Genomic DNA, 412,517 nt, shown 5'->3' on the forward strand with positions numbered 1-412,517 from the left:
GGCATCACAATCGATAGAAGACACGCCGCTTCCTTTGGCAGATGAAGAGTTCGAGGTCGACGCTCGCCTCGTCAACCTTGAAAGGGAGATCCAACGTCTCAAGGGACGCCATACAGTGCTCCGGCGTCATCATGACGGAGCGCGGCCGTCGCATTCGCCGTTCTCGTCTAGTCCTGCTCATATGGCTAACCCGGCATCTGTGTCGAAGCCTCTTTCACCCCAAGAACTCCTGCGCTTCGTTGCGCAACAGCTCCAGCATCTCACCTCGGTTCTACTGGCCAATCTTAATCTATGATGGCTGCTACGTCTTCAAGTGTGCCACAAGGCATCTTACAGTGGAACTGTCGCGGCATCGCGGGGAAGGTCGGAGAGCTGTGTCAGCGTCTCAGATATGAGAAGCTGCGTGCTTGGGCTCTACTGCTTCAAGAATCCAACGGCCTGCCACCCATTCCAGGATTTGTGGCATACTCATCGCCTTCAATGTTGGATCGTAGGAATGCTACGCCCGATGTCCCTCAAGGAAAGGTTGCAGCGTATGTAAGATGCACTCTTCATCAGACTCGTGTTGATCTTTCACGGTGGTGTACTCTATGGCAAGAAGTCGTGGCCGTATTGGGTCGTCTCCAACGCACGGACGTTATCATCGTTTCATACTATGCCCGCCCTTACAGCGGTTGTGCGGCGTGGTTGTGTCTCGGCTGGCTGGCGCACCTACGACAGAAACATCCTGGTTGCCCCATTATGGTCGCAGGAGATTTTAACGCGCCCCACACCACATGGGGATACGCTATTTCCAGTGCGCGTGGTACATCTGTGCTGGACACATTTATGGACGCCCAATTCACTCTGCTTAATAATGTGTCAGTGCCTACTCGTCGGCGAGACCACCCTTGCGCGCCGCCACAATCACCGGACTTATCTTGGTGGCTAGGAAGGACGACCGTCTCGTGGTCATGTGAACCCGACTGCTGGGGTAGCGACCATCATCCGATTCACTTTGGCTTATCTTCGGGCGGAACAGGCCGCCTCCGCCGACTATGTCGAGTGGCGGACTGGGATCGATACAGGGCGGTATCAGAAAGCAATGTATCCAACTTCATGGTGGACCCGTCCCATTGTTTTAAAGCGGCATTAGATGAGGCGACACGTACGTCGTGGGTTGATGAATCGCGAACCGCTCCTGATTTGCAACTTCTGCGTCTCTGGGCGTCGTGCCGCCGAGCAGAACTTGCATCAGAACGTGACCCTGCATCAAATACCCTTCGCTTAGAGGCCCCACGCCTTAATGCAGTAGCTCGGCGCCATGAACACCGCTTAGAACGTGGCCGCTGGATGGACTCTTCTCTCGGACCTTCGTCGTCCAATGCCTCCATTTGGCGCACCTTCCGAGTAATGGAACGTGGTCGGCGCCCTCCAGAGCCCGCAGCCTACGCCCTGTTAGCATCGGGCCAGACACCAGCAGTATTCGCAGAAACTGTCGCCCACACCTTTTTTCCGGCTTTGGACACAGCACCGCCTCCCTTCGTTGTTCAAAAGTGCCTTCCCGCGGATGCAGGCACGCCGCCTACGCTCTCTGATATCGAGGGTATACAAGCTGCCTTCACTATGGCGGAATTTTTGGCGGCAATCGACCTGTCGTAGCCATGCAAGGCACCAGGACCGGATGGCATACCGTATGAACTTTATAAAAACACCGAAGGCAAGGTTCTCGAAGTGCTGTTGGGGGCCATAAACGAAGCTTGGGCTACAGGAGTCATTCCCGATTCTTGGCGGCATGCAGAAATGGTCTCTATTCACAAACCCGGAAAACCCCAAGATAATATCGCTCATATGTGCCCAATAGCACTAACCTCAACGTTAGCCAAGTTGATGGAGCGTATGCTCGTGACACGTATTACATGGTGGCTCGACCGGTACTCATGGTATCATCCTGGCCAAATCGGGTTCCGTGCTCATCTAGGCGCAGAGGATGGCCTTGCGTACCTATCTTCTATGGTTCTCATCGGAGGCCGCTCCTGAAGAATTGGCACGATTCTGGCAATGGATATTCGTAAAGCATACGACCATGTGAGTCACGAAGCAATTGTCGGAATTCTCCAATGGCTTCAATTCCCTAGCCCTGTCTGCACATTCGTCGAAGCCTTGCTGTGCGCTCGCACCTTCTCCATTCGCCTGGCTGGCCAATCAGTAGGTCAGTTCGTCGCACATCGGGGTGTCCCACAAGGATCTGTGCTCGCACCCGTCCTTTTCAATATTGCTCTCCTTCCACTAGCCTGGAAGCTAGCCACGATACATAACGCACAGTACATAATGTACGCAGACGACATCACTGTCTGGTCAGTTGATCGTGAAATCTGCCACCAAGAACAAGCGCTCCAAGTGGCCCTAAACATGACGCACAACTGGTGTGCTCAGATAGGCCTTGACATTTCCAAGGACAAGACGACGTACATGTCAGAAGTTGATACGATACAGTTGATACGTCGGACTGCGAAGAAATCTGGCGGAGCGAGCACCCACGTGGCTCGCCTTCTGGTCCGTTCCGTATTGCAACCACGACTCGTCTACAGAGCCCAGTTTCATCATCTTACGAAGGCACAATGGGCTCACCTTGAGGCCATTAATAATGAAGCTATGCGGGCCATAACGGAACTACCACGTCTCACTCCGTTGCCAACCCTACAGGCTGAGTCCCAACTCAATACTATTGAGGAACTCATACGCCAACGTCGATGCGCGCGTGCCCTAAAGCCACCATATTTCGGCTCGGCTGCTTCGCTGGCCAGGTACATGGGACACGAAATAGACAATCCAGCATCTACGAGACCCGATGAAGCTCCGTGGAAAAGGGTACAATTAAGTGACAATAAGCCTCTTGGTCGTCTGTATAGCCCGGTTCTTCGTCAGGCGAATGCCCATTTTTCCCGCCTTCATCGTGCCGATGACAATCAAGACAATACGACTCTTGTAGCATACACTGATGCCAGTGTTAATGGCACCATGATTCCTGCAGCTCTCGTGTGTGTCCATTGATACCAGAGGCAGGCCAAACGTGCTCGTATGTTGCCGATCCTGCACCACCGGCCTACCTTCCCGAGCTTGCTGCCATACGAGACGGCTTGGCCGCGTTGCTACCTACTTTTCAAGATGCCCGATACTCTCAACTCATCATTCGCACAGACTCGACCCATCCACGACATACGTAGGGTATCTCAGTCCACCCAATTGTCAGATAGCATTCACCGTCTTGCTGCCACTACGAATATCCTCATACGCGTCCAGTGGGTGCGTCGAGCAGCCCTGCCGGGTCTCCTTGAAGCAGATATGGCAACCCACCCACAGATTACAACATACCCACTTCCACATTTTCCTGAAGACGCCTGTGGACGACTGATCTGGGAAAAGGAAAACCTCCGACATACCACACGAGCTCTCATACCTCCGTGTGGGTCAGACCTCCCTGGCGGGTTAACCAGCCAAGAGGAGGTTACGTTAAGGCGGCTACGTGTCGGGGTCGCACTCACCCTGTCTGTGACCGCTCTCTGGCCACAACGGCGAGAGAGCGGCTCATCGTGCCCATTTCGCAACGCAGGAATCCAAAATGTGACAGTGACACACCTATTATAGACGTGCCCAGGGCTTCATCTAAGCAGTCTCCGCCATCTCCGGGCAACAGGCCTTCGGCCTGGCCGCCCACCCGACCTTAAACGTTGGATTCATAGACCCTATCATCGTTAACTCCTAGATTTTTTGCACGAGTCAGATCTGTTCGTGTATTTCTAACATCTTTTGTATTATGCCTAAGGGAATGCTTTCGAAAAAAAGGGAAGTTTAAGAACCTAAGGAACGAACTAAGGAACCATGTGGACAACTTAAGATCGACCGCGGCGCCGCTGTGTATGCGAAATGGCGTCTGGCATCACCTCATAGTCCAGTTTGCCAACACGTCGGGTGATCTTGTATGGTCCGAAATAGCATCGCAAGATTTTCTGACTGAGTCCTCGTCATCGTATTGGCGTCCAAACCCAAAAATGGTCTCCACGCTGGTACTGGACTTAGCGTCGTCGGCGGCTGTAGCGTCGGCTGTCGGTACGCTGCTGCTTCTTGAACTGTAGTTGGGCGAGCTGTCGGGCTTCTTCGGCTCGCTGGAGATAGATAGCGACGTCAAGGTTCTCTTCGTTGGTGACGTGCGACAGCATGGCGTCGAGCGTCGTCGTCGAGTTTCTTCTGTAAAGCAGCTTGAACCTTGTGATCTGTGTTTCTTGCCCCGCTGTGTTATGAGCAAAGGTTACATACGGCGGGACCGCGTACCACGTCTTGTGCTACACGTCGACGTGCCTTGCTAGCATGTTGGCGAGTGTCATGTTCAGGCGCTCCGTGAGAGCATTCGTCTACGGCTGGTAGGCAGTTGTCCTCCGGTGGCTTGTCTGGCTGTATTGCAGAATGGCTTGGGTGAGCTTTGCTGTAAAGGTCGTTCCTCTGTCGGTGATGAGGACTTCTGGGGCACCATGTCGCAGCAGGGTGTTCTCGACGAAAAATTTCGCCACATCGGCTGCGCTGCCTTTCGGTAGAGTTTTAGTTTTAGCGAAGTGCGTTAGATAGTCCGTCGCCACGACGATGCACTTATTTCCTGATGTTGATTACGGAAACGGTCCCAAAAAATCTATCCCTATCTGCTGAAACGGTTGGCAAGGAGGTTAGATCGGCTGTACTAATCCTGCTGGTCTTGTCGGTGGTGTCTTCCGTCGCTGAAAGTCTTGGCCTGTCTTGACGTAACGGTGACGTCAGCGGTCAGACGCGGCCATTAATACCTTTCCTGTATCCTCAACAGCGTCTGGGAGAATCCGGGGGGCCCATCAGTTGGATCCTTATGTAGGGCGTGCAATACTTCTGGACGCAGCGCTAACGTACAACAAGAAGGTAGTTGGCGCGGACTGGTGAGAAGTTCTTCACGAGCAGGTTGTTTTGTTGCGTGAACGAAGACAATCCGCGCTTTAACTTCCAAATACTCGACGAGGCCTTTTAGCTCCGGGTCTGCTCGATGCTCATTATTGGAGTCTTCCGCGCCTATTATTCCAAGGAAGGCTTCGTCATCCTCCTCGTCTTTAGGCGGGGGATCGATGGGGGCTCGTGATGGGCAGTCGGCGTCATAATCTTTAGTCTGGACTTGTAGATTACCGTGACGTCATATTCTTGCAGTCTGTGTCTCCACCGCGCCAGCCGTCCTGAAGGGTCATTTAAGTTAGCCTGCCAACACAATGCGTGATTGTCCCTGACGACTTTTAATGACCTGCCATATAGGTATGGGTGGAATTTCGCTGTAGCCCAAATGATGGCGAGGCATTCCTTTTCAGTCGTAGAATAATTGTCTTCCGCTTTTTGACAGCTACCGGTTAGCGTCGGATATCACTCGTTCAAGTCCGTCTTTTCTCTGGACTAGGACGGCACCGATGCCTAGGCTACTGGCGTCAGTGTGGATTTCGGTATCGTCGTCCTCATCGAAATGTGCAAGTACGGCAGGTGACTGCATGCGCCGTTTGAGTTCTTGAAATGCGTTGGCCTGCTGGATTTCCCACTTGCACTCGACATCGCATTTGGTTATATGTGTTAGTAGCTCCGCAATGCGCGAAAACTCCTTGACGAAGTGCCTATAGTCGACACATGCCAAGAAATCTACGCACTGCCTTCTTGTCGGTGGGCTGTGGGAACATTGCGTTGGCAGCCGTCTTCTGTGGGTAGGAGCGGACTCCAGATATCTGATGACGTTGCCTAGGAACAGGAGCTTATTGTAAGCGAAGCGGCACTTTTCCGGCTTCAGAGTGAGCCCTGATGACTTGATGGCCTCTCATACTGTCGCATGCCGCCTAAGGTGATCGTCGAAATTTCCGGCGAAGAAAATGACGCCATCCAAGTAAACAAGACACGAGTGCTACTTCAGTGCGGCTAATACCATGTCCATGCCGCGGTGGAACTTTGTAAGTGCCGAGCACGGTCGGAATGGCATGATCTTGAACTCTTAGAGGCCATCTAGCATGATGAAGGCGGTCTTATCGCGATCTCTATCAACTTCTATTTGCCAGTAGCCAGACTTGAAGTCCATCGATGCGAAGTATTTAGCGTTGCAGAGCCGATCCAATGCCTCGTCCGTCCGTAGAAGGGGGTTAACGTCCTTCTTCGTGGCCTTGTTAATTCGGCGATGATCGGCGCAGAAATGTAGGGGTCCATCCTTTTTCTTCACCAAGGTTACGGGAGAGGACCACTGCCTCTTCGACGGCTGCATGATGTCGTCGCGCAGCATTTCGTCTACTTGTTGCCGAATAGCGTCACGTTCTCGCGTCGAAACTGGGTAAGGGCTCTGACGGAGTGGTCGAGCGCGCTCTTCAGTTATTATGCGATGCTTCGCGACTGGTATTTGTCGAATCCTCAACAACGTCGAAAAACACTATTTTGTATCGTCGAAGAAGATTTCTGAGCTGTTGCTGCTTACTCATAGGGAGACTTGGATTTATGTCGAAGTCTCGTTGGGAAAATATGGTCGTCAGGGTAGATGCGACAGAATGCGAGAGGACGAACACATTGCTGGTTTCCAGAATTTCCTCGATGCACCCGAATGTCGTGTCATTGTTGACGCGCTTGAACTCCCGCCTGAAGTTTCTCAGTAACACCTTCGTTCTTCCTCCAGGCAGTCCAGTTATCCCTCACTCGACACATATTTCACGGTGGAGTAGTAGCCGTTGGTTACCCTCGATGACGCCTTTTCTACGTCAGCGGTTGTTTCGGTGCTGACGGAAATAACAATGTTGGAGCTCGGTGGGATGCTCACTTCATCTTCGAGCACTGGCGTGGGCACTAGGAGAGCTCTCCGGCAGTACCGCTTTGTCTTCCGACAGCGTTATCTATTTCGACGTCAGGTCGATGACTCAGGTCGTGTTGGGTTAGGCATTCCATGCCGAGCATGACATCTCGTCAACAGTGTTTGAGGATAACGGGGGTGACAGGGTATGTTCTCTCATGAACGATGATTCCTGCCATGCTGATTCTAGCCGGCGTAATGAGGTGTCCTCCAGCGGTCCTAATTCGAGGGCTTTCCCATGCCACCCTAGCTAGTTTTAACTAGGCGGCGATGTATCCACTCATGACGGAGTAATCGGCTCCTGTGTCCACTAAGGCGGTGACTGCGTGGCCGTCAAAAAGCATGTCGAGGACAGTGGTTCTTTGTGTTGTCTTACAGATGGGTCTTGGCGTCGGATTACGGTTGCGTCGCGTTGACCTGTGGCTGGTACGTGGCGTCGTCAGGTCGTCTTTCGTAGGCGTATTCTTTGCTTCTAGACTTCGTCGGGTCTGCGGCGTGTCGTTGTTATATCGTCGAGATAGTCTCTTCGGCGTCCTCATCGGCGGCGGAGGATCTTCGTCAGTTCCACGAACTGTAACCGCACCTGCATAGGTTGCTGCTTTTAGTTTTCCGGATATGGGCTCTCAGAGCGGCCCCCGGCTGGGCCAGTGTATCGACGGCGCTGCGGCAACAGGTAGCGGCCTGGTGATGGCGAACGGGGCGGTTTTCGAGAGCTAAATTTAGTAGCGACGAGGTAGTCGGCAATACCGCAAAGGCGTTCACCTTGCTGTGGACGCGGAGCGTTGGCGGCGAACCCTCGTAGTCCCATTTCGCAGTATGGGCATCGGCGGTAGATATGTCCGGCTTCTCCGCAGTGATAACAGAGCGGGCACTCCTCGGGTGCGCGCCAAATTTCCGTCTTCCCCGCGTAGCTGTGCTGGGCGACATGTAGGCGTGCTGGCAGCAGCGGTTGTGGACGACGGAATCGCGGCATCACAGGGCCCTGGCGCGGTCGCGGAGGGGGATGTTGACGATGGCAAAGCGGCGTAGGTCATCGCTGCCGGGTGGGTCTGCAGTCATTCTAGTTTCCCCTGAGGAACTCCAAGAGATCGCTGAACCTCCTCTTTCATGATGTCGGAAAAGGAGTCAACTTGAGGTAGCGGCAAAGGGAATACCTTGCGCAGTTCTTCACGCACAATTGCATTGATGGTCTCTTGAAGGTTGTCTGAACCCAGTCGTTGGATGGCGTACTGCGGCGTGAGCACTTGTCACAGCCACCGTCAAACTTCCGCCACACATCATGGTTGAACGGCTCGCTCCTATGCGCTATTTCCCAACGAGCTCAATTCTGGAGCATGTAGAAGTGCTGTGTTCTGCTGAGTTCATGCTGAGCGAGTTTCGCAACGTTTTGAACAGACGCAAACGTCGCTCCGCTCCCGGTTCCTGCGGCGTTACTCATCAAGTCCTGAGGAACATCGACGCAGCTCAGCTTCGGTCAATTCTCGAGGTCTTCAACTCGGTCTCGCGCAGCGGCATCATTCCTGCCGACTAGAAAGAGGCGATCGTCGTTCCCATTCTCAAGCTCGACAAACCAGCTTCGAACATCAACTCCTATCGTCCAGTATCGCTAACCTGGGCACCCGGCAAAACTATGAAGTCCATGGCTTTGCACCACCTTGAATGGATTGCCCCCGCCCTAGACGCCTTTGCCCCTGAAGAAAGCGGCTTTCGCCGACTGCGCTGGACAGCTGATTCCATCGCGGAGGTTGTCGCTACGCTCGAGGACGCGCCAAGCCGCCGCGAAGCCCGATACCTGGTGCTGCTCGATGTGGAACGCGCGTTCGACGGCCTCCCGCACGGTACCACCAATCAAGTGCTTCGCGAGCTGCGTATCACTGGCCGCCTACTGGACTATGTCTCGGCCTTTCTTAACGACCGACCCCTCAGAGTGCACGTGGGTGACGCGCTCAGCACCCCCCGTAGCGTGACCTCTGTTGTTCCTCAGGGCAGTGTCCTCAGCCCTTTTCTCTTCAACTTGGCGCTGGCACGGCTCGCTGATTTCATCACGAAGCTGACAGCCTTCGAAGTCCGTGTGGCGATTTACGCTGATGACATCGCTCTTTTTGCTTGTGGGCCCACGGATCGTGGCTACTATGTGCGTCAATCACTTCAGTCGGCGATCAACGCCGTGGATGAATATCTCGGCAGCATAGGGATTCAGCTTTCGGCTTCAAAAACCGAGGCGCTACTAATTCACCCCCGTGCGAGCCGTGCACGCTTCGAAGTGCCAACTCTCTCGCTGGGCGGAAGCCCCCTCCCGTGGCAGAGAAAAGTCCGATATCTCGGCCTCCAGATTGACTGCCACCTCAACTTTAACGCGGCCACCACACAACACTTCAGGGACTCCAGGAAAGTCGCAGGCGCCGCACGCTCCCTGCTCACCCGAGGCCGCGGCTGCACACCGCATCTTGCGCTCCGAGTTTAAATCTCGATCGCAACGTCGCGAGCGCTCTACGCGCTTCCACTCACCAACGCCAGTGCAGCCAATTGGAAGGCCGTCGACTTCGAGCGCCGCACCGCAGTTCGCCAAATGTACGCGCTTCCCCGCTTCTCGCAAGTGGGGGCAACACTCGCCGAAGCGTGAAATTGGCCGCCCTCACTTCGCGCGCGGAAACAAGCGCTTCACCACATCGAGCATCTGCAACGGTCGCCACAGGGTCAGCGTCTCGTGTGCCGCCTTCACACCCTCGAGGGCTCGGGCATGGGCCAGCGTGCCACCGAGTTCAGCACTCGCATCGCCTCTTTGCCTCAACTCCTCCCACTGCCACCTTTGCCGCAAGCGTCAGCGCCCCTCGACTTAAACATCACCGTCCCGGACGTCAAGAGCAAGCGACAAACAGCACTGTGTGCCATGCAACAGGAGGCGGCTGCATTGATCTTCGAACATCTACGCGACCGACTCCTAGTGTACACTGTCGGATCCGTGTCCAGTGACGATTCTGCCACTGCCGCGTGCATGGCACCGGACATTTCTGCGTCTCGACAGTGCCGCATTCATTTTCCTGCCTCGTCGACAGTCGTCGAACTCGCGGCGATTGACCTCGCGGCTGACCTACTTCTTCAGCAGTGCGGTGTCTCGTCTGCCGCGATACTGTCGGACTCGCGTGTGGCTCTGTGCATGCTGAGGAAGGACTATGCCGGTCTTCCGCTTGTGCAGCGCGCGGGATCAAAACTGCGCCATCGCGTAAATCAGGGCTGCGATTTGGCTTTGCAATGGGTCCCCGCGCACTTCGGCCTGCCCGCGTACGAAGCGGCCGACGCCCTCGCGAGGCATGCTCTCTCGACTCGCTTCTCCTTCGCCAGCTCCGTCACCCGTTTCGACGTGGCCAAGACGGCGATACTGCGCATCCTCCGCGCGCACCACCGTGTCCGCGCGTTGCTGCAGGTACGCCCCCTCGCCTCCTCCCCCTCGCGGGTCTCTCCCGCTGGGACCGCTCGTCTCTCCTTCGGCCTCGCCTCGGCTGCTGCAACACGGCCGCCAGAATGCACAGACTGAACGGAAGAGGCAGCCCCGCGTGCTTGGACTGCGGCGAGGAAGAGACGCTTGAGCACCTTCTGCTCCGCTGCCCGGCCTTCGATGTTGAGCGCACTGCGCTATTTGCATCATACCGTCACGTGGAACTGCCCTGTGACTCGGAGGGAGCACTTCTCTTTCCGGCAGCCAACCCTTCCATCGTCAGGAAAGTGCTCCCTGCCCTACATGACTTTTGCTGTGACACGCAGCTGAGAGCGCGGCTGTAAGCCCCGCATTGCTTCTTCACCCTTCTTGTCATTTTTTTTCCGCCTCCTTTTCCTTCTCTCCCTGATCTTTTTCTCCCCATTCCCCTTTCCCTGTGCAGTGCTTTTGAGGCGTCCTCCTCTGAGAGACAGTTACGGCACTGCACTTCTCCCTTCCTCTCATTTAAAACTCACTACACACAGCACTTGTCGGCTATACTGCCGTGCGCATTTCCAGAGTTTTCTCAATCTTCCTCAATCTTTGGTGCCTCTGTGGAAAACTCAGCCTCGGTCTGGGGTGGGTTCCGGATCAGTCCGGCGAACGGTTCTTGCTTAAGGCCCCGAATCAGGAAGCGGACTTTTTTCTCCTCCGATATTTCCGTGTTGGCGTTCCGGAAAATACGGGCCATCTTATCCATGAAGATCGCTATGGTCTCATTGGGAAGTTGTACTCTGGTTTCTAGTGTAGTTTGGGCTCGCTCTTTACGCGCGACGCTTCTAAACTTTTGCAGGAGGCCGCTTCGAGCAGGTCCCACTACTTTAGGGTGGCTTCTCAATTCTAGAACCACGTGTTGGCAGCGTCTTCCAATGCGAAATAGACATGTCGAAGCTTGTCGTCGCTGTTCCAGCTCTTAATCCTAACGACCTTCTCATACGTCTCTAGCGAGCTTTCCGGGTCCTCGAATGTGGAACCGCGGAACGTCGGTGGCTGGCTGGGCTGCTGCAGAACTATTGTGGACGCTGCGGCTGCTTTTGGGGCTGTGTTGGTCACGATCTTCTTGTTCGTCTATAGTAGAAGTCCGTGTTCCGGGGGCAGCTGCTGTAGCCGGCGGCTTGCTCGATGTTCCGGGACCGCGTTAGTGTTGTCCTTAAGGGCCGTTTATAGTCCGACGTAACGCACGCGCGCACGCGCGCGCGCGCACGCTACGTCACGTCGCCGAAAACGAGACCTCTATAGTCGGGCGCACCGACGCAGCTAACGTAACCGGCGGCTTCCAACGCGCCCCGACGGGCCCGGCGCCGATTTGGCTCCGGAGCCATTCGCGCGTCGAAGTCGGCGGAATTCTCGCACCACAATGCATTGCGCGCGAAGAAAAAGGCGCCAACACAACTCCGCAGACGGCTTTTGCGGACGGCGCGCGACTTGGGGAGCCTTCTGCGCATGCTCTGAAGATAGCAGCCTACGGCGCGCGCGTTGAAGTATAGAGGGGATGGCATCTCGGCTGGCGCAGCGCAACGAACGCAGCGTGACTGACCGCGAACGACACTCGCCCGCGCGCCGATAACGTTGGACTATAAACGAGCCTTTACGGTCCGGGCTTGGATCACGGCTTGTCGGGGGCATTCGGTACATGAACGTAAAGCACCTCCACCAGATGTCACATGGTAGTGACGTATAAAGAACACAGTAGTAATACTGTGAAAGACGAAACTAACTTTTATTGGAAGAACCTGTGCCAACAAAAACAGGCTACACTTAAAGAAGGGTGACAATGAAGAACACAGTCGGCGATCGTCAATATCTGATCAGCGGGTCAAGCACGTCGGCTGTGATAGGTCAGTCGTCGAATGTTCCAGAGTAATTGCTGGAACCCGCATGCCTTCCACGAAGTTATAGACCATTCGCGTCTCGCATACATGCAATGAGATTAAAAAGGTTCGGCGACAGCAGGCAGCGGATTCAAGCATCGATAACATTCTAGACATTTCCAATACATGTAGGCGCATCCATTGCTGAGCGATAGCATTTGTTAGGCGGTGAAACGTGGTCAACCAAGAAAGATAAATATGTACACGTGTCAATATTGAGCGCCTTAGTCGGACGATTGCCGACATGCTTTCCATTTACGTTTGTTCCAGCCATCGTTACTTGGACGTTGCCTTCCCTTTATTGACGTTCGGGTACAATTATTCGCGCCATTACACCGCCCGCTACTACCCCTTCTATCTCGCATGTGGACGCGGGCCAACGTTGCCTCATGAGACGCTCTTTCCAACCCTTGTCGATTTCTCGTCTAAGTACGCTGGTGATGCTATTGCCACGCCGGCAGTGGCGCGCCAGGTTTCCCGCCTTCGCCTCCCCTTACAAAAAATTTTAGTAACATTTTATAAACCGTCTTTAGACAAATGTTACTAGAACCTATCGACATTCTATAAAACGTCTTTAGACACCGTAACAACTTCCTAGTAACCTCCTGCCGACTATTGGCCACCGATATTGAATTGAAAGTATAGATATAAAATGTCGATAGAATTCTTACCGACTGCTTATTATCTTATGTCGTTAGAAAGTGTCAACTGTGAAGCGACTATTTATTGACCACCTTTATACATCCTAATTACTTGCTAGTAACATCCTGTCGACTATTCGCCACAGATAGTTGACAGGATATTACTAGATAGTCGTTAGGATGTACAAAGGTGGTTAATAAATAGTCGCTTCACAGTTTTTAGAAAGTACATAAAAATTTTATCCAGAGGTAATTACTTTTGCAATTATATATTGCAAAAGCAAGCTTTGATTATCTCTGAATAAAATTTTTATTTGCTTCCTAAAAACTGTGCAATAACTATTTATTAACCACCTTTATATATCCTAACGACTTGCTAGTAACATCCTGTCAACTATCTGTCTTTGGCGAATAGTGATTGCCAAGTGGCTAGGTGTGGCATGCAACAGAAGAAGACGGGTTTCCATTTGTGCTTGAACACATCCATTTAATATCCCCGGGCTAGTAAGGAGGACGAGTTCTCCAGCTGCCCTGGAAGTAGGCTGAAATGTTGGGTTGTGTAGTCTAGAAATGAGAAGAAAAAAGGCAATATATTAGTTTTGCTACAGTGACATGAGACAAGAAGTGCCATGAGAAGTGCACAAGAGACAAGCTTTCAATCCTGTGAGCTATAAACATCTCCACCTGTTTTGTGCAAAGTCCTAAAAATGCATGAAATGACTGAATTCGTGCATTAAAGCTGGGAGCGTGATGGATGTGCATAACACCAACAGATGCACGACACATAAACTCTATCGTACCAATTGTCATCTACAAACAAAAGCTGTAAATCAACTTCAGTTTAATGAACTTCGATATTCGTATTGTGACTAGTACATGGAAGTTTTATGTGTGAATTATCTTAGGAAAGGCAAGGTGTCAGTGATAACTATGCTGCAGCTTTGCTTGGGCACAGGTACATAGAAGAGTTGATTTTTATGTTGCACTTAAGAAACACGAAATGATACAAGCAACATGTAAGCAGTTCAACAGGCATTACGGACGTTCTACAGCAAGATTACAAAATGCCTTTGTTGTGCAGGCAGACATTGTCAAAGTGAGCTTGTTACTAAACATGTTAGCTTTCCACAAGAGAGGATATTATATTATCAGTGCATTCACATGACCAGGGCCTCTATCACAAAAATACACATGCCAACAGTAATGACAATTTTCTAGTTATGGTGGCAAAGCTTGCATTATAATATGCTATTATAATCAGGTTAATAGCTATTTTAGCAGGAAAGAAAGGAGTATACCCTAAGATAGCATTGAAATTGCCATGAAAGGAGTTTTGTTGAAAACTGCACAAAGAATATTAAGATGCTTCTTTGTGACATACATACCTACTATGGTGTTGACCTTCTTGGAATCCAACGGATCCTTCTGTGGAAGGCATTTGACAGCCGCCCAAAGAAGGACCTCCCTTCAACGTCTTCTATTGAAAAAGGAGCTTTAAGGAGGCCCTCCGCGAAGTGAAAGCCTGAGTTGTTAGCATCCAGGCACAGCCTCTTCAGCAGGCCCTTTTCAAAGTATACACCGTCACCGATGTCTACCTGTGAAAGAATACAACAACCAAAGATTCATTTTATACGCATTTGATCAAGGAATGGTTAGGAAGTAGGGTAAGGTTTGCAAAAACGGAAGTCGCTGCTTCTTGTTGATTCGGTTTAAAGAACAAAGCAGCCTTACGTATACCATACATGCATTGTACTGAGCTGTGTACTTTTACGTAAGACTAGAAAGTATTGGGAACTTCAATGCGAAAGAAAGACATGCATCTGCCTAGAACTAAGCAAATGTGTGCCACCCCTTGACACAGAGTGAGATCTGGTGCTGTTTTAGTGATTAGCAGACATTGAAAGCTTCAAGCCTCATCGAGTATAGGGCCAAGCTGTGCTCGATTAGTGGCGCACAAGTGCTCGAGAACTATCAAACAAGATGCAATTGTCTTCAAATACAATTCTGACTTCCCCTTGCAGGCATGCACTTTTAAATTTACTGACTGCACTTGGGTGTAAAGATTTTGTCTGACAGAGTGAATAATCAATATACGCAAGCAGCATTTTCATAGTGAGCGCAGTCTTTAATAGGTACTGATACCTTCAATTTAGAAAGCGCTGTATATTGGGCCTCATCAAACTAATTTCACAAAAGGTTTGTCAAGGTAGAAGCATAGAACTTTAGTCATTAGAAGACAGGTGAAAGTAGTTAATTATTGCAATTATTACTGAAAATAAATTTCAGACAGCTCATCCCAATGAGAAATGGATGCAAGCAGTTTGTACATGCCACATAAGCATTTAGATATCAAAAATAGGGATTAGAGAAAACCTTCCCTTAGAGCTTCATTATTACAAGCAGCCATGCCCTCGAGAAGACATAACTTCTTTTTCTGTAGGCAGAAAGAGGCTCGAGTATTTTATTGACACATATATGTCCCCATGCATATATGTCATCTCTGTTGTAAACCTTTTTTTCATGTACATGCAAGGTGTGTTTATAACATCTCATTGTGCACAAAATTTGCGTAATAATTTAAAGACCGCGATTTTGTAGCGATGGTATTCCTTTGCGCTATTCGTTAGTAGGCTGACCGACGCCCCGGCCCGTGCTACGTACTGCAGCTGCCGGCCGTTAGCGGTGGGCGAGAACAGTGATATAGAATCGAGGGGTAAGTATCGCTACAAAATCGCAGTCTTCAAATTATTACGCACTGCCGAACGAACACAAACTTTCAATGTGTTTTCATAATTGTGTGCCCATTCAGGCATAGCAAACAAGGCGGGTAGCAGAATGCAAGTACGCTGTAACATCAGAGGAAGCTTTCGCGAAATTGCTTGCTAAATGTGCACAGCAACATGGCTAACATACGATAGGAAAGCGCTTTGCTCTAGCTAGTTACACAACGCTCATTACGCAAATCATAAGCTTCAAGAATGCGCGCAAGCGCCAAACTTGCTTACCTTTCAAGACTTGGCAAACGCTCCTTCGTCTAACAGGTACAGAAGCACCGACGTTTCTCTGGCGCAAGCACTGTAGAACTGCCGATGAACTCCAGCTCCACAAAAGCACAACCTTCAACAGTCTTCCAAACACTACAATTCGAAGCCCCAGTACCAGACTTTTGACGAGAGCGCCGGCAGGCAGCTCGGCAGAACAAAGGCAGTTCGGACGGGAGATGTACTAGGGCACTCACTGACGACACTGGTGGATCGCTCGAAACACACGGCGAACTAATGGCGTTACACGAGTCCGGAGGGTTTGGGATGGTCACTGCACACAGCAAGGAGCACGTTTTGTCTAGGCACTTCTAAAATTTACCTCAAATACCACCTTACTGCAGGGAGCACTAACGACAACCAACGTGGTGTGTCGACCAAACAAGTACTACAGTAGCGCCACTCTGCGGTTTTTTAGAAAAATGTATCTTAAAGGAAAAAATTGCGTGTTTTTTCCTAATAACATTTGATAGAGTCTTTTAATAAATTTATTTGGTCCAGAAGTGTGTACTTTGTACTTTGTGATACGAAGTTTAAGGAAATGTATATATAATAAAAACTAAGCGGATGTTGCCTTCAAGATTCGCAATTGCTTCAGGTGCATGCAGGTTGCAAAAGCATGGCCTTCGAGATCAGACTGTCACTCAAAGGAAGCCGTAGTAGGAGGCGGAGAGGCATTTAGGCCCCAATAATTGGGTTTACAGTGCCTAGGTAGGCTTCCTTATTTATAAAGTGTATACGGGGACTTCAGCCGAACCATGAGCGAGCTATACAGACGCACGCGGTACGATTCGGTGTCCGATCCGACGTGCGGCGCTGCATGTTACGGCATGAGCGGCGCGTAAGCTACGCCCACATCCAACTCCCCAGCTTGAGTTGATATTCACGTCGAGAAACGCAATATAAACAACTCTGCACCACACTGCTTCGCTTTACGCGAAGGCTGTCGATAAAATTATGCCCCTGTGAGTGACAGAACACTTCACGACGGCGGGTTGTCCACTGACGGCTCCGCTAAAGCCAGCGATAGGGCCGGTAGGCATAGCTAGGCGGACGCTGCAGCCGACGGCGCTTGCGATCCAGTCCGAGCTCGTCGAAGAGTGCTTATTTTTGCCAAAACAATGAACACTGTACACTTAGGTCGGCCGTAATTAAATACAATTGGTTTACTCGACGCAGTCGTTGCGAAGGGCAAACGTGCAAGCGAAGCGAGCGGCCTCGCTCAGACGGTCGGTGTGTGATGTCTGCTCGCGAAATGCCCTCGCGTCGCGGCTCCCGATCTCACCAGTAGCTTAGCGCTAGTGTACAAGGCGCTGGTTTGCGTAACAGGCACACGTTCGAGATAATTTTACTGAACTGGTAACTATTTCATGTCAGAAACAAACTGCAGCAGGCAAGGAAAAAGAATAACTGCGAGAAACTGGAAAGCCAGCACCGCCTCCGTGGAGGGAACGTCAGAGAACGTCACATGCCAGCCGCGCTGCCAATGGCTGCGGCCAGACGACGGTGCAGTTGTCGGACACGTCGAACGATGAAAATCTGCCCGGTTTGTCGCACGCCGGACGTCCGATCCGGCGCTTCGGCACGGGAAAACACCTCGATTCGGGCTGCAGTTTCGGCGCGTCAGACGCCGGATCGGACACCAAATCGGACCGTGTGTCTCCCGCTTTAGTTGGCGAACACGAGCCGATCAGCGCGCCGTCTAGTGCGATGGTGCATGGCCTACGGGCTTCTTTGACACCTACTGAGCACAAATTCATGATCACCGCTCATATACACGCTTCCCATGGCACTAGCTGTCGTGTTTTCGAGAATACGTGCCCACATCTTGAATTGGTGAGACCATATTTTCTCTTAGCATCCGGTATTAGAAGCATTTTTTTTCTATGAACATTCTACTATCATATGTTACTAGGAAGTTGATTAAAAATTAGGAAAACAGTTACTGTGCAAAAAAAAACATTTTTTTAAATGCAGCCAGTCTTTGCATATTCATTTATAGTTCAGATGCTGTTATATGTTCATTTTTCACTAAATCATTTTTAACAACTCTGTAGTAACCAGTGTTACTAGAAAGTTGATTGCAAATTGTGGAAAGTTACACCTGTCCATGAAACAACACTGTCTTGCACCAGCTATGTTCACTGAATAATTATAACCTTATTGAATAATATTCATGCATGTTTTGTAACTTGGGTTATGTACTTTAAGAACATAATTATTTTTATTACCTTCCTATTGAATCGTGTTTTTAAAAAGTTAAAATAGTGTGTCTTAACTTTCTAGTAACTTTCTTTTTACATACTGAAGTTAGAAAAGAAGTAACCAACTTTCTTTTTACAAACGTTACTAAAAAGTAAAAGTCAATAGGATGTTACTAAAGTTGATAGGATGTTGATAAAAGTTCTAAAGAAAGTAAGGAAGCATTTTTGTATGGGTCTGTGGCGCATGCAGGGTAAAAGTCCATTTTTGACTACCGCCATTGAGACGTCGACTTCAGTGTGTGCGACCGCGTTCTTCTATGAATTCTTTCATGGCATGTGGTCCTATTAGAAAAGCTGCTTTCCCTAACCCGAGTCCCTAGCGCGTCTTTCTGCAAGTCAACGACGTCACTCCTACTCCGTGCTGCCATAACCTGTGCCGATGACCACTTAACCTCCTCCAATAACCTGTGCCGATGACCACTTAACACTGCAAAACGACCTTTACCGCACTAACAACTGGTGTAAGAAATGGCTTATGTCGCTGAATACAGAAAAATGCAAAATAATCTCTTTCACACGCAAGCAAAACTTTTCCAACTACTACTACACCATTAACAACTACCAACTGTCGCAGGCATCATCTTATAAGTACCTTGGTATTCATTTCACACCCAACCTCTCCTGGTCTCACCATATTACCACCATAAGCGCAAAAGCTTCAAAATCGTTAGGATATTTACGTCGAAATTTACATAACTGTCCCACTCACGTTCGTCATCTAGCTTATCAGACCTTCGTTCGCCCACGGCTTGAATACGCCGCATCTATCTGGTCCCCCTACCAAAATTATTTAATTAACATGCTTGAAGCAGTTCAGAATAGGGCTGCCCGTTTCATTTCACGCAATTATGACAACCATAACAGCATAACGCAAATTAAGCTCAATCTTTCACTTGAACCCCTTAGTGCTCGTCGCGACATTGCCCTTTTATGCCTTTTTCACAAATACGCATGCAGCAACAGACCATTCCCATTTCACCTTGATGCTCCTTCCATCACATCACGTCGGTTGCATAATTACTTAAGTTTCACGCGATTATATGGGTCAACTCACACCTTCAACGCATCTGCTCTTCCACGCGCCATACGTTTGTGGAATGATCTTCCAGACAACATTGCATCCGAACCAGACCACGATAATTTCCGTCAACTCCTGCAATCTTTCTTTTCGCAATAAAACCTTGCCACTAGTATTTCCAGTTTTATTTTACTTCCGGTGCCATGTTCTGTATACTACCCATGTTTCTCCACTGGGGTTTTTCCTGATCAACTGAAAATAGCTCGTGCGTGTCCGGTCTTCAAGAGTGGTAACGACAAAGAAATTGCAAATTATCGACCAATATCGGTGCTTTCGATACTGTCGAAAGTGTTTGAAAGTGCTGTTAATATGAGATTACAAATTTTTAATAAGTATGATGTCAAAAGTGAGGCCCAGTTTGGCTTTCAGAAAGGCAAATCCCCTGAGCTTGCTTTACTTGGTATTAAAAGTGAGATATTAAATAATTTCGAGGGAATTCTTTACACGCTGGGGGTGTTTGTAGTTTTCCGTAAATCATTCGATACCGTGTCTCATAGCGTTCTTCTACAAAAACTTAATAATTACGGCGTCCGTGGTACTGCCAAGAGGTTACTACAAAAATACTTGACATACTGTTACCAATATGTAGTTATTATTCAGGAGACATCCTCACATGCTAAGGTCAACAAAGATATCCCACAAGGATCTATACTCGGTCCTCTGTTATTTACAATTTACGTAAATGACCTGTGTCGCATTCCGGATTATCCTAAAATAATTATGCATGCCGATGACAGTAACATTTTTTTTTACTGGTGCTCCAATTTGAAACCTTGAAGGAAGTTTAAATACATATCTAAGTAAGCTGTCTTGTTGGCTTAAAATCAAGAAGTTACGGCTAAACGCGGGAAAAACTAAATAGATATTGTTTGCACCTATCAATTAGCCACTGAATATAATAAGCTTAAATGTTCCCTTTGAGGGCCAGATGCTTCAGGAAGTTAAGGTTCAAACATTTCTGGGCGTATGGTTTCAGGAAGACCTGTCTTGGAATGAACACGTAAATCAATTAGCATTAAAATTAAAGAAAAGTGTTGGATGTATGTGCAGATTAAGTCGATTATTACCACTTTGGCTCAATAAATCGCTATATCATCCGTTATTCTATTCCAGGCTTGGTTACTGCGCGTTGATCTGGGGCAGAGCGACAGCACAGAATTATACCACACTACTCATATTACAAAAAAAGGTGCTACGGATATTTGAGGGATATTATGGTCACCCGCAAGGCCTCAGCACGCATCCGCTATTTACAAAACATTTCATATTGCAAGCTAACGAAATCTACTATCTCGAGCTTTTTTTTTGCATATCCGAAATAATAAGCTATATCCCACGTACAGTTCTTCTAGATGTGTTCAATACTGCCTCCGTAAATACTGCCTCCGTAAAGAACACCGGAAAATAGAACTGCCTATGGTCCGCAGCATATTCTGCACCATATACCCAGTCTGCGTAATAAACTTGGCAACATTTTAGAATTAAATATTGAAATTTCCAAAAATAGGTTTAAACAAATATCTCGAGAAAACTGCATTGAATATGTTGAAGCACTGTTAAATTGTTGATTACAACTTCCATGTGTATTGACTTTTTTTATCTTACTCAATGTGCACTGTGTTTTATTTCTGAGCACACACTGTTTCTTTTGTTGCTGCTTGTAACAATACTGTATGTCTATCTGCTTGTTTTCTTTACTCTGTGATATTTCTGTTTCGTTGTTGTTGTTTTTTATAGATCTACAGAGACAATTTAGTTTGTTCAATCATTATCTTGTGTTAATTATTGTATATTGTTGCTGTTTCTCTGCTTTTATTATGACTGCGTGCTGAACCGTATCTCAGAGCAAAAACCACTGTCAGGCTGTATAGCCTTTTGCTTTTGCTTCGATTTCTGTTGATGTACTGACAGGAAGAAATTGATAAACAGACAAACAACAAAGATGAGGGTATGAACACACCCAGTACATCTCGGCGAAGAACTACTGTGGCGTAGTGGGTAGCGAAGCCGCATACAGTAGGTTGAAAGGCCTGGCCAAGCTCTCGCTCTTCGGCGTCCCTAAAGATAAAGGTGCCGATTGTGAGAGCGCAACCTTCACCGCCACGATCGACCCTTTGGAAGGCACCGACTCCATTTGCGAGCTGCACTTTCATGCAAAGTACATACTGATACATTATGTGCATATCATGGAAGGCCAGGAAGTATCTACACAGCGTGAAAAGCTTGTGCTTCGATCTGATGCGGTACCCACAATCTCTTGCCGTATTTTCCGGAGTATCACTACGAACAGCCTTATACCTAAGCGGCTCACGCGAAAGAGAACGGTCTCATACGCAACAGATGAAGGCCGGTCATGAAAGAGAACGCTCCCGCTCTCAGCTGAACCGTCATTCAGATTGGAGGCATGTGACAATGGTAACCTGCGCGAGTTCAAAGGCATAGACAACCGATAACATGCTTTATAATCCAAGCAAATATAAACGATGTGTTTTGCTTTATTCACCTTGGGTATCTGGAAAACCAACTACCTCTCAGGTGCATGACGCATAAAAATGGGAAAGAAAACGGCTATTCCATAAATATTTTTAAAACACACAATTAAACTACAAAAAACGTTTTCTGGACGTAATGAATGATGTGACCCACATGCTCCCTAAATGTCAAATTGCCGCCGTTATTAGGGCATCGGGGAAATTTTGGTAGCATTCAATATATCGCCTTGAGATAGAAAAAAAAACAAAGGCTTGCCAATTTTTATTTGACCCCTCATTATGCCACACAGTTAGTTCATTTATTCCTTTTACCTTATCCCATTACTGCACATGATCCACATTTCTTCGGTATATGAGCTCTGCATTTCATTCTCTCTTGACACAGTGAAACACGCACATACGGTTTAAAAAGGAAAACCAACTGCAAACGCAATCCATCTGACTGCGTGGCTCGGGCTAATCCAGGCACGATCATCCTCGAACGCAACTACAACGCTGCGCTCGATCGCGGCGGCACGCTGCCGACAGGCACCTCCGCGGCCTCCGCCGCGAGCGGAGGCGTGGCGTCCAGAAGAAGGCGACGGTGGCGCCATCTGGATTTTCAGCAAAAAATGCCTCAGCGCGGTTCCCTCGTGGACCCACTCTCGAATCTAGTGCACTCTAGTACAGTGGTCCGGCAGGGCGTGCGCGGCCGCGACATTGCAGATGCTTCAAAAGCGTGGCAGTTAGGGCGACTTGGTGTATGTCATGACTGCTTTAGGCTTGTAGCGCAGCTGATAACGAACGAGAAAGGAAGGTGGAAGGGGTAATGAAAGGAACGGAGAATAGGGTGAGCACTAAAAAAGTTATAAAGAATGTTTAAGAAATTACAAATGCTAGAAAGTACAGTAGGGAGTGGCACTTGCGGCGGCGTCGGACGTTTGCCCGCATGGGCGAGCAAGAGCGGGTACGAGAAAGAAAATGTGGGGGCTTTTTCTCCTTGAATATATGACTCTGCCTAGGCACTACGGTGGAGTTTCTTTGCGCCTATTATATGCGTCTGGCCCTAGACGTGCCGGCATTGCGGAGTGGGGTCAAGTTTGTTTACGCTCCGACACTGGCTGCCGGCATGGTCAAAGAAGTGATAACATTGTAGATGTTTCAATGAGAGCAGTGGGGACGGTACAAGACGGCGGGCCACATATAATAAAAATCTAGGAGACAGAGCGCCTTAGCAACGGTGGTTGAAAATGAGCGGCTGAAACGGCGCTGGTGATGCTCGACGCCCCTGCAACTACTACAAGGATACGCTGCGCCCCCTAACGTGTTTCACGCAACCTAACTTAACGTTAACCTTGCCTAAAATGACCTAGACGCAAAGACAACAATCAGCACGGTGTAACCGCTGTGGGAATACGCCTCGCCACCCTAACGTCTTTTACGCTAACCTAATGTAACCTAAGATAAAATAAACCTAACCTAAACCTAAGCAAATATAATCTAACGGCGTCGAGGCGCGATTGCAATAATCCTCACGGCGTGAGACCAGGCAGCGCGTTCGACCATGGTTGATAAGGCGCTGTGCGTTTATTTCACTCGAAGGTGACCACATCAAAATGCTGCCTAAAATCGAGGAGAGCAGGCCAGGCCTCTACTACTGCACCTCTTTCTCCCCCTGGAAAATCAGTGATGCTTTTTCCTAAATTTTTTGAAGGTAGAGTGCCGTAAGGTGGGGCGAAGTTGTAATCCGACATGACTGGTCCAGCACAAGCTTGGCAGGCGCAAGAAAGTCTGTACGACGTACCTTGAGACACAGCGACAACCAAATGGGGCGTCATTCATCACTTATTCACCTGTTTCACCGTGCCGGCAGACATCGTCCGAGCTGAAGAAAATAGACTCTGCTCCGCAATGTCCGCACGCCTAGGGACGAATGCACACAACACGCGCAAAGACACTTCTCCACCGTAGTGCCTACTCAGACTCAGATATTCATGGAACAAAGCCCCTACATTTCTCTCTCACCAACTCACTCGTAATCGTGCCTACGCAGAAACGCTTAGCGCCTGGAGAAACGTCACGCCCCGTTGTACGTACGAGCAATAGTAAAAAAATGGCTGTGGCTTAGCTAAGGTTGCGAAGGCTGCAAGCCCAGGATGCGAAGCATACTAGCCTTTATTTTAGTTGTTGAACCACTGTTTAGCCTGGTGAACTGCTGTTGCTTGGCTATATTTGGTTCGGCTAGACGAAGAAACAACTCATGCGTTACTCTGCTTCGCCTTCAAGAGTGGAACGCGAGAGCGTTCCCGTCGACCCGCCAAGGGGTGTAACACAATGGGCTACGGCGCAGCGACTACGCGCCCTGCATTGGACGCGAAGAGCGTCGAGCAACGCAGCGTTCGGCGCGGCAACGAAATGTGCGCCTGAGCCAGCGACGCACGCCTGAGCCTTAGAAACAGCTCGTTTCTAAGGCAACACCGCATTCACTAGAGGCGCTTTTATAGCGCTTTGAAGCATCGTAATCGTGGCTCAGTGGTAGCGTCTCTGTCTCACACTCCGGAGACCCTGGTTTGATTTCCACCCAGCCCATCTTGCAAGAATTGAGCCACAGCCACCTAGAAACAAGCGCAGCTGCTTATATACCGCCGCGACGCCGCGAGCGACGGCGCGAGTAGGAGCCCAGTTTCTCCTCTGTCGTGACGTCACGGTGTCACGTGGTATGGCATGGGGTCAAAGGTCATTGAAGGCGACACCGCCGCGCCTGAGGAGCTGGGTTGAGCTCTAGTAATATGCTTCGCATAAATACCTCCTGTATTTAAGGAGTATTACCTCCTGTATGAACACAACAATCAATATGCTTCGCATAAAATACGGCCCCGCAGCCCCGACCGCCCGAGGTAGAACGCGCACCCTTTCCTATACCTCACCCCGGAACGTTGCGCTCGACGGAAGACGGCGCGCGTCCTCTCCGCTTCCGTCGTTTGTGCGCTCAAGATTGAACCGCGATCGCCGCCACACTCTCGAAGGCTTTCACTCGCTCAAAGAGCACCCGGCGCGGTGCGACGATTTTATCGCCTTTGGATTTTATACGAATCCTCGGGGCGACGGCTTCTGCGATTGCAGAAATGCGCACGCAGCGTCCATATTGTCGCAGTACAACGCGGACAGTAGACAGGGAGACGTTCAAGAGCCGCAGGACTACTTGTTCAAATTCAAAACAGGCCAGAGACACGTCTTCTTCGTCCACGCCGAATCCCACTGACCCACTAGGCGAAATCCGTTAATGTTTCTATGTTCGTTGTCGTATACATAGAAGAATAGACGCACGCGTCATTTGTCCCTCCCTAAGAGAGCATCGTCCCGATGCTAGACCAGAAGTGTCACTTGCGGAATTAAGGGTCTCTCGCATTGTTATTCGTTCACATACGGCTTCATGCGGGCAACGGGGACAAGTTCAGGATGGTGCGTGCGGCGCCGCGTACAATTGGGACTATCGGGGACGACCTCGTACGTGACGTCACTGTGTCGGCGCAATACACAATATGGACCGAAGTATCGCCTGAACAGCTGCTCGGAGAGGCCTCGTTTTCGTATGGGTGTCCAAACCCACACTCTGTCGCCGACGTCGTAGTTACTATTCGACGCTGAAGGTCATTGCGCTCGGCGTCGTAGTCTTGCTGCTGGCAGATCCGCAACCGCGCGAGTTGCCGAGCCTCTTCTGCGCGTTGCGTAAACACAGCGGCGTCCGTATCAGTGTCGTCAAAGTCATGTGGAAGCATAGCATCTAACATCGCTTGTACATTCCACCCATGAACAAGGGTAAACGTAGTCATGCGCGTCGTCTCTTGTTTCGCCGTGTTATATGCAAAGGTGATATACGGTAGGACGTCGTCCCAAGTTTTATGTTCAGCATCCACTTACATGGAGAGCATGTCTTCAATTGTTTTGTTTAGGCGTTCTGTAAATCCGTTGGTTTATGGATGGTTGGCGGTTGATTTCCGATGCGTCGTTCCACTTAGCAGCAATACGTGATCTAAAAGCGCAGCCGTGAATGCATTTCCTCGGTCTGGTATTACGACGGTTGGTATACCGTGTCGCAACACAATGTGCTCAATGAAAAAGCGCGCCACCTCTTCCGCTGTGCTTCTCTGGATTGCCTTTGTTTCAGCGTAACGTGTGAGATAGTCGGTTGCTACGATGACAAAGCGATTCCCGGCAGTAGAAGTAGGAAGCGGACCCAATATATCGATTCCGACTTGGTGAAATGGTCTTCGAGGACCCTGGACGGGTTGCAGGTGGCCGGCTGATTTCGATGGAGGTGACTTGCGCCTCTGGCAGTCGAGGCAAGTGCGGACGTGATGTTTCATGGTGGTGCTAAGTCTCGGCCAGTAGTGCCTCTGCTTCACTCTGGCCAACGTTCTCGTGTAGCCTAAGTGACCAGAAGTCACCTCGTTTTGACAGGCTTGAAGTACTTCCGTACAAAGAGGTGCAGGAATGACGAGCAGATAGGGGGACCCTGTCAAAGAAAAGTTTCTTTTGTAGAGGACTTTGGCCCGCAAACAAAATGATAACAGGCCGCTTGCGAAAACTCTAGGCGGTTTCCCAGATCTGCCGTCTAAGTAACTGATGAGCTCAAGGAACTCGGGGTCGTCCCGTTGTTGTTGGGCGATGGTGGATGTGTCCAGAACACAAAGAAATGCCGAGTCTTCTTCGGGTGGAGCAGACGACTCTATCGGCGATCGAGACAGGCAATCAGCATCCGTATGTCGTTTCCCCGACTTGTACTTGACAGTCAAACTCTTGCAAGCGTAGGCTCCAACGCGCCAGTCGTCCCGAAGGGTCTTTAAGGTCTGTCAACCAACACAGTGAATGGTGGTCGCTGATAACTGTGAAGTGGCGGCCATACAAATATCGGCGAAATTTCATAACAGCCTATACTACGGCGAGGCATTCCTTCTCAGTTGTGGAGTAATTGGCCTCTGTGCGTGAGAGTGTTCTGCTTGCATAGGCAAGTACTCTTTCTGTGCCCTCCTGCCACTGCACAAGAACAGCTCCCAAGCCAACATTGCTGGCATCAGTGTGCAGCAATGTAAGAGCGGTCTCATCAAAGTGAGCAAGCGCTGGAGGTGTCTGGAGACGTTCCCGCAAGTCAGGGAATGCACCTTGCTCTTCGTCGCCCCATACGAAAGCAACGTCGTCTCTCGTCACGCGAGTTAACGGCGACGCAATGTGAGCAAAGTCCGCAATAAACCGCCGGTACTAGGCAGAGAGGCCCTGAACGCGCCTGACAGCCTTTTTATCGGGTGGTACTGGAAACTGTGCTACCGCGCCAATTTTCTCAGGATCTGGGCGAACAGCTGCGTGGCTGACGACGTGACCGAGAAACTGTAGTTCCCCGAAGCCAAAGTGGCACTTCTCCGGCTTCAGCGTGAGGCCGGCGGACCGAATGGACTGCAGAACCGCTTCAAGCCGTTGGAGGTGTTCTTCAAAAGTTGCGGAGAACACGATGACGTCGTCCAGGTACACTAAGCAGGTTTTCCACTTCAGACCCGAAAGCACAGTATCCGTGAGGCGTTGGAATGTAGCAGGGGCAGAGCACAAGCCGAAAGACAAGACTTTAAATTCGTATAGGCCGTCTGGCGTCACAAAAGCAGTTTTTTCACGGTCTGTCGGATCTACCTCGATTTGCCAATATCCGCTTTTTAAGTCCATTGAAGAAAAGTCACGCGCGTGACGAAGCCTGTCGAGTGAATAATCTATACGGGGAAGCGGGTACACGTCTTTCTCTGTCACTTGATTTAGTATTCGGTAGTCCACGCAGAAACGCAAGCTGCTTTCTTTTTTCTTAACTAGAACTACAGGAGATGCCCAGGGACTCGTTGATGGTTGAATTACGTCGTCTTCAAGCATTTTTGTCACTTGTTGTTGTATGGCTTCACGTTCTCTGGGAGCCACACGATAAGGATTTTGGTGAATTGGTTTTGCCGTATCCTTTGTAATTATCCGATGCTTCGTTAGAGACGTCCGTCCGACGCTGTACGTTGACGCAAATAAGTCATTGAACTTCGACAATAGCGTGAGAAGCCGCTCTCATTCGTGCTGCGACAAAGCAGTGCTGACGTCGAGTGCAGAAGTTGGGCCTTGCGGAGGTGCTTCTTCGAGTAGCGAACAGCAGCCTCGAACATCCGCAACACCATCAATATAAGCCACAGCCGTACCCTTTGGAGGGTACCGTCTCTCTGTGCTAAAATTGGTTAGCAACAAGTTAGTGCGTCCGTCGGTGATGTTAACGATTCCTCGTGCGACCGAGATACCGTGAGTAAGCAATAACGTGGTTATTTGGTCGGCAACTCCCTCGCAATGAAACGGTGTGTCACATGCTACCGCAACAAGGGTGCATGATCGAGGTGGGATGACGACGTCGTCTTCTGCTAGACGAAAGGAGTTGTGTTGCGGCGATAAGCAATGTACTAAACCAGGGCTCTTATAAAACGTCACCTTGTGGTCCGGAATGTTAATTACGGCGCCGTATTCTTTAAGGAAATCCATTCCAATAATCAAATCATTGCAGCACACAGGAAGAACAATGAAAGCGGCAACGAAAGAAGAATCCCGGATGCTAATTCTAGCAGTACATCTTCCAATAGGCATCAGTAATTGCCCGCCTGCCGTCCTTATGTGCGGTCCCGTCCATGGCGTCTGTACTTTCTTCAGACGGAGGACGAGTTCCTGACTCATTATAGAGAAGTCCGCACCAGTTTCGACTAACGCTGTCACCGGCTGTCCACCCACCAAAACATCCATGTCGGCGCTCACAATTTCTTCGGTGTCGGGGTTCATCGGCTTCACGTCGTTCTGCGGCGAGAGTGTCGGGGGATTTTTATTGTCTTGCGGTGGACCTGCAACCTTACCCCCAGAGGTCGCCCCCTTAAGTTTCCCCGGCGTGGGCGGGGCGACCTTCGTCCTTGGAGGTCAGCAAAATACGTCCAGTAGGGAAATTAGGCATCTGACGTGGAGGGGTCGAGAGCGCGACCGACGGCCGAAATCGGACTGAACATGCGGCGCAGATTCGTCATTCGGGTGCGCTATTGGAGGTCCCTGAAAAGCAGTTTCGTCGCGGCGTAGCATGGAGTCGTCAGTTGCACGTCGACCATAGGACCACGGACGAAAAGGTCGAAATGATGTGTCGCGATGCCAGCAATGACAAGAAATGTGGCCGACGCTTCCGCAGTGAAAACAGAGTTGGCGCCAATCGACGGTGCGCCATGGGTCGGTTCTCCGAAATTGCGGCCGTCCCGTAGTGTCGTTTCGCGGCGTCGGACAAGGCGCTGTGAACGGCGGCTGGTGGTACGACTAGCTGCGTGACGGGTGCGCGCCTCGAAGCCTCCTTTTGCGGCGGTGACCGAGGAGCGACTGTCGAAGGCTGGTGGTACGGGGTGTGGTTGTAACGGGCGGTGGACATCGGACAGCGGCTGCGTAGGTCATGGGACGCTGGTGATCTTGCAGATCGGCTGCCGATAACACCTGCCTGATTTCGTCACGCTCCCCTCCGGCGACTGACACTACGGGTCTCTCCACTGTCGGTGTCAAGATGTTTAGAATTTCTTCTCTGACGAGTTCTCTGATCAATTCCCGCAAGGGTTTCTGATACTCGCCAGTCAATGCGGCGGCATTGATTGTGGTGCTGGTGGACAGTCGATCGTACTATTTGCATCTCTGATGAAGGGCCCGCTCAATAGCCGTAGCCGCTTTGATAACGGCAGTGACGGTGACTGGTGGATTCCTTACAAGTCCCGCGAACAATTGCTCTTTTACACCTCTCATGAGGTAGCGCAACTTTCTTTCGTCAGTCATGTTCGGGTCGGCTGTACGAAAGAGGCGGGCCACGTCCTCAGCGAACAATGTTACCGACTCCTTAGGTTGTTGTACGCGTAGCTCCATCACCTGCTGGGCACGGTCGCGTCGGTCGGCACTCGCAAAAGTATCTGTGATTTTCTGACGAAAGTCATTCGATGTCGTTAGGTTAGCTGCGCGGTTTTCGTACCAAGTACGGCCGCTTTCGTCAAGCGCGAAATAGACGTGGGAGAGCTTTTGCTGATCAGTCCACTGATTAATCTGTGCGACGCGTTTATATTTGTCAAGTCAGTCTTCAATGTCTTCGAAGACAGCTCCGCGATAGCGATCGGGAACCAGAGGATGCAGAATGGTTACTTGCTGTGGACTGGAAAACCGGCTGCTTTGGGGTGCTTGCGTTGGGCCGATTTTGGCCATTGCGAGATGTGTGGAGCTCCTAGAGAGAGGTGGTTGAAGAGGGCTCCGGGTCAAGAGACCTCTTCAACGTCCGGGAAGAGACCTCCGGGGCAAGGGCTAGCAGTCGACGACTAAAGCGATGCACGGGTGTTGAAACTGGTGATAATGCGTCCGGGCTAGAGGAGTGACTCCCAGAAGGACTCCCGAGCATCAGGCGCGGTCAGTACCCAGCACCTCCACCAGTGTCGCAGTACAATGCGGACAGTAGACAGGGATACGTTCAAAAGCCGCAGGACAACTTGTTCAAATATAAAACAGGCCAGAGACACGTCTTCTTCGTCCCCGCCGAATCCCACTGACCCACTAGACGAAATCGACTTGCTATCGAGGGTACTATTTTTATTGCTTTTTTTGGATACGCTATAACTTTTTCACTGTTTGGATCGACAAATTAGGATCGTTATTTCGCCACATATAGAAGTTTATACAATGCATAGTTGTGTTTCAGTACATGGCATTAGAACCAAGGTTAGGTTGTTTCCCATCAGATTGAGATATGATCGCTTGTTCGTTCACGTAAATCAGCAGCAAACTCATCTCGTGGTAGAAAACATATAAAAGCCTACGAACACGTGAGTTGAGCCACCAAAAATGTAAAAATTGCATTTAAAATAAAAATTCACAGATACAGTAAGCTTTTTCGTGTGCTGTTTTCTTTTTCACATCCCGCTCAATAATGTTGAGACATTTTGCTGCATAATCGTAGCCTGAAAGTATTTATTTAGGAACCATACCCAGTTGAAGGTCCGAATTTAGTAAGTTAGACTAATTTTGCGAGGAACTATCGCAGAATATTGAGCTCGCTTGAACCGGTAACCACGAAAAATTACAGAAACCTGTAGGGATTGGCTCCAGCCGCTAACACACAACAATATTTGGTAATGAACTTTGCAAAATTAATTTGTTACCATTTTATTTAAATTCACTAAAAGCTTGTCCACAAATTAGCTTCTGTCTTGCCATTGCAATGATCGCGCACAAGCAACGCAAAGCTACGCATCAGTGATGGCTATAACCAAAATCTATATATTCTTGCGCAGCAAGAAAACATTGCAGACAACAGCGCCTCTAGGCACGTCTTCTCTTGAAAGATACACCCAGCTGCACCGAAAGTCCTCTCATGTATTCGTCTTGTGGTTGCTTTACGACGAATACCTTAGGTACCTGAAGAGCTTCCAGAGAATTTGTTTTTGCGGCGTGTCTCGCAAAAATGAAATAGTTTTCAATCTCATTAGCGCGATCGTTATGCAAATAGATTTGTAACCCTTCGTCATTTTTATTCGACTTTGTGATTGCTAGGAACTTTCCCCAATGCGCTTGGCCTTGTTGATAGGCGGGGCCGCAGTCGACCTTACAGCGCTAGCTTCATCGAATGTCGGGTCGTACATGTGACTTTTGAACACGAGCACCTCTAGGAATCCGACATATTAATAACCTTCGAACAATGCTTAACCCGCTTTTTAGTGTCGTGAAAATAAAAGGATCACCCCGGAACTCATATTGAGATGACAATCGAGGTAATGCAGTCAGCGTTCGCGCAATGTAGCGAACACGTTGCAACACACGGTATTGAGTTGGTCACCTTTATTTAGAATCGCCAGTGGTCCTCCTGGGATTTCAAGTGCTTGGGCAATATGCTATATACACTGCGTCCATGATTGGCCCGATTTTTTTACGTATGATCATAGATCAACATGGTTCTCGCGACGCTAGGACGAGGACCGTATGCCGCCGGCACATTCAGTGTCGATGAGGAAATGTTGCTGAAGTGATTACGATAAATAAACACGACAGAATTACAAAGCCATGAAGATAACTGCATAATTACAAACAATTTAGGATAGCACAATTATAAGAGAATGAAGGAGAAATTATGATGATGGAGCGACGAAACGGGCTTGACAACGACGGCTGGTCACAACTGCATGTAATTTTTTCAATGATGACGATAGTGCGACAACAGCGCGTTGGCGTGGCCGAGCGACCAAGGCAGGAAGACAAGTGTACGACGATAATGGCATAGGGATGAATGCGTGATGACTGTAAGACGAAAACAGTGGGACGATGATAGTAGGACACGAATGAGAGGATGAAGCAGGAATGACGACGAGGGAACGATCAGGACCACCGTATGTCAGTAAATGCATGACGATGACAGTATATGAACGACGCAATGACGACAGTGGCACAACAATCGCGACATAACCATGATTGAATTACAATAGCATGTTTACGGTGCAACGACGTTGATGTAACTGCTAAGGCGGTTACCACGAAGGCTGGAGGACAATTTCATCAAGTTTCTGAAATGATGACATTGGTAGGGCAGCGTTATGAGAACAAAATTACTTTAAATGGATGATCGCTACCGTATGACAACGATGGAGCTACCATAACCTCGAGCACATACGCAGTGGCTCAATTTAGCAGACAACCATTCGGTCAGCTGGCGTAAGAAAGATAGATAGATAAATAGACCGATACATAGGCAGATAGAGCGATAAAACAATGTACCCCAATTTGGTAACGAATCCTGATCGCATTAAAAAGTTGGCGCATTTGGTAACCGGAACCGTTTTCTCCATGGCCGAAAAATGCCGCTAATGTAAACTAATGTCTACAGCATAGAGCTGCTGTGTCGTGGCCTGCCTGCCTCGACTCTCCCATACAACACACCCACAACACCTAACTAAAGTTTACATAGGGTTGCACTTTTTGTATTCGTCAGTATTGTGGAGTCGCAGATAGCATGCCTGGACAGATAATCCGGGCGCGACCAAGGCACGAGCCCGCCCGGGTGTAAGTCAACAATTGCTAACCCGGCCCGTGCGCGGCGCCCAGCGCGCGAGGCGGGCTCGGGAATTCTGGCCAGCCCGTTGCTATCAAGTGATCTATCTTATCTCTCTCTGAGAATAAGGTTTCTAAGGGTTGCAATGACATATCATCATTACAAGCGCGTACTTCTGTACTACAGGGCACAGCGTTAGGGTACTTTGGATGCGTGATGTCTACGAACTATAGAGTGACGATCTCGTATGCGGATGTCACCACACCTGTCGCTACTGGTGCGTCTGAACATAAATCACACAGATTATATCTTTGGCGCTACATAACCTACAAATGTAGGTTGACGTACGCCCTTTGCAGTAAGCAGCTGTGTGTAGTGCTAAGGTAAAACTTTATTGCGTATACATGTTATTTTAGTTATACAAGCGATAGAAAGTGTTGGTACCGTTAAAAGTTTGGGAGCCATCTTCTTTAAATATTTGAGATGTAATATGCTTGAGCAGTGAATTATATCTAAAATTTCTTCTTCTCTCTGCATCACCTCGCGTGATGAATGTTTACTTCAGCTTAAGGCTGAAATATTTATGTCTCTTCTGTATGTCGAGGTTTGAGTCATATAAAACTCCGGTATACTACTAGAGTGTCTAATGTGTCTAAAGAGCACAGTCGGCGTCACCCTTGTGTAGAGCGCGGGAACGGCGGCTGCCGGGTGCTCCGCAGCCAGCCAGCGAAGTGTAACGGTAGCGGGTGGGCCCGAGAATGAATGCGTCGGCCGCAGGAGCCCAGCAGCTACAGTTAACGTCGCTGTCTCCGGAGCGGTCCGGCGGCTGCCGTTCTCGCGCTCTACACAAGGGTGACGCCGACAATACTTACTGCAAAAGAAGGCTGCTCCTGTTAGTGCACACATACTGTTCCTTGGTCAAAGTGTCATATTTTCTTTGTCCGTGTTTTCGATATACAAGTGTACGTTGACTCTACGAAGTAAATATTCCTCAACATTTAACGAAATTGTAAATATCTTGCTGGTAAGGATTCGTGACAAGGCCCGAAAAGGACAAAGAGGGTACAAAAAATATTGCTGTTTCGAAACTGCTTACGCAGTATGATAAGCATTTCAAAGTGGCACATATGTGTTCTTGCTAAACAAGGTGAAGAAAGACAACAACGAAATTGGATATTGTTGTAGTTCCTCAATAAAGACCTACTTCCAACAGTAGCTGCACTGCTTATAACTACTTAACATTCACGTGCGGCTATTTGGTTTTTGAGGTGATTTTTACGTCAGTGTATAGCGCCAAATAAAATGGTCATCTTGGAAACAGAAGAAGATATTGTTCGTGAAATGCAAATCATTAGGTATGGTATCAGTGTATAACTGTGTACCTACGTACTTATTTATAGAAAGGTTTGCATTTTTCGTATATTATGTACTTATTGCACAGCTGCTACGGTAGGATTGTGATACAGGCCCAAACTCTGTATAAACAGCGCGCAAACGTTGTTATTGCGACTCTCTTTTTCACCTTGTATGCAGTGGTGAAAATAATAATAATAATGATAATGATGATGTTGAAGTAAATATTATTGATCTATGTTTCTTTTTTCTTTGCAGGAGGTATTCTACTAAACGCGTCCTACACCCAGTCTACTTAATGGCAAAGCGGATGTTAATACCAAAATACTAGCACAAAGTGAATTGCGTATTGGCACATGAAGAATAAAGAATATAATTTTCCCTGAATAAACATTGTCTGCTTCCTAATATTTTTGTCTATTTTCGCTTTAAAGGGTTTAAAATGATAGAATTATCAGGTGCCTGTGTGGCAGAACTGGCGCCGTGTTGAGCAATCTCCAACTATACCAGCATTCCTAATTCCTAGCGCTCTTAAATAAGTTTCCTGAGATATTATCGCAGCCATCATGGGAACAAAACACCGGCACTAAACTATTACCTTCTTTCTAAAGCATTTTATGCGTGATTTTAATTTTAGTCGTACCTGTGGTTGGCCCTAACACATCCGGAACATGCACAATTACGAATGTACACTTAAGGCCGATTTTAGATACAGCTCCGCTTCGGTTACCGGAAGTTTTCATGACCGTTTTTCACCTGTGTGGACAGAAATGCGCAGTAAAAAAAGAAATATGCGGACGAGCGTTGAAGATTGTCGAGGTTGCTGACGTGCCATCGAATCCCTATCAGAAGAGTTAATCAGCTGCAGCCGCTGCGTGAGCTGCCGGCGTTGATGGCGACGCAAAGCTGGCCACCTGATGGTCTTCGCATATCTGAGTAAGCATGACAATTGCTTTCTAGTCAAAGCCGAGAAGCTTCAGCTGCCAGACTACTTCAGGCAGCCATTGTTGGCAAGCGCGCGTATGGGATGCGTGGGCCCCTCCACGTCTAATGTTAGTTGCGCAGTGGTCAGTGATGATGACAGAGAGCCTAAACAATTTTCTTTTTTTGTGTTAAACTCAACTTTGCGGCGCGAACTTTCGGAGGGGTAGGTTTGTTTATGAAATAGTGTGTTTCAGCGACTGATGTATCTTCTCGGTGACAACTGGCTCCGATCTCAGAAGGAAGCTAAGGTGCTGCAAGACCTGAATAAAAAAATATCGCGGATGACTTGTACTCGTATTATTTAAGTGAATATTCTTCTTGTCCTATTTGTCTGGTGTATGTTTACCTTGTAGTTCTTCGCACTTTGGTCCAAGGTTCTTGTCGACAATGGTATGTACTGAGTGATATGTGCCTAACTATTGAGTTCAATGAATTGCTCTTGAATATATAATTGATTCGGAGACACGTCATTGGGTCATCAACGATCCATTTTGTTTAACGTAGTAATCTAATACACGAACGTAGTTCTGCTTTGCGTGGTTACAATTAGGTATATACATTTAATGAAAGTGCGCCTGAACAGAAATGACCACCTGCAAGTACAGTGAGCTGCTTCATTTGGCGCATTTGGATATTTTCACCGTAGGTAATACAGATCAATAATTCGAGGACATATTGTTACATGGAGAAAATATATGTATTTGCAATATATACAGTTATAAGCTTGTAGCTCAGTAGTAAGGGTAACACCATCTACCGATCGTCAAAACACTTCAACCTTCTCTTCACCCTCAGCGCCCTTTTGTCCACAGCGGTACAAACTCGTTCGTGACAATATGTACATGGTATCATTAAGCACATCTATCTAGTGTAGGGCTAAACAAAATGGCCGACCAAAAATTATGGACAAGTAAGTAAATGGATATTTCAGTATCTTTGTCCAAATGTACCAATCCACTAAAATAAGTCGTTTTATTATGTACGACAGAAGACTAAACCATTTCTCAAGCGAGCAACTTAGTCACTATGTAACACAAGACCCCTGGAAAAAAACTCCTTTCTGAACCACTTATGTGCCATTCTATGGTGAAATCCGCTTTCGATTATCAAGTCGACGAAGCTCATTGGTGCCCAATAAAGCGAGCTGCACACAATGTTATAGATCCACCAGCATTATTCTGAATGGAATAATCCTTGCAAAAGCACCACAGCAAGCTTCCCAGAAATGCTCTGGCTCGATTTCAGTTGAGCAAGTGAGTGGCCCCCGCGGCACTCGCCGCGCCGGCGCGGAGCATCCAAGCTGCTGTCCGCTGCGTCGAGGGAGCGGAACATTACCGATGCAACTGCCATGCAAGCCATGAACGTCTCCTCCGTCGGGACAAGTGCAACGGGTGAAGGCAGCCGTTGCATGGGTGCCCTGAGGTACCCTGAGCATGGATACCACCAACATGGAGCAGAACAGCCCTGCTGTCGTGGCGCACACCTCAGCCAAGAGGACGAAGGAAGCTACTGGCCTTCCATCGGATGAAAATGTAGCGCCAGCAGCACCGAAAAGACCTCGCTCATCACAAGGCCTGCCTGCACGACCGACACGCACGTCTCCGGAGTCGCCAACGACATCGTGGTGCAAAGTGGTTATCAAGCCTCGTGCTAGATATGACATGTCAACTTTGCACAACCGTATCATTCAAGCGGCCCTGGACGCCTGCCTTGAGACTTCCCGATTTCAAGGTTTCGCTCTACACAAACCCACTAATACGGTCTCAGTATGGGTGTCTGCTATGGCACTAGTTTATAAACTCGAAGAACTGCAAGAAATACAAGTCTCGGAAGAGTGTGTCCTTCCAGTCCAGGCATACCTCGCCAGTGGCACAGATTTAAGACGCTACGTGGTTAATGGCGTTGACCTTGACGAAGAATCCGAGAGGCTCCTGCAGGAACTATCGTGTCCCACACACAAGGTCGTGGCTGCTCGCTACCTAGGCAGCGGTCGTGCGTGCCTAATCACGCTTCAAGGTCCTAATTCCCCACCTGAACGTATCCTGTATTACGGCTGTGTACTGCGCCCGCGTTCGTTCAAGCCTTCCGTTGTGTACTTCTACTCTTGCTTTAGACAGGGACACCTTAAATCATCCTGCCCCTACCCACCTAAAGACGACACCATGGAGCCTGAACCGTCGGCATCGTTTAGATGCGGCGTATGCCAAACAAACGATCATGACATCGCTTCCACGACCTGTCCTACGAAGTTGAAGGCCACTAAGAAGGCTCGACAACGCTATTCTCGACAACTAGCACGGACCCCTCGAGATTCATCAATGAAACAAGTCCCTGTGCACAACCGTTACGCCGTTCTGGCCTCGCTGGAAGAGGACACTAGCCAGGTGACAAAAGCAAGTACAGAGACAAGTGATGCTGCCACTCGTACCTACAGCGCAGCTGTTACGTCGTCCACTTCACGACCGCAACGGGCATCACAATCGATAGAAGACACGCCGCTTCCTTTGGCAGATGAAGAGTTCGAGGTCGACGCTCGCCTCGTCAACCTTGAAAGGGAGATCCAACGTCTCAAGGGACGCCATACAGTGCTCCGGCGTCATCATGACGGAGCGCGGCCGTCGCATTCGCCGTTCTCGTCTAGTCCTGCTCATATGGCTAACCCGGCATCTGTGTCGAAGCCTCTTTCACCCCAAGAACTCCTGCGCTTCGTTGCGCAACAGCTCCAGCATCTCACCTCGGTTCTACTGGCCAATCTTAATCTATGATGGCTGCTACGTCTTCAAGTGTGCCACAAGGCATCTTACAGTGGAACTGTCGCGGCATCGCGGGGAAGGTCGGAGAGCTGTGTCAGCGTCTCAGATATGAGAAGCTGCGTGCTTGGGCTCTACTGCTTCAAGAATCCAACGGCCTGCCACCCATTCCAGGATTTGTGGCATACTCATCGCCTTCAATGTTGGATCGTAGGAATGCTACGCCCGATGTCCCTCAAGGAAAGGTTGCAGCGTATGTAAGATGCACTCTTCATCAGACTCGTGTTGATCTTTCACGGTGGTGTACTCTATGGCAAGAAGTCGTGGCCGTATTGGGTCGTCTCCAACGCACGGACGTTATCATCGTTTCATACTATGCCCGCCCTTACAGCGGTTGTGCGGCGTGGTTGTGTCTCGGCTGGCTGGCGCACCTACGACAGAAACATCCTGGTTGCCCCATTATGGTCGCAGGAGATTTTAACGCGCCCCACACCACATGGGGATACGCTATTTCCAGTGCGCGTGGTACATCTGTGCTGGACACATTTATGGACGCCCAATTCACTCTGCTTAATAATGTGTCAGTGCCTACTCGTCGGCGAGACCACCCTTGCGCGCCGCCACAATCACCGGACTTATCTTGGTGGCTAGGAAGGACGACCGTCTCGTGGTCATGTGAACCCGACTGCTGGGGTAGCGACCATCATCCGATTCACTTTGGCTTATCTTCGGGCGGAACAGGCCGCCTCCGCCGACTATGTCGAGTGGCGGACTGGGATCGATACAGGGCGGTATCAGAAAGCAATGTATCCAACTTCATGGTGGACCCGTCCCATTGTTTTAAAGCGGCATTAGATGAGGCGACACGTACGTCGTGGGTTGATGAATCGCGAACCGCTCCTGATTTGCAACTTCTGCGTCTCTGGGCGTCGTGCCGCCGAGCAGAACTTGCATCAGAACGTGACCCTGCATCAAATACCCTTCGCTTAGAGGCCCCACGCCTTAATGCAGTAGCTCGGCGCCATGAACACCGCTTAGAACGTGGCCGCTGGATGGACTCTTCTCTCGGACCTTCGTCGTCCAATGCCTCCATTTGGCGCACCTTCCGAGTAATGGAACGTGGTCGGCGCCCTCCAGAGCCCGCAGCCTACGCCCTGTTAGCATCGGGCCAGACACCAGCAGTATTCGCAGAAACTGTCGCCCACACCTTTTTTCCGGCTTTGGACACAGCACCGCCTCCCTTCGTTGTTCAAAAGTGCCTTCCCGCGGATGCAGGCACGCCGCCTACGCTCTCTGATATCGAGGGTATACAAGCTGCCTTCACTATGGCGGAATTTTTGGCGGCAATCGACCTGTCGTAGCCATGCAAGGCACCAGGACCGGATGGCATACCGTATGAACTTTATAAAAACACCGAAGGCAAGGTTCTCGAAGTGCTGTTGGGGGCCATAAACGAAGCTTGGGCTACAGGAGTCATTCCCGATTCTTGGCGGCATGCAGAAATGGTCTCTATTCACAAACCCGGAAAACCCCAAGATAATATCGCTCATATGTGCCCAATAGCACTAACCTCAACGTTAGCCAAGTTGATGGAGCGTATGCTCGTGACACGTATTACATGGTGGCTCGACCGGTACTCATGGTATCATCCTGGCCAAATCGGGTTCCGTGCTCATCTAGGCGCAGAGGATGGCCTTGCGTACCTATCTTCTATGGTTCTCATCGGAGGCCGCTCCTGAAGAATTGGCACGATTCTGGCAATGGATATTCGTAAAGCATACGACCATGTGAGTCACGAAGCAATTGTCGGAATTCTCCAATGGCTTCAATTCCCTAGCCCTGTCTGCACATTCGTCGAAGCCTTGCTGTGCGCTCGCACCTTCTCCATTCGCCTGGCTGGCCAATCAGTAGGTCAGTTCGTCGCACATCGGGGTGTCCCACAAGGATCTGTGCTCGCACCCGTCCTTTTCAATATTGCTCTCCTTCCACTAGCCTGGAAGCTAGCCACGATACATAACGCACAGTACATAATGTACGCAGACGACATCACTGTCTGGTCAGTTGATCGTGAAATCTGCCACCAAGAACAAGCGCTCCAAGTGGCCCTAAACATGACGCACAACTGGTGTGCTCAGATAGGCCTTGACATTTCCAAGGACAAGACGACGTACATGTCAGAAGTTGATACGATACAGTTGATACGTCGGACTGCGAAGAAATCTGGCGGAGCGAGCACCCACGTGGCTCGCCTTCTGGTCCGTTCCGTATTGCAACCACGACTCGTCTACAGAGCCCAGTTTCATCATCTTACGAAGGCACAATGGGCTCACCTTGAGGCCATTAATAATGAAGCTATGCGGGCCATAACGGGACTACCACGTCTCACTCCGTTGCCAACCCTACAGGCTGAGTCCCAACTCAATACTATTGAGGAACTCATACGCCAACGTCGATGCGCGCGTGCCCTAAAGCCACCATATTTCGGCTCGGCTGCTTCGCTGGCCAGGTACATGGGACACGAAATAGACAATCCAGCATCTACGAGACCCGATGAAGCTCCGTGGAAAAGGGTACAATTAAGTGACAATAAGCCTCTTGGTCGTCTGTATAGCCCGGTTCTTCGTCAGGCGAATGCCCATTTTTCCCGCCTTCATCGTGCCGATGACAATCAAGACAATACGACTCTTGTAGCATACACTGATGCCAGTGTTAATGGCACCATGATTCCTGCAGCTCTCGTGTGTGTCCATTGATACCAGAGGCAGGCCAAACGTGCTCGTATGTTGCCGATCCTGCACCACCGGCCTACCTTCCCGAGCTTGCTGCCATACGAGACGGCTTGGCCGCGTTGCTACCTACTTTTCAAGATGCCCGATACTCTCAACTCATCATTCGCACAGACTCGACCCATCCACGACATACGTAGGGTATCTCAGTCCACCCAATTGTCAGATAGCATTCACCGTCTTGCTGCCACTACGAATATCCTCATACGCGTCCAGTGGGTGCGTCGAGCAGCCCTGCCGGGTCTCCTTGAAGCAGATATGGCAACCCACCCACAGATTACAACATACCCACTTCCACATTTTCCTGAAGACGCCTGTGGACGACTGATCTGGGAAAAGGAAAACCTCCGACATACCACACGAGCTCTCATACCTCCGTGTGGGTCAGACCTCCCTGGCGGGTTAACCAGCCAAGAGGAGGTTACGTTAAGGCGGCTACGTGTCGGGGTCGCACTCACCCTGTCTGTGACCGCTCTCTGGCCACAACGGCGAGAGAGCGGCTCATCGTGCCCATTACGGCTCATCGTGCCCATTTCGCAACGCAGGAATCCAAAATGTGACAGTGACACACCTATTATAGACGTGCCCAGGGCTTCATCTAAGCAGTCTCCGCCATCTCCGGGCAACAGGCCTTCGGCCTGGCCGCCCACCCGACCTTAAACGTTGGATTCATAGACCCTATCATCGTTAACTCCTAGATTTTTTGCACGAGTCAGATCTGTTCGTGTATTTCTAACATCTTTTGTATTATGCCTAAGGGAATGCTTTCGAAAAAAAGGGAAGTTTAAGAACCTAAGGAACGAACTAAGGAACCATGTGGACAACTTAAGATCGACCGCGGCGCCGCTGTGTATGCGAAATGGCGTCTGGCATCACCTCATAGTCCAGTTTGCCAACACGTCGGGTGATCTTGTATGGTCCGAAATAGCATCGCAAGATTTTCTGACTGAGTCCTCGTCATCGTATTGGCGTCCAAACCCAAAAATGGTCTCCACGCTGGTACTGGACTTAGCGTCGTCGGCGGCTGTAGCGTCGGCTGTCGGTACGCTGCTGCTTCTTGAACTGTAGTTGGGCGAGCTGTCGGGCTTCTTCGGCTCGCTGGAGATAGATAGCGACGTCAAGGTTCTCTTCGTTGGTGACGTGCGACAGCATGGCGTCGAGCGTCGTCGTCGAGTTTCTTCTGTAAAGCAGCTTGAACCTTGTGATCTGTGTTTCTTGCCCCGCTGTGTTATGAGCAAAGGTTACATACGGCGGGACCGCGTACCACGTCTTGTGCTACACGTCGACGTGCCTTGCTAGCATGTTGGCGAGTGTCATGTTCAGGCGCTCCGTGAGAGCATTCGTCTACGGCTGGTAGGCAGTTGTCCTCCGGTGGCTTGTCTGGCTGTATTGCAGAATGGCTTGGGTGAGCTTTGCTGTAAAGGTCGTTCCTCTGTCGGTGATGAGGACTTCTGGGGCACCATGTCGCAGCAGGGTGTTCTCGACGAAAAATTTCGCCACATCGGCTGCGCTGCCTTTCGGTAGAGTTTTAGTTTTAGCGAAGTGCGTTAGATAGTCCGTCGCCACGACGATGCACTTATTTCCTGATGTTGATTACGGAAACGGTCCCAAAAAATCTATCCCTATCTGCTGAAACGGTTGGCAAGGAGGTTAGATCGGCTGTACTAATCCTGCTGGTCTTGTCGGTGGTGTCTTCCGTCGCTGAAAGTCTTGGCCTGTCTTGACGTAACGGTGACGTCAGCGGTCAGACGCGGCCATTAATACCTTTCCTGTATCCTCAACAGCGTCTGGGAGAATCCGGGGGGCCCATCAGTTGGATCCTTATGTAGGGCGTGCAATACTTCTGGACGCAGCGCTAACGTACAACAAGAAGGTAGTTGGCGCGGACTGGTGAGAAGTTCTTCACGAGCAGGTTGTTTTGTTGCGTGAACGAAGACAATCCGCGCTTTAACTTCCAAATACTCGACGAGGCCTTTTAGCTCCGGGTCTGCTCGATGCTCATTATTGGAGTCTTCCGCGCCTATTATTCCAAGGAAGGCTTCGTCATCCTCCTCGTCTTTAGGCGGGGGATCGATGGGGGCTCGTGATGGGCAGTCGGCGTCATAATCTTTAGTCTGGACTTGTAGATTACCGTGACGTCATATTCTTGCAGTCTGTGTCTCCACCGCGCCAGCCGTCCTGAAGGGTCATTTAAGTTAGCCTGCCAACACAATGCGTGATTGTCCCTGACGACTTTTAATGACCTGCCATATAGGTATGGGTGGAATTTCGCTGTAGCCCAAATGATGGCGAGGCATTCCTTTTCAGTCGTAGAATAATTGTCTTCCGCTTTTTGACAGCTACCGGTTAGCGTCGGATATCACTCGTTCAAGTCCGTCTTTTCTCTGGACTAGGACGGCACCGATGCCTAGGCTACTGGCGTCAGTGTGGATTTCGGTATCGTCGTCCTCATCGAAATGTGCAAGTACGGCAGGTGACTGCATGCGCCGTTTGAGTTCTTGAAATGCGTTGGCCTGCTGGATTTCCCACTTGCACTCGACATCGCATTTGGTTATATGTGTTAGTAGCTCCGCAATGCGCGAAAACTCCTTGACGAAGTGCCTATAGTCGACACATGCCAAGAAATCTACGCACTGCCTTCTTGTCGGTGGGCTGTGGGAACATTGCGTTGGCAGCCGTCTTCTGTGGGTAGGAGCGGACTCCAGATATCTGATGACGTTGCCTAGGAACAGGAGCTTATTGTAAGCGAAGCGGCACTTTTCCGGCTTCAGAGTGAGCCCTGATGACTTGATGGCCTCTCATACTGTCGCATGCCGCCTAAGGTGATCGTCGAAATTTCCGGCGAAGAAAATGACGCCATCCAAGTAAACAAGACACGAGTGCTACTTCAGTGCGGCTAATACCATGTCCATGCCGCGGTGGAACTTTGTAAGTGCCGAGCACGGTCGGAATGGCATGATCTTGAACTCTTAGAGGCCATCTAGCATGATGAAGGCGGTCTTATCGCGATCTCTATCAACTTCTATTTGCCAGTAGCCAGACTTGAAGTCCATCGATGCGAAGTATTTAGCGTTGCAGAGCCGATCCAATGCCTCGTCCGTCCGTAGAAGGGGGTTAACGTCCTTCTTCGTGGCCTTGTTAATTCGGCGATGATCGGCGCAGAAATGTAGGGGTCCATCCTTTTTCTTCACCAAGGTTACGGGAGAGGACCACTGCCTCTTCGACGGCTGCATGATGTCGTCGCGCAGCATTTCGTCTACTTGTTGCCGAATAGCGTCACGTTCTCGCGTCGAAACTGGGTAAGGGCTCTGACGGAGTGGTCGAGCGCGCTCTTCAGTTATTATGCGATGCTTCGCGACTGGTATTTGTCGAATCCTCAACAACGTCGAAAAACACTATTTTGTATCGTCGAAGAAGATTTCTGAGCTGTTGCTGCTTACTCATAGGGAGACTTGGATTTATGTCGAAGTCTCGTTGGGAAAATATGGTCGTCAGGGTAGATGCGACAGAATGCGAGAGGACGAACACATTGCTGGTTTCCAGAATTTCCTCGATGCACCCGAATGTCGTGTCATTGTTGACGCGCTTGAACTCCCGCCTGAAGTTTCTCAGTAACACCTTCGTTCTTCCTCCAGGCAGTCCAGTTATCCCTCACTCGACACATATTTCACGGTGGAGTAGTAGCCGTTGGTTACCCTCGATGACGCCTTTTCTACGTCAGCGGTTGTTTCGGTGCTGACGGAAATAACAATGTTGGAGCTCGGTGGGATGCTCACTTCATCTTCGAGCACTGGCGTGGGCACTAGGAGAGCTCTCCGGCAGTACCGCTTTGTCTTCCGACAGCGTTATCTATTTCGACGTCAGGTCGATGACTCAGGTCGTGTTGGGTTAGGCATTCCATGCCGAGCATGACATCTCGTCAACAGTGTTTGAGGATAACGGGGGTGACAGGGTATGTTCTCTCATGAACGATGATTCCTGCCATGCTGATTCTAGCCGGCGTAATGAGGTGTCCTCCAGCGGTCCTAATTCGAGGGCTTTCCCATGCCACCCTAGCTAGTTTTAACTAGGCGGCGATGTATCCACTCATGACGGAGTAATCGGCTCCTGTGTCCACTAAGGCGGTGACTGCGTGGCCGTCAAAAAGCATGTCGAGGACAGTGGTTCTTTGTGTTGTCTTACAGATGGGTCTTGGCGTCGGATTACGGTTGCGTCGCGTTGACCTGTGGCTGGTACGTGGCGTCGTCAGGTCGTCTTTCGTAGGCGTATTCTTTGCTTCTAGACTTCGTCGGGTCTGCGGCGTGTCGTTGTTATATCGTCGAGATAGTCTCTTCGGCGTCCTCATCGGCGGCGGAGGATCTTCGTCAGTTCCACGAACTGTAACCGCACCTGCATAGGTTGCTGCTTTTAGTTTTCCGGATATGGGCTCTCAGAGCGGCCCCCGGCTGGGCCAGTGTATCGACGGCGCTGCGGCAACAGGTAGCGGCCTGGTGATGGCGAACGGGGCGGTTTTCGAGAGCTAAATTTAGTAGCGACGAGGTAGTCGGCAATACCGCAAAGGCGTTCACCTTGCTGTGGACGCGGAGCGTTGGCGGCGAACCCTCGTAGTCCCATTTCGCAGTATGGGCATCGGCGGTAGATATGTCCGGCTTCTCCGCAGTGATAACAGAGCGGGCACTCCTCGGGTGCGCGCCAAATTTCCGTCTTCCCCGCGTAGCTGTGCTGGGCGACATGTAGGCGTGCTGGCAGCAGCGGTTGTGGACGACGGAATCGCGGCATCACAGGGCCCTGGCGCGGTCGCGGAGGGGGATGTTGACGATGGCAAAGCGGCGTAGGTCATCGCTGCCGGGTGGGTCTGCAGTCATTCTAGTTTCCCCTGAGGAACTCCAAGAGATCGCTGAACCTCCTCTTTCATGATGTCGGAAAAGGAGTCAACTTGAGGTAGCGGCAAAGGGAATACCTTGCGCAGTTCTTCACGCACAATTGCATTGATGGTCTCTTGAAGGTTGTCTGAACCCAGTCGTTGGATGGCGTACTGCGGCGTGAGCACTTGTCACAGCCACCGTCAAACTTCCGCCACACATCATGGTTGAACGGCTCGCTCCTATGCGCTATTTCCCAACGAGCTCAATTCTGGAGCATGTAGAAGTGCTGTGTTCTGCTGAGTTCACGCTGAGCGAGTTTCGCAACGTTTTGAACAGACGCAAACGTCGCTCCGCTCCCGGTTCCTGCGGCGTTACTCATCAAGTCCTGAGGAACATCGACGCAGCTCAGCTTCGGTCAATTCTCGAGGTCTTCAACTCGGTCTCGCGCAGCGGCATCATTCCTGCCGACTAGAAAGAGGCGATCGTCGTTCCCATTCTCAAGCTCGACAAACCAGCTTCGAACATCAACTCCTATCGTCCAGTATCGCTAACCTGGGCACCCGGCAAAACTATGAAGTCCATGGCTTTGCACCACCTTGAATGGATTGCCCCCGCCCTAGACGCCTTTGCCCCTGAAGAAAGCGGCTTTCGCCGACTGCGCTGGACAGCTGATTCCATCGCGGAGGTTGTCGCTACGCTCGAGGACGCGCCAAGCCGCCGCGAAGCCCGATACCTGGTGCTGCTCGATGTGGAACGCGCGTTCGACGGCCTCCCGCACGGTACCACCAATCAAGTGCTTCGCGAGCTGCGTATCACTGGCCGCCTACTGGACTATGTCTCGGCCTTTCTTAACGACCGACCCCTCAGAGTGCACGTGGGTGACGCGCTCAGCACCCCCCGTAGCGTGACCTCTGTTGTTCCTCAGGGCAGTGTCCTCAGCCCTTTTCTCTTCAACTTGGCGCTGGCACGGCTCGCTGATTTCATCACGAAGCTGACAGCCTTCGAAGTCCGTGTGGCGATTTACGCTGATGACATCGCTCTTTTTGCTTGTGGGCCCACGGATCGTGGCTACTATGTGCGTCAATCACTTCAGTCGGCGATCAACGCCGTGGATGAATATCTCGGCAGCATAGGGATTCAGCTTTCGGCTTCAAAAACCGAGGCGCTACTAATTCACCCCCGTGCGAGCCGTGCACGCTTCGAAGTGCCAACTCTCTCGCTGGGCGGAAGCCCCCTCCCGTGGCAGAGAAAAGTCCGATATCTCGGCCTCCAGATTGACTGCCACCTCAACTTTAACGCGGCCACCACACAACACTTCAGGGACTCCAGGAAAGTCGCAGGCGCCGCACGCTCCCTGCTCACCCGAGGCCGCGGCTGCACACCGCATCTTGCGCTCCGAGTTTAAATCTCGATCGCAACGTCGCGAGCGCTCTACGCGCTTCCACTCACCAACGCCAGTGCAGCCAATTGGAAGGCCGTCGACTTCGAGCGCCGCACCGCAGTTCGCCAAATGTACGCGCTTCCCCGCTTCTCGCAAGTGGGGGCAACACTCGCCGAAGCGTGAAATTGGCCGCCCTCACTTCGCGCGCGGAAACAAGCGCTTCACCACATCGAGCATCTGCAACGGTCGCCACAGGGTCAGCGTCTCGTGTGCCGCCTTCACACCCTCGAGGGCTCGGGCATGGGCCAGCGTGCCACCGAGTTCAGCACTCGCATCGCCTCTTTGCCTCAACTCCTCCCACTGCCACCTTTGCCGCAAGCGTCAGCGCCCCTCGACTTAAACATCACCGTCCCGGACGTCAAGAGCAAGCGACAAACAGCACTGTGTGCCATGCAACAGGAGGCGGCTGCATTGATCTTCGAACATCTACGCGACCGACTCCTAGTGTACACTGTCGGATCCGTGTCCAGTGACGATTCTGCCACTGCCGCGTGCATGGCACCGGACATTTCTGCGTCTCGACAGTGCCGCATTCATTTTCCTGCCTCGTCGACAGTCGTCGAACTCGCGGCGATTGACCTCGCGGCTGACCTACTTCTTCAGCAGTGCGGTGTCTCGTCTGCCGCGATACTGTCGGACTCGCGTGTGGCTCTGTGCATGCTGAGGAAGGACTATGCCGGTCTTCCGCTTGTGCAGCGCGCGGGATCAAAACTGCGCCATCGCGTAAATCAGGGCTGCGATTTGGCTTTGCAATGGGTCCCCGCGCACTTCGGCCTGCCCGCGTACGAAGCGGCCGACGCCCTCGCGAGGCATGCTCTCTCGACTCGCTTCTCCTTCGCCAGCTCCGTCACCCGTTTCGACGTGGCCAAGACGGCGATACTGCGCATCCTCCGCGCGCACCACCGTGTCCGCGCGTTGCTGCAGGTACGCCCCCTCGCCTCCTCCCCCTCGCGGGTCTCTCCCGCTGGGACCGCTCGTCTCTCCTTCGGCCTCGCCTCGGCTGCTGCAACACGGCCGCCAGAATGCACAGACTGAACGGAAGAGGCAGCCCCGCGTGCTTGGACTGCGGCGAGGAAGAGACGCTTGAGCACCTTCTGCTCCGCTGCCCGGCCTTCGATGTTGAGCGCACTGCGCTATTTGCATCATACCGTCACGTGGAACTGCCCTGTGACTCGGAGGGAGCACTTCTCTTTCCGGCAGCCAACCCTTCCATCGTCAGGAAAGTGCTCCCTGCCCTACATGACTTTTGCTGTGACACGCAGCTGAGAGCGCGGCTGTAAGCCCCGCATTGCTTCTTCACCCTTCTTGTCATTTTTTTTCCGCCTCCTTTTCCTTCTCTCCCTGATCTTTTTCTCCCCATTCCCCTTTCCCTGTGCAGTGCTTTTGAGGCGTCCTCCTCTGAGAGACAGTTACGGCACTGCACTTCTCCCTTCCTCTCATTTAAAACTCACTACACACAGCACTTGTCGGCTATACTGCCGTGCGCATTTCCAGAGTTTTCTCAATCTTCCTCAATCTTTGGTGCCTCTGTGGAAAACTCAGCCTCGGTCTGGGGTGGGTTCCGGATCAGTCCGGCGAACGGTTCTTGCTTAAGGCCCCGAATCAGGAAGCGGACTTTTTTCTCCTCCGATATTTCCGTGTTGGCGTTCCGGAAAATACGGGCCATCTTATCCATGAAGATCGCTATGGTCTCATTGGGAAGTTGTACTCTGGTTTCTAGTGTAGTTTGGGCTCGCTCTTTACGCGCGACGCTTCTAAACTTTTGCAGGAGGCCGCTTCGAGCAGGTCCCACTACTTTAGGGTGGCTTCTCAATTCTAGAACCACGTGTTGGCAGCGTCTTCCAATGCGAAATAGACACGTCGAAGCTTGTCGTCGCTGTTCCAGCTCTTAATCCTAACGACCTTCTCATACGTCTCTAGCGAGCTTTCCGGGTCCTCGAATGTGGAACCGCGGAACGTCGGTGGCTGGCTGGGCTGCTGCAGAACTATTGTGGACGCTGCGGCTGCTTTTGGGGCTGTGTTGGTCACGATCTTCTTGTTCGTCTATAGTAGAAGTCCGTGTTCCGGGGGCAGCTGCTGTAGCCGGCGGCTTGCTCGATGTTCCGGGACCGCGTTAGTGTTGTCCTTAAGGGCCGTTTATAGTCCGACGTAACGCACGCGCGCACGCGCGCGCGCGCACGCTACGTCACGTCGCCGAAAACGAGACCTCTATAGTCGGGCGCACCGACGCAGCTAACGTAACCGGCGGCTTCCAACGCGCCCCGACGGGCCCGGCGCCGATTTGGCTCCGGAGCCATTCGCGCGTCGAAGTCGGCGGAATTCTCGCACCACAATGCATTGCGCGCGAAGAAAAAGGCGCCAACACAACTCCGCAGACGGCTTTTGCGGACGGCGCGCGACTTGGGGAGCCTTCTGCGCATGCTCTGAAGATAGCAGCCTACGGCGCGCGCGTTGAAGTATAGAGGGGATGGCATCTCGGCTGGCGCAGCGCAACGAACGCAGCGTGACTGACCGCGAACGACACTCGCCCGCGCGCCGATAACGTTGGACTATAAACGAGCCTTTACGGTCCGGGCTTGGATCACGGCTTGTCGGGGGCATTCGGTACATGAACGTAAAGCACCTCCACCAGATGTCACATGGTAGTGACGTATAAAGAACACAGTAGTAATACTGTGAAAGACGAAACTAACTTTTATTGGAAGAACCTGTGCCAACAAAAACAGGCTACACTTAAAGAAGGGTGACAATGAAGAACACAGTCGGCGATCGTCAATATCTGATCAGCGGGTCAAGCACGTCGGCTGTGATAGGTCAGTCGTCGAATGTTCCAGAGTAATTGCTGGAACCCGCATGCCTTCCACGAAGTTATAGACCATTCGCGTCTCGCATACATGCAATGAGATTAAAAAGGTTCGGCGACAGCAGGCAGCGGATTCAAGCATCGATAACATTCTAGACATTTCCAATACATGTAGGCGCATCCATTGCTGAGCGATAGCATTTGTTAGGCGGTGAAACGTGGTCAACCAAGAAAGATAAATATGTACACGTGTCAATATTGAGCGCCTTAGTCGGACGATTGCCGACATGCTTTCCATTTACGTTTGTTCCAGCCATCGTTACTTGGACGTTGCCTTCCCTTTATTGACGTTCGGGTACAATTATTCGCGCCATTACACCGCCCGCTACTACCCCTTCTATCTCGCATGTGGACGCGGGCCAACGTTGCCTCATGAGACGCTCTTTCCAACCCTTGTCGATTTCTCGTCTAAGTACGCTGGTGATGCTATTGCCACGCCGGCAGTGGCGCGCCAGGTTTCCCGCCTTCGCCTCCCCTTACAAAAAATTTTAGTAACATTTTATAAACCGTCTTTAGACAAATGTTACTAGAACCTATCGACATTCTATAAAACGTCTTTAGACACCGTAACAACTTCCTAGTAACCTCCTGCCGACTATTGGCCACCGATATTGAATTGAAAGTATAGATATAAAATGTCGATAGAATTCTTACCGACTGCTTATTATCTTATGTCGTTAGAAAGTGTCAACTGTGAAGCGACTATTTATTGACCACCTTTATACATCCTAATTACTTGCTAGTAACATCCTGTCGACTATTCGCCACAGATAGTTGACAGGATATTACTAGATAGTCGTTAGGATGTACAAAGGTGGTTAATAAATAGTCGCTTCACAGTTTTTAGAAAGTACATAAAAATTTTATCCAGAGGTAATTACTTTTGCAATTATATATTGCAAAAGCAAGCTTTGATTATCTCTGAATAAAATTTTTATTTGCTTCCTAAAAACTGTGCAATAACTATTTATTAACCACCTTTATATATCCTAACGACTTGCTAGTAACATCCTGTCAACTATCTGTCTTTGGCGAATAGTGATTGCCAAGTGGCTAGGTGTGGCATGCAACAGAAGAAGACGGGTTTCCATTTGTGCTTGAACACATCCATTTAATATCCCCGGGCTAGTAAGGAGGACGAGTTCTCCAGCTGCCCTGGAAGTAGGCTGAAATGTTGGGTTGTGTAGTCTAGAAATGAGAAGAAAAAAGGCAATATATTAGTTTTGCTACAGTGACATGAGACAAGAAGTGCCATGAGAAGTGCACAAGAGACAAGCTTTCAATCCTGTGAGCTATAAACATCTCCACCTGTTTTGTGCAAAGTCCTAAAAATGCATGAAATGACTGAATTCGTGCATTAAAGCTGGGAGCGTGATGGATGTGCATAACACCAACAGATGCACGACACATAAACTCTATCGTACCAATTGTCATCTACAAACAAAAGCTGTAAATCAACTTCAGTTTAATGAACTTCGATATTCGTATTGTGACTAGTACATGGAAGTTTTATGTGTGAATTATCTTAGGAAAGGCAAGGTGTCAGTGATAACTATGCTGCAGCTTTGCTTGGGCACAGGTACATAGAAGAGTTGATTTTTATGTTGCACTTAAGAAACACGAAATGATACAAGCAACATGTAAGCAGTTCAACAGGCATTACGGACGTTCTACAGCAAGATTACAAAATGCCTTTGTTGTGCAGGCAGACATTGTCAAAGTGAGCTTGTTACTAAACATGTTAGCTTTCCACAAGAGAGGATATTATATTATCAGTGCATTCACATGACCAGGGCCTCTATCACAAAAATACACATGCCAACAGTAATGACAATTTTCTAGTTATGGTGGCAAAGCTTGCATTATAATATGCTATTATAATCAGGTTAATAGCTATTTTAGCAGGAAAGAAAGGAGTATACCCTAAGATAGCATTGAAATTGCCATGAAAGGAGTTTTGTTGAAAACTGCACAAAGAATATTAAGATGCTTCTTTGTGACATACATACCTACTATGGTGTTGACCTTCTTGGAATCCAACGGATCCTTCTGTGGAAGGCATTTGACAGCCGCCCAAAGAAGGACCTCCCTTCAACGTCTTCTATTGAAAAAGGAGCTTTAAGGAGGCCCTCCGCGAAGTGAAAGCCTGAGTTGTTAGCATCCAGGCACAGCCTCTTCAGCAGGCCCTTTTCAAAGTATACACCGTCACCGATGTCTACCTGTGAAAGAATACAACAACCAAAGATTCATTTTATACGCATTTGATCAAGGAATGGTTAGGAAGTAGGGTAAGGTTTGCAAAAACGGAAGTCGCTGCTTCTTGTTGATTCGGTTTAAAGAACAAAGCAGCCTTACGTATACCATACATGCATTGTACTGAGCTGTGTACTTTTACGTAAGACTAGAAAGTATTGGGAACTTCAATGCGAAAGAAAGACATGCATCTGCCTAGAACTAAGCAAATGTGTGCCACCCCTTGACACAGAGTGAGATCTGGTGCTGTTTTAGTGATTAGCAGACATTGAAAGCTTCAAGCCTCATCGAGTATAGGGCCAAGCTGTGCTCGATTAGTGGCGCACAAGTGCTCGAGAACTATCAAACAAGATGCAATTGTCTTCAAATACAATTCTGACTTCCCCTTGCAGGCATGCACTTTTAAATTTACTGACTGCACTTGGGTGTAAAGATTTTGTCTGACAGAGTGAATAATCAATATACGCAAGCAGCATTTTCATAGTGAGCGCAGTCTTTAATAGGTACTGATACCTTCAATTTAGAAAGCGCTGTATATTGGGCCTCATCAAACTAATTTCACAAAAGGTTTGTCAAGGTAGAAGCATAGAACTTTAGTCATTAGAAGACAGGTGAAAGTAGTTAATTATTGCAATTATTACTGAAAATAAATTTCAGACAGCTCATCCCAATGAGAAATGGATGCAAGCAGTTTGTACATGCCACATAAGCATTTAGATATCAAAAATAGGGATTAGAGAAAACCTTCCCTTAGAGCTTCATTATTACAAGCAGCCATGCCCTCGAGAAGACATAACTTCTTTTTCTGTAGGCAGAAAGAGGCTCGAGTATTTTATTGACACATATATGTCCCCATGCATATATGTCATCTCTGTTGTAAACCTTTTTTTCATGTACATGCAAGGTGTGTTTATAACATCTCATTGTGCACAAAATTTGCGTAATAATTTAAAGACCGCGATTTTGTAGCGATGGTATTCCTTTGCGCTATTCGTTAGTAGGCTGACCGACGCCCCGGCCCGTGCTACGTACTGCAGCTGCCGGCCGTTAGCGGTGGGCGAGAACAGTGATATAGAATCGAGGGGTAAGTATCGCTACAAAATCGCAGTCTTCAAATTATTACGCACTGCCGAACGAACACAAACTTTCAATGTGTTTTCATAATTGTGTGCCCATTCAGGCATAGCAAACAAGGCGGGTAGCAGAATGCAAGTACGCTGTAACATCAGAGGAAGCTTTCGCGAAATTGCTTGCTAAATGTGCACAGCAACATGGCTAACATACGATAGGAAAGCGCTTTGCTCTAGCTAGTTACACAACGCTCATTACGCAAATCATAAGCTTCAAGAATGCGCGCAAGCGCCAAACTTGCTTACCTTTCAAGACTTGGCAAACGCTCCTTCGTCTAACAGGTACAGAAGCACCGACGTTTCTCTGGCGCAAGCACTGTAGAACTGCCGATGAACTCCAGCTCCACAAAAGCACAACCTTCAACAGTCTTCCAAACACTACAATTCGAAGCCCCAGTACCAGACTTTTGACGAGAGCGCCGGCAGGCAGCTCGGCAGAACAAAGGCAGTTCGGACGGGAGATGTACTAGGGCACTCACTGACGACACTGGTGGATCGCTCGAAACACACGGCGAACTAATGGCGTTACACGAGTCCGGAGGGTTTGGGATGGTCACTGCACACAGCAAGGAGCACGTTTTGTCTAGGCACTTCTAAAATTTACCTCAAATACCACCTTACTGCAGGGAGCACTAACGACAACCAACGTGGTGTGTCGACCAAACAAGTACTACAGTAGCGCCACTCTGCGGTTTTTTAGAAAAATGTATCTTAAAGGAAAAAATTGCGTGTTTTTTCCTAATAACATTTGATAGAGTCTTTTAATAAATTTATTTGGTCCAGAAGTGTGTACTTTGTACTTTGTGATACGAAGTTTAAGGAAATGTATATATAATAAAAACTAAGCGGATGTTGCCTTCAAGATTCGCAATTGCTTCAGGTGCATGCAGGTTGCAAAAGCATGGCCTTCGAGATCAGACTGTCACTCAAAGGAAGCCGTAGTAGGAGGCGGAGAGGCATTTAGGCCCCAATAATTGGGTTTACAGTGCCTAGGTAGGCTTCCTTATTTATAAAGTGTATACGGGGACTTCAGCCGAACCATGAGCGAGCTATACAGACGCACGCGGTACGATTCGGTGTCCGATCCGACGTGCGGCGCTGCATGTTACGGCATGAGCGGCGCGTAAGCTACGCCCACATCCAACTCCCCAGCTTGAGTTGATATTCACGTCGAGAAACGCAATATAAACAACTCTGCACCACACTGCTTCGCTTTACGCGAAGGCTGTCGATAAAATTATGCCCCTGTGAGTGACAGAACACTTCACGACGGCGGGTTGTCCACTGACGGCTCCGCTAAAGCCAGCGATAGGGCCGGTAGGCATAGCTAGGCGGACGCTGCAGCCGACGGCGCTTGCGATCCAGTCCGAGCTCGTCGAAGAGTGCTTATTTTTGCCAAAACAATGAACACTGTACACTTAGGTCGGCCGTAATTAAATACAATTGGTTTACTCGACGCAGTCGTTGCGAAGGGCAAACGTGCAAGCGAAGCGAGCGGCCTCGCTCAGACGGTCGGTGTGTGATGTCTGCTCGCGAAATGCCCTCGCGTCGCGGCTCCCGATCTCACCAGTAGCTTAGCGCTAGTGTACAAGGCGCTGGTTTGCGTAACAGGCACACGTTCGAGATAATTTTACTGAACTGGTAACTATTTCATGTCAGAAACAAACTGCAGCAGGCAAGGAAAAAGAATAACTGCGAGAAACTGGAAAGCCAGCACCGCCTCCGTGGAGGGAACGTCAGAGAACGTCACATGCCAGCCGCGCTGCCAATGGCTGCGGCCAGACGACGGTGCAGTTGTCGGACACGTCGAACGATGAAAATCTGCCCGGTTTGTCGCACGCCGGACGTCCGATCCGGCGCTTCGGCACGGGAAAACACCTCGATTCGGGCTGCAGTTTCGGCGCGTCAGACGCCGGATCGGACACCAAATCGGACCGTGTGTCTCCCGCTTTAGTTGGCGAACACGAGCCGATCAGCGCGCCGTCTAGTGCGATGGTGCATGGCCTACGGGCTTCTTTGACACCTACTGAGCACAAATTCATGATCACCGCTCATATACACGCTTCCCATGGCACTAGCTGTCGTGTTTTCGAGAATACGTGCCCACATCTTGAATTGGTGAGACCATATTTTCTCTTAGCATCCGGTATTAGAAGCATTTTTTTTCTATGAACATTCTACTATCATATGTTACTAGGAAGTTGATTAAAAATTAGGAAAACAGTTACTGTGCAAAAAAAAAACATTTTTTTAAATGCAGCCAGTCTTTGCATATTCATTTATAGTTCAGATGCTGTTATATGTTCATTTTTCACTAAATCATTTTTAACAACTCTGTAGTAACCAGTGTTACTAGAAAGTTGATTGCAAATTGTGGAAAGTTACACCTGTCCATGAAACAACACTGTCTTGCACCAGCTATGTTCACTGAATAATTATAACCTTATTGAATAATATTCATGCATGTTTTGTAACTTGGGTTATGTACTTTAAGAACATAATTATTTTTATTACCTTCCTATTGAATCGTGTTTTTAAAAAGTTAAAATAGTGTGTCTTAACTTTCTAGTAACTTTCTTTTTACATACTGAAGTTAGAAAAGAAGTAACCAACTTTCTTTTTACAAACGTTACTAAAAAGTAAAAGTCAATAGGATGTTACTAAAGTTGATAGGATGTTGATAAAAGTTCTAAAGAAAGTAAGGAAGCATTTTTGTATGGGTCTGTGGCGCATGCAGGGTAAAAGTCCATTTTTGACTACCGCCATTGAGACGTCGACTTCAGTGTGTGCGACCGCGTTCTTCTATGAATTCTTTCATGGCATGTGGTCCTATTAGAAAAGCTGCTTTCCCTAACCCGAGTCCCTAGCGCGTCTTTCTGCAAGTCAACGACGTCACTCCTACTCCGTGCTGCCATAACCTGTGCCGATGACCACTTAACCTCCTCCAATAACCTGTGCCGATGACCACTTAACACTGCAAAACGACCTTTACCGCACTAACAACTGGTGTAAGAAATGGCTTATGTCGCTGAATACAGAAAAATGCAAAATAATCTCTTTCACACGCAAGCAAAACTTTTCCAACTACTACTACACCATTAACAACTACCAACTGTCGCAGGCATCATCTTATAAGTACCTTGGTATTCATTTCACACCCAACCTCTCCTGGTCTCACCATATTACCACCATAAGCGCAAAAGCTTCAAAATCGTTAGGATATTTACGTCGAAATTTACATAACTGTCCCACTCACGTTCGTCATCTAGCTTATCAGACCTTCGTTCGCCCACGGCTTGAATACGCCGCATCTATCTGGTCCCCCTACCAAAATTATTTAATTAACATGCTTGAAGCAGTTCAGAATAGGGCTGCCCGTTTCATTTCACGCAATTATGACAACCATAACAGCATAACGCAAATTAAGCTCAATCTTTCACTTGAACCCCTTAGTGCTCGTCGCGACATTGCCCTTTTATGCCTTTTTCACAAATACGCATGCAGCAACAGACCATTCCCATTTCACCTTGATGCTCCTTCCATCACATCACGTCGGTTGCATAATTACTTAAGTTTCACGCGATTATATGGGTCAACTCACACCTTCAACGCATCTGCTCTTCCACGCGCCATACGTTTGTGGAATGATCTTCCAGACAACATTGCATCCGAACCAGACCACGATAATTTCCGTCAACTCCTGCAATCTTTCTTTTCGCAATAAAACCTTGCCACTAGTATTTCCAGTTTTATTTTACTTCCGGTGCCATGTTCTGTATACTACCCATGTATTTATTTATTTGTTATTTTGACAGCTTTAGGACCAAAGAAATCCGTCATTTTTTTGTACCACTGCACGTGTTCTTTCTTTTTTTCTTCAGTATCACACTTTGTGCCCGACTGCATTCCTTATATTGATAAATTTTTTTACTGTGCACGCCGTTAGTTCCTGCGTTTTATCATGCCCTACCATTGTGCGTATTTTAAACCCTGCCAACTGCTCATGCGCCTAGATTCCGCATATTTGTCAGTCTATCTTTGGTTGTAGTTTCTTTTCTTGTTACTGTTGTCATTGTAATCGGTATACTTTATAGTTCTTGCATCCAGTTTTTCCATATGTATAATGCCAGCCAATATTTTTCTTTTCTCTCTTCGTGTTATCCATTTTCCCGCCCGACCTTGTACTTGCCGCCATACCACATTATCATCGATTCCTCTCCTTTATGTTAAACTGCAAATTGGAGCCGTATGTTGTACACCGACAAGTTACTTTGTACCTTCTTTATTACCCCCCTTACTCAATGCCGGGTAAAGGGGCCTGTAAGGTATGTTCAATAAATAAATAAATAAATATTGTCCCTTTCATCCGACGTCATCCGCGTTGGCCACGTCAAGCCGTACCATTTGACCACTTTCTAGCCGGCGCCGGGTCGGCGCTATCGCCAAATGCTGTTACGTCCCTGTGCTACGAGCAGGAAGCCGCACGAATGCGACGATAATCAGTGGAAGAAAGAACACACTGTGCTACTAGGCTGCACTGGTTGCGCTCAATCTAGCCTGTAAATAGCAAGTACATTTTAGAGCAGAGCTCCTAGGCACCCGTTCCTGCGTTGAGCGTTGACGAACCTACGCTTCATCGGTGTACGCGCGCGATCAAGCAGAGCGAAGAATGAAGGGGCGAACGCGGAGCGCAGCTTGAGAGGAAAGATGGCTTAATCGAAGCGCACGCGAGGAGAATAGGGGAGGAACAGGCAGCGGCACCACGAGGCGGGAAGTGAAGGAGAAGGTTATATCGAAAGCGTGAGAAGAAAAGCGCAGTGCCACGCAAAACGGGCTCTCCAACGACAACGGCTACGATAAGGGGCCAGAATAGCGCGCGTCTTTTGACCGATGACGCCACCGATAAGACATTCGACGAGCGCGTCCACCGATACCATACACAAAAACAAAGCACTGCATGATTGGAAGTCTGTCTTCAGGGGCTGCTGTGAATCGCAACCAGGCGTCACCGACGCGCTGCCTCTCACGACCTCACGATTACCGAGGCGGTCGCACCACACTTCACTCAGTTTGACACATGCAAAAAACAGATTGTCCGCGTCAGCCAAGATATCGCGAAAAGAAAACTCTACAGAGGTGTGGTAAAGTTTTGCATTGGGAAGTATCGTAATCGTCAGTGAATTTTTTATTAACCCGTATCTCTACCCGTATGAATGTCTACCCGAGCCAATGGCTAATAATTAGCTGAGCCTTCCTCCGCTAACTTCGCTCGAGGGGGTTCGCATGGTTAAGATTGCCAGGTTCAGTTTCTAGTGGTCGCCTGTCCGGATATTAGATTAATAACCTCATCTGCACGTCGCAGGCCTGATGGCGGCCTTGGTCAGGCACTCCGCCGCCGTTGGGCACAGGGGGCCATAGCTTAATAGCAGGAGCCATGAGGAAGGCAGCGGCCGAATGCTGCACAAGAGAGGCTAATTGCTATTTTGGCGAGGGAATATATTTTTAAAGCTTAGTTGGCCTACCTAATTCTGCTGCACCCAGGCTCCCCTGACTCTCAGAAATATTTCTTTGCTTGCCGTTCACACAGCACTACAGACTCAGAAGACGCGAATTCCCGACATCGCTCGTTATATAAAATAGGTAGGAGGTCGTAACCTTACGCTTACTGCAAACAGACACTTACCCTAGCCCGGCCTTCTTACACAACTGTTACCCAGACTGATGCGTGTAAGGCGTGCGGACAGAGCAACGCTATGACACGTGCTCTGGGAATGCGCCGGAATCAACGGTACTGAAATCGCTAGCGTGCGGGACGCATCCATAAAGGCGGATCTTACCAGAGTACAGGAAGCCTCGAGCTCACTCCATCCCGACGCCGCCCCGGCTGCGTGGCCCACCGGGCATCGCCATCGGCGTCGCGGCCGCTGTGAGGCTGCCCTCAAAATTTCTAAGCTGGACGACGGTTCTGGGCCCTCCGGCCAGCTGGAGATGCTGCCAGAGCCCATGAACTTCGAGCCACCACCTGAGGCCATCACAATGAAAACTTCCGGCCCATTCTTTACACCTAAATTTATTTTATTCTTTTCTGGCCCCTGTCACAAGCCACCTCAAACTTGAAAATGTATTGGATTCAACGAGGATTCGAACTTACGATCTTCAGATTACAAGTCTGGTGTTCCAGCTCTGCTCGACGCCACCAAGAACGTTAACAAGACAAAAAAAAACCTAGACGTAAGACTACAATGCACAAAGGAGTTACCGTTGCAGTGCTGATCTGACGGACGTGAAAAAAAAACAGCGTTTCGATCCTAAACGACGTATTCCTTTACTTTTGAGGCGGCTGCCCGACAGAGGCGCCACCACTGCCACTCGGTAAACCTGTTTTACTGTGGAATAAAGCCAGTCTATTCTTCGTTCCAAACCTGTCACAACGTGTATTACTTACTTGCACCGCTAAACCGAGCGTCCAACAACCTTTCTTCGAACACTGCCATGAACGACGCTGCTCCTACCCCTGATGACAGAGAAAATGCCACGGCACGATTACGTCTCCATCATCGCTGCAGAGCTTCCCACATTTTGGCAGAAGAATCCTGCAGTTTGGTTTCTACAAGTAGTAGCCCGTTTTCAACTCCGGCGCATAAACTCACAGACAGCAAGGTGCCTGCACGGCGTCGCCGGGCTAACCTGTGACATCGCTGATGTCACTGACGACTCGCTAGCTGGTATGCTTTTGACCACAGCATACGACGGCCTGAAACGCAGCGTCCTTCAGCGCCTGCAGTCATCGCAGCAGAGTAGGCTTCAACAGCTCCTCTCGTAGCAACTCGGCGAACATGACCATCACAACACCTGCACCGGTGGCGTTAGCTGCTGGATGGCCAGTCCGCAAACGAGAGGTCGCTTCCATTTTTGCGCGAGCTGTTCTTGCAGCGCCTCCCGCAGTCCGCACAAATGGTGCTCGCGGATTCGGATGAGATGAGTCTCAATCGGCTAGGTGCATTCGCTGACCGCACATGCAACTGCTCAGGGGGGTCACAGCTGCCTATCACCTCTGCGAGATTTTCAAAGCCAGGACACCGACTCTCGCACCTGGAAGAGACAGTGTCCTGCGACCGCATGAAACCCGCCTACCTTGAACATTAAAGATTTATTCCTCCCGTCATTCATACCTAAGCCTCCGGCATTTTAGAGGGAGAGCCTTTGTAGCGACCGTCTGTCACTGTGATTTGCCCCCCGCTTCTGTGAACTTCAGTTACCTCAAATGGTCTGCACGTGGGCAGGCCAGCGAGGCCTGCTCTTGCTTGCGACTTGAGGTGGCAGCTCGACAATGGCACCACCACTGCCACTCGGCAAAGCTGTTTTACTGTGCAATAAAGCCAGTCCTCCTTTCACTCTCAACCTGTCAAAACGTGTATTACTTGCCTCCGCTAAACCGAGCTCCCAAGACTTTTCTTTCATTAAACCTATCCCACGTCCCAGTTGTCCAGATGTCCGATGCACCCCAAGGGCCCAACATTTTGCAGTCTTTACACACCCTGATTCCTTACATCGATATCATTGTTAGGAACCTTCTCCGGCCCACGGAGATTCAGCGGAGATGAAATGTCATGTACAGGTGTGATTGGCAATCAATTAAATAGAAAGCTCTCTACTCGGCAGTTAATTTTCTTGAGTAGAAGCATGCATACACTACGAAAGTGGCCCCACTCCTCATATTTGTCACTCTCGTAAAAGTTCTGTGCAAATTCCTCCCCTAACGAACCAACATTTCTTCTTTGTGCGTTATTTTATTGCTGTTCATGTACTAAATTCAGTTTAAATCAGTTGCATTCCTTTCTTCGCTAGTTGCCTTGGGCATTTAACACATTTCTATAGAGAAAAACTAGGATAATTAGTACAAGGTACGTAGAATATATGACAGAATATTTTCGATCAATGGCACTGGGATCCGCAATTTTGTGCATACGTCATTAGTATTTGTTTGTCAGTTAATTTTACCTAATATCGTAAGTGGTGATTGCACGCTTTCTTCCGAGTGAAATACAGAAACAAAACACGAAAACGAACGGATGAAAGTGCCACGGTCCGACTAGAACATACACATAGGGTGAACTAAAAAATTGCCACTGAAGGAACTTTTTGAGGATTTTACTATAAAGGTGACACAGTATTGCATCTATGAAATTCACCTCGTTCCGACAATATTTCTCATAAAAAGCAGTTTATTATTTTGCAGTGACCTCTTTCATTCTTTCCTGAGCATTAGCGCATACAGTGCAGGATACTATTTGACTAGACTTCTTGTTTCGCGGCCGGAATACATGTGTGCGCGGTTCGCTTGTGAGTATTTTAGTTTCTGATGAGCAGCACACCGTCAAGATATCAAAGCTACTTGCCTCGTGAAATCTGGCCGTCATAAAGCTGGAAATGGTAACCTGCAGAATCCATTTTCTTTATGAAAATGCAATAGAAAGTGAACTGCCACACAAGAAAACTAGGAATTTGATCACAACTGAATACTGAATACTTGCTCAATAGGACTCGGCAGGCAAGTGAGGGACCGTTTTATTATAGTGAAACGGAACATATCACTGACAGAATACATGTTATTGCATTAGGACACTTAAAAGGCAAATGACACATAACGGGTCCCAAACCATATTCCAAAAATAAACATTGAATGCAGAGGATTTTTTGCAGTGTCCGTGGTAGCCTTCACCCAGAGGCCTCAGTGGTCAACTTGAACAAAAACTATTTAATAAACAAGCCTAAACTTGAGGAACTTAATTGTATTTTAAGAAAGAAACTTTTCCAATCTGGCCGCAAGCGTCACCGACGGCTCATAACTCGAAGGTACCCTGGTTTCCCAAAACAGTGGTGCGCTGCCACGTTCCGTGCAATGTAACAATTAGTTTGGACACGGCTCTAATCTCAAACAAGCTTTGTGGTCCATTAATCTGTTAAGCCAGCGACCAGTTTTTACTTCCTGCACGATAAAGGGACTTGATATACATAGCGTGGGCAGCGCTAGACAAATATTTCACGGTGCCTTATGAGGTACCCATGAATGATTTGCCCATCATGAGCCGCGCCTTGCTTGCCAAGCTTGTTAGCCGAAAAGACCAAGTTACACGCGTACCTTGCACCCAATTTTTTTATACAATGGGACACACCATGAAAATATGGAATGCCGGAAATTGGATCCATCTTGTGATTGCTGTCTCGCTCCCAATGCCTCGCTTCCGCCTTTAACTTTTGCAGAACCCTTTCTCGACACGAAGGACAAGTGGTCCTTAGGAAATCACGAAAGCTTGACTCGCTCAACCAGTCTTGCAGAAATTTCCGCTGTGCAACTTTCAGCAATTACCTCTATGCAATTACGCAATTTTCTTAGAGCTGTGCATCTCTAACTCGACCAGCAAACGATCCTTCTTTGGACCGATCAACCTTGGTACCAGCGGCCCGCAGGTCGCAAGCTTGCGCGCTTGCTTTGACGGCTCCGTAACAATTTCCCCAGGGAACATTCCTGGTGTCGACATGATAAGCAATCGTCATGCCTGCGCCACTATGAGCACAACGTCGCGTGACCAGTCAGCCTTCGGTGCACCCTCGTTATGCTCAGCCGCGGCCTTTCCACGGTTCTAGATTGATGGGTAGTCGATGGTGCCTGAAGTAACTCGCCATTTATTGTATCCATAAATTTTTTAAGTTAATAAGTAACTCATTATGATGCTGATATTATCAATTTGTAACGATAGAGAATAACCCATAAACAGGAAGTGCGAATGAAAAACTAGCTCTTTAGAGGTGGAACAGTTGCCCACAAAAGCAAATGGCACTCAAAACACAATAGCTATAGATACAGTTGGTTGCAGAGAATATTCCAAAGGCTGTAGCATCTACAGAGGTATGCGATGCGCTCCTAAAGGCTAATAAGAAAGCGAAGCGAGGGATCGACAATATACGCGTGGCAATTTAGCGCGAGCAAGAACAGTAGCAATGCACGGCCGAAGAACAGTGACACGCCAACCCAACGACCACTGAAAAGGCCACCGAGATCAAGCGCTGAATATTAGAAGACTACCACTTGAGGCGTCCAGACGCGCACTTTTGAAAGCACTTTGTCGGAGACGAATTTGGTGTGGCGTGTAGCGTCTACGACCTCCTCTGTTTCAGATAGTGCGTAGTGAGAGCGTTGCCGCCCACGCATATGTGGCGGTGCTTGTGCAAGCGTTTCCTTCCGAGGGGGTCGGGTCGTTCAATATTTCCGCAACACTCACGGGAGGAACGCTTCCCATCCGCTTACATATTCGTCCATGATTGTTTCTCTCGTAATTTTTAGAGCGAGTCTCGCTGGAGATTCCACTGCAATCGCTGGTGCTTGCGCATCTACTAGCAAGTAGCCAACACCTCAAGAACACATTACAGAATACGGAACGGAGATGGCTCCGACATTCAGCATAATAAATACGGAATGCAGCAAGGATCCATCATAGGATCTGTGTTATTTTTAGTGTGCGTTAATGCCATTGTAAATGTTCAAGACTCTTCCGATATAGTAGTATGGGCGAACAATACTAATGTGTTCTTCGGAGGAAGAGAAATACAAAGTCTCTTTAGGGAAACTAACGTCTAGTAAACGTCAACAACGTTGTGGCTGAATGCAAAAACTCCAAATAAACATAAATCTAACTAAGTATCTAGTATTTACACGGAAAGGAGCAATATACCATCCTCATGAAGAACTTCAATTTCAAAAAGTCAATATCAAACAAGCACCAGCCGCGAAATTGTTAGGAGTAACATTTCATGAAAATCTTTCTTGGTCACCGCATGCAATAAGAATAGTACATGCGCATGTACGTACTATAGCACGTCCGTACTATAGTACTATACTATACGATACTATAGTATAGTACTATACTATACTATACTATAGTACTATACTATACGTACTATAGTACGTACGTACTTACGTATACGTATGTAGGGAGGCGGGTCGTGAGAGCTAGGGCTTTGTTGCGAGAGGCAAAGGATCAGGAAGAGTAGTCTGCGTTTGTTGACGCCGCATGAATTAATGGTAAAATTGCTTATTCGCTGGTGGTGGTAGATGGCAAAGGGAGTCTTAGAAATGCTGCTTTCATTTATACCAAAGATCCGGGGGTTGCTGAGCAGGTGGATATTGCTCTAGCACTAATTGATTCAAGAAGAGTTTTGGTGTTTAGTGACTCGCGATCTGCGTTTAAAGCCTTCTCGAGAGGACTTGTTGCGGAACCGGCAAACAGACTGCTACAAGGTAGGAATATCACTTCGCATACAGTTATTTGGTTAGAGTCTTGGAGTTATTTGGTTAAAGTAGTCTAGAGGAAATCGAAATCCCACAGGTAACGCCGGAAGAAATAAAGAAAGCCTTGGGAGATATGGACAGGGGGAAGGCAGCTGGGGAGGATCAGGTAACAGCAGAATTGTTGAAGGATGGTGGGCAGATTATTCTAGAGAAACTGGCCACCCTGTATACGCAATGCCTCATAACGTCGAGCGTACCGGAATCTTGGAAAAACGCTAACATAATCCTAATCCATAGGAAAGGGGACGCCAAAGACTTGAAAAATTATAGACCAATCAGCTTACTGCCCATTGCCTACAAACTATTTACTAAGGTAATCGCAAATAGAATCAGGAACACCTTAGACTTCTGTCAAGCAAAGGACCAGGCAGGATTCCGTAAAGGCTACTCAACAATAGATCATATTCACACTATCAATCAGGTGATAGAGAAATGTGCGGAATATAACCAACCCTTATATATAGCTTTCATTGATTACGAGAAAGCATTTGATTCTGTCGAAACCTCAGCAGTCATGGAGGCATTACGGAATCAGGGTGTAGACGAGCCATATGTAAAAATACTGAAAAATATCTATAGCGGCTCCACAGCCACCATAGTCCTCCATAAAGAAAGCAACAAAATCCCAATAAAGAAAGGCGTCAGGCAGGGAGATACGATCTCTCCAATGCTATTCACAGCGTTTTTACAGGAGGTATTCAGAGACCTGGATTGGGAAGAAATGGGGATAAAAGGTAATGGAGAATACCTTAGTAACTTGCGATTCGCTGATTATATTGCCTTGCTTAGTAACTCAGGGGACCAACTGCAATGCATGCTCACTGACCTGGAGAGGCAAAGTAGAAGAGTGGGTCTAAAAATTATTCTGCAGAAAACTAAAGTAATGTTTAAGAGTCTCGGAAGAGAACCGCAGTTTACAATAGGCAGCGAAACTGAAAAACACAATCAAGATTTCTTAAAAATACGAACATTTCTTGGCATTTAGTAAAAATTCTTTGTTTTTTACCTTACTGAGCTCAATCCTTAGCTTGGATAGTAGCCTGTTCTTATTGATGTTGGAAGCATGTATGCATAACAGTTGCGCTCTTTCGAAGAATTTTCGCGTTTACCAAACTATACCGCAATAGAACTCACAATAGTTGTTACCTTTGCATCACCGACACCTCTGTCAATGGTAGAAGCGAGGTTACTGTTGTCGAATGAGGAATAATGTGGAAGTGTTCTGAAAAAATAACCTTCGCGTGAAATGCACCAGCAGCATACCGAGAGATTTGGTGCAATAATTTGATGGAGGTTTGTAGTACGCATGAGCACGTGTCAGCGCTTGTATGCCGGGCTTGCTACTAAAACCAAATATAACGTAGCCTAGGTTGACAACACGTTCCCCCTAGCCCCCGGAATGTTTGCAAGTGAAAATTGATGAGAGGACAACAGCAAAACGCCACTAAGGATTTTCCTTCTTCGTCATTCCAGTGGTGCTGTCCATGTGAAATCGAGGAAAAAGCATTTTCATGTCTCCGCCGAGAGGCTTTGACGATCCTCGCACTCATCATCGGCGATACTTTCAGGATCTTTTTTTCCTATTACACGGCTATGCCGCCCACGGCTATGGCACCCACGGCTAAACGCGGGATGGCCCGACGCCCAAGTGATCGGATCCGTGGTGTCGCCACACACCGAATGGTTGCAGACCGCAGAAGCCCCTGCAGGACGTACAAGGAACACTGCTCAATTTTCATGCCTGCGATTTAGGCCCAGTCACCAAACACGTACCTTGACTGTTCGAGTTCTTTCGAGTAGAGGCATTCCACACCTTGTAACATGCAAACATGAGCACCTACTTGCCTGAAGCACACGGGGAGGGAGCTTTTGTGTACCTGCCCGCTGCCGTGAGCGATGGGCACACTATCTTGCCATGCAGGAATTTTCGGGTGTAATTATTCTCGTCACACGGCAGCGTTTTATTTATTTGTTTGATGTTAAGCCTGCGCTATTCGTTACCTCCCCACATGCTCCTTTTTTCCACTATCAAAATACCCAGCTGCTGAATAGGCATCCACGTTCTGCACACGAGCTCACAGGGATTTCCAGCTCAGAAGATTCGGTACGTCAGCTGTCAATGGGACGAACGTTGACTTCTTTCCTAGATCTCTACTTCAAGGGACCCCTCGTCACCACATCGGCCTGTATGAAGCGCTGCTCGTGCGGTGCACAGAGCCCTAGAAGTTTATGTGCAAGTGGCGCGACGTCAACTAGGAGGCCCCTCAACACGACTTTCGCACTTCATGTAAACGAGCGCCCACTGATGACCGCGTGCTTTAGTACATCTATTTCGCCATGAGCAGGCCCCTATTACAGTGCATGACGATAAGACTCCTTTCGTGGAATTGTAAAGAGGGGATTTAGTCAAAGAGCAGTCGTACAAAGCACCGAAAACGACTTTGCAATAACGGCAATGATTTCGCAGGAATTGCGTGAAACTGGCTACGCAATCATCTTGTTTGTGTATTGCGATAGACAAATAAATTCTGTTTTGCACATAGCTTTTAAGCGATGTTTGACTTATGATGGCTCCTCTACTGTGAGAATTGATGCAGCTATGATGTAGCACAGATCAGAAAAAAAAGTTAAAAATCACATTGAGTAATTTTCGATCCTGGGATCCTTCGAAGCTAAAATGACTCCCTGCTTTCTCCGTTCTAATAAGGAATTGGCAGTTATCGATAACATTATTCGGCTCTATAAGCTAAATGAGGCAAAAAAGGGTAAGGGATTTCGTCCCCTTTGGGTCTAACTTCGTTGACACAACCATTGGCCCCTAAACAATAAACGATTCATTGCTTAACGACTAACTACAAGAGGATAAAGTGGTAGGCCCGAGCAGTATTTCCTAGGAGACCAACTCTTACTTCCCTCAGACGAATGGTTTTACCCGCCAACTAGTTACGCTTGAAACCACTAACCCTTCTAGTTACTGCATAATCCGATAGATAGCAGCAAAACCCGAAAAAAAAGCGTTTTATTTTTACAGTACCACACGGCGAATGTCAACAGAGCTATACAAGGCAGATCATTGTCACATATGCTTAGTACTAACTGGTTTATATAGCCATGGTATTCCGACCTGCTTTGTAGCACCAGTGGGTGCCTCTCTCATCCAAGTAAATAAACAAATAATGTTGACGTTGCTTGTTCTAATATAATCAGGAGATGGAGGAGTATAACCAGGGGAGGAGTCCAGTTAATGTTTTAGGAGGATATAAGGGTATGGACACGGACACAACAAACAAGGACACATATGTCCTTGTTTGTTGCGTGCGCTGGAATTTTATAATAAAATCCTACCAACTCGCCCACCTTTCAGGACTTTCAAAATAAGACGCAGCATTGGTGACCTCCATAAAAGTTTTGACCACATGGGGCTCCTTAACGTGGTCCAGTGGACACGGTGGACAAGTGTATATACATCTAGTTGCATTCACCTCTACATGGGACGGGCTGCATCATCGACGGCCTGGAATTGAAGCCGCGACCACATATTTAGCAGCCGAAGGCTACGAGTATTGAGCCAGCAGTGGGTTATATTAAGTAATTATTAATGTAATGAGTAATAAGTAATAGTTGATGCCAAAGCTCAAATCATAATCAACAGCAGTGAAAATGCCACCTAAGTTGAGGGACTAACCGTGAGGCATACAGAGACTATAGATGTTTCTGTTCATGCCCCTGTCAGTACCTCTGTAACTAAGGGCCAAACATTTAGTCCATGTAATATGAACGCTGCACGCACCACTCGCAGTTACTCTCGTAACAGACTAACCGCTGATCACGAGGACTAACTGCCACAATTGCTCCCGTTTTCCTCATTTGCTGTTTGGAGGGTAGATAAAGATTAGGAAATGCTACTTCTTGAATGACATCAGCTGACTACTTATAAGTACTAAAGTTTAAGGAAGGCCACCTGTTACTTCTATCGAAAGCACCATTATGCAGAAGTTGCACTCCTGGATATTCAATTGGTAAACGTAAGGTTGCTTGTTTTGCTAACTGCCAGTACTAACTTCTTGGTATAGAACCTTATTCACCCATACGCACACGCACAAAGGCACGCACGCATACAAAAAAAAACGAGCAACTAAACACGCACACACGCACACAAAAGAAATGAATCTAAAAAGAAAACGAACATTTGATGAAACCCGCACACTTGGATGACCATACAGAATTACAACTGGTTCCTGCAACTGCAGCCCTCCCTTTGAATTTAGCGGCGCAGCTCGTCTGGCAGTTCATGTTACTGCCGAAAGATGAGCTGCCATCTCGACGGGCATTTAGAAGCCAACGATTTGCGCGTCTCTGCTGGCTGTTTTGAGGATCATTTTCCATAGGAATCAGTTGACTACTGGTATCATGCCTTTACTACCCTTATGAAAATGAACCACGAGTTTCTGTACAGGACGTGATGTGTTCCTAAGGTGACATCAGACATGCATAAGAAATGCATCGTCTAATGTTTTTTGGCATCACAAGTACATCAGAGGCTCAAATGACAATTCACCTTAAGATTTCTGATGAGAGGAGTATACAGCTTTTTTGTGTTATTGCTAATGTCAAAGTACATCACGTATGAATGTGTACGATGCCAAGTCGTGAAAAATTCTTTGTAATGCGATAGCATTAAATGGCTCATGAGCCGGAAAATCCGGCATTGTCGGCCTGAGCACTCGATGTACAAAGAGGTTACAAACTCTCAACCTTTCATGGGAGTTAAACCCACTACCTTTGGCGGTAATTAAGGCTACGAACCCACGACCTTTGGTGTTGATTAAGATACCGTTAATTAAGACAGTTATTGAAGATATAGTTAATTAATGCACTCGAACGCACGTACCACCCTTAGTGGAAGTCGAAGCATGTTAATTAATATGTTAATTAATGTGCACCTGATTATTATGTCGTTAATTAAGACACTCGTACCCACGACCTTTGGTGTTAATGAAGGCGCTGTTAATTAAGGCGTAGTTAAGATACAGTTATTTGAGGCACTCGAACCCACGACCTTTGTTAATGATGACGATGCTAATTAAGGCGCAGTTAATTACGACCTAGGAATTAAGTCACTCGAACTCATTACCTTGTGTGGGAATCGAACCCACGAACATTGTTGTTAATGAAGGCGATATTAATTGAGGTAATGTTAATTAATATATAGTCAATTAAGACACTCGAACCCACGATCTTCGGTGTTAATGAAGGCGGTGTTAATTGAGCACAGTTAAGATACAGTTATTTGAGGCACTCGAACCCACGACTTTTGTTAATGATGATGGTGCTAATTAATGCACTGTTAATTAAGATCTAACAGTCAAGTCACTCGCACCCAGTACCTTGGGTGGGAATCGAACCCACGACCTTTGTTGTTAATGAAGGCGATGTTAATTAAGGTACTGTTAATTAATATAGTCACTTAAGGCACTCGATCCTACGGCCTTAGTTGGTAAAGTTTATGTTAATTAAGGCATATTTAATTAATATATTGTTAATGAAAACACTCGAACCCATGATCTTGTGTAGGAGTTGTGCCCACGAACGTTGTCGTTAATGAAGGCGATGCTAATTAATGTACAGCTAATTAAGATATAGTTGATGAAAGCACTCGAACCCATGACTATTGGTGGGAGTCGAACTCATGACCATTGGTGTTAATGAAGACGATGTTAAGTAAGGTACCGTTAATTAGGATACAGTTAATTAAGACACTCGGACCCTTGGCCTTTGCTGGGAGTGGTTTTGATTCATCGTTGGGGGCAGTCTAAGAGACAAAAATGAAGAAAACGATATAACACAGCGTGAGCGCCGAGTACTCTGGAAACGCTTCCGATATATCAGGGCTAGGCACAAAACAACGACGTCATTTTCTTTCCTTTTTAAAGAGCACTGTAAGATTGTGTTACTCCGTTATCACATTTGGTAAACAGTGCCAAACTATAGCGTATGCCTTGTTCTGGGCAGTTTGATTACTCGGATGTGTTACTAGTCTTTAAGTGGAAAACCGACAATTCTGCAGATTGACATGATCATGACATGGAAAACTGCGCGTAAAAAATTATGGGGTTTTACGTGCCAAAACCACTTTCTGATTATGAGGCACGCCGTAGTGGAGGACTCCGGAAATTTCGACCACCTGGGGTTCTTAACGTGCACCTAAATCTAACTACACGGGTGTTTTCGCATTTCGCCCCCATTGAAATGCGGCCGCCGAAGCCGGGATTCGATCCCGCGACCTCGAGCTCAGCAGCCCAACACCACCATAGCCACTGAGCAACCACGAGGGGGAAAAAAAGAAAAGAAAAAGAAACTGCGCGTAAGCGGCAGCGTCTATTTGCTGGAACGCACTGTAGTACTTGGTTGCACGCACATCGTACGCCAGCGCACACTTCTGGCATATACCACATAGGACAAATGCACGCTGCCGAGACATGCGGGTTTTTCGAGGAATCTTCGTGGGTAGCACGATCAACACAGAAGGCACGAGCGACAGGAGTGCAACCCGCGCACGTTAAACACGCCAACACGAAAGCAAGATACGGACGACAGGGGTGTAAGCTGCGCCACACGAGCAGATTTGATGATTTCCGACTGACACTGTTGCAACGGGCACTAAAACATCGCACACTGCACATGTGTCGCTCGGAGATCGCGTCAACGATGTCTGAGGCTATATAGTTGATGTGAACGACAGCAGGAAGTTATTTAAATTGAAGTGACGGCGCAGGTAGCACGGGGAGCAGCGAAATGCGTAATTCACGGTTTTTATGAGCGGTAACTGAAGTGAAAATCGTTCGAATAGCGTCACCGCAACGGCTTTCTATAGGGTTAACATTTTCAGATCTCGAAGGCCATGCTTTTGCTGGCTGCAGATAGCCGAAGCGATTCAAATTGAAAATGCGTTATAGAATTTCTTTCTATGCCAAGCTATAGCTTACAATATAGACTTATCTTTGGTTCTCTTTGCCTTGCAACAGCTATGCGCAATTAGGCAGCCGCACAAATCCTCAGATGACGCTAGCCGAGACATTGGCTGGCCCCAACCGACCTGTTCGTGCCGCCACCTACCATCCCGTTTCCTATCCAATCCAATCCAATCAGTCTGTCGCTCTGTTTTCGAGTCGGTCGGGTGTGCGAACTGCAACGATGTGCTTGTTAGGTCGTGTGTTTTTGTGTTTGCTGTAACCAAATGTGACTTAGTTCGCGTGCGCATAAGCGCCACAGACAGCTTGTGTCTCGCTGCAAACTCGCCGTGTGCGTGGCGCGCCAGCGAAATGTGGACCAACGATGTTCATACTGTCGAGTGCGTTCCCTTTGTCTCTGGTTGTCGTGGAAAGTTGGGTGGACGTCGCGAAGAAATAATGCGTGTTGTTAGCGTGCCACTGCTCGTCCACTATGCACCGGTATGTCTGCTGGGAGTAGCATCGAAGCACTGGCAACTTGGAGGGCGCTTTTCGACCGCGTCGGGCCGTTCAAAAGTTGAGTAACCGTGCTTGCTAACTACACACGTGTTGTGCGTGCTTCTCGTGTGGGCATAGGGTGCCTTGCGAACGTAGGAAAGAGAACTCCCACGACAACAGTGAAACCTATGCCGATGCTTGCTGCGTGTCAGAGTTTAGTTGCGCGAATTAATTGCCATAATGCAGAATTGAAAATCTTGATAAGCGTTTTCTTCTGATGAGAAAGATTACGTTCAGAAATAATCGTGTTCATCATGCGCGCTTGTGCGTGAGCTCCCGTTTTTCTGCTGAAGTCGCATGATAACGACTCATCTACCTCTTGACCGATTCTTACTGCTATGACGTTTCCTCGCTTATAAATGATTCGACGTTGTAGATAATCTCTGCTTACAAGGTTTTCGATTTACGAGCAGTATTGGGGAAAAAAAAAATGTAAGCAATCACAGCGTGCTACTAGTACAGGTTTGTTTTGAAGGGGTGTTGCCATAACTTCGACGTAAGTAAACATTAGAAGGGATAGTTACTTAAAGTTATGAAAGAAACTCTAGAATCGTTATGTAAACAAACATTCATGTAATGCGCTGCTGCTCCTGAGTGTGAAATTTTGCGTTGTTGAAGGGGTCCCTGTTATCGTGACATTCATCAGTAACTTTGACTTTGTGCTCTGTTGCCACCCTGCACCAGTGCAGGCATTGTTTTCATGACTGTTTTTACATGCTCCTTGCATGTGTTCACTATGTGATAGTCTTACTGTGCCACAGCTATAAGTTAACACAGAATTCTCTTTGTAGTGGTGAAGCCGTGACCCACAACAGCGTCCACATAACCCGTGGCCATGGCTGCAGCAACACGGCGTGTAATCTGGATGGATATGTCAGGTATGCTTTAAGTGTACGTGTTCACAAAAGTAGGATCTCGGTATCATTAGTGGATAAGTGTATCGACATATTACTTAATGCATCTTGCTAAATAGGCTAAATATTTCTGCAACATCATTCCACTTGCTGCTTATTTGTGTTTGTAGATATTATGCACACATTATCTTGTTCTGTTAAAACTACACGTCGCATGTCCTGACGTTTAGTATTTTTCTCGCATCAATTGCTTGGCTGCAAGTCCATTTTATTTTTGCCTATTACACAGCATGTTTCTTTTTTATTTTGGTTTTATTTGTTTGGAACTGTTTCTTATGCTGTAGCCCATATTTCCCTGTTTTCCTTTCTGCTTAAGATACACACATGTGCTGTTTTTGTCCATGTAAGAATTCGAAGTGTAGTGTGTCATATATGTCACAGGTCTAAGCACGCATTGTGCCTACCATTGTTTAACATTGATATTTACAATCATGTCTGTCTTGTTCTCAGAATAACTGTCACTGGCAAATACACATTTGATGAACTAGAATTTCTTGAAATGAAATAGGAAGGCCAGTATTCATTGTGCTGCAGTTACTTAAGTAGTGAGGTGTTTTCTGGTAAGCTTTCTATTTTTTCTCTCACTTTCTTCGTATTCTTTTCTTTGCAAGCTGCCCTTATTCATACTGGTAGGAATTGTAGCAGTTGTGAGTGTGTTTACTGCAGCAATGTCACAGCTAGTTTGCAAACACTACAGGATGCCAACAGATACCCATCACTGTTTTTGTGCATTTCTGAGAACCAGCTGTGTCCACTCGGCGAGACTTGTAGTGTCCATTTGAATTTACCAATCAGTTCATGTAACATTTCAGGACAAAATTTACGCAGTGAGAGAAGGGAGACTATGCAACATGACCTTGGCTAACAACTGACTGTTTAAGTGGTTGGAAGGACTAACAAAAATAGCACTGGATGTGCACTTGTGTTGTGCACCAGTTAATTTGAGAGGGATGGCAGAAGTTATAATTCAAAGGCATAAAATCATGGTAAATGGTGTCTGCATAAAAAGAAGTAAATAGGCACAGACTAATTTCTATCCCTTGTAATCTACAAAGGATGCCTTTCTTCATGCATTGATAATGGGGGCTGGCTCACACTTATTGTTATTTATGTGGTGCGCCTGACTGATTTCTCTTGCCAATTTTCAGCCATGGGTGAAAACAGATAAACAATCCTAATCTGGCCTGAAGCCCCATTGCAGATATGTGTGGCCAAGTCGGACGAGCATACTGGTCTTTTGAATGAAATATGGTGATCTCACAGGTACATATTTAGGCACCAGCCAGTCTGCGCTATGTACATTTGACCACATGTGAAAGGAATACAGCACAGTGCCTCTGACACGCACTGGACAAATTTGGTGCTACCTTTAACCAAGCAAGCCTCGCTTGCCTCCTTGCATTTCTCGATTCAATTTTCAATTCAATCAGTTCATGTAACTTTTCAGGACAAAATTTGCGCAGCGAGGGAAGGGAGACCATACAACATGACTGTTGTGCATATGCTGCCTAATTTATTTTTGCTGAAAATATACGTGCATTGCAGTCCACAAGTGAATTGACAAAGGCACCCAGGCATTGGAGGCTTGCTTAGTTAAAAATACCCAAAATTTGTCTCGTATCTTTCAGGGTTAATGTAGGCTACTCTTTTGATCACGTGCATATTTGGTCCAATGTACATCGGGCACGCTGACTAGCCGGTGCCTCAGCATGCGCCTAGGAGAGCACCATAATTCACTCAAAGGACCAGTGTGCTCGTCTTATTTGACCATGCATTGACACGACAAGCTGTGCACTGGATTTAGCTTGTTTATCTGTTTCGTTCGCCTATGGCAACCGACTGATACAACAAAATCAGTGAAGAATACCACTGCCAAAAATGGGACGTGTGTCAGTCGACGCTCATTATGATTGCATGACAAAGAGGAATACTCTCTAATGATGTGGCATAGCAACCACCATGCTTATTTATTAAATTATTTTTATGCAAGCTTGTTTGTCATGCTTCTACGCATTTGTTTTTCAACTTGTGCCCTCCCTCTGAAAGCAGTGCTCGGGTGTAAATGATAAAAAACCCCAGACATGGTGTGGTGTATTTCTTGAATGGGATATATGCCATCATTCAGGAGGCCAACACATGCATGACATAGTAGGCTTGGAATGTATGAGAACTGTGCCCGTAGCTGATGCAAATATTCTATAACGACTGGCACTTGCATGTCTCTGGGATGCATTGGGTTGCCCAAACACAAACACTACTACGCTCATTTCCATGCCAAGTAATTAGTGAGAATTTCTCATTCACGCTAGCAATCCACAGACACTGCTGTCCTTTGTCAAGTGGAAACCGATATAGCTGAAGTAGTTCACGACATGTACACATGCCACAGCTGATCCATGTTGCACATTTGTTCAGCCAAGAGCAATTTCTGCTTACTGTAGTTACTGCTGCACCCAAAGGCCACACAGTGGTTCCTCAACTTTGTGTGAACCGACACCACATAAATTTTTCGCAGAACTAGCTATAACGTCTCCAGACCGTTCTGCAGCTAGTGATACAGCCTGTATTTCTGTGGTTGATTGCCAAGTTTTGTTAATTATCTGTCCTTTCTACCATGCAGGGTACACATGCACTTACTTCAAGATGACGACACTCCACCTCAAGAACAGCCTCTCCTCAGTGATAAGTAGCGAGATTAAATGAAAGGGAGATATCACATCCGTAACCAGGCTGATACTGTGTTTTCCTTTCATTTAACCTCCTTCTGCATTTAAGGAAGCATTGATATGCCCAATAAATGTTTTTGTTAAATTTCTTTCGTTGAGTAATGTCTAACATGCAGCATATGTAGGGCCCATGTACATGTCAGAAGTGCTGCATCTTCACTGGACATACATGCATACAGGCTGCATATATATAGCACCAAAGATAGTCACGCACAGGTAACATATTTAAATGTCTGACTGCCATTGGGACACATGAGAAAATGTTACCACACGTGGTGGCCAATTTTGTTATAGGAGTAATACGAGCACCGGCAGTCTAATGTATAAGCTCATTAGAGATTCGCTAGGAAGACATGAGAAAGTCACAAGAAAACTGCTTTGGAGCGCACATTAGGAAGACATTTCATGCTCACAAGAAAAGCACTCGTCAAGAGTTCTACAGAAAGACGGTGGCCAATATGTTATAGAATGACATTAGGAATACATCAGAAAATTCCAAAGAAACTCATCAGAAAGTCTAATGGCTGTGATGTCAAAACTCGTCAGACTTTCATGTGAAACTCATCTCATATTTTCATAAGGGTAATTGCAGTTTCACGGCCATCATAACTGGCGTAACAGTGATTTTATTTCGGAACTAACAAACCTGAAAGCTAAGTTTAATGAAACAATGAACATTATCAGTACCTACTTTTCATCACGCCAGCCAACCACAGATCATACTGAGAAAAAACATCAATGCTGTTGTCAATAGCTTTCACAGTTTGGTCGTGCCTGTGTGCAAGTTCGTGTACCGAAATGCGGACAAGTTTGTATCAACAGACGCTATTCTCTGCTGCTCATGTGGACGATTTATTGCGTTAAAGCATAATTAATGGACAACATGCGTAGGACACCGAGAATAGCCTTGGCACTCTATCTAGATGAAGTAGTGGCCGTAATCCAGTACTACAGAAAGACCCTTTGGTTTGATCGTTCAATGCTCCTTAAAATGAAAATTACGGACACATGATTAATCTATTAAGCATTCCTTTGACCTTACCACGACCTCTGCATTGCGGTCGCTTAGCAATTTTCGTGGGCGAAACCCGAAGACACTTCCTATCCAACACAGTGGTAAATCAAGCACGATGATATGGTACCAGCGTGCGGCGGCACCGGTGGTAAGGAGAGCGTTTCTTCGTGACAGCGCTTTGAGGCGCAGTCGTTGAGATGCGGCGCCTCTGGTGGAAGACGCGAACGCTGTCCTTTGAAACACTGCGCTTCTGGTCGCGGCGTCAGCCGTCAGAGGCACTCGCAGGCGATACACGGGGTTCCCAATTCGTTCTTGAGAAAGTGGCACTCAAAGTGCTGGTGGCCTTCCGCGTGCGGGTAAGGTCCTACACTCTAAGGCAAAAGAGAGTCAAATGGGTGTGTGGTTCATCCCTTAAGGGACTAAATGAGCTGCCACAACCATTAATCGCTTTTGGGACTAACGGGGCCATGTCTAACCGATAGTCTCAATGGACTAACGGTACCAGGTTTAACCGTTAGTCCCAATGCTGTTGCACCTCACGAGATGAACGGTTAGTCCACATGTCATTGCACCTCACGAGATGAACGGTTAGTCCGCATGCCATTGCACCCCACGAGATGAACGGTTAGTCCACACAGATTAACAGCGAGGATGATCCATTTCGGATGATTTGTTCATCCCCAGGGATCAAGTTCAGGAATTACACCTAGTGGACTAAACTTGCCATTTTGTCCCTCGGCATGCCTCGTATACGACGACGTGCAATGCGATCTCTGCATTAAAAATGTGCTATGAATATCTCCAAAGTGTTCTGCTACTTCGGCAGACACCGGAAATAAGAGGCAAGAAATGACTATAATGAAAAATGCAATAAAATATGTTTTATGAATACATAATATACAAGACAGGCAAAAAAAAAATAAAAGAGCCTGATTAAAATGCGCGCCTGGCCCAGAAGTAGGTAAATAAAGCAATACATATGTCTTTAACATAGGACACTTTTGCAAATATGAATGTATGAATTCTCAATTGAAGCATGCTTTTAACACGGTGTACGCGACACGCGCTAGGGGAGACATGTGCGTGTTGCTTGGTACATCCAAAAGTTTAGCGATGACTTCCAGCGTTTTGTGCACCCCTTTTGCAAACACGATGTCGAACGCCCAATAAAGGGTGGACAATGTTGACAGGGCTTCTGGCAGCGTGTTCTCTTCAATCGCAATATCCTCCAGAGAGACCGTAAAGGGTGTCGAGTCCCATGCATCAACACTGCATATCACGGTAGGCACTCTGTGCGCAGTGCTCCTATCCTGCGAAGAAAGAATTTGCAAATACCGAGTGACACAATTTGTTAGATGCACTGATTTTAAAAGCAATAGCAATAAGTGAAGATACCCTTGCAAGTAAATGAACTCGCATGTTAAAATATCTGCGACGTGAAACAAGCATGAGCTCATCATTTTTAGACACTGCCGCATTTTATGTGTAGCAGCAACTAATTCTGACAAGGCTCAAGAACATATGTTGAATTATTACTGCATGGGCCTTGGTTCAAATAAAATCTCTTGAGCATGCCGAGTTCAGGTGAAAAGGGTGCGAATGTGTCCCAATGCGATAGGTACGACTAGTTTGCTGTGCAAAAATAGGGAAGCAGTAACTTTGCAAGCACTGCAACTAAAATCTCCAATGGAAGGCCATACTATGCAATATTTTGGCAGTTATAATGTGCTATGTTTGTACTGGGTTGAAAAATGCGTATAAACAGTATAGATCCAAATTTCTAGGTGAAGATTCATTGAAAGGTGTGCTGCCTCGCGTCCATTTCAAGTTTCCCGCCCGGGCGCCGTCCTCGTCTGCGAACATTGGACTCCTCTCCCGTCCCTTGTTCTTCCTTCTCCCCGTGCGCCCTCACTCTCGTTTTCTCCCTCTCGGAGTGCCTTGTTTACGGGACCTGCGCCTCTTTGTTCTTTCGCGCTGCACGACTGTGGCAGCACCGCGTTTTTACGAGTTTTTAAATGCACAGGATAAAGTTTTAATTTTCCTGGTGTTTGTGACTCGTTAACTATCTGAGGAGTGGCCGCAGCCCCAACGCGTGCCACGGAATCAGAACAACGAAAACGCGGTGCAGCCACAGTCGTGCAGCGCGAAAGAACAAAGAGGCGCAGGTCCCGTAAACAAGGCACTCCGAGAGGGATAAAACGAGAGTGAGGGCGCACGGGGAGAAGGAAGAACAAGGGACGGGAGAGGAGTCCAATGTTCGCAGACGAGGGCGGCGCCCGGGCGGGAAGCTTGAAATGGACGCGAGGCAGCACACTCCCAGTCTGGTTATACATATAACCACTATATGATGTTTTTAGTCCTCACAAGGAATAAGCAGGACTGTCTCAGCCACAGGACGGAGAAATGTCTTGATCACTCCCCGTGTTGCCGTCTTGATTTCCACCTTTCGCACCTTGCCATCCCCACTCGCAATAGCGTTCACAACGAGTGGCCCATGGGACTCATTGTGAACGCTATGGCGAGTGGGGATGGCAAGGTGCGAAAGGTGGAAATCAAGACGGCAACACGGGGAGTGATCAAGACGTTTCTCCGTCCTGTGGCTGAGACAGTCCTGCTTATTCCTTGTGAGGACTAAAAACATCATATAGTGGTTATATGTATAACCAGACGGGGAGTGTGCTGCCTCGCGTCCATTTCAAGTTTCCCGCCCGGGCGCCGCCCTCGTCTGCGAACATTGGACTCCTCTCCCGTCCCTTGTTCTTCCTTCTCCCCGTGCGCCCTCACTCTGGTTTTCTCCCTCTCGGAGTGCCTTGTTTACGGGACCTGCGCCTCTTTGTTCTTTCGCGCTGCACGACTGTGGCTGCACCGCGTTTTTACGAGTTTCTAAATGCACAGGATAAAGTTTTAATTTTCCTGGTGTTTGTGACGCGTTAACTATCTGAGGAGTGGCCGCAGCCCCAACGCGTGCCACGGAATCAGAACAAAAGGCTTTTTAAATTCTTCATGGGTAGGTGCCACAAAATTTAAAACTGCAGAACTATTGATCACAAATACATTATGGTACATGGAAAAAGTGTTCATTGCCATTCAAAAGGTGTGAACACATACGGGGTGTTTGTGCCTTATTGCATTGTACAAAGGAAGACATCTGACCCCAATATAATTTATATATGTTAACCTTATTCCATTCTTTCCTCATATGCTGCATGTGTATGTGTGTCTATATATATGCGCATGCATGCATGGTGCACATAAACCCTGGTTTCTTTACTGATGGTTTCAAACGTATTCATGTGTTTGTATGGAATGGCTAGCTGTGCGCGTGTGCACACCTGTGTGGTTCTACATCTGGCCTCCTTATGGGTGAAACAGGGGGAAGCCGTGAGATGGAAATTCAAGACCATGAGCAAAACGAGAACAAGGTGAAAGCTGGAGCCGATTGCTTTGACAAGTGGACTTGTCTTCAAGTCCACTTGGCAATGTGTGTGTGTGTGTGTGTGTGTGTGTGTGTGTGTGTGTGTGTGCACTGTGGTGTAGCCAGGGGAGGGGAGTGCACCCAATGCATGCCTCCCATGGAAATTTCTGTGTACCATAGGATGACCCCTGCCCGGACCCCCTCCCCCCTCCCGTTCCCGGTTAAAGGGGTGCGTCGCCCCCTCTTCCCCACCCCCAAAACATTTTCTGTCTACGCCACTGTGCGGTTGCATGCATGTGCACTGCCCTCCTACCGACACGTACATTAATGTATTCATGCATGGGTATGGAAATGTGCGTGCGTGTGCGGCGGGCGTGGCTTGGTCAGTGAGTGTGTACAACGCGGCCGCCACCTACACGTTCGTGTACGTTCGTAGGCACAATAGAAAAATGCTGTAGGTGCGCACATGCGAACACTTGTCTCTCTTGTATCATGCATGCGTGTGTATATGCGCGCGCGCGCGCGCGCGAGTGTACACCCGTCTCTCTGCTGACAGGTTAAATAAGAATTCGCGCGTGCATATGGTGCGTGTGTGTTTGCCTGCGCGTTGTACACTATCGTCAATACCAACATCATGTGCATGTACACGCGGACATGCGCGTGTTCCACATTTATGCAGGAAGCACACATATCTGCCGGATCAGCTAAGCAGCATGCGTGCGGGACATTCGATGCCGGGCAATCTTGGCTAGCAGCCCACGTCGTTAAATTTTCACAGCACTTACTGGGGGTGGGGCGCGCCTTTTTTCCTCGACATCGCAACGTCAATAATAATCTATAAGCACAACTCGCAAACTGCAGAACTTTGTAACGCATGGCAAGATATATATATATATATATATATATATATATATATATATATATATGTATATATATATATATATATAATCGTTTTTATTTTTCTTACGGAGCATACCGCTGACCGTCTCATTCCGTGCGTATGAGTTGTAAAGCAGGCGACAGCTGTATGGAGGATATCAATGCCTCATATATATGCACGGCACGGCCCGTGAACATCAGTTAACCATGTGCACAGCGTGGCCAGTGAGAGTAAATGCTGACATTCGTCCCGTGGAGAAACGCCATCCGAAAAGCGGCGTAACGCTTAGTCCTCCAGGTTTGCACACGGCACGCATATCTCCGTCGTTGCTCCTTAGCGGACTAACTGCTAATCGTGAAGGTCTAACGGCCTCCATTACTCCAAAATTGGGTAATTTTGCCTAAGAGTGTATATATATTACAAGTACCATTCGGAGCCACTAAATAGGCTCTCTTACAATTGTGTGGGCGGGATCTTGCTTGCGTCGATGACACGTGACAGGCACAGAGAGAAGGCCCCTCCTCCTGCAATACCAGGCACGGGTAGGAGAAGTCGATTCTCTTTTCGACGAATCCGAGGGGAGCGAAAGAGTGAATGACCTCTCCGGTGCACGTGGGCTCACGCGCAGGGGGTAGAGGTAAGCGCACCCGACGCCACGACCATGAGACGGGAAGGGGATGACGTAGCTCCCACGGTGCCCGTCCCCGTTGAGAAGGGAAGGGGATGACGTCGCACCCACGGTGCCCTTCCACGTTGAGACGGGAAGGGGATGACGTATGGCCCTTGGCGTCAGGCCATACCTAACAAGGGGCAACGTCTAAGTAACGATGGCTGGAACAAACGTAAATGGAAAGCATGTCGGCAATCGTCAGACTAAGGCGCTCAATATTGACACGTGTACGTATTTATCTTTCTTGGGTGACCACGTTTCACCGCCTAACAAATGCTATCGCTCAGCGCAGGACGCGCCTACATGTATTGGAAATGTCTAGAATGTTATCGACGCTTGAATCCACTGCCTGCTGTCGCCGAACCTTGTCTAATCTCATTGCATGTATGCGATGCGCGAATGGTCTATAACTTCGTGGAAGGCATGCGGGTCCCAGCGATTACTCTGGAACATTCGAGGACTGATGTAAAAAGCTCACGCGCTTGACCCGCTAATCAGATTTTGACGATCGCCGACTGTGTTCGCCATTGTCACCGTTCTTTAAGTGTAGCCTGTTTTTGTGGGCACAGGTTCGTCCAATAAAAGTTAGTTTCGTCTTTCACAGTATTACTACTGTGTTCTTTATAGGGTCATTACCACGTGACATCTGGTGGAGGTGCTTTACGTTCATGTACCGAACGCCCCCGACAAGCCGTGCTCCAAGGCCAGACCGTAAAGACAACACCAACGTGGTCCCGGAACATCGAGCAAGCCGCTGGCTACAGCACCTGCCCTCGGAACACGGACTTCTACGAGAGACGACCAAGAAGATCGCAGCCAGCACAGCCACAAAAGCAAAGCAACCGCAGCGTCCCCAATAGGCCTGCAGCAGCCCAGGTAGAGACCGGCGTTCCGTGGTTCCACATTTGAGGACCAAGAAGGCTGGCTGGAGACGTATGAGAGGGTCGCAAGGATTAATAGCTGGAACAGCGACGACAAGCTTCGCCATGTATATTTCGCATTGAAGACGCCGCCAACACGTGGTTCTACAATTGAGAAGCCACCTTAAGGTAGTGGCACCTGTCCAAAGCGGCTTCCTCCAAACGTTTAGAAGCGTCGTGCGTGGAAAGCGAGCCCAAACTCTACTAGAAACGAGAGTACAACTTCCCAATGAGACAATAGCGATCTTCACGGATAAGATGGCCCGTCTTTTCCGGCACGCCGACACGGAAATGTCGGAGGAGAAAAAGTCCGCTTCCTGATGAGGGGCCTTAAGCAAGAACTTTTCGCCGGACTGGTTCGGAACCCACGCAAGACCGTAGCTGAGTTTTCCACAGAGGCATCGAAGATTGAGGAAGATTTAGAAAACTCTGGAAATGTGCACTCGGCAGTATAGCCGACAAGTGCTCACGCCTCAGTGCGCCATCAAAGGACTGGGTTCTAACGACGTTCAAGAGTCAAGAGATTGAAAACAAGTTCAAGAGATTGAAAACTATTTGATTGTTGCGGGACAGGCCGCAAATGCAAAATCTCTGGAAGCTCTTCAGGTACCTAAGCTTTCCATCGTAAAGCAACCACAAGATGAATAAATGAGAGGACTTTCAGTACAGCTGGGTATATCTTTGAAGGGAAGACGTGCCTAGAGGCGCAGTCGTCTCCAATATTTTTTTGCTGCGCCAGAATATGTAGATTTTCATCATAGCCATCACTGATGTGGAGCTTTGCGTTGCCTGTGCGCAGTCATTTCAATCGCAAGACAGAAGGTAATTTGTAGACAAGCCTTTAGCGTGTTAAAACGGTAACGCAAAAATTTTGCAAAGTTCATTACCAAATTTTGTTGTGTGTTAGCGCCTGGTGCCAATCCCTACAGGTTTCCATTATTTTTCGTGGTTACTGGTTCAAACGAGCTGAATATTCTGCCGTAGTTCTTAGCAAAACTAGTCCAACTAACTAAATTCCGACATTCAACTGTGTATTGTTCCTAGCTAAATACATTCAGCCAACGATTATGCAGTAAAATGTCTGAAGATTAATGAGAGGAATGTGAAAAAGAAAACAGCACATGCAAAAGCTTACTGTATCTGTGAATTTTTATATTAAATGCAATTTTTACATTTTTGGTGGCTCAACTCACGTGCTCGTAGCCTTTTATATGTCTTCTAGCAGGATGTGTGTTTCCTGCGAATTTACGTGAACGAACAAGCGATCATATCTCACTCTGACGGAAAGCTACCTACCCTTGGTTCTAATGCCCTGTACTGAAATGCATAGTGTAAACATGGATATGTGGAAAAATAACGATCCTAAGCTGTTGATTCAAACACTGACAAAGTTGCGCTAGGTTTAGAAGCGGTAGAAGCCTAAAGAAGTCATGACATACAGCAACTCGGGAGAAGACGACGACGAAGTTCGAAGGAGGCTTGTGGGCTTTTATGGGTCCGTCTTTTTCGAAGCTTCCGAGCCTTTTTTGGTCGCCTAGTGGTGCAAATTTGATATCATCGGATCCGTGAAGAAGAGAAGATTCAGCGAATACCTGATTTTGAGGTGGGCCACCCCTTTTTTGGACTTCATTGGAACTTTTGTGCTCACGCCACGCTGGCCGAGAGCTAGCGTCTGGTAGACCTAGCGCGGCATGGCAGCAATGCACGTTGAAGGGGAAGTGCTCCCAGCGGAGGACTTTACTGAAGACCTGCGATGGCGGACAGTGTCCAGCCGAAAATCTAGAACTACGACGAGGCATGGATCGGGTGATGGCGGTTCGTCAATTGAGATGCCTGAACGACGGGGCGCAGGTGAACGGCGCGGAGGCTCGGCAATAAAGAATCGCATTGTGAAGGCGTCGCGCATGCCACCGATGCCACAAGAACACATCAAAATAGTCATTCGCCCACGGGGTGGACTGAATTTGGAGAAAGTTAGCTCTACAGTGGTGGGCAAGGCAATCGTAGAGGCGGCAGGCCTCGGTATTGAACAGATTCGGGAAGATGTTATTTGCCCGAACTTTATGCAAAATATCTTGGTGGCTAGTACGCCAGAAAGGAGCAACGCTGAACGATATGTGAGACTCAGGTCAATCAGAGTGGCAGACAAGGATTTTGAAGTCAGTGCTTACGAGACGGCCCCACACACTACGTGTAAGGGGGTCATTCGCAATGTAGACATTATGGATGTCCCCGCGACACTTGAGCGGAACATTGTTAACGATCGCAATCCGCTGGCTATGGCGGTGAAACGAATCAAAAACACAGGATCAGTCATCATTGTTTTCGACGGCTTAAAAGTGCCCAATTTCTTCAGATATGGGCCAACTCTGGTACGGTGCTTCCTGTATCGAAAGCAGTTGGATGTATGTTAGGTGTGTGGCAAGCTTGGACATCGGGCGGATGTCTGCCCAGCGCCCGATTGTTTTGAATGCCGAGGATGCGGGGCTTGGAACCCTGAAGAGGATCACAACTGTGTGCCTTGTTGCAAGCTTTGTGGCTGACGACACCTCACCGCGGATAAACAATGCAGACAAGGATACCAGTTTCCCTACGTCGTGCGTGTTCGACGACAGGAGAGAGCCAGGGCGGAGCTAATGGCGGAACAGGAGGCAGCCGAGATGGTGCAGCTGGTGAGCGCCCGCCAGCGCTCTAAGGGACGCTCGCGCTCTAGGAGCCGCTCCAGGTCGAGGCAGCGGCCATCTTCTGGGACTCCTACGACCAGGAGCCGATCAGTTTCTATGGAGGCGCGTGTGTGCTTTCCTGCAGCTGGTGGCGGCGGCGGCGCAGCTGGGAGCCAGACCACCTAGGCTGACAAGGTCAAGGGTGGCATCAGCGCCGGCCGAGAGCGCGAGCAGCGCCAGGAGCATGTGGATGGTAATTAGGATAGGGATAGGATTGCGCAATTGGAGAGAGAGAATCGCAGCTTAAAAGCAGCCATTGACGGGCTTATCAAAGAGATAGCCAAACTTAGGAACGGCTTACCTTCCGGTAACAGCGATAACTTAGGACAGGCTAGGAAACATGATGACTCGGTTGAGGTACCAAGGTCTGTGGAGGTCGCAGAACAGAACATGGCGGACGAAGAGACGCCTGTTCCGAAAAAGAGGGCCTCATCCTCGACCGTACGGATTCAGGGCAAAGTCGGTTCCGAGCTTAAATCAATGATGGCGACATTGCAAGAAAGTGTAAATCAGATCATTGGTAGACTGGAGCGGATAGAAGAACGGGAAAATATCACGATCAGAGATTAGGCAAAATTGAAATATATCTAAACGAGACAGTGGTCCCTGTTGTGGAGCGGGAGTGCACTCGGCCGCTAGCCCAGCAGGGTCAGTCGCCGAGTGGACTTGAGCTCAAAACTAGTTCACCAAATTTCCGTTGTCAAGATGGCTCTATTAAATAGTTCATTTAGTATTTGGCAGTGGAATTGTAGGGGGTTCAATCATAAGAAGGCGTCTCTACAGCAGTTTGTTTGAACGCATGGGGTCAAGCCTCAAGTTATCATGTTACAGGAAACACTGACGTCTAACGTGACCTTAACAAATTTCAAAGCGGAAGTTAAGGATAATGAACAAGGCAGAGGACTCGCTACTCTCATTAATAGGAGGTTGGCGTATATTAGACATGATCTTCACATGGCAGATTGCAAGGTTGAATTTATTATAGTGGAAGTAATCTTAGGTCGGCAAACGTTATGTCAGAGGAGCGTTTACCTGCTTAACCTGTACAGTAGCCCCCGGGACACGAAGCAGAGTTTCAAATCTCTCTTGACCAAGGCAACCAATCTGGATAAGGATGCACCGTTGCTTATTGGAGGGGACTTCAATGCACCATATTATGTGTGGAAGTATGTTTATAGCACTATTAAGGGGGAGAGACTATGGCAGCAGGCACTAGACTTGAATTTAACTCTGATTACAGACTCCTCGTATCCCACCAGATGTGGCACGTCGACATGTAGAGATTCGACACCTGATCTCACTTTTGTTCGGGGGGTGGTGGATTCGTCCTGGTCCAATTCTAATATAGATTTCGGTAGCGATCATTACATACTGATGATTACTTTGGTAGTGGCTAATAAAAAGGACCGCACACTCAGGATGGTTGACCGGGATGCATTTAGGAAACGAAGAGCGCAGAGAATCGAAGATGAGGGAAATGAGTTGACCTTGGAACAGTGGGCTAGTCAGCTTAAAAGTGACGTTGAGGCGTCTACTAAAGAGGTTCAGACCAACATTGACACGGAACACATGGATAGTCGCCTGGCACATTTGTTGGAAGCAAAGCAGTCGATGTTAGCGAGATGGAAGGGTCAGAGGTTGAATAGAAGGCTTAGAAAGCGTATAGCAGTGGTTAATCAGGAAATTGAAGACCATTGTCGGGTACTGTGCAAGCAGCCATGGGATGAAGTGTGCAATTCTATTGATGGTCGCATTAAGAGGGGAGGCGCCTGGAGTTTGCTCAGACATTTACTAGATGAGACAAACACTAAGTCTAATCAGAGGACTGTGATAGGTAAGCTGGTCCATCAGGCGTGTCGGGATTCTACGGAGCAGGAGTTGCTGAAGGATTTGGCTGAGAGATACCTTCCGTTGGAGACCTGCCACGATACACCTGATGTGGTTTTGGAATATAGTGGAGACGAAAATGCAGCTATGGACGCGGAATTTGCTGAAAGTGATATAAGGATGGCGCTGCAGATTCTTAATGGTCGATCGGCATCAGGGCCGGATGGCATTACGAATAAAATGCTACGGAATTTAGACGATGGGTCAATTGAGTTCCTTACGCAGCAGATCAATTGCCTATGGAAGGAAGGCTCTTTCCCGAAAGAGTGGAAACATGCAAATACTGTTCTGATGCCCAAACCGGGGAAGGCCATATGGCTTGAAAATCTCACACCCATTTCCCTGACGTCGTGTTTGGGGAAAGTCGCTGAGCATGCCATTTTAAATAGACTAACGCGTTATGTTGAGGGCAATGGAGGTCTTTCCGCACTCGATGATAAGATTTCGGCCTGGCCTCTCGACTCAGGATGCTATGATCAGGACTAAGCATCAGATCCTTGACCGGCGAACAAGGGATACTAAGGCACTAATTGGACTTGATGTGAAAAAAGCTTTCGATAAAATCCGAAATTCTTTCATTCTACGGGTGCTATCGGACTTGAATGTGAGGCAGCGGCTTTTCCATTTTGCCATTGCTTTCCTTACCGATAGAAGGACATGTCTCAGGTTTGGGGAGATAAAGTCGGGAGTCGTTAAATTGGGTTGCTGTGGTACTCCGCAGGGATCCGTACTCTCGCCTATGTTATTCAATCTGGCGATGTCGAAGTTGGCTAATAGACTGGACACTGTCCAGGATATTGGCTATTCCATCTGCGCGGATGACATTACTATATGGAGTGTCGGTGGTAGTGATGGAGAGCTTGAGGCTAGGCTGCAGCAGGCGGTAAAGCTTACGGAGGAGTATCTGGGTGTCATGGGGCTCAATTGCTCCACTAAAAAGTCGGAGTTGTTGATCTTCAAATCTAAGAAGCTAGGTCATAGGCCGAGGGGTTGGGTACCGGAAGTTGAGCCTTGCATTAGAATTCATACTAGGGAAGGGTCGGTGATACCCAAAGCTGAAGCAATCAGGGTGCTGAGTTTTTTACTTGAAAAAATGGATCGAACATTAGAACCATTCAGCGTAATACCAAGAAAACGGAGGAGGCCATAAGACTTATAAGAAGGATCTCTAATAGGCATAGGGGTTTAGGAGAAGAAGGTGCGATGCGCTTAGTTCACGCATTTATTATGTCTCATTTCTCGTATGTGGCGGCTATGCTAAATTGGAATAGGGGGGAGAAAAATAAATTGGAAGCATTAATCAGAAAATCCATCAAAGCTGCGCTTGGTCTGCCTATGACTACGTGAAACGATATGTTGTTACAACTGGGTTTGCATAATACTTTAGATGAAATTGCTGAGGCTCAACGTACCGCGCAGAGGGAGCGGTTGCTAGGTACACCAGCGGGTAGGTATATTTTAGAGTCAATTGAAGAATCGGTGGCTGTGTCGCATGCTAGGGCGCCCCTACACGAGTTGAACGTGAACCTTAGGGCAAATATCATGGTTTGTCCTTTTCCGCGGAATGTGCACCCCGTGCACAATGTAGGGAGGCGGGTCGCGTGAGCTAGGGCTTTGTTGCGAGAGGCAAAGGATCAGGAGGAACATTCTGCGTATGTTGACGCCGCATGGATTAATGGTAAAAATGCTTATTCGGTGGTGGTGGTAGATGGTAAAGGGAGCGTTAGAAATGCTGCTTCCATTTATACCAAAGATCCGGGGGTTGCTGAACCAGTGGCTATTGCTCTAGCACTAATTGATTCAAGAAGAGTTTTGGTGTTTAGCGACTCGCGATCTGCGATTACAGCCTTCTCGAGAGGACTTGTTGCGAAAGCGGCTAACAGACTGCTACAGGGTAGGGATATCACTTCGCATACAGGTGCTCTGTTCCCGGCGCACATGGGGACAGTGGAAGGAGCCCCGCGTAACCTCAACGAGGTGGCGCACAGGGAGGCATGAGGATTAGTGTGCCGTGTACTCCCTGAAGGGGCTGGATCTCCCGCTCCTGAGTACAGGGACCAACTGTTAACCTACAACGAAATCACCAAGCACTATTACTTAGGGCGCAGGGCATTCCCGCTGCCACATCCTAAATTAAATAGGCCGCAGGTGGTTACATTAAGGCTTCTACAGACACGTACATACCCTAACCCGGTCATCATTAATAAAATTAATCCGGACTGCGGGGTTTCCGTTTATTGTAGTAAGTGTGGGGGTTCGCTCGATTTAAAAAAAAACATGCTGTGGCGCTGCTTGGTGTTGGCTGGTGATGGTTCTCGAGGTGAACGGTGGTGGCAGCGGATGCTGCGCAGCGAAGTGCTGGCGGACCAACTCAGGACTGTTCAGAGGGTCCGTGTGATGGCAGAGGGGCTCGGCCTCTCTGTGCCGACGTGGGAGTGGCCCGCATCAGTCCCAGACTGATCCCTCAGGACCTAAATAAAGTTCTTCATACCATACCATACACCAACTCGCCCAAACTGCCAAGCTTTTTAAGCATCTGTAATGTCGCGGCCGCGCACGCCCTGGCGGACCACTGTACTAAAGTGTACTAGATTCGAAAGTGGGTGCAACGAGGGATCCGCGCTGAGGCATTTCTTACTGAAAATCCAGATAGCGCGACCGTCGCCTTCTTCTGGACGCCACGCCGCCACGCGCGGCGGAGGCCGCGGAGGCGCCAGTCGGCAGCGTGGCGCCGCAGTCGAGTGCAGTGTTGCAGTTGCTTTCGAGGATGACCCTGCCTGGATTAGCCGGAGCCACGCAGTCAGATGGATCGCGTTTGCCGTTCGTTTTCCTTTCTAAACCGTGTGTGCGTGTTTCACTGCATCAAGTGATAACGAAATGCAGAGCTCTTATTCCGCAGAAATGAGGATCATGTGCACTAATGGGATGAGGTACAAGAATAAATTAACTATGTGGCATAATCAGGGGTCAAATAAAAATTGGCAGGCCTTTGTTTTCTTCCTTTCTCAAGGCGACATGATGACTGTTACCAAAACTTCCCCGATGCCCTAACAACGGCAGGAATTTGACATTTAGGGAGCATGTGGGTCGCATTATTCATTACGTCCAGCAAATCTTTGTTGCAGTTTAATTCAGTGTTTTGAAAATATTTATGGAATAGCCGTTTTATTTTCTATTTTTATGCGTCATACGCCTGCGATGTAGTTAGTTTTCCAGATCCCCTGTGTGAACAAAGCAAAACGTATTGTTTATATTTGCTTGGATTATGAAGCATGTTATCGGTTGTCTGGGTCTTTGAGCTCACGCAGGTTTCCATTGTCACATGCCTCCAATCTGAATGACGGTTCAACTGAGAGCGGGAGCGTTCTCTTTCAGGACCGGCCTTCATCTGTTTCGTATGAGACCATTCTCTTTCACGTGTGCTGCTCGGGTATAGGCTGTTCGTAGTCATACACCAGAAAATACGGGAAGAGGTTGTGGGTACCACATCAGATCGAAGCGCCGGCTTTCCACGCTCTGTAGATACTTCCTGGCCTTCGATGATATGCACATAATGTCTCAGTATGTATTTTGCATCATAGTGCAGCTCACAAATGCAGTCGGTGACTTCCAAAGGGCCGATCGGTGAAGTGAAGATTGCGCTCCCACAACCGGCATCTTTCATCATCTTTAGGGACGCCGAAGAGCGAGAGCTTGGCCAGACCTTTCAGCCTACTATGCAACAGTAGTTCTTCGCCGAGATGTACTAGGTGTGGTCATGCTCTCATCTTTGTTTGTTCGTTTATTGATTTATTTATTTCTGTACATCAACAGAAATCGAAGCAAAAGCAAAAGGCTATACAGCCTGACAGAGGTTTTTGCTCCGAGATACAGTTCAGCATGCAGTCATAGTAAAAGTATAGAAACAGCAACAATATACAATAATTAACATAAGATAATCGTTCAACAACCTAAACTGTGACGTAGTAGTACTGCGGAAACCCGCAGTACTACTACGGTGGATGTCTCATTTATTACAGGTGGATGTTACAGGTGGACTATTACAGGTGGATGTCTCATTTTCCCTTTATTCAACCTAAACTGTCTCTATAGATATATAAAAAACAACAAAAATAGAAATATCACAGAGTAAAAAAAAACAAGCAGCTCGACATACATATATTGTGACAAGCAGCATCAAAAGAAACAATGTGTGCTCAGAAATAAAACACACAGTGCACATTGAGTAAGATAAAAAAGTCAATAAACATGGAAGTTGTAATCAACACTTAAACAGTACTTAAACATATTCAATGCAGTTTTCTATAAGAATTTGTTTAAACCTATTTTTCGAAATTTTTTTTATTTAGGTCTAAAATGTTTCCAAGTTTATTAAGCAGACTGGGTATTTGGTGCAGAATATGCTGCCGACCATAGGAAGTTCTAATTTCTGGTGTTCTTATAATTTGTGTACGGATGCAGTATCGAACACATCTAGCAGAACTGTACGTGGGATATAGGTTATTATTTTGGATATGCAAAAAGGCTTGAGATAGTAGATTTGGTTAGCGTGCAATATGAAATGTTTTGTAAATAGCAGACGCGTACTGAGGCCTTGCGGGTGACCCTAATATCCCTCAAATATCCGTAGCACCTTTTTTTTGTAATGTGAGTAGTGTGGTATAATTCTGTGCTGTCGTTCTGCCCCAGATCAACACGCAGTAACCAAGCCTGGAATAGAATAGCGTATAATATAGCGCTTTTTTTAGCCAAAGTGGTAATAATCAACCTATTCTGTACATACATCGAACACTTTTATTTAATTTTAATGCTAACTTATTTACGTGTTCATTCCAAGACAGGTCTTCCTGAAACCATACGCCCAGAAATTTTTGAGCCGTAACTTGCTGAAGCGTCTGGCCCTCAAAGGAAACATTGAAGGTTATATTCCGTGGCTCATTGATAGGTGCAAACAATATGTATTTAGTTTTACCCGCGTTTAGCCGTAACTTCTTGATTTTATGCCAACAAGACAGCTTACTTAGATATGTACACACACTTCCTTCAAAGTTAGAATTTGAAGCACCAGTAAAAAATGTTGGTGTCATCGGCGTGCATAATTATTTTAGGAAAATCCGGAATGCGACAAAGGTCATTTACCTACATTATGCATAACTGTGGACCGAGTATAGATCCTTGTGGGACATATTTGTTGACCTTAGCATGCGAGGATGTCTCCTGAATAATAACTACATATTGGTAACGGTCTGTCAAGTAATGTTGTAGTAACCTATTGGCAGTACCACGGATGCCGTAATTATTAAGTTTTTGTAGAAGAACGCGATGACGCACGACATGGAATGATTTACGGAAACCTACAAACACTCCAAGCGTGTAAAGCTTTCCCTTGACATTATTTAGTATCTCACTTTTAATATCGAGTAAAGCAAGCTCGGTGGATTTGCCTTTTCGAAAGCCAAACTGGGCCTCACTTTTGGTATTATACTTACTAACAAATTTTGTAATCTGATAATAATACCACTTTCAAACACTTTCGACAGAAACGGAAGTACCGATATTGGTCGATAATTTGCAATTTCTTTGTCATTACCACCTTTGAAGACCAGACACACACGAGCTATTTACAGTTGATCAGGAAAAACCCCAGTAGAGAAAGTTAAGTTAATAATGTACGAGAGCGCCCGCGATATCACATCAGCAACGTATTTTATTGGCATATGTTTGATGTCATCATGTCCTGCCGCACAGTTGTTTTTCATTTCGGTTATTAATTCTTCAGCCTCGCGAATGCAAAACTATAGAGTTAGGTAAACCGCGGTCATTTATCAATAATCTTGGATCATCGTCATCACATACATCATCGTAACCACAACTAACAACGAAGTAATCGTTCGTGTCAGTGGCAACCCCTCTCTAGTCAAGGCCGCCAGAGTTAGCTAGAATGCTAGGGACGTGGCTTTGTTTTATTCGACTGGAAAGATTTCTAACCTCGTTCCAATTTCTCCTGGGATCATTACTTATTTTACAAAATAAACTCTCATTTTATCTGAACTTTACACACCTTAGTTCACCATTTAGCTGGTTTCTGTACTTTTTAAACTCAATAAGTAAATTTATGTCGCCTGTCTTTACAAATTCATGTTACATGCTTTTCTTCTTTCTTTATTTTGTAAAGTCAGATATTAGTTATCCAGACTTTTCTAATTTTCGGCCGTTTACGTACCTTACAGATACCGGGAAAGCATCCTTATAGCATTTTATCAGTTCAGACATGAATACGTGTTATGTCGTGTTAGCATCCTTGTCCAGGAACACGTGATTCCACTCGGTTTGAATAACATGATGCCGGAATACTTCTAGTGCCCTAGCTTTGGTCTCGCGTGGCCGCACTTTTTGATTACTTTCACGACTATCATTGGAAGAAGGAAGGGTACAAAACATAGGCAAATTCTCGCTTACATCTACAACCAACACAGCAGCAATGCAATGCGACGGGTGTATGTTCGTCAAACAGACATCAAGCAAAGTCGCAGTCTGTGCAGTGAGACGGGTTGCCTTAGAAATTACATTTTTGCAAGCAAACGATTTCGCTAGTACTGTTAACTGGCGTGACTATGCATCCTGAGATAGCATATCAATATTCACGTCGCCCATTACCACAAATGGGAAGCCAGTGTGACACAAATATTCCAGCACGTCTTCCATGAACTTGGCAAATCCAGATTTAGTCTCAGACGGTGGTCGATAAACGACCATAGCCAATGCTTTTTCTAGAGGTATCATAAGACACTCCACAACACTCTGCCGAGTCACCAGAAAAACCATAGACATACGCGCGGGCGCTCTCCGCAGGTGTACATCGTGCAGACGGCGTCGTTTGACGGAAGCGACGAACCTCCATTCCTGGCAGAGGAGTAATTTTATTGTATTCTTTGTTTTGCACATACTAGGTGCACATACTAGGTGCACATACTAGGTTTGCACTTACTACTTTTTAAAAAACCCGCCGTGGTTGCTCAGTGGCTATGGTGTTGGGCTGCTGAGCACGAGGTCGCGGGATCGAATCCCGGCCACGGCGGCCGCATTTCGATGGGGGCGAAATGCGAAAACACCCGTGTGCTTAGATTTAGGTGCACGTTAAAGAACCCCAGGTGGTCGAAATTTCCGGAGTCCTCCACTACGGCGTGCCTCATAATCAGAAAGTGGTTTTGGCACGTAAAACCCCAAATATTATTATTATTATTACTTTTTAAAAAGAGGGTATGCACACGTGTACATGTTTATCCTTATCGGGTGACCCCGTTTCACCGCTTAACATATGTTATCGCTCAGCGCAGGACGCGCCTACATGTATCGGAAATTTCTAGAATTTTATCGATGCATCTATCCGCTGTCTGTTGTCGCCGAACCTTGTGTTATCTGATTGCATGTATGCGCAATGCGAACGGTGTAGAACTTTGTGGAAGGCACGTGGGTCCCAGCGATTACACTGGAGCATTCGACGACTGATGTGTAAAAGCCTACGCGCTTGACCCGCTGATAAGATTTTGACGATTGCAGACTGTGTTGGCCGTTGTCGCCGTTCTTTAAGTGTAGCCTGTTTTTGTAGCCACAGGTTCGTCCAATAAAAGTTACTTTCGTCTTTCACAGTATTGCTACTGTGATCTTTATACGTCACTACCGCGTGGCAATATGGCTGTTCCTTTAGGTATGGTACACGGTTGTAAGTCTGTGCTTAGTGTACATGAGCTAAGCAAATTTTCGGTAACCCTAGGTAAAAACTATGGAGCCCGGTCTGTGAAACGTTCTCGACAAGGTCCGTGTAGTAAATTGAGGTGTTACAGCAGGATGTTAGTCACGTCTGCAGCGCAACTGAACTGGATAGCTCGTGTGATGGCGCAACGGGTAGAGTAATTGGTAGTGGCAGCAATCCACTTATTTACTGTACCACAGGTGGAAAAAGGGCCGCGGAGGCCTAAGCCATCTCAATTAAATGGTGCGGCAGGTATTATCAACTGGCTTGAGGAATGCAGCAGGAATCAAAGCTGTTTTTTAGACGTTGGCTTGCCTTTCAGGCAGCGATATAACATCGTGCGGACCGATGGAGCACAGGTCAGAAAAAACACCTTTGGACCGGATGTCAGCCGAATGGGCATTGGACTCCAGCGCTTCAGTTCCTATAACGACAAATTAGGGTTTCTTCGCTTGGGAAGTCGACTGCCGTTCTACGACCTCCAGGAAGCTCCAAGCACCGTTTTTATTTTGCTTCCTGCTTCCGACATGCACAATGTTGCTGGTGAATAAAGAAAGTCAACGAGAAAGTCGGTGGTCTCAATCTGGCTGGATTGCTTCACGAAGAGAAAAGTGAACCAAATATACAGTATTATTTACTCATCTTCACGTGTTAAGTCATGAGAGGGATTCATCTGGAGCTCAACTGTCGTCAGTCACGACAAATTGCTACCAACATATAAACGACTTGTGACACGATGCAGAATGCGAAGATTGTATATTTTTACGACTCCAAGACATTAAAAAAATTATAAAGGGGGATTCAGCGTCTTTTTGAGTTAATAAAATCATAAAAAGCAGAATCGTGCTGAGGAAGTCGCATGATTATTTGGAAATATATCGCAATACATGTGGGGAGGATTTTAGGAACGGCTCTCTAAATACGTAGCTTACATTGAGGAAAGCGTTGGGAAATCACTTATTTGACTATGAAGTACCTTCGACCACGCTCATTCAAGTTGAGGCGGTGATAAATTCACGACCGATAACATATTTCTGTGGAGAAAGCCCCGAACCAACTTAGCTTGCGCCAAGTCATTTCCTTAGACGTCAAACAAAGGTTGACTATGCTTCCTCTAGACTTATCAAGCACAGCAGGAAAAGAGACAGCGTCGTCGCTCGAAACACTTCGACGAAGATAGAAATACAGAGAATCTACGTTAAACAATCTATACAATGGATGGCGACGAGAGTACCAACAAAGGCTTCGTTCAGCTCACGGTAACGAACCTGGACACTCAGAATCAGTTGGAGTTGGGGACATTGCACTCATAATGGAATTAAACTTGCCAATAGAAATGTGGAGCGTGTGACAACTGACAGAAGTATTTCCGGGCAGCGACGCGCAATGTTCCCTCATTTAAAGTGCGCACTTCAAGTGGCCTCACGTCGTGAAGACCCGTACAAATGATGTACCACCTAGAAGTAAATAGACTAGCTCCCATACTTGAGAAACAAAAAATCATCTTGAAGAGAAGAACAAACACGCAAATGGTTCTGCCTGGAACTGTTGAACATGCTAAGCAAAAGGCATGGACACGAGCACGTGCCCGCATTATTTTTACTTGTTTTAGAAAGCGTGAAATAAGCAAGTACTCTACTTGGGCTCGGCTTCCTGATTTTCAACAATATGCCTTAATTACAGCAGTAAAAAAATATTTTTCCCCATGCGTGCGCTTTATTCCATATATTAAAGATTGCTGTCATATATATAAATTTTAGCTGTGCTTTTCCGGAACATGAGACAGAAAGCTCTATTGAATGAGTACAGATGAAAATATTTCAAACTGACAAGTATTTTTTTTTAATTTTCTGCCAGTCACTTTGTCAACTGAAATCCAGCCAGAGCATTTCTGGGCACCTTGCTGTGGTGCTTCTGCAAGGATTATTCCATTCTGAACAATGCTGGTGGATCTATAACATTGTGTGGAGCTCACTATATTGGGCAGCAATAAGCTTCGTCGAATTGCTTACCGAAAGCGGATTTCGCCATAGAATGGCAGAATAGCGGTTCTTGTGTTACTTAGGGACTAAGTTGCTCGCTTGAGAAATGCTTTACTAGTCTGTCGTACATAATAAAACGACTTAATTTTAGCAGATTGGTGCATTCGGACAAAGATACTCAGATATACATTTACTTACTTGTCCATACTTTTTGGTCGGCAATTTTGTTTAGTCCTACACTAGATAGTTGCGCTTAGTGATACCATGTACATATTGTCACGTACGAGTTTGTACCGCTGTAGACAAAAGGACGTTGGGGGTGAACAGGAGGTTGAAGTGTTTTGACGATCAGTGATGGTTTTACCCTTACTACTGAGTTACAATCTTATATCTGTATATATTGCAAATATATATTTTTTCTCCATCTAACAATATGTCCTCGCATTATGGATCGGTATTGCAGACGGTGAAAATATCCAAATGTGCCAAATGAAGCTGCTCAGTCGATATGCAAATGGTCATCCCTGTTCACGCGCACTTTCATTATATTTATATACCTAATTGTAACCACGCAAGGCAGAACTACGTTCATAGATTACTACGCTAAACAAAATGGATCGTTGAAGACCTAATCACGTGTCTCAGAATCAAGTCTATATTCAAGAGAAATTCACTGAACTCAATAGTTAGACACATATGACTGAGTATATACCATTGTCGACAATAAACTTCGACCAAATTGCAAATAACTACAAGGATAACGTACACCAGACAAATATGACAAGAAGAATATTCCCTTTAAAAATAAGAAGACAAGAAACGCAATTTGCCTCATGTCCTCCGCGATATCTTTTTATTCAGATCTTGAAGCACCTTAGCTTCCTTGTGAAATCGGAGCTAGCTGCCACCAAGATGATACATCAGTCGCTGACAAAAAAAAACACACTATTTCATAAACAAACCTACCCCTCCGAAAGTTCGCCTCACAACGGTTGAGTTTAACACAAATAAACAAACTTGTTGAGGCTCTCTGTCATCATCAATGACCACTGCCCAACTAACATTAGCCCTGGAGGGGTCCACGCATCCAATACGCGCGCTTGCCAACAATGGCTGCCTGAAGTAGTCTTGCACCTGAAGCTTCTCGGCTTTGATTAGAAAGCAATTGTCATGCTTACTCAGATATGCGAAGACCATCAGGTGGCCAGCTTTGCGTCGCCATCAACGCAGGCGGCTCACGCAGTGACTGCAGCTGATTAACTCTTCAGATAGAGATTCGATGGCACGTCAGCAATCTCAAAAATCTGCCACGCTCGTCCACAGATTTCTTTTTTTACTGCGCATTTCTGTCCACACAGGTGAAAAACAGTCATAAAAACTTCCTGTTACGAAGCGGAACCGCATTTAAAATCAGTCTTAAGTGTACATTCGTAATTGTGCATGTTCCGGATGTGTTAAAGCCAACCACAGGTACGAGTAAAATACGATCATGCACCAAATGCTTTAGAAAGAAGGTAATAATCTAGTGCCGGTGCTTTGTTCCCATGATAGCTGCGATAATATCTCTGGAAATTTATTTAAGAGCGCTAGGAATTAGGAATGCTGGTATAGTTGGAGATTGCTCAACACCGCACCAGTTCTACCACACAGGAACCTGATAATTCTATCATTTTAAGCTCTCTAAAGCGCAAAGAGACAAAAACATTACGAAGCAGACAATATTTACTCAGGGAAAATTATATTCTTTATTCTTCATGCACCAATACGCAATTCAGTTTGTGCTAGCATCTTGGCATTAATATCCGTTTTGCCATTAAGTAAACTTCGTGTAGGACGCGTTTAGTAGAATACCTCCTGCAAAGAAAAAATAAAGATAGATCAGTAATATCTATTTCAACATCATCATCATCATGATTCTTATTTTCACCACTGGATACAAGGTGAAAAAGAGAGTCGCAAGAACAACAGGGCAGAAACCTGGAGGCTTACGAAAAGGGTTCTGCTCAAATTGAGGACGACGCAACGAGCTATGGAATGAAGAATGATAGGTGTAACGTTAAGGGATAAGAAAAGAGCAGATTAGGTGAGGGAACAAACGCGAGTTAATGACATCTTAGTTGAAATCAAGAAAAAGAAATGGGCATGGGCAGGACATGTAATTAGGAGGGAAGATAAGCGATGGTCATTAAGGGTTACGGACTGGATCCCAAGGGAAGGCTAGCGTAGCAGGAGGCGGCAGAAAGTTAGGTGGGCGGATTATATTAAGAAGTTTGCAGGCACGGCATGGCCACAATTTGTACATGACCGGGGTTGTTGGAGAAGTATGGGAGAGGCCTTTGCCCTGCAGTGGGCGTAACCAGGCTGAACATGATGATGATGATGATGAAGAACAACGTTTAGACGGTGTTTATACGGAGTTTGGCCCTGTACGTAGGTACAGAGTTATACACTGATGCCATACCTAATGATGTGCATTTCACGAACAATATCTTCTTCTCTTTCCAAGATGACCATTTTAATTGGCGCTCTACGCTGACGTAAAAAAATACACCAAAACCAAATAGCCGCACGTGAATGTTAAGTAGTTATAAGCAGTGCAGCTACTGTTGGAAGTAGGTCTTTATTGATAAACTGCAACAATATCCAATTTCGTTGTTGTCTTTCTTCACCTTGTTTAGCAAGAACGCCTATGCGCCACTTTGAAGTGCTTATCATATTGCGTCAGCAGTGTCGAAACAGCAATATTTTTTGTACCTTCTTTGTCCATTTTGGGCCTTGTCACGAATACTGAGCAGCAAGATATTTACAATTTCGTTAAATGTTGAGGATTATTTACATCGTAGAGTCAACGTGCACTTGTATATCGAAAACACGGACAAAAAAAATCTGACACTTTGACCAAGGAACAGTACGTTTGCACTAACAGGAGCAGTCTTCTTTTGCAGTAAGCACTGTCGGCGTCACCCTTGTGTAAAGCGCGAGAACGGCAGCCGCCGGACCGCTCCGGCGACAGTTAGCGACGTCTAATGGTAGCAGCTGGGCTCCTACGGCCGACGCATTTATATTCGGGCCCAGCCACTACCGCTACACTTCGCTGGCTGGCTGCGGAGCGCCTGGCAGCCGCCGTTCCCGCGCTCTACACAAGGGTGACGCCGACTGTGCTCTTTAGACACATTAGACACTCTAGTAGTAAACCGGAGTTTTATATGACTCAAACCTCGACAGTACAAAAGAGACATAAATATTTCAGCCTTAACCTGAGGTAAACGTTCAGCACGCGAGGTGATGTACAGAGAAAAAGAAATTTTACATATAATTCACTGCCCAAGCATATCACATCTGAAATATTTAAAGAAGAAGACACCGAAATGTTTAACGGTACCAACACTTTCTCTCGCTTGTATAACTAAAATAACATGTATACGCAATAAAGTTTTACCTTAGCACTACACACAGCTGCCTACTGCAAAGGGTGTACGTCCACCTATATTTGTAGGGTATGTAGTGCCAAAGATATAATCTGTGTGATTTATGTTCAGACGCACCAGTAGCGACAGGTGTTCTGTCATCTGCCTACGAGATTGTTACTCTATAGTTCATAGACATCAGGAATCTAAACTACCCTAATGCTGCGCCCTGTAGTACACCAGTACGCGCTTGTAATGATGATATGTCATTTCAACCCTTAGAAATTTCATTCTCAGAGAGAGATAAGATAGATCACTGGATATGAACGGGCTGGCCAGAAATCCCGAGCCCGCCTGGCTCGCTGGGCGCCCGGCTCGGGCCGGGTAAGCAATTGTTGACTTACACCCGGGCGGGCTCGTGCCTAGCGGCGTCTAACTCGGGTCGCGCCCGGATTATCGGTCCAGGCATGCTATCCGCGACTCCACAATACTGACGAATACAAAAAGTGCAACCCTATGTAAATTTAGTTAGGTGTTGTGGGCTTGTTGCATGGGAGAGTCGAGGCGGGCAGGCCACGACACAGCAGCTCTATGCTGTAGACATTAGTTTACATTAGCGGCATTTTTCGTCCATGGAGACAACGGTTCCAGTTATCAACTGCGCCAACTTTTTAATGCGAACAGTATTCGTTACCGAATTGGGGTACTTTTATCTATTGCTCTATCTATCTATCTATCTATCTATCTATCTATCTATCTATCTATCTATCTATCTATCTATCTATCTATCTATCTATCTATCTATCTATCTATCTATCTATCTATCTATCTATCTATCTATCTATCTATCTATCTATCTATCTATCTATCTATCTATCTATCTATCCATCCATCTATCTATCTATCTATCTATCTATCTTACGCCAGCAGACCGAATGGTTGTCTGCTAAATTGAGCCACTGCGTATGTGCTCGAGGTTATGGTAGCTCCATCGTTGTCATACGGTAGCGATCATCCATCTAAAGTAATTTTGTTCTCATAAGCTGCCCTACCAATGTCATCATTTCAGAAGCTTGATGAAATTGTCCTCCAGCCTTCATGGTCACCGCCTTAGCAGTTACATCAACGTCGTTCCACCGTAAACATGCTATTGTAATTCAATCATGGTTATGTCGCGATTGTTGTGCCACTGTCGTCATTGCGTCGTTCTTATACTGTCATCATGCCTTTGCTGACATACGGTGGTCCTGATCGTTCCTTCGTCGTCATTCCTGCTTCATCCTCTCATTCTTGTCTACTGCCATCGTCCCAGTGTATTCGTCTTACAGTCGTCACGCATTCATCCCTATGCCATCGTCGTCGTACACTTGTCTTCCTGCCTTGGTGGCTCGGCCATGCCATCGCACTGTTGTCGCACTATCGTCATCATTGAAAAAATTAGATGCAGTTGTGGCCAGCCATCGTTGTCAAACCCGTTTCGTCGCTCCATCATCATAATTTCTCCTTCATTCTGTTATAATTGTGCTATCCCAAATTATTTGTCATTATGCAGTTATCTTCATGGCTTTGTAATTCTGTCGTGTTTATTTATCGTAATCACTTCAGCATTCCTTCTACGACACCGAATGTGCCGGTGACATACGGTCCTCGTCCTAGCGACGTGAGAACCATGTGTTCGATGATCATACGTAAAAAATCGGGTCAATCATGGACACAGTGTATGTAGCATATTGCCCAAGCACTTGAAATCCCAGGAGGACCACTGCCAATTTTAAATAAAGGTGTCCAAGTCAATACCGTGTGTCGCTACGTGGTCACTACATTGCGTGAACGCTGACTGCATTAACTTCGATTGTCATCTCAATATGAGTTCGGGGGTGATCCTTTTATTTTCACGAGACTAAAAAGCGTGATGAGCATTGTTCCAAGGTTATTAATATGTCAGATTCCTAGAGGTGCTCATGTTCAAAAGTCACATCTACGACCCGACATTCGATGAAGGTAGCGCTGTGAGGTCGACAGCGGCCCCGCCTATTGACAAGGCGAAGCGCATTGGCGACAGGTGCTTGCTATCACATAGTCGAATAAAAATGACGATGGGTTAGAAATCAATTTGCATAGCGATCGCGCTAATAAGATTGAAAACTATTTGATTGTTACGGGACAGGCCGCAAATTCAAATTCTCTGGAAGCTCTTCAGGTACCTAAGGTATCCGTCGTAAAGCAACCACAAGACGAATAAATGAGAGGACTTTGAGTACATCTGGGTATATCTTTCAAGAGAAGACGTGCCTAGAGGCGCACTCATCTGCAATATTTTTTTGCTGCGCCAGAATATGTAGATTTTGATCATAGCCACCACTGATGTGCAGCTTTGCGTTGCCTGTGCGCGATCATTTCAATGGCAAGACAGAAGCTAATTTGTGGACAAGCCTTTAGCGTATTTAAATAAAACGCTAACGAAAAAATTTTGCAAAGTTCATTACCAAATTTTGTTGTGTGTTAGCGCCTGGCGCCAATCCCTAGAGGTTTCCGGTATTTTTCGTGGTTACCGCTTCAAACGAGCTGAATATTCTGCCGTAGTTCTTAGCAAAACTAGCCCAACTAACTAAATTCCGACATTCAACTGTGTATTGTTCCTAGCTAAATACTTTCAGCCTACAATTAGGCAGTAAAATGTCTGAAGAATAATGAGAGGGATGTGAAAAAGAAAACAGCACATGGAAAAGCTTACTGTATCTGTGAATTTTTATTTTAAATGCAATTTTTACATTTTTGGTGGCTCAACTCATGTGCTCGTAGCCTTTTATATGTCTTCTAGCAGGATGTGTGTTTCCTGCGAATTTACGTGAACGAACTAGCGATCATATCTCACTCTGACGGAAAACTACCTAACCTTGGTTATAATGCCCTGTACTGAAACACAAATATGGATAGTGTAAACTTGCATATGTGGCAAAATAACGATTCTAAGTTTTTCATTCAAAAACTGACAAAGTCGCGCTAGATTTAGAAGCGGTAGAAGCCTAAAGCAGTCTTGACATACACCAACTCGCCCAAACTGCCACTCTTTTTAAACATCTGTAATGTCGCGGCCGCGCACGCCCTGCCGGACCACTGTATTGGAGTGTACTAGATTCGAGAGTGGGTCCAACAAGGGATCCGCGCTGAGGCATTTTTTACTGAAAATCCAGATAGCGCCACCGTCGCCTTCTTCTGGACACCACGCCCCCGCGCGCGGCGGAGGCCGCGGAGGCGCCAGTCGGCAGCGTGGCGCCGCAGTCGAGTGCAGTGTTGCAGTTGCTTTCAAGGATGACCCTGCCTTGATTAGCCGGAGCCACGCAGTCAGATGGATCGCGTTTGCCGTACGTTTTCCTTTCTAAACCGTGTGTGCGTGTTTCACTGCATCAAGTGATAACGAAATGCAGAGCTCTTATTCCGCAGAAATGAGGATCATGTGCACTAATGGGATGAGGTACAAGAATAAATTAACTATGTGGCATAATCAGGGGTCAAATAAAAATTGGCAGGCCTTTGTTTCCTTCCTTTCTCAAGGCGACATATTGAATGTTACCAAAACTTCCCCGATGCCCTAACAACGGCAGCAATTTGACATTTAGGGAGCATGTGGGTCACATTATTCATTACGCCCAGCAAATCTATTTTGTAAATTAATTGTGCGTTTTGAAAATATTTATGGAATAGCCGTTTTCTTTCCTATTTTTATGCGTCATGTGCCTGAGATGTAGTTGGTTTTCTAGATCACCTGGGTGAACAAAGCAAAACGGATTGTTTATATTTGCTTGGATTATGAAGCAAATTATCGGTTGTCTGTGTCATTGAGCTCGCGCAGGTTTCCATTGTCACATGCCTCCAATCTGAATGACGGTTCAACTGAGAGCGGGAGCGTTCTCTTTCCTGACCGGCCTTCATCTTTTGCATATGAGACCATTCTCTTTCACGTGGGCTGCTCGGGTATAGGCTGCTCGTAGTGATACACCAGAAAATACGGGAAGAGATTGTGGGTACCAGATCAGATCTAAGCGCCGGCTTTCCACGCTGTGTAGATAATTCCTGGCCTTCGATGATATGCACATAATGTCTCAGTATGTACTTTGCATGACAGTGCCGCTCACAAATGGAGTCGATGGCTTCCAAAGGGCCGATCGGTGAAGGGAAGATTGCGCTCCCACAACCGGCATCTTTCATGATATTTAGGGACGCCAAAGAGCGGGAGCTTGGCCAGACCTTTAAACCTACTATGCAACAGTAGTTCTTCGCCGAGATGTAATAGGTGTGGTCATGCTCTCATCTTTGTTCGTTTATTGGTTTCTTTCTTTCTGTACATCAAAAGAAATCGAAGCAAGCGCAAAAGGCTATACAGCCTAGCAGAGGTTTTTGCTCCGAGATACAGTTCAGCACGTAGTCATAGTAAAAGTAGAGAAACAGCAACAATATACAATAATTAACATACGATAATCATTCAACAATCTAAATTGTCTCTATAGATATATAAAAAACAACAAAAAACAGAAATATCACAGAGTAAAAAACAAGCAGATCGACATACATGTACTGTGACAAGCAGCAACAAAAGCAATAATGTGTGCTCAGAAATAAAACACACAGTGCACATTGAGTAAGATAAAAAAAGTCAATAAACATGGAAGTTGTAATCAACACTTGAACAGTACTTAAATATATTCAATGCAGTTTTCTAGAAGAATTTGTTTAAACCTATTTTTGGAAATTTGTTTTTTTAAGTCTAAAATGTTGCCAAGTTTATTAAGCAGACTGGGTATTTGGTGCAGAATATGTTGCCGACCATGGGAAGTTCTAATTTCTGGTGTTCTTATAATTTGTGTACGGATGCACTATTGAACACATCTAGAAGAACTGTATGTGGGGTATAGCTTATTATTTTCGATACGCAAGAAAGCTTGAGATAGTAGATTTGGTTAGCTTGCATTATGAAATGTTTTGTAAATAGCGGACGCGTGCTGAGGCCTTGCGGGTGACCATAATATCCCTCTAATATCCATAGCACCTTTTTTTTGTAATGTGAGTAGTGTGGTACAATTCTGTTTTGTCGCTCAGCTCCGGATGCTTTTGTGTGAGTGCGCACGTACGTTCGCGCACACTCACACAAGCGCACAGATACAGAGATACGTCACATGTTCGCCCGCATTCACATTTACATGCGCCCACGCATGCACACAGGCCCAGAAATGCACGCATGCCCGCATGCCCGCATGTTTCCACACACTCACACAAACGCAGACACACACACAGAGATACGACACATGCTCACCTGCATTCACATTTACACGCGCCCACGCATGCACACATGCCCAGAAATTTACGCACGCACGCACGCTCCCACAAATTTACACAAGTGCACGCACACAGTGATACGGCACATGCTGATCCGCATTCACACTCACACGCACGCACGCACACACGAACGCACGTTCCCATTCGCTCACACAAACGTACACACACATCGAGATACGACACATGCTCACACGCATTCACATTTACACGCGCCCAGACGTGCTCACACGCACAAAAATGAACGCACGCATTCACACGAAACTGCACGCACCCACAAACACGCGTATGCTCCGCATACAAGCACTTGTGCGCACGTATATTCGAATACTGGTACACAAACGTGCGCGCACACGCAAACACAAGTACACACGCACGCACGCTCAAGGTGTGCACACTCATATACACTTCCTCTCCTTCCCTCCTGCCTCACAAAATATGCCCTCACTTTGCAATTTCCGTTCAAAACTCCAGCCATAATAAATCATTTTACGGTTTACATTTCGTGCTTCTTTAAGTCAATATGCCCTCTGTTCAGAGGGTGCAAGGAAATTTGCTTCTGTCGTGTGACATAACCACCCATCACCGACCAAAACTCTGCTTTAACGTGCCACAAATGTTCCAACTAAGTGCCATAAATGCATATTTCGTTACAAAAGGATACCATCTTGGCGCCGACGGTTGAAACTTGTTGATACTCCACTATTATATAGAAATAAAATTGTGTAAAATTTTGCCCATTCAGTGGCGCAGATGCGCATGTCACGTAGGCGCTGTGGCGTCCCAGTCGCGACGATCGTTGGAGATGTACATCGACAGCATCTCTGTGGATGTTCGGTTTACACGTTGATAGCTTGTATTCAGTGGTGCAAGAACAGAGGATGTCGTCAAGACATCCTCGACGACAAAGAAAATAAAACATAGGGACAAGAACGAGTGGCCGCGGTCTCCAAGTACAAGTCTAAATGCACTGTGCGGGTGAATGATGCCGTGGAGGAGAAAATTTGAGACGTCAGTTGCGCAACTAGCCGGCAGCATTTTTGTTATCGCGTAGTGTCGCGTAATGAGTAGCAACGGCGATCCACTTATTCCCTCTAGTTTTCGTCGGAGAACGGCCAAGCAGGTCAAGGTCTACGCAAAAGAAAGGTTCTGAGGGACCGTCAATTGAATGGAGTCGTCCGACAGGTTGCAGGGGACGTTTCTTCCGGCGCTGACACAATTCGCAATTGCGACATAACAACGCACGGAGTAGCAGAGACCTGGTCAGAAGAGCCGGCGTCGTACGCGGTCGCACTAACGCAAAACTCCAACATGTCCCGCTGTCGGTGCATCGTGAAGTTTTTGGAGAACGATGGATCGCAGGTGACGAGGAGGGACAAGGAGCAACACAGAGCCGTGAGGGTTGGTACTGCGGCCGTACAGGATGCCGTCGTAAGGCACGAACATGTGGCATGTGCCGTCGGTGCTGCCAGATTGCGCTTCGGCGATGATGGGCTGTAAGTATTCATAGCGCTGTTGCTCAGCGCACATGTCGGTCATGTTAGTAAAAGCCATCACTCAGGTCACCGGATCATGCGCAACAGGATCAGTAGGCTACACGGGGTACCTGGGAGGCAGTCAGCATCCTCGTGCCGACGTCCCCAGTTGAAGCTGACAATAACTGAAAATTCCTGGAGCCGCATATCCCCGTGACAAAGCCATCTTTTCGGGTACCGCAGGGAAGGCAGCCAAAAGAGGGCGTGGTCGTCTGTAACGATCAAAACTTGAGGCTGTACAAGTATGGCGGGAATTTGGCGACAGCCAAAACTAAAGTCAAGTACTCCCGCTCAGTGATGGAGTAATTTCTCTCGAGAGGTGCCAGCAGGCGGCTGTCGTAAGTTGTCACGCACTCGGTACCATTCTGCTGCTGGGCGAGAACACTGCCGATGCCATGGCAGCATGAATTAATGTGGACTTCGGTCGGTGCAGATGGATCAAAGTGAGCAAGTATGGCCGGGGTGGTCAGAAACCCAGTAGAGTGGCGAATTCGTGAGCCTGTTCCGGGCCGCACTAGAAAGGCGTGTTCTTCTTTAAAATATTTGTCAAAGGCCGAGTAACATCGGCGAAGTTCTTGAAGAAACGGCGAAAGTATGAACCCAGGCCGGACGCACGTCAGAAGCAGAACGTATCACGGAACTGCGAACGGTGCAACATTTTCCGGATCTGGGTTGCTATGCAGGATGCGTCGAGTTTGGCCAAACTCGGGATCTTCACGAGCTCTGGCGACACCCCAAGATGAAAGCACGAATGGTACCCAGACACAGTTTATCTTTCGACAAGCCTCCAGTTTCATTGGTTGATCTAGATTTACTCTGGCTGGCTATCATTCCTTGGGCGTTGCCTTCTGGGCGGTCGACAAACTGGGGATCACGTGATCGTACCGTCGGTGCATGGTCGCGCCTTCTTTCACTTGTTTGTCGTTCCACCGAGTGCATTACACGCACAAGCGAGTTATAAAACAAATGCATTTAGTACAATATTATTAGTTAGTTTAACGTGGTTTAACAGCATTTTAAAGCTTACAAGATGTACACTCAATGTATATTCGACTAATTTGTAATTTAGTACGCTTCGCATTATACCACGAGGGAACGCTGTGGTGGCGTCATCACATACATTCATCGGGCGAGCATGGCGGCTAAGCATCGGCAATGCCCAGTGTAAACAAACTCGTACTACGAGCTTGCAGTGCGCGACGTAGTGATCAGGCTCCACGATGACCACTATTTCTTGGATAGTTCTGTTCCTCCGTGAGCAATCTTTCCGTGCACCCCGAAAGACTGCCAATAGCTTAGGCGATTTTACAGATCGCAACGCGTACCTACTGTTCACAGCACAATCCTGAACAAACAACTTATCCGGTGCTGCTTATGTGAGTGCCCTGAGTTCCTCCACTCTGCGTGACTGCGAGCGTCACGAATATTGCACAATGTGTGCAAAAGGAAGACAGTCGATATAGCTACGATGCGACAAAGAGGTGGTGCCGACCATGGTTCTCGCAACCAACACAGTGAAGGAGGCATCGACAAACTGCAGATAAGTATATTTCTACTGTTTCATATTTAGCATAATAATAGTGCAAGGATTAAGTCACTTTCGTAGTAACGAACTGAATGTCCAGCAGTTTAAAAAAGGCATTGAGAGCCAATGAGTGCTCGTGCTGTTACATGTACGTGGGCCCGCGAAAATGTTTGCAAACCCTCAGACTTCCATAATTGTGTGGCAAGGCACCGGCATGGTGTCGAATAGCTCACACATCCTCGGTCCTGCACCAAAGAGGCCCAATGCTCTATTTGAAGTTGGATCGCGCAACAATTCGATGGCACACAAAGAAGAGTAATACACAAAGCAGAGCGTTCTGCTGTGTGTATTTCTCTTCCTCGGTCCTGCACCAAAGAGGCCCAATGCTCTATTTGAAGTTGGATCGCGCCACAATTCGACGGCACACAAAGAAGAGTAAGACACACAGAAGAGTGTTCTGCTGTGTTTATTTCTCTTCTTTGTGTCCCGTCGAATTGTTGTGCAGTTCAGCTTCAAGCTTTTATACCAAAACAATGAGTCTTCAACCTCAACAACGATCTAGTTATTAAGCCAAAATGGCACACGTCTTTGAAATGTCCCAACACGAATTAGCTCTCCAACAAATCACCACAAGCATAAAATTTTGCTGCACAGGTGTATGCACGTGCCATATTCTGTACCACTAAACTCACAGGAATCAAAGGGGCAAGCATTAACCAGCCTTACTGCTGCCGTTGCCATCCACATCATGACACCAATAGAAAGACAGTGCTGCGTTTCAGTAAAGGGAGTGCCGGAGGGAAAGGCGTGACAGCGAGGCTTACAATATAATTAGCATTTACAAGACATGTTCAATGCCAAAATATGCTGCATATCGCTCATCCTACTTTGGCATTGCGGCAAGCTTTTACACGTTTGAGCATGTCACAGTTTGTGTAATCATTGGTCTAAAGCTGTAAAAAAGGTCTATTCGCTCTGCAATCTTTGTTTGTATCATGACAGGTTAAAGACCAACTTTTCATTGGCATCTGCACCACATTTCTCCCGATATGTAATTTTGCCTTGGTGGTTCACATCTTCACGCACACCGAGTTCTGCAGAGCATTGGATCTCCTTTGTTCTACTGCTGACGAATTAGAGCCCCATTATTAGAGGAAAATATATGATTTGTTCATACAGAATAACGCTGCCCCCCCCCCCCAAAGAAATTACACTGAACCACTGGCACATGCACCAACAGTGAACACAGCAAACACTGTGAAGTATTTTCTTCATGCAAGCCAGCACACTAAGATTCTTAATGCATTTTCATTTTGCCATACATGCATAGGCACAACCGGCTTGGCGCGACATCCGCATCTCGCACTGCAATTGTGCAATGCCTTGCTGTTTCATAGTGTGGTCGATAGACGACGCATGACCGAAGTTCAGCATTATGCATACTGAGTAACTTTTACTAAGTAATCTCATAAAAAATCCCAAGTTCTTTATGAGATTAGCATTCACAGGGTATTTCACACAATTTGTGATATCCATTTATCTAGTTATACTTCATTAACCTCTTTTCCCAAAAAGTGAGCCATTTGGAAGGCACCCTGATAGACAAGTAGAACCATCAGTAAAACGTCAGCAACCAGCGAAAATTCAGTATCATAGGCTGCCGCATGTGTGATGTCGGTAACACAAAATTTAAGTCGGCTACACAGAAGTGACAAATTTGGCAATATGGTTCGTCTAGACATTGCTTCAATGCTAATCACAGTAACGCTGACATTGAAGGCACCTTAATTCCTACGAACGTTCCGTCGACACACCCGACTACGTTCGTAATGTTTCCGCGAAGTAAGAAGCGTTCTTTTATAAATGCCCTCTCAGCCGCAGTCTTCGGGAAAGCCAGCCACCGCTTCCGCACTGCCGCGTCAATAAGCGCATCAGACATATGACACAGAGGCTCACAGTAGTTTTATGACGTCCAATGTAGCGCTCGGCGCCGACGCTTCCCTGAAAACTCCCAGTCCCGTAGAAATGGAGGGCGCAGAGGACTTGCTCTTCGACGGTGAGCGAATGAAGCCCGCCACGCTGTCTCCGCAGACGAGAGTCTTCGCCTAGCTCGTCACACAGCCAGCGCACTGACGTCTTCGACAGGCCAAAATGACGCTGAAACTCCACGGCGGTCATGTAGGTGAACGGGTCCGGACGGTCATACTGACGCTTGCTGCCGCTGGATGCAATGAAACAGGCTGCTGCTGCCGCCGCCATGTTCCCGAGTTGAACTCGGAGGGGGTTTCGCGATGTACGAGTTTAGCACGAGTTCGCCTGTCAATCAAAACCAGAGGTCACGCCCCGCGCGAGGCATGCCACTCTTGTGCGCGCACCCACTACAGTTGGGCCACGCCCAACTCCCGGCAACAGCGACGCGGTATCGAGCTGAGAGGCATCAATAATCTTGACCGTCAACATAAAACGCGCACAACGCACTGTCATCGGTGATGTACTGAGCACCACTATCAAAAACAAAGCGTTGACTGTCGCTGGCTTATGCATACATCTCGGGCTGAGATGGTCACACAACACGGTTTCATGGCCTGCATTGTGGCGCGTAGCACACAGTAAATAATTATCGGCACGTCACTGTAGCTGCTTACAAGGCGTCGATGCGCCGAGGGTGACGACGATGCTGAGGAGTGCGTATCGCAGCAGTCGTTTGAGATGACTGCTCTGTCATCGGTGATGTATCGGAGCCTCAACGTCGTAAACACGATCAGCGTCCGAGAATCGCTCGCTCTTCTAGACCCAGTGCAATGGCATTTCTTCATCACAAACAGTGCGCCCTCATCAGTTCCAACACCTTCCTCAGTTCGAAGTCTCATTTCATAACCGCACACAAGAGCCCTCACCTGCCAAAATGCGATTGCTGCGGTGTCGTTACGATATCCTTCTGCGATCGCTGCTGGCTCCAGCAAAAGTAATCCGCAAGCACCTTGGTGCGCACAAAACACTCAAATACTGCGTACATGCGCTCAGAGGCACTTTCAGTGGGCAAGCGATGACAAGCGATTAATTGTGTCGATGGGAAGCACGCACTTCTTCGCAATACATCGCCGAGGCTTCGCGCACAAAGATAAACTGGTACATTTTCACTAAACTGCATCACTACGGACCGCCATTTTACAGCGACAGCCGCTGCTCTCGTATTTATGACTAGTGCATCGTTTTTAGTTGGTAAAGCGGGGGCCTTAAGGCGCCTGCGACGAACAGCCGCATCACGACGCTGCGTTTCCATTCCCCTAATAGAGAAAGAGTGGTGATCACTGACATTATTGAGAATAGCACTGTAGCGCCCCTAGGCGACTTCTCACCGTATGAATTGCCTCGTGCGTGCGACCCGCTTCAATGTATCCGCTTCTAAGCTTTCGCCTCACTGTCGCCACTCGCGGCAAGAAGTGCAAAATTTAATAATTTGCTCGATCACCGTTTGTCATTAGAAATTTCTAGCATTCAAAACGAAAAACAAACACTTAAAGAAATAAAAATGTTTGTTATTTTAATTGTTGTATTTTAACGTATTCGTTTGAGCGAAAGCGCAGGTGCAAGAATGTGCCGCATGTACCCTGTTCGCATTCGATTTAGGATAGAAAGATAGTTCTCGAAAGAAGAAGCACGCCCTTGACGCGCCCGGAAAAGGCGTGGCAAGCGGCTTACGACAAGTGTGCAGACAGACAGCGGGACAGTCATGGTATTGCTAAGTTGCGATAATCCGTTGATAACAATACGCGGCGCTGGCGCGTTTCGTTGTGCAGCCGTCTGCGCTTGAAACGTAGAAGCAGCGTGCCGCGCAGGGTGCGCCCATGTTGTCATACGCGGCTTTGGGCGCTATTCTGGACATTCCGCCATTTTCTTCGGTGCGTGACGTAGGCGCGACGCAAACAAAATGGCGCTGGTGGCCCGGTTTTGCTTACATAACGTGACGCCAACTTGACGTTTTGCCTAAGAAACTGAAATGAAGGCACTCAATGTAGCGTTATCGGTAAGGCAAAACAGTTTTCCTCCGCAGTAAAAATAAAGCAGCAATCTCAAAGCGTATGATTATTCTGTCGAAAACGGCTCTCGCTTCCGTCGTCTGCTGCGTACAAGCCGTCGTCTGCTTCAGTAGCTCGGATGCGTGTCCCTGGAGAATGGAATGAGTCATCGCATGTTGGAGCCAACGCGCTTGTTTTCTTTCTTGAGACAACATACGCGACCTACCAGTGGTGATGCGCGCACGTTCTAGGCCACGTTATCGCTATTTCGTGAAACGCAAGTGACTCAGCCCGACTCGGCTGGATGAGAAACGGCCTAATATCACCGATAGCGTTGCGCGCGCCAGAGATATCCACTAGAGCGACGCAAGCGCCGGCGCTGCCATCTCTTGTTCATTTCGCTGGTTACTCGCACCGCGGGAGGAAACTTCAAGGCGCCGCCTTGCGTACATTTCTTTTTATAAATTAGAAAGAGGCCGTTGTCATAACTTTTGATTGTGCGAAAAGGCATTAATCTAGATTACAATACAAATGCAGCAGTGAAAAGTGGACAACATTGCTGAAAGTTTGCTATATTCAACCAATATCATTTCGTATAAACGCGTTCTTATAAAAAACGATGGCCCAAAACACAAATGCCAGCACCACCCGAGAGCGATGCAAATACAATGAGCACGCGTTATGAACAAAAGATTTTCGTGGTGCCAAACGACGGGGAAAATGTGGCGATACGCATTCCCCTTGGCTGCCATTGCATATGGCTGCCCATTAGCATAATTCACGCGGCTCGCCGCAGCAAAAATTATGGCGGAAAATCTCAGCAATGGCGGCCCTGCGCAACGTCACGCATTGTCAAAATGACGTTTACGAAACAGCCCTTCCTGTGACGCTCCCTACGAGATATTCCTTCAGCCAATCAGCAAGCTGGCATGGCGCATATCTTGAATCGGCACCACATATTCGCGCAATTGCAGATGCATTGCACTGGCTTTTGCACGCTACCGCTCACATTCTTTTTGAAGCGCTAACATCACCATATATCTGCCAAGGAGCAAAAAAATGTATTAGTCCATAAAATTTGCAGCTCCACGTCACGTTTCGTCATCTTGATGAAAACGCAAAATGACATTTCGCAAAACTTCCGCTTCCCGGCACAAATTTCAAAACACGTGACCTATCGACAGCCAATCAGAGAGTAAACATGGCGGATAATGGCGGCCGTGCAGCCGCCATGCGTGTCCAGAATAGAGCCCTTTTTGTCTACATATTTTTTTGCCTGCAGCCTTCGCGCGTTTCACGCTATCTCCGTTCACTGACTGCCGTCGAGCAAACTCGGGTAAAACTCGGGTGAACGAGAAACTCGACGCATCCTGCATAGCACCCCTGGGGTGCTAGGCAGGATGCGCCGAGTTTGGTGAAACTCGGAATCTTCACGAGCTCTGGCAATACCCCAAGATGAAAGCACAAATGGTACCGAGACACAGTTTATCTTTCGACAAACCTCAAGTTTCATTGGTTTATCTAGATTCATTCTGGGTGGCTATCATTCCTTGGGCGTTGCCTTCTGTGCGGTCAAAAACTGGGGCTCACGTGAACATACCGTCGGTGAATGGTCGTGCCTTCTTTCACTTGTTTGTCATTACACCGAGTGCATTACAAACAGAAGCAAGTTACAAAACCAATGCATTTAGTACAATAGTATTAGTTACGTTAACGTGGTTTAGAAGCATTTTAACGCTTACGAGATGTACCTGAATGCGTATTACACTAACTTGTAATTTAGTACGCTTCGCATTATACCACGAGGGAACGCTGTGGTGGCGTCATCACATCCAGTCACCGAGCAAGCATGGCGGCTAATCATCGGAGATGCCCAGTGTAAACAAACTCGTAAAACGAGCTTCCAGTGCGCGACATAGTGATCAGGCTCGACGAAGGAAACTATTTCATGGATAGTTCTGTTCCTTCGCGAGCAATCTTCCCGTGCACCCCACAAGACTGCCAATAGCTTTGGCGACTTTACAGATCACAACGCACTCCTACTGTTCACGCCGTAATGCTGAAGAAACAACTTGTCCGGTGCTGTTTCTGTGAGTGTGCTGAGTTCCTCTACTCTGCGTGACTGCGAGCGTAACGAATATTACATAGTGTGTGCAAAAGGAAGACAGCCTATATAGCTACGATGCGACAAAAAGGTGGCGCCGACAATGGATCTCGCAACCAACACAGTGAAGGAGACGTGGACAAACTACAGATAAGAATATTTCTACTGTTTCATATTTAGCATAATAATAGTGCACGTATTAAGTTACGTTCGCAGTAACGAATTGACCGTCCAGCATTTTAAAAAAAGGCATTGAGAACCAATGAATGTTCGTGCTTTTACATGCACGTGGGCCTGCGAAAATTTAAGGTAGTCGCGTTTGCCCGAGTTCGAAGGCATGGCATGCCACGTTCATGTCATCGATCAGGTAATTGAAAAATCTTCAGAGTGCAAGGCTTGATTTATAGCAAAAAGGCGTTTGGATTAAATAGATACACACACAGTCATAAACGTAATTATTATTATTACGCTTAGGTGAACCTAGAGTGAGCATTGGAAGGTTGAATAATATGGAAAAGATAAACGTAACCTTCACTAACTTGGTGAGATAAGAAAAATTTTACCGGTTATGCAATATGGGACATAAGCCTGGAGGTTAACAAAGAAACATGAGAAGCCGAGGACTGCAGAAAGCGAAGTAACAAAAACTGTTGGAGATAGCATAAAGGCAGGAAGACAGTGGCGTAGTAAACCGTGGCAACTGATATATTACTTGAAATTAAGAAAGAAAAATTGAGTCAGCGGGCAGGTCATGCACGTCTTCGATGATTGTTGCCAATTCATAACGGGTGATTACATAAGCGTGAGAGCATGGTCAAGTCAAAGAGAGAGAGAGAACTGCAGCTGAGGATGGCAGAAAATTGCGTAATGGGACAAACATATGATGTTTCTAGGCATAGGATGCAATCAGCTCACATCAGACGGGATTGTAGGGAGGGGCATTTTTTTGCAGTCAACAAAAATAGGTTTGTGGTGCTGACAGTAGAGAGTCGTGAAGGTGCGGGGACACCTCAGCTGCCGGCACACTAATCAACATGACAATTGGCTTTAAAGGCAACCTCATTTATGCAAAATAAAGCAATGTTGTCCCGACACATTGTTTTATTAGGCCTACCTACACTAAAGGCTTCCACAGTTAAGGGCTCTTAGTGGCAATAGTGCAACGATCATTTTTCTTCGTAAATAATGGTTTATATGCAGTTGATTCATTCGCACAATCTATTTTTCTTGCAGCTAAACATTCTGCTGCTGGAGGCCCTCCACTGCCTGGTGGCAGTAGGCGAGCGCCAGGCACGTGCTCATGAGAGTGGCAGAGGTCCGGAGGGCTGCTCTGCAGCAGCAGTAGCGGTGCCCTCACTGCTCTCCACTCGAGCCCCCAGAAGACACTTTGTAAAGGAGCTTTCAGTTTATTAGTTTAATATTCAAGAGATCGAATAAAATTATTGCAGTAAACATTGTGCTTTGCATATTAGGGCACTTGTAACCCGCACTTGGTGTCTCTTCAAAATTGGCAAAAGAGTAAGACAACCTGTGCCACTCTTGGACTGTGTAAATGGAAAATACACTAATGCAGCATACACGTCATTGTGCTGTTGGTTCGTTCTATGTGCAAGAATACAGTGCGTGTTCACTAGCCACAAGCTGAACAGTGTGTGTAATTCACAATGAAAAGACAGGAAACACAGCAGTAGCTTAATAATGATATCACCTATCGGCTGTGCATATGAATGCAACCGTCCCCGATTCAAACGTGCCATTACATGCATGTTCCATACCACATACTTTTTAACAATGTCATATATTTGCATGTACTAACTTTCACACAGTTTAAGCCCTTGCCTAGCTCACTTATGGTGTATCCGTTTTATAGGCCAAATAATTGTAGACTTTGTCCTTTTGTGTTGTACGAAGAGCGGCATCCTCTACAGTCGGATTCAACTTCAGAGGAGAGGAGAGGCCCCGCCCAGATGACCAAAGCGAAGCAGCTGATTTCCTCCCCGTCTCAAGAAATAGTCCCTGCCCAACGAGCATGTACAGTGTGTTCTGCGGCACGACGTCAGTCTAGAGTGCGTGCCCATTGGTGCAGGCCTCTGCACCTGACTTTGAAGTGAAGGTTCCGCGGCCTGCTAAAGTTGTATCCGACTATAGAATCACGTAATTCCTTGCACCGGTTGCATAGATTTTAGAACCTTGAGAGTACACAACGATCAGTAACAGAAATCTATAAAGGCATCCAAGCAAAGCTGGGTGGCCACACTTTCATTATGAGGGGCTGTAAAAGGGTCTAGCCAAATATTCGCATGACTTCCATGAAAGATAGGTGGTGTTTGGCACTTCTTTAGAATCAAGAACAGATTACAGTGAATGTTGTGTACCACGTCCAAACACACTGATCTTGGTTATCTGTACAGCATGTAATGGAAGCTTGTGCTTCCCATAGGAAAAAAATTGCTCTGTCCAGTTAAATTGTTGAGTCCGGTGTGGCGCCTATTATATCAAGAGTGCCAATATAAAAATTACACTTTTCGAAGGCCATTCATTTCACCACTATTTTTGTATGAATGTTCTTTCAATCTGCGCTTGTATTACATGAGCAGGTGGATGTGAAAGCAGTGCTTTGTTTGCAAACACCCAGGCTTCTATATTTGTGTGGCAAGGCACTGGCATGTTGTCGAATTGTTCACACTTCGTCGGCCCTGCACAAAGAAAGCCTAATGCTCTATTTGAAGTTGGATCGCGCAACGATTCGACTGCACCCAAAGAAGAGTAACACACACAGCATAGCACTCTGCAGAGTGTATTTCTGTGTCCCGTCGAATTGTTGTGCAGTTCAACTTCAAGCTTCTATAGCAATACACCCAGTCTTCAACCTCACCAATGCTCTAGATATAAGGCCACAATGGCGCACACCTTTGAAATATCCCAACAGAAATTAGCTCTCCATAAAATCACCATAAGCATTAAATTTTGCAGCACAGGTGTATGCGCGCGCCATATTCTTCACAACTAAACAAACATGTATCAAAGGGGCAAGCATTAATCAGCTTTACTGCTGCCGTTACCATCACTGTCATGACACCAATGGAAAGAAAGTGCCACGTTTCAGTAAAGGGAGTGTGGGAGGGAAAAGCGTAACAGCGAGGACTAAATTAAAAATAGCAGTTGCAAGACATGTTCAATGCCAAAATATGCGGCATGTCGCTCATCCTACTTTGGAATTGCGGCAAGCTTTCACAGGTTTGAGCATATGACGTTTTGTGTAATCATTGCTCTAGAGCTGTACAAAAAGGTCTACTCGCTCTGCAATGTTTATTTTTATCATGACGGGTTAAAGACCCACTTCTTATTGGGCGTCTGCTCCCCACTTCTCCCTATATGTAATTTTGCCTTGGTGGTTCATGACATCTTCACGCACACCGAGTCCTGCAGAGCATTGGATCTGCATTGTTCTACTGCTTAAGGATTAAAGCCCCATGATAAGACTGATATATGTGATTTATCCATCCACAATAACGCTGCTCCCCCCCCCTCGCCAAAAACAAATACAATGAACCTCTGGCACATGCATCAACAGTGAACAGAGCAAACGCCCTGAAGTATTTTCTTCATACAAGGCAGTACACTAAGAGTGTGAATGCATTTTAATTTCGCCACAAATGCATAGACAAGAAGGGCGCCGAGAGCGGCACTGCTGCGCCGGTGTTGAGATCGTCACATTCGGGGCAAAATTCAACTAGGGGGTGGTATGCCTCTCCTATCTTTCGTTCGCGCCGCCTTGATTGCCTCTTGCACTGCGCGTGTTTGGCCACGTTTCGTACCGCGCGCGGTGTGTGCCTACGTGTGTGCGCATGGACGTTTTCTTCGAAGGACGATGTACAGTCTGTTTCGCACTTAAAGGAAAACTCGGATCGCATTGCATCACGATGCGGCGAGCGCTTGAGTCAGGCGGCGGCAGCACCTCGCGCAGGTGCTCGAGGGGCAGGATCTTGAACGGCGTCGTCTGCTACGGCGGCGCGCGCTTGCCGCATTGTCGGGAAACGTTCTACTGTCAGTTGCAGTGCGCCGATCTCATCATTACTACGTGAAATAAGCCGGTATTCTTTACTAAGCGTTGTGCGACGCCCACTGACACGCCTCGATGGAAAGTTCATCGTTGTAAGGTGCAGGGCACTCATAGACGACGTACTGACTCCATACATTCTTGACGGCCCGTTCCTGGAAGGCGACTATATATTCTAACGCGATAGGTTGCCGATCCACACTGCTCGTGTTGTGCAAGAACTGCTGGAAGAGCGCACATGCAGTCACTCTCTTGGAGTGGCCGCCTCAATAGCCGGGCGCCAACATCATTTAACATGTCTGCGGCTCGTTGAAAGTATCGCTGGCGCACCATCCCATCTATCAGTCGCCCGAGGATACGCTTCGATCCACCATCGTCAGCGACTGAGACGTGCTGCGAATGAGCACATCCCTGATCAAGTCATTCTACACATCACTGCCTTCCAGGATGAGCGCTGTCATCGCTGCCGCTGGGGACATGACGAGATACAGACTGAAGTTCGGAGCGTGACGTGTCCAGTTCCCCGCCGGTGGGCAGAGTCTGCCTGGTGTAGTGAATAATTGTCGAGAAAAATAACTTCCAGCTCATTGTCTTAACCTAAAACATTCCTTTAATCGTGTCCGCTTGTTTCATCGTGTTCGACCCCCTTAGTTATCATTGTTGAGTGCTTTGTTTTCCTTACGAGTCTAACAAAGACTGAGCGCGTTGCGCGCACATCTTGTTGCGTCTTGTCGCTGCTTATTACGGTAGCACACACAATGAAGAAATATACGGGCACGCGCTCAGTACCCCGGCCTTTCGAAAGAACAGACGAAGCATGCAGTCAAAAGAAGTTTATGCAACTCCATTATCGCCAATGAAGGCTCAGAGTTTGGCGACGCACAGCGTTTAGTAAATAATATCAGCTCAGTTCCCACAGTACCGATGAAATCGGTGCACTGCTCCTGACAGTCGCACGCTTCCCGACAATGCGGCCAGTGCGCGCCGCCGTAGCAGACGACGCAGATCACGAGTCCGCCCCTCGAGCGTCTGCGCCTGCTCGAGCTGCTGCCACCTCACGACTCCATTGCTTGCTGCATCGCGATGCGATACGTTCCGTGTTTTCCCCTATGTGTGAAGAGGGAGAGAATAGAATTTATTGATAGGAAAGGCAGAGAGGTCGACCTGAGCTAGTGCGCTCTTGTCTGCTACTCTGCACTGGGGAAGAGGGAAGGGGAGTGAAAGTATTGGGATGGATGATGATGATAAGAGAAGTGGTGAGTACGTGCTTATGTACATGAGATAGTTTTCTCGCTAGAGGCGCTCGTAGAGCTTGGTGTCCTGGAGGAACTTCAACAATACTTTTGTTGCACGCATTGAAATTTCAGTGTCAGGCCATGGGCCCAGGATAGCTTCCTCCGACAGTAGTTGTCTGCCAACGCTGGCTAGGAAACTGTCTAACGTCCTACGCTCCAGCATATATGCTGGGCAGTCGCACAGTACGTGTTGCAGTGTTTCGGGCATCTGGCAGTGTACACAATGGGGGTGTTCGATTGGCCGATGAGATGAGGCCGTTCCGTCGACAACGATTGGATAATGTGACATTGATTTGCGCGTGAATGCCATGAGTGCACACTTAGTTGCTGAGAGTTGCAGGGCTCTATGACGCAAGTACTTAGCCGTTATGGTAGCCGCACTTTGGAGCCTTGCACGCCCTTGTGGACGTATGACCCCAGTTAACCAAATACAAATATCATCCGCGTACGTACTGATGCGCGCTGTTTCAGGTAGCTCGTCTGCAAGGCCCACCAGTATGATATTGAACAATATTGGGCTAAGGACACCAACCTGCGGAACACCTCTGCGAACGTCATGTGTATCAGTCTCGCCATCCGAAGTGGACATGAAAATGGTGCGGCCACTGAGGTAACTCTGCAGCCATGCATACATCCGGCCACCAACACCAATATCCTCAAGCGCCTGAAGAATCGAATGGCGGAAGACGTTGTCGTAGGCACATTTGATATCCAGAAATATTGCGCATACCAGACGACGGCGTCTCTTTTCCTGTTGAACAGAAGATACAAGGTCGATCACACCGTCAATGGATGATCGGCCTCTTCTGAATCCATTGATCAAATCAGGAAGTCCACCACTTATCTCTAGTAGCCATTCCAGTCTGCTCAGTACCATCCACTCCATCACTTTGCCGACACAGCTTGCCAAGGCCATTGGCCGATAATGTGAGAGATCATGTGGGCGTTTCCCAGGCTTTAGCAAAGCCACAATACGACTGCACTTCCAGTGATTAAGCACAGTTGCTGTGTCCCAAGTAGAGTTTTAGAGCGCCAGGAGAATTTCTCGAGCTTCTACTCCAAGGTGACAAATCGCGGAGTATGTAATTCCGTCTGGTCCTGGACAATTTGACCGGCGGGAAGAAGATATCGCGGCGTCGAGCTCGTGCATAGTAAAAGGCGTGTCCAGACGGTCATCACTAGATGACAGGAAAGTTTGTCGTGAATGGGTTGGTATATCGTTTGAGGAGCTCGCGAGTAATTTGCAGAAGTCATCGGCGACCTCAACTTCACGCCGGCCTTGCCGTATGGCCACAGCGCTGAACGGGTGAAGCTGTTGTGGAGACGAACGAAGGCTTCGTGCAATTTTCCAAATTCTAGAGAGGGGTTTTTTCGGATCCAGAAAGCCACAGAATGATCTTCAGCGTTGTTTGTCAAGTTTGTCAAGGTGGCGCAGGACATGACGCTGAGCCCGGCGTGATGCAGTGACGTCTAATGGTGATTTGAGCCTTCTGTATTTCCGTTCTGCTCGACGGCGTATCGCGCGAAGTCGCTCGTACTGGTCATCAATAGGTGATCTAGGTGAAGGTGCGCTGAAGTGTTTTGTTGTGTCACGTAAAGTTGCCGCGATGACATCTTCAATATTGGATGGTGCTTCGATTGCTTGACATACGGTGATCACAGATTCTCGAAATGTTGGCCTATCGATAGAACGCACAGTGTGCGGATTAGTGGGATGTAACTATTTCAACTGAATATATGTTGGTAGATGGTCACTTCCATGGGTGTCGAGATCAGTACACCATCGTGTAGCAGACAGCAGGCTTTTTGAAACAATTGCAATGTCAAGACAACCGCTGTAGTAAGAGCCTCGAAGGTATGCTGGCGAGCCATCATTGATCACCATCAAGCCTTGACTAAGCATGAAGTCAGCCAAGTCTCTACCGCGGGCGTTCGTGGAAGCAGCGCCCCACATGGGATGGTGGGCAATAAAGTCACCGATGACTATGTGGGGACCTGGACAAGCTTTCAGTATGGACAGCAAATATGAACAGTCTATGCTCGATGTTGGGGGTATATACCCGCCAATTACTGATAGTGTGCGCCGCTTGTACTTCAGCGTTATGCAAACGTACTCTTTGGAAGCGTGTGCAGGAATGTCTTTACGAAGGCACGTTAAATTCCGACGAACAAAAGTGAGCACTTTGCTTAAATTGTGATCATTCCTTGACCACAGTGGCACGTATCCAGATACGCGTAGTAAGGACGTCATCTTTGGTTCACATATTACAGCCACGGGAAACTGGTATTTGAACATCCATTGCCGAAAGTCTGCGAGGCGGCCTCGTAGGCCTCTGGCATTCCACTGCATTATTGCAGATCTTAGTAATTGGTTTTCAAGAGAGAGCGCCATGATTCCTTATTGTAGAGCCGCGAGAAGCGGTTCCAAAGCATCTAGAACATGTAGCGCGGTCTTAGCAACCGGCGCCTGTACTCCGCAGAGAAGTGAACGCATCGTAGTTATCAGGTGTTTCAGTATACTTTGTACATTTTCATTTTTTGTCTTATCATTCTCAACCACCTTTGCAAACACATCACCCGACGCATTTAAGCCTGTTTTTGTGGGAGCGTCGGCCAGTCAATGTCAGAGTCGGTCGGCGGAAGCGTCGTTTTATGCAGCGCATGTGTTCCATGTGCTGATGCCGAAGAAGGTACGTCGGGCCCGCATCTTGATGGCAGAAGCAAACTTGGCAAGCGAGGAGTATGCCATGCGGCCGATGGTCCATCTGTACGGTATGTTCTCTTGTCTTGCTGTCGTCTGTGTCGCGATTGACGTCTGCGGCGGCGTATCGATGTAGCAGCCTGTCTGTGAGTGGAGTTGTGTCGCACCATCTTTAGAAGCACTGATATTTCGTCCTTGATTTTCTGGCAGTCTTTTGATGTCGCTTCATGTGGACCGGTGCCATTAGGATGTGGCAACGAGCGTCGCTCGTCGCCACATCCTAATGCTACGCTAAGAATCAAAGAATGCCACATCAAAGAATGCTACGCTAAGCGTAGGAGTGTTCGTTCTTCCTGTCCTGCGAGAGCCCGACTTTACCGGTCTACGTGGTCGCTCGTCGCCACAGTTTCGTGACTCCGGACGTGATACTGCCATACGCCCCTGTGGTAGAGACGACCATGGACCAGACCAACGCTACGAGAGCTCAAGGCCAGAACCCTTCCGAGGAACGCGGTGAGCCCTCCTGTTCCGCCATCGCTGTCCGCCTCCCACAGTACTGGGACCAGCATCCTTTGACGTGGTTTCTTCAGGCCGAAGCGCAATTTCAAGTCGCTGGTATCCGCTCTCAAGCCTCGAAGTTCCATTACGCCGTCGCAGCGCTCTCGCCCGCCGCCATTGACGAGGTAGCAGATTTGTTGAACTCCCCATTGTCTGCCGCTGCCTATGACGATCTCAAAGCATCACTGCTACAGCGCACAGCAGCTTCACAGCGTTCTCGCATCCAGCAGCTTCTGTCCGCTGAAGAACTCGGCAACCGACGCCCTAGTCAACTTCTTCGCCGAATGAGCCAGCTGCTCGGAAACAATACGAGATCCATCGACGACACGCTGTTGCGCGAACTGTTTTTGCAATGACTCCCGGCTAAAATGCGGATGGTCCTGGCGACAGCCTCTACCATGGACGTTACCGGACTTGCCGCTTTGGCCGACAAAGTCATGGAGGAAGCCACCCCAATCATCGCAGCCACGTCACCGTCTCCGGGTGACAATACAACCGCTCTGCAAACTCTTCCCTGCTCTTCCACAGTGCAATCTCCACTCGACTCCTTGTGCGAGCGCCTGGAACGCATCATCTGTGGAGCGGAACATCGCCGCACGTCTCGTCGCCCACGCAGCCGTAGTTCCAGCAGATCAAGACGCACGGGCACCCGCAATGAAACCTCAACTACAACGCCTGGCGTCTGCTACTACCACTGCCGTTTTGGAAACGACGCTCGTCACTGTCGGCGTCCCTGCGCTTGGCAGCGAAACAGGCCGGCCGACCTCTAACGGCAACGAGTGGTCCGGCCCAACAAACAAGCCGCCATTTCTACGCGGCGGACAGAGTTACGGGACAAGGATTCTTAGTCGACACAGGTGCTGACGTCAGCATTCTCCCCGCCCAGCGCTCCGACCGAAAAGCGACACCTGTCTCATTTTTGCAAGCCGTCAACGGCACCAGGATTCCAGTTTTCTCTTCACGCTCCGTCATGCTAAACCTTGGCCTTCGACGAGCATTTCGCTGGATTTTCCTGGTCGCAGACGTCCGTCATGCAGTCATTGGAGCAGACTTCTTCCATAACTACGGACTCCTTGTCGACATCCAACGACGCCTTCTCATCGACTCCGTGACCCAGCTATCCGTTCCCGGCGTCCCATCATCAGGCACATCGCCCATAGCGCCTATTTCTGCCATGTTGGAGGAACCTTTCGCCGCGCTCCTACGCGAGTTTCCCACTTTGACACGCCTGCCGGACTGGACGCAACCGGTACAACATGACGTGTGCCATCACATCGTCACCTCCGGCCCACCGGTCTACTGCCGACCCCGGCGTTTGTCCCCGGAGAAACTCAAGATCGCTCGCGCGGAATTCGAACACATGCTGCAACTTGGCATCATCCGCCCTTCCTCCAGTAACTGGGCATTACCACTTCACATGGTGCCTAAGAAGACGGGAGACTGGCGCCCATACAGCGATTACCGGGCCGTAAACTACGCCACAGTTCCTGATCGCTACCCTCTATCGAACATTCAGGACATCACGGTAGCGTTGCACGGTGCGCCGATCTTTTCAATATCGATCTCGTTCGTGCCTACCATTAACTACCGCTCGCTGAAGAAGACATTCCCAAGACCGCCATCACCACACCCTTCGGTCTTTTCGAATTTCTCCGCATGCCTTTCGGTTCACGGAACGCAGGCCAATCTTTTCAGCGTTTCATCGATTCCTTCATCCGAGGTTTGGTTTTCGTGTTTGCATACATTGACGACCTTCTCGTCGCAAGCTCTTCGGCAGAAGAACATCTTCACCACATGCGGTTGTGGTTTTCACGCCTTGCCAGTAAAGGAATTGTCATCAACGCCGCCAAGAGTGAATTCGGTCAACCCGAACTCGAGTTCCTCGGTCATATCGTCGACGCTAACGCATTCGACCACTGCCGTCCAAGATTGGCTTCATCGAAAACCTTCCCCGACCGACCACACTCCCCAGGCTTCGCCAATTTCTCGGATTCGTCAATTTCTACCGCCGATTCATTCCCGAGTGCGCACGACTTATGGCTCCGCTAGACGCTCTCCTGGTAAACAAACGCAAACAAGTGCTTCAGTGGACTGAAGAGGCCAGCGACGCTTTCACAAGAGTCAAGTCTGCCCTCGCCGACACCACGCTGCTTAGACACCCAAAGCCAGACGCACCCACTGCCATCACGACCGACGCTTCAAATACCGCCGTTGGTGCCGTTCTGCAGCAATTCATCGACAATGAGTGGCATCCACTCCCTTTTTTCTCCAAGAAACTGAAGCCTGCGCAGTCCCGCTGCAGCGTTTTCGGCCGTGAATTACTCGCTGTTTACCTGGCTATCAAGTATTTTCGCCATTTCCTCGATGTCCGTGCATTCACTGTCTTGACGGACCACAAGCCCCTTGTGCACGCAACGAATCGTTCAGCGTCCTGTTACTCGCCCCGCGAGATTCGACACCTTTCCTACATCTCCGAGTTTACAACAACGTTCCGCCACATCAAGGGCACCGACAACATTCCAGCCGACGTTCTGAGTCGTGTCAATGTCGTTTCTACACTGACATCGGAACCTTTCATCATCGAGGCCGACTTACTCGCCAGTCAACAGCGTGACGACACTGAACTTCGTACACTCCGGAATTCGTCAACGTCCCTGAAATTGGAAGACGTCTTTGTGACCCCAGATGGTACGTCCATCGTCTGCGACACTTCTAACGACACAACCAGACCATACATTCCGGCATCACTTCGCAGACGTCTATTCGAAACCGTGCACAACCTGTCGCACCCTGGCATACGCGCGACACAGAAGCTTCTTTCCAGTCGTTTCGTTTGGCCTCGGCTAAACGCGCAAGCTCGCGATTGGGTTCGCTGCTGTTTGTCGTGTCAACGTTCGAAAATCCAGCGTCACCCCATTCCGCCTGCCAAGTCTTTTTTTCCAACGGATGCTCGTTTCGACACCGTACACCTGGACCTCATCGGCCCTCTCCTACCTTCGAAAGGTTACTGCTACATACTGACATGCATCGACCGTTATGCACGGTGGCCAGAAGCTACACCTATATCTCACATCTCAGCGCGCACTGTTGCAGCAGCTTTTGTGTCTACCTGGATAGCAAGGTTCGGCTGCCCATCCACAATCATCACAGATCGCGGTCGACAGTTTGACTCGGCGCTCTTCAACGAGCTACTCAAACTACTCGGAACGACGCATTTTCGCACAACTGCTTACCACCCGCAGTCCAATGGACTAGTTGAATGTTTTCACCGGCATCTCAAGGCCTCCCTTATGGCACATGAATCACCGGAGAAGTGGGTCCTGCATTTGCCCCTGGTCTTACTTGGCATCAGAGCCGCACTCAAGAGCGGCCTAGGTTGCTCCTGTGCTAAGCTAGTTTACGGCACTCACCTACGCCTTCCGTGCGATTTCTTTGTGGCCACCCCTAAAACGCCTATGCCATCACCTGCCGAATACGTCGCCGACCTGCAAGCCTTCTTCAGCCAGATGCGCCCCGTGCCTACACGTTCAAAAGAAGCAAGGTCCCCGTACGTTTCTCCCGCACTCAGCACTGCTACCCACGTTTTCGTGCATAACTGTGCCGTACGGAAGCCTTTGCAACCACACTACTCCGGGCCATATTGTGTTCTAGAGCGTCGTCCGACGATGTTTGTTGTCAATGTCAACGGCCGATCAGACACAATTGCCCTGGAACGTCTCAAACCCGCCTAGATAGAAGACCGCGCCATCAGCTCCACCAGTATGCGACGCGACCCTGCTGCATCCTTCGACGCCACCAGTGCACGTGACAGCCAAGACCAACGCCAAGACACGCCGCGTCCCGTGGACTTTCCATCGTTCGTCGAACTTTCCTCCTCTCTAGGGGGGGGAGGAGCCCTCTGTAGCGGCAGCAGCATCGGCGTCGGATGAGAGATGACGTGGACGCTCGCGTCTACACGGTGCACGAGCGGCTGGCACGCTCCGGCACGGGCTAGCGTTCCGAAGGAATATTAAAAAAGAATGCTACGCTAAGCGTAGGAGTGTTCGTTCTTCCTGTCCTGCGAGAGCCCGACTTTACCGGTCTACGTGGTCGCTCGTCGCCACAAGGACATTTTAGGGCAGTAGCATCGCACCTGTAATTTTGATGGGCCGCTCCACACAATTGGCATGGTATGCCGCCCTTGCAAGCTGCGCTTACGTGTCCTATTTTGAAACACTTCCGACACTGCACGGGCTTTGGCACGTAAGGGCGCACAAGGTGTCTTAGGTATCCTACTTTTACGTAGCCAGGTAATGTTCCAGAGTCAAAGACTATTTTAATACCCCGGGATTGAGCGAAGCGATGATTCTGCACTATTGGTGCGGTGGAATTCAAAAGCCTCTGGAGGTCAGTGTCTGCGATTTCTCAGTCCACGTCAGAAATAACGCCAGTCGAGGTTGCTTTTCCATACGCAAAGAAGGAGCGCACTGGGATGTTTCCTAGTAGTGTGGCAGCCTTTAGCGTATCTAGAATTGACTTGTTGTTCACGTCAACCGAAAGGATGTTCCTCCGTGCGTTAATTCTGATCTCGCTGACTTGGCCTGGCGCAATTCGCTCAAAATACTCTGTAAAGTTCTGCCTGTTCAAGGTATTCAGATCGTCGGTAGCTGTGGTAGGGACGTAAGCAACAGTGAATGATTGCTTACCAGTGTCCTGCCTGGGCAACGATTCACTGTCTGTTGATGTCCTCCTGAGTTTTCTCGTCAAACGGCGACCCACGGCAAGTGTGAAATCGTTGCCCGATTCCATTTCTTCAACCGTTGAGCTGTCGGAAGATTCAAGGGCGACAGTGGAAGGGCCAGTGTGGTTCCTTGTCTTCAATGCAGCTAGTGGTGGACGACCAGGGTCAAACGCTTCGTTGGGATTCCTATCCCCCATCCCGGAGGATGACGTAGTGCCCTTTGCACTGCCTCTGATGTCGAAAAACATCCGAGACACAGGAAAATGAAGAGACCACAGCTATAGGGGTTCTTCTTCCGAGGCACTTCTTATTCCTCCCCCCGCTAAGTGTGAAACAGACTGTACACGCTTCTATTTGCCTTTAAGAAGATCGGTACGCTTGACGATAATTTTTATAGCTGCAATGCGGCGAAAGGGCATCGTCTGCTTAACCATGTAAGTGACGCTGAGCAGGTAATTGGAAACGACATCGTATGTACCGCCGGAAAGATCGTCAGCACATACGATGCGGCACATATACGGCACATACGAGCTAAAGTCCTTTTTGCAGTTTCTCACAATATGTTTGCTGCAAATCCGTGTTGTCTCTGATGGCGACAATAACGGACTTCCATTGACACTGTGCGAAAATAAACAAAATATATCACTGCATAGCAGAAGTACGACATGCGCACACAACTTTAACTAGTACGTCCCCTACAATATAGAATAGAGGAAGCAATGTAAATAGCTTGGCCATTTTTTAACACTGCTCAAGAGACGGAAGTTGAAAGTATTAGTAATCATTGCTGCTTCAGCAATGCCGGCGCGAGCAAGACGCGGGCGTGTATCGTCCAGTAACTCGATCGATCGGTGTAGTGGTGAAGCGGGAATGAACTCCGGTTATGCACAATGCATCGTGCACATATTTAATTTCTCGGCACGCGTGAACTTCGGCCACTGCTAGCGCATACAGCAGAAGTGGTTTCCATTCTCGGGCAGCGCACACACAAACGAAACACGAGAAAGAAGACCGGAGAAGCGCTCGTCGAACAACTGAAAGTTTTTGTATGAATAAAAGGATTATATACCGAGTAATCATTAAATTGATGTGGGTTTCGTATAAGAACTGTCATACACTCAGGAGTGATCAATGAACGAGCTCGCTTCGTTTGCCAGTTGTTTACTTCGCTCGGCGCAACGCATTAATCCATGTCTGTCGTCTGCTTTTTTGGAACCATTTTCTTGTGAATCGGCAGAATTTCCTTGGTGGCATCAACCCTTTCGTGTTTACACTGCTCTCGTGACAGTTAACAACACAATAATAATTTCCGGTATAATAATAATTTCCAACAAGAGACGTTTCGCGCGCAGCGCGAACTTAACGCGGGCGCGACAGTGGAGGGAAGCGGCGGCGGAAACCTACACCCGTTGGAGATGAAATCGTTCCACCAGGGGAGAAACGAGCGCTGGCGTCTAGGATGAAGCTTGGCGTGCGGTCGTCCATAGGCGGAACGGGCTAGACGCAACATCGGCATCTCGCGCCGCAAAGAATTGTGCAACGCCTCGCTGTTTCATAGTGCGGCCGATAGATGACGCACGACCAAAATTCAGCATTATGCATACAAAGTAACTTCACCAATGAAGAACGCCAAGTTCTTTATGAGATTAGCATTCATAGCGTACTTCAAGTAATTTGTGTTATCCATTTATCTATATATACTTCATTAACCACTTTCCCAAGAAAGTGAGCCATTTGGAAGGCACCCGACACACAAGCAGAACAATTGGCAAAAAGTCAGCAACCAGCGATAAAGTCAGTAACATAGGCAGCTGCATCTGAGATGTCGGTAACACAAAATTGAAGTCAGCTACACAGAAGTGACAAATTTGGCAATATGACGTGTCTAGACATTGCTTCAATGCTAATCAAAGTAGCGCTGACATTGAAGGCGCCTTAATTCCTACCAACGTTCCGTCGACACACCCAACTACGTTCGTAATGTTCCCGCGAAGTAGGAAGCGTTCTTCCGTATATGCCCGCTAAGCCACAGTCTTCTGGAAAGCCAGCCACCACTTACGCACTGCCGCATCGATAAGCGCGTCAAACACATCTCTGACACAGCGGCTCACAGTAGTTTGATGACGTCCAATGTAACGCTCGGCACCGACGCTTTTCTGAAAACTCCCACTCCCGTAGAAACGGAAGGCGCAGAGGACTTACTCTTCGATGGTGAGCGAATGAAGCCCGCCACGCAGACGAGTCTTCGCCTAGCTCGTCACACAGCCAGCGCACCGATGCCTTCGACAGGCCAAAATGACGCTGAAACTCCACGTCAGTCATGTACGTGAACGGGTCCAGATGGTCATAATGCCACTTGGTGCATTTGGATGCAATGATACAGGCTGCTGCTGCCGCCGCCATGTTCCCGAGTTGAACTCGGAGGGGGTTTCGCGACGTACGAGTTTAGCACGAGTTCGCCTGTCAATCAAAACCAGATGTTACTCTTCGCGCGAGGCATGTAACCCTTGTGCGCGCACCCACCGCGGTTGGGCCACACCAAACGTATTTTTTGGCAACAGCGACGCGGTGCCGAGCTGAGAGGCATCAACAATCTTCACCAACGACATAAAACATACACAACGCACTGTCATCGGTGACGTACTGAGCAACACTATCAAAAACAAAGCGTTGACTGTCACTGGCTTATGCACATATCTTTCGGGCTGAGATGACCCCACAACACGGTTTCATTGCCTGCATTGTGGCGACCTAGCATACAGTAAATTATTAACGGCACGTCACTGTAGCTGCTTGCAAGGCGTCGATGCGCCTAGGTGGACGACGATGCTGAGGAGTGCGTATCGCAGCAGTCGTTTTAGATGGCTGCTCTGTCATCAGTGATGTGTCGAAGCCACAGTGTCGCAAACACGATCAGCGTCCGAGAATCACACGCTTTTCTACACCCTGTGCAATGGCATTTCTTCATCACAAGCACTGACCACTCAACATCTCCAACCCCTTCCTCCGTTCGAAGTCTCCTTTCATAACTGCACACAAGAGCCCTCACCTGCTAAAATACGATTGCTGCGGTGTCGTTACGATATCCACCTGCGATCGCTGCTGGCTGCAGCAGAGGTAATCCGCAAGCACCTTGGAGTGCACAACACACTCAAGTACTGCGTAGATTCGCTCAGAGGCACCTTCGCTGGGCAAGCAATGACAAGCGATGAATTGTGTCGCTGGAAGCACGCATTTTTTCGCAATGTATCGCATCGGCTTCGCGCACAAAGATAAACTGGTACATTTTCACTGTACTGCATCACTACGGACCGCAAAATACCGTACAGCCATTTTGCAGCGACATCCGTTCTTGGCGTATCTATGACTAGTGCGTCGTTTTTAGTTGTTAAAGCGCGGCCCTTAATAACCTAGTGAAGCGCCTACGATGAACAGCCGTACCACGGCGCTGCGTTTCCATTACCCTAATAGAGAAAGATTGGTCATGACTGACTATTGAGAATAGCACTGATGCGACCCTCGGCGTCTGCTCACCACATGAACATTCTTGTGGGTGCGGCCCTCTTCAGTGTATACGCTTCTAACCTTTCCCCTCACTGTCGCCAATCGCGGCAAGAAGTGCAAAATTTCATAGTTTGCTCGATGCCAATTTGTCATCAGATATTTGTAGAATTCAAAACGAAAAACAGATACTTCAAGAAATAAAAACGTTTGTTATTTTATTTGTTGTATTTTAACGTATTCGATTAAGCGAAAGTGTAGGTGAAAGGATGCGTCGCATGCACCCTGTTCGCATTCGACGGAGGATAGAAAGATAGTGCCCGAACGCGGAGGCACGTCCTTGACGCGCCCGAGAAAGGGTTGGCAAGCAGCTCACAGCAAGCGTGCAGATAGGCAGCGGGACAGTCACAGTATTGCTAAGTTGCGATAATCCGTTGATAAGAATACGCGGCGCTGGAGAGTGTCGTTGTGAAGCCTTCTGCGCTTGAAACGTGGAAGCAGCGTGGTGCGCCGGGTGCGCTCATTTTGGTTTACGCGCCTTTTTGTCTACATTTTAACGCGACAGCGTTAAGGAGCTGGTGTCGCAGGAAAGCCGGTGTCACCGGTGTCGGCGACAGCAGCGTTGGCCATGAGTGATAAATCCCAGAAGGCACTTCATAAATAAAAAACTTTTAGCAAGTTTGGCTGGTGGGAATCGAACCAGAGTCTTCGTAGTGTGAGACGCAGACGCTACCACTTAACCACGAGTTCATTCCTTCAAAGCGGGACAAAATCGACTCTAGAGAATGCGGTGTTGCCTTGGAAACGTGCCGTAGAAAGTTATACTGCGGTGTATATCAGTAATTATGACCATGTAACTTAGAGAAGTCGCAGTTTCACGAGTAGCGAAGTACGTTCCTGCTACTTTTCGTCTGCGCTCTGCCCACACGCAGAGCCATCTTGCGGCAAACACAGAAGAACCCCTTCTCGCAATGTACGGCGCTGCTCCGACACGTGCCGCGCCTCTCGCCCCATGATCGCGTCCACCTTCATGGCACGTCGGGGCCCGGCTATATTTGCCGATCGCTATGTTTGGCTGGCGTAGCGCGTTTGAGAAGGCGGTGCGAATGGGCTGCGATAACGCTATCGCGTTCCAGTCTTGAAGGCGAAGCTTAAGCGTCCTGCAATTTATTTTTGCTTATAGCTTTTGCGCATTCCACGCTATCTTCGTTCACTGACTGCCGTCGAGCAAATTCGGGTAAAACTCGTGTGAACGAGAAACACGTTGTATCCTGCATAGCACCCCTGGTTGTACAGCGGATGCGTCACCTGGTTGTACACCGGCTGCGGCACCCGAATTCACATTTCGTGGTACTCCGTTGGAGGCCGGCATTTCGGAAGACTGCAAGAATTGCAGTGAGTCAGGTTAGGTGGCTGCCGAACCTGTGAAGAAAAAACAATAACGCCGTCAAGGTAACAAAGAGAGATGATCCATTTGGTGCCTAGCAGAAGCGAGTCAATCGTAGGTTCAAATGTCGCAGTAGCATTGCATAGGCCAAAGGACATGTCTTTTAACTGATAAAAACCGTCGGGTGTGATGAAGGCCGTGTTCTTGCGGTCCATTTCATCATGTGAACTCTTCCAGTAGCATGATCGAAGATCAATGGACGAGAAGTATTTAGCTCCGTGCAAGCAGTCCAAGGCGTCATCACTGCGTGGTAGTGGGTAGACATCTCTTCGCGGGATCTTGTTTAAAGGGCAATAATTGACGCAAAAGCGCCAGATACCATCTTATTTTTCACTAGCATGACAGGCAAAGCTCATGGGCTGGCTAATGGTTCGAGTATACCATTCTGGAGCATTTTTTCCCCTTCTGAGTAGGTCACTCTACGTTCAGCATGTGATACACGACAGGGACGCGTCTCCAGTGTTTATACAGTGGACAACAACGGATGCTTGGCTTAATCGCCTGTCGCCGAAATAAATGATGTCAATGTACGATTCCAGCAGCAGACGCATGTCCGTGTCCTGTGCAGAGGTGAGGTCAGGTGTAATCATCTTCGCGAAGCCATCCGTTAAAGAACAAGAGCTCTGAGCTGCAATTGGCGCTAAGAAACAACTCTAGACATACAAACTCTCAATGTCAAATTACGAAGTACTAGAAACGCCGGCCGAGAACATGGCGGCAGGAAGCACTTGAGGGCACAGGCTGAAATTAAGAAGCGGAAGAACGACGCCGTTATTAGCAACTGTGACCAGCCTATGAGGAAGAGCAACGTTCCTGTTCAAAGGCACGTCGACGATCGGGTGAAACACATATTCAGCGTCAGAAATCGTGGGCTGCGCGGTCAAAGCGACGTAAGTGACTGCCTCGGTTGACAGACGCATATCTTCAAGCGAGCACAAGTGCGGTGGGGCAGTGCTCAAAGCATCGGCGAGTTGAGGCGGTTCCAACTGAAGAACGCCGATTGCGTAGTGGATGAGAGCAGAATGATTGGATAAAAAGTCCAATCCAAGGATAACGTCGTTAGGGGAGTTGTCTATCGCAGCGAAAAAAACAGAAGTAGGGCAGCCGGCTATGCTTAAAGGCGCAGTACACATTCCAAGAGCAACCAGCACGCCGCTGTCTGCCACACAATGCACTTGTGCAGCTTCTGGGGAGAGGACCTTCTTTAAACGTCGACGCAGGCTAGCAGCACTGATCCCAAATACGCGGGCTCCAGTGTCGAAGATTGCTTGGAAGGGTTCTCCATGTATTTTAACATAAATGACCAACTCTTTATGGGCACAGACAGAGGATTTGCTGCAGAAGTCGGCAATGCACCACCACCTCCGAGTGCTGCATTTCTTAGTTTTGCGAAAGGGTGCGGCTGAATGTCACAGGGGACGAAAAGCGACGCGGCTGCGGCAAACGGGAGGATTTTGCGGAGTACGAGACTAGTGTCCGCGCAGCAGTGGTGAGCGACTGTAACACGTGTTCGTAGCAGAGCTGTCGGCGCTGTTAAACTCGCGGTGGGCGAAAGCTAGCGGCTATTTCCATCAAAACCGCTCAGGTTGGTCGGATTTCGAGGTGTCGAGGACCGTGGAAATGACGTTGGTCCCACGTGCTCGCCATCATTCATGGTGAGCACGGTGATGCGACATCCACTGCTAAGCTTCGTTTCCAGCAGTTGTACCGACCAGCTCTCACAAATTCGTCACGGTGATGCTGGGAGTATATATAGGCAGACTCTATTTACAATATATATATATACAAACAGAGTCAGAGTGGTTATGATAGCTGACAAGCAACAATGCGCAGCAGGCTGCGTCTCGCGATCTTCTTCGTTTCCCTTCTGTTATCCATCAACAACAATCTGAACCGGAATGTCGGCTCAGAAGTTGAAGTTTTTCACGGATACCTGCTGTTATTTGGAAGCTAGTAACAGGTGCATATTGGCCTAAATTCAATGCTGGGTAAAAAGAGTAATGTTCATTGTAAAATGAAGTAAAGCATTTTTTTCTCAGCATTTCGAGTTTCACGCGTGATAATAATTGTGGTTTATGACAAGTTCATTTCCGCATTTTTCACAAACTGGCTTGTTTGTTTTGTACTAAGGATGTTGTATGTAGCGCGCGTTCGTCCAATGCGAAAGCGACATAAGATGACTTTGATGAAGCGTTCTCGGGGTGAACATTACTTCCATTCTGTTATGACAGGTTTTACTAGGTGAAGTTTATTGCTGGAATAATTTTTGCGCGTATTCTGCCCTGTATTTCTCACCTCATGGTGCACTAATTGCACGCAATCTTTATAAGAAATTCTCGCTTTGATGATTTTTCGCATGTCGAGCTTTCACTGCATATTCGTCTGCTTTCTCAGTTCCACAGATTACTGCGAGGCTCGGCGCCCATCAAAATTTTATGTTGTGTCCTTGTTTTGTGAGTCTTCTTATGTGAAGTAGGATGTCGCCGACTAATGATGTAATTGCATTTCCAGGGTGAAGTTATGTTAGCACGCCTAGTGAGTCTCTGTTAATGATGCTGCTCTCAGTGTGCTCATTTATTATTTTTTCTAAAGCCGAAGATACTGCACTACGTAGAAAAAAATGTATGCACACTGAGGTAGACCTAGTGCATTTTCCCTAATGGCAGCGTATCGCGGTACTTCTAACGTAGCCTGCTGATTTGGAGCCATCAGTATAAAACGCCATGTAATTCGCGTTTTTTTGTTTAGTGCTAAATTTTCTCGTAATATATCTTCGTGTGGTTTTTTTTTCTGCAAAAATGTTAATGTGAAGGTGCCCACTGAAAGGTAGCAATACCATAGTGGGAGTGGATAGGGTTTCCGGGCTCTCTGTGGCAATATGTGCGTAATGTGTAATTTTTCGTAACTCTCTTGAAAGCTTCGAGATTGTTGGTTTCGTGACGGGCACCTTGTAACTATAGGTAACGACATGTTTACGCAGTGAATGAATTTTTAGGATGTATGAGCATGTGAGCACGGTTCTTCTGTCTGACATTGGCGGTTAATTGGTTTCTACATACCTACTATTCATAGGTGCAGTCCTGTATGCACCAGTTGAAAGACTTAAACCTATATTGCGTACGGAGTTCAGGCGGTTCAAGGATGACTTCCTTGCCGAGCCATACACTCCGCACCCATAGTATAGGCAGCAGCGTATAAAAGAACGATAAATTTGTAGAAGCTCTCAGAAGCACAGCGTTTGTGTGAAAGGACTTTATGAATTTTCAGAGATCGAGATGCTTTCTTTTACAGGCCGCTTATGTGTGGAGGTAAGGTAATTTTCTTGTCAAAAGTTAAACCTGGCCATTTGTGCTTGTTTTGGGTGGGCAATGCGGTTTTGTTCTGGTGTCGGGTGGGGTCTGTCTGTACGCTTTGTTTGGGTGAGAAAAGAATGGCCACTCTTTTTGGTGGAGAAAAGTGCAAACCATTTCTGTCTGCGCATGTTGCTAGTTTATTTATTGCTAGCTTTACTTCTCTTTCACATGTTGATATGTTGGATAACGCGCAGGCTGCCTGAAGATCGTTGACATAGACTGAGTGCATAATGGATTTCACGGTTATTTTGCTAAAACAATTCATTTTTAGAACCAAGAGCGTTATGCTTAAGATACACCCCTGTGGTTCTCTATTTTCCTGAACGAAACTCTTCTAGGCGTATATGGAACGAACGGTTAGACAAAAAGTTTTTCGGCAGTTAAACATCCAGCCGTGCATGTTAAGCTTGAGCGAGTCTTTAAGAAGCCCGAACCTCTAGGTTCTGTTATGCCTTCTCTATATCGATAATGACAGCAAGACAGGGCTGCTTTCGCATAAAAGCTTCTTGGACAGTATATTCATGATGAACATTATGATTGTCATTAGTGGAGGAAGCCTTTTTCTAAACAGATTGATAAATATCAGGCAGCTCACGGGCTTCAAGCACAAAAGTTATCTAATATTCAAGACACTTTCAAAGGACTTTGCAAGACAGCTGGTGAGGGCTATAGGCCTATAGTTGCTGGGGGAGGTTGGCGGCTTTCCCGGTTTCAAAAATTGAACAATAATAGGTTTCTTCCAGGCTTCTGGTATTTTCGCCGATACCAAAACTTTGTGAAAAAATCTTAAAAGGCTTTTGCAGCAGGTTCGCAGAGATGGCCTTGCATTTGATACTGTATTTTATTGGGGCCAGGTGCAGTCTGTCTACCAGCGGACAGTGCTCTTGATTTCTTGAAGTGCAATTAAGCTATTGTAAGGTTCATTTCTAGTGCCATTTATTGGTGGTCTCAGCTATATTTTTCAATTTTAGAATTGATTCCGTATAGTGCGACGAACTGGAGGCTACCAAGAAATGTTCACCCAGTATGTCGGCCTGTTCCATACTTGTCTGTATACCGGGGGCTATGAGGAGGGGAAGTGTGAATGGGGAGCAGCTGTTATTCTGCTTTCGTACCATCTTCCACATTTGTTTTGATGTTGTTGAGCTGTTTATAGAGGACACGTGGCTATGGTAGAAGATTTTCCGGTACTGCGGCGGATGTATCTGGATTTCGCTTTCTTTTCTTTAATTTACGAGTTTTCAGCTGCTGGGCACCTGCGAAAAGTTCCCAAGGCTTTCTATTGTTCTTGTTTTTCATTTCTCTGCATTCTTGTGTATACCAACTTTGCTATATTTCTTTACTTCTCTAGAGGAGTGAATCAGTGTCCAAGGTACAGCGTCAATAATACATTTTGTGAAAGCTTCATTAAGTTAATTTATGCTGATATTATTTGGGACTTTTTTCGAAGTTGGTCTTTCTTGAAACAGTGCCTGTGGGCTAAATTGAGCTTCCACCCTCGTGATTTTCTTGGGATTACTTCCGGCGACTATGTTAGCCTAATCACCACAGGTAGGTGGTTGTTTCGATATGGGTTGTCCAGGATAGCGTATTTTAGGTCTGTAAAAGTAAAGTGTGAACTGACAGATAAATCAATACGGCTTATTTATCTTCAGCTAGGTGAACAACAGGTTGGTTTCCCGGTGCTTAGTAGACAGAGGATATTACTCTGTTTAAGATCCTTAATACCTTGGCCTCTTAATCGGTTTTGTCACTGCTCCAAAGCTGGAGAGTGCCTTGAAACCTCCGACTATAAAATACGACTCTGGTAACTATTCTATAAGATTTTCCAATTCATGTAGTAACTATAAGATGTGGCTCCAGGTATACGCAGCATAGTGTAATTGTTTTAAACGTGCGCAGGATGGCTGCCACAGCTTTTATTTAGTTTTCATTTCATATTCATTAGCAGCGACCCCACTTTTAACTATTGTAGCAACAGAACCTGATAGTTTGCTCGAGTGCTCTCGGTCGCGGTGGAAGACTTGGTATTTTTTTAGAATGTTTTCATGTTTATAGCCTAAGTTTGTTTCTTGTAAACAAAGGGCCACAGGTGAGAGTGTGTATAGTATGTCCTTTAAGTCATTTAGGTTATGTAAAATTCCCCTGCAATTCCTGTGTATGAAAGCCGTATTGTACTATATGATTGGAGCAGAGATATAGGTTGTTTTTTCAGCCCCTTGATCCGAGGCCTCTCTGTGGCGATCCAACATGCCCCGTCCTTCATCCGACGTCGACGGCACAGGGCTGCCTTGACTTGTGTCTATCGTTTCGTAGATACACTAGACGTCCGTGCTAGACACATGGGTGCGTTCAAGTTGGGCCTTCCCAATTGAGGAGACGCCTCGGGGCATGCTGACCTGGGGTCCGCACAGCCTGCTTTCGAGGGAATGGTGCAACGCTAGCTGCATCCACTGAGGGCAGGGGAGGCTCTGACCCAGCCACAATGTGTGTGACCTGAGAAGGCTCTGAAGGCCGGTGTGTTGCCGCACCCTGTTGCAGTGCAACAGAATAGTTTTTTTTTTGCACCAATGACAGTCGCTCCCACCCTTTCCTGAAATTTATATTTCCCTTTACATTCACTGTGATAATGTCTTTTTCTTCTTTGCATGTTAGGCAGGCACGCGACTAAGCAGGATGACTGCCCTCACAGTTTATACAGAGGTGCTCTTCAACTTTACATTTTTCTGATGGGAAGTACATTTAACGCATATGGTTTGGCCCAGGCAGTTCTGTGAGCCATGGCCGTGCCTTTGGCATTTGAAACAGCGTCGCGGGTTGGGCATAAATGGTCCAAGTTTCAGTTTGGTGTAGTCTACCTCCACAGAGTGAGGCAGTATGCTGCAATGCGAACGTTAGGACGAAGTGCATTGTTTCTATTTCATTTTTGCCGTCTGATTTTTATTCTGTACACATTTGCAACATATTTTTTCTTTGATCGGTGTAAGAGTGTTCCTTCAGCCAAATATTTCAGGTGATTGTCAGAAATGACGCTAAGAACACTATTCAGTGATCGTTGAGGGCTGATAAGTATGGAAATGTCCCCAAAGGCTCTTACTCCTCAAAGGTACAACAATTCCAAAAGAAGGTCCCCATTTGCTAGATATTGTATTTTATAACTTTGTCCAATGGGATCGGTTTGAGCTCTTGTAACATTGAAAGGAGTGACACATCATGCAGCAATTTCTTCGCGCTCACTATGCCTCGCAAGAAATCTAGGAAAGTTGATTCTGCTCTTCAGGAACAACTACCGGTGACATCACTGTGCCTCTTCTTGTTAGGAGGGTGATCGGTTCAAGAAAAGAACTATCCATAAGAATTGCCTTTTTCGAACGCGGCATCAGTCGCCCACCGCGGAGTCCAACGACGTGACGGGGCAGGAGCTTCCAAGCTAGACCTGCCTACGCCAGCTGCATACGGCGGTTCTAAACCAATAGTGCATAGCGGAGGGTAGTTAGCCGTGCCCGGTAAACCCTTGCCGCCAGGAAATTTGGAAGTGATAAGATCTGAAGGGAAGACAGGAATGATTCAAAGTCGAAGTCAAAGGCGCAGTATGGAGAGGAGGACAGGACAGGCGACTGCAGATTTGCTCCAGTTGGGCCAGTGTGGATGAGCCGTCTATGTGACGGAGAGGCCAAATAGGTGTGTGGCCTCCGCTAGGGGGCCTTAAAGGTCCGAGTCCCCGGCACCTGCTCAACCCCAAGGATCCCCCTTTCCCCGGACACGGCTAAGCCACACACGGCTACATGCCGGAGGTTCTAACTCTCGTGTGCTCGGGTGGCGTGGTGTCGAAACACACCAAACGGCTGCTTAAGCAAGTGGCCCTTCGGGGTCCCATGTATCTCTATGGAGCCTACCTTGTCAAGCGCTGCAGACAGAGAAACGTGCATGTTGCCGAGTGAAACGGCCCTAGAATGCTTATGCACTAAAAAATTACTCACTTTAAAAAAGAAGTTCTGGTGCTGAATGTTACCTCTGAGAGGAAGCGTGTGGCAGAGAAAGGAGTTACCTGAACGACAACGCTGATTTTTGCTTTTTGTTTCTCGAAGGCGTCGGACACTCCACATTGAAGCTGTCCAAGCGGAATTTCAATATCAGCATACAATAAAAAAGCAGTTGCCTAATTGATATTTCACTTGCCATATTACCTCTGCCTCGAAACTTCACAGACTTTTGCACATTATGTTTATGACATCTAGAGGCACTTCTAAATGAATGTATTGCTAGAATAGCAAGCCCTCGACCACGCTCTCCTCTCTTGCTTGCGCAGGTTTCTAAGCAGCTATCTACGTTTTTTTACCACAGTACTCAGAAGGCAGCGCGAAGCTTCGCGGGACGTGGTTGCCCGAAAAGCGTTCTCCTTATATATCCACCATTTCACCGTATATTTAAGGCAACAGACTGGATTGCTCGCTTGTAGTTCTGACGTAGCTTTGGACACTTCGTTAATTTATTGAAAGCAACCGGTTGCCTTCTGGCATCCCGCTCGATTTCTCGAATTTCTGGCGCCACAAGGTTGAATATGAACGCTACGGTAATTACGCCGGAACTACTAAAAGATATTGCTGACTTTTATGATCACTGACATTACTCCTGGAATGCTATTCATTGATATCGGCTTGACGATTGGACATACTTTAATGTCTGCGGTGTAGACATTGCTTCGGTTCCTCGCTCTGGTCACGGGCTCCGGTCACTTTTTGTCAGGTGGCCCATAACGCTTTTCACAGCAGAACAACGACGAGCTGCCTCGGTAGATAGGTTCTTCCTCTCTCGGTCACAGCAGGACTTCATAAGCATTTAGGATGCGCTCTCTTATATAGGGAACGGCGACTGCGAATTATGTACAAGTGCGTGACGCTTCCAGCGGAGCAGATGGTGTTATACTCAGTGACGCAAGGGCTGTCGAAACGGTGGAAAAAATTTACCAATATAGTAAATAGTCGTTGAATATACTGGACTCATATATGAATTTCATTTGCCGTAGAAATTACTATCAAGCGACGTGATGTGTATATGTCTTTGTTGTGACTTTTAAGTATGTCATTTAGAACACAGATGCAGGCAAATCCAATTGTATTTTGGGTGAGTACAGCGATATTGGGTTTCTGGGTCTAATAAAGCTGCACAAAACGTTTTTTTGCGCAGAAATAGTCCTCTCTAAAAAATGTTTATTATAGATTGAAAAAAAAAACATTCAATAAATGGGCCAATTTCCATCCCTCTATAACGAAGTCTATGGGATAGCGGTGTTACAACCGCGCGCTCCTCCTTAGCATTCTGATGGTCGCTAACGTCGTCTTTTTAATGTTGTCCTCTTTGAAAGTGGGCGACAATAAATAGTTATCTGACCACTTTCATATAGTTAGTTTTATTAAACCTCTTGCAGTATAGATTTTTGTCTATGTCTATACCGTAGCCTTGCACATGAATGCAACAATGTCTACTCCACCTCATTGCAGTTTTTTTTTATATGGACACTCTAATCGCGTTATCCAAACTGCCGACATGCTAGTGCTCTCATCAGCCTTAAAAAGTTATGGGGTTTCACGTGGCAAATCCATTTTCTGTTCATGAGGTACGCCGTAGTATAGGACTCCAGAAATTCCCACCACCTGGGGTTCTTTTACGTGCACCTAAATCTAAGTACACGGGTGTTCTCGCATTCTGCCCCCATCGAACTGCGGCCACCCTGGCCGCAGTTCGATAGGGGCGATCGGCAATGGGGAGAGTCGATCGCGTGACCTTCTGCTCAGCAGCCTAACAACATAGCCAATTAGCAACCTCGGAGGGTCCATCAGGTTTAAACATCAGCGCTTATGAATGATGGACATTCCCAGCCATTCTGTCTGGTTGAACATCTTAGCATTCCAACACAATCCGCTGTGTCTCCTCCAGAGTTTTTCTGCAGCAAACAGATGCTGGTGTGCCAAATATGTGCCTAAGCTTGTCATTAGGCAGACAGCTTGTCCATCAAACAGCAAGCCACTGCCGTTTGTGTCACCGTGGAAATGTTCCCTCCTGATTTCTTTCTTGCCATAGTATATTCTCGGGGTCTTTTTGCGGCGAAGCTCGAGATGGCTAGCTTCCAGCAGATCGGTGTCCGTACACCAAAGACCCGTCGGCCGATCTTGAACATCATGCAATACCAGGCCGGCAAGCGTCAGAGGTGAAGTAGGCTTCAAGGGCTCTACCAACTTGCAAAAACAAGTATAGTATCTTGGGCACAAATAGAACCCGTATCAAACATTAAGCTACAGATACAACACTTTGACCAGCGTCAGGCATGCCTACGTTCACACCACACTCTTTTTATAGCAGTTCCAAGCGCTGCGGATCTCCTCTCCTTTCCTTCCGCTCTCCCGTGGTGGCGGTCCCGTGTAAACGTCACACGCGCCTAACTTTATCCGGCTCCCCAGGGTGACGGTACCGTCGTCCTCGTGAATGTACCTAAATGTCACAGTAAACGAGTCCACACTTATGTACAAAACTCTGTGTCACCTCTGTGTTGTATGATAAACAGTTTCGCTGGTCATTCACTTTCACAGAGTGGAATGGCTCATGATTTTTTCCCCTTTGCATCCAATTTACCGTCTGTATTTTTCTCGCTTTTTTACAGCAAACCTATGCATGGCTAGGGTTCCGTGTATTTTGTTCTTCGCGGACAAATCTATCATCGCCAATGGTTTATAGCTCCGTAAGGAGGAGGAGGAATGAGCGTTTATTGCGAGAAAGAGCGAGAAAGTGTTCTTTCTTTTTCCTAGGTGGGCGTCTCTCTTAGTCCGGAAAGCCGATGGCTAATGCTGCAGCAAGGGTCCAGTCCACCAGACTTCGCTGATCTTCCAGGCTCTGTGCCTTTAACATTGCCTCCCACGTTTCTTCGATCGCTTGTAGCTGTTCGGAGGCATCATCTTGACTGTTTTTCTCGCGATGTAGGCACACCAACCCCATGTGTTGGACGGTCTCTGGTATATCACAATATCGGCATAGGTATGAGAATCTGGGGGGGGGGGGGGGGGGCGTGCCTTGGGTGCATGGTGATTCCATGGGCATACGTACTCGTTTATTCTGCAGAGGGCGGTGGCCTCCTCCTTGCTTAATTTTGGGTGTGGTAGCGGATGTTGTCTTCCTTCCAGTCGTTAATGTTGCAATACTACGGCGTTGTTGATAGGGATATCCTCCTCCCTCGTCACTTTCCGGAGACCATGCGGGAGGAAATCCAGGCTGGTACGCTCTTGGGCGACATCATGTGCTGCTTCATTTGCGGCAAGTTATTTATCGCCTGGGGTCCATGCGAAGTAGGTTTCGGGTAGTCCTTGGCATCTTGTTATTTATTTTAGAATCGTCACTGCTGCGGCAGAAATCCTGCCTTTCCGTAGGTTTCTACATGCCGTTGGCGGGCTGCTCAAGATGGTTGTTGCTGTGTCTTTCTATGCGGCTATGCCGAGTACGATGGCCACTTCCTCCACCGTTTCTGGATTTCTGGTCGTTATGGTGGCAGCGACAAGCTCTTTCCCTTGGTTGTTGGTCACGGTAATTGCGTATGCTTTTCAACATGGGTATTTTGCCGCATTTGTATATCTCGTGTCGGGGCTCTTTGAGTATTTCTTCTCAATGCTCTAACTCTTCTTTGTCTTCTGTTTTTGTGGTATGTTGCATGTATGTTGCCAGGTGTTGTGCGACTGAGATAGAGTAACGAATGAGTGGCGGCAATGGGGCTTTCTTGTCTGAGTGTGCTAAGGGATCTTTTCCCTGTATGCGAGTTTGCGAAGTACTGCAGTGTCTGAGTCAGGTAAAGGGGTTCCAGCTGGCTGGCTCTGTGCGCTTCACTAATTACTTCTCAGTTGTTATGGAGGTCAAGTTTGAGGAGTGTCATGGTTGAGGTGGTAGTGGGAAGTCCTATTGCGCTCTCGATTGCTTTTCTGATGACCATGTTGAGTTTTTCAATTTCAGCTTTCTTGAGGAATAGATACGGGGTACCATATGTGATCCGTCTTATAAGGGGTGCTTGGATTAATTGGACGGTTTCGTGCTCTGTAAGTCTTCTTTGGGTGGTTATACACCGAGTGAGATGGGTTGCTTGTGTTAGGCTCTCCTGAAGCTTCGGAAGTGTAGCTGTAACAGGACCATATTTATGTATTGTGAGGTAAGGGACGCTGAGGGAGCCAGCTTGAGGGATATCAATTCCATTGAGTCTGACGTTCGGATCTAGGGCGACGTAGGCTGGTTCTGCTGTGGTCTTCCTGGGGTCCTTGCCTTGAGTATAGGCAGCTGTGATTTTTTGGGTGTGGTCTGGAAACCGCGTGTTGAGAGATACTGTTCTACCTAGTCGATTCCTTCTTGGAGGGTAGTGTGCTGTTGGCCGGTTGTGGACGCTTTTGCCCATAAGGTTATATCGTCGGCGTATATTGCATGACTTAAACCTTAGATGTCATCGAGTTGCTGTGTGAGCTTAATCGTGGCGAGTTTGAACAGAAAAGGTGAAATGACTGAACCTTGTGGAGTTCTTTAGCTGGGCATTTCGAACTTGTCGCTTGGGATGTTGCCGATACCCACCGTAGCCGTGCAATCGTTGAGAAAATCGTGTACGTATTGGTAGGCTCGGATTCCGCAGTGTGTGCCTTGGAGATTGTCGTGGATTGCTTACTCCTTCACGTTATCACATCACGCCCATGAGCAAGCAATAAATGAAATGACTCATGATTCCCCAGTTGAACACTGGCACTTGCATCAGTATTCAATGACCGATTTGGCAGAGCTTTGCGGCTCTAATCGCAGTTACTTTGTTACCAGTGTAATTGTGAAGGCGCTATGAATCGTCCAAAACCCAATTTTCGGTGTAAGGCATTTCGCCATTTTCTGGAGCATGATCGCTAGCGTCGGTGTGGTGCTGACGTTAGCCTAGGCTTCCTCCATGGCTGCCGGGATTGATCGTGATGCCGGCGCGAAACCATACGACATGGCGTCTGAGATAGAGACGGCCACGTCTCCGAAGACGTCGATTCCTGGCCACGGTCAGACGTGCGTCGTGGTGCAAGTGGAAGACATTTCTCCTGAGGAGTTTCACATGGGATCGGCGGGTGGCAAGTGAGCCAGCGCACAACTGCCCCGGTGAGCGAGGGCTCCGCCACTCGCCAGTCAGGCCTAAACCGAGAGACCACTTCAACAGAAAAGTGATCGCATCGACAACAAGGGCAGCTAGGATGCGAGACGTGCTGCCAAGAGAAGGCACCAAAGTGATTGTGAGACCACGGGGAGGCCTCGTGGCCTCCCCGTGGACTCCCCGTGTTGAGTCGGCCATCGTGGCGTCGGCGGGGGTTTTGAGGGAAGGTGGTGCGGCAGATACCTTGTGCCCCAACCTACGCCGAATATCATTGTGGTGCGTACACCCGATAAGAGGGCGTGCTTTGTACTATGCCAAGATTAAAGTCATCCGCATCGGGGACAAGATTCACAAAGTAGGCGCGTACCAAGCCACACCATATGGTATGATCAAGGGGATCATTTCAGGCATTCCCATCGTAGTCCGGCGGTCGTTGACCGCAACGTTGTTAACTCAAGAAATCCATTAGCCAGAGTGGCGTAAGGAATTGGCAATTTGCCTACCGTAGTAATAGTTTTTGAAGGCCAAAAGGTTCCAAATTCTGTATGTTACGGCAATGTGTTAAAAAGATCCAGTCTCTACCGCAAGCATTTCGATGTCTGTAAACAGTGCGGCAAAGTAGGCCAGATGTTTGTCCTAACTCGAATTTGAAAGTTTGCTTCAACTGTGGGGCCGACGACGCTGTCGATGGCCACGAGTGTAACCCTAAATGCAAGCTCTGTAGGGGACAACACCAAACGGCCGATATAAAATGCACAACAAACGTAAAACTCCCTACATAGTAACCAAAAGGCAGTGGGAGCGCAAGATGGCGGAGCAGCGCGTACAGCAACATTTTGCGCGCAGAGAGTTTCCACCATTGCTGACGTCAGATGAGCGAGCGGAACAGCTGGTCACCATGAGTCACGCATGCGCTCGGAGAACAGCGAAAGCCGAAACAGAAGCATGAGCCGCCGCCGCCAATATCAATCCAAAGACAGAGTCGGCTGGGCAGACGCAGTAATGTCGGGGGTAGCCAAGAGAGAGCAGCAGCAACAGCAGCAGCGACAGCAGCAGCAGTCAGCGACATTGCAAAGTGGCGGAATGAAATTTAAAGACAAAAGTCAGGCGATGAAGGCGCTTGGAGAAGGAAATGAGGCGTTGCGGAGGAACATTGAATTAAAGGCGACAGTCAATAAGGTCAGTAAAAAATCGGCAGAGATCAAGAGGATGCTGGCCGTCTAGCTACAGCAGCAGCAAGCACAGCAGTTATCGCCACCACCACAGCAGATGGCCATGACCGAGGATGAAACAGAAGTAGCGGTGAACCCGAGTACAGAGAAAGCGGCCGCGGCGGGTCCGGCGCCCAAAAGAATGGCAATTGAAAATCTCAAAGAGCATAGATTCAGCGATAGGGTAGAAAACCTTGAAAATAGGCTCAACCACTTTGAAGAGTGTATTCGCGCGACGTTCACCAAGACAATCACTGACCGTGTAATAGCAATTGAAAAGACGTACCAGCAATTGGCTACGACAGTACAGAATTCGGTCACGCAAATGGATAACATTTAGCAAACATGGATAGGCCATGAACCACCCAACCACAACAACAGTGGAAGGCCTCCTCATCTCGCATTGGAATAGCAATGGTTTTGCTGAGAAAAAGGCTGTACTTCAGCAACACTTGGAACAAGTATCAAGAAAGCCAGATATCATCATGTTGCAAGAGACCCTCATTGAAGAGGTCAAGCTCTCAGGTTACCGGTCCTAAGCCTGCCCGCCAAGCCTCCGGGTGGCGGCCGGCAGTAACGGCAAGGGGGTTTGCCCCTTGGTGAGAAAAGGAATCACGTACGTCACGCACGAGTTGTTGAACAAAAGCACAATTGAGCACACCATGGTAGAGGTGGTTACCAGGAAAAAGCAGAAGGAAAGCACTTTTCTGATAAGCGTGTACACTAGCCCGTCACCCGAAAAGCTGAAATTCAAAGCTCTGTTACACAAAGAGTGCAACATCGCAGTGCCCGACAGAAGGCTGGTAATCTGCGGGGACCTTAAGGCGGCGAATCAAGCCTGCCGTTACCCCAGAACATTGGCAAACTGCAGGGACTTGATGCAAGATGCTACCGACCTGCGAATAAATCTATTCACCAACCCAGCATCGCCTACAAGAATCGGGGACTTGATCACCAGAGACGCATCGCACGATCTCACTTTCGTCTGCGGTAACGGCGGCGTTACGGCGGACTTTGAATGGCGATACTCGGAGCACGAATTGGGCAGCGATCATTACATTGTGGAAGTCGCTGTCCCGCTCGGTGGCAACGAAGAAGTCAGCTGAAATTTTCGCAAACCTACTTTCGAATTGGAGTGCGTTTCGAGGGTCGTTACCCGAGAAGAAGGTAATTACAGCCATTGAGGAGTGGTCGACCGAGATTGTAAACACGGCAGAAGATGCCACCAAGGAAGGCGAGACGGACGAGTGAGTCCGCAGGATCGACGGCCTCCTGGCCCACCTCATCGCGGCCAAGCAGTCCATCCTGTCGACGAGGAAGATGCAGCGGACAAACAGAAAGCTACGCAAGAAGGTCGCCGAACTTAACCGCGACATTGAGTCCCAAAGCATAGCGCTATGCACTCAGCAATTGAATGGTGTTTGGAACGCAGCGGACGGCCAGGTGCACGCTGTCAAGTTACTGGGACATCTTTTGGATACGACCACGACCAAGTCTCACCAGCACCACAACCTGGCCAAGATCGTACACAGGACGCTAACCGAGCACGAGGGAGACGAAGTGGAGAAACGCCTCCATGACAAGTACTACCAAGGCGAAGCAAACGAGTGGGTGGATCGAGACATTGAAGTATGGGAAGTAAGATTTGCCCCGCAGTTTCTCAACAGCAATTGCGCCGCTGGTCCCGACCGCGTTAGGAACAGAGCGCTGAAACATCTTAGCTAAGCGGCCATCGAAAACTTCACGGCATGCTTCAACATTTGCTGGCGAGCCGGGTCGCTACCCCGGCAGCGGAAAGCAGCCAAGACCACCTTGATTCCCAATCCGGGCAAGCCACCAAACATTGAGAACCTCCAGCTGATCTCGCTTGCGTCCCGTGTGGGCAAAGCGTTGGAGCATATACTCCTATACAGGTGGCAGAGGTACTTGGAAGATTCGAGGCTTTACCCAAATAGCTTCATCGGGTTCCGAAACAAGCTGGGAACTCAGGACGCCATGACGCCACCACGAAAGACAAGCGAGCCTTCTTGGGTTTGGACCTGCAGAGCGCTTTGGATAAAGTGGGACGCTCTGCGACCATGGCCCAGGTCTGACGGCTGAAAATGGGCAAGAGAACATATGCGTACATCAAGGATTTTGTGATGGAGTGGACTACCGAGATCATCGCCGGTGACCTGCGGCTCCAAAAGAAGCTCGGCAGTGTCGGGACCCCCCAGGGCTCGGTCATCTTGCTATTACTTTTCAACCTTGCAATGATAGGCATGGCCGAGCGGCTCTCGCGAGTCGCGGGGGCCCGACACACCATCTATATCAACGACATAACGTTCTGGGTGCCAGAGGAAAATGACGGACACATCGAGAGTACATTGCAAGAGGTGGTTGACGCTGCCGAGGAGCAGCTGGACGGGTATAGGCTTGTCTGCCCCCCAAGTAAGTCTGAACTGTTGGTGATTCCACCAAAATGAGCAGCTAGGAAGATGAAAGGCAACGAACCTGCGAGGGAGCAAGAGACAATAAAGACTAAGACGAGCGGTGGTCACACGATCCCAGATGTCGAGAAAATCCGACTGCTGGGGATGCTGATTGAGCACAAACAAGCGAACGGTAATATGGCCAACCATCTCGCGGCCAATGTCAGCATAGCCATTCGCTTGATCAAGAGGGTGTCACACAGAACAGCAGCATGAAGGAAGAAAGCCACACAGGGCTAGTGAAATACTTCCCTATAAGCCACATTGCATACGTTGCTGCTTTCCACAACTGGCGGTAGTGCGAGGTAAATAAGATCAATGCGCTCATACGCAAGGCGTACAAAGCAGCACTCAGACTTCTCGACTGCACAAGCACCGAGAAGTTCCTGGCCCTGTGAGTGCAAAGCGCTCTGGAACAAATCGCCGAGGCGCCGAGGACCACCCAGGTCGCGCGGCCATCGGGAACAAGTACCTGTAGACAAGTGCTACGTCACCTATGCCTGGAGCCCAAGGCAGGGGGACCGGAAAATATAGGAGCTCCTGCACCAGACGCAATCAGCAGACGGTTACAGATATGTTCGGTGCCAAGCAACATGAAGCCTGCGTTCCACAAAGAGCGGTGGGCAGTGAGGGCCAAAGACAGCACTGCCGTGTTTTTGGGTGCGGCAGAGTATCCTGTTACGTTTCGCATATGACGCGCGGTGTAGCCGGCGCGGATTCAACGGACGCCGGGGCTTCGTTCAAAGCGGCGGACATTTTGGCCCGTTCGGAGCGGCCGCGACGCATCCCCGCCGAGCGCGTCCCGGCATGTTTCAGTGCCACGTGTCTTCGTGTGTGCGTGTGTGTGTGTGTGCCCACGCTTGTCAAAGCGCGGCAGCTGGGGAGAGGAGCTCCCCCAGTGTGAAGCGAGGAGGTCTGACCGGCGCCGGCCCGGCTGATGCGTCACCTCCTTGTCTCTACATGTCTCTCAGTCCGTCCGTGCCTCGCTGTCACGTGGTGTCATCTCGTGACCTTCCTTCTTGCCCGCGACGCCAAGAGTATAAGAGCAGCTGCCCCCGGACGCCAGGAGAGAGGCTCCGATTTCTTCTGTTGAGTAACGTGCTCTCCCTTCTCTCTACTTCGGTCGACCTGACCGCCCGCTCTTTGCGATGCTTGAATAAACAAGTTGTTCTGTTAGCAGTCGACTCATGCTTTGCCGGGACCTTCGGATGCTTCCAGTGTGCCCGAGGCCGCCAGGCCAACGCTACCCTTGGGACTTGCGACCCATTTGCAACAACGGGCGCCAACGGTCCGGTTGCAACAACGGGTGTCAGCACTGAGGTTCCAACAGCTGGTTGCCAGCGGTGAGATCGCGACAACGCAGGCCAGCAGCGAAGATATGCGGTTGACTGTATGCTGAGCAGCACAACGACCATCCGGGAGCAGTGCAACGAGCCCTGTGTGATGACTGGTTGCCTGCAGCGGAACGACTGCGCTGAATTCTTGGCTGCGAGGTTTGGTGAGTGCGGGACTTTCTTCTTCTGAGTTTTGCCAGGCTTTTGTTAGTGTCAGAAACAGAGCTGGTAATTGTGGTTGTCGTTGCTGCCGGATTAGTTTGCGGCAAGACAATAGTAGGCAGTAGAGAAAGCAGCATTCAGAGCAGCCATGGATTTGAAGTCGTTGCGCAAACCGAAATTGTTGGAGCTTGCAAGAGAGTTGGGTCTGGATGTCTCAGACAAACTCAGAAAACCAGAACTGCTAAGGGCTATTCTTGAGTTAGGAGCTGAGGATGACGAGCTGTCGGAATGCCTTGAGACCATTGAGGAGAGGGAGACGGCAAAAAGACAGGAGCGCGAACTAAAAGAACGAAAAGAGAAAGAAAAAGAAGAGCGCGATCACGCTTTGGAAATGAAGCGTGTCGAGGTAGAGATGGAACGCGCTCGTAATGGAAGTCAGGCACACGGTGCAGGAGAATGAGTAATGTTTAAAATGACTGACCTGATGCGGCCGTTTAAGCTTGGAGAGGACATTGGTTTGTTCCTGGTTAACTTTGAGCGAACGTGCGAGAAGCAGGGGTTCTCTCGGGAAACGTGGCCACAGCGCTTGCTCACTTTGTTACCCGGCGAGGCGGCCGACGTAGTCGCTCGCTTGGAGAGAGAGGAGGCAGAGGATTTCGACAAAGTGAAATCGAGTCTGCTAAAAAAGTACAGGCTGCCAGCGGAGGCGTTCCGTCGGAAGTTTCGAGAAAATGAGAAAGGCAAAAGTGAGTCATATACAGAGTTTGCCTACAGGCTAATGTCAAACATGCAGGAGTGGCTCAAAGGAGAGAAAGCGTTTGGTGACCACGAGAAAGTTCTGCAGTGTTTCGGGCTAGAACAGTTTTATAGTCGGTTACCTGAGAACGTGCGCTACTGGGTCTTGGATAGGCCAGACGTTAGTACGGTGGCTAGAGCCGCTGAGCTAGCCGAAGAGTTTGTGACGCGTCGGGCTCGCGGAGCTAAGGACGGTCAAAAGGGTGAATTTCGCTCCAAGTTTGAGAGGCCGAAGTCCACGCCCATGAAAGCAAAGGGGGACACACGTAGTGCGGATGCGAGTGAAAGCAGTCCGACCGAACGTAAGGAGACGGCGGCAGCCGAAGCCGAACGCAGAAAGCGGTTCGAGACGAAGACGAGGCAAGCGCGCGTGTGTTATACGTGCCAGAAGCCGGGTCACTTTTCGGCGCAGTGTCCGGAAACAAAAACAAAAGTAGTGTTTTTGTCATTATGCAGCACTGACGAGAACATGAAGCTTCTCGAGCCTTACATGCGAGACCTCCTCGTGAACGGGAAAGAGTGCCGAGTGCTTCGCGATTCCGCAGCTACGATGGATGTAGTTCACCCCTCTTACGTAGAACCCGATATGTTCACGGGCGAATGCGCATGGATCAAGCAAGCCGTGGAAGCTCATAGCGTGTGTCTGCCCGTAGCAAAAGTGCTTATTGAAGGACCTTTCGGAGCACTTGAGACGGAGGCGGCAGTGTCATCTATGCTGCCCCCCCCCCCCCCCCCCCAAGTACCCGTACCTATTTTCGAACAGGTCCGATCACCTCCTGCGCGAGAAGGGGCTTTTGTTTCGTGAGGCTAGCGTTCAGGCCTTAACCAGATCGAAGGTTCGGGAGCTCGCTGCAAAGGCGGTAGTTGCGGGGCCGACGTTGTCGAACAATGAGAAAGGGTCAGAGGCGCAGCAAGCTGATATTCAGAGCACGCCCGAACTGAATAAAATTGAGCCTGTAGCGTTAAAGGCACCAGATACTGGAGAGGAAATTCGCGATGTGGGAAAGTTAGAAGAGCTATCTGCAGACTTGCTCATCGCGCCTACGTCAGACGGACTTAATAGGTTGCTAAAAGTCAGCCGGTCGGCTTTGATAGCAGAGCAAAAGAAGGATGGCAGCCTAGAAAACATACGCTGCATTCTGAAGGAAGGTATCGCCAAGAAAAATGCTCGCTTTGTGGAAAGAGGTGGGGTCCTGTACCGGAAGTATATAGACCGCAGGGGAGTGGAGTTCGATCAGCTGATCGTGCCTCAGTGCTATCGTCAGGATCTGTTGCGCTTGTCGCATGGGGGCTCGTGGTCCGGACACCTAGGAGTTAAGAAAACTAAGGACCGTCTCTTGCAAGAGTACTATTGGCCAGGGTGTTTTCGGGACGCAGACCACTTTGTGAAGACATGCGACACCTGTCAGCGGGTGGGCAAACCAGGGGACAAATCGAGGGCGCCGTTGAAGTTGGTACCTATCATTACGGAGCCTTTTAGACGGCTCGTTATTGATACAGTGGGACCTCTGCCGGTAACAGCCACGGGGTACAGACAGATTTTGACTGTGATCTGCCCAGCGACAAAGTTCCCTGAAGCAGTGCCGCTTAAAGAACTCAGCTCAGTTGAGATAGTCAATGCGCTACTGTCCATATTTGCGCGAGTTGGTTTTCCTGCGGAAATCCAATCAGATCAGGGCACAGTGTTTACTAGCGCTTTGACGACAGCCTTTCTCGAAAGATGTGGGGTAAAGCTGTTACACAGCTCAGTGTACCACCCACAGTCTAATTCCGTTGAGAAGCTCCACTCCGTCATGAAGCGCGTGTTGAGAGCCTTGTGGTTTGAACAACAAACTGACTGGGAGCTGTTTCTGCCTGGGGTGATGTTTGCATGGAGGACCGCGCCGCCTGCGGCTACGGGGTTTTCGCCAGCTGAGCTAGTGTACGGTCGCTCGCTGCGATGTCCGCTTCGCATGCTTCGAGACGGATCACTGCCCTCTCCAATGGCTGCAGACCATCTCTTTCACAAATGGCCACCTCCTGCACTGGAGCCTCGCTTTGCAACAACATTCCTTTGAGGTGCGTTACAAAAAGGGGAGTCTCAACGGTAACGCCGATAGCTTAAGTCGAAGCCCCTAACGTGGGAATCAGCCTCAAAATTGTTTGTTATTGATGTTTTCTTCCTGAGGCAGGATTTTTAACGTATTGCTTTTGTGTAGTGTTTCAAAGTGATGATGTGCTTTCTAGTGCAATTTTCCGATTTGTGGACGCGTTCTGAGTGCTGCTATAGACTACTGTAAGGAACTAGGCAGTAGTATAAAAGGGGAAAGAGCCTGGCATGGCTTAGTGAGGGTTGTGCCGTGCTTGCTGACTGAGCGGCTGAGTTTCGGCGCAGTTCTAACGCTTGCTGGTAAAGAGAACAAAAATGGCAACTCTCCTGAAGTCACTTTGCAGTATCCTGTGTGAACCTGATCGTGAGAACGAGGCCTTCTCGGTGCGCTGCGCTCAAGAAACACCGAGGGACGACCGACTTCGGTTATGAGCATCATCTAGCGACATCCCTCCGGACAGCGGTTGCAGTCCCCTGACCATCGGGATCTCCTTCCCCCGGCGGGGCGGTCTGTTACGTTTCGCCTATGACGCGCGGTGTAGCCGGCGGGGATTCAACGGACGCCGGGGCTTCGTTCAAAGCGGCGGACATTTTGGCCCGTTCGGAGCGGCCGCGACGCATCCCCGCCGAGCGCTTCCCGGCATGTTTCAGTGCCAGGTGTCTTCGTGTGTGCGTGTGTGTGTGAGTGCCCACGCTTGTCAAAGCGCGGTAGCTGGGGAGAGGAGCTCCCCCAGTGTGAAGCGAGGAGGTCTGACCGGCGCCGGCCCGGCTGATGCGTCACCTCCTTGTCTCTACATGTCTCTCAGTCCGTCCGTGCCTCGCTGTCACGTGGTGTCATCTCGTGCCCTTCCTTCTTGCCCGCGACGCCAAGAGTATAAGAGCAGCTGCCCCCGGACGCCAGGAGAGAGGCTCCGATTTCTTCTGTTGAGTAACGTGCTCTCCCGTCTCTCTACTTCGGTCGACCTGACCGCCCGCTCTTTGCGATGCTTGAATAAACAAGTTGTTCTGTTAGCAGTCGACTCATGCTTTGCCGGGACCTTCGGATGCTTCCAGTGTGCCCCAGGCCGCCAGGCCAACACTACCCTTGGGGCTTGCGACCCAGTTGCAATAACTGGCGTCAGCACTAAGGTTCCAACAGCTGGTGCCATCGGTGAGGTTCCAACAGCCGGTGCCACCGGTGGGATTCCAACAACCGGTGCCAGCACTGCGGTTCAAACAATCCAGATGACAGAAAGGCGTTCGCCGCAGCAGTCGTTGGGGCATCGGCCGGCGAAACGAGAACTGCGGCGACTGTGCAGACTCGGGGGCCGCATAGAACCAAGGAGTTGGTCATTGCCTTGGCCATCGCCGACTCCGATTCACCAATGTGCTCCGTGATTCCAGGACGGCAGTGAGAAATTACGCAAGTGAAAGGGTGTGTGGTAAAGCCGCACCTGTGTGGTGTGCGGTCGATCTCGCGAGTGAAAAGAGGCGCGTCGTGATAAAGTAGTTTCCGGCGCACAAGGGCAGCGATGTGTCGGATAGCGGCAACAAAAACCAAAACGAGATGGCGAACGTGGCGGCGCGAGCAATAACCAACCATGCCGCTGCTACTGCGGACGACCCATCGTAATGGTAGGAAACCAAGGTGAATATTACCTTCTACAACGAAATTGTGTAGTGGCACAGACTAGAGAGAAGGACTATGCCGCAACCTCATCCGGGCTTGACCCGTAAGGAAGCGGTGTCATATTGACACGTGTACTTATGTTTATCGGGCGACCACGTTTCACAACTGTAATCGCACAGCGAGGCACGCGCCTGCATGTATCCGACGTTTCTGGAAAGTTATCGATGCTTCTATCCGTTGTCTGTTGTCGCCGAACGTTGTGTTATCTGATTTGATCGCTTGACACGAATGGTGTAGAACATTTTAGAAGGCATGCGGGTCCCAACGTTTACTCTGGAACATTCGATGATTGCTGTATAAAAGCCGACGAGCGTGACCCGCTGATCAGATTTTCGACGATCGCCGACCGTGCTCGCCGCCATCGTTGTGCTATAAGTGTAGCCTCTTTTGTGGGCACAGGTTCGCCCAATAAAAGTTAGTTTTGTGTTTTACAGTAATGCTACTGTGTTCTTTGACATCACGACCACGTGACATCTGGTGGAGGTGCTTGTGCGTTCATGTTCCGAACGCCCCCGCAAAGCCGCGACCCAAGCCCGAAGCCCGAGGACAGAACCAACATCGCCGAAGACCAGCGTGCTAGCCGCAGACTGCAAGGACTGCCCCCAGAGCACGGACTTCTACCTGAGACGACAAAGAAGATCGTGGTCAAGACAACCCCAATGGCTGCCCCAGCGTCCCCTGTTATCCTACAACAACCTCGGGACCCACCAACCTTCCATGGAGCAGCGACTGAAGATCCGGAATCATGGCTGGAGACCTACGAACGAATCGCAACATTCAACAACTGGGACTCCGACGAGAAGCTGTGGCATGTCTACTTCGCCTTAGAAGACACCGCCAGAACTTCGTTTGAGAACAGGGATCGACCTTGACAACGTGGGACCTGTTCCGTAGCGGCTTCCTACGCACCTTTACAAGCGTCGTGCGCAAGGAAAGGGCTGAAGCTATGCTGGACGCCCGAGTGCAGCTACGAAACGAGAACGTTGCCATTTTTACGGAAGAAATGAGCCGTTTGTTCCGCCACGCCGACCAGATATGGCCGAGGAGAAGAAAGTCCGCCTTCTGATGCGTGGGGTAAAGGAGGAACGTTTCGCCGGGATGGTAAGAAGCCCACCGAAGACCGTCGAAGAGTTTCTTTGTGAGGCGACGAACATCGAGAAGACACTCGAAATGCGGAACCGGCAATTCAACCGCCGTACAAGCTCTACACACTACGCTGGAATTCAATCACTGGCCACGGACGATCTGCGCGAGACCATCAGGGCCATTGTGCACGAAGAACTGCGGAAGGTCTTGCCTTCGTCGCAGCCTCAAGTGGTCTCGATCGCCGACATCGTAAAAGAAGAGGTGCAGCGATCGCTTGGAGTTCCTCAAGTGCAACCAGAACCGCCGCAGCCTCAGCCGCAAACGATGAGCTACGCCGCCGTCGCCCGCCGTTAAGGTCCCCTTCCACGACCGCGCCAGGACCCCGTAACGCCGCAATTCCGTCGACCACCACCGCCGCCGCCAGCACGCCCACCCGTCGCCCAGCGCAGCTACCCGAGGAAGACAGACGTTTGGCGTGCTCCTGACCACCGCCCGCTCTGCTACCACGGCGGAGAAGCAGGTCACGTCTGCCGACGATGCCCGTACCGAGAGATGCGACTGCGAGGTTTCGCCGTCAACGCGCCGCGTCCACAGCTTGGAGAGCGCCCACGTGACATCGCCGATTACCTCGCCGCCACTCAGTGGAGCCCTCGACGACCGTCCCGTTCGCCGTCACCAGGCCGCTACCTGTCGCCGCAGCGCCGACCGTACACCGGCCCAGCCCGGGGCCGCTCTGCGAGCCCATATCAGGAAAACTAAAAGCAGCCACCGATGGAGGTGCGGTTGCTGTTCGTCGAACTGACGAAGATCCTCCGCCGCCGACGAAGACGACGAAGAAACCATCTCGACGACCTAATGAAGACATGCCGCCGTCCCGAAGAAGTCGGGAAGCCAAGACTACACCGACGAAAGACGACTTGACGACGCAACGTTCGAGCTTCAGTTCAACACGACGCAGCCGTGATCCGACGCCAAGACCCAACTGCAACGCCAGACAAAGAACAACCGACCTCGACGTGCTTCTTGACGGCCACGCAGTCACTGCCTTAGTCGACACAGGGGCCGACTACTCCGTAATGAGTGGACACATCGCCGCCCAGTTGAAGAAAGTTAAGACCGCATGGGAAGGCCCTCAGATTCGCACCGCTGGAGGACACCTCATCACGCCGACTGGGATCTGCACGGCAAGATTAACCATTCATGACCGGACTTACCCTGCAACCTTCGTTATCCTCCAACAGTGTTCACGAGACGTCATTCTCGGTATGGACTTCCTCAACCAGCACGGCGCAGTCATCGACCTGAAGTCGAAGTCAATAACACTGTCGGAAGATCATGCGATACCGCCGGAGAGCCCTCGTAGTCACCACGCCTTGAGTGTGCTCGAAGATCAAGTGAGCGTCCCGCCTCGCTGCAGCATTTTTATTTCGGTCAGCACCGAAACACCCGCTGACGTAGAAGGCGTCATCGAAGGCGACCAACGTCTACTGCTAGACCGTGAAATTTGCGTCGCAAGAGGGATCGCTCGACTGCATGAAACGAAAACTGAAGTGTTGCTGACAAACTTCAGCCAGGAGTTCAAGCACATCAACAAGGGCACGACGATCGCGTACATCGAGGAAATTCTGGAAACAAGTGATGCGTTTGTCCTCTCGGATTCCGCCGCATCTACCCCGACGACTATGGTTCCCGAACCAGACTACGACATTAATCCAAATCTCCCTATGATTAAGCAACAGGAGCTCAGAATGTGCTCCGACGATACAAAGGCTGCTTTTCGACGTCATCGGGGATTCGACAAACACCAGTCGCCAAGCATCGCATAATCACCGAGGAATGCGCTCGACCACTCCGTCAGAGCCCTTACCGCGTTTCGCCGCGAGAACGCGAAGCTATAAGAGAACAAGTCGACGAAATGCTGCGCGACGACATCATCCAGCCGTCGAAAAGCCCGTGGGCATCCCCTGTTGTCCTGGTGAAGAAAAGGGACGGAACCCTGCGTTTCTGCGTCGATTATCGTCGTCTGAACAAGATCACAAAGAAGGACGTATACCCCCTCCCGCGGATAGACGACGCATTGGATCGGCTCTGCAACGCCAAATACTTCTCGTCCATGGACCTCAAGTCTGGCTATTGGCAAATAGAAGTCGACGAAAGAGATCGCGAAAAGACCGCCTTCATCACCCCAGACGGCCTCTACGAGTTCAAGGTTATGCCATTCGGACTGTGCTCGGCGCCTGCAACGTTCCAGCGCGTGATGGACACGGTTTTAGCAGGATTGAAGTGGCAGACCTGTCTCGTATACTTGGATGACGTCGTCGTCTTCGCCGGAAATTTCGACGTTCACCTCAGGCGGCTTGCAACAGTACTAGAGGCCATCAGGTCATCAGGACTTACTCTGAAGCCGGAAAAGTGCCGCTTCGCTTACGAGGAGCTTCTATTTTTAGGCCACGTCATCAGCAAATCTGGAGTCCGCCCCGACCCGCAGAAGACAGCTGCCATAGCAAAGTTCCCGCAGCCCATCGACAAGAAGGCAGTGCGTAGATTTCTTGGCATGTGCGCCTACTACAGGCGATTTGTCAAGAACGTTTCACGCATCGCTGAGCCGCTGACGCAGCTAAATAAAAGTGACGTCGAGTTCAAGTGGGAAAAGCCGCAGGCCGACGCATTTCAAGAACTCAAACGCCGCATGCAGTCGCCGCCCGTACTTGCGCACTTCGACGAGCACGCCGATACCGAAATCCACACTGACGCCAGTAGCCTAGGCCTCGGTGCTGTCCTAGTCCAGAGAAAAGATGGACATGAACACGTGATAGCTTACGCTAGCCGGTCGTTGTCAAAAGCGGAAGGCAATTATTCTACAACCGAAAAGGAATGCCTCGCCATCATTTGGGCTACAGCGAAATTTCACCCTTACCTACATGGCAGGCCATTCAAAGTCGTCAGCGACCACCACGCCTTGTGTTGGCTAGCGAATTTAAGGGATCCCTCTGGACGGTTGGCACGGTGGAGCCTCAGACTACAAGAATACGACATCACTGTAACATACAAGTCCGGACGAAAACACTCAGACGCCGATTGCCTATCACGTGCCCCCATTGACCCGCCGCCGCAAGATGACGAGGATGACGACGCCTTCCTTGGAATAATAAGCGCGGAAGACTTCGCCGCACAACAACAAGCGGACCCGGAGCTTAAAGGCCTCGTCGATTATTTGGAAGGGCACACCGACGTTGTCCCCAGGGCATTTAAGCGCGGATTATCTTCCTTCACGCTTCAAGACAGTCTACTCGTGAAGAAGAATTTCTCACCAGTTCGCGCCAATTACCTTCTTGTTGTCCCGTCAGGACTTCGTCCAGATGTATTGCACGCCCTACATGACGATCCGACCGCTGGACACCTCGGATTTTCCCGGACACTATCGAGGATACAAGAAAAGTATTATTGGCCGCGCCTGACCGCCGACGTCACCCGTTATGTCAGAACATGCCGAGACTGTCAGCGACGCAAGACACCGCCGACAAGGCCAGCTGGATTACTACAGCCAATCGAGCCTCCTTGCCGACCATTTCAGCTGATCGGGATGGACTTGCTGGGACCCTTTCCGACGTCAATAACCGGAAATAAGTGGATCGTCGTGGCGACGGACTACCTCACCCGCTTCGCTGAAACAAAAGCACTGCCGAAAGGTAGCGCAGCCGAAGTGGCGAAATTCTTTGTCGAAAACATCCTGCTGCGACATGGCGCCCCAGAAGTCCTCATCACCGACCGAGGCACGGCCTTTACAGCGGAGCTCACCCAAGCCATTCTGAAATACAGTCAGACAAGGCACAGGATCGGACAACGGCCTACCACCCGCAGACGAATGGTCTTACGGAGCGGCTGAATAAGACCCTCGCCGACATGCTAGCGATGTACGTCGACGTCGAACACAAGACCTGGGATGCCGTCCTGCCGTACGTAACATTCGCTTATAACACGGCGGTACAAGAAACAACACAGATCACGCCATTCAAGCTGGTCTACGGCAGGAATCCGACGACGACGCTCGACGCCATGCTGCCGCACGTCACTGACGAGGAGAACCTTGACGTCCATACCTACCTCCAGCGCGCCGAAGAAGCCCGACAGCTCGCCCGCCTGCGGATCAAGAACCAGCAGAGGACCGACAACCGACACTACAACCTCCGACGACGCTTCAAGTACCAGCCCGTTGACCGTGTTTGGGTTTGGACCCCTATACGCCGACGAGGACTGAGCGAGAAGCTTTTGCGTCGCTATTTCGGACCGTACAAGATCATCCGACGTATTGGCGCACTGGACTATGAGGTCGTGCCAGACGGTATTTCGATATCACAGCGGCGCCGCTCACGACCTGAAATAGTCCACGTTGTGCGACTCAAGCCCTACTACCAGCGTTAATGAACTTTGGGGCTTCGCGACTTTGTTTCTTTTTGTTGTTGCTTATGTTTAATAAGTGTCCTTTTGTGTTTCGTTCTCTTATCTTTGTAGCATCGGGACGATGCTTTTTAAGAGGGGGGTATTGACACGTGTACTTATCTTTATCGGGCGACCACGTTTCACAACTGTAATCGCACAGCGAGGCACGCGCCTGCATGTATCCGACGTTTCTGGAAAGTTATCGATGCTTCTATCCGTTGTCTGTTGTCGCCGAACGTTGTGTTATCTGATTTCATCGCTTGACACGAATGGTGTAGAACATTTTAGAAGGCATGCGGGTCCCAACGTTTAATCTGGAACATTCGATGATTGCTGTATAAAAGCCGACGAGCTTGACCCGCTGATCAGATTTTCGACGATCGCCGACCGTGCTCGCCGCCATCGTTGTGCTCTAAGTGTAGCCTCTTTTGTGGGCACAGGTTCGCCCAATAAAAGATAGTTTTGTGTTTCACAGTATTGCTACTGTGTTCTTTGACATCACGACCACGTGACAATATCGACAACTTCATACGGTGTGGTTATTTACCCCGGTGCTGATGAGGCACGCATATCCGAGTGTTTATGTGACTTACCTCTGTTATGTGTGCCGAAAGGAAAGAGCCACTGCAGCTCATCTCCTTTGGGACTGTTGCAAGAATCCTCACGAATTTACAACGATGACAACCATCCCACCATGAATCGGGGCCGCAACGAGGTGCTACGATCACGAGGTCCAAGCCCAGGCCCTCCAGCAGATCTTGGCGGCCCTCAAAAGGCAACGACCGAGTAAAACCGGAGGGAGGCTGCCACCCCAAAAGAGGGGCAGATGCGGTCGACCAAAGGGAGTAGTGCGGCCACAGGAGGGGCAGAGGTGCCACACGCCGGGAAGACGTCGTGGCCGCGTGACGATGACGCCTCCCTTACCGGGGAAGGCTAATTGTGTTGCAGGCATTCCTAATAGAGTTTCTTCTTTCTTTGCTCGCTCATAGCCCGTAAGCAAGCTGCTACAAGCCCCCAGCAAAGTGAAGCGAACAGTGCTTAAATTATTTTTCATCGCGCATACAAAATATACAGCAGCAATCAGAATAAAAAATTCAGTGTGCGTACCTTTCGTCACGATGACCCTCCATGAAGACCAAAATTGAGTTCTTTTCTTTGTTGAAAATTATGTGTCACATCCATGTCGTGGGAAAAACAGCTTCGCTGGGCAGCCACCTTTGCAGTGTGGAATGGCTAACATTTTTTTTTCTTCAGGACTCCATGCTTCTATTTGCACTGACAGTTTCACTCCACTTGATTGCTAACTTTCTTAATATCTACTCTTATTACGTGTCCGTGGCTTTGGCGCAGATATTTCTCCAGAGTAGTCAGCCTTTCCTTTTTATGTATTCTATCAGTCTTTCTTTATAATTTCCTTGACAGTGCGTTTATTTTACTTCCAAAGAGGCCGAACAAACGTCACTCTGCGCTGCCCCAATTGTATAGTTACCATGAGCCAAGCTTGCTAATCAGCCAATCTATGTTTTGTCAAGTTCCAAGTCAAATAAGGTCTGTTTTTTAGGCTCAAAAATCACATTTGCGAACTGTAGCGGCGCTGATACCAATAATTCTTTCCTATTACTCGCACCGCCTTACGTTGATTTTAGCTCAAACAGGCACGAAAAACACACGTTTCGGATTGCAATCATTTGTCAAATATGAACATTCCCCCCAAAATTATGCAAATTGTATGGTCTTTTATACGACCTCAAATGGAGCGGGAAAGCGGGCTTTTCTGTCTAATGTAAACTACCTATTATCGGAGCAGCTGCTGAAGTTTTCACTTTTAAAAACCAGCATTCAGGTCATATCAATACTCACCATATGAACTTGTCTTACGCTGAAGTTCATCGAGAATCTAGGTGCGTAACGGTGGCCAGTCGACACAAGATTCCCAAAGGGTGCCACGACCGGCTCGGAACCGTAGTCGGAGAAAAATATGTAGTTGAGGAGTGTCTTCCTTATTGATATCCTGATGGTCACGCCAGAATGATTGGGCCTTCCCATGTCTTGCACTGCGCCCACAGCGTTGACTCTAACTCTGTAAAATAAGAATGACCGAAAGAAGTCCAGCCCTTTTGAGCAGGGAGAAAGTAAGAAATGCAGGGATATACAGTATCTATGCAATATGATAAAAAAACACGTTTACAATGAACTAGCTTATTTCATGCGACGGAAAAACATATCAAAAGACAGTTCTTACAGCACAAGAAGACACATTGTACAAACGTGGAGGCTTACCCGGCTGCCTTACACGCTATTCGCCTGTGCCTCCATGACTTCATTGCATTTAGGTCTTGCATTTCTGTATCGACACCTCTATGAAAAACCAGTCAGGATAGTGCAGTCCGATATTAGCACGCCTGTGCAGTTCAGTATTATTTATTAGCCGAGGTGGTCGAAGCCCGGAAATGAAGTTTCCGCAAAAAGCTTGGGATCTCAGCATGTCTACTGAACGTGAGGTGATTAATGCAGCGGCACTCCAAGAAAACGCAGGCCATTGCGAGAAACTCGAGGACTGATCTCGTAGGCACCGAAAGCCCAGGCATGTATCACGCATGTAAGCCTGTCGTTCCCAGAAGGCCGTGTTTAGCCTTTTTAGTGTCCACCACACTATAGTGTCCTCTGGTAAACCACACCTTCTTTGCAGGATACATAACGCGTCCAGTTTTAATTCAAACAGCATTCTGTGCCTCCTTCCGCCATTTAAAATGTATATCTATCTATCTATCTATCTATCTATCTATCTATCTATCTATCTATCTATCTATCTATCTATCTATCTATCTATCTATCTATCTATCTATCTATCTATCTATCTATCTATCTATCTATCTATCTATCTATCTATCCTCTTTCGCCAACCCAGTGATCCAAGTTGAGCTACGGCTTGGTCCACAAGTATGTGCTTCTGGTCGTGATGCAGTCGTGGCCGCTTCACTGTCGTCATTTCAGCTTCGTTATCTCACTTTCGCCAAGCTGTCGTCGTCCCGCTTTATATTCTGACCCAGGGTTCCAATCGTTCAACAGCTTGGACTACTCGATGTTGACGTGCTCTCTGCTTCACCATCCGAATGTCGTCATGATCCCGTCGTAATCACGCCATCTTCGTGACAAAGTAGTTGTCATGCCCCGTCGTCACGCTGCTGTTTTATTATTGTCATCACTTCAGTAACGTCATCGAAATTTCACCATGCCATCACCGTCATACCGCGTTCGACGCTCGATAAACGTCAATCTTTGCTCGTCATTGTATTGCATTCGTATGCTATCGCCATTCCATTGCGATTATACTGGCCTAGTCCTGCCGTCATCTCCAGGGAATCGCTACCATGGTTCCATTGTGAGAACATCGTCGTAATGCCCTCGCTGATGTACCATGCTCGTCAATCTAGATTCGAACTACGACTCTCGTTATGCTGTCGTCGTCTCGCCATCATCACCATGAAGGTGTTGAGAGGCAGTCATCAAAACTCTTTTGACAATATACGCTCGTCGTCTTGCCATTGGCGTCATGCCGTTTTCATGCCATCGTCACTGCACCGTCGTCATGGCGTCGTCGTCATGCATTCGTTGCCATACCCTCAACGGAATACGGTAGTGGCCTTCGTCGTTTTCATTTCGACATTCGACTTTAGTCATGCTGTCGTCGTGATACCTTTGTCGTCGTGCCATCATCGTCACGCTGTCATTTCATCGTCGTCATCAATTCAGTATCATCATCCAATTATCGACATGCTGTCCTCATCATACTACCTCCGTCGATGTGTCAACGTCATTCCTTGCTCGTCATTATGTCGCAATCATGCTGTCACCATTCAATTGTGATAATGCCGCCGTTGTCATCCCATCGTCATCTTTAGTCGTCGTCACACAGATGCTATTACGCATCCATTGTCATGCCTTCGTCATCATGCCGTCTTTGTTGCGTCACCTTCGTCATTCCCGCTTCTTCTGGTTGTCATACAGTAAACATCACGTGATCGTTGTGATAGAGTAATCATCGTATAATTGTCTTCGTGCCGTCATAGTCAAGCTTTCATGGGTATACTATTGTCGCATTTCCAAAATCGGCATCTCAATGTCGTTATATGCCATTGTTGTTCCGTCGACATCATTCCTTCATCGCCATTTCATCATCACAGTGTCAGCGTCATACAGGCGTCTTCAATCCTCCATGTTCATGTGCGACCTTGGCAAGTTACTGCCGAAACATAGTGGGACAATATCCGACTCTGTGTCATATACTCGAAGCAATGGAGATCTCAGAATCGCCTCTACACGTGTCCAAGAAACGTGGGTTCAGGAATGTTGTCTGTCGCTACATTCCTCGACTTCTATTCGCCTCACCGTCGACAGCCGTCGTGAGGTGTGTTCTGCCGTAATATATCTTAAGGTGCAGCTCTTTGGCTCCCGTTCCTGAGTTGAGCGACGCCGTCTCTAGGCGTCCTTCGCGGTCACCGAGCAAAAGAGCACAGCGAAAGATGAGAGAGCGAGCACGGTGTGCACCCTGGGAGGAAAAACGATGATAACCAAGAGAGCGCAAGGAGGAAAGCGGAGACAGTGGGCGTGGCGAAAGCGTGAGAAGAAAAGCGTAGTGCCGCGCAAGACGTGTTCTGTGGCGGCGATCTCTTCAAGATCACGCCTGACTAAGGCGCCACGTCTGTTCAGCGATGACGCCATCAATAAGGCCTGCGGCGAGTAGCTATACTGATATCATATATGGATACAAAGCACTGCATAAGGATAGGTCTGTCTTCGGCGGCTGCTGTGAATCGCGCCCATGCATCACTCATAATCTGCCTCTTGCGATCTTCCTACAAGCGAGGAAGTTGCTCAATATTTCACTCCGTTACAAAATTGCCGCGCGATGGATATTGTCCTTGCCACTCAAAATAGCGCAAGAAGAAAACACGTACAGAGCTGCGCTCCAATATAACAATAGGGAGTATCATAGTCGTCGCTGAATTTGTGTTGGCAGCTTTGCCTTTTATCAGCGAATAGGTTGCAGATTTTGCATAGTTCTCCCACGTAGTTTTCAAAGGTTTCATGGCCCCCAAGAAGTGGGAGAAACTATGCCAAACCGTTGTCATGATGGCTCGTTTAACACTCTCTGAATGGTGGATGTTGTATGGCAGGAAATTGCTGCATGAGCGTGTCTCGTGCTACTTGAACTGTGTTTCTCTTCGAAGGTAAGGTCCATCCAGCCATCGCGACGATTGTTATAAAAGCCGTTCTAAATAAGTCGTGTCATCGAATATAGAATAAAATTGCATTCACCAGATCACCAGGCTCCATAGCGCTAACTACTTCCAAAGGCCTGTTTATAGCTGTGGCTGAAGCGCTGCATAAGAATGCTAGACGCTGGATCAGCAGGCTCCGACAGGAAGTAGAGGCTAGACAGACAACAAAGAAGGTTGCCATTGTGCCGAATGCACAGTCACGCGTAATATGAGCTGCGACATGGTGTCCGTAGTTCACGAGACCCAAAACAGCATACCCACGCCGACCTACAAGAATTAATATTCCGATTACTGGTGTTATTGGAATCAACCTTTAGTATGTCGGCGCTGCTGTGTAATCTTGGGGCGCTTTCAGCCTCGGGCACCATGCGGCCACCCACACAGCGTGCGACTGTACAAGCCTAACCGACGGAATAAAGAACATATCTGGGGGAAAAGGTGTCACGGTATAGTGTGTTAAACATCAGACAAGGCGTGGTTAATATATGCACTAGACAGCGATGGCAAAGAAATGAACAATGCACAAAGAACCGCGAGGAGTAAACTGCCTGACATTAGCCGCCGAGGTTGCTTAGCTGTTAGGATTATCGAGTCCTGGCCTCTACGACAGCATTTCGATGTGCGGTAAATGCAAAATCGCCGCTATCTAGTGCGTTGGGAGCATGTTTAAGTTTTCTTTCTGGTCGAAATTAATCTAGAATCCCCACTATGGCGTGCCTCAAAATCAAATTGTGGTTTTGGCACGTAAACACCAGCATTCAATGCACTACCTGAAAAGAACGGTAATCTTTGGCATGCCTTTACCAATGTGACTGATGATGCATATACCAAACAAGCTGGTGTCTGCTTGACGAGACAACAGCACAAGCAGAATCTCTGGAAGGCAGCTCCCGCCGGACATCTCACTTTTCATCATTACTATTGCGCAGGAAAATACACCACATCAAGGTTTTAGAAAAGAGTAAACAGGAATTGTCTCGCAAGTTTCCATGTTATGACCATTGCGGAAGCCGCGCCATCATGACCATCTGTTGACCATCAGACCTACTAACAAAATAAAGAGACAGGCTAAGTAGTAAGAATGGTCTACATCCCTACTAAACGTATTATCGGCGTGACAAGGAAAACAGCACCATTGGTTGCAAAATGGTATAAAAAATGTCAAAAAAGAATTTCGATATTCACTTGATAACCCAGCGACGTACAGCAACAATGTAGCTCGTTGTGTATTTCTGAGTGCTTTCTTCAGGCAATCGTTCTTCTATGTGAAGCAAAGAAGCTCAGGCAAGCACTATTTTACAACAAACAAAAGTGCTCCAACTGACATGCGCTGTGGAACATTCCAATACTAAAGTTTGCTGCTCGTTCTCTACAGTTGACTTAGAAGTTTCAGCCACATGAATGCCTTTTGAACTTCTTTGTTTTGGCGGACCTATTCCATTTCTGGTGCTTTCTTTCTGTTCATGGTTGAAACTGCCACATTGAATGGAACTAGTATTACTTTTTATGTGCACTCTTCTGTGATTAGCCAGGAACCGCCCAAAAACCTGTTCCACGAGATCAAGCTCGCATTGCCTTCCGGGCTTTGGTGCCTGTAGATTGTTTCTCGACAACAGGCGGTCGTTTATCCGCCGAATACGCAACATCGCCGTGCGTCCGCATAATTTATATCGCATTAAAATGCCGGCTGTAAATGTAGACTCAAATTCGTTGGACAAACCTAGCGGGCTAATCACTCATTTTTCGCCATGGCATTACTTGCTTCAGTCCTGCTAAAGTGCGCTTCGGGTCGACAAAAAAGTATTTCTCCAATCTATGTTCACGCTGCGCCAGTACTCCGGCGTGACCGACGCTGATGTGGTCAGTTTGAATTTGAGCAGTGATTAATGTTGTGTGGATAACTGGGGTCCTATAGCGTAAACTTGTTACAATCTGTTTTATTCCAATCTCTTGACGTAAAACTTCCGTAACCACCAATGCAAGCATCGGGCGATAGCCCTCAGCATTGTATGAGAAGCCGAATGGAACGCACTCCTGCTTCTTAGGAGGTCACTTTCTACTTTCCTTTCAAAGCGAATAGCATTGCCTACATTGAGCAGATTTATTTATCGAATTGGCTGTCGAGAGGTGAGGAGCATACACAATTGAAGAGGGATTCGATGAGGCCGAGCCGGAGCAGTGAAAGTGGATATCCTGCTAAAGAGGGTGGTGCCGGCGTCTGTCATAATACGCTTCCCTTATACTTAGCCTACGGCGGATGGTAGAAAATCGCGGTGGCGTGCAACGGAACGGTAAAAATTCCGCCAAGACGTATCCTGATCAAAGAATAGTTGGCGAAGTGATGTCTCATACCTGCCGAAAGGTCACGATAACGTTCCAGTAGCACGGAAAAATGTTTATCATACGCAAATATATCCATGTTCCGCGGCCGCTCCCAGTATTTAGCGCCAGAGGAATCAGTGGGCAGCCTTCTTCTATTATTTTCGGAACAGGGCAGCCTCCGGGTATTCAGAAAAAAAAAAGTTTTGTTTGGCATAATAATGCGTCCTTAACGTCTACACGTCACTTTGACGCTATGAGTTCTTGTCGTTTTGTGACGTCGCGTGAAGATAGACGATGTGGACGCAGCCCGAAAACGTTTGATCAACTGGCAGAGTGTTAATTATGACGAAAAAGGCATTGAATGAGAAATAAATATTTTTCTTTCGTTCGGGCTAATCACGCATATTCAATCATCACGCACCATATCAGATGAGGTGTTACCGCGGTTTTTGTGACGTCGTGTGAGAGACAGGCGAAGTGGGGGGGGGGGGTGGCCTGAAAAGCTTTTCTGAAATAATGGAGGACTGATTGCCGAATTGTAATAGAAAGGTTTGGAATAGCTTTACGTTATAACGCCCCTAAATTAGGTATTGAATGGAGCATCATACTTTTCTGCCCAGGCAAAGAAAAATCTCTCACGGCAAGCATTTGTCGAAGTGTGTAGCAACAGATACTAAATTTTGAACAAAGTGGCAAGAACAGCAGCAGTACACGCAGACAGATGTATACGCAGTACCGTAAGCGTCATCGGCTTCTAAAATTTGGCCAAAGCTTGAATCTAAACTCAGTCGTAAGTGCGCCAAGCTTTGGAAAAACAAGGCCCAGTATAGCTAATTTTCGTGCGCCAGAAATTCTTTCTTCAAGTGACGTTCAAACTATTTTGCGTAAGCCAAGGATGAACTTGCTTAAGGCGCCACATGGTTCCGGCTCGGGGCGCCCCGCTTGGCTCGCCATACTTATCTGCGTCACCACATATGTCGAAAATCGCAATAATTAATTTCCAGCATGTGAATCCACAAGAGCAGCGGGAGCGTTGCTCGGAAACAAGTTGTTTTCTTGCTTTTTTTTAATTGGAAATTACCCGCAAATGTTTTGCTGTGGGCCATATTTTATATTACGCACTCATTAGCGCTGCCATGGTAGCTCAATTGGTTAGAGCCTCGCGCGCGTTATGCAAAGACGTGGGATCGTTCCCCACCAGCGGCAAGTTGTTTTTCCATCCACTTTCATTGCCATAATTTTATCATTTCTTTAATTCAATTAGTAAGTGCAAGTAATTTCCCCTGTGTTGTCCTTGACGTCTCTGTTGGCTTCTCATGGTATGATTAATAAAAATGGGACATCTCAGTTAACCCCCATTCTTCTCATTTACATAACGACGGTCTCGAATCCGACAACATTTATCCCATTAGGTGGCATGTGTGGGGTTATTGGCCAGTTGCCTTCATTCAAACGGGTCACGTACTCGTGATGCCTGCGACAGAAGGAATGTTCCCAAATCCGCCGCTAAGGTTTGTGAGTAGTGACGCTAGGTAATACTCCAACGGTTAGTTGTGGTAGAAAAATCTTATATACCCAAGAAAGTGGACGGGGAAACGGGGGCGCAGTAGGTCAATTGGTTAGAGCATCGCAGGCGTAACGCAATGGCTTGGGAGCGTTGGCTACTTGCGGCAAGTTGTTTTTTCATCCACTTTAATTGTCACATATTAAAGATTTCTTTAATATAATTAGTAAGCAGAAGTAATTTTACATATGTACCCCTTGCCGTCTTTGTTGGCTTCTAATGCCTTGTTATAATTTATAAGAAGTCTTGAGAGTTTGTGCCAGTGTTATTTCAGCTTAATCTTCTTTCCCTATTGGAAAATCCTATTTAAATTCAAACTGGGTTATACAGGTTTAAACTGGTTCTAACAGGGACCTGTTTAGCAACAAACAGGTATAAACAGGACCAGTTTACACATGAACAGGTTTGAACGGGGTCCCGTTTGACATGCAAACAGGTATAAACTGGACCAGTTTACACACGAACAGGTCTGAACGGGGTCCCGTTTGGCATTCAAACAGGTATAAACTGGACCAGTTTACACACGAACAGGTCTGAATGGGGTCCCGTTTGGCATTCAAAGAGGTATAAACAGGACCAGTTCACACACGAACAGGTCTGAACGGGGTACCGTTTGGCATGCAAGCAGGTATAGGCATGACCAGTTCACGCAGAAATATGGGTCTTAACAGGAGCCCTGTTTGCAACTAAACTGGCTTATACTGGACGCAATGGCACCATATAGGGTCGCCTGTTTGTCACAAAAGCTAGTTTAATCTGGAGCTTTGTGGCAACTATACTGGATGGCATCATGCATACCAGTTTAATGCTTGAATATAACTGGGGAGGAGCTTTTTTATTGTTCGACATCCTGACAATTTAACCCCTAGTGCTAAATTGGGCCATTATCAAGCTCTACAGAAATTGCATGAACACCTCGGAACATTCACACACCAAACTGCGATATGATAGCTGCGAATTTCAAACCGATTCCCGGTCCTGCCCAGTTGAAAAAGACAACAGGAATTCCTGCTGCAAATACAGAAATTTCTGTTGTACGACAGAAGTTCCTAACGTTTCTGTAGCTGCGACAGACATTTCTGGCGTTACGACAGCAATTCTGACGTCGCAACAGAAACATTCGGTCGCGACGGCCAAGAGTTCTGAAGTCGCAACAGAAGCACTTTCCGTTGCGGCCCTTTAAAATGTCAGCTTCGCATCGGTGGTGTACACTGCACTTTTCTCTTGCGCGGTATTCAATCGTGCTTCTCTGAAGCCGGCAATACTGATAGCACCGACACCGGTATTAAAGTCGACGTGGCCAATTGTTATAATTGTGCCGTGACGACGCGGCACCAGCAACGCGCTACCGGCCTCCTCAAAATCGGCCGCTGATCAAAATCATACCATCTGCGGGAATGGCTGCGTATCCGCTTTGTTTTATTTGGTAAGATGGGGCACACAGTCCTGTGGACTTACATGTGCGGTTACACTGACACATTGGTTAATTTCCCAGAAATATTGCACAAGCTTATGCGAAGCGGAAAAGAAGTTTTGGATTGTTTCACAAAGTTGCGTGAAAAGCTTTCTCGCTCGGGTCTCATTAATCTGGTACAGCGCTGCCGTGAGAAGCCAGTATACTGTCCGGATCAAGACTCACCCACGAGTGTTTATGTAGCTATTTTGCATTGAACGCACGAATTATATGCGAGCTCAAAAGTGTAAAGAGCAAGAGACAACTGTCGAAATTAGCAGTAAAAACCTTCAGTGTCCCCGGTCACCGTTGTCTATTTCTGAATTTCTTATTAAATATGGATATCGTTACAGCAAAATTGATGTTCTAGCATTCCACGATGTACCTGTCGATGGTAACAACACTTTTGCGCATATAGAGATACGGTAGTTGACGCGACCGGTGAAGTGAAAGCGCATCTTGGCTTTTAAAATGTAAATGTAAACAGCAACCCAGAGAGAGATTTATATTGCTAGCCTAGTCGAGATGTGGGCGTGTTTGGCGTGGTGCGGTGGTAGGATGCTTGTCTCGGAATCGTGAGGTCCGCAGTTCGAATCCTGCGCGAAAGCTTTTTTTTTTCTACTTTCTTTTTTTTGTATTAATAATTTTTCTTATCCTTAAAGAGGTCTCTGTCAATTTTTAATCAAATATATTGATCAGAAGCTACAGAATTTTCGACTACAAGACGTCACACTACAGAGAACAGAACGACAGTCACAACGTCCCAAAATACGACAGACTGAAAATTTCCTGTTGTGTTATTCAAGTGGGTGAGACGTCTATACGGCGTATACGCACATTGCCGTCCTTTCTATTAAAAGCAACGTTGCTGAAACACGTCGTACAAGACGCTGTACGACTCGCATAACATCGAAATACAACGCCGTCACCATCCATGAGATCGCCGAAAGCACGGTCGCTTTCGGTGGCGGCCTACAGATGGCAGCACAGGTAGCGCCGGTAAAGTTACAGGTGATATTATTTTGCCGTCTTCAGCCTTAGGTACATGTGAGTGCGCGCTGCATTGACGCCGTCCGATGCAGTTGTTTAATTGTGTGTACGCTGTGCCGAGAGTAGTTGTGGTGCATTTTGTATTCATTGAGAATCACAAAACCCCTGGGACCGCGTAATGTAGCCCGCAGTATCCTTCGTGTGGTGCGCCGATGTCGAAGGTATGAGCCTTCGCCACTTTCTTTGTTCCGGGCTCACGAAAAGGATCTCCTCCTCTGGCACTCTCGCATCGTATCACACTGTACGGAAGAATTTGGTGAAAATTGTGCTCTTACGTCCTGTAGTTGATCCGCAAATCAACAGTGTGTGCGCCGGAAGGACCGTTGGTGCAGTCGATGCCGCGGCACCTGTGACGCTAAAAGGAGCGTTTTCCGAGTACGCCTAGAAAGGTAAGTCCGGCGCTTGCGCGCATTCTTCCTGTCTATGGTTCGTGAAGTGTGCGTTCTTGTACGTATCGCAAGATCCGTACAACAACCGAATCCGAATGAGTAAAGCAGCAAGAATTATAAATGTGCTTTTCAAATGGTTGTTCTTCATGTCGCAGTGCACATTTAGCAAAAAGTTCCATGGAAATTGCCCTAAAACGTATTCATGTTACCAACAGCTCTATCTGTGGTTTATTTACTTTCACCTATGAAGCACGCTAGCGCGGGTGGTTCTTTGATCTAAATGGGCACAAAAATTCAAGCAGAGAAAGTTACTGTTTGTGTACATAATTTTTCATTGAGAAATGGTATAGGCATTTCCAGAAGTAGTACGTCGATGTGTCGTCTTCACAGCTAACAGCTGCGCGAGATAGCACCCGATTTCTTCGTCGACGCATGGCCAGATTTTCAGCTTGTATGGAAATTTTTCTGTTTATAGAGTGTCGTCAGATGACGTGTATTAGTGTCCTGTGTGTTTTCGTGTACTTGTAAAGGGTTCCGATCTTGCAGAGAAGCCGAAATTACAAAAGCAATGTTTCTTTTTAATCGAAAAATCTTTCTCTTTTCTGTATTGTCTCTCCAGAAACAGAGGTGGTCTGTTGTAATTTTGAGCGCATCGTCCTTTGGGAGCAGTGCTTTGTTGCGCCGCATAAACAAATTAGGTTTTGGAACGCTTTTCATGTCCTAAGGAATTTTTCGATAGTACAATTCACATTTCACGTTATACAGCTGCACGTTTGTGTGAACCTTTTCATAGTAGATTCATGTTTGCTACAGTTCGATTTACGTGTTATTTAACCGCCTGTGATGTTACGGTCAGATATTTGCACAACCAGTTGCAGCTTCATGTAACTGGTTGTATGAGACTTTTTTCAAAATATGACGTGATCTTTTTATATCACAAGTTTGCAGTTTCAGCAGGGATTACAATAAATTAAGCATTTATTATTGTTTAGGGATGGCAAGATTTTGTGAACCAGAGGCACCTCCACATATGCACCTGCGGCACTTCTGCAGCCTCAACAGCGCGGCAAAGTACCTGATATGCATGCTGTGACAAGGTGTGTGCAAAGCAGTCGCTGTCACTTACACGAGCTACAGATTTTGTTCGTATCATCCATGTTTGGAAACTCTCCTGAATTTTTCGTGGGTTTACAAATGTGGGCTCATTTTACAATTTTTTCAATGTCACTTTAGAAAGACAATGAAGTTGTGTTGGTTAAGATGTTTTAAAGCTGTTGAGAGATTAAGGGCATGACATTGTTAAAATGCATGTAAAAAATTAATTGTAATGGTACTTGTACTGGTTTATTATTAGCGATGCAATATCTCTAACAAGAGCATCAGAGGGGCACTTGCTTTAGGGAAGTTTGGTCAGATAAATTCATGAAGCAGCGTAAAGCGGCAGCAGCAAGCACGCTGAGAAAGCTCTGTAATCTAAAAAAAAAAACAAAGTTGTCAGTTACTGGTTTCAAGTTCGCTGCTGCTTTTTGTGCTGCACGACAAGTTAAATAATGGTTGATAATGTGTGCGTGATGTAATAGTTCTGCGCAAACACACGAGGTGGAGAGAAGTAATTATTCAAGGGAAAATCAGACATCCGCCCGCTCGTAGCATTTGCTACAAAGGAAACCCATATGTGTTCCTCAAAAGGAAAGCCGCACAGTTGAAGAAAAATTCGTCCTGGTCCGGGACTCGAACCCGGGACTACCACCTTTCCGAGGCAGCCACTCTACCATCTGAGATAACCAGGTGGCTAGCACATGGCAGGGCGAAGTCGAATTAGTTGACAACACGAAGCAAAGGCAAGGGTTTGACGTAATATTTTTTTCCCCTTTATTAATTACCTCTCTACACCTTGCGCGTTTCCGCAGAACTATTACGTCAAACCCTTGCCTTTGCTTCATGTTGTCGATAAATTCGCCCGGCCATCTGCTAGCCGCCTGGTTATCTTAGATTGCAAAGCGGCTGTCCCGGAAAGACGGTGGTCCCGGGTTTGAGTCCCGGACCTGGACGGTTTCTTTTTTTCAGCTGTGAGGCTTTCCTTTGGAGGAATCCGTACGGGTTTCTTTTGTAGCAATTGCTACGAGTGGGTGGATGTGCGATTTTCCCTTTATTAATAATGTGTGTGTGTATGCAACAATGGGGGTGCTGAGAGCAAGCTTTAAAATAATGTGTGCTATGTCCCCAACAAAGAATTTAGTGTGTGCAGCATTTTTACAAAATATTATGTTCACAGGTTGGCAGGTATGACATAATGTACAACGATATTGTACAACACCTTTGCTGTAGATGCCATATTCATAACGTTCATTTTCTGTCTACTTGAATCGTATATTTAGAATTTGGCCCACCTTCAGTTTGATCAAGTTACATAGGTAGCCCCCTGTGAGGTAAATATAATTAGGGGCTATTGTAGATAAGCATGATATACCTACTCACTGTATTGTGACATATTTTTAGGGACTGTGTTGTGAGGCATGCATATCCTTTTACCTGTATGTCTTGCTGCCGGTTGCCCGACAAAAGCATAAATGCTCTGCCCACCTTTATTATTATGCTTTCATGTAGACTTCTAACATCTGTGCCCACATAGACTCCATGTTCTTAATTACATTTTTCTAAGTATTCACTGTTGTGCATTACATTATTGTGTTACATTACTGTGCATTACATGCTTTTCTTTGTTTTATTTGGGAGGGGGTACTCATTTCTATAATATTACAGAGAATAGGACTTCAAAACAAAAAGCCACGAAAGGTGGCTTCAAAGTCTATGATGCTTGGAATTCTACATTCCATCCCCTAAAGCGCTACCAGTAGTAAAACATTCCTAATTGCCTTTTTTATAAGCTAGCTGCCAGATACATAGTCCCATTATGAGAGTATGTTATTTTTCTTTCTTTGGTCTGACTTGTTTTGTTGAACGTTCTCCTGGTTAGTTCAGAATTTGTTTTCTTGCCACCTCATGCAATACTCCAACTGGAGCCTATGAGCTATGTGTATAATAAATAACTAAATTCCTAAAGCATGCAACAAACCATGCAGCATAGCATTTAAATGTTGCCAGTTTATAATGCTTCTTGAGTGCAGCGCAGCATGGAGCTTGAGGCTGATCTCTTCAGATGTAAAAAAAAATTGCAGGTTATGAAAATGTGGTCCTACAAACTGCTGGTTACGCATGTCAGTCAGCCTGTTGCAGTGGTCACAAGTGAGAATGTAACCAAAAGCTGGGCGTGCTCGGCGATTTTGCATATGGCACAGGATAAAGCTTCACCTCTGCTATTGCTTCTCTTATAATAATGGCCTTCGAGTATACATGCCGAGTTATGCTTCTGGGGACACTTATTAGTTAACCTTATCAGGTAATACCATTAGCCTTATGGGTGCTGTAATGTTGCAGTGCCTGCAGGATGGCCAGCATTACAATACACATTAAAATTATTGTACAAGTCATGCAATGGTATCGGGATTGGCCCACCAAGTGACACCCTTTAATTACACTATACCTGGGATCAGCCCAGCTCACTCAGTCAGGGAGACATCCATGCATAAGGGGAGGGGTATAGCAAATAGAGGGCGTTCAATTAATCTTTCTCACATAGATAGCTCATACATATAATCTTTCTTAAATTGCATGCTTTGTTGCTCAAAGTGAAGTTACTTATGTGCATAATGTCAGCATTTCGATCCTATTTATGCCTAACGAAAGTTGCTTTGTTCAGTGTCACTTTTTGTATTGTTTCGCTTGTGATTCTAAGCTCAGTTGTTTTATAACTGCTATAGGTATGGCTGGACCTGGAGAAGAAGTGTAAGCAGACCATGCTATGTTGCTGATCTGCGCTGATCTCCACATCCAAGTTGGTGCCGCGACAGTTGGGCGCCATTGTGCCTTGCTTCATTGACAAGGTGATATAATATGGTGAGCTTGTACTTCAATATCAGTATTGAAAATTATGTTAAGGAAAAAAGGCAAGGATTGGTCTTTATGATAGATACACTCATGTTCTTTCTTTAAGGTGTTCTTTTGACACTGTTCTGCATGGACATATTTTTAGAGAATTATAACAGTCCTTTATTGCAAAGTGCCATGGCGCTAGTTTATGCGTTAAAGTAGCCCTCTTTCACTAAAAAAAGCCGTATTTAGCACACAGTTCACAAGGAAAGAAAGGAGGCAACAGGACAGAGTGCTACTAACAGTTCAGTATTATAGCTCGCACAGTAATATTGTGCAAAAGGTGAAAGGGGGAGAATAGATCTGAATACATATTGTTCGCACAGAAACGAAAAGGACGCATCACGTGGTGAGTGTGACACTTGTTTTACAATGATAAGAAGCAGTCTCACTGTCTAGTAATTCTCTGTATGGGGAGCTAGTGCTAGGTTCCTCGTTATACATATAAGAAAAGCCTCAGATATCTCTCCAGTGCTTTTGTCTTTATATTTTGTCACGATCAAGCAGCTTTCAAACATAGGTGCATGTGCACCGAGAGTAGTGCACTACCACTGCTAACTGACCCTCGCATCAAGTTTGGTTGGTCACGCTGCCAGTCATTTATACATTGGCCGGTTTATCCGATGTAGCCTCTACTGCATGAAATGGTATGTGATAGACACTGCACCTGTGTACTGGTACGTGCTTTCTTACATGATTTTTTTCAGAGATAGTGATGCAGGCCTTTTCATTATTTACATGCCTACACAACAAACCACGCATTATCTGTGCTTAGAAAGAATTGTAGGAAAATCTAGCATGAGGCAACTGTTCTCAGCACGAAACAAACTTGATTCGTTGGTTTTCGTTCATTATTGCGATCACACTAAGGCAGACAAGCTTGTAGGCTGTGCTTCTGCAATTTGTACAGCACACTGACAGCACTGGTGTGGGCCTAATCTGTGGGCTGACTGATGGCACCTTCTACGGCGCAGACCACTTGTGTTGGGCGAGGCACCAATGTTGACGTTTGTTCCCTTGTGCAAAACAGCAGTCCTAGGTTTAGAGTAGTTGTAGGAAGACAAGGTAAACATAACTTCCATGGCTTGAGTGGGCTCATTTCTCTTGGGGCATCTAGCTTTTTTTCTTAAAACTGTGCAGAGGTGCTTCCCTAGAGTCAGCGTGAAAATGGCATAGAGTTGTGCATTCGGGAACTCCTGAACAATGATCTGCCGTAGTTAGGGCCTTGCGAAAATGCACTGTCTACCAAGTGGTAGGAGGTGCATTATTCAGCCACTGATTTCCTGTTGGCATGATTGCACTCGTGCTGTCAGTAATTTCTTGGCTTGCCGAATTATCTTGAGGCCCCACGCTGATGATGCTACCGATGTCTTCATGTGCAGATTTTCAGGATGAGGTTTTTTGCTTTGCAAATGTTGTTGAAAGGTAGGTGGTGCTTACAGGTAGCTATTCTAAATATTAGTGAAATGAATTGGCCCATCTTGCTTCGTCAAACATCGTCACGCCGACATCAGTTGCACAAACAAAAAACCTGGCCTACTTGCAGCGTCGTGCACGAAGAAACAAACAAATCAGTTGCTGGATTGTCTTGACATCGCATACTAAGCTGAGACCAGAACTGCTGTAGCTACAAACCAGGCAGAAACGATGATGATGAGCAGGGATTCGCAGTAGCGCCACTTCGTGGGGCACCAAGGAGGCTCCGTTCAAAACAAAAATGGCGTTCAGCAAGTAGAACCATGCAACGGTCAGAGTCGGTGCATGGTGCTCTCGATCAAGTTGGCTCAAGGAGTGTCTGAAAAATCAGACGAGAGGTTGCAAGGCGTCCGAATATTCGGAAGTTGTTATACATTATGGTCCATGGGGAGAATGGCAGTGCCGTGAAGCAGACCAAGTAATCATGTCCGGAAAATCAGTCGGCGACTGTACCTATACCTATGTGTCTATGTATACCTAGGTGCAACAGTGTTTGCTATGATCTGTGCCAGAATTGCTGTTGCCCGTAGATGCCCAACATGTAGGGTGTCAAATTGTAAAATACCTTGCAAAAGTGATCTACGGAAAAATACCGCTTCTGCTATATTTGGCTTTTGCAAGAAATTTAGCGGCTGCTGGCACCTACCTTAAAAGGCTTTATACAGTCTTCGCATGGCCAGGGCCTTGTACTTTTGTAAGTTTGCTTATCTCGAAATTTACCCCAGTTTTTATAACTTCAAGTTGGCAGGATACCTAGTCTCCTTTAACGTGTACCCAATAGACCTTACATAGGGGTTTTGGCATTTCCCTGCCATCTAAATGCCGCCATTGTGGCCGGGATTCAATCCCGTGCCCTCTGCCTGAGCAGCGCAATGTCAAAGCCAGTACACTACGGTATTTTGCTGGCAGAAGGGTTTAGTTTCTGAATAATTTATTATCTCAACCTGTCGGTGTTGTTTTTAAAGGTATTTCATGTTTGTATTCTGTTGCTTCAATACTAGTAATTATTGTTAATCAAACGATGTGTCCATATTTTTCCTATAAGACTTGCTTCAATCGCCTGCTAATTATGACAGCTTATTCTCCCACAGTAATCCATGTTCCCTTGAAACATAGGCAGTGCATGAAACCACATATTTTTCAATAAGATTTATTCATTATCTTCTATGACCGGAATGCTGAACCTTTCTTATCTGTGAAAACATAGGCGAATTTGCCTATGTGCTAACCTGTTGCATGAGTCAAGATAAATTATTGGCTTTACTTTTTCAGGTGGCCTGCTCGCTCTCACCCAAGCAACCCACTCCAGCGGTCTTCTCTCGGCAGACTGGATGCATCGAAATACCGTTAGAAGGTCCAATAAACAGTGCTTGGGACATTTATGACATGCTTTTATTTAAGCCGGAGGACTTCAGGCTTAATGAAAGCTCAAGTGGGTGTACAGAAATACCTACGTAAAGTATACTTGTCTTTTTCACTTACAAGTACATGCCAATACTTTGCCTGACATTTTTCACCCCAAAATTACGCTGTACTGTGGATTTGTGAACAAACCATTACAGCAAAAAGCACTGCATTAAGACGAGTACAAGTAATCAAACATATACTAAACTTGCAAGAATTACATTTGCATACTTGTAGTAAATATGAAAATGAGGTACAGTCTTCTTCAGGGTGCATTTTCTTGTAGGTCATACATAGAGAACGTACTCGTGGGTCATACAAAACTTGTTCATGATTTATCACATCGGTGTTGGTAGTGCTAATCAATTTATGCCGAAAATTGTGTTCATCTTCGTATCAAGCAATGTACCAGGCAAACCTACATATGAAAGTGGCGTTCTTGTTGCGAACCTAATGCAGATCTACTTTTCTTCAATGCTGATCGCAAATACACAAGTGTACAAAATAGGTGTAAAGAGTAAATTATATTAAGCAACATCAATCCATTCTGAAAGGACCTGGTATGAATGTAGCAAAAAATAGGTCTGAACAGGGGCAAACAGGTCTGGGTTAGATAGGACGGGATTAAACGGGTCAGGATTAAACGGGATTAAACGGGTCAGGATTAAACAGGATTTAAACGGGTCAGGATTTAAACGGGTCAAGTTTAAACAGGATTTAAACGGGTCAGGTTTAAACAGGAACAAACGGGATTTAAACGGGTCAGGACTGAACAGGATCAAACGGGGTCCCGTTCCATAACCCTATTTGATGAAACCCGTTTGAAAACAAATAGGATTTTCTAGTAGGGAGGTCACCTGAGTCCACGTTAATCTGTCTTAATCTACCTTAATCTATTTTAGGAGTGGGCCAGGTTGGTATTTTGGCTGTGCGCCATGGCGTCCGGCCAACGCCGTGGCTCTTCAACGTGGGTTTTTGCAGTGAGAACCGCAGCAGGTCCAGAGCCAGGAACTTGGCGTCATCACTTGTTTACCTACGAGTGTTCTTGCCATTCGAAATTGACGCTAGAGGGCGCATCGTTCGCTTCATTAGGCGTATAAGACTATCGCCGTAATACCAGAAAATGGGCAACCGCGTAGTGTCGACACTATCACTTGCGCTAACTTTTTTCGAAGGCGAAAGCCCGATATGCCCCATGATGCAAAAATCCGGTGTCTGGCATCCGAGCTTTGTCATCCGATAGTACCGAAATCCCACGTGGCCAAGTGATGACGTCACGTTCCCGGCACTGCGCATTCTGCGGCTCAGACTGCGAATTCACACGGTGAACAAAAGTGCATTACGGTGGCTTAAAGTCGTACAAGATAGGGCAAGTTGGAATAAGTTGGATTACAGTGGATTAAGGGTGGTGCGAATCACAGCGATGAGAGTCAAGGTGTATTAAAGTGGATTAAAGTAGGTTATGGTGGATTAGAGTGGAATAAGGTGGATTGAACAGGCCGCCGGACAGGCCGCTATTGGAATATGAACCTGGCAACGTTTAGCTCTAGAACGTTATCTAGTGAGGCGAGTCTAGCAATGCTATTGGAAGAAATAGAGAGCAGTAAATGGGATATAATAGGGCTCAGTGAAGTTAGGAGGCCAAAAGAAACATATACAGTGCTAAAAAGCGGGCACGTCCTGTGCTACCGGGGCTTAGCGGAGAGAAGAGAACAACGAGTCCGATTCCTCATTAATAAAAATATAGATGGTAACATACAGGAATTCTATAGCATTAACGAGAGGGTGGCAGGTCTTGTTGTGAAACTTAGTAAGAGGTACAAAATGAAGATTGTACAGGTCTACGCCCCTACTTCCAGTCATGATCATCAGGAAGTCGAAAGCTTCTATAAAGATGTGGAATCGGCGATGGGTAGAGGGAAAACTATATACGCCATACTAATGGGCGACTTTAATGCCAAGGTAGGCAAGAAGCAGGCTGGAGAAAAGGCAGTGGGAGAATATGGCTTAGGCACTAGGAATGGCAGGGGAGAGTTATTAGTAGAGTTTGCGGAACAGAATAATATGAGAATAATGAATACCTTCTTCCGCAAGCGGGATAGCCGAAAGTGGACGTGGAGGAGCCCGAACTGCGAGACTAGAAATGAAATAGACTTTATACTCTGCGCTAACCCTGGCATCATACAAGATGTGGACGTGCTCGGCAAGGTGCGCTGCAGTGACCACAGGATGGTGAGATCTCAAATTAGCCTAGACCTGAGTAGGGAACGGAAGAAACTCGTACATAAGAAGCCGATTAATGAGTTAGCGGTAGGAGGGAAAATAGAGGAATTCCAGTTCAATCTACAGAACAGGTATTCGGCTTTAACTCAGGAAGAGGACCTTAGTGCTGAAGCAATGAGCGACAATCTTGTGGGCATCATTAAGGAGTGTGCAATGGAAGTCGGTGGTAACTCCGCTAGGCAGGATGCCAGCAAACTATCGCAGGAGATGAAAGATCTGATCAAGAAACGCCAATGTAGAAAGCCTCTAACCCTACAGATAGAGTAGAACTGGCAGAACTTTCGAAGTTAATCAACAAGCGTAAGACAGCTGACATAAGGGCGTAAATTATGGATAGAATTGAACATGCTCTCGAGAACAGAGGAAGCCTAAAAATAGTGAAGAAACTAGGAATTGGCAAGAATCAGATGTATGCGTTAAGAGACAAAGCCGGCAATATCATTACTAATATGGATGAGATAGTTCAAGTGGCTGAGGCGTTCTATAGAGATTTATACAGTACGAGTGGCACCAACGACGATAACGGAAGAGAAAATAGTCTAGAGGAATTCGAAATCCCAAAGGTAACGTCGGAAGAAGTAAAGAAAGCCTTGGGAGATATGGAAAGGGGGAAGGCAGCTGGGGAGGATCAGGTAACAGCAGATATGTTGAAGGATGGTGGACAGATTGTTATACAGAAACTGGCCACGCTGTATACGCAATGCTTCATGACCTCGAGCGTACCGGAATCTTGGAAGAACGCTAACATAATCCTAATCCATAAGAAAGGGGACGCCAAAGACTTGAAAAATTATAGACCGATCAGCTTCCTGTCCGTTGCCTACAAACTATTTACTAAGGTAATCGCAAATCGAATCAGGAACACCTTAGACTATAGCTTTCATTGATTACGAGAAAGCGTTTGATTCTGTCGAAACCTCAGCAGTCATGGAGGCATTACGGAATTAGTGTGTAGACGAGCCGCATGTAAAAATACTGAAAGATATCTATAGCGGCTCCACAGCCGCCGTAGTCCTCCATAAAGCAAGCAACAAAATCCCAATAAAGAAAGGCGTCAGGCAGGGAGATCCGATCTCTCCAATGCTAATCACAGCGTGTTTACAGGAGGTATAGAGAGACCTGGATTGGGAAGAATTGGGGATAAAAGTTAATGGAGAATACCTTAGTAACTGCGATTCGCTGATGATATCGCCTTGCTCATTAACTCAGGGGACCAATTGTAATAAATGCTCACTTACGTGGGGAGGCAAAGCAGAAGAGTGGGTCTAAAAATTATCTGCAGAAAACTAAAGTAAGGTTTAACAGTCTCGGAAGAGAACAGCAATTTACCATAGGCAGTGAGGCACTGGAAGTCGTAAGGGAATACGTATACTTAGGGCAGGTAGTGACGGCGGATCCGGGTCATGAGACGGAAATAATCAGAAGCATGAGAATGGGCTGGGGTGCGTTTGGCAGGCTTTCTCAGATCATGAACAGCAGGTTGCCTTTACGCCTCAAGAGAAAAGTATATAATAGCTGTGTCTTACCAGTACTCACCTACAGGGCAGAATCTTGGAGGCTTACGAAAAGGGTTCTACTCAAATTGAGGACGACGGAACGAGCTATGGAAAGAAGAATGATAGGTGTATCGTTAAGGGATAAGAAGAGAGCAGATTGGGTGAGGGAACAAACGCGAGTAAATGACATCTTAGTTGAGATCAAGAAAAAGAAATGGGCATGGGCTGGACATGGAATGAGGAGGAAGGGTAACCGATGGTCATTAAGGATTACGGACTGGATCCAAGGGAAGGCAAGCGTAGCAGGGGGCGACAGAAAGTTAGGTGCGCGGATGAGATTAAGAAGTTTGCAGGGACGGCATGGCCACAATTAGTACATGACCGGGGTTGTTGGAGAAGTTTGGGAGAGGCCTTTGCCCTGCACTGGGCGTAACCAGGCTGATGATGATGATGAATTCATACAGGCAAGAGCAAGGTGGATTGAAGTGGATTAAGGGCGGTGCAAAATAGGGTAAGGAGGATGAAGCAGGATTAAAGTGGATTAAACTAGTTTTGGTGGAATAAGATGACTTAAGGCGGATTAAGGTTGGTACAAATAATGGCAAGGTTGATTGAGGTGCACTTTTAGCTTAAGGTGATAACTTAAACAAGCAAGTGCTCATGCTTGCATTTTCAAATTGCGCAAGTAAACTTAAATGTTTGTCAACATTGTACTCCACGGCAGCTTGCTAGCCGAGCCAGTCGCTACGCTGGTCCACGACTCCCTCCCCCCCCCTCTCCACCGCGCTTATCTCGCCCCCTTCTTTCTATCACCACTCGCGCAGTTGCTCAGCTGCACGCTACGATTTTATTGTGGCCTATAAGTCGGATTCCTTTAAAGGGGCCCTGAGCCACATTTTATCGAAGTGGACAAAGGCATTTCAATTAAATATAGGCAATTTCAGAAACACTTTTTCATAAGAAGTACTTCAATGCGTTCAGCAGAAGCGAATTTACTCGCAATCAAACACGGCCTCCACTGTGCTCCCAGTTCCTACTTCAATGCGCTGCACTGCGAAGTCTACGGCGCAGTGAGGTGTGCCCACAATTCTCTGCCTTCTAAATGTAACGCTGGCGCGCAGTCCAAATTTGATTTTGGAGATGCCACGACTTCCACCTTTTGTGCCTACGACGCGCTGACCATTAGCTCATCTAGATGCAGTGCGCCTAACCAGTGGACTCGGGGCAGCATCCTGCGGCCGCGGTTGTATGTACGCCATGTAACCGACTGCAGCGCGATGTCAGCTATCCGCCAATGGCAGCAGTCTAAGGGGATGAGGAATAAAAGCATCAAGAAGGAACTGAGGCCAGCGCTCTTTGTCAAAAAGAGGGCGTTTGAGAGAAAGGTGACTTCGCGATCCGCGTGCGAGCACCACTCACTGCGTACCACACCAACACTTGGCTGAGAAGTCCGCCACGGCGCATGCTACCCGCGGACTATGTTATTTCACCAAGCTCGAGGGGTTGTTCAGGGCCACTTTTAGACAAAACCTATTATGCCCCATGAAACGAAAAATCCGGCGTCCATTGTTACATTTGGATGGCAAGAAAACTAACGTGACCGATCGATGAATTCACGTTCTCGGCGCTGAGCTAGGTGCGGCTCGCACTGCGAAAGCCCATGGGGAACAGCCACGTGGTCGGCCGTAATCAGCCTACGCGCTGCACCGAAAGAAGACAGCACGCCGGCCCACGCGTTTCAGTGAGATCACAGCTGGAACGGGGCGCTCACTTCGTGCTCATGCGACGGGGAGGTGTAAATGCCTCCCGACTCGCGGGCGGCTGTTAAAGGTATGGCAACTGCTCTCTTCGGTAGTTTCGGTTCTCGAAGTTAAATTGTCCGGAATTTATCATGATGCAGAAAGTAGCAGTGTTAGGTATTTGGATATCAAAAAACGGTTATTCTTGGATGATTGGCTTCAAGTATTGCATTAGAATCAATCATCATGACTATGTGCTTAGCGTGCTGTTTTCACCCTATGGCAGTCTCTGGTGAAGATGTACGGGACAGCTCCCGAAAATATTGCTACGTCTATTTTGGAAAGGGTTCATGCGAGACCAACGGGATTTTACTTTCATGATTTCGCATCTTAGATACTCTGCTTATCTAAATGTTTTCCTGTTTTTACAGTTTTGTGTGAACGGGGGTTAACTGTAATTGCTCGACGTTTTGTCATATGGAATAATATGGCTGTTCATTGCTAATATAAACCTAGCCGCAGCAGCAGAAGAAGAAACCCTTTCTGCAACAGTTCAAAGTGTCGCATGTCACTGACAGGGCATTACGGGGTGGTTAGTTTTCACGAAATCTGATACGCCTCTAGTTCACAGCGGTGCGCGTAAGTATTCGAAAATACTTCTTTCATTTATGCCTATTAGTTAGAGATAATGTACGGGGGAACTTTGCATGGGCGCTGTGAGTAAATTGATCAGTCAAGTGCAGGTGCTAATGATGAGGCAGGAAAATGTAAATTCAGGTTGCCTTAGCACCAGTTCTTAATGCTAAGCCCCATTGGCGCCAACAATCCGTCCATTATAGCGTAAATGACGACATTCACAAAATACCGGTGGTCGCCAATTAAAATATTTATGGAAACATAAACACTCACTCGCTCGTGCCACTGTATACCCCGGTGTAGTGTGCTATTGTACCAACTTCCATCGAAACAAAGGAGTTCAAATAAGGATCCTGTAAATATAGCACAAAGATTTCCTGTAAATATGTGAATGGGGACAACACATTTAGAGAACGGAACTAATGAAACGTTAATTAACTTTGAGTACTACGCCGGACCAACTGTTGCAAGATTATGCGACAATAAAAGCTGCACTGTACCATGCACTGAATCCATAAATAGGAATTGAATCATCCATTGTGCTGCCTTTTAGGGCAGGATGCCTACTAGAAAAAATTGTTGTTTAGGAAAAGCACAAGAATATTCTTAGTAAACTTGTCCAGAACATCTTTGTAGGCAAATTGAAGTGTTATTTATAACATGTAAAATTTCTCAATATAACATTTTTAACAATTCGTAACAGATGTGGTTGTGAGGCCAGCATTTAGAACTCAAATTGCGCTCGCTCTCAAATGATTTTTCGCAGTTACATATGAGTAACATGATCTGAGCAACGAACCGAAACTAACGAGATGGGAGGAAAGCTGAAAGAAAAATGCACAAAAAACTTGTTTTTAGTTGTCAATCCTGGCTATAAAAATCAAGCCATATCAAACCTTTTTGGACGTTTGTTGCCCAGCCAGATATGTGTGAAGTAAGCATGACAGCGTCTTTGAAAACTCTTTATAAGAAAAGTAGATATGCTTATTAGAGTACGGAACAGATGCTGAAAATTGGTTTAGCGAAAGTTTTAAGAAAGTTATCAGCTGCACCAATTCGAATAAATATTCAGGAGAGGTAAAATTAGTCAGATCTGTAGTTTATATGCTTCTGGTTCATGCATTCTGCATGACTTAGGCAATGGTGTGGCTCATTATTTCTCCAGCTTGTTTGAGTGATTGGTACTGTAGCGGGATGCCCTCACATTGAAGTGACCAGTAAAGCGGAAGAGAAGTTTTTGTTGTGTAAAGGCCATGTTCTATTCTGACTAGTTTCAAATTATCAAGTGTGTATTTCTTGACATTGCTGAAGTGACTGAGAGCCTTAGATAGAGCAAACTCGAGAATCACTAGGTCCAAGTCGTACCCTTGAAACGCTCGTTAAGGGAAGACATCGCTCGGCGCAGTGCCAAGATTTAAATTTGTTTCCATCCAGTGTACTGATCCCTCCTTGCACATCAATAACCAAACAGCAACGTATTTGTTGAAAAGCTGCTATCCCCTGGTTTCTCGTGCATGGTAACTATCGCGGATTGATTCCTGACAAACCTTCCTGTCCTTCGCCTTCGCACTCCCATCTTGGTGATATTGTAGCCACTCGTGCAAATGAGCAAGCTACCGTGCATATACATACACAAAAAGACAATCTTGTACTTATTTTAGCACTTGAAAAGCCAAGAGAGCGTAAAGAACATGTTTTAGGCGTAGGGTGTCGCCAATGTGAGAACTTGTGCCTATCACATCTGTGATAGGGATAAACTGTTATCAATGATTTTTTGGCTTACCCCTTCTTCGAACACTAATTACCGAAAAAAGAAAGAACAGACAAAAGGCCAAAAATAATCCTTTTAAAGAAAGAAGATTGCGTCTTCAACTTGGCGTGCAGCTTCAAACTGACAACAAAAAAATGTGGAGGAATTACATCCTTTAGTGTGCTACAGGAGAACTGCTTCCCTTGCGTTTTCCTTTGGGCTCAAAAAAATCTTGTCTCATAGTTTGAATATCATGCGTGACCAACTATCGGGATCTTCATGTTACGCTTTAGCGGAGCAAATACGGAGAATATGTGATACCCTTTCGGTTCGCTACGCATGATTGCTTAGTTTTTTACGGTGTCTGTCCTCAGTACTGAGTATGCAATGTCTACTCATCATGGTTGATTGCTGAGCAGGAGATTGAGCGGCAACTGATTGTAACAGAAATGCTACATGCGCATGCCCCAGTAAACCGAGAAACATCTTGCAACGTACACCACGTTGTTTTTTTTTTCTTATGTTTCGTGTAAACCCGTGCGCGCAAATGTAAGGATTCCAAAGCGCGCACCCAACGCTATGCCGAACTACATCAATGCGAAATCTTATGACGCGACGCTTGCCGGCGGAAATGACACCAAGGAAGCGGTCTGCCTGCGCATCCCATTTCGAAGTAAAATTGTTTGCTTGATATCAGGCGTGCAATCTGGACTAGATGGCAGCGAAAAGTCTCACTCTAGTCGCCACTTGTACTACTGTTTCCGAGAAGACGCAGACCGACTGAACTGTACGCTTTATTTAAAAAGTACGCTTCTCTTATGTGAGTGTGTTAGTTCAGTACGACGAGTTATGACAAGTTTTTATGATTATCATACGTTAGGAAGAGTTGTGTGTATAAAAGCATGCACACAAGAGAAAACTAATTGACGGAAAGAACTCAGTTTCCTTGGTTCATTTTTTATACGCGCAGCTCTTCCTAACATGGCCATGCACCAACCCGCCCACCAAGAAACTTTACAATTTTCTGAGTACATGACGATTAGCAATACAGATCAGTACCGCACGCTGCTATAAAGTTTCATTCTTAGTTTTCCCCTGGCGAGTAGATTAGGTTGCGTGATTTAGGGAGGCCTAAACATGCAAGTTGTTCACTTGCGGATTCTTGGGGAAATTAAAGCCGTGTTAGGAGATTATATTCTTCATTCTTTGTCTGATTCAGTTTGCTCAATAAAGGGCACTGATTGCGATACCGCACTCGAATAAGCAACATTCATCGTTGGACGCTATTTCGATAACATTACTTCGCGGCAAACAGCAAGGGATTGTGTGCGAATCTTCAAGAGGCACGAGAGAAGGCCGCAGGCTAAGCGGCAGTGGAAGAACTGTGATGCGTGACGGAGGAGCTTGCAAACACTGTGGCAAACAAGCAGTGCAGCAGCGGCATAGATGCGGGGTGGCACAGGGACGGCAGCCCGGTGAACGCTTCGTTGAGGAGCAGCGTACCTGTTTGGATAAAGTCACAGGACACTTGACCACATGTTATGGGACGCGCGCATATAACGCCCCTGCAGCGCCGCTGTTGGTTCATTGTTGGTTCCTTGCTCGAATGAATACGCGAACGTCAAGAAAAAATACGATGACTAAGGTAAAGGGCAAGTGTAACACACAAACACACACACAAACACGCACGCACACACACAGACGTAGGGACGCTCACAAAAATAAAATAAAGAAATACGCGCATTTGGCGTGCCAAAATATTGATGTGATTATGAGCTTCAGAAAAGTGGCTAGCCAGGCTTGTTTGTACAAACGCGTACTTAGCAAACAGCTTAAATGACGGGACGCCGAAAAAAAGGGGTGTACTGCGGAATAATATATTTAAATGTTGGGTTTTACATGCCAAAACTACTTTCTGACCATGAGGCACGCCGCAGTGGAGGACTCCAGAAATTTGGACCACCTGAGGTTTTTTACCGCACACCTAAATCTAAGTACAAGTGTCTTTTCGCCCCCGACGAAACGGGGCCGCCGTGACCTGGATTCGATCCCATTTCCTTGACCTCGGGTACACACGTCGGGTACACACGCAGACACTCAGCGACACTGCTCGCCGCCTTTGCTTAGTGATTGTGGTGTCGGGCTGCTAAGCACTACAGATGGCAGAGTTGAATCCCGGCCGCGGCAGTCGCATTTCTTTGGGGGCAAAACGCGAGAACAAACGTGTACTTACATTTAGGTGCGTGTTAAAGAACACCGGGTTGTCCAATTTTTTTGGAATCTCCCACTACAGCTTGCCTCACAATCAGTGGGTGGTTCTGGCATGCTAAATCCCATAATTTAAATATAAAACACACGAAATTCCAAGGCCAATATGAGTGAACAATTATATCGTTTTTTACTGTTCATGTATTAATTAGTTCGAGCATTACCTCAGAAAGCATTCGTTCGATTGTATGAGCTGGGTAGGTATCCTACGCGAAGTATGTAACACATCGGAGAAACTTAGCATAAAATCAGAGAGTGCGGATTTGCGGGCTAGTTGGTTAGTTGCATCAATTGAAGTGATAACGCTGTATGGAACGCTCAAGAAAGACGATAGGACATGCACTAAAGTTTAGGTTTAGGTGAACGTCCTGTCGTCTTTCTTCTCCGTGCCACTCCAGAGCTATGTCTTCAATTGATGCGACCTAGCATAGCCGCTGATGCGGAGCTCTGGAAGCCAGATGTGGAGCGTATATTTTCCTAAATCAATTTTTTTACCACTCAGTGCGCGGAACACAATTATGATAGGCGTCTGACGCCCTTCTGTAGAAACTGCGGTGCTCGTATCACCGTTCTGTCAAAGCTTTGTCTTCTGAGGTTCATTGTGTCGCAAATGTTGAAATTTTACGAGATTGAAACCAGCAATAGATGAGACTGCCCAGCTCTGTTTACGCGCACCAGCAATGAAGAGCGTTTGTTGGCTACACATTATTCAACATACAAGGTATAATTGCTGCAAGAGAAATTTAAAACGAGGGGCTTCATTTTTCGCTACAAGAAATCTGGAACCACAAGACAACGAAAACAAGGAAAACACCGGGGAAATATGCGGGATTTTAATAAAAGACAATAAATACAATGACCACAGCAATATGAGTGGGCGAAAAGATGCCCTGTCGCCAGTGACAGCTCAAGCCACACCTCCCGCATTGTTTGGGGATTACCTGTTTAGCTAAGGTTGCGGCCATCCTTCCGTCAAAATAAGCAGACTGAGATTTATTTGCCCTTCCCATTCATTGGTAACAAATATCTAGACTCTGGCAGCATCAATGGCTTCAGGCAGCACGCCAGGCTTACCTGGCCAGTTGGCTGCACCTACAGCTCGTGCACCATGGCATGCCTATTTTTTAAAATAATCTGCCGCATGATCGACCATGATCACGAATGGCATTGGATAACACTGCCAGGGCCAGATCTATGCTGCGTATACATAAATAAACAAGAATGTGGATGGGGTCGCCACTGAGTGACGGCCGTCGCAATAGCCTAATTGGTAGAGTATCGCGCAGGTAACGGCGAAGGTGCGAGTTTCCCTCCAACGTGCGGGAAGTAGCGTTTTGTGTTCTTACATTTCCCTTTTCCTCAAAATTGTACATTTCCATTGAGACAAAGTGTCTAAACTCCAGATATTCTTTTTTTTGTGCCTTCAATCACAGTTGGATCAGAGAGACTGTGCGCCTCAGTACACGTTTTCTGTCGCCTGATATTTTCCGTTGGCCCTGGCATTCGGGCCAGTGACCTGCATGACAAATAGCTATAAACGGTGTAAGCATCACCTTCACTACCAATATCGACAAAGAGATTCTAGCTTATGCGTTATGACTCACGAGTCCAGTGCTTGTCGGAAATTTTGTTGTGCCTTCCTCATCTCCAACGTGTTGAGACAGGTGCACCATCTTGCCTTTGTCTATGATCTCGTAGTGGGCAACACCTGCGAAAATATTTTTTAAATCGAGAATGGACAGGTTTAAATCGAGGTATACACAGTGAGTCCTAGCGGATATTATCAACGCTATTAATTCGAAAAAAATGTGACGCAATAAACAAACATGAGCCTCATGGCATTCGGTCGTTTTTCGTCTCTCGCCATGAATACAACTTTTGTTTATATTTATGTGGGGATACAGAAAGTACATATTTACCTTGTTTGTAACCTTTAAATTATGGGCACATCTTCCGATGGCATGACTGGTATTACATCTTAAAACAACCTATTTAGTCGTCTACATTGTGGTATGTTCTGCATAAATAGTTTTTACACTCTTATTGATTACTAATAGCAAACAGTGCAACGTGATTCTGCGCCTACGTGCTGCGACAGAAGTGACACTTAAGTAAATTGAACAAACCAAGTCCGTTTATTGTCTGAATCACCAAACACCTCGTCACTGCATCAGGCTGCACTATTACGAGTATCACGCAGTTCTCAATCAGCGGAAGCCAACACCAACATCTGGCCACTAAGGGCCAGTTGCTGTGTGATGAGAGAAATTGTTTATTTCAGTTGTGAAGTTGTGTCATGTCTCCAGCATTTAGATCGTGTTATCTGCAAATAAAAGAAATAGCTACTGCGCCTACGCCTTTTGCTGCGCTGGCGCCTCTCTTTACAACCAAAACACTTTAATTTCACATGTGACCTACTGCAATGTTTTGCTGTCAACTATGACGTCATCATATCAGACCCAGTGGAAACCATGACAGCGGACATGCATACGACACGGACGAACAAATGTAACCTGCTCGAAATTTTTGTATTCAACGCGATTTTTAGGCTTTTCCTGGATAATGGATAAATAAAGTCGAATCATCACACAAGCCTACAATACACGGCGCCCCACTAGGGCCTCTGCGTCAGCAGGTGCCTCTTGGTTTACGACACTATGGACCCGAGCAACTGGGGTTTGTATCCTTCGTCCCTAACCGTGTGTGGTCGAGCTGTGTCCAGCAGAACGAATACGGCAGATTGAGCCTGTGCTGAGTACTTAAACCTTCCAAAAGCCTCTTGGTGATGGCGGCACAGTCCTTTGGCGTTTCGGCACGTAAAACTAGGGCTCAATTTAGTGCAACAAACCTGTAAATGCTGAAAGGTACAAGTAAGCTCGCATGATATTTTTTGGTCGTCTTTGTGTCTCAGTGGAAGAACCTTCCGGCGCTGAGACGAATATGAAAGAACTTGAAAAAGAGGGTTCCAGCGAAACACAAAGGACGCGCGCACAAGGAAAATGCGCTAGACATGGACTGCTTCGTCCATCCAAATCTAACGCTGTTTCCTTGTGTGCGCTTCTTTTGTGTTTCGCTGGAACCCACTCTTTGAAGTTCATCATGCACCTACTGGTCCAGAAGCCTGCGCTATGCATTGTAAAAGTTGCTTTTAAATGCCATGTTGGAGTGTTAGCGCAGAGCTACTCAGCGAATCAACAGCCACGTTCGAGCGCATCAATAGAGGTATTGAGGCCTACAAAGGAAAGCCAGCTCATCGGCTACAGTCACGCACCGCCCAACGGCTCTTTCACAATACTTTAGTGAAATCGACCTGTCTCGATCATACTCGTTAACAGCAGAACCCCACAGCAGCTGCACTTCCGTCACGGGCGCCGAATACGAAGGGGCCCAGGATTGAATTGTTGACCTTATGCTGGTCTCTGTGCGGCACTAGGTGGCTGGTTCATTTCCCCGCCGCGGTACTGGCACTAGAAAATGTGATGGAGGCAGAAATGCTTGTGCGCCTTCCTTTGTTTTGCATGCTTTGCGCATAGAAAAACGTCACCAGCTGGCCAAAATAAATTTTGACTCCCCCAGTTGATGTGCCTCATGCTCAGATGGTAGCATTAGATGTAAAGCACACAGGGTAATTTATTACGACGGATGCCTTAAGTGGTTCATTGCAACGGCTCATACCTAAAATACGCTGCGCCTATTGAAGTGGTGCAAAAATATCATCGTCAGCAAGGGCTCCTACACCCGTAAGCAAGCAAAGTTCCAACGGCTCATACACCTCGTTAGCAATGGCTCATACCCCCATAAGCAACCAAAATGCGATGGCTCATACCCTCTTAAGGCGGAGGCTACCAACACCCAGCAAAGTGAAGCGAATAGTGCATGCATCCGCTGAAATCACCCATGCAGCTCAATGGACAGAATACGTTTCACTAAAAAAGAAGCTCAAACGTAGCATCAAAACCATCCAAAACGAACCAAACAGCGTTGCATACCTCACCTTGAAGAATGCATAAGGACAAGTTTGCTTGCCAAGCGAGAAACAAGTTAGTATGTGCGAAGCGGCAGAAGCAAGGCAATTGACCGTCATCGCAGCTTTCCCCTCCTGAAAGTATCATCAGGTTTTTTCGCCGAGGAAAGAAGAAGAAGATAGGAAGAACAGTTAAGAGTTTCTGCTGACGTCCCTGCGTGTTCCACGTCGGGGACATCCACCTCTCATGCCATGCCACCTTGAACATCTAGGACTCCCCCGAAGGCCCACGTCTTCGATGTTGGGGTCTCTACGGAGAATGCTCCCGAGACCGTCGTCGACGCGACGGCCTCAATGGTTGTCCTCTGTGAGGTCTACTGCGTTCAGCACATGGGAGGCCTCAACTTTCAAGTCACCGTCAAGAGCATGGCTTGGATGACTCTAATCGTCGATGCTGGCAGCCTTGTCATCGGTGGCGAGCGGTGATCAAAGGCAGAGAACTGGGCTAGTTGGTGTGTCATCATTATTCAAAAGACTAGCGCAAAATAGCAGGGACAAAGACAGAGAAGACGACAGGACGAGCGCTCGTCCTCTCGTCTTCTCTGTCTTTGTCCCTGCTATTTGTGCTAGTCTTTTGAATAATGGCGAGCGTTGTCCTGTCGTTCCCGTCAGCCTGCAGGTCACCACCGTAACCTGCCTCTTTTTGCCGTCCTTAGTTCCGAACGAAGTCCTCAAGCAGGCACTATCACCATACGGCAAGGTTCTATCTGTCAACGCTGGTCTTATGAGCGGACGGCGTGGCGTGCTCACAGGCACACGCTTCGTTCGTAAGGAAGTGAGTACTACAACCGCGGTCCCCAATTATCGGCGAGTCTCTGATCATCGTGTAACGTTTGACTACTACGGCTTGCAACGCGTGTGTCGTCGGTGTAGTTCAAGCGACCACTACCGCGCACAGTGCACCGGAGCGTTCTGTGGCTGTTGTGGTGTCCATGGCCAGGAAAGCGACGGATGTGACCATACTTGTCGGTGGTACGGGGATGGTCACCCTACGGTTGCGTGCACTGAGCGGCGTTCATACTTGGATGCTGCTGGTGGAGTCTTTCCACCCTTACCACCGGCGGCAGCTGCGGTTGCGACTGCGCGTGACGCATTGAGCAAAGAAAATGCCCTGACGCCACATCAACCAGCATCGACAAATGGAAAATAAGAGGCGTGCAGCTCGGGAAGTCACAACGCGCCATGTTAGCTGGCCTCCTGTACTGAAAAAGAAACCCGTGACGTGGCGAATCGCAACACGCCATGTTCGCCGGCCTTCCAAGCAGAGCAGGACACGCATGCAGTGGCCGACAACTCCCCCACTCCGGCTGCTACTGTCAGTCCTCCTCACTGCAGCGAGGCTTTAAACACAGAAAAAATACCTGATCTTGCGATTACTATGGTCGATACAACCACGAAATCTGCTGTGGCTTCATCCGCCTCAGTTACATTGCCTACAACGCCGCATCCGGTACATCTGAATGAGCCCCCGGCTGCCGAAGTTTTCGGCGGCGATGAAATCAATCCCATCGCCCTACCGCTACCGACATCTTCCTCATCAGAGAACAGCTTCAGCCTCGGAATTGATAGCAGCGGGGAACTCTCGCCAAGCCTGGATGAACTCGACATATAAATGGCGGCCCCACGAGACGTGAAGCGTTCCCATGCGTAAGCTTCTGGCTCGGACGGTGGCCCAGATCGCAGTACCGAGTTACAGCGGCCCAAAAAACCTCGCCTTCTTCGAGAGCGTCGAAGAAGTGACGTGTGCACTGCGTAACCCCCGGACTTATTCTCGGGACACCAACTTGGAGAACACGACCAGGTCAGTTTGGTGATACTTTTAATTAAACATGGAGGACACCTTGAACGTTATTTATTTAAACGCACAAGGGTTCCGAAGTCCTGCAAAACAAGCCCAAATTATCAGCGTGGCCCGCGCAAAAAAAAAAAAAATGTGATATACTGTGTTTGCAAGAAACAAATTTTTTCATGATAAGACATGTCCTTACTTTCAAAAGCATGTTTAACCTAGACTGTTTTTTCTCATTCGCAACATCAAGCTCTAGTGGAGTTGGTATTATTATTTCAACAGAAGTCTCTCGTGAGATCGTCACGTCTTCTTTGATGGGACAGCGCGAATATTGGCATTTGAGGGCGTACTATATTAATTTAGGTAACGAATTTTGTGGATATATGGACCCTCGCAGGCCATTAAGTCCAACGATATTTTCGCGGCCTGGACGTGTACTTCCTGGAGGTTTGTCACGTGGTGCCTGTTGAGGATTTTTACTGCGTCTCAGACAGCCGAGCAGATGTGCAAGGCCCCGACTGGGGTCGCCCTGATTGGAAGGCACGGGAGTTGCGTCACCTTGTCCAGCACGTTTCGTTGCTGGATACAGATCGATCTTTTCACGGTTCTTTATTTTCCTGGACGTGGTGACGCGGCGTGTCGCCAAGCAGGTTAGAGCGTACCTATTTGCCAAGATATTTAGCTCGGTATGTCACCCGATCTGATTTGATAACATTACCTTCATCCCCTGTTTAGAGTTCCGATCACAGACCACTTAAACTCGAAATTCGCTTCCCTACTTCCTCATCAGTAAAACCTTAGCGCCTAGACATTCGCGTTCTACATGACGCGCGCTAACGCTCTTTTTGTGATGAGTCTTGCACGCCTCTGTTTCTAGATCTGACGCAGTGTCATGTGACGCGTTCAAGGTGCCGTGGCATCTGCATCGTTCAGTTGAAGGACGTGCACTCACACAACGTATGTCGGAAGAGCTTGCGGATACTGCAACGAAGTTCTGTATTGCATTTCGGGTCAATCTACGGATGCCGTTGATGCGGTCATGGCAGCGTGCGCTACTGAAGCGTTTCCAACGCCTCATCGCAGCGTCGTCTTTGTCAGGTGCTGCTTGGCGGTGCAGACGTAATCCGTGTGCACACCCTGAAGTTCTGCTGTTTTCAAGAAACTCGCTTTTTAGACAGGCGAATGCATTCGGTTCTACGGCCGCAAGAGCACTTTCTGTTACGTCGCCTCCCACGTGTGATTATTCGCTCTTTTTGACGCATTTCGAAAACATGCCGCGTACAACTATGCAAATAGATCCTGGCTTTCGAGGATTTCGTGCAATGCTTAGTCGGCTGCCTCAGGTTCCACCTGCGGCAGCTGACCGTCTTTGTGCACGACAATGACCGGATGAAGTCAAGGCAACATTATTTTCCCTGAAGCGTGGCTTGGCCCCAGGGTCAGATGGGTTATCCGTTGAGTTTTATCTAACGTTCAGGGAAGATATTGGTGCCACTTTCGTATCTGCTATCAGCCGCTCCTTTGAGAACCTTTATGTTCCGTCCAGTTTTTGCGATGGCCGTATTGTGGTGATAGCTAAACACGATCCATCAGCAGTTCGTCGAGAGGAATGGAGGCCAATCACGCTTCTCTCAACGTTGACAACAAAACCTTCACAACTACTGCCACCCTGCGTTTGGAAAGCCTGATGCCTTCCTTACTAGGACACCATCATGCATGCTCAGTCTCTGGCAGAAAAATACACAGTCTTTCGTTCGTTACGCATGACATAATGACATGCATGGTGACCAGGTCAGCACGCGGTCTCTTAGTTTCACTAGATCAAAAAAGGGCATTTGATCGCCTTGAACATAGGTACATATTTAGTGTACTGACCTCGTTCTGCTTTTTCTCAAATTTTGTTGAACACATTAGTAAGGCTTATTCAAATATCCGAAGTACATTGTTCCTTGATGGTCATAAAAGTGCACCATTTGCCGTTAATCGTGGTGTTCGTCCACGGTGCGCTCTACCCAAGTAATATTTCTGATCAGCCTTGAGCCCTTTCTGCGCTCACTAGTGAGAGACCCTTGCGTGTGCGGTCACCCACTGCCTTGCAGCGGTGTTGTGAATGTGGCAGCATTCGCTGATGACATGAGATTATATCTCAGTAATGAAGGTAGCTTAACCCATAGCCTTCGAATTTTCATTGATTACAGAAATATTTCAGTTTCTGCGCTAAATTTTTCAAAATGTAGTTAATTGTTCATTGGTTCACCGCAGGCACGCCTAAGTCCTTTTTTCAGTCTACAAAAGAGATATTCTCTTCGTATTTTAGGCCTTGATTATACCTATGATGGCATATCAGACTCTGTGTGGCTCTCAATTCTTGAAGATGTAAGGCGAAATATCCAAGAAGTTCAAGGGTATAATTTACTCTATTGGAAAGAAGGTACTTAGCACAGTCTGTATTTTGCGGCTGCGCGTTGTAGGTTTCTCACCATGTACAGCCACCATTACGGATTACTAGGTCCTTGCAGTCCTTTCTCGATTCCTTCTTCTGGTCGGGCCGTACAGCACTTCTCTGTCGCGCGGCGCTTGTGCAGCCACGCTCTCGCGGTGGGTTCGCGTTCCCATCAGTGTCTGTCCGCTTCCGGCTGCTTTCTCTGCGATTTCTGCTCCGCCTGTTACAGCGTCATCAGTGTCCTGCGCGTGAACTCGATTGGTATTTCCTTGGCGCAAAATATTCATTACATGTTACCGGGGGTGCACTTAAATCGCGGACCAAATGTTTTACACGCACATACATTTTACTGTACGGCCGTGGCATTTTATCGCCCCATACAACAGGTACGTCCTAATGTAGACGTTCTCGAAACCCGTGTAGTAGACGCTATGGCAGCCTTACTGCTTCGTCTAGTTCCCCGAACGCGCCTCGCATGTTCCAATAATGTGTCATGGGATGCGATAACGCAGTCATTCCTGCCAGGCCACCCACGTGACTTCATGTGGCGTCTAGGGTGGCAAGGGATTCCAACTGGTGACAGGCTAGATTGGCAGGGCGTTGTCTCATCTTCGCGGTGTCCGAATCGCCCCCTTCAAGAATCCAATAAACATGCGCTACTGCACTGCGTCGTTGCCGGTATATTCGGGAGGGCCCGCTATACTGTTTCTGTGGCCTTGGAGTTAACCACTTTATTACACCTGGTCGCTACTCACGTGCTGCTTCGGGCGACTTTAATTGCTGCGGGGGCCTTTTGTCTATGGCGTAAGCGGTGCGAGGCAGTTGCCGTGGGACGTCGTTGCCGCGCTTTCTTTCCACTTCTGGCGAGGCTTTACTCTGAGCAACTGTCGCTTCTGCCAGAGGAGTTGTTCTTCCTTGGAGAAGAAGAGCTGCTTCGACAGTGGTCATGCTGTTTCCTGTGTGTGGCTCATGGATGCGTATGGCTTAATTTTCTACCAGCCTAGTTCTTGTAGCCAGGCCATCAGAAGTATTGATTTATTGTGCATAGAATAAAGGTGCCCGGGTTTTCTTCTTGTGTGTGTGCTCTCGTATACATGACCATTTTTGTATACACACATCTCGTGCAAAATTGTGTAAAGTGTTCTGTCCCATCATCATTGTACATAACCATTGTGCACACTGTATATATGGAACATCTTTTGTACATGTGACATTTAGTGTATGTGCAACTGTGCTTTTGCGTGGGTATATGTGTTTTACTTTAGTGAGTGAGGACTTGGACATTACTTTGAAAACGTGCCGTGTTTCGTGTTTTATATGTTATCGTCCTCGCGAAATTGTGCCGGGATTGTAAGTCAGTGTTCATATCGTCTCTTGTCGAAACAAACTTATTCTAAACACAGAAGGGAAACGTCGTTGGGGCGTGTCCGACTCCTCTATTCGAATGTGCAAGGGTCAACCAAGGGTCGAAAAGAAGCCGAAGAACCCGAATGGCGAAGGCAGCAAGGCCACGATGCAAAACAGCAACGACGAATGGAGGCCAAAGCTCGCAGACGACGGCTTTCTAAACGTTTTCTTCAAACTGAGACTTGTTATGTCTTACCTCAGGAAGAAGAATAAAACAAAGATTTAGGAGGGAACGGCACTGCGTGTCTTTTCTTCGCTTCAATGGCGCAGTCGGCGAACAGCCAAGTTTTAGACGAACCAGCGTTAAGCAGAGGGCTTCAGAAAAAATATTTCTCTTCCATCGACAGGACTTCAGAGCGGAACCGCAATCCCACGGATTCAAGAAGTGCACTTTGTCATGACCGTATATTTGTAGGCTGACGCTACCACCCCGCTCAAACATCCCACTTCTTTGCCGCATGCGCAAGAGGAAGAATGTATCACTACTTGCACCCACCACCGCAGTGACCGGCCACAGTGGCCACGTATACTTGCCAGGCCGCCACAGAGACTCACGGATTGAGCAACGCTGTTGATGTTACCCATGATATATGTGAGCTGTCACAACAGCTGAAAGCTATGACCAGCTGTTTATTAACGACATTGTTCTTCTAACTAATACAACTTCTTCCGAGACAAGAGCTCTCAAATTCAATGGTTTCCAAGAAAACCATACGTTCCTGATACGAACCGTTGATTCCTTAGGCAAACATTGTGCTTGCACTGAAAACGTCTGCAGATCGTTTGCTGAAAGAAACTACGATATGCCTCCAAAGCCTGGCAAGGGTACTCCTGAAAGCACAAAAGCATGGGGCCCAGTCGGCTAGCTGAGCTTCGCAGTGACGAAATCGCGCGAATGACGGCATGACGCATGGCGAAGTGCGTGTGTTCGCCAAAAAATACGAAAAATGAAATTTTGTACTGTTCATTATTGATATAAAAATTGTGCTAATTATTTAACTACTCTCATTCTCAGAGAAAAAAAAAACTGCGTAGTCGTGTCTATGGTAACGTTGACATTAGGCGGCTTCAACCCCATGGCGGTTGCATCATTACCGACTTTCGTGAGATTGAAGTCGTCGTAATAGGCTAGAATCGACAGTGATTCTATGAGGCTGGTCATCATGAATAACACTATACTAGACTGCGAGGTTTCAGTCTATTGTAGTAAGTGTGGGGGTTTGCTCGATTTAGAGCACATGCTGTGGCGTTGCTTGGCGTTGGCCGGTGATGGCTCTCGAGGAGAACAATGGTGGCAGGGGATGCAGCACAGTGAAGTGCTGGCCGACCAACTCAGGGCTGTCCAGAGGGCCCGTGTGACGGCAGAGGGGCGAGGCCTCTGTACTGTCCTGGGAGCGGCCCGCATCAGTCCCAGACTGAGCCCTCAGGACCGAAATAAATTTCTTCATACCATACCATATGAGGCTGGTGAGCGGGAAAAAAAAGCTGAAGCTTGCAGCAGGCCTCAGGAGAAGGAGGAGGATGAATGAACGCTTATTTTGTGAAACAGCGAGAAAGTGTTCTTTCTTCGCCCTAGGTGGGCGAAGATGTGATTGGTCTTAGTCCAGAAAGCCGTTGGCTAATGCCGCAGCCCGGTCTCGGTCCACCAGACCTCGCTGATCTTCCAGGCTCTGTGCCTTTAACATTGCCTCCCACGTTTTTTCGATGTCTTGTAGCGGTTCAGGGGCATCATCTTGAGTGTTGTTCTCGTGGTGTGGGCACACCAGCACGATGTGTTGTAGGGTGTCTGGTACCTCACAATATCGGCACAGGTATGAGAATTCGGTGGGGTGGATTCGGTGCATGATAATTCCATGGACATAAGTATTCGTTTGTAGTCTCCGGAGGGCGGTGGCTTCTTCCTTGCTTAATTTTGGATGTGGTAGAGGATATTTTCTTCTTTCCAGTCGGTAATGTTGCAATATTACGGCGTAATTGATGGGGATGTCCTTCACCCTCGTCGCTTTCCGGAGACCATGTGGCAGGAAATCCCGGCTGGTATGCTCTCGGGCGACAGCATGTGCTGCTTTGTTTCCTGCCAGACGTTCGTAGCCTGGGGTCCGACGTAGGTTTTGGGTAGCTCTTGGCGTCTTGTTATTTCTTTCAGAATCTTCACTGCTGCGGCAGAAATTCGGCCTTTTCGTAGGTTTCTACATGGCGTTTGCGAGTCGCTCAAGATGATTGCTGTGTGTTTGCATGTGGCGATGCCGAAGACGATGGCCACTTCCTCCGCCGTTTCTGGATTTCTGGCCGGTATGGTGGCAGCGATTAGCTCCTTCTCTTGGTTGTTGGTCACAGTAATTGCGCATGCTCTTCTACCTGGGTATTTTGCCGCATCTGTATATCTAGTGTTGGGGTCCTTTGAGTATTTCTTGCTCAGCGCTCTGACTCTTGCTTGTCTTCTGTCTTTGTGGTATGTTGCATGAATGTTGCGAGGTATTCGAGCGACTGAGATAGAGTCACAAAGAAGTGGCGGCAATCGGGCTTTCGCATCTGAGTCTGCTATGAAGTTTTCGCTGTATGCGAGTTTGCGAACTACTGCTCTGCCTGTTTGAGTCAGCTTAAGGCGTTCCAGCTGGCTGGCTATGTGCGCTTCACTCATTTCTTCCCAGGCATTAGGGAGGCCAAGTTTTAGGAGTGTCGTGGTTGAGGTCATATTGGGTAGTCCTAGTGCGCCCTTGATTGCTTTTCTGATGATGATATTGAGTTTTTCCATTTCAGCTTTCCTGAGGAGTAGATACGGGGTGCCATATGTGATCCGGCTTATAAGGAGTGCTTGGTATAATTGGACGGTTTCTTGCGTTTTAAGTCCTCTTCTTTGGGTGGTTATACGCCGAATGAGATGGGTTAGTTGTGTTAGGGTCCTCTGAAGCTTCGGAAGTGTAGCTGCACCTGAACCGTCTTTATGTATTGTGAGGCCAAGGGCGCGGAGTGAGCCAACTTGAGGGACATCGATTCTATTGAGTCTGACGTTGGGATCTGGAGCGACGTAGGCTGTTGGTCTTCCCCGGGCTCTTGCCTTAAGTATAAGTAGCTCTGAATTTTCGGGGACGCACTGGAGCCCGCATCTTGAGAGGTACTGTTCTATCTGATCGATTGCCTCTTGGAGGGTAGTTTGCTGTTGGCCGATTGTGGACGCTTCTGTCCATATCGTTATATCGTCGGCGTATATTACATGGCTTAAATCTTCGATTCCTTCGAGCTGTTGTGGGAGCTTAATCATGGTGTGATTGAACAGCAAAGGTGAAATGACTGACCCTTGTGGAGTTCCTTTGTTGGGCATTTCAAACTTGTCGCTTCGGATGTTGCCGACACCCACCGTAGCCGTGCGATCTTTGAGAAAGTCGTGTATGTATTGGCAGGTCCGGATTCCGCAGTTTGTGTCTTGGAGATTTTCGAGGATTGCTTCATGCTTCACATTATCGAAGGCTCCTTTACCATCTATTGTTCAAATAGAGAACTTTTTGTGGCGTTCTATGTAGTCCAAGAGGTCTTCCTTGAGCTGTAGCAGTACATCTTGTGCTGAGAGGTGCTGTCGGAAGCCAAACATTGTGTCAGGCATGCGACCTGAGTCTTCGAGGTATGTGGTGAGGCGATCGTAAACCATGTGTTCGAGAAGCTTTCCAGCGCAGGAAGTAAGGGATATGGGCCGTAGGTTGCTGATTTGTAGTGGCTTGTTGTGTTTCGGGATCATAATGACTTCTGCGTGCTTCCATTCTGCCGGGAGCTTACCTTTTTCCCAGCAGTTATTCATGTAGTCGAGGAGCCCATTTATGGCCTTGTCTGGGAGGTTTCGTAGGATCTTGTTTGTTGGTCACCTTGTCATTTCCTGGCGATGTGTTACGGGTCAATTTGGCAAGGGCGGCATAGAGTTCAGGAAGCGTGAAAGGGCTGTCGAGGGTGAGATTTGGTTCGCCTTTTTACGGTCAGGGATCGGTAACCTTGGAAGCATGGTCTCCGACAAGTTTACGCTTGATTCCATCCAGAATTTGTTTCTCAGTTCCTTGATGGGAGTGAATGATGTTCTTGAGGTCATGCCTTTGCTGGGTCTTGTTTTTGGTGGTAGCTAGAAGTGCTCGCAGTATATTCCAGGTCTTCTTCGTGCTGAGTGTGCCTTGAAGTTGGTCGCATAGCTTATGCCAGTTCTGACTGCTCAGTTGATCTCCGTATTCTTCTGCTTTCTTTGTTATGTGAGCAATCCGTTTCTGCAGTTTGCGGTTAGGTTTCATCTTTTTCCACCGCCTCAGTAGTCCTTTTCTGGCATCCCAAAGATGTAGAAGGTGAGAGTCTACGGCCGGCGTGTCCATTGTGAGTTGGATGAGTTTAGCATGCTTCTCCGCCGCCTTGACCACTTCGGTGAGCCACTCTTCAATATATTTGATGTTTTCTTCTATGTCATGCTCTCGGAAGGCCTTCCACTCCGTCAGCCTTGCCGTTCCGGTTCTGCTAGGCTTTTTATGGTGCAGGATTTCAGGCTGAAGGATGTGGTGGTCACTGCCGAGATTTTCTTCCAGTCGGGTCCATTCTGCCTTGGATATTCCTATTGTAAAGGTGAGGTCGGGATTAGTGTCCCTGGACACACTGTTGCCTATTCGAGTCGTTAGTTTAGGATCATTCCAGAGGGTGAGGTGATTCGGTTGCGCCGAATCGTACACTCGAACTCCTTTCGTCGTCGGGTGCTGGTAACCCCATGCTGTGTGCGGGGCAATAAAATCCCCCATTATTACGAGTTTATGGCCTTTAGATAGTCTTCTGGCTTGGGTGATGAAGTTTACAAAGTCGGATAATGGATCCCTTGTTGGACTATATAAATATAGTACGTATAGTCTTTGGTGTGTCTTCTTCTCAGGTCGCACTTCCACTAGGGTGTGCTCCACGGTTGTTCCCTGAATTGTGTGACCTTGCGTGGTTAGATTTTTCTTCATCAGGATGGCTGTTCTCTGAGATCCGGTGTGTGTATCATATCCCTGTATGCGCAGATTGGTGTGATAAGTTTCTTGGATTGCGATGATATCTGGTTGTTCCAGTTTGGTCAGTTCTTGGAGGTTTGTTCGTTTCGTTCGGATAGAGCAACAGTTTCATTGCCAGAGCTTCATTAGGAGCTGTGGTAATCTCTTGGTATTACTCGCCATCTTGTCCGATATCGTTGTTTTCGCCCCGGGCCATGGATTCCGGTCTGGCTGCATTGTGGAGGTCTTTACGTGCTTTCTTGCGAGCCGTGTCGGTGTTGTTCAGCAGCTTTTCTACTGTGGCTTTCGTTACGTGGTTCTGCTTGGCATAGGACATGAAGCTGCTGAGGTCTTGGAGGGTAGCATGGATAGGGGCCAGCTGAGCGGTGACGTGTTGCTGGAGCTGTTGCGTTATCTCCTTTGCAAAGGTGGTCATGGCCTCCTGTATCTGCTTCCGCACCTCCATTGTTACGATTTCCTTGATTATTTCTTCCGTAAGGGGCGGTGGGATGTTTGGCTTTCCTTGAGGTTTCGAAGCTTGACTGGCGGTGTTTTCTTCTTTGCACCTTTGTATGAGCTTGTCAATGAGGGCTCGCTGATTTTGGAGTTGTGCTCGCAGATCTCGTTCGGTTTCCGTGGGTTCTTGTGCTAGCTGCTTGCTAGCTCGGCCGATGGCATGTGTCACTGCGACCAATGTCCATCGGGAGAGTTCTAGTCCCACCTTAGGTGTGTAGATGATCTTCGTGTCGTACACTGGCAAAGGCGGAAATCTTGGTTTTCTACAATGTGGCATGTTTCCAGCATTAGGTAGTGTTGCTCCGGCTTGCTGCGTTCGTAGTTGGTCTGTTTCCTCGGCTGCGCGTTTTATATGCGCCTGAGTCTTCTTGCCTTTCCTCTCCCATGTGTGCCATTTTTCCTGGATGTCAATCGCCTCAGGAATATAAAAATAATTTTTAACTTGCACCGTCAACAGGTGTGTTATAATTTCAAAGTCGATAAAAATTTTTCAATATATTGCTACAGAACAATATATGCGATCACGAAAAGGCGAGCATGTGAAGACGACGACGACGATAAGAAGCTAGCGCGGGCTGTTGCCTCTTGGCCAAGCGCAGTGTATGTTCTTGTAAATGTACTTGTACATAGCTTTTCGTCTGCGTCTTCCTACGTAAGATATCTGGTGGAGGTGGACGTTCCCTGTACCTCGTCGCCGAGCTTCGCAGTGGACGGTAACTCGAGCCTTCCTTCATGGCTCGCGGCGACGACAACCCGACTCCGCGGGCTCCGACACCTGCTGCTACTTCAACGACCTACATCACTCTCCCTGCTCCCCGTGATCCTGGCGTATTCTCGGGCAAAGATGGGGAAGACGTCGATGACTGGATCAGCCTGCATGAACACGTCAGCCGCAATAACCGGTGGGACCCTACCATTATGCTCGCCAACGTAGTCTTTTACCTCGGTGGCACACCTAGAGTTTGGTATCGCACCCACGAAGATGAGCTCACCAGTTAGGATTCAGTTAAGACACAGCTACGAGACTTGTTCGGCAACCCCCACGGTCACCAACTTGACGCGCAGAAGGCGATTTCCCGCCGTGTGCAGACGTCGACAGAGCCCTATGTCACGTACATTCAGGACGTCTTGGCTCTGTGCCGCAAAGTTGACATCCACATGACTAAGTCAGACAAGGTTGCCCACATCCCCAAAGGCATTGCCGATGACGCCTTGAACTTGCTCATTTGCAACAACGTAGCGACGGTGGATGCTGTTATAAAAGAGTGCCGCCGCCTGGAACTCGCTAACAGCCGACGTACTGACCTGCAGTTTGTCCGTCTGCCCAACACCCCAGCGACAACTTCCTGTAGCGACACTCCTCGTCCCAACACCACTGCCGGTGTTACCAGGATCGCATGGCATGAGATCGAGACCGCCTATCCGGCTGCGTTTGACTCCAGTCCCACCAACACATCTGCAGTCACGGTCTCATTGATCCAGCCAGTTGTCCGCCAAGGGTTCGAAAACATTGGTATTCACACCATCTGCTCGGCACATCGCCCTGATACTCGCCCGGCTTCTTCGATTCCGCCCCATCCCGCATCTTCTTACCCACCACGTTTCCGCAACCCATCTGAATGGTGCACTGCTGATGACAAGCACATTTGTTTTCACTGCCATCGAATCGGGCACATTTCTCGGCACTGTCGCAGTGGCTGGAATTACCCAACCTGGTCTACTTACACTGCCTACTCTCGCCCCCCAGGTGGCCGTTCTCGTCCCTATGCCGCACGCTCCGATAATGCCGCCGCTCATTCTCTTGCACCAAACCGCCTGACAATCTCGCTCTCCCCAGCCCCGTCGCTCCTATTCGCCGACTCCCTTCGGACGCCGCTCCCAGCCGGAAAACTAGACAATGCAGCGCCTCGAGGTGACGCTGCATTGCTCCCTACGCCGCCAAATCTTCTACTGACGTTGCCCACTCATCTGAACCTTCTTGACGTGCAAGTCGACAGTGTTTCTTTGTCTGCATTCATAGACACTGGGGCGCATTCGCCCGTAATGAGCGCTGGTTTTCGTAACCGGTTCAAGAAAATTATCACGCCCGCTACGACGCCTGTTGTTCGTGTCGCCGATGGCGGAACAGCCCCGCAATTGGTATGCGTACCACCCGCGTCTCCTTCGCCGATCACTCCACAATCGTGCTATTCACAGTCATCGCCCACTGTCCCCACGACATCATCCTCGCCTTAGACTTCCTCTCCGCACATTCTGCTCTCATCTATTGTTCCGCCAGTACTCTCCGCCTTGACCTGCCTGTTCTGGATCCTGCTGAACCACACCCCAGTCGCCTCAGTTCCGTCGACTTCGTTCGCTTGCCACCTTCGGCACTGACCTACGTTGACCTAGTGTCATCCCCACCAGTCCCCGACGGTCACTACATCGCGGCTCCTACGCAAGACGTCCTCCTTACACACGGGATGACAGTACCTCATACAGTTTTATATATTACGGCGAATTGCGTCTGCCTGCCAGTGGTCAACTTTGGCTTGACGACGCAAGTGCTGCCACGCGGGATGTCTGTGGCCCAGCTTTGCTCATTCGAGGATCACTCAGTACCATCCATTGCAGCAGACGACACTTCATCCGATACTCCTCTACCATCGGAGTCGGCAAATTGTACCATCGCTGACTTACAGAAAATGATTGCGCCCGACTTGCCATTCGAGCATGCTCGTGAACTCTACCGCGTTCTGTTTTCCTACCACGATATTTTTGACTTTAACGATCGTCCTTTGGCCCAAACTACAGCTGTCAAACATCGCATTATTACCGGCGATGCCCCTCCTATTCATCACCACCCGTATCGAGTGTCACCAGCTGAGCGTCAAGTTATTCATGCAGAAGTTCGCAAAATGCTTGCCAAGAACATTATTGAACCATCATATAGTCCATGGGTGTCACTTGTTGTACTGGTCAAAAAGAAAGATGGCTCGCGGCGCTTTTGCGTGGACTATCGGCACTTAACAGGGTTACCACAGAGGACGTGTATCCCCTACCTCGGATTGATGACGCCCTTGACTGCCTCTATGGTGCTCGCTATTTCTCCTCTATCGACCTTCGCTCCGGCTATTGGCAGATTGCCGTGGACGATCTCTACCGCGAGAAGACTGCTTTTGTAACACCCGACGGTCTTTATCATTTCAAAGTGGTGCCGTTCGGTCTATTTATCGCCCCTGCCACTTTTGACCGCATGATGGACTCCCTTCTTCACGGTTTCAAATGGTCCACTTGCCCGTGCTACTTGGACGACGTTATTGTCTTCTCCCCAACGTTCGCTACGCACCTCGAACGCCTCTCAGCAGTCCTGGACGTTTTTCGTCGAGTCGGTCTGCAACTCAACGTATCGAAGTGGCGATTCGGCCGTCGTCAGATTACCGTCCTTGGACATCTCGTTGACGCGAACGGAGTGCAACCGGATCCAGGCGAGATCCATGCTGTTGCGCACTTCCCTGTTCCGAAGTGTGCCAAGAATGTGCGCAGCTTCATCGGCCTTTGTTCGTACTTCTGCCGTTTCGTGAGAAATTTCGCCACCATACCACGACCACTACCCGAGCTTTTGAAATAAGACGCCCCTTTCCAGTAGGGCGATAACGAGGCCTCTGTATTCTCACATCTAATCGGCATTCTCACAACGCCTCCCGTTCTGGCCCATTTCAATCCTTCTGCGCCTACCGAAGTCCGTACTGATGGCAGCGGTCATGGAATTGGCGCAGTACTGGCACAACGCCAGCGTGGCCACGACCGTGTTACCGCTTACGCCAGCAGGCTCCTCTCACCCACGAAGCGCAACTATTCTATCACTGAGCGTGAGTGTCTGGCCCTAGTTTGGGCGGTTGCGAAATTCCGCCCATACTTATATGGTCGACCCTTTTCCGTTGTCACAGACCATCACGCACTTTGCTGGTTATGCTCACTGAAAGATCCTACACGAAGACTTCGTCGCTGGGCCTTACGCCTCCAAGAATATTCGTATACTGTCACCTATAAATCTGGCCGACGACACAAGGACGCTGACTGCCTGTCTCGCTACCCAGTCGCCGAGCCTGACGACGCCGACAGTAGAAGCGTCAACGGCAATTTCTCTGTGTCTGCCTTCGCTAACATCGCCGATGAGCAGTACCGAGACCTATCACTGCGAGTACTTATCGAGCGTGGCGCGCTCTACACCTACGGACGCATCTATTCGCCGATATGTCCTCCAGGGCGGCATTCTGTACCGAAGGAACTTCCTCCCTGACGGCTGTGACCTTCTTCTTGTCGTGCCAAAACAGCTACGACAGACTGTGCTCTTTGAGATGCATGACGCACCCACTGCAGGACACCTCGGGGTAACCAGCACGTACGACCACGTCCACAGCCGCTTCTATTGGCCTGGTCTCGCTCGCTCCGTTCGACGCTATGTTGCTGCCTGTGATCCCTGCCAGCGTCGGAAAACACCTCAGGTGCTACTTGCCAGTCATCTCCAGCCAATCACCGTCCCTGTGGAACCGTTCTTTCTGGACGGATTAGACCTGCTCTGTCCATTTCCCACGTCATCCTCTGGGAACAAATGGGTAGCCGTCGCGAGTGATTACGCCACCCCATACACTATCACTCGGGCTCTCCCTACCAGTTGCGCCACTGACGTCGCGGACTTTCTCTTGCGTGACATTATCTTGCTTCATGGCGCCCCGCGACAGCTGCTTACTGACCGTGGTCGAAACTTCGTCTCGAAAGTTATCGCTGACATTGTGCGTTCCTGCTCCATTCAACACAAACTGACTACCTCATACCACCCTCAAACCAATGACCTGACAGAGAGGCTAAACCGTACTCTTACCGATATGCTGTCCAAGTACGTTTCCAAAGACCACCACGACTGGGAGATTGCCCTTCCTTACGTAACATTTGCGTACAATTCTTCCCGGCATGACACGGCCGGATTTTCTCCATTTTATCTACTGTACGGTCGCGAACCTACCTTGCCCCTAGACACGGCACTTCCTCCTGCTGCGATCTCAACAAGCGAGTATGCGCGCGACGCCATCACCCTCGCCGACCATGCCTGCCAGCTTGCCCGTGCTCGATTGACGGACTCGCAAACCACGCAGCAGCGTCCGTACAACGCCCGCCACCGTGACGTACTTTGGCCTGGTGCACTCGTGCTCCTGTGGTCGCCCTCTCGTCACTTCGGACTTTCAGAGAAGCTCCTTTCGCGATACACAGGGCCCTACCGCGTGCTACACCAGGTGACGCCTGTGACTTACGAAATTGCCCCTGTGGGTTCAACCTCGTCCTCTCCTCTGGCATCTAGTGATATCGTGCATGTCAGTCGGCTCAAGGCGTACAACACTGCTTCCGAGTCCGATCTTTGGCGCTTTTGCAGCCGGGGGTAGTGCTACAGAACAATATATGCGATCACGAAAAGGCGAGCACTGTGAAGACGACGACGACGATAAGAAGCTAGCGCGGGCTCTTGCCTCTTGGCCAAGCGCAGCGTATCTTCTTGTAAATATACTTGTACATAGCTCTTCGTCTGCGTCTTCCTACGTAACAATATGAACACAGGCCGGTAAAAAAGCCGCCACTTGGAGATAGGTGAAATCGCTTGAAATCTTAGCACAGTGCTAAATTTGTCAACTTAGTGACAAAGACCCATATCGTTGACAGGGCGGCCAACTTTCGGAACGAGTAAATTGACAGTGGAAGGAGTTCGGCTAAAACCCAGAGCTGCGAAATAAGGTGAGAATGCCGATAGAAATTGAAGAGAGAGGCAGTCAGCCCTGTGGCCGACGCCAGCGCTCGGCAACTCTCGGGCAATTGCCTATATAGGCGACATACGTGGCTGCCAGTCGTAGCAGGGTGAGCCGGGGCTAAAATTTCGCACTCCAACTCCATAGATTCCATAGTGCCATTCTCCGACGACTGCACGGAGAACAATCTTCGCGCATTCACTATGCGAACAATTTGTCTTGTGTGTTCCCTATCACATTCTTCAAGCGGCCAACATTCCTTAATAATGCCCATGAAGGTCGCACAACTATTGAACACAAATAAGTGTTAGGAGTTACTTGCGATGTCTTTCCTTATGTGGACAGCCTTTTTGGCCTTCCGTATCTGCTATTGAAGAGTACGGATATAGTATAAAGGGTATAGGTATAGCATGACAAGGTGCAGCATGAAAGACAACTAGGATAACTGACAAATCCTGCATGTATACTTGTCAAGCTCCTCGCACACGCCTAACAATGACGGGGAAGTATTTTGACAACTACAAGTAATGGGTACATCCTAGCCAACCGTATACCCAGCCTAGTGGCCAGTAGATGTGACGTAGTATGACGTACTAGCAATGGACAGCGACGAGCACGGAGGAACAGCGCGCTGGCCTTGCTTGGTCACGTAAAGCTAACGCCGCTTGGAAGGGCTAGGCCTAGTGCTCGTTCCAGCTTCATATTTTCTGTTTCGTGTGCTCTGACAGCTGAAGTTCCTCATGCAACAGTTCCGCAGGTAATAATATTTGCCCACAGTAAAAGTTGATATGTCTTGTGCGGAGAGTTTGTTTCAATTTGTCAATTGCGATAAGGCTGCTGAAACAAATGTTCAAAGGTTAATGCATATATTTTTCTTAATTAGTGTATATTTGCCACGTATCACCTTCACATCGTAGTCGCCACAACTGACACCATGTCCTTGAAGGCTATGGCCTTTGATTTGAAAACGACCATTTTTATAGCCAAGCACTCTATGGGTAGGATCCAGGGATATCTTCGTGGCGTAATATCGACCGCAAACTATCATCAATGGCTCATACGCGCAATGCAATGGCTCATACCTGCTTAACGCAGAGGCTACAAGAACTCAGCAAACTGAAGCGAACAGTGTATACATTCCTTGCAATTACGCATACAAACCGGACAACATACATTCCAAGAAAGAAAAATCTCAATACAAGCATCCAAACCACATAATTGATGTTAAGCCGCTCCTGCACCTACGTGCAATGCACAGCACGTAGCGAACCCCACATCCGTTTCCCTGTAAATATTTGGGTTAGACAAGCTGCTTCGGCGACGGCAGCTTGTAACGTCGGGAGTGACGACACTAGGCATTCGTCCAAAATATAACCGACCTATCAGCTCATTGCAATGTTTTTGCAGCAGTGCTATGGTTGGCAGCGTGCTGTCAGAATCACTATTACTCCTATTACTAGCATTACTATAAGGTAGCACAACTGCTATTACTCTAAAGCCACAAACCATCACACATCCATAAGCAGTTGTAGTTGTGGCTTTCAACAGGTTCAATAGACATATGTTTTCGCAGGACCGGGATGGTGATTCGATTTTTTTCATAATAGTTTTCTCTGCAGAAGCATACTGTAAAAAATTTCTTAATCTAGGAATTAGCGAAAATCAGTGGGAAATCATATTTTATAGCATTTGCTCACTATTATAAACCAAGTATTTCCATATTTCCACGAGCTCCCTGGAAGAGTACTTACCACTCCACGAAATTACTCCATATTTCACCGCCTCTTCTTCCACAATGGCCTGAAGAAGAAAGAAACGAAATATTATAAGGGTGCAGTCATTTAGATAAAATATATTGTGATCAGTGTACGATCGATATGAACAAAACACTGACGGCGCCAAAAACGGCTGGCCGTGTTGCAAACGCCATTGCTTATGGAAAATTCTTTTGTATAGGGGAGCGTGAGAAGATTCCAAAAATAAAATGTAAATGGACTGTCAATGGAAAAACAGTAATGATGCAGAATAACTACTAAGGCTTTCGTTCAATGTACAAATGACTTTTCGTACGGGTATTGCGTGGCTAATCATATTTGTGCAAAATTTCACACAGTGATAAATTTCCCGCAATACAGCTGCGTCTTCATAACACTTTCAGATTGTGACAATGTTGTCACGTCCTAGCCACGGTGAAGAAATAAACACTGCCAAAATTGAAACGTAATTATGTATCTTCTTACTTGGACTTGTGAGACATCGGTAACGAAGAACTATACTGTAAAGAAATGTCGCGTGTGCGAAGCGTCGCCTATTTATACATCACTCACCGTAACGTCCTGTGTAATAATCTTGTTGGAGAACATTGGAGATTGTAAAACTACGAGTAGAATTAACTCAAAACCTAACTCAAAAGCCCTGGTTTACTTTAGAATTCCCGAAACATTCACCAACTTTCGCCTTTTTGTATGTAAGTACTCCATCTGCTATCGAAGCCTGCGTCCGATTCAGGTAATTATACTGCGAACGAGGAGAAAACAAGACTTACATTTCTACAAAAAAAAAACACACAACGGAAAGAAGGAACGCAAGTTGACGTTTGTTTTCATGCTCCCGCCTGGGGGAGGGTGTCATCCGTGCAGGAATTCTGCCGGTTTGGATGCCTGCTGGGCTCGGCACACCAGGTGTCAGTGGTTACACAGGTCCGAGCAGGACTAGACGGCCACCCACTGTTCTATTGTGGGATGTGCGATGGTGGGTGGCGTCGTTGCATGGGGACATATCCATGCGTTATGATAGGGCGATGCTTAGTCCTCATAGTGTGGGTATTTATCGTTGAAATTTCGCGAAAATATGCCGAGTTAGGTGCGACCTTTAAAGGTACACTGAAGCAAAACAGTAAATCAGTTTAGACTAAGAAAGCATTGTTTGAGAACTCTGGAGGCAGTCATTTCAAAATAATAGTTTGATTCTTAGATTAGAAAATGAAGGTCGAAGTATCAGTATTTCAATTTCGCGCCGAAACCCCGACGCCGGTACGTCAGTGTGACGTCAGGGATTCCAAAGTGTGTTTTCGAACTTGGGCTGGGTAGACTGAGTAAAGGCTCCCGGAACTTGCCATGTTTAATATTTGGTTCCTTTAGAACACAATGTAGTCAATATGTACCGCTATTTACTTAAATAGGCCCTAGAAGATGCGTCAAAATCTATGACGTCTCAGCGACCAGGTGCGGGACCTTGAAGGAGGCATAGCCACCAGTCTATTGTTCTTGCGCTTCTTCTGAATTGCCAAACGTCTTATCGTGGTAAGAGTGGTGCGTTCGTCATCGTAGAAATGTAGTTTATTGATGTAGAAGAAATAATTTTTCCCTTTAGTGTCCCTTGAAGATTGAAAATCTGAATGAGGGTGCCATACAAAACGCACCTGCTGCCTTCACATTCATTACTTACACCGGCTTTAAGGCAGTAATAAAAAGCTAATCATAAAATGTTTGTTAATTTGTTACGGTAATTCGTCAATTGTGACGTTAATTTGCTGATGTTGCTTTATTATTAACGTTAGGTTTCGTTAATTTGTTTTGTTAAAAAGGGAATAATGAATGTTTGCCACTAAGTGGCCAGTCTCCGTGCATTCCGGCTGATGTAATGGAGTTATGCTATCCGCAACAAGTGCTTTTCAAAATTGTGCAAAATTTTAAATTGATCACCCATTATGTGACAGAGTACAGTACCGATAGCAGGAACACGGGCAAAAGAAGACGCCCTCACGGTAATAGTTACGTCTAGTTGTGCTGCTTGGCCCCTGGACTACCTTAGGACATTCCACCATTTCTGGTTAACATCGTGCATTCCTTTTTTAATTTTCTTCTCCTCCCCCCACCAAAAACGCCACCCAGCAATTCTCGTTCATTTACTTTGAGCCTCGAAACCGACCCAATAAAAAGAGAGTTACTACATTCACGATAGTTTTAGGAACTGTTATCCTCGCTACGCTGTGAAAATGCCTTGAGTGTTATTATTTCCTCTTTCATGAAGCCTTTTTTTGCGTTCGCATGACCTGTCGCCGCTTCTCTGAAAGTCTAACACTTCTGAAAAAAAAATTTATCTCTTCTCGAAGCTGAGAGCGAGCTTCGGTCCCCCAGCACAGCAGCCTGGGGCACTTACCATCAGGCAATAATAGGACATATGCTTGCATCGCACCATCGGCAAACAACAATTTGACCTAATCGCTGGAGGTCCCACAACGCGTAGCACAGGTGTAGTCGAGCGCATGCCCGCGCATGTTTGCTTGCAACGCCACAGGAACGAAATAGACAAATCGACATAGTAATTGACGAAGTTGTTCACCAGAGTTCGCACCACACAGATCCGAAGATGTGAGTCGGATGTGTGCGAGCGTTCGTGGAGTTTTACTTTGACACCTTGTAGGGTAATGAAGAGAATGCACTCACCTCGAAAGATTCGCGATCCTCTTTATCCTTTATCGCACGAATTGCGAATGTATAGAATGTTCCAGGTCCATAAACATGGTCGTTTTTTTTGCTATCGTACGACCAGGCATTTATATATGCGATTGGCTTAAGCTTGGAAAATTTGATCAGGCAATAATCGCTTCCTCTAGCGATCGCATGCTCATATCTGAAAGAAAAGAAGCACACATTTGTCGCACATAGTAAAGATGAATTTCAGAAATGGCACGCGTGTTAGACATAAGTATAATTTTATTAGTAGGCTTAAGTAGATACTAATGGGTTGGAACGCGCCTCCGAATAAACTGCCTGTTTGTGACAAAAACATTCTAGAAAGCCACGTTTACATTTCATGATGGCTTGGTTGCAAAAAACAGGCATATCTACACCATTGTGCAAAAAAGAGGTGAGGCGTGTAGACAGCACACAAGAGTAGAGAAGTGCACAACATGAACGCAACTTATCCATTATTGCGTCTTGTCTGCACGTCTCACCTCTTGTTTCCATAATGAATCCTAACCAACTAGCACAGCCTTCTGTCATATCTACACTTTCTACAAGTTCCGATATCTACAAGTTTTCTTCATCGTTGAATGCGTCCCTTTCTCTTCAAAAACGACATAAATGAATTGGGATGTGGGTCCTGTGAAGTGGGTTTACAGGTGTGTGGAGCAGCTGCTGGATTAGAAACAGTGGCGCACTGAGGAACGGAAATGTAGTTCAATCAGGTCGAGTGTTTACGCGTTTGCGCTGGCCGCTTGCTGACGAACAAAACAAGCTCTCCCATTATTGCGCATGCCAGGTTGAAGATTAGAATGCACATGATTTCGTTTTGCTTCTTGGTTTAAGACATGCTATTATCGACGACAACTCGCTTTGTTAGCCCTTATTCTAAAAAAAGCAACCAGGGGCACTATAGCGTAAAACTATTGCAATATGTTTTTATCAAATATGCGTAACCGCAGACGCAAGCATCGGGCGGTCAGCCGCAGCGTCGTCTGAACAGACCAATCAAACGCTCTCATCTTTCATGGGAGGTCACTATTATTTGCTGAAAAAACGAATAACATTGCCTGCACTGAGCGGTTTGTCTTATCTAATTGGCTGACAAGAGGTAATGAGCACGCTCAAGGGGAGAGGGATTCAATGGGGCTGAGCCACTGCACTCGATAAACGGATGAATAGGGGGTGCCGGCGCCTGTGATTGGTCCACTTTCTCTTACTTAGCTTGCGGTGGCTTGTCCAAAATCGCGCCTGCATTCAACGGCCGCTTAACAATGACGCTAAAACAGATGCTCAATAAAGAAGGGTTGGAAGAATGAGGTCGCAAATGGCCGAAAGCTCTCGAAAACGTTATACGGCCACGCAAAAAGTTTTATATACGCAAACGAATCCATGCTCTCCGGCAGGTGTCAGTAACCAGTGCCTGAGCGATCGGCGGCAGCCATCTTTTATTTCCTTCGGAACGGAACAGCTTGCAGTTTTCAGAAGAAAATTCACTTTTGTTCTGCATATTCATGCACCTTTAACGCGTACACGTCATTTGACGTGGTGAGCCCTCGCGGCTTTGTGACGTCGCGTGACGTGCAGGTGAAGTGGCTGCAGCCCGAAAACCTTTGACCAGTAGCAGAGGGCGAATGGCGAAAAGCGTCGAATCGGAAATAACTATTTTGCTTTTGTTCAGTCCAAACATGCATAATCAGTGTGTACACGTCATATCAGATCGGGAGCTATCGCAGTTTTTGTGACCTTGCGTGACAACCAGGTGAAGTGGGGGTGGTCCAAAAAAGGCTTCTGACCAATCGCGGAGGGCAGATTGCACAATTGGAATAGAAAAGTTTAGAATAGGGGCGCTATAACGTAAATCTGTTCCAAACTTTTCTTTTCCAATTCTGCAATTAGCACACCGCGATTGGTCGAAAACTTTTTTGGACCACCACCACTTCACCTGTCTGTCACGCGACGTTACGAAAACCGCGATTGCTCCCCATCTGATATGACGTGTACACATTGATTATGCATAATTTGACCGAACAAAACAAAAATAGCTATTTCGTAATCGACCACTTTTCGCCATTAGCCCTCGCCTATTGGTAAGAAGTTTTCGGGCTGCACCCACTTCACCTGCCTGTCACGTGACGTCACAAAACCGCAAGAACTCACCGCGTCAAAGTGACGTGTACGCGATAAAGATGCATTAATATGCCGAAAAAAACTGAATTTTCTTCGGAATAGCCGCAGGCTGCCCCGTTCCGAAAGTAATAAAAGATGGCTGCCGCCGATCGCTCAGACACTGGCTACTCGCACCTGCCGGAGAGCATGGGTTTATTTGCGTGGCATAAAACTTTTTGCGTGGCGTGTAACGTTTTCGATAACTTTCGGCACATTTACGCCCTCGTTCTGCCAACTCTTCTTTGGAGAGGATCCGTTTTAGCCTCATTCTTAAGCTTCCATTCCATGCGGCTGCGATTGTCGACGAGCAACCGCAACCTAAGTAAGAGAAAGCGGACTAATTGAAGATGCCCGCAGCACCCTCTTCATCGAGTTATCAATATTCAGGGCACTGGCTCGGCCCCTTCGAATCCCTCTTCACTTGCATGGTTCTTCGCCTTTTGTAAGCCAATTAGATAAGACAAGCCGCTCAGTGAAAGCGATGCTATTCGTTTTTGAAGCAAACAAAAGTGAGCTTCTATGGACGAGGGGAGCATTTTATTGGTTTGTTCAGACTACCCTGTGGGTGACCAACCGGTGCTTACGTCGGCGGCCACCCAAAGTTGACATCAGGAGATTGGAATAAAAACATATTGGAATAGTTTTACGTTAAACGGCCCTAGTTTTACGTTATAGCGCTCCACGGCGACTGCAGTTTGCATGGCAACATGAAGTACTTTTCCGACAAAAGTTAGGGGTCTTGGGTTCAACTCCTGGCTTTCTGTCGGCACTCCAATCACATCGACGGTGAAAAAATCAGTGTACTATCCTGCTTAATACGTCTGCTCCGACTCATTCGAAAAGGTGTGCGTGTTGGTCGCGCGAAAGACACCCGATTGGGCTAGTTTCTAGATAGTGGTGATGGCATTAACGAAGAACATTCATCTCAAGTCTTTCGAAATATTGAGCAATTATGTATTCTAGAGTCATGGCCTACTGCCAGAAGTGTAGTTAAGCTGCTATAACAGTGAGCTAAAAAACTAGCATTGAAAATATTTTTTGATTTCTGACGGTAATGGCTTGTCAAGATCAGGGACGGTGAAAGCAAAAGGTTACAGATCGATATTTCCCCAGGACATCATGGTGCGAGATCAATTCATCCATAAAATTCACACCGAACACCTGAGCAAACAATGTTTTGCCGAAAAGGAATTGTCTTCTAGCAATCTGTGGAGATTGCATCTTTCACTAGACAGGGCCTCCAAACGTAAGCAAAGGGTCACAACTGCATGAAGCGTGGCAGAATTTCTGAAAATTTCGAACATAAGGGGACCGGCCGCAAGTTCGACTAAAAGCCACTGCTACCGACGCTGGAGCTGGCATGATGCGCCTAGTCTCTAATTGGAGGATTGCGAGCGTCGGGAACGCTTTGAGAAAGAACACTTTAAAACGACCTCCTGAACAAGAAAAAGTAGATCAAGCAACGACATTCCAATATTTGGAGTCAACCCTACAATGTCTTGTCACTTTCTGCAGTCGATGAGTGGTCCGCATGCAAATCTTGCTATGTGCTGAATGCTTTGTGTCGCCGGAGTTAATGCCGAAGTTGTCAGTTAGCTTGGTAGGTAGTGCTAATGTCGGCAATTCGATGTAGACTTTGGGTCCACATGGTTCCTTGCTACTGAGTTGATATATCGACGCTCATGAAAGACGCATCCTCCGAAGCTGTACAAGCACCCTCTGCAACTGCGCACGCGGTCCACAAAAGAGATCAGCGTTATTGTCTCCGCACAGGTACTTCTGTGGTTCAGGCACCGCGGCTACTTACTGTCATTGCTAACCATGGAGGGAAATGGCTGAAACTTGCTGGGGATAAACTGGATTTCAGCATTGTGCGTGCTCCTGGAAGGACTAAACCAGATTACTCACGTCGCGGCAGCAATACAAGAAATAATCGCTAATCATTAAGCTATCATGATACAAGATATTGATGACTACACTGGTCCCCTGGCGCATTTAAAGGTACAGGAGAATGAGTAACCTACATTTTACTGTTTGAACCGTACCACATGCACTGCGAAGTGCAGTAGGGGACGGAAAATAACTGCAACAAAAAAGGCTCCTCGAAATTACTCATCATTTTGCATTGGACTCACGAATACTGCTTTATCACAAGAGATACGGCCCTACTAACTGTTGTGATGACTACACGAGAATAGTCAGGTTATTAGTATGAAAAGCATCGTACCACCTTCCGATATAGGAAACACCGTGGACCGCCGCCTCTGCCGAAGGATGACATCAATGTCATTTTGAGGGCACAAAAGGATATCATCATTAAATATATGCTTAGATCGAAGCTCAGTATAGCAGTGATAGAGGCCTAGAAGAATAGTTTTAGAGGCAGCATTTTCGGCTGCGGATTCATCCTGGGTCCAATATTGTAATATTATCCACACCACACGAACAAGTGGCGGAAGGCTGCGAGTAATTAGACAACTAAAATTCAGGGGGCAGCTTCACCCCTTTAATTGATGTGTGGCAGACCTAGATGTTCTGCGAGGCGTCGTTCACGGCTTCGCACTCGGAACAGCTCACGCGGAACTAATGGGGAATCTGCGGTTTCGCAGTCAAGGTGTGAAGATTGAAAGAGCCCGCATGCTGCGCCCATAAAAATCGGTGATCGTTACTCAACGGAAAGGTGCTTCCAAGGTGTGTGTACTTCATTGGAGCCATAGCAGTCTGCTACAAATACAAACCCACGATCCAGGTTTGCAAAATTTGTCGGTCCACGGATCATCGTACCAATGTGTGCCAAACACCCGATATCAGCGTGTGTTTCAAATGCGCGGTGCTCACCACGAGTGCTCACCGAAGTGTTCCATCAGTGGCGACGAAGACGCGACGGGCGACCGTTTATGCAGAAAGAGGCTAAATAACATCGCCCCCTGTACTTCTCGAATCGAGCAGCGTCAACGAAAATCGGTGTGGATTAATTTGAAAAAAGACTCCCTGAAATAAAGGAACAGTGACCCCCACGATGGTTCAGCTTGGAACGGCAGGAATTGATGAGCCAAAGAAGTCCCGTAAAGATCACGATCAAGACCCGCATCGAGGACATGCCAAACCAAAGCCAACAAACCAGAGGACGCTACTTGGACAAGGAACCTCAAGAACACCTCGGCCAATAAAAAGGACCGGAAGAACGTCCCCCCGACTGGAACCGGAGCAGAAGGAGCAGCTGCCAACCAACCAAACAGTCAGGTGAGCTTGGTGGGGGTGGTAACGTCCAGTGCTCTACTAACAGACAGTCAGCAATACAGAAAAATCGTAGATGAAAACAAAAACTAATCAAAGAAACTGAGCAGCTTAAGATTAAAATGGCGGCCGAGCGCTAAGAACTTCAATTAACAATCTCCTCATTGCAAATAAGTTCGAAAACACAATTAAAACACTGCAGGCCTCTGGCCCGGCGGTCAGCCCTGAGGGGCACAAGACGGAAATACATCCCACCCAAGAAAGCAAACTGTAATTTGGCGAGTGAAGAGGTGACGAACTTCTTGGCATCCCCAAGCACAATCACAACCTTATTAAACAGATCCAGAACCAAGTCCACGAATATAGAAGTAGCATTGCGAATCTCCACCAACACTTACCGAGTTTTATGTAAGGCATAAAATCGTTCATCGCCGAGGAATTAAGAATCCAGAAACAATATGTAAACAGGACTGTGGGAGACTTGCCGAAAGCATATAATAAGAGCCCTCTTATTATTGTAACCCACAAAGCATCAAATGGGGGTCGGGACGACGCGGAGGCTCTCGTATATCATGGTTCAAACAAAATTTAAACGCGGGAAATAATCAGAAATTTGGGAATAGGATTGGCGCACTTTTAACAAGCACCCTGCTGTTCTTAAAAATTATACAAACGGTGCACAAATCCGACCAGATGTAGTATGCCAGCAGTAAATTTTCCCCAACGTGGTCAAGTGGCGAGTATATTACACACTGCTAAATTCATAATATCCCCGCGTGGCCACCTTGGTGATCAGAACTATCGCGGCCAAAGCAGAGTAGATAGAAAATCTTCAAATCATTCACTATATAATGATCTTACTCCATCTAAGATGAGGCCAGGCAAAAACTATAATAGTAAATTTGCAGAGTCCGCGAAAATAAACAGGAATGAAGATTTTAGCAAACTCCTTGCTGATGCTCGGGTACTGAGACTCAGGCACCAAGGACCACCTCGTGGTGCTGGGAGATTTCAACGCTCCCTGCGCCGTATGGGGCTATCCAAAAAACACACCCAAGGGAACGAGTTGCGAACACGCTGCATCCAGGCTTGCGCTGAGCTTGATCACGCTCCGCACCATGCCCACCAGGATCGGCAACATAATGAGTAGAGACACGTTGCCGGAACTCAGTTTCACAAGCAACATCAGCAACGCCATCTGGACCACGCTAGGTAAAAATATATGGAGTGGTCACTGTCTCATCAGCATATCCTTATCGACTCCCAGACTATGCCGGGCGGCGGGGAAAATGTTCGAACTGCTCTACCCTCCACTCACAATCGAACCGGAGTTCATGGGCGAATGATCCGATTTCATTACAGCAGCGCACGGGCAGGCATTGAAATAGATTGCATGGACGGTGGAAACACCGGTGGTGGATAGCCACCTCCTGAGCCTGTGAGAAAGCAGGCGTAAGCTGCAAGAAAGGTGGCGAAAACAACGTTTAACAGAAACCTTCTGAGCAGGATCGCAGCTCTGGCAGAGGAAGCAAATTGATGTGATCAAAAATTGGCAACTGAGGGATGGTTCCACTTCTGCAGTTCGCTACAAGGAATACTGGGCACTGCAAAACCTGGGCCATCGTGACGAATATATTAGACCCGGGAAAGTCCAAATCAGTGACAAGCAGAACATTGCAAAGAATCGCGGAGTAATTTCAAGGCCCTAATGAGGAATTATTAGAGGCCCTCAAAAAATATATATGTCGAAGCGAGCGCGATACAGCCAACCGGACAAAACATTAATACCGGTGTCCAAAATGGGAAGGTGGACTTCCGAATATCCACGGAGCAGGTTTTTGTGGCAGCCCAGGCACCCAAGAATACCACGTGGATACCCTTTTTGCCACAGTGAGTGATTTTTCACCATTTTACGGACATTTCTGTACATCCGTTGGCGGCGTCTAACAAGCACTTCGGAAACCACGCCTTGGCCTCCGGGGCGGCTCAGTGCCACTCGACCGCTACCATCATGGAATATCAAGTTGAGGTGAAAATATTCTCCCGGAGGAATTCACTCAAGAGCAGGGATTGCAAACCGCAGGTGCTAGAAGAGCTGGCGCCAAAGCGCGGGATGCTAACCCGAACGCCATGGCAAAGCCTTTGGCTCCCCATAGCTACAAGTCTAGCGGCGCAGCGCTGAACACCAAGATTATTAGGGCAAGTCGAATGCCTGTTCTTCCCAAAGAAGACACGAAGATCGTTATGAGACCAATAGGTGGGCTGAATATTTCCGAAATTGGAGCGGCCACGGTGGCTGACGCAATGCTTGCAGCCTCCGGCATCAACCAGCAAGAGCTCACACAAGACACTCTGTGCCCGAACTTATAACAAAACGTCATGGTGGCCAGCACTCCAAGACGGGAGAATGCCGATCGATATACACGCATCAAGCAAATCCGCATCACAGGCACGATCCACGAACTCTGCGCGTACGAGACAGCCCCGCACTCCACGTGCAAGGGGCTCATACGTGGCATACCGTTACAAGACGACCCAGCGACGGTGGATGGCAAGATTGTTAACCAGACAACCATCTTGCGCTAGCAGACAAGAGAATCGCTCAGACTGGGACCATCATCATCGCCTTTGACGGGCAGCGGGTATCGAATTTTGTCAGGTACGGAACGCTCCTGATGAAATGTTCCCTATATCGAAAGCAAGTTGACGTATGCCACGCCTGCGGAAGAGTCGGGCATCGCGCCGATGTATGTCCTACACCGAGCGACGTGATCTGTCGGGGATGCAGCCTGCCAAATCCTGATGAGCAGCATCAATGCGACCCAAAATGCAAGATCTGCGGTGGTCCGCACCTTACAGCCGGTAAAGAGTGTGCGCAAAGATTCAAGACGCCGTACACCGTTCGCCGTCGACGCTTCCAGCGTGCCAGGCAGTAAGAGGAGCTCCCCACGCCGTCGATCGTTCGATCCTCCAATCCGCAAGCCTCATCCAGCACCATCCTTAGGGACAGAACGCGCTTGCGCTCGAGAAGCCGCTCTACAAGCCGACGGGGCTCCAGAAGTCGCGCTACCTCGAGATCGCGACTCACATCGCCTTCTCCAGCGGGCTCCATCTACAGAAGCTGCTCCAAATCCCGTGCTGGGAGCGACTCATCCAACAGCTCACGTTCGAAGACCCCCAATGGCGGTAAAGGCAAGTCCTCTCTAACATGGGCTGATAGGCCCCATGGCAACCAAACGCGCGCGTCCAACTCTCAAGACTCGCACGACCTGCGTCTCACGAATGAGCTCGAAGAGCTTAGGCGTGCCAATGACAGTCTTAGAAAGGAAAACGCTCTGTTCAAGCAGGAAATCAGTCGGCTAGCCGCCGAGATGGCGGAAATACGAAGATTGGCGCTCACACAGCCAGCTTCTCAGTCTGCCGCACGCTCTTCTGCCGTGGACACAGTGAAGGCCCCTCCCAAGACGGTTGCAGTGAAGCGGCGTGCGCTGGACAACTCAAGGGCAGACGACATGGTAGAACTCCTGTCTGATCTCAAGAACACCATGTCCAACATACAGACAGGTCTCTCTCACGTACAAGAAATGATCGCGCACCCTCAGCTGAGCCTGGTCGCCCTCAGCGCTAGAATACTTAGGCTGGAGGGGACCAGCCACGGATATTTCCCAAGCACATCTACAGCACAAGTGCCAAAGCTGCACAACGTCATTGCCTCACCGACAGAGGGTGCCATTATGAATGCGGCCCTTTCCCAATCCATTCCCAAGCCCAAACATGGGTAACAGAACTAACGTCATAACAATGTGGCAGTGGAATTGCGCAGTGTTCGTCAGCAAACGGGCGACCCTGCGACAATACCTAAAAAGCTTAATGGACAAACCCCAAGTAATCGCCTTGCAAGGAACGATCACATCATCACCTATCAAGCTCCCCGGCTTCCTTACGGCGGCTTCCACCGAAGGAGGAAGGGGGGTCGCTATCGGTGTCAGTAAAAAGTGCATGTGCCTTGAGCACATGCACTTTTTGTAGACCAAACAAAGGTTGTAGACCAAACCTTTGTCCCGCGGAAAATGGGATCGAATACGTCATGGCCGAACTCGTTGTCGACCCCCCTATGCAGCGCTTAAGAAGAAACAGTGTCTTCCTACTGAGTGTTTACTGCAGACACAGCGTTCACAGAGTCGGGCGTGGTGGTATTCTCAAGAAGGCCGTGCATTTGGCCGGCTGTCAGCCTCTAGTCGTCATGGGGGATTTTAATGCCCAGCATCAGGCGTGGGGCTATTGTACCAATACGAAGAAAGGTAGAGACATATGGGAAGCGGCAATGGAGGAAGATCTTATGCTGATAACCGATAAAGACTTTCCAACCAGGAGATGGAACTCGGTGTGCCGAGATACGACTCCGGATCTTACCTTTGTCAAGAACCTGGAAAATGTCAAGGACAGCCATGGACCTCGGCAGCGATCATTGCATCATCGAAGCGGTGATCAAGACTACCCGTAACAAAACGAGGACCTTTAGGTTCACTGACTGGGAATTGTTCCGAGCCAACCGCTCCGAGCGCGTCCTTAACGATGATATGGACCTAAACTCTTGGTGCGACGAGAAAAAGAAGGATGCGGCTAGAGCCACCAAGGAGGTGACAACTGATGTGGAGGTGCACAGGATGGGCAGTAGGCTGGCGCATCTATTGAAAGCCAAGCAGGCTCTGCACGCGAGATGGAAGACTCAGCGCCATAACAGAAGACTACGCAAGAAAATTTCCGATATAAACAAGATGATAGAGGCTCATTGCAAGGTGCTATGCAAGCACCAATGGGACGAGCTGTTGCGACTCGGTGGAGGGCCCGCTCAAGAACGGTAAAAGCTGGGGTCTCCTTAGGCACCAACTGCACGATGGCAACTCATAGTCCAACCAGAAGAGAGCTTTGGCGAAAGCTGTCCATTTGGCCACCGACTCGACTCCAGATGAGGCAGTCACGGAGCACCTCATAGACAAGTACCTGGCGGCCACGGGCGATCCGGTGCCTCCCCCCCCCCCAGCTTCCCGAGTACGAAGGGCGTGACGTACCATCTATGGGCGAGGATTTTACCTTGACTGAGGTAAAGCGAGTTCTCACATCCCTCAACGGCAGATCTGCACCTGAGCCCGACGGGATCATGACCAAAATGCTGAAGCATCTCGACGACGCCTCAATCGAGTTTCTTACGCACAAGATGAAGGACATCTGGTGCAGCGGCCTCATTCCCAAGAGCTGAAGAGCAGCCTACACTTTAATCATACCGGAACCAGGTAAGGCGCCGAGCATCGACAATTTAAGGCCCATGTCCCTGACGTCGTGTGTTGGAAAGATGGCCGAGCACGCCATGGTAAACCGCCTCACTGACCATCTCGAGTCTAACGAATGCTATACACACAACATGATTGGCTTTCGACTCGGGACGCCATGAGACTGATCAAGCACCAGATCATTGACTCTACCTCCGCCGACACTAAGGCAGTTCTCGGCTTGGATCTGGAAAAGGCTTTTCACAACATATCGCACGCCTTTATACTCCTTGATGCCTGCTCCATTTAAGGTAAGCTCACCACCACTGATCATCCACAGACGATTGGACTAACGGTGTGGCTGAACCGAACGCTAACTCAGATGCTGGCCATGTATGTTTCACCCGATAACATGGCTGCAACCACACGTTGCCATTTGTCACGTTCGTGTAGGATTCGTCACGGCATGACATCGTAGAATATTCCCCTTGTTATTTACTGTTTGGCCAACGTGCTGCACTCCCTTTGGGTACCCTCCTTCCGTCGGCTCCTAACACAGTTTTATTTCGAAAGCAATACTGCTCGCACTTTCGGCCCATCTGTGGTCGTGGCGCCTCCTTACACAGCTGCGCGTCACGTGACCGTGTGATGTCAGGCCAGACCGAGAGACGGGGCCCCAGCTCGCATGATCGATGGTGGAGGCGAAACCTTGCGCGCCGCTGCTGCGGCACTACAGAGAGAGGGCGCTCGCTGATGTGACGTCACGTCAGACCGATAGACGGGGCCCCAGCTCGCGGCTACGATGGTGGAGGCGAAGCCTTGCGCGCCACTGCTGCGGTGCTACCCAGAGAGGGCGCTCGCTGGTGTGACGTCACGCTAGGAAGATAAATGGGGCTACAGCTCGGCTCCTCGCAGTGGTAGTCGCGCTGCCTTGTGCTATGTCGAATGATGTATAGCCATAGGTTTACCAAGGGCAACCATGTCCACACCATCAGCCGAACCAAGGCGCAGCCAAGGGTATTGCTTTCGCAATCTGCCAGGCTTAACCAAGCTAAGCCTTCAGCCATTTTTTTTACTTTTGATATCGCGATCGTTACGCAAACAAAACGCCAATGGCAGACGAAGATTAAGGGGACAAGGTAGGTACTATTCTTGCCATGCATTTTAGGATGACCCTTATTTCTCATGATCTGCTGGGGATAGAACATTAACCTTGGTGGCATTGTAATCAGCAAACTTAGGTAGTGTTATTGAACTAGGATTATATTTTTAAAGATTACTTTTTTGTTTTCTTTTTTTACTGGACCCACAAAATTTTAGAGCCAAGATCTGCAGTACATAGCCTGTAAGTAAAAATCCCCGACAATGAAATTTATAATTCTAGTTCAGTAGACTGTCTGAAGTATATGCTCAATATCTGGAAAATGTCTCCCTAGCGCTTGTAGTTTCTGAAAAATGCAGCAAAATTTCGTGTATTGAGATAATTGACTTTGAAGTGGAAGAAAAAGCTTTATTGCAATATAGGACTATACAAACAAATTATGACGCATTTTTTCAATGGCCACCAGCCTGGTAGTCGCATCCATCACCAACACTTTTCTGCGCTAGCTGCCTTGTTTTCCGGGCCTCCTTAGTGACCAGTCGTGTAGCCCTCTCTGCAAAGTACAGTCGCCGCCGGTCAGCTTCGCGCAACCACTGGACTGTGAACCGTCCTGGAGAAACTCCGACTGACCTCAACATATCGGCTCGAGCAATGCTGCCGCCATTAAGAGTTAGCACAGCATCCATTGTCGCTATTTTCAGTATCTTGACACCGAGAAAGACATTCTTCGGAGCGTGCTCCCGTACAATGTTGTTCAACGCCTCATTCGCGTTCTGAGTTTTTCCATGGAGACATTTCTGGAGAAGCTCAGGCTTTGAGAGCTGCTGAAACACCGGCTTCACTGCCTCAAGGACCGGTGCCGGGAGGGACTCCTTGTTGATGTAATGTTCGCCATTCATCTCGCTCTTGTTGAATAGGCACCTCGTGTCGGGAGCCTTTGACACAGGCCATGCGAAGGATGGGCATCAGTGGACGACATATAAAAATAGGTGGCCCATATGGTCTTCCGCATGCCGTCCAAGCTGCCAACATTGTTTCCTAATGGCCAAGCCATAATATGTCTGAAGTTTGTTGATCGCTGTGTCAGTCAAGCGTCCTCGGCCACAAATAACTTTTCCGTCGGGCAGTATATTTCCTTTGTTTTCTTCTTCATCCGGGTCCCGATCCCGGTCCCAGCATCCGGTTCATCAACCGGGTCCCCATGCCCAGCCAATACACTCTAGCTTTGAAAGGCCAACATGACCTCCATATGGCTTTGCTGCTTGAACAGCAAGGAAGACTTTGCTGTACCCACCGGCTAATACTTAGTGTATCGAACCCCGTGTAGTTGTTTGCTCCTTTGAAATATATGCAAAGCTCCTTCGGTCTCCATTCCTCCGCTTGAACCTTCATAGATCCGTTGGTAAGGATGCTTGTCTAGGTAGGCACGAGAGGTGGCTTTCGACACGCACATTTCGAAATGTTTCGTCATTACTTCCACATCAATGACCATGCCAGAGTCAACACTGGTTGCGGACACTATGTCATTATTTGAGGTGTGCCTTCGCTCCTGCAAGCTTCCGTCAAGAGCAATAGCGATATCAATATCTCCGTCACTGTGGTCTGTTGCTTTAGCTGCGCATTCCATTAATCTTTCAGCGGCAGCGGTAACATGATTTAGTAGTTCATCATTGTACCATGAAAATTTTGTGGGTGGTTTCGGCAAGTTGAGCATACAATGTAGTCCCGGCAGCTGCTCCTTTTCCTACGCATGGCAATGCATAAATAACCCTCACATTGATTTTGTAAAATCCTGATGTTGTCCGTCTCGATGTGTCGAACCGGTGCGCTGAAAAGCACTTTACACAGTGCAGGGAAAATGCGCAAGCAACTCCTTTTCGTGCACTGTCTTCAACAAGCTGCTTGTCGCCACCGCACGCTTTACACGCACAGCTTTCGGCAATGGCACACGATAGAAGGTCAATGTCACTCAGGCCATAACCGCGGTCACTATCACTTGCCTTTAGGTTTTTCAAGCGTTCCGCCGAGTCCGAAAGCTTATAGATTGTGTTGCGGAGAATTGGCGTCATTGGAGATCCACTTATGCCGTTTTCCGTGGAAGAGACGTTTTTTAAAGCTCTTCTTTGGCTTCGTGATTTCAGTACCGCTAAATAACCAGCACCAAAGTATAAACAAATTCGATTGTCCGCGAAAACACGCCGAAGCACGAGCAAAACGCCTCGCGTTGCGAGTAATCCAGCTGCGTGCTATGATTTGTTTGGCTAAGTGAAATGTGCTAGCTAGGTTTTAGTTGTTGCCAGATGAGTGACAGCCATTCCGCTAAACGTCGCCAAAATTAGGTGTTGAAAATTTTTATTTTTTTTTTCAGTTTAGGAGAGGCACAGATCCCGAGCATGTGTCAAAGGGTTCCTGGCTGGATGCTGCCTATGTTTCAAAAAATGTAGATTTTTAGGTAAATATTTCGCGTGCGCGCAAATGAAACACTGGGCCATGTTAAGGAACAAATGGAGATCTTAAATTACACAAAAACAAAAAATCGATGTTTATCGGAAATTTTGCCTACCTTGTTCCCTTAAGCGACAGGGTTAATCACTACGAGCCCGCGACTGACTCCCAACTCTGACAAACTTTCATAATAAAAAAATGCGAACTCGTGCGAACAGGCTAGTCAGCGCACACGTTTCGTCGTTACAGAGCTGAGGCGTGAAGATGACGTTAACGCCATACTAGCAGGCATCCGTTCACGTTTACATAAGCAGAAGTCTAACAAGTCTCCGAAATGTTTTGTTATTACGACAACATGCACGACACTGTTAGGCAAAAACAATACAAGCCAGAAATACACGTATGGTCATATTCAGGAATGCGACCAGCTATTACGAGCAGCAAATTCTCAGATCGGAAGAAAAGCGCCAACAAAATTTCCGTTATTCCAAACGTATGTAGTTTTATGAATACTTTCGCAATCGTGGTTATGCAAACAAAACGCCAACAACACATTTACCAAAATTGAAACGACATGGTTGTCCCTACAAGCGCGTTAAACAAGCAGTGAATTGAGAAAAAGTTTCGCTGTTACGTACTAGAAAATACGACCACGTGCGAACGAGCAATTAAGTCAGCGCAGAGGTTTCCTTTCGTTCGTGAAAGATGGCTGAAGAGTAAACTCCTCTTGATGTCGCTGCCATACTAGTTCGGATTACTTGTAAGTAAGCAGAACTCAAACAAGTCATCCAAAAGATTCATTATACGAAGAAACATACATGGCACTGTTTGGCAAGAGCAATATAGCAGCCCTAAAGACAGGCGTGTTAAAATTCGACAGCGCGGCAGGCCATTTATGCAGCAAGTGCGCCAATCGCGATACAAATTTATGCGTACGCACTTCAGCTATTCCAACCTTACGCAGTTGCACGATTGCTCTCGCATTCGCGGTTACATAACAAAAAAAGGAAACAAAGCTCAATCAAGGTTATTGCGGACAGTGCGAGTGTGGAATAGTTATTTGATTCATATAATTTTGTTATTATTCACCACTGTTCAGGAAAGACACAAGCGACAACTCTCGCGGACCCATCCAATGGGCTGCATGGAAGTTAGAGGTTTCAAAGTTCCTCATTCAGAAATTTCTTTTTATTGGACCCAAGCGCTGCGCAGAAACAATATAGGCCAGAGTAAGCTCCGAAATTTGTAGAAAAGCTGTACGATGGAACGAAACGCAGCACAACACATGGTCAATCGCCCATTGATGTTACCGTTGCCGCAAAGCATGGGGATGTGCAATTCCCGTCATACGAATGGGCGCAGGCACGACGACACATTAGTCGGAAACATTGCAGGGCTGCTAATAGAAAAACACAGACTTCATGAACTGTAACACACATCGTGATACATACGTAAGGCGTACAGGTGCCACGGAGATCGAGCTACTAAGCGAACGATGAAAGCGTTCACCTCGAACTGACAAACGTTCATGCTGGAACACATGAGCATATCACCCGACCACCACATCCAGTGAAAACGCGCAGACTGAACGCCGGGCGCACCAACCTTAAGGCATTCCGAGCCTACAGATAAGGGCAAAGAGATCCAGTAAAACTGCGGCGTTAGGTCATGTGACCGACTAGGCGCAAATTAGCACAAAGCGTGCAATTAAGAGAGAAGGGCCTTTTGACTGACTAAAGGCCGTTACTGCTCCGTTCTACAGCAGTAGTTGCATCCGTTGCAGAAGTAGCAGTGCTCGGTTTTCGCGACATCTTCGGAGAGAGCGGGAGCGTGGGACACGATTGCTTCGCTTACGCTTGCGGTAGTTCGCAATGCGTGGTAATGCGCAGTAGTTCCGGTGGTCTACCTACCAATTTGTGACGTTTCCTCCCGATATGCTGGCTCAGTTGCGGTCGTTCATAGCTGCTTCTCCATTTATCCTCTGCACTGGAAGTTTGATCCTGAGTGCAGCAGCTTCAGAAATACACTTAACATTCGGCGATATGATGACGTACTACGTGTTGGATTGTGTGTCTTGGTCCCACATATGTCCGGTATGGAAATCCTGTTGAAAACATCCTTCGGACATCCCTAGGTCTAAAGTTCTGGAATTTGTTTAGATTACAGAAGTTCAAACGTTTGTATGTCCGAAGGATGTTTTAAACAGGACATCCAAAAATTAATGTGCGCATGTTATGCACTGGACGTCTAAACCAGGATTTGGACGTTTGGATCTAATTGCGAGTTCCAGAGTGTAGTCATCGTTCAATGAGCTGCGCTCTAATGACCGGCAGAAAAGCCCGATGACAAGTTTGCTGACTTCAGTGTATAGAAAATCCGCGGCCGCCCCACACGAAGGAAGGTGAGCAGAATCGCTCTGCGGCATTCCGCTGGAAGCTCGGAAGCTCCGGATGCCACCATATACATCTCTAAAGCCTGCTTCCACTGGGCCCGTGGGACACGATGTCCAGTTGAAGGCAGGAAAGGTAGAGGTGGTTCTAATCCCGGAGCGTACATTGTAGTGATCTAGCAGGCGAAATCACCAGGAAATTTGCCGTTCTATTAGTTTAATTCTCGCCACCACTCTGTTGTATTTAGAATATAGAAAATTGATGCAATCGATGCATGTACCTCATCTTTCTTTGTTGTCACCACATGACCCCCTCCTTCCTCTTCCGTGAACGAGAAAGTGAAGGCATTATTTTATCAAATAATTATGTATTCTGTTCCTTTCAACACAGATCCACAAAATGTATGTTAATACTAGGAGATAAACTTGGTTGACTTGGTGGCGATCCATGTTTCAAAAATTAACGGCGCAGCACAGTTTATGTTGCAAGAAGTTACAAAATATAGTCATTATATGTACGTACACCTTCCGTTGTGTATAGGTTGCCCTTGTCCTGCGGGAAGGTTTATGTGAGCCAGAGCAGCCGCTGCCGGAACATTAGATAAAATGAGCACAAGTCATCATTAAAAGGTACGGGAGCTGTGCACTTGTCTTTGCATTCAACAGATTGCGGATGACGACCATTAGCGGAATAAAACCGTTTGTTTGTTCTGGCATAAAGACCAACCCACATGGAAGATGATGGGAGCTTTTCATATTGATAGGAAAGGGGAAAGGTGGGTCGGTAGACCATTTGTCACTGTTACTAAAAAATAGGTGAGATATCTGGAATAAAGTGTTTCACGATTGATTGTTGTTAAGTTTGATAGGGACGTTTGTTACTGCATTTTTGGTTTTTATTATTTTAACGCACTGATTTTATCCGCTTATTGACGCACTGATGTTTTCGCTCCATAACTCACCAGGATAGCTCCTCATTTGCAGGTACAGTAGCTCTGTTGTTGACATGTGGTTCTGTGTTGGCGGGTGTGTATAAATGTGATTTTCGTCAAAATGAACGTTAGTTGTGAGTCAGCGCCAGTGTCGTGTTCTTTCTTTTCTTCGTACTTGTCTGTTTCGCGCTGTTAATTTCCAAATATGCATGTGTTTACAGTAACTACAGTAACGCTGCTTGTGAGTATAGTCCATCGATTTTCTCAGACGCTTTACACCTCAGCTAATATATCTGCTGTTTTTAGATATTTTATATTCCTTTGATAAAGTGCCGCTTGAAGAGTTAGTATACAAACCCGAAAGTATTGTGTTTTTGCCAGATATGATTGAGCGGAATAAATTATACACAGCGATCAGTCTTTTGAGGCCGGAGGTTGTCCTCCATTCTGAGTGCTACTTCAGGTATAACGCAAGGTTGTGTCTTCGGCTTATTATTGTTTTTAATTGTGTTAACAATTTAGTTCACGTCATACCTAAATATTTTTATTGTAATATCTGCCGGCGACTGTGTTGTTCTAAAAAAAATGTGTTCATTGTATGAGCGTCTTTTACTTCAGGAAGCATCGATGCTAAATTATGAATGGTGTGAGCAAAAGGATAATTCAACATGGAGTACCGAACCCGGACACGGGGTTGGTGTAATTGGTGTATGATACGCAATACATCAGAACACCAGAAAAACGTCACGGGCAGGACAGCGAACTGCTGCCTAAGCACCTGTGCTGTACCGTGTGCTATGCGTGGCTTTCTTGCAATCTCCAAATTTATTGCGTGCCATACTCAAACAGATCCGGACAGAGGGGCGTAGAGACTGCTTTGTTGACGCGGCCGCATATCGGAAGGGGTGCTCCTTTTCTGCAGTAGTGGTGGATTCCAAACAGCGGCTCACGAACTGTGCATCTGTACGAACCGGAGATCCGGCGATAGCCGAGCAGGTGGCCATTGCCTTGGCGATGCTTGATGACACCAGCGACGTCATCTACAGTGACTCACGGTCGGCCATTAGGGCATTTCAGTGTGGTGTGATCTCAGAACAGGCTTTTGGGCTGCTTCGTAAGGCAGGTCCGGATAGAATCAAGTATAACTTGCATACTTTGTTCCCAGCCCACGTTGGGCACATGTCGGCTGTCCCCACGAACCTCATTGAGACGGCCCACGCTGCCGCGCGCGCACCGACTGACCGTGCTGGCGCTGTAACGGCCGAAGAGAGAGTTATGCATGGTAGGGACACGCCTGCCACTTATAATGAACTTCTTAAACACTTCTAACTCTCGCGGCGACAGTACCCTCCTCCTCACCCCAAGCTCACTAGGTCTCAGGCACTGACACTCTGACTGCTGCAGACAGAAACCTATCCCAACCTGTTCACGTTACATGCGATATATCCGGAGATTTATACTGATGACGCGTGGCCTGCTTGCGGGGATAGATCAACACTTTCGCACATGCTCTGGGGATGTATCTCTATAGCAAGCCCTGACCTCAGCTCAGCTAGGTGGGAGGCGGCCCTCCGCAACCCACTCCTGGCTGAGCAACGTTGGGCTGTCCAGCAGGCCCACGATGCGGCTGGCAGGCTAGGCCTGTCGGTCCCGACATGGGAGCGGCCCGCGACGTGGTAATACGTGTTCTGCAGGACTGTAAAGTAAACGTTACTGAATCAATCAATCAATCAATCAAACAAGTTTAATTTGCCAGAAATGGTTTTCACGAAACGACCAACGTGCAAAACGCCTACGTTTCCACAGGTACCTGTTAGTGGCTCAAAGCTCTACGTCGGCGGCTTCGAAACAGTCGACATTTTATGAAAGTGGTCCGTTGTACAAGCGGCAGCATAAGACTCGACATATCGCCCTATGTTCCACCACTAGAACCCTCCGCACAGTCGATCATTATTTCTCAAGCGTAAAAAATGACGGGTCTTGATTGGCATCTCGAAGTGATGCCAGTTTGTGTAAACGGAGGTCTCATGGAACCAGTCGACGCCATGCAGAGGTGCTTTATCATGTTGATTTATCTGCCCATGGCAGGCATGCCTTTTTTTTATTTTCCGACTGCCGCTACGATGTATTTTTGCTGTTTCAGCAAAGGTAGTCGAGAGAGGATAAATATTTATAATTACCTTCCTTTAGCCAAACCTACAGATACCTATATGATCACCTTAAAATGAATAGCCAACCTTAAAATTCAGTTTCAAGGGAATTGACAAAACATTATTTGACGATGTTAGGGAGACTGAATAACAACTAAAATCTTAAATGATTACATCGGCTTTTGAACAAATTTACTGTGGTTGACACCTCCGCTCTCAATTAAAACTGTTCTGTCGTTTTTTTTCTTGTTTGTGTCTGAAGTAAGGGGGCCTAACACGTGCAGGGAGGGATTTTTTGTGCATGATAGTATGCAGAGTAATGTTGTAGCATTGTCGTGGCCACGTCAGCGCTTTCACTGCGCATGTCGATGCATCTTATGTTGTTAGTAAGCAACCGGCTGAATTTTATCATCATCATCATCATCAGCCTGGTTACGCCCACTGCAGGGCAAAGGCCTCTCCCATACTTCTCCAACAACCCCGGTCATGTACTAATTGTGGCCATGCTGTCCCTGCAAACTTCTTAATCTCATCCGCCCACCTAACTTTCTGCCGCCCCCTGCTACGCTTCCCTTCGCTTGGGATCCAGACCGTGACCCTTAATGACCATCGGTTATCCTCCCTCCTCATTACATGTCCTGCCCATGCCCATTTCTTTTTCTTGATTTCAACTAAGATGTCATTAACTCGCGTTGGTTCCCTCACCCACTCTGCTATTTTCTTGTCCCTTAACGTTACACCTATCATTCTTCTTTCCATAGCTCGTTGCGTCGTCCTCAATTCGAGTAGAACCCTTTTCGTAAGCCTCCAGGTTTCTGCCCCGTAGGTGAGTACTGGTAAGACGCAGCTATTAAACCCTCCTCTTGAGGGATAATGGCAACCTGCTGTTCATGATCTGAGAATGCCTGCCAAACGCACCCCAGCCCATTTTTATTCTTCTGATTATTTCTGTCTCATGATCCGGATCTGCCGTCACTACCTGCCCTAAGTAGATGTATTCCCTTACTACTTCCATTGCCTCGCTGCCTATTGTAAACTGCTGTTCTCTTCCGAGACTGTTAAACATTACTTTAGTTTTCTGCAGATTAATTTTTAAACCCACTCTTCTGCTTTGCCTCTCCAGGTCAGTGAGCATGCATAGCAATTCGTCCCCTGAGTTACTAAGCAAGGCAATATCATCAGCGAATCGTAAGTTACTAAGGTATTCTCCATTAACTTTTATCCCCAATTCTTCCCAATCCAGGTCTCTGAATACCTCCTGTAAACACGCTGTGAATAGCATTGGACAGATCGTATCTCCCTGTCTGACGCCTTTCTTTATTGGGATTTTGTTGCTTTCTTTATGGAGGCCTATGGTGGCTGTAGAGCCGCTATAGACATCTTTCAGTATTTTTACATACGGCTCGTCTACACACTGATTCCGTAATGCCTCCATGACTGCTGAGGTTTCGACAGAATCAAACGCTTTCTCGTAATCAATGAAAGCTATATATAAGGGTTGGTTATATTCCACACATTTCTCTATCACCTGATTGATAGTGTGAATATGATCTATTGTTGAGTAGCCTTTACGGAATCCTGCCTGGTCCTTTGCTTGACAGAAGTCTAAGATGTTCCTGATTTTATTTGCGATTACCTTAGTGAATAGTTTGTAGGCAACGGACAGTAAGCTGATCGGTCTATAATTTTTCAAGTCTTTGGCGTCCCCTTTCTTATGGATTAGGATTATGTTAACGTTCTTCCAAGATTCCGGTACGCTCGAGGTCATGAGACTTTGCGTATACAGGGTGCCAGTTTCTCTAGAACAATCTGCCCACCATCCTTCAACAAATCTGATGTTACCTGATCCTCCCCAGCTGCCTTCCCCCTTTGCATATCTCCTAAGGCTTTCTTTACTTCTTCCAGCGTTACCTTTGGTATTTCGAATTTCTCTAGACTATTTTATCTTCCATTATCGTCGTGGGCGCCACTGGTACTGTATAAATCTCTATAGAACTCCTCAGCCACTTGAACTATCTCATCCATATTAGTTATGATATTGCCGCCTTTGTCTCTTAACGCATACATCTGATTCTTGCCAATTCCTAGTTTCTTCTTCACTGTTTTTAGGCTTCCTCCGTTCCTGAGAGCATGTTCAATTCTATCCATATTATACTTCCTGATGTCAGCTGTCTTACGCTTGTTGATTAACTTCGAAAGTTCTGCCAGTTCTATTCTAGCTGTAGGGTTAGAGGCTTTCATACATTGGCGTTTCTTGATCAGATCTTTCGTCTCCTGCGATAGTTTACTGGTACCCTGCCTAACGGAGTTGCCACCGACTTCAATTGCACACTCCTTAATGATGCCCACAAGATTGTCGTTCATTGCTTCAACACTAAGCTCCTCTTCCTGAGTTAAAGCCGAGTACCTGTTCTGTAGCTTGAGCTGGAATTCCTGTAATTTCCCTCTTACCGCTAGCTCATTGATCGGCTTCTTATGTACCAGTTTCTTCCGTTCCCTTCTCAGGTCTAGGCTAATTCGAGTTCTTACCATCCTGTGGTCACTGCAACGCACATTGCCGAGCACGTCCACATCTTGTATGATGCCAGGGTTAGCGCAGAGTATGAAATCTATTTCATTTCTAGTCTCCCCGTTCGGGCTCCTCCACGTCCACTTTCGGCTATCCCGCTTGCGGAAGAAGGTATTCATTATCGTCATATTATTCTGTTCCGCAAACTCTACTAATAACTCTCCCCTGCTATTCCTAGTGCCTATGCCATATTCCCCCACTGCTTTGTCTCCAGCCTGCTTCTTGCCTACCTTGGCATTAAAGTCGCCCATTAGTATAGTGCATTTGGTTTTCACTCTACCCATCGCCGATTCCACGTCTTCATAGAAGCTTTCGACTTCCTGGTCATCATGACTGGATGTAGGGGCGTAGACCTGTACAATCTTCATTTTGTACCTCTTATTAAGTTTCACAAGAAGACCTGCCCCCCTCTCGTTAATGCTATAGAATTCCTGTATGTTACCAGCTATATTCTTATTAATCAGGAATCCGACTCCAAGTTCTCTTCTCTCCGCTAAGCCCCGGTAGCACAGGACGTGCCCGCTTTTTAGCACTGTATATGCTTCTTTTGGCCTCCTAACTTCACTGAGCCCTATTATATCCCATTTACTGCCGTCTAATTCCTCCAATAGCACTGCTAGACTCGCTTCACTAGATAACGTTCTAGCGTTCTAGCATTGAATTTTATGTGCGCACGTTTCTTGTTCACCACCGCTATACGGCGCGCACCGGGTGAATTCTCCGCATTATTTGGTACATGCGCTTATGACAAAGTCTGCAATTATGTTCTCAACGTATAAATTACGAATTGGCCAAAAACTATTGTAGTAAAGTGAACGTAGATGCAAAAATTGACATTTCTATGTTTCACATATTTGATTAGCTGCCTCTCAAGGAGCGGAAAAACGTTAAATTGCATGTAAAAAAGATAACCTTGCCGACAAACTGCGACATGTGAAATCTTTTGCGAGTGTATATGTCTAATAAAAATTGAGAAGTATGATCCCTGTCGAGTTCACAATACATTAGCGTTATACAAACATAATCTCCGGACACATTTTGGTGAGTTGAGTCCATTGTCTGTATTTTTGTGAAGAATAACATTGAAATAGCAACTCACAGCGGACCCGCGTCGCGAGTGTAGCCGAAGACGCGAACGGTTAGGCCCTCGTATGCATCGAAGTTTCCTGGAAACCCGATGGCGAAGTCGCGTCCAAGCTAGAAGAACATAGTACAAGCATATGATTTAGCGTACTTAGCATGCGAAACACACAAAAATACTATTTTTGCCAGTAACAGCATTATCGCATCAGACATGATGTCTGATGAAATAGCAATATACAAAAGTACACGAACAGGACAATGTGCAGAATTGTAAGTAGGCTTCTTAGCACTGAATAAATTGCTGCGATGGCGATGAAAAGCAAACAACGGTGCGTAAAGTTCACAATACACATTCAATTGCTATTAAACTCACAACTATCTTTTATGAAACTATATAGCCGATGGAAGAAGTTTACAAGAAAGTCATGCGGAGCGAGCAGCAAGTCATTGCGAGTATGCAAATGAACTTTCAAAGAATTGCATTTAGTGGAACATGAAGGCAATATCAATGCCTATAAGTAACGGGTCTTCGAAACGACCTAAGCCGGTCCACAACTGTCGAAGTCATTGCCGGTTCTCAATACTCGCTGATGATTTTTACCCACGCGTCTATTTGCGTTCTGTATTATATCTAAAATATCTGGCCTCTTGAACAGGTGACGTAGGCAGGGTAAGCCCTATTGAGCCCATTGATTCTGGCTGATCGTTAAGAACTTTGTCAAATGAGATGCGCGCTGTCATCTTGTGCTCAATTTGTCAATGTCGAATGTAATCTCTGCCTTCTCACTTAAAAAAGTGCACTCATTCACGCAAAAAAAAAATAAACGGAGAAGCGCCTCGCGACAGAAAAAAATGTGACAGTACCTATCTCTCAATGAATGTCGACGTTAATACAATAAGCATCAATGCACTGTAGGACACATATAGATGTGTGAGGCATGTATGTAGCGCAGCTCCTTTATCGCATTTCCCTCTGAACATGCAGCGCCACCTGGCGGTGACACCATGCAGTTGTTGCATAGAGCGTGTATCACTTTGTATTCAGGCAATGTTGTCTGAATACGCACAACGTGGGTTTGATTCCACCCAGAATCAGGGATACTTCTTTGTTATTCCAGGAGAACCTCCTAGGCACATGCTCCGATATTAACAAAGCGGCTACCAATAAATGCCTGCAGCTCTGTTTGGTCCAGGTACCGCAGTAGAGAATAAGCACATTGTTGACCTTCATCGATCGGGCTGCGTCATAAGCCACGTTAAACTTGGGTTTAGCTTCATTGAGCATCTTTTGCCTAATATCTTTATTAGGGTTTAGCAACATTGAGCATCTTTTGCCTAATATCTTTATTACCACGACACAGTCCAGCAGAGGAACAGATATTCCGCACTGCCCCAGATACACAAGTTGGTGACAAAGAGGTTCGTGGAAGAGTAGATCGCTAGTGACACCAGGTTGTTAAATAAATTAAATTATGGAGTTTTACATGCCAGAACTACGACTTGATTAGGACACGAGCACATCATAATTGGATTTCTCCACTTTTTTTCCGCACGCACGAGGTGCAGTGGTCGCGAGAGAGAAATGTCGGGACTTTCGTTCCTTGAGATTTTTCTTCGACTAGGTACTACGGAGAAGAAAGTTGTTAGCTGAGTTCGTCCCTAGCCGAGCTGGCAACGCAATCGACAGAATGCGTGGCGTGTCCAAGGTGAGTTTGTTGCCATTTTGTTGTGACGGTAGCCGCCGCCAAAAAAAGAAAGCCGACGAACTCACATCGCCACGGCAGTCGAATTCATAAACTGTTTCCGTTCCCGCGAATCTCCTGAAGTGTGCGGTATGCCGACCTTGCTAAACGACACTAATCAACAATGCATCAGCACAATGTAATGCTTTGCCACTAAAGTCATCCGAGAAGACACCTCACTGCCAGACGTATCCCCATGCGACTATAAAAATTTAATATGCTACCGTCGCAACAAAATAGCAACAAACTTACCTTGCACACGGCTTCTTCACCTTGCCGACCACACATTCTGTCTCGGGCGTGTTGCCAGCTTGGCTAGGGACGAACGGAGCTAACAACTTGCTTCCCCGTAGTACCTAGGCAAAGAGAAATCTCAAGGACTAAAAGTCCCCATATTTCTCTCTCGCAACCAGTGCTCCTCGCGCATGCGCAGAAAGAGCGGAGAAATCCATTTATGTGTGCTCGTAATTATGACGAAATCTGTAGTGGGAGTCTCCGGAAATTTGGACCACTTCGGGTTCTTTAACGTGCACCTAACTCTAAGTACAAGGGTGTTTTCGCACTTCGATCCCATCGAAATGGGGCCGCCATTGCCGGGATTCAATCCCACGACCTCGTGCTTATCATCCCAACACCACACCACCAAGCAACTACGGCGGGTGACACCAGCTGGTTTGCTTATTCACTACGCACCGGGTTTACTGAGCACAGCAGCCTAACACTCTAACGGTACGACCAAGCACGACGCAGGGACGCGAGTTGATGGGAAAATGGCTAGAGCATCAGCCCGACGGAAATATCGGCAGGAAGGTAGTACTTAAAAATCTGTAAAGTTGCCTCAAAATGCTTATCGTTTTAAAAAGTGGCAGCTTCGCCCTGAAGATGATAGATTGATTGACAAAGCAAAGTAGTAGACAGCTATATGTAAAAAGGATACTAGTTTTATGGGAAGTATGAATGTGTAAACCTTCGCTTACTATCTAAATTAACAAGCATGGTGTCACGTACGCACATGCAAGTACTGAAACGCCTCACTCACTCACCGCAGAAACTGTGCTCTCAAAACTACAGTGGAAGGAAGTGCGGAAGCAGCAGCGAGCGCATTCCCCTCTGTGCTCCCTTATGAAAATGGATTTAGAGTTCCTTTAGAACTCCTAATGAGTTCCTATGGAGTCAAAAGGGACTCTATAGGAACTCGCGATCTATAGAGTCGTCCGCATAGAATCTCTATAAGAAGTCTATAGAAACCTTTCTATAGAAACAAGTCATTTCACACACAATAGATGTTCTATAGAGGGTGTATTGACGTCCTATGTACTGAATTCTATAAAGTAATTTTTATAGAATGTCTTTAAAACTTCTAACGCGACCTGTCTATAGAATGGCTCTCCATTCGTTCTCTATAAATGTTCTATAGAGATTGTATTGATATCATATGTACTAAATTCTATAAAATAATGTCTATAGAAAGTTTTTAACACTTCTAATGCGGCTTGTCTATAGACTGACTCTCCATTCACGCTCTATAAGCAGTCTATAGAGGGTTTATTGTCATCATATGTACAATATTCTATAAAATAATGTCTATAGAAAGTTTTTAACACTTCTAATGTGACTTGTCTATAGACTGACTCTCCATTCACCCTCCATAAATGTTCTATAGAGGTCGTATTGACATTTTATGTACCAAATTCTATAGAAAAAAATTTATAGAACGTTTTCGGAAACGTTCTATAGAGGTCGTATTAACATCTTATGTGCCAAATCCTACAGGAAAATGTTAATAGAACCTTTTCAGAACTTCTAATGCAGCCTGTCTATAGAATGGCTCTACATCCTCCATAAAAGTTCTATAGAGGTCGTGTTGACATCTTATGTACCAAATTCTATAGAAAAATTTATAGAACGTTTTCAGAACTTCTAATGCGGCCTGTCTCTAGACTGGCTCTCCATTCCTGTTCTAAAAGTGTGCCATCATATGGCATACGTACTGAGTTCTGTAAAGGAACGTTTATAGGAAATTAAACAAGCTAAAGTGTGGCCTGTCTAAGAACGGCTCTATATTTTCACTCTATAAACAGTACCCAGTATCCAGTGCATCGCCGGATTATGGGTCCAGTGCCGCGCGCTGGATGCATAGGGCGCTGGGCAAGCGCGGCGTACTGGGAGGCGTTGTGTACTGGTGCGAAAAACAGCTCTAGCGCGTTAAATACGTGGTGCCTGGACACCGTATGTATTTTTTTTAATACAGAAAGCAACAGATAGCGTTTTAGTACAATATAAATCGAAAAAATGAACATGTAAAAACAGAAGTGCTCTGACCAGGATTCGATCGTCGTACCTGCAGATCCCCAGCCCGGCTCATTACCGCTACGCCGCGTCAGCATAGGGACATGGGCGGATAATTTAGCTTATCAAAATCGAGAAGCAGTTTTAGTTTCACAGAGAGAAGTCTTGCACAGACGTGGTAGATGCGCTATCGGCCAGCAAATAAACTCACGCCTGTACCTCAAAGAAAAATTTGCTCTCCATATTCAATAGTGTGCTCGGAAGTGCCATAACATCGACTGCGATTGGTATTTTAGCTTCGAAAAAAAGTCCTAAATGAACCACCGACCCGGGACGCTGCATGAATGGGCTGTTACTGCCGATTTCGATAGCCGTTTCTTGTTCTTCACGCGAGGGGTATGCAATGTTTTCTTAGTTCAGTGATGCCTTTCAGTCTACACGTCTGTCTAGCCATATATATTCGTCAGAGAAACGCAGGCTAGTGCTGGGAGCCTTCGGCGACAGCACATATACCTGCGTTTATGATGCGTCACATCGGCGCTCCTCACTTCTTGTGCTGGCACTGTAGACATGAAAAAATTGTTTATTTAAAAGCACCGATGCGAAATCTGAAATATAAAGTAATTTATCCTTTTTAGACTTCTTGATTCTTGAGGTTAGACGCGCCGATAGCGTGCAGACGGACTCGGCGGATACGCTATGCCTAAGCTTCGATGGGGACTGATCTCGGCGCGGGTAGCTGGCGAAAGCTAAAATGTGTGTATTTGAGCCTCAGAACTCTTTTTAGTACAATAGGGAAAGTGGAAGCGCACGAATCGCCTCAGCCTTGTTATCGGTGCGATAATATCAAGCAGCGGTAGGCATCGAACTCGGGGTCCGTTCGAGCGCGTCTGAACGACTTCTGGATTTCATGTCCACTCCACAACACTGCGACAATGGCGATAACTCCCAGCCATACGTTACGTGCGAACTAGTAAAAAAGCGGCGTCCTCCGTCTATGCGTGGTTTCGTTAAAGAATTTAGCTGTCCGCCCTGTCACAAGGCAAAATGCAAAAAACGAAAGTGATTTTCAGTGTCACATGTGCTTTTACATCTGGAAAAATAGAGAACCTCATACTACCACCAAGAAGAGTAGGAGAAAAGGTTCGACTCAACTTGACGCAAGACCCCTGAAGTCAAGGGCAAGTCAAGCAACAAGCCTCAAGATGCAAGGCTCGAGGCAAGCAAGCCTCAAGAATTCATTGTATTCAAGATGAAGAAACATATACGTAAATAATTGATCTATGAATCCCGCACCAACCCGCTCCCTTGCTGTGGTTTCGCCGACGGTGATGAACATTACTTCTTTCTATCTTCTACTCTCTTCTTTTCCTCTTTCTTTCTTTTCTTATTTCTCTAAAAAAAACATTTTGGATATCTTCCCTCATTTTTTATATTAAATTCGGCTTTCTCTTCACACCTGCGATACACTAGTGGTGCAGGTCGAGGCATCTCTCCTTGTGCCTCTCTCACTTTCAGTGTCACATGTGCAGGAATAAACAAGGCAGCTCACGCACCGTTATTCCATGCTGCGACACGAAATAGTTCTATGACCCTAAGATATAGCGTTATTTAGGACAAGAGACTAGTATCAAGCCATGAAATTGTATAAAGCATTTAATATTCAGCAGCGCTCGTCCTTGCGTGCTGGAGCCAGCGCGGCACAAACACAACCAGCGCCGTTTCCAATGCGAGCGTCTCTTCCAGTGTGACCCAGCTCTTATCCAGCGTTCTCACTGGTCTCGAGTGAGTCCCAGCGAGCGCCAGCGTACCCAGTGCGATCCAGTGCTTTAAATTAAAGAAAGAAAAAGAAAAAAAGAAAAACGCGCTGGTTTCACACTGGAAGGCACTGGAAGACGCTGGTTCTTGCAATCGGCATTTCAGAGGTTTTTTACTATCAAGTAAGAGCATCGTTAAAAAGACACTCATTGACCAAGGCAAACATCACACTAATCGAAATTAGGAAAACCAAAGAAATATAACGGAAGCGCGCATTGTGGTTTATATCGCATATGCAGGTAAATCACAAAGATGTATACCAAGAAACACTAAGCAAAACTGCGCCTTAGCAAGCGCGTCATATCTATTTGCTGGCATGCAGTGACTGCAGCACTTGGGGCGGAAACAGATCGAACGCCGCCGCAAATTTCTGGCACATACCACTCAAATGCACGCTGCAGAAACGATTTTTTTTTTCAAGGAATCTTGAACAGTCACAGACCACACGAGCGCGATCCGCGCATGATAAGCGCATCGCCACGAAAGCAAGATAGGGAACACATAAGCGTAACCTGTACCTCACGGGTAAAATTAAACATCATCGTATATACGTTGCTGTGCGACGGACACAAGCGCACGGAAACATCACACACTGCACACGTGTACCTCCGAGGTTGTGTCGACAATTTCTGGGCTACATTTAAACGACAGCAGGAAGTTACTTCAATGAGAAACGAAGTGAGGGCACAGGCACTGCAGGTAACGGCTGCGCATAAAGTCAGTTAGGGTTTTATGGCCAGTGACCGAGGTTGAAATCGTTAAAATCACACCGCAGCGATAGCTTACACAGGGTAAATTGTCGAGATCTTGAAGGCCATGCTTTTTGCTGACTACATGTGGCATAAGCGATTCAAAAGCAAGAATACTGCATGTAATTTATTTCTGCCCTAAACTATAGCACACAATATGAGCATGTCAATGTTTCTTCTTGTCTAGCAACATGTGTATGTAGTTCGGCTCAAAGGCCGGCTCAAAACGGCACAAAACCTGCTGTAGTGGGTATTATTGTAGGAATCACGGAGGCCACAGCAGCCGCACTATTATACAGACGGCGCTGGCGGCGCCGGTATTTTCGTATTCAACGCGACAGGTAGAATACGAAGCTACGGCGTGTTGTTATTGCTCCGTCTTCAACGGTTGTCGTGCGAGCTGCGTCGATGTGTTTGTTTGACCGTGTGTTATTAGGTTTGCTGTAATGAAATGAGACGTAGTTCGCGAGCACGAAAGTGCCAGAAGATGGCTTGAGTCTCGCTGTAAGCACGCCGTATGCGTGGCGCTCCAGCTAAATGTGGACCAAAGATTTTCATGCCATGGAGTGCGTTCCCTTTGTCTCCGCTTGTGTTCGTGGAAAGTTTGGTGGACGGCGCAGAGAAGTAATGCGTATTATTAGCGCGCCTCAGCTCGTCCACTACCCAGTGGCTTGTTTGCTGCAAGTAACATCGCAGACGCATCACTGGAAACTTGGAGAGTGCCTTTCGACCTCGTCGTACTGTTGAAACGGTAAGCAATCGTGCTCGCCAACTACACGTGCGTTCATCCGTGTTGTGTGTGCTTCCCGTGTGTGTATAGAGTGCCTTGCGAACGTAGTAAGTGGAACACCCACGACAACAGTGAACCCTGTGCTGATACTTGCTACGCGCTGGTTTGCTACGAGCTTTAATTTCTTGAAAATTAATATGAAGGTCTGTATTTACTAAGCTGCATTTACTTCTGTAGTACATTGGCACAGACTGATATGGATACCTTGTTGACCTACAGAGGATGCCTTTTTTGTTTGTTGCATTAAATATGGGGGCTCACCCACATCTCTTACTATATATGTGGTATGCCTCATCGATTTCACTTGTCAGTTTTTACGGTGGATGAAAACAGATGAACGATTGTAATCCAACATGAAGCCCCGTTGTGGAAATGTACGGCCAAGTTGGATGACTATACTGGATCTCTTATACACATGAGAAGATACCGGCCAGTTTGCCGTATGTACGCTTGACCACATGTGAAAGGGATACAGTGCACTCACTGCCTGTGACACACGACAAATTTGGTGGTATCTTTCACCGAGCAAGCCTCCCTTGCCTGCTTGCCTTTCTCAATTCTCTTGCACACTGCTGTGCATATGGCACCCTGACAAGAAAGGCTTGCTTAGATACCACTAAATTTGTCTTGTCTGTCAGGGGTAGTGTAGTCTATTTTTTTTTATTCAAGTACCCTAAAGGCCCATGCGGGCATTACATAGGGGTGTTACAATGAATTAGTGATATATACAGTATACGCATTTAAACAGATAATGCATGCTACAATAAAAAGAACACAAGCGGAAAAACGGGAAAACAAACAAAAAGAAACCTAGTAAGAGCAATACAACTACACGTCCTAAACGCTGAAGATACATATAGATTTAAACTGGATGTTACACAAAATCAGCGTAGCTTGGTCAATTTATACAAGGAAAAATGCTTGATAAAAACGTTAACATACCATAACATATTGCATAAACAATGAAAATCACAAGTGGATCAAATTTTATGCAGTACAAGTGACCCTGCGCTAAACCAGAACAAAACCATTCGCGCAAACATCAAAATATGGTGAGGGAGAGAAAAAAAAAGAAAAAAAAAATACAAGGCGCGCAACAACACAGTGATGCCTACAACAAATGAGCACGAGAATACTATGTTAGTACGTTAAAATGCTGTTTTAGTTTTGCTAGAAAATCATCGTGACTTAGAGCTGACACGATTTCATGAGGTAGCATATTCCAATGATATATCGCGAGAAAGAGGGGCGAGTGTTTCAAGAAGTTAGAGCGCGCAAGAACGGGCTGCACTTTAAAGGAATGATCAAGGCGCGGGAAGATACGATGGGCGGGCCTGATGTGGCATGCGCTGAAAGACGACCCGCTGTGATATAGCTTGTGAAAATGGGAAAGAAGTCCTATCAGCCTTCGATTTTCTAGCGCGGGGAGATTTAGAGATATCTTTATGTTAGTGATGCTAGAATTTCGTGAGTAATTTTTCGTGATGAAGCGGGCTGCTCTGTTTTGTACCGACTCGAGCTTGTTTATGAGGTACGATTGATGCGGATTCCAAATAAAAGACGCGTACTCCATTTTCGAACGAACTAGTGTGGTATAGGCTAATAATTTAGTGGGCTTGTTTGCCGAGTAAAGGTTACGCCTAATGTAGCCAAGGGTTTTACAAGCACTGCTAGTAATCGCATCGATGTGATGATTCCATGAAACGTTTGAAGATAAATTGAAGATTCTTGTGATCATGTGTATATTTGGTCAAATGTACATGCAACAGATTGGCCGGTGCCTCAACACGTACCTAAGACAGCACCATAATTCACTCCCCGGATCAGTATGTTCGTCCCACTTGACCATGCACCGATGGGACTGGGGCTGCGCACCTGATTTAGACTGTTCATCTGTTTTGTTCAGCTGCGGCAACCAATTGGCCAACAACATAGCTGAGGAATGCCACATAACAAGACTGGGTCACAATCTGTTTACTGAATTGTCCGCAACCTTCGTAGTAACAAATTTGTTTGTTGCAACTAGTTTTAGGCACGTTATTTCTTGTTAAATTTTCTGCTTGACCTATAGAGCAGTTATGCAATCAGTTTTCAAAGTTACTTGATTAGTATAATTTTTGTTTTCTGTTTTTCACATGCCAGGTTGCAAGAAGGACCCTTTTTAATTAAAACTGAATTAACATTTCAATTGCAATTGGGCAGTCTTATCATTGCGTTTAGGATACATATCAGTGTACATACCCGTACTAGATTAGAAACTAATTGTTTCAATAACTCAAAAAGCACGAATATACTGTGTCCATTGTATCTGACAGTGACACCGCGACTGTGTTCCAAATACCACAAATTGGCAGTTATCCATCATAGTTTGCGAAAACAACTTAAAACATTATTGTTCCCCATACAATGCATACTTAGATGCCCAAGCTCCATGTGAGAAATTTATTATTCGCATATTAAGCATAGTACATACCAACTATGGCTAATAGCGGATGGAATATTAATTTTGTCTACCGCTCAGCAATAGAAAAAAAATTTTTCTATGCATAGTGTGACATCTGTATAGGACTCTTAGCTCATGGGTGTTCCTGCTTGCTTATGTTATAAATGGGAATGTGTTGTCATTGCAAGATGAGATTAATGTGTGACTAGGCTGTTGTCGTTCGGGGATGCTTTTTGTCATCAGCAATGATATTCTACTGCCAGGCACATTGGCCCAGTGCTGATGTCACCGAATCTAGGGAAAGTAAAAATATTCTCAAAAGTGATTTTCAAAAGAACTGGCACTGTTTGGCAGAGTGGTGGGGAGGTGGGGCATTCTGCCACCTTTCTGTTATAATTTTTTTCTGAAATACTGAAATGAAACTTAGCATAATGCTACAACTATATAGATATTTGTGGCATGTTTGTGCCTGCTAATACATTATGACTGAATGTCCATTACACCATTTGAAAATTAATTTCAATTTTATTTTCCAGGCTCCACCGTCGCCGTTACTAGACGGACCAAATGAGGCCAAAAACTAGCCTTTCCTTGCTCCATTCCTGGGAAGTGAAATAGCAGGTGGTCATGTAAGAATGAACTTGCAACCATGTGGGCAGTAGCCAAAGCTGCCTACAGTTCATGCTGGTAGTGGAATGATAAGACAAACCGCAATATTTATTTGTTTACTTATTCACTTAATATTTATTTATTCATATCTCATGAATACTGTGCAGTTTTTTTAGCAAGGAGTCAGGTAAAATAAAGAAATATTGTTGCATCAAAGTAAACGTTATTTGAAAAAGCATAATTCACGTAGCACGAATTCATGGAAACTGTAAATTTTCAAGAAACAGAGCAGTAAGGTTAACAAATCTTATATAACAAAAAATGAGATCACATTTCTGTTGGACCTAATACCATAATTTAATCTGTCAAATTAGAGATACCATATGCTGCTCTAATATACAATCACTAATTTATGAGTAGATGCGCGAAACTCTCAAACGTTGCAACAATTTCATGCTAGCTGTAAATTCATATATACAGTTTGTTGACTTTAGACATAGCAGATGGAGTCTGCAGAACTATGATATCTCTTTCTGGCACAGAGACGGGCATTAGTAAGCTTCGTGGTGTTATTTTTCTTAAACCTGCCAAATAGTCCTTCCTGCAACAGGTAGAATTCTCAAATGCCGCAAACTTAATTCAAATTAGTGCTGTGGTTGTCTCAAAAGTATTTCTGTATTTTGGATGTATTTGAGTAGGAAAATTTACAGAATTAACGAACTTGTGCTAGCTCTTTTTTTTATTTACAGTTGCAAACTAAGTCCTTTTCCTTCAAGTTTTGCTATTTTCAGCAAATTTTAATAAAAATTAATGGTGTCAATGTAAAAACTATAATTTAAACATTTTTAAATGTATCAAACCTCATCAAATTTGGTTGCATAGTTGCCGAGAAAAACGATTTTACTGTTCATGTGCATTACATAGGAGCTCCTGAGCTAGATCTCTTTTTTAGTCATTGCGTGTGTCGGTCTGGTTTGTATTTCTCACCCTAATTAGAATATTGGCTCTGATCTCAAAATTGTTTCCCTTACAACGAAATACAAGCTTTTAAACTTTTTACGATATATGCTGTACTGCTCTATGATAACCCCTGTTTGCCACATTTTTGCAGGGCCTACCAGTGCTAATTTTACACATAAACATAGACTAAAATGCTGTGTGGTTTCGGTATATGGTGTACTTATCTGTGAAAGCCATTATTTGCCACATTTTTGCAGCGACTGCCAGTGTTATTTTTGCTCAGACTAAAATGCTGTGTCGTTTCGTCAGGCTGACACAACATTGCAGTGCACATTCATATCAGTCTATTTTCAGGCTTTAGTATCCAAACATTTAATGTGCACTGCTGGAACAGGCACTCCTTTTGCAGTTTTAATGGTATGGTTTCTTGTCCTAGTCAAGCCTGTTATTGCGAGGTGTCAACTGTAATCAAGTCTGCCACTGATTCTTTTACCTCATGTTTCGTGTGTTTGCACCACCAGCTTGACCTGAGAAGCATGTTGGCAGCTACAGTTTGTGTGTTGCAAGTTCTAGTCTGAAGTGTGTATGTCACATATATGAAGCATGTATCTAGTCTGAAGTGCAATAAACATTTCAAACTGAATACTTTGTGGTTGTAGCACCAATTATTTTGCCACTGCATTTACTGTAGTCCTTATTGCCTACAGTAGAAGTTTGGTAAATTGCAAGTACTTTACACACATCGGCCTAGCTTTTATAGGCATTTGCTTGTAGGGACTCGAAAGCAACTCGATAGAAATATTCTATAGAAATTTGCCTTTAGCATCTCTAAAGAAACTCGATAGAAATATTCTATAGAAATTTGTCTTTAGCACATCTAAAGGAACTCGATAGAAATATTCTATAGAAATTTGCCTTTAGCATCTCTAAAGAAACTCGATAGAAATATTCTATAGAAATTTGTCTTTAGCACATCTAAAGGAACTCGATAGAAATATTCTATAGAAATTTGTCTTTAGCATCTCTAAAGCAACTCGATAGAAATATTCTATAGAAATTTGTCTTTAGCATCTCTAAAGCAACTCGATAGAAATGTTCTATAGAAATTTGTCTTTAGCATCTCTAAAGGAACTCGATAGAAATATTCTATAGAAATTTGTCTTTAGCATCTCTAAAGCAACTCGATAGAAATGTTCTATAGAAATGTGTCTTTAGAGTTCCTATGAGAATGCGGTGGCCAAATAACTTTTGAAACTCTGTAGGAAAATTCTATAGGCAATCAAAATAAACACAATAAAGTTCTATAGAGAAAGTTCAAAAGACTTTCTAAAAAAACACATTAAAAATTTTTGTAAGGGCTGCCTCTCGCTTCAGCGCAAACCAAGCTGAGAAAATAGTGCACAACAGCGCAGATCTCCTACAAGCTAGGGCCCACGTGGCCGTGCCATACTCAGCTGCTCCCGGAATAAAATGATCACCATTCCACCTCCCCGCTAAGTCATGCGCGCGACGACAGGTTCCTGCTTCTTCCTCGCTTTCCTCTCTTCGCGCTAGAGAACGAGCTGCCATCGTCGACTCAAGCCTTTTTCGCATGACGAAATTTTCATTCCGCTGGAAGTGTGATTTCCGTCGCATGTGAAGGGAGATCGCAATAGCAGTGCCAACTTTCATTTTTACTTCAACTAACCGGTTGGTTGCATGTCACAGCGATCACTGCGATTATTCGTCGGAATTGCGTCAAGAGCTATTTTGCAGTTTGTTTTAAGAAACGGCGTCTTGCTTAACAAACGCAATGCAGCGAAGACGTAGATTGACGGATCCATTACGTAGCACTGAAACGGTAAGGGAGAACAAAAGACTTGTGCGCAGATTTGATTCTGCCATTTCTGCAAATTAGGTGTATTTTCACGTTTGATTCGTATGCTGTAGAGAAAGAGACATATAAAGACAAAAACGGAAGGAAAGACAGGGAAATCAGCCACTGTAAATAACGGGTCGCTACGCTGTGCTGGGGAAAGGGGTAACGGAATAAAAGGTAAAAAAAGATTTAAAAAACGAGAAAAATTCGCACAGTTACGCGATGCTACGCGCAACAGCCAACAGTGGTCGTGCAATTCACAGGCCGTTAAAAACTTCAGCAAAGCTCTTAAGGCCTCGAGTGCCGAAATCCGTCACGATCAGTGTCCTACAACTTTCTCTTCTGTGAAAGGGTGATTGTCCAGTTGTTCTAGCGCCGTCACAAGCACTTTTCTTGGCATATTGTAACGTGGACAGTCACAGAGGAGGTGCGCAATCATCTCCTCGCAGCCATAGGTGTCGCAAGCAGGGCAGTAGGCCATAACAATGTGGAATCAATAGAAATTCGTGAATGCCACGCCAAGCCATGGGTGGCACAGAATTGTTGCTTCCGCTCATGGTAGCCCTGGCGGAAAACAGAGTTGCAAACGTGAGTCCAATTTGGGAAGACGTGCGTATGTGAATTCATTGGTGTTCCACAGAGTTTGCGTAAGCTCCCGTGCAAGGGAGCGAAGACTTGTGGCTGCATCTTTTCTTGACAGTTGTGTGGGTATAATATGGGCACCATCGTGGGCCCACCGGGCAGCGTCATCCGCACTGTGATTTCCTGCAATTCCGCAGTGACGCCGTATTCACTGGTAGATGACGTTTTGCCCCTTGTTGATTGCGTGATGGTTGAGCAGTCGGATGACTCCGACTAATTGCACATTAGGTCCTTGGTTGAAATGGGACAACAGACACTGCAGAGGTGCCTATGAATCACAAAAGATAGACCATGAATTTGGTGATTTGGGTCCAATAAACTCCAAAGCAGAACGAATGGCTGTGAGTTCTGAAGCCATCGACGATGTAACGCGGCACATATTGAATATGGTGACAGATTGAGCGGCAATTGCCACTGCTCCAGCTAAACTTTTAGAGGAGACAGAACTGTCCGCGTAAACGTTGGTGTGTTTGTTGTGCTTGTCATGTAGGAATGAAATCACGCTTTCTTTGAGGGCGAAATATGACATCTCCGTTTTATTTTTGATGTCTGGAATGACAAGAAGGGTCTGCAGTGGATGCAGGCACCACATCGGTAGAGATGGTCGCGCTGCAGGTGTAACGTTTTGCGGTAAAGTTCCATGGTTGGCGGCAATAATTCTACAAAACGCTGAACGAGCTCGAGCGGCAGGAAGGGAGGCGAGATGATGTGATGGAAGTCGGCCATAGTGGCTAACATACATCCTTAAAGAATCGACATGAATATACTTATTGATAGGGTGGTCATGCGCGATTAATATTGTTGTTGCCGTAGATGCACACATGGGAAGGCCATGACCAATTCGCAGAACTTGAGCTTTCACAGACTGGAGGGCTCGGAGGCTGGCCTTACCGGTCCCACCAGTACAGGTAAGCTGTAGCGTAGGAGACCCAGGAACAGTGCGTTATACATTTGGAGCATCCCACTCACAGACGCACCTCATGACTTTCCTGCAAGAAATCTGAGCACGTGTGTTATCATGACTAGCTTCATTTTTAGGTAGGAGACATAAAGACTCCAGGAGAGGTCTCGATATATTATCACTTCTAGAAAGCGCTTCGTCTTCTCGTAGGCAATAGGCTGTCCATTAACTAACACAACGTATGTACAACACTAACAGCCACGGTCTCATTACTTTGCGGGTGAAAACGACCATGGAGCACTTCTCAGAGGATTCCAAACCCCCTTACTCGAAGATAACTTGATGCTAGTGCGGCTGCTTTTTGGAGTCTGGCGCGCACCTGTCAACGTGTCGCTCCTGATGGCCAAATGCATATATCGTCTGCATATATCGACACACGGACGGATTGTGGAAGGGTATGAACCAGGTCTAGGAACGTCCAGGAATATCGCCGCTTACAGTCTTCTTAGGTTTTGTTGTGCTGAACAGACGAGACAAGATCTATGACGTTGCCTACAGAAGATTGTCCGCGTCGCAAGCCTGCCATAGCATCATGGTATATCTTGTAGTGTTCTAGATACCGTTCTAGGCACAGCCGCACCATCCTCTTCATAATCTTTCCTAGACAACTTGTCAGAGCAATGGAACGATAAGACACCACGTCTAGGGGTGACTTACCTGGTTAGAGCAGAGGCACACAAGGCGGCAGGACTTTCATGCAGCAGGAACCACTCCTTCACGCAATGAATTGTTGCACACATCTAGAAGAGCATACCGGGCTGTTTTGCCGAGCTTGCCAAGAGCTGCGTATATCACCCCGTCAGGCGCAGGCGATGAGGAACGACTGCACGCTGCCAACGCCGCTTGCAACTCCTCGGTGGAAAACAGATCGCCCATACGAGAATCCCGCGAGATTGAGACATGAAGGGGGTCATGTACGGGGAACAAGGATGGTAGACAAGTAACATTGATAGAGAAACTCTCCGCTACGTAGATCTCTCGGTGACCGTGACAGAGCCTAGGCATTTAAAGGTGTGTCGTTGTTGTGGTGATGTTCGAATACCGCGCACTGTTCTCCATATATGTGATAGGGGTTTATGTGAATCGAGGTAATCACAAAAAGTCTTCCATTTGATAGACTGCAGGGAGTTGATCCAACGCTGGATCTTTTGTATGCGTCTCGCCTCCATTAGGCCATAGATGGACTTGGTGCGCTTGTACCTTCGTTCCGCGTCACGGGGAATTGATCGAAGCCACTCCAATTCTGCTTCGAATTCAGAAAATTTATGAGTAGGCCTAGCAACTCTTGTGGCTTCTCTAGCAGGGTCATTAATGAGCTCCTCAAGTGTATTTAGACCAGTCTATTCGTTGAATAACTGGTAGAGTGTGACTAGCGTATGCCGTAAATTTGAACATATGGTGGTACGTGGTCACTACCATGTGTTTCGTTGCCCGGAAACCATTTTAAACTGGCATTGAGGCATCTTGAAACGAAAGTTAAGTCTAGGCAGCTGCTGTATGTCAATCCCTACTGAATGGTGGAATTGCCATGATTTAGGCAGCAGAGTTCATGGTCTGATGCGAAGGATAGCACACGTCTTCCTCAACAATCCATCTTCAAGCTTCCCCATAGCGGGTGGTGTGCATTGAAATCGCCGGTGAGAATCCATGGTCAAGGTGTCGCTGTTAAAAGTGCACTTAGCCTTGCGTTGTCAAATCGATTCGAAGGTGAAATGTAGGCACCTACGAGCGTGAGTGAATTGTTCTTGCATTTTATAGTCAAACATACTTACTGATTGTCGTCATCAGGTGCCACTGGATATGAAGCATAGGTGAAATTGCATCTGACGTAAACGATGACTTTGCTGCGGTCGCTGCAGGTGGCAGACATGAAAGCTTCATGTCCTGATAGGTGAATGGCGCTCTCAATCTTTGGCGCACAAATGACAATGATTGGAATTTTTGCTTAAAACAAACAGACGAAATTCCTAAATGCGGGATTGAAGACCTCTGGCATTCCACTGGAAGATGTACGGTTCCAGGAGTTGTGTTAAATATCATGCTCCGGAAAAAAATCAGAAGCCGAAGTTAGAAAGGAGCGGGTACCCGAGCGCGTGCCTGCATTTTTTTACTTATTTTGCAAGCATCCAATATACTCACATTCACATGTGCAGTCGTCAGAGAGGTTCATCTTGAGCTTGTCAACAGTCTTACTTGCGACAAATTTCTGCTAGCACCTAAGCGATTTGTGGCACGACGAGGAATTTGTAAGATTGCGTATTCTCACAACGAAAGACATTTAGAAAGACCTCAAAGGAGATCCAGCGACTTTATGAAATAATGATATCACAGGAAGTACAATCGTATTTGAGAAGTCGCAGGATTGTTTCGAAATTTATCACCGAACAAGCTCCCTAGTGAGGACGATTTTGGGAACGACTCATTAGATTTGCGATGTCTACATTGAAAAAAAGAACACTGGGAAACAATTTCTTTAACTATGAAGAACTTTCGACCACACTCTATCAAGCTGGCGTGAGGATAAATTCACGACCGATTACATTTGTGTATGCATAAGCCTCTGAACAAATGCCGCCTACGCCAAGTCATTTCCTCATAGGCCAAAGATTGACTATGCTTCCTCCAGAGTTGTCGAGCACAGCATCAAAAGAGACACCATCGTCACACAAAATCATTTCAGTGATCTTTCCCCGATGCTGTTTAATGTCGTAATGGCTGGTCTTCCCGCTGAAGTGCAAAAACATTGCAGGTATATCCATATGTCGATATATGCGGACGACATTTGCATTTAGTTAAGCGGATATCAACACAAGCGTTAACTCAGATATCTCGACAGGCATTACTTTAACTTCAAAATTACCTTCAAGGTGTCGGGTTGCTGGTCTAGGTGGAAAAATCTGGCTTCATCATGTTTCCAGGTAGAGGAAGACGGTATGCGCGGCTGAAGATAGACCTTGATCAATCTTGCCTTCGTCAATTGTAGCACAAGCGCTTTTGGGGCGTTATTATTGACTACCGTCTACCGTGGCGACGAGCAGTGGACTCTATTGTAACATCACTATTTCCGCGTCTCAATGTGATCCGCAGAGTTGCAAGTGAGCAATGGGGAAATAACCCTTCTTCAATGATCAGACTGCACTATGCACTAGTTACGAGTCGAATAATGTGCCAGCTCCCTTTAATTTCCCCCTCGCTATCACAGCTGGAACGACTTGAGGCTTTTCTCAGAAAGGGCCTAAGGATGACTCTTGGCGTGCCGTAGACTGCTTCTAATAATGCAGTACTTTATGAGTCTCTATCGAGACATCTTAGCCTAGTCGCTTCACAAAGGTTATTGATACAAATTGGCCGCCTCAAACCAACAACAGCCGGGCGAGCCCTTCCGCAGAGCTTTCGAAAGAGATCTGAGTACCGAGCGTACTTGGCACTAATACTTTTGGTTGCCTGGGTCTTGACGCCAGAGGTCGAAATAAGAGGTTGAAACCACCTTGGTACTTTGCGAGCCTCGATTGTTCGTTGTCGATTCCTCACGTTCGTGCTAAGCGGAGTTCTCCTTTGGCGGTCACGCGTTCGCTCGTACTGGAACATCTTGAAACTGAATATGCACATCATCTTAAACTTTTTACTGATGGCTCTGTGGACACGGTCAGAGGATCTAGTGCATCTGCTTTTCACATTCAATCTTTGAAGTAGGATTGGTCGGTTCGCTTCCCTGCAGTCGTGTCCTCCACAACGAGCGAAAGCATTGCGATTGAGGCAGCTCTAAAGAAGCTACGATTTTGTACGCCTCAAGCGGTTGTCATTTTCACAGATTCAAAATCCGCCCTTTAAAGGTTAGAGCACGGGTTCCCTACTGATGCCTTATGTCTAAGCTCCCTACGCACGGTGCACAATCTCCATATTTATTTACAATTTACAATAATGCCAGTCTCTACTGAGAACATAGCAGGTGGGCACTACACACACACACACACACACATATATATATGTATATATAGACAAAGAACACCTATAATGTGAAGTATCAGTACATGTATAACGTCAGTTTTGCACTTTAAACATAAACAATTTTCACTACGAAATGTATACACCAAACACAAGTACATGTGAACTTCCAAAAAAACGATGGCAATTGAGGTATTCTACGCTTCATACCCGACTACATACGCAGGGCACAAGTACATGGTGGCTTGCACGATCAATGATAGCACTAGCAAGTTTAACCTGCTAAACATTTTTTTTCAATTTTTAATTCAAACTGAGACAATGACTGCGTGTTAACGGTGAGAGGCGATAACATACTCCATTCACGGATGGCACCGGAAAAAGGGAGTATTTAAACACATTATTAGTACATTTATATTCTACTAAGGTGTTTGTGTGTTTGTGCCTGGTAGGTCGTGTTTGTGAATAAGAAATGTAATTTGAAATGTCAATTTTGAAATAAATATGCAGAAGTTGATAAAGAAATTTCAAACGTGCCTGTTTCGCTCCTGCTTCGAGCGTAAGGAGCCCAGAAATTGCTAGAAGTTTAGAGGCAGAGTCATCACGTCTAAATTTCTTATGGATAAATCGAATGGCCTTCCTTTGTATTGTTTCTATATTCTTTATGTTAGTTTGGGTATGAGGAAACCATACAGTGTTTCCGTATTCGAGGATCGACCTAACGAATCTTTTGTATGCTAGGAGTTTTGTTGACAAGGGTGCGAGTTGAAGTGATCTGCGAAGGAAAAATAACTTTTGCATAGCAGATGAGGTAGTGTAGTGAATGTGCTCGTCCCACCTTAGGTCTGACGTTGTTGTGAAGCCTAGATTTTTTATTTTTGTACTTTAGTCAAAACTGTACCATTTATGGTGCAGCTAAAGTCTGAAGAGTCTTTTTTCCTCGTTATAGTCACACATGCCGATTTTTTTACATTGATTATCATCTGCCAGTCTGAGCACCATTCTGTAATACTACTAAGTTATTTGTTAAGGGAGTAGTGATCTTGATCATTTTAATTTTCTCTTTAAATGATACAGTCATCCACGAATTACTTTATTTTACAGTCTACGTTAGTGGTTATATCATTAATATACACGAGAAATAACAAGGGCCCAAGCACGGAGCCCTGGGGTACTCCTGACGTAACTGATACTATATTTGATGTTGTATGTTCGAAAATAACAAACTGACACCTATTAAACACAAACTCACGAACCCAAGCAACAATTTCTGTGTCTCCGATAATGCTTTTTAGTTTATTTATTAGTTTGGCGTGACAAACACAATCAAACGCTTTAGAAAAATGAAGTATGATTATGTCTGTTTGGCCGTGACTGTCAATACCCGGCGCGAGATCGTGTATGACTTCTGTTAATTGAGTTATGGTCGATAAACCCCTGCGAAAACCATGCTGTATAGGGGACAGGATGCTTTCGTTTTCAAAAAATAGGTTAATGTTTTAGAATTATATGTTCGAGTAGTTTGCATGCCATGCTCGTTAACGATATTTGTCTAAAATTTGATTCAACGGATTTATCTCCCGACTTGTAGATCGGAATAATTTTAGCTATTTTCCAATATTTGGGTAGTTTTGATGTCGATAGGGATTTACGGAAAATAAGGCGAAGGTATCTGCTGCACCACTGTGCGTACCTTTTAAGAAATTGGTTGGGTATATTGTCGGGACCACATGCTTTTTTAGTGTCTAGGGCAAGGAGAAGGTTAAAAACACCAGCGTCTGTGATAACGAGTGGGTCGATAGTGGAAACAGTCCGAGGAACTAAGTCCGGCAAGGCGCCATTATCGTTTGTGAAGACCGAACGAAAGAATTGGTTATATCTGTTGGCCTTATCCGGTTTTTCACTTGACGATAGCTGAGTTGTGAGTGTGTTTTTTTGGCGAAAGTGGCTCCAGAATCTATGTGGATTGTTCTTTATAAAGCTGGGGAGTACAGTGTTGAAGTAATGGTGTTTCGCTTATTTGGATTTCTGTTTGAAATTTTTTGCTGCAAGCGGTAGCCTAGGGACCTTAGATGGAGTATTGCCTGTTGCCTTGCCAGCTTTGCGTAACCTTTTGAGCTGGCGTTTTGCATGTATTACTTTCCGAGTAATCCATGGGTTATTTTTCAAAAGTGTTTTTCAATTTAACAGGAATAAAATGTGTTACACAGTAGGACCCTATGTCTTTAAAACGCATCCAGACAACATTTATACCAGTCAAACGATCTGAGGCCAATGCCGAAAACTCTTGAAATTCGTGAGATAAATAGGTTTGTATGTGGGCGTCATCTGCTTTGTCGAAATTGATTATAGTTTGGGCTGCGGTTTCACTGATATTTTGTTATCTATTGGTAAGTTACACATCGGAATATTGTGATCAGATATTCCTTCTATTACTTCTAACTTCACTTGTACTAAGAGAAAGTTACTACTTAGTAAGGTCAGGTTTAGTATACTCCGAGACTCGTTTTGCATCCTTCTTGGGTATTCCACAATTTGGCGCAAGTTGAAATTTAACATGTACGCGATCGTCGTGCCCTTGTTGATGTGCTTGAACTCCTGGCTGAAGTTTGTCAGCAACACTTCAGTTTTCCCTCCATGCTGTCGAGCGATCCCTCTTGCGACGCAAATTTCATGGTCTAGCAGTAGACGTTGGTCGCCTTCAATGACGCCTTCTACGTCAGCGGGTGTTTCGGTGCTGACCGAAATAACGATGCAGCAACGAGGTGGGACGCTCACTTGATCTTCGAGCACACTCAAGGCGTGGTGACTACGAGGGCTCTCCGGCGGCATTGCTTTATCTTCCGACAGCGTTACTGACTTCGACTTCAGGTTGATGATTGCGCCGTGTTGGTCCAGGAAGTCCATACCGAGAATGACGTCTCGTGAACACTGTTGGTGGATAACGAAGGTGGCAGGGTAAGTCCGGTCATGAATGGTTATTCTTGCCGTGCAGATCCCAGTCGGCCTGATGAGGTGTCCTCCAGCGGTGCGAATCTGAGGGCCTTCCCATGCGGTCTTAACTTTCTTCAACTGGGCGGCGATGTGTCCACTCATTACGGAGTAATCGGCCCCTGTGTCGACTAAGGCAGTGACTGCGTGGCCGTCGAGAAGCACGTCGAGGTCGGTTGTTCTTTGTCTGGCATTGCAGTTAGGTCTTGGCGTTGGATCACGGCTGCGTCTTGCTGAACTGAGGTTGGAACGTCGCGTCGTCAAGTCGTCTTTCGTCGGTGTAGTTTTGGCTTCCAGACTTCGTCGGGACGGCGGCGCGTCGTTATGTCGTCGAGATGATCTCTTCGTCGTCTTCGTCGGCGGCGGAGGATCTTCGTCAGTTCGACGAACAGCAACCGCACCTCCATCGGTTGCTGCTTTTAGTTTTCCGGGTATGGGCTCGCAGAGCGGCCCCGGGCTGGGCCAGTGTATGGACGGCGCTGCGGCGACAGGTAGCGGCCTGGCGACGGCGAACGGGACGGTCGTCGAGAGTTCCACTGAGTGGCGGCTAGGTAATCGGCAATGTCACGTTGGCGCTCCCAAGCTGTGGACGCGGCGCGTTGACGGCGAACCCTCTCAGTCCCATGTCGCTGTATGGGCATCGGCGGTACACATAGCCGGCTTCTCCGCAGTGATAGCAGAGCGGGCGGTGGTCGGGGGCTCGCCAAATGTCCGTCTTCCTCGTATAGGTGCGCTGGGCGACGGGTGGGCGCGCTGGCGGCGGCGGCGGTGGACGACGGAAATGCGGTGTTGCACGACCTTGGCGCGGCCGCGCAGGGGGGCCTTGACGGCGGGCGACGGCGGCGGCGTAGGTCATTGCTTCCGGCTGCGGTGGTTCTCATTGCACCTCAGGAACTCCAAGGGATCAGTGCACCTCTTCCTTCACAATGTCGGCGATAGAGGCCACTTGAGGCTGCGACGAAGGCAGGACCTTGCGCAGTTCTTCGCGCACAATGGCCCTGATGGTCTCTTGAAGGTCGTCCGAACCTAGTCCTTGGATGGCATACTGCGGCGTGTGCCCCTGGCGGTTATATTGCCGGGTGCGCATCTCCAGAGTCTTCTCGATCGTCGATGCCTCTGCAGAAAACTCAGCCACAGTCTTCGGTGGGTTACGAATAAGTCCGGCGAAAAGGTCTTGCTTGACGCCGCGCATCAGGAAGCGAAGTTTTTTCTCCTCCGACATTTCCGGGTCGGCGTGCCGGAAAAGACGGGCCATCTCCTCCGTGAAGATTGCGATCGTCTCGTTTGGCTGCTGCACTCTGGTTTCTAGTAGAGCTTGGGCTCGCTCTTTTCGCACGACGCTTGTAAACGTGTGCAAGAAGCCGCTTCGGAAAAGGTCCCACGTCGTTAAGGTGGCTTCCCGATTCTCGAACCACGTCCTGGCGGCTTCTTCCAATGCGAAATAGACATGCCGCAGCTTGTCGTCGCTGTCCCAACTGTTAAACTTAGCGACCCTCTCATACGTTTCGAGTCAGGTTTCCGGGTCCTCGAATGTTGATCCGCGGAACGTCGGAGGTTCCCTGGGCTGCTGCAGCACGATGGGGGATGCTGGGGCTGCCATTGGGGTTGCCTTGTCCACAACCTTCTTGGTCTTCTCAGGTAGAAGTCCGTGCTCCAGGGGCAGCTGTTGAAGACGGCGGCTTGCTCGATGTTCCGGGACGGCGCTGGTGTTGTCTTTGCGGTCCGGGCTTATATTACGGCTTGTCGGAGGCGTCCGGTACATGGACGTAAAGCACCTCCACCAGATGTCACGTGGTAGTGACGGCGAAGAAAGAAGCAGTACGGTGGAATACAAAACTAGCTTTTATTGGGCGAACCTGTGCCCACAAAACAGGCTACACCTATAGCACAACGAAAGCGGCGAACACAGTCGGCGATCGTCGAAAATCTGATCAGCGGGTCAAGCGTGTCGGCTTTTATAGATCAGCCGTCGAATGTTCCAGATTAACTGATGGGACCCGCGTGTCTTCCACAAAGTTCTACATCATTCGTGTCACGCGATGAAATCTGATAACACAAGGTTCGGCGACAACAAACACGCGGATAGAAGCGTAGATAACTTTCCAGAAACGTCGGATACATGCAGGCGCGTCCCTCGCTCTGCGATTACAGTTGTTAAGCGGCGAAACGTGGTTGCCCGATAAAGATAAGTACACGTGTCAATATATATTACGACGTCATCGAGCGAAGCTCAGTGGAGGAGCCGCCGCGGGAAAGAGGACGAAGTGGGGAAGTGGGTCTGTGCCCTTAGCACGGGCGAGTATCGGCCTGGTGGTCTGGCTCCAGTGTAAATAGCCTGTATATAGCCTCTTTCATCTGTGTTTTTCAACACGTAACATTCTGGTGGAGGTCAGCGATCCCCGTCCTCACCACGGAACTCCGGAGTGGTCCGTACATCGAGCTTCTCACCATGTCTCCCGGTGACGAGACCGCCTCTGCAATGGCCTCGGCTTGTCCGGCTGCTCCAATCATCACGGCTGCCCAACATCGCGTCCCTGGTGTGTTCTTTCGCCTGGAGGGAGAGGACGTTGACGAATGGATAAAGCACTATGAACATGCCAGTGCTAATAACAGGTGAGATCCAACGATCATGCACGCCAATGTCTTCTTTTATCTGAGCGGCACCCCACGCGTGTGGCACCAAACGCATGACGACGAGATAAAAAGTTGGGACAGTATCAAAGAAAAGCTCAGGGAACTGTTCGGTGACCCCATTTGGCGCATGAGGCTCTTGCGTCTCGTGTTGAGACATCTACAGAGCCGTACGTTTCATCCATCCTCGACGTCTTGGCTCTCTGCCGCAAAGTTGACGATACCATGTCTGAAGGAGATAAAGTGTCGCATGTGCTAAAGCGCATCGCCAACGATGCTTTCAATTGGCTTGTTTTCGGGCACGTCTCGACTATCGACACCATCATCAAGGAATGCCGTCGCCTTGAACAAGCTAACAGCCGCCGTATCACACATCACATCACGCAGCTACCCAACACTGCTGCTTCGTCGACATGTGAAGGTTGACCGCGTCAAACCACCCCCTGTGACGACGTAACCCGTATTGTTCGCCGCGAGCTCGAGGCCGGCTGTCTGCCAGCTTTCTTTACGACTCCTCTCGATCCACCAGCGACCACGATTGCACTTATTCAGGCCGTCGTCAGACAGGAATTTGAGAACATGGGTCTCAACTCCGTGTGTTCATCGTCTTCACCCACGGTTCCCCAGATCTCTAGCAGCCCTGCTCGTCCCCGGCAGTCCTTTTGCGTACCCCTTGATGAAAGGCCTATCTCCTTCCACTGCTGCCGCATCGACCACGTCGCTCGTCACTGCCGCAACCAATGGCCACCATCTCTTCGGATATACACCGCCGCTCACTCCCGCTTCTGTTCCCCATGCCACCCGCAAAGAAGCCATTGCTGCTGGTGCTCGTGCCCCGAACATTCGCTACAGCCGCTCGCCGTCACCTCGACTTCATCAGTCTCTTTCACCCGAACCCCGTTGCGTCTCTCCGTCGCCTATCGCCTCCCGGATCCAGTCGGAATACTAGGCACTGCAGTTTCTGGAGGTGAAGCTGCGTTGTCCACCCTGCCCTCAAATCCTCTACTCAGGTTACACACGAATCAGAACCTTCTTGACGTTGACGTTGAGGGCTATCCTGTCACAGCACTCATCGATACAGGTGCACATCTTTCTATTTTAACTGCTGCCTTCCGACGACGACTGAACAAGCTCCTCACGCCAGCGTCGGCACGCGTCGTCTGCGTTGCGGATGGCGGTACTGTGCCTATCATGGGCATATGTACGGCACGTGTTAGCATCGCCGACCGTCACACTCCTGTCTTCTTCAACGTGATTGCTCATTGCCCCCTACGACCTCATTCTCGGCCTCGATTTTCTCTCCGCGCATTCTGCTCTTATTGACTGCTTTTTCAGTACACTTCGCCTTGAGTTGCCCATTCTCGCAGAACCTTCTGACGCACCCCAGTGCTGCCCACGCCCCACCGGCTTTATTCGCCTGCCGCCAAAATCAATAGCCTATATTGAACTCTTGTCTTCCCCTTCAGTCCCTGATGGCGAGTACCTCATCACTACTCTGCCCGACATTCCACTACAGTATGACGTTACCATGCCTCTCAGCATACTTACTATTACTGCGAACCGCACTTTCATGCCTATCTTTTACTTTGGATTGGCAAAGCAAATTCTACCACAAGGTATTTGCCTTGCCAACTTTGATTGTCTCGGCGACCATCACTTGGCAACTCTATCGACCGATACTTCTTGCGAGCTTAGCAGGCCCATCGCGCCCGCCTCAGCCGCCGATACCAAGATACAAAAAATAGTTGCGACGGGGCTGTCTTCTGCGCAGGCTGAAGACCTTTACCAAGTATTATCATCTTACACAGACATTTTCGACTTCGACGATCGCCCATTAGGCCAGACACTCGCGTTGAAGCATCGGATTCTTACTGGCGATTCTACTCGTATTCACCGACGACCCTATTGAGTTTCCGCGTCTGAAAGCTACGTAATTCAAAGTGAAGTCAACAAAATGCTAGACAAAAACATCATTGAGTCTTTTTCGAGTCCCTGGGGGTCACCTGTTGTGTTAAGAAGAAGGATAGCACGTGGCGCTTCTGTGCAGACTACCGCCACATAAGCGACTTGATTGCCCCCACGGTTCCAGCTATTTCTCTTCTACTGATCTTCGTTCTGGATACTAGCAGATTGCTGTTCACGATATGGACAGAGAAAAAACTGCATTCATAACACCTGAGGGCCTATACCAAATTAAAGTAATGCCATTTGGATTATGCTACGCCCCTGCAACCTTTGAGCGTATGAAGGACTCCTTGCTCCGTGGTTTCAAACGGTCCACATGTCTCTGCTACCTCGACGACGTCATCCTCTGCTCGTCCACGTTCGACACTCACCTTGAGCGTCTAAAAGCTATACTTCATGTATTTCGAAAGGCGAAGCGGCAACTTAACTCGTCCAAATGTCGTTTCGGCCGCCACCGAATTACTGTCCTGGGCCACCTCGTTGACGCTTCCGGAGTACAGCCTGATCCCGACAAAACTCGCACTGTCCGAGTCTTTCCGGTTCCGAAGACAGCCGCACATGTTCGAAGATTTATAGGGCAATGCTCGTACTTCCGCCATTTTGTTCAAGACTTTGCGACAATTGCTAGACCCCTCACTAATCTTTTGAAGAAAGGCGTACAATTCTCGCGGGGTACTGCAAAAGCCGCCGCCTTCTCTGGCCTCGTCAATCTTCTCTCCTCACCACCCATTCTCGCCCACTTCGACCCTGATGCTGCTACAGAATTGCCTACAGATTCCAGGGGTCATGGCGTAGGTGCCGTCTTAGCCCGGCGTTAGCGTGGCCAGGATAGGGTTATTGCTTATGCGAGCCACCTCCTCACACAAAGGAGCGACACTTTTCCAATAGAGAACGAGAATGCCTTGCTGTAGTCTGGGCGGTTGCGAAGTTTCGCCCTTTTTCTGTAGTCACTGACCATCACGGTCTCTGCTGGCTCTCATCACTAAAAGATCCTGCAGGCCGGCTTGGTCAATGGGCTTTGAGTCTACAAGAATTTTCATAATCTGTGGTCTACAAGTCTGGCCGCATGTACCAAGGCGCTGACAGCTTGTCGCGTTACCCTGTTGACGACCCTGACTCATCCAATATTACCAATGCTGCTTGTGTGTTCTCTGTGTCGCAACACTCTGCGGCCGATACCACTCGACGCCTGTTCGTCCTCCGCGACGGGACCCTGTACCGTCGTAAACTTCATCCGGACGGCTCTGAGTTCCTACTTGTCATTCCTAAACACCTCCGCTCAACTGCTCTAGAAGAGCTTCGCGACGCACCAATGGCAGGATACCTCGGCGTATATCCATCCTATAACCGTGTACGTCGCCGTTTTTTTCTGGCCCAACCTTGCCCGTTTCGTACGTCGTTACGTCGCCGCTTGTGAACTTTGCCAACGACGCTAGAAGGCTTCCCAGCTCCCCTCCGGTTACCTTCAGCCGCTCGACATCCCTGCCCAGCCCTTCCATCGTGTCGGCTTAGAACTTCTCGGCCCATTTCTGGAATCTACATCAGGAAAGAAGTGGGTTGCAGTCGCGGCTGACTACGCGACCCACTACGCCGTAACCCGCGCTGTTCCGACCAGTTGCGCAACTGATGCTGCGGACTTCCTCCTGCATGATATAATTTTGATTCATGGTGCCCCGCGTCAATTGCTAACAGACCGGGGCCATACATTCTTAGCCAAAGTCATTGACGACATCATGCATGCCTGCTCAATACAACAGAAATTTACCACTTCCTACCACCCGCAAACGAACAGCCTCACTGAGCGTTTGAACCGCACCTTTACAGACATGATATCCAAATACGTTTCAAACCACCACCGGGACTGGGACCAGGCTCAACCTTACATTACATTTGCGTATAAGTCTTCCCGTCTGGAAACTGCTGGTTTTCGCCTTTTTACCTCTTGTATGGCCATGAATCCACGCTACCGCTGGACACTGTGCTTCCGTCCACCACAGCTTCAACTACCGCTTCTGCCCGGGATGCTATCGCCCATGCTGACCATACTCGCCAACTTGCGCGCACTCGTCTACAATTCTCTCAAGGCAAACAAAAGCAACGATACGACCCCCATCAACGTGATGCCACCATTTGGTCACCATCGCGTAAAGTTGGGCTTTGTAAAAACCTGCTTTCCTGCTACACAGGCCCATATCGCGAGCTTCGCCAAGTAACGGATGGCACCCACAAAATCGCTCTAGCCACGCCCACTACGTCGTCCGCTGTGACAACCAGTCGCCCGTCTCAAACCCTACAACACTCCATCCGCCTTTGATATTTAGCAGCAACGGGACGGCGCTTTTGCCCCCGGGGGGTAGTATTACGATGTCATCAAGCGATGCTCACGGGACGAGCCGCCGCGAGAACGACGACGAAGTGGGGAAGTGGGTTTGTGCCCTTGGCGCGGGCGAGTGTCGGCCTGGCGATCTGGCTCCAGTGTAAATAGCCGGTACATGGCCTCTTTCATCTGTTGATCCGCACGTAACAATATATATATATATATATATATATATATATATATATATATATATATATATATATACAAACGCACACTGGGCAAGCACGAACATTATATAGTCATGTCCGCATGCTGGTGGTGGTGAATTGTAGCAACAGGCGGGTTTAGCCTGGCGAACAAGGCCGGCAATTGCTCCGCCTGAGCGTCTCGCGCAATACAGCTGAATGGTTTCACCATATGTCCATCAAACCAGTCTCTCTTAAGAATTCGATGAGGAGACGTGAAGTTCCCTTGCGGGCAATAACTGATCACTCGGGAAATATAAGGCGTTGCAGCCGCGCATGCGGAAGGTCCTTGTTTTGCAGATTTTTCAGGAGAGTGTCTCTTTCATCCTGGAATTGCTGGCAGGACCGCAAAAAGTGCTCAATGTCTCCTGTCTCGTTGCATGCTGTATAGTCCGGAGAATTGATTCGCCCCGTTTTAAATAACCCGGCCGGTGTATTAGCAGATCCTGTCCTTATTGGATATTGAAGTGTGGCTTCCTCTGGGTGCAATCTCTTGGTTACGCAGGGCATATGTGGTCAAACCCAGAGCAAAGCAAAGTGATTTCGAATGTCAGATTTTTACACTTGATTACTTTTTCGAGCCTTGATTTTGGGAGGATGATAGAGTGCTGCGTATGCAAGCGCATCAGTTTATCGTTTCCCGAGGTACCAATGTGGGAAGGAATCCACTGAAACTTTACTCTGAAGCCTTTGTTGTTGAGTTCTTTCACTATGGCTAGGGATTTGCGTGGGAACGTGAGGGATGGCAAACCACGGTATATTTGTTGTAATGCGGCCTTTAAGTCCGTAAGGACAACCACATTCTGCGGAGGCAAAGCCTTTAGCTTGCGCAGAGCAGAAGCTATTGCTGCGCTTCCACAACTGTCGACGAGGCTATACAGTCCAGACGGCCAGACCACTTATATCTTAGAGAGGGAATATAGAATGCAGCTGCACAGCGGTCTTCGTGTGCCTTGACAGAGCCATCTGTGTATACTAGTAGGTGATTCGGGTAAATTGTGTTGAGGTGTTCCCGCACTTATGACTAGGCTTCTGCAGATGGAATGCAGCTCTTTGATTGCAATCGCGGTACACTTAAGTTGCATGTGATGTCCTCGAATGTCCAGGGTGGTTCTATCCTTTCCCTCTGTCTCGAGCAGCGCAATCCTAATACGCGAAGCGTGTTCAATGCTGCATAAAAATGTGAGCGCGGCTTGTTAGCTGTACGTCGTAAGATGGCTCAACCGGGCGTAGACTCACTCAATCGTAGGAGCTGGATCATCAGAGCCTGGGAGGCCTGAAGTCGTAGAGGGCGTGACTCAGCTTCGTATAGCACTTCTTGTTTTACGCTGGCTGAGGGACTCCAAGGCAAAGTCGGATACCTTTTCTCTGGATGGCTTCTAAGCGCTCGTATTAGCTGTCTGAGGGTGAAATCAGAGGTAGCTGATACAGGATTCGACTGGTAACCAACGCTGTATGTAGTAGTAGCATCGACGTCGTGTGGTTGCCCCAGCGTATGCCAGCGACTCGCTTGAGCACATGTAGCCTGGGTGACGATGACGCCACAACGTGGTCAACACCGCGGCGCCAGAGTCGCCTGTGGTCTAAGGTAACGCCCAGAAATCGGACGTTGGTGACTTGTCGAATCTTGTATTCGTCCAAATTCAGCGTCAAGCGTGCAGTTTTTCTTTTCACTCCAGGAAATAGTAACAATGATGATTTCTCTACTCATAGTGATAATCCAATCGTTGCCAAGTGGCCCTGAATGGCTTTTACTCCTCCCTGGGCTAAACTTGCGAGGCGGCGATGCTGGTAGCCGGAGACCCATATGCAGATATCATCGGCATATATAGATATCTTCACTAGTTTTCGATGGTTTAGTATTCTTGGGAGGCTACTCATGGCAATGTTAAATAATAAGGGAGATAAAACACTCCCCTGTGGCACACCGCGAAATATACGTATTTCCTGGCTCAAAGTGTCGCCAAGACGAACTCTGATGCGACGATCATTGAGGAACGTATGTACGAAGTGCAAAAGATGACCCGTGACGCCTATAACTTGCAACTGGCTGATGATGGCTCTTTGAGACACGTAGTCATAAGCCTTAGAAACATCCATGAAAACAGCAAGTGTCGACAGGCCATCCGCACTGTAATATTCTATGTGGCTTAGCAGGTCCAGCACATTGTCTTGAGCGCTTAGACGCTGCCGAAACCCAGTCATGCACGATGGTAGTTTTCGACCCTGCTCGACATACCAAGTGAATCTTGTGCACGCCATCTTCTCCATTAGCTTCGCCGCACACGAGGTCAGTGATACCGGTCTGTATGAGTCCAGAGCGGCAGGATTCTTTCCAGACTTCCAAACCGGTACCATCCATGCTACTTTCCATAAATGTGGGATAGCCCCACTGGCCCAGACTTGGTTAAAAAATGCCAGCAAATCACGCCGTCTCTCAACCGGTAGGTTAGTCAACATCTGATTACTGATAAGGTCAGGTCCCACCACACAGCGACGTCGGAGGTTGCTCATAGCTAGTTCCAGCTCTCTGAGTGTGAAAGGAGTATCCATAAGAGACGACGATAGCAGCGGGGGCGCGTTCGTTGTGCCGGCTGACCTTCCGGAAGAGTAAATTTCTGCGAAGCCATTTGCAAGACAAGCGAGTGTCTTGCCTAATTTCAATGCTAGGGCTTCAAATGGCTTGTTTGGTCGAAAGTTTCCAGCAAAGCTATTAACGACCCACCATATCAGCGGAACTGGCGTGAAGACCGATAGGCTTGCACAAAATGATGCCCATTTATCTCTTCTTAGTTTTCTTATATAACGTCGAATTACTGTGTTAATCCTGTAATATATAGTATTCATTGGCGAGTCGCCCTTCGTCCTCATCAGCCTCCGTTCCGCTCTTCTACGGGCAGCGCATAGATTTTTGAGCTTTATATTGGGAGCGAGAAGTGGTCGAGTAGCTTCGGCTCAGCGGTAGCCAACGTCTTGCTACGTAGCACGTCCGCGCACAGGTCTCCAGATGATTCGCTTAGGCCGTCCCTGTACGTATTCCAATGCGTCACAGGACAGGATCTTCGGCCGTTGGTTTTATATTCAGCAATGTTAACAAACACAGGAAAATCATCACTGCCCATTCTATCTTTACTAGTTGTGACGATTCGAGGATGTCCGTTGAGTGCAACGTCAAGTCAATGACACTGTAAGAGGGCGGTGGTCGAAAAGACGTTGGCTGTTTGTCATTTGCCACGCAGAGTCACTCGGTGTTTAAAGCACTAACAATTTGCTTTCCACGTGCATCAGTCGCCTTGTCGCCCTTGAGAGTATGATGCGCGTTGAAGTCGCCACATATAATCCTTGGAGCTGGGCAGCGGCTGCAGAGGTCTCTTATAATTTCTCGCATCGAGACCTTCAGGCGAGAGCTCACATACACGGAGGCCACGTTAAGGCTTCGGTTTCCCAGCCGCACTTGTACAGCAGTGACTTCCGAAGCACTGCTGCAAAGGTCTTGAACTGGTAGAACGTAATGTGGTATTTCGCGTCTCACATTTATCATGGCACTTCCGTTCGGAAATTTCGGAATACTTTGGTTTCTATATGTGACATAACCAGCAATTGATCTGGAACTTCGAAGACAAGCGTCGGACACGGCCAATATTGGCACAGGCATGTTGCGTAAGAAAAGCGACAGTTCAGGTAAATGGCACGCAAGACCCGCACAGTTCCATTCCATAAAAAGTGGCACCTGTGGACAAAATAGTGACCATTGTGTCCTGACCGCATCCGTATTGCTAGGTGCTTTAAAAACAGGCAGAGCTGAGAATAACTGACTCGAGAGCCAGGACTACTTCGAGCATTTCCATCATCGAGCTCGCCGGCATCTTCTCTATCTTTGATCGCAAGGCCTTGAAGAGAGTACGTAGCACCCTCTGACAGTCCTCCTGTGGTGTGTTTTCATCGAAACCAGATTGGGGTCGCTGTAGTACAGACACATAACTTCGCTGTTCCGGTTGTTCAGCAGTCTTCTCGTCTGCGGTGCCTCTGTTCATTTATTTCACTGTTTTAGCCGGTCCACTGTGCGATGACACCACTGTGCCATGGATTCCTGGAGTAGGCTTCAGGCTTGGAAAATCAGTTTCACTCTTTGAGGTCCATTACATTTCGTCTGACTCTCTGTGACTTTCTGTCTTTTTCTTCGTCGTATTTTTCTCATCGTTTCCTGTTGGCCCCAAGACAAACGTTTTCTTACGCTTTATTGCCGCGGCACGCGTAGGACACTTGCTATAACTAGATGGATGACCTACACTACAGTTTGCACATAGAAAGTTTTCTCTGCACGCGCATGTTTTGAAATCATGCGGTCCTCCACATTTCCCACACCGCTGCTCACCACGGCAGTACTTGGCCACATGTCCATAGCGCTGACACTTGAAGCACCGAGGTGGTATCTCAACGTAGTCAATGGTGTCGTATCTTGTGAAGCCCAAGTTGATCTTCTCTGGACGGTCTGTATTTGGAGCGAACGTAAGAACAAAGGAGCTGGTTCGCCTGGACTCCCAATCGTTTTCAGAAATTTGGACGCGTTGCGTGACTCTCCTTGCATGGTAAACTCCTTGCGGTTTTAGGTATAGCAACAGTTCCTCGTCAGTGTACCACTTGAGTACTCCTCTAATAATGCAGGTGTTTTGCAGGTACCAATGGGGCACTCGTTCTGAGATTGCAGTCCCTGAGATTGACTTGCAGCTGAGAAGGGAATTCACATGCTCTTCTGTCTGTACATCTAGAAGCAGGGCTCCTTGAACAGTAAATCGGCTCCTAACTGGCGATGCGCCAAGAATTTTTTTCTATTTCCGTAGAAAGAACAATGCGATTTACTTTTTTCAGGTCGGCTCTTTCTGCGGCAGGCGTAACAATCAATGGGATTCCGATGGTCCTCTTCTTGCGGTGACGCACAAGCCTGAAGCCTTCATCGTCCAGATCTGTGATGTCAGCTATGTCACAATCGTCAACAAGCGTAGACTCGTCGTCTGTTTCTGTAGTCTTGTATCGCTTACAGTCACGTTTGCTCTCTGGGTCAGTCGGTGGCCTCCCTCCCGGAGTCGGGTCAGGCGTAGACATGACGGAGCTCTCGCCGCTACCAGATCGGGCTCTTCTGCAGGCTCCTATCGAAATCACGGGAGGCGAAGGACTCCCCCCCCCCCCCCGGCCTCCGGTAGGGAAGTTACCTTGGCGAGTCGTCCGACGTCTTCGACAAATCTATTTGACAAAACGTCGACAAATTCCAAAACGCTAGGGAGCGCGACAGCAGCCCGACTGTGGCGAACAGAACTTCTCTTCTCCGCATGCTCTCTTTATGGTGTCTGTAGACAATCTACATAATAGGTGTACAGGAAGGACGAGTCTACAGCGAGGTGACTGGGTTGACTGGTGGGTGACTGTGAGGTCAAGGCCAATTTCGTAGGGGCTGATGCCGAAGCATCAAGTGGTCCATTGAGCGAGGAAGCCGCTTTGTATAGCAGGGAAACGACACCTAAATTCCGATCGGCTGCGATGCCACGTCACATGCGCGTCTTGACGTAGCAAAGTGGGCGAATCGGAGCATCCGCTGCCTATTGAGGCAGCGGATGCTCACTTTGCAAGCTATCGCCTACGTTCCTACCTTGCGTCCGCAATCGCTATACAGAAATAAATGTATAAGAGAGTAAATTCGAAAGGAGCAATGTTGGTGGTATTCCGTTTCGAAACAAAGACATAAAACTAAGCTGAGTGTCTTACCTGCTGGCACAACCCACACCTCCTAGATAGGAGGCCTCTCTACTCTGCTTGATGATACGATGCTACTCAGCCCCAAATTTCAATTGGCAAGCCCGATGTGAAGAAAACGATGGCGTCAAAAGCACGCGGCTTACTCTGGCGTGTCCCCGTTAATTTCTATGGCAGTGGGGCAATATCGCATGACGTCACGGATCGGAATTCACCGGCCGTATGTTATATAGGAGGCATTGTCCAAGCGTCTGAACGCGCTCCCTTGGCCGCAAGGTGTTGGTAACCCAAAGGACCGCTGAGTGGCGTTAAAATGGACATTAGTGGTTTCGCATTCACCACTCATAGGAATGGTTTCAGTGTGCTGGGTTTTCTTCATTTCTAGATATAAGTTGTTTGACATCAGCGGTCCGCGCGCATTTGTTTGGATATGGGTAGGTCAAATTCAGAGAAATATAGGGAAAGAAAAACGTTGCCGATCTTTTTGGTGATCTCAATCCTCTCTCGTTATGATTTAAAGAACAATTTTTGTTATGTGTAAACTGTCATGCTTGGCATGAATAGCTGCTGCTTTGCCTGCTTAGGAACTGAATGACGCCATGTTAGGAACAGTGCAATTAGAAGTAGCTTGCCGTTCTGCTTGTAATGTTGTAGCGCGAAAAGCTCCATCTTTTGAGAGACGCTGTGTGAGCAACTTTATTTATTTATTCATGTATTTTTATAGCGAATGCATTATATGTCCCAATAGGCGAAAAGACGGTGTGGTAATCAGCAGCGTGGGGGAATGTTGGAACGATAAATGGCCGATGGCAAGGCATAAAACCACATAACGAATTCTCAACGTGACGTCTAATTTCTCTCGGAGTTTTCTGTACACAAAGTAAATAAATTTCTTTCAAAAAGATTACCACGTGAATTCCGGTCTGGGTGGCCACGGCGGCTCCGCGGTTATGGTTGACTAAATGTGTGCCTTGTGGATGTGCCATTGAGCACGTAATGTCCGACCACCTGGCCGACCAAGCGTGTCGCCTTGTGCGCGCGCCGTTGGACCGCTGAGCCGATGTGTGGCAAGAGGCCCAATGCCAAGGGTGTATAAAAAAGCGTATAAAATAAAAGGCATTAGTGTCCAATTGAATGCCGCTGTAGGGTCCTTCGCGTTAAGTGCTCCTCGAGGGCAATCTAGTGTGTGGGCATGCTTGGCGCGCGGTTCGTTTATCCCATCCGAGGCGTGGTTGAAACGCAGAAGAGTGTTTGCGTTGACAAGAAATGCGCAAGAAAAAAATCATTTCACCAAAAGCGACTGTAATGCTTTCACATTCCTTCACTTCAGCAGTCTTAAGTGTCTTCGCCGAATTTTATATTTATTTGCTTATTTGTCTGAGGGTCTTAAACAATATTGCAGAGGGGAGGGGTACCCGATATAAGCATTAAGCATAAAACAATGTCGTTCCTGCTTACGCCGTATTAGCTGCTACAAGAATGCCGGAATAAATAAATAATTCAATAAGGAATATTGTGTCGATTCAAATCCTAGACATTGCACAGTAATTGATGCAATAAACATATACACCTTTCAACATTGCCGTTATGACACTCACAACCAACCCACTATCCTCAATTTGAGATATTTGGAAGGGAACTGTTAGTAAAAGTCAGCCCTTAGACATTTATTGCACAGCGTGCTCGTTCTGGACAAAATTTTATTGTATTTCCTGGGCTCTGTTTAGGCTAATTTACTGATCCCCATTCGAACGGAACAATATGATTCAATCATTTTTATACTCTGTAATAATAGCTGAGGCGGGAGACACAATAGTCCGAAAATACCCTCACATGCGCTCTTTTGGATCTCGTTGCCAAATAATTTGAGCTAAGTTCCTCTCGTAAATTTCATCGGCTTCCCGAACGGCGGAAACTACTCATAGATACGTATTCGTAAGCTTAGCACATCCATGAGCTTAATGATCCCCTCACCACGCCACACAATAAATTGTGGTTATACACAGGAATTTGCTAAATACGCTCAAGGGAGCATGCTACCGCAATTATTTTTATTGAATTTTGGTCCATAAATAGCCCAGGTAGAAGTAGTTCAGTGCAGCAAACCCATGATTTGAGAGGGTGAGCGTCACAGCTAGACACTCTATCCACTCGCCCCGTCTAACTTCCGCAAGCAAGATTCCTTCCCTGCGTTCTCCCGCACCGGACCTCGAGGATCTCGTGACGCACACTGTCTTCTTTCTACTTGCAGGGAATCTGTATGCAGCTGCCCTGCGGTGGTGGATGATGTCCATCCCTCTACGCGTCTCATCGACGCGAAAAAATTTTCCTCTCCAGTTTCTTGCGAATGCTCTGTGCCTCTCAATCTAATGTAGGTACCTTGGGAAGAATCATGCTGAAATTTTCTGCTACGAGGACTGCAATATTACTCCAAGTTTCATTTACTTGTCATAGTTAGTTTACAGTGATGTTGTAGACTATGCAGATTGGATTGGATTGGAGAAACTTTATTTTTGCCTGCAGTGGGGCGCTCGCGCGCCCCGACCAGGGCCTACGTCATCCTCGAAGTTGCCGTTACTCGGCGCGGGTCTCCGCTCGCCGTTGCCGGCTCACTGGGTCCGTGCCTTTCGAGCGCCTCGAGGACCTGCTGGACGGCCCAGAGCTGATCGTCTCGGTCGTAGCTCTTCGCGGCTGCCTCGAGCCGCGGTGGGAGTGTTCTTGATTTAGCGTCTTCTGGGTATTTAATGCAGTCCCACAAGATGTGCGTGTAGTCTGCGGTCTCCCTCCGGCAGACTCTGCACATATCTGTCGGATATGTCTCGGGGTACATGCGATTCATCGGTTTCGATCTCGGTAGCGATCCGGTCTGGCCCTGTCTCAGTACTACCGCATCCGCTCGACTGAGTCTCGGGTGCGGGGGTGGAAGTGTCCTGCGAGCCAAGCGGTAGGCCTTCGTGATTTCATTGTAATCCGTCATGCGGTCCTTTGTTCCGAACCACATCAGACGGTCTGTCGCCGGGGCGCGGTTGGTTAGCGCTCGCGCCGCGGCGTGTGCCGTCTCATTAGGGTTCTCATTGCGTTCCGACGCGTCGCCCGCGTGCGCCGGGAACCACTTGAGTCGTACTTTTCGTTCGTCTAGTTTTACCGCTTGCAGTACGCGCTCAGCCTCCCTGCAGATTTGCCCTCTGGCGGAGTTTCGCACCTCCTGTCTTGAGTCACTCAGCACCTGCGTCGGCTTCGGCTGCAAGCGGCGTCGGCGATGGCTACCAGCGGAGGAGGTAGGCATCGCCGACGCAGACTATAGAGAGTTCACTTGTGCTATCAATAAATGGTCGTTGATGGAGAGAGTATGGTTACAGAAAATGGCTGTGAGCTTTGTTTTATCGAAACTATTCCAAAACAAATTATATGCCAATTAGATGCTTTGACGGCTATAGCATTACTCCCAATTTCATCTACTTTTCTTAATTACGTACTCCACATTTAAGCCGTAAATAGTGTGGAATTCCAGCCTACTCTCCATATATTGGCTTCTACGGCAGCGAAACGGACACCTCCACGTTTGTTCAATAGAATGAAACTGTAGTCCTTGCAAGTTTCATTCATCTAATTAACTTGGAAGGGCGCACAATCGCAAAATATAAAAAAATGTGTTTTTTTTTCGGGAACTGCTATATGACTGCGGCTCGGTCAACGCATAGCATCGGTCGCGTCGAGGCTCGCTTGAACGGCCACCTACGTTCTATACACACGGTTGAAGTGGGCGCTGTGTGTTCTGGTTACGTCATAGTCACCGAGGCAACCTCACATTAATTATTAAATCAATTATTTTACTATTATAGAATAATAATAATAATAATGGTAGTAATAATCTAAAGGTGTTTATTAGGCAGAGCTCGGAGCAGCGCAACATTGACGGGCAGGGCATTCACAGCTTCCAAGCACGAGAGCCGTTGCTGTGCTGGAGCACGCGACCCACTACCGTTTTGAACCAGTAGGGCTGAACCCACTAGCGTCTCTCTTCGCTAGAATCACCCCCCCGGGAGCGAGAAGGGAGCCGTCCGGCCACCTAACAGCGCGTCACGATGAGCGGGTCGTAGTAAGGCTTTAAACGGTCGACATGAACAATGTCTCGTCCAGGGCGGCGCATGTCTGAAGATGGCTCAACTGGTTCTATGACGTAGTTCACAGGAGATGCGCGTTCGAGAACACGATAAGGGCCTTCATACTTAGCGACCAGTTTTGATGAGAGGCCAGGGGCAGGTAAAGGAACTGAGATCGACACGAGCGCTCCCGGATCGAAGGTGACCGTGGCAGTGGCGTCACCGCGAGTGCTCCTCTGGCGCTCGTAAAGCGGAAGTAAAGGCCCGTGCGAGGTCGCGGCACTCTTCTGCATGTCTGACCGTGGCAGAAATTGGCACGCACTCGGATGCACCCGGCCGGTACGGCAGAATGGTGTCAATGGTGTGCGAAGGGTGTCGACCATACAGCACGAAATAGGGTGAAAATCCAGTGGTGCTCTGTGTAGCGGTATTATACGCGTAGGTGACGAATGGCAGAACGGCGTCCCAGTTCGTGTGGTCGGAGGCAACGTACATTGAAAGCATGTCGCCGAGCGTACGGCTGAAGCGGTCTGTGAGGCCATTCGTTTGAGGGTGGTACGCCGTAGTCGTACGATGAACAATGTGGCACTCTGAGAATCGCTTCAACTACTTCCGACAGGAAGACGCGTCCGCGATCGATGAGCACTTCTTGAGGTGGACCATGCCGCAGGAAGAATCGGCGAAGCAGGAATGATGCAACGTCGCGCGCTGTAGCTGCTGGGAGAGCGGCGGTTTCAGCGTATCGTGTAAGGTGATCTACTGCCACAATGGCCCAGCGGTTACCAGACGACGTCAGGGGATGTGGCCCATACAAATCGATGCCAACGCGCCCGAACGGCCGGGTAGGGCAGGGTAGAGGCTGCAGACCAGCTGGCGAGTGGTGGGGTGAAGATTTTCCGCGCTGGCAGTCGGGGCATGAGCGAACGAACTTTTGAATGTAGTTGTACATTCCCCGCCAGTAGTAGCGTCGTCGGAGGCACTGGTAGGTTTTGAAAAGTCCCGAGTGAGCACACTGTGGATCAGAGTGGAACGATGGGCATATTTCAGAACGCAGGCTTCGAGGTACAACTAATAAGCACTTGCGGCCGTCAGAGGTGTAATTCCATCGGTGAAGCAGGTCGTCTGGAATTGCGAAATGGCGACCTTGACGGCGCAATTCACGAGTGGTTGGCTGCAATGAGGGATCAGCAAGGCAGTCTATGATGGAGGCAATCCAGGGATCCTTGCGCTGCTCAGAAGCGATGGTCCCAATGTCGACGGAAGAAACGTCAAGCTTGGATATTGCGCAACAGGGATTGTCGACTGGCAAGGGAGAACGTGAGAGGGCGTCAGCATCAGCGTGCTTGCGTCCGTTGCGGTACAGTAGGCGGATATCGTAATCCTGTAAGCGAAGCGCCCAGCGGGCGAGACGGCCTGAGGGATCTTTCAATGACGACAGCCAGCGTAGTGCATGGTGGTCCATGACGACATCAAATCGTAGACTATACAAATAGGGCCTGAACTTGGTAAGCGCCCAGATAATCGCCAGGCATTCTTTTTCCGTGATGGTGTAATCGGTATCGGCTTTAGTAAGCATACGGCTTGCATATGCCACAACATATTCAGGAAACCCTTCTTTACGCTGCGCAAGGACAGCGCCGAGGCCAACACCGCTGGCATCTGTGTGTACCTCAATAGGTACCGTTGGGTCCTAGTGGCGCAAAATGGGAGGAGACGTCAGTAAACGACGGAGCTTAGTGTACGCCTCGTCGCACTCGGACAACCACGAATGGAGAGGTCTGTTGCTGCCAAGGAGCTTCGTAAGAGGCGATATGACAGCGGCAAAATTGCGAAAGAAGCGCCTGAAGTAGGAACACAAACCTACAAAACTGCGCAGTTCATTGACGGACGTCGGTTTAGGAAATTCATCTACGGCACGAAGTTTGTCTGGATTGGGGAGGATTCCATCCTTCGAGACGACGTAGCCTAGAATCGTGAGCTGCCGCACTGCAAATCGGCACTTCTTTAGGTTCAGTTGGAGGCCAGCGTTTGTTGAGCACATCAAAACACGCCGTAGGCGTTGAAGGTGCATGGTAAAGTCAGAGGCAAAAACAACAACGTCGTCGAGATAACATAAGCACGTGTGCCACTTCAAACTGCCGAGAACTGTGTCCAGCATGCGTTGAAAGGTTGCTGGCACATTACAAGGTCCAAACGGCATGACGTTAAATTCGTATAAGCCGTCGCGTTTATGCGCGGCGCTCATCAGGTAAAAAACGGCCAGTCCTGGTGAGGGGCTCTTTAAGGTTGAAGAGATGCGATTATCTTGCTTTCCCTATTGTAACAATTCAAGTTTATGAAAGATTGCAGCAATAATAACAATTTGTAGTGGGGAACTACATGGAATAATCTGCATATAATTTAGCTCCCAGTTGGCAAATTAGAAATGAGTTACACTTTCTTGCACTCCCAGATTTGCCAGCTTCCACTGTCATGTCGGTTTACGCTGATGGCATGATGAGTAAATAAATCGGTAAAATCTCACATTCTCATGCAGTTGGTGTGAAGATGTGCCACTGCATGTAGTGTGCATAACATTGATACGTAATACAAATACTGCATACAGATATGCGTAATATAAGGTATAGTGTCCAAAGGTTGCCAGATTTAACCGCTTTCTTTCATATTTCAAGCACAAAAATCACGCGCAACGTAGTACTCACCGGATAGATTATGTGGATGCCATTATTGTTCATTATTTTGTGGCGCAATTCATAATGATGAGGTTTCAAAGGTGTGTGCGGTGACATGTCCATTTCTGTGGCCTGTCGTTTGGTTGCAGGGACGTATTCGTAGATCGTCTGCAAGCGGGTGCGCTGCTGCACTGCGCAGACCGTGGAAGCCTTCTAGAAGCTTCGTGTATTGTGTGGGTGGCCACGCCCGGCCTGAAGTTACGACTAATTCTAGTCCCATCAATATGCGTTTGACTATACAATGCACGAAACGTTAGCGACGCAATGCCCGAAATGAATTACTTATCCTAAAAGAAAGCCGTAGATATCTCGAAACGTGACTGTTGTTTCTGTGGCTGCGCTTCATTTCGTGGAGCGATGGGATTTTCGAAGAAAAAAAAGGACCAGACCTCTCAGGACCAGGACCAGACCTCGACCAGACCTCTCAAATCCTGTCAGTCCAGAGGGCTCGCGAGAGGGCCGTCAGGTTTCACCTGGAGGCCCCCGAGGAGGCCTAGCCTGGTGACGTTGAGTTTGGTTGCGTCTATGGTGGACCAGATAAAGTTGTTTCACTCACTCACTCTCCAGTTTCTCGCGAATGCTCTGTACCTCTCAATCTAATGAACATACTTTGAGAAAAATTATACTGAAATTTGCCGCTACGAGGATTGTATCATTACTCCGAGTTTCATATACTTGTCACAATTATAGTTCCCACTCAGGTTGTATATTTTCCAGTTTCCCGTCTCCTGTCAAAACATGATCTTTTGCGGAGAGTATCGTTACAGAAAACCCCTGTGAACCTTGTTTTATCAAAACTATCCGGAAACAAATTATGCGCCTATTAGATGCTTAGACAGCTATAACATATTACTCCCAGTTTCATCTACTTTTCCTAAAAATGTAGTTCACAGTTAAGCTGTGAAAATTATTACAATATTATAGGGAGATACTTGCCTTGGCACAGGCAAGTGTCGGCCAGGCTGCCTGGTTTCAGTGTATATAGCACTTTATTTCGTCTGTGTCTTTGTACACGTAATATTCTGGTGGGGGTTATCGATCCCCGTCCTCACCAAGGAACTCCGAAGTGGTCGATACATCGACCTTGTCACAATGCGTCCCGGTGACCAGACATCCCCTGTAACGGCTTCAGCTTGTCCCACTGCTCTAATCGTCACGCTTGCCCAACCTGGCGAGCCTGGTGTGTTCTGTGGCCTAGAGGGACGGGAAGTTGACGACTGGTTCAAGCTCTATGAACACGCCAGTGCTAATAACAAGTGGGAACTAACGATTCTGCTCGCCAATGTCATTTTTATCTCGGCGGCACCCCACGCGTGTGGCACCAGACGCATGACGACGAGATAACCAGTTGGGACAGTTTCAAAGAAGAGCAACGGGAACTGTTCGGCGACCACTTGGCCGCAAGGTTGCCGCGAGAAAGGCTCTTGCGTCTCGTGTTCAGAGATGTACAGAGCCGTACGTTTCATACGTCCTCGGCGTCTCGGCTCTTTGCCGCAAAGCTGACTGTGCTATGTCTGAAACAGATAACGTGTCAAGTGTTCAAAAAGTCATCGCCGATGACACTTTCAATTCGCTTGACTTCGGCAACGTCTCGACAATCGACAGGACCATTATAGAATGCCGTTGCCTTGAACTAGCTAGAAGCCGCCGTATCACACACCACAACACGCGGCTACCCAGCACTGCTGCTACGTCGACATGTGAGGGTCGACGGTGTCAGACTATGACCTGTGACGACGTAACCCGTATTGTTCTCTGCGAACTCGAGGCCGCCATTTCGCCAGCTTTCTCAGCGATGCCTCTTGATCCACCAGCAAGCAAGAATGCGATGACTCAGGCCGTCGTCAGACAGGAATATGAGAACATGGGTCTGAACTCTGTGTGTTCAACGTCTCAACCCAGCGTTCCTCAGTTCTCTAGATGCCCTCCTCGTCCCCGGCAGTCCTTCTTTGTCACATGTCACCACAACCCGTGTGAATGGCGTACCCCTGATGGCAGACCGATCTGCTTCCACTGCTGTCGCATCAGCCACGTCGCTCGTCACTACGGCCTTTGCACCTTTGCACCTTCTGTTCCCTATGCCACCCTCCATACACCCACTGCCGCTGATGCCCGTGCTCCAAACCTTGGCTACATCTGCTCGCCCTCACCTCGACGCTATCAGTCTCGTTCACCCCAACCCCGGAGCTTCTGTTCATCGCCTATCGCCTCCCCGATCCAGCCGATGAACTATGCACTGCAGCTTCTGGAAGTGAAGCTGCGTTGTCGACACTGCCCTCAATACTCTGCTAACGGTACCTACAAACCAAGAACTTCTTGATGTTGACGTTGACGGCTATCCTCTCACTGCACTAATCGATACAGGCGCACATCTTACTATTATGAGTGCTGCTTTCCGACGACGACTGGAAAAGCTGCTCCCCCAGCGTCGGCACGCGTCGTCCGCGGTGCGGATGGGTGGTACAGTGCCTACCATAGCCACGTGTACGGCACGTGTCAGCATCACCGGCCGCCACACTCCTGGCCTCATCACCGTGATTGCTTATTGCGCCCACGACCTAATTCTCGGCCTCGACTTTCCCTCCTCGTATTCTGTACTTATTACCTGCTCTACCAGTACCCTTCGCCTTGATTTGCCGCTTCTCTCAGAACCTTCTGACGCGCCTAAGTACCGCTTGCGCCCCACGGGCTTTTTTCGCCTGCCAACAAAGTCAATAGCTTTTATTGAACTGATGTCTTCCCCACCAGTTCCTGATGGCGAGTACCTCGCCACTCCTGTGCCCGACATTCCACTACATTATGACATCACCGTGTCTCACACTGTACTTACTATTACTGCGAATTGCCTTCGCATACGCTATCTTTAACTTTGAATTGGCAAAGCGAATTCTACAACAAAGTATTTGCCTTGCCAACATCGATTGTTTGGGCGACGATTAGGTGGCAGCGTTACCAACCGATGGTTCTTCAGAGCCTTGCAGGCCCCTCGCGCCAGCTTCGGATACCAATCCCAACATAAAGAAAATGGTTGTGATGGACCTGTTATCTGCGCAGGCTGAACACCTTTACCAAGTATTGTCGTCCTACTGAGACATATTGAACTTCGGCGATCGCCCTTTAGTTCGGACGCTCGCGATCAGGCACCGGTATCATACTGGCGATGCTACGCCTATTCACCGATGACCGTATCTAGTCTCTGCACCTGAACGCCGAGTAATTCAAAGTGAAGTGAGCAGAATGGTAGATAAGAACATCATTGAGTCCTCTTCGAGTCCCTGGCCGTCACCTGTGGCGTTGCTTAAGAAGATATACTTCTGTGTAGACTACCGTCACCTGAACAACAATAGTAAGAAGGATGCCTACACGCTCCCACCTATAGAGGATGCCCTTGACTGCCTCAATGGTACCAGCTGTTTCACGTCTGTTTGTATCAGTTGAGGTGGCCAGCGACCAAATGGTCTTTATTGCTAAACGTAGAGTGCTTTTATAGCCGCAAGGGGTGTGGCAACCAAGGAGCATATCTAATCTAGGCGAGCACGATGAATCGCCGCACCAGGCATGGCACGTGCGTCATTTCCGATACAACTTCCCTCCTGCGGAGAATAGATGCCAAGTACTTGGTTGAAATTGCGGTCGTACCGCAGGCGCTGCGGTGGTCACCTATCTCTCGTAGATCGGCGCAATGTAAGAGCCTCCGGAGCCGTTGAGCTCACAGTCGGTCCAGTCGTAGTCACGGGCGGCGGCGCCTGCGGAATGTTCTCGGAGCTCACAGGCGAGTCTCCAGTTGCAGCAGGTGCCGTGGGTTGCAGTGCTTCACACGCTCGTTCACTCTCCCGGTCGTCACATTCGAGGGCTTCGTGCTGGAACAGCTCACCAGTTGGAAGCAGATGCTGTCGGTTGCGACGTAGCACTCTGTTGTCGTCGGTAACTACTCGATAAGACCTCGGTGCAACTGCTTCGGTAACTTGAGCTCGGCGATTCCATATCTTTTCCTGTACTCTCACGACATCGCCGGTATTGAGAGAAGGTATCGTTCTCCCCCGAGTGTCTGCCTGGGCTCGCTTGAATACTGGTATGCTTGGCTGCTGCCTGAAGTCTGGGAGTAGAGTGCGAAGCCTCCTGCCCTGCAAGAGTTCACCAGGGGAGCGGCCATCTTCGAGCGGAGTGGATCTGTACTTGAGCAATCCAAGCCAGAAGTCTTGTTTTGTTTCTTCCGTTTTCTTTAGGTTTCTTTTCACAATTTGAACCCCCTTCTCAGCGAGTCCATTCGATCGTGGGAACTCGGGGCTCGACGTGACGTGGCTGAAGTCGTACCTGGATGCAAAGGGAGCAAATTCTTGAGACGAAAACTGCGGCCCATTGTCCTTGTGGACTTCCAATGGAATGCCGTATCTTGAAAAGATGGCGCTCAACTTCTCAATTACGGCACTGGATGTTGTACGGGTCAGCTTCTCCACTTCCAGGAAGTTCGAATGGGCATCAAAAACCGACAGGTATGAGCTGCCTCCATACTGAAAAATGTCAACGCCCACGCGGTACCATGCATTGGCCGGTGTAGGTCTGATCATAAAAGGCTCACATTGCTGTTTGTACGTATATTTGCGGCAAACTGCACAACTCGGCAACGGGTTTTTGATATCAGAGTTCAGCCCCGGCCAGAACACTAGGCCCCTGGCTCTTGCTTGGCACTTGTTCAAGCCCATGTGTCTCTCATGAATACGTTCGAGAACTTCCTTTCGCATTGACTTCGGGACTACAACTTTGCTGCCTTTAAATACAATTCCTTTATTCAATGATAGCTCGGACGCGAATGGCTTCATTATTCCCACAATGTCACCGTGGCCAATAATGTAGCGCATCACTGACTGCAAGTCCTGATCATTCGTTGTTGCTTTGGCCAGACTGGCCAGTGTTCTAGCGCTTACCAAGGTTGACATGACTGCAACCGCGTGGACCTCCACATCTTCACTGTCGTCGGAGTAGTCCTTAGTCGCTGGCCCTGGAGCCCTTGATAGCATGTCTGCGAGAAAGAATTTCTTTCCTGGTACGTACTGCAGTTCAAAATCATAAGCCATTAGCCTCAAGAAAAAACGTTGAAGCCTGGGTGGCATATCAATGATTCCTTTCGCTGCAACGCCAAGCAGTGGACGGTGGTCAGTCTCGATAATAGTTTTCCTCCCGTACACGAACTGATGAAATTTTGCACAGCCGAACGTTATCCCCAATGCTTTCTTCAATCTGCGAGTACCTCTGCTCCGAGTTGGCCATTACACGCGAGGCATAAGCGACTGGCCGCCAGTTTTCACCATGGCGCTGTAAAAGTGCATCCCCCAAACCATTCTTTGATGCATCTGCCACGATTTTAGTTTCTTTGCCAGAGATGAAAATAGCTAGGAGAGGTGAACTGCTAAGCATGTCGCAGATCATCCTCAACTCACTAGCGTGGTTTTCGGTCCACTCGAAGACAGAGTCCTTTTTGATGAGGCTGCGAAGAAGCGTAGTACGTTCTGCGAGATTAGGCAAGTACTTGCTGAAATGATTTGTTACTCCTAGCATTCTGTGGACAGCGGCTTTATCCGTAGGACATGGAGTCTCCCTCAACGACTGCGTCAACGCTGGGTTAGGCTTTATACCATCGTGGCTAATGACGTCACCCAAGAATTTTATTTCAGTCACTCCAACCTTGCACTTTTCAGCGTTGAAAGTTAAGCCTGCTTTTTGTGCCACTTGCAGCACTTTCCGCAGACGCGCATCGTGTTCTTCCTTAGACGAGCCCCATATTAGAATATCATCAATGTACACCCTCACACCTGGACAGCCGTCAAATATTTAGCTTAGGATTTTCTGGAAAACTTTCGAGGCTGATGAGATTCTGAACGGGAGCCTCAAAAACCGGTAACGCCCGAACGCAGTACCGAACGTGCATATAGTTGCTGTGGAGTCATCCAAAGGTACCTGATGATAACCCGCCCTTGCATCGAGGAGCGTGAAGTACTTAGCGCCGGCGAGCTGAGCTTCTATGTCCTCGCGTCTTGGCATCGGATAATGCTCTCGCTGTATCCACTCCTTGATACTTCTAGGGTCCATGCAAACCCAAATTTTTCCGTCTTTCCTCCGCACAATAACCAAAGGGCTCACCGTCTGCCGGTTTCTGGACCCTCTCAATGATGCCACATCGCTGCATGCGCTCCAGCTCCTCCCTCAGAGGTTCCCTCAGCGCCAAGGGCACCCGCCGAGCTGGCTGGACAACTGGCATCGCATCCTTGCGTAGGACCATATTATACTGGCGACTCACGCAGCCTGTTCCCTGAAAAAGCTGGCGGAATTTGGTTAGAACGTCCTCACTGCCGCCCGCTGTGGTGCTTCCTTCTTTTACAGCATCCACTGCACGTGACACCAGACCAAGCGACTCGCATGCTAGTAGTACCAGTATAGCTTGGTTGCCCTTTTTGACGACATAGAAGTTGACGTCCTTCGACCGGTCGTTCACGGTCACTGATAGCATTGCCATACCGAAATGTCGAATGACACCACCGCTGTATGTTCGAAGCACCGAAGAGCTCATTCAAATCTGCTGCCGTCTTGCATCGTCGGTAGATAGAGTAGGGCAGCAAGTTGGCCTGAGATCCCGTGTCCACTTTGAAGTTAACCATCTGGTCAGCCACTTTCACATGTACTACCCAGTCCACACTCGCGTCGATGCTCGAGACTGTCACATCGAGAATGTCGAAGCTGTCTTGCTCCTCGCCAACTTCTCGGATTTGCGGGCCCTTCTTGAAGCAAGCTGCGAAATCGTTAACACCTCGGCATGTGAAACACATTTTGCCGAACACAGGGCATCTGCCGGGTATGGCGTGTAAACGATTGCATCTGGCGCATTTCCGAGATTGCTGCTTGTCTTGCATCACTTGCTTATCAGGCTGTGCCGACGGTTCTTTTTGCACCACATGCTCGGCTTTGCGAACCTGCCCAGACCGCTTCATGACCATCGCCACTTCTTATCGGGCTGCGCCCAGGCATTGTTTTGCAGCGATGCCTCTTCCTCCGCTTTGCAAATCTGCTCAGCCTTGGCAAGTGTCGTCTTTTTCTTTGAGGAGCTTTTCACGCAATCGTGGGCTACTGGTGCCAAACACTATTTGGTCACGGATTAAGGAATCAGCTATTCCCAAAAAATTGCAGCTTCTTGCTTGTTTTCTGATGTCCCGCAAGAAATGCTCGAATGACTCCCTTTCGCCTTGCACTCTGGATCGGAATATGTACCGCTCATAGATTTCATTCTATTGTTCTTGGCAGTACTCCTTGAATTTTTTAACAACGGTAGCATAATCTTGCATGTTCTCGCCCCCGAGAAAAAGGAAGTTGTTAAATAGCTCCATTGCGTGGTCTGCGCCAGTGCTGAGCAGCAGTGCTGTTTTGGCGGCCGTGGTTCGGGGCTCTTTTGGCGATTCCATTGCTTCCAGAAAAAGCTCGACTTTCTGCTTTAGCAATTCCCAGTTTTTGGCGATATTCCCAGACAACAGTAGTGGTTCAGGAAGCTTCAGCAGTTCCTCCATCGTGCTTCCATCGACGTGAGCTATCCCACTTCAGACACCATGTATCAGTCGAGGCGGCCAGCGACCAAGGGTGCGATCTTGCACGCGTTCCAAAATAGAACGGAGGCGGTCCGTTCCACCGAGCCGCACACGGTTGGTCAGTTTGAACGGTGAAGAACGCCATGACGTCAATTGTGAAGTGATATCTGCTGTCGATCATTCCGTGTTGTCTGCTATCGGACGAACGCAACGGAACGGACCGCCAATTTCGCGACGGGAAGAACGGACCGCCTCCGTTCGAGTTCGGAACGCGTACAAGATCGCACCCCAAATGCTCTTTATTGCTGAACGTACAGTGCTTTTATAGCCGTAAGGGGTGTGGCAACCAAGGCGCCTATGTAATCTAGGCGAGCACGATGAATCGCCGCACCAGGCATGGCACGTACGTCATTCCCGATACACTGTTGATCTTCGTTATGGATACGGGCAGATTGGTGTTGACGAGATGGACAGAGAAAATACCGCGTTCGTCACCCCTGATGGCCCACACCAAATTAAAGTAATGGTGTGTAGAGTATGAAACGTCCCTGCCAATTTTGAGCGTATGATGGAATCATTGCTCCAAGGTTTCAAATGGTCCACGTGCCTCTGCTACTCCGACGACGTCATCGTCTTCTCGCCAACCTTGGACACTCACATTAAGCGTCTAACAACTATCCTTGGTGTATTTCGAAAGCCGATAGCTGCAATTCACTCGTCCGAATGCCGTTTTGGCCACCGTCAAATTACTCTTCTGGGCCATCGCGTTGACGCTTCTGAAGTGCAGCCTGATCCCGACAAAACTGGCGCTCTCCGAGACTTTCCGGTTCCCAAGACAGCCGCAGACATCCGCAGTTTTGATCATACTTTCGTCGTTTTGTTACAGACTTTGCGACAATTGCTAGACCCCTCACTACTATTGTGAAGAAAGGCGTACAATTCTTGTGGGGCATTTCAGAAGCCGCCATTTTCTCTCGCCTCGTCACTCTTCTAAGCTCACCACCCATTCTCGGTCACTGCTCCTACAGAATTGCGTACAGGTGCCACCGGCCATGGCACAGCTGCCGCCTTAGCCCAGTGTCATCGTGGCCAGGATCGCGTTATTGCTTATGCGAGCCGCCTCCTACCACCATGGGAGCGCAACTATTCCATTACGGAACGAGAATACCTTGCTGTTGTCTGGGCTGTTGCGAAGTTGTGTCCTTACCTATAATGTCGCCCTTACCTATAATGTCGCCCGTTCTAGAAGACCTTTACGACGCACCAATGGGAGGATGCCTCGGCGTATATCGAACCTACGATCGTGTACGTCACCGTTTTTTCTGGCCCCACCTTTCCCGTTTCGTACGTCGTTACGTCGTCGCTTGTGACCTTTGCCAACGATGCTAGAAGGCTTCCCAGCTCCCCTCCGGTTACCTTCAGCCACTTGACATCGCTTCCCAGCCCTTCCATCGTGTTGGCTTAGACCTTCTAGGCCCAGATAGATCAAGAAAGAAGTGGGCTGCAGTCACAGCTGACTACACGACCCGCTACGCCGTAACCCGCGCTCTTCCGACCAGTTGCGCAACCGATATGTGGCGGACTCCCTCGTGCATGATATAATTTTAATTCATGGTGCCACGCGTCAGTTTCTAACAGACCGTGGCCATACGTTCTTAGCCAAAGTCATTCACGACATCATGCGTGCCTGCTCAATACAACGGAAATTCGCCACCTCCTACCAACCTCAAACGAACGGCCTCACTGAGTGTTTGAACCGCACCCCTACAGACATGCTATCCAAATACGTTTTAGACCACCACCGTGGCTGGGACCAGGCTCAACCTTACATTAGATTTGCGTATAACTCTTCCCATCTCGAAACTGCTGGTTTTCGACTTTGTACCTCTTGCATGGCCGTGAACCCACGCTACCAGTGGACACTGTGCTTCCGTCCACCACAGCTTCAACTTGCGCTTATGCCCGGGATGCTATCGCCCATGCTGACCATGCTAGCCAACATGCGCGTACTCGTCTACAATTCTCTCAAGGGAAACAAAAGCAACGCTACCACCCCCGTCACTGTGATGTCTATTTTGTGCCCAGCACCTTCGTGTTGCTTTGGTCACCATCGCGTAAAGTTGGGCTTTGTGAAAAACTGCTTTCCTGCTACATAGGCCCATATCGCGTGCTTCGCCAAGTAATGGATGTCACCTACGAAATCGCTCTAGCCACGCCCACTACGTCCTCCGCTGTGACAAGCAGTCACCCGTCTCAAACCCTGCAACTCTCCACGCGCGTTGGATATTTAACAGCAACGTGACGGCGCTTTTGCCGCCGGGGGGTAGCATTACGATGTCATCGAGTGATGCTCAAGGGACGAGCCGCCGCGAGAACGACGACGAAATGGGGAAGTGGGTTTGTGCCCTTGGTGCGGGCGAGTGTAGACCTGGCGGTCTGGCTGCAGTGTAAATAGCCGCTATATAGCCTCTTTCATCTGTTTTTCCACATAGAACAGTGTATATATATATATATATATATTTATGAACGAGAAGAAAGGGGGTTAACCGAGGGTCCCAAGTTTATTAGTCATATCATAAGAAGCCAACAGACATTGACACCAAGGGCAACATCGGAGAAATTACATGTGCTTAATAAATGAAATAAAGAAACGAAGAATTAATGGAAAATAAAGCGGATGAAAAAACAACTTGCCGCAGGTCGGAGCCGAACCCACAACCTTCGCATTTCGCGTGCGATGCTCTACTAATTGAGCTACCGCGGCGCTGTTTTCCCATCCACTTTCTTGGGTATTTATGTGTCCTAGTAGAACCCTGGGAGTGTTAGCCAGTGCCACCACACACAGACCTTGGCGGCGGATGTGGGACGTCCTTTTTCGCCGCAGGCGTCACGAGAACGCGATCTTTTTGGGTGAAGGCAACTGGTCAATAAACCCACATATGCTACCTGGAGGCATCAATGTAGCCGGATTCGAGACCCTCTGTGATAGCGCAGCACGTCATGCCGCATGTGTACTGGGCGCGCTAACTGCCATGATCCATATGACGTCACATAGCGATATATATGTGTACGCCGGCAGTGAATAAACTGATTCCATTCCCGGTTGGGCTGCGTGATGACGTTATAACACCCTCGTTATGTAATAAACGAGAAGAAAGGGGGTTATATAGGATATATATATATATATATATATATATATATATATATATATATATACAAACGCACACTGCGCGCGCACGCACATTATATTGGCAAGTCAGCATGCTCTCTGTATGGCGTCTGTAGACAATCTACATAGTAGCTGTACAGGAAGGACGAGTCTACAGCGAGGTGACTGGGTTGACTGCTGGGTGACTGAAAGGTCAAGGCCACTTTCGTAAGGGCTGATGCCAAAGCATCAAGTGGTCGATTGAGCGAGGAAGCCGGTTTGTATAGCAGGGAAACGACACCTATATTGCCATCGCCTGCGATCCCACGTCACATGCGCGTCTTGACGTAGTAAAGTAGGCGATTCGGAGCATCCGCTGCCTACTGAGGCAGCGGATGCTCACTTTGCAAGTTATCGCCTACGTTCTTACCTTGCGTCCATAATCGCTACACAGAAATTAATGTATAAGAGGGTAAATTCGAAACGAGCAGTGTTGGTGGTATTCCGTTTCGAAATTACGACATAAAACTAAGCTGAGTGTCTTACCTACTGGCCTAACCCACACCTCCTAGATAGCAGGCCTCTCTACTCTGCTTGATGATACCAGGCTACTCAACCCAAAATTTCAATTGGCAAGCCCGATGTGAAGACAACTATGGCGTCAAAATCGCGCGGCTTACTCTGGCGTGTCCTATGGGGCAATATCGGGCAATGTCCTGTGCGGCAGTGGGGCAATATCGCATGACGTCACAGATCGGAATTCGCCGGCCGTGTGTTATATAGGAGGAATTGTCCAAACGTCTGAACGCGCTCCCTTGGCCGCAAGGTGTTGGTAACCCACAGGACCGCTGAGTGGCGTTCAAATGGACATTAGTGGTTTCGCATTCACAACTCATAGGAATGGCTTCAGTGTGCTGGGATTTCTTCATTTCTAGATATAAATAATTTGACATGAGCTGTCCACGCGCATTTGTTTAGACATGGGTAGGTCAACTTCAGAGAAATAATGGGCAATAAAAACGTTGCCGATCTTTTTGGTGATCTCAATCCTGTGTCGTTATGATCTAAAGAACATTTTTGTTATGTGTAAACTCACATGCTTGGCATGAATAGCTGCTGCTTTGCCTACTTAGGAAATGAAAGACGCCATGTTAGGCACATTGCAGTTATAAGTAGCTTGGCGTTCTGCTTATAATGTTGTAGCGCCAAAAGCTCCGTCTTTTGAGAGAAGCTGTTGGAGCAACTTTATTTGTTTATTTATTTTTTGTGCGGATGCAATATATGCCCTAATAAGCGAAAAGACGGTGGTGTAGTCGGCAGCGTGGGGGAATGTTGGAACAAAAAATGCCCGACGGCAAAGCATAAAAGCTCATAAAGAATTCTCAACTTGACGTCAAATTTCTCTCGGAGGTTTCTGTAAACAAAGTAAATAAATTCCTTTCACAAGAATTGATTGATTGATTGATTGATTGATTGATTGATTGATTGATTGATTGATTGATTGATTGATTGATTGATTAAGTTCTATTTTACAGTCCTGCAGAACGCGTATTAGCACGTCGCGGGCCGCTCCCACGTCGGGACCGACAGGCCTAGCCTGCCAGTCGCATCGTGGCCCTGCTGGACAGCCCAAAGTTGCTCAGCCAGGAATGGGTTGCGGAGGGCCGCCTCCCACCTAGCTGAGCTGAGGTCAGGGCTTCCTATAGAGATACATCACCAGAGCATGTGCGAAAGTGTTGTTCTATTCCCGCAATCAGGGCACGCGTCATCAGTGTAAATCTCCCGATATAACGCATGTAACGTGAACAGGTTGGGATAGGTTTCTGTCTGCAACAGTCTGAATGTCAGTGCCTGAGGCCTAGTGAGCTTTGGGTGAGGAGGAGGGTATTGTCGCCGCGAGAGATAGAAGTGTTTAAGAAGTTCATTATAAGTGGCAGGCGTGTCCCTACCATGCGTAACTCTCTCTTCGGCCGTTACAGCGCCAGCGCGCTCAGTCAGTGCGCGCACGGCAGCGTGGGCCGTCTCAATGAGGTTCGTCGGGACACCCGCCATGTGCCCAACCTGGGCTGGGAACGAAGTAAGCAAGTGGTACTTGATTGTATCCGGACCTGCCTTACGCAGCAGCCTAAAAGCCTGTTCAGATATCACTCCACACTGAAATGCCCTAATGGCCAACCGTGAGTCACTGTAGATTGACGTCGCTGCTGTCATCAAGCATCGCCAAGGCAATGGCCACCTGCTCTGCTATCGCCGGATCTCCAGCTCGTACAGATGCACAGTTCGTGAGTCGCTGTTTGGAATCCACCACTACTGCAGAAAAGAAGTACCCCTTCGGATATGCGACCGCGTCAACAAAGCAGGTTCTACGCCCCTCTGTCTGGATCTGTTTGAGTATGGTTGAAGCTCTTGCATTCCTTCTACCCTTGTTATATTCAGGGTGTACACTTCTTGGTATCGGCGATACGGAGATCAAATCTCGTATGTCCCGTGGTAACTGGCATTTTCTTGGTGCTTCTGCAGATGGTGGGTACCCGAGCTCTTGTAGTATCCTCCTACCGGTGCCGGTCGTGGAGAGTCTGGCAAGTTGCGCTCTTTCCTGAGCCTCTGCAATCTCCTCCAGAGTGTTATGCACACCTAGTTGGTGAAGATCGGTATACCCAGGGCTCGCTTAGTTATTTTCCTGAGCAACGTGTTGAGTTTGTTCCTCTCTGCTCTTTGCCATCCGTGCATAGCCGCCACGTAGGCAAAGTGGCAAAGCACAAAGGCGTTAATCAACCGTAACAGATTGTCTTCTTTAAGGCCATGATGGCGATTAGCCACCCTTCGGATGAGACGTACTGCGTGGTCCGTCTTGGTCGTGAGCTTGATTGTGCGTTGATGATGATGATGATGATGATCGTTTGTGCGTTAGAGCCAGTAGATTCGACTACCATGCCGAGTATTCTTATTGCGTCGACCCCAGGAATCTTGTCTCCCTTGCCCGTGCGAAGACAAATGCTGCTGTCAGACAGTGGTCTCCAGCCCATGGGCTTACGACCTCTTCTCAAGGGGCGGTAGAGTAAAAGCTCTGACTTCTTAGCCGAACAGTTTATTCCCGTGGGTCGAAGATAGCCCTCCGTGATCTCGATGGCCTCCTGTAACGCACTCTGAACCTGTCCGTCACATACTCCAATATACCAAATGGTAATGTCATCTGCATGGATGGTATGCCTGATGCCCTCGACTCGTGAGAGTGTTTTGGAAAGGCCGATCACAGTCAGGTTAAACAAAGAGGGCGAGATCACCGAACCGTGTGGAGTGCCCCTTGTTCCAAGCTCCACCTCTTGCGCGATTATGTCTCCTGCGCGGAGAGTCGCTCTTCTTCGGTGCAAAAATGACCTTACGTAATCATGGAATCTTACGCCCAGACCAAGCTCGGATATCGATTGCAGTATAAACTGATGGGCTATCTTATCGAAAGCCTTCTCCAAATTTAATCCAAGGATGGCCCGAGTGTCCCGCGTGTGATTCTCGATTATCTGACTCTTGATGAGCTTCATGGCATCCTGTGTGGACAGACCTGCCCTGAAGCCAATCATCGCGTAGCGGTAGAGTTCCTTGTGTTCGAGGAACCTCGTGAGCCTATTGATTATGACATGTTCCGCGACCTTGCCTACGCAGGATGTGAGTGATATTGGTCGTACGTTATCCAGGCTTGATCATTTGCCAGGTTTGGGGATGAGTACTGTAAGTGCCCGCTTCCATGCTTCCGGGACCGTGCCTTCCTTCCATGTCTCGTTGATGACTTCTGTCAGGTATTCTATTGAGTGATCGTCCAGGTTACTGAGGGTCCTATTTATGATGCCGTCGGGACCAGGAGCAGACTTGCTATTAAGCTTATGCAGCGCCCTTCTAACCTCTTCCGTGCTGATGTCTGCATCCAGCTCGGAGTTGGGTGGCCCAAGGTAGTCTGCGTACGCGACCGATGTCCCTTGCCGGAGACAAACAGTGAGGTACTTTTTCACCAGGCTCTGCAGGACTTCCTCCATGTTCTTGGTTCGTGCGGCTGTATGCAGAAGCTTTGCCATCACATGCTGCTGGTTGGACTTTGTGTTGGTGTCGTCCAGAAGATGCTTTAAAGGATTCCTGTTTCGACCATTCCGCATTTGACCATCAACTGAGTTGCACACCTCGTCCCATTGTTGCTTTGAGAGGGTGTGGTAGTACTCCTCTGTGGTTCTATTGAGTTCAGCAATCTTTTTGCGTAGTCTGCGATTTAGCCGTTGGCCCTTCCATCGATTGAGGAGTGACTGCTGAGCCTCTAGTAGATGGGCTAGGCGACTATCCATCTTTTCCACAGGAAGGTCCGTCCATATTTTGTGAGTGTAGGTCTTGATATCTGCCCTGATCTGGTTCATCCACTGTTCAAGGCTCAGTCTGGTGGTTGGAGGTTGGCGCTCATTCCTTATCTTCCGGAACTTGTCCCAATCCGTGAAGAAGAACTCCTTCGGCCTCTTATGTGTTGTTGGATAGTGTGTAGCGAGGATATAGTGATCGCTGCCAAGATCAACAGCAGTGTTAGTCCATTGCGCCTTTGACAAATTCTTGACGAACGGTAAATCCGGAGTCGAGTCCCTGCAGGAAGATGTTCCCATTCTGGTCGGAAAAGACTTATCAGTGACGAGCGTAAGGTCCAAGTCTGTAGCATTCTGCCATAACTCCTTTCCCTTGACCGCGTTGTACATGTAGCCCCACGCGTAGTGCGGGGCATTGAAGTCCCCGGCTATCACCAAAGGATTAGTCCGGGCGAGATTGACTGCCTTCCTTCGAAGCGCTTTGAAACGCTGGCAAAGGTCATTGGTGCTACTATACACGTCAAGAATGAAAACGCTCTGGCGTCTCAACCGGCCTGGTATGATTTCTATCATCACATGCTCTGCCTTACAGGTGGCCATGTCCAGGTCGTAAGTGATATATATGAGCTTACGACTTACAAGCGTGCATACACTTCTCCTCCCAGTTTGACCAAGAATCGATTGATATCCCGACAAATTGAATTCAGCAGATAGGGTTTCTTGAATAAGGATTACATGTGGTTTTTCGGAATTGCTGCGAATGTACTGCTGCAGAGGCACTTTATTCTTAAGAAAGCCCCTGCAGTTCCATTGCCAAATGCAAAAAGATTCATTTGAGCCCGCCATCTTGTTGCTGTCTACTTTTGTACCCATATGCTGCGGATGAATTGTCCCCATTTATAGGGGACCCAATGGTAGTATGTGGTACGGCATTGACGCTAGGACCAGGAATTGGCAACATTACGCTCTGTAGGAACGATTCTATTTTGGACACACGTTTGCTCATACTTTCAGCTTGAAAGGTCATCTCGCTTTGTATCTGGGAGGCCTTCTCCGGCAGTGGCCTTACGCTGTCGCTTAGCGCTGAAATCATTTCGCGAATTTCTGACCTTGTGCGTCCCGGAAGACCATCCTGATCACAAGCCACTGCTCGTTTTTTGGAGGGTCTCGCCCTTCGCCCTCCGAGGGTTTGATCTCCGCGATTTCGGACGTAAGCTTTTCAATAACCTCCGTCATATTCGCACTCTCGCGTTCAAGTTGTGCTATTTCATGCGCGCTTCCTGTCGCATGCTCTGAGGATGCCCCCGACCTCACCTCTGCCTGTCCTCCACGGATAATATCAGCCCAGGTGGTTGGTCTAGACGATGCAGGAACCGGTCCTGTCTGGTGCCCTCTGGGTCTTGAACTGAACCTGGTGCGGCTGTCGGGCCTAATGCGGCTTGCGGAATCGATGCGTATTCTCATCCCTCTAAACGCTGTGCGTCCTCTGCATCTGAAGCGTCCCCGGGATCTGGATCGCCCTCTGGATTTGGAACGCCTCGGGTGCCGGATGGGGTCGATGAGTCCGATTCTTGAGAGCGTGGGTGCCTTTCACCGGAGATAGCTGGAAAGTGTTGCTCATCCTTGAAGGGTAGTGATGACATGCTTCTTTCCTCCCGCTCAGCGTTGCGAGCGCGTTCTCCTCTTCTGCGTCGAACTACGTACGGCGTCTGGAAGCGTTTCTTGCATTCCTTAGCTGCGGTCAGGTGGGCCTCACCACATAACTTGCATTTTGGATCGCAGCTGTGTTGTTCATCGGGATTGGTTGCTACACAACCCCTGCATACCACTTCCTCTGGCGACGGCCAGACATCGGAACGGTGTCCAAGGCGTCCGCAGGTGTAACAAACATCCATCTTTTGTGGTAAAGCGTGCACCTGATCAGAGTGTCTCCATACGCAACGTAATTTGGGACCTTATATCCCTCGAATAACACCACCACAGTTCCAGTATTCTTGATTCTTTTGGCACTGAGCGCGAGTGGATTTCTCCGGTTGACGATCTTCCTGTCAATGACCTCAGGTCCGTCCTCGATTGCGATGCGCCGAATTACCCCCTTGCAAGTGGCGTGCGGCGCAGCAACATGCGTGCTCACCTCATGCTGCTTCCCGGCGACTGTAATGTTCTCCACAGCGGCGTAACGAATCGCGTGTTCGTCACTAGATGTGCTGATCACCACATTTTGCATCGGATTGGGGCACATATTGTCCCATTCTCTTTCCCGTTGCAGCCAATATGGCTTCCGCGACCACTGTTGGGGCTGCCTTGGTAATCCTCAGTCCGCCTATGGGTCTGACCAGAATCTTCATTTAATCCTTTGGCAGCGGTGGCATCTTGCTGCCCCGGATAATCTTGCTTTTAGCTTCTTTATATCTATTTTGGTCCGGCAGCGTATCTTGGCCGTCAGGGTGGACCGCGGACGAGTTTGCGCCAAGACTCCCGGAAGCGTTCTTGCAAACGCGCCGTTTGGCGACCGTTTTCCAGCCAGAATCATTCCCAAAACCTTCGGGGGCTAGATCGTCCCCATCGTCTTCACTCTCCACCACACGAAAAGCGGTGAACTAGCGCCTACAGGCTAACGCAGGCCAGCAGCAGCAGCCCAGCGTCTCGTCGAGACCGGCGCCGTTGCGTTTAGCGTTAGGGCTAGCACTCAGTCCGGCATGGTCGGCACAACATCGGCGATAAATGTTCAAAAACTCCACCCACCTCCAAAAAACTGGTATCCACGTGTTCGGTAGAACTTCACTGAAATAATGCACGCAAAGTTCACGGGCCACCACTTCATAAACCTCCAAGAGATCGAGAAAAAGCAGGAGCCGATCGGAGCGCGTCCGACCTACTCGGCGTAAATTCCGGTCTCGGTGGCCACGGCGGCTCCACGGTTATGGTTGACTAAATGTGTGCCTTGTGGGTGCGCCATTGCGCACGTAATGCCGCAGTGACCTGGCCGACCAAGCGTGTGCCCTTGTGCGCGCGTCGTTGGACAGCTGAGCCGATGGGTAGCAAGTGGCACAATGCCAAGGGTGTATAAAAAAAGCGTGTGAAATGAAAGGCATTAGTGTCCAATTGAATGCCGCTGTAGGGTCCTTCGCGTTAAGAGCTCCTCGAGGGCAATCGAACGCGTTGGCATGCTTGGCGCGCGGTTCGTTTATCCCATCCGAGGCGTGAGGTAAACAAACGCAGACGATTGTTTGCGTTGACAAGAAATGCGCAAGAAAAAATAATTTCACCAAAAGCGACTATAATGCTTTCACATTCCCTTACTTAAGCAGTCTTAAGTGTCTTCGCCGAATTTTTTATTTATTTGCTTACGTGTCTCAGGGTCTTAAACAATATTGCAGAGGGGCATGGTACCACATAAAAGGATTAAGCATAAAACAATGTCGTTTCTGCTTACACCGTATTAGCTGCTACAAAAATGCCGGAATAAATTAATAATGCAATAAGAAATATTGTGTCGAATCAAATTCTAATCATTGCACAGTAATTTATGCAATAAAGATATCAACCTCTAAAACATTGCCGTTACGGCACTCATAAACAACCCACTATCTTGAATTTCAGATATTCGGAGGGGAACTGTTAGCAAAAGTTAGCCCTTCTACATTTATTGTGCAGCATGCTCGTTCTGGACAAAATTTTAATCTATTTCCTAGGCCCTGTTTAGGCTAATTTACTGATCCCCAATCATTTTTATAGTCTATAATAATAGCTGAGCCGCGAGACTCACATTAGTCAGAAAATACCCTCACATGCGCTCTTTTGGATCTCATCGCCAAAAAATCTCAGCCAAGTTCCTTTCGTAAATTTCATCAGCTTCCCGAACGGCGGAAACTACTCATAGATACGTATTCGCAAGCATAGCATATCCATGAGCTTAAAGATGCCCTCACCACGCCACACAATAAATTGTAGTTATGCGTAGGAAGTTGCTAAGTACGCGCAAGGAGGCGTGCTACCGCAATATATATATTTTTTTTGAAATTGGTCCATTATTAGCCGAAATAGAAGTATTCCAGTGCCGAGAACCCATGATTTTAGAGGCTGAGTGTCACAGCTAAACACTATCCACTCGCCCCGTCTAACGTCTTCAAGCAAGATTCCTTCCCTGCGTTCTCCCGCACCGGACCTCGAGAATCTCGTGACGCACACGTCACGGACGCTGTCTTCTTTCTACTTGCAGCGAATCTGTATGCAGCTGCCCTGAGGCGGTGGACGATGTCCGTCCCTCTACGCGTCTCATCGACGCGAAAAAATTTTCCTCTCCAGTTCCCCGCGAATGCTCTGCGCCTCTCAATCTAATGTAGGCACCTTGGGAAAAATTATACTGCAATTTTCCGCTATGAGGACTGTATTATTACTCCGAGCTTCATTTACTTGTCATAGTTAGTTTACTTGACATTTACTTGTCACAGAGTTCCCTAGTGCTATCAATACATGGTCGTTTACGGAGAGAGTATGGTTGCAGAAAATGGCTGTGAGCCTTGTTTTATCGAAACTATTCCAAAACAAATTGCATGCCTATTAGATGCTTTGACGGCTATACCATTACTCCCACACGAAACGGGAGTACATATCTCTTGCGGCGTCAAAAAGTAAAACAAAAACACGAAGACATTGACCTGGTACGTTTTAATTATTCTATAAGCTTTATTTCTTCTATTGAAACGATAGTTTTACCCCCCATGTTTGTTTAGTGGCTATGGTGTAGGGGTGCTGAGCACGAGGTCGCCGGATCGAATCCTGGCCACGGCGGCCTCATTTCGATGAGGACGAAGTGCGAAAACACCTATGTACTTAGATTTAACTGCACGTTAAATGACCCCAGGAGGTCCAAATTTCCGGAGTCCCCTTCTAGGGCACTGCCTCTTAATCAGAAAATGGTTTTGGCACGCAAAACCCCATTAGTTAATATTAAGCGACAGCTTTAGCAAATAATTGTTGCTGCCTTGAATACTTGTCGAAGTCACCTATTACTGAGAGTGACGTCACATCACGGCGATATGCGTAGCGCACTCGCGAGATTCACGTCACTCTGCTGCTGGGACCACGGCGCCCGCGAGGAAATCGACAAACGGCGTTTGGTTCGAAATGTGACCTCTTTTCTCGGTGCGTGAAGAGGTGATACTTAGCAGGCAGGATTGTTAGCACGCGTTTATGCACGGCACTCGTCAGCTAAAAAACGGCCAGACCTGGTGAGGGGCTCTTCAAAGTTGAAGAGATGCGATTAGCTTGGTGTCCCTGTTGTAACAATTCAAGTTTGTGAAACATTGCACCACTAATAACAGTTTGTAGTGATGAACTACTTGGAATAATCTGCATATAATTTAGCTCCCAATTGGCAAATTAGAAATAAGTTACACCTTCTTGCAATCCCAAATTTGCCAGTTTCCACTGTAATGTCGGTTTACGCTGATGGCATGATGAGTAAATATATCGGTAAAATCTCACATTCTCATGCAGTTGGTGTGAATATGTGCCACTGCATGCAGTGTCCATAACATTGATATGTAATACAAACACTGTATAAAGATATGCGTAATATAATGTATAGTATCCAAAGGTTGCCAGGTTGAACCGCTTCCTTTCATATTTCAAGCACAAAAATCAAGCGCGACGTAGTACTCACCGGATAGATTATGTGGATGCCATTATTGTTCATTATTTTGTGGCGCAATTCATAATGATGAGGTTTCAAAGGTGTGTGCGGTGACATGTCCATTTCTGTGGCCTGTCGTTTGGTTGCAGGGACGTATACGTAGATCGTCTGCCAGCGGGTACGCTGCTGTACTGCGCAGACGGTGGAAGCCTTCTAGAAGCTTCGCGTATTGTGTGGGCGGCCACGCCCGGCCTGAAGTTACTGCTGTTTCTAGTCCCATCAATATGCGTTTGACAACACAATGCACGAAACGTTAGCGACACAATGCCAAAAAGGAATTACTTATCCTAAAAGAAAGCCGTAAATATCTCAAAACGCGACTGTTGTTTCTGCGGCTGTGCTTCATACCGTGGAGCGATGGGATTTTCGAAGAAAGAAAAGGACCAGACCTCTCAAGACGAGGACCAGACCTGGACCAGACCTCTCAAATCCTGGCAGTCCAGAGGGCTCGCGAGAGGGCCGTCAGGTTTCACCTGGTGGTCCCCGAGTGGGCCTAGCCAGGTGACGGTGAGTTTCATCGCGTCTATGGGCAGGTTGCAAGTGCTAGGCGTCGCCCTGTCTTTCCGACCCCTAGCGCCATCTGAAAAATAGTTGCGCGAATGTGGTACGATTGCTCACGGCGTCAGCAGCCCGCGCTGCGTGTTTGGCGTCCTGTCAAACGGTAGCGATGGCGCGAAACAGCGTGCCGATATTAATTTTAACCGGGTTTCGGGAATTACAAGATCTTCATAGCTTTTTTCGTGAAAAGAATTTAGAGAAAGGAAGTCGTCTATTTGAAGTGGGGCACGTCTACGACGTGACGGAAGCGTTGAACTCGCACTGATCGGAAGTGACTGCTAGGTTTATTCCGCAAACGAAAAATAATGCACCAGCGAGATGCGTGAAGCTCAGCGTAAGTTACTTCGTTATCTACGGTGTGGACGCATGAAATTATAGGCGACATTGATTCTTGAAGATCGGCGACAGCAGACAAATCCTAGCGGGGAGCTGCGATTGCCGTGCTGGCATCGCAGGGAAGTGCAAGGACGCCGCGGTAGTTTCCTGGTACATACAGGACGGCAAATACGAATCCAAAACATCTCATCCAGGAACGTGGGGCGTACGAACGACTCGTAAGACCTACCAGAGGTATTCTAACGTTGCTCTCCCCAAACACAGAAAAAATGGGATGAACTTACCAGTTGTGTTAGATTACGCTGGGAAAATATTTTCGCCCATGTTACTGGAAGTGCGATACTCTTATGTTGCGATTTTTCAGTGCGTGCAAAGGAGGTTCCAACAAACCACGTTGCCAAAAATTTTGGTTATCTCAACTGCCCCTTCGTTGATAATATGCTGGGCGCAGAAGGTCGTATGCCAGCTCAGCCGGCTGCAACCCCTCCTCAAATCTCTCAGCAAGCCCTAGCGCTGTTTGAATGGGAGAGGATTGGAAAAGAGTTCCACAGCTTTGCTGCAGTACAGTGTGGGAACAAATTACTTTGTTTGCTGCATATCCTGGTAGGCACTGCAGGCAATGGCGTAGCAACGGGAGGGGGGGGGGGGTCCAAGGGGCCAGTGGGGGGGGTGTCATATACGTCTGGAGACACACGGAAATTGTTGATAACCTCACCTTCCTCGAATAAAACCGGGGGAGGGGTGGAGGGGACAGAAGACCTATGGGCCCCGGGTGCCAGACGACCTAGCTACGCCCCTGACTGCAGGTGTCCCGTTGCTGCCATCATTGCTGTAAAGGCAAAGAATTCAGCGTTATAACGCACTTGACATAACGCCGGAACATAAAACAGCTTATGCTGTCGGACGAGTGCTATCCAGTGTTGACGCCGTTCTGCTTCATACGGTCGGCTTGGAAACCTCTAAAACTTTGTTCCTCGTGAGTTGGTGTATGTGCTGTTGCAGCCCACTACTCAACAGCTCGGGTTGCACTTCGGCATTGCTCAGAAAAGGCAACAGCTACGCGCGAAACAGTCCACATACAGGCTTTCCGAACGCAAGCGGGCCGATCGTATCCTGCTGGTTCCGCGCTCGCCACCGCGAGGGGCGCCCTAGTAGGCGCGGGAACTACGTTCGCAACCTGCCTATGGTGGACCACATAAAGTTGTTTCAGTCACTCACTCTCCAGTTTCTGGCGAATGATCTTTACCTCTCAATCTAATGAAGATGCCTTGAGAAAAATTATAGTGAAATTTGCCGCTATGCGGACTGTATCATTACTCCGAGTTTCATCTACTTGTCACAATTATAGTTCACACTGAGGTTGTAAAATATACATATTTCCCGTCAGCTGTCAATATATGGTCTTTTCCGGACAGTATCGTTACAGAAATCCCCTGTGATCCTTGTTTTATCGAAACTATCCGGCAACAAATTATACGCCTATTAGATGCTTAGACGTCTATAACATATTAAATCTCCCAATTTCATCTACTTTTCTTAATTATGTAGTTCACAGTTAAGCTGTAAATATTATTACAGTATTAACGGGAGATACTTGCCTTGGCGCGGGCGAGTGTCGGCCTGGCTGTCTGGTTCTAGTGTAAATAGCCTGTAAATAGCACATTTCGTCTGTGTCTTTCTACACGTAACACTCTGGTGGAGGTAATCGATCGCCGTCCTCACCATGGAACTCCGAAGTGGTCGGTACATCGAGCTTGTCACCATGCGTCCCGGTAACCAGACCTCCCCTGTAACGGCTTCGGCTTGTCCCACTGCTCCAATCGTCACGCTTGCCAAACCTCGTGACCCTAGTTTGTTCTGTGGCCTAGAAGGACATGACGTTGACGACTGAATGAAGCCCTATGAACACGCCAGTGCTCATAAAAAGTGGTGACCCAACGATTATGCTCGCCAATATCATCTGTTATCTCAGCGGCACCCCACGCGTGATGCACCAGACGCATGACGACGAGATAACCAGTTGGGACAGTTTCAAAGAAAAGCTGCGGGAACTGTTAGGCGACCCTTTGGCCGCAAAGTTGCCGCGAGAAAGGCTCTTGCGTCTCGTGTTCAGAGATGTGCAGAGCCGTACGTTTCATACGTCCTCGACGTCTTGGCTCTTTGCCGCAAAGCTGACGGTGGTATGTCTGAAACAGATAAAGTGTCATATGTTCTAAAAGGCATCGCAGATGACGCTTTCAATTTGCTTGACTTCGGCAACGTCTCGACAATCGACACGACCATTAAAGAATGCCGTTGTCTTGAACAAGCTAGGAGCCGCCGTATCACACACCACATCACGCGACTACCTAGCACTGCTGCTACGTCGACATGTGAGGTTCGACCGCGTCAGACTATCACCTGTGACGACGTAACCCTTATTGTTCGCTGTGAACTCGAGGCCGCCATTTCGCCAGCTTTCTCTCCGATGCCACGCGATCCTCCAGAAACCAAGTATGCGATGATTCAGGCAGTCCTCACACAGGAATATGAGAACATGTGTCTGAACTCCGTGTGCTCAATGTCTCAACCCAGCATTACCCGGTGCCCTCCTCGTCCTCGGCAGTCCTTTGCCACATCTTGCCGCAACCCGTGCGAATAGCGTACCCCTGATGACAGACCGATCTGCTTCCACTGCTGTCGCACCAGCCACGTCGCTCGTCACTACTGACACCGATAGACACCACCACCTCGGGCATACGCCTCCGCTTATTCCCGCATCTTAGGACCTTCTGTTCCCCATGCCACCCGCCATACACCCACTGCCGCTGATGCCCCTGTCCGAACCTTCGCTACAACCGCTCGCCCTCACCTCGACGCCATCAGTCTCGTTCGCCCCAACCCCGCAGCTTCTGTTCGCCGCCTATCACCTCCCAGAGCCAGCCGATAAACTAGGCACTGCAGCTTCTGGACGTGAAGCTGCGTTGTCGACCCTGCCCTCAAATGCTCTGCTGACGTTACCTACAAGCCAACACCTTCTTGACGTTGACGTTGACGGCTATACTGTCACTGCACTCATCGATACAGGCGCACTTCTTACTATTATGAGTGCTGCCTTCCGACGACGACTGCAAAAGCTTCTCCCCCAGCGTCGGCGCGCGTCGTCCATGGTGCGGATGGGTGGTACTGTGCCTATCGTAGGCATGACTACGGCACGTGTTAGCATCGCCGGCCGCCACACTTCCTGCCTCTTAACGTGATTGCTCATTGCCCCCACGACCTAATTCTCGCCCTCGACTTTCCCTCCACGCATTCTGCACTTATTGATTGCTCTGCCAGTACCCTTCGCCTTGAGTTGCCGCTTTTCGCAGAACCTTCTGACGCACCCATGTACCGCGTACGCCCCACGGGCTTTCTTCGTCTGCCGCCAAAGTCGATATCCTTTTTTGAACTGATGTCTTCCGCACCAGTTCCTGATGGCGAATACCTCGCCACTCCTCTCCTCAACATTCCACTATATTATGACGTCACCGTGTGTCAGACTACACTTACTATTACTGCGAACTGCCCTCGCATACCTATCTTTGACTTTGCATTGGCAGAGCAAATTCTTACGCAAAGTATTTGCCTTGCCAACATTGATTGTCTGGCCGACCATTATGCGGCAGCGTTATCAACCAATGGTTCTTCCGAGCTTCGCAGGCCCCTCGCGCCAGCGTCGGGTGCCGATCCGAACATAAAGAAAATAGTTGCAATGGACCTGTCCTCTGCACAGGCTGAAGACATTTACCACGTAATATCATCCTACCTAGACATTTTGGACTTTGCTGATCCCCCTTTAGGCTGGACGCTCGCGGTCAAGCACCGGAATCTTACTGACGCCCATTCACCGATGAGCATATCCAGTTTCTGCATCGGAACGCCGAGTAATTCGAAGTGAAGAGAACAAAATGCTACATAAAACATCATTGAGCCCTCTTTGAGTCCTTGGACGTCACCTCTCATGTTGCTTAAGAAGAAGAACGGCACATGACGCTTCTGTATAGACTACCGTCATCTAAACAACATTACTAAGAAGGGTGCCTACCCGCTCCCACGCAAAGACGAATCTGTTTCTGTTCTGACGATATAGCTGTTTCTCTTCTATTGATCTTCGTTCTGGATACTGGCAGATTGCTGTTGACGATATGGACAGAGAAAAAACCGCGTTCATCACCCCTGATGGCCCATGCCAATTTAAAGTAATGCCCTTTGGATTATGTAAAGCCCCTGCCACCTTTGAGCGTATGATGGAATCATTGTTCCAAGGTTTTAAATTGTCCACATACCTCTGCCACTTCGACGACGTCATCGTCTTCTCGCCAACGTCGGACATTCACCTTGAGCGTCTAACAACTATACTTGACGTATTTCGAAAGGCGATAGCTGCAAGGTAACTCGTCCGAATGTCGTTTCGGCCACCGTCAACTTACTCTTCTGGGCCATCTCGTTGACGCTTCCGGAGGACAGCCTAATCCCGAGAAATCGCCCTGTACGCGATTTTCCGGTTCCGAAGAGAGCCGCAGACGTCCGAAGTTTTCTAGGACTATGCTCGTACTTTCGTCGTTTTGTTAAAGATTTTGCGACACTTCATAGACCCCTCACAAATGTTTTGAAGAAAGGCGTACAATTCTTGTGGGGCACTTCAGAACCGCCGCCTTCTCTCGTCTCGTCACTTTTCTAACCTCACCACCCATTCTCACCCACTTCGACCCTGATGCTCCTACAGAATTGCGTACAGATGCCACCGGTCATGGCGTAGGTGCCGCCTTAGCCCAGCATCAGCGTGGCCAGGATCGCGTGATTGCTCATGCGAGCCGCCTCCTAGCACCATCGGAGCGCAACTATTCCATTACGGAACGAGAATGCCTTGCTGTTGTCTAGGCGCTTGCGAAGTTGCGTTCTTACCTTTAAAGTCGCCATTTATCCGTAGTCACTGACTATCATGCTCTCTGTTGGCGCTCGTCGCTAAAGGGTCCTACAGGCCGGTTTGGTCAATGGGCTTTGAGGCTACAAGAATTATCATATACCGTGGTCTACAAGTCTGGCCACCTGCACCAAGACGCTGACAGCGCATCGCGTTAGCCTGTTGACGCCCCTCACTCATCCAATATTACCAGTGCTGCTTGCGTATTCTCTGTATCACAGCTGCTTCATTTGGCCGACGAGCAACGCCGTCACGCCTACATCAGAGCCCTCATTGAGCGTTTTCAACACTCTGGGGCCGATGCCACTCGACGCCTCTTCTTCCTCCGCGATGGTACTCTGTACCATCGTAACCTTCATCCGGATGGCTCTGAGTTCCTACTTGTCATTCCTAAACACCTCCACTCAACTGTTCAAGAAGAGCTTCACGACCCACCAATGGCAGGATACGTCGGCGTATATCGTACCTATGACCATGTACGTCGCCGTTTTGTCTGGCCCAGCCTTGCCCGTTTCGTACGTCGTTACGTCGCCTCTTGTGAACTTTGCCAACGACAGAAGAAGGCTTCGCAGCTCCCCTCCGGTTACCTTCAGCCGCTCGATGTCCCTGCCCAGCCCTGCCATCGTATTGGCTTAAACCTTCTCGGCCCATTTCTAGACTCTACATCAAGAAAGAAGTTGGTTGCAGTCGCGGCCGAGTACGCAACCCGAAAGAAATGGGCATGGGCAGGACATGTAATGAGGAGGGAGGATAACCGATGGTCATTAAGGGTCACGGACTGGATCCCAAGGGAAGGGAAGCGTAGCAGGGGGCGGCAGAAAGTTAGGTGGGCAGATGAGATAAAGAAGTTTGCAGGGACGGCATGGCCACAATTAGTACATGAGCGGGGTTGTTGGAGAAGTATGGGAGAGGCCTTTGCCCTGCAGTGGGCGTAACCAGGCTGATGATGATGATGCTGATGATGATGATGATGATGATGATGATGATGACGCAACCCGCTACGCCGTAACCCGCGCTCTTCCGACCAGTTGCGCAACTGATATTGCGGACTTCCTTCTATATGATATCATCTTCATGTATGGTGCTGCGCGTCAATTCCTAATATACCATGGCCGTCTGTTTTTGCCGAAGTCATTGACGACATTATGCGGGCCTGCTCCATACAGCATAAATTTACCAACTCCTACCACCCTCAAACGGACGGCCTCACTGAGCGTCTCAACCGCACCCTTACAGACATGCTATAGAAATCCGTTTCAGACGACCACCGTGACTGGGACCTGGCTCTACCTTACTTTAACTTTGCATACAACTCTTCCCGTCTCGAAACTGCTGGCTTTTCCCCGTTTTCCTCTTGTACGGCCGAGAACCGATGCTAGTACTGGACACTGTTTCTGTCCACCACAGCTTCAGCTAGCGCTTACTGCCTTGATGCAATCGGCCGTGCTGACCACGCTCGTCAACTTGCGCGCGTTCGTCTAAAAGTGCCTCAGGACAAGCAGAAGCAATGCTACTACCTCCGTCACCATGATGTTCATTTTAGGCCCGGCACCCTCGTCTTGCATTGGTCCCCGGCGAGTAAAGTTTCCCTTCGCGAGAAACTGCTTTCGTGTTATACAGGACCATATCGCGTGCTCCGCCAAGTGACCGATGCCACCTATGAAATTGTGCAAGCCACGCCCACTACGTCCTCCGCTGTGACAACCAGTGACAGTGTCCACGTCACCCGACTGAAGTCCTACAACTCTCCATGCGCCTTGTATTGTTAACAGCACCGTCAAGGCGCTTCGGCGCTCGCGGGGTGGTATTACGATATTATCGGGAGATACTCAATAGACGAGCCGCCGCGAGAACGACGCTGAAGTTTGTCTGTGCCTTGGCGCGGGCGAGCGCAATCCTGGTTGTCTGGTTTCAGTGTAAATAGCCTGGAAATAGCCTCTTTCGTCTGTGTCTTTCTACACGTAACAATATTGTGGAATTCTAGCCTACTGTCGATACAAGGACTTCTACGGGAGGGAAATGGACACCTCCATGTTTGTCCGCTAGAACGAGACTCCAGTCCTTCCATGGTTCATCGAGCTAATTAACTTGTAAGGGCGGTCAATCGCAAATTATCAACACATTTGTTTTGGTTCGGCATCCCTATGACTGCGGCTCGGTCAAAGCATATCATCGGTCGCGTCGAGGCTCCCTAGGCAATGGCCACCTGCGACATATACACAACATTGTAGTGGGCGTCGTGTGTTGTGGTTACGACATCGTCACCGAGGCCAAATTACTTAAACTAATTATTTATTAGTTATTTATTTATTAATAACTACTAAGAAATGAATACAAATAACTGCCCTAATTACTGATTAGAAGTACTACTACCTCTACTAACAGTACTACTGCTACTACTACTACTACTACTACTACTAATATTAATAATAATAATAACAACAATAACAGAGCCTATATAAATGCGTAAATTGAGGCAAAACAAACCAGAGCTCTACTGCTCGTTCCACATCATGGAGTGGAAGAGGTGATACTTTTTTTCTCGGTTCTTTGCTGCGCGGTGCACTTCAATAACGGACTGGTGCGTCAGCGATTGCGTTTTTCTTGTTTCGCGCAGCGAGAGCACCTGACTTGCAGTATGAGTAAGTGGTGCACGAAAACTTAGGGAAACACGAGCGGACGACAGGGCATCATCGCGCGCTGGAGGACGGCAGAAAGTGAAACAGTTTCGTTCTCTGCACGCGCGACTCCACGACGTGGGAAGATTCACACGAAACGGAAGTACATATCTCTTGCGGCGGCAAAAAGTAAAAGAAAAACACGACGACATTGGCCTTGTACGTTTTATTCTATCTACAAGCTTTATTTCTTCTATTGAAGCGATAGTTTTACCGGCCATGTTTGTTTTGTGGCTATGGTGTTGGGGTGCTGAGCACGAGGTCGCGGGATCGAATGCTGCTCACGGCGGCCGCATTTCGATGAGGACGAAGTGCGAAAACACTCGTGTACTTAGATTTACCTGCATGGTAAATGACCCCAGGAGGTCCACATTTCCGGAGTCCCCCACTAGGGCCCTGCCTCGTAATCAGAAATTGGTTTTGGCACGCAAAACCCCATTATTTAATTTTAAGCGACAGCTTTAGCAAATAATGGTTATTTCCTTGAATACTTGTCGTACTCACCTATTACTGAGAGTGACGTCAGAGCACGGAGATGTGCGTAGCGCATTCGCGATATTCACGTTACTCTGCTGCTGGGACCACGGCGCCCACGAGGAGAACGACAAACGGCGTTTGGTTCGAAATGTGAGCTCTTTTCTCGGCGCGTGAAGAGGTGATACTTAGCAGGCACGATTGCTAGCGCGCGTTTATGCACGGCGCTCCTCAGCTAAAAAAAGGCCAGACCTGATGAGGGGCTCTTTAAGGTCGAAGAGATGCGATTACCTTGCTGTCTCTATTGTAAGAATTCATGTTTGTGAAACATTGCAGCAATAATACCAATTTGTACTGATGAACTACTTGGAATAATCTGCATATAATTTAGGTCCCACTTGGCAAAGTAGAAATTAGTTATCCTTTCTTGCACTCCAAAATTCGCCAGTTTCCACTGTAATGTCGGTTTACGCCGATGGCATGATGAGTAAATATATGGGTAAAATCTCACATTCTTATGCAGTTAGTGTGAATATGTGCCACTGCATGTAGTGTGCATAACATTAGGTGCGTAATACAAATACTGCATACAGATATGCGTATTATCATGTATAGTATCCAAAGGTTGCCAGAATTAACCACTTGCTTTCATATTTCAAGCACAATAATCAAGCGCGACGTAGTACTCACCGGATAGATTATGTGGATGCCATTATTGTTCATTATTTTGTGGCGCAATTCATAATGATGAGGTTTCAAAGGTGTGTGCGGTGACATGTCCATTTCTGTGGCCTGTCGTTTGCTTGCAGGGCCGTAAGCTGCTTTACTGCGCAGACGGTGGGAGCCTTCTAGAAGCTTCGTGTATTGTTTGGTACGCCACGCCCGGCCTGAAGTTACGACTGATTCTAGTCCCATCAATATGCGTTTGACTATACAATGCACGAAACGTTAACGACGGAATGACCGAAATGAATTACTTATCCTAAAGGAAAGCCGCAAATATCTCGAAACGCGACTGTTGTTTCTGCGGCTGTGCTTCATTTCGTGGAGCGACGGGATTTTCGAAGAAAAAAAAGGACGAGACCTCTCAGGACCACGACCAGACTTGGAGCAGACCTCTCAAGTCCTGGCAGTCCAGAGGGCTCGCGAATGGGCCGTCAGGTTTCACCTGGTGGTCCCTGAGTGGGCCTAGCCAGGTGACGTTGAGTTTCATCGCGTCTATGGTGGACCAGATAAAGCTGTTTCAGTCACTCACTCTCTAGTTTCTCGCGAATGCTCTGTACCTCTCAATCTAATGAAGATACCTTGAGAAAAATTACACTGAAATTTGCCGCTACGAGGAGTGCATCATTACTCCGAGTTCAATCTACTTGTCACAATTATAGTTCACACTGAGGTTGTAAACTATACAGATTTCCTGTTTGCTGTCATTATATGGTCGTTTGCGGAGAGTATCTTTACATAAAACCCCTGTGAGCCTTGTTTTAACGAAACTATCCGGAAACAAATTATACGCCTATTAAATGCTTAGACGACTATAACATAATAATCCCAGTTTCATCTACTTTCCTCAATTATGTAGTTAACAGTTAAACTGTAAATATTATTGCAGTATTATCGGGAGATACTTGCCTTGGCGCGGGCGACTGTCGGCCTGGCTGTCTGTTTGTAGTGTAAATAGCCTGTAAATAGCCTATTTCGTCTGTCTTTCTACACGTAACATTCTGGTAGAGGTTATCGATCCCCGTCCTCACCACGGAACTCCGAAGTTGTCGGTATATCGAGCTTCTCACCATGTGTCCCGGTGACCAGACCTCCCCTGTAACGGCTTCGGCTTGTCCCACTGCTCCAATCGTCACGCTTGCCCAACCTCGCGACCCTGGTGTGTTTATGACCTGGAGGGACATGACGTTGACGACTGAATGAAGCCCTATGAACACGCCAGTGCTCATAAAAAGTGGTGACCCAACGATTATGCTCGCCAATATCATCTGTTATCTCAGCGGCACCCCACGCGTGATGCACCAGACGCATGACGATGAGATAAACAGTTGGGACAGTTTCAAAGAAAAGCTACGGGAGCTGTTCGGCGACCCTTTGGCCGCAAAGTTGCCGCGAGAAAGGCTCTTGCGTCTCGTGTTCAGAGATGTACAGAGCCGTACGTTTCATACGTCCTCGACGTCTTGGCTCTTTGCCGCAAAGCTGACGGTGGTATGTCTGAAACAGATAAAGTGTCATATGTTCTAAAAGGCTTCGCAGATGACGCTTTCAATTTGCTTGACTTCGGCAACGTCTCGACAATCGACACGACCATTAAAGAATGCCGTTGTCTTGAACAAGCTAGGAGCCGCCGTATCACACACCACATCACGCGACTACCTAGCACTGCTGCTACGTCGACATGTGAGGGTCGACCGCGTCAGACTATCACCTGTGACGACGTAACCCTTATTGTTCGCTGCGAACTCGAGGCCGCCATTTTGCCAGCTTTCTCAGCGATGCCTCTCGATCCACCAGCAACCAAGAATGCGATGACTCAGGCCGTCGTCACAGTGGAATATGAGAACATGCGTCTGAACTCCGTGTGTTCAACGTCTCAACCCAGCGTTCCCCAGTTCTCTAGCTGCCCTCCTCGTCCGCACAGTCCTTCTTTGCCACATCTCTGCGCAACCCGTAGGAATGGCGTAACCCTGATGACAGACCGATCTGCTTCCACTGCTGTCGCACCAGCCACGTCGCTCGCCACAACCGCAACCGATGGCCACCACCTCGGGCATACGCCGCCACTTATTTCCGCACCTTTGGACCTTCCGTTTCCTATGCCACCCGTCATAAACCCATTGCCGCTGATGCCCCTGCTCCGAACCTTCGCTACAACCGCTCGCCATCACCTCGACGCCATCAGTCTCGTTTGCCCCAACTTCGCAGCTTCTGTTCGCCGCCTATCGCCTCCCGGAGCCAGCCGATAAAATAGGCACCGCAGCTTCTGGACGTGAACCTGTGTTGTCGAACTTGCCCTCAAATCCTCTGCTGACGTTACCTCCAAACAACCCCTTCTTCACGCTGACGTTGATGGCTATCCTGTCACTGCACTCATCGATACAGGCGCACATGTTACTATTATGAGTGCTGCGTTCCGACGACTGGAAAAGCTCCTCCCCCTGCGTCGCCACGCGTCATCCGCGGTGCGGGTGGGCGGTACTGTGCCTACCATAGGCATGTGTACGGCACGTGTCAGCATCGCCGGGTGCCACACTCCTGCCTCATCATGGTCATGGCTCATTGCCCCCACGACCTGATTGTGGGCCTCGACTTTCCATCCTCGTATTCTGCAATTATTACCTGCTCTGCCAGTACCCTTCGCCTTGATTTGCCGCTTCTCGCAGTACCTTTTGACGCACCCAAGTACCGCTTATGCCCCACGGGCTTTCTTCGCCTGCCGACAAAATCAATAGCCTTTATTGAACTGATGGCTTCCCCACCAGTTCCTGATGGCGAGTACCTCGCCACTCCTGTGCACGACATTCCCCTACATTATGATGACACCGTGTCTCACACTGTACTTACTATTACTTCGAACTGCCTTCGCATACCTACAACTTTGGACTGACATAGCGAATTCTATCGCAAAGTATTTGCTTTGCCGACATTGATTCTCTGGGCGACCATTAGGTGGCAGCGTTACCAACGGATGGTTCTTCAGAGCTTCCCAGGCCCCTCGCGCCAGCTTCGGGTGCCGATCCCAACGTAAAGAAAATTCTTGCGATGGACCTGTCCTCTGCGCAGGCTGAAGACCTTTACCAAGTATTATCGTCCTACCGAGACATTTTGGACTTCGCCGATCGCCCTCTAGGCTGGACGCTCGCGGTCAAGCACCGGAATCATACTGGCGATTCTACGCCTATTCACCGATGACCGTATCCATTTTCTGCACCTGAACGCCGAGTAATTCACAGTGAAGTGAGCAGAATGCAAGATAAAAACATTATTGAGCCCTCTTCGTGTCCCTGGCCGTCACCTGTGGTGTTGATTAAAAAGGGGGATTTCTGTGTAGACTGCCGTCATCTGAACAACATCAATAAGAAGGATGCCTACCCACTCCCACGTATAGAGGATGCCCTTGACTGCCTCAATGGTTCCAGCTGTTTCTCTCCTGTTGATCTTGGTTCTGGATACGGGCAGATTGCTGTTTACGAGATGGACAGGGAAAAAACCGCGTTAATCACCGCTGATGGCACATACCAAATTAATGTAATGGCGTTTAGATTATGAAACGCCCCTGCCAATTTTGAGCGTATGATGGAATCATTGCTCCAAGGCTTCAAATGGTCCACATGCCTCTGCTACTCCGACGACGTCATCGTCTTCTTGCCAACGTTGGACACTCGCCTTAAGCGTATAACAACTATACTTGATGTATTTCGAAAGGCGATTACTGCAAGTTACCTCGTCCAAATGTCGTTTTGGTCACCGTCAAATTACTCTTCGGGGCCATCTTGTTGACGCTTCTGAAGTGCAGACTTTCCGGTTCCCAAGACAGCCGCAGACATCCGAAGTTTTGTATCACTATAATCATACTTTCGTCGTTTTGTTACAGATTTTGCGACAATTGTTAGACCCCTCACTACTGTTTTGAATAAAGGCGTACAATTCTTGTGTGGGCTCTTCAGAAGCCGTCACCTTCTCTCGTCTCGTCACTCATCTAACCTCACCACCCACCCATTCTCGCCCGCATCGACACTGATGCTCCCACACAATTGCGTACAGATGCCACCGGCCTTAGCCTAGCGTCAGCGTGACCAGGATCGCGTTATTGCTCATACGAGCCACCTCCTAGCACCATCGGAGCGCACCTATTGCATTACGGAAGGAGAATGCCTTGCTGTTGTCTGGGCGGTTGCGAAGTTGCACCCTTGGGTATAAGGTCGTCGTTTATCCGTAGTCACTGATCATCTTGCTCTCTGTTGGCGCTCGTCGCTAAATGATCCTACTGGACGGCTTGGTCGATGGGCTTTGAGGCTACAAGAATTATCATATTCCGTGGTCTACAAGTCTGGCCGCCTGCACCAAGACTACCGTTTTCAACACACTGTGGCCGATGCCACTCGATGCCCCTTCGTCCTCCACGACGGTACTCTATACCGTCGTAACATTCATCCGGACAGCTCTGAGTTCCTACTTGTCATTCCTAAACACCTCCGCTCAACTGTTCTAGAAGAGTTTCACGACGCACCAATGGCAGGATACCTCGGCGTATATCGAACCTATCATCGTGTACGTCGGCATTTTTTCTGGCCCAACCTTGCCCGTTTCGTACGTCGTTACATTGCCGCTTGTGAACTTTGCCAACGACGCTAGAAGGGTGCCCAGCTCCCCTCCGGTTACCTTCAGCCGTTCGACATCGCTGCCCAGCCCTTGTATCGCTTACAGTCACGGTTGCTCTCAGGGTCAGTCGGTGGCCTCTTGCCCTGTGTCAGGTCAGGCGTAGTCATGACGGAGCTGTCGCCGCTACCAGATCGGGCTCTTCTGCAGGCTCCTATCGAAGTGACAGGAGGCGAAGGCCCCCCCCCCTCCGGCCTCCGGTAGGGAAGGTACCTTGGCAAGTCGTCCGACGTCTTCGACAAATCTATTTGACAAAATGTCGACAAAATTCAAAAACGCTAGGGAGCGCGACAGCAGTGCGACTGTGGCGAACCAAACTTCTCTTCTCCGCATGCTCTCTGTATGGTATCTGTAGACAATCTACATAATAGTTGTACAGGTGGACGAGTCTACAGCAAGGTGACTGGGTTGACTGGTGGGTGACTGAAAGGTCAAGGCCACTTTCGTAAGGGCTGATGCAAAGCATCAAGTGGTCCATTGAGCGAAGAAGCCGTTTTGTATAGCAGGGAAACGACACCTAAATTCCCGTCGGCTGCGATGCCACGTCACATGCGCGTCTTGACGTAGAAAAGTGCGCGAATCGGAGCATCCGCTGCCTATTCATGCAGCGGATGCTCACTTTGCAAGCTATCGCCTACGTTCCTACCTTGCGTCCGTAATCGCTATACAGAAGTAAATGTATAAGAGAGTATATTCGAAAGGAGCAATGTTGGTGGTATTCCGTTTCGAAACTAAGACATAAAACTAAGCTGAGTGTCTTACCTACTGGCCCAACCCACACCTCGTAGATAGGAGGCCTCTCTACTCTGCTTGATGATACCATGCTACTCAGCCCAAAATTTCAATTGGCAAGCTCGATGTGAAGAAAACGATGGCGTCAAAATCACGCGCCTTACTCTGGCGTGCCCGCGTTAATTTCCATGGCAGTGGGGCAATATCGCATGATGTCACGGATCGGATTTCACCGGCCGTGTGTTATCTTGGAGGCGTTGTCCAAGCGTCTGAACGCGCTCGCTTTGCCGCAAGGTGTTGGTAACCCAAAAGACCGCTGAGTGGCGTTAAATGGACATTAGTGTTTTCGCATTCACAACTCATAGGAATGGCTTCAGTGTGCTGGGATTTCTTCATTTCTAGATATAAATTATTTGAAATGAGTGGTCCGCGCGCATTTGTTTGGACATGGGTAGGCCAACTTCAGAGAAATAATGGGCAATAAAAACGTTGCCGATCTTTTTGGTGATCTCAATCCTGTCTCGTTATGATTTAAGGAACAATTTTCGTTATGTATAAACTCTCATGCTTGGCATGAATAGCTGCTGCTTTGCCTGCTTAGGAACTGAAAGACGCCGTGTTATGCACAGTGCAATTAGAAGTAGCTTGCCGTTCTGCTTGTAATGTTGTAGCACGAAAAGCTCCATATTTTGAGAGACGTTGTGTGAGGAACTTTATTTATTTGTTCATTTATTTTTAATGCGAATGCATTATATGTCCCAATAAGCGAAAAGATGGTGTTGCAGTCGGCAGCGTGGGGGAATGTTCGAACGAAAAATGGCCGATGGCAAAGCATAAAACCACATAACGAATTCTCAAATTGACGTCAAATTTCTCTCGGAGGTTTCTGTAAACAAAGTAAATAAATTCCTTTCAAAAGAATACCACGTCAATTCCGGTCTGGGTGGCCACGGCGGCTCCACGGTTATGGTTGACTAAATGTGTGCCTTGTGGGTGCGCCATTGCGCACGTAATGTCGCAGTCACCTGGCCGACCAAGTGTGTGGCCTTGTGCGCGCATCCTTGGACGGCTGAGGCGATGGGTAGCAAGTGGCACAATGCCAAGGGTGTATAAAAAATGCGTATGAAATAAAAACCATTAGTGTCCAATTGAATGCCGCTGCAGGCTCCTTCGCAATAAGAGCTCCTCGAGGGCAATCTAGTGTGTGGGCATTCTTGGCGCGCGGTTCGTTTATCGCATCCGAGGTGTGGTTGAGACGCAGAAGAGTGTTTGCGTTGACAAGAAATGCACAAGAAAATATCATTTCACCAAAAGCGACTATAATGCTTTCACATTCCCTCACTTAAGCAGTCTTAAGTGTATTCGCCGAATTTTATATTTATTTGCTTATTTGTCTCAGGGCCTGAACAATGTTGCAGATGGGAATGGTACCCGATAAAAGGATTAAGCATAAAACAATGTCGTTCCTGCTTACACCGTATCAGCTGCTACAAAAATGCCGGAATAAATTATTAATGCAATAAGGAATATTGTGTCGAATCAAATCCTAGACATTGCACAGTAATGGATGCAATAAACATATCAACCTCTAAAACATTCCCGTTATGACACTCATAAACAACCCACTATCCTCAATTTGAGATATTTGGAAGGGAACTGTTACTATAAGTCAGCCCTTGGACATTTATTGCACAGCATGCTCGTTCTGGACAAAATTTTATTGTATTTCCTGGGCCCTGTTTAGGCTAATTTACTGATCCCCATTCGAACGGAACAATATGATTCAATCATTCTTATACTCTGTAATAATAGCAGAGCCGGGAGACACAATAGTCCGAAAATACCCTCACTTCTAAGGCTAACTTGGAAACTCTATTCCGAATGCAGAAGAAGTGTGTTCGTATTATTAATAACCTATCGATGTACGAACATACCTCTGAGTACTTTCACCAGGACAGTATTTTGAGTGTCGCTAGTCTGTATGAACAAAAGTTATCCGAAAAAGCTTTTTTAGAATTCATAAGTAATCGTGAGAACTTTTTTTCTATATATACTAATACCACAACTAACGACACCTTAAGAGCTAGGAACTTTATTAAGGTAAAAACTAGAACAAACAACGGCCATCAGCTTTTACAGTGGCAGATTCCTAATTTACTTAATGATGAGCATGCTTTGTTTGATATCATACAAGATTCCTCAACCATTTCAATGTTCAGAAAGAAATCAAAACTGTATTTTCCAACAAATGACACCTGTTTTTTGTAATTTATTTCCTGTTTTTTCGACTGATATGCAATTTCATGCGTCGCAAGACTTTTTTCCCATGTGGCCTTTTGGCCTTCCTGTATCTTTCTGTGCGCACTTTATTCCTTCATTTTCATTGTTTATACTTATTGTGTTGCAATGATTTCTTGTATGTATAATTGTATCATTCGTATATATAAGTATGTATATGTGTGTATTATGTGTATATATGTATATATTTTTTGCACTGTTGTCTGCTGTGCTCGTGGCGCTAGGGGCCTAGTCAGGCGTGTATAGTCTCGCCTTTTGCTCCGGCGCCATGACAATCTTGTATTGTCAAAATTGTAATAAACTTCAAACTTCAAACTTCAAACATGCGCTCTTTTGGATCTCGTTGCCAAATAATTTGAGCTAAGCTCCTCTCGTAAATTTCATCGGCTTCCCGAAAGGCGGAAACTACTCATAGATACGTATTCGCAAGCTTAGCTTATCCATGAGCCTAATGATCCCCTCATCACGCCACACAATAAATTGTGGTTATACGTAGGATGTTGCTAAGTACGCTCAAGGGAGCATGCTACCGCAATAATTTTTATTGAATTTGGTCCGTAAATAGCCGAGGTAGAAGTAGTTCAGTGCCGCGAACCCGTGATTTGAGAGGGTGAGCGTCACAGCTACACACTCTATCCACTCGCCCCGTCTAACTTCCGCAGGCAAGATTCCTTCCCTGCGTTCTCCCGCACCAGACCTCTTTCTACCTCTTCTACCTTTCTACCTCTTCTTTCTACTTGCAGCGAATCTGTATGCAGCTGCCCTGCTGTGGTGGACGATGTCCGTCCCTCTACGCGTCTCATCGACGCGAAAAAATTTTCCTGTCCAGTTTCTCGCGAACGCTCTGCGCCTCTCAATCTAATGTAGGTACCTTGGGAAGAATCATACTAACATTTTCCGCTACGAGGACTGTATTATTACACTGAGTTTCATTTACTTCTCATAGTTAGTTTACAGTGAGGTTGTAGACTATACAGATTGGATTGGACTGGAGAAACTTCATTTATGCCTGCAGTTGGGCGCTCGCGCACCCCGAAGACGGCCTACGTCATCCTCGAAGTTGTCGTTACTCGGCGCGGGTCTCCGCTCGCCGTTTCCGGCTCGCTGGGTCCATGCCATTTGAGCGCCTCGAGGATCTGCTGGATGGCCCAGAGCTGATCGTCTCGGTCGTAGTTCTTCGCGGCTGCCTCGAGCCGCGGTGGGAGTGTTCTTGATATATCGTCTTCTGGATATTTAATGCAGTCCCACAAGATGTGCGTGTAGTCTGCGGTCTCCCTCCGGCAGACTCTGCACATATCTCTCGGATATGTCTCGGGGTACATGCGATTCATCGGTTTCGATCTCGGTAGCGATCCGGTCTGGCCCTGTCTCAGTACTACCGCATCCGCTCGACTGAGTCTCGGGTGCGGGGGTGGAAGTGTCCTGCGAGCCAAGCGGTAGGCCTTCGTGATTTCATTGTAATCCGTCATGCGGTCCTTTGTTCCGAACCACATCAGACGGTCTGTCGCCGGGGCGCGGTTGGTGAGCGCTCGCGCCGCGGCGTGTGCCGTCTCATTAGGGTTCTCATTGCGTTCCGACGCGTCGCCCACGTGCGCCGGGAACCACTCGAGTCGTACTTTTCAATCGTCTAGTTTTACCACTCGCAGTACGCGCTCAGCCTCCCTGCAGATTTGCCCTTAGGCGGAGTTTCGCACCGCCTGTCTTGAGTCACTCAGCACCTGTGTTGGCGTCGGCTCCTAGTGGCGTCGGCGATCGCTACAAGCGGAGAAGGTAGCCAACGCCGACGCAGATTATACAGAGTTCCCTTGTGCTATCAATACATGGTCGTTTACGGAGAGAGTACGGTTACAGAAAATGGCTGTGAGCTTTGTTTTATCGAAACTATTCCAAAACAAAATATATGCCTATTAGATGATTTGACGGCTATAGCATTACTCCCAATTTCATCTACTTTTCTTAATTACGTAGTTCACAGTTAAGCCGAAAGTGGTGTGGAATTCCCGCCTACTGTCGATACATGGCCTTCTACGGGAGCGAAACGCACACCTCCATGTTTGTCCACTAGAATGAAACTGTAGTCCTTGCAAGTTTCATTCATCTAATTAACTTGGAAGGGCGCAATATCGCAAAATATAAAAAAATGTGTTTTGTTTCAGGAACTCCTATGACTGCGGCTCGGTCAACGCATAGCATCGGTCGCGTAGAGGCTCGGTTGAACGGGCACCTGCGTCCTATACACACAGTCTTCGGGAACATCCGTGATTTGTACGGCGTCGATCACTTCCACGTGGCCAAGACATTCGCCTTGAAGCAGCATCACAGGGTATGTGAAGGGGTTAAAGACAAAAATAGCTGTGGAGCCCTGTTTCACGTTCACAGTCGCAAAAGGCAGCAGCAGACCTTTTCGAGTATAAAAGTGGCCCGATGGAGAAAGTAGTGCGATGGCGTCAGAGAGGCTGCTGCACTGCATTGATACAATCAGTGACGAGTTGCCAGGACCGTTTGTGTCGTGCCTGACGAGTAGTTTGTTCGCAAAAGAAGCATTATCGGCAAGCGTCATATCTGAGGTAGGCGACGATGGACCCCAGGATAACTTCGTGGGAGCACGGGGAAATCACAATAAATTCGACGGATTATACAACGTCCTCGATGAGAACACGAGCGGTGCACGCCGCAATCGGGTGAATACGCTGTGCGCCATTTGTTCGGAGGGCGTCGTAACCTTTTGAAGGAAGCGACAACGCTTTGCGTCCATAACTGACACAGCGGCTCCGGTATGTGCGCACACCGTCACCGATATGTGCGCACACCGATATGTGCGCACACCGTCAACTAACACGTCTATCGCATTGGTCGGGCTACGTTGAGGACTTCCGCGTTTCGATGGGGCCGCAGCCCTTGCCTCATGGTCTGCGACGATTAGTTTTCCTCATCCCGAGCTTCGGGCCGAGGCCGCATTGGTGATGGGGAGCGTCAGCGTGGAGAACTTGAGTGGCGGATGTTGGCGGACCGGCGGAACGGTTGTGAAGCAGCCCGACGTTCGTCGTCGTAATAAGGGCGCGGAGAACCCGCCATAGAACTTGGCCCATATGGTGTAGCGCTAGGCGACAGCACGCGGCTACAGTAGCGTGCGACGTGGCCTGCGTAGCCGCACGCAAAACATGTCGGTCGATTGTCCGCTGTACGCCACCGAGTCGTTGCGGCAGGTCCCATCCATGTGGAAGGACGCGTTGGACGTGGCGGCTGGTGGATTGATTGCATAGCAGCCTGTTGTCGGGGCATAGTGAGGACTTCGGCGTACGTGAGAGGTCCCCGTTGACGGAGTTGAAGTGGCACATCTGTCGAGATCTGTAGGGGCCTGGCCATGACTTCGGCGTAGCTGTGAGGCGCAGCCGCAGGAACACGCTGGTGGTGCTCAGGCAAAACCTCGTGCAGTGCTTGCGCTACGACACGGCGAAGCGGAGGCGCAAAACTTGGCGTAGGCGCGTGTTCTGACTGCGGCTGTGCAAAATCCATCAACGAGAGTTGCCGGGGAACTTCCTCGCGGACGAACGCCTTCATTACTGCGAGCAACCCTGCCTGGTTGGACATGGCAGCCAAACCAGCGAGGTGTTCTTCACGTGGTAGGGTTCGACGCGTCACTGACCGCAGCCCTGCGGAGTTCTTCATAGCTCTGACACAGTGTGACAATTTCAGCCAAAGAGCGTGGACTTTTGGCCAGCAACATGTTAAAGGCGTCGTCTTCTATGCTCTTCACGACGTTTCGAATTCGATCAGACTCCGCCATGGTCGCGTCGACTTTCCTGTATAGGTCCAGGACATCTTCCATATAGCTGGCGAGTGTTTCGCCTGGCTATTCAGCTCGTTCTCGCAAACGTTGCTCGGCACGCAGCTTGCCAACAGCAGGGCGACCAAATACATCGGCGAGGGAAGTCTTAAATTCCTACCATGTCTGGAACTCTGCTTGATGGTTGTTATACCATAGGCTGGTAACTCCAGCGCGGTAGAACAGAACATGGCTCAGTTTGGCCGCTTCGTCCCACTTGTTATGGTCGCCTACCACGTGGTACGCCGTGACCCATTCGTCCACGTCAGTGTCGTCCGCTCCAGTGTAGATAGCAGGGTCGCGATGACGAGGCACCAAGGAACACGCAGTGGGTGCAGGTGGAGGCGTTTCCTGGGAGGCGTCTTGGGGCATGGTAGATGGTAGGGCACAAGACCAGAGTTCCAGGATGATCGTCTGAGGCTACCCCCCACACTCCACCAATTCTAAAGGATTTTATTTGGCAGAGCTCGGAGCAGCGTAACGTCGACGGGTAGGGCAGTCACAGCTTCCAAGCACGAGAGCCTTGGCTGTGCAGGAGCGCTCGACCCACTACCGTTTTGAGCCAGTAGTGCTGAACCCATTAGCGTCTCTCTTCGCTACAATAATAATAATATTAAAATAATAATAATACCACAGCCTATATACATGCTTAGGTTGAGGTAAAAGACACCACAGCTGCACTGCTCCTTCCACATCATCGAGTGGAAGAGCTGATAATTTTTTTTCCCGGTACTTTGCTGCGCGGTACACTTCCGATAACGGTCTGGTGCGCCAGCTGTTGCGTTTTTCTTCTTTCGCGCAGCGAGAACGCCAGATTTACGGTATGAGTGAGTGGTGCACAAAAACTGAGGGAAACACGAGCGGACGACACAGCATCATCGCGCGCTGGAAGACGGAAGAAAGTGAAATAGTTTCGTCCTCTGCGCGCGCGACTCCACGATGTGGCTAGATGCACACGAAACGGACGTACATAACTTTACATACACGAAGACATTGACCTTGTACGTTTTATTATATCTATAAGCTTTATTTCTTCTATTGAAGCGATAGTTTTACCCGCCATGTTTGTTTAGTGGCTATGGTGTTGGGCTGCTGAACACGAGGTCGCGGGATCGAATCCTGGTCATGGCAGCCGCATTTAGATGAGGACAAAGTGCGAAAACACCCATGTACTTACATTTAGCTGCACGTTAATTGACCCCAGGAGGTCCGAATTTCTAGAGTCCCCCACTAGGGCGCTGCCTCGTAATCAGAAAATGGTTTTGGGACGCAAAACCCCATTATTTAATTTTAGGCGACCGCTTTAGCAAATAATTGTTGTTGCCTTGAGTACTTGTCGAAGTCACCAATTACTGAGAGTGACGTCACAGCACGGCGATGTGCGTAGCGCATTCGCGAGATCCACGACACTCTACTGCTGGGACCACGGCGCCCGCGAGGAGAACGACAAACGGCGTTTGGTTCGAAATGTGAGCTGTTTTCTCGGTGCGTGACGAGGTGATACTTAGCAGGCGCGATTGTTAGCACGCGTTTATGCGCGGCGCTCGTCAGCTAAAAAACGGCCAGACCTGGTGAGGGGCTCTTTGAGGTTAAAGAGATGCGATTAGCTTGCTGTCCTTATTGTAACAATTCAAGTTTGTAAAAGATTGCAGCCATAATAACAATTTGTAGTGGGGAACTACTTGGAATAATCTGCATGTAATTTAACTCCGACTTGGCAAATTAGAAATTAGTTACACTTTCTTTCACTCCCAGATTTGCCAGCTTCCACTGTAATGTCGGTTTACGCTGATGACATAATGAGTAAATAAATCGGTAAAATCTCACATCCTCATGCAGTTGGTGTGAAGATGTGCCACTGCATGTCGTGTGCATAACATTGATATGTAATACAAATACTGCATACAGATATGCGTAATATAAGTTAGTATCCAAAGGATGCCATACTTAACCGCTTTCTTTCATATTTAAAGCACAAAAATCAAGCGCAACGTAGTACTCACCGGATAGATTATGTGGATGCCATTATTGTTCATTATTTTGTGGCGCAATTCATAATGATGAGGTTTCAGAGGTGTGTGCGGTGACATGTCCATTTCTGTGGCCTGTCGTTTGGTTGCAGGGACTTATTCGTAGATCGTCTGCAAGCGGGTGCGCTGCTGCACTGCGCATACGGTGGAAGCCTTCTAGAAACTTCGTGTATTGTGTGGGTGGCCACGCCCGGCCTGAAGTTACGACTGATTCTAGTCCCATCAATATGTGTTTGACTATACAATGCACGAAACGTTAGCGACGCAATGCCCGAAATGAATTACTTATCCTAAAAGAAAGCCGTAAATATCTCGAAACGTGACTGTTGTTTCTGTGGCTGCGCTTCATTTCGTGGAGCGATAGGATTTTCGAAAAAAAAGGACCAGACCTCCCAATACCTGTCAGTCCAGAGGGCTCGCGAGAGGGCCGTCAGGTTTCACCTGGAGGTCTCCGAGTAGGCCTAGCCAGGTGACGTTGAGTTTGGTTGCGTCTATGGTGGACCAGATAAAGTTGTTTCACTCACTCACTCTCCAGTTTCTCGCGAATGCTCTGTACCTCTCAATCTAATGAACATACTTTGAGAAAAATTATACTGAAATTTGCCGCTACGAGGACTGTATCATTACTCCGAGTTTCATCTACTTGTCACAATTATAGTTCACACTCAGGTTGTAAGCTATACAGATTTCCCGTCTCCTGTCAAAACATGGTCTTTTGCGGAGAGTATCGGTACAGAAAACCCCTGTGAACCTTGTTTTATCGAAACTATCCGAAAACAAATTATACGGCTATTAGATGCTTAGACAGCTATAACATATTACTCCCAGTCTCATCTACTTTTCCTAAATATGTAGTTCACAGTTAAGCTGTAAAAATTATTACAATATTATAGGGAGCTACTTGCCTGGGCACAGGCAAGTGTCGGCCAGGCTGCCTGGTTTCAGTGTAAATAGCCTGTTATTTCGTCTGTGTCTTTGCACACGTAATATTCTGGTGGAGGTTATCGATCCCCGTCCTCACCAAGGAACTCCGAAGTGGTCGGTACATCGAGCTTGTCACATTGCGTCCCGGTGACCAGAACTCCCCTGTAACGGCTTCGGCTTGTCCCGCTGCTCTAATCGTCACGCTTGCCCAACCTGGCGACCCTGGTGTGTTCTGTGGCCTAGAGGGACAGGAAGTTGACGACTGCTTCAAGCTCTATGAACACGCCAGTGCTAATAACAAGTGGGAACCAACGATTATGCTCGCCAATGTCATTTTTATCTCGGCGGCACCCCACGTGTGTGGCACCAGACGCAAGACGGCGAGATAACCAGTTGGGACACTTTCAAAAAAGAGCAACGGGAACTGTTCGGTGACCACTTGGCCGCAAGGTTGCCGCGAGAAAGGCTCTTGCGTCTCGTGTTCAGAGATGTACAGAGCCGTATGTTTCATACGTCCTCGGCGTCTCGGCTCTTTGCCGCAAAGCTGACGGTGCTATGTCTTAAACAGATAAGGTGTCAGGTGTTCAAAAAGGCATCGCCGATGACGCTTTCGATTTGCTTGACTTCGGCAACGTCTCGACAATCGACAGGACCATTATAGAATGCCGTTGCCTTGAACAAGCTAGGAGCCGCCGTATCACACACCACATCACGCGGCTACCCAGCACTGCTGCTACGTCGACATGTGAGGGTCGACAGTGTCAGACTATGACCTGTGACGACGTAACCCTTATTGTTCGCTGCGAACTTGAGGCCGCCATTTTGCCAGCTTTCTCAGCGATGCCTCTCGATCCACCAGCAACCAAGAATGCGATGACTCAGGCCGTCGTCAGACAGGAATATGAGAACATGGGTCTGAACTCTGTGTGTTCAACGTCTCAACCCAGCGTTCCCCAGTTCTCTAGCTGCCCTCCTCGTCCCCGGCAGTCCTTCTTTGCCACATCTCACCACAACCCGTGTGAATGGCGTACCCCTGATGGCAGACCGATCTGCTTCCACTGCTGTCGCATCAGCCACGTCGCTCGTCACTACGGCCTTTGCACCTTTGGACCTTTAGTTCCCTATGCCACCCGTCATACACCCACTGCCACTGATACCTCTGCTCCTAACCTTGGCTACAGCGGCTCGGCCTCACCTCGACGCTATCAGTCTCGTTCGCCCCAACCCCGGAGCTTCTGTTCACCGCCTATCGCCTCCCCGAGCCAGCCGATAAACTATGCATTGCAGCTTCTGGACGTGAAGCTGCGTTGTCGACACTGCCCTCAATACTCTTCTAACGTTACCTACAAACCAACACCTTCTTGACGTTGACTTTGACGGCTATCCTCTCACTGCACTAATCGATACAGGCGCACATCTTACTATTATGAGTGCTGCTTTCCGTAGACGACTGGAAAAGCTACTCCCCCAGCGTCGGCATACGTCGTCGGCGGTGCGGATGGGTGGTACAGTGCCTACCATAGGCATGTGTACGGCACGTGTCAGCATCACCGGCCGCCACACTCCTGGCCTTATCGCCGTGATTGCTCATTGCGCCCACGACCTAATTCTCGGCCTCGACTTTCCCTCCTCGTATTCTGTACTTATTACCTGCTCTACCAGTACCCTTCGCCTTGATTTGCCGCTTCTCTCAGAACCTTCTGACGCACCCAAGTACCGCTAAGGCCCATGGGCTTTTTTCGCCTGCCGACAAAGTCAATAGCTTTTATTGAACTGATGTCTTCCCCACCAGTTCCTGATGGCGAGTACCTCGCCACTCCTGTGCCCGACATTCCACTGCACTATGACGTTACCGTGTCTCACACTATACTTACTATTACTGCATACGCTATCTTTAACTTTGAATTCGCAAGGCGAATTCTACAACAAAGTATTTGCCTTGCCAACATTGATTGTTTGGGCGACAATTAGGTGGCAGCGTTACCAACCGATGGTTCTTCCGAGCCTTGCAGGCCCCTCGCGCCAGCTTCGGATACCAATCCCAACATAAAGAAAATGGTTGCGATGGACCTCTCCTCTGCGCAGGCTGAAAACCTTTACCAAGTATTGTCGTCCTACTGAGACATATTGGACTTCGGCGATCGCCCTTTAGTTCGGACGCTCGCGATCAGGCACCGGTATCATATTGGCCATGCTACGCCTATTCACCGATGACCGTATCCAGTTTCTGCACCTGAACGCCGAGTAATTCAAAGTGAAGTGAGCAGAATGCTAGATAAGAACATCATTGAGCCCTCTTCGAGTCCCTGGCCGTCACCTGTGGCGTTGCTTAAGAAGATATACTTCTGTGGAGACTACCGTCATATGAACAACAATAGTAACAAGGATGCCTTCACGCTCCCACCTACAGAGGATGCCCTTGACTGCCTCAATGGTTCCAGCTGTTTCACTTCTGTTTGTATCAGTTGAGGTGGCCAGCGACCAAATGGTCTTTATTGCTAAACGTAGAGTGCTTTTATAGCCGCAAGGGGTGTGGCAACGAAGGAGCATATCTGATCTAGGCGAGCACGATGAATCGCCGCACCAGGCATGGCACGTGCATCATTCCCGATACAACGTCCCTCCTGCGGAGAATAGATGCCAAGTACTTAGTTGAAATTGCGGTCGTACCGCAGGCGCTGCGGTGGTCACCTATCTCTCGTAGATCGGCGCAATGTAAGAGCCTCCGGAGCCATTGAACTCACAGTCGGTCCAGTCGTAGTCACGGGCGGCGGCGCCTGCGGAATGTTCTCGGAGCTCACAGGCGAGTCTCCAGTTGCAGCAGGTGCCGTGGGTTGCAGTGCTTCACGCGGTCGTTCACTCTCCCGGTCGTCACATTCGAGGGCTTCTTGCTGGAACAGCTCACCAGTTGGAAGCAGATGCTGTCGATTGCGACGTAGCACTCTGTTGTCCTCGGTAACTACTCGATAAGACCTCGGTGCAACTGCTTCGGTAACTGGAGCTCGGCAATTCCATGTCTTTTCCTGTACTCTCAAGACATCGCCGGATTTGAGAGGTGGTAACGTTCTCCCCCGAGTGTCTGCCTGGGCTCGCGTGAATACTGGTATGCTTAGCTGCTGCCTGAAGTCTGGGAGTAGAGTGCGAAGCCTCCTGCCCTGCAAGAGTTCACCAGGGGAGCGGCCATCTTCGAGCGGAGTGGATCTGTGCTTGAGCAACCCGAGCCAGAAGTCTTGTTTTGTTTCTTCCGTTTTCTTTAGGATTCTTTTCACAATTTGAACCCCCTTCTCAGCGAGTCCATTCGATCGCGGGAACTCGGGGCTCGACGTGACGTGGCTGAAGTCGTACCTGGATGCAAAGAGAGCAAATTCATGAGACGAAAACTGCGACCCATGGTCCGTGTGGACTTCCAATGGAGTGCCGTATCTAGAAAAAATGGCGCTCAACTTCTCAATTATGGCACTGGATGTTGTACGGGTCAGCTTTTCCACTTCCGGGAAGTTCGAATGGGCATCAAAAACCGAAGGGTATGAGCTGCCTCCGTAATCAAAAATGTCAACGCCCACGCGGTACCATGCATTGGCCGGTGTAGGTCTGATCATAAAAGGCTCACTTTGCTGTTTGTACGTATATTTGCGGCAAACTGCACAACTCTGCAACGGGTTTTTGATATGAGAGTTCAGCCGCGGCCAGAATACCAGGCCCCTGGCTCTTGCGTGGCACTTGTACAAGCCCACGTGTCTCTCATGAATGCGTTCGAGAACCTCCTTTCGCATTGACTTCGGGACTACAACTTTGCTGCCTTTAAATACAATTCCTTTATTCAATGAGAGCTCGGACGCGAATGGCTTCATTATTCCCACAATGTGACCCTGGCCAATAATGTAGCGCATCACTGACTGCAAGTCCTGATCATTCGTTGTTGCTTTGTCCAGACTGGCCAGTGTTCTAGCGCTTACCAAGGTTAACATGACTGCAACCGCGTGGACCTCCACATCTTCACTGTCGTCGGAGTAGTACTTAGTCGCTGTCCCTGGAGCCCTTAATAGCATGTTTGCGAGAAAGAATTTCTTTCCTGGTACATAGTGCAGTTCAAAATCATAAGCCATTAGCTTCAAGAAAAAACGTTGAAGCCTGGGTGGCATATCACTGATTCCTTTCGCTGCAACACCAAGCAGTGGACGATGGTCAGTCTCGATAACAGTTTTCCATCCGTATACAAGCTGATGAAATTTTGCACAGCCGAACGTTATCCCCAATGCTTCCTTTTCAATCTGCGAGTACCTCTGCACCGAGTTGGTCATTACACGCGAGGCATAAGCGACTGGCCGCCAGTTTTCACCATGGCGCTGTAAAAGTGCAGCCCCCAAACCATTCTTTGATGCATCTGCCACGGTTTTAGTTTCTCTGCCTGAGTTGAAAATAGCTAGGAGAGGCGAACTGCTAAGCATGTCGCAGATCATCCTCAACACACTAGCGTGGTTTTCGGTCCACTCGAAGACAGAGTCCTTTTTGATGAGGCTGCGAAGAAGCGTAGTACGTTCTGCGAGATTAGGCAAGTACTTGCTGAAATGATTTGTTACTCCTAGCATTCGGTGGACAGCGGCTTTATCCGTAGGGCATGGAGTCTCCCTCAACAACTGCGTCAATGCTGGGTTAGGCTTTATTCCATCGTGGCTAATGACGTCACCCAAGAATTTTATTTCAGTCACTCCAACCTTGCACTTTTCAGCCTTGAAAGTTAAGCCTGCTTTTTCTGCCACTTGCAGCACTTTCCGCAGACGCGCATCGTGTTCTTCCTTAGAAGAGCCGCATATTAGAATATCATCAATGTACACTCTCACCCCTTGACAGCAGTCAAATATTTAGCTTAGGATTTTCTGCAAAACTTTCGAGGCTGATGAGATTCCGAACAGGAGCCTCAAAAACCGGTCACGCCCGAACGCAGTACCGAACGTGCATATAGTTGCTGTGGAGTCATCCAAAGTTACCTGATGATAACCCGCCCTTGCATCGAGGAGCGTGAAGTACTTAGCGCCGGCGAGCTGATCTTCAATGTCCTCGCGTCTTGGCATCGGATAATGCTCTCGCTGTATTCACTCGTTGATACTTCTAGGGTCCATGCCAACCCGTATTTTTCCGTCTTTCCTCCGCACAATAACCAAAGGGCTCACCCAGTCTGCCCGTTTCTGGACCCTTTCAATGATGCCACTTCGCTGCATGCGCTCCAGCTCCTCCCTCAGAGGTTCCCTCAGCGCCAAGGGCACCCGCCGAGCTGGCTGGACAACTGACATTGCATCCTTGCGTAGGACCATTTTATACTGGCGACTCACGCAGCCTGTTCCCTGAAAAAGCTGGCGGAATTCGGTTAGAACGTCCTCACTGCAGCCCGCTGTGGTGCTTCCTTCTTTTACAGCATCCACTGCACGTGACACCAAACCAAGCGACTCGCATGCTAGTAGTCCCAGTATAGCTTGGTTGCCCTTTTTGATCACGCAGAAGTTGACGTCCTTCGACCGGCCGTTCACGGTCACTGGTAGCGTTGCCATACCGAAATGTCGAATGACACCATCGCTGCATGTTCGAAGCACCGAAGAGCTCGTTCAAATCTGCTGCCGTCTTGCATCGTCATTAGATAGAGTAGGGCAGCAAGTTGGCCTGAGATCCCGTGTCCACTTTGAAGTTAACCATCTGGTCAGCCACTTTCACATGTACTACCCAGTCCGCTCTCGCGTCGATGCTCGAGACTGTCACATCGAGAATGTCGAAGCTGTCTTGCTCCTCGCCAACTTCTCTGATTTGCGGGCCCTTCTTGCAGCAAGCTGCGAAATTGTTAACACCTCGGCATATGAAACACATTTTGCCGAACGCAGGGCATCTGCCGGGTATGGCGGGTAAACGATTGCATCTGGCGCATTTCCGAGATTGCTGCTTGTATTGCATCACTTGCTTATCAGGCTGTGCCGACAGTTCTTTTTGCACCGCATGCTCGGCTTTGCGAACCTGCTCAGACCGCTTCATGACCAGCGCCACGTGCTTATCGGGCTGCGCCCAGGCATTGTTTTGCAGCGATGCTTCCTCCTCCGCTTTGCAAATCTGCTCAGCCTTGGCAAGTGTCAAGTCTTTTTCTTTGAGGAGCTTTTCACGCAGTCGTGGGCTACAGGTGCCAAACACTATTTGGTCACGGATTAAGGAATCAGCTATTCCCGAGAGATTGCAGCTTCTTGCTTGTTTTCTGAGGTCCCGCAAGAAATGCTCGAATGACTCCCTTTCGCCTTCCACTCTGGATCGGAATATGTACCGCTAATAGACTTCATTCTATTGTTCTTGGCAGTACTTCTTGAATTTTTTAACAACGGTAGCATAATCGTGCTTGTTCTCGCCCCCGAGAAAAAGGAAGTTGTTAAATACCTCCAATGCGTCGTCTGTGGCAGTGCTGAGCAGCAGTGCTGTTTTGGCGGCCGTGGTTCGGGGCTCTTTTGGCGATTCCGTTGCTTCCAGAAAAAGCTCGACTTTCTGCTGGAACAATTCCCAGTTCTTGGCGATATTCCCAGACAACAGTAGTGGTTCAGGATGCTTCAGCAGTTGCTCCATCGTCTTTCCATCGACATGAGCTATCACACTTCAGACACCATGTATCAGTCGAGGTGGCCAGCGACCAAATGCTCTTTACTGCTGAACGTACAGTGCTTTTATAGCCGTAAGGGGTGTGGCAACCAAGGCGCCTATCTAATCTAGGCGAGCACGATGAATCGCTGCACCAGGCATGGCACGTGCGTCATTCCCGATACACTGTTGATCTTCGTTCTGGATACGGGCCCAATGGTGTTGACGAGATGGACAGAGAAAATACCGCGTTCATCACCCCTGATGGGCCATACCAAATTAAAGTAATGGTGTTTCGATTATGAAATGTCCCTGCCAATTTTGAGCGTATGATGGAATCATTTCTCCAAGGTTTCAAATGGTCCACGTGCCTCTGCTACTCCGACGGCGTCATCGTGTTCTCGCCAACCTTAGACACTCACCTTGAGCGTCTAACAACTATCATTGGTGTATTTCGAAAGCCGATAGCTGCAATTCACTCGTCCAAATGCCGTTTTGGCCACCGTCAAATTACTCTTCTGGGCCATCGCGTTGACACTTCTGAAGTGCAGCCTGATCCCGACAAAACTGGCGCTCTCCGAGACTTTCCGGTTCCCAAGACAGCCGCAGACATCCGCAGTTTTGTATCAATATGATCATACTCTCGTCGTTCTGTTACAGATTTTGCGACAATTGCTAGACGCCTCACTACTATTCTGAAGAAAGGCGTACAATTCTTGTGGGGCATTTCAGAAGCCGCCATTTTCTCTCGCCTCGTCACTCTTCTAACCTCACCACCCATTCTCGGTCACTGCTCCTAAAAATTGCGTACAGATGCCACCGGCCATGGCATAGCTGCCGCCTTAGCCCAGTGTCATCGTGGCCAGGATCGCGTTATTGCTTATGCGAGCCGCCTCCTACCACCATGGGAGCGCAACTATTCCATTACGGAACGAGAATACCTTGCTGTTGTCTGGGCTGTTGCGAAGTTGTGTCCTTACCTATAATGTCGCCCTTTATCCGTTGTCGCTGACCATCATGCTGTCTGTTAGCGCTCGTCGCTAAAAGATCCTACTGGACGGCTTGGTCGATGGGCTTTCAGGCTGCAAGATTTATCATATTCCGTGGTCTACAAGTCTGGCCGCCTGCACCAAGACGACAGTTTTCAACACTCTGCGGCCGATGCCACTCGAATACTCTTCGTCCTCCACGACGGTACTCTGTACCGTCGTAACCTTCATGTGGACGGCTCTGAGTTCCTACCTGTCATTCCAAAACACCTCCGCTCAACTGTTCTAGAAGAACTTTACGACGCACCAATGGGAGGATGCCTCGCCGTGTATCGAACCTAAGATCGTGTACGTCACCGTTTTTTCTGGGCCCCTTCCCGTTTCGTACGTCGTTACGTCGCCGGTTGTGAACTTTGTCAACGATGCTAGAAGGCTTCCCACCTCCCCTTCGGTTACCTTCAGCCACTCGACATCGCTTCCCAGCCCTTCCATCGTGTTGGCTTAGACCTTCTAGGCCCATTTCTGGAATATAGATAAGGAAAGAAGTGGGTTGCAGTCACAGCTGACTACACGACCCGCTACGCCGTAACCCGCGCTCTTCCGACCAGTTGCGCAACCGATGTGGCGAACTCCCTCGTGCATGATATAATTTTGATTCACGGTGCCCCGCGTCAATTTCTAACAGACCGTGGCCATACGTTCTTAGCCAAAGTCATTCAAAGTCTTTCATGTCATCGAGTGATGCTCAAGGGACGAGCCGCCGCGAGAACGACGACGAAATGGTGAAGTGGGTTGGTGCCCTTGGCGCGGGCGAGTGTCGACCTGGCGGTCTGGCTGCAGTGTAAATAGCCGCTATATAGCCTCTTTCATCTGTTTTTCCACATGGAACAGTATATATATATATATATATATATATATATATATATATATATATATATATATATATATATATATATATATATATATATATATAAACGAGGAGAAAGGGGGTTAACCGAGGGTCCCGATTTTATTAGTCGTATCATAAGAAGCCAAAAAACATTGACACCAAGGACAACATCGGAGAACTTCCATGTGCCTAATAATTGAAATAAAGAAACGAAGAATTAATGGAAATTAAAGTGGATGAAAAAAAAAACTTGCCGCAGGTGGGAGCCGAACCCACAACCTTCGCATTTCGCGTGCGATGCTCTACCAATTAAGCTACCGCGGCACTGTTTTCCCATCCACTGTCTTGGGTATTTATGTGTCCTATTAGAACCCTGGGAGTCTTAGCCAGTGCCACCACACACGTCCTTTTTTGCCGCAGGCGTCATGAGAACGTGATCTTTTTGGGTGAAGGCAACTGGTCAATAAACCCACATATGCTACCTGAAGGCATCAATGTAGCCGGGTTCGAGACCCTCGTTATATAATAAGCGAGAAGAAAGGGGGTTAACCGAGGGTCCCGATTTCATTAGTCATATCATAAGAAGCCAACAAACATTGACACCAAGGACAACATCGGAGAAATTACATGTGCTTAATAAATGAAACAAAGAAACGAAGAACTAATGGAAATTAAAGTGGATGAAAAAACAACTTGCCGCAGGTGGGAGCCGAACCCACAACCTTCGCATTTCGCGTGCGATGCTCTACCAATTGAGCTACCGCGGCGCTGTTTTCCCAACCACTTTCTTGGGTATTTATGTGTCCTAGTAGAACCCTGGGAGTGTTAGCCAGTGCCACCACACACAGACCTTGGCGGCGGACGTGGGCCATCCTTTTTTGCCGCAGGCGTCACGAGAACGTGATCTTTTTGGGTGAAGGCAACTGGTCAATAAACCCACATATGCTACCTGCAGGCATCAATGTAGCCGGATTCGAGACCCTCGTTATGTAATAAACGAGAAGAATGGGGGATATATATATATATATATATATATATATATATATATATATATATATATATATATATATATATATATATATATTCTAAGTATATGTATATACATATATATATATATATATATATATATATATATACAAACGCACACTGCGCACGCACGCACATTATATCGGCAAGTCAGCATGCTCTCTGTGTGGCGTCTGTAGACAATCTACATAGTAGCTGTAGAGGAAGGACGAGTCTACAGCGAGGTGACTGGGTTGACTGCTGGGTTACTGAAAGGTCAAGGCCGCTTTCGTAAGGGCTGATGCCAAAGCATCAAGTGGTCCATTGAGCGAGGAAGCCGTTTTGTATAGCAGGGAAACGACACCTATATTGCCATCGGCTGCGATGCCACGTCACATGCGCTTCTTGACGTAGTAAAGTAGGCGATTCGGAGCATCCGCTGCCTATTGAGGCAGTGGATGCTCAGTTTGCAAGTTATCGCCCACGTTCTTACCTTGCGTCCATAATCGCTATACAGAAATTAATGTATAAGAGAGTAAATTCGAAAGGAGCAATGTTGGTGGTATTCCGTTTCGAAATTAAGACATAAAACTAAGCTGAGTGTCTTACCTACTGGCCTAACCCACACCTCCTAGATAGCAGGCCTCTCTACTCTGCTTGATGATACCAGGCTACTCAACCCAAAATTTCAATTGGCAAGCCCGATGTGAAGAAAACTATGGCGTCAAAATCACGCGGCTTACTCTGGAACAAAAAATGCCCGATGGCAAAGCATAAAACTACATAAAGAATTCTCAACTTGACGTCAAATTTCTCTCGGAGGTTTCTCTAAACAAAGTAAATAAATTCCTTTCGCAAGAATTGATTGATTGATTGATTGATTGATTCATTGAGTAAGTTTTATTTTACAGTTTTGCAGAACCCGTATTAGCATGTCGCGGGCCGCTCCCACGTCGGGACCGACAGGCCTAGCCTGCCAGCCGCATCGTGGCCCTGCTGGACCGCCCAAAGTTGCTCAGCCGGGAATCGGTTGCGGAGGGCCGCCTCCCACCTAGCTGAGCTGAGGTCAGGGCTTGCTATAGAGATACATCCCCAGAGCATGTGCGAAAGTGTTGATCTATCCCCGCAAGCAGGGCACGCGTCATCATTGTAAATCTCCGGATATGACGCGTGTAACGTGAACAGGTTGGGATAGGTTTCTGTCTGCAACAGTCTGAATGTCAGTGCCTGAGGCCTAGTGAGCTTGGGGTGAGGAGGAGGGTATTGTCGCCGCGAGAGATAGAAGTGTTTAGGAAGTTCATTATAAGTGGCAGGCGTGTCCCTACCATGGGTAACTCTCTCTTCGGCCGTTACAGCGCCAGCGCGCTCAGTCAGTGCGCGCACGGCAGCGTGGGCCGTCTCAATGAGGTTCGTCGGGACACCCGCCATGTGCCCAACGTGGGCTGGGAACGAAGTAAGCAAGTGATACTTGATTCTATCCGGACCTGCCTTACGCAGCAGCCTAAAAGCCTGTTCAGATATCACTCCACACTGAAATGCCCTAATGGACAACCGTGAGTCACTGTAGATTGACGTCGCTGCTGTCATCAAGCATCGCCAAGGCAATGGCCACCTGCTCGGCTATCGCCGGATCTCCAGCTCGTACAGATGCACAGTTCGTGAGTCGCTGTTTGGAATCCACCACTACTGCAGAAAAGGAGTACCCATTCCGATATGCGACCGCGTCAACAAAGCAGGTTCTACGCCCCTCTGTCTGGATCTGTTTGAGTATGGTTGAAGCTCTTGCTTTCCTTCTACCCTTGTTATATTCAGGGTGTACACTTCTTGGTATCGGCGATACGGAGATCAAATCTCGTATGTCCCGTGGTAACTGGCATTTGCTTGGTGCTTCTGCAGATGTTGGGTAGCCGAGCTCTTGTAGTATCCTCCTACCGGTGCCGGTCGTGGAGAGTCTGGCAAGTTGCGCTCTTTCCTGAGCCTCTGCAATCTCCTCCAGAGTGTTATGCGCACCTAGCTGGAGGAGGCGATTGGTGTTGGTGAAGATCGGTATACCCAGGGCTCGCTTAGTTATTTTCCTGAGCAACGTGTTGAGTTTGTTCCTCTCTGCTCATTGCCATCCATGCATAGCCGCCACGTAGGCAAAGTGGCAAAGCACAAAGGCGTTAATCAACCGTAACAGATTGTCTTCTTTAAGGCCATGATGGCGGTTAGCCACGTTTCGGATGAGACGTACTGCGTTGTCCGTCTTGGTTGTGAGCTTGATTATCGTTTGTGCGTTAGAGCCAGTAGATTCGACTACCATGCCGAGTATTCTTATTACGTCGACCCTAGGAATCTTGTCTCCCTTGCCCGTGCGAAGACAAATGCTGCTGTCAGACAGTGGTCTCCAGCCCATGGGCTTACGACCTCTTCTTAAGGGGCGGTAGAATAAAAGCTCTGACTTCTTAGCCGAACAGTTTATTCCCGTGGGTCGAAGATAGCCCTCCGTGACCTCGATGGCCTCCTGTAACGCACTCTCGACCTGTCCGTCACTTACTCCAATACACCAAATGGTAATGTCATCCGCATAGATGGTATGCCTGATGCCCTCGACTCGTGAGGGTGTTCTGGAAAGGCCGATCACGGTCAGGTTAAACGAAGAGGGCGAGATCACCGAACCCTGTGGACTGCCCCTTGTTCCAAGCTCCACCTCTTCCGCGATTATGTCTCCTGCGCGGAGAGTCGCTCTTCTTCGGTGCAAAAATGACCTTACGTAATCATGGAATCTCACGCCCAGACCAAGCTCGGATATCGATTGCAGTATAAACTGATTGGCTATCTTATCGAAAGCCTTCTCCAAATTTAATCCAAGGATGGCCTGAGTGTCCCGCGTCTCATTGTCGATTATCTGACTCTTGATGAGCTTCATGGCATCCTGTGTGGACAGACCTGCCCTGAAGCCAATCATCGTGTAGGGGTAGAGTTCCTTGTGTTCGGGGAACCTCGTGAGCCTGTTGAGTATGACATGTTCCGCGACCTTGCCTACGCAGGATGTGAGTGATATTGGTCGTAAGTTGTCCAGGCTTCATCATTTGGAAGGTTTGGGGATGAGTACTGTAAGTGCCCGCTTTCATGCTTCCGGGACCTTGCCTTCCTTCCATGTCTCGTTGATGACTTCTGTCAGGTATTCTATTGAGTGATCGTCCAGGTTACGGAGGGTCCTATTTATGATGCCGTCGGGAACAGGAGCAGACTTGCTATTAAGCTTATGCAGCGCCCTCCTAACCTCTGCCGTGCTGATGTCTGCATCCAGTTTGGAGTTGGGTGGCCCGAGGTAGTCTGCGTAAGCGACCGATGTCTCTTGCCGGGGACCAACAGGGAGGTACTTCTCCACCAGGCTGTGCAGGACTTCCTCCGTGGTCTTGGTTCGTGCGGCTGTATGCAGAAGCTTTGCCATCACATGGTGCTGGTTGGACACAAGGTCCAACCAGCAGCACAATATTGCAGAGGGGCATGGTACCACATAAAAGGATTAAGCATAAAACAATGTCGTTTCTGCTTACACCGTATAAACTGCTACAAAAATGCCGGAATAAATTATTAATGCAAAAAGAAATATTGTGTCGAATCAAATTCTAAACATTGCACAGTAATTTATGCAATAAAGATATCAACCTCTAAAACATTGCCGTTATGGCACTCATAAACAACCCACTATCTTGAATTTCAGATATTCGGAGGGGAACTGTTAGGAAAAATAAGCCCTTCTACATTTATTGTGCAGCATGCTCGTTCTGGACAAAATTTTAATCTATTTCCTAGGCCATGTTTAGGCTAATCTACTGATCCCCATTCAAACGGTACGAAAATAGGTACGAAACAGAAAGAAAATAGTTGCGATGGACCTGTCCTCTGCGCAGGCTGAAGACCTTTACCACCTATTATCGTCCTACCAAGACATTTTGGACTTCGCCGATCCCCCTTTAGGCTGGACGCTCCCGGTCAAGCACCGGAATCTCAGAGGCGGTGCTACGCCTATTCACTGGTGATCGTATCCAGTTTCTGCATCGGAACGCCGAGTAATTCAAATTGAAGAAAACAAAATGCTAGATAAAACATCATTGATCCCTCTCCGAGTCCTTGGACGTCACCTCTGATGTTGCTTAAGAAGAAGAACGGCACATGACGGTTCTGTATAGACAACCGTCATCTGAACAACATTACTAAGAAGGATGCGTAACCGCTCCCACGCAAAGACGATTCTGTTTCAGTTCTGACGATATAGCTGTTTCTCTTCCATTGATCTTCGTTTTGGATACTGGGAGATTGCTGTTGACGATATGGACAGAGAAAAAACCGCGTTCTTCACGCCTGATGGCCCATACGAATTTAAATTATTGCCCTGTGGATTATGTAACGCCCCTGCCACCTTTGAGCGTATGTTGGAATCATTGTTCCAATGTTTTAAATGGTCCACATGCCTCTGCTACTTCGACGACGTCACCGTCTTCTCGCCAACGTTGGACACTCACCTTGAGCGTCTAACAACTGTACTTGATGTATTTCGAAAGTCGATAGCTGCAAGTTAACTCGTTCAAATGTCGTTTTGGCCACCGTCAACTTACTCTTCTGGGCCATCTCGTTGACGCTTCCGGAGTGCAACCTGATTCCGAGAAACCTCACGCTGTCCGCGATTTTCCGGTTCCGAAGAGAGCCGCAGACATCCGACGTTTTCTAGGACTATGCTCGTACTTTCGTCGTTTAGTTCCAAATTTTGCGACACTTGCTGGATCCCTCACAAATTTTTTGAAGAAAGGCGTACAATTCTCGTGGGGCACTTCAGAAGACGCCATCTTCTCTCGTCTCGTCACTCTTTTAACCTCACCACCCATTCTCACCCACTTCGACCCTGATGCTTTTACAGAATTATGTACGGATGCCAACGGTCATGGCGTAGGTGCCGCCTTATTCCAGCGTCAGCGTGGCCAGGATCGCGTTATTGCTCATCCGAGCCGCCTCCTACCACCATTGGAGCGCAACTATTCCACTACGGAAGGAGAATGCCTTGCTGTTGTCTGGGCTTTTGCGAAGTTGCGTCCTTACCTTAAAGGTCGCCCTTTATCCGTAGTCACTGACCATCATGCTCTCTGTTCGCGTTCGTCGCTAAAGGGTCCTACAGGCCGGCTTGGTCGATGGGCTTTGAGGCTACAAGAATTATCATATACCGTGGTCTGCAAGTCTGGCCGCCTGCACCAAGACGCTGACAGCTCGTCGCGTTACCCTGTTGACGCCCGTCACTCCTCCAATATTACGAGTGCTCCTTGCGTATTCTCTGTGTCACAGCTGCTTCATTTCGCCGACGAGCAACGCCGTCACGCCTACATCAGAGCCCTCATCGACCGTTTTCAACACTCTGCGGCCGATGCCACTCGACGCCTCTGCGTCCTCCGCGATGGTAATTTGTACCGTCGTAACCTTCATCCGGATGGCTCTGAGTTCCTATTGTCATTACTAAACACCTCCGCTCAACTGTTCTAGAAGAGCTTCACGACGCACCAATGGCAGGATACCTCGGCGTTTATCGAACCTATGACCCTGTACGTCGCCGTTTTGTTGGGCCCAGCCTTGCCCGTTTCGTACGTCGCTACGTCGCCTCTTGTGAACTTTGCCAACGACGGAAGAAGGATTCCCAGCTCCCCTCCGGTTACCTTCAGCCGCTCCACGTCCCCGCCCAGCCCTGCCATCGTGTTGGCTTAGACCTTCTCGGCCCATTTCTCGACTCTACATCAAGAAAGAAGTGGGTTGCAGTCGCGGCCGACTATACAACCCGCTAAGCCGTAACCCGCGCTCTTCCGACCAGTTGCGCAACTGATATTGCGGACTTCCTTCTATATGATATCATCTTGATGTATGGTGCTGCGTGTCAATTCCTAATATACCATGTCCGTCTGTTTTTGCCGAAGTCATTGACGACATTATGCGGGCCTGCTCCATACAGCATAAATTTAACAACTCCTACCACCCTCAAACGAACGGCCTCACTCAGCGTCTCAACCGCACCCTTACAGACATGCTATAGAAATCCGTTTCAGACGACCACCGTGACTGGGACCTGGTTCTACCTTACTTTACCTTTGCGTACAACTCTTCCCGTCTCAAAACTGCTGGCTTTTCCCCGTTTTTCCTCCTGTATGGCCGAGAACCGATGCTAGTACTGGACACTGTTTCTGTCCACCACAGCTTCAGCTAGCGCTTACTCCCTTGATGCAATCGGCCGTGCTGACCACGGTCGTCAACTTGCGCGCGTTCGTCTAAAAGTGCCTCAAGACAAGCAGAAGCAATGCTACTACCTCCGTCACCATGATGTTCATTTTAGGCCCGGCACCCTCGTCTTGCATTGGTCCCCGTCGCGTAAAGTTTCCCTTCGCGAGAAACTGCTTTCGTGTTATACAGGACCATATCGCGTGCTCCGCCAAGTGACCGATGCCACCTACGAAATTGTTCAAGCCACGCCCACTACGTCCTCCGCTGTGACAACCAGTGACAGTGTCCACGTCACCCGACTGAAGTCCTACAACTCTCCATGCGCATTGTATTGTTAACAGCACCGTCAAGGTGCTTTGGCGCTCGCGGGGTGGTATTACGATATTATCGCGAGATACTCAATAGACGAGCCGCCGCGAGAACGACGCTGAAGTTGGTCTGTGCCTTGGCGCGGGCGAGCGTCATCCTGGTTGTCTGGTTTCAGTGTAAATAGCCTGGAAATAGCCTCTTTCGTCTGTGTCTTTCTACACGTAACAATATTATGGAATTCTAGCCTACTACGATACATGGACTTCTACGGGAGGGAAACGGACACCTCCATGTTTGTCCGCTAGAACTAGACTCCAGTCCTTCCATGATTCATCGAGCTAATTAACTTGTAAGGGCGGTCAATCGCAAATTATCAACACATTTGTTTTGGTTCGGGCATTCCTATGACTGCGGCTCGGTCAAAGCATATCATCGGTCGCGTCGAGGCTCCCTAGGCAACGGCCACCTGCGACATATACACAACATTGTAGTGGGCGTCGTGTGTTGTGGTTACGACATAGTCACCGAGGCCAAATTACTTAAACTAATTATTTATTAGTTATTTATTTATTAATAACTACTAAGAAATGAATACAAATAACTGCCCAAATTACTGATTAGAAGTACTGCTACCTCTACTAACACTATTACTGCTACTACTACTACTACTACTACTACTAATAATAATAATAACAATAATAATAATAACAACAATAACAGAGCCAATATAAATGCGTAAATTGAGGCAAAACACACCAGAGCTCCACTGCTCGTTCCACATCATGGAGTGGAAGAGGTGATAATTTTTTTTCTCGGTTCTTTGCTGCGCGGTGCACTTCGATAACGGACTGGTGCGCCAGCGATTGCGTTTTTCTTGTTTCGCGCAGCGAGAGCACCTGACTTACGGTATGAGCGAGTGGTGCACGAAAACTGAGGGAAACACGAGCGGATGACAGAACATCAGCGCGCGCTGGAAGACGGCAGAAAGTGAAACAGTTTCGTTCTCCGCACGCGCGACTCCACGACGTGGGAAGATTCACACGAAACGGAAGTACATATCTCTTGCGGCGGCAAAAAGTAAAACAAAACACGAAGATATTGACCTTGTACGTTTTATTCTATCTACAAGCTTTATTTCTTCTATTGAAGCGATAGTTTTACCCGCCATGTTTGTTTTGTGGCTATGGTGTTGGGGTGCTGAGCACGAGGTCGCGGGATCGAATCCTGGTCACGGCGGCCGCATTTCGATGAGGACGAAGTGCGCAAACACCAGTGTACTTAGATTTACCTGCACGTTAAAGAACCCCAGGAGGTCCACATTTCCGGAGTCCTCAACTAGGGCGCTGCCTCGTAATCAGAAAATGGTTTTGGCACGCAAAACCCCATTATTTAGTTTTAAGCGACAGCTTTAGCAAATAATGGTTATTTTCTTGAATACTTGTCGTACTCACCTATTACTGAGAGTGACGTCAGAGCACGGAGATGTGCGTAGCGCATTCGCGATATTCACGTTACTCCGCTGCTGGGACCACGGCGTCCACGAGGAGAACGACAAACGGCGTTTGGTTCGAATTGTGAGCTCTTTTCTCGGCGCGTGAAGAGGTGATACTTAGCAGGCGCGATTGCTAGCGCGCGTTTATGCACGGCGCTCCTCAGCTAAAAAAAGGCCAGACCTGATGAGGACCTCTTTAAGGACGAAGAGATGCGACTACCTTGCTGTCTCTATTGTAACAATTCATGTTTGTGAAACATTGCAGCAATAATACCAATTTGTACTGATGAACTACTTGGAATAATCTGCATATAATTTAGCTCCCACTTGGCAAAGTAGAAATTAGTTAGCCTTTCTTGCACTCCGAAATTCGCCAGTTTCCACTGTAATGTCGGTTTACGCTGATGGCATGATGAGTAAATATATGGGTAAAATCTCACATTCTCATGCAGTTAGTGTGAATAGGTGCCACTGCATGTAGTGTGCATAACATTAGGTACGTAATACAAATACTGCATACAGATATGCGAATTATCATGTATAGTATCCAAAGTTTGCCAGATTTAACCACTTCCTTTCATATTTCAAGCACAATAATCAAGCGCGACGTAGTACTGACCGGATAGATTATGTGGATGCCATTATTGTTCATTATTTTGTGGCGCAATTCATAATGATGAGGTTTCAAAGGTGTGTGCGGTGACATGTCCATTTCTGTGGCCTGTCGTTTTGTTGCAGGGCCGTATTCTTAGATCGGCTGCAAGCGGGTAAGCTGCTTTACTGCGCAGATAGTGGGAGCCTTCTAGAAGCTTCGTGTATTGTTTGGTAGGCCACGCCCGGCCTGAAGTTACGACTGATTCTAGTCCCATCAATATGCGTTTGACAACACAATGCACGAAACGTTAGCGACACAATGCCAGAAAGGAATTACTTATCCTAAAAGAAAGCCGTAAATATCTCGAAACGCGACTGTTGTTTCTGCGGCTGTGCTTCATATCGTGGAGCGAAGGGATTTTCGAAGAAAAAAAAGGACCAGACCTCTCAAGACCAGGGCCAGACCTGGACGAGACCTCTCAAATCCTGGCAGTCCAGAGGGCTCGCGAGAGGGCCGTCAGGTTTCACCTGGTGGTCCCCGAGTGGGCCTAGCCAGGTGACGTTGAGTTCCATCGCGTCTATGGTGGACCACATAAAGTTGTTTCAGTCACTCACTCTCTAGTTTCTCGCGAATGCTCTTTACCTCTCAATCTAATGAAGATACCTTGCGAAAAATTATAGTGAAATTTGCCGCTACGAGGACTCTATCATTACTCCGAGTTTCATCTACTTGTCACAATTATAGTTCACACTGAGGTCGTAAACTATACAGATTTCCCATCAGCTGTCAATATATGGTCTTTTGCGGAGAGTATCGTTACAGAAACCCCTGTGATCCTTGTTTTATCGAAACTATTCGGAAATAAATTATACGCCTATTAGATGCTTAGACGACTATAACATATTACTCCCAATTTCATCTACTTTTCTTAATTATGTAGTTCACAGTTAAGCTGTAAATATTATTACAGTATTATCGGGAGATACTTGCCTTGGCGCGGGCGAGTGTCCGCCTGGCTGTCTGGTTGTAGTGTAAATAGCCTGTAAATAGCTTATTTCGTCTGTCTTTCTACACGTAACATTCTGGTGGAGGTTATCGATCCCCATCCTCACCACGGAACTCCGAAGTGGTCGGTACATCGAGCTTGTCACCATGCGTCCTGGTGACCAGACCTCCCCTGTAACGGCTTCGGCTTGTCCCACTGCTCAAATCATCACGCTTGCCCAACCTCGCGACTCTGGTGTGTTCTGTGGCCTGGAGGGACATGATGTTGACGACTGGATCAAGCTTTTTGAACATGCCAGTGCTAATAACAAGTAGGACCCAACGAATATGCTCGCCAGTATCATCTTTTAGCTTGGCGGCACCCCACGCGTGAGGCACCAGACGCATGACGACGAGATAACCAGTTGGGACAGTTTCAAAGAAAAGCTGCGGGAACTGTTCGGCGACAGTTTGGCCGCAAAGTTGCCGCGAGAAAGGCTCTTGCGTCTCTTGTTCAGAGATGTACAGAGCCGTACGTTTCATACGTCCTCGACATCTTGGCTCTTTGCCGCAAAGCAAAGAGCCAAGATGTCGAGGATGAAGTGTCGGATCTTCTAAAAGGCATCGCCGATGACGCTTTCAATTTGCTTGACTTCGGCAACGTCTTGACAATGGACACGAGCATTAAAGAATGCCGTTGCCTTGCACAAGCTAGGAGCCGCCGTATCACACACCACATCACGCAGCTACCCAACACTGCTGCTACGTCGACATGTGAGGGTCGACCTCGTCAGACTAGCACCTGTGACGACGTAACCCTTATTGTTCTCTGCGAACTCGAGGCCGCCATTTCGCCAGCTTTCTCAGCGACGCCTCGCGATCCACCAGCAACCAAATATGCGATGATTCAGGCCGTCGTCAGACAGGAATATGAGAACATGTGTCTGAACTCCGCGTGTTCAACGTCTCAACCCAGCGTTACCTGGTGCCCTCCTCGTCATCGGCAGTCCTTCCACATCTCGCCGCAACCCGTGCGAATAGCGTACCCCTGATGACAGACCGATTTGCTTCCACTGCTGTCGCATCAGCCAGGTCGCTCGTCACTACTGACACCGAGAGCCACCACCACCTCGGGCATACTCCGCCGCTTATTCCCGCACCTTTGGACCTTCTGTTACCTATGCCACCCGCCATACACCCACTGCCGCTGATGCCCCTGTTCCTAACCTTCGCTACAACCGCTCGCCCTGACCTCGAGGCCATCACTCTCGTTCGCCCCAAACCCGCAGCTTCTTTTCGCCGCCTATCGTCTCCCCGAGCCAGCCGATAAACTAGGCACTGCAGCTTCTGGAAGTGAAGCTGCGTTGTCGACCCTTCCCTCAAATCCTCTACTGACGTTACCTACAAGCCAACACCTTCTTGACGTTGACGTTGACGGCTATACTGTCACCGCACTCATCGATACAGGCGCACTTCTTGCTATTATGAGTGCTGCCTTCCGACGACGACTGGAAAAGCTCCGCCCCCAGCGTCGGCACGCGCCGTCCACGGTGCGTATGGGTGGTACTGTGCCTATCGTAGGCATGACTACGGCACGTGTTAGCATCGCCGGCCGCCACACTTCTTGGCTCCTAATGTGATTGCTCATTGCCCCCACGACCTAATTCTCACCCTCGACTTTCCCTCCTCGTATTCTGCACTTATTACCTGCTCTACCAGTACACTTCGCCTTGAGTTGCCGCTTTTCGCAAAACCTTCTGACGCACCAAAGTACCGCGTACGCCCCAAGGGCTTTCTTCGCCTGCCGCCAAAGTCGATATCCTTTTTTTAACTGATGTCTTCCCCACCAGTTCCTGATGGCGAGTACCTCGCCACTCATCTCCCCGACATTCCACTACATTATGACGTCACCATGTCTCACACTATACTTACTCTTACTGCGAACTGCCCTCGCATACCTATCTTTGACTTTGCATTGGCAAAGCAAATTCTTAGGCAAAGTATTTGCCTTGCCAACATTGATTTTCTGGGCGACCATTATGTGGCAGCGTTATCAACCAATGGTTCTTCCGAGCTTCGCAGGCCTCTCGCGCCAGCGTCGGGTGCCGATCCCAACATAAAGAAAATAGTGGCGATGGACCTGTCCTCTGCGCAGGTTGAAGACCTTTACCACGTATTATCGTCCTACCTAGACATTTTGGACTTCGCCGATCCCCCTTTAGGCTGGACGCTCGCGGTCAAGCACCGGAATCTTAGTGGCGGTGCTACGCCTATTCACCGGTGACCGTATCCAGTTTCTGCATCGGAACGCCGAGTAATTCAAAGTGAAGAAAACAAAATGCTAGATAAAACATCATTGAGCCCTCTTCGAGTCCTTGGACGTCACCTCTGATGTTGCTTAAGAAGAAGAACGGCACATGACGCTTCTGTATAGACTACCGTCATCTGAACAACATTACTAAGAAGGATGCCTACCCGCTCCCACGCAAAGACGATTCTGTTTCAGTTCTGACGATATAGCTGTTTCTCTTCCATTGATCTTCGTTCTGGATACTGGGAGATTGCTGTTGACGATATGGACAGAGAAAAAACCGCGTTCATGACGCCTGATGGCCCATACGAATTTAAATTAATGCCGTGTGGATTATGTACCGCCCCTGCCACCTTTGAGCGTATGTTGGAATCATTGGTCCAATGTTTTAAATGGTCCACATGCCTCTGCTACTTCGACGACGTCACCGTCTTCTCGCCAACGTTGGACACTCACCTTGAGCGTCTAACAACTGTACTTGATGTATTTCGAAAGTCGATAGCTGCAAGTTAACGCGTCCAAATGTCGTTTTGTCCACCGTGAACTTACGCTTCTGGGCCATCTCGTTGACGCTTCCGGAGTACAACCTGATCCCGAGAAACCTCACGCTGTCCGCGATTTTCCGGTTCCCAAGAGAGCCGCAGATATCTGACGATTTCTAGGACTATGCTCGTACTTTCGTCGTTTTATTCAGAATTTTGCGACACTTGCTGGGCCCCTCACAAATTTTTTGAAGAAAGGCGTACAATTCTCGTGGGGCACTTCAGAAGACGCCACCTTCTCTCGTCTCGTCACTCTTTTAACCTCACCACCCATTCTCACCCACTTCGACCCTGATGCTTTTACAGAATTCAGTACGGATGCCACCGGTCATGGCGTAGGTGCCGCCTTAGCCCAGCGTCAGCGTGGCCAGGAAAGCGTTATTGCTCATGCGAGCCGCCTCCTACCACCATTGGAGCGCAACTATTCCACTACGGAAGGAGAATGCCTTGCTGTTGTCTGGGCTTTTGCGAAGTTGCGTCCTTACCTTAAAGGTCGCCCTTTATCCGTAGTCACTGACCATCATGCTCTCTGTTTGCGCTCGTCGCTAAAGAGTCCTACAGGCCGGCTTGGTCGATGGGCTTTGAGGCTACAAGAATTATCATATACCGTGGTCTACAAGTCTTGTCGCCTGCACCAAGACGCTGACAGCTCGTCGCGTTACCCTGTTGACGCCCGTCACTCCTCCAATATTACGAGTGCTGCTTGCGTATTCTCTGTATCACAGCTGCTTCATTTGGCCGAGAGCAACGCCGTCACGCCTACATCAGAGCCCTCATCGACCGTTTTCAACACTCTGCGGCCGATGCGACTCGACACCTCTGCGTCCTCCGCGATGGTACTTTGTACCGTCGTAACCTTCATCCGGATGGCTCTGAGTTCCTACTTGTGATTCCTAAACACCTCCGCTCAACTGTTCTAGAAGAGCTTCACGACGCACCGATGGCAGGATACCTCGGCGTTTATCGAACCTATGGCCGTGTACGTCGCCGTTTTGTCGGGCCCAGCCTTGCCCGTTTCGTACGTCGTTACGTCGCCTCTTGTGAACTTTGCCAACGAAGGAAGAAGGATTCCCAGCTCCCCTCCGGTTACCTTCAGCGGCTCGACGTCCCTGCCCAGCCCTGCCATCGTGTTGGCTTAGACCTTCTCGACCCATTTCTCGACTCTACATCAAGAAAGAAGTGGGTTGCAGTCGCGGCCGACTATACAACCCGCTACGCCGTAACCCGCGCTCTTCCGACCAGTTGCGCAAATGATATTGCGGACTTCCTTCTATATGATATCATCTTCATGTATGGTGCTGCGCGTCAATTGTTAATATACCATGGCCGTCTGTTTTTGCCGAAGTCATTGACGACATTATGCGGGCCTGCTCCATACAGCATAAATTTAACAACTCCTACCACCCTCAAACGAACGGCCTCACTCAGCGTCTCAACCGCACCCTTACAGACATGCTATAGAAATCCGTTTCAGACGACCACCGTGACTGGGACCTGGTTCTACCTTACTTTACCTTTGCGTACAACTCTTCCCGTCTCAAAACTGCTGGCTTTTCCCCGTTTTTCCTCTTGTATGGCCGAGAACCGATGCTAGTACTGGACACTGTTTCTGTCCACCACAGCTTCAGCAAGCGCTTACTCCCTTGATGCAATCGGCCGTGCTGACCACGCTCGTCAACTTGCGCGCGTTCGTCTAAACGTGCCTCAAGACAAGCAGAAGCAACGCTACTACCTCCGTCACCGTGATGTTCATTTTAGGCCCGGCACCCTCGTCTTGCTTTGGTCCCCGTCGCGTAAAGTTGCCCTTCGCGAGAAACTGTTTTCGTGTTATACAGAACCATATCGCGTGCTCCGCCCAGTGACCGATGCCACCTATGAGATTGTTCAAGCCACGCCCACTACGTCCTCCGCTGTGACAACCAGTGACAGTGTCCACGTCACCCGAGTGAAGTCCTACAACTCTCCATGCGCCTTGTATTGTTAACAGCACCATCACGACGCTTTTGCGCTCGCGGGGTGGTATTACGATATTATCGGGAGATACTCAATAGACGAGCCGCCGCGAGAACGACGATGAAGTTGGTGTTTACCTTGGCGCGGGCGAGCGTCAGCCTGGTTGTCTGCTTGCAGTGTAAATAGCCTGGAAATAGCCTCTTTCGTCTGTGTCTTTCTACACGTAACAATATTGTGGAATTCTAGCCTACTACGATACATGGACTTCTACGGGAGGGAAACGGACACCTCCATGTTTGTCCGCTAGAACGAGACTCCAGTCCTTCCATGATTCATCGAGCTAATTAACTTGTAAGGGCGGTCAATCGCAAATTATCAACACATTTGTTTTGGTTCGGCATCCCTATGACTGCGGCTCGGTCAAAGCATATCATCGGTCGCGTCGAGGCTCCCTAGGCAATGGCCACCTGCGACATATACACAACATTGTAGTGGGCGTCGTGTGTTGTGGTTACGACATCGTCACCGAGGCCAAATTACTTAAACTAATTATTTATTAGTTATTTATTTATTAATAACTACTAAGAAATGAATACAAATAACTGCCCTAATTACTGATTAGAAGTACTACTACCTCTACTAACAGTACTACTGCTACTACTACTACTACTACTACTACTAATATTAATAATAATAATAACAACAATAACAGAGCCTATATAAATGCGTAAATTGAGGCAAAACAAACCAGAGCTCTACTGCTCGTTCCACATCATGGAGTGGAAGAGGTGATAATTTTTTTTCTCGGTTCTTTGCTGCGCGGTGCACTTCAATAACGGACTGGTGCGTCAGCGATTGCGTTTTTCTTGTTTCGCGCAGCGAGAGCACCTGACTTGCAGTATGAGTAAGTGGTGCACGAAAACTTAGGGAAACACGAGCGGACGACAGGGCATCATCGCGCGCTGGAGGACGGCAGAAAGTGAAACAGTTTCGTTCTCTGCACGCGCGACTCCACGACGTGGGAAGATTCACACGAAACGGAAGTACATATCTCTTGCGGCGGCAAAAAGTAAAAGAAAAACACGACGACATTGGCCTTGTACGTTTTATTCTATCTACAAGCTTTATTTCTTCTATTGAAGCGATAGTTTTACCGGCCATGTTTGTTTTGTGGCTATGGTGTTGGGGTGCTGAGCACGAGGTCGCGGGATCGAATGCTGCTCACGGCGGCCGCATTTCGATGAGGACGAAGTGCGAAAACACTCGTGTACTTAGATTTACCTGCATGGTAAATGACCCCAGGAGGTCCACATTTCCGGAGTCCCCCACTAGGGCCCTGCCTCGTAATCAGAAATTGGTTTTGGCACGCAAAACCCCATTATTTAATTTTAAGCGACAGCTTTAGCAAATAATGGTTATTTCCTTGAATACTTGTCGTACTCACCTATTACTGAGAGTGACGTCAGAGCACGGAGATGTGCGTAGCGCATTCGCGATATTCACGTTACTCTGCTGCTGGGACCACGGCGCCCACGAGGAGAACGACAAACGGCGTTTGGTTCGAAATGTGAGCTCTTTTCTCGGCGCGTGAAGAGGTGATACTTAGCAGGCACGATTGCTAGCGCGCGTTTATGCACGGCGCTCCTCAGCTAAAAAAAGGCCAGACCTGATGTGGGGCTCTTTAAGGTCGAAGAGATGCGATTACCTTGCTGTCTCTATTGTAAGAATTCATGTTTGTGAAACATTGCAGCAATAATACCAATTTGTACTGATGAACTACTTTGAAGGATCTGCAAATAATTTTGCTCCCACTTGGCAAAGTAGAAATTAGTTACCCTTTCTTGCACTCCAAAATTTGCCAGTTTCCACTGCAATGTCGGTTTACGCTGATGGCATGATGAGTAAATATATCGGTAAAATCTCACATTCTCATGCAGTTGGTGTGAATATGTGCCACAGCATGTAGTGTGCATAACATTAGGCGCGTAATACAAATACTGCATACAGATATGCGTAATATAATGTATAGTATCCAAAGGTTGCCACATTCAACCGCTTTCTTTCATATTTCAAGCACAATAATCAAGCGCGACGTAGTACTCACCGGATAGATTATGTGGATGCCATTATTGTTCATTATTTTGTGGCGCAATTCATAATGATGAGGTTTCAAAGGTGTGTGAGGTGACATGTCCATTTCTGTGGCCTGTCGTTTGGTTGCAGGGACGTATTCGTAGATCGTCTGCAAGCGGGTACGCTGCTGTACTGCGCAGACGGTGGAAGCCTTCTAGAAGCTTCGTGTATTGTGTGGGTGGCCACTCCCGGCCTGAAGTTACGACTGATTCTAATACCATCAATATGCGTTTGACAATACAATGCACGAAACGTTAGCGACACAATGCCAGAAAGGAATAACTTATCCTAAAAGAAAGCCGTAAACATCTCGAAACGCGACTGTTGTTTCTGCGGCTGTGCTTCATATCGTGGAGCGATGGGATTTTCGAAGAGAAAAATGGACCAGACCTCTCAAGACCAGGACCAGACCTGGACCAGACCTCTCAAATCCTGCCAGTTCAGAGGGCTCGCGAGAGGGCCGTCAGGTTTCACCTGGTGGTCCCCGAGTGGGCCTAGCCAGGTGACGTTGAGTTTCATCGCGTCTATGGTGGACCACATAAAGTTGTTTCAGTCACTCACTCTCTAGTTTCTCGCGAATTCTCTTTACCTCTCAATCTAATGAAGACACCTTGAGAAAAATTATAGTGAAATTTTCCGCTACGAGGACTGTATCATTATAATTATAGTTCACACTGAGGTTGTAATCTATATAGATTTCGCGTCAGCTGTATACATGGTCTTTTGCGGAGAGTATCGTTACAGAAAACCCCAGTGATCCTTGTTTTATCGAAACTATCCGGAAACAAATTATACGCCTGTTAGATGCTTAGACGACTATAACATATTACTGCCAATTTGATCTACTTTTCTTAATTATGTAGTTCACAGTTAAGCTGTAAATATAATTACAGAATTATCGGGAGATATTTTCCTTGGCGCGGGCGAGTGTCGGCCTGGCTGTATGGTTGTAGTGTAAATAGCCTGTAAATAGCTTATTTCGTCTGTATTTCTACACCCACCATTCTGGTGGAGGTTATCGATACCCGTCCTCACCAAGGAACTCCGAAGTGGTCGGTACATCGAGCTTGTCACCATGCGTCTCGGTGACCTTACCTCCCCTGTAACGGCTTCGGCTTGTCGCACTGCTCCAATCGTCACGCGGGCCCAACCTGGCGTCTCTGGTGTGTTCTGTGGCCTGGAGGGACATGACGTTGACGACTGGATGAAGCTCTATGAACACGCCAGTGCTAATAACAAGTGGGACCCAACGATTACGCTCGCCAATATAATCTTTTATTTCGGCGGCACCCCACGCGTGACGCACCAGACGCATGACGACGAGATAAACAGTTGGGGCAGTTTCAAAGAAAAGCTACGGGAACTGTTCGGCGACCCTTTGGCCGCAAATTTGCCGCGAGAAAGGCTCTTGCGTCTCGTGTTCAGAGATGTACAGAGCCGTACGTTTCATACGTCCTCGACGTCTTGGCTCTTTGCCGCAAAGCTGACGGTGGTATGTCTGAAACAGATAAAGTGTCATATGTTCTAAAAGGCATCGCAGATGACGCTTTCAATTTGCTTGACTTCGGCAACGTCTCGACAATCGACACGACCATTAAAGAATGCCGTTGTCTTGAACAAGCTAGGAGCCGCCGTATCACACACCACATCACGCGGCTACCTAACACTGCTGCTACGTCGACATGTGAGGCTCGACCGCGTCAGACTATCACCTGTGACGACGTAACCAGTGTTGTTCGCTGCGAACTCCAGGCCGCCATTTCGCCAGCTTTCTCAGCGATGCCTCCCGATCCACCAGCAACCAAGATTGCGATGATTCAGGCCGTCGTTAGAAAGGAATATGAGAACATGGGTCTGAACTCCGTGTGTTCAACGTCTCAACCCAGCGTTCCCCAGTTCTCTTGCTACCCTCCTCGTTCCCGGCAGTCCTCCTTTGCCACATCTCGCCGCAACCCGTGTGAATGGCGTACCGCTGATGACAGACTGATCTGCTTCCGCTGCTGTCGCATCAGCCACGTCGCTCGCCACTACCGCAACCGATGGCCACCACCACCTCGGGCATACGCCGCCACTTATTCCCGCACCTTTGGACCTTCGGTTCCCTATGCCACCCGCCATAAACCCACTGCCGCTGATGGCCCTGCTCCGAACCTTCGCTACAACCACTCGCAATCACCTCGACGCCATCAGTCTGGTTCGCCCCACCCCGCAGCTTCTCTTCGCCGCCTATCGCGTCCCGGAGCCAGCCCATAAACTAGGCACTGCAGCTTCTGGACGTGAACCTGTGTTGTCGAACCTGTCCTCAAATCCTCTGCTGACGTTACCTACAAACCAACCCCTTCTTGACGCTGACGTTGACGGCTATCCTATCACTGCACTAATCGATACAGGCGCACATGTTACTATTATGAGCGCTGGCTTCCGACGACGACTGGAAAAGCTCCTTCCCCAGCGTCGGCACGCGTCATCCGCGGTGCGGATGGGCGGTACTGTGCCTACCATAGGCATGTGTATGGCACGTGTCAGCATCGCCGGGCGCCACACTCCTGGCCTCATCACGGTAATTGCTCATTGCCCTCACGACCTGATTTTGGGCCTCGACTTTCCCTCCTCGTATTCTGCACTTATTACCTGCTCTGCCAGTACCCTTCGCCTTGATTTGCCGCTTCTCGCAGAACCTTCTGACGCACCCAAGTACCGCTTACGCCCCACGGGCTTTCTTCGCCTGCCGACATAATCAATAGCCTTTATTGAAGGGATGTCATCCCCACCAGTTCCTGATGGTGATTACCTCGCCACTCCTGTGCACGACATTCCCTTACATTATGATGTCACCGTGTCTCACACTGTACTTACCATTACTGCCTTCGCATACCTAAAACTTTTGACTGACAAAGCGAATTCTATCGCAAAGTATTTGCTTTGCCAACATTGATTCTCTGGGCGACCATTATGTGGCAGCGTTACCAACGGATGGTTCTTCAAAGCTTCCCAGGCCCCTCGCAGCAGCTTCGGGTGCCGATCCCAACATAAAGAAAATTCTTGCCATGGACCCATCCTCTGCGCAGGCTTTAGACCTTTACCAAGTATTATCGTCCTACCGAGACATTTAGGACTTCGCCGATCGCCCTTTAGGCTGGACGCTCGCGGTCAAGCACCGGAATCATACTGGCGATGCTACGCCTATTCGCCGATGACCGTATCCATTTTCTGCACCTGAACGCCGAGTAATTCACAGTGAAGTGAGCAGAATGCAAGATAAAAACATTATTGAGCCCTCTTCGTGTCCCTGGCCGTCACCTGTGGTGTTGATTAAAGAGGAGGACTTCAGTGTAGACTACCGTCATCTGAAGAACATTAATAAGAAGGATGCTTACCCACTCCCACGTATAGAAGATGCCCTTGACTGCCTGAATGGTTCTTGCTGTTTCTCTTCTGTTGATCTTGGTTTTGGATGCGGGCAGATTGCTGTTTAAGAGATGGACAGAGAAAAAACCGCGTTCATCACCTCTGATGGCCCATACCAAATTAAAGTAATGGCGTTTAGATTATGAAACGCCCCTGCCAATTTTGAGTGCATGATGGAATCATTGCTTCAAGGCTTCAAATGGTCCACATGCCTCTGCTACTCCGATGACGTCATCGTCTTCTTGCCAACGTTGGACATTCACCTTGAGCGTATAACAACTACGCTTGATGTATTTCGAAAGGCGATTGCTGCAAGCTAGCTCGTCCAAATGTCGTTTTGGTCACCGTCAAATTACTCTTCTGGGCCGTCTCGTTGACGCTTCTGAAGTGCAGACTTTCCGGTTCCCAAGACAGCCGCAGACATCCGAAGTTTTGTATCACTATAATCATACTTTCGTCGTTTTTTTACAGATTTTGCGACAATTACTAGACCCCTCACTACTTTTTTTTCCCCTCACTGGCCTCCTTGCTCTACATACATGTGACTCCGCCTTCCTCTTGCTCTGCATAGCTGCCAAAGGCCGCTGTAAATCTGCCAAGGCGCCGAAAATCAATCACTGTCACAACTGTTCCTCTCGGTTTGATGTATGTAAGAACGACCGGGTACCCGGTCTGGTGTCTTCCCTACCAGGGCCGAACTACCATTTTTTTTGTAAACCGTGATGAAGATCGGTCCACCGATCAAAACTGTCGAAATGAAATACTTGTTCTGTTGACCTTGTAGCACCACTCAAGTTCTTGACGTTTGTAAGGTAGCCTGAAGCATCCCTCTTTGCCGCGGGCGAGTGTCGGCCAGACGGTCCGGATCCATTGGAAAGAGCCGGTACATAGCCTCTTTCCTCTGTTTTTGCCGCACGTGGAAATATATATATATATATATATATATATATATATATATATATATATATATATATATATATATATATATATATATATATATATATATATATATATACACAAACGCACACTGGGCACGCAAGCACATTATGCTCCGCCCGAGCGTTTTGCGCAGTATCGCTGAAGGGTTTCACCATATGTCCATCAAACCAGTCTCTCTTAAGAATTCGATGAGGAGACGTGAAGTTTCTTTGCGGGCAATAACTAATCACTCGGGAAATATAGGGTGTTGCAGCCGCGCATGCGGCAGGTCCTTGTTTTTCAGATATTTCAGGAGAGTGTCTCTTTCATCCTGGAATTGCTGGCAGGACCACAAAAAGTGCTCAATGTCTCCTGTCTCGTTGCATGCCGTACAGTCCGGAGAATCGATTCGCCCCGTTTTAGATAACCAGGCCGGTGTATTAGCAGATCCTGTCCTTATTGGATATTGAAATGTGGCTTCCTGTTGGTGCAATCTCTTGGTTACGCAGGGCATATGTGGTGGAACCCAAAGCGACGCAAAGTGATTTCGAATGTCAGATTTTTACACTTGATTACTCTTTGGAGCCTTGATTTTGGGAGGATGATAGAGTGCTGCGTATGCAAGCGCATCAGTATTTCGTTTCCTGAGATACCAAAGTGGGAAGGAATCCACTGAAACTTTACTGTGAATCCTTTATTGTTGAGTTCTTTCAGGATGGCTAGTGATTTGCGTGGGAACGTGAGGGATGGCAAACCACGGTATATTTGTTGTAATGCGGCCTTTGAGTCCGTAAGGACAACCACATTCTAAGGAGGCAAAGCCTTTAGCTTGCGCAGAGCAGAAGCTATTGCTGCGCCTTCCACAACTGTCGACGAGGCTATACAGTCCAGACGGCCAGACCACTTATATCTTAAGAGGGAATATAGAATGCAGCTGCACAGCGGTCTTCGTCTGCCTTGACAGAGCCATCTGTGTATACTTGTAAGTGATTCGGGTAAATTGTGTTGAGGTGTTCCCGGACTTATGACTTGGCTTCTGCAGATGGAATGCAGCTCTTTGATTGCAATCGTGGTACACTTAAGTTCGATGTGATGTCCTCGAATCTGCAGGATGGTTCTATCCTTTCCATTTGTCTCGAGCAGCGCAATCCTAATACGCGAAGCGTGTTTAATGCTGCATAAAAATGTGAGCGCGGCCTGTTAGCTGTACGTCGTAAGATGGCTAAACCGGGCGTGGTCTCAATCGTAGGAGCTGGATCATCAGAGCCTGAGAAGCCTGAAGTCGTAGAGGGCGCGACTCAGCTTCGTAGAGCACTTTTTGTTTGACGCTGGCTGAGGGACTCCAAGGCAAAGTCGGGTACCTTTTCTGTGGATGGCTTCTAAGCGCTCGTATTGGCTGTTTGAGGGAGACATCAGAGGTAGCTGATACAGGATTCGACTGGTAACCAACGCTGTATGTAGTCGTAGCATCGACGTCGGATGGTTGCCCCAGCGTATGCCAGCGACTCGCTTGAGCAGATGTAGCCTGGGTGACGATGACGCCACAACGTGGTCAACACCACGGCGCCAGAGTAGCCTGTGGTCGAAGGTGGCGCCCAGAAATCGGATGTTGGTGACTTGTGGAATCTGGTATCCGACCAAATTCAGCGTCAAGCGTGCAGCTTTTCAATTCACTCCAGCAATTAGTAAGAATGATGATTTCTACTCATAGTGATAATCCAATCGTTGCCAAGTGGCCCTGAATGGCTTTTACTTCTCCCTAGGCTATTCGTGCGAGGCAGCGATGCTATATACGCGCGAAATATACGTATTTCCCGGCTCAAAGTGTCGCCAAGACGAACTCTGATGCGACGATCATTGAGGAACGCATGTATGAAGTGCAAGAGATGACTCGTGACGCCTATAACTTGCAACTGGCTGATGATGGCTCTTTGAGACACGTAGTCATAAGCCTTAGCAACATCCATGAAAACAGCAAGTGTCGACAGGCCATCCGCACTGTAATATTCTATGTGGCTTAGCAGGTCCAGCAAATTGTCTTGAGCGCTTTGACGCTGCCGAAACCCAGTCATGCACGATGGTAGTTTTCGACCCTGCTCGACATACCAAGTGAATCTTGTGCACGCCATCTTCTCCATTAGCTTCGCTGCCCACGAGGTCAGTAATACCGGTCTGTATGAGTCCAGACCGGCAGGATTCTTTCCAGGCTTCCGAACCGGTACCACCCATGTTACCTACCATAAATGTGGGATAGCCCCACCGGCCCAGACTTGGTTAAAAAATGCCAGCAAATCACGCTTACATTTGTGCATCTCCTTGAAAATGCCAGCAAATCACGCCGTTTCTCAACCAGTAGGTTAGTCAACATCTGATTACTGATAAGGTCAGGTTCCACCGCACAGCGACGTCAGAGGCTGCTCGTAGCTAGTTAAAGCTCTCTGAGTGTGGAAGGAGCATCCATTCGAGACGACGATAGCAGCGGGGGCGGGTTGGTTTTGCGGGCTCACCTTCCGGAAGAGTATATTGCTGCGAAGCCATTTGCAAGACAAGCGAGTGTTTGCCTAACTTCAATGCTTGCGCATCAAATGGCTTGTTTGGTCGAACGTTTCCAGCAACGTTATTAACGACCAACCATATCCGTGGAACTGGCGTGAATACCGATAGGCTTGCACAAAATGATGCCCATTGATCTCTTCTTAGTTTCCTTGTATAACGTCGAATTAGTGTCTTAATCCTGTTATATATAGTATTCATTGGTGGGTCACCCTTCGTCCTCATCAGCCTCCGTTCCGCTCTTCTACGGGCAGCGCATAGATTTTTGAGCTTTAGATCAGGAGCGGGGAAGTGGTCGAGTAGCTTCGGCTCAGCGGTAGCCAACGTCTTACTACATAGCACGTCTGCGAACAGGCCTCCATATGATTCGCTTAGGCCGTCCCTGTACGTATCCCAATGCGTCACAGGACAGGATCTTCGGCCGTTGGTTCTATATCCAGCAATGTTAACGAAGACAGGAAAATCATCACTGCCCATTCTATCTTTAGTAGTCGTGACGATTCGAGGATGTCCATTGAGTGTAACATCAAGTCAATGACGCTGTACGAGGCCGGTGGTCGAAAAAACGTTGGCTGTTTGTCATTTGCCACGCAGAGTCCCTCGGTGTTGAAAGCACTAACAATTTGCTTTTCACGTGCATCAGTCGCCTTGCCGCCCCTAAGAGTATGGTGCGCGTTAAAGTCGCCACATATAATGCTAGGAGGTGGGCAGCGGCTGCAGAGGTCTCCTATAATTTCTCGCATCGAGACCTTCAGGCGAGAGCTCACATACATGGAGGCCACACTAAGGCTTCGGTTTCCCAGCCGCACTTGTACAGCAGTGACTTCCGAAGTACTGCTGCAAAGGTATTGAACTGGTAGAACGTAATGTGGTATTTCGCGTCTCACATTTAGCATGGCACTTCCGTTCGGAAATTTCGGAATACTTTGGTTTCTATGTGTAACATAACCAGCGATTGATCTGGAACTTGGAAGACAAGGGTCGGACAGGGCCAATATTGGCACAGGCATGTTGCGTAAGAAAAGCGACAGTTCAGGTAAATGGCACGCATGACCCGCACAGTTCCATTGCATAATAAGTGGCACCTGTGGACGAGATAGTGATCATTGTGTCCTGACCGCATCCATATTGCTAGGTGCTTTAAAAAGAGGCAGAGCTGAGAATCACTGACTCGAGAGCCAGGACTACTTCGAGCACTTCCATCATCGAGCTGGCCGGCATCTTCTCTATCTTTGATCGCAAGGCCTTGAAGAGAGCACGTAGCACCTGCTGACAGTCCTCCTGTGGTGTGTTTTCATCGCAACCAGATTGGGGTCGCTGTAGTACAGACACATAACTTCGCTGTTCCGGTTGTTCAGCAGTCTTCTTGTCTATAGGGCCTCTGTTCATTTCTTTGACTGTTTTAGCCGGTCCGCTGTGCGATGGCACCACTGTGCCCTGGATTCCTGGAGGAGGCTTCAGGCTTGGAAAATCAGTTTCACACTTTGAGGTCCATTACATTTCGTCTGACTCTCTGTGACTTTCTGTCTTTTTCTTCGTCGTATTTTGATCATCGTTTCCTGTTGGCCCCAAGACAAACGTTTTCTTACGCTTTATTGCCGGGACACGCGTAGGACACTTGCTATATCTAGCTGGATGACCTCCACTACAGTTTTCACATAGAAAGTTTTCTCTGCACGCGCATGTTTTGAAATCATGTGGTCCTCCACATCTCTCACACCGCTGCTCACCAAGGCAGTACCTGACCACATGTCCATAGCGCTGACACTTGAAGCACCGAGGTGGTGTCTCAACGTAGTCAATGGTCTCGTGTCTTGTGAAGCCCAAGTTGATCTTCTCTGGACGGTCTGTATTTGGAGCGAACGTAGGAACCAAGGAGCTGGTTCGCCTGGACTCCCAATCGGTTTCGGAAATTTGGACGCGTCGCGTGACTCTCCTTGCATGGTAAACTCCTTGTGGTTTTAGGTATAGCAGCAGTTCCTCGTCAGTGTAGCACTTGAGTACTCCTCTAATAATGCAGGTGTTTTGCATGTACCAATGGGGCACTCGTGCTGAGATTGCAGTCCCCGAGATTGACTTGCAGCTGAGAAGGGAATTCACCTGCTCTTCTGTCTGTACATCTAGAAGCAGGGCACCTTGAACAGTAAATCGGCTCCTAACTGGCGATGCGCCAAGAATTTTTTTTCTATTTCCGTAGACAGAATAATGGGATTTACTTTTTTCAGGTCGGCTCTTTCCGCGGCAGGCGTAGCAATCACTGGGATTCCGAAGGTCCTCTTCTGCGGTGACGCACAAGCCTGAAGCCTTCATCGTCCAGATCTGTGATGCCAGCTATGTAACAATCGTCAATAAGCGTAGACTCCTCGTCTGTTTCTGTAGCCTTGTACCGCTTACAGTCACGGTTGCTCTCAGGGTCAGTCGGTGGCCTCTTGCCGGGTGTCAGGTCAGGCCTAGTCATGACGCAGCTCTCGCCACTACCAGATCGGGCTCTTCTGCAGGCTCCTATCGAAGTGACAGGAGGCGAAGGCCCCCCCCCCCCCCCCGCCCTTTGGTAGGGAAGGTGCCCTGGCGAGTCGTCCGACGTCTGCGACAAATCTATTTGACAAAACGTCGACAAAATTCAAAAACGCAAGGGAACGTAACAGCAGTGCGACTGTGGCGAACCAAACTTCTCCGCAGGCTCTCTGTTTGGTGTCTGTAGACAATCTACATAAGGTGTACAGGAAGGACGAGTCTACAGCGAAGTGACGGGCTTGACTGGTGGGTCACTGAAAGGTCAAGGCCACTTTCGTAGGAGCTGATGCCAAAGCATCAAGTGTTCCATTGAGCGAGGAGGCAGTTATGTATAGCAGGGAAATGAGACCTAAATTCGCATCGGCTGCGGTTCCACGTCACATGCGCGTCTTGACGTAGCAAAGTGGGCGAATCGGTGCATCCGTTGCCTATTCAGGCACCGGATGCTCACTTTGCAAGCTATCGCCTACGTTCGTACCTTGCGTACTTAATCGCTATACAGAAATAAATGTATAAGAGAGTAAATTCGAAAGGAGCAACGTTGGTGGTATTCCGTTTTGAAACTAAGACATAAAACTAAGTTGAGTGTCTTACCTACTGGCCCAACCCACACCTCCTAGATAGGAGGCCTCTCTACTCTGTTAGATGATACCATGCTACTCAGCCCAAAATTTCAATTGGCAAGTCCGATGTGAACAAAACGATGGCGTCAAAATCACGCGGCTTACTCTGGCGTGTCCCTGTTAATTTATATGGCAGTGGGGCGCTATCGCATGACGTCACGGATCGCAATTCACCGGCCGTGTGTTATCTAGGAGGCATTGTCCAAGCGTATGAACGCGCTCGCTTGGCCACAAGGTGTTTGTAACCGAAGGGACCGCTGAGTGGTGTTAAAATGGACATTAGTGCTTTCGCATTCACAACCATAGGAATGGCTTCAGTGTGCTGGGTTTTCTTCATTTCTAGATATAAATTATTTGACATGAGCGGTCCGCGCGCATTTGTTTTGACATGGGTAGGCCAACTTCAGAGAAATAATGGGCAATAAAAACGTTGCCGATTTTTTTGGTGATCTCAATCCTGTCTGGTTATGATATAAAGAACAATTTTTGTTTTGGGTAAACACTCATGCTTGGCATGGATAGCTGCTGCTTTTCCTATTTAGGAACTGAATGACGCCATGTTAGGCGCAGTGCAATTAGAAGTAGCTTGCCGTTCTGCTTGTAATGTTGTAGCGCGAAAAGCTCCATCTTTTGAGAGACGCTGTGTGGGCAACTTTATTTATTTGTTCATTTATTTTTAATGCGAATGCATTATATGTCCCAATAAGCGAAAAGACGGTGTGGTAGTCAGCAGCGTGGGGGAATGTTGGAGCGAAAAATGGCCGATGGCAAAGCATAAAACCACATAACGATTTCTCAACTTGACGTCAAATTTCTCTCGGAGGTTTCTGTAAACAAAGTAAATAAATTCCTTTCAAAAGAATACCACGTAAATTCCGGTCTGGCTGGCCACGGCGGCTCCGCGGTTATGGTTGACTAAATGTGTGCCTTGTGGGTGCGCCATTGCGCACATAATGCCGCAGCCACCTGGCCGACCAAGCGTGTTGCCTTGTGCGCGCGTCGTTGGACAGCTGAGCCGATGGGTAGCAAGTGGCACAATGCCAAGGGTGTATAAAAAAAGCGCATAAAATAAAAGGCATTAGTGTCCAATTGAATGCCGCTGTAGGGTCATTCGCGTTAAGAGCTCCTCGAGGGCAATCTAGTGTGTGGGCATTCTTGGCGCGCGGTTCGTTTATCCCATCCGAGGCGTGGTTGAAACGCAGAAGAGTGTTTGCGTTGACAAGAAATGCGCAATGAAAAAATCATTTCACCAAAAGCGACTGTAATGCTTTCACATTCCTTCACTTCAGCAGTCTTAAGTGTCTTCGCCGAATTTTGTATTTATTTGCTTATTTGTCTCAGGGTCTTAAACAATATTGCAGAGGGGAATGGTACCCGATAAAAGGATTAAGCATAAAACAATGTCGTTCCTGCTTACACCGTAATAGCTGCTACAAAAATGCCGGAATGAATTAATAATGCAATAAGGAATATTGTGTCGAATCAAATCCTAAACATTGCACAGTAATTGGTGCAATAAACATATCAACCTCTTAAACACATTGCCGTTATGACACTCATAAACAACGCACTATCCTCAATTTGAGATATTTGGAAGGAAACTGTTAGTAAAAGTCAGCGCTTAGAAATTTATTGCACAGCATGCTCGTTCTGGACAAAATTTTATTGTATTTCCTGGGCCCTGGTTAGGCTAATTTACTGATCCCCATTCGAACGGAACAATATGATTCAATCATTTTTATACTCTATAATAATAGCTCAGCCGGTAGACTCACAATAGTCCGAAAATACCCTCACATGCGCTCTTTTGCATCTCATCGCCAAAGAATTTGAGCTAAGTTTCTCTCTTAAATTTCATCGGCTTCCCGAACGGCGGAAACTACTCAGAGATACGTATTCGTAAGCTTAGCATATCCATGAGCTTAATGATCCCCTCACCACGCCTCACCATAAATTGTGGTTATACGTAGGAAGTTGCTAAGAACGCTCAAGGGAGCATGCTACCGCAATAATTTTTATTGAATTTGGTCCGTAAATAGCCGAGGTAGAAGTAGTTCAGTGCCGCGAACGCATGATTTGAGAGGGTGAGCGTCACAGCTAGACACCCTATCCACTCGCCCCGTCTTACTTCCGCAAGCAAGATTCCTCCCCTGCGTTCTCCCGCACCGGACCTCGAGGATCTCGTGACGCACACGTCACGGACGCTGTCTTCTTTCTACTTGCAGCGAATCTGTATGCACCTGCCCTGCGGCGGTGGACGATGTCCGTCCCTCTACGCGTCTCATCGACGCGAAAAAATTTTCCTCTCCAGTTTCTCGCGAATGCTCTGTGCCTCTCAATCTAATGTAGGTACCTTTGGGAGAATCATACTGAAAGTTTTCGCTACGAGGACTGTATTATTACTCCGAGTTTCATTTACTTGTCATAGTTAGTTTACAGTGAGGTTGTAGACTATACAGATTGGATTGGATTGGATTGGAGAAACTTTATTTATGCCTGCAGTTGGGCGCTCGCGCGCCCCGACGAGGACCTATGTCATCCTCGAAGTTGCCGTTACTCGGCGCGGGTCTCCGCTCGCAGTTGCCGGCTCGCTGGGTCCGTTCCTTTCGAGCGCCTCGAGGACCAGCTGGACGGCCCAGAGCTGATCGTCTCGGTCGTAGCTCTGCGCCGCTGCCTCGAGCCGCGGTGGGAGTGTTCTTGATTTAGCGTCTTCATCCATTACTAATATGGATGAGATAGTTCGAGTGGCTGAGGAGTTCTAAAGAAATTTATACAGTACCAGTGGCACCCATGACGATAATGGAAGAGAAAATAGTCTAAAGGAATTCGAAATCCCACAGGTAACGCCGGAAGAAGAAAGCCTTGGGAGATATGCAAAGGGGGAAGGCAGCTGGGGAGGATCAGGTAACAGCAGATTTGTTGAAGGATGGTGGGCAGATTGTTCTAGAGAAACTGGCCACCCTGTATACGCAATGTCTCATAACGTCGAGCGTACCGGAATCTTGGAAAAACGCTACCATAATCCTAATCCATAAGAAAGGGGACGCCAAAGATTTGAAAAATTATAGACCGATCAGCTTACTGTCCGTTGCCTACAAGCTATTTACTGAGGCAATTGCAAATAGAATCAGGAACACCTTAGACTTCTGTCAAGCAAAAGACCAGGCAGGATTCCGTAAAGGCTACTCAACAATAGATCATATTCACACTGTCAATCAGGTGATAGAGAAATGAGCGGACTATATTCAACCCTTATATATAGCTTTCATTGATTACGAGAAAGCATTTGATTCCGTCGAAACCTAAGCAGTCATAGAGGCATTACGGAATCAGGGTGTAGACGAGCCGTGTGTAAAAATACTGAAAGATATCTATAGAGGCTCCACAGCCACCGTAGTCCTCCATAAAAAAAGCAACAAAATCCCAATAAAGAAAGGCGTCAGGCAGGGCGATACGATCTCTCCATTGTTATTCACAGCGTGTTTACAGGAGGTATTCAGAGACCTGGATTGGGAAGAAATGGGGATAAGAGTTAATGGAGAATACTGTAGTAACTTGCGATTCGCTGATGATATTGCCTTGCTTAGTAACTCAGGGTACCAACTGCAATGCATGCTCACTGACCTGGAGAGGCAAAGCAGAAGAGTGGGTCTAAAAATTAATCTGCAGAAAACTAAAGTAATGTTTAACAGTCTCGGAAGAGAACAGCAGTTTACGATAGGTAGTGAGGCACTGGAAGTGGTAAGGGAATACATCTACTTAGGGCAGGTAGTGACTGCGGATCCGGATAATGAGACTGAAATTATCAGACGAATAAGAATGGGCTGGGGTGCGTTTGGTAGGCATTCTCAGATCATGAACAGCAGATTGCTATTATCCCTCAAGAGGAAAGTTTATAACAGCTGTGTCTTACCAGTACTCACGTACGGTGCAGAAACCTGGAGGCTTACGAAAAGGGTTCTACTTAAATTGAGGACGACGCAACGAGCTATGGAAAGAAGAATGATAGATGTACCGTTAAGGGATAAGAAAAGAGCAGATTGGGTGAGGGAACAAACGCGAGATAATGACATCTTAGTTGAAATCAAGAAAAAGAAATGGGCATGGGCAGGACATATAATGAGGAGGGAAGATAACCGATGGTCATTAAGGGTTACGGACTGGATTCCAAGGGAAGGGAAGCGAAGCAGGGGACGGCAGAAAGTTAGGTGGGCGGATGAGATTAAGAAGTTTGCAGGGATGGCATGGCCACAATTATTACATGACCGGGGTTGTTGGAGAAATATGGAAGAGGCCTTTGCCCTCCAGTGGGCGTAACCAGGCTGATGATGATGATGATGATGATGATGGATATTTAATGCAGTCCCACAAGATGTGCATGTAGTCTGCGGTCTCCCTCCGGCAGACTCTGCACATATCTGTCGGATATGTCTCGGGGTACGTGCGATTCATCGGTTTCGGGCGCGGTAGCGATCCGGTCTGGACCTGTCTCAGTACTACCGCCTCCGCTCGACTGAGTCTCGGGTGCGGGGGTGGAAGTGTCCTGCGAGCCAAGCGGTAGGCCTTCGTGATTTCATTGTAATCCGTCATGCGGTCCTTGGTTCCGAACCACGTCGGACGGTGTGTCGCCGGGGCGCGGTTGGTTAGCGCTCGCGCCGCGGCTTGTGCCGTCTCATTAGGGTTCTCATTGCGTTCCGACGCGTCGCCCGCGTGCGCCAAGAATCACTTGAGTCGCACTTTCTTTCGTCTAGTTTTACCGCTCGCAGTACGCGCTCAGCCTCCCTGCAGATTTGCCCTTTGGCGGAGTTTCGCACCGCCTCTCTTGAGTCACTCAGCACCTGCGTCGGCTTCGGCTGCAAGCGGCGTCGGCGATGGCTACAAGCGGAGGAGGTAGCCATCGCCGAAGCAGACTATACCGAGTTCCCTTGTGCTATCAATACATGGTCGTTTACGGAGAGAGTATGGTTACAGAAAATGGCTGTGAGCTTTGTTTTATCGAAACTATTCCATAACAAATTATATGCCTATTAGATGCTTTGACGGCTATAGCATTACTCCCAATTTCATCTACTTTTCGTAATTACGTAGTTCACAGTTAAGCCGTAAATAGTGTGGAATTCCAGCCTACTGTCGATACATAGCCTTCTACGGGAGCGAAACGCACACCTCCATGTTTGTCCACTATAATGAAACTGTAGTCCTTGCAAGTTTCATTCATCTAATTAACTTGGAAGGGCGCGCAATCGCAAAATATAAAAAGATGTGTTTTTTTTTTCGGGAACTCCTATGACTGCGGCTCGGTCAACGCATAGCATCGGTCGCGTCGAGCCTCGGTTGAACGGCCACCTGCGTCCTATACACATGGTTGCAGTGGGCGCTGAGTGTTCTGGTTACGTCACAGTCGCCGAGGCGACCTCACATTAATTAATAAATCAAATATTTTACTAATAATGAATAATAATAATATTATTGGTAGTAATTATCTAATGGCGTTTATTAGGCAGAGCTCGGAGCAGCGCAACATCGACGGGCAGGGCAGTCACAGCTTCCAAGCCCGAGAGCCGTTGCTGTGCTGGAGCGCTCGACCCACTACCGTTTTGATCCAGTAGCGCTGAACCCACTGGCGTCTCTCTTCGCTACAATCACCCCCCGGGAGCGAGAAGGGAGCCGTCCGGCGACCTAACAGCTCGTCACGATGAGCGGGTCGTAGTAAGGCTTTAAACGGTCGACATGAACAATGTCTCGTTCACGGCGGCGCATGTCTGAAGATGGCTCAACTGGTTCTATGACGTAGTTCACAGGAGATGCGCGTTCTAGAACACCATTAGGGCCTTCATACTTAGGGACCAGTTTTGATGAGAGGCCAGGGACAGTTAAAGGAACTGAGAGCCACACGAGCGCTCCCGGATCGAAGGTGACCGTGGCAGTGGCGTCACCGCGAGTGCTCCTCTGGCGCTCTTGATCAGCAGAAGTTAAGGCCCGTGCGAGGTCGCGGCACTCTTCTGCATGTCTGACCGTGGCAGAAATAGGCACGCACTCGGATGCATCCGTCCGGTACGGCAGAATGGTGTCAATGGTGTGCGAAGGGTCTCGACCATACAGCACGAAATAGGGTGAAAATCAAGTGGTGCTCTGTGTAGCGGTATTATACGCGCAGGTGACGAATGGTAGAACGGGGTCCCAGTTCGTGTGGTCGGAGGCAACGTACATTGAAAGCATATCGCAGACCGCACGGTTCAAGCTTTCTGTGAGGCCATTCGTTTGAGGGTGGTACGCCGTAGTCGTACGATGAACAATGCGGCACTCTGAGAATCGCTTCAGCTACTTCCAACAGAAAGACGCGTCCGCGATCGCTGAGCAGTTCTTGAGGTGGACCATGCCGCAGGATGAATCGGCGAAGCAGGAATGATGCAACATCCCGCGCTGTAGCTGCTGGGTAGCTGCTGTAGCAGCGTATCGTGTAAGGTGATCTACTGCCACAATGGCCCAGCGGTTACCAGACGACGTCAGGGGAAGTGGCCCATACAAATCGATGCCAACGCGCCCGAATGGCCAGGTAGGGCAGGGTAGAGGCTGCAGACCAGCTGGCGAGTGGTGGGGTGAAGATTTTCGGCGCTGGCAGTCGGGGCATGAGCGAACTAACTGAGCGAACATTCCCCGCCAGTAGTAGCGTCGTCGGAGGCGCTGGTAGGTTTTGGAAAGTCCCGAGTGAGCACACTGTGGATCAGAGTGGAACGATGCGCAGATTCCAGAACGCAGGCTTCGAGGTACAACTAATAAGCACTGGCGGCCGTCAGAGGTGTAATTGCATCGGTGAAGCAGGTCGTCTCGAATGGCGAAATGGCGAGCTTGACGGCGCAATGCACGAGTGTTTGGCTGCGATGAGGGATCAGCAAGGCAGTCTATGATGGAGGCAATGCAGGGATCCTTGCGCTGCTCAGAAGCGATGGTCCTAATGTCGACGGAAGAAACGTCAAGCTGGGATATTGCGCAGCAGGGATTGTCGACTGGCAAGGGAGAACGTGAGAGGGCGTCAGCATCAGCGTGCTGGCGTCCGTAGCGGTACAGCAGGCGGATATCGTAATCCTGTAAGCGATGCGCCCAGCGGGCGAGACGGCCTCAGGGATCTTTCAATGACGACAGCCAGCATAGTGCATGGTTGTCCGTGACGACATCAAATTGTAGACTATACAAATAGGGCCAGAACTTGGTAAGCGCCCAGATGATCGCCAGGCATTCTTGTTCCGTGATGGTGTAATTGGTCTCGGCTTTAGTAAGCATACGGCTTGCATATGCCAAAACATATTCAGGAAACCCTTCTTTGCGCTGCGCTAGGACACCGCCGAGGCCAACACCGCTGGCATCTGTCTGTACCTCAATAGGTACCGTTGGGTCCTAGTGGCGCAAAATGGGAGGAGACGTCAGTAAACGACGGAGCTTAGTGTACGCCTCGTCGCACTCGGACGACCACGAATGGAGAGGTCCGTTGCTGCCAAGGAGCTTCGTCAGGGGCGATATGACGGCGGCAAAATTGCGAATAAGCGCCTGAAGTAGGAACACAAACGTACAAAACTGCGCAGTTCTTTGACGGACGTCGGTTTAGGAAATTCATCTACGGCATGAAGTTTGTCTGGATCGGGGAGGATTCCATCCTTCGAGACGACGTAACCTAGTATCATGAGCTGCCGAGCTGCAAATCGGCACTTCTTGAGGTTCAGTTGGAGGCCAGCGTTTGCTAAGCACGTCAAAACACGCCGTAGGCGTTGAAGGTGCATGGTGAAGTCAGAGGCAAAAACAACAACGTCGTCGAGATAACATAAGCACGTGTGCCACTTCAAACCGCCGAGAACTGTGTCCAACATGCGTTCAAAGGTTGCTGGCGAATTACAAGGTCCAAACGGCATGACGTTAAATTCGTATAAGCCGTCGGGTTTGACAAAGGTTGTCTTCGGCCTATCCACGTCAACCATGGGTACTTGCCAATAGCCGGAGCGTAAATCTAGAGATGAAAAGAATTCTGCTCCGTGTAGGCTATCGATGGCGTCATCGATTCGCGGTAGCAGGTATACATCTTTGCGAGTGATCTTGTTCAGGCGCCGATAGTCTACACAGAACCGTACCGAGCCGTCTTTTTTCGTAACAAGGACAGGGGATGCGCATGAACTGTTCGAGGGTCGGATCATTTCGCGGCGAAGCACAGCGTCCACTTGCTCATTAATCACACGACGTTCTGTGGCAGAGACGCGATATTGACACGTGTACTTATCTTTATCGGGCGACCATGTTTCGCTGCCGAAAAAATGTTATCGCACAGCGCGGGACGCGCCTGCATGTATCCGAAGTTTCTGGGAAGTTATCGATGCTTCTATCCGCTTTTCGTTGTCGCCGAACCTTGTATTATCTGATTTCATCGCGTGACGCGAATGGTGTAGAACTTTGTGGAAGGCACGCAGGTCTGAACGATTAGTCCGGAACATTCGACGACTGCTCTATCAAAGCCGACGCGCTTGACCCGCTGATCAGATTTTCCGACGATCGCCGACCGTGTTTGCCGCTATCGTTCTGCTATAAGTGTAGCCTGTTTTGTAGGCACAGGTTCACCCAATGAAAGCTAGTTTTGTATTCCACCGTACTGCTTCTTTCTTCACCGTCACTAACACGTGACAATATGGTCGTTGCAGCAACGGCGGTTGGGAGCCAGTGTCACTATGGTGCGTGACAGCAGACGCCCGGCCAAGGGAAGGTTGCCCGACATCAAAAGAAGAACGAAATTCTTATAAGATGCGCAGAAGCTGCGAACGCTGAGGTGGGGTGAGGCCATCGGCAATAGATGAATCGAACACAGCTGTGGGCAAAGGGTCCGACGTAGAGAGAGAACCGAGCGTGCGGCAACTGGCGCAGGACGTGTCTTCGGGAACATCCGTGATTTGTACGGCGTCGATCACTTCCACGTGGCCAAGACATTCGCCTTGAAGCAGCATCACAGGGTATGGGAAGGGTTTACAGACAAAAATAGTTGTGAAGCGCTGTTTCACGTTCACAGTCGCAAAAGGCAGCAGCAGACCTTTTCGAGTATAAAAGTGGCCCGACGGAGAAAGTAATGCGATGGCGTCAGAGAGGCTGCTGCACTGCATTGATACAATCAGTGACGAGTTGGCAGCAACGTTTGTGTCGTGACTGACGAGTAGTTTTTTCGCAAAAGAAGCATTATCGGCAAGCGTCATATCTGAGATAGGTGACGATAGACCCCAGGATAACTTCGTGGGAGCACGGGGAAATCACAATAAATTCGACGGCGTATACAACGTCCTCGATGAGAACACGAGCGGTGCACGCCGCAATCGGGTGAATACGCTGTGCGCCATTTGTTCGGAGGGCGTCGTAACATTTTGAAGGAAGCGACAAAGCTTTGCGCTCATAACTGACACAGCGGCTCCGGTATCCACGAGGGCATATGTGCGCACACCGTCACCTAACACGTCTACCGCATTGGTCGGGCAACGTTGAGGACTTCCGCGTTTCGATGGGGTCGCAGCCCTTGCCTCATGGACTGCGACGATTAGTTTTCCTCATCCCGAGCTTCGGGCCGAGGCCGCATCGGTGATGGGGAGCGTCGGCGTGGAGAAGTTGAGCGGTGGATGTCGGGGGACTGGCGGAACGGTGGTCACGCAGCCCGAGTTTCGTCGTCGTAATAAGGGCGCGGAGAACCCGCCATAGAACTTGGCCCATATGGCGTAGCGCTAGGCGACAGCACGCGACTACAGTAGCGTGCGACGTGGCCTGCGTAGCCGCACGCAAAACATATCGGTCGAGTGCCCGCTGTACGCCGCCGAGTCGCTGCGGCCGGTCCAATCCATGTGGAAGGACGCGTTGGACGTGGCGGCTGGTGAATTGATTGCATAGCAGCCTGTTGTCGGGGCATAGCGAGGACTTCGGCGTACGTGAGAGGTCCCCGTTGAGGGAGTTGAAGTGGCACAGCTGTCGGGATCTGTTGAGGCCTGACCACGACTTCGGCGTAGCTATGAGGCGCAGCCGCAGGAACACGCTGGTGGTGCTCAGGCAAAACCTCGTGCAGTGCTTCCGCTATGACACGGCGAAGCGGAGGCGCAAAACTTGGCGTAGGCGCGTGTACCGACTGTGGCTGTGCAAAATCCATCAACGAGGGTTGCCGGGGAACTTCCTCGTGCACGAACGCCTTCATTTCTGCTAGCAACGCTGCCTGGTTGGACATGGCAGCCAAACCAGCGAGGTGTTCGTCACGCGGTAGGGATCGACGGGTCAGTGACCGCTGCCCTGCGGAGTTCTTCATAGCTCTGACACAGTGTGACAATTTCAGATACAGAGCGTGGACTTTTGGCCAGCAACACGTTAAAGGCGTCGTCTTCTATGCTCTTCAGGATGTTTCGGATTCGATCAGACTCCGCCATGGTCGAATCGACTTTTCTGTATAGGTCCAGGACATCTTTGATATAGCTGTTGAACGTTTCGCCTAGCTGTTGAGCTTGTTCTCGCAAACGTTGCTCTGCACGCAGCTTGCGAACAACAGGGCGACCAAATACATCGGCGAGGGGAGTCTTAAATTTCGACCATCTCTGGAACTCTCTTGATGGTTGTTATACCACAGGCTGGCAACCCCAGCGAGGTAGAACAGAACATGCCTCGGTTTGGCCGCTTCGTCCCACTTGTTATGGACGCCTACCCTGTCGTACGCCGTGACCCATTCGTCCACGTCAGTGTCGTCCGCTCCAGTGTAGATAGGAGGGTCGCGATGAAGAGGCACCCCGGGACACGCAGTGGGTACAGGTGGAGGCGTTTGCTGGCAGGCGTCTTGGGGCATGGTAAATGGTAGGGTACGAGACCGGAGTTCCAGGATGATCGTCAGAGGGTACCCCGCACACTCCACCAATTCTAAAGAATTTTATTAGGCAGAGCTCGGAGCAGCGCGATGTCGACGGGCAAGGCAGTCACAGCTTCCAAGCACGAGAGCCGTGGCTGTGCAGGAGCGCTCGACCCACTACCGTTTTGAGCCAGTAGCGCTGAACCCACTAGCGTCTCTCTTCGCTACAATAATAATAATATTAATAATACTAATACTACAGCCTATATACATGCTTAGCTTGAGGTAAAAGACAACACAGCTGCACTGGTCGTTCCACATCATCGAGTGGAAGAGCTGATAATTTTTTTTTCTCCGTACTTGCTGCGCGGCGCACTTCCGATAACGGACTGGTGCGCCAGCTGTTGCGTATTTCTTGTTTCGCGCAGCGAGAACGCCAGACTTACGGTATTAGCGAGTGGTGCACGAAAATTGAGGGAAACACGAGCGGACGACAGAGCATCGTCCCGCACTGGAAGACGGAAGAAAGTGAAATAGTTTCGTTCTCTGCGCGTGCGACTCCACGACGTGGGAAGATGCACATGAAACGGATGTACATACCTTTTGCGGCGGCAAAAAGCACAACAAAAACACGAAGACATTGACCTTGTACGTTTTATTATATCTATAAGCTTTATTTCTTCTATTTCATTTATTTCATTTCATTTATTTACTCTCAGGGCCGTTCGGCGTTACAGAGAGGAGTGGGTATACAAAAATGCAAATGGCTATACACGAATACATTTTTAGTAGGAAGCTTAATGAAGGTGATCGTATACAGCAGACTTGAAGACTTCGGGTACTGCGATGGACACGACGGAGGCAGGAAGGTGGTTCCAGTCCGCGCTTGTCTTCGGAACAAACGAATCAAAATAAAGATTAGTCCTGCAGCTTGGCACGCCAACTTTGAACCGGTGGTCCATGCGGGATGAAAAGTAAGTAGGAGTAGTAAAGAGTGATTGCTTAAGAGTGTCAGAGGTGAAATATATTTTGTGAAAGAGGCATAATCGAGAAATACGACGGCGTAAGGAAAGGTCAGGAAGATCTAATGTTTTCTTCATTAGTGTTACACTGGCTGAACGAGAATAGTTAGAGAGTATAAAACGAACAGAACGATTTTGGATGGATTCGAGGGCTTGTATGAGTGATTTAGTTTGAGGATCCCAAACGGAAGCAGCATATTCTAGTTTCGGGCGCACGAGAGTATTATATAGAAGTAGTTTTAGGGACACAGGAGCCAGGGAAAAATTACGGCGAAGGAAACCAAGTGTGCGGTTAGCATTATTTGTGATATGTTCAACGTGCTTTTTCCATGATAGGTTGGCAGTAATGTATACGCCAAGATACTTATAATCAGAGACTGTAGTTAAAGCAGAGTTATTAAGGAAGTATGTGCATGAAGACTGGTTAGGCGTGCGCGTTATTCTCATTGCTTTGCACTTACCAATATTTAGTTTCATAAACCAGGTGTGACACCAAGTGGAGATTTTATCCAGATCAGATTGAAGAATGGCTGCATCAGAAGGTTTAGATATTTGTCTATATATTACGCAATCATCAGCATAGAGTCTATTTTGTGAGTCAATGGAATTAGGAAGGTCGTTAATATAAATGAGAAAAAGCAGAGGACCTAGTACGGAGCCTTGGGGAACTCCGGATGTTACGGGGCATGCAGGTGAGTCACAGTCATTAATTGAAACGTACTGGGTACGGTCCTGCAAAAAACACTCGATCCACTTCATCAGATTAGTATCTAGGTTTAGTTTACTAAGCTTGAGAAGTAGTAGTTGATGAGATGCCGTATCAAATGCTTTCGCGAAATCTAAAAAAATGCAATCCACAAGTGATGAACAGTCCAAAATGGAAAACAAGTCATTAGTAAATGCGACCAGTTGAGTTTCACAGGAGTCGTGTTTGCGAAAACCATGCTGATTAGGTGTGAAGAAACAGTTTGATTCTAGATGCGACATTAGGTTAGAATATATTATATGTTCAAGAAGTTTGCATGGAATTGATGTTAATGAGATAGGCCTGTAGTTGTGAGGGCTATGAACATCACCCGATTTATGCACCGGAACCACCTTTCCCACCTTCCAGTCGTCCGGCAACGTGGCGCTCTGCAATGACTGAGCAAAGACATGCGACAGTATAATGGAAGAATAAGTCTGGGTATTTTTCAGAAACTTGTAGTTAATACCATCGGTGCCAGCTGACGATGAGAGTTTAGCAACTTGAATGAGTTTACAAATGCCTACCCAGTCGATAAGGATTGGGTCCATTTGAAAGAAGTCAGGTGCAGAAATAATAGGAACGGTTATTGGTGCAACATGTGAAAAAGATGATGAAAATGTGTCATTGAGTAAGATACAGCACTGTTTATTTGATACAAAGAATCCTCGATCGTTCTTCAAGCGAACTTCTTGGGATTCGCGCATGCCGATAACGTTCCAAAATTTGCGTGGATTTGAAGTAAGTTGAAGCGATAGTTTTACACGCCATGTTTGTTTAGTGGCTATGGTGTTGGGCTGCTGAGCACGAGGTCGCGGGATCGAATCCTGGTCACGGCAGCCGCATTTCGATGAGGACAAAGTGCGAAAACACCCATGTACATAGATTTAGCTGCACGTTAAATGACCCCAGGAGGTCCGAATTTCCAGTGTCCCACTAGGGCGTTGCCTCGTAATCAGAAAATGGTTTTGGCACGCAAAACCCCATTATTTAATTTTAGGCGACAGCTTTAGCAAATAATTGTTGTTGCCTTGAATACTTCTCGAAGAAACCTATTACTGAGAGTGACGTCACAGCACGACGATGTGCGTAGCGCTTTCGCGAGATCCACGTCACTCTACTGCTGGGACCACGGCGCCCGCGAGAAGAGCGACAAACGGCGTTTGGTTCGAAATGTGAGCTCTTTTCTCGGCACGTAAAGAGGTGATACTTAGCAAGCAGGATTGTTAGCACTCGTGTCTGCATGGCGCTCGTGCATAATAGATGCGATTAGCTTGCTGTCCTTATTGTAACAATTCAAGTTTTTGAAACATTGCAGCAATAATAAGAAATTCTCGTGAGGAACTACATGGAATAATCTGCATACAATTTAGCTCCCAGTTGTGAAATTAGAAATAAGTTACACTTTCTTGCACTCCCAAATTTGCCAGTTTCCACTGTAATGTAGGTTTACGCTGATGGCATGATGAGTAAATAAATCGGTAAAATCTCACATTCTCATTCAGTTGGTGTGAATATGTGCCACTGGATGTAGTGGGCAAAACATTAGGTGCGCAATACAAATACTGCATACAGATATGCGTATTATCATGTGTAGTATCCAAAGGTTGCCAGATTTAACTGTTTTCTTTCATATTTCAAGCACAATAATCAAGCGCGACGTAGTACTCACCGGATAGATTATGTGGATGCCATTATAGTTCATTATTTTGTGGCGCAATTCATAATGATGAGGTTTCAAAGGTGTGTGCGGTGACATGTCCATTTCTGTGGCCTGTCGTTTGGTTGCAGGGACGTATTCGTAGATCGTCTGCAAGCGGGTACGCTGCTGTACTGCGCAGACGGTGGAAGCCTTCAAGAAGCTTCGTGTATTGTGTGGGCGGCCACGCCCGGCCTGAAGTTACGACTGATTCTAGTCCCATCAATATGTGTTTGACTATACAATGCACGAAACGTTACCGACGCAATGCCCGAAATGAATTACTTATCCTAAAAGAAAGCCGTCAATATCTTGAAACATGACTGTTGCTTCTGCGGCTGTGCTTTATTTCGTGGAGGGATGGGATTTTCGAAGAAAAAAAAGTACCAGACCTCTACCAGACCTCTCAAATCCTGTCAGTCTGGAGGGCTCGCGAGAGGGCCGTCAGGTTTCACCTGGAGGTCGCCGAGTAGGCCTAGCCAGGTGACGTTGAGTTTCATTGCGTCTATGGTGGACCAGATAAAGTTGTTTCATTCACTCACTCTCCAGTTTCTCGCGAATGCTCTGTACTTCTCAATCTAATGAAGATACTTTGAGAAAAATTATACTGAAATTTGCCGCTACGAGGACTGTATCATAACTCCGAGTTTCATCTACTTGTCACAATTATAGTTCACAATCTGGTTGTAAACTATACAGATTTCCCGTCTGCTGTCAAAACATGGTCTTTTGCGGAGAGTATCGTTACAGAAAACCCCTGTGAGCCTTGTTTTATCGAAACTATCCGGAAACAAATTAGGCGCCTATTAGATGCTAAGACGGCTATAATATATTACTCCCAGTTTCATCTACTTTTCCTAATTATGTAGTTCACAGTTAAGCGGTAAACATTATTACAATATTATAGGGAGATAGTTGCCTTGGCGCAGGCAAGTGTCGGCCAGGCTGCCTGGTTTCAGTGAAAATAGCCTGTGAATAGCCTATTTCGTCTGTGTCTTTCTACACGTAACATTCTGACGGAGGTTATCGATCCCCGTCCTCACCACGGACTCCGAAGTGGTCGGTACATCGAGCTTGTCACCATGCGTCCCGGTGAACAGACCACCCCTGTAACGGATCGGCTTGTCCCACTGCTCCAATCGTCACGCTTGCCCAACCTGGCGACCCTGGTGTGTTCTGCGGCCTGGAGGGACAGGAAGTTGACGACTGGTTCAAGCTCTATAAACACGCCAGTGCTAATAACAAGTGGTACAGAACGATTATGCTCGCCAATGTCAGTTTATCTCGGCGGCACCCTACGCGTGGGACAGTTTCAAAGAACAGCAACGGGAACTGTTCGGTGACCACTTGGCCGCAATGTTGCCGCGAGAAAGGCTCTTGCGTCTCGCGTTCAGAGATGTACAGAGCCGTACGTTTCATACGTCCTCGGCGTCTTGGCCACCCGCCATAAACCCATTGCCGCTGATGCCCCTGCTCCGAACCTTCGCTACAACCGCTCGCCATCACCTCGACGCCATCAGTCTCGTTTGCCCCAACTTCGCAGCTTCTGTTCGCCGCCTATCGCCTCCCGGAGCCAGCCGATAAACTAGGCACTGCAGCTTCTGGACGTGAACCTGTGTTGTCGAACTTGCAATCAAATCCTCTGCTGACGTTACCTACAAACCAACCCCTTCTTGACGCTGACGTTGATGGCTATCCTGTCACTGCACTCATCGATACAGGCGCACATGCTACTATTATGAGTGCTGCCTTCCGACGACTGGAAAAGCTCCTCCCCCTGCGTCGGCACGCGTCATCCGCGGTTCGGGTGGGTGGTACTGTGCCTACCATAGACATGTGTACGGCACGTGTCAGCATCGCCGGGTGCCACACACCTGCCTCATCATGGTCATGGCTCATTGCCCCCACGACCTGATTGTGGGCCTCGACTTTCTCTCCTCGTATTCTGCACTTATTACCTGCTGTGCCAGTACCCTTCGCCTTGATTTGCCGCTTCTCGCTGAACCTTCTGACGCACCCAGGTACCGCTTACGCCCCACGGGCTTTTATTGCCTGCCGACAAAGTCAATACCCTTTATTGAACTGATGTCTTCCCCACCAGTTCCTGATGGCGAGTACCTCGCCACTCATGTGCCCGATGTTCCACTACATTATGACGTCACCGTGTCTCACAGTATATTTTCTATTACTGCAAATTGCCTTCGCACACCTATCTTTAACTTTGGATTGGCAAAGCGAATTCTAGAACAAAGTATTTGCCTTGCCAACATTGATTATCTGGGCGACCATTATGTGGCAGCGTTAACAACCGATGGTTCTTCCGAGCTTTTCAGGGCCCTCGCGCCAGCTTCGGATACCAATCCCAACATAAAGAAAATGGTTGTGATGGACCTGTCCTCTGCGCAGGCTGAACACCTTTACCAAGTATTATCGTCCTACAGAGACATATTGGACTTCGCCGATCGCCCTTTAGGCCGGACGCTCGCGGTGAAGCACCGGAATTGTACTGGCGATGCTACGCCTATTCACCGATGACCGCATCCAGTTTCTGCACCTGAACGCAGAGTAATTCAAAGCGAAGTGAGCAGAATGCTAGATAAAAACATCATTGAGCCCTCTGCGAGTCCCTGGCCGTCACCTGTGGCGTTGCTTAAGAAGAAGGACTTCTGTGTAGAATACCATCATCTGAACAACAATAGTAAGAAGGATGCCTACACGCTCCCACGTATAGAGGATGCCCTTGACTGCCTCAATGGTTCCAGCTGTTTCACTTCTGTTTGTATCAGTCGAGGTGGCCAGCGACCAAATCCTCTTTATTGCTGAACGTACAGTGCTTTTATAGTCGTAAGGGGTGTGGCAACCAAGGCGCATATCTAATCTAGGCGAGCACTATGAATCGCCGCGCCAGGCATGGCACGTGCGCCATTCCCGATACAACTTCCCTCCTGTGGAGAATAGATGCCAAGTACTTGGTTGAAATTGCGGTCGTACCGCAGGCGCTGCGGTGGTCACCTATCTCTGGTAGATCGGCGCAATGTAAGAGCCTGCGGCGCCGTTGAGCTCACAATCGGTCCAGTCGTAGTCACGGGCGGCGGCGTCTGCGGAATGTTCTCGGAGCTCACAGACGAGTCTCCAGTTGCACCAGGTGCCGTGGGTTGCAGTGCTTCACACGCTCGTTCGCTCTACCGGTCGTCACATTCGAGGGCTTCTTCCTGGAACAGCTCACCAGTTGGAAGCAGATGCTGTCGGTTGCGACGTAGCACTCTGTTGTCCCCAGTAACTGCTCGATAAGACATCGGTGCAACTGCTTCGGTAACTTGAGCTCGGCGATTCCATGTCTTTTCCTGTACTCTCACGACATCGCTGGTATTGAGAGGTGGTAACGTTATCCCCCGAGTGTCTGCCTGGGCTCGCTTGAATACTGGTATGCTTGGCTGCTGCCTGAAGTCTGGGAGTAGAGTGCGAAGCCACCTGCCCGGCAAGAGTTCACCATCTTCGAGCGGAGTGGATCTGTAGTTGAGCAAACCGAGCCAGAAGTCTTGTTTTCTTTCTTCTGTTTTCTTTAGGATTCTTTTCACAATCTGAACCCCCTTCTCAGCGAGTCCATTTGATCGCGGGAACTCGGGACCCGACGTGACGTGGCTGAAGTCGTACCTGGATGCAAAGAGAGCAAATTCATAAGACGACAACTGCTGCCCATTGTCCGTGTGGACTTCCATAGGAATGCCGTATCTCGAAAAGATGGCGCTCAACTTCTCAATTACGGCACTGGATGTTGTACGGGTCAGCTTCTCCACTTCCGGGAAGTTCGAATGGGCATCAAAACCGACAGGTACGAGCTGCCTCCGTACTGAAAAATGTCAACGCCCACGCGGTACAATGCATGGGCCGGTGTAGGCCTGATCATAAAAGGCTCACTTTGCTGTTTGTACGTATATTTGCGGCAAACTGCACAACTCTGCAACGGGTTTTTGATATCAGAGTTCAGCCCCGGCCAGAACACTAGGCCCCTGGCTCTTGCGTGGCACTTGTTCAAGCCCTTGTGTCTCTCATGAATACGTTCGAGAACTTCCTTTCGCATTGACTTCAGGACTACAACTTTGCTGCCTTAAAATACAATTCATTTAATCAATGAGAGCTCGGACGCGAATGGCTTCATTATTCCCACAATGTCACTGTGGCCATTAATGTAGCGCATCACTGACTGCAAGTCCTGATCATTCGCCGTTGCTTTGGCCAGACGGGCCAGTGTTCTAGCGCTTACCAAGGTTGACATGACTGCAACCGCGTGGACCTCCACATCTTCCGTGTAGTCGGAGTAGTCCTTAGTCGCTGTCCCTGGAGCCCGTGTTAGCATGTCTGCGAGAAAGAATTTCTTTCCTGGTACATAGTGCACTTCAAAATCATAAGCCATTAGCCTCAAGAAAAAATGTTGAAGCCTGTGTGGCATATCACTGATTCCTTTCGCTGCAACACCAAGCAGTGGACGGTGGTCAGTCTCTATAACAGTTTTACGTCCGTATACGAAGTGATGAAATTTTTCACAGCCGAACGTTATCCCCAATGCTTCCTTTTCAATCTGCGAGTACCTGTGCTCCGAGTTCGCCATTACACGCGAGGCATTAGCAACTGGCCGCCAGTTTTCACCGTGGCGCTGTAAAAGTGCAGCCCCCAAACCATTCTTTGATGCATCTGGCACGATATTAGTTTCTCTGGCTGGGTTGAGAATAGCTAGGAGAGGCGGACTGTGAAGCATGTCGCAGATCATCCTCCACTCACTAGCGCGGTTTTCGGTCCACCCGAAGACAGAGTCCTTTTGATGAGGCTGCGAAGAAGCGTAGTACATTCTGCGACATTAGGCAAGTACTTGCTGAAATAATTTGCTACTCCTAGCATTCTGTGGACAGCGGCTTTATCCGTTGGGCATGGAGTCTCCCTCAACGACTGCGTCAACGCTGGGTTAGGCTTTATTCCATCGCGGTTAATGACGTCACGCAAGCATTTAATTTCAGTCACTCCAACCTTGCACTTTTGAGCGTTGTAAGTTAAGCCTGCTTTTTCTGCCACTTGCAGCACTTTCTGCAGGCGCGCATCGTGTTCTTCCTTAGACGAGCCCCATATTAGAATATCATCAATATACACTCTCAAACTTTGACAGCAGTCAAATATTTCGCTCAGGATTTTCTGAAAAGCTTCCGGGGCTGATGAGATTCCGAACGGGAGCCTCAAAAACCGGTAACGCCCGAACGGAGTACCGAACCTGCATATAGTTGCTGTGGAGTCATGCAAAGGTACCTGAGGAAAACGCGCCCTTGCATCGAGGAGCGTGAAGTACTTAGCGCCGGCGAGCTGAGCTTCAATGTCCTCGCGTCTTGGCATCTAATAATACTCTCGCTGTATCCAATCGTTGATACTTCTAGGGTCCATGCAACCCCGTATTTTTCTGTCTTTCTTCCGCACGATAACCAAAGGGCTCACCCAGTCCGTCGGTTTCTGGACCCTCTCAATGATGCCACTTCGCTGCATGCACTCCAGCTCCTCCCTCAGAGGTTCCCTCAGCGCCAAAAGCACCCGCCGAGCTGGCTGGACAACTGGCATCGCATCTTCGCGTAGGACCATTTTATACTGGCGACTCACGCAGCCTGTTCCCTGAAAAAGCTGGCGGAATTTGGTTAGAACGTCCTCACTGCCGCCCGCTGCGGTGCTTCCTTCTTTTACAGCATCCACTGCACGTGACACCAGACCAAGCGACTCGCATGCTAGTAGTCCCAGTATAGCTTGGTTGCCCTTTTTGACCACCAGCCGTTCGCGGTCACTGGTAGCCTTGCCATACCGAAATGTCAAATGACACCACCACTGTATGATTGAAGCACCGAAGAGCTCGGTTTCAAATCTGCTGCCGTCTTGCATCGTCGGTAGATAGAGTAGGGCAGCAAGTTTACCTGGGATCCCGTGTCCACTTTGAAGTTAACCATCTGGTCAACCACTTTCACATGTACTACCCAGTCCGCTCTCGCGTCGATGTTCGAGAATGTCACATCGAGATTGTCGAAGCTGTCTTGCTCCTCGCCAACTTCTCGGATTTGCAGGCCCTTCTTGCAGCAAGCTGCGAAATGGTTAGCACCTCGGCATATGAAACACGTTTTGCCGAACGCAGGGCATCTGCCGGGAATGGCGTGTAAACGATTGCATCTGGCGCATTTCCGAGATTGCTGCTTGTCTTGCATCATTTGCTTATCAGGCTGTGCCGACGGTTCTTTTTGCACCGCATGGTCCGCTTTGTGAACCTGCCCAGACCACTTCATGACCAGCGCCACGTGCTTATCGGGCTGCGCCCAGGCATTGTTTTGCAGCGATGCTGCTTCCTCCGCTTTGCAAATCTGCTCAGCCCTGGCAAGTGTCAGGTCTTTTTCTTTCAGGAGCTTTTCACGCAGTCGTGAGCTACTGGTGCCAAACACTATTTGGCCGCGGATTAAGGAATCAGCTATTGCCGAAAAATTGCAGCTTCTTGCTTGTTTTTTGAAGTCCCGCAAGAAATGCTCGAATGACTCCCCTTCCCTGCCTTGCACTCTGGATCGGAATATGTACCGCTCATAGACTTCATTCTGTTGTTCTTGGCAGTACTCTTGAATTTCTTAACAACGGTAGCATAATCTTGCTTGTTCTCGCCCCCGAGAAAAAGGAAGTTGTTAAATACCTCCAATGCGTCGCCTACGGCAGTGCTGAGCAGCAGTGCTGTTTTGGCAGCCTTGGTTCGGGGCTCTTTTGGCAATTCCGTTGCTTCCAGAAAAAGCTCGAATTACTGCTGGAACAATTCCCAGTTCTTGGCGATATTCCCAGACAACAGTAGTGGTTTAGGAAGCTTCAGCAGTGGCTCCATCGTGTTTCCATCGACGTGAGCTATCCCACTTCTGACACCATGTATCAGTCGACGTGGCCAGCGACCAAATGCTCTTTGTTGCTGAACGTACAGTGCCTTTATAGCCGTAAGAGGTGTGGCAACCAAGGCGCATATCTAATCTAGGCGAGCACGATGAACCGCCGCACCAGGCATGGCACGTGCGTCATTCCCGATACACTGTTGATCTTCTTTCTGGATACGGGCAGATTGGTGTTGACGAGATGGACAGAGAAAATACCGCGTTCATCACCCCTGATGGCCCATACCAAATTAAAGTAATTCAGTTTTGATTATGAAACACACCTGCCAATTTTGAGCGTATGATGGAATCAGTGCTCGAAGGTTTCAAATGGTCCTGCTACTCCGACGACGTCATCGTCTTCTCGCCAACGTTGGACACTCACCTTGAGCGTCTAACAACTATGCTTGGTGTATTTCGAAATCCGATAGCTGCAATTCACTCGTCCAAATGCCGTTTTGGCCACCGTCAAATTACTCTTCTGGGCCATCGCGTAGACGCTTCTGAAGTGCAGCTTGATCCCGACAAAACTGGCACTCTCCGAGACTTTCAGGTTCCCAATAACGCCGCAGACATCCGAAGTTTTGTATCACTATGATCATACTTTCGTCGTTTTGTTACAGATTTTGCGACAATTGCTAGACCCCTCACTACTATTGTGAAGAACGGCGTACAATTCTTGTGGAGCATTTCAGAAGCCGCCGCACTCTCTCACCTGGTCACTCTTCTAACCTCACCACCCTTTCTTGGCCACTGCTCCTACAGAATTGCGTACAGATGCCACTGGTCATGGCGTAGGTGCCGCCTTTGCCCAGCGTCATTGTGGCCAGGATCGCGTTATTGCCCATGCGAGCCGCCTCCTACCACCATGGGAGCGCAACTATTCCATTACGGAACGAGAATGCCTTGCTGTTGTCTGGGCTGTTGCGAAGTTGTGTCCTTACCTATAAGGTCGCCCTTTATCCGTAGTCGCTGACCATCATGCTCTCTGTTGGCGCTCGTAGCTAAAAGATCCTACAGGACGGCATGGTCGATGGGCTTTGAGGCTACAAGATTTATCATATTCCGTGGTCTACAAGTCTGGCCACCTGCACCAAGACGACCGTTTTTAACACTCAGCGGCCAATGCCACTCGACGCCTCTTCGTCCTCCGCGACGGTACTCTGTACCGTCGTAACCTTTATGTGGACGGCTCTGAGTTCCTACTTGACATTCCCAAACCCCTCCGCTCATCTGTTGTAGAAGAGCTTCACGACGTTCCATTGGCAGGATACCTCGGCGTATATCGAACCTGTGATCGCGTACGTCACCGTTTTTTCTGGCCCAACCTTGCCCGTTTCGTAGGTCGTTACGTCGCTGCTTGTGAACTTTGGCAACGACGCTAGAAGGCTTCCCAGCTCCCCTCCGGTTACCTTCAGCCGCTCGACATCGCTGCCCAGCCGTTCCATCGTGTTGGCTTAGACCTTCTCGGCCCATTTCTGGAATCTACATCAGGAAAGAAGTGGGTTGCCGTAGCGGCTGACTACGCGACCCGCTATGCCGTAACCTGCACTCTTCCGACCAGTTGCGCAACTGATGTTGCGGATTACCTCCTGCATAATATAGTTTTGATCCACGGTGCACCGCGTCAATTGCTAACAGACCATGGCCATACTTTCTTAGCTAAAATCATTGACGACATCATGCGTGCCTGCTCAATACAACAGAAATTTACCGCCTCTTACCACCCTCAAACGAGCGGCCTCACTGAGCGTTTGAACCGCACCCTTACAGACATGCTATCCAAATACGTTTCAGACCACCACCCTGACTGGGACCAGGCTCAACCTTACAATATATTTGCGTATAACTCTTTCCGTCTCGAAACGGCTGGCTTTTCGCCTTTTTACCTCTTGTATGGCCGCGAACCCATGCTACCACTGGACACTGTGCTTCCGTTCACCACAGCTTTAACTAGCGCTTATGCCCGGGATGCTATCGCCTATGCTGACCATGCTAGCCAAGTTGCGCGCACTCGTCTACAAGTCTCTCAAGGCAAACAAAAGCAACGCTACGACCCCCGTCACCATGATGTCTATTTTGTGCCCAGCACCTTCGTGCTGCTTAGGGTCACCATCGCGTAAAGTTGGGCTTTGTTAAAAACTGCTTTCCTGCTACACAGGCCCATACCGCGTGCTTCGCCAAGTAACAGCCGTCACCTATGAAATCGCTCTAGCCACGCCCACTACGTCCTCCGCTGTGACAACCAGTCACGCGTCTCAAACCCTGCAACACTCCACGCGCCTTGGATATTTAACAGCACCGGGACGGCGCTTTTGCTGCCGGGGGGTAGCATTACAATGTCGTCGAGCGATTCTCAAGGGACGAGCCGCCGCGAGAACGACGATGAAGTGGGGAAGTGGGTTTGTGCGCGTGGCGCGGGCGAGTGTCGGCCTGGAGGTCTGGCTCCAGTGTAAATAGCCGGTACATAGCCTCTTTCATCTGTTGATCCGCACGTAACAATATATATATATATATATATATATATATATATATATATATATATATATATATATATAAATATACAAGTGGTGAATTGTAACAACAGGTGCGTTTAGCCTGGCGAACAAGGCCGGAAATTGCTCCGCCCGAGCGTCTCGCACAATACCGCTGAAGGGTTTCACCATATGTCCATCAAACCAGTTTCTGTTAAGAATTCGATGAGGAGACGTGAAGTTTCTTTGCGGGCTATAACTGATCACTCGGGAAATATAAGGTGTTGCAGCCGCGCATGCGGAAGGTCCTTGTTTTGCAGATTTTTCAGGAGAGTGTCTCTTTCATCTTGGAATTGCTGGCAGGGCCACAAAATTGCTCAATGTCTCCTGTCTCGATGCATGTCGTACAGTCCGGAGAATGAATTCGCCCCGTTTTAAATAACCAGACCGGTGTATTAGCAGATCCTATCCTTATTCGATATTGAAGTGTGGCTTCCTCTCGGTGCAATCTCTTGGTTACGCAGGGCTTATGTGGTGGAACCCAAAGCGACGCAAGGCGATTTCGAAAGCCAGATTTTTGCACTTGATTACTCTTTGAAGCCTTGATTTAGGAGGATGATAGAGTGCTGCGTATGCAAGCGCATCAGCTTTTTTGTTTCCTGAGATACCAATTTGTGAAGGAATCCACTGAAACTCTGCTGTGAAGCCTCTGTTGTTGAGTTCTTTCACGATGGCTAGTGATTTGCGTGGGAACTTGAGGGGTGGCGAACCATAGTAGAGTTGTTGTAATGCGGGTTTGGAGTCCGTAAGGAGAACCACATTCTGCGGAGGCAAAGTCTTTAGTTTGTGCAGAGCAGAAGCTATTGCTACGCCTTCCACAACTGTCGACTAGGCTGTACAGTCCAGACGGCCAGACCACTTATATCTTAGAGAGGGAATATAGAATGCAGCTGCACAGCGGTCTTCGTCTTGCTTGACAGAGCCATCTGTGTATACTTGTAGGTGATTCGGATTAATCGTGTTCAGGTGTTCCAGGACTAATGACTTGGCTTCTGCAGATGGAATGCAGCTCTTTGATTGCAGTCGTGGTACACTTAAGTTTCATGTGATGTCCTCGAATGTCCAGGGTGGTTCCGTTCTTTCCCTCTGTCTCGAGCAGCGCAATTCTAATACGCGAAGCGTGTTAAATGCTGCATAAAAATGTGAGCGCGGCCTGTTAGCTATACGTCGTAAGAGGGCTCTACCGGGCGTAGACTCACTCAATCGTAGGAGCTGGATCATCAGAGCCTGGGAAGCCTGAAGTCGTAGAGGGCGTGACTCAGCTTCGTAGAGCACTTTCTTGTTTGACGCTGGCTGAGGGACTCCAAGGAAATGTAGGATACCTTTTCTGGGGATGACTTCTAAGCGCTAGTATTGGCTATCTGAGGGTGACATCAGGGGTAGCTGATACAGGATTCGACTGGTAACCAACGCTTTATGTAGTCGTAGCATCGACGTCGGGTGGTTGCCCCAGCGTATGCCAGCGACTCGCTTGAGCACATGTAGCCTTGGTGACGATGACGCCACAACGTGGTCAACACCGCGGAGCCAGAGTAGCCTGTGGTCTAAGGTAACGCCCAGAAATCGGGCGTTGGTGACTTGTCGAGTCTGGTATCCGTCCAAATTCAGCGTTAAGCCTGTAGATTTTCTTTTCACTCCAGGAAATAGTACGATTGATGATTTCTCTACTGATAGTGATAGTCCAATCGTTGCCAAGTGGCCCTGAATGGCTTTTACAGCTCCCTGGGCTATTCGTGCGAGGCGGCGTTGCTGGTAGCCGGAAATCCATATGCAGATATCATCGGCATATATAGATATCTTCACTGGTGTTCGATGGTTTAGTACTCTTGGGAGGCTACTCATGTCAATGTTAAACAATAAGGGAGATAAAACACTCCCCTGTGGCACACCGCGAAATATACGTATTTCATCGCACAAAGTGTCGCCAAGACGAACTCTGATACGACGATCATTGAGCAACGTATGTATGAAGTGCAAGAGATGACCCGGGAGGCCTATAAGTTGCAACTGGCTGATGATGGCTCTTTGAGACACGTAGTCGTAAGCCTTAGAAACATCCATTGAAACAGCAAGTCTCGACAGGCCATCCGCACTGCAATGTTCTATGTGGCTTAGCAGGTCCAGCACATTGTCTTGAGCGCTTAGACGCTGCCGAAACCCAGTCATGCACGATGGTAGTTTTCGACCCTGCTCGACATACCAAGTGAGTCTTGTGCACGCCATCTTCTTCATTAGCTTCGCTGCACACGAGGTCAGCGATACCGGTCTGCATGAGTCTAGAGCGGCAGGATTCTTTCCAAGCTTCAGAACCGGTACCACCCATGCTACCTTCCATAAAATTCAATATTCATTTATTTCTCAAAGACAAAAAGGCCGGGGACAAAAAGCTGCCTTGAAGCTGCTTGACGGGGTCCGGGGCCTATTTACATAATGGCAGCAGTGTAGGGAGAAAAGGACAATTTGACAAACATCATGAATCAAGGAACAATGCAGAAGAAGAAGTATTTTAATGATTTGAAAATGTAAAGAGGACGGCCGGACAATGGAGCATCTGGCCTGCCACTCTACGTAAGGGAAGGGGAAGAGGGGAAGAAAAATGGTCACAATGGGGATGATGATGGGAGGAAAGAGGTGAAGGACACATTACACAACTGGTATCACAAGCGTGAGTCCAGGCCCGTGTCACGTGAAAGTGCACGCATTGTCTCTGTCGTCTGCCAACTCTTTGGCCATGCGCCTAGCAAGAGGTCCTCTGACAGTGGTCCATTGTGCAAATGTCTCAATGTACCTGCCATTGTCAGTCTTTCGCGCGCATACTCAGGGCACACCACGAGGACATGTTCTATAGTCTCTACAGCGCCACACACTGAAGAGTCCGGGGAGTCTGTCCGTCCAATAATGTGCAAATATTTGCGCGTGAAGGCGACGCCTTATCGCAGCCTGTGTGTCAGGCATGTATGAGGGCGTGGAATTCAATGCAGAATAGGAAATTTCCAGTCGGGATCCAGCCTTTTAAGGCGGGCGTGACGAGCGTCTGGCTGGGCCCAGTATCTTCTCGTCGCACTCCTCTATAATTCCGACAGGAGGCATGCGATGCCCTGTCTGGAGAATGCCACTACAGTTCGCAGGCCGTTGCTGAGGGTGCGCCTTGCGGCAGCATCGGCCATCTCATTACCGTTGAGCCCACAGTGTCCCGGTATCCATTGGAACACTATGCGGTGGTGTTTTTCTTGGGCGCATGAAAGTAGCTCTGTGATCTGCAGTGCCAGAACCTGATATGCGGTGTGGCGCAGGAAGGATCCCAAAATTTGCAGCGCGGGTTTTGAGTCCGTGAAAATGCACCACTCTTGAGGTCTTTCCCCGCAGATGTGGCGAATCGCTTCCCGAATAGCCACAAGCTCTGCAGCGGTTCATGTAGAATTATGGTCTAGTATGAAACCTGGAGTCATCTGTTGGGCTGGTATCACCACAGCTGCTGGCGATGCCATAGGTGACGCGGAGCCGTCTGTGTAAACATGAACATATGTCTGGTATTCTGACCAGATGTACGCGAGAGCAAGTTGTTGTAGTCCACTGACGGGAACCAATGATTTCTTTAGTATGCCGGGGACATGTACGCATACGGAAGGTTCAACCATAACCCATGGTGGTTTGACGTATGGAAGGGCATAGCCTGATGTTATGTGGGGTAGATGGCAGCGGAGTGCACTTGCGAAACTGCTGTCTGGCCGCTCATGTAGAAGCGACGTCAATGGATGGCAATGGTATTGTGTCAGTAAGCGTAAATACACACGAAGTGGTTCGTGGAACAGGTATATCGGTAATGGGCATACGTGGGCTTCCTCAACTGTGCCTTTGTTGGAGGCACGTCATGGCAACCCGATGAATATTTTGAGTGCCTGCGCTTGGATGCTCTCTAATGTCCATAAGCAGGAAATGCTCAAGTTTGAGAGTATCGGAAGGCTGTATTGAATGTAGCCTGCGAAAAAATACTGATAAAGTCTTCCGTGGGGCCCCATTTTATGCCTGTTGCGAAGCGAAGAACATGGCAAAATAGATTACGTTTTTGCTTCAACATATTAACATGCCTCGTGCATGACAAACAGCGGTCAATGATAACGCTCAAGAATCTGTGGTGGGAGACATAAGGTATTATGACACCGTTAATGGAGATTGGGTAGCGGCAGACGGATTTGCGCGTGAATGCAATAACATCACATTTCTCGGCAGCTAAGCGCAAACCCTGACGCCGTATGTATCGTGAAGGAGAATTTCAATTAAACTTAATGCAATACAAAGTAAAAATTCAAATATACAATGCACTGAGAAGTAACAAAAAAGCATAATACAGCGTTATAGCAGAAACAGAAGGAGTAAAACGTAATTGCATTTCAACATTACGACATAATATACCAAGTTCAAACAATACATAGCAGCATTTCTTTTTATACAATCGAAAAAAAACATTATTAGCCTAATTTGGGTTTGAACCCACCATGTACATGCTCAAAAAATTGCTGAACAATTATTTTTCTGTTTAGGGTTATATTTTCTTTGTACCATTTGTTTGTGTTAAGGGTGTTTGGAACCAGGAAATACCACATTTGGGAGCCATACGTCGTGCGAAATCGGGGTAGATGTCATTTCTCTTTGCGTCTGGTGCTTGTATGAGTGTGCGTTCGAGACACCGATGTGAGTTGGATTATGAACTTAGCCCGAGGCAAGCTGAAGTTATTCAAGGCGCGAAGAATGGTAAATGACACTAGATGATGAATGGGAGATATTCCATGTTTAATAAACAGTGGTCTGGTGTGAGCTAGGTAATCTGAGGCAGAAACTATGCGGATAGCTTTTTTTGCGGAAGTAGTAGTTGGTTTAGATGCACGCGAGCCGCAGTTCCCCACACACGATGGCAGTAGTTTATTTGAGAGTGAAATAATGAATGATATATTAATTTTTAACTTTCACGGGAAACAAGTCGCGACCTCGTGAGAGAGCTCCTACAGATTTCGACAAGCTCAAAGAAAGATGACGGAAGTGATCAGCCCATTTAAGATGTTCGTCAAATATTACGCTAAGAGATTTATATTTACTTACGATTTCGATAGCGTAGTCTCCAATAAGCAGTAGGATTGATATGGTTACTTTCCGATTTATCGAACGAAAAACAACCGCCTTTGTTTTATTATGATTAACCTTTAAACTGTTTACATGTGACCAGTTATGGAGGTTTTCCAATATGACGTTCGCTTCAAAGAGGAGTTCATTCGATGAGTTTCCAGATAAAAATAAACTAGTGTCGTCGGCATATATTATAAATTCCGCCTTCTTGGAAATATGGACCAGACCGTTTATATATACGTTAAAGAGGAACGGACCTAAGATACTGCCCTGCGGTACTGCACATCTTATATACTCAAAAGTGCAGCTACAACCATCAACACATACGGATTGCTGCCGTTTTTCAAGGTATGACTTTATCAACTTAAGCGGATTTGCTCTTATACCGTATGCATAAGGTTTATCTAAAAGAATGTTATGATTAATGCAGTCAAATGCTTTGCTGAAATCGTCAAAAATGCCTAATGTTAGAAGTTTATTTTCAATGTTTTGCAAAATTAGTTCTTTTTGTTTAAGTAGCGCAGATTCCGTACATAAGCCTTAACTAGAGCCAAATTAGGAATCTCTAAGAAGGCGATTATCGTTAAATTAAATTTCCAAAAGCTTAAGCAAAATTTTTTCTAGCGGTTTCGAGAAAATTGTCAGTATCGATATTGTACGATAGTTGCCCATGTCTTGTGTCGTCCCAGATTTATGGATAACAATCACTTTGGCTAGTTTTAGCCTGTATGGGAAGGCAGATGAAGATATCGATAGGTTAAATATATACGATTAGTGAGGTGCAAGAAGGTCAGCTACAGATTTTACTGGTTTCACTGACAGACCATCTGCGTCAAGGCTGGAGCTATTCTTTAAGGCCATTAGTGTAGCAAAAACTTCGGATGGGTGCGTAGGGTGAAGAAAAAAGGAGTCAGGTGTCTGTACAGAAATTAGGCAGGTAGCATCTTTGTTGCAGTCTGTTTTAGGGAGAGCAATAAAATGTTTGTTAAAGCTATCCGCTAGTTCAGTACCCATTAAGGTTACACCGTTCATTGTAAGACCTCCTATAGAATTGGAGGGCTTGGGCATGTTAAGGACGCGTTTATTGATTTAGAAACTATTTTTGCATCACAGCGGCCGTCCTTCTCAAATATATTCGTACGCGCCTACGCGCCTTCCGCAACTGGCTGTTTTATTTCTGAACTGTTTGAAGGCAGTCAGATCGGCCAAATCTCGGCTGGATAAAAATTTTTGAAACATCTTGTCTTTCTTTTTTATCTGTTTATAAAGAGACGGCGTAATCCATGGTTTTCTCTTTTTTTTTATTAGCGCTTTGTGGACCACGGGAAACATGCACCGTATGTTTCACGAAATTTATTTACAAATATATTGTACGCGTCATCTGCAATGTTATTAGTATAAATTTCGGACCAGTCAGCACTGCTTATCATGTCTCTGAATTTATTAAGATTTGTGTCAATAATTGACTGATAGGTAGTAAGGACTTTTCTAGTGAAAGTTGAAAGTTTTTGTACAACCTACACAAAATTGGACAGTGGTCGCTAAGGTCGGACGAGATTGTACCAGCGTATTCGGCAGTAGTGCCTGCAGTCACGACGTATAAATCTATAGTTGTCTGGCTGGAAGCCGTAATTCTTGTGGGAGACACTATTACGTTTGTAAAACCATTGGATTCAATTATGTTGGCAAGACTAAGTGACGTGTAATTATCTTCAGCTATATTTATATTGAAATCGCCACCCATGACCACAATATAACGGTTACAGAACGGAATTCTAGAAATTTGTTTGCATAATTGAGAAACTGGTCACTGTTCCCGCTCGGGGGCCTATACACTACCGATAAGATTTGATGGTTATAGCGTAATGTGAGAATTTCATAGTCATTTGTTATAACTGTAAATTCATCAACAAGCTCGAATGCGTAACAAGATTTATTATAAACTGCCAGGCCGCCCCCGCGGGTCCCTCTGTTCAAGAAAAAGCGCGAGAATGAGTTCATCGAAATGAGATCATTTTCTTGTGCGCACCATGTTTCAGTAATCATAAAACAATCAAATGATACCGGAAGATTATGTATCAGCTGATCTAGTTGTTCGTGTTTATGCCTAATTGAGTGAATGTTTAAATGCAACGCTGAGAACAAGCCTTTCTTTTTCATACTAGATCCGAGTTCACAGGGGCAAACATGTTCAAAATACCGATTGACTGTCATCAAGAAACGATACGAAGAATAAAGTACGTGACCATACGGAGAATGGTTGGCAAACGCAACATGTGCAACTGCAAGGCCGAGTTCTTGCTGACATATGCAGATATCCCTGGAACATTAACAATCACCACGTGGGACTGTTAATTTGTACGATATAAACTTGGGCAATCAAACTGGATGCTTCATCATGACTGAAGCTGTTTAGTGCCACAACCTTAAGCACGGGGACACAACAACGTAACACGGCGCAATTCATTTTGGGTTTAATATACTCACAAGGGATGTACGAGGGTATGACAAAACTTCTACAGAATAAACATGTCGTACTGCAAGTGCGCTTGGTTTCAGAAGCATAGACATGCGACATATTTTCAAACGTTACCATTTCTGAGCCAGTGAAACCCCTACTCAAAATTTGCCCGATGCTGGGCATAGTGGAATCCATCATCCATCATCATGGTGGATTATGGTAGTGGGTGGCATGGTGGGTGCTGGGTGACATGGTGGTTGCTGGGCGAGACGGTGGGTGATGGGTGGCACGGTGGGCACTGGGTTGGATATCATTGTGGGCGCAGCACGTCAAAGGCAAGTTGGGTGATGAATTGAAGGAGCAGCCGTTGCTATTCGGAAGCTCATGACGGGCTATCTTTATGTGATGTTGAGTCTTGTGAAGTGTATAGTCTGTATATACATGTTGCCAAGAGGCGGCTATTTTCATGCCATAACGAATCAATCTGTAAAGCACCATACTACGTAGCATATCATCACACTTTATTGAAAAAGCATCACTGGACTTGTACTGTATTTACTTTTCCACTCACTTGTCCTGGCGTCCTGCTTGTGTAAAAGAAAGCTCCAAAGGTGCTTTCGCAGGGAAGCAAGGTGGTTCTCCGGATGTGGTGCAGGTGGCATCATTGGATGGTAACTTATGTATTTCTCCAGGCAGTCTAAAAGAAGAGTGCAATAAATATATAAGTAAATTGTTTTTCCAATGATTCCTAGCAATAAGTGAATGAAGGAAATCTGCTCTAATCACTTCAAAAAAAGTTTCAGATAACAAAATGCAGCAAATGTCACACACAAACATGCTACCCAGGGCGCAAGCCAGCACAGGTTTATTTGCAGTGAGAATGCATACACATGCATCACATTGTTTTGCAGATTTACATGAAATTTTTGTATGTTTTTTGCCAAAGCCACGCCTCTTCTCATCTGGAGGTTGGGTTAACTGCAAAATTTAGACACATGGGAGCTGTACTCAAAGCCTTATGGTGTGGATATTTGACTTCTGATTTTGCATAATTTGTCTGCTCTTCGACCACTCAAATTCCTGTCAAATTCGGAGAGCCACAATTTGGTTACGCTATCTCTAACGCATGCAGGAGAGCTGCAACGTGCAAGCTGTCTAGTTTGTCCATTCTATCATTTGTTAGCTTTATTGTTGCTCGCGCAGTTGGTGAGGAAGTCGTAACTTTAGCATTTGCCATATAGGCATAAAAGATTTCATGTAAAAGCTGTATAATGGCTGGCTTGCAAGCTTTATTTAGCTGCAAATGATGGTAACTAATGTTTTAAAGTGAAGATTTTTTTGCCTCTTCTCCCAACATTATGGGCGCTGCAGCTGCTATGGTCTTGTGATGCGTGCCTTTGGATTTCTTGCAACATTACCAGATGGCGCTCACCTCTGCACATCCTGACCGGCGCTGCTGCCCCAGCATTTCACCGTTAGTGTGTATTGCACGTGCTGTGCTCGTTTTAATTTCTATGCGAGAAAAATGCAGATGCTGGACTGTGATAGTGTAAACATTAGAATCGTCCTTAGTCTGAAGAGAGCGCTTTGAGCTGGAATCTCAACAGTGTGTTGGCCATGTATGTAGAAGGAGCCCATTAACACGCGCCAGCAAGGTGTGCACTCGACGTCGAGGACACCCAGACTTGAAAGAAGTGTCACACAGAACAGGAGCGTCTTCGCTATGCAGTGAAATGTAGTGCAGACCACGAACTTATGTATACATTGTATACATACAATTACAATACCTAATTGAAGTATGCACAGCCTCATAATTCAATCAAAGTTTAATATTTCTGCCATGATGCGGTGAGCCATGTGAGGCAATGACAACGCTCAATTCCCTCTCAGAGATTATGAACAATGACTTGCAACAACGCCTCAAGCAAACACATCTCCCTGTGTGTTCTGTGGACTATGCAGACAAACAGAAGTGGTGCATGCAAGGTAACGCTTAACATCAACTCGCCACTTTTGTATTGGTCTAAACGCTGAAAAAATTACAAACATGCTGCTAACATCACCGTTAATTATTTTCAATCAAAGCAAACAATGTGTGCTTCGTGTACATCGATTCTCACAGTGCATGGGATCTGCCATTTTTTTTTCTACATTTCAATCTCCATTTTGCTACTTTGCTAAGCTAACCTACATCTTCAACTTAAAAAAAGCCTAAAGAAGCATCTTAACGTAATACAGAGCAATATTTCATGCTCGTCTGTTTAAAAAAAAACATATTTCTGTAGGAAATGAAATCTTCGGCAGTGTTGATGCGACTACAAGAGTACCTGGTACTTTGATCCATAAAACAATTGAGTCTTGGCAGCAGAATGCCAGTTACAGCCACACTATGCAGTTCTTTCTAATCCAGGCTGGCGGAAAGCGCTGGAATTCCGCATGATGCCCTGCACCTTGCTTTTCTTGGCACCGACGAGATGCATGAAAATTTTAGGATGCTTTGCGTAGAAGAAGATCAGCTATGCAGATCAGAGCGTACATGCGACTAATGTACGAGGTGCTTTCTTTGTGTAGCAGTTCTTTCCTCATTCTTATGCTTAAATAAAATGAGATCACTGAAAGTATGCCGAAAGTGCTGATAGGCCATGTCTTACAATCTTCAATAACCAGAACATGTAAAATCATGAATTAGGAAGGAACAGCGCCAACTAAGACGAACACAAGAGGGGAGAACGACACAGGACAAGCGCATGTAAAATCAGGACATGTAAAATGTAAAGCGCATGTAAGCGCATGTAAACAGGACATGTAAAATCAAGACAGCGGCTGACAGATGGAAGAGCACACTGGTATGAAGGTTATAAACACGGATGATGTGCCTCAGAAAGGCTTGCCAACGTTTCGATAGGAGCTATCTTCGTGAAAAGTGGCCTGGTCAGCCTTGGCATGTTAGTTTTAAAGGACTAGTAGGGTGACGTCACGTGCAGTTGTTGTCAGTGGCAGCTGGTTGTAAAGGGAGAGACTTTAAAGAGAATGAGCGCTATCGTCTGACGTCTGTAAGCATGGTTCCTAAGACGAGGGCACAAGACCGTGAGAATAGGAAGGCGGCGAGAAAAGAAACGAAAGAAAAGGAGAAAAAAAGAGATGCCAAGAGGCAAAAAAAGAAAGACAAGAAAAAGAAGGGCATGGGAGCGTGTTAAGGAAGTGAGGGGTTGGGGAGCATTCAGGAGTGTCATTGGCGGAATGTTTCTGCAGTTTTAGAAGAACAGGTCAGGCGGTCAGTGCGCGAGTAACGAAAAAGACCCCAAAAGACATCAGTTGAAAGAATGACTTGAGTAGCGTAGCAGCAACGCGTCGGGTAATGTTGAAGAAAATAAGATGGTGACAAGGAGTCTGGGATGCAATGCATGTGGCAGCTGGCAGGCAGAGGCATGGTGTTTTAGGGATGTCAGCCTCAGTAGCTCAACGCAGGTGTCGTCACAGTGGTATATAGAGCTGGTGATACCCTGTGTGAATGATGCGCAGAAAAATCTATCCTGGCATCTGGGATTTTGGATTGTGCTGGTGAGGGTGTTAAAAAATATGATAGAAAACAGACAAAATGGGGGAACTGAAAGTGGAATAACAAATAGGAGGGTTACATGAGCAAAAGCAGGCGGAGGCAGGTGTACATGGGAAAAGGGGTCATACAGTTGATATAAACATTAAAACATGAAATAATATATTAAATTGAGTAGTAAGCAGGTAAAAATTAGAAACGGTGGAATAGGTGAGGTTAAGAATTAAGTTTAGCTGGTGGCACAATGTGTTTTGTGCCTTGGTTGATGACATGAGACGTTCCGATTTAGGTTACAGCTTTAAAGTTTTTAAAGATTCTAAGTTGCTATGTGTTAAGTTGATTTCCATTGGATGTAGGCATTTAAACTTGTGTATGAGGTATGATTCCATATATTTCCTCTAGCGAGGTGAGCGGAAATTTGTAGCCATAGAGCCTTGCTTTGTCACATATGACATGTTCATTGAAGAGGCTGGCTACTGCTTTAGGTAAATTGTTTTGTATCTGCGCGATGACCGTTCAGTCTTTTATGAATTTTTTGTCCTGTCTCACCTATGTATTATTTGCTACAAGTGGCACATTCTAGACAGTAGACTACATTGCTTTATGTGCAGATGAAACTCGAAGTTACCTTGTTTGAGTAATTTGATGCTGTACTTATTACAGTAGTAGTAGACTAAATATGTTTGCATGTAGAGCACCCGGGTGGCCACAGGGACTGGTTCCTAACTTCGTTGTTGTTTTTAGTTTGGCACGTACAAGAATATCCTTAATATTATAGCATTGCATCTCAAGACTACTCTGGGCAGGGCGGGAAAAATCTTGTTTCTGGCTGCTGGTGAGAATTGGGTAGTATTTATTGAGGATGTTGTTCATGTTTGGGAGTGTGTTTGAGAATTTAGTAGTAAGAAGAGGCGCTGTTCTTGTGATCCTAGGGTGGGGCTTGAGCACCTCGGCTCAGTCAAGTTTGGTTGCATCGGTGCAGGCTTTCTGAAGGGCACTCTTTGGGTGGTTCCCGTTTGATAGGGTTTCTTTAAGGTGATCAAGTCTATCTATGTAGTCTTGGTTTTCAACACACATGTGACGTAGCCATGTGCTTGGCCTTTAAAGATGCCTTCTTTGCAATGTGGCTTGATGGTGGCTTGTATATTCCAGGTACTGTTGTTTGTCAAAAGGTTTCCATACAGCATTGTCATTAGTGTCCCAGTATCAATGTATATTGTTGTGTCCAGAAAGTTTATGCGCTCCATTGAAGATTTTGATGTGAATTTTATTGTTGGGTAAAAAGAATTTAGAAATCCTACATATTTATCGAGGCTGTCTTGACCGTGTCACCATATTATGAATATGTCGTGTATGTATCGTAGGTATGTGTGGGGCCTGTCATTGCAGCGCAATAGGAAGTCTGTAGAATCCCCATAAATATGTTCGCATAAATATGTTTTCCCATGTACATCTGCTTCCGCCCGCTTTTGCTCATGCCACCTTCTTATTTGTTATTCCAGTTTCAGTTCACCCCCATATTTGTCTGTTCTTTATTATATTTTTCGAAACACCCTCACCAACATATTCCAAAGTCCCAGGCGCCAGGATACCTTCTTCGGTGCCTCAGCCACACAGGGTATTGCCACTTCTGCATACCGCTGTGACGGCACCTCGTTGAGCTACTGGGACTAACGTCCCTAAAAGACCATGCCGCTGCCTTCCAGCTACCCTATGCACTGCATTCCGGACCCCTTGCTGCCATCTTAACTCCTTCTAAATTATCCGACGCATTGCTGCTATGCTGCTCAAGTCATTCTTTCAACTAATGTCTTTTCGGGTTGTTTTTGTTACTCGAGGACTGACCGCCTCACCGGCTCCTTTAAAGCCACAAGAACATGCTGCCAAAGACACCCCTGAATGCTCCCTAACCTCTTGCTTCCCCAACACCTTCCTTTGCCCTTCTTTTTCTTTTCTTTTCTTTCTTTCCCTCTTGGTGTCTCTTTTTTTCTCCTTCTCTCCCAACCTTCCCACTCCCACTATTGTTCCTACGTCTTAGGAATCATGCTTACAGACATCAGGTGACCACGCTCATTCTCCTTCAAGTCTCTCCCTTTACAACCAGCCACTCCCGACAACTGCATGTGACGTCACTCTACTAACACTTTAAAACTAACATGCCGAGGATGACGAGGCAGAGTTTGAGAAGATAGGTCTTCCTAACGAAACGTCTGCCACCCTTTCTGAGGCACTTTATCCCTGTTTATAACTTTTACATCCCAATAATCAGAATAGTGTTCTGAAATTGCATGGCCGTGAACGCTGCAGATTGTAAAGCAGCACATCAGGTGACCACAGTCAACACTTTGGAAGGCAGTGGTTTAAAAAGCTGCTTTTAGACCATAAAATTTGCCAAGCTGTGTCGGAACCCAATTTTCTTGAGAAGCATTATTTCAGAAAAGTGAAATGAAAGCTGCAGCGTGAAAAGCTACAATAACGCATGCCAAGTCTACATTAGAAATTTCAAAGAAAATGAGGTGCTTAAATGTTCACTTCTGTTAAGACAATGAGCAGCAGGTGAATGCAAGTTATCAAGGTCCTGTCAAAATTAACCGCTCGTGTAGCCACCCGACTTTCGTGATTGTTTTTAATTGAAACTGATTATGGGGGAAACATTGTGGGCGGTTTTCGCCGGAAACCCATATCCCGAAATTATCTTGTGCTGCTTTTCATACCCACAAAGACATTTAAATTGTGTGTCGAGACACAGTGCATATACAGCAGAAGAAAAAGATATAATATATAGGCACTTGCCTCATTCTTGCTTTGGCATTTCTTGTCGCTCTGTATACATCAGGTAATGTTAACTCATTCAGATAACTTGTAGATATGCAGTTATGTCTCTTAAATGAGGTGACTGTTGACTTACTCTTCAAAGCAGCCACTTTCTCCGGTGTTGCCGGAAGGTTCCCAGATGCGCGGCACATTCTCCGGCAGGCCTGTCCAGTCAGGCTGCTTTCACCTGCTTGCACTCGTGTCCACAGGTGCCATGCCACCTCTAATGGGCACTTTTCGTCGGAAGCAGACTTGAATATGTAATGCCACTCGTTGAGTGGCATCACAAATCCCACACCAATCTGTACCTGCATTAGATATGAAGTGTGTTTTTTCCTGAGCAGTATTCTTAACACTAAAACGCACTTGTATAAAACAATATGATATATGTTAATTGGGTCCGTCAATTTCTGATGCAACTCTATAATTTCCAATTTCTGCCCCTCGAACAAGTTTTAAAAAAACTGGGGTTAAACCCAACATCACCAAGAAATTCATTTTTGTATAAAGAATTAAACTAATAAAATTTTCCTATTTTAAGGGCAGCAAACACTCATATTTCGTACAGTCTAACCTTGCAATAATGAAATTAACAGAGAAAGCGAAACAATTGATTCAAATAGGCGCACCGCCATGCAGAGAACAGTGCAAGAACGAGTGACGTCAAGGCCTCCAAGATTGCAGCGTCACACGGATTACAGTGCAGCACATGTTACCTAGAGACCTACGCGCGCCAGTCTCCAAAACCCACCACCATCACACACTACATGGCCTTGTTCTAAAGAACACTGGAGACATGCCTTGAAAGTATGATTACCCTTGCATGGTTGTAAACAAGTGAATTGCCTTGTGGGCTCCGAAAACCACTCGCACCATTCAATCATCTCAGCAGTTATATTTTCGTCATGACTAAACTGCAGCGATGAATGCGCCAAGTCCCGTCACAACTTCAAACTTCAAAACTCGGTGTGCACGCTCCTTTTACTGAGACCAGGTTTGAAATGTTTGTTGTAACAGTACAGCGCTAATACAGCTGCAGCGGAATTCTCTTTAGGGACAATTGCACCTTCTACATCTTTTTGTAGGTTTTTGCGTATTGTGTGCGTTGCTGTTTTTTGTCATTAAGCCCTTCAGTTGATGTCTAGCGCCTGTTCAGACTGTGTCTCTTTGAGTGTGTGTGTGCCCTTGCACTTGTCATGATGTCCAAGTTCAGCTACCACCAACTAGAACTAACTTTTGCATTAGTCAGAAATACATATTAGCACGCTTTATAAAAAGCCAAAGGATTAGCACTATGCTGACCGGAAAAGAGAAATGGTAAGAATATTCCGGCTGAAAGCAACATTTCATGTTTATCAACACTGACGGGCAAGTAATTAAGAAAGTTGGTGTACGTTAATGTTTACCTTTTGAGTGATACAAGGGACAGAAAAAGACATCAAGACACAAAAGCTACAATTCAACATTAGTTTTGATGTAAAGATAATGATAATATTTATACTGCGTGTGCCCTTGCACTGCACAAGCGATCTTTTAAGACAAAGGGCACAAGTTGCAATACAAATGTACAAAATCATGATAAATAGTACTTGCATAAAAATAAAACAAATAAGCACGGAGTGATCACTATTCCGTGTCATTTAAAGAGTACTCCTCTTTGTAATGCAATCATAATGAGCACTGGCTGACAGATGTCCTTCTTTTTTAAATGGTATGCTTCAGTGATATTGTTGATCAATCGGTTGCCTTAAGTAAACAAAAGAGATGAACAATCTAAATATGGTGTACACCACCAGTTGTGTCAATGCATTGTCAAATGGGACGAGCATGCTTGTCCCTTGAGTGAATTATGGTGCTCTCCTGGGCACATGCTTATACACCGGCCAGTCTGCCCCATGTACATGACCGTCCAATCTTAGTATGACGATGGTGCAGAGTGGCCGAACTCCGCGGATTGCCAGCGCGCATGGCATGGCTGTGCAACGGAGCTAAGCGGCGCAGGTGCACAGGGGCTTAGAGGTGGGACTTCAGGTCGTGTGTCATTCGCTAAAGCATGGGGTGCTCCCGTACTTTAGCAGATGACACGAAGCTCCACATCCCCCTGCGCCATGCATGCTGGCACTCCGCGGGGCGTGGTCCCGCTGAGTCGTGTTCAGGCCAAGAGTTGACGACCCTGTACATTTGACCAAACATACACATGAACAGAGGCATAGACTACACTAATAATGACGGACGCAAGACATATTTAGTGGTAATTTATACAAATCTCCCTTGCCTGGATGCCTTTCTCAACGCGCTTGTGGAATGCTGTGCACACATATTTCGAGCGAAAAATTAAAGTAGGCAGGTATGCAGCGCAGTCCACAAGTGAACTGAGAAAAGCGAGCAGGCAAGCGAGGTACGCTTGGTTAAACATACCACGAAATATGTCTAGTGCGTGTTAGGGGCAGTGTACTGCATTCCAATGTTAGGAAGCTGACAGGCCAGGAACTAAATATGTACCAAAGAAATCACCACATTTTACTGAGAAGACCGGCATGCTCATCTGACTTGGCCGTGCATTGCCGCGATAAGGCTTTAGGCCAGATTAAATTAGTTTTGTCTGTTTCCGCCCACGGTGGAAAATTGACAAGAGAAATCAGAGAGGCATAACACAAGACGTGTGAGCAAGCCCCCATTATGAATGCATGAAAAAAGGCGTCCTTTCTAGATGACAAGGGTAGAAATTAGTCTGACTATTGACCTTTTTTACGCAAATACTGTTTATTGTGATTTTTTGCCTTTGTATTACAACTCACATTTTCCTTCTGAAGGAACTTGTGCCCAAAATAAGCACACATTCAGTGTTATTTTTATTCCTTCTATCAAAATATTCAGTCATCACTGGTCATGTTGTATGGTCTCCATTCCTTCACTGCGTAAATTTCGTGCTCAAGAGTTATATGAACTCACTGGCAAACTCAAAACGACACTACAAATTTCACCTAAAGGATACGGCTGGTTCTCAGAAAATGCACAAATACGGCGACAGGTGTCTGTTGGCACACTGTAGCAACAATGGGTGGAAGCTACCTTTGACATTGCTGCAATACATCAGTTGTCACATGGCTACAACCCTTAAGAAACAAGAGAAATGTAAGTGCACAGCAAAAACAAGCAGGTTGATCAACCACAAGTTTGACTTCAGCAGCCAGAACATAGGCAGTTTCATGTAGCTAAAGCATTAGCTAATATGTGGAAAATACATGCACAAGCACCCTTAGCTTCAGATACCTCATACCAACATAAAACCATGAGTTGCAGTGCATATGATGCTTGTTCTTGACACTAGTATTTTGTGAAAAATACTTTTTGGATTACGTACAATGCTTTCAATTCATTTGCCCAGTAATCAAAGGCTTTTGACAGCATTACACTTTGTACTTGCCAGTTGAAAATATTCTCACCTGAACAGCACCAAGCAGAATAAATAGAAAACTGCCCACTGTGCTAACCAAATATGTGGAGAGACCCAAAGTAATAGAATTATTTCTGGACAGCTGTAGACTTAGAGCTTCTTGGCTGATAATCACTATTAAAATTACGCCACTACCAAGCAGATGTTCTGTGTGGTGCTGTTGAAATCAAGTTCACTTGATGAGCAACATAACAATAACCAGCAAATGCTTTAGCAATAGCGAGCAGGCAACCTTGCATGTGCAAAACTGCACGCTTATTTAATGATAGTGCATCAATAGACTGAACTATGTACCAACTATGTGGTCTATGCAGTATAGACAAAGTCCAAAACGATGCAACTGGACACAGACTCTGTCACAATGCCTACTTACATGAATGGGTATAGCTTAAGAAGAATATAAAAAAATGTAAAGAAAGAAAGCAAGCTTACTAGAAAACTCCTCACTGCTGTAGTACTTACAGCACAGTGAATACTGGCCTTCATGTACCATTTAAAGAAATTCAAGCTCGTGTACATTGTTCTGGGAACTTGACAAATAATTGTGAAATAAATGGAGAAGGTTGGGCTAGTTGGCGTTGACACAGCTTCTGTGACATAGTTACTAGCACAAACAAGGCGTACGGAATAAAGGTCGGACTAGCCAAAGCGGTAGACTTCAACTGACAAGCTTTATTCAGAAGAAACATGCAGACAGGCCACCGCATGCTCAGTTTATGTGGAGACAGATGCATAAACGAATGTGCCACATAGGGCATAAGAAAATGCACATAGAAGCTGATAAACATCCACAAGAAGCCATTACAAAGCATTCACCAGATGTTTCTGAAGACACAACACTTATTTATCAGCTGGTACCAGTGATGGAGTGGATATGCATTCATCAGCAGCTTTCGAAATGCAAAACACCTCAAACATTTCCCTATATAACTGCCTGGCAAACAGACTGAGCACTTGTGTGTTATGCAAACATGGGGAGCATTTATTGGTACTTTAACAGTGATCAGCCAAGTAGCCAGCGCCTGTGGGAGCATTTACAGCGTTCCGGTACTCCCCAAGCCACCTGTTTGTTCAATATACCACTTTCCACAGGGAAGTGCAATGTAGTATACCACCACTACATTTCAGTTAACGAAGCCGGTGACATGCTCCTTAGTGCATGTACCTTGACACCCAGCAATGTTTACCAACTTGCATATTCCTTTGAGGGTTAGCGGTGCTGAATAAATGCCTACACCAAACTTGTTTGCCACCTTTCTTCTAGGCGGTGGGACACCCTGTGTATCTAAGGCAGAGCTGCACGGCTACCACTGGGACATGCGTTACTGCACGTCCAGTGGGCGATGTGGTAGTGCCAATGACTTTCTTGTTGTGCTGGCTTTGCTGTTAAAAACATTGTGGGTGTTTTCGAACAGGGTTCAGTAGGACTCAAGTTCACACATGAGTTGCCAGAAGATGATCGCCTGCAACCATTCGATGTTCGTATAATTTTAAATAATACTTTCCTTTATTATATATACTCTCTTAGGCAAAAGAAGCCCTTGCTCGACTACCGTTTGGCATACTCCATGTTAAAGGATGCTTAGCTCCTAGCTGCCGGAGAGCTGTTTTGGTTAAATCTTGTACACCAGGTTTCCTGCAGCGCTCAGCAACAAGCGAGCCATTTATGTAGGGCCGGGTATCTCGATAACACCTTGGTGTCAATTACTGGGAGCCTCATTAAAGAGGTAAAAACAGATCTGGCAGCTGCTCGGTGCAATAACGCACGTGCCAGTGGGCGCCCTGTGACTGTGCCATCTGTACATGGGGTGTCCCACCACCTAAACAATGTGGCAAACCAGTGCAGTGTAGGTGCTTTCTTCAGCGCCACTAGAGCTCGCAAGAATGTGCATGTTGGTAAGCAACGCCGGGAGTCAGGGTACATTCACTAAGGAGCATGTCACCCACTTTTTTTAACTGCAATGTGGGGGTGGTATACAAGATTTCACTTCCCTGTAGAAAGTGCTGTATTGGACATAAGGGCAGGTTCTTGAATGAGAGACTTAGTGAGCACAGGAACGCTGTAAACGCTCTAGCAGGCACTGCCCATTTGGCTGACCACTGCCGAAGGTGTGCTCGTAAATGCTACCTGTGTTTTCAAAACAAGCAAGTGCTCGGAAGGTTTGGCAGGCAGTTAGATAAGGAAATATTCGGTGTTTGGCATTTCAAAGGCTGCTGATGAATGTGTAAGTACTCGTTCACTGGAACTCACTGATAAAGGAGTGTTTGTTGTACCTTGAGAAGAACCTGCTGAATGCTTTGTAATGGCTTGTTGTGGGCAGTATTGGCTTTGGTGCGCATTTGGTTTCCTCCCATGTGGCACATTTATTTATGCATCTGTCTGCAGATATTTTTTAGCAAAGGTGGGACCTCATTGCGTGTTTTCTGAATAAAGCTTGTAAGTTGAAGTCTAGTGCACTGTCCTGTCCAACTTTTTTCAATTAGACTTGTTCCTGCAAGTAACCCTCACAATTATTGTAATACCAATGTTAAACAATGTAAGCATGCTGCATGCTTAGACCTGTGACATATTTGGCCCCTTACACTTTTAATCCTTACGTGTGCAGAAACTGCACAAGCGTGTAGCCCAAACGAAAAAAAAGTGGATACAAAAGGTATAACACAGGAAAGTTTCAAATCAATAAAACAATATAACAAGAGGTAGATATAATGTGTACTAAGCAAAATAAAGTGTAACGCGCCGCTAAGTGATTGATGCAAGAAAAAATAAACCTCAAGACATGTTAGGTCTAGTTTTAAAGTGAGCGAGGTAATGAATACATAATGTCTACAAACACAAATAAGCAGCAAGTTGAATAAAGTTGAGCAGATATTTAGCCTATTTAGTAAGCACTGCTATGAGTAATATGTCCATAAACTTATTGACGAATGATACCGAGACCCTACTTTTGCAAACACATACACTTCAGTCATACCTGACCAGACCATACGATTACACACAGTGCTGTTGCAGCCATAGCTCCTCCCTGACGTGGACACTGTTGCTGGTCACGGCCTTGCCACTGCAAGATAGGTTCTCTGTTAACCTATAGCAGTGGCACTTTAAAGAACTCATTGTGAGCACATGCAAGGAGCACAGAAAAAGTCACAAAGCAATGTTTGCACCCCTGCAGGGTGAGAACAGAGCACAAGGTCAAAGTTACTGATGAATATTGTGATAATAGGAACATCTTCATGACAATAAAATTTTTAGGACCTACAGCTACAGTACATTACATACAAATGTTTGTTTACGTAACAATTCATTTTTTTCTATCAGTTAAGCAACTTTCCCTTGTCATCTCTATTTATGTCAAAGTTATGTCAAAACACCTTGTATCAAAACGTAAGCTGTAGTAGTAGCGAGCCGTAATTGCTTAAATTTTTTGGGCCGAACCCTATGAGGGAGATTTTGTGCGCGACTGCGACGCGTGACGGCTTTGAGCGACAAAACGGGCGGTCGCGCGAACATATCGCTCGTTCTTTGTCGCCTGGTTCTGGAAATCTAGAATTCGTCGCTCGTCGCCCAGAAGTGCTATGAGCGCACCGAAAATAGCACGAATCCGGAACTGGATGCAAATCAGTCGAGTACTAACGCTTGTTGCACGGAACAAGCAAACGACTACTTTGATACGTGCAAAGTTAAGAACCTACTGCAAGACTTTAAAGAAATGTTTTACGCTGCTCCTTTGAGTAAGACACAGCAAACTAAATTAATAAAGCACACCTTTGGCGCGTATTTGCTGCCCTCATACCGGCAACACCGGGGAGAGGGCTCTCAATGTCGTCGCTCGCATAGGGTACGACTTGTACGGAACGAGCTAGCGCGACAGCCATCTACATCGCGTCTCTGTCGCGCGCAAGACCGCTCGCATGGGGTACGATTTGTAGGGAACGAGCGATCGCTACAGCCATTCACATCGCGTCGCTGTCACGCGCAAGATCACTTACATGGTGTTTATACGTCTTCCCAATAACTGCTCGCAAACCGACAACCACGTAAACAGACATTATTTACAACCTCGAAGCATAAGTAAGAGAGGAAATGTCATTGCAGTAAGAATAGGTAAAGAGGCAGATGAGTCTTTATTATCCAACTTCAGCAGAAAAGTGGCAGCTCGCGCAAATGAGGACTGTTGCCGAACCTAATCCCTCTCACCGGAAGGAAGCGCTCACCAAGACTTTCAATTTAGCATGAAGCCAATAAACTTGCGCAAGCAAATTATGTCAACCAACGCTCAGCAAGCATCGGCACAGACGATGTCGTCGTGGGTGTTCGATTTCTTACGCTCGCAAGGCACTCTCGGCACACACGAGACGCAAGCACAGCATGCGTGTACTCACCTTTTAAATGATACGATGCGGTCGAAAAGCGCCATTCAAGTTGCCGGAGCTGCAAAGTTATTCCCGCATACATGCAGTTGGGTAGTGGACGACCTGCGGAACGCTAATAATGCGCATCATTTCTTTGCGGCGTCCACCGAACTCTCCACAACCACCACGGACAAAGGGAACGCACTTCATGGCATGAAAATCGTTGGTCGACGTTTGCCTCGCGCACCACGCATACCGCGAGTTTGCAGCGAGACACAAGCTATCTTCTGGCACTTTTGTGCACGCGAACTAAGTCACAACACATTACAGCAAACGCAAAAACACGATCAAACAAACACATCGTAGCAACTCGTTCGACCGACAGCACATGTGAACAAAGGAACAAGATTGGTGGATGGATACTATGAGCAACCACGTTGAAACGGGGTGGTGGGTGGCGCTACCTGTGAAATTGGGAGTTTGGTTGGCCTCCGCGATTACTAAAATAATAACCAGCACACACTCGCTTTGTGCCTTGTTGCGCCCAACTGCATATAGATGTTGCAATACATAAACAACCATCACACAGTTTATATTATCCGCTATACTTAAGCGCAGAAAGAAATTCTATGACGCATTTTCGATTTCCAGGAGCTTCCGCCGCATGCGGGCAGTAAAAAGATGGCCTTCGAGATTTGCATATGCCATTCTTAGGAAGCCTTCTCTGGGCTGTAATTTGAAGAAATATCTATATAAATGTTTAGTAAAAAAGAAAAAAAAAGTTGTGGAAAGCGAGGGGGTGGAGCCCCTAGCTTAGAACTCCACTGGCTTGTGTGGTCCGCCGTGCCTGGTCGAGGCTGGCGAGCCAAGTCTCCCATTGCTCCCTTCCGGAAAGTTTGCCGCCTACTTTCAGCTGTTTTGAAGCCCATCCAGGCCCACCCACGAAGCCTTGCGCTACTGCCCGTGCATTGACCCGTGCTACCTGCGCCGTCACTTCGTTTTAGACGACTTGTTGCTTTCGTCACCCTCTACTGTAGCATTAGAAATTGTTGACATGATCTCGGAGGTACACGTCAGGTACGCGATGTTTCCGTGCGCGTTGTAAATTATTCAGTCAGAAAGCATCAAATCTAGGAGTATTACTCGCTCGTGTGGCGCGGGTTACACCCGTGTCATCCGCATTGCTTTCGTGTTGGTGTGGTGAATGTAGTGCGTATTGCGCTCCTGTCGTCCATGCCTTCTGTATTTGTCGTGTGGCCCACGAATATTCCTGGAAAAAACCGCATGTCTCTGCCACGTGAATGTGTTCTATGTGGTGGGTGCCAGAAATGTGCGGCGGTGTACAATATGTTCGCAGCCAAGTGCTACCGTGCATTCCAGCGAATAGACGCGGCTGCTTATGCACGGTTTTATTCAGTGTTTCTTCATTAGCTTTGTGATTTACTTGCGTCTGCGAAAGCATCTACAAGGTACCCCAGTTGAAAAAGACAAGAGGAATTCATGTCGCAACTAGATTGGATTGGATTGGCGAAACTTTATTTATGCCTGCAGTTGGGCACTCGCGCGCCCCGACGAGGGCCTACGGCATCCTCGAAGTTGCCGCAACTACAGAAATTTCTGTTGTACGACAGAAGTATTCACCCAGCACATCCATCATTCACCCACCATTCCCACAGTTCACCAAGTATGTACCCACCATCCTCCCAGCAGGCCCAGCATTCACCCACCATTTACACAGGTCACCCAGTAGTCATCCCACCATCCACCCACTACACCCACCATTAACCCAGCCGGCCCACCATTGAGAAAAGTCACCCAGTATGTATCCCACCAGTATGTATTCCACCACTGCAAGCGGGTACGCTGCTGTACTGCGCAGACGGTGGAAGCTTCAAGAAGCTTCGTGTATTGTGTGGGCGGCCACGCTCGGCCTGAAATTAGGACTGATTTCAGTCCCATTATTATGCGTTTGACAATACAATGCACGAAACGTTAGCGACGCGAATGCCCGAAAGGAATTACTTATCCTAAAAGAAAGCCGTAAATATCTCGAAACGCGACTGTTGTTTCTGCGGCTGTGCTTCAATTCGTGGAGCGATGGGATTTCCGAAGAAAAAAAAGAACCAGACCTCTCAGGGCCAGGACCAGACCTGGATCAGACCTCTCAAACCCTGGCAGTCCTGAGGGCTCGCGAGAGGGCCGTTAGGTTTCAACTGGTGATCCCCGAGTAGGCCTAGCATGGTGACGCCGAGTTTCATCGCGACTATGGTGGACCAGATAAAGTTGTGTCAGTTACTCACTCTCCAGTTTCTCACGAATGCTCTGTACCTCTCAATCTAATGAAGATACCTTGAGAAAAATTATACTGAAATTTGCCGCTACGAGGACTATATCATTACTCCGAGTTTCATCTACTTGTCACAATTATAGTTCACACTGAGGTTGTAAATTATACAGATTTCCCGTCTGCTGTCAATATATAGTCTTTTGCGGATACTATCGTTACAGAAAACCCCTGTGAGCCTTGTTTTATCGAAACTATCCGGAAACAAATTAAACGCCTACTAGATGCTTAGACAACTATAACATATTACTCCCAGTTTCATCTACTTTTCTTAATTATGTCATCATCATCATCATCATCATCATCATCATCATCATCATCAGCCTAGTTACGCCCACTGCAGGGCAAAGGCCTCTCCCATACTTCTCCAACTACCCCGGTCATGTACTATTTGTGGCCATGTTGTCCCTCACAGTTAAGCTGTAAATATTATTAAAGTATTATCGGGAGATACTTGCCTTGGCGCGGGCGAATGTCGGCCTGGCTGTCTGGTTCCAGTGTAAATAGCCTGTAAATAGCCTATTTCGTCTGTGTCTTTCTACACATAACATTCTGGTGGAGGTTATCGATCCCCGTCCTCACCACAGAACTCCGAAGTGGTCGGTACATCGAGCTTGTCGCCATGCTTCCTGGTGACCAGACCTCCCCTGTAACAGCTTCGGCTTGTCCCACTCCTCCAATTGTCAGGCTTGCCCAACCTCGCGACCCTGGTGTGTTCTGTGTCCTGGAGGTACATGACGTTGACGACTGGATGAAGCTCTATGAACACGCCAGTGCTCACAACAAGTGGGACCCAACGATTATGTTCGCCAATATCATCTTTTATCTCGGCCGCACCCCACGCGTGAGGCACCAGACGCATGACGACGAGATAACCAGTTGGGACATTTTCAAAGAAGAGCTACGGGTACTGTTCAGCCACCCCCTTGGCTGCAAGGTTGCCGCAAAAAATGCTCTTGCGTCTCGTGTTCGGAGATGTACATAGCCGTAGGTCTGAGACGTCCTCGACAGCTTGGCTCTTTGCCGCAAAGCTGACGGTGCTATGTCTGAAACAGACAAAGTGTCAGATGTTCTAAAAGGCATCGCTGATGACGCTTTCCATTTGCTTGACTTCGGCAACGTCTCGACAATCTACACGAGCAATAAAGAATGCCGTTGCCTTGAACAAGCTAGGAGCCGCCGTATCGCACACCAGATCACGCGGCTACCCAACACTGCTGCTACGTCGACATGTGAAGGTCGACCGCGTCAGACTATCACCTGTGACGACGTAACCCGTATCGTTCGCTGCGAACTGGAGGCCGCCATTTCACCAGCTTTCTCAGCGACGCCTCCTGATCCACCAGCAACCACGATTGCGATGATTGAGCCCGTCATCAGACAGGAATATGAGAACATGGGTCTGAACTACGTGTATTCGACGCCTCAACCCAGCGTTGCCTTGTTCTCTAGCTGCCCTCCTCCACCTCAGCAGTCCTTCTTTGCCACATCTCGCCGCCAACCATGCGAATGGCGTAGCCCTGATGACAGACCGGTCTGCTTCCACTGCTGTCGCATCGGCCACGTCGCTCGTCACTACCACAGCCGATGACCCCAACCTGCTCGGGCATACGCCGCCACTTATTCTCGCACCTTTGGACCTTCTGTTCCCTATGCCACCCGCCATAAACCCACTGCTGCTGATGCCCCTGCTCCGAACCTTCGCTACAACCACTCTCCTTCACCTCGATGCCATCAGTCTCGTTCGCGCCAACCCCGCAGCTTCTCTTCGCCGCCTATCGCCTCGCGGAGCCAGCCGATAAACTAGGCACTGCAGCTTCTGGACGTGAAGATGCGTTGTCGACCCTGCCCTCAAATCCTCTGCTGACCTTGCCTACAAACCAACACCTTCTTGACGTTGACGTTGACGGCTATCCTGTCGCTGCACTCATCGATACAGGCGCAATTCTTACTAGTATGAGTACTGCCTTCCGACGACGACTGGAAAAGCTCCTGCCCAGCGTCGGCACGCGTCGTCCGCGGTGCGGATGGGTGGTACAATGCCTACCATAGGCATGACTACGGCACGTGATAGCATCGCCGGCCGCCACACTCCTTGCCTCTTAACGTGATTGCTCATTGCCTCCACGACCTAATTCTCGCCCTCGACTTTCCCTCCTCGCATTCTGCACTTATTGACTGCTCTTCCAGTACCCTTCGCCTTGATTTGCCGCTTCTGGCAGAATCTTCTGACGCACCCAAGTAACGCTTACGCCCCATGGGCTTTCTCCGCCTGCCGCGAAATTCGATATCCTTTTTTAACTGATGTCTTCCCCCCCAGTTGCTGATGGCGAGTACATCGCCATTCCTGTGCCCGACATTCCACAACATTACGACGTAACCTTATCTCACACTATACTTACTATTACTGCGAACTGCCTTCGCATACCTATAACTTTGGATTGGCAAAGCGAATTCTACCGCAAAGTATTTGCTTTGCCAACATTGATTGTCTGGGCGACCATTATGTGGCATCGTTACCAACCGATGGTTCTTCCGAGCTTCCCAGGCCCTTCGCCCCAGCTTCGGGTGCCGATCCCAACATAAAGAAAATGGTTGCGATGGACTTGTCCTCTGCACAGGCGGAAGACATATACTAAGTATTATCGTCCCACCGAGACATTTTGGTCTTCGCCGACCGCCCTTTAGGCTGGATGCTCGCTGTCAAGCACCGGAATCTTACTGACGCCCATTCACCGAAGATCATATCCAGTTTCTGCACGTTAACGCCGAGTAATTCAAAGTGAAATGAGCAGAATGCTAGATAAAAACATCATTGAGCCCTCTTCTAGTCCCTGGCCGTCACCTGTGTTGTTGCTTAAGAAGAAGGACTTCTGTGTGGACTATCTTCATCTCAACAACATTACTAAGAAGGATGCCTACCCGCTCCCACGTATAGACGATGCCCTTGACTGCCTCAATGGTTCCAGCTGTTTCTCTTCAGTTGATCTTTGTTCTGCATACTGGCAGATTGCTGTTGACGAGATGGAGAGAGAAAAAACCGCGTTCATCACCCCTGATGGCCCATACCAAATTAATGTAATGCCGTTTAGAATATGAAACGCCCCTGTCACCTTTCAGCGTATGATGTAATCATTGCTCTAAGGTTTCAAATGGTCCACATGCCTCTGCTACTCCCACGACGTCATCGTCTTCTCGCTAACGTTGGACACTCACCTTGAGCGTGTAACAGTTATGCTTGATGTATTTCGAAAGGCGATAGCTGCAAGTTACCTCGTCTTCTGGGCCATCTCGTTGACGCTTCTGAAGTGCAGCCCGATCGCGACAAAACTGGCGCTCTCC

General features: G+C 47.9%; 3 protein-coding genes and 4 long non-coding RNA genes across 11 annotated transcripts; 2 read left to right on the plus strand and 5 right to left on the minus strand.

Moving 5' to 3' along the window:
* Nucleotides 1-13,200: 13,200 nt before the first annotated feature.
* Nucleotides 13,201-16,253, minus strand: LOC139056984 (uncharacterized). The gene is made up of 3 exons (XR_011512489.1): nucleotides 15,846-16,253; nucleotides 14,226-14,435; nucleotides 13,201-13,404 (listed from the first exon to the last, which is right to left on the minus strand). It is a non-coding gene; the product is annotated as an uncharacterized lncRNA (long non-coding RNA).
* A 34,565-nt stretch (nucleotides 16,254-50,818) lies between these two features.
* Nucleotides 50,819-53,871, minus strand: LOC139056985 (uncharacterized). Its single transcript, XR_011512490.1, has 3 exons — nucleotides 53,464-53,871; nucleotides 51,844-52,053; nucleotides 50,819-51,022 (listed from the first exon to the last, which is right to left on the minus strand). It is a non-coding gene; the product is annotated as an uncharacterized lncRNA (long non-coding RNA).
* A 17,883-nt stretch (nucleotides 53,872-71,754) lies between these two features.
* On the plus strand, nucleotides 71,755-75,804 carry LOC139056986 (uncharacterized). The gene is made up of 2 exons (XR_011512491.1): nucleotides 71,755-72,953; nucleotides 75,610-75,804. It is a non-coding gene; the product is annotated as an uncharacterized lncRNA (long non-coding RNA).
* A 1,785-nt stretch (nucleotides 75,805-77,589) lies between these two features.
* Nucleotides 77,590-324,468, minus strand: LOC139056987 (uncharacterized). 4 transcript variants are annotated; one of them, XM_070534770.1, is made up of 8 exons: nucleotides 324,298-324,468; nucleotides 238,793-238,890; nucleotides 215,410-215,596; nucleotides 212,713-212,761; nucleotides 191,622-191,725; nucleotides 186,273-186,352; nucleotides 162,776-162,995; nucleotides 77,590-78,040 (listed from the first exon to the last, which is right to left on the minus strand). In XM_070534770.1, exons 1-8 carry the CDS (start codon nucleotides 324,388-324,390, stop codon nucleotides 77,756-77,758), a joined length of 1,116 nt encoding a protein of 371 aa, XP_070390871.1. In that variant the 5' UTR covers nucleotides 324,391-324,468; the 3' UTR covers nucleotides 77,590-77,755. The 4 variants fall into 4 exon arrangements, with proteins under 4 accessions (XP_070390871.1, XP_070390870.1, XP_070390872.1 ...); XM_070534769.1 differs by lacking the exon at nucleotides 324,298-324,468 and adding an exon at nucleotides 280,285-280,461; XM_070534771.1 differs by lacking the exons at nucleotides 77,590-78,040; nucleotides 324,298-324,468 and adding exons at nucleotides 98,682-98,814; nucleotides 280,285-280,461.
* On the plus strand, nucleotides 172,572-179,823 carry LOC139057633 (uncharacterized). Of its 2 annotated transcripts, XR_011512950.1 has the most exons (4): nucleotides 172,572-172,975; nucleotides 173,968-174,072; nucleotides 176,797-176,932; nucleotides 179,714-179,823. It is a non-coding gene; the product is annotated as an uncharacterized lncRNA (long non-coding RNA). The 2 variants fall into 2 exon arrangements; XR_011512951.1 differs by lacking the exon at nucleotides 173,968-174,072.
* Nucleotides 324,469-335,661: 11,193 nt separating the features above from the next.
* On the minus strand, nucleotides 335,662-340,457 carry LOC139057768 (uncharacterized). The gene is made up of 4 exons (XM_070536522.1): nucleotides 340,284-340,457; nucleotides 337,864-338,179; nucleotides 337,627-337,755; nucleotides 335,662-335,810 (listed from the first exon to the last, which is right to left on the minus strand). Exons 1-4 carry the CDS (start codon nucleotides 340,455-340,457, stop codon nucleotides 335,662-335,664), a joined length of 768 nt encoding a protein of 255 aa, XP_070392623.1.
* Nucleotides 340,458-378,511: 38,054 nt separating this feature from the next.
* On the minus strand, nucleotides 378,512-407,190 carry LOC139056988 (uncharacterized). The gene is made up of 6 exons (XM_070534773.1): nucleotides 406,862-407,190; nucleotides 405,454-405,540; nucleotides 399,116-399,329; nucleotides 393,223-393,348; nucleotides 379,880-379,974; nucleotides 378,512-379,269 (listed from the first exon to the last, which is right to left on the minus strand). Exons 2-6 carry the CDS (start codon nucleotides 405,493-405,495, stop codon nucleotides 379,210-379,212), a joined length of 537 nt encoding a protein of 178 aa, XP_070390874.1. The 5' UTR covers nucleotides 405,496-405,540; nucleotides 406,862-407,190; the 3' UTR covers nucleotides 378,512-379,209.
* Between the last annotated feature and the right edge of the window lie 5,327 nt (nucleotides 407,191-412,517).

This window comes from Dermacentor albipictus, chromosome 3, assembly GCF_038994185.2.
Source record: "Dermacentor albipictus isolate Rhodes 1998 colony chromosome 3, USDA_Dalb.pri_finalv2, whole genome shotgun sequence".
NCBI classification, from domain to species: Eukaryota; Metazoa; Arthropoda; class Arachnida; order Ixodida; family Ixodidae; genus Dermacentor; species Dermacentor albipictus.

Bases quoted from the DNA above. Each gene is read 5' to 3' on its own strand.
- LOC139056988 (XM_070534773.1), bottom strand. From the start codon at position 405,495: ATGGCTGCAACAGCACTGTGTGTAATCGTATGGTCTGGTCAG. The intron at 379,975-393,222 runs GTGAGTGGAAAA...TCTTTCTCGCAG, and splicing joins CAAGCAGGACGCCAGGACAA to ACATGCTAACACGGGCTCCA. The intron at 379,270-379,879 runs GTAAGCGCTAGA...CTTTGCATCCAG, and splicing joins TTGCAGTCATGTCAACCTTG to GTACGACTTCAGCCACGTCA.
- LOC139057768 (XM_070536522.1), bottom strand. From the start codon at position 340,457: ATGGCAGGGCTGGGCGGGGACGTGGAGCGGCTGAAGGTAACCGGAGGG. The intron at 338,180-340,283 runs GTATCCTGCCAT...GTGTCCAACCAG, and splicing joins TAGGTTCGATAAACGCCGAG to CACCATGTGATGGCAAAGCT. The intron at 335,811-337,626 runs GTCAGATAATCG...GTATCTCTATAG, and splicing joins TGCCATGAAGCTCATCAAGA to CAAGCCCTGACCTCAGCTCA.
- LOC139056987 (XM_070534770.1), bottom strand. From the start codon at position 324,390: ATGGACATGTCACCGCACACACCTCTGAAACCTCATCATTATGAATTG. The intron at 191,726-212,712 runs GTAAGTACTCTT...ATATTTTCGCAG, and splicing joins TGGAGTAATTTCGTGGAGTG to GTGTTGCCCACTACGAGATC. The intron at 162,996-186,272 runs GTGAGTGTTTAT...CTTATTTTACAG, and splicing joins GTATACAGTGGCACGAGCGA to AGTTAGAGTCAACGCTGTGG.